Below are 461,386 nucleotides of genomic sequence, written 5' to 3' on the forward strand. Positions count from 1 at the left end.
AAATGAGATCCCCATTTCACTTAATTGCAGTGCAAAGGAAGCACTTAATTTTACTATCCTGACATGAATGGAACAACAGAGAGTGTAAGATAATTGGTAGAAGACAAAGAGTATTGTCCTTGATAGGAATCATATGGAAACAGAGTTCAGAATCATGCTGGTGGGAGCCTCCCTCAGATTCATTGTTGTTTTATCTTATGATGTAAATTAGCATTAGCATTAGTAGAGGCATTTGATGCAAGAAAGCAAGCTTATGCAGCATCAGCCAAAAAAAAAAAAAAAACCACTCCCACTTCACCCCTCTGTTCGTTCAAAATACCTGTCCAGCTGAGCCTTAAACTTATTTAGGCTATCAACTTCCACGACAAGGGATGGAAGTCTGTTCCACCAACCAACCACTCGCTGGCTAAAGGCAAATTTCCGCACGTCTATCCTACATCTGTCTTTCCTCAATTTGAATTTATGCCCTCTCAGGTGATTATTCTGAGCGAGAGGAAGAATCCCATCAGCATTGAGCATGCTTAAACCATTCAAGGCTTTATACACCTCTATCAGATCACCTCGCTGGTGCCTAGTCTCCAGACACTGTAATTTGCAAAAATTAAGCCTTTCTACGTAAGAGCACACCTTTGTTCCATTCATTAATCTTGTTGCCCTTCTCTGTACTCGTTCCAGCAGCTCTACATCCTTCTTGAAATGAGGCCTCCAGGCCTGTATACAGTACTCTAGGTGTGGCCTGACCATTGCCTTATACAAGGGAATAATCACCTCCTTATCCCTGCTAGAAAAAGTCCTATATATCATTGACAATACACCATGAGCTACTCTTCCAGCCCGTCTGCACTGCTCACAGAACTTCATATCTGCCTGCACAACCACCCCCGGATCCCTTTCATTCTCTACCACTGTCAGTGTAATACCACAGAGTTGATACGTTGCTCTGGGGTTGCTGTTTCCCATGTGTAGTACTTTACATTTGTTAATGTTAAACTTCATTTGCCACCTCTCAGCCCATCTGCTCAACCTTTCCAGATCCTGTTGCAGCAGCATAGTGTCAGTAGTGTCCTTGACAACCCTGCCTACCTTTGTATCGTCTGCAAACTTCGACATTAAGCGTGATATACCATCATCAATATCATTTATGAATACAGAAAACAATAATGGACCCAACACTGAGCCCTGAGGGACTCCACTAATAACATTAGTCCACGACGAGCAGTGTCCATTGATTACCACTCTCTGTCTTCTCCCCCTCAGCCACCCCTTTACCCACAGCAGCAATTTGCCTCCAATGTTACACTGCTCCAATTTGTGCAGCAGTCTTTTTTTTTCTAAGATCCAAGTATATAATATCAAAGTTATTCCCTGCATCCAGTTCCTTTGTGACTGCATCATAGTATCCAATCAAATTGGTCAGGCAAGACTTCCCCTTAACAAAACCATGCTGTGTCCGAGCTATAACTGAAGTCTTGTCTAAATGATCCTGCAGTGCTTCTTTAACTAGTGCCTCCATTAATTTTCCTGGAACAGAAGTTAAACTCACAGGTCTATAATTGCTTGTGTCAGCTTTTGATCCTCCTTTGTGAATTGGGGTCACATTTGCACATCTCCAGTCTATGGGTACCTCCCCTGAGTCCAAGGAAGCTCTCATAATTATGGCTAAGGGTTTGCTTGCTTCCTTTGCTGCCTCCTTTAATATAACTGGATAGATCCCATCCACCCCAGGTGCCTTTCTTGTGTTTATCTTCAACAATTTCTCCTCCACTTTACTCTCAGTTATTACAAGATTCTCTAGCTTACTGCTAGAGTTAAATACACCTCTGGCTTTCCCCTCGCTAAATAACTCCTCATGTGTGAATGTCGATGCAAAATATTCATTTAGTCTGTTAGCTACCTGAGCAGGATCATCAACAGTTGACCCATCGATATCAAGTGGACCAATCTGATTCATCCCCTTCCTTCCTTCTAGAGTTTACATAAGTAAAGAACTCTTTGCTGTTTTTCTTTGCATCCCTTACCAAAGATTTCTCATAATCTGCCTTCGCCTGCCTAACCTCCTTTGTAACTTGGTTACAGATCAACTTGTATCTATCATAGGCTTCTGTGTCATGTGTTAATTTGTATGTATCCCATGCATGTTTCTTCTCTGCCATATGCCTCATCAGTTCATCTGACATCCATTTAGGCCTAAACCTTGAACAATATTTCTTAGTTGGTATGTAAAGTCTAGTAGCTTCCAAGATAAGTTCTTTGAATGCTTCCCATTTTGCATTTACTGTTGGTAACATCATCAGTTGGTCCCACTGTATAGAATTTAAATACTGTCTCAGTCCATCGTAGTCGCCTTTACGAAAGCAATAACCCTTCCCTTTACCCCTAATGGTAGTTACCTCTTTGAGTAAATCCCACTTCAGCACACTGTGATCACTGCCACCTAGTGGTTCATTTATCTGCAGATTCTTAATGCATGAAGAATCACTGCTGATAATCAAATCAAGAGTATTCCTCCCTCTAGTTGCCTCCCGAACATGCTGATGTAGAAAACAATCATCCAATAAATCCACAAAAGCCTTGCTAGTGTGAGTGACCAGCCCACAAATTCCAGTCAATATCTAGGAAATTAAAATCTCCCATTATAAGACTCTCTGATTTACTGGCCCACTCTATTTCCCTGTACAGTTTCTTATTATACTCATCAGAGTCATTAGGCCTATAGCACACTCCTACTCTCAATTTTGATCTCCCAATGCTTATGTCACACCAAACTGACTCGACACTGCACTGTCCAGCGATGTCCACTGGCTTCACTTCCTTGGATTTTATGTATTTCTTAACTAATAGCATAACCCCTCCTCCCTTCCTATCCAGTCTATCTTTTCTGTAGACGTTGTACTCCCCAAATTCCAGTTCTGCATTCCTTATATCTGTGTGACACCAAGTCTCTGATATCCCAACAATATCTGCCTTTGATGTTTTGAGCAATACGTCAAATTCATCAAATTTATTTACTAAACTCCTAGCATTGGTGTACACGCAAGTATACATGCACCTATTTCTATTCTTAGCTACCCTAACACAACCCATGTATTTACTTGTACCGCAATGACTCCCAGCAGTCTCTGAAATATCCTGAATCTTGTTTTTCAGGCTTCTGCTCATTCCAATAGAATGCAGTGCAAGAATCTCTTTCACCTCTGCCAGTGGCTACTGTTAATCTATTTGTCTTTGTATCCCCCGAAGCTAGCAGTTTTCCGACCCACCTAACACTGCCTCGATAGCATCAGCAAATATTCTTGCACCCTTTCTATTTAAGTGTATCCCATCCCTGTAGAAGCAATCCCTCCTGTTAACAAGTACAGTCCAGGCTGAAAAAAATTCTACCCCTTGAGCCTTGCACAATCTTTCCAGGGCCGAATTGATCGACAAGGCTCTCATCATATACTCCCTCCTATCGTGTCTGGGCAGAATTGCAGACACTTTCAAATTCAACCCTATTTCACGGCTTTTTTTCAACAGTGACCTGTACTTGTTAAGCAATTCTGCCGGTCTCCTACTCTTGATATCGTTAGTGCCCACGTGTACAACTATATCACCTTTTGTGCCCGTAAAAGATGATATCTGCTCTACAACGTCATCAACCTTTGCCCCTGGCAGACATACCCTGGTCCTGTTCCACCTATCCTTTTTACAAAGCATGTTCCCCGTTTCCCTGACAATAGAGTCACCAACAACTACTAGTTCCTTTGGGACCAGTGCATTCTGCCTTGGGGGTTGCCACTGTGTTTCATGATGACCAAGTGCAAGCTCTGGCGTTGATGTGGGCAGCTGAGAGCTTGATGGGCCCCTCAATTTAGTTCCTTCGAGGGCATCCACCCTGTCCTTCAAGCTCTCATATAGGCCCATAAGAACGCTGAGTTGTTGCCTGATTTCGATACACTGCTTGCATCGTGCACACACAAAGACATCCCAAATATTCCTATATTATGTATCTTTAACACTAAAATATTGTAAATAGCTCATAGAGCACTTTAGGGCTATAAGCCTCCTCAGGATGCAAAATAGTTAACTGATGTGTAAGTTAGTGCAAGTGCATCATTTCTACACACAGCCAGCTACCAAATAACTATGAATTGACATCACTAAATACATCTCATATTGTGAATACCTTCACAATGAGTTATCATGATATTGCACTACCTTGAATAAGTAACGCTTCACCAATGAGTAACAATATAATAAGTAACAGTAGAAGACTACTGTTACTTATTCTCGGCGGATACCACCACCCAGACAGCACCATTTCGGAGCTTGTTGGCTCCTCATCAGTGGGTGGGCATATACCCTGGGGATGCAATGATGACAACCAGTTGCAAAGTATAACTCCACAATATGAGAGATGCCTTGTTGTGTGCAAGTAATTAAGATCATAGAGCACTTTAGGGCTATGAGCTGCAAAATAGTTAACTGGCGTGTAAGTTAGTGCATCATTTCTACACGCAGCCAGCTACTAAGTAACTATGAGTTGGCATCATTGAGTACATCTCATATTGTTTATTAGTTACTTAGTAGCTGGCTGAGTGTAGAAATGATGCACTTGCACTATCTCCTTGTATGTCCTGAAACTAGCCTTTTCTATTTATGAATGAGTTGTTGAAGCAAATTACTAGGTGCAAAGAGTGCACTTGCACTCTTTTCCAGCGATTTCTCATAATCTGCCTTTGCCAGCTTAACCTTTTCTATGGCACTATTACAGATAAATTTATAGCTGTTATAGGCTTTAGTACTTTTTATTGCTCTAACTTTTCCATGCCATCTTTCTGCTCAAGTAATCTGGCAGCTTCCTTATTCATCCAACTTGGAATTTTCCTTGTGGAGTATTTTTTTAATGGTGTGTAAGCATTCAAGGTTTCTGTGAAAGTTTTAAAGGTATACCATAATTCAATTGTATTTGCTCTCTGTGAGATATCTACTCAGTTAATTCCCTGTCTTGAAATTATAACCCATTCCTTTGCCTTTAACTACCGCTACCTCTCTTCATCATCCACTGCAGAACTCCTTGATCACTTCCTGCTACTGGTTGCTGTACTGTCAGCCCCTGGCGCCTCTGTAGCCAGGTGGGCAGGAGCAGCAGTGCACAGCACACGCTTCTTGATTAGACTGGGGTTCGAGCCCGTGACCACCAAAATACGGAGGATGGGGAAAGGTCAGGGGATGACCATCGCATATCCCTGGAGCAATATGGCCTTAGTTGCTTAGTTGCTAATGCTCCTAAAAACCAAAATAACAACTGTCAGCCCTATTATGTCATTTGGTTCATGGCTGATGATGAGATATAGAATATTCTTTTCCCTAGTACTTAGTACTTTCCCTGACACGTTAACACAAATAACAATCACCTAGTTGATTGTTATTTGTGGAAACTTGACAGGGGGGGGCCCTGTCAAGTTTCCTTCCCATTTGCTAAAGTCAATTAGAGGCAAATTAAAATCACCCATAAGACATTGATGCTTACTTACCCATTCCATTTGTATGTAGAGGCTCTCTTCACAATCACCTGGCCTGTAGATTACCCTCACTCTCATTATATCTTTATTTCCAACTATCTCATGCCATACAGATTCGATACTAGCATGCGAAACGTCTGAATCTGGGAAAGCTTTCGTCGCACTCAGGCTGCTTTTGATAAGAAGCATGACCCCATCTCTCTGCCCTATCCTTCCTAAATGCATTATACATACCGTACTAAAACTCATCATCCCCTATCTTCAGTTGGCACCACATTTCCATAAGCCCTATTATATCAGCATTACTTGTCCTAACCAGCAGTTGGAATTTGCTCATTTTATTGACAACACTTCTGATATTACCATATAAACAATTAAGACTTAGTGTTCTTGTATAGTTAAGTACCCTGACACACCCCTTAAGGTTATTTAAGCTCGCTTCCCCGGCATTAGCTACCCACTCATTTGAAATGTTTCTGTCCTCAGAATCTTGCTAATATGTTCTGTTGCAGTAAGAAACAAGAGCTTGTTAAGGAGCTGGGTATAATGCCACGTGTACACCATATTCAGATATATCATTACTTTGTACATCATGTCTGCCCACCTTTTCTTACTATGAATATTTCATGAATAGCCAAACTAAAGAACAAACTTACAAAAAGATCTAAACCTCCTAGACACTTTCTCATTGGTTTCAAAAAATACCTGGTCAGGTCCAGTCATTGTGATGTCCAGACATCACAATGATGATGTCCAGTCACATGACGTCCATTTCCACTTACTCTTACTTTTTTTTGATAGAATCCCAATTATTGGTTGATTCAATACTGCTCATCTAAGTTGTCCTAATTATTCATTGTACAGTTCCTTTCGCATCAACTTCTGCACATGTCCACTCTTGGAATTCCCCATCATACACTTAGTAAGTTTGAAATATCTTCTTTTCGTTCTTCTCTGGCTTAAAATCCCTACCTCCATTCTATCAAATTCATCTGTTGCCTCCATTATTCTCCCAACTTCACTAATCATTTGGAACCCTTTGACTTCTTTCTTTGAAGCTTGACTTTCTCCAGTCCAATTTTCCTAACAGTGAGGTAATTTTCCTTGATGATTTTAACTATCACAACTCCAGCTGGCTTCAGTTTTTTCTCAAACATATCCATCTTGTCAAGATGCTGAGGCATTATGCAATTACCAATGACCCTGCACAATTTGTTCATTTTTTCTCACAAGCAACCCAAGTACATAGTTGAAGTAAGTGGACCTATAGGCATCTCAGATCACAATTTGGTGATAGTCACTTCTCCAGTGGAGCCTTTCTTGTGGCCATTCTCAGCCTCATGTTGTGTGGCATTATGGGAATGCAAAATGGGATCTGCACTATTTCTTGACCTTAGTTGGATTACTGTTTTAAATCTGATGTCAACATCTGCTCAGATCATGACTGAAATTATTCTTCTAGGGATGAAATTCTCTATTCTGTATTCCACACAATCTTGTCCTTTATTTAAACTTTGGCTTTCCAATAAATGTGCTAAGGCTGTTCAAAAGAAGAATGTTGCATATCACAATTGGCTTTCAACCAAATATCCAGTTTCAATTCCTGCCTACTCCAAAGCCAGCAAGAATTGTAAAGCAGTTATTAATCAGTCCACGGTAAGAGTAGAAAATTCGCTTCTTGTCCAAATAGTAGTTGAGCATTCTGGTCTCTATACTGAGCTATTGGCTGCAACTTTTGCCCATCTTCACTCACTGTACCTCTTTAAAAGCGACCTGCTAGCATCCTACTTTTCTTTTTATTCTTATATTGATGACCTTGTAAACCACTTCCCACAGTCAATTCCATTCATTGCCAAGAAAGCACTAGGTGCTGATTGTATTTCTGATTGTTCTCAAAATCTATACTGCTGTTCTGTATCACCTTTTTACACTTCCATATGCCACTAGTGATTTTCCTTATGCTTGGAAGTGTGCTGATGCTATTACGGCAGTGTTAGGTGAGTTGGAAAACTGCTAGCTTTCGGGGATACACAGATAAATAGATTAACAGAGCCACTGGCAGAGGTGAAAGCAATTCTTGCATGTTTTTATTGGAATGAGCAGCAGCCTGGAAAACAAGGTGAAGGGGATTTCAGAGACTGCTGGGAGTCATTGTGGAACAAGTAAATACATGGGCTGAGTTAGGGTAGCTAAGAATAGGAACAGGTACATGTATACTTGTGTGTACACCAATGCTAGGAATTTGGTAAATAAATTTGATGAAGTTGAGGTGTTGGTCAAAACATCAAAGGCTGATATTGTTTGGATATCAGAGACATGGTGTCGCAGAAATAGAATTTGGGGAGAACAATGTGTACAGAAAGGATAGACAGGATAGGAAGGGAGGAGGGGTTATGCTATTAGTTAAGAAACACATAAAATCCAAGGAAGTACAGCCAGTCGATATGGCTGGACAGTGCAGTGTCGAGTCAGTTTTGTGCGACATAAGCACTGGGTAAGCAAAATTTAGAGTAGGAGTGTGTTATAGGCCTGATGAGTATAATAAGAAACTGTACAGGGAAATAGTGGGCCAGTAAATCAGTCTTATAATGGGGGATTTTAATTTCCCAGATATTCACTGGAATTTATGGGCTGGTCACTCCACACTACCAAGGCTTTTGTGGAATTATTGGATGATTGTTTTCTACACTAGCATGTTCGGGGGGAAATTAGAGGGAGTAATACTCTTGATGTGATTATCAGTAGTGATTCTTTATGAATTAAGAATCTGCAGATAAAGGAACCACTAGGTGGCAGTGATCACACTGATTAAGTGGGATTTACTCAAAGAGCTAACTACCATCAGGGGTAAATGGAAGGGTTTTTTTCTTTCGTAAAGGTGACTACGGTAGTCTGAGACAGTATTTAAATTCTATACAGTGGGACCAACTGATGTTACAAAATCTTGGAAACTACTAGGCTTTTCATACCAACTAAGAAAAATTGTTCAAGATTTAGGCCTAAACGGATGTCAGATGAACTAATGAGACGTGGCAGAGAAGAAAAATGCATGGGATTCATATAAATTAACAGGTGGCATGGAAGCCTATGATATAAGCTGGTCTGTAACCAAACAGAGGAAGTTAGGCAGATTACAAAAAATCTTTGGCAAAGGATGCAAAGAAAAACAGCAAAGAGTTCTTTACTTATGTAAACTCTAGGAAGGAAGGGTATGAATCAGATTGGTCCCCTTGATATTGATGGTTCAACAGTTGATAATCCTGCTCAGGAAGCTAACAAACAAAAAGAGTATTTTGCATCTACATTCACAAATGAGTTATGAAGGGAAGGGAATCCCAGAAGTGAATTCAACTGGCAGTGAGCTAGATGATTTTTTAATAACAGCAAAGTGGAGGAGAAATCGTTGAAGAGAAACATAAAAAAGGCATCTGGGATGGATGGGATCTATCCAGTTATATTAAAATAGGCAGCAAAGGAAGTAAGCAAACCTTTAGCCATAATTATGAGAGCTTTCTTGGATTCAGCGGAGATACCCATAGACTGGAGATGTGCAAATGCGACCTCAATTCACACAGGAGGATCAAAGAGTGATGAATAATTACAGATGTGTTAGTTTAACTTCTGTTCCGGGGAAATTAATGGAGGCACTGGTTAAAAACCACTGCAGGATCATCTAGACGAGACTTCAGTTGGCCTAATGTAGACGAGTGGTCAGGAGCAAGAGTGCATAGCACATTCCTTCAGTGGACTGGGGTTCAAGCCTGTGACTGCTAAATATGATAAATATTTGTATTGACAATTTATTGTAAACTCTACTGACTTGGTTGTGCCAGAGTATAAACAAAAAATTTGTAGCTCAGTAAATGGAACAGAGAGTTGCTCTTACGAAGATAGGCTTTAGGTTTCTAAATTACAGTCTCTGGAGACTAGGCACCTGTGAGGTGATCTGACTGGGGTGTATAAAGCTTTGAATGGTTTAAGCATGCTCAGTGCTGATTGGATTCTTCCTCTTGCTCAGAATAATTGCCCGAGATGGCATAAATTCAAATTGAGGAGAGGAAGACCGAAGAAAAGATGGGCAGACCTCTTTGAGATCGGAACAGGCAGATTGCCTAATCCGCAAAGGAAGGTAAGATAAGGAAAGACAGTTGTAGGATAGATGTGCAGAAGTTTGCTTTTAGTCAGCGGGTGGTTGATTGCTGGAACAAACTTGCATCTGTGGAAGAAGTTGATAGCTTAAATAGATTCAAGGCAGAACTAGACAAATATTTCAAGCAAGTGGATGGGTGAAATGAGAAGGGGTTTTTTTTTTTTTTTGTTTTTTGGCTGATGCTATATAAGCTTGCTTCCTTGTATCATGTGCCTTTACTAATGCTCATAGTAGTGTGATATCTCTCCCATCCAGTTATTGTCCCATTGCATTTACCTCTCTTAGTTGGCATATGATGCAAGAAAGCCAACTTATACATCAGCCAAAAAAAAATACCTTCCCTTTTCACCCATCCACTCACTCCAAAAGTTAACTGAAATCAATTCAGCCTTGAATTTATTTAAGCTGTCAACTTCCACAACTACTAACGGAAGTTTGTTCTAGCCGCTGGCTAAAGGCAAATTTCCGCACCATGTTTTCAATAAGCATTAGTTGAGGCATATGAGGCAAGAAAGCAAGTTTATACAGCATCAGCCAAAAGAAATCTTTCCATTTCACCCATCTGGCAACTCCAAATGTTTGTCTAGTTCAGCCTTAAATTTATTCAAACTATCAACAGATGGAAGTCTGTTCGAGCAATCTACTGGCTAAAGGCAAACTTCTGCAAATTTATTCTACAATCGTCTTTCCTCAATTTGTATCTATGCCCCTTCAGGTTCTCAATGTGAGCAAGTGGAAGTATCCCATCGGCATTTGAGCCTGCTCAAACCATTCAAGGCCTTATACACCTCAATCAGATCACCATGGAAGCGCCTAGTTTCCAGATGCTGCAACTTGCAGAATAAGCCTTTCTTCATAAGTGCATCCCTTTGTTCCTCTCACCAATCTTCTTGCCCTTCTCCTCTGTACTCGTTCCAGCAACTCTACATCCTTCCTTAAAGGCGGCTCCGTAACCAGGTGGGCAAGAGCAGCAGTGCGTAGCACATGCTTCTTGATTAGACCGGGATTCGAGCCCGTGACCAAATACGGAAGATGCGGAAAGATCAGGAAATGACCACCGCATATTCCCGGAGCAATATGGCCTTAGTTGCTAATGCTCCTAAAAACCAAAATAACTAACATCCTAAAATGAGGCCTCCAGCCCTGTATGCAGTACTCAAGGTGTGGCCTGACCATTGTCTTATACAACGGGATAATCGCCTCTGTCTCTGCTAGCTAAATTCCTATATATCATTGTCAAAGACCTCTCTGCACTCAGAAAACTTCATACTTGACTGCACAACTTCCCCCCCCCCCCCCAGGTCTTTTTCATTCTCTACTACCCCGAGTGTAGTGCCGCACAGTTCGTATGTTACTCTGGGGTTACTGCTACCCGTATGCAGTGCTTCATATTTGTCAATGTTAAACTTCAGTTGCCACCTCTTCCAGATCCTGTTGCAGTAGCGTACCATCCTTACTGTAATTAACAACCCTACCAACCTTCATATCGTCTGCAAACTTCGGCATTAAGCCTCATATACCTTCGTTATTATTATTGAAAAAATACAGAAAACAATGGGCCCAACACGGAACCATTGGGGACTCCATTAATATTAGTCCACAAAGGGCAGTTTCTGTTGATTACCACTCACAGTCTTCTTTTTTTTTTTTTTTATTTGGTAGTTGTTGGCACATCGGCTTCTGTGGCCATATTGCACCTCCCAAGGTTTTTGCAGTACTTTGATCCAAGCCCGAGGCCGGGAATCGAACCCTCGACCTTTGGGTTGCTGGGCAGGTACTTTACCCGGTCGGCTCACCGTCTTCTCCCACTCAACTATCCCCTTACCCATAGCAGAAACTTGTCCTTAATGCTATACTGCTCCAACTGGTACAGTAGTCTTCCATGTACAACAGCAGCAAAAGCTTTTCTAAAGTTATGGAGAAATCCATAAACAGCCAACTGCTAAACTACCTAGAACCTATCTGATCAGTGATTGTCAATATGGATTCTCTGTGTCTATCCACTTCTGATATACTGACTGTTACCCATCTATGGATAAATTCATTGGAAAGGTTTAGTATAGAGGTCTTATGATTTGCCAACTGCTTTTTTTAATAATCAGTACAGTTTTCCCTTTGGGTATTAATGACATTTTTCCATTGACTGGTAGTCATATCCAAAGTTGTGCTTATGATAGCACATTGGATTCCACCCTCCATTTCAGCAACTGTAAAACTTGCACTGCACAGACAGCTTCAAGTTCTTGAACATCCACTCAGATAACATTTCATTTCAATCCTAAAACTCGGTCCTGGCTTCTGCTCCTACGCTTATGAGATTTCTAGACAAGGTCACATAACTATTAGGGATTATCCTGAATTCTAACCTTTGTTGGCATAAGTACATTACAAATATATTGCTTTCTCTGCCAACCAGTTTTCTCTTGCTCTTTCTTCCAAATGACTACTCACCCTACAAATCTCAAATCTGCGCTCATGGAATATTGTACCCACATCTTCGAATGTACATTCATAACCTCTACCTCTCTGGTTTCTAGACTCCATTAAAAAAAAGGACAGTTGTGTTAATGGCCCATCTCACCACTCTCATAGATGTTCTGTTTCTATTGAGTGGCTTTTCTATATAGTAATAGTATTCACCAGTACAGCCTGTGGCACCATAAGGATGCCACAGGCTGTACTGATAAAAAGAAAAAAAAAAAAAGCCAAGTAGATAAGAAAAATTATACACTTCCCTCCTCACACAGGTAATTATCTAGTTCACCTTTGAATTTATTCAAACTGTCAGCCTCAACTACCTGTGCGGGCAACTTGTTCCAGCCGGCTAGAAGAAGACTTCCTACAATGTAATCTAATTCTCAAGCCCTGTAATTTGAATTTCTGATCCCTAGTTCTGGAATTCTTTAGAATAAAATTCCACCTTCATTTTACTAATCCCTCTCAGAGCCTTATAAACCTCAATCAGGTCACCTTCAAGGTGACTGGTTGCCAAGCTCCATAGCCCACATAATCTGAATCTTTCCTCATCCCAATCTCACCATTCAGACTGCCCATCTTTGGATCCTTTCAAGAAGCTCAATGTCTTTTTTCAGATGAAGTCTCCACACCTGAACACAGTATTCGAAATGTGGTCTTATAATTGCCTTATACAGTGGGATTATGACCTCGCTATCTCAAAAGGATAGCATTCGAAAAGGACCCAGTGGGTTTTCCTGTCTAACTGCTTACGCTGTTAAACTTTGTATCTGCCTGTATTGTAACTCCCAGATCTCCTTCCACTTTTTAATTCAACCCCACCAAATATAATTTTTGGGGTTGCTATTCACCTTGCATTTAGCAGCATTAAAACATAACTGCCACATCTATGACCATCTTACAAGTTTGTTCAAGTCATTTTGAGGGAGTGTTGCTCATCACTGATCGTTAATGACGATGCCATTTTTTTTATGTCATCTGCAAATTTTGACATCGTGCTTTCGATCCCTTCGTCGATGGCATTTATGAAAATGAGAAACAAGTGGCCCAAGAATTGAAACTTGAGGGGCTTCACTCCTGACATTACATCAATCTGAAGAATATTAATCATAAACTTTGCCCTGCAGAAAATTACCAGTAATTCCAACCTGTTCAAGCTTATATAGTAACCTCTCATGAAGGACCTTTGCTAAAATCCAAATAAACTGTTGAAATTGTTCCCAAAATCCAGCTCATGAGTAACTGTAAAATTAGCCTATTAATTTTTTATATGTATAAAAAAGTTTTATACATATAATTTTTTTTTTTTTTTAATAGGAAAAGGAAATATCCAACTAACCTTCGTATGATAGTATAGCTATATCCACGATTCAGGCAGCACAAGAAATTCGTGACACCCGAAAGTCAAAAGTTTCAAGTTTGTTCTTTAGACTTCTGATATCCTGGATGGAGAAATTGCCTAATATATGTTAAGAATTTTAGTCTTTTTGACAAATATTCCAGGAGACTGTTATCGTTATTTGTTTTTTTTTTTTTTAGGAGCATTAGCAACTAAGGCCATATTGCTCCGGTGCGGTGGTCATTCCCTGACCTTTCCGCATCCTCCGTATTGGGTGGTGACGGCCTCGAACCCCGGTCTAATCAAGAAGCGTGTGCTACGCACTGCTGCTCCTTCCCACCTGGCTACGGAGGCGCCTATTCCAGGAGAAAGGCTGATAGTGAGTGACATCCATTTCTAAACCCACATAACTGATCAGGGTTTGGGAAGATATATGGGGGCAGTGATTCTTGAAGTAATTGAGTTATATTCAGTGCTGGTTAAAGCATGGTCTAACAGGGCAACCGCCAGGGGCGCAGAACCTGAAGAGTAAAGTGAGGATTTTTTTAAAAACCTTAAGCAGATTTCTTGGATATGCAAAGGAACACAGAAATAATCTTTCTGCCCGGGGCTATTTGGTGTGTTTTTTTTTTTTTTTTTTTTTAGGAGCATTAGCAACTAAGGCCATGTTGCTCCGGGATATGCGGTGGTCAATCCCTGACCTTTCCGTATTTGGTGGTGATGGGCTCGAACCCCGGTCTAATCAAGAAGCATGTGCTACGCACTGCTGCTCCTTCCCACCTGGCTGCGGAGGCGCCGCTCTGCCCGGGGCGCAGGAACAGTCCGGCACTGGTTATGTTAAGTTAAACATTCTCATTAAAATTGGCAGTCATTTACACGCTCGTAAAGGCTACTAAGTTATTAGTACTAACGTTGCAGTGAGGCTCAAAAGTAAACAAAACTTGGTGATTACATCTGCATTTTCCAAACAGCTCGTCTTTCACAGAGTTTTTAAGAATTGCAATCGCACCTGGTCAGTTACAAACATTGAGAAAACACCAATAGTTTCTAAGTGTCACCAAATTCAATTTTGCAAGGAATATTGTGCAACTTCGAACTTCCTCTTGAAGGTATTTTTTAAGCAGAAGGCCAATTCAAATATCTTACAGCAAAAATTACAGCTTGACCCAAGATAACCTACGAGTTATCTTTAAAATATATATAAAGATTTGAAGGATGTGCATCAGCAGCTACAATAAAACGTACAGTAAAGTGAACCTCACAAGTTTGTTTAGCTTTCTGCTATTACTCTTCTTTATCCAATAATTTTCGCCAGGGTAAGTTTATCATAAACAAAAACCTGCCATACTCATTTGTGTATACAAAGAATCTAAGAAGAAAAAAAAGATTTCACTGAGACTGAACAGGTTGAACTTAACTTTGACATTCATTTAGTGTAGACGTAACTTATACATAACTTATGTAAATTAAACAAAAGTAAGCAGTCATTCTTGAAAATATTTGCATTTACATATAAAAAAAAAAACTATAATGGCAGTCACCCGAAGGTGAATGCCATTATAGATGACAGTGCAACAATGCATTGTGCCAGAATGGATCGGAGAATATGACAGATTTCCACCCTGTTGAAAATGTGTGGGCTATGCTGGAGAGCTATTTGTCAGCGCAGTCCTCTTCCTTCAAATTTGTAGGCGGCGGCCCGATTCGATACTGAATAAAGGTTTATGTTTTTTAGACCAGTGTGGGAATAAGACAGAAAGGAATTGAAGAGCATTTCAGGCATGAATTTATTTTTCATCCCGACAAACGGAGAAGCAGATCCGGAACTGCAGGGAAAGTGATCAGTACAGAACAGATAATGCAGAACCACAATTCACTACAGATGAGCTCATCCTGGCGGTTTCACGTATAGCGGCGAAAAAATGCCCAGGTGCTGACCTCCTGGAGCTGGAAATAATCAAAAAAGTCGTAGAAATAGAACCTGACCTCTTGCTCTAACTCTTTAACCCATACCTGACAGTGGGAGCATACCCGCAAGATTGGAAAATAACCGACGTTAAACTAATAATTAAGAATCCAAACAAACCACTAGAACAGCCATCTACCTAGAGATCGATCACTGTTATCCATAATAAATAACCACTACCAACAGGCAAACCTACCCTCACCAAACCAGGTCGATCCACAGTTGATACACTCCACAGAAAAAAAAAATAAGAAAAATACACTCCACAGAAGAAAAATAAGAAACTGCACTGCCTTAAACAGAATTGCCCGAAGAGACTGGGCCCAAGAATCTGAGAAAAAATACGTACTACCTATCTCAACTGATTTTTCCAGGGCGTTCGACACACTATGGTGGCAGAGCATCCTGGGCCGGCTCCGGAGTTCCTGGCAACCTCTTCAATGTGTTTAAAAGCTATCTCACAGACAGAGCAATCAAGATAAAAGCTCTCTACAAAGAATCAGAAAAACACAGAGGATGCCCAGAGGGGTCAGTTCAATGTGGAACCTCCTGATGGACCAGTTTCTAAACAAGGATCCGGAAGGGGTCCGCTCGTAAGCCTTCGCGGACGACCTCATCCTGACAATAGAAGCTAACCCCAGGGCACAACTGGAAATACTGGCAAACCACGCCTGTGCAAATTCTCCAAGACTGGGCTACATACCATTTACTACAAATCTCACTGACGAAGACCAACTCCATACTCTTAAAGGGAACACTGAATACCTGTAGACCACCCCAAATTAAAATTGGCACTAGAACAATAAGCCTCAGCACAGCTCAAATATCTGGGTGTCATCTTGGATGCTCCCTTACCCTTCAAACCACACCTAAACTAAGTAAGAAGAAAAATAAGAAACTGCACTGCCTTAATAAACAGAATTGCCCGAAGAGACTGGGGATTGAAACAGAGAACGATGATGTTTTATTATAAATCAGCCTTCTTACCAATCGCGACATACGCAGCTGGTGCCTGGTAAAAAAAAAAAAAGCCAGCAAAGCTGCAAACCTAAGAATACTTGATTCCATACATAGAATTATACTACTCTTTGCACCACAAATTCAAATAATTATATAAGGGCCACCCATAATTTCTTAGATGTATCCATATAAAGGGTGTCTCAAAAATATTGGTACAAACGTCTAAAGGAATGTGATGTTCATAGGAACCCATAAACGGAAACGTCACAGTAAGTGGGTAGATGGCGCGGTAGTCACCGCACGAACAGCATGCATCGATATACGAACTGTGAGCTGGCAGACATGCATCTAGTGTATGGATTAGCAGAGGGCAATGGACGAGCCGCTTAACAAATTTATGGAGAACGCTTCCCAGCCATACATGTACCGATCTACCGTTTGCGGGTGTGCATTAAAATTTGTGCGATTATGGGTCATTTAGAGGTAACAGGAGTAGTTTGGGCAGACCACGTTCGATGCGATCTCTCGCCATGGAAGAAAGTGTTGAAAGCTATCCAGAATAATCCTACTACCAGCACACGTGGGGTTGCCTCCTCTGCCATAGGAGTGCCTCGTTGCAGTGTACAGCTTGTCTGGCACGATGATTCCTTACACCCCTTTCATCTCCAAAGGGTTGAGTTACTGCTCCCCCAAGATCATCCTGCACGTGTGGCTTTTGCACAGTAGTTTCTCCAAGAAAGTGTTCATGACTTGAATTTTCCAGCCTATGTTTTGTTCATGGATGAGGCTTATTTCACTCGGGAAGGCTTATTCAATCAGCACAATGCTCATCTGTGGGCTCACGACAAACTACACGGTGTGCACCTCCCATGCGGAACAACATCGCTTCGCAATAAATGTGTGAGCAGGTATGGTCGGTGACTGCTTAGTTGGCCCATACCTGTTACCATCCCGCATGAACTCCGCTAAATATCGGATCTTTCTTGAACAAGTTCTACAACGGTTACTTGACGATGTTCCAGCAAATGTGAGATGCAACATTTGGTTTCAGCATGACGGAGCGCCTGCCCATTATGGAAGGTGTGTTCGTGACCATTTCAACAGGCGTTTTGGACGTTGATGGATTGACCGTGGTGGATCCGTTGCTTTGCCCCCATGCTCACCTGATTTATCGAGCCTTGATTTCTTTCTGTGGGGGGGGGCCTCAAATATATCGTGTATGAATCGCCTGTGGAGACGGAATTGGATCTCGTGGCGAGACCCGTCTGCACTGCTGCTAGTCAAAGAAACTCCAGTTGTGTTCGACCGTGTCCGCCAATCCATGATGCGTCGGTGTGACACATGCATCGCGTCTGATGGTGGAACCTTCGAGTATCTGTTGTAACATCATGAAATGCATCTATCTCGTACTCCATTGTTAATATTATGTCAAATAAATGTTTACCACTAATTACTGTCTTGTGCCTCTGCTACTACTTTACCGTAACGTTTCCGGTTATGGGTTCTATGCGATTCACATTCGTTTAGATGTTAACTACCGCCCCCTAAACGTTTGTACCAATATTTTTGAGAAACCCTGTATTTATTTGTCTGTAAATTGCGTGTGTTCTCTCGCCGATTTGCTGGACGAAAAACTCCAATTTCTGTGGGGGGAAACCTTGCTCTCTACGCCTGAGACCGACTAACTCAGCCACGAAGTGAAAAAAGGCCATTAAAGTTCCCCTCGTCATCGACGGGATTCGAACCCGGGCCTTTTCCACCCTGTGTGGGGAGGATGGTGACGATACCACTGCTACCCACGCAGTGAGCACACACCCTCTGCAAGTCATTGCTGGAACTCTCCTCTTAGACCTAAAAGTAGTGAGGAGAGGCATCCTCCACGAGCTCGCTAAAGGCAATGCTTGTACACACCTTGACTTGAATGGAAATCCAGGAAATAACCACATTGTAGAAAAAAGAAGACTCCAGACCCACTTGCTGCAGGCTTGGCAGGCACGATGGGACGTCTCATCAAAGGTCGGATAACACAGAAGTTCTTTTCAAATGATGTAGATAGATTCCAACCTAAATTATCAACCTGGTAAGCCCCTGGTCTGTTTGTAACGTACCTACTCACAGGACACGGTGCCTTAAACGCCAAGTTAACAACTCTGGGAATAATTGAAAATCCGGCGCATTATGGCCTTTGAGGTCCTTGCGCCGTAAAGCCCTTAAACAACAAGAATTGAAAATCCAAATTGTACTTGTGGCGATCCAGTAACTTGGTCGCACCTAATGTTTAACTGCCACCAATACGCATTAATTTATTCACTTTAGTAATAGTGGCAAACGATGCTAGGAAGCCGGCTTATACAGCATCAGTCACAAAATCTTCCCACAACTTTTATCCATTCCTTCTAATCCTTAAATTTAACTACCCACTTTGAATCTAGTAATTTGTTTCAACAATATTCATAAATAGAAAAGGCTAGTTTCAGGACCTACGAGGGGTAATTATTTAATTCACGTACTGGTGAAGATCGTATCTTAATTGTCATCATATGAATATTCTATGGATTTCACCTCGAAATACTCTCCCTTGAACTTTACACACTTTCGGCACCGTTGTACCCATGCATTAAATGCTTCTTGCAAGCCGTTTGTTGAAAGACTTGAGAAGTGCTTCCGTTGTGGCTCTGCGGGCATCGTTGTGTAGGACACGAAACGTTTGACTTTCAGAGGAAGGTGGGCACAGGAAGAAATCACACGGAATTAAGTCCGGTGAATAAGGTTGGTTAATAACACCACATATCCTTTTTAAAATCGTAATTTGATATCATTTAAGGCATAAAAACTAATCAGTCAAAACTGATTAATTTTTTTGTCTTTGCAAATCCATTCTGTGATTGAAATCTGTCTTCCTGCCTTGCGTTATTTCATTAATACTAACTCCATTTCTCAGGAACTGAAGAAATCTTATAGGTTTGTAATTATTTACTTCGTTCTTTGATCGTGACTCCGTGAATAGGAAAGATCTGCACCTCTCTCATCTATAGATCTCCTCTGAAGCCAAGAATGCTCTCATAAATTTTTGCAAAGCTTTTATCTCTTTTTGTTGCGTCTGTTAATATCAATGGATAGATTCCATAAGGCCCAGATGTCTTATTTACTTTTGGCTTCAATAATTTCTCTTCTACTTTCCTCTCATTTATCACAAAATAATTTTAGCTCCCAATCGGAACTATATATATTTCAGGTATAGTCAAATAATAAGAATTGGAAAGGCAGTTATGCTGCCGTATGTTCGGAGTACAGTGAGCTCCTCATTTTTATGAGGAGCTCACTCTATTGCTTTGCTCCTCCTTTTATGACTTTATGCTTTCTTATTCTAATTTAATTTTTAACCCCATGAATTTTTAAAAAGTATTCGAGAATGTTGGGGTTATATTACTAGCACATTTCTTCCTTTGGCATTATTTATCCTCGCTTATTGCATGCCTTTTTTAACACCTACCCCTCCAATAAGTTTATTGATTTAATTTACTTAGGAAATACAGTAGAGCATAGAAAATCCGAACCAACCAGAATTTTTTTTTAATGCTGGTGCTACAAAAATAATTGCAGTAAACGCCGGTTATTATTATAGCCGTTTGGAACTGAATTTCGATTCTATTAAACGGCAATTGTAACAAGCAAAAATCGGAGGAATGTTATCCTCAAGCTATAAAAATGAAGATATAAAACAAAAAAGGTATGTCTGCTTGCCTTCTAAGAGACGTTGTTCTTTGTCTCTGGGACAGTATTGTATTCTTGTGACCATTTGCAGCAGAGGTCATCATATTGGTGGTAGTCATATATAAGGTGCTGCTGTCTCCTGTGCTTGTATCATTAAACTTTGAAGGGCGTGAACAGTGGAGCGATCTTGTCGGAATCCATATTGGTTGGGTGAAGGTAGGTTCGCAAATTGGTAGTAGTGTTGGATTCTTGCTAGTAGTAATCTTTCAAAAAGTTTACTGCACACGGTGAGAACCATCATACAGACCAATCACGGTGAGATTGGTCTGTATGATGGTTGTTCAGGTGGTTTGTTGGGACTTTTGATTATAAGTTTTACATTGGCTATCTTCCAGTCGAAAGGGAAGGATCCATCTAGCATGCATCGGTTGAATAGTAGGAGCAATAGATCAGGGTCAATTTCAGTGACCTTCTTAAAGATCTCCGGCTCCTGGGAGTCCGGGTCCGGGCATTTTCTAGCAGTTATATATGATGCAGCGTGGAAGAGCTCCTCTTTAGAAACGGCTCCACATCAGTTTGATAAGCGTCATTTTCCCAACGTCTCCTAATCTATTCTTGTTTGTGGGTCCATATGAAGGGGAAAGGCTGTATCCAGGATGTTGTTTGTTGATGCGTCCCAGGAACACATTGCAACACTTTATTTTATTATTAATATTATTATTATTATCAGCCATATGGTCCAAGCAAGCCTGAGCCTTATGCTGCACCAGCCAAAAAAAAAAAAAATTCTCGAGTTACCCTGAGAGTGAGAGAAGTAGAAAGGAATCACCAAGGAAGAGAAGAATGATGATTTCCAGCTCAGGCTCCTGGGTGTGCTAAGCCCAACTCACAAGATGAGAGCCCCTGGTGTGATCGTGGTTGTTATTACCTCCCCCCCTGGAAAGTTTGTTCGTGAAGATTTTATAAACGTTGCCCCAGGGGTAAGCATTTTCCCCTTGTTAGTCACAAGCCGTTCCCATGATTCTTGTTTGTTTTTCCGTATGAGAGCAGTGTAGGAGTTCCGTGCCTCTCTATAGAGTACCCTGAGTATCTCCACTTCCTGTGCGAGCCAAGTCCATCTCACTCTTTGGAAGTTTTTCCTCCTGTTTTGGACTTATTTCCAGAGTCATTGCAACTAATGGGTTCCCACTTCATAGCGCCAGGTGTCGGTCGTTTCCTTTTTGTTGCAGTGTTGGTGATGATATATGTGATTGTCCTTTGCAATGTTAGTTAAGAAACACATAAAATCAAAGGAAATGCATCCAATCGATGTTGGTGGACAATGCAGTATTGAGTCTGTTTGGCGTGAAATAAGCACTGGGAAAAGAAAAATGAAATGTGTGTAGGTGTGAGAGTAGGCCTAATCAATCTGATGAGAATAATGAGCAATTGTGCAGGGATATTGAGTGGGACAGTAAATCAGAATGTCTTATAATGGGGGATTTTAACTTTCCAGATAATGACTGGAACTTCTGGATTGGTCACTCGCACACTAGCAAGGCTTTTGTAGATTTATTGGATGACTGTTTTCTACAGCAATGTATAAATTTTTTAATGTTCGAGAGGCAACCAGAGGGAGTAATACTCTTTATCTGATTATCAGCAGTGATTATTCATGCATTAAGAATTTGCAGATAAAGGAACCACTGGGCGACAGAGATCACAATGAACTGATGTGGGAATTACTTAAAGATGTAACTACCATCAAGGCTAAAGGCAAGGGCTTTTGCTTTAGTAAAGGTGACTACAGGGGTCTGACAGTTTTTAAATTCTGTACAGTGGGATCAGCTGATGATGTTACCAACGTTGAATTCTAAATGGGAAGCTTTGAGAGACTTAATTTTGGAGGCTACTTGGCTTTTCTTTTTAACTAAGAAATACTGTTCAAGGTTTAGGTCTAAATGGATGTCAGATGAATTAATGAGGCTCGTGGCAGATAAGAAGAATGTATGGGATGTATAAACTAGTCTGTAATCAAGTCACAAAGGAGGTTAGACAGGCGGAGGCAGATTACGAGAAATCTTTGGCAAAAGATGCAAACAAAACAGCAAAGAATTTTTTACTTATGTAAACTCTAGAAAGGGATGAATCAGATTGGACAACTTAACATAGATGGGTTGACTATTGATGGTCATGCTCAGGTAGATGATAAACTGATTGAATATTTTGCATCTACATTCACTCATGAGGAGTCATTCAATTAGGAGAGAGCCAGTTTATCAAATGCTAACAGGCAGCTAAGTGATTTTGTAATAACTAAGAGCAAAGTGGAGGAGAAATTGTTGAAGTTAAACGTAAGGAAGACACCTGGGTGGAGGGAATCTATCCAGTTGTATTAAAGGAGGCAGCAAATGAAGTAAGCAAACACTTAGTTATATTTATGAGAACTTCCTCAGGGGCTGGAGATGTGCAAATGTATCACCAGTTCACAAAGTGGGTTCAAAAGGTGACACAAGTAACTACAGACCCGTAAAACTTGTGTTCTGGGGAAAATAACGGATCACTGGTTAAAGAAGCATTGCAGGATCATCTGGACAAGACTGTATAATAGGTAAGACACAGCATGGGTTTGTAAAAGGGAGGTCTTGTATGACCAATTTGTTTGGATACTATGATGTGGTCACAAAGGAACTGAATGGCAAAATTAATTTTGATATCATATACTTGGATTTCAGGAAGGCTTTTGATACTGTTGCACATGGAAGACTGCTGTACAAACTGGAGAGGCATGGCATTTTTTTTTTTTTTTTTTTTTTATGAAAACCCCAAACACGACAAGTTTCAAAACCTATAGTACTTAGTACCGTGCATGGGTTGAATGAGAAGTATGGGGAGGGGGGTTCCAGAAACTTTGCTCTAGAGACTAAACATGGGTTTCACCACTTCAAGCCTCCAATAAGCAGAGTGGTGCATTAAGGGTAAGTTGCTACAATGGATAAAAGGATGGTTGAGTGGGAGCTGACAGAGAATTGTAATCAATGGACACTGCTCTTCATGGACAAATGTTGTTAGTGGAGTCCCAGGGTTCGCTGTTGGGCCCATTGTTGTTTTGTATATTTATCAATGATATTGAAGAAGGTATATCACATTTAATGTCCAAGTTTGCTGATGATAGAAAGGTTGGCTGTGTTGTTAACGACAGTATGCTACTCCAGCTGGATCTCCGTAAGTTGGGAAAATGGGCTAAGAAGTGGCAACCGAAGTTTAAAATTGACAAATAAAAAGTACTGCATATGGGTAGACATAACCGAAGAGAAACATACTGTGTGGTACTATACTCAGGGAAGTGGAAAGTGAAAAAAATCTTGGGAGAATTGTGCATTCAAATATGAAGTTCCCTGAGCAGTGGAGACGGGCTGCAAGGGCAGGTCATGGAGTCTTATCAATAATATATAGGAATTTTGCTAGGAACAGGGAGGTGATTATCCCATTCTACAAGGCAATGGTCAGGCCACACCTAGTACTGCTTACAGTACTAGGTGTGGCCTGACCATTAGTCTGGAAGCCTCATTTTAGGAATGGTGTAGTTGCTATAACGAGTACAAAGAAGGGCAACAAGATTGGTGATGGGAACAAAGGGGTGCTCTTACCAAGAAAGGTTTAAGTTCTGCAGATTGCAGCACATGCGGGTTGATCTAATTGAGGTGAATAAGGCCTTGAATGGGTTGAGCAAGCTGAATAGTGACAGGATTTTTCCTCCTGCTGACTAACAACCTGAGGGGCACAGTTTCAAATTGACAAAAAGATAGTTGTAGAATAGAGGTGCGGAAATTTGCCTTTAGCCAGCAGGTAGTTCATTGGTTGAACACGCTTCCATCTTTTGTTGTGGAAGCTAATAGCCTAGATAAATTTAAGGCTGAGTTGGACAGGCATTTCGAACGAATGGAGGGGTGAAATGGGTGTTTTTCTTGACTGATGCTGCATAACTTGCTTTCTTGCATCATATGCCTATACTAATGCTAATGTAATTCGTCTGTGCTTCTGGCGTTTTCTAGATCCATTGTTTCCTCAAATAGATCCCAGTATGCAGTATGGAGAATTCATCCTGCTACTGGCTGCCTGTGGAGGTTCCCATTGAGTTGGAAGGTGAGGACCTGTGGTCAGATGTGATCCAGGCATCCCGCACCGTACAATCAGAAATGTGTCCCGTTCTATTTCGAATGGCGAGGGAGTCATCGATGGTTGCTCCCCATATCACATTACTATACAAAATGTTGGGATCTTGTTTAGTACAGCAATGAAAGTGCTCACAAAGAACTACTCCAGTCGCTATCCGTTACTGGTGCCCTGCTTGTTAGGTGTGTGGCTGTACCAGGCCAGGGATCTGCAATTAGCATCAGCTCCGATTATAATTTTTTCTCCTTGGAGTGTGGTGACTTCGTCCAGGTATCTTCTGGCTGCAGTGATGTCTTCTCCAGGCCTGCACTACAGGGAGATTATGTAGAATGGGCCCAGGCTGTGCACAGATGGGAGACTTTGATGGCTATTATATCCAGGTTTCTTATGAGAAATGCAGCCCATTGATTGGTTTTCTGTCTGTATTGTTTTGTATTTTAGGGGATATTCCTTTAGTTTGGAGTGGGTATACGTTTCCTGTAGGATGATGTCAGCATTTACTTCATCAGCTTTGCACCTGATTTGGTCCGTTTGCCCCTTGCCCTTTGTGTTGGAAGAATTTGAGAATTGTGGTGGTGTTGTATTGCTTAGGGTGTGCTGCCATAGTTGATTCTGGATTGGTTCAAACTCTTTTATGTAGATGGGACATTTATCTCTTACTGAGTGCGCCAAGTTTTTGGCTTTTGCAGTTAGTGCATGTTGGTCGTTCATTTTTCTTGGGGCAGTCCTTGTAGTCGTGGCCTTTTTTTGGGTATAGTGGCCATATCTGAATGGTGTGGCCAAACTTGCACCTATATCATTTGGAAACTACGATGTGTTCGTGAAATCAGTGGCTGCTCCAGTTTACCTTGCTTGCTTGGCAAGGATTTGCCATGACCCAGTTCTTGCAGTTTTGTGTCCCAGTGCTGTGCCAGGAAGGGCTTTCTATGCGTGCTATTACTGATAAAATAGACTGCCACCAGTCAACATTATCCTGGGTACTGAAATTAAAGGACGAAACTGGTGATGTGAACAGAAGACCTGGATCAGGCTGTAAGAGAGTGACTATGTCTTCCCAAGATTGATATTTGAAACAGCTATGCCTTCGTAATTGCTCCTGATCTAAAACTGCACTTTAAGATGGCTTTCGGAATGTGGTCTTCATGCCTATTGACCCAAGGAGCCTTTGTTGACCGAATGAATGAGGAAGAAGTGACTTGCTTGGGTTAAAACGCGTTTCATGGACAAAAGAGCAATGGGACACCGTCATCTTTTCTGACGAAATGAAATTCAACCTGCATAGCTCGGATGGGAAGTGATAGTCAGAAGACGAAAATCGGAGGCATATCATCCTGACCGTAAAGTTCCCTGCCGATCAGATGGTCTGGGGATGCATAACAAGCAAAGGAGCAAATTAAGTTTAACGGAACGGTGAATGCAGAAACCTACACTGCTATCTTAGAGGAGTGCCTGAAACCTGTTATTAGGGATCACCACACAGGCGTCCAAAACTGCATTTTTCAACAGGACTCAATACCTTGCCACACAGCAAAATTGATAAGTTTTATGCTATTTAGATTTAATGATAAGTTTGTCTCCTTGTCTCAAGGATTAAAACAGACACCAATGTTTTCCCTCCCTTTAGGTGCAGTCATATCTCAGTAACGCTGGCATTAGTGTTGACTGGCCCAGCAACAGTGCAGATTTGAACCCTATTGAAAATTGCTGATACATAATGTCATCTAAAATTGCTCAGAAGTCAACAAGTAAGATTCAGCTGCAGGAGAGCATTGTAAGGGTGTGGTAACACAAAATTGGGCAACTGTATATCCAGAAGTTGATCAACTTTATGCCAGTTTGTTGCAAGGCTGTAATTGCAGCTCGAGGCAGAACAACAAAATATTGAGGACTTATTTTGCTGATTTACAGTACATAACGCTTTTATGTTTACTTGTCATTTCAGTTTGTACACGTAAATGCAATAAAATGTGTTTGATTGTCGTGATTGCCATTTGCATGATTTCCAGTATTTCCATTAATTACACATTTTACCCTTAGGGAAGATATTTATGGCAATTAGGTATATCAGGTGGAGTCTTTTTATTGGATTTAATTCACAGAGATATATATCCCATCTAACAAACGCATTTAAAACATTTCTGCAACTCCCGATGTAGCACAAAACACATTATTTGCAAAATTCACAAGTGATGCAGTTTTTTTGTCTGCCACTGTACTCTTGAGCATAAGAGGTGGAAGAAAAAAATTAAATACAGATTTAGGCCAGAGACTAACTTTATTCCAGGAAGAAAGAAAAGCAGTGCAACCTACAAATAGCAGAAAACCTTTGTGCTGAGGTTACAGGGAGACATGCTGTCAAAACTCAAAGTGAAAAGACTATTCCACCCAGAAGAGTCATTTACTCTCATCTTATTTATCTAGCTAACAAAAACCTGCACACATACCACTCATCTGCTACTGCTATATCAGTTGCTCTTACTGCACCTCCTCTACCAAAACTTAGTAAAGGAAACCCACAAAAAACTGTAGTAATGCAATAAGTGGTGGAAATCAAGGTCAAGGATGTATTGCTCAGCTCAGTTTTGGAACTCTTTGCAGAGAACGATCTGTATACAAAACTTCTGTACTTCCCCAAAGAACTGAAAAAATCCTGCTAAGAATAAGCATTCAACATGTTGAAAGAACTCACTTGGGATCTGTCTGACAAATCTACCAAGCCCAAGTAACTGCCAAATTCATAGTGAAATTGCCATGGGTTAGATCAAACTTTGATATCAAAGCAAGCCAGTTTGCAGAAAGAATATTTAAAGGCAAATGAGGACCTTACTTTATGGAATGCCAGCCTGATATGCAAAGATAGAATGAGGGAATCCTCAATCCACCTACTCACAAGTCTTCATCCTAAGTGGGTAACATAACATACCCTTTCCCAAGTGGTTATCACTTGCCTCTTTATAGGGTTTCTCTAAACAATCTGTTCAGTATATTCTGGTATTAACATCTTCCAGGCAGACATTGATCTCATTTAGCAACTACCTTCTCCAGTTATTTATTAGGGGATCACAATGGACATAATACCCTGTTTTAAGTGCCAAAGTAACTAAGGCTATGAGGCATCACTATATTGTGTTTGTTCAAAATTAGTTTTGACAATTAAGACTCTTGACACTTTTAATCAAATGGGGGGGGGACCCAAAATGGTGCCTTGGCCATGAAATCAGTTTTTAGGATTTTTTTAATGCAGTTTTCTAAGAATTTAGTTGTTGATATGATTCATTTGCATTTTAATACCATCTGCAAAATTAAAACTCACTTGACCCGTGATTAACAAGAGTATTCATAAACATCTAAAATAATAATGAACCTAGACTAGGACTTCGTGCACCCTACACTATACTCATTTTTTACGTTGAACTTTTGTCCAGGAGATTAGCCATCCATTTAAAGGTCAGCACTAATAATAAGAGGTCATTCAAAATTAGACTCAGGATTTTGATCTTGTGATTAAATCTTACCTTATGTGTGGAGTGCTAGTACTCTCCACTGCTGCAAAACTTATTCCCTAAAAATTATTTTAATGATCTGAATTTTGATCACAGTGTTGCAAATTAATATCCTTACTTCATATGTAATCTGTCTCATGTTAAGCAGTCTTCTCAATGTACTCTGACATGTACATGCTTATTGTATTGATGCAGGAGTGCTCCCAACACCATTGAATTCTTTGGATAGAACCTGCAGCTATTGGAGAACATATTTAAACAGTGCGGTGCCTGCCACACTTATTTTCTCCCAAATATTTTTTTAATGGCTTGAAGGGCTGGAAATCTAGAGATGGAGTTATGGTCGTAATGTGCAATGAAAATCATTTGCAAAGAATGACACTGTTTTGAACTTTTTGAGAATTTCAAAACAGTCATTTTTTTCAAAAATGACCTGCATTTTTTTGGGGTAAAATGGCAAAGTAAATGCCCCATGTTTTCATAATCTCCAAAATATCTGCACAAATTAAGCTGTCCATTAGAATTGCAGGAGGCCAAATTTGTGACTTTGCAAGCAGATTGTTGGATTTAAAATCTTTCTTTGGCGAGATGGTTTGTGTTTACCCATTTGATGGACAAGTATGCAGTGATGAATTTTTGTTCCATCACATTACAATCTAGTCAAAGGATAGATTCCACTAGGTTAACATTTCAAAGGATTGAAGAAAATCTCAACTCACTGGAACCCATTTGAAATTGCTTTTTGGAAGCAAAGATGCTCACATATGATCATCTCTTGTGATGATTAAGCATTAAGTTACTGCTACAGATAAAGGGATGTTTGAGTGGCAGAAGACAGAGAGAGAGAGAGAGGGTGGTTATTAATGGGCAATGCAATTCCTGGAATAATGCTTTTGTGGAGTCCCTCAGATTTCAGTGCTGGGCTCTTTGTTTTTAACATTTATTAATGAAATTTAAAGATTAATGTCTAAGATTGCAGATGATACAAGGGTTGGCAGAGTCAAGGGTAATGACAAGAATCAAGGTATGCTACATCAACACCTGGAGAAATTTGGTGGATGGGATGAGAAATGGCAATTGAAGTACATTGATACTTAAACTTAATTGATACTTAAACACTTCAAACAAGCATTCTTGCAGGTGCCTGGTTTAGTTCTCCAGATTGGACTGAAATCTGCAGAACTGAAGAGTTTCATTAAGAGTATCCTTTTGTGTGTTGACTTATCTGGTTGCTCTTCTCTGCACACATTCAAGATAATGGAATCCTTCTTAAAATTACACTCCAGACTTGTATGCAATAACCACATGCCGATATTCACTACGACGTAACGACTGCTGTATACCATGGGCTCTCCTCCTTTCCCCTCTTGGAAAAATTCTGGTATACATCACTGACAGAACCCCACAAGTTATCCTAGCAGCTGGCCTGCACTGCTCAGGAAGCTTCATGTCAGACTGTACAACAATTACCCCTAGGTCTCTTTCCTTCTCTGCACATTGAGTGTGGTACCGCCTAATCGGTATATTAATTTGGGATAATTGCTACCATATGAGTCGGTTTGGTGTGACATTGGCACTGGGAGATCAAAATTGAGAGTAGGAGTGTGTAATAGGCCTAATGACTCTAACGAGTATAATAAGAAACTGTACAGGGAATAGTGGGCCAGTAAATCAGAGTCTTATAACGTGTGATTTTGATTTCCCAGATATTGACTGGAATTTGTCGGTTGGTCACACACACTAGCAAGGCTTTTGTGGTTATTGGATGATTGTTTTCTGCATCAGCATGTTCGGGAGGCAACTAGAGGGACTAATACTCTTGATCTGATTATCGTAGCGATTCTTCATGCACTAAGAATCTGCAGATAAAGGACCACTAGGTGGCAGTGATCACAGTGTGCTGAAGTTGGATTTACTCAAGGAGGTAACTACCATCAGGGGTAAAGGGAAGGGTTTTTGCTTTCGTAAACGCGACTATGGTGGTCTGAGCTAGTATTTAAATTCTATACGGTGGGACCAACTGATGATGTTACCAACAGCAAATTCAAAATGGGAGGCATTCAAAGAATTAATTTTGGAAGCTACTAGGTTATACATACCAACTAAGAAATATTGTTCAAGGTTTAGGCCTAAATGGATGTCAGATGAACTAATGAGATGTGGCAGGGAAGAAAAATGCATGGAATACATATAAATTAATGGGTGACATGGAAGCCTATGATACAAAGGGTACTAGGAAAGTTTTGCAATAAGACGCAACAATGAATCACAGGAAGCTGCTTGTTGCTGCATGTTGAGACATGTTCATACGTGCATAGTAGCCACTGCGCCAAGTCGATGGGCTCAGTTATTCATTAGTAGTGAGAGTGTAAAGTGCTTGCGATGGCATCTTGGTCAAGAAATGAGATAAGGACAGTTTTGCGGTATAATTTTGTGCATGGTTTAACCATACACCAGTGCTTAGAAGAAATGACTCTTGCACTAGATGATGATTGTCCACATCGTACAACGATATTCAGGTGGTATAGAGAATTCCAAAGGGGAAATTTCACTCTGGAGGATTCTGAGAGGCCGGGAAGGCCACGAACGTCAGTTACGGAGGAAAACGTTACTGCTGTGAGGAAAATGCTTGACGAAAACAGGCGAGTGACCTACCAACAGATAGAGGATACTTTGGGCCTAAATGCACCAGCAATTAGTTCGATTCTGCAAGATCATTTGCACGTGAAGAAACTTTGTTCTCTCTGGGTGCCGCATCAACTGACTGAAGAGCAGATGACACGACGTGTGACTTGGTGCCGGGAGATGTTAAAAAAGTTTGATAAGGGACAATCTCAGTATGTGAACAACATCGTCACAGGTGACGAGACTTGGCTGTACTATTACGATCTGCCGACCAAGGCTCAAAACAAAGTTTGGGTCTTTGATGATGACGACACACCCGTAATTGTCAGAAAATCCCGATCTGTAAAGAAGAAAATGATAGCTGTATTTTTCAAATCGAGTGGAATTGTGGAACGTGTTGTTTTGGACAAGCAGAAGACAGTCACAGCTAAGTGGTATACTGAACAATGCCTGCCTAAAGTCATTGGATCTATGAAGAACCTGCAGCCAAAGTCAAGAATGGACACCTGGTACCTCCATCACGAAAATGCTCCAGCTCACCGCGCCAAAGCCTGCACCGAATATTTGACCACGACAGGACTGAAACTTCTCGAGCACCCTCCCTACAGTCCAGACCTTGCTCCCTGCGACTTTGCACTGTTCCCGCATCTGAAAACGAAGCTAAAAGGGAGGCGGTTTTCCAGTGATGAGGACCTTCTACAGGCTTGGGACGAGTGTGCTTTACTCCCTAGTGAAACTTGGCAGAACTGGTTTAAAGATTGGTTTCGGAGGATGGAGAGGTGTATTGAATGTAGAGGAAATTACTTTGAAAAAATTAAATAAACAAAGCTGTATTGCAAAACGTTCCTAGTATCCTTTGTAGATATCAGCTGGTCTGTAACCAACTCACAAAGGAGATTAGGCAGAGTATGAGAAATCTTTGGCAAAGATGCAAAGAGTTCTTTACCTATGTAAACTCTAAAAGGAAAGGGATGAATCAGATTGGTCCATTGGATATTCATGGTTCAACTGTTGATGATCCTGCTCAGGTGACTAACAAATTAAACGAATATTTTGCATCTACATTCACACAAGGAGTTATTCAGGGAGAGGAATTAAACTCTGGCAGTGAGCTAGATGATTTTGTAATAACTGAGAGGAAAGTGGAGGAGAAATTATTGAAGATAAACATAAAAAGGTACCCTGGGTGGATGGGATCTAATCAGTTATATTAAAGGAGGTACTCATGGACTGGAGATAAGCAAATGTGAGAACAATTCACAAAGGAGGATCAAAGGGCAACACAAGTAATTATAGACCTATTAGTTTAACTTCTGTTCCAGGGAAATTAATGGAGGCACTGGTTAAAGAAGCACCGCAGGATCATCTAGACAAGACTTCAGTCATAGCTCAGTTTTGTTAAGGGAAGTCTTGTCTGACCAATTTGATTGGATACTATGATGTGGTCAGAAAGGAACTGGAAGTAGGGAATAACTTTGATATATATTTGGATCTTAGAAAGGCTTTTGATGCTGTTGCACACGGAAGACTGCTGCACAAATTGGAGCAGTGTGGCATTGGAAGCAAATTGCTGCTATGGATAAAGGGATGGTTGAGTAGAAGAAGAAGATAGAAAGTGGTAATCAATGGACACTGGTCTTCATGGACTAATTTTATATCAAGCTTAATGTCGAAGTTTGCAGATGATACGAAGGTTGGCAGGGTTGTTAAGGATACTAATGACAGTACGCTGCTACAACAGGATCTATAAAAATTGAGCAGATGGGCTGAGAGGTGGCAAATGAAATTTAACATTGACAAATGTAAAGTACTGTTTGTTTTTTTTTTTTTTTTAGGAGCATTAGCAACTAAGGCCGTATTGCTCCGGGAATATGCGGTGGTCATTCCCTTGACCTTTCCGCATCCTCCGTATTTGGTGGTGACGGGCTCGAACCCCGGTCTAATCAAGAAGCGCGTGCTACGCACTGCTGCTCCTTCCCACCTGGCTACGGAGGCGCTTATGTAAAGTACTACTTATGGGAAGCAGTAACCCCATAATAATGTATCAATTCTGTAGTACTATACTGACAGTGGTAGAGAATGAAAAGGACCTGGGAATAATTGTGCATGCAGATATGAAGTTTTCTGAGCAGTGCAGATGGGCTGTATGAGTAGCTCATGGTATCTTGTCAATGATATACTGATATACTGGAATTTTTCTAACAGGGAAAAGAAGGTAATTATTCCCTTGTATAAGGCAATGGTCAGGCCACACCTTGAGTACAGGTCTGGAGACCTCATTTTAAGAAGGATATAGGGCTGTTGGAACGAGTACAGAGAAGGGCAACAAGATTAGTAAATGGAACCAAGGGTTGCTCTTACTAAGAAAGGCTTTTAAGTTTTGCAGATTAGTGTCTGGAGATTAGGCACCTGCGAGATGATTGGATTGAGGTGTATAAAGCATTGAATGGTTTGAGCATGCTCAATGCTGATGGGATTCTTTCTCTTGCTCAGAATAATCACCTGAGAGGGCATAACTTCAAATTGAGGAAAGACAGTTGCAGGATAGAAGTGTGGAAGTTTGCCTTTAGACAGCAGGTAGTTGGTTGGTGGAACAGACTTCCATCCTTTGTTGTGGAAGTTGATAGCCTAAATAAATTTAAGGCTGAGTTGGACAGGTATTGGGAACGAACAGAGGGGTGAAATTGGAGCGATTTTTTTGGCTGATGCTGCATAAGCTTGCTTTTGTAAGCTTTGGCAAAAATAAAATAATAATAATAATATATATCCATTTAACATTGAAATATATTCTTACAAATAAGGCTGATTCAGTGAACATTTAGTTATACCCGCCAAGGAAAGATTAAAACAGGATCAGGTATTAACCGTTAGGAAAGTGCTTAAGGGCAAGGAAAATTTCTCTGGACGGTGAACTTCGACCTACAGAAAGAATGTAAGGTCAGAATTCCTCGAAAAAGTCCGAGCCAGGAGAAACGGAGAAGGTCAAGGACGAAGGAATTACTGGGGATTATATTAAAATAAGGGGTGGGGAAGAATTTAAGACCAAATGCGATATATAAGGATTTGTTCGGCAGGAAACGTAGGAGAGTTGGTGGTTTGGAGAGAGTGTTGGTCGTTTAGAGAGAGTTGGCGGTTTGGAGAGAGTTGGTCGTTTAGAGAGAGTAGGCCGTTTTAGAGTGAGTTGGTCGGCGAGTTTTTTTTGAAGATACAGAACAAAGGAATCTGAAATGAAGACCATAATGGAAAGTCGTCCTAAAACCAAGGAGCTGGCCCAACCTGGAGAAGGGGAAAATTAATTGTAAGTACTGTTTATTATTATTATTATACCTAGCCAAGATATAGTCCCTGGGAGAAGAGAATAAAATGTAAGGCATTCTGTACTCCTGCCTGGAATGACATGATTAATCGGTAAAGTGGAAGGATAAAACCCAACCGAGGTCTTAAAAGAACTGTAAATTAATCTTCGTGGTAATGAGATTTAGTAAAGAACTTTTGTAATGGTACACCCTGTGGAGTTTGCCTGTATTGGACAATTAGTGGAAAATATTGTATGTACATGAGTTTGAACCCTTGTATTAAACATGTTACAATTAATTAACTACATGTATTTGTCAGTTTGTCTTACTCTATTCTAGCTAACCCAAAATCCCTGGACCAGTATACGCAGTCAGAAACCCAAGGGTAACATATAGTTACCGAAATAATAAATTAACAGTAGGTGGTAAAAAAATATATATAAATTAATTAAACAATTATGTATATATATATATATAGTACACAGAGTAAAAAAGTAAGCCTACAATTGGCAAATTTCCAGCCAGGATAGCTAGAAAACAGTAGAGCGAGACAACGATAACAATAAATTAGTTAGTAAATTCTGAAATGTTATATGCTTAGTAATGAGTTATGAATTGATATGGTTAATAGTTAGTATTGATTTATGAATGGATATCATTAATATAAGAATTAGATATTAAGATAAAGAAGTGTAAAGTAAATTGAAATTTTACCATAGTTGCTGGACTTACAAACTAGCTGGCGAGCCAGAAAAATATTTAGTGTAAAGTGTTAGAATAAATAAAATTGTAAAGCAAAACAGAATGCCTGGGGGAAATAGAAAGAATGTAAACGGGAACAACGAAAGGCCAGCTCAACTAGACCAACCGTCCACAAGTGCCGGAGGTGAAATGGCAGAAGGGCCTCAAGCACTATACTGTTGGGAGGGACGAAATTTTAACTTTAAGGGTAGAGATTACTTAAGAGCATTCAAGGGGGGAAAACAAGAGAACGTGGAGATATTTTTAAATAAATTAGTGAAGATAAAGAGGGTAGACGATTTAAATGAAGAAGAGATACTGATTTTCACAGATTTTAAATTGGAAGGCACAGCGTTAAATAAATATCAATAGCAAACTTTGTATGAAGAGGTAAATTCGCTGGGAGAATTTAGTACAGTCACGAGAAATTTATTCGCAAAAAGAGAATCATTTCTCACAGCTGTAGGCAAATGGGGGGGGGGGGGGCATACACAGGCAAAGGGGGAATCGGTAGCGGAATTCCTACAGCGAATAAAAGCTGTAAGAATGAACATGAAGATTGACACCGCGGAAGAATGGGCATTTGAAAAGTTATTAACAGGGCAATTTATTAAAGGGCTAAATGATAAATTTAGAAAGGAAGTTATGCACAGGAAACCAGAAAATCTGAACCAGGCCTTTTTGTATGCCGACGAAGAGAAGAATCTAGATATGGCATATAAAAACAATACAAAGTCAGAAGCAAACAGTATTAAGGTTAGCAAGTGGGACGAAAGGAGGGGGGAGGAACCACAGAATAGTGAAGATAAATACGGGGAATGAGAAATCAAAAATCCGAGTAGATAAGTTGGAACAAAAATTAGGGGTAATAATTAGTAAATTTATGGAATCAGAACAGACATAGCTCCAACCACAGGGGGGGGGGGTGAGTTCAAGGAGGAGAGAAAGGAAAACAAGATGGCAGCACCTCACCGGCAACAAAGGAGAAAGTGGAGAAGAGAGGTTGGTAACTATATATGCAATAGCTTAATCCATCGGGCCAGATTCTGCCTCAGAAATAAATGGATGATAGAATGGCCATCCCAACGCAGACCAAGGTTTATCCTACCACCGGTAAGCCGAGACCATTCTGACCCAAAGCAATGTCTAGAAAGAAGCATGGAGATACCTGAAAGAAAAGAGGTAGCGGCAACCCTAGTAGTGGTGCCTCCATAGCCAGGTGGGAAGGAGCAGCAGTGCATAGTACACACTTCTTGATTAGACCAGGGTTCGAGCCTGTCACCACCAAATACGGAGGATGCAGAATGGTCAGGGAATGACCACCGCATATCCCGGAGCAATATGGCCTTAGTTGCTAATGCTCCTAAAAAACCAAATAACAAACAAAAAATAAGCAACCCTACATGGGTGACTCCTCACGCATAGTAAGTGCCGGGGGGGGGGGGTAAATCTCGTGGGATGTGCCAGCAAGAATATCCAGAGTAAAGGAAGTTGCGAAAGGAATTAAGAGATGAAAAGGGGGGGAACAACTGGGGGAAAGAAAGAAAGGTCATCAGGTGGGCATTCATAGAGGATTAGAAATGATGGAAAAGCATGAAGTTGGAAATGAAAAAGCCAAAAATTTGGAAAGGGTACAAGGTGAGGCATATAGTCAAAAACAGAGGGATAGGTTAAACATAGGGCAGAAACATAAGGGATTCTCAGGGGATTGGGTATTAATTAAGGAGAGCAACCGGAAGAGGGGGGGTGGAAAAGTGGGGCTAGGATATCATATAGATAATGGAAAGGTTATTGGACATTACGTTTAAGGTAAGGGAACTCGGGCGAAGTGGAGAAACTAGAGTGGAACACAAGGACAGGTTAAAGAGCTATCTTTTCAGGGAAGGAGGATACTTCAGGGACTTCATAATTAAGAAGAAAAACCCAGGAGGACTTAAGAATCAAGGAATGCACAAGAGGGGAAGAAGAGAACGAACCCCTGGATAGGCACTGAGCAGTCAGACGGACTGACTATTTTAGATTGAATAGGGGGTGATTTCTGGGTCCGGAATTAAAACAAAAATAAAAGGGGGGAAGAAATTTTTTTTTTTTGGGAAGCTGAAGAGCAAATCGACATTCTACAAAATACCTTAGAAGGAATTTTCTGCAGAGAAGGAGGACGGATTGTAAGCTTTGGCTTACTAAAAAAAAAATAAAATAATATACATCCATTTAACATTGGAATATATTCTTACATAGGCTGATTCAGTGAACATTTAGTTATACCTGCCAACAAAAGATTAAAATAGGATCAGGTACATTAGGAAGGTGCTTAAGGGCGAGGAAAATTTTTCAGAACGACGGCGAACTTCGACCTACAGAAAGAATGTCAGGGCAGAATTTCTTGAAAAAGTCTGAGCCAGGAGAAACGGAGAAGGAATTAATCAGGGATTATATTAAAATAAGGGGTGGGAAACAATTTAGGACCAAATGGGATATATAAGGATACGTTCAGCAGGAAACGTAGGAGAGTTGGTCGTTTAGAGTGAGTTGGTGGTTTGGAGGGAGAGTTGGTTGTTTAGAGTGAGTTGGTGGATTGGAGAGAGAGTTGGTCGGCGAATTTTTTTGAAGATACAGAACAAAGGAATCCAAAATGAAGACCATAACGGAAAAGTCGTCCTAAAACCAAGGAGCTGGCCCAACCTGTAAAAGGGGAAAATTAATTGGAAGTACTGTTTATCATTATTATACCTAGCCAAGATATAGTCTCTGGGGAGAAGAGAATAAAATATAAGGCATTCTGTACTCCTGCCTGCAAATGGCATGATTAAGCAGTAAAGTGGAAGGATAAAACCCAACTGAAGTCTTAAAAGAACTGTAAATTAATATTCGTGGTAATGAGATTTAGTAAAGAACTTTTGTAATGGTACATCCCTGTGAAGTTTGCCAGCATTGGACAATTAGTGGAAAATTTTATGTACATGAGTTTGAACCCTTGTATTAAACATGTTACAATTAACTATGTGTATTCGTCAGTTTGTCTCACTCTATTCTAGCTGACCCAAAATCCCTGGACCAGTATACGCAGTCAGAGGCCCAAGGGTAACATATAGTTACCGAAATAATAAATTAACAGTAGGTGGTAAAAATATATATATAAATTAATTAAACAATTATATATATATATAGTACACAGAGTAAAAGAGTGTACGCCTACACTTTCTTGCATCATATGCATCTACTAATGCTAATGCAGTACCTCATATTTTAACAAAATCAGACCTCAAATTCCCCTTCTCATTCACTCTCATTCCACTGTTTTAATTTTTTTTAGGTCTTGTTGCAGTAATATGCCTTAATTCCTGTCATTAACCACCTCACCAACCTTTGTATCATCTGCAAACTTAATATCATTATTTAATTCTTAATATTGTAATAGTGTATGTAATACATAACTACCAACTTTTGGCTTTCAAAATAAGCAGGAAACAAAACTAGTTCAAAAGATTGTGGCACCCTGAGCTGCTTTCCAGTTCATTTTATTAAAATCTTAAAATAAAAAGATAATTTTAAAGAAGTAGAATTAATTATTACATATTCATTAAATTTTTTTCTTCAAAGACAGCTGCAAATCTTTGGTTCATTTCAAACAGGTCTAAATCCATGGTTATGGCATGTTGAATTGATAAGATTGACAACCAATCCAACAGACTTTGTGTCATCATGGAACAGGGGTAGGTTTGATTAACTTCACCTTCAAAAAAGATTCCTGATCCTGGCAATATTACAAGAATTCTCAGCATCAAAAAAATATTTGGTAATAATGTTATCAAAATGCTTTGCAAATATTTTAATTCTTCATATAAATCAATGATAGAGATTACTCTATCATTGATTTATCTACCTTAGATCTCTATCAATGATAGAGATCTAAGGGCAGAAATTGTAATGACATACTGGAATTGTTACGATTAACAAATCTTCCCATGACTGCATTGCACCTGTCAAAAAATGCTGAAAGGGTGGATATTAAAATTTTCCTTCTCTATCATTCTAACTTTGTTAATTATTAAACATTCACTTTTGGGGTGAATCCTTTGCTCAAACAATTTAGGTTCAATTTTTAATTCAATTGCCAACTTTTCTTCATCATCTAGAATGGTGTTTCCCCAACTATCTCAGATTCGGACCACTTTTACATTTGAAGTAGAAGCCATGGACCACAAGAAAACAAATATGCAAATATATTAATAGCTATTTTTTAAACACAGAAAACCCCCATATAATATGGTATTTGTACAACACAGTTTTGCTCTAACACGATTGATAAATTGCACAAATCCTCGCACAACACGGGTTTTTCTCTAACACAGAGAATTGCAGCAAACCTTGCATAACACAGTATTTTTGAGCTTTTGTGCTGGGAAACCCTGCTGTTATGTTGGATATAATTTTTCAACATTACATTCTTTATGAATTCCCGCTGTTAACTTGCTAGTCGTTATGCAAAAAAAAATTATTGGAAAATCCCCGTATTAGGTTCTTGACTATTGAACTTGTGCTTGTTCGAGACCATAAAAAAATTGTGACTTCAAAGCATGAAGTTCATGACTTAAGGTTTTTGTAAGGTTATTTTGGTTTTTTTTGATCATTCGTAAATTTTTCTGGGAATGTATTACTAAACTTTGTTCTTAAGAACCGTATTGGAATAATTTCTTTGTTGTGAATTAAATTTTCCAGCCCTAAATTATGCCTAAGGAAAGTAAAAAGCACTGCTCAAAAGAAACTATTTCTCTAGAATCAAAGGTACAGTACTAATTGTGGATCATCTAAAAAAAGGGCATCACAGTTTGCAAAAATTTTAAATTTAAATGAAGACCTTAAAACTTGGACCATAAAAAATATGAACAGAAAATTAGAACTGCTGTTGCTGCAGGATCTTTCATTTCTGCAAATATGGCAGCTCATCTCTGGGTGCCAATAATTGAGTAAATGGAAAAAGCACTCAGTAGTTGGATTGATGATAACAGTAAAAAACAGATCCTATTAGACAGCAATATAATTAAACAAAAGACACTAAAAATTTAGAACTATTTAAAAGAAATTGGAGAATCTTGTTAATCTGGAGTTTGTTGCCAGTAAAGGTTGCTTTGAGTTATTTAAAAACTTTTCTCATTACATGACATAGATGTACGGAAGTTTGCCTTCCACACATCTTTGTCATGACCTGCCAAGAAGTATGCTGAGGAATTTCAAAAAATTATTGAAGAGCACAGATACATATCACATCAAGTTTTCAATGCCAATGAAGCATGTCATTGGTGGAAAAAAATGCCCAACAGAATGTTTATTCAAACAAAAAAAAAAAACTGCACCATTTTATGGCATCAACAGATCATGTAACATTACTTATGCACATCAGGAGATTACATGATGAAACCTATGCTAATTTATAGATCTTCTAATTCTGGTGCAATGAAAGGTGTAAATAAAAACGTGTTACCGGTATATTGGAAAGCAAATAAAAAAGCTTGGGTAACTGCTGATTTATGTAAATTCAATAATAATTAAAGAATGGTTTCTAAATTGTTTTGTGCCACCTATGGAAAACTATCTACAGTGGAAAAAAAAATCTATATTTCAAAGTTTTGTTACTATTGGACAACATGCCAGGCCATCCAAAAGATTTGTCATCCAAACATTGAAGTAATATTCCTACCACCTAATACAACTTATTTAATTTAGCCATGATCAAGGCATTATATCTACATTTAAAACTCATTACATCAGAAAATCGTTACAATGGATTTTGGAAAAAACTGATTCCGAATCTATTGAAGTGATGGAGGCATGGAAACATTTTTCAATCGGGGACTGTATTGGAATCATAGCTTTATTGCTCAAAGAAGTAAAATTGCCAACATTAAATGCATGTTGGAAAAACGTATGGCAAGTCAGTTCATTCATGAAATATGGTTGAACTGGCGGAAAACGGAATCGTTTTGATAGTAGAACTTGCGAAGCTGGTAGGAGCAGAAGGTTTTGATGATATGGCTACTAAAGATGTTCAAGAATTACTGGTAGAAAGAGGCTGGCGAAGTGGATTTGGTGGAGATGGCATTGGAGGTAAACCAAATCAACTCAGAGGATGATAGCACAGATAAATTCTGAAGTTCCAAATTTTACACTAAAAAGCTTAAATGAAGGTATAAACTCAGCTGAGCAATTAGAATCTTATTTTCCGTATGCAGATCCTTCGACTGAAAGGATCATGAAGTTCAAGGGAGCTTCAAAAATGCTTAGCTCCATACGGTGAAATTTATCTATCAAACAAAAGTAAACAAATCCAGATTACCGAATTTTTAAAGACAGCGGAAGATACATGAAATCTAGATGCTGCAGAAGAAAGTTCAGGGCACCTCCATAGCTAGGAGCAGCAGTGCGTAGCACATGCTTCTTGATTAGACCGGGATTCGAGCCTGTTACCACCAAATATGGAAAGGTCAGGGAATGACCACCGCATAGTAAATAAATTTGTTGAGTTTGAAGTGATGGTCAAGACATCAAAGGCAGATATTGTTGGGATAGCAGAGACATGGTGTCACACAGATATAAGGAATGCAGAACTGGAATTTGGGGAGTACAATGTGTACAGAAAGGATAGGAAGGGAGGAGGTGTTAAGCTGTTAATTAAGAAAAACAAAATCAAAAGAAGTGCATCCAGTTGATATAGATGAACAGTGCACTGTTGAGTCAGTTTGGTGTGACATAAGCACTGCGAAAGCAAAAATAAGAGTAAGAGTGTGTTATAGGCCTAATGACTCGAATGAGTACAATGAACAATTGTACAGAGAAATACAGTGGGCTAGTAAATCAGAATGTCTTCTAATGGGGGATTTTAACTTCCAAGATATTGACTGGAACTTGTGGGTTGGTCACTCACACACTAGTAAGACTTTTGTGGATTTATTGGATAATTGTTTTCTGCAGCAGCATGTTTGAGAGGCAACCAGAGAGGGTAATACTCTTGATCTGGTTATCAGCATTGATCACAGTATACTGATGTGGGATTTACTTAATTTAATTACCAGTGGGGGTAAAGGAAAGGGTTTTTGCTTCCGTAAAGGTGAGTACAGTGGTCTCAGAATGTTTTTAAATTCTGTACAGTGGGATCAACTGACGATGTTACCAGTAAATTCTAAGTGGGAAGCATTCAAGGAATTAATTGTGGATGCTACTAAAAGTTTCCTACCTATTAAGAAATATTGTTCAAGGTTTAGGCCTAAATGGTTAGCAAATGAACTAATGAGACTCGTGACAGAGAAGAAAAATGCATGGGATGCATATAAATTATCAAGCGACTCAGAAGCCTATGGCAGATATAAGCTAGTCTGTAATCAGGTGACAAAGGAGGTTAGGCAGGCGAAGGCAGATTACGAGAAATCTTTGGCAAAAGATGCTAAGAAAAACAGCAAGGATTTCTTTACTTATATAAACTCTAAAAGGAAAGGGATGAATCTGATTGGTCCACTGGATATCGATGGTTCGGCTGTCGATGATTCTGCTCAGATAGTAAACAAACTGAATGAGTATTTTGCATCTACATTCACACATGACGAGTTATTAAGGTTTTAAAATGGCAGAAGGTTATCAAATTGTAGCAGGGTGCTTAATGATTTTGTAATAACTGAGAGCAAAGTGGAGGAGAAATTGTTGAAGTTAAACATAAGAAAGGCATCTGGGGGTGGATGAAATCTATCCAGTTATATTAAAGGAGGCAATAAAGCAACTAAGCAAACCCTTAGCCATAATTATGAGAGCATCCTTGGACTCAGGGGAGGTCTCCACAGACTGGAGATGTGTAAATGTATCCCCAATTCACAAAGGGAGATCGAAGAGTGACACGAGTAATTACAGACCAGTTAGTTTAACTTCTGTTCCGGTTAAAATAATGGAGTTCACTGGTTAAAGATGCATTGCAGGATCATCTAGACAAGACAGCAGCAATAATTCAGACACAGCATGGGTTTTTTAAGGGAAAGTCTTGTTTGACAAATTTGATAAGATATTATGATGTGGTTACAAAGGAACTGGATGCAAAAAATAATTTTAATATCATATATTTGGATTTCAGGAAAGCTTCTGACACTGTTGCACATGGAATACTATTGTACAAATTGGACCAGAATGGTATTAAGGGTAAGTTGCTACAATGGATAAAAAGATGGTTGAGTGGGAGAAGACAGAGGGTGGTAATTAATGGGTGCTGCTCTTTGTGGACTAATGTTATTAGTGGAGTCCCACAGGGTTTGGTTTCACTGTTGTTTTGTATATTTATCAATGATATTGATAAAGGTATATCAGGCTTAGTGTTGAAGTTTGCAGATGATACAAAGGTTGGCAGGGTTGTTAATGACAGTAATGGCAGTGTGCTACTGCAACAGGATTTAGATAATTTGGGCAGATGGGCTAAGAAGTGGCAACTGAAGTTTAACCTTGACAAATGCAAAGTACTGCATATGGGTAGAAGTAACCCCAGAGAAACGTACTACACTTAAGGTGGTAGAAAATGAAAAAGACCTGGGAGTAATTGTGCAGTTAGATATGAAGTTTTCTGAGCAATGCAGACAGGCTGCCAGGGCAGGTCATAGGATTTTGTCAATGATATATAGGAATTTTGCTAGCAGGGAGGAGGAGGAAGTGATTGTCCCTCTATATAAGGCAATGGTCAGGCCATGCCTTGAGTACTGTGTGCAGGTCTGGAGGCCTCATTTTAGGAAGGATGTAGATTTGCTTGAGTGTGTACAGAGAAGGGCAACAAGATTGGTGAGGGGAATGAAGGGATCCTCTTAACAAGAGAGGCTTAAGTTCTGCAAATTGCAGTGGCTGGAGACTAGGCACCTGCGTGGTGATCTGATTGAGGTGTATAAGGTCTTGAATGGGTTGAGCACGCTGAATTCTGAAGGGATCCTTCCACTTATTCAGATTACGAACCTAAGGGGGCATTTTTTTTTTTTTTTTTTTTTTGGTAGTTGTTGGCGCATCGGCTTTTGTGGCCATAGTGCACCTCCCAAGGTTTTTGAAGTACTTTGATTGAAGCCTGAGGCGGGATTCGAACCAGCAACCTTTGGGTTGTCAGGCAGGCACTTTACCCAACCGGGTAGCCCGGTCAACTAAGGAGGCATAAATTCAAATTAAGAAAAGACAGATGTAGAATGCCAACCGGGCTAGCCAGGTGAGTAATGTGCTTGCCTGGCAACCCAAAGGTCGCAGGTTCGAATCCCACCTTGGGCTTGGATCAAAGTACAGCAAAAACCTTGGGAGGTGCACTATGGCCACAGAAGCCGATGCACCAACAACTACCAAAAAAAAAAAAAAAAAAAAATGTAGAATAGATGTGCAGAAATTTGTCTTTAGCCAGAAGGTGATTAATTGCTGGAACAAACTTTCATCTGTTGTGGAAGTTGATAGGTTAAATAAATTTAAGAAGGAACTGGACAGGCATTTGGAGGGAATGGTGTGATTTTTTTTTTTTTTTTGGCTGATGCTGCATAAGCTCATACACTTGCTTTCTTGCATCACATGCCATTACTACTACTATATCCCCGGAGCAATATGGCCTTAGTTGCTAATGCTTCTAAAAACCAAACAAACAAATAAGAAAGTTCAGAAGGTGATAATATCCTGCAACAGAGAAAACATTCTCGTTTTATTGTATTTAGAAGTGATGAAGAGGAAGAAAATTAAATGAACGCACAATATCTGACATATATGTATCACAGTTTGTTCAGTTATTACTATTTTTAATAAAAATTAACTTTCCAATAGTTATAAAAAAAAAAATAGTTTATTTTGTTGCCTTTTGGAACGTAACCCCACCCCTTTTTGTACTGGTTCTTAGTCCCATTTAACACAGTTTTGTACTACACGAGATTTTATAGGAACCTAACTACCATGTTATATGAGGGTTACCTGTACAATAATATATACAGTCATAATTAACATATGTAATATACATTAGTTTGTCATAAGTATATCTATATTTACCTTCACTGTTAATAGGACTGTTGCCTACTGCAAAAAAACTTTTTACTGGTAAGTCTCATGGAGCACTGTCATAAGTTATGCACACCACAGGTTTGGAACTACTGGTCTTGGGGGCATTTAAATTTATCTTCTGTCTGCAATTTTTAAGGTATTTTATTGATTCTTAAAGCAGGGAGATGGCTTGTAACATTCAAATTTACCTTGTAAAAGGCACTGCTTGTATAGTTTATTTGGCTCAAGTTTTGGACCTTAATTTCACACACAGAATTACTTTTTTTTTTTTTAAACTGTTCACTTCTTGTTGATCGTGAGTTTTTTTTTTCTTTTTTACTCTGTTATTCTTTCAAATTTTGGTGTCCCTTAAACTTCGGAGCCCTAAGAAAAAAAACATGTTTCTTTTGTAACTAAACTACTCCTGTTGGCAGCTCCTTGTACTGCATTATGATCCTTAACATTTCAAATGGCTCCTGTGCTGTATCGTAACTAATGACCATATTAATATACTTTTTATTTATTTATTTATTTTATTAATATACAAAGTGTTTATGCAACTTTGTGCTGCAATATGACTAAACTTCTCATTTTTTATGTAGTTCAATTATTTCTTATTGGCGCCACTCAGGGACTGAACTACAGAAATTTATAAGGTTCATTGTATTCCACTGACAGACACTCGACACCTGAACTACTACATTTGTGGCTGAAATACTATGATGCTTGTTACTACGGTGTTACAATGCACCTCCTTGGGAATTTTGTACTAATGACCAGAGAAAAGACTAGGTTGCTACTTTGTAACTCTTTCTGTCTAGAAATAGGGAAACGTGTCTAGTAGCAATAGCTAATGATACTGTTAATCTCCATCTGTATGCTATTATCTTTACAATACTGTAAATAGATGGAAGGGTTGTCAAAAAATTGGCTAGGACCACCTAGTATAACATATAAAAAAATCCACACTGCACCAGAAATTAAATTTCAGTGGTAAAACGTGCATCTTTATATTAAAATACAGTCAAACAATCCTAATTGTTTACCAGTACAGTATGCTTTTAAATATCACCCTACTAAAATTTTTCTGTCTTTTGAAGTTTTTTAAAGAATCCCACTGCTTTCAGGTTCACTCAAATTCTGAATCAGAATTTGCATGAATTAAATGTTTTTTTTTTTTTTTAATTAACATTGGAATAACAAAAAAAACTAATATGAAGGAATACTTTTCTGAAGAATGGACATATAGAATTCTGTTTTTCAAGTAAGTACTCAGCAGGACAAGATTTCTGTAGATATACTGGATACTGAATCACTTCCCCCACCAAAAACAGGAAACAAAAAAAGAAGTGAAAGTAGGGGATCTAAAGTGAAAAAAATATTTCTGGTAATCTGACTGAAATATTTAATGAATATTGTGATCCAGAAAAAATTATGTGGTGTGGCTATTAAGTAACGAGACTGCTGAAATAAAATATATATAATGATATATTTCATACCTTACAAGTTAACCCCTTCAAAATAATTGCTTTGGGCTTGCTGCATACACTGTTCCATACATTTCTTCCAAGCACGGAAACATTTCCGGAAGTCATCCTTTGTAAGCCCCTTGACACCCTAGTGTTAAACTCTTCAGTTTTTTTTTTTTTTTTCCTGAGTGTTTGCAATGAACTGAACAATAGGCTCCTTTATGTACACTTTTCAGTTTAGGGAAGAGAAAGAATGTCACAAGGGACTATGTCTGGTGAGAGTTCATGTTCATACACAGGGATTTGTTTTTTTTTGGCTAGAAACTGGCAGAGAGAGTGCTGTGTGCTGTAGCACTATCTTGATGGCTTGATGGAGCATCCAACCATCCTTGCCCAGTTCTGGTCTCTTCCTTTGAATTTTTCATGCAGCCTTTTCAGAACTTCAATGTGTTGTGTCTGATTGACAGTCAGATTTGGTGGGATGTATTAATTTCATTTTGACATTCTTGCCTTTTTTTTAGTCTGGCACAGGGATTCCCAAAGTGGTTGGTAGTGACCCCTGGGGGTCTTTAGTTCCTAATAAAGCCACTGGGGGTTGGTAAGATTATTCTAGGGGTCTTTAAAGAAACTTTCCTCACAAAGATAATTCTAGAAATCTAGAATTAGTATAAGAAACAAGTTATTAATGAAATAAGTAGTTAACTCGGGCAGTCAGCAAAGTGGTTTAGGGTGGAATCACACTATTGTCACCTCATGCGAGGTTACATGGAAACAAGTCAAACATCAAATGTATGAGAGAGAGAGAGAGAGAGAGAGAGAGAGAGAGAGAGAGAGAGAGAGAGAGAGAGAGAGCTATATTTCCCGTTTTGTTTATTGGTCGGAGACAAACTGCTGTTAATGGCTGTAGTCGCAAGATAACGCGTTGGCTTCAAGGCCGATTCATGTTCTCATGAGTTCACAGTTTTCTGTTTGAGCAGAAAATTTCGTACACCGTGAGTTTTCTGTCATGCTGACAGAAGAAAATAGGGGATATGATAATAGAAACATGTCCAGTCACATAGACACTCAAAACTAGCCAAAGGAGGAAAATAAACCAACAGTTAGAGGGGAACAGGTATCCTGTGTGTTATCAGACACTCAGCCTAAAACACTGATGGATCCAATATCTCTCTATTACAGAAGATTTAGCAGAAGTCTGGTTGGCCTGCCTCCCTAAAATCCACTCTGCACACCTTCTTGATGGTAAGCCCTGTTACGTCACTTAGGTGGCAACGAACGTGTAGAGTGGTTCTCTTCAAGACGCCTGGTCAGCGTGAAGAGGAAAAGACCAAACCCTCCAGCATGTGAGAGCACAACAATACAAATGGCCCTCAGTCCCCAACAGCTTTCACTCTCCCTCTTACGGCAGCGAGAGGATCAGAGTGGAAGCAGAGGGTGCTAAGAATCTCTGGGTACGACGAGGCTGCCATGCACGGAAAGTGAACTTGGCCTGTTATAACGTACGATCACTCATCGGTGAAGACAGGATATTAGAAAATGTGAATTGGAATATCATCGGTTTGGCTGAAACAAGAAGAAGAAATGAATCACTTATAAGTTTATCAAGTGGAAATCTGCTGTACACCAATGGAAACAGTGAAAGGAGTGAAGGTGGAGTTGGGTTTCTGGTCCATAAAGAATTTAAAAACAACATTTTGGAATTCAAAAGTACATCACCAAGGGTGTTAAGACTAATACTCAAGATTTCTAAAAGGTACAAGCTAAAGATTATAATGATTTATGCACCAACATCAAGCCATGATGATGAAGAGGTTGAAGAAATGTACACTGAAATTGAGTCTTCTAGATGAGCAGAAAACCCACTACACTTTTATTATGGGGGACTTCAATGTTAAGGTTGGAAAAAGCAAAACAGCGCAGAAAGAGGAACTATAGGAAATTTTGGAATTGGTGAAAGAAATAAAAGAGGTGAAAGACTTGTGGAATTTGCAGAATCTCAAGGACTGTCAGTAATGAACACTTTTTTCAAGAAAAGGGTGAACAGAAAGTGGACATGGAAGGGTCCAAATGGATTAACAACTAATGAAATCGACTTCATCCTCACTAACAGAAGATATATTGTGAATGATGTTACCGTCCTGAATAAGTTAAATGTTGGAAGTGATCACAGAATGGTAAGATGTACACTTGATATAGATGTAGGAAAGGAAAGGAAAAAACTGACTCAAGTAAATAATACAAAGGTCTTTGAGATAACAGAGGAGGAGAAAAAGCAGTATGTACTGGAACTTAAGAACAAGTTTGAGCTTCTGCAGACTGCTCAGGACCAAGATATCGACAAGGAATATTACAACTTTCTGAAAGTGATAAAGCCCAAGAAACCCAAAGAAGAAAAAATTAGTCAAGAAACACTTGTTATGATAAACCGAAGACGACAAATGAAGAGCAAGAAAAACACTGACAGGGAGAAAATTGAGTATACTGAGTTATGCAAAGCCATTAGAAAGAGACTCAGAGAGGACATAGGAAGATTTAACACAAGAAAAGTAGAACAAGCATTAAGGGAAAACAAAGGATTTAAATCAGCAGCCATGAGCAGTAATACAGAAAGACAAATGATACTGAAACTGAAGAATAGCGATGGTGTACTTATAAACAGCAGAGAAGGCATAATTCAAATAGCAGAAGACTACTATAGAGAATTATACAAGGAGTGAAGGAATGATACCAGCAGTGGGGAAGATGGATTGCAAAGTAGCAACACATACGACATACCCGATATTCTTCCTGATGAGGTAGAACATGCATTGAAGAATCGGAAAGCCCCGGGGGAAGATGAAGTTACTGTAGAGTATGGATCACCTTCACGTAATATCACAGCTAATGGAGAAAGCAAATGAATATAAAACACCATTATGCCTGGCATTTGTGGATTATGAAAAGGCATTTGACTCCATTCAGCATAAGGCAATGTTTCGGGCACTGGAAAGACAAGGCATATATACCCCATATATTATGATTTTGAAGAAAATATATGAGAGTGCTACCTCCTTTATTAGACTAGACAAAGACAGTAGCAAATTTAAAATCGAGAAAGGAGTTCGACAAGGAGACACAATATCTCCGAAGCTGTTTACTGCTGCCCTTGAGGAAGCTTTCAGAAGATTAGACTGGTCACAGAAAGGAGTCAATGTGAACGGAGAGTACCTAAACCATTTACGATTTGCAGATGACATTGTGGTCATAAACCACGATCCCAAAGAATTAGAGGAAAATCTTAATCAGTTATGCACTGTTAGTAAGGATTTTGGACTAAAGATGAATATGGCTAAAACAAAAGTAAAAGTAATGATGAACAAGTATGCCACAGAAAGGGAAATAATGATTGAAGGAGCAGTAATTGAAAAGGTGGAGTCATATACTTATCTGGGACAAGTTATTAGCTGTAATAATAATAAATGGCTGGAAGTCAAGAGAAGAATAAATTTTGGATGGATAGCATTCAGGAAATATATTGAATATACATATTGAAGAGCAATATCCCAGTTTGTATGAAATGTAAAATAATGAACCAATGTATACTCCCCACCATGACTTATGGAAGTGAAACTTGGGCACTCACCAAAAGAATGGAAGAGAAGCTGAGAACTACACAGCGAAGAATGGAACGCTGTGTAGGGAATTATATTGGGAATCCCAATTATATTGGGAATCAGACTGTTAGATAAGAAGAGAAACACATGGATTAGGCAACAAACTCAAGTAAAGGACATTCTTATCAAAACTAAAGAACTAAAATGGTTTTGGGCAGGACACATAGCTCGAAGACATGATGACAGATGGACTAAGAAAATAACAGAATGGTACCCAAGAGGAGCTAGAAGAAAACCTGGAAGACAAAGGCGGAGATGGATAGATGAAATTCATGAGTTTGTGGGTAGTAAATGGATGGCCAGTGCTCAAAACAGAAGGAACTGGAAAGTTGCTGGAGAGGCCTTCATGCTGCAGTGGATTGAAAATGGCTGATGATGATGATGATTACAATTTACAAATTTAGAGGAGGAACAAGTCGATCATTTCAGTTTGTACAACTCATAACAATAGTAATCGTGGCATGTGATGCAAGAAAGCAAGAGTATGAGCTTATGTAGCATCAGCCAAAAAAAAAAAAATTCACACAACTATTCCCTCTAAATCAGTGGCTTTCAACTGGGGTGCTGCAACAACATTCCAGGGGTGCCACGTAATTTGGGTTTAAGTTACTTAAACTTATTATTTTTTAACTTATGTTTATTTCCTTATAAAAAGGTGTACAGTATCTTTTTAATTTTGTGGTGATCTATAACTGATGTTTACTTAGTACCTCTCTATAAAGAATAAAATTATATACTGTATATATATATATATATATATATATGTATGTATTATGAAATGTAATTTTTATAATTATATTATTGTAATAAATATCATATATATTTTTTAATATTATATATAATATTAAAATAATATATATATATATATATATATATATAGAGAGAGAGAGAGAGAGAATTGGATCTAAAAGGCAGAAAATTGAGTAGGGGTGCCGCTATTAAAAAAAAGGTTGAAAACCACTGCTCTAAATGTTTGACCAGTTCCTCCTTAAATTTATTTAACCAATCAACTTCCACAATGACAAGATGGAAGTTTGTTCCAGCAATTAAACCACCTGCTGGCTAAAGGCAAATTTCCGCACATCTATTCTACAACTGTCTTTCCCCAATTTGAATTTATGCCCTTAGGTTCGTAATCTGAACAAGTGGAAAAATCCCATCAGAATTCAGCGTGCTCAACTCATTCAAGGCCTTATACACCTCAACCAGATCACCTCGTAGGTGCCAGCCACTGCAATTTGCAGAACTTAAGCCTCTCTTGGTAAGAGGATCCCTTCATTCCCCTTCTCTGTACACGCTCAAGCAAATCTACATCCTTCCTAAAATGAGGCTTCCAGACCTTGACACAGTACTCAAGGTGTGGCCTGACCATTGCCTTATACAGAGGGATAATCATCACCTTTTCCCTGCTAGCAAAATTCCTATATATCATTGACAAAACCCCATGACCTGCTCTTGCAGTCTATCTGCATTGTTCAGAAAACTTCAAATTTGACTGCACAATTACTCATTTTCTACTACCCCAAGTGTAGTACCACACAGTTGGTATGTTCCTCTGGAGTTACTTCTACTCATATGCAGTACTTTGCATTTGGAAAGGTTAAACTTCAGTTGCCACTTCTCAGCCCATCTTCCCAAATTTTCTAGATCCTGTTGCAGTAGCACACTGCCATTAACAACCCTGCCAACCTTTGTATCATCTGCAAACTTCGACACTAAGCCTGATATACCTTCATCAATATCACTTGATAAATATACAAAACAGTGGACCCAACACCAAGCTGTGTGGGACTCCACTAATAACATTAGTCCACGAAGAGCAGCCCCCATATTACCACCCTCTGTCTTCTCCCACTGAACCATCTTTTTATCCATTGTAGCATCTTACCCTTAATACTATTCTGCTCCAATTTGTACAGTAGTCTTCCATGTGCAACAGTGTCAAAAGCTTTCCTGAAATTCAAGTATATGATATCAAAATTATTTTTTGCATCCAGTTCCTTTTTAACCAAATCATAATATCCAATCAAATTTGTCAAACAAGACTTTCCCTTAAAAAACCCATGCTGTGTCTGAATTATTGCTGCTGTCTTGTCTAGATGATCCTGCAATGCATCTTTAACCAGTGAACTCCATTATTTTAACCGGAACAGAAGTTAAACTAACTGGTCTGTAATTACTCGTGTCACTCTTAGATCTCCCTTTGTGAATTGGGGATACATTTACACATCTCCAGTCTGTGGGGACCTCCCCTGAGTCCAAGGATGGACTCAGGGGAAGACTCATAATTATGACTAAGGGTTTGCTTAGTTCTTTTGTTGCCTTCTTTAATATAACTGGATAGATCCCATCCAACCCCAGGTGCCTTTCTTATGTTTAACTTCAACAATTTCTCCAATTTTTAACAATTTCAATTTTTAGCATTGTGAAGTTGTTTTTTTTTATTAAATTTAATTTTAAAAAATTGTTTTGTATTGTGACTGAATAAATCCTTATTCTAAATTAAACTTAGTATTTCAACTTTCCTTAAACATACAACAAATTTTTCCTTACCACTGACTGAATTTCGAAATTGCGTATTTTGCCTTAATTAGATTATATTGGAAATTAAATTCTACTTTATTCATCAGTAAGTACATATTAAAATGATTTTCATCTTCTAAGTCCTGCAGTAAATGATGGAATTCGTCTTTTTTTCTGTTCTCTTCCAGTTTATCATGTATCCATTGCTTACTACCTTTTGTCTTGGCCAAACCAGCCATGGCCAGGGGCCTCATTTTCAGTGTAAATATTTTCTGAAGTAGTGATAAAAAATTAAAGGTATACTAAAGGGACCCCAAAATTAAATATTTCATCCCATTTCATCCTTAATCCACCTCTGTTCTCAACTATAAGAAAATCATTTTCTAAATTTTCAAAATCTGAAGAGGATGAAGTGTGGTGTGGCAATTCATTTCGCTTCAAGCTATCCCCAAAGAGAACATCACACATATATACTCCTAAGACCGACTTTGCAGTTTACACTGAACGGTGTTTAAGGTCGAATGGCACTGGGGGGGGGGGGGATCTCCCTTCTCCAAGTGACACGACGTGAGATGACAATCACTGCATGCCCTTGTAAACATAAATTGTTTTAGTTAGTGTCCAAGCAGGATTTTCATTCTAGTGGTAGTACTCAGTTTTTGTTTTACCGCCATTGCTGTCGCCAAACTTCAATGCTATTTCTAGTGTCAGTAGATATTTTCGTCTGCAGTGAGTGTTTGGGAGTGGATTATTAATTTTGTTTTAATAGTTTCTTATTAAAATTATTTTAGTAAGAGTTTGAGTTGTGTTGAAATAATTTTATACAAAAAACTTCTAATGATCATGTCTGATCATTCGGTAGAATATTTAAATTTTGGGTTTGTGCCTTCTCCCAGTAATGAAACAAAACTAATGTCCTTTATGTAAGAAAACATTTAGTAATGATGCTATGGAACCTTCAAAAATGAAAGAACATTTAAAAAAACAGCATAACGATAAAAGCAACAAAGACCTTGAATATTTCAAGACAATGAAGGAAAAATTTTTAAATCGTACAATGCTTAAGCCCTTTATAAAATCATCTGTAATACCGGTAGCCAGTGATGGACTACAAGCATTGTATGATATTGCTCTTCTAATTGCAAAGAAAGGAAAGCCACATACTCTTGGTGAAGAAATAATCCAACCCCTCTATAAAAATAGCAATAGAGGCAGTTATGAAAAAGGATGCTAATCCAGTTTTAAGGAGTATTCCACTTAGTAATACAGTGCAATGGAGGATTGCTGAGATGGCAAATGATGTCCAAACAACAGTAAATTCAGAGCTGAAAGAGGTTATGTTTGCTATGCAATTAGACAAGTCAACATTTGAAAGTATAAATATTTTAATGTCATTTGTATGGTGTGCATAGCTTAAATACAAATAAATAAATTTTCTGTTTATATTGCAGGATGACCACATGGTCAGAGCACATTCACACCAAATTTTAACTTGTTATGTACCAGTCTAATTGTCCTACCTGGCACCATGTAACTATTGGCTATTCCAAAAATTAAAACAAGAATTGATCAAGAAATCTGATCAAACAAGTTGGATTGCCTAAAAGCATTCACAAAATACTTCCAAAAATGTTTTTATGAGCAGCAAGAATGATGGGAACAAGTGCGAGAAAATTTATTTATTTGCAGGAGTACTGGAGAATATTAACAACGTAAACAAATTTTATCATTGAATAAAATTAATTTTCTTGCAACATTCATCAAAAGTTCTGATCGAACATTGTATATGCACTGTATAATGATCCCAATATATGTTTCAGGGAAATTTCAGTTTTATCCACAGTTCAGCATGGATAGAGTTTTGGTCAAAGTAGTACCTCCAGCCCTGAATCTGGATAGATTCAGAGCTGGTGCTAATCACTAGGACACTACAAAACCTGAAAAAAAAAAAAGAAAAAAAAAAAAACAGATAAAATTATCCAATCTAAGTAAAAATACAAAAACTTAACAAAGGTAGGTATGGCATAGAGATCTAAAAGAAACCTTTGTTGAGGGAATGTAGTGGGATCCATCTGGAGTGAGGCTTGTCCTACCCCAGAGATTTCCACTCTGCTTCAACTATCATGGATTATTTTTAAACAGACTTTAGAAAAATTCTTACTATGTAGCAAATCATTTGCTGTAGGGATGTTCACCACTTCCTGGTAGTGAACAAGGTTGCTTGTGAGGAGGAAAAGAAGGGTGAGAGCCAAACTAAAAAAAAAAAAAACAAAAACGTTGGGGGGGGGGGGGGGAGCTTCTCTAATTCAGTCCCCTTCCGGTAAATTATTAAATTCCATGAAAAATGAAATCAAAGTGTCAATCACACACACACACAGAGAGAGATATCAACTTGGCAGAGAAGTATTAATAATGAATCAACGGATCATAATAAATCAATAGCAAATGTAAAAACACAATCATACAACCAAGTTATAGTCATGAAATGAATAACAGTAGAAATCAAAGTTGCCAAATCTCTAGTGTTATTTGGTTATTTTTTTTTTTTTTTTTTAGGAGCATTAGCAACTAAGGCCATATTGCTCCGGGGATATGCGGTGGTCATTTCCTGACCTTTCCGCATCCTCCGTATTTGGCAGTCGCGGGCTCGAACCCCGGTCTAATCAAGAAGCGTGCGCTACGCACTGCTGCTCCTGCCCACCTGGCTACCGAGGTGCCATCTCTAGTGTGTGCACACATGCATGTGTGCAGGTGTGCTGTTGCATTATGTGCAATATTTTTGTGAAAAAAATCAAGAAATATGAGGGTTATTCCAGAAGTAATGTACTCTTACACATGCTCCTTATTCCATATGCCTGTGCTACTGATATTTATTAGGATAACAACTTGAAGTTTAACCACTACTGGTGTGATCAAAATAGAGTTCCTACATTGAATGTTTGTAGAATACATGCTGCATTCTTACCAGTAGGAAAGTGGTTAACTGTTTGATTCCCTTTTCACTCTTGCTTATATCAGTATGCTGATTTACGGCGGGATTACATTCCACCTCCTCAGAGTTGTTAGCTGAAGTGGTGTAAATCGAGAAAGAATGATAATGTATTTAAATGAGACAGGTTCCTTTACTACGAAAATCGAACTATAAGAGTTCATATAAGTGTTTTTTATATTAAATATTTGTGGTTATTTTATAATTATGAGATATAAATAATATTTATAGATAAAATACAAGTAATAAAATAAAAATTTAGTTTAGTACTTCGTTCATAGAGCCACCTTTGGACCATGTAGTAACATCACTGTCTGTCTCCCCCTCATGATGTTCTTTGACTGGTGGGATGGTGTTGGTGGGATGGGTCTGATGGAGGGCCAACTGGTTCTGCAGATTCTTTGGCCTTAGATAAGAACTGCAGCAACGATGTCTGGTGAGTCTTTCTCTCTTGTAACATATTATTATTAGCCATATGGTGCAAGGAAGCCTGAGGCTTATGCTGCAACAGCCAATTGTGGTAGGGTTCGATATGTTATTAACAGCTCTCTGGATGGAAGAGCTGCATTCCCAGTCTGGGTCATTATCACACAGAGTTTCACAGCATTTTTGTATTTGTGCCAAAGTGATTGAAGTGTCTTTGTGGTGAGGGTCCTAATTGGCCCAATCTCATGCTCTTCCTCCTCAGAATCCTGTTTACCCAGTTGTGCACCAGTTCCTCTAAGTCCTCCTTTGAAAGAGGCTCACCATTGCTTTGCAGCAACTCACTGACTTTATCAATTATTATCAACATCCTCAGCCATCTGAGTGACATCTTCAGCCACTGCTGAAACTGGCTCAAACTGAAGAAAGTAAGACACTGCATCAGGCCACAATTTCCTCCAAATTCCTTTCATGCATGATAGCAACACTTCTTTCCAGACTGCAGCAATGTTACTTATGGCCTTACAGATATTGCAGGACTTCTAGTAGTCCCTCACAGTCATTGAGTTAGATGCCTGCACTGCCTTGACAATCCCTTCGAAGGTCGTACATAAATAGTATGCCTTGAAGGCTGCAACAGTGAGGTGGTGTTGGGTGGCAAATAAACAACCGTCACATTCAAAACTTCATTAAGGATATCATCAAGGTTGACTGGATGTCCTGGAGCATTATCGAGGCCCAAAACGTTTTTGGGCAAGTTGTTTGCTGCACAAAATTGGGCTACCTCTGGACAAAAGTATGAAGTATACCATTCACTAAAATGGGTCTGGGTCATCCACATCTTCTTATTAGAGCACCAGAAAATAGGAAGTTAAGTCTTCAACAATACCCTTCATAACACATGGATTCTCTGAATGGTACACCAACATCAGCTTTAACTTAAGAGTGCCTGATGCATTACCACCGAAAAGTAAAGTAAGCTGATCTTTTTCAGCCTTAAAACCAGGGGCAGACTTCTCTTACAGGCTATGTACATCCTACCAGGCATCTTCTTCCAGTACAGTCCCGTTTCATCAACATTAAGACCAAATTTGGGGTATAGCAGCCTTCATCCATTACCTTTGAAATATGGGAGAATATTCCTCAGCACATGCAGTGTCGGCACTAGCTGCCTCACCAGTAATTTTTACATTGTGAATTCTGGTCTGGTTTTTGAACCAGGAAAACCAGCCCCTGCTAGCCAAAAATGATCCAATCTCTCCTAATTCCTCATTAATTTCACTGAACAAGCTCCTATCCTTGTCCATAACCAGGAATGTTATTTTGGTTCATATCATCTACCCACAGCACTAATAACTTCTCCTTCTCCATTATCTCACTCCTTGAATAAGTTGTTCTAGAAAAACTTACATTAATAATTCCTGTATGCGACTGCTTGGTCTTCTCAGCATTATTCATAATGGTTGTAACAGTAGAAGGTGCTAAGTTTAAGGTCTTGCACACCTCTGAACACCACTCACCAGACTCCATACAATGAATAATGTCCATTTTTCATATCAATCATTACAGATTTGCAACTATTTTTAACATCGGCAGGCACAGATTCACCATTAAGCTTAGCATGGTTGCACAATTTATTTAAAATAATAAGGCACTAATAAACACAGGAAATTATTAAAATTTCAGGCACAGCTCACAACACTTGCACACGAGGAGAAAGCAACTGAGGTCAACACTAGCGCCTCCTAGGTACCCACTTTCTAGGCTGCTTTTTCAAATTTTCTTTTTATATATATATATATATATATATATATATATATATATTTTGTTCATTATTATTTTAAAAGGGCATAAATGTGAAACAGTAAAATGAAGCATTGTAAAGTGGGGCCTACCTGTATTATCAATAAGGCCGCAACTGGAAACAATTAATTGAAAATAAATCAACCTAAACTTAGCCACATGTTGAAAAAATTTATTTCAGCTCTCTGAAACAAGTAAATGTAGAGTTATATGGGGAAAAAATACCAGAAGAAATAAAAAAAAAAATTTTTTTTTGTACATAAAGTTACGCTAAACTACTTTCTACATCCGTGCGTGCACGCACGCACAAACACCAGTTCTTTCTATTAATATATGGACACCCCTCCGTTGATAGCTGACTGCGTCTTGCTCATGCACACAACATGGTCCACCAGTCTGACAGTCATGCCTACATGTGCTGGATGCTCAGAGAAAGCTATTGTATCATCCTGACAATGAAGACTGGCAGAGGTAGCATGGCAATCCAGGGCTTTTTTTGATGGTTTGACCTGGGACTATTGGTTGGTTTGGACAAAACTATGAATGCCAAGGTCTTGCATCTTGGACAATAATGTGCTACCCATTGTAACATGTTGTCATGACAACATGTCTATCAGCAAGAAAACACTCCATATCATATTGTTTGCATTGTGACAGACAGGTTTGAACTCAAACATTGAAAAGTTGCCTGAGGAGCCCAGATTCCTGACCTCAATCCTATAGCAAACATCTGAGATGAAATGGATTGTTGGATTGGAGAGAATGCCCAATAAAGAGCTGAACTGGTTGCTGCTTTGAAGGCTGAATGGCAGAAAATATCGGAGGGAATTTACCAAAAAACTGGTGGAGAGTGTGTACTGTCAAGGTTAGAGGCAGTCATAGGGGCTAAAGGTTTCAGCACACATTATTAGTTTCCATATAAATAAAGGTTATTCGTAGATAAGCAAGTGCCCAGATATTAATGACAGGGCAGTAAAAATTTGTTTTGTATATAATGATTCACTGTTCCCCATATTTTAAAGTGCTTTCTGAAAACAAAAATTAAAGATGATTTTTTTTCTGTGACTGATCATTTAAAGATTATTAAAAGTAAAAATAACAATACTTTTTAAATATTATACTTATTGATAAGAGTGCAACCAAAGAAATCTGGTTCTTTATATATGGACTGAAGTGTAACAAAATACACAGGAGCCCATAATGCTTTCTCTTAAAAATTTTTAAAACAAGATTAACTGTATAATCTACATTTTTATTGAACAATTCACATAGTGACATTTTATACAGTGCTATATACAGATCTGAAGTATAATTATTCTGTGAGATGAGCACATCCATGAATTTACAACAGGCCAGATGAATAACCCTATCTTCCTCATTCCATCTTGGATGAGATTTAAATTTTTTAAAATTAATTTTTTAATTTTTTTTAAACAAGAACACTACAAAAGGTAATTACCTAACCACAGGTGTTAAACAGACCACTAATACCCAAGCAGGTCAACTGAATCTGACTCTTCTCTGGACAAAATTTGAGATATTTTGTTATAAAACTGGCAGAACAGAAAAGCCATTAGTATCTGCTTATGGGAAGAAGGTTCGGTCGATGTTCTGAATGAGAACCATGCTCATCTCAATGCTGAGTCCATGTGGAGTGTCTTTAATAACCAACAACTATCCTTCCTAATGATGGAGCAAAAAGAAGTGCATGTATACACAAATAGCAAAACTTATTCTTCACCACAGTGGTCATTATGTTAAGTTTTCTCCAAGTGCTTGCCATTAGAGGAACTTTGTCAGGAGATTCTGACCTTTCAATATTTTCTGGCAGTTAATATATTACATTAGCGCCAACACTAGGAAGGGTCATAATGCATAATCACATCATGTAACTGTTACCATTCATGTTGTTTCAACAGTATATTTTCAAGGAATATGGGCATTATTAGAAATGTTTATTTATTTCTCTCTTACTAAAGTGCGGTATGAGTAAAAGAGCTAGCACTGTTACTATGTGCAAGACTTAGCATACTCCCACTGATGCTAATATCATCAGAAGGTAATGGTTCCTGGGATGCTTCAGCAATTGCAATAGCATCAAAGCCTAATCGCGCACTTTCTTCATCAAAAGCTTCAATTTCTCGAGCTTGACGATCCAGTAAGAGTCTTTGTCTCTCAGCTCTTTCTTCTTGAAACTGCTGTTTTTCTAGTTCCATCTAAATGGGAAAAAATAAATTAAAAACGTTAATTTAACACTTAAGGTATATGAAGTGCATTCAAATCATAAGATCTCCAAATTTATTTCTCACAAAATACACAAGAAACATCAATGATATAAGCCATTTTTCAACATAATCTCCTGGAAGGAACAATGTTGGAAACAACCAAAACTCACTACTTGAAACATTAGGAAAGTATGGAGGATATAACCTCAAGTTTGTTTTTGTTTGGTTTTTAGGAGCATTAGCAACTAAGGCCATATTGCTCTGGGGATATGCGGTGGTCATTCCCTGACCTTTCCGTATCTTCTGTATTTGGTGGTCACAGGCTCGAACCCCGGTCTAATCAAGAAGCGCGTGCTACGCACTACTGCTCTTGCCCACCTGGCTATGGAGGCGCCTACCCTTATCAGCACAATGAGGATGCATCATTGCCTTGAGAGGATTGATTGTGCTTCAGTCCATACGAATATTTCTTCTGAAATGCTGGAAGAGATTACTTCAGAATCTCTTCAACAAGTTTCCTGTCACTACAGTGCCCTTGGGAACACTGTGTAAGGATTATTCGATCAATATCCCAGAAAACAGGAACCATAATTTTCTCTGCACTTCAAGCAATACTTTTTGGGCACAGATGTGACACAGCTTGCTTCCACTAAATGGATATCGCCTGGTTTCAAACACTGAACAGTGGGATCCATGTCACATCTACTATTACAATCGAGGACAAGATGAAAGATGCTTTACATGAAATTTACCTAGCCAATAAGTAGCTGCATTGGCCATTCACCAGGCACCAAACACACCCACAAACAAATCTTCATAACAGCCTTCACAATATGAGGAAAAAAAAAAAAAAAAAAAAAAAGGGGCAATCTTCTCAACCAGGACCTTCAAAAGCCAACTAAAACTTCGACATTACGCCACTGCCAAAACGTTTTATGTATGTATTAATTTATTTTTTTATTTACATGTATGTACTGTTATATTTATGTAGGTTAAACATAAAGCACTTTTTTTTTTTTTTTTTTTTTTATGTAAACTCCAAACATGAGAGGTATTAGAACCTATAGTACTTAGTACCGTGCTTGGGTTGGAGGTTGAGAAGACGAAAGAAGATATTTGTTGACATTGGACTTGAACTTCTGTAGACTGTAATTTTCAGGAAATACATATGAACGAAGGCCGTTCCAAAAAACGGCAGTTGAATGAATAAACGAGAACGATGAAAAGTTGGTTCTGTGCGTTTGGAGTTGGACAGTAAATGGATGTTGGCTGGTGGCGGCACGTGTTCGGACTGTTTTGAAAGAGAGAGCAGGAATTATAGAAGCCAATTCAGAAGAACAGTGCCCATGGAAGTATCTGTAGAAGAGGCATGCAGCAGAAACAGTACATCTATGAGACAGCGAGTGGAGAGACTTTGTTAAAGATGACTCATTAATTAACCTAACTGCCCTCTTCTGAATGGAATCGAGAAGCCTGAGAGAGGTTTTCGGGGCACTACCCCAGATATGGGAACAATATTCCATGGCAGGGCGGATTTGCGACTTATGCAGAGTCAGCAGCTGTTTGGAAGAAAAGTAACGCCGAGAGCAAAAGAAAAAACCAAGTTTTTTAGATGCAGAGGAAGCAATATTTGTAATGTGCTTGTGCCAAGAGAGATTAGAAGTCAGGGTAACCCCCAAAAGAGATATATCACTTTGCCTAGAAATCAGAGTGTCACTAAAGATAAGCATAGGAGCAGAAAATCCTTTTTGCGAGATATAAGACAAGACTGAGTTTTAGAAGGGTTGAAATCAACTAAGTTGTCTTTGCCCCACTGGAGAATTACCTGATGATTGGCATTTAAGGAATTGGTAGCAGATTTTCGAGAAGTTGAAGCTGATTGAGCAGGACAAGGTTTCTCAAAATGGAAAGTGGAATGCAATGTGCTATCATCTGCAAACTATGGATAGGATTTCCAGTCAATGGAAGAAGGTCATTAATATACAAGAGGAAAAGAGTTGGGGAAAGAACTGAACCTTGGGGGAACGGCATTAGTGGAGAAGTTAGAAGACAGACAGCCATCTACCATCACCCTCAGTGAGCGATCAGAGAGAAAACTGGATAACCAATTACAAAGAACAGTTGGCAAACCATAAGATGGAAGCTTGTTTAGAAGACCTTTATGCCAAACACGATCGAAAGCCTTTGAGATGTCAAGAGCAACTACTTGTGTTTCATCAAACCTTTCCAGTGAATTAGTACATAAATGGGTAACATAAGCCAGAATATCACCAGTGGATCGACACTGACGGAATCCATACTGGCGATCATTGATCAGACAGAAGGTTTATAGATAGTTTAAGAGTTGGCGGTTAATTGATTTCTCCATTACTTTATAAAGAGTAGAAGTAATTTCAATGGGACGATAATTGGATGGGAGGGATTTGTCACCCTTTTTAGGAACTGGCTGGATATGAGCAAATTTCCAAGCAGAAGGAAAAACACCTTTGGAATAAGAAAGTGAAAAAAGGCGCAGAGAATAGGAGTAAGTTCAGGAGCACAGGTTTCAAGAACAAGTGGAGAAATACCATCGGGACCTGGAGCTTTCTTAGCATCAAGATTCATCAAAATCCTTCTGACATCCTTTTGACGGAAGACCACAGGTGGCATCGAATGGAGCGTGTTGGGAATTGTTTTACCAAGATCATTAATACATGAGTTGGAAGAAAAATGGGATGGTACAAAAAACCAGAAAGTACAAATTGTGTGGTTTTTTTTTTTTGTTTTATGGTTGTGACCTCCAGAAATGTGTTTTAGAAAAATATCACAAACTGTTCAAAATTGGTTCTTATAACAGAACATATGTTAATGATGAAAGTGTAGTGAATTTTAGTAATTTGAATTGGTAACTAATGCAGTTCTATAAAAACGACATTTTTATAGAAGTTACAGAGAGTTACATAGTGAAAATTTCAACTTCCGAGGTTGTTGAATGAATTAGCAAAAAACTGTGTGTTATTGGGTTCACGTTACGATATTTTCACAATACGATGGTGTCTCTGGAATGGATTAATATCGTAAAGCTGGGTCCACTGTATTGTATAGCTATGCGCATGGTTTGAAATGCAGTATTTTTGAATGTTTAACATTCAGTTTTTGCAATTAATGTTCATATTTTTTATTTTGTTAAAACTTGATACTTTGAAAAAAAAAAAAAAAAAAACTTTCTAAACCTGGGAACTCATAAAACGAGAACTGCCTGTGCATGATTTGGAAGAAAAATGGGATGCTAGCAGGTCAGCTTTATCCTTGACTGAAGTAACAATAGAACCATCTGGTTTTGGCAGAGGTGGGAGCAGAGATGGACAAAAAGTTGCTACTAATAGCTTTGGCAAGAGACCAGAATGCTTGGCTACCATTAGGGCAAGAAGCAAGTTTTCTACTCTTAGCCTGTTCCAAATCTAGTTTGGACTGATTAATAACTGCTTTACAATTGTTGCGAGCTTTGGTGTACACAGAAAATGAAACTGGAGAATTAGAAACAAGCCAATTATGATATGCAACATTCTACTCTTGAACAGCCTTAGCACATTTATTGGAAAATAAAGGTTTAGATAAAGGACGAGATTTTAAAGTGGAGTGTGGGATAAAGGATTCCATTCCTGCAAGAATAATTTCACTGACACGATCTGTGCAAATGTTGACATCAGAAGTTTTGAAACAGTAATCTGACCAAGGAAAAGAAGAAACAAAATCTCGCAGGTCATCCCATTTTGCATTCCTGTAATGCCAAACAACACAAAGTTGGGAATAGCCATGAGATAAAGGCTCCATTGGAGAAGAGACAATCACCAAGTTGTGATCTGAGGTGCCTAAAGGCCCACTCACTTCGACCGTGTACTTAGAACAGTTGTTTGTCATGTTGACTTTATGGTTAGGATTGTCCGGTATTCTTGTATGTAAATGAACAATCTGTGCAAGGTCATTAGTAATTGCAAAAGCCTCACTATCTCGACCAGCTGGGTCGGTGTGAACATTAAAATCACCAAGGAAAGTTGGACTGGAGAAAGTCAAGTTGCAAAGAGAGGAAGTCAAAGAGCTCCAAATGATTAGTGGAGTTGGGAGAACGGTAGAGACAACAGATGAATTTGACACAAGTAGAGAGATTTTAAGCCAGAGAAGATCAAAGAGAGGAGATTCCAAATTGCCAAGTCTCTGACAGGGAATATCAGAATGGACATATGCACAAGTACCACCTTTGAGGCGTAAGGAATCATACAGCGAATAATTTGGGCATCTGAGATGACCAGTAGTTGAATCAACCGATAACTAAGATTCTGTCAGAAAAAGTACATGCGGTTTGGCAGACTGCAAGTGGAAATGGATATCGTTGAGATTAGAACTGAGACCATGTATATTTGTGAAATGAATCAGGAAGTGCTTGGGAGGTTTAGATCTTTTCGCAGATAAGCTTGCTCTATTAGTTTGACAATTCATGGTGTATTCAATAGTAAGAAAAAGTGGGTGGGACATGCTGTACGAAGTAATGACATTTTTGGATATGGCATACACATGGTAAGAATATACCCAGATCGTTGACATAACGTGGCCTCAACAATGCTCCCCGCATACACACTACTCGGACTCCCTCCATTCACTATCTGGCAGAGTAGAGGTAGCAAGATTATACACTAGCTGATCCGGAAGCCTCCTAGAGAGTTACCAATAGGTTCGGTCTGGTGTACTAACTAGCGGCCGGCCTGTGAACACCATTTTAGAGCTGTACCCTCGAAATGTAAGGAATATTGGATCTCGCCACGATGTTCATCATAACCTCAAAAGGCATTAATCATACTGCATGATGGAAGAGATAGGGAAGGGTTGACCGGAACTTAGCTCTAGAGACTAAACATGGGTTCCACTGCTTCAAGCCTCCAATAAGCAAAGTGGTGGTATTGCACAGGTTGGTGAGAGTCATCTAGCACCTAGTACTGCCTGGTAACATAGAGGGACGGCATTCCTCCATGTGGTGTGGGTGCCACACCTCGACCCCTGCTTACATTGGTTCACACCTGGGTGGTCACCCACCATGTACTTGTGCATGGAGGTTATACCCAGGATTACTAACGGTCCCACCATCATGAAGGTGCAAGCAGAGGATTTGGCTGCCACAGACCGTCCGGACTTCGCCAAAATTGGGTCCACTTGACTTGAGTGTCACCCGAATATCAGTTCCATCAGCGTTTTAGACTCCCAGGTAGCAAGTACAGCTTGTCTGGCATATCTGAGAGAATGTCTGTGACAACCTCAAGGACCAATGGCGAGATCCAACATTCCTTACATTTCAAGGGTACAGCTCTAAAGTATTGAAAACAGTGGGTAAAAGTTTTGGTGGTGGTGCCTGGAACCTAACCCTGTGATTCCCCATTGATTCCATGATATAAAGCAGGGTTGCCAACGAGTCAATCGCGGGTTTAATTTCGGTTGATCACGACAAATTTTAAATATACAGTCATCCCTCGATTTGCACGGTCAGTATACTACCAAAATTTTATATTGCGCAGTGGGTTTCACTACTTGCGCATTATTTTTTATTTTTTTTTATGAAGGTTCAAAAATAGGAATGAAGAGCAGATTTTGAAAATTTATTTATTAATTTTTTTTTGCATGATTGAAGATTTCATTGAAGGAGAAACATTTCACCATAATAACGTAAAATCCCACAGAATTCCAGCTGTCGGTATTATTACAACTGCAATAAGACTGAGTTTACTACCCGTTTATAATTAGATTTCACTAACAGAAAAGCCCAATAAACCAAAAAGTGCAAATTGTTTTTATTGTTTATGGTCGTGACTTCCAGAAATAGCTTTAGAGAAATATCACAAAGGCGTTCAAAACTGATTATAAACGGTGGTGTGTTTGTCCAGTTATTTTGGAAACAACTTCGTCATTTGGAAATCCTCTTCATCAGTTATCCTACGTTAGCTTTTCAGACAGAATATTTTTCCGGTTGGCGCAACTTAGTGTTTTAATTGGTAAGCATTGCTTTTGCTGATTTAATAACTGGACAGTACTTATATGTACTGTCCAGTTATTAAATACCTTTTGATTTAAAATGAATACTACGAAAAAGAGTAAAACGTATCATTTTCATCAAGAGTGGGAACTAGAATACTTTTTTTGTAATGGTGAAAGAAAAATGTTGCTGTTTGATTTGCAATGCTTCCATGACTATACCCAAAAAAGGAAATTTAGAAAGGTACTTCAACGCACTCCATGGTAAATACCAATCAGATTTTCTGCCGAATAGTGACCTTAGAAAAAATAAATTAGAACTTCAATCTAGATTATTTGTGAAACAAAATTTCTTCATGACACCTAATTTACAATCTAAAGCAATAACTGTAGCATCATTTAAAGTGAGTCATCTTCTTGCAAAAAAATGCAAATAATTTTGATGGTCAATTCATCAAAGACGCATTTTTAGAAATAACAGATTATTTTTTTGAAAATTTTAAGAACAAAAATTAAATTAAAAGTGCACATCAAGATCTGCAATTATCTCGAAATACTGTGATGCAATGCATCTAAAAAATGAGTAAAAATGTGAGCGAACAATTGCGTGCTGATATTGCTAATTGTGTGTCCTTTTCTTTACAGCTGGATGAATCTACAGATGTCAGTGATACAGCTCAGTTGCTCGTTTTTATTCATATGGTTTTCGATGATTCTGCCACTAGAGAAGAACTGTTAAAAGAAAGAACTAGAGGTCTTGATGTCTTTAACTCATTCAAACATTTTATTGAAAAAATTAAATTACCACTATTTAAGCTCGTATCAATAACAACAGATGGAGCTAAAGCAATGACGGGGAATCTTAACGGATTCATCGCATTGTGCCAAAAGGATGACGAATTCCCAGATTTTTTGAGTTACCCCTGTATCATCCATCAAGAAGTGTTAGCCAGCAAAAGATTAAATACTAAAAGTGTTATGGACATCGCTTTCAAAATCGTTAATTCCATCAGAGGACAATCTCTTCAAAGGAGACTTTTCAAAATGCAACTCTATGAAAAAGAACCAGATCTGATATTACACAGAGATGTGAGGTGGCTAAGTCGGAGTAAGTTTCTACACAGATTAAAAAATTTGTTGATCAAAGGGGAGATGATTATCAGCAGCTACAAGATACGGAGTGGTTGTTTGATCTTTTTTTAGCAGATTTTACCAGTAAATTAAGTGATCTGAATTTGGAATTACAAGGAAAAAATAAAAATGTGAGTGACATGATTAGTAGTATTCTGCATATAAATACCAATTTTTGGCAATGGCTAAGGATCTCAAAGAAAAAAACTGACCATTTTGCAAATATGCAAGAACGTTTGCAAAAATATCCTGTTTTTGAATTTAATAGTGAGAAATATGTTTCTGAAATCTAGAATGTTGTGGGTGATTTTGAAACCAGATTCAGTGATTTTAAAACAATTGAAGACATTGTACAATATATTTCTTATCCATTTAATGTAGACTTAGATACGAAGCAAATTGCAGAAAAAAATTGCTGTGATTTTTCACAAAGAGAAAATATTACTTGAAAATGAAATTATTATACAGGTGACCCCCACTTAACGCTGATAATTTGTTAGAAGAGCACTAAGTGAATCCGCACTAAGCGAGTGCCACATTCCCATAGGATATTTCCTAATCAATAATAAACGGTAGTGAAAAGATGCACAAATGTCGGTCAAAATATTTAATATTCAATTATTTGTACATATAAAATATTCTGCATTACATACGCATATAATTATGTGGTAACTACTTACGTATCAAAATTAAACTTAAAATTCCAATTAAAATCATGAATTTAATTGATCTAAATTGATTTAATTTAATTAATGAATTTAATCATGAAAAATGTGTCGATTTTGGGTTGAACTTTGGCCCTCTTCCAAATAAATTAAAAGGGGTATTAATTTTAAATCCCCCGCAGCGTTACCACCCAACAATAAAGTCAACTGATCCTTCGCTGCTTCGATCCCAGGTTTCAAACCTGGCATGTTTTTTCTTCTTTCAATATGAAACTTCTTTTAGGCATTCGTTTCCACAAAAGTCCTGCTTCATCTATGTTAAAAACTTGTTGAGAAGTATAACACACAATATCCCTCTTCAATAATTTTAAGTTGTTTTTTGAAAGTTTCGGCTCCTGCACTTGCGGCTTCTCCCTGGATTTTAAATCTATTCAACCAGCCTTTACTAGTTTTAAATGGTTCCACATTTTTTTTTTTTTTTTTTTTAGGTGAGTTTTCTTCAGATCATCATATTGGCTACTCTCTCTCTCTCTCTCTCTTTAATAATATTTAACTTAACTGAATTCTGCAAATATTATTTATATTTGAATTAGATAATATTTGAATTCTGCAAATATTATCTTCAATAAAATTATTATTATTAGCTATATGGTGCAAGGAAGCCTGAGGCTTATGCTGCACCAGCCAAAAATTTTCCTAGTTACTCAGAGAGAGAGAGAGAGAGAGAGAAGTAGAAGGGAATCACCAAGAAAGAGAAGAATGACGATATCCAGCTCAGGACCCTGGGTGTGCTAAGCTCATACTCACCAGATGTGAGCCCCTGGGGCTAGTTAAAGTCTTTATTTCAATCCTAATAGTCGGCCTAGCCCTAGTTGCTTGCAGTGAAACAGCTATCTTTCCCACTGCTAAAATTAATTCTTTATTTTTTTTTTATAATTGTTCTTACAGTTAAACTTGCAAGCCCTAAATTATGGCACACATCTGCTTGTCTTTGACCGGAATCGATTTGCTTCAAAACGTCTAATTTAATTTTCAAATTCAGTCTTCTTCTTACATTTATAGTCTTCGTACTGCACTCAGACATTGTTGCTTTTTCATTCTTATCGGCCATTATTAACCCTTCGAAAATGTAACTGCGTTGGTTGCATTAATTATGATACAATGTTCAAGTAATGTTAAAGCAAATATTACAAGCAATATACTTGATAATTTTTTTAAATGTTGATCTCGGAACTACGTAACAAGTCACTATACTGCAATTAAATTTCACTGAGCATGGGAAAATTTCTCAAGTCAGAGTGGGAAACGTTTTAATTCTGTTTTGCTATTCATTTTCAAGCTATCGGACTCCATCAAATGAAACGATTTCATTAAATATGCCAAAAATGCAATCTGTAAAAGAGCATTATAGTCAGATACGGGTTATAATATAAGAACAGCGTTATGGCAAAATCAGCGTAAAGCGAACCGCATTATAACAGGGGCTTGCTGTATTGCGAAACGATATTTTCCTAAAAGCCAGATCATCAGAAAAAGAGTTTTGGAAATATGTTTGCCAAGAAAAGTAACCAAATGTAAAAAAATGCAGTTAACTTTTAAATTCCTGTTTTGGTTCCACATATCTATGCAAATTGGCCTTTTCATATTTGAAACAAACAAAGAATCGCTGTGCTCTTACGGACTTGCATACAGAAGATTCTTTATGGTTGGCCTTATCACAGTATATCCCCGATTTTGAAAGCTTGGCAGATGACATGAAGACACAAACTTTGCATAAATTAAAATTTTAAATACGTATGAATTTAAAATAAGAATTCTGAATTGTATTGAATTTTAAAATTTATAAACAACATTTTTCAATATGTGTTGATTAACTTTTTTAACCTTGTGCAATGAAATTTTTGAGATGGTAGATCGCGGCATATTTTGAAGGAAAAAAAAAGTAGATCGCATCATAAATTAAGTTGGTCACCCTTGATATAAAAGGATCCATTTGCACCTGTCCCACCAGGAACCTAACCCTGGTGTAAATCAAGGGCTACCTATTCTTGCATCATTAATACCATTAATAAAAATAATAACCATTAAGTAAAAAGTAAGTAGGCAATTGTTGGTAGTATCAACATCCTTCCAGTATTTTACTTTCTTGTTTGGAAAAAGTAATACGTCTGGTATTCTCCCCCCCCCCCCCAGAAATAACAGGTAATGTTGACCCTTTTTTTTTTTTTTTTTTTGTTCTTCACTTTTTGGGATTGTGTTAACAGGGAATAAGCCCCATAACCTGTGTTTGCATTGCGGCCAATTTGCTCTTAGTTATGCCACTGGTTGTATGCACAATGTATGCACAATGTTGTAAAGCGTCCGGCAATTGCAGCCAGTGCAAGTAGCCGGCTGACAATTGAATGCTCTCAGTTGCGAGATTTTTTTTTTTTTTTTCTTTTTTTAAAGTCTGGTATAGTGTCACAATATTACAAAGGATATGCTACCAAGGTACATATATAATTTAATTATTTTGGTCCTTGAGGCTGTCGCAGACATTCTCTCAGATATGCCAGACAAGCTGTGCTTGCTACCCGGGAGTCTAAAATGCTGATGGAACTGATATTCGCGTGATACTTAAGCCAAGTGACCCAATTTCGGCAAAGTCTGGATGGTCTGTGACAGCCAAATCCTCTGCTTGCACCTTCACGATGGTGGAACTGTTAGTAATCCCGGGTATAACCTCCATGTACAAGCACACTGTGGGTTACCAGGGGTTGCAAGGTGTGGTGCCCACACCACATGGAGGAATGCCGCCATTCGGTGTTACCAGACAATACTAGATGACCAGTGCAATTCCACCACTTTGCTTATTGGAGGCTTGAAGTGGTGGAACCCATGTTTAGTCTCCAGGGCTAAGTTCCGGTCAACCCTTCCATCTCTTCCATCATGCAGTACGACTGATGACTTTTGAGGTTATGATGGACATCAGGGGAAGATCCAATCTTCATTACATTTCGAGGGTACAGCTCGTAAAACGATGTTCGCAGTTAGTACACCAGACCGAATCTATTGGTAACTCTTTAGGAGACTTACAGATCAGCTAGTGTATAATCTTGCTACATCTACTCTGCCAGATAGTGACTGGAGGTAGTTTGAGTAGTGTGAAAGTGGGGGGGGGGGGCATTGTCGAGGTCACGTTATGTCACGGATCTGGGTATATTCTTACCATGTGTACGCCATATCCAAAAATTTCATTACTTCATATAGCATTCCCCCTCACTTTTTCTTACCATTGAATACACCTTGAATTGTCAAATTAATAGAGTCAGCTTATTTGCGAAAAGATCTAAACCTCCCAAACACTTCCTAGTTCATTTCACAAATAAACATGGTCTCAGTTCTAATCTCAACAATGTTCATTTCCACTTACAGTCTGCCAAACCCCATGTACTTTTTCTGACAGAATCTCAGTTATCGGTTGATTCAATCACTGCTCATCTCAGTTGTCCAAATTATTTGTTGTACGATTCCTTTCGCCTCAAAGGCTTGTAGATATTCCGATATTCTCTGTCAGAGACTTGGTAATTTGGAATCTCCTCTTTTCGATCTTCTCTGGCTTAAAATCTCTCTACCCTCATTCTGTCAAATTTATCTGTTGTCTCTACTGTTCTCCCCAACTCCACTTGGACTCTGCTTTCCTCTCCTTGAAACTTGATTTTCTCCAGTCCAACTTTCCTAACAGTGAGGTAATTTTCCTTGATAATTTTAGTGTTCACAACTCCAGCTAGCTTCCATTTTCTAGTCACACAAACCCAGCTGGTCGAAATTCTGAGGCTTTTGCAATTACTGGCCTCGCACAGATTGTTCATTTACTACAAGAATACCGGACAATCCTAACCATAAAGCCAACATGACAACTGTTCTAAGTACACGGTCGAAGTGAGTGGTCCTTTAGGCACCTCAGATCACAACTTGGTGATTGTCTCTTCTCCAATGGAGCCTTTATCTCATGGCTATTCCCAACTTTGTGTTGTTTGGCATTACAGGAATGCAAAATGGGATGACCTGCGAGATTTTGTTTCTTCTTTTCCTTGGTCAGATTACTGTTTCAAAACTTCTGATGTGAACATTTGCTCAGATCATGTCAGTGAAATATTCTTGTAGGAATGGAATCCTTTATCCCACACTCCACTTTAAAATCTCGTCCTTTATCTAAACCTTGGTTTTCCAATAAATGTGCTAAGGCTGTTCAAGAGAAGAATGTTGCATATCATAATTAGCTTGTTTCTAATTCTCCAGTTTCATTTTCTGCGTACACCAAAGCTCGCAACAATTGTAAAGCAGTTATTAATCAGTCCAAACTAGATTTGGAACAGGCTAAGAGTAGAAAACTTGCTTCTTGCCCTAATGGTAGCCAAGCATTCTGGTCTCTTGCCAAAGCTATTGGTAGCAACTTTTTGTCCATCTCTGCTCCCACCTCTGCCAAAACCAGATGGTTCTATTGTCACTTCAGTCAAGGATAAAGCTGACCTGCTAGCATCCCATTTTTCTTCCAAATCATGCACAGGCAGTTCTCGTTTTATGAGTTTCCCAGGTTTAGAAAGTTTTTTTTTTTTTTTTTTTTCAAAGTATCAAGTTTTAACAAAATAAAAAATATGAACATTAATTGCAAAAACTGAATGTTAAACATTCAAAAATACTGCATTTCAAACCATGCGCATAGCTATACAATACAGTGGACCCAGCTTCACGATATTAATCCATTCCAGAGACACCATCGTATTGTGAAAATATCGTAACGTGAACCCAATAACACATAGTTTTTTGTTAATTCATTCAACGACCTCGGAAGTTGAAATTTTCTCTATGTAACTCTCTGTAACTTCTATAAAAACGTCGTTTTTATAGAACTGCATTAGTTACCAATTCAAATTACTAAAATTCACTACACTTTCATCATTAACATATGTTCTGTTATAAGAACCAATTTTGAATAGCTTTGTGATATTTTTCTAAAACACATTTCTCATCACAACCATAAAAAAAAAATAAATAAAATAAACACACACAATTTGTACTTTCCGGTTTACTGGGCTTTTCTGTTACTGCAAGATTATTTTGGTGAAATGTGTTTCCCCTTTACTGAAATCTTCAATTGTATAAAAAACAAATAATTTTCAGAATCTTCTATTTGTTACTTTTTTTTTTTTTAAAGCTTCATAAACTTGTTACTCTGTGCAAATTGTGTTAGTTGCAATTTGTGCGTTCCGTTAAAAAATGCTCATGCATGTATTGAAATTTATAAAGAAAATAGAAGATTATCTTGGAAACAAATGCCTCGAAGCATTTCTGAAGAAGGTGACTCCTTGTGCAACAAACCAACGAGTGCCTAGCCAATAATAAGGATCAACTAGTGTGCATTTAGTAGATGATGAAGGATAAACATTCTTTAAAATTTGTAAGTCATAAATAATTTCTTTATTATCATAAGTTGCTTGATTTTACAGGCTACGTTTTAATTTCTTTGGATAAATCAATCATTTTTTAAACAAACTAATTAGCTAACTAATTTCATTGTTGAGAACATAAGACTTATTTTTAATATTATGTCTATGGGATTTAATTCCTGCTTTACGAGTTTGCTTTATAAGCGCGAACTAGGAACAAATTAACTCGTAAATTCGAGAACTACCTGTATTAATGATCTTGGTAAAGAATTTTGAACAATCTTGATGCTAAGAAAGCTCCAGCTTCTGATGATATTTCTCCATTTGTTCTCAAAACCTGTGCTCCTGAACTTCCTCCTGTTTTTTGCCGCCTTTTTTTACTTTCTTATTCCAAAGGTGTTTTTCCCTCTGCTTGGAAATTTGCTCATATCCAGTCAGTTCCTAAAAAGGGTGACAAATCCCTCCCATCCAATTATTGTCCCACTGCAATTACTCTTTCTAAAGTAATGGAGAAATCAATTAACTGCCAACTCTTAAACTATCTAGAAACCTTCTGTCTGATCAATGATCGCCAGTACAGATGATGTCATGTTGATCCACAGGTGACATTCTTGCTTATGTTACCCATTTATGGACAAATTCAACAGAAAAGTTTAGTGAAACACAAGCAGTTGCTCTTGATATCTCAAAAGTTTTGATCATGTTTGGCATAAACATCCTCTAAACAAGGTTCCATCTTATGGTTTGCCAACTGTTTTTTGTAATTGGTTATCCAGTTTTCTCTCTGACCGATCACTGAGGGTAAAGGTAGATGGCTCTCTGTCTTCCAACTTCTCCATCAATGCTGGTGTCTTCCCAAGGTTCAGTTCTTTCTCCCATTCTTTTCCTCTTGTACATTATTGACCTTCCATTAACCAGAAATCCTATCCATAGTCTTGCTGATGATAGCACATTGCATTCCACTTTCCAGTTTGAGAGACCTTGCCCTGCTCAATCAGCTTCAACTTCTCGAATATCTGCTACCAATTCCTTAAATTCTGATCTCCAGGTAATTTTCCAGTGGGGCAAAGGCAACTTAGCTGATTTCAATCCTTCTAAAACTCAGTCCTGTACGATTCTTCTGCTCCTATGCTTATCTTTGGTGACACTGATTTCTAGGCAAGATGATATCTGTTTTAGGGATTATTTATTAATTATCCTATATAACAATATACAGAAGTTCAAGTCTAATGTCAACAAGTATCATGCATGGTACTAAGTACTTTAAGTTTTAATACCTCTTGTGTTTGGGGCTTACATAAAAAAAAAAAAAAAAAAAAAAATGTTAAGTAGTAGACTCAGAGTCAGGTTAAGGTTTTTGAACTGGGGCTTTACGATACTATTCAGGGCTCCTGAGCGAAAACTTTACAACAAAAAAAGATCTTGATGAAAAATCAATTAGGAAAATTACTTTATTATGTGAAAAAAAAAAAAAAAAACAACAACATACAATGCAATTTTTTTTTCTTTTTTCTTGTTGTTTAGGTAACAGTATACGAAAATGAACTCGGCTAAAATGAAGAAACTTGGGAAATTAGAGAAAAATAAAAATGCTCTGGATAAAGCTAGGCAAAATTGTCACGATAACCTACATCAAAATCTAATATCATAAATGAGGAAGTGGAAGAATTCAAATAACTCAGGGAACACCGAGATGACTGAAGTGCTATAAAAATGTATATCAAATGAATCTGAGTCAGAATAAGACAGTGATGGTATTAAACAGCAAAAAGATATTAGATTTTGCTGATAACATGTTTAGAGAAGATTTGGTGTGGCTTACTAATCCACAAAGATAGTAATTTGGCCCCAAATTTAATAAAGAACATTTGGTGGAATGAGTACAGAGAAGGGCAACAAGATTAGTGAATGGAACAAAGGGTTGCTCTTAAGAAAAAAAGGCTTAAGTTTTGCAAATTACAGTGTCTGGAGCCTAGGCACCAGCGTGGTGATCTGATAGAGGTGTATAAAGCCTTGAATGGTTTGAGCATGCTCAATGCTGATGGGATTCTTCCTCTTGCTCAGAATAATCACCTGAGAGGGCATAAATTCAAATTGAGGAAAGACAGATGTAGGATAGATGTGCGGAAATTTGCCTTTAGCCAGCGGGTAGTTGGCTGGTGGAACAGACTTCCATCTCTTGTTGTGGAAGTTGATAGCCTAAATAAATTTAAGGTTTAGCTAGACAGGTATTTTGAATGAATGGAGGGGTGAAATGGGAGTGGTGTTTTTTTTTTTTTTTGCTGATGCTGCATAAGCTTGCTTTCTTGCATCATATGCCTCTACTAATGCTAATTTTCATAATTATATAGGTATTGCTTAAATTTTATACATACTGTATATGATATGTAAAAGTAATAAATAAAAAACTCAAGTACTTACTAAATATATTAAGAAAATAACCATTTATAAAATAGTTTGTTGTTATTATTTACATATTTAATATAATTTTTTGTAATACAGGCATATATAGATGTATTACAAAATACATCTATATATGCCTGTAAATAAGAGGTAGGTTAGCATTAGGCAACTGATGTTAATGACTTCACATTCTAAAACCCCCTAGTACCTTACAGGGTACTGTAAAGAAGATCTTGCTGTAATTTGGTGAATGAATAGAAAAGTTTGAGTAATGTATGCCATCATTTTTGTAATATTGTACAAGAAATTATCTTGACTTCAAAATTCTGTTATTCTTAATAATGCTCTGGCCATCCACTCAATGTTGTATACTATGTGCAAAAAAGTCCCATTACCCTCTTTTGTATCTGCCTATCAGAATGGTCCATTCTGATAGGCAGATACAAAAGAGGGTAATGGGATGTTTTTGTGATGTGGTGATATGCTTTCAATCCACAATTTTTTTTGCATGATCTCTCACTGTTGGCATGAAAGCTCCAAGTCCTGTGACCATTCCCAAATTGATTTAGAAATAGCACTAGCTGTTGTTGTTATGGAAGTTTAATGGCACATATTACCCCCGGGGGCTCACATTTGGTGAGTATGGGCTTGGCAAACCCAGGGTCCTGAGCTGGATATCATCATTCTTCTCTTTCTTGGTGATTCCTTTATACTTCTCTCTCTCTCTCTCTCTCTCTCTCTCTCTCTCTCTCTCTCTCTCTCTCTCTCTCTCTCTCTCTCTCTCTCTCTCTCAGGGGGTAACTCGGGAATTTTTTTTTTTTTTTTTTTTTGGCTGGTGCAGCATAAGCCTCAGGCTTCCTTGTACCATATGGCTAATAATAATAATAATAATAAGCTGCTATGGCTATAATGTGTCTATCCATTTATTATATAAAGGGATAAGAAATTTCAGTAAGGTCAGAAAAAAAAAATTTTGAAATCAGAAATGATTAAAAAAGGTCCAGTGTCTGAGAAAGTTAAAAAATTCAGAAATATTTGCCTTATCACCAATGAGAAGTTGAAGTTCTGTCTTGTTTATAGTAGGGGAAGTCAATAAAAATATGTTTAACAGTCAGATTGTTAGAACAATGTGGACACTGTGGCGATTCATTTCCTGTGAGTAAATGAAGGTGGGTCAGATGGGTATGATCTGTTTTTGCTCTTGAAAGGACTACTACTTCTCGTCTTGACGTACAGACACAGGAGTGCCAAATTTTCCGATCCTGTTTAAACTCAAAGAATTTATTATCAGTCTGAGAGTGCCAGTGTGCTGTCCATTCTGATAGGCAAGCAGCATGAAAGGTTGTTGTACAATCTGAGGTAGTTGGATTTTTTGCAGCTTTAATCGGCCAGTGCACTGCCTAAAATACTGGAATGTGCTGGAATCCAACAAAACGTGACCATTTAGCAGCATTCTTCAATTTGTAGTAATAAGCTTCTGATTTCATCTAGAACAGGGTGAACTTTATCTGAGGAATTACATAATGCCATGATTGAGCTGAGGGAATCAGTGTAAATAATAAATTTTAAGGAACAGTCTGAACAGAGATTTTCTAAAGCTAGTTTGACTGCATATAATTCAGCTGAGAAGATACTGAATTTGGATGGAAGGGTTGCTGAAATAATGATATTTGAGAACACTGCAGCTGCTCCAACATTTCAATTTGATTTAGAGCCATCTCTATAAATTGAGGAAAAATCAATATATCTCAGAGAGTGAATTGTATGAAGTTATTTGACATTTGATGATTGCAAAATATTCTTTCTCCATTGAGAGAGATAAGTGTCACAGGTTGGTAGAGGAGGAGCCATGGTGGTTGAGTACAAGATGGTACCTGTTGTATGGAATGGACGGAAACACTCCAAACCTGCACCAGGTCAAGAAGGCGAAGATCAGCTGGTTTTGCTATACTGGGTTTATTTCTGAATAGGTTTTGTAATGGTGGGTTGAAAAGATACGACTGAATAGGATGAGATGCACAACTTTGTATTTTGACAGCATACTTCAGTAACAGTTTTCCTACGTAAAGTTAGTGGGCTCGTGACCATTAATGTAGAGACTGGGGATGTTCTGAATGCACCAAGTGCAATTCTCAAAGCACTGTGTTGAACGAGATCAAGCCAGCATTATGCACTCGTTCTGGCAGCATCATAGGTGGGAGCAGGGAGGTATGATCTGCACCACACATTTGGGCAGATAAAGCTCTGAGTATGTTTAACTTTTTTAGACAGGAAGTCCGTACCTTTTTAATATGACCTAGGAAATTTAACTTATTTTCATTGCTTAATCCTATAAACCTGATGTTACAGGCGACTGGGATGGAGACATTAGAAATTTGAAGTTCAGGATCCAGATGAAGTTTGCGTTGTCTACAAAAATGGATAGCAACTGTTTTCTGCTGCAAGTCAATAGCTGTTGAGGCCGGCCCATTTTTGTGTGATATCTGAGTCTGTCTTTCAATAGATCTCATATCTTGGGAATGGCAGGAGATGGAAAGGTCATCTGCATAAAGGTAAGTCTCAACTGTATTTGGAAGCTGTTTAGTGATAGAATCTATTCTAAGAGCAAAAAGAGTGGCACTCAGTACTGATCCCTGTGGAACTCTTTCTTCCTGAATGAATGTTGCAGAGAGGACACGTTAGTATTGAACTAGAAATGATCTAGTACATAGAAAGTTCTGAACAAATATAGGAAGGTTGCCCTGTAGTCTAAGAAAGTAAAGAAAACTAAGTATACCATGCCGCCAGTGGTATCAAAAGCCTTCTCTATATCTATTGAAACCATTACTAGATGCTCATCTTTAACAAAAGCATTACAAATGGCAAGTTCAGCCTTCATCATAAGATCCAAGCATGACCTACTTTGACGAAAGCCATACTGACTATGGCTCATTAGATGCTCTTACTCAATGATCCAGAGGAGTCTTCTGTGGACAATTTTCTCAAGGATTTTGCTGAGGCAGCTTGAGAGAGAGAGATATGGGTCTATAGCTATGGGGGTTGGATGGATCTTTTTCAGGTTTTAAGAATGCCAAAACAGTAGAATGATGCCAAGAAGCTGGAAAAACATTTTCTAAAAATATACGATTATAAAAGACCAGGAGTAGGTGCAAAGCTTTGTCATCAAGATGTCATAGCAGGACATAATAAATCCCATCTGGCCCAGAAGCACTACTGCGACTGTTTTAATGGCATGCAAAAGTTCAAAATATTGCAGGTGTTGTTTGGAAGAAGGAGGGCAGTTTTAAAATTAACAGCATGCTTTTTTTTTTTAGTGTTTTTAATTCATTGGAATGAGGTAGTATAGGCTGATGATGCTGAGATTTCAGCAAAAGTATTGCCCAAAGCATTAGCTATATCTAAGGGACTAGATAGATCTACCCCATTTCAGGAGAGGATGGGAGAAATTATGGTAGGAAACCTACCAGACAGCCGTCTAATTTTTTCCCATATTATTTTGGGATCAGTGTTTCTGTGAAAAAGCTGGATGCAAAGCGGGTCCAGGATTCTTTCTTGGCTTGCCTTTGTATGAAGCATGCTTTTGTCCTTAATTTCTCATAATTAATATGATTGGCTGTGCTTGGACTTTGCTGAAATAAATTCCAGGCTTTATTTTTTGCTCTGTTGCATTCCTCATTGCACCAGCAATTATAATGCTTTCAGCTTGGGGGATTTGATAGTGATACTGTGTCTTTTGCCACTTTTAGGAGATGCACTGTGATGTAATCTGTAACATTATCAATAGGATGGAGGTGAATTGTTTTCTCATCAAGACAGATTGATGATTGAAATTTTGCCCAGTTTGCAAGGACAAATTTCCATTTTCTGCAGGGTTAATTTAAAGAAGTCTGTGCTATTGAAAATTTGCATTTGATTGGAAGTGGTCAGTCATTTGTAATGCACCACTCTATGGTCGGGACCAGTAATGGAGAACAAATTGAGAGATCTTTTAAGGGATGATCTTTTAAGAGATCTTAAAAGATGATCTCTATTGAGAGATCATCTTTTAAGGGCACAAAAGGTGATATAGTTGTACACGTTGGCACTAATAATATTAAGAGTAGGAGACCGGCAGAATTACTTAACAAGTACAGGTCACTGTTGAACAAAAGCCGAGAATTAGGGTTGAATTTGAAAGTGTCTGCAATTCTGCCCAGACATGATAGGAGGGAGTATATGATGAGAGCCTTGTCGATCAATTCGGCCCTGGAAAGATTGTGCAAGGCTCAAGGGGTAGAATTTTTTTCAGCCTGGACTGTACTTGTTAACAGGAGAGATTGCTTCTACAGGGATGGGATACACTTAAATAGAAAGGGTGCAAGAATATTTGCTGATGCTATCGAGGCAGTGTTAGGTGGGTCGGAAAACTGCTAGCTTGGGGGGAGACAAAGACCAATAGATTGACAGTAGCCACTGGCAGAGGTGAAAGAGATTCTTGCACTGCTTCTATTAGAATGAGCAGAAGCCTGAAAAACAAGATGCATGGTATTTCAGAGACTGCTGGGAGCCATTGCGGTACAAGTAAACACATGGGTTGTGTTAGGGTAGCTAAGAATAGAAACAGGTGCAGGTATACTTGCGTGTACACCAATGCTAGGAGTTTAGTAAATAAATTTGATGAATTTGAGGTATTGCTCAAAACATCGAAGGCAGATATTGTGATATCAGAGACGTGGTGTCACACAGATATAAGGGATGCGGAACTGCAATTTGGGGAGTACAACGTCTACAGAAAGGATAGACAGGATAGGAAGGGGGGAGGTGTTATGCTATTAGTTAAGAAACACATAAAAACCAAGGAAGTGAAGCCAGTCGACATCGCTGGACAGTGCAGTGTGGAGTCAGTTTGGTGTGACATAAACATTGGGAGATCAAAATTGAGAGTAGGAGTGTGCTATAGGCCTAATGACTCTGATGAGTATAATAAGGAACTGTACAGGGAAATAGAGTGGGCCAGTAAACCAGAGTGTCTTATAATGGGAGATTTTAATTTCCCAGATATTGACTGGAATTTGGGGGCTGGATACTCACACACTAGCAGGGCTTTTGTGGATTTATTGGATGATTGTTTTCTACATCAGCATGTTCGGGAGGCAACTAGAGGGAGTAATACTCTTGATTTGATTATCAGCAGTGATTCTTCATACACGAAGAATCTGCAGATAAATGAACCACTAGGTGGCAGTGATCACAGTGTGCTGAAGTGGGATTTACTCAAAGAGGTAACTACCATTAGGGGTAAAGGGAAGGGTTATTGCTTCCGTAAAGGCGACTACGATGGACTGAGACAGTATTTAAATTCTATACAGTGGGACCAACTGATGATGTTACCAACAGCAAATTCACAATGGGAAGCATTCAAAGAACTTATCTTGGAAGCTACTAGGCTTTACATACCAACTAAGAAATATTGTTCAAGGTTTAGGCCAAAATGGATGTCAGATGAACTAATGAGGCATATGGCAGAGAAGAAAAATGCATGGGATACTTACAAATTAACACATGACACAGAAGCCTATGATAGATACAAGTTGATATGCAACCAAGTTACAAAGGAGGTTAGGCAGGCGAAGGCAGATTACGAGAAATCCTTGGCAAGGGATGCAAAGAAAAACAGCAAAGAGTTCTTTACTTATGTAAACTCTAGAAGGAAAGGGATGAATCAGATTGGTCCACTTGATATTGATGGGTCAAGTGTTGATGATCCTGCTCAGGTAGCTAACAAACTAAATGAATATTTTGCATCGACATTCACACATGAGGAGTTATTCAGCGAGGGGAATGCCAGAGGTGTATTCAACTCTAGCAGTAAGTTACAGAATCTTGAAATAACTGGGAGTAAAGTGGAGGAGAAACTGTTGAAGATAAACACAAGAAAGGCACCCGGGGTGGATGGGATCTATCCAGTTATATTAAAGGAGGCAGCAAAGGAAGTAAGCAAACCCTTAGCCATAATTATGAGAGCTTCCTTGGACTCAGGGGAGGTACCCATAGACTGGAAATGTGCAAATGTGACCCCAATTCACAAAGGAGGATCAAAGGCTGACACAAGTAATTATAGACCTGTGAGCTTAACTTCTGTTCCAGGAAAATTAATGGAGGCACTGGTTAAAGAAGCACTGCAGGATCATTTAGACAAGACTTCAGTTATAGCTCAGACACAGCATGGTTTTGTTAAGGGGAAGTCTTGCCTGACCAACTTGACTGGATACTATGATGCAGTCACAAAAGAACTGGATGCAGGGAATAACTTTGATATTATATACTTGGATCTTAGAAAGGCTTTTGATACTGTTGCACATGGAAGACTGCTACACAAATTGGAGCAGTGTGACATTGGAGGCAAATTGCTGCTATGGATAAAGGGGTGGTTGAGTGGGAGAAGACAGAGAGTGGTAATCAATGGACACTGCTCATCGTGGACTAATGTTATTAGTGGAGTCCCTCAGGGCTCAGTGTTGGGTCCATTATTGTTTTCTGTATTTATAAATGATATTGATGATGGTATATCGGGATTAATGTCCAAGTTTGCAGACGATACAAAGGTTGGCAGGGTTGTCAAGGACACTACTGACACTATGCTGCTGCAACAGGATCTGGAAAGGTTGAGCAGATGGGCTGAGAGGTGGCAAATGAAGTTTAACATTGACAAATGTAAAGTACTACACATGGGAAACAGCAACCCCAGAGCAACGTATCAACTCTGTGGTACAACACTGACAGTGGTAGAGAATGAAAGGGACTTGGGGGTGGTTGTGCAGGCAGATATGAAGTTCTCTGAGCAGTGCAGACGGGCTGCAAGAGTAGCTCATGGAGTATTGTCAATGATATACAGGAATTTTTCCAGCAGGGATAAGGAGGTGATTATTCCATTGTATAAGGCGATGGTCAGGCCACACCTAGAGTACTGTATACAGGTCTGGAGGCCTCATTTCAAGAAGGATGTAGAGCTGCTGGAACGAGTACAGAGAAGGGCAACAAGATTAGTGAATGGAACAAAGGGGTGCTCTTACGAAGAAAGGCTTAAGTTTTGCAAATTACAGTGTCTGGAGACTAGGCACCAGCGAGGTGATCTGATAGAGGTGTATAAAGCCTTGAATGGTTTAAGCATGCTCAATGCTGATGGGATTCTTCCTCTAGCTCAGAATAATCACCTGAGAGGGCATAAATTCAAATTGAGGAAAGACAGATGTAGGATAGACGTGCGGAAATTTGCCTTTAGCCAGCGGGTGGTTGGTTGGTGGAACAGACTTCCATCCCTTGTGGTGGAGGTTGATAGCCTAAATAAGTTTAAGGCTCAGCTGGACACGTATTTGGAACGAATAGAGGGGTGAAGTGGAAGTGGGGTTTTTTTTTTTTTTTTTTGGCTGATGCTGCATAAGCTTGCTTTCTTGCATCAAATGCCTCTACTAATGCTAATGCTAATCTATTGCTGAGGTGTGTCCAATTAGGAGCTGTATGTGCGTGGGTGCACCAGTATTCAGTATGGTGAGGTTTTGGGCCTCTAGAAATCTTTCAATGAGTCGAACCCATCTATCTAATTTAGGAGTGCCCCATAAGGGGTGGTGCCCGTTAAAATCCCCTAATATATAGAGAGGTGGAGGTATCTATATGATGAGATCTTCAAGATCTTTTAAACAGTAAGCATGTTGTCAGTAAAAAGATTGACACAAATGTTATGGTAATATGGAGAGTTATACAAACAGCAACAGCTTCTAATTTAGTTTGAAGTGGGATATGTTTAATTGGGATCTTTGAATTTACTAGTATTGCCACACTGCCATGGGCAGCATTGGATGTATTTTGATAAAGGCAATAGTTCTTTATCAAAGGAGAAATTTGTGAGGTTAGGTAAGTTTCCTGTAAACAAAGGGCAACTGGAGAATATCGGTTAATTAGGTATTGAATATCATCAGTTTTGCAACGAAAGCCTCTGCAATTCCATTGTAAGACGCTGTGGTTCATTTAGGTTTAGCTGAGGATGATTCAGATGACTATTTTTTGTTTGAAGAGCATTTTTTTTTTTTTTTGGAAGGTGGGTGTCCGGTATCCATTGTGCCGTTTGCATTAAGTTCTAGTATGGTTTCCTCATTATCTGAGTGTCATCATCATCAGCCATTTTCAATCCACTGCAGGATGAAGGCCTCTCCAGCAACTTTCCAGTTCCTTCTGTTTTGAGCACTGGCCATCCATTTACTACCCACAAACTCATGAATTTCATCTATCCATTTCTGCCTTTGTCTTCCAGGTTTTCTTCTAGCTCCTCTTGGATACCATTCTGTTATTTTCTTAGTCCATCTGTCATCATGTCTTCGAGCTATGTGTCCTGCCCAAGACCATTTTAGTTCTTTAGTTTTGATAAGGATGTCCTTTACTTGAGTTTGTTGCCTAATCCATGTGTTTCTCTTTTTATCTAACAGTCTGATTCCCAATATGATTCGTTCCATTCTTCGCTGTGTAGTTCTCAGCTTCTCTTCCATTCTTTTGGTGAGTGCCCAAATTTCACTTCCATAAGTCATGGTTGGGAGTATACATTCGTTCATTATTTTACGTTTCAGACAAACTGGGATATTGCTCTTCAGTATGTGACTATATTTCCTGAATGCTATCCATCCAAAATTTATTCTTCTCTTGACTTCCAGCCATTTATCATTATTACAGCTAATAACTTGTCCCAGATAAGTATATGACTCCACCTTTTCAATTACTGCTCCTTCAATCATTATTTCCCTTTCTGTGGCATACTTGCTCATCATTATTTCATCTGAGTGTACATCTACTTTCATACTATTGATAGATGATTCAGGTTTCTTGCTGTATTTAGTAGTTTTAAATTTTTCTCTGTTATGGAAGATGGTCCGAGTATCAGCTGGGATGCTGATTGGAGTCTTCACTGGTTTTAGTTTGATGTGTGTCTTTTCCAAAGTTATAACGTACTTTTAATCCATAGCTAGAGATGGGCTGGGTGGTATTGATACAGCTGTTTGAGCTGCTGCTGAATGAGAGCTTCAAGTGTGAGATGCATACGAACAACTGGGCACAGCCAACATAGCCTGTCTGCATGCCTCAGGGCATATGACTTTATGCTCTATTTTATATTTTTGGATTTTCTTCAGTGTTTTCCACATTTCACATGATTTGGAAAAGGTTGGGTGACTTTCTTTGCAGTTGGAGACAAATGGGACTTGAGGCTGAACAGTCTGCTCCTTGGAACCACAAATAGGACAAATGGCATCACCTCTGCATGCTTGTTGGGAGTGTACATATTTTTGGCATTTAAAACAACGAATAGGATTAGGGATATAAGGCCGAATTTGGCAGTTTAAATAAAAAAAAGGTAAAGTGCAGCCATTATCAACCCACTGTAGGATGGAAGCCTCCTCAACAATTCATGGTGAGGGAAATGGACCATAATCTGCCACGCTGGTCCAGTGTGGGTTGGCAGATCAACTGTATTCAGCAGTCAGGGGCTGAGGATGGCAAATCAGGGGTGCTGAAAGTTAAAATTATGGAACGAGATTTCCATCTTTTTTGGTCATTATATGTTTTGCACTAATTACTTTTTTATTGCTCAGTTCCTGCACCAATTCCTCTTCAGATACTGTAATCAGGTCCAATTCAGTGATGACACCTTAGGAAGAATTTAATGTATTGTGGAGAGTGATAGATACTGCTCAAAACATTTGCTAGCAGCCCAGCAAATGTTTTGAGCAGCCATTATGAATGTTTTGAAGTAACTGTTTCAATCAGGAGGTCTCCAATTGCAGCCGTTTAGCCATTTTTGGTGTTCCAGCATGGATTCCAAATATCTTTGGATAACAAATGGTGATAACTTTCTGACAGGCTGGTTGGAGAGAGAGAGTGAGTGTATCACCAGAAAGTTTAGCATCTCACTGCACTGTATTTCTCTTCGGAGCCTTTTCGGTTGGTTCAAGTCTTCATCATTGGGTTTGTCTGGCCTTGAGTTTGAAAGCTCTAGAGGTGGATAGTTGTCTATACAGTCAGTCCTCGTATAACACGTGTTTACATTACACGAATTCGATCATACACGATTTATAAATAGGGGAACAATATCTTATATAACACGAACCGAATTCGCTTATGCACGATTCGCCTTTGTGTTTACAAGATATGGCAGTCGAACGTGGAATCACCCCAACCAAATGCAACACGATAGGAATGAAGAGGAGATTCTGAAAATGTATTCATGTGTTTTATATCAGTGAATGGGAAACACATTTCACCATAATAACGTAAAATTCCAGCTATCGGTATTATCACGAATGCAATTAGATCGAGTTTACTACCAGTTTATAACAAATTCCACTAGCAGAAATGCAACTGGAAATTGTTTTTATTGTTTTATGGTAGTAACCCCCAGAAATGTGCTTTAGTGAAATGTCAGGTGTTAATTGTGTATCTCTGCCTTTACGGTGTTGTTTATTCAGTTGCTACACGTGCGCAGCTTTGTTTATGTGTATCAAGCGTGCCTCCTCGTTTTGTAATTGTGTTTTATTCCCTAAAAATGAGTAAAATACTTAGGTGTGAAAAGGAAGCGTCCTGGTGAAGACACTGCAGATTCAGACAGAAAAAAAAAAGCAATATCGATAAACAGAGGCGGACTGGGTCAAAAATTCTTATCCGGGAAAATCTGTAGTGTCCTCACACTAGCGTTTATGGCCAAAATCACACCGGCCTCTGACCTACCATGGTTTCCTTGGTAAGGCTTATGGGCAGTCCGCCTCTTATCAATAGAGAAAAAATATGAAATTGTGAAACGCTTTGAGTGAAATGAAAGACCATGTGATACAGACCTAAATGAGGCAACGCCAAGAATTACAAAGAATGCAGAGAAAATAAAAACAACTTTGATAGCAGGAACAACTCAAAGGGTAATTAAAATCCATTAGATTAAGACACAAAGAATTGGAAGAGATGGAACGGCTGTCATCTGTTTCAATAGAAAATCAAACAAAAAACAAGTTTGCTTACGATAGAAGCAAAAGCATTAGCAATATTTTATTACATAATGGTCGTAATAAAATACGTATTTTATTCGTAAAAAATACTTATGTATTTTTTATTATATAATAAAATATAATATAATAATAATATTATAAAAAAATTATAATATTATTTTTTATTACGTAAGTATTTTATTACGATTATTTATTGTGTTTGGTAATTTTTTGTGTTGTTTATTGTGTTTGGTAATGTTTTGGTTACCAATGTGTGTTCAATCTTGGGTGGTCGGCACCTAACCCTATTTTTCCCATAGGGCCTGTTGTTTATATTGCACGATTTTGCATTGCACCAGGGTTTCTAGGAACACAACTATCGTGCTATACAAGGGCTGACTGTATCCATGGTTACTCCTTTTAGCCCTGGAGGATAACTTTTCTCCAAGGTTACTGGCCACCATGGGGAGGCAGGAGAAGTGTCGCTCGGAGGCCAAGTGGCTGAAGTGTTAGTTAATTAGTAGAAATAGAAATACAGGAAAATGTAAAGAAAGGTGTATTTCCTTTCTGTGTTCTAACTTGTGGCTTTTAGTATAGAACTGTATTAAAGTAAGACTGTTTAAAGAAATGCAGAAACTTAAAATATAATTTCAATCGCTTATCAAGAGCACTTCATAAATCACAAGAATATTGCTTGGCCTCAAAATACGCTTGGCACCCGGGGGCCAATAGTGGCAAATGATGCAAGCTTAAACAAAAAAAAAAAAGAACCCCTTCCTATTTCACCTATTCATTCCCTACAATAGTTTGTCTTTGGTCCAGTTCTTTCTTGAATTTCTTTAAGCTATCAAATTCCATAACAATAGATGGAATTTTGTTCCAGCAATCAACCAATCTCTAGCTAAAGGCAAATTTCCACACATCTATTCTGCAACCATCCTTTCTCAACTTGAATTTCCCTCCCTCATGCATGTGGTAAGTGGCCTCTGTAGTCAAGTGCGCAGGAGCGGGAGTGCAGTAGCACGTGTTCTTTGAGTAGACCGGGGTCAAGCCCCTGACTGCTAAATATGGTCGATCTGCCAAGCCACACTGGACCAGAGTGGCCGATTATGGTCCATTTTCCTCAGCATGACTTGTTGAGGAGGCTCCCATCCTGCAGGTGATAATGGCTGCAGTTTATCATGTGTGTGGTCTAACAGGAGGAAGAATCCCATCAGCACTGAGTTTGCTTAATCATTTCAATGCTTTAAACACCTCAATCAGATCACCTCGCAAGTGCCTAGTCTCCATACACTGCAAATTGCGGTGTATGAAGACTAGCACACCTTTGTTCTGTTCACCCATCTCATTGCCCTTCTCTGTACTCATTCCAGCATGCTTCAGAGATGCACTGGGCTTGCACACCAGACTGCCCATTTTACTGGTGTTTCCAACCCTAGTCTACCCTTAATGTAACAGGTTTAAAATAGATGCTGCTCTCAGCATAATAGTTTGATCTTTGGTGGTGCATTGTTATTGAATCTGGCAATGCAATCAGTCTAGGCATCTTTCAACATTTCATTGGTATATGGTCTTGCATAAGTCAATGTGTTCATTAATATGCTTTCCTCTTTGATGTATGGAAACTCCCCAGCCACTACTTACATAATTATAATGCTTTCGATCAAAGGAAAAAACTGCATTAGAGAATTTAAAATTGTAGTTTCTGCAATGCAGACACCTGCAATTTTTATAACACCAACACATAAGATTATTTGGGGGGAGGGTTATAGAGCTCTTTGAATCCCTTTTAGATCTTTTGTAAAATACTAAAGTTGTGTTCTTGCCTTCCAACTTCCAACACAATCTCCATTATTTACCCTATGGACCAAGGAATTATGGAAACTTTTAAAGACAATTACATGCACAGAACATTTTCAAAAGTAAAGCAGACATAGACAATAAACCATCAGTAAAGAAATTCTCATATAACTTTAAATATAACCATGGCCTGGGCTAGTGGAATGGTGTTGGTAAAAATATGGCCAGCTTGTGTGTATAATTATGGATGGCACTAAGTGATTATTTTCATTTGAGAAATGAAAAATTGTGGGATAACTCTGTTATAGTTAATGCTTCCTTGTGCATTTCAGTTCTCCAACCAAAAACCATGTACAGCCACTCCCCAACTTATGTAATACTCAACTTATGGAAATCTGACTTTACGTAAGTTTTTGCCGGTGGGTGTAAACTTAAAACGATCGTGGAAACGTATTTTGCATCCCGTAGGAATAAATGGAGGTATCATGAAAATATCGTAATGTGAACCCAACAACACACTGTTTTTTTTTTTTTTTTTTTTCGGTAATTCGTTCCAAGACCTCGGTAGTTGAAATTTTCGCTATATAATTAAATATAACTAAGCTATTTATCTCTCTAAAAGGTCATTTTTATAATGGAAATTGCACTACACTTTAATCGTTTTCATATGTTCCATTATAAGAATCAATTTTGAACGCCTTTGTGATATTTTTCTAAAACACATTTCTAGAGTTCACTGCCATAAAACAATTAAAAACAATTTGCACTTTCTGGTTTTCAGGCTTTTCTGTAAGCGCAATCTAATATAAAGGGTAGTACACTTGATCTTGTTGCATTTGCAATAATACCGATAACTGGATTCTGTGGGTTTTTACATTACGGTGTTATGGTGAAATGAGTTCCCCTTCATTGAAATCTTCAATCATATAAAAAACAAATAAATACATTTTCAGAATCTTCTCTTCATTCCTATTTACTTATTACAATGGCAAAGGGAAAGGGACCAACGGAGTGTGCAAGTGCTGGCAGTGCTAGGAAACGAAAGTGAATACTATTTTAAGGGATAGTGCGCATATAAAAGAACATGTTAAAGGATCAATGTATTTCACACCAGGGCCAGTCCGCCCCAACACTGATCACAAAACTGTGTTCAGGTGCTATATTGAAGATGAAAAAGCTATTAATGACATGGATGGAAAATCAGATTCAGAAGCAAGTGCCCTGAATATAACGGCCATTCAAGCAAGAAGTATTTATGAAGATAACAATAAGCATGGCAACACCAAGCCAAGTTTGTGGCAAGCAACAGGTGGTTTAATAGGTTCAAGCATTGCACTGGTTTCCAAAACATTAAAGTATGTGGTGAAGTCGTCAGTGCCGATTCTGCAGCTGCAGAGAAATTTTGTGATGCATTCGAAAAACCCCTTCTAAATATGCACAAGCCCACAACTTCCACAGCGGTGTGCTTATCAGCTGGAGAGTTAATTCTGGCAACGATGCTCGAAAGGCAAAACTTGCTGATGTTATGCCTGTCTTCTCTCTCTTTTTGTAATTTTTTCCTGCACATGAGATAAAGAAATTTAATTCTATTTACATGTTCGTCAAACATTTCTTTTATGCTTCTATCAAATTCAGCATGCATAGTTGCAAGTGCGAATTTCTCTAAATGCTTATTTAGGGAAATTCCAACTTACGTAAAATTCGATTTACGTAGTGTTCCACAGAACGCAATCTTTACGTTAATCGGGGAGTAGCTGTATATCAGTTCTTTCTTTTTTCATAATAGCATCTGATAGGCACCTATTTTAAAACTCCAATAACAATCTGCAAAATATAATTTTTTTTACTTTCAGTGATATTGATAAATACAGATTTTTTTTTTTTTGCAAATCTATTTGTTTCAACTTGTCTATAAAAACTTGTTCTCCAAATATAATTATATTTAAACTAAAGGATAATTATGCTTTCAACTACAATAAGGAAACATGCTTTGGTCTTAAGAATTTGTGATAGACACTCACTAAGTCTTTAAATTTACAATGTCATTCAGCTTCTATAAAACATCTAAGTAAAATTAAATGCAACAAGGTATCTTTAAGAGTATAATAATCTATATAATTTTTGTGTAAACACACCATAGACAACTCAAACAAAAAAAAACTATGTTAGTAGTTTGAAGGGTATCATTTTATATGTATCTCATATTGTGCTCTTCCTTCACGAGTTGCCATGTATTGCACTACCTCGAATAAGTAACGCTTCACTGAAAGAGAAGACTATTGTTATTTATTCTCAGTGGGCATCACCACCCAACAAGCCTTGAAATGATGCCATCTGGGTGGTGGTGCCCACTGAGAATAAGTAACAATAGTCTTCTCTTTTAGTGAAGCATTACTTATTCAAGGTAGTCCCATATATGGCAACTCATTGTGAAGGAAGAGCACAATATGAGATACATATAAAATGATGCCCTTCAAAACTACTAAGTTTTTTTTTTTTTTGAGAGCTGTCTATGGTGTGTTTATACCTATAAAACATCTTACGGTCAAGTTTTATTGTGTCAATCAGTTTTGACATTCAACACATTGTTTTTGCACTTGTCTCTGATTCATCTTTTGTAACTGTGATTGACAAGGATGGTGACCTTTATTACTTTACTGACAGGGGGGGGGGTAGTGTTTTGGCATGTATTTTTAGCCTCTCAGCAACACAGGAGTTAAATATTTTAACACCTATTTTTTCCTTTGAAAATAAATTTTTAATTATATTAGTTTTTAATAAACTAAGTTCTTTTATTAATCTTTACTGTTTTCTAAATTCAGGGAGGGTATCACCCTAGACCAGCAGTTCTCAAAATGTGGTCTGCGGATTCCTGAGACCCTTTCAGGCAGTCTGCGAGTTCAAAACTATTTTCACAATAGTACTAAGACTGAGACTTGGGTCCTCAATAATTTTTAAGAGTGTAAAGGAGTCCTGAGACCAAAAAGTTTGAGAACTACTGCCCTAGACCACATTGCACTAAAAAGTGATAAATTATGTCAAACCATTTTCACATATTTTTTGTATCACAGCCATATTCATTAAAAAAATTAAGAAAAAATTTGCAGAATTTTTTTAAATACTGATTTCAATGCAATTTTACTTTTTTTTACGAAAAAAAAGACAGAAAAACTTATTTCTTCAAAAAGAAGGAAAAATTCTATGGTATCAACTCTAGTTCCACAAAGAGATGGAAGAGGAGACAAATTGAATCAAAAAGACTTTCTCCATTGTAAATCCAGAGTTATAGAATTATACATAATAATAATAATTTGCTTTTTATAGCAGTTATAATTAAATGCTCATTATTTTGCATGTAGATTTCTATTAAATTTTGGTATTTGAATTAACAGAATTGAAAAAAAAAAAACCGAATTTTACACCTCAGATTGGCTTCTGCAGAAAACTGGCTATACATGTAGAGCAATAAATTCATGCAGGGAAGAGAAATGCTTTTACATTGCTGGAACTCTATACTGGAAAGTATAGGGATCAAGTTGTGTGTGTGTGTGTGTGTGTGTGTGTGTGTGTGTGTGTGTGTGTGTGTGTGTGTGTGTGTGTGTGTGTGTGTGTGGTGGGGAGGGCACACATTTATTATTTTTTTAATAGCAAAACTGCCATTAATTTTTGAATCATCCTTATATTTACAGTAAACCCCCGCTATTCGCGGTCGCTGATTTAATATAAAATGAAACCTAAAAAAATGTGAATTTTAAATCACCATGAACATTTTCCGCCATAAAATAACATGGGCACGGCTAAAATCATCTTTCCCGGTCAAAACAGTGCTCAGTGGGTGGGGGGAGAGGGGTGACAAAATCGCGAGCGTGGATGTTTCTCGCTAATCCTTGTTCAGTATGTTCTATGCGCTTGTCATGGAAGGTTTTGTCGTTTGCTTTTAATTTATATGCTTATAAATTGAATAAATTTATTAATTTATAAATTGATATGCTTATAAAAGTGAAAAATCTACCGTTTTGCAGTGTGTTAGTGTAAACACTTTTTCGAGTGTGTTAACGGAAGAAAGTGACTTTATTGTGGACAAATTCTTTTCTAATCCCTACAAAAATATGGCTATGAATAATAAGGGAATTGTGAAAAGATCAAAGAAGGTGATGACATTAGCGAGTAAAATTCAGTTATTAGACAATTTCTAATGGTGAAAGTGTCTCGTCAGTGGCAAAACATAAAATCAATGAGTCAACGGTACGATCAATCAAGAAATCGGAAGAAAAAATCCGCCGTAGTGTCCGTGAAAACGCGCTAATTGCTTCAAAAATTTACTCTGTAACTCTATCTGATAAGCCTATCTGATGTTAAATTAGAAAAAATGGAAAATGCCTTAAATCTGTGGATAGAAGACCGAATTCAAAATAAAATTCCCTTCAGTTCACTCATCATTCGTGAAAAGGCAAAACACCATTATCAACACTTTAGCGAAACTGGTGATAGAACTGGCGGGATAAGTTTTTTAGCTAGCAAAGACGCTGGTTTAAAAGACTTGTTTCAAATTTCTAGTAAATATTATATTTAATATTAAATTGTTTCTTATTTTCATTTCGATGCCTTATGCTTGCACATTTCACTATGTACTGCATATGTACATAGTCATATTATGAAAGTACATATAATACATACATAGACAAAATTTTAGACTAGTTTTTCTTATATATTTCATACTTTGGAATGGAACCCCTTTATTACTATGGAAGCCATAACTCAGTATTCACGGCATTTCTCAGGAACGTAAACCCCGCGAATAGCGGGGGTTTACTGTATTTACATTCCACTTAAGAAATTTTAAAAAATTTAACTATCCTGAAAATAGCACAGAGCATTAATTAATATAGCAAAAGTTCTTTTCTTGCATTTACATAGCTACATTAATTGTTGCAATACACTATTTTCACTGTAGTTATACAGATTTCCAGATATTATTGGTTTATGCTCTAAAATTATATGGAGTCTAAACATCGTCAGCTTTACATTCAGGTGCCAGCCTATCTGCCCACTGACGAGACAATCTTCGAAATGGTGCTATGGAGGCAGTGGCACTCAATATTTCATATAGTGAAGGAATTCACAGTATGAGAAATTGCTATAATAATACGGTTTTATGAAACCTTTTGTATTAGCTATATTAATTAATGCTATGGATTTCATTGTTATTACATATTGCAGATTCTGAAAACAACATTAATATACTTACTTTTTGTTCTAAAACAGCTCGACGCATAGAAACCCGATCTTCTAGCTCTCGCCTTTCTCTGTTTCTCTGGGCTTCACCTTGCATTTTGATCTTACTTTGAAAAGCAGTGAGCAGCTCGAGCTCTTGTTGTAACTGATCTTTCAATTGACGATACTCTAGCTCTTGGGATTCATCAAGTCGAATCTGATTAAATAAAAAGGTAGTATTAATATCAATAGTGTTTTGGTAATATTTAACAATAAAGTGTACATGATCATTTCAATATTCAAAAAGTATGCCCCTCTGCTATATTATCTGATGCCAAACAAACAATAGTTTTGGTTGGAGAAGAGTGAAGTTCTTTCACATATTGATCCCTCAAATTATGATGCTACTACTGTGAGTTGCATTGGTGCTGACCACCAACTGAACTTCTGTTTCAAGAAGTATAACTGCCATTTAAATATAATGTGGTGACATGATCATAAAAACTTGTTTAAATAGTTATTTCCATTCCTTTATAAGGTGGTACACCATCTTATCAGCACTGTTGTTAAAATAAAATTTAATGGCACAAGAGCAACCGAGGACAAATTATGTCTGCCTATTCATTCAGAAAAAGACTTAAGGTTATATACTTTGGTAGGTCAGTGTGATTCAGTTTAATTCATATTTCCATCCTCTGGAAGGAAATGAGATGTTTATGAAACTGCCATACTGGAAAGTGACTAGAAAATACCTGAGCATATGGTCAAATGATGGGGACAATCAATGGTGGACTATTAACAGGATGTGCACTGAGAAAGAGTTCCCCCAATAGAGAAAAAGAAAAAATTAAAAAAAAAAAAAAAAAAAAAAAAAACAAACAAACAAACAAAAAAAAAAAACTGGAAGGTGATCTCTTACACCAAAGTTGTTTTTTTTTTTTTTTTGTAGTTGTTGTCACATCGGCTTCTGTGGCCATAATGCACCTCCCAAGGTCTTTGTAGTACTTTGATCCAAGCCCAAGGCGGGATTCGAACCCACGACCTTTGGGTTGCCAGGCAGGCACTTGAACCATCCGGCTAGCCCGGTTGGCACCAAAGTTGTAAAGGTCTTCTAAAATACCAAATATGCAAGTTGTCATATGACTTTACCATATCAAAGAAGACTAACACCAGGAGGTCTCAATTTCAGAATGCACTTGGAATAAATGTTTCCAGTCTAATTATGTGGTACAAAGTGGAATTGTTCCTTCGGTAGCCAGATAGAATGCTGGAGAGAAGGTCATTTGATTCCAAGTACCACAAAAGACAAGTGTTGACCATTCTCTCCAATATTTTGCACAAACAGCTAGTCAGAGCAATAGGGCAGTAGCTTGTTGTAAATTTAGGATCCTTTTTTGGCTGAGCAAAAACAAGAACAGTGTGTTCAGGTGTCCAGAAACTACACTTCAAGGAAGATTCTGTTGTATGGGAGGAGCAGATGTGGACCACACTGAAAGATGTTCAATTGTTTTATAATGGATGTGTCATCTGGTCTAACAGCACTTGCCTTTGTAAGGGTGAGAGCTGCTTTCAGTTTGTGAATGGTAAATAGTAGTACTATTATAATGGTAAATGATGCCAGACATCATTTGGTCCACACACGCTTGTTACCTAAGATGTCAGCATGCCTGGGGATTGAGGATGGCAGTTTATTTTCAGCATGCAAGGAATCTGTATATATATCAGTTTTGCTATGGGCAATACCAGTTGGTTCATTGATATTACCCAAAGCAAAACTGATTGCATAGTGTTCGGTTGTGGCATAATTCCTACATTCAATGCTAAAGGAGGAGAAAGGCTGCTGCAGCAGTGCATATGTGTGCACACATACAGGCACAGTGTACTGAATGCCAGATTTATTTTCAGAGTATTTACTTTCAGTGATTGTTTTCAACTGAGGGTTAAAAAGTACTCTTCAATAGGATGTTTTTTAAAACTGAATTTTGGTTGCATATTACCCTGCATATTAGGAGTAGTATTTTTTTCTCTTTGAACCCTTCTCTTCTGACATTGGGGGGGTAATCTAACTTTATATAGAGGCTCCAGACAGGGAATGTTCAAAAGGCACAGAAAATAGTGGTGGTGCTTTGAATGGTGTTATACTTTGTGATTATACACTTCCTGAGCAAATAGCACCATAATCTAGATGGGTAATAGAGCACATAGTACAAATGAATCAGGAATGAATCATTTGGCACCTCTCTCATGTCATGAGAGAGGTGGTGCTATGTTAAGATGGTTCTTTGTATATAGTTGGGGAAGGACGTTACGTGGTTGTTATCCATTAAGAATTATTAATATGTATAATTAACCTCTCTTTAATCATGTGGAGTTTTTAATATATATTTTATTAAGCATAGCCTAAACTAATATATACTAGTGTAATTTTTTTGTTAGTTGTTGACGCATCAGCTTCTGTGGCCATAATGCACCTCCCAAAGTTTTTGCATTTTACTCTGATCCAAGCCCAAGGCAGGATTCCAACCTGCGACTTTTGGGTTGCCAGGCTAGCCCGGTCGGCATACTAGTGTATATATTAGTTTAGGCTATGCTTAATAAAATATATATTAAAAACTCTACGTGGTAAAAGAGTGTTTAATTATACATATTAATAGTTCTTTTGTATGTTATATATTTGTATGTTGTATGTTATATGCAAAGCAAAATTGAGTTAGATATAGTATTAATCTTTCACAAGTGAGTTCGCTAAACCTGGGTACTGAATTTACAGTAGCAGTGGGCTCTGTGCAGCAAGATTTCTAATAGAATTTTGTAAAGCTGAAAACTGTACATAAATGATTTCAAATATTCATTTGATTCTAATTTAGAACTGACAACCTAATATTAGAATGCAATTATTGTCAAAAATCAAATCAGAATCATTTTTTTTGTATACTTGAGTTGAAATCGAATTTTGTTCCCTCATAAAATCTAATTTTCTCCCTTCTAATTCCATTTCGAACTTTGAACATTGAGTCTACTGTTCCACGCTTTAAGAATTGTTTTAGTTGTAGTTTCCTGTATTCCCAAGCCAAAAACATATCAAATACCTGACCAATGGCCTTCTGAAAAAGGAATCTGCCAAGGATGGAGAAAGTGGTTCCCCACACTTCAAATATATTTTCCCATCACAAGAACTAGATAATAGGCTGCCCATCATAGCTTCATCTCACTTTCCTTGGTACCTCTTCTTCACTGAATACATTTTGGGTGGAATCCCACCTATGTTTGTCACCAACATCACCCATATTTGATCTGAAGAAATCCAGGTGAAACTGCAAGTGTGTATGTGTGTGTTTGGGTTTTTAATGGTGCTTAAGCTACACTGGTTATAGTGCACCTGTCCATAGGGATGTGCTAGGAAAAATTCAGAATTGAAGTCACTTCAATTTCATTTTAGAAACCTATTCAGAATCGATGATATATTCCAATTTTTTTTTCAGAAAGCTGAAAGGTTCATTAATATTTGCCTGATCGCCAATAACATGCTCTAGTCATGTTGGTTGTTGAAGATTTGCTAAAGAAAGCAGGCCCGATGTTCTGTCCTGTAGATAGTGAAGACAGTCAATAAGAATATGTTTCACTGTTAGTTGTACTGAGCAGTGTGGACACTGAGGATCATCACCTGTGAGTAGATGGAGGTGGGTCATATGAGTATACTCCATTCTTGCCCATGCAAGTACCACTTCTTCCTTTCTAATTGTCTGGATGCTCGAGTGCCAAAATTTTGGTTCCTGTTTCAACTGGAAAAGTTTATTATTAGTCTGAGTATGCCATAGTTCTTTCCACTGTGCAAGGCATGCTGCTGTTATGATGACATCATAGTCAGAGGCGGGAATATGGACAGAGGTCAAATCTAAAATTGATGGATTTTTTGCAGATATATCTGCCAGTTCGTTCCCCCTTTATCCCTGAATGTGCTGATATCCAACAAAAGTTCACCAATTGTTGCCAATGTTCAATTTTCAAGAGCAACCTCCTGATCTGGTTTAAAACAGGGTGATTCGTATAGGAGGGATTTTGCATCGCTCTAATTGAGCTGAGACAGTCTGTGTAAATTAAATATTTTGGAGATGGGTAACGCTTCAGACTTTCTAGAGCTAATTTTATTCCATGTAGTTCTGCAGAAAAGTTGCTATACTCAGGTGGAAGGGAAGCTGAAATGAAAGCAGAGGGAAACACTGCTGCTCCAACAGCTGTTGAGATTTGGACCCATCGGTATATATTGGCAGGAAATCGGCATAACTCTGAATATGACTTGCATGGAGTTGTTTCACGTTAAGAGTCGGTAGAAGATTCTTAACCCACTGAAGAAAATAAGTATCAAAGTTCAGTTGAGGAGGGGGGAGTCCAAGGTGGATGAAAGTAATTCATTATCTGTTGAATATTGTGAAGAGGAACTTTCCAACTCTGTGATATTTCAAAAAGTCGTAGACCTGCTGGTTTTATTTTATTAGGTTTATTTCTATATAGATTAGGTAGTGAATAGGATGCAGGCAGCAACTTATTATTTTGGCTGCGTCTTCAGTGGTAACATTTTTCTGCGGATGCACAAAGGGGGTTCGTGAGCTTCAATATATAGACTACGAGTTGGAGATGTCCTGAAGGCTCCAAGTGCAATCCGTAATGCACTGTGTTGTATAGGATCCAGCCAGCGTAGTACACTCCTTCGGGGAGAATCATAGCCCAGAGCACCACAATCCAAACGGCATCTAATCAGTGCTCTATATAATAGAAGCAATGAGGTAGGATATGGTCCAGAAGACGGCAGATAAAGTTCTTAGTATGCTGAGCTTGATGAGACAGTTATTACGCATAAATTTAATATGTTCAAGGAAGTTTAACTTGTTGTCAAGGTCTAACCCAAGAGTCTGGGATCTGTATGCAATTTATGTATTTATGTTGATTGCAGCAACAGTTTTTTGTTGTGAAAGACTATAGCCATTGAGCACTGCCCACTTTTGTATTTTATTTAGGGATATCTGGAATTGATGTTCAATAGATCTCATGTCCTGAGAATGGCAATAAAGATCATCAGCTTAAAGGTAAGCCTAAACAGTATTTGGAAGTTCTTTTGTAATAGAGTAAGTTATAAGGGCAAAAAGGGTTGTGCTCAGTACAGATCCTTGGGGAATGCCTTTCTGCAAGAACGTTGTAGAAAGAGAGTTAAAATATCGTACTTGAAAAGAATGACTTCATAAAAAATTCTTAATGAATATAGGCAGATTGCTGCGTAGACCAAGGGCATGCAATCTCTGAGAATGCTGCCACAATAGGTAGTATCAAATGCATTCTCTATGTCTATGGAGACCATAACAAGGTGTTCATTTTTCACAAAGGCTGAGTCTGCATTGCAAATTGCAGACTCAGCCTTGATCACGAGTTCTAAGGCAGAACTGCTTTGGCAAAAGCCATGTTGACTCATTAGAATTTGGTCTTCAATGATCCAAACGAGTTGTCTGTGGATCATTATCTCAAGGATTTTACCAAGGCAACTGGAAAGGAAAATTGGCTGGTAACTATAAGGACTGGAGGGATCTTTACCGGTTTTCAAAAAGGCCAGAACTCTGGCATGGTGCCAAGATGTAGGATAGATGTTTTCCCGAAATATATGATTACAAAATAACAGCAGCAGCTGCAGTGTTTGTCATCAAGGGTGCTGTATCATGAAATAATATATTCCATCTGGCCCTGCAGAACTGTTGTGTGTTGTTCTAATGGATTGTAGAAGTTTTGAATACTGAGTAGTAGTAGTGGCATGTGATGCAAGAAAGCAAGTGTATGATATTATGCAGCATCAGCCAAAAAAAAAAAAAAAAATTCCCACCAAATGCATGTCCAGTTTCTCCTTAAATTTATTCAACCTATCAACTTCCACAATCACAGATAGCAGTTTGTTCCAACAATTAACCACCCGCTGGCTAAAGGCAAATTTCCGCACATCTATTCTACATCTGTCCTTTCTTAATTTGAATTTATGCCCCCTTAGGTAAGTAATCTGAACAAGTGGAAGGATCCCATCAGAATTCTGCATGCTCAACCCATTCAAGACCTTATACACCTCAATCAGATCACCGCGCAGGTGCCTAGTCTCCAGCCACTGCAATTTGCAGAACTTAAGCCTCTCTTGGTAAGAGGATCCCTTCATTCCCCTCACCAATCTTGTTGCCCTTCTCTGTACACGCTCAAGCAAATCTACATCCTTCCTAAAATGAGGCCTCCAGACCTGTACGCAGTACTCAAGGCATGGCCTGACCATTGCCTTATACAGAGGGACAATCACCTCCTTTTCCCTGCTAGCAAAATTCCTATATATCATTGACAAAACCCCATGACCTGCCCGACAGCCTGTCTGCATTGCTCAGAAAACTTCATATCTGGCTGCACAATTACTCCCAGGTCCTTTTCATTTTCTACCACGTTAAGTGTAGTACCACACAGTTGGTACGTTTCTCTGGGGTTACTTCTACCCATACTTTGCATTTGTCAAGGTTAAACTTCAGTTGCCACTTCTTTGCCCATCTGCCCAAATTATCTAGATCCAGTTGCAGTAGCACACTGCCACTGCTGTAACTAAAAACCATGCCAACCTTTGTATCATCTGCAAACTTCGACATTAAGCCTGATATACCTTCATCAATATCATTGATAAATATACAAAACAACAGTGGACCCAACACCCAACCCTGTGGGACTCCACTAATAACATTAGTCCACGAAGAGCAGCACCCATTGATTACCACCCTCTGTCTTCTCCCACTTAACCATTCTTTTATCCATTGTAGCAACAGTGTCAAAAGCTTTCCTGAAATCCAAATATATGATATCAAAATTATTTTTTGCATCCAGTTCCTTTGTAACCACATCATAATATCCTATCAAATTTGTCACACAAGACTTTCCCTTAACAAACCCATGCTGTGTCTGAATTATTGCTGAAGTCTTGTCTAGATGATCCTCCAATGCATCTTTAACCAGTGACTCCATTATTTTACTCGGAACAGAAGTTAAATTAACTGGTCTGTAATTACTTGTGTCACACTTCGATCCCCCTTTGTGAATTGGGGATACATTTGCACATCTCCAGTCCGTGAGAACCTCCCCCGAGTCCAAGGATGCTCTCATAATTATGGCTAAGGGTTTGCTTAGTTGCTTTGCCGCCTCCTTTAATATAACTAGATAGATCCCATCCACCCCAGGTGCTTTTCTTATGTTTAACTTCAACAATTTCTCCTCCACTTTGCTCTCAGTTATTACAAAATCATTAAGTATCCTGCTACAATTTGATAACCTTGTGCCATTTTCAAACCTTAATAATTCCTCATGTGTGAATGTAGATGCAAAATACTCAGTCAGTTTGTTTGCTATCTGAGCAGGATCATCAACAGTCGAACCATCGATGTCAAGTGGACCAATCAGATTCATCCCCTTCCTTTTAGAGTTTATATAAGTAAAGAAATCCTTGCTGTTTTTCTTAGCATCTTTTGCCAAGGATTTCTCGCAATCTGCCTTCGCCTGCCGAACCTCCTTTGTGACCTGATTACAGACTAGCTTATATCTGCCATAGGCTTCTGAGTTGCTTGATAATTTATATGCATCCCATGCATTTTTCTTCTCTGTTACGAGTCTCATTAGTTCATTTGATAACAATTTAGGCCTAAACCTTGAACAATATTTCTTAACAAATAAATATGTAATATTTATTTGTTAAGAAATAAAATATAAAAAAATAGAATATAAAATATAAATAGAAATAGAATAAATTTGTTAAGAAATAGAATATAAAAAAGTATGAAACTTTTTGTAGCATCCACGATTAATTCCTTGAATGCTTCCCACTTAGAATTTACTGTTGGTAACATCGTCAGTTGATCCCACTGTACAGAATTTAAAAACATTCTGAGACCACTGTACTCACCTTTATGGAAGCAACAAAACCCTTTCCTTTACCCCCGCTGGTAATTAAATTAAGTAAATCCCACATCAGTACACTGTGATCACTGCCACCTAGTGGTTCCTTTATATAACTTTCCATATAACTAGAGGCTAGTTATATCGAAAGAGTAGAGAGATACGAAAATTTATGGGTTGCTGTTCAGTGGTGATCTCGATTTTATGAAATTCTAGGGAATAACTTGATGCTGCCGAGACTTGGGCAAAAGTTTTACCCAAGGCATTTTGCTATATCAAGAGGAGCAGCAGAGAGTTCTTGCCTATTCCAGGAAAGAATTGTGGAAGGGATGGTCAGAAAGCTGTCTAATTTTCTTCCATATTAATCTGGAGTCAGTGTTTCTATTTACAGTGGACACAATAGAGTCCAGGAATATTTCTTGGCTTGTCTTTGAATGAATCTCGCTTTTGCCCTTTGCTTTTTATAGTTAATGAGATTAGCTGTGGTTGGGGATTGTCAAAATAAATTCCATGCTTTATTTTTTTTCCTTCTTTGCTTTCGTGCATTCGTCACTCCACCAGTAATTAAAATGCTGTCGGGCTGGAGGATTCGATAACTGAAATGAGATTTTAGCTGCTATTAACAATTGGGATGTGATATATTCTGTCACTTTCATCTATGGATAGAGAGAATTTCCATTTCCTACAGGGTTGTGCTAATGGTGGTTGTGCAGTGAGCAGATTACAAACAATTGGAAACAGTATCTGGGAGCATACTGAAAGATCAATTGTAGAAGTTTGTCCAGTTGGCAATTGTATGCGAGCCAGTGCTCCAGTATTAAGAATGGTAAGCTTTGCTTATCCAGAAAGGTTTCAATTAGTTGGCCATATCTATCTAATTTAGAAGATCCCCATATGGGGTGGTGACCATTGAAATCACCCAATAGACTGAGAGGGGAAGGTAACTGTATTAGAAAGTCTTCAAGATCTTTGTAAGAGAAAGTATGATTTGGTGGAAGATATATTGAAACCAGCATTATCGCAATCTGAGTGAAGAAACGTACTGTAAAGCTTCAATTTCTGTTTTAAGAACAATTTGCTTGGCCTATGAATTGATCAAGATCGCCACACACCTCCACTCAATGTATTGCAATCTTTTCAATATATATAGAGTAGTTCTTTATGGAGGTGGAAATTTGAGAAGTTAAACAGATTTCCTGTAAGCAGAAACCAACTGGAGAGTAGCAATGGATTAGGTCATAAATACTGTCGATATTGCTAGAAATGTCTTCTACAATTCCACTGTAAAATATAAGGCATTACTTGAGATAAGTACAAGGAGCTGTATCTGACTGCTTTTTTAGTATATATTTTTCTAAACATATATTTTTTCTAAACATATAATTTTTCCACATATATTTCTAAAATCGGATCTTCCTGGTTGGATGAGTAATCAGTATCCATGGAGATGTCTTGGATATTGTTTCTTCAACTGGAACTTTTACTACGTGAAGTAGTAGTGATCACTGGTGGGGAAGAATTTGTCACTGGTACTATAAGGGGAGTGCTACTTGCCTGGTCTGAGTGCTTAGGGACACTGGACTGATTAGCATTAGCATTAGTAGAGGCATTTGATGCAAGAAAGCAAGCTTATGCAGCATCAGCCAAAAAAATTAAAGTAAAATAAATAAATAAAAAATAACCACTTCCACTTCACCCCTCTGTTCGTTCGAAATACCTGTCCAGCCGAGCCTTAAACTTATTTAGGCTATCAACTTCCACGACAAGGGATGGAAGTCTGTTCCACTTACCAACCACCCGCTGGCTAAAGGCAAATTTCCACACATCTGTCCTACATCTGTCTTTCCTCGATTTGAATTTATGCCCCCTCAGGTGATTATTCTGAGCAAGAGGAAGAATCCCATCAGCATTGAGCATGCTCAAACCATTCAAGGTTTTGTACACCTCTATCAGATCACCTCGCTGGTGCCTAGTCTCCAGACACTGTAATTCGCAAAACTTAAGCCTTTCTTCGTAAGAGCACCCCTTTGTTCCATTCACTAATCTTGTTGCCCTTCTCTGTACTCGTTCCAGCAGCTCTACATCCTTCTTGAAATGAGGCCTCCAGGCCTGTATACAGTACTCTAGGTGTGGCCTGACCATTGCCTTATACAAGGGAATAATCACCTCCTTATCCCTGCTAGAAAAATTCCTATATATCATTGACAATACACCATGAGCTACTCTTGCAGCCCGTCTGCACTGCTCAGAGAATTTCATATCTGCCTCCACAACCACCCCCAGGCCCCTTTCATTCTCTACCACTGTCAGTGTAGTACCATAGAGTTGATACGTTGCTCTGGGGTTGCTGTTTCCCATATGTAGTACTTTACATTTGTCAATGTTAAACTTCATTTGCCACCTCTCAGCCCATCTGCTCAACCTTTCCAGATCCTGTTGCAGCAGCATAGTGTCAGTAGTGTCCTTGACAACCCTGCCAACCTTCGTATCGTCTGCAAACTTTGACATTAAGCTTGATATACCATCATCAATTACATTTATAAATACAGAAAACAATAAAGGACCCAATACTGAACCCTGAGGGACTCCACTAATAACATTAGTCCAAGATGAGCAGTGTCCATTGATTACCACTCTCTGTCTTCTCTCCCTCAACCACCCCTTTATCCATAGCAGCAATTTGCCTCCAATGCCACACTGCTCCAATTTGTGCAGCAGTCTTCCATGTGCAACAGTATCAAAAGCCTTTCTAAGATCCAAGTACATAATATCAAAGTTATTCCCTGCATCCAGTTCTTTTGTGACTGCATCATAGTATCCAATCAAATTGGTCAGGCAAGACTTCCCCTTAACAAAACCATGCTGTGTCTGAGCTATAACTGAAGTCTTGTCTAGATGATCCTGCAGTGCTTCTTTAACCAGTGCCTCTATTAATTTTCCGGGAGCAGAAGTTAAACTCACAGGTCTATAATTACTTGTGTCAGCCTTTGATCCTCCTTTGTGAATTGGGGTCACATTTGCACATCTCCAGTCCATGGGTACCTCCCCTGAGTCCAAGGAAGCTCTCATAATTATGGCTAAGGGTTTGCTTACTTCCTTTGCTGCCTCCTTTAATATAACTGGATAGATTCCATCCACCCCAGGTGCCTTTCTTGTGTTTATCTTCAACAATTTCTCCTCCACTTTACTCTCAGTTATTACAAGATTCTCTAGCTTACTGCCAGAGTTGAATACACCTCTGGCATTCCCCTCGCTGAATAACTCCTCATGTGTGAATGTCGATGCAAAATATTCATTTAGTTTGTTAGCTACCTGAGCAGGATCATCAACAGTTGACCCATCGATATCAAGTGGACCAATCTGATTCATTCCCTTCCTTCTAGAGTTTACATAAGTAAAGAACTCTTTGCTGTTTTTCTTCGCATCCCTTGCCAAGGATTTCTCGTAATCTGCCTTCGCCTGCCTAACCTCCTTTGTAACTTGGTTACAGATCAACTTGTATCTATCATAGGGTTCTGTGTCACGTGTTAATTTGTATGTATCCCATGCATTTTTCTTCTCTGCCATATGTTCATATGCCTCATTAGTTCATCTGACATCCATTTAGGCCTAAACCTTGAACAATATTTCTTAGTTGGTATGTAAAGCCTAGTAGCTTCCAAGATAAGTTCTTTGAATGCTTCCCATTTTGAATTTGCTGTTGGTAACATCATCAGTTGATCCCACTGTATAGAATTTAAATACTGTCTCAGTCCATCGTAGTCGCCTTTACGAAAGCAATACCCCTTCCCTTTACCCCTAATGGTAGTTACCTCTTTGAGTAAATCCCACTTCAGAACACTGTGATCACTGCCACCTAGTGGTTCATTTTTCTGCAGATTCTTAATGCATGAAGAATCACTACTGATAATCAAATCAAGAGTATTACTCCCTCTAGTTGCCCCCCGAACATGCTGATGTAGAAAACAATCATCCAATAGTGTGTGAGTGACCAGCCCCCAAATTCCAGTCAATATCTGGGAAATTAAAATCCCCCATAATAAGACTCTCTGATTTACTGGCCCACTCTATTTCTCTGTACAGTTTCTTATTATACTCATCAGAGTCATTAGGCCTATAGCACACTCCTACTCTCAAATTTGATCTTCCAATGCTTATGTCACACCAAACTGACTCGACACTGCACTGTCCAGTGATGTCGACTGGCTTCACTTCCTTGGATTTTATGTGTTTCTTAACTAATAGCATAACCCCTCCTCACTTCCTATCCTGTCTATCCTTTCTGTAGACATTGTACTCCCCAAATTCCAGTTCTGCATTCCTTATATCTGTGTGACACCACGTCTCTGAAATCCCAACAATATCTGCCTTTGATGTTTTGAGCAATACCTCAAATTCATCAAATTTATTTACTAGACTCCTAGCATTGGTGTACACGCAAGTATACATGCACCTGCTCTTCCTCTTAGCCACCCTAACACAACCTATGTGTTTACTTGTACCCCAATGATTCCCAGCAGTCTCTGAAATATCCTGCACCTTATTTTCCAGGCTGCTGCTCATTCCAATAGAAGCAGTGCAAGAATCACTTTCTCCTCTGCCAGTGGCTACTGTTAATCTATTAGTCCTTGTATCCCCCCAATCTAGCAGTTTTCCGACCCACCTAACACTGCCTCGATAGCATCAGCAAACATTCTTGCACCCTTTCTATTTAAGTGTATCCCATCCCTGTAGAAGCAGTCTCTCCTGTTAACAAGTACAGACCAGGCTGAAAAAAATTCTACCCCTTGAGCCCTGAACAATCTTTCCAGGGCCGAATTGATCGACAGGGCTCTCATCATATACTCCCTCCTATCGTGTCTGGGCAGAATTGCAGACACTTTCAAATTCAACCCTTATTCACGGCTTTTTTTCATCAGTGACCTGTAATTGTTAAGTAATTCCGCCGGTCTCCTACTCTTAATATCATTAGTGCCAACGTGTACAACTATATCACCTTTTGTGCCCTTAAAAGATGATATCCGCTCTACAACGTCATCAACCTTTGCCCCTGGCAGACATACCCTGGTCCTGTTCCACCTATCCTTTTTACAAAGCATGTTTCCTGTTTCCCTGACAACAGAGTCACCAACAACTACTAGTTCCTTTGGGACCAGCGCATTCTGCCTTGGGGGCTGCTGTTGTGTTGCGCGATGACCAAGTGCAAGCTCTGGCATTGGTGTGGGCAGCTGAGAGCTTGATGGGCCCCTCACTTGTAATCCTTCGAGGGTATCCACCCTGTCCTTCAAGCTCTCATATAGGCCCATAACAATGCTGAGTTGACGCCTGATTTCCTTACACTCCTTGCATCGCGCACATACAAAGACATCCCTCATGGCAGTATCATGTCCCATACCTGACTGCTCCGCAAACATCAAGCAAATAGTGCATCTTAAAAGGCAACTGCCCCCCTCAGTTCTCCTCTGAGCCACAGCATTCCCATTAGCTTGAGCCTTTTGCTTTGCTGCTCTGGTTTGAGTCATGATTTCGATTTACTTTCAATAAAATTTCAATTTCAGTACAAAATTAAATCCTAAACTTGTATCCCAACACAGTTATAACGCTATATTTATGTTTCAGTAACGAGTGTTATCTACGAAATATTTGTTTCAGTAACGAGTGTTATCTACGAATTATTTATGTTTCAGTAACGAGTGTTATCTACGAAATCTACGAGTGTTATCCACGAATTATTTGTTTCAGTAACGAGTGTTATCTATGAAATATTTGTGTTTCAGTAACGAGGGTTATCTACGAAATCCCTTTATATAACTTCCGTATCAAGTTATGTATTAATTATTTATTTTTACTAATTATTTATATTATGTAACCTAAGTGGTTATATGTATAGTTAAAATTACAATTTAATTGCCAACGAAGTTTGACAAGATTAAGAGATTTTACTGATTAATTTTCGGGTAACAATGGCGGCTATTTACGATCGGTAAACATGTGGATACTAAGTAATACCGATACTAAGTAATACCTACAAAATCTCTAAGTTACTTTAAATTTAAGTACCATTAATAGGAATATAAAGCTACTCTAGAAAATAAGTTAATATGGCAATTTAAACTAATAAAGCAGAAAATAAATCAGAAAAAACTTCTCTGTTCCAAGTGCGTCAGAAAGGCACGTCCGCACGGGCAACCCTCGTCCTCAGACAATCGATGCTGAGAGAGAGAGAGAGAGAGAGAGAGAGAGAGAGAGAGAGGACAGCTTGAGCCTAGTCAGAGATTGACATATTTGGGGGGACTGTAACATCAGTTTGGGTGGACACTGTTTGTTGTTTTTGTGCAATACTGGTATAGGTACGTTTTGGCATAGTAGGAGCAATTATTTTCCTCACTTCTTGATAGCTTACCTTGTTCTCCACCTTACATTTAACAATTTTTTTCCCCAGTCTTCCATCTGTCATAAGTTTTAGAATACGCAAGATGGTTGCCTTTGCAGTTGGGACAAGTCATTTCTGCCACCAAACATTCAGACTGACTATAATCGGAAGATCCACAGTTGGGACAAACTGGGTTTCCTCTACATGTTTTCTGAGAGTGGTCATACTTTTGGCACTTGCAACACCAAGGGATTGGGAATATGGGGACAAACACGGCAAAGTAGATATCCCACTTTTATCAATGATGGTAGGTTAGGGAAATTAAATGCAAGGATAATATTCCTGGTAGGTGTAAGGTTATTGTCTTTTTAATCATGATTCTTTTTGCTGCAATAACATTTTGATCCTGAGTCGGAACATTTTGATCCGTCATATTCAACAGATCCCAGCTAGATACCACACATTTGGATGTATTTAGAGTTGAATGAGGAGATACTTTCACTGGCATCCCAGCAAAAATTGAAAGTTGTAGCAGTTTCTCTGAATGTCAGAAGTTTGCTGTTTCTGTAAGTAGATTGCAGTCTCTCCACAGCCTTAGGAGATCCTGGAATACTCTCCTGGTGTATTTTCCCTGGATGAGGAAAAGAGGTAATTTGCTGATAGGTTTGTCTGAAAGTGAGTGCATAATTAATTAGAAATGCAGGAAACTCTGTTGTTGGTGAATTTATTTTCAACCTCTTAGGTTGTGAAATGTCATAATCAGTTTGTCTGTTGCCGAAAGCTTGTCGGCTCTAAGAGTGGAAACATATTGTGTTCCATATATGCTCCCTTTGGCCCTTGGCAGATCAGCTTTTATGCCAAGGTTTCTGGCACCGCCACAGGGAGGCAGGGACAGTGCCTGGTGCAACCAAGTGAAAAGTAGTAAGGGATTAATAATAAAACTATGGGAAAAAAGAAAGGTAGCTTTCCTTTCTTGCTCTGTACAAGTTCTTTTGTAACAAGAGCTGTTATTAAATAGATAGATTGCTTAGCGAGAGGAATGTAAAAGAGCTATGTATCGCTTTTAGAAAATCACACTGAAAGGCACAAAGAAATCACTCAGTCACAAACGCTTGGCACCCGGGGCTGAAACTACAAGTAATGGAGCTCGACTGACATTCTGAATCCTATTTTTTTGACAAATTTCAATCAATTTTTCAACTAGTTTTTCATAATTTTCACTCATTGTTACCAAGAAAGTATAATCTGAAATGAACTGCCAGGCATTTTTATCAGCATCAGTCATTTTGTCTTCCATTTCTTGTGAAGCAAATATCTGCTTGTGGACAAATAAATATGCCAAGTTTTATTTTTGCTTCAGAAAATTTTGAAAAACAGACTGTATATGATTGAAGGTGTCACCTTGACAATCAAATGCTTTAAAAATTGTCCCAGCATGATATGGAATGGTGAAAGCAAGACATTTTCTTGGAACCTAGGAATTGTTTACTACTGTGTGTGTGTGTGTGTGTGTGTGTGTGTGTGTGTGTGTGTGTGTGTGTGTGTGTGTGCGCGTCAGGCTGCAACTAAATTCTGTAAAACTTTTCCTTTTCCTGCTTTCCCAGAGGCAGAGAAATCATGTGAAAATAGTGACACCAACTTGCAAACTCAACAGGTAGTGACCTTGGAGTCACCTCACCACAGAAATCCTATTTATACTGGTCATACTTGATGTCTAACACATGCTTCATATTTCTACAGTCATTGTACACATTGGGAATATACACTCTTCAATTCCTGGTGCAGTATGTAACAGGAATCGATCAGTGTATATTCCCAATGTGAAGTAACACAGCTTTCAAACATTTATTTGAAAACTGTCTATTAAATGATTCCACTCTTGATTGTAACTGATACTACTTTCTTCATAAAGACCAATCAAATAAAAACACAATAGTGCAGAGATTCTGAAGCAGTGTAAAAATGTATATAGGTATCTTTTTCTGTAAGTAAAAGTTATTGCGGCTCGGATCCATTAACTATGAGGTTGTAGTTTCCTGTGTTCCTAAGTCAGAAAATTTGATTTGTGTTCCCAAATCAAATACCTGACAAATATCCTTCTGAAAAACCTCCTTAATGGAATCAGCCAAGAATGGAGAAAGTGGTTCTCCACACTTCAAATATATTTTGAAGCCTCTTTGAAAAGAGATGTCAGGAGCTCTGCATTAAATTTGAGTCATCCAATTCTTGATGATTAGCAAAATGTGGCCCTTTACCTGAACAGGCTTCTGAAGCACATAATTCCATGGTGTAATTCTAGTTATTCTATTCACCAGATTCCTCATCTAATTCTACAGACTCATCTCTAGAAGGTGGATTGAGTATTTGCAGGCTTTTAAAATTGTACTTTTACTGTATTTGCCAGAAGATTAGACACACTGGACCATAAGATGCATCCAGATTTTAGGAGAATTTTGGAAAATATATTTTATTATATATATATATATTTGAAATAAAATTTTTTTTCAAATAACGGTTTGAGGAAGACTGAACATTGTCCCATTTGCACAGTCTTTGGAATAATTTAAAAACTTCAATTTGAAGCCAGCCATGTATAAAAACCTCTCCTGCCTTGTACCTATTTTCATCAGGCCTACAAATTAATAACAATTTACATCTACTGTATTGCATGAAACATTGAAGCACGACCTATTAAAGAGATGTTTTCCATCTCCAGTGGTAATTCATTAATTTGAAGATGGGGTTACTGATTGAAGGTCATGGATAATGTCACTCAAATGATTACTAATAACCATAATTTGAACTGACTGTGCTGCATGTCGCTCTACTTGGATCTCAGTGGGTTTGTTTGTTTGTTTTAGTTAGTTCTTGGCACATCGGCTTCTATGGCCATAATGCACCTCCCAAGATTTTTGCAGTACTCTGATCCAAGCCCAAGGCGGGATTTGAACCCGCGCCCTTTGGATCTCAGCAGGAACAAGGGATATACAAGGCGATGTCTCATGTAGTGAAGGTAAGGCAAAGCTGCATGGTAATTCCCAGTAATCCTATCCAGAAAAAAAAAAAAAAAAAAAAAAAGTTATAAAAGAAAGTAGCGTTTATTTATGAGTTATAGGACCTCACTTTTTCCTGCAGTGCCTTATATTAAAAGTACATAGTGTCCCCTTAAAGGCATATCCATAAGCTATTAGAATCAATATGCCCAACTGCTGATTCATAATACCAAATGTGTTTGATATATATGTAAAGGAATTACTAATATTTGTTAAGTGTTTCTAATAAAAACATAAAGACCTATATAAAAATTTAAAAAACTTTGAATTTATAAAATAAATTTAATATAGGTGAACAAATATTAGTCCTTACAGAATCGATGTTATGAGGAATTCAAATGCCTTATAAGCGTAAAATTAACACTAAGGAGGGAAAGTATGAACCATGAGTTATAATTTTTGGTAATAAAAGTGTAATTTAACTGTATATTACATTTCAGAATTTTTTTACATTTTTTCACATTAGTAGGAGTGCCACCCCTGCAAAATGCAGTCTGTAAATGTTAAAAAACGGCATTGCATACACTTTGTATATACATTTTGGAACATGAGACAAAGGAGAATTTTAGAAAATATCTTAGAGAAAAAGTACATCTTATGGTCTGGCAAATATACTATGTCCACCAAGCAAAAGTTGCAGTTATGATGGTAGTAGTAGTGGCATGTGATGCAAGAAAGCATGTGTATGAGCTTATGCAGCATCAGCCAAAAAAAAAAAAAAAAAAATCATACTATTCCCTCCAAATGCCTGTTCAGTTGCTCCTTAAATTTATTCAACCTACCAATTTCCACAACGACAGATGGAAGTTTGTTCCAGCAATTAACCACCCGCTGGCTAAAGGCATATTTTCCGCACATCTATTCTACATCTGTCTTTTCTTAATTTGAATTTATGCCCCCTTAGGTTCGTAATCTGAACAAGTGGAAGCATCCCATCAGAATTCAGCGTGCTCAACCCATTCAAGGCCTTATACACCTCAACCAGATCACCGTGCAGGTGCCTAGTCTCCAGCCACTGCAATTTGCAGACTTAAGCCTCTCTTGGTAAGAGGATCCCTTCATTCCCCTCACCAATCTTGTTGCCCTTCTCTGTACACGCTCAAGTAAATCTACAACCTTCCTAAAATGAGGCCTCCAGACCTGTACGCAGTACTCAAGGCGTGGCCTGACCATTGCCTTATACAGAGGGATAATCACCACCTTTTCCCTGCTAGCAAAATTCCTATATATCATTAACAAAACCCCATGACCTGCCCTGGCAGCCTGTCTGTATTGCTCAGAAAACTTCATATCTGCCTGCACAATTACTCCCAGGTCTTTTTCATTTTCTACCTCCTTAAGTGTACACAGTTGGTACGTTTCTCTGGGGTTATTTCTACCCATATGCAGTACTTTGCGTTTGTCAAGGTTAAACTTCAGTTGCCACTGCTTAGCCCATCTGCCCAAATTATCTAGGCTCGAAGGGTAACAACCCTGTCAACCTTTGTATCATCTGCCAACTTCGACATTAGATCCTAGAAATTGTAACCACATAATACAAATTTGATAATATCCTATCAAATTTGTCAGACAAGATTTTCCCTTAACAACTGAGAGCCCTGTGGGACTCCACTAATAACATTAGTCCACAAAGAGCAGCACCCATTGATTACCACCCTCTGTCTTCTCTCACTTAACCATTCTTTTATCCATTGTAGCAACTTACCCTTAATACCATTCTGCTCTTTGTACAATATGGACAATAGTTTATGGACAACAGTTTATTATCTAGATGGTTTATGGGCACTCTTCATATTTGGAGTACAACAAAAGGTATACACTTATATATACCATGATACCATCTCGAAGTTGCTGACCTGCAAATATCACAGTAGAAATCAAGTAATCACAACTTGTCTTCATCAGCCATAGGCATTCCAAAGTAGACTTTGAGGTCCTTGAGGCTGTTAGAGACATTCTCTCAGACATGCCAGAGAAGCTGTACTTGCTACCAGGGAGTCTAAAACACTGATGTAACTGATATTCGGGTGACACTCAAGTCAAGTGGACCCAATTTCAGCGGAGTCCGGACGACCAAATCCTCTGCTTGCACCTTCACGATGGTGGGATAGTTAGTAACCCTGGGTATAACCCCAGTGTACAAGCAAATGTGGGTGACCACCCAGATGTGAACCAACGTAAGCAGGGGTCAAGGTGTGATGCCCACGCCACATGGAGGAATGCCGGCCCTTTGTGTTACCAGGCAATACTAGGTGGTAGATGATTCTCATCAACCAGTGAAATACCACCACTTTTTTTTTTGGAGGCTTGAAGTGGTGGAATCTATGTTTAGTCTCCAGAGCTAAGTTCCGGTCAACCCTTCTCCATCTCTTCCATCATACAGTACAACTGATGACTTTTGAGGTTATGATGGACATCATGGCAAGATCCAATCTTCCTTACATTTCGAGGGTACAGCTCTAAAATGGTGTTTGCAGGCTGGCTGATAGTTAGTACACCAGACCGAACCTATTGGTAACTCTTGAGGAAGCTTACAGATCAGCTAGTGTATAATCTTGCTACCTCTACTCTGCCAGATAGTGACTGGAGGTAGTCTGAGTAGTGTGTGAGTGGGGGGGGGCATTGTCGAGGTCACGTTATGTCACGGATCTGGGTATATTCTTACCATGTGTAAACTGTATCCAAAAATTTCATTACTTCATACAGCATGCCCCCCTCACTTTTTCTTACTATTGAATACACCATGAATTGTCAAACTAATAGAGCAAGCTTATCTGCGAAAAGATCTAAACCTCCCAAACACTTCCTAGTTCATTCCACAAATATACAAGGTCTCAGTTCTAATATCAACGATGTCCATTTCCACTTATAGTCTACCAAATCCCATGTATTTTTTCTTAGAGATTTTCAGTTATCAGTTGATTTGTTTGTTATTTAGTTTTTAGGAGCATTAGCAACTAATGCCATATTGCTCCGGGATATGCGGTGGTCATTCCCTGACCTTTCCGCATCTTCCGTATTTGGTGGTGATGGGCTCGAACCCCGGTCTAATCAAGAAGTGTATGCTACGCACTGCTGCTCCTTCCCACCTGGCTACGGAGGCACCTTGGTTGATTCAACTATTGCTCATCTCAGTTACCCAAATTATTCGCTGTATGATTCCTTTTGCCTCAAAGGTGGTACTTGTGCATATGTCAGTTCCGATATTCTCTGTCAGAGACTTTGTAATTTGGAATCTCCTCTTTTCGATCTTCTCTGGCTTAAAATCTCTCTAATTCATTCTGTCAAATTCATCTGTTGTCTCTACCATTCTCCTAACTCCACTAATCACTTGGAGCTCTTTGACTTCCTCTCTTTGAAACTTGACTTCCTCTCTTTGAAACTTGACTTTCTCCAGTTTAACTTTCCTAACAGTGAGGTAATTTTCCTTGGTGATTTTAATGCTCACAACTCCAGCTGGCTTCTGTTTTCTACTCACACCGACCCAGCTGGTCGAGATGCTGAGGCTTTTGCAATTACTAATGACCATCAAATAATTATAAAAATTTGGGAGTAGAGATGGGCAAAAGTTGCGACCAATAGCTTTGGCAAGAGACCAGAATGCTCGGCTACCATTACAGCAAGAAGCAAGTTTTCTACTCTTAGCCTGTTCAAAATCTAGTTTGGACTGATTAATAACTGCTTTATAATTGTTGGTATAGGCAGAAAATAAAACTGAGCTTTGGTATAGGCAGAAAATAAAACTGAATAATTGGAAACAAGCCAATTATGATATGCAACATTCTTCTCTTGAACAGCCTTGCACAGATTGTTCATTTACCTACAAGAATACCGGACAATCCTAACCATACAGCCAACATGCTTGGTCTTTTTCTCACAAACAACCCTTCTAAGTACACGGCCGAAGTGAGTGGTCCTTTAGGACACTCAGATCACAACTATTCCGCACCTCATGTTGTTGGCATCACAAGAATGGAAAATGGAATGACCTGCGAGAACAGTGCCCCCAAAACCTGTTTCAGGCTTCTAGATTCCATTCAGAAGAGGGCAGCTAGGTTAATTAATGACTCATCTGTAACGGAGTCTCTCCACTCACTATCTCATAAACTGTTTCTGTTGCATGCCTTTTCTACAGATACTTCCATGGGCACTGTTCTTCTGAATTGGCTTCTATAATTCCCACTCTCTTTCTTTCAAAACAGTCCAAACACGTGCCACTACCAGCCAACATTCATTTACTGTCCAACTTCAAACTCACAGAACCAACTTTTTATCTTCCTCGTTTATTTATTCAACTGCTGTCTTCTGGAACAACCTTCCTTCATACATATTTCCTGAAAATTCACGGAAGTTAAGTCTAATGTTAACAAATACAGTCCATTCCGGTTATTTGGGCATTAGGACTACAGTAATACCCCGAAGTTACGCGATAGGTGGGTCCGACGAAAATCGCTTAAGTCGAATTCGCGTAAGTTGGGGTACAACTTTGCATATAAATACATATAAATTTTGTTTAATTGGGACCAAGGACTAACAAAAACACTAGATTAGAAGAAAAATATTAATAAAATTGCAGTTCTTTATACATATTAATACAAAATATATATTAAAAAAATAAATGACTTACTTAAAAAAGTTATTTCGATGTCGATGGCTTCATAAAATCTAACAAATTCGCCTGACGACACAGTGCCTTCTTTTTTTCACGCAGAATTTCTTCGTAGCAAGCTAATAATTTTTTTATTCCTTGCTTTGTAACTATAACGCGTTCTTCGTTGGAGTCTATGTTTTCTAAAATTTTTAAGCCCTTTTCAATTGAGCTGAGACCTTCTGTCAAGTTTGCAATTGTCATGTGCTTTTCTGGTGGAACTGGGTCTGAAGTGTTGGATACTTCAGTTACGTTTTGCTCACGCATCTCTATGAGCTCATTCATTGTCAGCTCCTGACTGTGTGAATCCAACAGCTCGTTGACATCATCACCATCGACTTCCAAATCTAATTGCCTGGCAAGATTAACAACTTCTTCTATCACATGAGCGACATGATCAGTTTCTGGCGTTGTTTTCGTCTCGTTTTTGAAAAAAAAATGGACAAAGTTTCTTCCAGACACCATTCAATGTTTTTTTGTGAATTTCATTCCAAGGTTCTTCAATGATTCTTACGGCATCTAAAACATTGAATTGTTTCCAAAAGTCTTTAACAGACATATCACTATTTTGTCTCATAGCTTCATTCAGACGTGCAAACGAACGCCTCGTGTAGTAAGCCTTGAATGTTTTGATGACTCAGTGGTCCATCGGTTGAAGCAAGCTGGTTGTGTTTGTAGGCAAAAACACAACTTTCACACGTGGGTCGAAATTAATTAGGGTGGCAGGAGGGTGACCGGGTGCATTGTCAATAAGAAGCATCACTTTAAATGAAATCTGTTTAGACTCGCAATAACGTTCGACTTCTGGTATGAAGTGGTGACCAAACCAGTCCTCAAAAACGGAAGCTGTCACCCAAGCTTTATGATTTGACTTCCAAATCACTGGTAAACTAATTTTAGATATATTTTTTAAAAAACTCTTGGGTTTGCGGAGCGATAAATTAAGAGGTTTTAACTTGCAGTCACCAGCTGCATTCCCGCCAAGCATCACTGTCAGTCGGTCTTTGGAAAGCTTTTTTCTTCACGCGCGATAAAAGTTCTTTTAGGCATCTTTTCCAGAACAGGCCAGTCTCATCCACGTTAATACGGTTTCACTGCTATAGCCACCTTCTTCTATCATAGCCTTGAGTGTCTCAGGAAAAGAAGACGCAGCTTCTTTATCAACACTTGCTGCCTCTCCACTCTCCGCGATACTGTGCCAGTTACAGCAAGTTTTAAATCAGTTGAACCAACCGTTACTAGCTACAAAGGTTTCATCTTTGCCCACCTCCTCAGCTTCTTCTTTCAACCTCTCAAAAATCAGCTTAGCTTGATAGCACACAGTGTTCTGATCGACTGGACAATTCTTCACTTTTACTTGATTATCACACCATAATTTCAGCATTGTTTCCATCTTAGCAATAATACCATGACGTTTACGAATTATGCTTGAGTTCAAGGATTGAGCATTTTTCACTGCTTCGAGAATTCTTTCTTTATCTTTTATGATTTTTCTTACTGTGGATTCCGGTAGCTCAAACTTCTTTGCCAATTCACAAATTTTCATTCTGCTATCAAAACCCTTGATAATGTTAAGTTTACATTCCAAAGATATAGTTTTCCTTTTCCTACTAGGTGCAGGAGAATAAGATTTACTTCGTTTGAACGACATAGTTTTTTAAGGGTTTAGAAAACTTTCGTCGATCATAGAATCGTAATTGTGCACGTAGAGTTCGCACGAAACACGTCCAATGTGTATCACAGCAAGAGAAACACTGAGGGTCGTTTTTCATATGCCATCGATACAGTCAGTCCTCGTATAGAACGATAGTGTTAATTGTGTTCCTATAAACCCTCATGCAATAAACAACAGGCCCTATGGGAAAAATCGGGTTAGGTGCCGACCACCCAAGATTGAACACACATTTGTAACCAAAACATTACCAAACACAATAAATAATCATAATAAAATACCTAAGTATTTTATTACGACTATTACGTAATAAAATATTGCTAATGCTTTTGCTTCTATCGTTAGCAAACTTGTTTTTTGTTTGATTTTCTATCCAAACGGATGACAGCCGTTCCATCTCTTCCAATTCTTTGTGTCTTAATCTAATGGATTTTAATTACACTTTGAGTTGTTCCTGCTATGAAAGTTGTTTTTATTTTCTCTGCATTCTTTCTAATTCTCGGCGTTGCCTCATTTAGGTCTGTAGCACGTGCAATATCACATGGTCTTTCATTTCGCTCAAAGCGTTTCACAATTTCATATTTTTTTTCTCTATCGACAGAGGTGGACTGGCCATAAGCCTTACCGGGGAAACCCTGGTGGGCCAGTGTTATTTTGGCCATAAACCACAGTATGAGGCCACTATAAATTTTCCCGGGTAAGACTTTTTGATCCAGTCCGCCTCTGTTTATCGATATTGCTTTTTTTTTTTTTCTCTCTGAATCTGCAGTGTCTTCGCCAGGACGCTTCCTTTTCACACCTTTTAAGTATTTTACTCATTTTTAGGGAATAAAGCACAATTACAAAACAAGGAGGCACCCTTGATACGCATAAACAAAGCTGCGCGCATGTAGCAACTGAATAAACAACACCATAAAGGCAGAGATACACTATTAACACCTCACATTTCGAGGGGTTACTACCACAAAACAATAAAAATCCAGTTGCGTTTCTGCTAATGGAATCTGTTATAAACTGGTAGTAAACTCGATCTAATTGCATACCGATAGCTGGAATTGTGTTGGTTTTTAGGTTATTATGGTGAAATGTGTTTCTCCTTCACTGATATAAAAAACATAAATACGTTTTCAGAATCTTCTCTTCATTCCTATCGTGTTGCGTTCGGTTGGGGTGATTCTGCCATTTCTTGTAAACACAAAGGCGAATCGTGCATAAGCGAATTCGGTTCGTGTTATATTATAAGATATCGTTACCGTGTTTATAAATAGTGTATGATCGAATTCGTGTAGTGTAAACACATGTTATACGAGGGCTGACTGTATACGGCTCGACTGACGCGATCCATTTCTCTCGTGAAAACAATGTAATTTTCCGACAAACGTTGAGCACGAATTCGAATGCACACACATAAATATGACAGTTGGAATACAAATTCTTGTATATGTGTGCAGCTCATGCGCAGTAAAGTTGAATTTTGTTCATCTTTCACTCTCACTCTCCGCCGTCGCATCGTATAGCGATAACATATGAAAAACGACCTTGAAGATAGTGGGTGGCAGCGTTGCCAAACGAAAAAATCAAGAACCGCGTAACTCCGAGTTCGCGTAAGTCGGGGTGTTACTGTAGTGCATTTTGGGCCGATTAAGCGGCTGCCCCAATTATCCGAAGTTTCACGTAAATAGTTAAAAATACAATGTAATCCCCCCCTTTACAATTGGTTCATTGTACAATCAAATCACGTTACGACGAACTCAACCTATACGATGTTCACTATACGATGTGCAGTAAGCACCGGTCATTGTGATGACGTTTGTGAATTGAATTTTAATTCCATTAAAGGGCAATTCTAATTAGCAAACATAGGAGGAATATTATCCACAGGCTATAAAAGCAAAGAAGATATATTAAGCACAAATTTACCCTTTATTACCTTACCAATTAAAAAATTAAATGATACGTGAAAATCGGAAGAATATATGCGATAATCGGAATAATTAATACATACTGTAATATGTACATACGAACTAGTTGACATTTCTGTTCACTGACATTTGTTGGGTTAAATTTTAAACATTAAAAAGATAAGCAAAGAACACGGCACACACACAAATTGCAAGTAACACAATACGTGCAAGTGAGAAAGAGGAAGAAGTTACAAAGCTTTAAAAAATAGGAATGAAGAGAAGATCTGAAAATTAATTTTTTTATATGATTGAAGATTTCATGGAAGTGTAAACACATTTCACCATAATAACCCACAGAATTCCAGCTGTCAGTATTATCGCAAATTCGGCAAGATCGAGTTTACTGTCCGTTTACGATAGATTTCACTAACAGAAAAGCCCAATAAACAAGTGACTGCTAATTGCTTTTATTGTTTTATGGTTGTGACCTCCAGAATTTCGACCGAACCACGTGGTACCGTCGGAGACAATCGTAGGGTAATTTCCAGTGCTGCAGTCTTCTGCCCCAATTAAACGGCATGCTGTCTCAATTAAGCAAAGTAAACCCTGGCTATTTTCTCGATTGGTTTCTGTTTTTTAAGATTTGCCCCAAAATGGCTGCCCCGATTAACCGTTGGCCCAAATAACCGGAATCCACTGTATCTTCTTTCGTGCACTCTCAACCTCCAACCCAAGCACAGTACTATAAGATTCTAACACCTCTTGTGTTTGGGATTTGCCTTAAAAAAAAAAAGGCTTCAGAAACACTGCAATACTTGGGCCCATCAAAGATATTATTCTTTCCTGTTTCAGACCTATATAATATTCACAAACAGCACCAGGATGAGTCTGTAGATGACTTACACCATCATTTTGTTGTAGCTGTAGAAAAATGCAGGGGAAAAAAAAATTACATTGTCTAGTCAAAACGCCACAACCTACCGAATAGTGGGTACGTCCTCCTCTTGCTGCCACCAAATGACAAGTTATTGCCTCTATAAGGCCTCTGAAACATGGTAAAACATACCTTCTCTTGCAAGAGATATGTTGTTCCATGGTGATGGTTTGTTGGCAGATCCAAATACAAGATCTTTTAGTCCATGTAATCTCAGATATTCAGTGCAGTTCATATCTGATGAATTTAATGGCCAGGATAACACCTGGAAGTCACTTTCATGACCAGCGAGCCACTCTTAAATCAGTATAGGCAATGTGGCAGGGCACATCATCCAACTGAGCAGCCGAAATGGATAGATAGTTTTTAGCATTCAAAGTGCAGTCCAGGGTACTGAGGGTTCCAAGAGATTCCAAGGAAAACATCCCCCATACCAAAACACTGTAGCCTGTTTCTGTTCTTGCTTGTTTCTGTTGGACCAGGATATCAGAGTGATTCTTCTCCATAGTTTGTTACCATACAGATGCAAATTTTAGGCATTGTTGGCAAAGGGTGGCTGTAGGCATAGGTAGCTACAGTGACCTGGTACCTAACTTTGCAGGCCTATCAGAGGAAGGTTCACTGGATTGTGGACTAGGAAACACTGCTGGCTGTCCTTCCAGTTAAAGTCCGTGGTCAGCTATTCCACCATTTTTTTGTCTTGGCTTGCAGTGGAAAAGTCTATGCTCACTTTGACAACCAATGAGGTGTGGGTGCCTGCCATTGGTCCAGCAACTGCTCTGTTCACTATCCATTCACTATTGGAACACCTTAATTACAGCACTCCATGAATGGCCCAAGAGATTCACAGTTTCCACAATACTGCCACTCTTCAACTGGTACCTGACGATCATCCCTTCTCTGAGGTCTGTCGACCATGTTCCTTGCCCATATCAATCAAATAATTTGCATGGATTGCATGCTGCAAACCTGCAGTATCACATTTATGAGATTTCAACGTGATGTGTATCACTGGGCAGGGAAGAATGGCTGATTGCTAAAACACTGGGGTAGTCAATGTTTTGACAAATTCTTATATACCAAAATATTCATATTCACTTAAGTAATACAGTCAAAACTCCAAGTAGGAGTGGAAAGGGCAATTGCAAAATAGGAACATTGAAATTTGCTTGGGAGATGTTTGTCCCAAGAGGCAAATATACAGAACAGACTGTGAGGAGGATTCCCACTGTTAAATGAAGCACTACTGCTTATAAGTTGGTGTTCAACTGAACATGTGGAAAGAGGTGTGACTGCCCACAAAGGGGGTCATCATTTGCCTTTAAATATATTTGCTGCAAACAGATTTTCATGTTTTCATATTCACATCCTCCATATTTCATCAGAATCCATGAAAATTCCACTGTAAGAATTTGGCCATTATTATTAAGGTTAGCGATCTGTTAGCTGGCTTTCAATGTAATGTGTTTCTATTTTCTTGCCTTGGCTTTGATCCTGCTTTTAAGAAATAGAGGGTGCCCAGTATCCATTTATTCCTCAGGATAAAATCCAAAATGGGATCATCTACCCCTTCTTCTTCATTTACCTACATTGCATCCTGTATCCCATTTAATAACAGGCCCGGTCTTAGTTGGGGGAGGTTTTACTTTAGGTGCTACTTCCTTTGTGAGATGGGAGTAGTTACTGCTTTTTCTCGACGTGTTTGCATCAAGAAGTAGCATGCATGTGGTGTAAAGACTCACATGGTGAGATTGAAATATCAGTTTGTATTGATATTTCAGAACTACTTGTGCATTAAAATTTTCTGTTATTTTCTGCCTCTGCATATAGAATTTGTGTGTGTGTCCATCTTGATTTTCTGAATGTTTTTCATTTTTTCACCTTTGGCATGCTTGTGAATATGCTGTATATTCACTTCCACAATTCAAGCATGCTAGTTTCAGGGAAGAACATTCTTTGGTGTCATGTTTCTTTCCTCCAACAGTGAACACAAGAAGAACCATGATATGCCATCTGAGAGTGACCATATTTTTAACATCTGAAACATTGCAATGAGTTTGGGATACAGAGCCTTAAACAACTCAGACATCCTGCCTCAATGAAAGTGGGAAGTTTATAAGTGTTAAATGTAATAAAAAAGAGAACTCTAGTGAGGTCTAGTTTACCGTCTTTTATGCATAGATATCCTCTTAATAGCTACTGACCTTTGTTTCTTAATTCAGTGCAAACCTCCTCCTCATCAGATGTTTCAATGGAATCTCACTCACTAATAACATCATGTGGTGTGTTAAATCTTCTGTGTGACAAAACTGATTGGAATTGCTCCAAGTGATGTTACTTGAAAGAACAGTTCAGAATGTTGTATTGAGGAAGTTTCTACTATGGTGTCCCGGGATCTAAGCCATTTTACTGATTTTGGAAAACCAGCCAACACCTCAAATTCCTTACATATAAAGAAGGGTGACATTTTACCAATTTCCTTTTCTCCTGTTGAGTATATAACAAGAAAACAAGTTACAGGAGGTGGTGCAACTTCTGTTCGATATTTCTTATTACTTGTTTTTTTGTTTACTTCAGTTTCTTGTTCAAGTAGGGACCTGGTGGAGGCCCCAGGGGAAGAAAGATTTAAAATACTCAGAGGAAGAGAAGCATAATAAAATTTGGTATCTTTAAGGCTCTCCACCTACTGTGGAGCTCAATGGTGTTTGAGTGATTGCCCCACTAGGCAATCACTCACAAACTTTTAGGTAACTGTGACATTCCACAAGTGGAATGTTACAGTTACCTAGCTACAATACCCATATGTACAAAATGTCTTGACTCTGTCCTAGGACCAAAGGGAAGGAGATCTATTGGAATAGAGTTGACCCTAGCAAGGAGACTTGCCAGCCAAGTGACCTTATTGGGCGAGGGACAGAAACAGCGTATTAAGGCTGGGCCTGTCAACCACAAGGTTGACAGGCCCAGCCTTAATACACTGCTTCTGTCCCTCAATGGTGACCTAGAAACTGAACAGACAGATGTAAACTCTAGAAGGAAAGGGATGAATCAGATTGGTCCACTGGATATTGATGGTTCAAAAGTTGAGGATCCTGCTCAGGTGGCTAACAAACTAAATGAGAATTTTGCATCTACATTCACACATGAGGAGTTATTCAGGAAGGGGAATGCCAGAGGTAAAGTAAACTCTGGCAGGAGCTAGATGATTTTGTAATAACTGAGAGGAAAGTGGAGGAGAAATTGTTGAGGAATAAACATAAAAAAGGCACCCGGGGTGGATGGCATCTATCCAGTTATATTAAAGGAGGCAGCAAAGGAAGTAAGCAAACCCTTAGACATAATTATGAGAGCTTCTTTGGACTCAGGGGAGGTATCCATAGACTGGAGATGTGCAAATGTGACCCCAATTCACAAAGGACGATCAAAGGCTGAAACAAGTAATTATACTGAGAGTTTAACTTCTGTTCCAGGAAAATTAATGGAGGCACTGGTTAAAGAAGCACTGCAGGATCATCTAGACAAGACTTCAGTTATAGCTAGGACACAACATGGTTTTGTTAAGGGAAAGTCTTGGCTGACCAATTTGATTGAATACTATGATGCAGTCACAAAAGTCAGGCCACACCTTGAGTACTGTATACAGGTGTGGAGGCCTCATTTTAAGAAGGATGTAGAGCTGTTGGAATGAGTACAGGGAAGGGCAAACAAAGGGTTGCTCTTACGAAGAAAGGCTTAAGTTTTGCAAATTACAGTGTCTGGCGACTAGGCACCTGCGAGGTGATCTGATTGAGGTGTATAAAGCCTTGAATGGTTTGAGCATGCTCAATGTGGATGGGATTCTTCCTCTTGCTCAGAATAATCACCTGAGAGGGAATAAATTCAAATTGAGGAAAGACAGTTGTAGGATAGATGTACGGAAGTTTGCCTTTAGCCAGCGGGTGGTTGATTGTTGTAACAAACGTCCGTCATTGTAGAAGTTGATAGCTTAAATAGATTGAAGGCAGAACTTGACAAACATTTGGAGCAAGTGGATGAGTGAAATTTTTTTCTTGGCTGATGCTATATAAGCTTGCTTTCTTGCATCATGTGCCTTTGCTAATGCTAATATACTGGACACTAGAGAAAAACCAGTGACACTACTGGATTTAGCACACAAAATACACAGCTTGTGTGCAACCAATATTTACCCCAAAAAACACCGAAACTAAAATTGTAATAGAAGTGAAATATTCACTAGTAATCTAAAATCACTTTAAAAAAAAAACTTTTAAGTAACACCAAGGGGAGAAAACTGTAATAGAAGTGAAATATCCACTAGTAATCTAAAATCACTTGAAAAAACACTTAAGTAACACCAAGGGGAGCATCAGGGTTGTCAAAAGCAGTGAAGTACAAAACTTAATTTGTCTACAGAGTAATACAAGTTTGCCTGGTATAAAAGTTGATGCTGCTGCTGATATTGTTTTATACATTGGTACTAATGATATTAACAGTAGGAAATCTGAGGATTTACTCAACAAGAACAGGGGAATGTTGAGAAAGTTGCAAGTTAGGAGTGAAGCTGAAAGTGTCTGCAATTTTACACAGACACAAGACTCCTCTTGTGGTGTTTCACAGCAGACACCACAAGAGGAGTCTTGTACACAATGAGAGTTGTTGTTGATCAATCTCCCCAGAGATACTGTGCAAGGGCTCGCGGAGGTAGAATTTCTCAGTGTGGTCCGTGCTTACTTACAGGAGGTACTGCCTTTACTAGGGTGGGATACACTTAAACAGAAGGGGGTGCAAGAATATTACTGCTAATGCCATCAATGCAGTGTTAGGTTTTTTTTTTTTGGTGCAAGGCTACTTAGGCCATAATGCATCTATCAATGTTATGAATGTTACATGTGCATGGTTATGGCATTACTCAAAAACGATCATATAATTTTAACCGTTTCGTAAAGTGAAAGAATGGAGTTCTTTCACTTTAAGCAGATTAGCATCGTTACCTATGATGTGGCAGAGTGTCAAGGGTTCTTTAAGGTTTGGCAGAAAGCTAAAAGAGACTTCGCCAGCAGTGGTGTATATACACTCAACAAGAATATGTTTCATTGTAAGTGGAGAGTTGCACTGTGTACATTGTGGAGGATTATTACCTGTGAGGAGATAAAGGTGGGGCAAGATGACTGTGGCCAATTCGGGCTCTGGTTAAAATTACTTCCTCCGTTTTGTTTATACGGAAACTGGAGGTTCATAATTGCGGTTCAGGTTTTATTTGGCGGAGTTTATTATACGTTTGGGCTTGCCATTGAATTCTCCATATGTTACTTTTGTAGTGAAGATATGGAACATAATACAGTGATAATTCTCTGGTGGAAGGATGTTTAGCGGCATAGTCTGCACATTTGTTTCCTGGTATCCCAGCATGGCCTGGAATCCAGCAGAAAATGACCACTCACTGGAGTTCTTGGAGATATGTCAGTTTGGATTTTATGAACTTTATTAAAGGATGTGTTTGAGAAGAAGTATTCTGTAAAGCTATAAGCACACTCTGGGAATCTGTGTATATCATGCTTTTTTGGATGGGCAGATGGAGAATATTTTCTATTGCAAGTTTGATGGTGCACAATTCAGCTGTATAGCTGCTGCATTCATTGGGAAGTGATACGGAGAAGGTTTCATGAGGGAAAACTGCTGCTGCACCCACTCCATTTTCAGATTTTGACCCATCAGTATATATTTTTGTAAAATGTAGGTAATTTTGTGTGTGGACAATATGGAGTTGTTGTATATTGACATTTATAAGAGAGTGCTTTCCCAAGTTTAGAAAATAACTGTCACATGGTGGTTTAATAGAGGACCATGGGGGATCTGTACTATTTGAATCTTGAAGAACTTTGTCAAGATGTATATTCCAAGTTTACGATAACGCCTGAGCTATGAGAGCAGAAGGCTGAACTGCCTGGGTTTATTTCTATAGAAGATTGCGAATTGAGGGTCATTAAGTATTGGCCTAATGGGATGGGTAGGTAGACTTTGGATTTTAGTTGTATAGTTGAGAAGCAAAAGCACTGTTACGTGGGTTGGAAACTGTTAGTTTGCAGAGGTGGGTACACAGACTAATATGTTAAAAGCAGCCTCGGGCAGATGTGTAAATGATCCTTGCACTGCTTCTATTGAAACATGCAGCAGCTTGGAATGCTGTGGTGGGATTAAGGCTTGTGGCTGGAGGAGCATCAAAATCTGGTTCTTAATAAGAAGCTTAACTCTGTCATTAACTTAAAAGTGAGAAAACCAAGAGCAGTCAGATTGTGTCTAAAGAAACGTGTGGTCAAAGGTAAAAGTAAGAGTTTTAATTTAAAGAGAGGAGAAAACAAGGTAATGATTCCTTGGGCCTGATTAACTGAGAAGACTACCGTATTGTGTTGGATATGAATATGCCATGGGAAGAATCCAAGGATTTATCCTTGAAGCAAGAAACATTCATGTAAATGGCCAAGTTCCATAAACTTAAGATGCCAAAATGGATTACAGGTGAGTGTATGAGTTTAACTGAACAAAAGAAGCAAGCATGGGAGAATAACAGGCAATTAACAGATACTGATTTTTATGAGCATTATAAGAGAATACACAACAAAACTATTATTATTAGCCATATGGTGCAAGGAAGCTTGAGGCTTATGCTGCACCAGCCAAAAAAAAAAAAAAAAAATTCCCAAGTTACCCTAAGAGAGAGAGAGAGAGAGAGAGAGAGAGAATCAACAAGAAAGAGAACAATGATGATATCCAGCTCAGGATCCTGGGTGCACCAAGCCCATACTCACTAGATGTGAGCTCCTGGGGTTGATTTTGCAGTCATAAGACAGGCAAAAGCTTATTACAAGAAAGCACCAGTAAAGCGAGCTAAGAATGCGGATGGGGAATAGACACATTCAATGAAAACAAACTTCAAATATTGAAAGGTTATTTATTGAAAAAAAAAAAAAAAAAAAGTTAAGATTATTCCACTTAATCAAATTATTCTTCTACTTACATGAATAACCACTGTAAATTTATAAAATAAAATTTATATTCTTATATCGTATTTATAATTCCTTTGATAGAACCACTGCCATTTGAAACAAAGTAGGGGAAGCATGTCACTACAAGACATAAAATAACACAGAAAATGAAAGAGTTATTTGGAAATAAAATTAGAAATGGAACACTAAAGAACTGTATAAAATTTCTTATTAATCATGGCCTTGTATTTGGCTGGGGAAGGTTTTTATTATCATTGTGTGCAAGTAGTGGAAATTAAGTAATAAAAAAAGGGTTGGAAATAAAAGTGGAAAGGATCTGCATTGTCAGCTCGGCTTACTGGAAGCAATAACAGAAGCTCCAAATTAATATAACAGAAGGAAGTTAAAAATTTTCGCATACAGATATGCAAAAATAGTGGGTTTGTTCTGCTCCAAAACAAATTCGTGGTATTACCAATGTTTGTTTTCAGAATTTAAGATGAAGCTGTTAAACAGAGAATATTTGAATGGTTCAAAACAAGAAATAGTAATTGAAAATTTTCAGGACATAATTTTAATTTAACTGTAGAAATTTTATTAATGCAATGAATGTTTTTATGAACTCTGCCCTGTATATATTCTGGCCACAGAGTTTGCATAAAATGATAATAACAGGATAAGAATAATAAGAATATTAATAAAGAACAATAATAAAAAGGTGACTATAAGAACAGGCAAATTTGGGTTTCATGAATTTATGATTTGTGTTAAATATGTATTTTCTGAATATTTTTTTTTTTTTTTTTTTTTTTTTTTTAACTTACTATTTTCAATTTTTTACTTAGTGAGATGAGAGAAATCACTGGCAATCACTTTCACTTCACAAATGTTGTGTATTTGTGAAGTATCACTGTAAATGATAAAATAAATTTAAGTTTTGTAATCTTAAATTCCAGGCAAGTTTTGGAAGAGGATACGCATTATGTTAGCTCTAAACAATTTATAGTGATGAAATAAATACTCACTGACTGCTTTTGTAGCATATCTGCTATACTTTGTTCGTACTGTTCACCTAAGATTGCAAGTTTACGCATCTGTTCCTCTTTCAACTTCTTAATAACTGCTTTCTGTTCATCCTTTGGTGTAGAGGCTAGAATTTGATTTTTCCATGCTTTATACTGCCTAGTTTGAATTTTACAAGTTTCCCTGAACTGTTTACGAATAAGCAATTCTTTTTGCTGGAATGTAAGAAAAGGAAACTATTATCACATGCACCTGTAATTATTTAAAAAAATAATGAAGGGTATCAAAATTGGTTTTATACTGCTCAAAATTATTTAAATACTCATTTATTCAAATATGTTCAATAGAACTTTTCTAATATAGAGGTAATAATTTTCACTTTATTTTAATCAAGGAAGGCACCAGACACTGCAAGATGGCCTTCAGGGTTAAAAGTTGATATAAGTATATAGATGTTATATGATAATAGAACGTTCACTACAGATGTTTAATGATCAAGTTTTAAAGTAAATAAACAAAATGAAGAAAAATTAAGTGCAGGAAGGGTTTTTTGAAAGCTGCTAAGATATGGCAAGAGTATTGAAAGTAACCCTTTTACTGCTAAAAAAAAATCCCTGCCACAAATCTCAGATGACTGGTTGGTATGAAGTAGCTATTGTAACTCCATAGTTTCACTAACCATGAGTGAAAGCTGGACAGGTTAAGATCTCTTGCGTTAACTGCATGTTTGAAAAGAACATGATACAGTCTGCCGAGAATTGATACTCTTGTGGTGAACTGCAGAGGGAGGGTTCACTTAGCAGCTTTAAGAATAATTTCAGAGCCTTTAACAAAAATGATATGCTTTAACATAAGGCAATAAAAGAGGGGGGGGGAAGAAACCTGAAAATAAAGATCCAGAAATATTACCTCCATTCACTTTTGTTATATGATACACTTTGTCAAAGCATGCTGATGAACTGCTAGTTTTTGTCTTAGAATTCACACCAAGGGTATCAACTCCTGGCAAAGCATTTCATGTAGTTTATTTATAAATGCCACTGTAACAACATTTTTTGTTTTTTTGGAATGTACAAACCTTGGCAAGACTACCCAAAGTCACTTTAAAAGACAATGGGGGAACCCAGATAATCATGATTATTAAAGACAGAGCATCAACTTACATTACAACCAATTGCATAAGATCGGAGCCGTCTACTATAAAGAAACTGATTCTTGCTCTGCTCCACTGGAACATGCAGCTCTCTGGAAAGCAAGGTGTGAGGGATTTCAAGCCCTGCTATGGTCATAATGGAACAAGCAAATATGTGGTTTGTGTCAGGGTAACTAAGAGTAAGAGCAAGCACATATATATTTGTATGTACACTAATGCTAGGAGAACTGTAATTAAACTTTATGAATTTGAAGCCATGCATTTGATGGCTTCATTAAGCCATCAAATGCAGATATTGTAGGGATAATGGAGACATGGTGTTACTCAGACATAAGATTGCTGAATTTGAATATGATTACAACGCATATAAGAAGAACTGAGAAAAGAGGAGTAGAGGCGTTATGCTCTTAGTTAAGAAGCATATAAAATCCAAGGTAGTGCACCCAGTCAACATGATGACCAGTGTAATGCTGAGTCAGTTTAGTGTGATATAAGCACTAGGAAAACAAAAATTGAAAGTAGGAATGTGTTATAAGCCTAATGGATGTGATGAGTATACCAAGCAGCTATACAGAGAAAGAGTGGACCAGTAAATCAGAATGTCTTACAATGGGGATTTTAACTTTCCAGATATAGAGTGGAATTTGTGGGTTGGCCACTCACACACTAACAAGACTTATGCAGATTTACTGGATACTGTTTAATACAGCAGCATGACCCCAGGGGCTCACATCTGGTGAGTATGGGCTTGGCAAACCCAGGGTCCTGAGCTGGATATCATCATTCTTCTCTTTCTTGGTGATTCCTTTCTACTTCTGACACACTCTCTCTCTCTCTCTCTCTCTCTCAGGGAATTTTTTTTTTTTTTTTTTTTTTTTGGCTGGTGCAGCATAAGCCTCAAGCTTCCTTGCATCATATGGCTAATAATAATAATAATAATAATAATTAGCATTAGCAGAGGCATATGATGCAAGAAAGCAAGCTTATTCAGCATCAGCCAAAAAAAAAAAAAAAAAAAACCCACTCCCATTTCACCCCTCCGTTCGTTCGAAATACCTGTCCAGTTGAGCTTTAAATTTGTTTAGGCTATCAACTTCAACAACAAGTGATGGAAGTCGGTTCCACCAACCAACCACCCGCTGGCCAAAGGCAAATTTCCGCACATCTATCCGACATCCGTCCTTCCTCAATTTGAATTTATGCCCTCTGAGGTGATTATTCTGAGAAAGATGAAGAATCCCATTGGCACTGAGCATGCTCAAACCATTCAAAGCCTTATACACCTCTATCAGATCACCTCGCCGGTGCCTAGTCTCCAAACTCTGTAATTTGCAAAACTTAAGCCTTTCTTCGTAAGAGCAACCCTTTGTTCCATTTACTAATCTTGTTGCCCTTCTCTGTACCCGTTCCAGCAGCTCTACATCCTTCTTGAAATGAGGCCTCCAGACCTGTATACAGTACTCAAGAAAATAATAATAATAATAATGGTAGAGAACAAACAAGAAGAAGCAATACTCTTGATCTTGTTATCAGCAGGGATTCTTCACGTATTAAGAATCTGCAGGTAAAGGACCCACTGGGTGGCAGTGATCACAGTGTACTAATGAGGAACTTAAAGACATAACTACTGTCAAGGGTAAAGGGAAAGGGTTTTATTTTTATAAGGGTGACTACAGTGATCTCAGACTGTTCTTAAATTCTATGAAGTGGGACTGACTGATGACGTTACCAACAGTAAATCCAAAATGGAAAGCATTCAGAGAAGTAATCAGAGAGTGCTACTAGGCCTTTCATACCAACAAAGAAATACTGTTCAAAGCTTAGACCTAAATGGATGTCAAATGAACTACTGAGACATGTGGCAGAAAAGAAAAATGCATGGGATGCATATAAATTATCAGGTGATAGAGAAGCTTATGGTACATATAAATTAGTCTGTAGTCAAGTCACAAAGGATGCTAGCAAGCTAAGGCATATTATGAGTAGTCTCTGGCAAAGAATAGCATCAAAGAGACTTCTATGTTTATAATTTATAGGAGAAGGAAGGGGTTGAACCACATTGGGCCACTTGATATCAGTGGGTTAACTATTGATGACCCTGCTCAGGTTGCTTTGCATGTACATTCACACATGGATGGTGGGGGGGGGGATGCCAGAAGTTAATTAAACCCTAATGGGGAGTTAAACAATTTTGTGATAATTGAAAGGTAAGGGGAAGAGAAATTGTTGAAGTTAAACATAAAAAAGGTGCCTGGGGTGGATGGAATCTACCCAATTATATTAAGGGAGGCAGCAGAGGAGGTTGTTGTTGTTTTAGGATTTTATGGCACATTAGCATCTAAGGCTATAATGCACCAAGTCAAAGCAGAGGAGGTAAGGAAATCCTTAGCCATAATCATTAGAGCATCACAGGAGGTCCACAGCGACTGGAGGTGTGCGAATGTATTCCAAATTCATAAGGGGGGATCAAAAGATGACATGAGTAATTATTAGAGACCCTATCAGCTTAACATCTATTCCAGGGGAAATAATGGAGTCACTGGTTAAAGAAGTAATGCAGGACCATCTAGGCAGAATGCAATTATACTGCAGTCACAGCTTGAATTTAAGGGACTTGTTTAACCAATCTGATTGGATACTATGATGCAGTGACCAAGGAACTGGATGCAAAAAATCATTTTTAATGTCATATACTTAGATTTCAGGAAGACTTTTGGTGCTATTGCACATAAAAGACTGCTGTACAAACTGGAGCAATGTAACATAAAGGGCAAGTTACTGCTATGGAGAGAGAGAGAGAGAGAGAGAGAGAGAGAGAGAGAGAGAGAGAGAGAGAGAAATTGGTATCAATGAGTGCTGCACTTTGTGGACTAATGTCATTAGCATTAGCAGAGGCATTTGATGCAAGAAAGCAAGCTTATGCAGCATCAGCCAAAAAAAAAAAAAAAAAAAAAAAAAACCACTTCACCCCTCTGTTCGTTCAAAATACCTGTCCAGCTGAGCCTTAAACTTATTTAGGCTATCAACCTCCACTACAAGGGATGGAAGTCTGTTCCACCAACCAACCACCCGGTGGCTAAAGGAAAATTTCCACACGTCTATCCTACATCTGTCTTTCCTCAATTTGAATTTATGCCCTCTCAGGTGATTATTCTGAGCTAGAGGAAGAATCCCATCAACATTGAGCATGCTCAAACCATTCAAGGCTTTATACACCTCTATCAGATCACCTCGCTGGTGCCTAGTCTCCAGACACTGTAATTTGCAAAACTTAAGCCTTTCTTCGTAAGAGCACCCCTTTGTTCCATTCACTAATCTTGTTGCCCTTCTCTGTACTCGTTAAAGCAGCTCTACATACTTCTTGAAATGAGGCCTCCAGACCTGTATACAGTACTCTAGGTGTGGCCTGACCATTGCCTTATACAAGGGAATAATCACCTCCTTATCCCTGCTGGAAAAATTCCTGTATATCATTGACAATACTCCATGAGCTACTCTTGCAGCCCGTCTGCACTGCTCAGAGAACTTCATATCTGCCTGCACAACCACCCCCAAGTCCTTTTCATTCTCTACTACTGTCAGTGTAGTACCACAGAGTTGATACGTTGCTCTGGGGTTGCTGTTTCCCATGTGTAGTACTTTACATTTGTCAATGTTAAACTTCATTTGCCACCTCTCAGCCCATCTGCTCAACCTTTCCAGATCCTGTTGCAGCAGCATAGTGTCAGTATTGTCCTTGACAACCCTGCCAACCTTTGTATCGTCTGCAAACTTGGACAATAAGCTTGATATACCATCATCAATATCATTTATAAATACAGAAAACAATAATGGACCCAACACTGAGCCCTGAGGGACTCCACTAATAACATTAGTCCACGATGAGCAGTGTCCATTGATTACCACTCTCTGTCTTCTCCCCCTCAGCCACCCCTTTATCCATAGCAGCAATTTGCCTCCAATGTCACACTGCTCCAATTTGCGTAGCAGTCTTCCATGTGCAACAGTATCAAAAGCCTTTCTAAGATCCAAGTATATAATATCAAAGCTATTCCCTGCATCCAGTTCTTTTGTGACTGCATCATAGTATCCAATCAAATTGGTCAGGCAAGACTTCTCTTAACAAAGCCATGCTGTGTCCGAGCTATAACTGAAGTCTTGTCTAAATGATCCTGCAGTGCTTCTATAACCAGTGCCTCCATTAATTTTCCTGGAACAGAAGTTAAGCTCAGAGGTCTATAATTACTTGTGTCAGCCTTTGATCCTCCTTTGTGAATTGGGGTCACATTTGCACATCTCCAGTCTATGGGTACTTCCCCTGAGTCCAAGGAAGCTCTCATAATTATGGCTAAGGGTTTGCTTACTTCCTCTGCTGCCTCCTTTAATATAACTGGATAGATCCCATCCACCCCAGGTACCTATCTTGTATTTATCTTCAACAATTTCTCCTCCACTTTACTCTCAGTTATTACAAGATCATCTAGCTCACTGCCAGTGTTTACTTCATCTATGGCATTTCCCCTTCCTGAAAAACTCCTCACGTGTGAATGTAGATGCAAAATATTGATTTAGTTTGTTAGCTACCTGAGCAGGATCATCAACAGTTGACCCATCAATATCAAGTGGACCAATCTGATTCATCCCCTTCCTTCTAGAGTTCACATAAGTAAAGAACTCTTTGCTGTTTTTCTTTGCATCCCTTGCCAAGGATTTCTCGTAATCTGCCTTCGCCTGCCTAACCTCCTTTGTAACTTGGTTGCATATCAACTTGTATCTATCATAGGCTTCTGTGTCATGTGTTAATTTGTAAGTATCCCATGCATTTTTCTTCTCTGCCATATGCCTCATTAGTTCATCTGACATCCATTTTGGCCTAAACCTTGAACAATATTTCTTAGTTGTTATGTAAAGCCTAGTAGTTTCCAAGATAAGTTCTTTGAATGCTTCCCATTTTGAATTTGCTGTTGGTAACATCATCAGTTGGTCCCACTGTATAGAATTTAAATACTGTCTCAGTCCATCGTAGTCGCCTTTACGGAAGCAATAACCCTTCCCTTTACCCCTAATGGTAGTTACCTCTTTGAGTAAATCCCACTTCAGCACACTGTGATCACTGCCACCTAGTGGTTCATTTTTCTGCAGATTCTTAATGCATGAAGAATCACTGCTAATAATCAAATCAAGAGTATTACTCCCTCTAGTTGCCTCCCGAACATGCTGATGTAGAAAACAATCATCCAATAAATCCACAAAAGCCCTGCTAGTGTGTGAGTGACCAGCCCCCAAATTCCAGTCAATATCTGGGAAATTAAAATCTCCCATTATAAGACTCTCTGATTTACTGGCCCACTCTATTTCCCTGTACAGTTTCTTATTATACTCATCAGAGTCATTAGGCCTATAGCACACTCCTACTCTCAATTTTGATCTCCCAATGCTTATGTCACACCAAACCGACTCAACACTGCACTGTCCAGCGATGTCGACTGGCTTCACTTCCTTAGATTTTATGTATTTCTTAACTAATAGCATAACCCCTTCTCCCTTCCTATAGACATTGTACTCCCCAAATTGCAGTTCTGCATCCCTTATATCTGTGTGACACCACGTCTCTGATATCCCAACAATATCTGCCTTTGATGTTTTGAGCAATACCTCAAATTCATCAAATTTATTTACTAAACTCCTAGCATTGGTGTACACGCAAGTATACCTGCACCTGTTTCTATTCTTAGCTACCCTAACACAACCCATGTGTTTATTTGTACCGCAATGGCTCCCAGCAATCTCTGAAATATCATGCATCTTGTTTTTCAGGCTTCTGCTCATTCTAATAGAAGCAGTGCAAGAATCTCTTTCACCTCTGCCAGTGGCTACTGTCAATCTATTGGTCTTTGTCTCCCCCCAAGCTAGCAGTTTTCCGACCCACCTAACACTGCCTCGATAGCATCAGCAATGGATTCCAGCATCATCATTAATGGATCCCTCAAGGGTGTAGAGTGCTGGGCCGATTGTTGTTTTCAATATTTATTAATGATACTGATGAGGGTATATCAGGCTTAATGTCTAAGTTTGTATATGATACATAGGTTGGCAAGGTGGTTAATGAGTAATCAGTGTGAGCTACTACAACAAGATCAAGGAAAATTATGTTGATGGGCTAAGAAATGGCAGTTGCAGTTTAACACTGACAAATGCAAGGTACTGCATATAGACAGTAGTAATCCTAGAATAATCTATCAACTGTGCGATTCTACACTCAGGGAAGTAGTGGAAAATGAAAAAGCCTTGGGGTAATTGTGTGGCCAGATATGATATTCTTAAAGAGATGCAGACACGCTCCCTTGACAGATCATGCAGTTTTGGATTACAGAAACTTTGCTAGCAGGGATAAGGAGGCAAGTATCCCTTTGTACAAGGCCATGGTTAGGCTGCATCTTTAGTACTATATACAAATCTGGAGGCCTCACTTTAGGAAGTGATGTATAACTGCTGGATTTCTCCTACCAACAGATATTTCTTATCAAGAAAGAGCTTCAGTTCTGCAAATTGCAGCACCTGAAAGAAAATTTCCACACATCTATCCTACCAACCATCCTTTTTAAAATTTATATCCCCCTGTTTTCATCCAAGAAAGAAAGCCATTGGCATTTAGCTTACACGACACAATTAAAACCTTAAAACTTCAATCAGGTCTCCTTGCAGATATCAGTTTCCCAGAAGCTACAATTTAAAAAGCTACTTCAGTTCTTAAAAACTGCAGCATCAGGAAAATTAGGCCTATGTTAAGAAAACTGATTTAAGTAGTCTTTAAATGTTTTGAGTAAACTAAATTCTGATGGCATACTTACTCTTTCTTGGATGGGTGCAAGAGAAAGAGAGACTTGTTAAATTTTACTTTAAAGCACACAGTAAGACTATTGGAACAAACTTAAGTCTGGTGTTATGAAGTTGGTAATGTGATTACATTTAAGGAAGGATTAAACATATTACACTAGCAAACATGATTTTTACCTCCACTAATATATCAGTGGTTTGCAGTCAATTTTTATGCATGGATTTTGAAAATAATTATTTTTATGTTTATTTGTGATACATATATCTTACAATTTAGAGAAGTAAGTATGACACATCCGTTGTATTATCTGCAAATAATGTTTGCATGTGTTCACAGATGGCAGTAATGTTAAGGAGGGGACGTTTACATTTTCAACCTTGTCTAATCTGCTGCCTGCCCCCTCTTTTGGAAAGACAGTTGTAGTGCAAGTATATGCAATGGATACCCAGTTTATCTGTATATCTATTGCATATTGTTTGTTTCTTCAGTGTTTTGCTTAGCATTATAGTATGAAAATATTTAAGCAGAAGTGAAGGAAGTGTCTAAATCACCCTCACAGTTCCTGCTATATGGTTTACAACAAAAAAATCAGAGGAAGCTATTGTTATTTTTTGGTTTTTAGGAGCATTAGCAACTAAGGCCATATTGCTCCGGGGATATGTGGTGGTCATTCCCCGACCTTTCCATATCCTCCGTATTTGGTGGTCACGGGCTTGAACCCCGGTCTAATCAAGAAGCGTGTGCTACGCACCGCTGCTCCTGCCCACCTGGCTACAGAGGAAGCAGATCTACAGTATTACTAAACATGCACATTCTTTGCACTTTGGTGACCAGCACAAAACTTGGACTCCACAAACATACTGCATTAACTATTTCACAAATCTGATGTAGAGAATTATTCGTATCAATTATTTCAAAGTGTTTAACCTTGTTTCCTGTTAAAAAAAAAAAAAAAACACATTGGAAGGAGGCAGATCATATTTAGATATTACTTTTAGCCAGCTAAAATAAAATGGAATTAAACTGAAATTTCAGTTATTCAAAACAAAAATCTACAACTTATAATTTAATGTAGTAAGTAAAATAATGGAGGACCCTAAATGTGATGTTCACATAGTTATTGAAAATCTCAAAATTGTTACAAATCAGTTTGAAGAATACAAAGAGCAGACCAGAATTTTGAAATCATCAATTCTTGTAAACAAATGACAGATATTTTAGAAACTGATCCAATGATGTGCGTAATGTTCAAAATTAAAGGTTAAAAAGGAAGGGGGGAAAAAATGATTGTGAAACATCTGAGTCAATTTCACTACCAAAACACATTTTATATAGCGAAACCTCCATGAGTGATGATCTCAAATGAGACCACCTTTACAAAAGAACAAAATTATTATTATTATTATTATTATTATTATTATTAGCTACATGGTGCAAAGAAGCCTGAGGCTTATGCTGCACCAGCCAAAAAAAAAAAATTCTTAAAAACTTTGAGAAGGGAATCACCAAGAAAGAGAATAATGATGATATCCAGTTCAGGACCCTAGGTGTGCCAAGTCCATACTCACCAGGCGTGAGTCCCTGGGGTTAACAATATTTGTTAGATCAGTTTTAAATAAGTGTTCTGTGCATTAAAACTGTATTCTCTGTGACAACTACTCTCTGACCCTACTGCAACTGTTTATCCTGTTGTTTGGCAGCCAGAGTATTCCACAGATTTCTAGGAATCTGTAATTCTCTAAGACGACCATACTGAGCACAACCATCTATCCTGCTGTTTGGTGGTCAGTGCTTTTCACAGATTTCTTTGGGTCTGGAGTTTCTGAAATAGCTGTATAAATATTGCTATCAAATAGCTATTCCATTCATTTATTTCTGATTTATCGATCTTCAAATATAGATATCATGGCAGAAAAAAGCAAAATGAAAAATTTAAATTTAAAAATGTCAAAGTTAGAGTAGATGCAGAAAAGGATGTATTGTAAAGCTCGTTGGCAAAAAAACTGTGGAGGAGAAATTGTTGAAGTCAATCATAAAAAAGGCATCTGGGGTGGACGATCTATCCAGTTATATTAAAGGAGGCAGCAAACGAAGTAAGCAAACCCTTAGCCATAATTTTGAGAGCTTCCTTGGACTCAGGGGAGGTTCCCATGGACTGGAGGTGTGCAAATGTATCACTAATTCACAAAGGGGGTTCACAAAAGATGACACAAGTAACTATAGACCAGTTAGTTTAACTTGTGTTACTGGGAAAATAATGAAATCACTGGTTAAAGAAGCATTGCAGGATCATCTAGACAAGACTAAAGTAATAGTGAAGATACAGCATGGGTTTGTTAAAGGGAGGTCTTGTCTGACCAAGTATATGATATCAAAAGTAATTTTGATATATCGTATATTGGATTTCAGGAAAGCTTTTGATACTGTTGCACATGAAAGACTGCTGTACAAATTGAAGAGGTACGGCATTAAGGGTAAGTAACTAGAGTGGATAAAGGGATGGGTGAGTGGAAGATGACAGAGAGTGGTAATCAATGGACACTGCTCTTCGTGGACAAATGTTATTAGTGGAGTTCCCCAGAGTTCGGTGTTGGGCCCATTGTTGTTTTCAGTATTTATCAATGATGCTGATGAAGGTATATCAGGTTTAATGTCCAAGTTTGCAGCTGATACAAAGGTTGCCAGGGTTTTTAATGGCAGTATGCTACTCCAACTGGATCTAGAAAAGGTGGGGAAAATGGGCTGAGAAGTGGCAACTGAATTTTAACATTGACATGTGCCAAGTACTGCATATGGGTAGGTAGCAATAACTGAAGAGAAACTTACCGTGTGGTACTAACTCAGGGAAGTGGAAAGTGAAAAAGATCTGGGGATAACTCTGAAGTTCGCTGAGCAGTGTAGATGGGCTGCCAGGGCAGGTCATAGTCTTGTCAATGATATATATAGGGATTTTGCTAGCAGGGACAGGGAGGTGATTATCCCATTATACAAGGCAATGGTCAGGTGACAATGAGTCAAATGAGGCCTCCAGACCTGTACACATCTGGAGGTCTCATTTTAGGAAGGATGTAGAGTTGCTAGAATGAGTACAAAGGGTAACAAGATTGTTGAGGGGAACAAAGGTATGCACTTACCAAGAAATGCTTAAGTTCTGCAAATTGCAGCCTGGAGAGTACACACCTGCAAGGTGTGTGTATGTGTGTTATGGAGGTTTAATGGCACATAAGCTGCTGGGGCTATAGTGCGCCTGACCTGCAAGGTGATCTGACTGATGTGAAGGCTTTGAATGGGTTGAGCAAGCTGAATGATGATGGGATTCTTCCTCTTGCTCAGATTAAGAACCTGAGGGGACACAGTTTCAAATTTATGAAAGACAGTTGTAAAATAGATTTGTGGAAATTTGCCTTTAGCTAGTGTGCAGTTGCTTGGTGGAACAGACGTCCATCTTTTGTTGTGGAAGTTGATAGCCTAAATAAATTTAAGGCTGAGCTGGACAGGCATTTGGAACAAATGGAGGGGTGAAATGGGAGTTTTTTTTTTTTTGGCTGATGCTGCATAAGCTTGCTTTTTTGCATCATATGCCTCTACTAATGCTAATTTCTTCTACATTCAATTTCATTTCATCACTTCTACATCATTTCATGAATGAAATGAAGAACTGGACATTGAAGAAAAAGTTTAAACACTGTTTAAGGACTACAAAATTTACCTTGCAAAATAACACCCACACACACTGAAACCTTTAGAGCAACAAACTTTATAAAAGACCAAATATAGAGTGGCAGACAAAAAAACTGTATCACTTGTGAATTTTGCAAATAACGTGTTTTGTGCTGCATTGTGGGTTGCAGAAAAGTTCAAAATGCATTTGTTAGATGGGATATATATCTCTGTGAATGAAATTCATTAAAAAGACTTCATCTGATATACCTAATTGATATAAATATCTTCCCAAAGGCTAAAATGTGCAATTAATGGAAATGGTGATCATGACAACCAAACATACATTTTATTGCATTTATGTGTACAAATTGAAATGACAAATTAATGTAATAATATTATGCACTGCAAATCAGCAAAATAAGTCTTAATATTTTGTTGTTCCTTCTCGAGCTGCAATTACAGCTTTGCAAAGATCTGGCATAAAGTTAAATCAACTTCTGGATGTATGGTTGCCAAAGTCTTTTCTTTCTTGGCGATTTCTTTCTACTTCTCTCTCTCTCTCTCTCTCTCTCTCACTCAGGGTAACTCAGAAATTTTGTTTTTTGGCTGGTGCAACATAAGCCTCAGGCTTCCTTGCACCATGTGGCTAATACAAAGGGTACTAGGAAAGTTTTGCAATATGACGCAACAATGAATCACAGGAAGCTGCTTGTTGCTGCATGTTGAGACATGTTCATACGTGCATAGTAGCCGCCGCGCCAAGTCGATGGGCTCAGTTATTCATTAGTAGTGAGAGTGTAAAGTGCTTGCGATGGAATCATGGTCACGAAATGAGGTAAGGACAGTTTTGCGGTATAATTTCGTGCGTGGTTTAACCATAGACCAGTGCTTAGAAGAAATGACTCTTGCACTAGATGATGATTGTCCACATCGTACAACGATATTCAGGTGGTATAGAGAATTCCAAAGGGGAAATTTCACTCTGGAGGATTCTGAGAGGCCGGGAAGGCCACGAACGTCAGTTACGGAGGAAAACGTTACTGCTGTGAGGAAAATGCTTGACGAAAACAGGCGAGTGACCTACCAACAGATAGAGGATACTTTGGGTCTAAATGCACCAGCAATTCGTTCGATTCTGCAAGATCATTTGCACGTGAAGAAACTTTGTTCTCTCTGGGTGCCGCATCAACTGACTGAAGAGCAGATGACACGACGTGTGACTTGGTGCCGGGAGATGTTAAAAAAGTTTGATAAGGGACAATCTCGGTATGTGAACAACATCGTGACAGGTGACGAGACTTGGCTGTACTATTACGATCTGCCGACCAAGGCTCAAAACAAAGTTTGGGTCTTTGATGATGACGACACACCCGTAATTGTCAGAAAATCCCGATCTGTAAAGAAGAAAATGATAGCTGTATTTTTCAAATCGAGTGGAATTGTGGAACGTGTCGTTTTGGACACGCAGAAGACAGTCACAGCTAAGTGGTATACTGAACAATGCCTGCCTAAAGCCATTGGATCTATGAAGAACCTGCAGCCAAAGTCAAGAATGGACACCTGGTACCTCCATCACGATAATGCTAGAGCTCACCACGCCAAAGCCTGCACCGAATATTTGACCACGACAGGACTGAAACTTCTCGAGCACCCTCCCTACAGTCCAGACCTTGCTCCCTGCGACTTTGCACTGTTCCCGCATGTGAAAATGAAGCTAAAAGGGAGGCGGTTTTCCAGTGATGAGGACCGTCTATGGGCTTGGGACAACGAGGGTGCTTTACTCCGTAGTGAAACTTGGCAGAACTGGTTTAAAGATTGGTTTCGGAGGATGGAGAGGTGTATTGAATGTAGAGGAAATTACTTTGAAAAAATTAAATAAACAAAGCTGTATTGCAAAACTTTCCTAGTACCCTTTGTAATAAACGAATTCTGCTTGCTATTTACATAAGTTTTAATTCTGAACCAAGTCATTCAACTCTTCTTGTTGAATTAAATGTGGGGCTTTATAATTTTCTGGTTGGTAATCGATATCTGTTGAATTGAACAGAAAGACTCAACACAAGAATTCTCTATATTCAATGCTTTCTTAAGCCATGATTTTGAAGGATCTGGTATTCGCAAGTCTTCATTATGTAGAACAGGACTCCCAGCAGATGACACATTCAGTTATTTGATGCAGTGCTTGCTTTTTCTGGACACCCTTTGATATTTTTGCCATGAAAAAATAGCAATCATCAATGTTTTGTTTTCTATGGTGTTGTTCTCACAATATCATAGGAATGACAAAAGGCATACTTTTAATATTCTCATAGCCACACCTTCATTTGTGGTGTCAGTAATAACAGCACATGTGTGGAGCCCAAGTTTTATGCTGATCATCAATATTGCAACCAAATTACAAAGAACATGTATGTTTAGTAATACTGCACAATTTCTTCCTGTGAATTTTGTAAACACATGTGGCCAGTTTACAAAATTCACAGGAAGAAAATTTGCTTCTGATTAAACAAACATTTTAGCTATATAATGCTAAAACAATATAATGCTAAGCAAAATATAGAAGAAATGAACAACATGCAATAGATACCATACTACACACATTCCTACTACAATTGTCTTTCCGTAAGAAAAAGAGACATGTAGAAGGCAGATGCAAGACTGAACATGTAAAATCCCCTCCCCAATGGTACTACCATCTATGAGCACAAGCAAACATTATTATTTGCAGGCAATACAACAGATCAGTGTCATAACTACTTCCCTAAATTGTGGCATGTGAAATATTAAGAATTATTTTCAAAATCCATATGTAAAAACTGACTGCATATAGCTGATATATTAGTGAAGGTAAAAATCATGTTGGTCAGTGTAATTTGTCTAGTTCTTCAAATTTATTCAAACTACTCACTTCCCCAACACCAGATGGACGTTTCTTCCAACAATAAACTATCCATTGTCTGAAAGCAAATTTCTCCATATCTATTCTGAAACCATTCATTGTTTTCCTCAATTTAAACTTATGATCCTCTCCCCATGTGTATTGTCCAAGCAAGAGTAAGAATGCCATCAACATTGCAATCGTATCTCTTTGTAGGTGGCTATTTTCCAGAAACTGAAATTTGTAGAAGTCTTTATTGGTAAGAGTACCTTTTTGTTCCCTTCAATAATCTCACTGCTCTTCTCTGCACCTATTGTACCAGATACATATCTGAGTTGGGAAAACACAGCTAGTTCTTTGGGGAAGGAATACATAATTACTTAAATAAAGCTGTGAGCAGAATGTTCATAATAACTGCCTGCACAATCATACACCAACCGTTATTAAAAATATAAACAGTGTTATGTTATATTAAAATAATGATGTAGATAAATGAAATAAATAAAATGAAATAAATAAATTATCTACATCATTATTTTAATATAACATAACACTATTTATATTTTTAATAACGGTTGGTGTATGATTGTGCAGTTATTATGAATATGAATATTCCCAACCCCAGAGGCTTATTTGAAGATGTGAGCAGCAGAATGATCCTGGTTGAAAACTGAATGCACTTAGAGAGTCCAGCATGGGTCCATTGTATTAGACCCACCACAACACACACCTGAATCTGACCTACACTTGACTGTACCCACAATCTTCAAAAAAAAATAAAATAAAATAAAAAAAAAAAATAATAAATTAAAAAAAAAAAAAAAAAAAATTGATATAGTAAGAAAATTTGCCTTAAATTTTTTTTTACACATCAACAATAATGCAAAAATCATTCATCATTAATATTTTCATTGTATATAATACAAAAATATTTTAAAAACAATTAAAAATATATATATTCATAATATTTGCATATTTTTGCTATGCAGAAAGAGACCCAGCATCAGCAGTTCCTGGGTTCAACTGCATTCTTCTGTCTTGATTAGAAATCCAGTTTCAGAAAAAGCTCTCTTCCTCTTTCTCTGCTACACTGCTGGCAGCTATGGCAAGAATGAAACAAGGCACAAATGCATAATTTGGCTGGAGGGAGGGGAGAATCTTTTTTCCTCACCATTTCAACAACTGAAAATCTTCATCAGAAATTGATCATTTTGTCGAAACTGTCACCTTAGGTTCAGCATTCAACATTCCCATTCAACACTTGAATCTTCTAATTCTGGTCTTTTGGTATCATGCAATGAATTATAAAAAACGAAAACTACACCCAACATGAGAACTGCCAAAATTACCCGAGACCCAACCTGCATTGCAGGATCCTATGCAGTAAAGCATATAAATATTTGATTTCAATATCTACCTTGAAATATCTCCATGAAACCCTCCCCTCCTTCACTACACAAGCTAGTGCTGTGTAGCAACTGAATCTTGAGGCAGCATCCTCCGTATTTGGTGTTCACGGGCTCGAACCCCGGTCTAATCAAGAAGCGTGTGCTACGCACTGCTGCTCCTGCCCACCTGGCTACGGAGGTGCCCCTAAAAAGAGTATAATTTTTTATTGCCAGAGATACATGTGGTGTTAAATTTGTCTCTCGTAAACTGTAGGACAATAACGATTGATTAGCTCGTAGATATTATCAATGTTATTGCAAATTCCTCTACAGTTCCATTGTATGATATGATGCATTATTTGATTTTGTTGCATGAGGATGTTTCTGACTCTTTTTTATTCCCAGGCTGTTTATGGTGATCGAGCTTCACTTTCTCTCTTCTTGGAAAGTTTGGGCATCCAGTATCCATATCATCTTCAGCATGAAGGTCTAGGATAGGTTCATTTGGGGGGTGCTTTATTATCGGTATCCATGTTTATTAAAGTGGTATTATTTGTCTTCCTATTAGGAGCAGAGTCTGCTTTTAATTTTGTAATATCTGATGATCTATGAGGTATGGCTGGTGGAACTGTGACCGGGGTGTTGTTGGCTCTGACTACTAGCTTTTGCTCCTTAGGAGTCGATTTCATCGATGATAACAGTATAGATCGGGCCTAATCTGCAATTGATATGGTTGGGGAACTGATACTTCAGTTTGTGTAGCCGTTTGTTTGATGTTTTTGTATCGCTGCTGCATATGTGTTTTTAGGTGCATTAAGCATAATTTGTTTTTTAGCCTCTTGGTATGAAACTTTTCGTTCTACCCTGTACTTCTGGATTTTTTTCCCCTGTTTTCCAGAGATCACATGATTTTGAATAGCTGGATGTGCGCCTTTGCAATTAGGACAGTGCGATGATTTAGCTTAACAGTCTGTTTGCAAATGTTCTTTGGAACCACAGTTTGGACAGACTGGATCTCCTCTACAAGCCATTTGTGAGTGACCAAATTTTTGGCACTTGTATCATCTTATAGGATTCGGAATATAAGGTGGTACTTGGCAGTTGAGATAGCCAGCTTTGACACTACATGGTAATATTCGTGTTCTAAATGTCAGGATGATGTTGCAGGTGGGAATTAGATCTCCATCTTTTCTGATTGAGATGCGTTTGGCTTGTATAACGTTTTGTTGTTTAAGTTCCTGGACCAGTTCTTCTGTTATATTGATCAGATCCCACTCTGCAATTACTCCCTTGGAGGTGTTTAATGTTGCATGAGGGGTGATCTGTATGGGTAGTCCTCCAAATGTCGTTAGATTCAGCGGAGTCTCAGAATATTTACGACTCGCTGTTTCAACGAATAGGTCTCCAGATCTCAGTCTTCTCACCATTTTGGGAGAGCCCACCACAGTTTCTAAGCATTTCTGTATAAGAAATAGTGATAAAGTGCTCATAGATTTATCTGACAGAGAGTGTAAAATAAGGCATGATGGGCATTCCTGTTGTTCTGGGTTGTTCAATTGTTCTGGGTTCTTACGCATTCTTTTTGATTTTGTTGTGTCACAGTTAGATTCATGATCAGCATTGCTGACAGTACTAGAAGAGCACCTAGGCTGCTCAAGTGGAGGATAATCATTGTAATCCATGGTTAGCTCCTTTTTGCCCTGGAGGGTTGACTTTCCATCACAGGTTTCTGGCCCTGCCATGGGGAGGCAGGAGCAGTGCCACAAGGAGGCCAAGCGGATAAAAAGTTAGTTGATTAGTAAATAATAAATATGTAATAAAGAAGAAAGGTGGATTTCCCTCTTTGTTCTTACTTGAGGCTTTTCAAGTGTAGAACTAATTTATAAATGAACTGCTAATAGTAAACGATATAACTTAAAGATAACTTATCACTGTTTATTTCGCAATAGAAAGCTTGACCTCGAATTCGCTTGGCACCCAGGGCTAGTTTTTAACAGAATTAGTTTTTTGGGAGGGGAGGTAAGCGTTATCCCAGGCAAAATTGGTGTTGAAGAAACAATCCCTGTGTAAAGCAAGAGTTAGTTATCCGTTTATGGTTTTCCATATCTTCCTCCTTGAAAAATGTGCATTAGTGCATAAAGCATATTTTTCAGGGAAACAAAGTTGACGAATGTGTTGTAAAAATGTCAACTTTTTATCATATATAAGTCCCAGGAATTTTGGTTTGGATGCTACTGGGATTGTGTTTTGTCTGAGGTTTAGTTCCGGTTCAGGGTGAAGGTTCTGGGATGAAAATCCTAAATGACACCATATATATTTTTTTTAAAAGTGGTAATATCTTTTGCCACTTCCTGTCGAAGATATTATCATTTCAACAAGAAAGATTCTGCGGAGGAAGACAGCGCAATGATTAGTGAAATTACCTCAGCTTTTCATATTCTAAAGAATCAATCGTCTTCTTATTCTGCCAATTGTAATAACAGTGCTGAGGAAATATGCAGTAATGCATATTTTTCATCATTACTCTATTTGCAACATTAATTTAACTTACACAGCTTAGAATTAAACACATACACTGAGTTGGGCTACTTTCAATGCACTTGTTTATCAAAAGATCAGCATATAGCATATACACAACAAAATAATTTCTATTCTTATATTTGATGGATGTGGTTGAAATTCTATGTCTCAAGTAGGGTATCATATCTGCAGTCCTGAGAGACATAGGCACCCACAGTAAGGAGGGACACTTAACCAATTTAGGATAAAATACCAAAAAGATGATGCAGTTACAGAGAGAGAAATTGGGAAGTAATGGAATTTCATTAAAAAAGGCAAGAACAGAGGAAGCTGATTATAGTTTATGAAACTGTTATGTAAATTAGGCCATGGAAGAAAATGGGACAGCAGAACATATCATCACAAAGACATCGACATTTGATTTTAAATTGTCCAGGAACTTCAAAAAGATATTACCACTTTGACAAGAAAGATTCTGCTGAGGAAGACAGTGCAATGTTTAGTGAAATTACCTCAGCTTTTCATATTTTAAAGAATCAATCGTCCTCTCGTTTTGCTGATTGTAATAACAGAATATTTTGTAAAATATTTTCTGATTCTAACACAGAAAAAGTTTTTCTGTGGCACATTAATTAAAGGCACTATTGTTCCATTTTGCCTTAATAAAGTTTTGAAAGATTTAAAAGGTGCTTCCCCCTTTTTTCTTTCCCTCTGTAAATATCATGATACCAGAAACCACAAGGCAGAAATGAAAATTAAATTACTGAAAATTGATAGTTTTCCTAAAACATCAGAAACATCACATTTTGTAGTTGATATATCATTAGCACAAGATATTGACTTAAAAATATATCCTGGCTTTAGAGCATATGAACTGAGAAGTCAAGTTAATGTTGATATTCAAGAGGTTAGTTGTTCTGTTCATATTTTACATAATGCCATTCAGTGTGGACTGGGGGGGGGGGATTATCATGCGATATCAAAGTCCTTGTTATAAAGGTACTTTTCCTATTTTTTCTAATTATACTGTAAGGACAGAACGTCTGAAAGAATTTTTTTCATTTGTAGATATTTAATAAAAAAATTTATGTCGCATAGTAAAACATGTTGGCTGTCTTTGCATCCAACTGTTGATAGGATATTAAAACTTTATGATGGTTTGAAAATATGTTCTATCTTTCAGAAGAAAAGGGACCAAAACATTTTTTAGATTTTTTCACTAATTCTCTAAGTGAATGTTACTTTCATTTTGCATACTCTATGATAAATTCTACTGAGGAAGATAGTGCATAAATCCTGTTCACAATCAAATTAAAAACATCAAGGAACAGATTTCAATAATTGAAGTAATAAAATACCTTGATAAAATAAATTCAATTCAAGAAAAATTTCAGGAAAATAAAGTGCTTGAAAGTCTAAAAATTTTGTTTTATGGTGAAGTTAAAGACTACTATCAATCAATTTTAAATTATCTAAAGGATTGGTCTGGGCCATTGAATAAGTACAAAATATTTGAGAGGATGCTGCTAGAAAAGGTTCCAATATAGGAGAAGGTACAAAGCATATTACTATTTCTGGTGAACTTGGCTAGAATGAACTTCTTTGTCTTAAAAAAAAGTTTGTATTCCAAAAATTATAAAATGATAAAACAAAAATGGCCTTGAAATCATGCATTCAGAAATGGCAAGAGAGAGTTTTTTTTCCTTTGATTGAGTGTGATAAACAGAACAGTGAGCTTTTTAAAATTTTCAGTTATTTATTTGCATTACTGGCTCATGATGCAAATACAGAATGTGTTTTCTCATTGATCAATCCAGCTATGGACTGATGAACAAAACATGCTGGAAATTTCATCTCTGAATTGCATGGTTTTTATTTTATAGAACTAAATGACTTCTACAAACTAGTGAACAATAATGAAGGCACGAAGTTCTAGAAAATACATCTAACTTTCGGACATTTTTAAATCTTATTTAGTTGTTTGTTGTAGACATTAGAAATTAAAAAAAAAAAAAAAAAAAAAAAATTATGTTTCATTAAATCACTGTTTGTGTTTTGTGTATGAATTTGAAAACAACCTCCAATTTTGTTAATTTTTTCCTCAAATAATTTTTAAATATGTAAACTGATACAATAAAAATCATTACATTACATGTGTGTGCTGAAGTGTCTTTATGGTAAATAGCAGTAACTCCGGGCTTGTAGCCATGAAGGGCATTGTGTATGGCATGTACCTTTTGTATGCAATAAAGAGTTTCTTCTTCTAGTACATAATTTCTCTTTAACATTGTTATAAATTATGTGCAAGGTTCCATTTTTCTAGAAAACTGGGATATTCCCAAAATTTTTGATGGCTACATATCAAAATTACTTACCTTACAGTGAAAAAAAAAAATATTTTTTTAGAAACTGTATAAAGATAAAAAAAAATTCAGATTTGAAGTTTCAAAACACTCATTATTTAAATCAAATGTGTTTAAATTCTGGCAAATGGCCTATTTTTCCTCTGTGTGAATGTGGTCACCGGCCCAAGGCTAATTCTATAGCATACAACTCTGCTGAGTATATGCTGCATTCATTGGGATCCTCTCAAATATGTTATCTGGGAAGATGGTGGCTGACCCAACAATGACTCTGATCTTGAGCTAGCAGTGAAGACAGGAAACGAGTTGGAGTATTCAGCTCAGTGGGCAGCATAGAGTTTTAGTAGACAGAGTTTAGGGGTGGTGACCTTTTCCCAATTCTTTTAAGAGAAGTTGCATGATGGCGTACGAGCATGCCAGGGTAGTGGTGATTGCCTTGATGACCCGACTACATTGTCTACTGCAATGTTAAATTCTCTTAATAAATCTTGAATATGAATACCCAAGGGATGGTTCCTAGTCTTATGCCTGTTATAAAGGTTTTTCCAACATTGCTCAAAAACAGATGCCCATGTGGGATGGTCTGGCAGAGATTTTAGTTTAAAGGTGTACTGTAATGACAACTGCTTTCGTCAAAGAAACAAGGATGGTTCAGTTGCTTTGACATATAGACTCTGGACAGGAGACGATTGGAATGCTCCAGTAGCAATACGAATAGTCTGATGGTGAACTGGGTCAAGCCATCACAATAGGCTTTCTAGCTGATGCATATACCACAGACCCATAATATAATTTAAAACATACGAGTGCATGATAGTTGAAATAACATGAGCGATACGCACCCCACTTGTTGGACGATATAGCCCATAACATATATGCACAGGCCATTTGTGCACTTTATTTGAAGTTGATGAATGTGTTGTAAAAATGTCAACTTTTTATCAAATATAAGTCTCAGGAATTTTGTTTCGGATGCTACTGGGATCATGTTTTGTCTGAGGTGTAGTTCCAGTTCAGGGTGAAGGTTCTGGTATGAAAATCGAACCATTAGCCACTGTCCAAGAGTTGACAAAGTCAATGGAATGCTGCAATTGCCTTTCAGTAACCCTCATGTTGCATGACTGTGAAAAGATGCTAAAACCATCAATAACAGGGTGTTGTTTACAGTTGGAGGAAGCTGTTCAATAAAAGAATTAAGGGTTACACTTAAGACTGATTCTGGAGGAACTCCCTCCTGTTGACAAAATGGCTGAGGGGGGGGGGGGATAGGATCCTACACGAAAGTGGAATGACCAGTTTGAAAAGAAATTTTTTTTCCCTAAGAGAATACCTTTTAAAATTACAAATCGCCAACACGTGTCATGCTTTGATGTCATAAAGGAAAAATGTGGTGGAACACTTCCCAGAGATGTGCTGCTTTTTCAGGACAACACACCTGTGCACAGGTCTGCTGTTTTGAGAGACTGACTAATACAGAACATACAGAACTTACCCACCCACCATACAATCCAGATCTGGCCCTTAATGACTATTTCCTGTTCCCACACATCAAGAAAAACTTACATAGATATTGCTTTGCTGATGATAATGAACTGAAGTCTGCTGTTTCTGCACTCCTTGGCAGACAGGACAAGGAAATTTCTTTGGTATGTCCTAGTTTGCCAACAAAATGAAACAAACGTATGGAAGTTCAGAGGAGTTATATTGAAAAATATAATTTTTTTTTTTTTGCCTCTATCTCATTTTCTTCATAGGTAGGTAGAAAATTTATTGAATGCTCCTCGTATTTGTTGCTGGCACCGATTCAGGTTTTTTCTCGATCAGCTGCCACTCCCATATACTCGATACGGAAGTGGCAGCTGACTAAGTATTCTGAACTGGATTTTGAGTATTCAATAAGTAGCATGCAACGGGAGCAAAAGATTCTTTTGGTGGGATTGTAATATCTTTTTGAGTTCCAACAGATTGCTTTCCTGCAGCCTTCTGAGCATGTGCGCTCAGAAGGCTTCTGCAGTATATATGGGCTTATTGCTACTTATTGGCATTAACAGTTTTCTTGCCTCCTGATATGGAATATTCGACTCTGCTTTGTGTTGCTATTGTATTTGCCTTTCATTCCATTCCATTAATTAACTGGCATTCCATTAAGTATGCAGGGTGTTCAACTGAATGTCTGTATATCTGGAATTTGAAATATATGGCCATACTATGCATTTTATATAACCAGCTTTTATCGAATTATGAGATGTTGCAGAATTACATGTAAGGATAAGGTTTCTGGTTTCGATGTATAGAGATGGGATTTGAATACCACCTCTAACACATCACAATTCTTTTAACAGCAATCACTCCCTGAGAGTTTACTTCACAGCAGATTTCCTACACAGTAACTTCAAGAAGGGCCCACCACCCTTCGATGACACTTCTCCATGAATTTAGGTTTCTGTGCAGGGTCATGGTAACTGGTATATCTCTGACTGAGGTTGCTCTGTGCCTGTCATTTTTGGTTTCAATTAGGAAATCCCCCGAATGAAGTCTCTTAAGTGATTACAGGAAACCTGCCAACTCCTCTAAACACTTCTGTATGAAAAGGGGCAACAGTTTCCCAAAAGGTTTCTTAGGTTTTGAATACAAGAATTAAGAAACTAAGGCAGTGCATCCAACTGACATGGGTCACCAGCACAATGTTGGGTCAGTTTCGTGTAACATAAACACTGGGAAAGGAAAAATAAGAATAGGAGTGTGTTATATGCCTAATGACTGTGACAAGTATACCAAATAGCTATACACAGAAACAGTGGGCCAGTAAATCAGAGTGCAATGTAACTTTCCAGATGTTGACTGGAATTTGTGGGTTGGTCATTCACATATGCAAGACTTTTGATTAAGAATCTGCAGCTAAAGGAACCAATAGGTGGCAGTGATCACAGTGTACCGATGTGGGATTTACTTAAAGATATAATTACATCAGGGGTAAAGTAGTAGTACTACTACTACTAAAGGGAAGGGTTTTTGCTTTCCTAAAGGTGACTACAATGGTCTCAGTGAGTTTTTAAATTCTATACAGTGGGACAAACCCGATGATGTTACCAAGAGCAAATTCTAAATAGGAAGCATTCAAGGAATTAATCTCGGAAGCTACTAGGCTTTTTATAATAGTTAAGAAATACTGTTAATATTTTAGGCCTAAATGGATGTCAGATGAAATAATGAGATTTGTGGCGGAGAAGAAAAACGCATGGGATGCATATAAATTATCAGGTGACAGAGAAGCCTGTGGTAGATATAAGCCAGTCTCTTATCTAGTCACAAAGTAGGTTAGGCAAGCAAAGGCAGATTACAAGTAATCTTTGGCAAAAGATGCAAAGAAAAACAGCAAAGACTTCTTTAGTTATGTAAACTCTAGAAGGAGGGGGATGAATCAGATTGATCCAATTGATATCAATGGTTTGACTGTTGATGATCCTGCTCAGGTAGCTGAGAAGCTGAATGAGTATTTTGCATCTACATTCATACATGAGGAATTCTGTAGCAAAGTGTAGGTCAGGAGTTTATCAAACTCTAACAGGCAGCTAAATGATTTTGTAATAACTGAGAGCAAATTGAAGGAGAAATTGTTAAAGTTAAACAAAAGAAAGGCACCTGGGGTGGATGGGTTCCATCTAGTTACATAAAGGGAGGCTGCAAAGGAAGGTAAGCAAAAACCCTTAGCCATAATTATGAGAGAGCATCCTTAGATTCAGGGGAAAGGCCCATGGACTGGAGATGTGCAAATGTATTCCCAATTCAAAGAGAGGGATCAAAGGGTGACACGAGTTATTACAAATGTGTTAACTTTTGTTCCAGGGAAAATAATGGAGTAACCGGTTAAAGAAGCATTGCAGGATCATCTAGACAAGACTACAGTTATAGTTCAGATACAGCATGGTTTTGTTAAGGGAAAGTCTGACCAATTTGATTCTATGTGTTCACAAAGGAACTGGATGCAAACAATTTTGATATCATATACTTGGATTTCAGGAAGGCTTTTGATATTGTTGCACATAAAACACAGCTGTACAAATTGGAGCAGTATGGTATTAAGGGCAAGTTGCTGCCATGGATAAATGGATGGTTGATTGAGTGGGATAAGATAGAGAGTGGTAATCAATGGACACTGCTCTTTGTGGACTAATGTTAGTAGAGTCCTTCGGGGTTCACTGTTGGGCCCATTGTTGTTTTCTATATTTATCAATGATTCTGATGAAGATATATCAGGCTTAATGTCTAAGTATGCAGATGATATAAAGGTTGGCAGGGTTGTTAATGACAATACACTGCTGCAACAGGATTTAGAAAAGTTGGGCAGATGGGCTGAGAGGTAGCAACTAAAGTTTAGCATTGATAAATGCAAAGCAGTATCCTCAGAGTTATTACCAACTGTGTAACACTTGGGGTAGTGAAGAATGAAAAATAATTGGGGGTAATTGTGGTCAGATATGAAGTTTTCAGAGCAGTGCAGACAGGCTGCAGTGCAGCTCATGGGGGGGGGGCCTTGTCAATGATATACAGGAACTTTGCTAGCAGGGATAAGGAGATATTCTTTTGTATAATACAATGGCGAGACCTTAGCTTGAGTACTGCATACAGGTCTGGAGGCCTCATTTTAGGAAAGATGTAGAGCAGTTGGAAGTACAGAGAAGGGCAACAAGATTGGCGAGAGGAACAAAGGAGTGCTCTTAGCAAGATAGGCTTAATTTCTGCAAATTGCAGTGCTAGGAGTTGAACTGACTGAGGTGCACAATGCCTTGAATGGTTTGAGCAAGCTGAATGCTGATGGGACTCTTCCTGTTGCTCAGATTATGCACTTGAGGGGGCATAAATTCATACTGAGGAAATACAGTTGCAGAATAGATGTGCGGAAATTTGCCTTTAGCCAATGAGTGGTTGATTGCTGTAACAAACATCATCTGTCATCGTGGAAGTTAATAGCTTAAATAAATATTTTCTAATAAGGGCCATGTTGCGGTTCCAGAAGAAATAATATTATCAGAATCATAGTATTTTTAATTATGATTCTGTTCCTGGGCTTCTCACTTATCACAAACTCAAATAAATGCACTCGGGATTGGGCACCAGGCTACTCGAACAGCACGACTTGTTCCCCGTGATGCTAATCTGGAGGACCAATGGCATTGTTCAGAGGTTCCCTCAAAGATTCCTACCCCACAACTGAAATTCACTGCACCCCCCCACTTCTCGGCCTTTTGGCTAAGATCAAAGTATAGTTCACCCCTACTTACATCTGCAGATCACGAGAAGCCAGCAAGTGCTTCAAAACAGCTGTCCCACTAGCATCCTGGATTTTTAAATGTACAGTGGATTTTTCCTTTTAGGTGATGATATACAATTAGTGCAGCATTATAGAGCCAGAGGAAAATTGCTTTCTGATGGCAAAGTAATCTGAAATGCAGCTGTCAAGATAACAATTTCAAAGTAACTGGCCTATCCTTTTCTGAACAAAAATCATTTGTTTGTGAATTTTTGAGGCAGACAGAGGCAGTTTAAAAATTAAGAAATATTAATTTGAATTAACTTAAAATGCTTCACAGTGAGGAGAAACTATGTGCATGAATCTGGGAAGCATGAAATTAGCAATATTGAAATTTCATATGACTGTTTATTAGAAAAGGTGAGTAAGTCTCCAGGGGTTGATGGCATCTAACCAGTAATTTTGTGGGAGGTAGAAGAGAGTGTATGGAAACATTAAGGTTAATTATGAGGGCATCACTCGGGAGAAATTCCCTTGAACAGGAGAAGAGCCAATGTATTGCAAATATATAAAGGTGGTTCTAAGAGTGAAGTGGATCAACAAGTCAATGATTTCAGTGGGAGGGGAAAAATCATGGAAGCAATAATCATAAATGCAGTACAGGATCATTCAGATGAAAATGAAATTTTGAAGAGACTGAACCTAAGGGGGGGGGTTACAAAGCTTCTTGAAAGAGGTCAGCAATGGAGTGTCCATATGAAGAAAGACTTTGAATACATGGGCTACAGAGCTTGATAACTGTGTACATTAGAGGAAAAATTGTGTTTACCAGACTTGGTTAGTTATTTTGATGCTCAAGCTCTATGTAGGAAATAATTTTGACATTACTACTTAGATTTCAGCAAAGCATTTGACTCAGTCCTACATTACTGTATAAGCAGGAACATGTTGGAATCACAGAAAAAAAATCCTCATATGAAATGCAGGGGAGTTGCAGAGTAGGAGGAAGAAGGTTGTGATTAATGGTTACTCTTCATATTGGGCTAATGTAAGTAGCCATGATTTCCCAAAGATCAATATTGGGAACATTGTTGTTTTTGATGTTTCTTATGATATTGACAAAGGGAGATACATAATATCAAAATTTGCAGATAGCAAGATAAGTTGAGTCAAACAGTGCTTCTTCCAGCCAACTTAGACTTCATGCACGGTCAGAAAAATGGCAACTATGTTTTAAGGTAGAAACTCCAAAATAACTTACACACATGATGAGGTCGAATTAAAAACAGCAGAGAAAGAAAGAAAGGGATTTGGGAATTACAATATTTTCAGATGTGAAGTTCTCCGAGCAATGCAGGCATGCAGCATGGACGGCACTGTGTTGACGATTTATCAAACATCTGCTTGTAGGAACAAGGTGATCGGTGATCATAATTCCACTATAAAGGCAATTGTAAGACTACACTTGGAATACTGTGTTCAAGCATAGAGACTGAACCTAAGGGGGGGGGGGTTATAAAGCTTCTTGAAAGAGGTCAGCAATGGAGTGTCCATATGAAGAAAGACTTTGAATACATGGGCTACAGAGCTTGATAACTGTGTACATTAGAGGAATCCTAATTGAGGTTATAAGGCTCTGAGAAGAGAAAGTAAAATGAAATCATTTATAATCTAGAATCATTTATAATAGCATTATAAATGATTCCAGAACTAGGAACCATAAATAAAAAATATTACAAGGGAAGAGAGCTTTAGATTAAAAATCTTTAACCAGCAAATTGCAGATTATTGGAATAAGTTGCTTCATGGGTGGTTAAGACTGACAGCTTGGGGGGGGGGGAAGTTTAAGGTCATATGGATAGGTACTTACAGGTAGTTTTTTTTTTGAGTAAAACAAGTAGTTTTTTTTTTATTATTACTTGTGTATTTATTTTTTGGTTGATGCAGCAAAAGTCTCAGATTTATTTGCACCATATTGCTAATACTAAATTAATATAATTAATTCCTCATCAGCTGAAGAGGATGATGCCAAGGAATTCCAAGGATGATGAGGACAATTCCAAGGAAGAATTTTCGAAAATTATAGTACAGCAAAGCTATATACAGCAGTATTGATGAACATTAATATTAATACAGCAGTATTAATATTGATGAACCGGCTTGAGCTCAAGAAACGTGCCAGAACAGACATATCTTAAAGACATAGAGAACTACTGAAGGATTTTAAGATGCTCAATACTGAACAACATTCCTCTTTAGTACTGATGCACCCTGAAATTTCACAACTAAACCAATGCATTTTAATCAGTCCTTGACCCTCCAAAGCAAGAAAAAGTGGGGACAAAAAAAAAAAAAAAAAGAAGCTATTCATATACACATACACAAGCAAATTCAAAGTTCCAGGTGATATCTAGTCTATCCAATGATTATTTTATCACTAAGGTCCTAAAATGGAAAATTCACAAAGAAATATTAATTTCAAGGTTTAAGAAATCCAAATAGCAAGGGTTTTCTTACCATGCAACACATTTTCATTTTTCAATAATCAAGCTTTTGAACAAGGATGCAATTTTAACATTTAAAGTTAAGAACATACCCTGTTGAAATTTCTTTGGCTAATGAAGTTTGCAATTCAATAATTCAGACAGCATGGGTTTGTTAAGGGGAAGTACTGCCTGACAAACCTGATTGTACACCATGATGTGGTTACAGAGGAACGATGCAAAAAATAATTTTGATATCATATACAGCCACTCCCCAGCTTACATAATACTTGACTTATGGAAATTCGACTTTACGTCAGCTTTTGCCGGCCGGTGCAAACTTAAAAAAAAAAAATCATGGAAACTTATTTTGCATCCCAAAGGAATAAATGGATGTATCATGAAAATACTGAATGTGAACCCAATAACACATTGGTTTTTTTTTTTTTTTTTTTTTTGGTAATTCATTCCAAGGCCTTGGAAGTTGAAATTTTCGCTATATAACTAAGCTATTTATCTCTCTAAAAGGTCATTTTTATAATGGAAATTGCATTACAATTTCATCAATATCATATGTTCCGTTATAAGAATCGATTTTGAATGCCTTTGTGGTATTTTTCTAAAACACATTTCTTGAGGTCACTACTAAAAAACAATTTGCACTTTCCAGTTTATTGAGCATTTCTGTTAAAGAAATTTATTATAAATGGGTAGTAAAGTCGATCTTGATCTTATTGCATTTGCGATAATTCCAATAACTGGAATTGTGTGGGTTTTTATGTTACGGTATTTATGAGATCCCCCTCACTGAAATCTTCAATCATATAAAAACATAAATTTTCAGAATCTTCTCTCCATTCCTATTTACTTATTATAATGATGAATGGTAAGCGCCCAACGGAGAGTGCAAGTGGTGGCAGGGCTAGGAAACAACAAAATTGATACAGAAATGAAGATAATTAATTAAGAAGCATGAAGCAGGACAAAGTCTGTCATCTATTGCATGGAATTAGGTCTTGCTGCTTCAACAGTGAATACTATTTTAAGGAACAGTGTGCGTATAAAAGAACATGTTAACGGATCAATGCATTTAAGATCAACAGTGATCACAAAACAGCATTCAGGTGCTATATCAAAGATGGAAAAGCTATTAATAATATGGATGGAAAATCAGATTCAGAAGCGAGTGCCCGAGTCCAATGGCCATTCAAGCAAAAGCAAGAAGTATTTATAAAGATATTAAGGATACGTACGACGAACCCCAAGCCAAGTTCTGGCAAGCAACAGGTGGCTTAACAGGTTCAAGCATCACGCTGGTTTCCAAAACATTAAAGTATGAAGTAAAGTCACTAGTGTCGATTCTTCAGCTGCAGATAAATTTTGCAACATGTTGGAAAAACCCCTTCTACTGCACAGCCCTTAACTTCCGCAGCGGTGTACTTATCAGCTGGAGCGTTAATTCTGGCAGTGATGCTCGAAAAGAAAAACTTGCCAACATTATGCCTGTCTCCTCTCTTTTTGAAATTTTATAATCTGGAAATTTTTGTAATTTTTACTGCGCAGGAGATAAAAAAATTGAATAAATAATTCAATTTACACGTCCACCAATCATTTCTTTTTTGCTTTAATCAAATTTGCGAGTACTGCATAAGCATTTAGGGAAGTTCTGACTTAGTAGAATTCCATGGAAAGCAACCCTTACATAAGTCGGGGAGTGGCTATACTTGGATTTCAGGAAGGTTTTGATACAGTTGTACATGGAAGACTACTGTACAAATTGGAGCAGTATGTATTAAGGGTAAATTGCTACAATGGATAAAAGGGTTTTTGAGTGGAAGAAGAAAGAGTGGTAATCAATGGACACTGCTCTTCATGGACTAATTTTATTAGTGGAGTCCCCCAGGGTTATGTTGGGCCCGCTGTTGTTTTTTTATATTTATCAATGATATTAATGAAGGTATATCAGGCTTAATGTCCAAGTATGCAGATGATACAAAGGTTGGTAGGGTTGTTAATGACAGTAATGGCAGTGTGCTACCCAACAGGATCTAGAAAAGTTGGGCAGGTGGGCTGATAAGTGGCAACTGAAGTTTAACATCGACAAATGTAAAGCACTGCATATGAGTAAAAGTAACTCCAGAAAAACGTACCAACTGTATGGTACTACACTAGGGTGGTAGAAAATGAAAAAGACCTGTCTTTCCTCAATTTGAAGTTTTCTGAGCAGTGCAGACAGGCTGCCTGAACAGGTCATGCAATATTGTCAATGATATACAGGAATTTTGCTAGTAGGGAAAAGGAAGGTGATTATCCCTTTGTATAAGACAATGGTTAGGCCATGCCTTGAGTACGGCGTACAGGTCTGGAGGCTTCATTTTAGGAAGGATATAAGGTTGCTTGAGCGAGTACAGAGAAGGGTAACAAGATTGGTCAGGGGAATGAAGGGGGGCTCTTACCAAGAGAGGCTTGAGTTTCTGCAAATTGCAGCATCTGGAGACTAGGCACCTGCAAAGCAATCTGATTGAGGTGTATAAAGCCTTGAATGGACTGAGCAGGCTTAATCCTGATGGGGCATAAATTCAAATTGAGGAAAGACAGTTGTTGAATAGATGTGTGGAAATTTGCCTTTAGCCAGCGGGTAGTTGAATGTTGGAACAAATTTCCATCTGTCGTTGTGGAAGTTGATAGCTTAAATAAATTCAAGGAGGAACTGGACAAACTTAGAGGGAATGGATGTGTGAAATTGTTTTTTTTTTTTCTTTTCTTTTGGCTGATGCTTCATAAGCTCATATGCATTTCTTGCATCACAATGCCTCTATGACTACTACTTTTTACACGAGTGGTTACCGGAAAGCACTTATGGCAATAGTGATCAGAGGAAAAAATCACATTCTACTAGTGAATATCAGTGTATCATAAATCTTGCCCATTTCAGAATGTGAAGTAGGACTTAATGATATGGCAGCCAACACTGATTGTAATTCAGCAAATTGAGCCGATGACTCCAAAAGTAGGAAGAGTCTTGAACTTTTATTTTCATGATCAAAATCCTAATAAGAAACACACTAAAGTTTAGGTGGGAGTTGCAAAAACAATTGGTTTCATACCAAGAGATACACAGAAATATAGACAAAAATAAAAAGCAAGCTCTGAACATCACTGAATTTGTTAAACACAAAAAAAAAAGCTCAAGTCATGAAAATGAAAAAAGGATGTTCAGCAAAAAAGGATGTTCGTCTACAAAATACAAAATACAAAAAAAAAAAAAAAAAAGAAAAAAAAAAAGTAAACTTTGGTTTCTTCAGAAGAATTTTTATATTGAATACATATAATTATTTTTTGAAATTGCTTAAAGAAATGTTATGCTAAAAGGTTATAATTTACAACTGAAAAATATTGTACTCCACACTTAAAATTACATTAAAAAAACCCAATTTTATGTGAATTCTTAAACTTAAATTAAGATCATTTTGGGGATTGGATTATGTATTGATTTTGTAGAACCAGTATACTATTAGTATTAGCAAATGATGCAAGCTTATATAGTATCAGTAAAAAAAAAATAATAAAAAGATAAACGAAGTCACCTGACTCTGTCCTGCAGTCATCTTCCTTTATATTTTTTGTACAAGACAGAGTAAGGATGGCATCAGTATTTAGTTTATTCAATTCATTTAAAGCCTTGAACACTTCAACTTTGATCAGATCTCCTCACTAGTTTCCAAGCACATCCTTCTTAAAATTAAGCTTCCTGACCAGTATAAAGTAGTAAGAAGTGTATCTAGAAGAATAGCTTGCAATACCAGGCTTTTCAAAATTCTTAGTGAATGATACTTGTCATTTTTACTCTAAACTTTACTTCCATTAACTGTAAGTTCCTCCAAGCAGCTGCACAATTATAAATAAATATAGCTTTATTTTTTGAATGTATCGACATTATCCTCAACACAGCTACTCTCTCTCTCTCTGTGTGTGTGTGTGTGTGTGTGTGTGTGTTTGCGCACTCATGCACAATAAATAATAAGTTTAGAAAGTAAAGGTTTAGTGTAACATGCCTTTGTACCAGTTAATAATAATCTGGATTAAAAAAAAAAGAGGGGGCAAGGAGAATTAAGAGAAACATGAGATGAATGAAACACCAGTAACATAACTGAAAAATAACTATATCATAATATACATGAATATAAGTTGTAAATAATAAACACTAAATTATAATGTTCAAAACATTTGCTGCAAATATCAAAATATAATTCCTAATACTATACAAGCTGATTTTTGGGAAACAGAGTGCAGTGAAAGTGATATAATTGATGACGCTTAAGTCTTGAGTAAGTTTATCAAAATTTACATCTCAACAGAAAGATACTATTGGGATGGAAAATTGCTAAAAACATCAAACATATTAGATATCACAATAAATATTAATGCATCAGCAAGTATAGTAATAGCGTAATTGCTAACTGGTGAAAATATAATATGAAATGAATATAAAAATATGAAATATAATCAATACGTAGCATTGGCATTAGCATAATGTAATTAAATATGATATGGTGTAATACAGAGTAATTCAAAATGGCTGCAAAAACAAAAATATTGGCATTCCCTAAAACAGCATATGGCAACAAACATAATACCCATGAAAACAATTAATAATTGCTGAATTTCTATTGGTTCGATTTTAATGACCTTTGGGGATGGCTGATATGTTTCTGAAAGGCCCAAATATACAATTTTATGAAAATCCATCCAATGCGAGCCAAGTTATTAGTAATTGTTGGATTTCTATTGGTCTGATTTTAATGCAATTTGGTATGACATGATACATTTTTATAAAAGGCCCGCTATTCTGTAGTACTGATAAGAATATTTAAGTTATGCCATCACTGCTACAGCACTGATAAAAGCAATAGGCAGGAGGTTTTGTAGCAGTGTAACCAGTGGCAGAAGAGGTCTATAAACTATAAATTATAGCAATAAAAACATGTTTTAATAATGTGACTATCATGCAGTTATTTGGTTTTTTTTTTTTTTTTTAGGAGCATTAGCAACTAAGGCCATATTGCTCCGGGATATGCGGTAGTCATTCCCTGACCTTTCCACATCCTCCGTATTTGGTGGTGACAGGCTTGAACCCCGGTCTAATCAAGAAGCGTGTACTACGCACTGCTGCTCCTTCCCTCCTGGCTACGGAGACACCATTTATCATGCAGTACATAACGTAATCCAAAAGAGCATAGTTTGTAGTGCTGTTAAATAAGGGTATTGGCAGAGCATTTTTCTTTTTGAAATCTTAGTTTTGTGCATTGTTGTTAAATTAAATTGAAAGTAATATCATGGTTCAGACTAGAGCAGCAAAGCAAAGGGCTCAAAGTAGTGTGAATGCTTTCTTTTACATTAGAACTTCTGAAGACAGTTCTCCTAAGAATCAGGATTATATTACGTGCATTGCTTGTGCTCTTTTAGTGAAGGTACCCCCTAAGAGGACATAAAACAGCCATAGCGGATGCCTTTGTGTTGTTTGTTGCAAAGAGTGGGTAGATTAAGTGCAAACTCAGCATTCTGATGGGATTATATGAGAGCCTGAAGAATAGGGTTGATGCACTTGAAGGATTAAAATAGAGGTAGCCAAGCACTCGGCACCTAAAATTCCGCCATTGCTCCAGCCTCAGAAACACAAAAACACCCTCCACAGGAGAGGTCGTGTCAAGAACATGAGAAACATGGGAACTTGTCCATCATGCAGTCTCATATATTGAACGTAGCAATAAAGTACTTCCTCACTCTTGATTTAGACTGACCAAGAACTTGGTAGTAGAAATGCCTATGACTAAGTCGATTCATCCATCTACGTCTTCTGTGGTAATCAATTCCCAAAATAGAAGTGGATGATTTAAAAACTGCTGGAAAAATAAATTTGCACATAAAACTGTTCAAATATCAAGGAGTAATGCTCTCAGAATGGTCCCCCCCCCCATTAATTTGTCTTCTTTCAAAACTTCCCTCTGGATCCTGAACTGAATTTAGATATGAGTCAGTGACAGTTGCTAGTTATCACTTGTTGGCACTTTTCAATTTGGTGACTTAAGTGTTCATATGACTTTTCTGATCACTTCAAGAGGCTGCCATTGTTGTACTTGTCCAGTTAGATGTTTAGTCAAATGTGTACACACATGCTTCAAAATCCTTTTTATTTCAGTGTTTGCATCAGTTAAAATGGTTTAAATCTATTTTTCCTTTTAGAACTTCTTTCTAGATAGTAGTAAATGTCAATCAAATATTCACCACCTTCCCATGAAGACATAGTTCTCTTTTCACCACAGAGTGCTCAATCATGTCTTCCCTAGTCACTCCAGTTTTTATGCCTCTATAAAAGCACACTATGAAATTAAGTGCCAAATTTTTTAATTTTTTTATTTTTATTACTTATTTATCTCAGGAAAGCTGCATGCTTTCAGGCTGTTCACAACAGAACCTAGGTTTCACGGTAGAATCACCTTCCAATGCAGGAACTGAGAGCAAGCTTCTTTAAATCTTACTGTTGTTTTTATTAAAAAAAAAAAGGTTGTAATAATAAGATATAACTTGAAATCACTTTGATTACTGTCACCTGTAATCTGCCATAGTAATCGAAAACAGCTAAATTTTCAGAACCATCACGACGACTCCTTTCTCAATCCATGCAAATTCACTAATGAGAAACACATTCCAGAATATATACCTACATGATAATGATACATAGAACTCAGAAGAAAATTACATTCCAAAACAAAAGTTGCAATTAACATTCAGCACATATATATCATCATAATGAATTGCAACAATTATTTCTGCAAATTTTCTAGGCCCCACATTCTGCCTTTAAGCTTATTTGATTGCAAAAATCTAATGACATCGCATTTCTTGTCATTAGAATTTTTATCATTAGTTAGTATTAGAAGTTTAAGATTGACAAATGCAAAGTACTACATAAGGATAGCAGTAACTCTACAGTAATGTACCAACTGTGTGGTACTACACTCAGGTATTAAGTTTTCTGAGCAGTGCAGACAGACTGCCAGAGCAGTTCATGGGGTCTTGTCAATATATAGGTGATTGTGCCTTTGTATAAGGCTATCGTAATGCCACACCTTGAGCACTGCACACAGTCTGCAGCATCTGGAGAATTAGCCACCCACTGTTTTGTTTTTTGTTATTTGGTTTTTTAGGAGCATTAGCAACTAAGGCCATATTGCTCCGGGATATGCGGTGGTCATTCCCTGACCTTTCCGCATTCTCCGTATTTGGTGGTGACGGGCTCGAACCCCGGTCTAATCAAGAAGCGTGTGCTACGCACTGCTGCTCCTTCCCACCTGGCTACGGAGGCGCCACCCACTGGCCAAAGGCAACCTTTAGCACATCTATTCTGCAACCATTCTTCCCCCATTTGAATTTTAATACTCATGTGCATAGCTTGAAGCAGAGGAAGAATCTCATCAGCACTGAGGTTGCTCAAGCAATTCAAATCCTTAAACACCTCAATCAGATCACTTTGCAGGTGCCTATTCTCCAGATGCTGCAATTTGAAGAAATGAAGCCTTCCTTGGTAAGAGCACCCTTTTGTTCCCTCACCAATCTCATTGGCCTTCTCTGTACACGTTTCCAGCAGCTCTACATCCTTCCTAAAATGAGGCCTCCAGATCTGTATGCAGTACTCAAGGTGTGGCCTGACCATTGCCTTATACAAGGGGACAATCACTTACTTATCCCTGCTAGCAAAATTCCTGAATATCATTGACAAGGCACCATGAGCTACTCTAACAGCCTGTCAGCACTGCTCAGAAAACTTCATATCTGACTACACAATTATCCCAAGGTCCTTTTCATTCTCCATTACTTGTTGACATTAGACTTGAATTTCTGCAGATTGTAATTTTCAGGAAATACATATGGAGGGAGGTTTGTTCCAGAAAATCCAAGTTGAAGGAATAAATGGGAAAAAAGTTGGTTCTGTGAATTTCAGGTTATACAGTAAAAGGATGCTGACTGGTTGCAGAATGTGTTTGGACTGGTTTGGAAGAGAGAGTGAGCAGGAAATATAGAAGCCAATTCAGAAGAATAGTACCCATGGAAGTGTCTATAGATAAGGCATGCGGTGGAAACAATATCTATGAGACAGAAAGTGGAGAGACCATGTTAGCAATGCATCATTAATTAATCTAACTGCCCTATTCTGAATGAAATCTAGAAACCCAAAAGGGGTTTTGGGGGGTGGTTGGTGACGGTTGTTGTTCTTTGGAGCATCAGCAACTAAGGCCGTATTGCTCCGGGGATATGCGGTGGTCATGGGCTCGAACCCCAGTCTAATCAAGATCAAGAAGCGTGTGCTACACACTGCTGCTCCTGCCCACCTGGCTACGGAGGCACCTGGTTTTCGGGGCATGCACCCAGATGTGGGAACAATATTCTATGGTAGGGTAGATTTGTAATTTGCACAGAGTGAATGGCTGTTTTGAAGAAAACTAACACCAAGAGCAAAAAAGAAAACTCAGTTATTTAGACGCTGAGGAAGCAAAATTTGTGATTTGCTTATGCCAAGAGAGAGATTAGAAGTCAAGGTAATCCCCTAATAGCGACATGTGATCTTGTCTAGAAACCTGAATGTGACTGATGATAAACATAGGAGCAGATGAATCATTTTCACAAGATATAAGACAGAACTGAGTTTTAGGAAGGCTTGAAGTCAATTAAGTTAGCTTTGCCCAATGGAGAATTACCTGTAGATCAGCATTTAAGGAATTGGCAGTGGATATTTGAGAAGTTGAAGCTGTTTGAGGGCAAGATTTCTCAAACTTGAAGGTGGAATGCAATGTGCTATCACCAGCAAAATTATGGACAGGATTTCTTGTCAATGGAAGTTCATTAATAATTAAGAGGAAAAGAGAGGTAGAAAGAACTGAACCTTGGGGAACACCTGCATTAGGGGAGAAGTTAGAAGACTGTGAGCTATCTACCATCCGATGCATCAAGCGGTCAGAGAGAAAACTGGATACCCAATTACAAAAAACATTTCGCAAACCATAACATGGAAGCTTATTACAAGGATAAAACTGAGTAAAAGATTTAGACCTAGCTATACAGCTAGGCTGAGTCCTTTGCTTATCCCTGCACAAGATCAAGAGTACTGCTTCTTCTTGTTGCCTCTCTACTGCTGTAGAAAACAGTATCCGATAAATCTACAAAAGTCTTGCTAGTGTGTGAATAACCACAAATTCAAGGACAACTGATCACCCTGATGATCAGTTGTCCAAAGTTACTAATTTAATCATAATAGCTATTCAAGCCACCTTTAAAAAGAAAAAATCCCAAACAAAGCATTCTCATGGTGAGAATGCATTGTTTGAAACTCTGGTGAAGGAAAGCATTTTCAAAGATATAGATCTAGCTCGCCTCCAGCTACTTAGAGCCATTTGCTTTTCTGTGCTCATCAGAGGTATGATTTCCATTCAAATTCAATTTATCTGAGAATACAACACTGATTAAATGCAACAAAACACTTTTCTGGTTATGCAGCATTAATAAGTATCAGACAATAAAGTTTATGTTATACATATTATGTTATTGAGTTTACTCTATATCCTTACGCTTGTGAAGTTATAAGTTAATTATAATAGCTGATAAAATTATTTATTAAAGTCAACCTATGTGATTCAATCTTAGGAGATACCTATTTACCAAGGCACTAGAATTCTCCTACCATGCACTACAGTACAAAGTTGTAATATTCGTGCCAAATCACTGATACAAAGGTTCTATATATATTTAGTTTATATATATTCACAAGATCTCTAACTAAATTTAAAAATAAACTAATGAACGTAACTAGGACTATAAAACTACTTATAGAATACAATTTAATAAGCTAATTATGTCAATAGAATGGCAAATTTTTTAAAATACTTATTCATTCCAGCAGCTCGAAAATCTTCAACTAGCATCTGAAACTGAAAAATCACATCTAATACAGTACACAAAGTGAACATGTTATTTCTTAGCTTTTACAATGTGGAAAATCTTGCATATATGTCGTCTGAAATGTTACATCATATTTCTTTGACATCTTACTAAAATACATTGTTATTTACCTTTACAGGAAACAGTGCTATTATTCTACATTTCTATGTAGACTAGCACATGGGCTGATAGGCAATTTGTTAATGAAAATAAGAACTATTTCTCTGTTTTGCTGTCTTATGGCAGTCACACACACAAAGAATAAAATTTAGGGGGGGGAAATCAATTCTCATTCATAAATATAAAGGTAACAGCTATGGTTATCTATAAATTAAAAGGAAAAATAAATAATTGCTGGATTATTTATTTTTATTGACATTTGAGAAGGCTCAATAATACCTCTAAAAGAGGCAAATATAATTTTTATGAAAATTCATCCAGTTCATCAAGTTATTACAGCAGATGAATGGAAAAAAATATAATAAAAAATATATATGATATATATAAATGCATGAAGTGTGATCAAAAAGTTTAGGGACTTTCATTGTATCTGAAATTGTGGTGTTGGAGCAAGTTGCAATATGTTGGTGGCTCAGTTAGATATAGTAAAGCATGAATCACCCATTTATCTACAGTAAGTTTGAATTTTTTTTTTAATTCATGTTCAATGAACATTGTTTTTTGACACAAAATTATGGGATGGTAGTCAATAAAATCACTCAGTTTTCTTAAACTGAGTGATTTTATTGAGTGTCAAATTGTGGAAAAGTGACATGAAAAGTGTGGAAAAGAAACCCAAAGGTGTTAAAAACACAGATGTAATGGGCCAATGAAAGACTTTTCAGCATTCTGCAAAGTTTAAAGATGGCTACTTGTCCATTGAAGATGATCTGCACTCTGGCTGCATATCAAATTCAAAAACCAACAATTCAATTACTGTATCAGGAGTGATCAACATTTAGCCATTCATGAAGCTGTCAGCGACAAGATTTGGGAATGCAACGTGTTTCAGCCAAATTTGGGCCTTCTCACCGATAATCAGAGAGAGAGAGCGCACTCTCTTCTTCAGGGTCTAAAATTGCATGGTCAAACAGTGAACCAAGAATATTACGAAACAGTTTGGGTGATTGTACAATGCTGTTTAGAGAAAGTATCCAGAACAGTGTATATCAGGCAACTGGTGCTTGCATCATTTCAATGTCCCTGAACTTTCTCTGCTTCCCTTTCAAGAATTTCTTCCAAAGTATTTTATCATTCAGTGAATTTTTTTTTTGTTTCACCATTATAAACTTAAAGACCCCTTGAAAAGTCACAAATTTCCAACAAATAGGAAATTATTAACAAGAAAAAGCACCAGAATTGATGTATACACCCAAGGAGACTTCTTTGTCCATTTCCCAAAATATTAATTAAGTTCTGAAATTTCTGATCGTGCACATGTGTGTGTGTGTGTATTTTTGTTTTTAAGCTCGTTTGCACTCTAAAACCATTTAGTCTACACAGCATTAACTTAGAGTAATTTTCAAAAAAAGTTCTTTACCTGAGTTAAATGAATTTTATTCTAAATGTGAAAAAATTAAATTCAGTAATTCCATAGCCTGAAAACTAATTAAATTACCTTTAAACTTTTTGGTTGCTGCTTTACTTCTAATGCATGCTTCTTACGGAGCTCCCGCTCTCTACGAGCATTATATTCTTGTTGATTTGCCAATTCAGTATGATGCTGTTTACGAACATGCTCCTCTCTTAGTTGATGAACAGCTCTTTGTTGACGATATTCCAATTCTTGTGTTAGCTCATGATGATGAAGTAACATGACATGTGCCTGCTCAAGCTGGGCCTGTCTTTTATTGAGTTCCTAAAAATAAAATTGTTACAGTTTAAAATACAAAGCATTATTATCTCTAGAGTGCACAGCCATTGTTTTTAGAGTAAAACTTCATAAATCCAGCACTTTTTTGAAAATTTTGCAAAAAAAAAAAATAAATAAATAAAAATAAAATAAAATAAAATAAAAAATAAATAAAAATCCCAGTAATCTGGACAATGAAACAAAAACAGGATTATTTCCCCATTTTTTTGCTTCGTTATGCACCATTTCCTGAACTATTGTAAATTCCTGTATAATTTACAGCATATTTGCAAATTTACCGCTGTGTTTTCAATTTGTAAATTGTAAAATATAGAACAATGCAAATTATAAATTTGTGCGTTAAAAGGTAGTGAATTACATGGTCAATCAAAAAAAGGTAGTGCATTGTACGGTCAATCAAAAAAAAGGTAGTGCATTGCATGGTAAATCAAACTGTCTTTGCAGCTACTCTTATTCAAATTATGTCATACGAACTCCAAAAATGAGCTGTTTTTAATTTTAATTATTTTTTGTTAAGTTTAAGGCTTGTACTTGGTGCTGCAACTGCCAAAACAACAGCCATCAGAAAGTTTCCCAAACATTACACTCTTAAGACTTATGTTTAAAAAAAAAAACCAAACAAAAAAAAAAGTATTTTGAATAACAGAAGCTATCATTTGTGATCAGGAGGAATCAATATCACATACATTACAGTCTCATTATTAATGAACTGTCTGATACATATGGTGCAAGGAAGCCTGAGGCTTATACTGCACCAGCCAAAAAAAATTGAGTACGCACAGAGAGAGAGAGAGAGAGAGAGAGAGAGAGAGAGAGAGAGAGAGAGAGAGAGAGAGAGAGAGAGAGAGAGAGAGAGAGTAAGAGGGAATCACCAAAAAAGAGAAGAATGATGATATTCAGCTCAGTACTCTGGGTGTGCCAAGCCCATACTCACCAGATGCGAGCCCAGCCACTCCCTGACTTACGTAACAGTTGCGTTCTGCAGAGCTCAAATTGAATTTTATGTTAAGTCAGAATTTCCCTAAATGCTTATGCAGCACTTGGATCTATGTGTGCCGAATTTGATTGAACCAAAAAAGATTATTTACATGTTCGATGAACATGCAAATAGAATTATTTATTCAATTTTTTTATCTCATGCGCAGGAAAAATTAAGGTGTACAAAATTACAAAAAAGAGAGGACACAGGCATAACGTCAGCAAGTTTTACCCTTTGAGCATCATTGACAGAATTAACTCTAAAGCTGATAAGCATGCCACTGCGGAACTTGAGGGTTGTGGAGATTTAGAAGGCTTTTTTTTTTTCCCAACACATCACAAAATTTCTCTGCAGCTGCAGAATTGACAGTGGCTTCACTGCATACTTTAATGTTTTGGAAACCAGTGTGATGCTTGAACCCATTAAACCACCCGTTGCTTGCCACAAACTTGGCTTGAGGCTCGCTGTACTGATCCTTAATATAGTCATAAATACTTTTTGCTTTTGCTTGAATGGCCATTGGATTCAGGGGCACTTGCTTTTGAATCTGATTTTCCATCCATATTATTAATAAGCTTTCTATCTTCGATATAGCACCTGAACACTGTTTTGTGATCACTCTTGATTTTAAACGCATTGATCCTTTAACATGTTCTTTCATATGTGCACTGTCCTTTGAAATAGCATTCACTGTTGAAGCAGCGAGACTTAATTCCCATGCAACAGATGACAAACTTTGTCCTGCTTTATACTTCTTTAATTAATCATTTTCGTTTCTAAATCAATTTTGTTTGGTTTCCTAGCACTACCATCACTTGCACTTTCCATAGGTCGCTTTCCCTTCATCAATGTAATAAGTAAATATATAATAAGTAAATATGTTTCTTATATGACTAAAGGTTTCACTGAAAGGGAAACACATTTCACCATAATATCGTAAAAACGCACAGAATTCCAGTTATCCATATTATCGCAAAAACGCACAGAATTCCAGTTATCCATATTATCGCAAATGCAATAAGATCTAGTTTACCACCTGTTTATAACAGAAAAGCTCGATAAACTTGAAAGTGCAAATTGTTTTAATTCTTTTATGGTAGAGACCTCCTGAAAAGTGTTTTAGGAAAATATCATCACAAAGGCGTTCAAAAATTGTTTCTTATAACAGAACATATGATAATGACGAAAGTGTAGTGCAATTTCTATTATAGAAAAGACATTTTAGAGAAATAAATAGCTTAGTTATATAGCAAAAATTTCAACTTCAAAGGTCTTGGAACAAATTATCAAAAAAACACAGTGCGTTATTGGGTTCACATTACAACATTTTCACGATACCTTCATTTATTCCTACGGGATGGAAAATACTTTCCACGATTTTTTTAAGTTTGCACTGCCCGGAAAAAACTTGCATAAAATTGAATTTCTGTAAGTCGAGTATTACATAAGCTGGGGAGTGCCTGTACATTACATTACAATTGCTTGTGTATGTAAGACATACATCCTGGTCCCCCATTTTTGAACTTAATGCTTAGTGTAATGGTCAAGAAAGTTTCTCAAAGTGAGGTATGCATTAGAATGGTATAAAAACTAAATAAAAGGGAGTAAAAAAAAAAAAAAAAGTCTCATACACATTTGTAAATATATTTTAAGCTTTACATCTCGCCCCAGTACTGGTGCACTAGTCGTATGTATTGAAAACATCCTCCATCATGAGATTTACTCTCCTTATTTCCTTTGTATTATTATTTATTCTATTTTATTTAATAGACCATTTTTAATATAGTTATTTTTAATATTTTCCATATTCCCTTGCTTTTCCATTTTCCCATTTTTTAGCCTATCAAGGTGCCTTTAGCATTAGCATTAGCATTAGTAGAGGCATTTGATGCAAGAAAGCAAGCTTATGCAGCATCAGCCAAAAAAAAAAAAAAAAAAAAAAAAAACCCACTTCCACTTCACCCCTCTGTTCGTTCCAAATACCTGTCCAGCTGAGCCTTAAACTTATTTAGGCTATCAACCTCCACCACAAGGGATGGAAGTCTGTTCCACCAACCAACCACCCGCTGGCTAAAGGCAAATTTCCTCACGTCTATCCTACATCTGTCTTTCCTCAATTTGAATTTATGCCCTCTCAGGTGATTATTCTGAGCTAGAGGAAGAATCCCATCAGCATTGAGCATGCTTAACCCATTCAAGGCTTTATACACCTCTATCAGATCACATCGCTGGTGCCTAGTCTCCAGACACTGTAATTTGCAAAACTTAAGCCTTTCTTCGTAAGAGCACCCCTTTGTTCCATTCACTAATCTTGTTGCCCTTCTCTGTACTCGTTCCAGCAGCTCTACATCCTTCTTGAAATGAGGCCTCCAGACCTGTATACAGTACTCTAGGTGTGGCCTGACCATTGCCTTATACAATGGAATAATCACCTCCTTATCCCTGCTGGAAAAATTCCTGTATATCATTGACAATACTCCATGAGCTACTCTTGCAGCCCGTCTGCACTGCTCAGAGAACTTCATATCTGCCTGCACAACCACCCCCAAGTCCCTTTCATTCTCTACCACTGTCAGTGTAGTACCACAGAGTTGACACGTTGCTCTGGGGTTGCTGTTTCCCATGTGTAGTACTTTACATTTGTCAATGTTAAACTTCATTTGCCACCTCTCAGCCCATCTGCTCAACCTTTCCAGATCCTGTTGCAGCAGCATAGTGTCAGTAGTGTCCTTGACAACCCTGCCAACCTTTGTATCATCTGCAAACTTGGACATTAAGCTTGATATACCATCATCAATATCATTTATAAATACAGAAAACAATAATGGACACAACACTGAGCCCTGAGGGACTCCACTAATAACATTAGTCCACGATGAGCAGTGTCCATTGATTACCACTCTCTGTCTTCTCCCCCTCAACCACCCCTTTATGCATAGCAGCAATTTGCCTCCAATGTCACACTGCTCCAATTTGTGTAGCAGTCTTCCATGTGCAACAGTATCAAAAGCCTTTCTAAGATCCAAGTATATAATATCAAAGTTATTCCCTGCATCCAGTTCTTTTGTGACTGCATCATAATATCCAATCAAGTTTGGATTTTATTTTATCTATATTTAGTTTTGTTTATTTTATCTATATCCATATTATTAAAGAACACCACTAAATACTTTGTCATCCAAGCTTGCATATACCTTTTATGCTTTCTAGGATCTATTTCTAGGACCTATTGGGAGGGGGGGAGAGACACTGTGGGTGACCACCAGGTGTGAACCAATATAAGCAGGGGTTGAGGTGTGGCACCCAGACCAGATGGAGGAATGCTGCCGCTCCATGTTATCAGGCAATACTAGGTGGTAAATGACTCATCAACTGAAGAATATCACCACTTTGCTTATTGGAGGCTTGAAGTGGTGGAACCCATGTTCAGTCTCCAGAGCTATGTTCCGGTCAACCGTTCCCCATCTCTTCCATCATGCAGTATGACTGATGACTTTTGAGGTTATGATGAACATCATGGCGAGATCCAATCTTCCTTACACTCTGAGAGTACAGCTCTAAAATGGTGTCCGCAGGCCGGACACCAGTTAGTACACTGGCCCGTACCTATTAGTAACTCTTTAGAAGGATTCCAGATCAGCTAGTGTATAATCTTGCTACCTCTACTCTGCGAGATAGTGACTGGACGGAGTTCAAGTAGTGTGTATGCGGGGGACGGGGCATTGTCGAGGCCACATTATGTCAAGGGTCTGGGTATATTCTTACCATGTGCATGTCATATCCAAAAATTTCATTACTTCATACAGCATGTCCCACCCACTTTTGCTTACTATTGAATGCACCATGAATTGTCAAACTAACAGAGCAAGCTTATCTGCGAAAAGATCTAAACCTCCCAACACTTCAAAGTTCATTTCACAAATATACGTGATCTCAATTCTAATCTCAAAGATGTTCATTTCCACTTGCAGTCTCCCAAACCACATGTACGTTTTCTGACAGAATCTCAGTTATCGGTTGATTCAACTATTGCTCATCTCAGATGCCCAAATTATTTGCTGTATGATTCCTTTCGCCTCAAAGGTGGTACATGTGCATATGTCCGTTCTGATATTCCCTGTCAGAGACTTGGCAATTTGGAATCTCCTCTCTTTGATCTTTTCTGGCTTAAAATCTCTCCACATCATCATGTCAAATCCATCTGTTGTCTCTACTGTTCTCCGAACTCCACCAATCACTCGGAGCTCTTTGAAATTTGACTTTCTCCAGTGCAACTTTCCTAGCGGTGAGGTAATTTTCCTTGGTGATTTTAATGTTCACAACTCCAGCTGGCTTCCGTTTTCTAGTCACACTGACCCAGCTGGTCGAGATGCTGAGGCTTTTGCAATTACTAATGACCTTGCACAGATTGTTCATTTACCTAGAAGAATACTGGACAATCCTAACCATACAGCCAACACACTTGATCTTTTTCTCACAAACAACCCTCTAACTACATGGTCGAAGTGAGTGGTCCATTAGGCACCTCAGATCCCAACTTGGTGATTGTCTCTTCTCCAATGGAGCCTTTATCTCATGGCTATTCACAGCCTCGTGTTATTTGGCATTACAAGAATGCAAAATGAGATGACCCATGACATTTCTTTTCTTCCTTTCCTTGGTAGAACTATTGTTTCAAAACTTCTGATATCAACGTTTCCTCAGATCGTGTCAGTGAAATTATTCTTGTAGGAATGGAATCCTTTATTCCACACTCCACTTTAAAATCTCGTCCTTTATCTAAACCTTGGTTTTCCAATAAATGTGCTCAGGCTGTTCAAGAGAAGAATATTGCATTTTGTAATTAGCTTGTTTCCAATTCTTCAGTTTCATTTTCTGCCTACACCAAAGTTTGCAACAATTGCAAAGCAGTTATTAATCAGTGCAAACTAGATTTTGAACAGGCTAAGAGTAGAAAACTTGCTTCTTGTCCTAATGGTAGCCGAGCATTCTGGTCTCATGTCAAAGCTATTGACCACAACTTCTGCCATCTCTACTCCGACCTCTGTCAAAACCAGATGGTTATGTTGTCACTTCAGCCAAGGATAAAGCTGACCTGCTAGCATCCCATTTTTCTTCCCACTCGTGTATTAATGATCTTGGTAAAACACCTCCCACCATTCCCACCATGCTCCATTCAATGCCTCCTGTGGACTTCCGTCAAAAGGATGTCAGAAGGATTTTGATGAATCTTGATGCTAAGAAAGCTAAGAAATACCATCCGTCTGATGGTATTTCTCCACTTGTTTCTCAAAACCTGTGCTCCTGAACTTACTCCTGTTTTTTGCCACTTTTTCACTTTCTTATTCCAAAGGTGTTTTTCCTTCTGCTTTGAAATTTGCTTATATCCAGCTAGTTCCTAAAAAGGGTGACCAATCCCTCCCATTGCAATTACTTCTACTCTTTCTAAAGCAATAGAGAAATCAAACTGCCAACTCAAGCTACCTAGAAACCTTCCGTCTGATCAACGATCGCCAGCATGTATTCCGTCAGTGTCAATCCACTGGTGATATTCTGGCTTATGTTACCCATTTATGGACAAATTCAAAAAAATATATTTTTGGTGAAACAGTTGCTCTTGACATATCAAAGGCTTTTTATCATGTTTGGCATAAAGGTGTTCTAAACAAGCTTCCATCTTATAGTTTTACAACTGCTTTTTTGTAATTGGTTATCCAGTTTTCTCACTGATCGGTCACTGAGGGTGATGGTAGATGGCTCTCTGTCTTCTAACTTCTCCACTAATGCTGGTGTCCCCCAAGGTTCAGTACTATCCCCACTCTTTTCCTCTTGTATATTAATGACCTTCTTCCATTGACTGGAAATCCTATCCATAGTTTTGCCGATGATAGCACATTGCATTCGATTTTCCATTTTGAGAAACCTTGCCCTGCTCAATCAGCTTCAAATTGTCAAATATCCACTACCAATTCCTTAAATGCCAATCTCCAGGTAATCCTCCTGTGGGGCAAAGACAACTTAGTTGATTTCAGTCCTTCTAAAACTCAGTCTTGCCTTATATTTCCCAAAAAGGATTCTTCTTCTTCTTCTATGCTTATTTTTAGTGACACTCCGATTTCTAGGCAAGATGATATATCTCACCAGGGATTACCCTGAATTCTAATCTGTCTTGGCACAAGCACATTACAAATATTGCTTCCCCCCATCTATGTTAAGTGGTCCAATCTGATTCATCCCTTTTCTTCTACAGTTTACATAAGTAAAGAACTCCTTGCTGTTTTTCTTTGCATCCTTTGCCAAAGATTTCTCATAATCTGCCTTCACCTGCCTACCCTCCTTTGTGACTTGATTACAGACTAGTTTATACCTGCCATAGGCTTCTGTGTTGCCTGATACTTTATATGCATCCCATACATTCTTCTTCTCTGCCACTAGCCTCATTAATTCACCTAACATCCATTTAGGCCTAAACCTTGAACAGTGTTTCATAGATGGAATGAAAAGCCTAGTAGCCTCCAAAATTAGGTCCCTGAATGCTTCCCATTTAGAATTCACTGTTGGTAACATCATCAGTTGATACTACTGTACTGAATTTAAAAACTGTCTGAGACCTCTGTAGTCACCTTTACGAAAGCAAAAGCCCTTCCCTTTAGCTTTGATGGTAGTTACATCTTTAAATAATTTCCACATCGATACATTGTGATCACTGTCGCCCAGTGGTTCCTTTATCTGCAGATTCTTAATGCATGAAGAATCACTACTGATAATCAGATCAGCAGTATTGCTCCCTCTGGTTGCCTCTCGAACATGTTGCTGTAGAAAACAGTCATCCAATAAATCCACAAAAGTCTTGCTAGTGTGCGAGTGACAAAGTAAAAGTTCCAGTCCATATATGGAAAGTTAAAATCTCCCATTATAAGACATTCTGATTTACTGGCCCACTATTTCTCTGCACAATTGCTCATTATACTCATCAGATTCATTAGGCCTATAACACACACCTACTCTCATTTTTCCTTTCCCAGTGTTTATTTCACACCAAACAGACTCAACACTATACAGTAGCATCAATTGGATGCACTTCTAGCCGACCGGGTAAAGCGCCTGCCTGGCAACCCAAAGGTCGTGGGTTCGATTCCTGCCTCGGGCTTGGATCAAAGTACTGCAAAAACCTTGGGAGGTGCATTATGGCCACAGAAGCCTATGCGCCAACAACTACAAAAAAAAAAAAAAAAAAAATGCACTTCCTTAGATTGTGTGTGTTTCTTAACTAACAGCATAACCCCTTCTCCTCCCTTCCTATCCTTCTTATACACACTTCCTGGCTTGTAGCCATGAAGGGTATTGAGTACGGCATGTGCCTTTTGTATGCAATAAAGAGTTCTTCTTCTTCTTCCTATGCTGGCCCTATGCCAATGGATTATCTAATATGATAAACCTCTATATACCTGCATTGCACTTCAGGTGGCATGTTAGAATGTGCTTCTAACCTATTTAACCCCCCCCCCCCACTATGGAATTTGCTTCAAACTTGAACTTGGTTGATTGATTGTTACAAAAAAAAAAAAAAAAAAGTACAAGCAGTATAATAAAAGGTGCAAGAAACAAGAATGTACTTCCTACCTGAGAGTCTAAAACACTGATGGAACTGATATTTAGTAACACTCATTAGTCAAATGGACTAAATTTTGAAGGCTGGTTGTGCTGCAATGATCAAATCCTCTGCTCGTACCTTCACAATGGCGAGACTATTAGTAATCTTGGATTACCCCTCCATATGCAGTCCGGAAGACGGCAATTAGTATACTGGAGGTGACCATTCAGGTGTGTGCAGGTGTGAACCAATGAACGCAGGGGTCAAGGGACGGTGCCACACCTCACAGAGGAATGCCACCGCTTTATTGGAGGCTGGAATGGTGAAATCAACATTTAGTGTCAAGGCAAAGCTCCAATTCCACTTCCAGTCCACCAAACCCCACTTACTTTTTCTGACAGAATCCCAATTATTGGTTACCTCAACTGCTGCTCATCTCAGTTCTTCTAATTATTAGCTGTGCAATTCCTTTCATTTCAAAGGTAGTACTTGTGTATATGTCAAAGAGTTACTAATCTGGATACTCCTCTTTTTGAGTTTCTCTGACTTAAAATCTCTTTACCCCAGTCTGATAAATTCACCTGTTGCCTCTAGCCATTCTCCCAACTCCACTAATCACTAGCAACTCTGATTCCCTTTCTTTAAAAATCTCCTTTCTAAGTTCAGCATTCCTAACAGCAAATAATTTTCTTTACCAATTTCATGAAAAGTTATTTCACAAATCACACAGTCACAATGCAAAAAACTAATTTCAAACTGAGAAAAGCTTCTTCAGCATTTTTAGATTTTCACTTGAACAGCATTATTCTTCTAAAAGTTTTCCCCCTTTCCAGATTATCCACTGGTTAAAGGTTAGCCAATCTGATTATGAGTGCCTCATTCACCTCAAAATAAAAAAAGCTTGTTTGGTTTCCAGATGAGAAATTGACTTGCTCTCATGTTCCCCCCACCACCCCCAACAACTAAGAATGTTCAATATTCCCTTTTATTTCTATTTGAAAGTATCCTTTCCTAAGTACCAATATTTTCTAAGCTTCAAATTTACTTTACTTTCTTCATATAATTTTTACATTAAAATTTCTAAGCAAATATAGGAGAATTTCAATATTTAAGTATTTTAAAGTCAGACTTTATATCACTAAACTTTCTTCTTTCCACTTGTCTTTTCAGAATTGAGTTGAAAACAAAATCCCAAAAGTGGAGAAATTTCATTTTAAGTATAAGTTTAGTATACTTAGAGTTCTGGGCTTAGAGTCAATAAACAAATTGTGTTTACAAAATGTGGAATAAGTTTCATTTATTTAATTTAATTTCTTATGTTTTTCGAGTCTAATATTGAATGTCTTCCATGAGTATACTGCCACATTTTGACTTAAAATGACTAACTGCCAATTTTTTTTTTACTTGCTAAGATTTGTGTTAGTAATAAAAAGCAAAATCCTAATTACAATAGAAACTCTTATCTTATACAATGAAGGCTAGCTGTCAGTCAATCAATTGATAAAGTGTGAGAATTATAAAAAACAATTTTTTTTATCATTTATATTTACTATATATTTTACTATAGTTTATTTTTAATTACATTTTACTTAAAATGTGTACATATATACATTCATTTACATAAAATCAGTAATTTGCTTCTGTTTAGAAGATGAAATTCAATGTTTTTAAGCTAGTTACCCCACTTTTTTTTCTTATAAACATTGAATGTTAAACAAAAGGCTCCTATTCAATATAATGTATACAAATAACAAAGCTGCATCTAAAGCATTTTTGGCTCTTGATTTGATCTATTCTCTTCTTCTTCTTCATACTGATTAGATCCATCTATTTCTATCGTCACAGCCTGTATGATTTCTGCATAGCCCATGGCTGCTGTAGTCGAGTGATCAGAAGTAAGGGTGCATAAGCATATGGTATGTGTGCTTTGAGTGACTGAAGTTCAAGCCCATGACTGCTAAAATTCTTGTATCATGCGAACTGCTCTGTCTGTGAGGTCATTCCAGTGTATACACAGAAACTTTATTTATTTATAACTTTATTTTTCAACAAATCATCATCACCATAAATCCATTACCTATGCAATTTTGCTGTATATCTTCAGAACAGTCAGTCTGCCTAAAAGCTAAAAAAACTACATTCTTCATTATCTTCTTGTGGTTCAGAATTTCAATTACCGTTGTCTCAAAGTTTTTTTTTAAACTTAGGAATTTTATTCCTTGCTAGTTCTATATTGTAAACAATGTCTTTGACCTTGACTTAAAATAGCTGACAGTCTAAAAGCAAGGAAAATTTGAATTAAAAAAAAAAAAAAATCCAAGCTTGTCCTCCCTCACAATGATTTGCATGGCTACTGAACCACTCTGAGCATATTTTTAGTTTTCCTAGAGTTACTAAGTGAGAAGTTCTTATGCACAATAATGCTTGGAAAACCACAACAAACAATTTCAAAAACCATTCCAAGTAAAAATTTGTCTATATTTAGGAAGGTGAAGAAAATTATACATTTTTATTTTCAACTAATGATTATTGTGGATTCATCGTTTTAGAATGGGACCTCACAGGTCCATCGACACTACAGGGTTAAATATACGGGAGATTAACCTTTTGGAAATATTTATTTTAGAGTACTTTTTTTTTTTTTTTTTTTTATGAAAACCCCAAACAAGAGAGGTATTAGAACCTACAGTACTTAGTACCATGCTTGGGTTGGAGGTTGAGAAGATGAGAGAAGATATTTGTTGACATTGGACTTTAACTTCAGCAGACTAATTTTCAGAAAAGACATATGAAGGAAGGTTGTTCCATAAAACGGTAGTTGAATGAATAAACAAGGAAGATGACGAAAAGTTGGTTCTGTGAGTTTGAAGTGGGACAGTAAATGGGTGTTGGCTGGTGGCTGCACGTATTCGGACTGTTTTGAAAGAGAGAGCGGTAATTATAGAAGCCAATTCAGAAGAACAGTGCCCATGGAAATATCTGTAGAAGAGGCGTGCAGCAGAAACAATACATCTATGAGACAGCGAATGGAGAGACTCTGTCAGAAACGAATCATTAATTAATCTAACTGCCCTCTTCTGAATGGAATCTAGAAGCCTGAGAGAGGTTTTGGGGGCACTGCCCCAGATGTGGGAACAATATTCCATGGTAGGGCAGATTTGCGATTTGTACAGAGTGAGCAGCTGTTTGGAAGAGTAACATTGAGAGCGAAAGAGAAAACCAAGTTTTTTAGATGCGGAGGAAGCAATATTTGTAATGTGCTAGTGCCAAGAGAGATTAGAAGTCATGGTAATCCCCAAAAGAGATATATCAACTGGCCTAGCAATCGGGGTGTCACCAAAGATAAGCATAGGAGCAGAAGAATCCTTTTTGAGAGATATAAGACAAGACTGAGTTTTAGAAGGGTTGACATCAACTAAGTTGTCTTTGCCCCACTGGAAAAATACCTGAAGATCGGCATTTCAGGAATTAGTAGCGGATATTAGAGAAATTGAAGCTGATTGAGCAAGACAAGGTTTCTCAAAATGGAAAGTGGAATGCAATGTGCTATCATCGGCAAAACTATGGATTTCCAGTCAATGGAAGAAGGTCATTAATATACAAGAGGAAAAGAGTGGGGATAGTACTGAACCTTGGGGGACACCAGCATTAGTGGAGAAGTTAGAAGACAGAGAGCCATCTACCATCACCCTCAGTGACCGATCAGTGAGAAAACTGGATAACCAATTACAAAGAACAGTTGGCAAACCATAAGATGGAAGCTTGTTTAGAAGATCCTTATGCCAAACACGATTGAAAGCCTTTGAGATGTCCAGAGCAACTGCCTGTGTTTCACCGAACTTTTCCATTGAATTTGACCATAAATGGGTAACGTAAGCCAGAATATCACCAGTGGATCGACACTGATGGAATCCATACTGGCGATCAGACTGCAGGTTTCTAGGTGGTTTAAGAGTTGGAGGTTAATTGATTTCTCCATTACTTTAGAAAGGGTAGAAGTAATTGCAATGGGACGATAATTAGTTGGGAGGGATTTGTCACCCTTTTTAGGAACTGGCTGCATATGAGCAAATTTCCAAGCAGAAGGAAAAACACCTTTGGAATAAGAAAGTGAAGAAAGGCGGCAAAGAACAGGAGTAAGTTCGGGAGCACAGGTTTTGAGAACAAGTGGAGAAATACCATCAGGACCTGGAGCTTTCTTAGCATCAAGATTCGTCAAATCCTTCTGACGGAAGACCACAGGAGACATTAAATGGAGCATGTTGGGAATGGTTGGAGGTGTTTTACCAAGATCATTAATACACGAGTTGGAAGAAAAATGGGATGCTAGCAGGTCAACTTTATCCTTGGCTGAGTGACAACAGAACCATCTGGATTTGAAAGAGGTGGGAGCAGAGATGGGCAAATGTTGCGGCCCATAGCTTTCACAAGAAACCAGATGCTCGGCTACCATTTAAGCAAGAAGCAAGTTTTCTATTCTTAGGCTGTTCAAAATCTAGTCTGGACTGATTTATAACTGCTTTACAATTGTTGCGAGCTTTGGTGTAGACAGAAAATGAAGAATTGGAAACAAGCCAATTGCGATATGCAACATTCTTCTCCTGAACGGCCTTAGCACATTTATTGGAAAACCAAGGTTTAGATAAAGGACGAGATTTTAAAGTGGAGTGTGTGATAAAGGATTCCATTCCTGCAAGAATAATTTCACTGACACGATCTGAGCAAACTTTGAAATCAGAAGTTTTGAAACAGGAGTCCGACCAAGGAAAAGAAGAAAAGAAATCTCACAGGTCATCACATTTTGCAATCTTGTAATGCCAAACAACACGAGGTTTGGAACTGCCATGAGATAAAGGCTACATTGGAGAAGAGGCACTCACCAAGTTGTGGTCTGAGGTGCCTAAAGGACCAATCGCTTCGACTGTGTACTTAGAAGGGTTGTTTGTGAGAAAAAGATCAAGTGTGTTGGCTTTATGGTTAGGATTGTCCGGTATTCTTTTAGGTAAATGAACAATCTGCGCAATATCATTAGTAATTGCAAAAGCCTCAGCATCTCGATCAGTTGGGTTTGTGTGACTAGAAAACGGAAGCCAGCTGGAGCTATGAACATTAAAATCACCAAGGAAAATTACCTCACTGTTAGGAAAGTTAGACCGGAGAAAGACAAATTGTAAAGAGAGGAAGTCGAAGAGCTCCAAGTGATTAGTGGAGTTGGGAGAACAGTAGAGACAACAGATGAATTTGACACAATGAGGTAGAGAGATTTTAAGCCAGAGAAGATCGAAAAGAGGAGATTCCAAATTACCAATCCTCTGATAGGGAATATAGGAACAGACATATGCACAAGTATCACCTTTGAGTCGAAAGGAATCATACAGGCGAATAGTTTGGGCAACTGAGATGAACAGTAGTTGAATCAACCGATAACTGAGATTCTGTCAGAAAAAGTACATGGGGTTTGACAGACTGCAAGTAGAAATGGATATTGCTGGGATTAGAATTGACTGTCAGTACAATTCTTGAAGGCAAAGTTTGTGTTTGGTATTAATGCTACAAAGCTTGGAATTTGTTTGTAATTCAAATTTTACTTGCTTTTAAACACCTGTGGTTTTTTTTTAATAAAAAAAAAAAAAAAATTACTTGAAAAGGTTATTTGCTTTCTCACACTCCTTCACATCACAGTTGAGGAACTTAAAGAGGGAGCATCAGTCAATCTGATGAGTCAATAAAGTCTGTTTGCCAGTTGTGAGGGATTCTGCTGCATGAGAATTATAGTACCATACTTTTGACTTTGAATAAACTGGAGATCAGGAATTCGTAAGCAAGATGAAAATAGGAGGTTTAGGGGCCAAAACATGTAAAAAACAGGAGGGTTTTTTTGCAAACAGCAGGTGGGTAGTTTGGCTTTAATCATGTTTTTAAATAAGGTGTTTTCTTTAAAGTTGTTATCTATCCAGAAATAAACTATTCGCACACCTCATACACCACAATAAATAATTTTTATAATAAAGAAGCATTACATTTTTAATGTAATGCTTGTTTATAACCTTTACTTGTTTATAACCTTTACATGCATAATGAGTCATATCACAAACTGGCCTTTCCCTAATTGCTGAGATCAATATCATATGAGGCATCTTCAATCCAGTATCTAGGTTCTTAAATTCTCTCATTTCTCAGCACACACACTCCCCTCCACCAGCCATGCTCCATTAGTCCCTATTTAATTTACTGTTGAAAAGCCCATTCCACACTTCCCCATATTTCTCCCTTTGTTTCTGTTTAAAGCCACCTGGCTAAATTTCTTAATGTAAAAAGCATCTTATTTTTCTTTTCTCAAAGTCTTCCCCACCCCTGTTGCCACAAAGTTCCTATCATTATATTCCTGAATGCATTTCAATACCTGTTCTGCCAATTCTGATTATTTAGTATTTCCCCTGGCCTACATGTTGGTTGTGTTCATCACGATAATGAATGAACACAAAAAACATCCGGTAAGTTCTCAACACTGAAACTGATGCTGCGAAACATCTGTTTCTTCATTGACACCAAGACATACTGCAAGCTTATCCACAAAAAATTTTGAATTCGAAAATGCATTAGCAAGCGATTACATTTTTGTTAACCTCAGTATTTTTAAGACCATTTTTTTTTCAATAGGAATTTGTACCCTTCTCTTGATCTAGACAAATCACAACCTTGGAAGTAGAAATGCCTATGACTAGGTCAGCATCGTCCATCTCATTTATTCTTCTATGTACTCAATTTACAAAATGTGAGTGGAAGATCTGAAAACTGTTAGCAAAAAATATTTTCACATAACAACCTGTGACGTATGTTGGATAGAAGGGTTGTGTTTTCAGATTTTAAAATGTTGGCATTAACATTTAAAAAAAACAAGCAAATTGCTTTATTCAAGCCAAAAGAGAATAACATGCACAAACTTTCTGTATGGGTGAAGATAACATGCCTAGAGTTCTCATATTGCTTTTCTCACCAATTCTTTAAAGGGATTAAAGGTTGCCACTGTTCAATCAGTCTTAGTTATATATTTAAATGAAGATAGCCAATGAGTTAAATATATCAGTGTGACTAGAAATTGTAAAAATCCTCTTTTAGAACTCTCTCTCTCTCTCGATTGTCCACCAGATATTCATCCTCCACGATAGGAAGGTATGCAGCTCCTTTTTCAGAATACAAATAAGATGACAAGGACAGCCTATTACCTCCAAGCGCTTAATTTCCTCAGGTGCATTATTAACAGTAAATGCCAGACAGTTTTTTAAAGGAATTCCATAAGCTTTCAGGTTGTTCAGAAATAAGATGTCCAATGTTGTACTATGTAGACATTTTTTTAATCCTATGAGTGGGGGAGGGGGTACGAACTGTTTTCCATTTGATGCTTTTTTTTTATTACAAAAAAATCACCAGGGGCACTTGCTCTTGATACCAGAATGGGATCCAGCTTGGAACCTCTTTGATTACTACCATTTGTATAAATCAAAAATTGTCCATTTTTCATCAGAGCCACCACTACCTCTTCTTTCCCTATCCATATAATTTCACTAACAATGGTTGCTGTTTTTGTTCTCCCACAACCATATTTTTTGTTATTTTGCCATCGAGAAACATATTTCTGAACAACACAACTGCATGGCCAACACAACTCGGAGTACAGGCACTCACCCAACTTACGTACGGGTTGTGTTCTACAGAACTCTGAGTAAGTCAAATTTTACGTAAGTCGGAATTTCCCTAAAGGCTTATGCAGCACTCGAAACCATGCTTGCTGAATTTGATTGAAGCAAAAAAGAAATGTTTGACTAACATGTAAATAGAATTATTTATTAAATTTTTTTTATCTCATGCTAAAAAAAATTACAAAAAAGGGGAGGGAACAGAAATAACATCAGTAAGTTTTACCTATCGAGCATCGTTTCCAGAATCAATGTCTCCAGCTGATAAGTATGCCACTACAGACGTTGAGAGCTGTGGAAATTTAGAAGGGTTTTTTTCCCAAAACATCACAAAATTTCTCTGCTACTGCAGAATCGGCGCTGGCGACTTCACTGCATACTTTAATGTTTTGGAAACCAGCGTGATGCTCGAACCCATTAAACCACCCGTTGCTTGCCACAAATTTGGCTTGGGGTTTGCCGTACTGATCCTTAATATCGTCATAATTGCTTCTTGCTTGAATGGCCATTGGATTCAGGGGCACTTGCTTTTGAATCTGATTTTCCATCTATATTATTAATAACTTTTCCATCTTTGATATAGCACCTGAATGCTATTTTTTGATTATTGTTGATCTTAAATGCATTGATCCTTTAACATGTTCTTTTATTCACGCACTGTCCCTTAAATTGCATTCACTGTTGAAGCAGCGAGACTTAATTCCGTGCAATAGATGACAAGCTTTGTCCTGCTTCATACTTCTTAATTAATCATCTTCATTTCCAAATCAATTTTGCTTTGTTTGCTAGCAATGCCAGTACTTGCACTTTCCGTTGGTCCCTTTCCCTTCACCACTGTGTTAAGTAAATAGGAATGAAGAGAAGATTCTGAAAATTTATTTATGTTTTTTTATATGACTGAAGATTTCAGTGAAGGGGGAACTTATTTCACCATAATACTGTAAAAACCCACACAATTCCAGTTATCGAGATTATTTCAAGTGCAATAAGATCAAGTTTACTACCCGTTTATAATAGATTGCACTAACAGAAAAACCCAATAAACTGGAAAGTGTAAACTGTTTTTATTGTTTTATGGTAGTGACCTCCAGAAATGTGTTTTAGAAAAATATCACAAAGGCTTTCAAAACTGATTCTTATAACGGAACATATGAAAGTGTAGTGCAATTTCCATTATAAAAATGACCTTTCAGAGAGATGAATAGCTTAGTTATACAGTGAAAATTTCAACTTCTGGAATGAATTACCAAAATAAGAATGTGTTATTGGATTCACAATGCGATGTTTTAACAATACCTCCATTTATTCCCCACGGGATGCAAAATGCGTTTCCATTTTTTTTTTTTTTTTTTTTTTTTTTTTTTTTCCAGTTTACACTGGCCTGCAAAAACTTACGTAAAGTCGAATTTATGGAAGCCGAGTATTACATGAGTGCCTGTTTATTCTATGGCAGAAGATGCAAATAAAGATTCAGCATGTATGTCATCTTCATTATTATGAAATGCTACATATATCTATTTCTTTCTATACACTACACACTGCCCTTATACTTATATGATTGCAAATGTCTGGTGAGTTGCACATTTCCAGCTGATTAAATTGAAAAATCACCTTTACATACAGTACAGTATACAAGGCAAACATATCACCTTTTTCAGAGTTAACAACATTTGCAGAATCTTGCGAATATGCTTTATGAAACTATACATGGATTTCTTTGACATCTTACTGAAACACATTGTTAATTTCCTATGTGCCACTCAAGTCTGATGAAATATCACACATTACAGTAAAGAACACTATTATAGCATGTTTTATCTTTTAAAGTAGACAACCAGTGAACACCTGATGGCTAATTCGTTATTGAAAATAAGCAGAATTCACAAAATTGAAATAATAATAATTACAATTTTAATGTATTATTTATTTTTTTTTTCTGGGAAAAGAAAAAAGATCAAAATGAAAATGGGGAGTTACTTATCAAACAACCTGTATATTTAACAAATATTTTACATCAAACTACTTTGAGTATATAAAATATAATCTACCTTCCAATTAGCTTCAACCTGCAGCCAAACCTTTTTCCCAAACAACATACAAAGAAATTCCATACCTCTCGTAAAAGATTTTGTTCCATTTGGTGATACTGCAACAGTTTCCGCCTCCGAAATTTTCTAATTTCAAGACGGTGTGCATCAGCTTGCTCACGCTGTAATCGCTGAAGAGAAGCTATCTGTTTTTGATGAAGTTCTTCTTTGTGACTTCTGAGAGTATCTTCCCGCTGCCGAGACGAAGACTCCCCACTGCTCATCTCCTGAACAGAAAATGTTCTTTATAACATTTCACAAAAACAACACACACACACACACACACACACACACACACACACACACACACACACACACACACACACACACACACACACACACACACACACACACACACACGTATCAATTAACCTGGATAGGGAAAATATATCTGAGGAAAAACTGCCAGGTAAATAGCAAATAATTTTAATGCTGCAAAATGAAAATTTTACACCTGGAAAATAACAATCGCAAAACATATACTGGGTGGGGTTGAATTAAAAATAGATTTGGGATCTGTAAAACAGACACTTCTCATGATTATGAAAGTTTTATGACATGAAGGTACCTAAGGCCGAAATCTGTTTGTCAGAGTTATTTGAATATGAGGAGTGTAATGTGTACAGAAAAGATAGAAGGATAGGATGAGTGGGAAGGAGTTATGCTCTTAGTTAAGAAGCACAAAATCTAAGGCATTGCATCCAGTTGACAAGGGTGGCAAATTCAAATTAAGGATGGTAACAGAACAAATATGTGGAACTTTGCCTTTAGGCAGCAGGTACAAACTTCCATCCACTGGTGGAAGTGGATAGCTTTCTGTGGTGATATTGATGTTCTAGGTCACAAACATAACCTGGAAGGCTGGAGGTTTTTTATAGGCTCCCCATAATGTAGTTTAAAGTTATAATGTTGCATAACAGAAAACCTATCCATCCATACCAATTGGATATGCTATCCTTTTGAAGGTAATCTAAGAAAATGCAGAATTTTCCTCAGAAATGTTAACTTCACAATATAGCTGAAAAATTTGTAGTGATCTGAAAGTGGTTGCAGGTTTACTGGATTCGCAACATGGTTTTATAAAATTTTGCTGTTTCTTGTGAGAATGACAACAGATAAAGGTGGCAGGGTTTCACTGTACTGTCAAGATTTAGTCATCTTGAATGGTGTGTATTTATGGACAGAAGAACATTCACCTAGTTAACAAGATTTCACTGCCCTGCCTTCATACCAAATTTTGTTCAATGAAAAACTCCATGAAAGTACTGGACAAAGGACTTAGGGTCTAGTACTTTAAACAAAAAATGAAATACAGACATAGTAATATAGTAAGATAAAAGAGGGGGGGGATATTCACTAGTCTTCAGAATCACAGTGATAATAAAGGCAGTTTTTTTTTGACATTGCCCTCAACGTAAGCAAAATAACACGGAACATCTTCAAGACAATCTGCCCGAACTTCTTAGGAAATCAAATCTGCCCTCCCCCCATTTTCTTCTTTTTCTTGGTCCTTAGCTGGCAGCTGGGGGAGGCAGTTGGCCACACAACCAGTATGCTGCTGTAGGTGCTGCAGGGTTTCGAACTTGCTCTGTGATGTTCTTCCATACTTTACGATCCATGGCGTCAGTCCTGGCCTGGTTAAGGTCGGGACGTCGGCTCTTCAAGTCATTTTCCACTTGCTTGGCCCACGTTTTCCTAGGCGTGGTCCGTTGGATGCTCCATTTGGAGACAACGACCCACCATTGGGTGGGTCGTTGTCTCCAAATGAGTGTGGATGGTATTCTGTTCGTGCCCATTCTACATACGTGGCCAAACCATCTAAGCCTTCGCTTCTGGATTTGGTCGGCAATGGTTGGTTGCTGTTGGCATCTGGCGCGGACGGTATCATTAGTGATGCGGTCACGAAGTGAGATGCCCAAAATCTGCCACAGGCATCGCATTTGGAATACCTCAAGTTTGTTTAAATCTAGCTTGAGACAAATCCATGTTTCTGATCCGTAAAGGAGAATGGGCAGGATCAAAGTCCGGAAGAGTCGGATTTTAGTCTTTGAGGAAATGTTGGTCCTCTTCCACAGACACCATTTGAGCGAGGCGAACGCAGTGGCCGCCTGTCCAATTCTGCTGTGGATTTCCATGGTGGATGCAACTTTCTTCTCCTGGACCAGCGAGCCCCCATTTCCTATTCTTTGATAGTAGCTTTTTTTTAGATCCCACATTAATATATTATGATCACAGCTTGCCAGGTTCCTTTATTTGAAGTTTCTTAACAATTCATAGATCCTCACTGATAACCAAGTTGAGAATATTTCTTTCTCTTATGAAATCTCTAATGCTGATGTAAGAGATGCAGTCATTTTGGAAATGCTAAGGTGAGTAACCAATCCATAAGTTCCAGTTAATATCTGAAATACTAATGTCTCCCACAGTCAGTCATTCTGTCTTGCTAACCATTCCCTTTGTAAAGATGTTTTGTTATAACCATCTCAGTCATCTGGTGTAACAAACTTCAACTCTCATCTTTTTCCCTCAATGCTTAGGTAACACACCATACTGATTCAATATAGTTAGCAAATGAATATTGCTTATCTTGAACCGATGTGCTTGCCAATTAAAAGCATAAATCTCCCCCTTCTGTCTCTCCTGTACATGTTGCCTTTAGCATATTCAAATTCTGTATCCAGTATATCAGAATGACACCAGGTTTCTGATATTCCTATGATGCCCACATTTACTGACTTTGCCAATATCACAAATTCATTGAATTATTTAGGTACATGGTCCCATATTTATTCAACAAATTGCCAGTTCATGTACAATTAATGTTGTTAGTTCCCGTGAGTAAAAATATCTTCTTCCCCCACCTTAAAACATGACAACTCATTGATAATATCAATAATTATAACTCAGAGCCGACATAACCACATTAAAAGTGGGGATAAGTCTGCTGGGAGCACCTATTTCATTGCATAAAAATGTTGGTTGTTTCTGCATGGTCCCAGATTTATTCAACAAATTGTAAGTACTTGTACAATTAATGTTGTTAGTTCCCATATGAGTAAAAATATTTTCTTCACCCCCACCTTAAAACTTGACAACTCATTGGTAATATCGATAATTATAGCTCAGAGCCGACATAACCACATTAAAAGTGGGGGTATGTCTGCTAGGAGCACCTATTTCGTTGCATAAAAATGTTGATTGTTTTTGCATGGTCCTATATTTCTTAAACTGTCAATTTGTGTGCAATTAATATTGTCAGTTCCCATGAGTAATAATTCTCCCCCCCCACCCTTAAAAACTAATGACTTGTTGATAACATCATTAATCATAGCTCTTAGCGGACACACCCTGGTTATACAGCCCACCTATCTTTATTGACAAAAATTTGCTCATTTTTTTACAATGGAGGTCTGCAATAAAACTATGTGCTTTTGAGCCAGAGTAGCCTGCAATTAATTACTTTCCTTGGAGGGCAAAATCAGGAGTGCATTAGCTGGAGGATCACTAGATACCTGATTCCCCAGTGAGCCCCTATGTTTCATTTATCTCTATGGCATCCATTCATTTGTTTGTTCAATGGCTCAATTTGTCTAATAATGCACCAAGTATGTTGGTGCATTATTAGACAAATGCTAGTTGGCAATTATCACTTGAATATTAAAACAAATGGACTGAACTGTGTTGGTCAAAAACACTACAGCTCAGGTACTTCATCACTGATGAGGGAAAATAAAGAGTCACTAAGCTATATATAAATATTTTGCAACAATTTTACATGTGAGCATCCTTTTAGGCTTGAAAGAACTATTGGCAAAGATAACAAGTACCAACTGCATGTTCACTGATAATGGACTGATGAGAAATTGTAATGCTTGAAGGAAAAAACGTCATGAAGGATTGATGGGATTTATCAAGTGATATTAATGGAAGCAACAGAACAGAGAATATATTGCCGTACTTCCTTGTCAATTATAATGAATGCATCTTTGTTTAGGTGAAGTTCCAGCAGAGTGAAAATGTGCAAATTTTTTCCATTTGATAAAGGCAATTCCAGAGATGAAATAGGCAACTGCAGAACTATAAGTTTAACTTCAGTGGCATGGAAAATTAGGGAATCTACAATTAAGGATTGACTGCATATCATTTGAACAGGACTGAAATTATGAGAAACAAAGCATGGGTCTGTTAAAGAGAAATCATGTTAAATAACTAAATTTGATGGCCTATTATGACATCATTGGCCATCAAATGTAAAAAAAAAATAAATAAATAAAAAAAATAAATAATTTCTTCATGTATACTTAGATTTTACGAAGACTTTTGATACCATCTCATATGAATGCTGATGATATTGTTTTGAATGAGGTTTAATGGCACAAGATATGCAATGGGCATACTGTGCATGTTCACTTGGTACCAAAAGAAAAAAAAGTGCAAGATTAATTATAAAGAATCATAAGTGAATTTTTCTCAAGTAACTTAAAAATTCAATTGAACCAGCATTGTTGCCTATGATATGGTGTGGTGCTCAGAAAAATTTAAGAAAGGTAAAAATACCACAGTCCTATCAGTAGTACAAGCAGTTTGGGATGATGTATTCTACAGTTAACAAGTAGCAGTGTATACGCTGTACACACTGCTACTCTTGCAGTACATTATATTTTAATTATCAGCAAATTTTTATATTATTAATAATAATATTATTGATAACATTTCTATGAATGTTTCTGTTGTTGTTTTGAATGAGGTTAACTGGTACAAGAGCTGTAATAGCTATATTGTCATGTCCACAGAGCTGTTGATGATCCTGCTTAGGTTGCAGAAAAATGGAACAGGAGATTGGGATATCAGAAGTGTATCAAACAAATTCAGAGAGTGAAAATGATTTTGTAATAAATCAGAGGAAAGTAGAAGAGAAATTGTGGAAGCTAAATGTAAAAAAGGCATTCGGGTGGATGGGATCTATCCAATTATATTAAGGGAGGCAGCAAAGGAGATAAGCAAATCTTGCCATAATTATAAGAGCATATTTGGATTTAGCAGAAATCCCAATAGACTGGAGATGTGCAAATGTATCCCCAAATCACAAATGAGGCTCAAATAGTGATATGAGTAAATACAGACCAGTTAGCTTGACTTCTGTTCCAGGGAAAATAATGGATTTGCTGGCTAAAGAAGTAAGCAGGACCATCTAGACAGGAATGCAATTATACAGCAGTCAGAGCATGGATTTGTTTAGAGACTATCTTGCTGACCAGTCTGATTGAATATTATGATGCAGTACCAAAGGAACTGGTTGCAAAAAAATAATTTTGACATCATTAACATTAGCAGTTGAAATGATGCAAGAAAGCAAACTTATACAGTAGCAGTAAAAATTAATACCTCCCATTTCACCTATTCATTTCCTCCAGTTTATCTAGTTCTTCACTAAAATCATTCAAGCTATCAACTTCCACAACAATAGATGGAAGTTTGTTCAACGTTTAATCACTTGTTGGCAAACTACCACACATATATTCTGCAACCAACCAACTAACCTTCCTCAATTTGAATGTGCCCCCTCATGTGTGTGGTCTGAGCAAGAGGAAGAATCCCATCAGCACTAAATCCATTCAACACCTTAAACATCTCAATCAGATCACTCTTAGTCTGCAATTTGTAGAGCTGAAGCCTTTCTTGGGGTATCCAGACTTGTATGCAGTACTTAAGATGTAGCCTGACCACTGCCTTATACAATGGGATAATCACCTCCTTATCCCTGCTAGCAAAATTCCTGTATACCATTGACAAAAACCCCATGAGCTGTTGTGGCAGTGTGTTTGCATTGCTCAGAGAACTTCATATCTGACTGCACAATTACCCCCAGGTCTTTTTCATTTTTCACTACCTTATACTTAGATTTCAGAAACCTTTTGATAATGTTGCACATTAAAGCCTGCAGTACAAATTTCAGCTTTTTTTTTTTTTTTTTTTTTGATTTGGTAGTTGTTGGCGCATCGGCTTCTGTGGCCATATTGCACCTCCCAAGGTTTTTTGCAGTACTTTGATCCAAGCCCGAGGCGGGAATCGAACCCGCGACCTTTGGGTTGCCGGGCAGGTACTTTACCCACTCGGCTAGCCCAGTCGGCAAATTTGAGCTTAAAGGGATGATTAAGTGGGAGAAGACAGAGAGCAGTTATCAATGGGCACAGCCCTTCTTGAACTAATGTTATTAGTACAATTCTCCAGGATTCAGTACCAGGGAATTTGTTTTCTATATTTTTAATGATACTGATGAAGGCTTAGTTTTTAAATGTGCTGATGGTTTGATGGTTGGCAAGGTTATCAATGACAGTAATCAGGGTATGCTACTGCAACAAGATCAAGAAAAAATTAGGCAGGTGATTGAAAAAACAGCAATTGAAGTTCTGAAATTGACAAATGCAAGGTATTACATATGGATAGTGGAGAACGAATAATACCTAGTAATAGTGTATTCAGACAGGACAGCTTATCGGATTTTGTCAATGATATACAGGAGTTTTGTTGGTATAAGGATGTAATTATTCCATTTTATAAGCCACACATTGGGTACCTGCATAGAGGTATGCATCCCTCATTTCATGAAGGATGTGCATTGGTTGGAATGGACACAAAGAAAGAGAAAGAAGATTAATAAGAGGAATAGAAGGGGTGCTTTTATCAAGAAAGACTTCAATTCTGAAAAGTGCAGCATGTGGAGACTAGAAACCTGCAAGAAGTCTGCATTGTTTAAGGATTTCAATGGATTTAGTCAGCTCAATGCTGATGAGATCCTTCCCCATTCTCAAACTGCAAACATGAGAGGGCATAAATTCAAACTCAGGAAGGATGGTTGCAGGACAGATGTGCAGAGAACTTCATATCTGACTACTGACTGACCTCAGCTGGACAGTAGTTGTGTTGAGCATATACACAACAAAGTTCCATCTGTATTGTGGATATGCATACTGAATAAATTAAAGAATTACACAACTATGAAAGTTGATGGAGAGGTATTACAGGAAACATTTTTTTTTTTTTTTTTGCTGATGCCGTGTGAACTTGCTTTCTTCCATCATTCGCCAATACTAATAATACTAGTAATTATTTAAAAATTTTTTTTTTTTATGTAAACCCCAAACACGAGAGGTATTAGAACCTATAGTACTTAGTACCGTGCTTGGGTTGGAGGTTGAGAAGACGAAAGAAGATATTTGTTGACACTGGACTTCTGTAGACTGTAATTTTCAGGAAATACATATGAAGGAAGGTGGTTCCAGAAAACGGCAATTGAATTAATAAACGAAGAAGATGAAAAGTTGGTTCTGTGAGTTTGAAGTTGGACAGCAAATGGATGTTGGCTGGTGGCCGCATGTATTCGGACTGTTTTGAAAGAGAGAGCGGTAATTATAGAAGCCAATTCAGAAGAACAGTGTCCATGGAAATATCTGTAGAAGAGGCGTGCAGCAGAAACAATACGTCTATGAGACAGCGAGTGGAGAAACTCTATTAGAAATGAATCGTTAATTAACCTCACTGCCTCTTCTGAATGGAATCAAGAAGCCTGAGAGAGGTTTTGGGGGCATCACCCCAGATGTGGGAACAATATTTCACGGTTGGGGCGGATTTGCGATTTGTACAGAGTGAACCGCTGTTTGGAAGAAAAGTAACGCCGAGAGCAAAAGAGAAAAACCAAGTTTTTTAGATGCAGAGGAAGAAATATTTGTAATGTGCTTGTGCCAAGAGAGATTAGAAGTCAGGGTAATCCCCAAAAGAGATATATCATTTTGCCTAGAAATCAGAGTTTCACTAATGATAAGCATAGGAGCAGAAGAATCCTTTTTGAGAGATATAAGACAAGACTGAGTTTTAGAAGGGTTGAAATCAACTAAGTTGTCTTTGCCCCACTGGAGAATTACCTGAAGATCGGCGTTTAAGGAATTGGCAGCAGACTTTCGAGAAATTGAAGCTGATTGAGCAGGACAAGGTTTCTCAAAATGGAAAGTGGAATGCAATGTGCTATCATTGGCAAAACTATGGATAGGATTTCCAGTCAATGGAAGAAGGTCATTAATATACAAGAGGAAAAGAGTGGGTGAAAGAACTAAACCTTGGGGGACACCGGCATTAGTGGAGAAGTTAGAAGACAGAGAGCCATCTACCATCACCCTCAGTGAGTGATCAGAGAGAAAACTGGATAACCAATTACTAAAAACAGAAGGCAAACCATAAGATGGAAGCTTGTTTAGAAGACCTTTATGCCAAAGACGATCGAAAGCCTTTGAGATGTCAAGAGCAACTACTTGTGTTTCACCGAAACTTTCCACTGAATTAGTCCATAAATGGGTAACATAAGCCAGAATATCACCAGTGGATCGACACTGACGGAATCCATACTGGCGATCGTTGATCAGACGGAAGGTTTCTAGGTAGTTTAAGAGTTGGCGGTTAATGGATTTCTCCATTACTTTAGAAAGAGTAGATGTAATTGCAATGGGATGATAATTGGATGGGAGGGATTTGTAACCTTTTTTACGAACTGGTTGGATATGAGCAAATTTCCAAGCAGAAGGAAAAACACCTTTGGAATAAGAAAGGAAAAAAAAAAAGGCGGCAAAGAATAGGAGTAAGTTCAGGAGCACAGGTTTTGAGAACTAGTGGAGAAATACCATCGGGACCTGGAGCTTTCTTAGCATCAAGATTCGTCAAAATCCTTCTGACATCCTTTTGACGGAAGACCACAGGAGGCATTGAATGGAATGTGTTGGGAATGGTGGGAGGTGTTTTACCAAGATCATTAATACATGAGTTGGAAGAAAAATGCGATGCTAGCAGGTCAGCTTTATCCTTGGCTGAATGACAACAGAACCATCTGGTTTGGACAGAGATGGGCAAAATTTGCAGCCAATAGCTTTCGCAAGAGACCAGAATGCTTGGCTACCATTAGGGCAAGAAGCAAATTTTCTACTCTTAGCCTGTTCAAACTCTAGTTTGGACTGATTAATAACTGCTTTACAATTGTTGCGAGCTTTGGTGTAGGCAGAAAATGAAACTGGAGAATTAGAAACAAGCCAATTACGATATGCAACATTCTTCTCTTGAACTGCCTTAGCACATTTATTGGAAAACCCAGGTTCAGATAAAGGAGGAGATTTTAAATTGGAGTGTTGGATAAAGTATTCCATTCCTGCAAGAATAATTTCACTCACACGATCTGAGCAAACGTTGACATCAGAAATTTTGAAAAAGTAATCCGACCAAGGAAAAGAAGAAAAGAAGTCTCGCAGGTCATTCCATTTTGCATTCTTGTAATGCCAAACAACACGAGGTTTGGAATAGCCATGAGATAAAGGTTCCACTGGAGAAGAGACAATCACCAAGTTGTGATCTGAAGTGCCTAAAGGACCTGTCATTTCGACCGTGTACTTAGAAGGGTTGTTTGTGAGAAAAAGATCAAGCATGTTGGCTGTATGATTAGGATTCTCTGGTATTCTTGTAAGTAAATGAACAATCTGTGCAAGGTCATTAGTAATTAAAAAAGCCTCAGCATCTCGACCAGCTGGGTCGGTGTGACTAGAAAACGGAAGCTAGCTGGAGTTGTGAACATTAAAATCACAAAGGAAAATTACCTCACTGTTAGAAAAGTTGGACTGGAGAAAGTCAAGTTGCAAAGAGAGGAAGTCAAAGAACTCCAAGTGATTAGTGGAATTGGGAGAATGGGAGAGACAACAGATGAATTTGACACAATGAGGTAGAGAGATTTTAAGCCAGAGAAGATCAAAGAGAGGAGATTCCAAATTGCCAAGTCTCTTACAGGGAATATCAGAACAGACATATGCACAAGTACCACCTTCGAGGCGAAAGGAATCGTACGGTGAATAATTTCTGAGATGAGCAGCAGTTGAATGAACCGATAGCTGATATTCTGTGTCAGACAAAGTACATGGGGTTCGGCAGACTGCAAGTGGAAATGGACATCGTTGAGATTAGAATCGAGACCACGTATATTTGTGAAATGAATTAGGAAATGCTTGGGAGGTTTAGATCTTTTCGCAGATAAGCTTGCTCTATTAGTTTGACAATTCATGGTGTATTCAATAGTAAGAAAAAGTGAGTGGGACATGCTGTATGAAGTAATGAAATTTTTGGATATGGCATACATATGGTAAGAATATACCCAGATCCTTGACATAATGTGGCCTCGACAATGCTCCCCGCATACACACTACTCAGAATCCCTGATCCGGAAGCCTCCTAGAGAGTTACCAATAGGTCTAGTCCGGTGTACTAACTAGAGGCCGGCCTGCGAACACCGTTTTAGAGCTGTATCTTCGAAATGTAAGGCATATTGGATCTCACCACGATGTTTATCATAACCTCAAAAGTCATCAATCATACTGCATGATGGAAGAGATAGGGAAGGGTTGACCAGAACTTAGCTCTACAGACTAAACGTGGGTTCCACCACTTCAAGCCTCCAATAAACAAAGTGGTGGCATTGCACTGGTTGATGAGAGTCATCTACCACCTAGTACTTCCTGGTAACATAGAGGGGCAGTGTTCCTCCATGTGGTGTGGGCGCCACACCTCGACCCCTGCTTACGTTGGTTCACACCTGGGTGGTCACCCACCATGTACTTGTGCATGGAGGTTATACCCAGGATTACTAACAGTCCCACCATCGTGAAGGTGCAAGCAGAGGATTTGGCTGTCACAGACCATCCAGACTTCGCTGAAATTGAGTCCACTTGACTTGAGTGTCACCCGAATATCAGTGTTCGGGTGACACTCAAGCGTTTTATCCATCAGCGTTTTAGACTCCCAGGTAGCAAATACAGCTTGTCTGGCATATCTGAGAGAATGTCTGTGACAGAGTTGTTCATTTAGCTTTTGATGATCAGAATGGAATCTAACAATGCTATAATGAGTCTTTTTTCTTCTTATTTTTTTTTAAATTCTCCCAGAAACACATTTTCATTGTATGTTTAAATCAAGTTTCTGTTAGTTTGGGTAGGCAGAGAGAGAGAGAGAGAGAGAGAGAGAGAGAGAGAGAGAGAGAGAGAGAGAGAATTACTGAATTCATAAAGCCAGTGATGAGGCAGTTTGAGCTGAATTATCAACAGACAATTTAACCAAAGCACAAAAATAATATTCAATAATAAATTTAAAATTTTCCTTATAAAAAAAAAAAATTGAAATGAGCAAAGTCAATCACTAAAACCAATTTGATCGTTTGAAGCTTGTCATAATACTGTGGCAATTATATGTTAAACTAGCCAAACAAAACCAGTGCCACACAAACATTTGTCGACAGGCAACTTTTCAATCCCAACTTTACTGTACACCCTAAAAAATATTTTATCTTCTCAGTAATAAAAAAATGTTCTACAAACAAAAATATTTCTAACCAATACCTTAATTTTTGCTACATGTTTAAAAGTGGAAAGGCAAATTTAAAACACCACACATATTTAAAAAAATAAAACTAAAAATTGCCATCTGTATGCCGGAGGTGGGATATCTCAGAATTAGTGTGGAGGGTGAACTTATATCATCTCAAAAACTATCATAGTCCAAGAAGTCCATAACTGCTAAATACGGTGCTGTTTCTTGTATTCTGTCTATCTTGTAAATTCCTCTGACCGTTTGGTCATCCTGGAGTATAAACAGAAAATTTAAATTTGCATACCACTGCTCCAAACTAAGATCACAAAACTAAGATATCTCTCAGTTTTAAAGTTTGTATGTGATGTGATGTGTGATTCCAAGGGATTTCTTATATTAGGATCATAATTTCTTGTAATAAAAGTGGAATTTAGACTGTATGCGTTAGTTTCTTGTAGGTGTTAGTTATTTTACCACCAAATTTTTCAATTTGGTGGTAAAATGTTTTCATGTTAGCTTTTCTTATTGCAATGATTCCTGACCTAGATACTGTTTGGCATGAGCCAGCAAAGATTAGAGAAATAATTAAAGATTAGATTACACAAATAAGTACAGATAATAAATAAAGGAAATCTCTTTTCAAAGCATTCAAAACAAAATTTACAAAAAAATATGAAATTATTTCCCCTACTTGATTGCATAAAAACATTATACATCAAATAGGGACAGAAAAAAGAAAGCATACTGACAATAAATGTTATCTTATTAAATTTTAATGATTATTGCAAGTGTGACAATCTGATTATCAATACAAATATCAATTAGTTATGACCAGAGAAAATGAGAATTTTAATCAGAAATAAAATATTCATTCTACACTGAATATTTAAGAAAAATAATTTTAAAAACTCTGAATGCAGCCTACAGGGTATGGACTTCATGAAGTGTTTAATTTGTTCCACAGCAACGATGTCCCATGGAGATTTGCACATGCAGTTGCTTCATACTGTAATCCTGATGTTAAAAGGTTGTTCCACAGATCTCCATTTGCTTAGAGATCCAGTGACTGAGTAGGCCAATAATATATGGTGAGATTTTTCACACCCCTCAAATCATTCGCAAATAATTTGTTCCTTGTGATATGGTGCATTATCTTTGTGGTAAGTATCCATTACCAGCTGGATAAACTGAGGACATGAAAGAATAAATCTAGTTAGCAATAATGCAGACATTGTACGTCAGATTTTGATCTAATGGTATCAGGGAAACAAAAGCACAATACACAAATATTCTCTTCACACTATCATACTTTTGCCACCAGCCTACAGTCTTAGCACCAGGCATGACGAGTACATGATTCATGCTGCTTTCACTATATACTCTAGTTCTTGTTGGACAATGCAACTATTTTCCACTCCTCAAATGAAATCAAGGGTCAGTGTTTCTATGCACACTGTGCTTGTATATATTGCTGCTATACCCCATCCACAAAGAGAGATTATAGTGCAACAAGACTGATTTACTGGCTATATATTTTTTGGACCATTCAATAGGGCAAGGGTACAGATCCAAAAGCTACCAAATACAACACCTCCCTCCTCACTGATCTGGAACCGGTACCAACGTTCCTTCTCTCTCTCTCTCTCTCTCTCTCTCTCTCTCTGCCTCCCCCCCTCCCCCCACCTCTTTTTTTTTTACATTAACACAGTTTTATGTCTATAAAATAAATTTAATATAGGTTAAAAAACAAATGTTCATTGTTACAAAGTGATGTCAAGTGGAGCTTATTAATAGCCTTACCTAACTGTGCTAAATTAATGTTAAAATTATAGTTGTCATAGGGTTTAGGCACATTAATGAATTAGACTATATTACACCATCATGCATTGTTTGCAGAAGAGTGTGTGTATATGTTCATGGGCCGATTTGCATGTTGTGCAGGCTGAAAAGCCTGGAATAACTTATGGAAACCTGTTTCCCCTACTTGATATTGGTTGTTGTTTTTTTTTTTTTTTTTTTTTTTTTAGGAGCATTAGCAACTAAGGCCATATTGCTCCGGGGATATACGGTGGTCATTCCCTGACCTTTCCGCATCCTTCGTATTTGGTGGTCATGGGCTCGAGCCCCAGTCTAATCAAGAAGCGTGTGCTATGCACTGCCACTCCTGCCCACGTGGCTATGGAGGCACCTCTGATAATGGTAACTACAGCCTTAACTGAAATGGACTTCAGAAATTCCTCATTATTTAACTTGATCTTACACAAAACAAATAGACCCTCCTCTCCATGAAATGTTCCATGGCGAGGAGGCACCAACAGATGATTCTACATGTGGAGTGGCATGAACTTGTGGGTTTGGTCTGTGTTTGTATCTAGAATCCCTGATGGTGTGTCACAAAGTTGAAACCTGTCCAAGTTTTCAATGACAGATTTTTGAAAGAGGGTTGTTGTGGATTGTTGGATATTTTCGAAATTATTCTGACAATTTTCTATTGCCTCCACCAGGAATCTTATCTTGAATAGGAAAATATTAACTGTATATAAATATGCACAGTTAATATTTTTGTACATTCAAAGTTGAAAAGGTCACCCAGTTACCACCTGTGGGCAGCTGGCAGGGGAGACAGGATGACAATGCTCAAATCAAAGCTTAAAAAAGATGTCATTGCATATACAGACACATCTCAGTAAGCCCAAATATTCACTTCTAGGACTTGATTGAACTACAAGCACCTTCTAATTGCCCATGTTTTCTATTTCCCTGATGATTTACTTTCTTCCAGTTTACAATGTTCAAATCAAGATCAAAATCAACTTAGGCTGATGGTACATTCTATATTTTGCATTAGGGAAAAGGGGGGAGAAGAAACATATATGAAATAATACAGTATTAGTATGATGATTTTTATTTGTTTCATCAATTTTATTTAAAATTCCTTTTATTCTCTCTTACCCTTTTAAGCCTATCTTTCATGTATTTGTACTCAGACTTCTGTTGCTGTTGATATCTTTTAACTTCTTCATCATGTTGCTGACCTATGTTTTTACTCAGTCGTTTTTCACTGGCCAAATTTTGTTTCAGCTGAGAGAAATATGATTCAAAAAGAAAACATTATTATTAAAAATTTCTAAATTGATAAAAGATTAGATATAGGTATCACTCACAGTGAAAAGCCAAATTCAATGAAATAACAAACAAAAGCAACAGTCATGTACAGATGTTCACATGTGCAAATTTACTTTTCCTGTATAATTTTATCCTCCAAAGAATAGGAGGGAGAGAGAGATTAATACTAAGATTAAGCAAAATGTGAATTTCTACCCCCCCCCCCCACACACACACATACACTGTCCTTCATTTTGGAACAGTGATTATAGCCTTAGCAAAAAATGTGAAGGCTAAGCAATTTCTACAGATATCAATATACATAAATGTAATAAAAAAAAAAACTGCAATTTATTAATAGATAAAAAATATGGTAATTAAACAAAAATTTATTTTCATTTCATTTCACTAATTAAACATCTAGCTAAAAGTTTTGTTGGTTAGTTTTCTGAAGGCTTAATAGCAAATCTGCAACTAAGGCCATAAGTTATGGTGACAGACATCTTGGTTTTCTGGAATCCTCAAAAGTCCAAGTGTTCCCAAAAAGTTTAGGTGATGCTGTTTTGTCTGCTTTTTATGTAAAGCTATTTTTCTGAAATAAATATACGTTAAAATTAATAATATATAACTTCATTAACCCAGCATGGCAATTAACATCATCATAATAAATAACATTTGTACATTTTTCACCTAATATTGTCAAAATGCAATGATATCGTAATGAAGGAACAGCACTACTGCATGTTCTGCTTGCTCATACACTATTACTGATATCATGTATCATTTCATGTCTTAAATAATCAAGCAAGCAGAAGCCATTTATAAATACTGATAAAATAGAGCATCAGATATTTTATTTTCTCTTCATTCAGTAAAATTCCAGTGTGTAAGTGCACTTATAAGGAAAAATATTTAAAGGAAATGAGCATTTAAATAAAACAAAGTGCTTTGATGACCAAGCTGAATGTAAAATATGCATGACATTCTTAAGGCAGTCATGCATATGAAGTAAGCCTGAATAACTCAATCTTTGGAAGATAAAACTATGAAACTTTAACCTGAGATTCACAAACTCGGCGGCCATGCTAGGAAAAAAGTTACAAAATTTCCTTCTGTTGTGAAGGAATTTAGAAATATGCATGAAACTTTTTTCCATATTCAGAAAACATCAAGATGTGTCAAAATCACCTCCCCCCAACTCCCAATTCCATGACATCATGACAGAGTGGAAATAACATTTTCTTTGAGCATATGCTGATGAAACTGGCTGGCCGCCAGGTGTTGCTTGGTGAAGACGTAGACTTCTGTAGCTGCTGCAAGGTGATAAGTTTTCATTGAAATTTTGTTTTTTTGATTAGTTAGCATTTTTACAAATAGATTAAATCAGCTTAGTGGCATTTGTTAGCTTATTTTCTAAAATTTAGCTAGTGATTTTGTAAGTTACAACTCGCTACTCCTACCGCTATCGTAGCAGTGTTTTTGGCGGGAATACTGTAGTGTAACCAGTACATCAGAAGACTAGTAAGGTTTAAATTATAATAAATAAGTATTTTGAAGAGTTTAATCACCTTTTGGGCATATATACGTTGTACAAATAGATTAAATAGGCTTAGTAGCGTTCGTTAGCACATTTTTTTTAAATTTAGCTAGTGACTTTGTAAGTTACAACTTGCTACTCTTACGACTATCATATTGGTGTTTTGGCTAGAATATTGAACTGTGATCAGTAGCATAAAAGAATAGTAGGGTTTTAATTAAAAAAATAAATTGATAAATAATTAATAAATTATTTATTATTAATAAATTGTAATAATATTAATATAAATTGCTATTAATAAATTGTAAAAAATAAGTAGTTTGAAGGTTTTAATCACTTTCTGCGCATATATCTTTTGTATTTAGCTAAGAATATAACTAATTTAGCATTGTGATCATTACAGTATAGCATAACTTGATAACGTATATCTCATATAACTTAGTATAGAATTCTATAGTCAAGTATAGTATAGTAAATTAATCAATTAAATTTATTAACCTTATTAATTTTCATTATTAATTAATTAAATCGTATTTAAACAGAAATCATGCCCCAGACTACAGCAGGAAAGCAATGTGTATAAAGTAGTGGGAGTGCTGTAGCTCTGGGTAGAACTGAAATGGATGATTCTCCAACACACCACAGCCTAAAGAAATGTGCAACTTGTGAAATGCTTGCAGATCTTTCTGGGACAGGACATGATGTTGCCAGGAGGGATTTCTTTGTGTGTGTGTGCTCGATGTAAGCAGTGTGAAGAAGTTAGGCACCAACTCAGCGTTGTTATGGGCTTTTATGAGAGCTTGAAGGACAGGGTAGATGCCCTCGAAGTACTTAAATTGGGGGACCCATCAGGCTCTCAGCTGCCCACATCAATGCCAGAGCTTGCACTTGATCATCAGGCACAAATCAGCAAACTGCAGGGCAGAATGCGCTGGTCCCACAGGAGCTAGTTATTGTCGGTGACTGTTGTCAGGGAGATGGAAAATATATTGTACAAAAAGGATAGATGGAATAGGATCAAGGGAAAAAGTTGATGACGTTGGAGAGCAGATATCATCTTTTAAGGCACAAAGGGTGATATTGTTGTACATGTTGTCACTAATGACATTAGGGGATCTGCAGACTAATTTAAGAAGTACAGGTCAGTATTGAAAAAAAAAAAAAAAAAAAAAAAAAAGGTTGCAAGTTAGGGTTAAATTTGAAAGTGACGACAATTCTGCCCAGATATGGTAGGAGGGAGTATATGATGAGAACCTTGTCAATCAATTCGGCCCTGGAGAGATTGTGCAAGGCTCAAGGGGTAGAATTTTTCTCAGCATGGTATATGCTTATTAACAGGAAAGATTGTTTCTACAGGGATGGGATACGCTTAAAAAGAAAGGGCACAAGAATATTTACTGATGCTATTGAGGCAGTGTTAGGTGGGTCAGAAAACTGCTAGCTTGTAGGGCTAATACACAGATTAATAGATTAATGGTAGCCAGAGAAGGATGAAAGTGATTCTTGCATTGCTTCTGTTGGAATGAGCAGCAGCAGACTGTAAAGCAAGGTACTGGGGAGTTCAAGGGCTCCTCGGAGTCATTGTGGAACAAGTAAATACATATGTTGTGTTAGAGTAAATAAGAGTAAGAATAGGTGTATGCATACTTGCATGTACACCAATGCTAGGGGGATAGTAAATAAAGTTGATGAATTTGAAGTGCTGGTCAAGACATCAGAACCAGATATAGTTGGGATATCAGAGACATGGTGCTATACGGATATAAGCAGGACAGAATTGGAATTTGGGGAGTACAATGTGTATAGAAAGGATAGACAGGACAGGAAGGAAGAAGGGGCTATGCTGTTAGTTAAGGAACACAAAATCTAAGGAAGTGCATCCAATTTACATTGGTGGACAATGCAATGTTGAGTCTGTGTGGTGTGAGAAAGGGAAAATGAGAGTAGGTGTGTATTATAGGCCTAATGAATCTGATGAGTATAATGAGCATTTGTGCAGAGAAATAGAGTGGGCCAGTAAATCAGAATGTCGTATAATGGGTGATTTTAACTTCCAAGATATTGACTGGAACTTGTGGGTTGGTAACTCACACACTAGCAAGACTTTTGTGCCTTTATTGAATGACGTTATTCTACAGCAACATGTTCGAGAGGAAACTAGAGGGAGTAATACTCTTCTGATTATCAGCAGTGATTCTTCATATGTGAAGAATCTGCAGATAAAGGAACCACTAGGTGGCATTGATCACAGTGTATTGATGTGGGATTTACTTAAAGATGTAACTACCCTCAGGAGTAAGGGGAAGGGTTTTTGCTTAGGTAAAGGTGACTAAAGTGGTCTCAGAGTTTTTAAATTCTATACAGTGGGAGCAACTGATGATGTTACCAATGGTGAATTATAAATGAGAAGCCTTCAGGGATTAATCTTGGAGGGTACTTGGCTTTTCATACCAACGAAGAAATATTGTTCAAGGTTTAGGTCTAAATGGATATCAGATGAATTAATGTGGCTCGTGGCAGAGAACAAAAATGCATGGGATGAATATAAATTATCAGGTGACACAGAAGCCTATGGCAGATATAATCTTCCCCTTCCCCTTGATTATATCTGTCTGTAATCAAGTCACAAAGAAGGTCAGGCAATCGAAGGCATATTACGAGAAATCTTTGGCAAAGGATAAGCAGAAACAGCAAAGAGGTCTTTACTTTCTAAACTCTAGAAGGAAAGGGATGAATCAGATTGGTCCACTTAACATAGAGGGTTTGACTATTGATGATCACGCTCAGGTAGCTGATAAACTGAATGAGTATTTTGCATCTACACTCACACATGAGTTATTCAAGGAGGGGAATGCCAAAAGTTTATCAAACTGTAACAGAGAGCTAAGTGACTTTGCAATAACTGAGAGCAAAGCAAAGGAGAAATTGTGGAAGTTAACCATAAGGAAGGTACCTGGGGTGGATGGGATCTAACCAGTTATACTCAAGGAGGCCGCAAAGGAAGTAAGCAAACCCTTAGTCACAATTATGAAAGCTTCCTTGGACTCAGGGGAGGTCTGCATGGATTGGAGATATGCAAATGTGTCCCCAATTCACGAAGGGTGATACGGGTAATTACAGACCTGTTAGTCTAACTTCCGTTCCAGAGAAAATAATGGAGTCACAAGTTAAGGAAGCGATGCAGGATCATCTAGACAAGACTGCAGTTATAGTTCAGACACAGCATGGGTTTGTTACGGGGAAGTCTTGTCTGACAAATTTGATTGGATACTATGATGTGGTCACAAAGGAATTGGATGCAAAGAATAATTTTGATATCATATACTTGGAGTTTAGGGAAGATTTTGATACTGTGGCCCACAGAAGACAACTGTACAAATTGGAGCAGTATGGTTTTAAGGGCAAGTTGCTACAATGGATAAAGAGGTGGTTGAGTGGGAGAAGACAGAGTGGTTATCAATGGACACTGCTCTTCATGGACTAATTTTATTATTGGAGTCTCCCACGGTTCGGTGTTGGGCCCATCGGTGTTATCGGTATTTATCAATGATATTGATAAATCAGGGTTAATGTCTAAGTTTGCAGACAATACAAAGGTTGGCAGTAATCATGACAGTAATGATAGTACACTACTGCAACAGGATCTGGAAAAGTTGAGCAGATGGGCAACTGAAGTTTAACATGACAAACGTAAATTACTGCATAAGGTGGCAGTAACCCAAGAATAGCTAATCAACTGGGTGCTACTACACTCAGGGTATTGCAGAATGAAAAGGAACTGGAGGTAATTGTGTCGTCAGATATGAAGTTTGCTGAGCAGTGCGAAAAGGCTGTAAGGGTAGCTCATGGTGTCTTGTCAATGATATACAGGAATTTTGCTAGCAGGGATAAGGGGGTGATTATCCCCTTGTATAAGGCAATGGTCAGGCCACACCTTGAGTACTGTATACAGGTCTGGAGGTCTCATTTCAGGAAATGATGTAGGGCTGCTGGAACAAGTACAGAGAAGGGCAACGAGATTGATGAGTGGAACAAAGGGTTGGTGTTACCAAGAAAGGCTTATTAAGTTCTGCAAATTGCAGCTTCTGGATCTTCTGGTGATCTAATTGAGATGTATAAGGCCTGGAATGGATTGAGCAAGCTCAAAGCTAATGGGATTCTTCCTCTTGCTCAGATTACTGACCTGAGGGGGAATAAATTCAAATTGAGGGAAGACAATTGTAGAATAGATGTGTGGAAATTCGCCTTTAACGAGCAGGTGGTTGATAGTTGGAATAAATTTCCATCTGTTGTAGTGGAGGTCAGCAACTTAAACAAGTTCAAGGCAAAACTAGATAAACATTTGGAGTGAATGAATGGGTGAAATGGGAATGGTGTTTTTTTTTTTTTTTGGCTGATACTAAATAAGCTTGCTTTCTTGCATTTACGTCCTACTAATGCTAATGCTAACTGAATGAAGTATCTACACCCACAGCTATTCTGCAAGTGGCAAATGATTAGAAATAGAACTGTTTGGAATGTTTAACTTAATTATAAAACAGAAAATTTTCTAAACAAAACAGGAACTAGTGAAGAACATGATTTACAGTTATGAACAAGATTTTTTTTTAATGTTAAACATATTTTAATTTTTGTGGTGTCTATAGTTAAAATGTTTCTTATAAAAAAGACTAATAATTGAACCTGGATTAGGATTTTTGTGTTCCAACAGTTAATCCATTAACAATTTTACCTGAAGATGAAATTAGCACTGTTAATATTAGCAGATCCCAGAAAAGACAGTAAAAATGATATCAATCTGAGTTTTATAGACGAATCTCAGAAATGTCATGATTTAGTATTAGTAGCAAAGGATGCAAGTGAGTGTACTTATGGAGCACCAAAAACATGCCCACATTATCTGTCGATTCCTTGTAATAAGGCGCCTCCGTAGCCAGGTGGGAAGGAGCAGCAGTGCGTAGCACACACTTCTTGATTAGACTGGGGTTCGAGCCCATCACCACCAAATACGGAGGATGCGGAAAGGTCAGGGAATGACCACCGCATATCCAGGAGCAATATGGCCTTAGTTGCTACTGCGCCTAAAAACCAAATAACAAACTAACTAACCTTGTAATAATTTGTCTAGTTCTTCCATAAATTTGTTTAAACTATCCATCTCCACAATACCAGATGAAAGGTTGTTCCTACAAAAAATGAAATTCTGAAAATCTAACCAGTAACCACCCTTTCTCAATTTAAATTTATTTCCCCTTATGTGTGTTGTCTGGGCAAGAGTAAGGATGCCATCAATATTTAGCTTACCCAATCCATTCAAAGCCTCAAAGATCTGGAAGATGCCTATTTTCCAGATGCTGCAATTGAAGAATTTTTTTGTAAGGGTACTCTTTTGTTCACCTCACTAATGTTGTTGCTCTTCTCTGCAATCATTTCAACAGATTCACATCCTTCATTTAAATGAGGCTTACTGTATGCAGTGCAAAGACATAGCCTAAACATTGCGTTATACAACTGGATAATCCTCCTTATCCTTGCCGGAAAATTTTCTGTATATCATTGATGAAAGCCTATCAGCTGTCTTGGCAACCCACCGCATGGCTGACTGCAGAATTAGGTCTTTTCGTTCTCCACAACCTTGAGTGTGGTATGCCACATAGTTTGTTTTTATGTTCTTTTTTTGGATTACTGCTATCCATTGGCAATACCTAGCATTTCTCAATGTTAAACTTTAATTGCCACTTCTCACATCATATGCTGATTACTGTAATTAAACACCTTGGAAACTCTGTGGTATACAAACAAATATAACCTCTGATATGCCTTTCATCAATATCATTAAAAAATACTGAAAAGAAAAGTGGGCCCAGCACTGAACCAGGGGGCACTCCACAAATAACCTTAGTCCAAGAAGAGCAGTGCCCACTGATAACCATTCTGTCTTCCACCCACTCAACCAGGCTTTTATTCACAGCAGTAACTTTCCTCTAATGCTACACTGCTCCAATTTCTATAGCACTCATTTATATGGAATACTATTAAATTTTTTTCTGAAATCTGAGTATATAATATCAAAATTATTTTTTGCCTCAGACTCCTCTGTTACTGCACCACAGAATCCAATCAGATTGGTGAGACAAGATCACACCCAGGGAAATTATGCAGTAACTGCTGTATAATTGCAGTTACTGCATAGATGATATTACTTCTTTAACCAGTTATCCCATCATTTCCCCTGGAAGAGAAATGAAGCTTACAGGTCTGTAATTGTTTACTTCAGCCTTTGATCCCAATCTGTGAAATGGGGATACATTTTCACATCTATAGTATTTAGGGAAGACCCCTGAATGCAAGGATGCTATCATAATTATGGCTAAAAGTTTGCTTACCTCTCTCTCTTTCTAACGATCTTAATATAATTGGATAGATCTCATCAGATACCTTATTTACTTTTAACTTCGACAAGTTCTCTTCCACTTTCCTCTCAGTTATCACAAAATCATTTAGCTCCATGTAATTTGATAAACTTCTGGCATCCCCTTCCCTTAAAAATTCATCATGTGTGAATATAGATGAAAATATCTAAGACAGATTATGAGAAGTTCAAAGCATGCTTTGAGAGAGACTTCTGGTAATCTGTCTTAGTTTCCCCAAACCTTTCATGACTTGATTTTTTTTTTTGATTTGGTAGTTGTTGGCGCATCGGCTTCTGTGGCCATATTGCACCTCCCAAGGTTTTTGCAGTACTTTGATCCAAGCCCGAGGCGGGAATCGAACCCGCGACCTTTGGGTTGCCGGGCAGGTACTTTACCCACTCGGCTAGCCCGGTCGGCCTTCATGACTTGACTGGAAATTAGTTTAACTTACTGTAGGTTTCTGTACCTCATGATAATTTATGTACATCCCATGTATTTTCCTTCAATTCCACTGGTCTCATCAGTTCATCTAACATCCATTTAGGTCCAAGCCCTGAACAATGATAATGGAGATAATGATAATGGTAACTTCTGTGAATGCTTCTCATTTAGATAATATTACTTACAGCTTCTCATTTGCCGTGGGTAATATCAGTTGGTTCCACTGAATAGAATTAAACTGTCAGAGACCATTTACAGTACACTTTATGAAAACAAAATCCTTACCCCTTATGCTTAACATCTTTATGAAAATTCACACATCAATACACTGTGATCACTGCCACCTAGTGGTTTTTATTTGCACATTCTTAATGCACGAAGAATCACTGCTGATGATAAACAGTCATTCAATCAATTCAGAAAAGTCTTACTACTGTGGAAGTGACCAATCTGCAAAGTTCTAGTCAATATCTGGAAAGTTAAAATTGTCCATAAGACATTGTGATTTACTAGTGCGTTGCATCTATCTTCAATGTACTTATCGCATTTGACCTATCACACACACACACACTCTCATTTTTGTTTCCCAGTGCTTATGACACATCAAATTGACTTAAAACCATATTGGCCACCCACGTCAGCAGTGTACTCTGCATTAGATTTCATGTACAATTTAACCAAGAGTATAATCCTCCTCCTGGTTTCTTGCTTGTCCTTTCTGTGCACATCGTACTTAACATATATTCAAATTCCGCATTCCTTATGACTGAGTGGAACCATGTCTCTGATATTCTTACAATCTCCATTATCACTGACATAACCAGTGCTTTAAAATCAACAATTTTGTTTGTTCCTGTGACAAGCTAATGCCACATGTTCCAATAAAAGCAGTGCAAGAATTACTTGCACCTCTATCTGCAGTTGCTGTTAATCTATTAGATTAAAATTTGATGCACTGCCTTAGATTTTATGTGCTTCTTAACTAAGAAGCATTATGCTTCCAGCCCTCACACCTTGTCTATCCTTTCTGTACGTTCCCACCTCTTATCCTGTCTGTCCTTCAATATAGCCTTTCTGTATGTTCCCACCTCTTGTCCTGTCTGTCCTTCAATATAGCCTTTCTGTACAGTGTTACAAGTGGAATACATTCCAGCCTGTAGTCCCAAAAATAAATATCATATCCACCAGCCCACGGTGGTCCTAAAAAAAGAATTCAAGTTTCAAATTCTATCTGATCTATAATTGCAGTATTTTAATAAATTGCAATGAATTGGACAGTGTTACGAGCCTGCATATAAATATACATATTTGTTTATAAGTCAAAAAAATAAATATCTAAAATAGAAATAAAAAAGAAGCATTTATATTTTTGATTTTAGAATATTTGGGGAACAGTGTTGCTTTCATACATTTTTTTTATGATTGGTTTAGATGTCCCATAGCTCCCGTTTTCTGTCTGTGCTACAGCAGCTGACAGCACCATGGCTCATGTTGCATCAGCCACGCTTGGTGTGGAAAGAGCTTGCATAGAGGAAAGTGTCACTCTTTCACTTGCCATCTCCTCGTCACTTGTGTTTCGGCCTTCTCTTTAATTTCGTCTGTCACTCCTGCTCATCTACTACATCTTAATTTGGATTCTTCAGAATTTGGTGAGTCTTGTCCGTCATACAGTGTTATGTGTTTTTTGTATTTTCTACTTGTGGCATGGCGGCGTAATTTATAGCTAAACTGCGAGGCATTATCTTTGTCACTTACAATTATAACAGTAGCGATAGTAATGTTTGAATTTCAGCAAACACCAATGGCAACAAAACACAGGAAGCTGGATGCTGAGTGCCAAGTATTCCAAGACACTTGGACAGAAAAAAAAAAAAATTTTTACACACTTCAGCACACCCATATGACTAATTTGCCATGCAAGTATTGCATGAATAAGGAGTTCAACATCAATCGGCACTATGAGACAAAACATCCAAAATTCAGTGAATTTAATGGGCAAGAAAGGATGAATTTCATAAACTTAAATTGAGCCTAGAAAAACAAAGTTTGGTATTCAAGAAACAAAGTGCAGAATCAAAGAAATATACGTGTCAGTTATGTGGTGTTGAAGTTGATAGCAGAAAATCTGAAGCCTTTCATTGACGGCAATTCTGTGAAAGGGTTTGATGACAGTTGTAGATATTCTACGTCCCCCCCCCCCAAACTTTATTTTGAAATGTCAGCCTCTCTGCAAGAACAGTTACACGACGAGAAGATGAAATGTTAGCAGACGTGAAAAATTGTTTAAAGGGCTACTGCAAAAATTTCCAGTTCTTTGCAATAGCGCTCGATGAGAGTAGAGATACTAAAGAAACTGCTCAGCTTTGCAGTATTTGTATACGGAGTAAATTCAACTTTTGACATTTTTGAGGAGCTTGTACAATTGGTACCTATCAAGGGCACTACCACAGGAGAAGACAATCTTGAAGCATTGCTGAAGTGCACTGCAGACATGAAGCTGGATCTCTCAAAGCTAGTATGCATAACAACCGATGGAGCACCAGCACTGGTTGAAGAAACGAAAGGTGTTGTGGTTCTGCTTCAGACACATGGAAGCCCTCACAATTAAACAAAGTCCGAAAAATGCACTGCATAATCCACCAGGAAGCATTGTGTGCTAAGCCTTCAAATTTGAAGGACGTGATGGATGTAGTAGTAAGGGTAGTAAACCTGATCTTGTCTCAGGGATTAAAACATCGTCAGTTTTCGCAACTTTTGTCAGAAGCAGAGACTCAGTATGTGGACCTGCTCTACTTCTGTGACGTTTGTTGGCTTAGTCAAGGCACAATGTTAGGAAGAGTATACGCTCTGCGGGAAGAAATAGCTATGATCCTTGAAAGTAAAAATGTGAATGCCTCGGAATTTTGTGATCCCAAACGGCGTTCATGCCTGGCACTTCTGGTAGATTTAACATCCCATTTAAACAACCTGAACTTGCAACTTCAGCGAAGAAACCTACTGATACATGAGATGTGTGGATACATCGTTGCCTTCAAAACAAAATTATGACTGTGAGAATCCCAGCTTGAGAAATCAAACCACGCACATTTCCCTAAATTCCAGGAGATGACACCAACAGATGCCAACATATTTATGTTGGCATCTGCTGGCTTGAGAACTGAGTTTTATTCCCATTTTGCTGATATTTGTTTGCAAACATGCAATTTCAGACTGTTTGCCACTCCTTTTGACATGGATACTATACTAGAAAATGTTCAAATGGAACTTATTTAGATGCAGTGGAATGATCTATTATGATCCATATTTCATGCAGAGGGCAGCTCTCTACTAGAGTTCTAAAGGAAATATCATCTTGACTCTGGGAAATATACCAACTTGGCAGATCATGTGAAAAAAAATGGCATCGATGTTCGATAGTACTTATATGTGCGAGAAACTCCTGAAAAATGAAATACATGAAAGTTAAGAACCCAACTGACTGATGCCCATTTAGATGACATCCTGCATCTGGCCTCATCCAGCTGTCATCTAATGTTGAGAGACTTTCAAGTAACAAACAGCATCAGCTCTCACATTAATTGCTTGTCCTTAAGATATAATATTACCTAAATAAAATAAACATTATTCATAGTTTATTATGATTTATTATTATTACCTTCATTTATTAGCTATAAATGATGAATGTGGCCTACCATCCACTCACAGACATAGCCTCTGACACCCCTATGTGGAAGGCTGCCGACCCTTGGTGTAGATCTTCCAAAGAAGAGGTAGTGTGATTTTTGTGTCTTGACGCAGGAATGGCCAAGTATTTTTTGACTGAAGCTAGCAATATTGACTGTATGTCTTGACCACAATGTCGATGCAGTGGGATCACTAGTGAAGCTGGTCAATAACAATTATTTCTGAACCAGCTGCACTGAATATTTGGATTCCTAGACTGTGTACAGGACAAAGATCGTCATTAGAATGTAGGGACACAAATTTTTAATTTCTTTTTGGGTTTTGTGCTTCATGTAAACACAGAAAATCCGAATAAGTCGGTCACTTAAAAGAAGAAGTTCTAAACAGTTTTAAAGTTTAAATTGTTTGTGTATTGATGTTTTGTTTCGTGGTTTTAAGATTTTTTGCGACAACTGTTTTTCAATTCTCATGGTAGCATGCGATATTAGCATTAGTAGAGGCATTTGATGCAAGAAAGCAAGCTTATGCAGCATCAGCCAAAAAAAAAAAAAAAAGTTTCTCCTCCACTTTACTCCCAGTTATTTCAAGATTCTAGAGTTGTGGGCCATCCTTTCTATGATCTTACTACACAAGCAGCTGGTCAGAGGAATAGGATAGCAATTGTTCAGTATTTCTAGATCCTTTCCTGGTGTCAGGAAGGCAAGGACAATTGCTTTATATGATGAGTCTGGAAACTCCTCTTCAAGATAGATTCAGTTATAGAGACAGAGAAAAATATCTAGAGATTCTGATAAAAGATGTTTTTTCATCTCATAATGGATGTTGTCTGGCCCAAAGACACTTGTCTGAGATAGAGAGGGTGCTGCTTTCAGTTCCTAGTGTGTGTGAAAGGCCAGTTGTAGGACTCAGTTATTTGAAGACAGCTTCAAATGCCGTTTTTCAGCTTTTTGATGAGCCAGAAACTCAGGGGGAAAAGATGTTTTGACAGACCCTTTTGGAAATGTCTCCACAAGGATCTCTGGCAATTCCTAGAGCACAATTGCACATCCATTGTGCTCTAGGATTAATAAAAGGCACGATATGTATTTTCCCTTCATGTTCCAGATGTTGTCCCAAACAACTTTCGCCATCACTGCCTGAGTGATAGAAGATGTGAAGCAGATCCAAGATTCCTTCTGACTGTTACACACTCTTTATTCCACCATGGTTTTGGAAATGTTGGAACGCAACCCGATTTCTTCTGAACTGCAGTTGTCACTGCCTGGTCAATACTTTTGGCGACATATTTAATTGTGTCAATCATTGGCTACTGGCTGGCTGTGATGGTGTTAAATATTGCCAGATGGTTGAAGGCATTCCAGTCAGTGTTGGTTGGTTGATATGTTGTTTAATGGCACAAGGGCTGCTAAGGCCATATTGTGACTGATTCTATTCGGTAGTGCAATTACCAGTTAAAATCTGTAAAATAATCCCGTCTGCTTTAAGAAATAAAAGAACTCAGCTAGATTTGCATTGTCTCCAATCAGATGGGGTAACGTCAAAGGTTCTTGCAGATGTGAAAGCGATTTGAAAATTTTGTTTCGATAATTATTATAATGATTGCAATTTATTAGAATATGCCTCACCGTAAGTGTAGTCTAACAAAATGTATAAATAAGCGGGTCTTCCCCCTTGAGTAGATAGATATGGGTTAGATACGTATGCCCAATACGTGTCCTAGCCAGGATCACCTCCTCTTGCCTATTTGATTGAAGCAGTTGAAGATTGATTTAGTTGAAGCAGTTTATTGCCGCATTAAGCCTGCCAGATTTGCAACCATTGCTCTTCACACACGTTTTTTATGACTGATTTGTAGTCTGTATATGGCACTTGGTAGTTAGATCTTGCAATGATTGGATGTTTAGTGGCTTGATCTGCGTATTCATTTCCTTTGATGCCTACATGACCTGGTATCCAACAGAAACTGACTGATTTGGTTTACAGCTTGTAATGCAATACTCTGTGATCTAATTTGCTTCAAGATGGAGTAGATTGGTTTGGATGGATTTTTCAATGATTTTATTGCACTCAGAGAATCAGAGTAGTCATGATTCGCTTCCTGGACAGATCAATCACGTGATCCAGAGCTATTTTAATCACCAACAGTTCAGCAGAATAGATGCTGCATTCCTTTGGAAGGGACACAGGAGTAGAAAAGATAGAAGAAACTGCCGCTGCGTCCACCGTCGTACTTGTTTTCGAGCCATCGGTATATATTTGAAGACACCGAGAATTTTCTGCTACATGTGCAACATGGAGTTTCCTGATGGTAAGGTCTGCTGCTTGCCTTTTCCCCCATTGTTGGAATGAGAAGTCACAGACCGGTGTATAATCAGACTACAGAGGGTCGTGATTGCTCAGTTCCTGGAAGACATTACCCATGTCTAGATTCCAACATTGTGTTAACTGTAGCAACCTTATCCCAATAGGCTTGTTTTCGTTAGGTTTGTTTTGATAAAATGTGGTCCATTGGGACTCAAATAAGTATGGGGAGATGGGCTGAAAAGGAAGACTCCGTATTTTTGCTGCATAGTTGAGGATTAACATTTTCCTCTGAAGATGGAGTGGAGGTTTGTGTGCATCTATATATAGACTCTGTACAGGGGATGTTCTGAATGCTCCTAAAGCAGTTCTTAGGGCACTGTGATGGATAGTGTCTAGCGGAGTTAGTGCACTTTTCCTGGCAGAGTCATAGATTGGAGCTCCGTAATCCAAGCAAGATCGGATTAATACCCGATATAGTCGAAGCAGAGTGTATCGGTCAGCACCCCCACGCCAATGAAGATAGTACTCAGAGGATATTTAATTTTTTTAAGCAAATGGTTCTCAGATATGTGATGTGTTGTGAGAAGTTTAATTTATTGTCCAGGATTAGGCCAAGAAATCTGATACTATTGGAAAGAGGTATGGTGAAATTTTTAAGATGTAGTTCAGGCTCAGGGTGGATCTTACATTTTTTACAGAAATGAATACAGTTAGATTTTTGTGCTGATAAGCAGTAGCCATTGCGAGACATCCACAGCTCAATTTTGTTAATTGAGATTTGAAGCTGTCTCTCAATAGAATTCATAGATTTTCCTTAGCACGAAATCATGAGGTCATCTGCATAGTGATATAATTCTACTGTGCTTGGAATATCATGGATGATACTGTTTATTCTTATTAAAAATAGTGTAGGACTCATGATAGATCCTTGAGGGACCCCCTCCTCCTGTATATGAATTCTAGAAAGAGCATTTAGATGACTAACCTGAAAGGTTCTGCCCTGGAGAAAGCTCTGAATAAACAAAGGAAGCCTGCCTCGTAGACCAAAGGTGTAAAGATCCCGTAGAATACCGAAACGCCATGTTGTATCAAAGGCCTTTTCTAAATCGAAACTTACCATAACGAGGTGGTCATTTCTGACAAAAGCGTTTCTGATGTTTGATTCTGCTTTGGTCATCATATCTATTTTGCCGAAAGCCATACTGATTTTTATCACATAACTTGAGTCACATAACATTTTAAGATGTTATGTGACTCAAGAAACCAGGTGAGGTGCTTGAGAACCATTTTCTCCAGTATTTTCCCCAAACAACTAGTTAAGGAAATTGGACGATAATTTCCTGGATTAGAGAGGTCTTTTTCTGGTTTAGGGATGGCCAATACAAGTGAGTGTTTCCAAGAGAGAGGATAAACATGTTCTTCAAAAATTCTGTTAAAAAATATTAAAAGAATTTGTAAAGCAGTATCATTCAGGTGTTTTAGCATAATATAAAATATACAATCAGGGCCAGCTGCACTATTGGGTACTCTGTTAAGAGCATCCGTTAACTCGGATATAGTAAAAGGCTGATTATATGGAAGAGACAGACCGGTGTTGAAATTTAACTTTCTGCTACCACTTTAATTTGTTGGAATGAAGTATCATATGAATTTGCTGCTGAAATTTTTGCAAAGGCTTCAGCAAAAGCGTTTGCAATGTCTTTGGAGGAAGACAGTTCCTGTCCATTACAGATCAATATTGGAGAGGATGACAGTGGATATTTGCCATTCAGATGTTGGATTTTCCTCCAGATTAATCTAGTATCAGTGTTTTTGGTGATAGTGGAAGCGAACTGAATCCAAGAATCTTTTTTGGCTTTCCTTCTTATTTGTCGTGCTTTAGCATTTAGTTTCTTGTAATTTATAAGGTTAATAACAGTGGGATGCTTGCGGAAAATATTCCAAGCTTTGTTCTTTTCTTTTTTTGCTCTATTACATTCATCATTCCACCAGTAGTTTTTGCACCTGCGTGGATAAGTCGACGACTGAGGAATAGCTTTGTCAGCTGCTGCTGGTATCCGTTTAGTAATATGGTCATTAGCTTCATCTACTGACTGGTTCAGAATGAAGTTTTTATCTAAAACTGTACTTAAGGAAAATTTTTCCCAGTTTGCCTTTGTAAATTTCCATCTTCTGCAAGTTTCCAGATAGTTGGTGGGAATAGTTTGGAATTTACAAGTAATTGGAAGATGATCACTATTGTGGGGATTATCCAATACCGCCCAATGTATACTTGGGTACAGAGCGGGGGAGCAGATAGACAGATCTATGGCTGAAGTATTTCCTGAAGGAAAATGAACATGAGTATGTGCACCGGTGTTCAGCAGAGTTAGATTTTGTTTGTCTAGTAATGTTTCTATTAGCTGCCCTTTTTTATCCATATGGAGACTTCCCCATAACAGGTGGTGTCCATTAAAGTCACCCATCAAACAAATAGGAGGTGGTATCTGGGCAAGGAGCTCATCAAAGTCTCTGAGTATATACACGTTTGGTTTGGTGGAAGATAAATAGAAACAAGAGATAAAGATATTCCAATTTCTATTCTTACAGCAACAACTTCTAAATTAGTTTTTAAGGGGATTTGTCTAGACAGATTAGTAACGGATACCAAAACCGCTACACCTCCATGGGCTGCAGTTGCTGCATTCCTGTCACGCCTGTACAAAATATATTTCTTTATTGAGGAGGGCCACTTGTGGAGTTAAAAATGTTTCCTGTAAACAAATGCCTGCTGGATTGAAATCTTGGATTAGGTCATAAAGTTCATCTGTATTAGTACGTAGTCCTCGACAATTTCATTGTAAAATGCACTTCATTATTTAGTTTTAGTGGTAGGATGATCCAGTTGCCTTTTAGAGGCAGTAGGCTTATTGCGATCTATTTTAATTTTATCTTTTTTTAGGAAAGGTAGGCCGTCCAGTGTCTTCTTCGGCATGAATTTCTAATATAGGTTCTTGTTGAGTTTTGTCTTCTGTATCCATTTCTGCAGTATTAATTTGGGTTTTAGTAGAAGATTCAGCTTTTGTCATACTGGTCTCACTTTGTGACTTGATGCCACTAGTCGTGGGGATGGAAATTGGAGTATTACAAGTCTGGTCTCTGTTGTTTTGCTTCAAGGATGGCTGAGGAACTGAAAGCTGAGCTCTAGCCCATTCAGCAAGTGATATGTTCGGTGGAACTGAGTCATTGGTTTGTGTAGCAATTGAACGATATTTCTTTGTAACATCTGCATATGTACGTGCAGGAGTATTTTTCAGTATTTGTCGTCTCGCTTCCTGATAAGTCACCTTATTTTCAACTTTAAATTTCTGTATTTTTTTTCCCAACTTTCCATAACTAGCAATTTCTAGAATATGCAGGATGATCTTCCCTGCAGTTAAGGCAAACTGGAAATGTAGCAGTACAGTCTGTTTGAGTGTGATCCTGGGATCCACATTTTGGGCATATTGTGTTTCCTTGACATATTGCCTGAGTGTCCAAACTTCTGACACTTATAACACCGTATTGGATTTGGTATATACGGGTAGATATGGCAATTTAGATAACCAGCTTTTACAGTATTTGGTAAGTTTGGAGTATTGAATGTGAGAATTACACTGCGGGTTGGAATGAGATTGCCATCTCTACGAGTCAAAATTCTCTTAGCTTGTATGACCTTTTGGTCTTTAGGTTCTTGTACAAGCTCCTCTTCTGTTACATTCAATAGATCCCACTCAGAGATAACACATTTGGAACTATTTAGGGTTGAGTGGGGAGATATTTTAACAGGGTACCACCAAATGTTGTCATCTTTAACAACAATTCTGAATGTTTCGACTGTGTAGTTTCCACAAGCAAATCCCCTGACTGTAACCTTTTGACCATTTTAGGTGATCCAGCAGCAGCATTTTCTAGAAATCTCTGTATAATAAATGGAGAGAGTTTGCTCACTGGTTGACTAGTTAAGGAATGGATAATCAGGAAAGTTGGATACTCGGGTTGATGATTATCTATTTTTAAGCGCTTATGTTGCGCACTACCTTCATCAGAGTTATAGCAATCTATGGTATTTGAGCTTGAAGGCTCCTGGATAATTTTCTTTATCCATGTCGGCACCTTTTCGCCCTGGGGGATTAGCTTTTCCACCCAGGTTACTTGGCCCCGCCACGGGGAGGCAGGAGCAGTGCCGCTTGTGGCCAAGCGTAGGAGTTAGTACGGTTACTATATACAATAAAGAAAAAGTACTTTCCTTTTTCTGGCTCTCTTTCTACACTTTTAAAAAGTAGAGCTAATCAACAGAAAAACTTATGAACGAAATAAAACAAGGAAAAACTCAGTCGCTTTAGAAAATCGCAGTACTATTTAGCACAGAAAATCACTTGGCCTCAAGAATCGTTTGGCACCCGGGGCCTCCAGTCAGTGTGATCAATCTTTTACTGTGGTATCCTTAATGGGAGGCATGGTCTTCCATCGCAAAGGGTAGATATCATGGGGAAGCCATCACTACCATAAAGGATTTCTTCAACCTCTGATGTACATACAGGGAGGAGAGAATGGGGGCATACAGAAAAATCAGTCACCATAAATTTATGGATAGGTTTGTAGAAGGATCTAGAACCCATATTTAGAAGGGCGAGGTAATTGTTTTTGAGCATACAGTCAATGATCTGATCCACTTTACTGATATCAACACCACTACTCCACAGAATATTATGTCCATTAAAATCCTCCAATATTGAAAAAGGGGTGGTAACCTGAAAGAACTCAACGTCAGACAGAGCTATAGTTAAGAAGCACAGTACTGCTAGATGAACTGCTATCACCTCTAAGTTGGTGGTAAGGGGTGCAGGTTAAAAAGGGTTAGTTATGGTTACCCATGGGAAAGGCAATTCTTCCCTGTCCAGGTCTGTCACCAGCTCTGTCTTTCTGAATGATTGCACATTACACAAGTAAGGGTCCTCTTTAACCTTTAAGTATGTCTTCTGAAAGCAAAAGCAGGATGACTTATGATGACCCATGATGGAATATCAACTTAAGAAACTAAGTAAGAGACACAAACGAACTCATTATTTAAACAAGTAATAACTCTGTATTTCTTCATCTGTCCTGAAATAAATTCTTTACCTTGAAATTCTGTGTCTTTTTTTACAAAAATGGATGGAGTAAATAGATGAGATAGCTAGTTCTCTAACCAGAAGTGATATGCAAAGCTGTGTTTAATTATGATAAAAAACAAATAATTCACCTTTTTCTCTAATTCTTGTTGATGTTTCATTTGCAATTTTTCAAGCTCCTTACTAAACTGCTGCAACATTGTTTCATATTCCTTGTCCAACCTTTGTTTATGTTCTTCCATTTCTTGGCGGCATTTTGCTTCCAGCTAAAATAAAAAAACATACCACAGCAATGAAATAAATGTGAATAAAAATATAATGTTGAGAAAACCACTAGAATGAAGAAATTACAATGAATTTAAATGATAAATTTAAGCCAATTTGCCTTTTTTAGTATGATTCACATTCAAGTTAATTATACCCATCCATCATCTTCAAGATGATGGATGTAGTAGTCCTCTCTCCAGCACAAATTTCACCAAATTTATTTATTATCATCTGCCATGTGTTGATTCTGTCCCTCCTTTCTGCTCATATTAATTCATTCATCAACTGGTTATAGTGATTTCAATTATTTAACTTTGGTCACTTTAAAAGTCAACTATGGTCCATAACATTTTTATATAATAACCTTGTTTTATTATATATGGTACTAAACCCTAAAGGTGAGTAGCCAAAACTGATAATCTGGGATGTAATGGCAGAAAAGACCAAAATAAAAACGAAAAATTTGAAAATATATAAATTTTTAAAAAAACCTTGTGTTAAACTCAGTTCAATATCTTCAGTCCGGAGTTCCTAATTCTCGAATGGAGTTAGGAATTCAGCAAAGATTGAGCAGGCTTGATGCCGATGGCATTCTTCCTCTTGCTCAGACTACACAGAAGGAGAAATTAATTCAAATTGAGGAAGGATGGTTGCAGGACAGATGTGCGAAAGCTTGACATCAGGCAATGGGTTATTAACTGCAAGCATTTTGTTTTATTTTTGTTACGACTAACTTCACCATTGTCATTATTTAGCTGTTTAGCTTTTTTTTTTTGCGAAATAAATCACACTGCTGCTGTTATTTGCAACAGATAGGTAAGTTTGGAATTTGCAGTTCAAAATGAAATCAAAGCATAAATTACAGCACCATAAATTTTTAAGGCATCAAATTTGTTTTACAAAAGAGAAGCTTAGCAGTATCAGATCTGTCATCTACCAGCTTTCAAGAACAAAAGGGGGGGGGGGATCTTGAATAGTCTTGAGTGGATATGAAATAGAGTGAATCAAACTGAATTCTAGAGTAGAGAGTAAAAAAGATATGCTTATTAATATATATCCTTATTACTGAGAATAGTATGCGTAATGCCCTGTATGTAATCTTGAAGTGTGTCTTCTTCCTTTCTACACATCCACATACAAGACTTCAGGATTCTAGATAACACTTGATTTGGAGAATTTTATTGCCATCCTGTGTTAATAAACCTCTCCCACTGTTAAAGAAGCCATATTTGTTTGTCATGACTTCAAACATTGAGCATTTATAACCTATAAAAGGAACATCAAAAGATGGGTTGATAGGTCCTATGGCTTACTATCCATTATCTATTTTCTCATTACCAGATATAAAGTATGACAAAGAACACAGGCAAAATTACACTATCTGCTTGCTTTCCCTTGGACAAGCTAACTTGGATCAGATCTGTAATGTACATGGATGGGACCAATCCTTATTTATTTTTTGTAGTGTAGAAAAAACACTGCAGAATTTGTGAAAATAACAAAAGATTAACATGAGGTTGTTACCACACATTCTCTCAGGTTTGTCAAGCTGGGCTTGCTACCTGGGAGCAGAGGCAGACCGGGTCAAAAATTCTTACTGGGGGAAAACGTGTCGTGGTCTCATTCTAGTGTTTATGGCCAAAATCAAACCAGCCTCCAGTCCACCAGGGTTTCCCAGTAAGTCTTATGGCCAGTCTGCCTCTGCCTGGGAGTTGAATCAAGTGGACAAGGTGACAGTAGAGTCAAGTGGATCTAATTTTAGCAAAGTCCGGTTGGTCTGTGACAGCCAAATCTTCTGCTTGCAAAAGATAATGCTGACAAGCTAGCATCCTACTTTTCTGCTTACTCATGTAATGATGACCTTGGTAAACCACCTTTCCCACTACACTCCATTCAATGCTTCCTGTGGTCTTCCATCAAAAGTATGTCAGAAGAATTTTTTTGAATACTTGATGCTAAGAATGTTCGAGGTTCTGATGGTATATTTCCACTTGTCCTCAAAACTTGTGCTCCTCATCTCACTCCTGTTCTGTGCAACCTTTTTTCACTTTCTTATTCCAAAAGAGTTTTCCCATTTTCTTGGAAATTTTCTCATATCCAGCTACCTCATATTAAGCATTGACAAATCCCTCCCATCCAATTTTTGTTGCATTGCTCACTTATACTCTTTCTAAAGCAATGGAGATATCAATTAACTTCCAATTAAACTATCTAGAAACCTTCTCTCTGATCAACGATCTCCAGTATGGATTCCATCAGTGTCAATCCACTGGTGACATACTGGCTTATGTTACCCATCTATGAACAAATTCAATGGAAATGTTTGGTGAAACTCAAGCAGTTGCTCTTGACATTTCAAATGCTTTTAATTGCATTTTGCAATTAAAATGCAATTATCAAATGGAATTATTAAATAAGCTTCAGTCTTATGGTATTCCAACTGTTTTTTGTAATTGGGTATCCAGTTTTCTCTCTGACTGCTCACTGCAAGTAATGGTATATGGCTTTCTATCTTCTAACTCCTCCACTAATGCAGATGTAATTGAAAATTCAGTTCTTTCTCCCACACTTTTCTCCTCTTGTATACTAATGATCCTCTTCCATTGACCAGAAACCCTATTCATAGTTTTGTTGATGATAGCACGGCACACCTTCAACATCTCGAATCATCATCATCAGCCATTTTCAATCCACTGCAGGATGAAGGCCTCTCCAGCAACTTTCCAGTTCCTTCTGTTTTGTGCAATGGTCATCCATTTACTACCCACCTTTTTTTTTTGTCCTCTCCTTTTTCCCATTATTATATGGGGGTCAGCGTTTTTATTGTTTTGGCATGCAATTTTTACGGCTGGATGCCCTTCCTGACGCCAACCCTCACCTTTTAACCAGGCTGGGAATATGCGGAATATATTTGATGAGTACGGGCTCGAACCCCGGTCTAATCAAGAAGCGTGTGCTATGCACTACTGCTCCTGCCCACCTGGCTACCCACAAACTCATAAATTTCATCTATCCATCTCTGCCATTGTCTTCCAGGTTTTCTTCTAGCTCCTCTTGGGTACCAGTCTGAATCCCAATATGATTCATTCCATTCTTCGCTGTGTAGTTCTCAGCTTCTCTTCCATTCTTTTGGTTAGTGCCCAAGTTTCACTCCAATAAGTCATGGTGGAGAGTATACATTGGTTCATTATTTTACGTTTCAGACAAACTGGGATATTGCTCTTCAGCATGTGACTATATTTCCTGAATGCTATCCATCCAAAATTTATTCTTCTCTTGACTTCCAGCCATTTATCATTATTACAGCTAATAACTTGTCCCAGATAAGTATATGACTCCACCTTTTCAATTACTGCTCCTTCAATCATTATGTCCCTTTCTGTGGCATACTTGTTCATCATTACTTTTGTTTTAGCCATATTCATCTTTAGTCCAAAATCCTTACTAACTCTGCATAAATGATTAAGATTTTCCTCTAATTCTTTGGGATCGTGGCTTATGACTATAATGTCATCTGCAAATCGTAAATGGTTTAGGTACTCTCCATTCACATTGACTCCTTTCTGCGACCAGTCTAATCTTGTGAAAGCTTCCTCATGGGCAGCAGTAAACAGCTTCGGAGATATTGTGTCTCCTTGTCGAACTCCTTTCTCGATTTTAAATTTGCTACTGTCTTTGTCTAGTCTAATAAAGGAGGTAGCACTCTCATATATTTTCTTCAAAATCATAATATATGGGATATCTATGCTTTGTCTTTCCAGTGCCTGAAACATTGCCTTATGCTTGTATGGAGTCAAATGCCTTTTCATAATCCACAAATGTCAGGCACAATGGTGTTTTATATTCATTCGCTTTCTCCATTAGTATGATATTATGTGAAGGTGATCCACAGTTGAGAATCCTGTCCTAAAGCCAGCTTGCAATTTCAGTTGATTCTCATTAAGTATTCTTTCTAATCTGTTAGTAATGATCCTTGTGAACAACTTGTAGGAGTGGGATAACAAGCTAATTGGTCTATAATTCCCAATTTCTGATTTATTTCCTTTCTTATGCAGCAAAACTATGATTGCATTATTCCACTGCTTAGGCATCGCACCCTTTTCTAATGCATTTTGTGAAGAGCCTTGCCAGTTTTTGTGTTATGTCTCTTCCTCCAAATTTTAACAACTCTACAGTAACTTCATCTTCCCCCGGGCCTTTTTGATTCTTCACTTTCTTCAACACCTGTTCTACCTCATCAGGAAGAATATCGGGTATGTCATATGTGTTGCTAATTTATGATCCATCTTCCCACTGCTGACATCATTCCCTCGCTCCTTATATAATTCTCTATAGCAGTCTTCTGCTATTTGAATTATGCCTTCTCTGCTATTTATAAGTACACCATCACTATTTTTCAGTTTCAGTATCATTTGGCTTTCTGTATTACTGCTCATGGCTGCTGATTTAAGTCCTTTGTTTTCCCTTAATGCTTGTTCTACTTTTGTTGTGCTAAATCTTCTTATGTCCTCTCTGAGTCCCTTTCTAATTGCTTTGCATAACTGAATATACTCAATTTTCTCCTTGTCAGTGTCTTCAAGATGCCTGGTCAGCGTGAAGAAGAAAAAACCAAACCCTCCAGCATATGACAGCACGATGAAACAAATGGCCTTCAGTCCCCAGCAGCTTTCACTCCCCCTCTTACAGCAGCGAGAGGATCAGCGTGGAAGCAGAGGGTGCTAAGAATCTCTGGGTATGACCACCAGGCTGCCATGCACGGAAACTGAACTTGCCTGCTACAATGTAAGATCGCTCATCGGTGAAGACAGGATATTAGAGCTGGAAAAGAAACTAGAAAATGTGAATTGGGATATCATTGGTTTGGCTGAAACAAGAAGAAGAAATGAATCACTTATAAGTTTATCAAATGGAAATCTGCTGTACGCCAATGGAAACAGCGAAAGGAGTGAAGGTGGAGTTGGGTTTCTGGTCCATAAAGATATAAAAAACAACATTTTGGAATTCAGAAGTACATCACCAAGGGTGTCAAGAATAATACTCAAGATTTCTAAGAGGTACAAGCTAAAGGTTATAATGATTTATGCACCAACATTGAGCCATGTTGATGAAGAGGTTGAAGAAACGTACACCGAACTTGAGTCTTCTAGATGAGCAGAAAACCCACTACACTATTATTATGGGGGACTTCAATGTTAAGGTTGGAAAAAGGCAAAACAGCGCAGAAAGAGGAACTATAGGAAATTTTGGAATTGGTGAAAGAAATAAAAGAGGTGAAAGACTTGTGGAATTTGCAGAATCTCAAGGATTGTCAGTAATGAACACTGTTTTTCAAGGAAAGGGTGAACAGAAAGTGGACATGGAAGAGTCCATATGGATTAACAACTAATGAAATCAACTTCATCCTCACTAACAGAAGATATATCGTGAATGATGTTACTGTCCTGAACAAGGTAAATGTTGGAAGTGATCACAAAATAGTAAGATGCACACTTGATATAGATGTAGGAAAGGAAAAAACTGACTCGAGTAAATAATATGAAGGTCTTTGAGATAACAGTAGAGAAAGAGCAGTATGTACTGGAACTTAAGAACAAGTTTGAGCTTCTGCAGACTGCTCAGGACCAAGATATCGACGAGGAATATTACAACTTTCTGAAAGTGATAAAGCCCAAGAAACCTATAGGGAAAAAGAAATCCAAAGAAGAAAAAATTAGTCAAGAAACACTTGTAATGATAAACCGAAGGCGACAAATGAAGAGCAAGATAAACACTGACATCTCGAATATTCACCACCAATTCCTTAAATACTGATCTCCAGGTAGTTTTCTAGTGGGGCAAAGGTAATTTATTGATTTCAATCCTTCTAAAACTCAGTCCTGCCTTATAGCTCACAAAAAGGATTCTTCCACTCCAATGCTTATCTTCGATGACACTGATTTTTAGTCAAGACCATATAACTCTAATATTGCTTTCTCTGCATCTAAAAAAACTGGGTTTCTCTTTTGTGCTCAGTGTTACTTTTCTTTCAAGCAGCTGTTCACTCTGTACTAATCACAAATCTGCCCTACCATGGAATACTGTTCCCACATATGGGGTAGTGCTCTCCAAACCACTCTCAGACTTCTAGATTCCATTCAAAAGAAGGCAGTCAGGTTAATTAATGACTCATTTCTAATAAAGTCTCTCCACTCTTTGTCTCACAGACACTGTTTCTACTGCACGCCTTTTCTATAGATACTTCCATGGGCAACATTCTTCTGAATTAGCTTCTATAATTTTCAGTCAGTCACTCACTCACTCACTCTCTCTATCTCTCTTCCAAACAGCCTGAATGCATGATGCAACCAGTCAACATCCTTTTATTGTCCAATTGCAAACTCACAAAACCAACTTTTCTTCCTCATTTACTCATTCAACTTGAGTTTTCTGGAACAACCTCCCTTCATATATATTTCCTGAAAATTGCAATCTACAGAAATTCAAGTTTAATATGAACAAGTATCTTCTTTCATTTTCTCAGCCTTGAACCCATGCACGGTACTAAGTACTATAGGTTCTAATACCTCTTCGTGCTTAGGGTTCTAATAAAAAAAAAAAAAAAAAAAAATTGTAGGTTGTTTTTTACTCCAGGGTTTATCCAGCATTAAAAAAATGCTGAATAAACACTGAAGTAAAAAAAAAAAAAAAAAAAAAAAAAAAAACAGCGCATGTCCATGCAACAACAATAGGAAATGAATACTTGCCTCACTCTCAACTCATTGCACTTATCTGTTGTATTCAGATTATCATTGTTTATTCTTCACTACTAATGACCTTGCACAGATTGTTCATTTACCTACAAGAATATCGGACAATCCTAATCATACAGCCAACACGCTTGATCTTTTTCTCACAAACAACCCTTCTAAGTACAGGGTCGAAGTACAGGTTCAGATCACAACTTGGTGATCTGAAATTCTTTGGTGATCTTCTCCAATGGAGCCTTTATCTCATGGCTATTCCCAACCTCGTGTTGTTTGGCATTACAAGAATGCAAAATGGGATGACCTGCGAGATTTGTTTTCTTCTTTTCCTTGGTCAGATTACTGTTTCAAAACTTTTGATGTCAACGTTTGCTCAGATCGTGTCAGTGAAATTATTCTTGCAGGAATGGAATCCTTTATCACACACTCCACTTTAAAATCTCGTCCTTTATCTAAACCTTGGTTTTCCTATAAATGTGCTAAGGCTGTTCTAGAGAAGAATGTTGCATATCACAATTGGCTTGTTTCTAATTCTTCAGTTTCATTTTCTGCCTACACCAAAGCTCACAACAATTGTAAAGCAGTTATTAATCAGTCCGAACTAGAGTTTGAACAGGCTAAGAGTAGAAAACTTGATTTTTGCCCTAATAGTACCCGAGCATTCTGGTCCCTTGCCAAGGCTATTGGCCGCAACTTTTGCCCACCTCTGTCCAAACCAGATGGTTCCGTTGTCACTTCAGCCAAGGACAAAGCTGACCTGCTAGCATCCCATTTTTCTTCCAACTTGTGTATTAATGATCTTGGAAAAACACCTCCGACCATTCCCAACATGCTCCATTCAATGCCTCCTCTGCTCTTCCGTCAAAAGGTTTTTGAAGAATCGTGATGCTAAGAAAACTCCAGGTCCCGATGATATTTCTCCACTTGTTCTCAAAACCTGTGCTGCTGAACTTACTCCTATTCTTTGCCGCTTTTTTCACTTTCTTATTCCAAAGGTGTTTTTCCTTCTGCTTGGAAATTTCCCCATATCCAGCCAGTTCCTAAAAAGGGTGACAAATCGCTCCCATCCAATTATCGTCCCTTTGCAATTACTTCTACTCTTTCTAAAGTAATGGAGAAATCAATTAACCGCCAACTCTTAAACTACCTAGAAACTTTCTGTCTGATCAACGATCGCCAGTATGGATTCCGTCAGTGTCGATCCACTGGTGATGTTCTGGCTTATGATACTCACTTATGGACTAATTCAATGGAAAGGTTTGGTGAAACACAAGTAGTTGTTCTTGGCCTCTCAAAGGCTTTCGATCGTGTTTGGCATAAAGGTCTTCTAAACAAGCTTGCATCTTATGGTTTTCCAACTGTTTTTAATAATTGGTTATCCAGTTTTCTCTCTGATCGCTCACTGAGGGTGATGGTAGATGGCTCTCTGTCTTCTAACTTCTCCACTAATGCCGGTGTCCCCCAAGGTTTAGTTCTTTCACCCACACTTTTCCTCTTGTATATTAACGACCTTCTTCCATTAACTGGAAATCGTATCCATAGTTTTGCCGATGATAGCACATTGCATTCCACTTTCCATTTTGAGAAACCTTGCTCTGTTCAATCAGCTTCAACTTCTCGAAAATCTGCTACCAATTCCTTAAATGCCAATCTTCAGGTAATTCTCCAGTGGGGCGAAGACAACTTAGTTGATTTCAACCCTTCTAAAACTCAGTCTTGTCTTATATCTCGCAAAAAGGATTCTTCTGCTCCTATGCTTATCTTTAGTGACACTCCGATTTCTAGGAAAAATGATATATCTCTTTTGGGGTTACCCTGACTTTTAATCTCTCTTGGCACAAGCACATTACAAATATTGCTTCCTCTTCATCTAAAAAACTTGGTTTTCTCTTTCGCTGTCGGCGTTACTTTTCTTCCTAACCTCTGTATAAATCGCAAATCCGCCCTGCCATGGAATATTGTTCCCACATCTGGGGTGGTGTCCCCAAATGTGGGGGCACCACCCCCTGTCAGGCTTCTTGATTCCATTCAGAAGAGGGCAGTTAGGTTAATTAATGATTCATCTCTAACAGAGTCTCTCCACTCGCTGTCTCATAGATGTACTGTTTCTGCTGCATACCTCTTCTTCAGATACTACCATGGGCAGTGTTCTTCTGAATTGGCTTCTATAATTCCCGCTCTGTCTCTCTTTCAAAACAGTCCAAACATGTGCTGCCACCAGCCAACATCCATTTACTGTCCAACTTCAAACTCACAGAATCAACTTTTCATCTTCCTCGTTTATTCATTCAACTGCTGTTTTCTGGAACAACCTTCCTTCATACGTATTTCCTGAAAATTAGTCTACAGAAGTTCAAATCCAATGTCAACAAATATCTTCTTTCGTCTTCTCAACCTCCAACCCAAGCACGGTACTAAGTACTATAGGTTCCAATTCCTGTCGTGTTTATGGTTTACATAAAAAAAAAAAAAAAATGAAACAATATTAAATGTAACAGAAGCATTTAAAATAAACTTTAAATACATAAATTATGTAATAAAACATAAATACAGCAGTGTAAGAAATTACACCTTAAAATTTTGGAATCTTATATGTATACTGTATTTATAATAATTTGCGATATTGCTGATTTTAAAATCATGCAAAATCAGTAAATATAATGATCCAGCACTCAGTTGAATCCAGGTCTTGTTAGATTGTTCTATTTAGTTTCCAATACAAAAAAAAAAACTACTTGTACAGTAAACTGAAATTAATCATTCTTGATATAAGATACACACATAAGCACCTAAATCAAAACTAAACCAAACATGCCATTGGCATTGCACTACAAAACACTGTGAAAAAAAAGAAATCCGTTATGAAATGACAGTTCATAGAGTTTTATAAACAGCACTTCAATGAACTTCAGCTAATTAGTATCTCCAGGCAGATATATTCCTTTTCAATAACAGGCCAGGCTAGACGATGTATAAAGTGAATATTTTTGTAATAAGCAAGAAATGGTGCAGTAATTGCTTTGATATATTTTTTCATGTATTCCACTGAACAGTCAGCCACAGCATTTTATAGCCATGGAAAATTTGTTCCAAGACCAAGGGAAGTCGAAATTTTCGCTATATAACTAAGTATTTATCTTTCTAACTGGTGATTTTTATAATGGAAACTCTATTAGCTTTATGTAGAATGCCAAATACCATATTTTCCAGTGTATACTGACTCACCTTTTATCTGAGGGAAAAAAAAAAAAAAAAAAAAAAAAGTCGCCGTAAAATTGTGATGTGTCATATACACCAAAATAAACATTAAAACATGATACAAATTTTAAAAAATAAAAAAATGCTGACGGTGCCACATTTTTACTATTCCCCCCACCACCAATGTTGTTCAAAACGATTACTGATAATTATGGATCGGAGACAATTGTAAAGTGAAATAAGTAGGTGCCAGTTAACACAATCACTGGTTAATAAAATCAGCCTCTTTTTATAGAATCAAATTTCAAAAAAATCAGTTTAAATCATTAAAATGCACTAGTTTATTGGGCTTTTCAGTTAGTACAATCTATTATAAATGGGTAGTAAACTAGATCTTATTGCATTTGCAATAATACTGATAGTTGGAATTCTGTGGGTTTTTGCATTATTATGGTGAAATGTGTTTCCCCTTTCAAGAAATATTCCATGAAATCATATAAAAAACATATTTTCAGAATCTTCTCTTCATTCCTATTTTTTAAGCTTTGTGAACTTGTTACTCTATATCTCACTAACATGCATCATGTTAGTTGCAATTTGTGCATGCTGTGTTCTTTGTTATTGATTGCTTATCTCTTTTAAATTAAAAAAAAAAAAAAAGGGGGGGGGGTCAGTGAACAGAAATATCAGTCAGCAAGTACTGTACATATTACAGTACGTATTAATTAAGCTATGTACGTAAGGGTAAATTTATTTTTATTTTGCTAACCTGTGGAAAACATTCTTCTGATTTTCATGTATCATATAATTTTGATAATAGGTATGGTAATAAAGTGTAAATTTGTACTTTACATCTTTACTTTTATAGCCTGCAGATAATATTCCTCCTATTTTTGCTCATTAGAATTGCTCTTTAATAGAATTAAAATTCAACAAAAAAATAAAATAAATAAATACACAGCAACACACAGTAAACAAGCACTGAGTGAACTGAGCAGCAGCAGGGTAGAACTGTACACAATTTTTTCCCCCCCATTGAAAAAAGCAAAACAAAAACCTCACCTGAATAAGAGCCTTCTGATGTTGTCTTCGCATTCGCTTATAACCAGACATTTGTTCATGTATGTGATTTTCTTTTTCATGTTCCTTGATTTGCCTTGTGACTATTGAAGTTGTTCTTATGGTGGCAAAATTATTGGCTCCAACATCAGTGCTATTAAGGCTAGTAGATGACGAATTCTTAAAAAAAAAAAAATTATAATAATAATAAATATATAAATAAACAAAAATATTATTCTTTCTAATAACTTGCAGAGATGGCTTAAAAAGTGATCTAAGCTTATGGTTCTCAACTCAAAATGTGCCATGGATTGTCAACATTTTTGACCATGGAATATATATATTTTTTGATATTTATATTTATCAAGTATTCCTTAATGAAATATATATATATTTTTTAATTTTCATTAATTTATCTCCAAATATACAAATGACAAAAGAAGGTAATCAACGTTGGTAGGTTGTTATTTCTCAATTTATTAATATCCAAACCATCTGATTTAGAGAGTTGACTGCAAGAGAGAGTGGGAATAGCAACCAGATGACCTTTAGTTTCACATAACTATTTCTTTTTGGATTAAAATAAAAAAAAATTATTGCTTTCTCACAAAGTTCATGAAATTAGAGATGACGCTTCAACTTAAATGTGAAGGAGGAGTTCAATGAGCCTTTCCCCCTTTAACTCCTTCAACAGTGACTATTGATTTGGTTTATAGCACAGCAGCATTTGGGGCTGCTATGCCATAAAACAACAAATCAATCTTTTTTGATGAACCTTCCATTACTGTAACAAAAAAAAATACAGGTAAAAAGTATAAAAAAGACATAAGTACAAGCAAAAGATGTAAGAACCTGTACAAGTGAGTTAATTGTAAAAAGATAAAAATCACCTGATATGTTATCTTCGCTGACTAAAATTGGCATGAGTGGAAGGTAGTTGTTAATAGTAGCATAAGTCTTATGTAGCTCATTAAAAAAGTGAGGGCAGGTAATAAAAACATGCTTGACAGTTCCAGTGACACCACAGTGTTCTCATGTAAGTAAATTCTCCAGCTTCAAAAGATACAAATGTGTGAGGTAACGGTGCCTGCTCTAAGTCTAGCCAAAACAAGTTCCTTGCTATGAACGTTATACATACTAGATTGCCATAACTGAACCTCAGGTTTAATTTGATATACAGTAGAATCTTGTTAATATGCAATGTTCAAGGGACCTAAATTTTCTGGTTTTGTAATCACAAGGCTTGAAATAATGAGATTCCCCAAAAATGACATAACTTTCCCATTTTCAATGGTACTTATCTATTAATATTAATTTAAACCTTGTTTAACAATAAGAATAACATTTTTTTAATATCTTTTATTTATAAGAGAAGCCATGAGAAAAGAAACAATATTAGTGAATTATCATCATCATCATCATCATAATCCTCCTCCTCCTGAAACTCCTCAAATTCTCCAACCAATTCCACATGCTTATTCAAAGTTCCATCCTACCACATTCATTTGCTGGACAGTCCTCTCCACGAAATTCACAAAAACCACTCTTTATGAAGCTTTTGATTATTACACTTGATAATAACCATCCCAAGAAATAACAACATCATGAATGGCATCCAGGATATTCCAATTTAGCTGTAAATTGTTTCCCCCCCTTCTATTTTGACGATGAAGTTCCTTATCAAGCAGGTTGATTGATTTGTGATTATATGGTGCAGTGGCATCTGTCCATAATGTGTCAACTTATCAAGCAAGTTTTATAAGTTCTCTGGAGGTTATAAATAATGCCTTCATCAAATGCTGCATAAAACTGGTGATATCAGAAGACATGTTTGTTTGTTTGTTATTTGATTTTTGGGAGCATTAGCAACTAAGGCAATATTGCTCCAGGATATGCGGTGGTCATTCCCTGACCTTTCCACATCCTCTGTATTTGGTGGTGACGGGCTCGAACCCTGGTCTAATCAAGAAGCGTGTGCTACGCACTGCTGCTCCTTCCCACCTGGCTACGGAGGCGCCTCGAGAAGACACTCCTTCAAATTAAGTATCTCAACAAGATGTGCTGTACGATGATCTACAATCACCAAAATGTTCCCTTTTTTTGAAGTCTGCCACATCTCGATAATCAAGGGTATTAATATGTATACAAATTAATAAATTGTAAAAATTAAAAACTGCTGACACATTGTCATTGCCAGATAAAATAAGGCTCAACCAGATAGTTAAAAGCAGTAAAACATTTTGTGGTGTCACAAAATTCAAACAAGAGGAGGGGTCATCAACCCTCAGCCAAAAGGAATGTGTCAGGTGACTGTCCTTGCAAACCAAGCAGCAACAACATCCTCTTTATGTTTTCTGAACAGGCTACAGAGCGATGTTTCAATTATAGGCTTTATCTAACGATATTTTGTTGTCTGTTCATTCCATGAATTCTGCAATTGGGAGTATATCTTATTGTGTATTATTTGCCTCCATCTGTACAGGGTATTAAAGCAGAGATTATTTGTAGGGAATACTGATCCGCTGCAGTATCAGACGAACCATTTCCCCCTAATCTCAATTTGACTAGGAATCCAGTAGAAACAAATATCACAATTATGTTAAAAGAGAGGCTATCTTCTGCATCTGATACAGGACTGATAAACAGTGTGTCACACCACTGATGTGGCGTAATATGCTCAAAGAGTCAGTATATAATAGTCAGTACAATAAGCTACTGGTATCGGCAAACCTTATGTAATCCAAGGCCAACTCCATAGTGTGCAGCTCTGCAGTGTATATGCTGCATTCAGAAGAATCTGCTCAGATACTGTAGTGTCTGGAAAGACAGAAGCAGATCCCACACAATTCTGACTTTGAGTCATCTGTGTAAACTAGCAAGAAGTCAATATTCAGCTCGATGTACTAAATAGAGGTGTAGGTAGACATAAGATGGAGTATCAATTGTTAAGCAAAGAGCCACATGCTGGCACATAATATGCCAATGTGAAAGGGTTTCCCATGATGACTGGGCAATCTTACCTATTCTTATATGTAAATGTTGAAATAACTCTCGGACAATGTATGCCAAAGGGACAATTGGCAGCCTTACAGGCGTTATAAAAGTTTTCCTATTGTGGTTCAAAACAGACGTTCGCATAGGATGATCTGATAGGAATTTCAATTTACAAGCATACTGTAGAGAGACAACCACTTCAAAGTGATAGTGATGGTTCATTTGCTTCCATATGTAGGCTATAGAGAGGAGATGTTTGAAATGCTCTGGAAGCAATGCAGAATGCACATACTGGAGACAATCTAATTTTGATTGCACAAGTGCATAATATACAAGTAAAAGGTGAATTGGTCTGCACCTCATGAAAGTATATTCAAACATATTATGCCCTTTATATGAGCTGATGTGAACGTTTGAAGGAAATTCAGGTTTTTTATCAAAAGTCCTAAGAAGTGTGTCTGGCACTACCAGAATGAAATTTTGTTCCAGCCTTAATTCAGGTTCAGGATGAAGATTACACTTAGGACAAAGATGAATGGCAATGATCTTTTGCAGTTGGAACCTGAATCCATTAGCAAGTGCACAGGAGTTAAGTCACCAATGGCATGTTGCAATACAATTGTCTTTCAATAACCCTCACGTTGCGTGATTGAGAAAATATACTAAAGTCATGAACATAGATGGCACTGTTTACAGCTGTAGAAAGTTTTTCTGCCCTTTTTCTGTGATGGAATTCACTTTGGTGGCAAAAAGTGTAACACTTAAAACTAATTCTTGTAGTACTCCCTCCTCTTGGCAAAAGGGGCAAGAGAGGGTGCATCCTACATAAACTCAGAAAGACAAAAAAAAATTCTTAACAAAAACTACAGGGAGATGATTCTAAGACAAAGACTAAAAAAGTCTTTTAAAATACCAAATCCCCAAGTTGCACCATATGCTTTCTTGGTGTCAAAGAAGGCTGATACCAGGTGCTTTCATTTTAGGAAAACTGGATGGATGTTTCCATTCTAATTAAGTGGACCAGAGTGGGAAGCCACACTGCATGCTGAAGAATAAGTCATTTGATTTTATATATATCATATAAGACTAGCATTTACCATTCTCTCCATGATTTTGCACAAACAGCTAATCAGTGTGACAGGTCAATAGTTGTTGGAATTTTAGGATCATTTCCTGGCTTAGCAAAAGGAAAAACAGTTCCTTTGTGCCAAGCATCTGGATACTGCTCTTAAAGAACAATTCTGTTTTGCAGAAAGAGCAGGTGATGCATAGATTTTGGAAAAAGGTACTGAATCATTTCTAGTTCTTATAACTACTAGAAATGGCCCATTTTAATGATAAAGACCCTTTCATGTGAAATTAAGAGCCCGTTTATCATTTTTGTTTCAGCAGCAGGAATTCTGGGGAGTAAGATATTGCAGAAATGATATAAATGTTTCCCCAAGAGCACTGGCTATAGGCTGACCCTGCATAGAGTATCCATTATACTCTAGGATTGGCAAAGAGTGAAATATGTATCTTCCCTTCAATTTGCAGGATTTTATCCCAGGCCATATTAGTGTTGGTTGACTGGGTAATTGATGATGTAAAACGGATTCATAATTCCTTTCAACTTGAGAGGGTGAATGTAGGTACATTTAAAGGATATTAGTTATGACATGATATTGTCAGAATATAACTGAAGCTTTGTTTTGAGCTTGCCATTTTTGCTGCTATGGATTATACAATGGATTGGGAAATGGTGAAAAGTGGATAGATGTCTGTGGAATGGCAATTGTAGCTGCATGAACAATATTTTCTGTGATGTACATCACTGCATCAGTGATGTACACCACAGAAAAGTCACAGGCATGTGACTAACTGACTAGTGATGTTAAACTTTATGTTTAAAAAGTTTTCTCCTTCACCTCCTAATTAAGAAGAAAGTGAAGAGGGGGAGCAAATGGAAAATCAATGACAGAAAACATACTGATAGACATGTGGAAGACATTAGTTCCAAGGTTTAGAGGGAGGATGTTATGCCAGTGGGAAATGCTCTTTGACATGTCCCCTTCAAATTAATGTCAATACTATCCCACACAGGTTGTTATATCTACCAAAATACCCAAGAAGTACGATTGGAGAAGGAACTGAAAAATAAGATCGACATGGGCTATTGGAGTGGCATGCCAGTCCAACCCCCAATAGCTACCCACATGCAGTATTTGCATTTGACAATGTTAAAACTTCAGTTGCCGCTTCTCAGCCTATCTTTTCCAGATCCTTCTGCAGCAGCATTCCGTCATTACAGTTATTAACAACCCTACCAACCTTAGTATCATCATAAAACTCTGACATTAAGCTTGATATATCTTCATCAATATTACTGATAAATGTACAAAGCAAAAAGAGTCAAACAACGAACTCAGCGGGACACCACTAATAACATTAGTCCATGAAGAGCAGTGTCCACTGATAACCACCTGTCTTCTCCCACTCAACCATCCTTTTATCCATCATAGCAACTTGCCATTAATGCAGTACAGTTACAATTTGTACAGCAGTTGGGCATGTGCAACATTATCAAAAGCTTTCCTGAAATCGAAGTAATAATATCAAAATTATTTTTTTCATCCGGTTCCTTTGTGACCACGTCACAGTATCCAATCAAATTGGTCAGACAAGACTTCCCCATAACAAACCCATGCTGTGGCTGAATTATTACTGCAGTCTTGTCAAGATGATCGTGCAATGCTTCTTTAACAAGTGACTTCATTATTTTCCCTGGAACAGAAGTTAAATTAAAAGGTCTGTAATTACCCGTGTCACACTTTGTGAATTAGGGACACATTGGCACATCTCAAGTCCATGGGGACCTTCCCTGAGTCCAAGGAAGCTTTCATAATTATGGCTAAGGGATTGCTTACTTCCTTTGCTGCCTCCTTTAAGATAACTAGATAGATCCCATCCATCCCAGGTGCCTTCGTTATGTTTAACTTCAACAATTTCTATTTCACTTTGCTGCTCTCAGTTACTACAAAATCACTTAGCTCCCTGTTAGAATTTGATAAACATCTGGATTTCTCCTCCTTGAATAACTCCTCGTGTGTATGTAGATGGAAAATATTGATTTAGTTTGGCAGCTACCTGAGAACGAACATCTACAGTCAAATCATTGATATCAAGTGGACCAATATGATTTATCTCCTTTCTTTTAGAGTTTGTTTGTTTGTTATTTGGTTTTTAGCAGCATTAGCCATATTGCTCCATGATATGCGGTGGTCATTCCCTGACCTTTCCGCATCCTCCATATTTGGTGGTGACAGGCTTGAACCCCGGTCTAACCAAGAAGCATGTGCTACGCACTGCTGCTCCTTCCCACCTGGTTACGGAGGCACCTTTAGAGTTTATATAAGTAAAGAAGTCTTTGTTGTTTTTCTTTGCATCCTTTGCCAAAGGTTTCTAAAAATTTTTCCTAACCTCCTTTGTGACTTGATTACAGACTAGCTTGTATCTACCATAGGCTTCTGCAATGGCGGATTACCCATTAAGGCAATGAAGCATGTGCCTAGGGGGGCCCCCAAGCCAAAACATTTTCCTATAGTGTTCTAAAATAGATGTTTTTAGTAAACATCATAAAACTCTTAATTTAAGGAAAAATTTAAGCAAAAAATTCAAAAGTACAAAATTTCATTTATTTGCCACCTAACTTTTATTTATTTTTTATTCTTTTTTTTTATTATTATTATTATTTGGGGGGGGGGCAAATATAATTTGCCTAGGGGCCCCAACTATCCTTAATCTGCCACTGGACTTCTGTGTTGCCTGTAATTTATGTGCATCCCATGCAATTTACTTCTCTGCCACGGGTCTCATTAGTTCATCTGACACCCATTTGGGCCTAAACCTAGAACAGTATTTCTTAGTTTGGAACAATAAGCCTAGTAGCTTCCAAGATTACTTCCTTCAATGCTTCCAATTTAAAATTTGCTGTTGGTAACATCATAAGTTAGTTCCACTGTATAGAACCAAAAAAAATCTCTGCGACCACTGTAGTTCACCTTTACGAAAGCAAAAACCCTTCCCTTTACCCCTGATGGTAGTTACCTCTTTGAGTAAATCCCACTTAAGCACACTGATCACTGTCCACCCAGTGGTTCCTTTATCTGTAAATTCTTAATGCATGAAACGATAAAAACAATCATCCAATAAATCCACAAAAGGCTTGCTAGTATGTGAGTGACCAACCCACAAGTTCCAGTCTATATCTGGGAAATTAAAATCCCCCATTATAAGGCAATCTGATTTACTGGCCAACTCTATTTCGCTGTATAATTGTTCATTGTACTGATCAGAGACATTAGGCCTATAACAAACTTGTACCCTTATTTTTGTTTTTCCAGTGCTTATGTCACACCACAGTGACTCAACATTGCTCTTTCCATCTATATCAACTGGATGCACTTAGATTTTTTTGTGTGTTTCTTAACTAACATAATCCCTCCTCTCTTTCTATCCTTTCTGTACATATTGTACTCCCTAAATTCCAATTCTCCACTCCTTATATCTGTGTGACACCATGACTCAGATATCCCAACAAAATCCACCTTTGATGTCTTGACCAGCACTTCAAATTCATCAAATTTATTTACAATATTCCTAGCATTGGGGTACAGTCAGTCCTCGTATAGCACGATAGTTGCGTTCCTAGAAACCCTTGAGCAATGCAAAATCGTGCAATATAAACAACAGGCCCTATGGGAAAAAGGGGTTGGGTGACGACCACCCAAGATATGAACCCACATTTGGTAATGTGTGTTCTTACACATTTGGTAATGTGTGTTCGTTTTTACGATTATTTATTGTGTTTGGTAATGTTTTGTAACCAAAACATTACCAAACAATAAATAATCGTAAAAAAATACTTACGCATTTTATAACGACTATTACGTAATAAAATATTGGTAATGCTTTTACTTCTATCGTAAGAAAACTTGTTTTTTGTTTGATTTTCTATCCGAACAGATGACAGCCGTTCCATCTCTTCCAATTGTTTGTGTCTTAATCTAATGGATTTTAATTACACTTTGAGTTGTTCCTGCTATGAAAGTTGTTTTTATTTTCTCAGCATTCTTTCTAATTCTCGGCGTTGCCTCATTTAGGTCTGTAGCACGTGCAATATCACATGGTCTTTCATTTCGCTCAAAGCGCTTCACAATTTCATATTTTTTTTCTATCGACAGAGGCGGACTGGCCATAAGCCTTACCGGGGAAACCCCGGTGGGATGGAGGCCAGTGTGATTTTGGCCATAAACCATAGTTACCATAGCCACTATAAATTTTCCCGGGTAAGAATTTTTGACCCAGTCCGCCTCTGTTTATCGATATTGCTTTTCTTTTTCTCTCTGAATCTGCAGTATCTTCACCAGGACGCTTCCTTTTCACATCTTTTAAGTATTTTACTCATTTTTAGGGAACAAAGCGCAATTACAAAACGAGGAGGCACGCTTGATACACATAAACAAAGCTGCGCGTGTGTGTAGCAACTGAAAAACAACACCGTAAAGGCTGAGATACACTATTAACACCTCACATTTTACTAAAGCACAATTCTAGGGGTTACTACCATAAAACAATAAAAACAATTTCCAGTTGCATTTCTGCTAGTGGAATCTGTTATAAACTGGTAGTAAACTCGATCTAATTGCATTTGCGATTATACCGATAGCTGGAATTGTGTTGGTTTTTACATTATTATGGTGAAATGTGTTTCCCCTTCACTGATATAAAAAACATAAATACATTTTCAGAATCTTCTCTTCATTCCTATTGTGTTGCGTTCGGTTGGGGTGATTCTGCGTTCGACTGCCATTTCTTGTAAACAAAGGCGAATCGTGCATAAGTGAATTCGGTTTGCGTTATATAAGATATCGTTACCCTATTTATAAATCGTGTATGATCAAATTTGTGTAGTGTAAACACGTGTTATACGAGGACTGACTGTACACGCAAGTATACATGCACCTGTTCTTACTCTTAGCCCATGTATTTACTTGTTTCATGACTCCTAGCAGTTCCTGAAATACACAGCAACTTGCTTTCCAGGCTTCCGCTCATTATAATAGAAGCAGTGCAAGAATCACTTCCACCTCCGACTTCATCTACTGTTACTCTATTACTCTGTGAATCCCCCAAGCTAGCAGTTTTCTGACCTACCTAACATTGCCTCGATAGCATCAGCAAATATTGTTGCACCTTTTTTATTTAAATGTATCCCATCTCTGTAGAAGCAATCTCTCCTGTTAACAAGCACAGACCATGCTGACAAAAATTCTACCCCACGAGCCTTGCACAATCTCTGCAGGGCTGAATTGATTGACAAGGCTGTCATCATATACTCCTATCTTATCTTGTCTGGGAAGGTTGTAGACACTTTCAATTTTAAACCTAACTTGCAATTGTTTTCAGCATTTACCTGTACTTCTTAAGTGAATCTGCAGATCTCCTACACTTAATGTTATTAGTGCCAACGTGTACAACGATATCACCTTTTGCTTCCTTCAAAAAGATGATATCCGCTCTACAACAATATCAACTTTTGCCCCCGGTAGACATACCCCAGTCCTATTCCACAATATATTTCCTGTTTTTATGAAAATTGAGTCAATGACAATAAGCTCTGACTTTGCCATGAATTTTCTTGATATTGCAGAATTCTAAATAAAAAGTACTGATCCTATTTAGAAGTAAACTGCTTTTTATTTATTTATTTATTTTTATGAAAACCCCAAACACGAGAGGTATTAGAACCTACAGTACTAGTACCGTGCTTGGGTTGGAGGTTGAGAAGAGGAAAGAAGATATTTGTTGACATTAGACTTGAACTTCTGTAGACTGTAATTTTCAGGAAATACGTATGACGGAAGGTTGTTCCAGGAAACGGTAGTTGAATGAATAAACGAATAAGATGAAAAGTTGGTTCTTTGAGTTTGAAGTTGGATAGTAAATGGATGTTGGCTGCTGGCAGCATGTGTTAGGACTGTTTTGAAAGAGAGGGAGGGGGAATTATAGAAGACAATTCAGAACAACTGTGCCCGTGGAAGTATCTTTAGAAAACGCATGCAGCAGAAACAGTTTGTCTATGAGACAGCAACTCTCATAGAGAGGAGTCATTAGTTAACGTAACCACCCCCTTCTGAATGGAATCTAGAAGCCTGAGAGAGGTTTTATGGGCACCGCCCCAGATGTGGGAACAATATATACCATGGTAGGCAGATTTGAGATTTGTACAATGTGCACAACTGTTTGGAAGAAAGGTAACGCTGAGAGGGAAAGAGAAAACCAAGTTTTTTAGATGCAGAGTAAGCAATATATGTGTAATGTGTTTGTGCCAAGAGAGATTAGAAGTCAGGATAATCCCCAAAACAGATAGATCATCTTGCCTAGAAATCGGAGTGTCAGCAAAGATAAGCACAGGAGCAGTAGAAGAATCCTTTTTTGCGAGATATAAGACAAGACTGAGTTTTAGAAGAATTGAACTTAACTAAGTTGTCTTTGCCCTATTGGAGAATTACCTGGAGATCAGCATTTAAGGAATTGGTAACGGATATTCAAGAAGTTGAAGCTGATTGAGTAGGGCAAAGTTTCTCAAAATGGAAAGTGGAATGCAATGTGCTATCATCAGCAAAACTATGGATAGGATATCCAGTCAATGGAAAAAGGTCATTAATATACAAGAGGAAAAGAGTGGGGAAAGAACTGAACCTTGGGGGACACCGGCATTAGTAGAGAAGTTAGAAGACAGAGCCATCTACCATTACCCTCAGTAAGTGACCAGTGAGAAACCTGGATATCCAATTAAAAAAACAGTTGGCAAACCATAAGATGGAAGCTTGTTTAGAAGACCTTTAAGCCAAACATGATCGAAAGACTTTAAGATGTCAAGAGCAACTGCTTGGGTTTCACCGAACTTTTCCATTGAAGTTGTCCATAAATGAGTAACATAAGCCAGGATATCACCAGTGGATCGACACTGAGGAATTCATTCTGGTGATCGTTGTCAGACGGAAGGTTTCTAGGTAGTTTAAGAGTTGGCGGTTAATTCATTTCTCCATTACTTTCGAAAGAGTAGAAGTAATTGCAATGGGATGATAATTGGATGGGAGGGAATTGTCACCCACTTTTAGGAATTGGCTGGACATGAGCAAATTTCCAAGTAGAAGAAAAAACAACTTTGGAATAAAAAGGTGAAAACAGGTGGCAGAGAACAGGAGTAAGTTCAGGAGCACAGGTTTTGAGAAATACCATCAGGACCTGGAGCTTTGTTAGCATCAAGATTCATCAAAATCCTTCTGACATTCTTTCGACGGAAGTCCACAAGAGCCATTGAATGGAGCGTGGTGGGAATGGTGGAAGGTGTTTTACCAAGATCATTAATACATGAGTGGGAAGAAAAATGGAATGCTAGCAGGTCAGCTTTATCCTTGCCTGAAGTGACAACAGAACCATCTGGTTTTGACAGAGGTGGGCAAAAGTTGTGGTCAATATCTTTGACATGAGACCAGAATGCTCGGCTACCATTAGGGCAAGAAGCAAGTTTTCTACTCCTAGCCTGTTCAAAATCTAGTTTGGACTGATTAATAACTGCTTTACAATTGTTGCAAGCTTTGGTGTAGGCAGAAAATGAAATTGTAGAATTAGAAACAAGCCAATAATGATATGCAATGTTCTTCTCTTGAACAGCCTTAGCACATTTATTGGAAAACCAAGGTTTAGATAGAGGACAAGATTTTAAAGTGGAGTGTGGAATAAAGGATTCTATTCTTACAAGAATAATTTCACTGACACGATCTGAGCAAATGTCGACATCACAAGTTTTGAAACAGTAATCCGACCAAGGAAGAGAAATCTCGTAGGTCATCCCATTTTGCATTTTTGTAATGCCAAACAACACTAGATTGGGAATAGCCATGAGATAAAGGCTCCATTGGAGAAGAGACAATCACCAAGTTGTGATCTGAGGTGCCTAATGGTACCCACTTTGACCGTGTAGTTAGAAGTGTTGTGAGGAAAAGATCAAGGATGTTGGCTGTATGGTTAGAATTGTCCGGTATTCTTGTAGGTAAATGAACAATCTGTGCAAGGTCATTAGTAATTGCAAAAGCCTCAGCATCTCAACCAGCTGGGTCAGTGTGACTAGAAAACGGAAGCCAGCTGGAGTTGTGAACATTAAAATGACCAAGGATCCTACCTCACTGCTTGGAAAGTTGGACTGGAGAAAGTCAAGTTGCAAAGAGAGGAAGCCAAAGAGCTCCAAGTGATTAGTGGAGTTGGGAGAACAGTAGAGACAACAGATGAATTTGACACAATGAGGTAGGAAGGTTTTAAGCCAGAAAAGTTCAAAAAGAGGAGATTCCAAATTATTAAGTCTCTGACAGGGAATATCGGAATGGACATATGCACAAGTACCACCTTTGAGGCGAAAGGAATCATACAGCAAATAATTTGGGCAACTGAGATGAGCAGTAGTTGAATCAACTGATAACTGAGATTCTGGCAGAAAAGGTACATGGGGTTTGGCAGACTGCAAGTGGAAATGGACATCGTTGAGATTAGAACTGAGACCACTTATATTTGTGAAATGAACTAGGAAGTGTTTGGGAGGTTTAGATCTTTTCACAGTTAAGCCTACTCTATTAGTTTGGCAATTCATGGTGTATTCAATAATAAGAAAAAGTGAGGGGGACATGCTGTATGAAGTAATGAAATTTTTTGATATGGCGTACACATGGTAAGAATATACCCATGATATATATCTGGCTTCGACAATGTCCCCAAGCATACACACTACTCGGACTCCCTCCAGTCACTATCTGGCAGAGTAGAGGTAGCAAGATTATACACCAGCTGATCCTCCTAAAGAGTTACCAATAGGTTAGGTCCAGTGTATACTAATCTGCGGCCAGCCTGTAAACACTGTTTTAGAACTGTACCCTTGAAATGTAAGGAAGATTGGATCACACCACGATGTTAATCATAACCTCAAAAGTCATCTGTCATACATGATGGAAGAAATGAGGAAGGGTTGACCAGAAATTAGCTCTCGAGACAACAAGGGTTTCACCACTTCAAGCCTCCAATAAGCAAAGTGGTGGCATTGCACTGGTGGATGGGAGTCATCTACCACCTAGTATTTCCTGGTAACACAGAGGGGTGGCAAGATAGTGCATATTTAAAGTATATGCCACTATCTAGACCTGGGTTTCATGCCTGTACTCTCATTAGTGGGCAGGTAAATTGTGAAGACCTAAACAACCCAGTGACCCAATATAAATCCACAGTGTGTGAGATGCAAGATGATGCACAGGTGATAGACATAATTCAGTTCAGACCAAAAGCCTGTTTATGTATGTAGCTGTGAGCAAACTGGGTTTGCTACTTACTGCACTGATCTCATTATGGAGGCATTTACCATGAGTTGCCTTGTATTGCACTATTCTGAATAAAAAGCACTGTTCAAATGGAGAACTATACAAAAAGACTCCAATCAGAGACAAAACCTGGCCCCGGGTAGTGACATAGGTTTTAAATAAAAAGCAGTATACTTCTCAATTGCAGCAGTGCATTTTATTTACAATCAAACACTTTCAAGGAAACACACGGCAAGTGTCTCTACAAAATGAGATTGAAATTACCAGTACATACACTGCAAACTACCTGCACAAAAATTTAATCCATAAGAGAACATGAAAAATTGATAGATTTGTATAAAGTAATATGCTACTTACTGATGGACTCACTCTAACACTACCCCGCTGATCTCTGAAAGAAGCAGGATAGTTATATGTAGAGTCATTTTCTGATGCTGGTGGAAGACTACTAGTGCTACTACTATGGCTTCCAGCACTGACACCTCCACTGTGTTGGCTGTGAGTACTAGCAATACTATTGCTCTTACTACTATCACCACCTAATTGGTCATCTTCCTATTAAAGAAGAATAAGAGTAATTGTGAAATATATCTTAATCTCAGTTCAAAACTAATTATAATTATAAGACAACTGTACACACTTTCATGAACACCAAATTTATACATTATGCTTAACCTTTTGTTTTGGTCAACCTGAATTTAGCCAGTTAATTTTTTACAATAAATTAATGTATGGGACTTTTTGGCCAATTGCCTTAAGTTATGTGATTTTACTATTCAAACAGACAATGCTTATAATATCTAGACAGAACTCACCTCCAAATATTCTAAATATCAGAAATATTGGCTGCAGACATTAATTTTTCACTTAAAATCTCTCCTTCCCAAATTACACTAACATGTTTGTTAGTGTAATTCTGGAAGATATCTGAGACTGATATTTGAGAGCCTATTCAATGTCATGGTCATGTAATTACAGAATGTTGAGAAATAATATTCCAGAAATCTGTAAATAACAGTTGAAAGTAAAACTTTGGGATTCATAGCTAAAAATGAACACATTTTTGTGCTGAAAATCAGAAATAAAATCTTGAAATTTTACAAAAAGTTTATTCATGTACATAAACTAAAATTAACATAAGCATCAAAGAGCAAATAAAATGGTGTGGAAAGTCTATAAATAAAAACCAAGAATCATTGAAAAAAGTTCCAATCAGTGTGCTAATGTTTAGAGTACTTATTCATTTCATTAGCCTTTACTTTTATGGCAATTGTTTATTGACTGCTTAAATGACTACCGATTTGAGTTATGGCAGAGCAGTTGAGTGCCCTGTGAACTCATATGCATGCTCAGAGTAAATGGGTTAAAATATATAAATTAAGTTCCCCAGACTCCCTGAGGGTTCACACTGGTCACATTGTTTATTATATTTATCCATGATACTGGGGAAGACAGAGGAGGCTTAATATCTAGGTACATCCTGCCAGCCTTTGTATATGATACAAAGGCTCTGCAGGATGCTTAATGACAGTAATCAGGGAATGCTACTGCAAAAAGATATAGAAAATTTGGACACATGGACTGAGGTGGCAACTGAAGTTTAACATTGGCAAATGCAAGGTGGTGCATATGAGTAGCAAAAACCCCAAAATCACATACTGTCTGGTACCAAATTCAGTAGTGGAAAATGATAAAAACAGGCGTAAATTGAGCAGTCAGGCATGATATTTTCTGAGCAGTACAGACAGTTAAAGGTGTTTCATCAATCACATACAGGATTTTTGGCAGCATGGATAAGGAATTGATTATATTGTTGTACAAGGCAATGGTTGGGCCAATGTTCAGAACTGCACACAGGTCTGGAGGCTTCATTTTATGATGGATGTAGATCTGTTGGAAAAGGTGCAGAGAAGAGCAATGAGGAACAAAATGGTGATCTTCACAAGAAAGTCTTCATTTGTGCAAACTGCAGCATCTGGAGGCATCCACTCTCTTGTTGACTACACATGATTGGGCATAAATTTAAACTGAGGAAGGATGGTTTGCAGGATAGATATGTGGAAAACTGCCTTACTGCCAACAATCAACTACCTTTCAGCCAGAGGGTAGTTGATTGTTGGGAAAACTTTCGTCTGGCATTGTGGAATGGTGGATAATTTGATTGAACTAAAGATAGAAGTAGATGAACTATTAAAAAGGGTGTATAAGGTGATGTGGGAAGTTGTTTCCCACATCACCTTATATCCCCCCTTTTTTTCTTCTTTTGCCGATGCTGTATAAGATTGCTTTCTTGTATTATCTGTCACCATTAATACTACCTCAGCAATGGAATCCACAAGCTTGGCCTCTGCAAAATAGCAGTTAATCAATTAAAAATTTGAAATTTTTTCTGCCTTCCTAAACATATCCAAACTTTTACGTCATCAGCTTTTAGAGGCTTTTGCAGAGTAACAGCAGAATCTGTAAAGTGACTGGTATGCTCTTTACAACTAAAAGGGAGAATTTGAAAAGTAGCGAGGCATCTTGCCCATACTGTGAAGTTTCATATTACGCAATACAGTATTTGTTTTCAATTCAGAGTTGCACACATTTCTTCTCCTATTAATTATATAAACATCTACCATCTTAGAAATTGTTTTGAAAGGGTTATTGTTTTTGTATAAATAAAGGTGGGAATATGAAATGCATTATACACTAAAGATACTCTGTGGGAGCAGGAGACATGTTTCAAATTTAATGCACTTAATAGAGAACCAAATTTGAAATAAATTTTGGAAAAATTTGAAAATGAATGTAAATGGTAGGTATCAACATATATATATTTTTTTTTTCTTCAATTAAAAAGTATTCATCTTTATTATGAACAGTGATATTGGCAAACAGGATTTAAAAAAAAAAACTTTTTTTACCCAGAAATTGATGAAAATAGCACCTGCAAAATGTCAGGCTACTTGTCACAAACTGTGATACTACCGCCACTGGATTAGGAAACAAAGGATCATGTATGTGGACACGAATTTTACTCAATGAGAGATCAAACTGGTAAGCTGCACCAAAAGAGTATGGGCCCACTGTTATAGTGCTTCTGCTTGTAAACTGGCTTGTTAAGATCACCATGCCTTTGGTATGAACCAAATTCATACCAAATGGGGGGGGGTCAAGGTCACTATCAAGGCTTACTTTTTCTCACCTTATTTTATGAAGTGGGTATGAACAGTAAATGACCATGAACCACCTACTATTTTCCTCCTCCTCATTATAGCACAGAACACTTTTCAAATGATGGAATACACGTTGATAGAACAGGTATAAGCATATTTGCTATTGAGTCAAAGATAAGTATTTCAGAAAACTGTTAGCTTGGCGGGGGGGGGGGAAGTGATGCAGTAATGGCAGATGTAGATAACATTCTCGTACTGGTTTGAACAGTTCTTTGGGATACATTCCAAGTTGGAAATCAAATGGGGAAGTACAGGACCTGGTGAGGGAGGAGAATTCAAATAGTGATAATGCAGTAAAAACAAGAATTGAATGTATGGCCATGCAGCTATGGGAAAGTTGTAGTAGTAGGGAATAACTAAACAATTATGGAAAGAGTACTGAAACTAACATAGATCCAAACAGAAAATTCCTGAAGGCAGTACTGCTACAAGCAACTACAATGGATACCACTCATTGATCACTAAGGTTATTGTTAATCAGTTAAACTGATTAACAATAACAAAAGAAACAAGAATGCAGGCTGTTTAATCATTGTTTATTGATGCAGACCAGAAATATGTACATAAGACAGAAATGGACAGAAGAGAAAACATTAAAATCAGGCAATAGAAAATATTTTAATTTGACTGTCCATTCACTATTTCTTTCAGAAAGTTATCAATAAAAATGAAACTGTCAATTTTTCTGGAAATCCATACGAACCATTAAAAACAAATAAATGTTTAACTGTCGATAACCTTGCTCAGCTGCTAATAAATTGAATAGATATTTTGCATCTACATTTGCACATGAGGAATTTTTAGGGATTTGAAGCAAGAGGAAAGTGCAAATGAACTTGTTGAAGCTAAACTTAAAAAAGGCACCAATATAGATGGGATACATGCAGTTATATTAAGGGAGAGAGCAAAAAAGTAAGTAAATCATGAAGTTCTTTAGCCATGATTATGAGAGCATCCATGGATTCAGAGGAGGTCCCTACAGATTGGAGATGAGCAAATGTATCCCCAAATCACAAAGGGGGATCAAATGGTGAAATGAGTAATTACTGACCCGTAAGCATGACCTCTGTTCAGGTAAAATTAAGGATTCAGTGGTTAGAGGAGTAAAGCAGGATCATCTAGAGAGGAATGTAGTCATATTGCAATCACAGCATGGATTTGTTAAGACTAGATGCAAAAAATAATTTTCACATCACATACTTAGATTTCAGAAAGCTTTTGATCCTGTTGCACATAAAAGACTGCTGTACAAACTAGGGCAGTGTCATTAGTGGTAAGTTATTGGGCTTAATGTCTAATTTTACAAATATAAAGGTTGGTAGAGTGATTAATGGCAGTAATCAGAGTATGCTACTGCAAGAGAACCTAGAAAAATTGTGCAGATGGGCTGAGAGTTGGCAACTGAAGTTTAACACTTAAAAATGCAAGGTACTAGTGCATATGGGTAACAGCAATCCCAGAATATCATATCAACTATGTAGTATGTTATTACACTCACAATAGTGAGAATGAAAAAGACCTGTGTGTAATCATGCACACAGACATGAAGTTCTATGAGCAAGCAGACAAAATGCTATAACAGTTCATGGGATTTTTCAATAATATACAAGAATTTTGCCAGCAGGGATAAGGAAGTTTATTAGCACAAGGGATATTATGGCTATAATGAACCTGTTACTGTGGAATGATACAAAAACAGATTTAAAAGCGAGTATAGGTTGATAATTGTAAGATATCTGAAAAATTCTTTTAAACCAGTGTCACTCCAATGATAAAGATGTCATCTGGCAGATGGCAGTAAATGCATTTCATAAGAATTGCCTTACAGCAAGCGCACAGCGTAAGCAGCAATGTCGCATACCGCCCCCCCCCCAACAGTAAAATAGATGTGTTATGTGACTATGCCCAACTCATGCTAGGGACAGCACAACTTCTTCATGCTGGCTTAACTGAAACTTGGATATCCATAGCTGTTGAGTCTACTTTATTTGAAAAAGCTTATTGGGTTTGGACATTGCCATCTTTTGATCCACTGTTTAAAACATATTGGTTGTATGACTGGTTTATAATCAGTAAACGAAATCTGAATAGAGTTAGTATCAGAATGGCATTTGCTTGATCTGCACATTCAGTTCCTGACATTCCAGCATGACTAGGAATCCAACAGAATTTTAAGATGTGTTTATTTTGATTGAGGAGAATTAGCAAACATCTAATTTGTTTCAACAGTCAATGAGAAATTCGGGAGATATTTTCAGCATTAACACTGCACTCTGGGCCCTTAATGGGCTTTTTTTACTCCGTGGCTGAGTGAGTCGGTCTCAGGCATAGATAGCAAGGTCCCCCCCCCCCCGAAACTGGGGTTTTTCGTCCAGCAAACAGAAAAATTGACCATAGAACACATGCAATTAAGACATTGGCAGATGAATTTAATTATTCGGGTGGCCTAAATATAATAGTTTGCACTTTGGGCCTGCTGAAAATATCTCCAAAATTTCTTATCCACTTTCGAAACAAATTAGATGTTTGCTAATTTGGGAGATGTTATGTTATTGTTATTTGGTTTTTAGGAGCATTAGCAACTAAAGCCATATTGCTCAGGGATGCGGTGGTCATTCCCTGACCTTTACGCATCCTCCGTATTTGGTGGTGACAGGTTCGAACCCCAGTCTAATCAAGAAGCATGTGCTACACACTGCTGCTCCTTCCCACCTGGCTACAGAGGTGCCCAATTTGGGAGATATTTTTAGCATTACCACTGCACTTTTGGTTGAGAGGATGATGTGGTCACGGAACTGTATGGTTGCATCTGCACGAAGCTCCACTTGATGTAAACGTCGGATGGCGATAGACGGCGATCTTCGATTTATTCAAGTATTACAACATGGATTTTTCAGGTTTGAAGAGTATCACAGATGAAGGTAAGTAAATTAGGTCGGGTAAGAATAGTTTTTGTGACTGAATTTGCCTATTTTTGCTCTTTTGAGTGTTTTTTTGCTCAGCGCGATCGCTGCAACACCCACTGGCATCGCCAGTGGGTGTTGCAGCGATGCCATCGCCAGCGAACCCACTGGCATCGCCACTGATTGGAATACATTTCAAAAGTCCAAAAATTTTGAATATATTATACTTCAAACTTCTTGTGATACGGTTATTTTGTATGGAAAATATAATGCTAGTGACGGAATTAAATCATACTTAGTTTATAAGAGAGTTTTGTCTACTGGCGTTTCCCGCCAAAACTCGAAAATCACGATTTTTGACTTCTAGTGGGCCTATGCTGGAAATAAGTACAGTACTGTACTCCAAACCACTACTTAAAACGTCAGTAATTGACTTATTGCTACGAAAATGAATTTAATTCAGAAATTATGGCTGAAAAATCAAATAATGACAAAATTATGAATAATGACTTAAAAGACTCCTTCGAAAACGAAGCTAGAGTGCTCAGGGAGAAAGTTCCTATTAATGAGGAAAATGGTAATGAACTGGATAGCTGGCCTACTCAGTATTAAGAAGAGCAGGAAAGGGAAAAAAAACAAGAAACTATAGAAATTCCAGATATGCAACAAAAGACAGAAGAACTGAAACTAGATTACTTAACAAATTTGACTGACCCTATCAAACAGGAAAAGAAAACCAGAGTGTATCTAGAAGAATATATGCACAAGGAAACCAACAGGATTACTTCTGCAATTTGGCTGCAGATAGTGAACTGTTGGTCACTACTTGAGCAGCACCTGATTGAATTAAACACAGAAGTGTTAAAATCAAAATTAGAGATTACAACTGAGGAGAAGAACTATAAAACAATGAACACATTAACCTATGCCCAATGTGCAAAGGTTAATGGCAAACAGGACATAACTAGAGCAAAACAAATAGCTACTAAGCAACCTAATATAAACAAAGAAAGCAACATTATTATTCTGAAAGCAAAAAGTGACTCTACCCATAAAACCAGTGAGGCAGTTAAGGACACATTGGTAACAAAGTTGAGGCCTCATCTGAGCGAAATAAAGATAAACAACAGGCAGAAAATCAGGAATAATGGAGTCCTGATCAAGGTAGCAAGCAAAGAAGATCTAAGAAAAATAGAAAACCATCCTGAGGTGAAAAAACTGGGCTTGCTCCATGAAAAACCAAAAGGGGGAAAACCCAAATATTAAAATCTTTGATGTACCTGTGCCAGTAATAGAAAAAGAATTCATGATGGACATCTACTTCAAAAACTTTAACAATGAAATGACAATAGATGAATTTGCTGCTGAGTTCCTGCTGAAAAGAGCAACAAAAAACAAAATGAATGGACAGCTCAACATACCTCTCTTGGTAAGAGGACCCTTCATCCCCTCACCAATCTTGCTGTCCTTCTCTGTACATGCTCAAGCAAATCTACATCCTTCGTAAAATGATGCTTCCAGACCTGTACGCAGTACTCGAGGCATGGCCTGACCATTACCTTATACAAAGGGATAATCAACTTTTTTTCTGCTAGCAAAATTCTGCATATCATTGACAAAAACCCATGACATGCTCTTGCAGTCTGTCTGTATTGTTCAGAAAATTTCATATCTGACTGCACAATTACTCCCAGGTCTTTCATTTTCTACCACCCTAAGTGTAGTACCACACAGTTGGTACATTCATCTGGGGAATATTTCTACCCATATGCAGTACTTTGCATTTGTCAATGTTACACTTGAGTTGCCACTTCTCAGCCCATCTGCCCAAAGTTTCTAGATCCTGTTGCAGTAGCACTACCATTACTTCATTAACAACCTTGCCAACCTTTGTATCATCTGCAAACTTCAGCACTAAGCCTGATATACCTTCATCAATATCATTGATAAATATACAGAACAGCAGTAGGCCAGCACTTTGGGAACACTAATAAATGTTGATGCAGTGAACATGTGGACATGCATAAAGAGATTTCTGATATGGTATGCAATGATTAAGCTACTTTGAAATTCTTTCTAAGTGCCTTGCCACAGATTATTTTGCTTGTGTCTGTGATATCAGTTGCATTGCTTATACACTATTAAAAGCTATTCCTGCATTACCTGTCTTATTTGCTCCTTTTGGTACGTTAGGAGAGGGTTGCATATACCTTTTATTAGAGTAGGGTGTATATATATATATATATATATACACAAAGGGTACTAGGAAAGTTTTCCAATACAGCTTTGTTTATTTAATTTTTTCAAAGTAATTTCCTCTACATTCAATACACCTCTCCATCCTCCGAAACCAATCTTTAAACCAGTTCTGCCAAGTTTCACTAGGGAGTAAAGCACACTCGTTGTCCCAAGCCCGTAGAAGGTCCTCATCACTGGAAAACCGCCTCCCTTTTAGCTTCATTTTCACATGCGGGAACAGTGCAAAGTCGCAGGGAGCAAGGTCTGGACTGTAGGGAGGGTGCTCGAGAAGTTTCAGTCCTGTCGTGGTCATATTCGGTGCAGGCTTTGGCGCGGTGAGCTGGAGCATTTTCGTGATGGAGGTACCAGGTGTCCATTCTTGACTTTGGCCGCAGGTTCTTCATAGATCCAATGACTTTAGGCAGGCATTGTTCAGTATACCACTTAGCTGTGACTGTCTTCTGCATGTCCAAAACGACACGTTCCACAATTCCACTCGATTTGAAAAATACAGCTATCATTTTCTTCTTTACAGATCGGGATTTTCTGACAATTACGGGTGTGTCGTCATCATCAAAGACCCAAACTTTGTTTTGAGCCTTGGTCGGCAGATCGTAATAGTACAGCCAAGTCTCGTCACCTGTGACGATGTTGTTCACATACTGAGATTGTCCCTTATCAAACTTTTTTAACATCTCCCGGCACCAAGTCACACGTCGTGTCATCTGCTCTTCAGTCAGTTGATGCGGCACCCAGAGAGAACAAAGTTTCTTCACGTGCAAATGATCTTGCAGAATCGAACTAATTGCTGGTGCATTTAGGCCAAAAGTATCCTCTATCTGTTGGTAGGTCACTCGCCTGTTTTCGTCAAGCATTTTCCTCACAGCAGTAACGTTTTCCTCCGTAACTGACGTTCGTGGCCTTCCCGGCCTCTCAGAATCCTCCAGAGTGAAATTTCCCCTTTGGAATTCTCTATACCACCTGAATATCGTTGTACGATGTGGACAATCATCATCTAGTGCAAGAGTCATTTCTTCTAAGCACTGGTCTATGGTTAAACCAGGCACGAAATTATACCGCAAAACTGTCCTTATCTCATTTCGTGACCACGATGCCATCGCAAGCACTTGACACTCTCACTACTAATGAATAACTGAGCCCATCGACTTGGCGCGGCGGCTACTATGCACGTATGAACATGTCTCAACATGCAGCAACAAGCAGCTTCCTGTGATTCATTGTTGCGTCATATTGCAAAACTTTCCTAGTACCCTTTGTATATGTGCACACAAAGGGAGGATTTATAGGAAGAAATCTATATTTCATCCACTGGCCATTTTTCTGTTGGGAGGTGTTATTCATGTTGCATATGTGCGATTACATACATGTACTATTCTTTTTTCTCTCTCTCTCTCTGTTAGAGTATGAACATTGAATATGTAAATGTGAACTAGCATATATTTTAATAAATATAGTACAGCTCCTTGATTTCACATTTGATATTGCAACTAAGATGGAAAGATGTTTTAATTATATTAGTTGTTGACATTGTCTTATATTCTCTTAACTTTTTTTTTTTTTTTTTTTTCAGATTCAACAAGGAGATTAAATTAAATATGCGGTTAAGATAGAAGTGAATGTACATAAAGTTATGTCAAACAGTAACCATGAATTTCATCACAGCTCCACAGCCAAAGGATGACATCAAATGCAAGTGATGAGAAAATTTTTTCCAATGACATAAAATAACAGAAGCACAGGAAAATTCAATATCTCAGTTTAAAAACAAGGAAACCTTCATTATCCTAAAAGAAATTGAAAAACAGATTTACAGAAACCCATTCCCCAAAGTTAAGTGAATAAAAAAGAGATAAATTTCGCAGTATCCAGATACATTTCAAAGGTGGGATTCGAGTTGAGATATATCCAAGTCAGCCAGAAGTAAACTTGTCAGTTTATACTCTGAAGAAATCCTTTTCTTGTGGATTTTGTGATAAGGCATTTACAAGATCAGGTGCTTTAAAACATCTTTATATTCACAAACAGAAGGGATGAAACAGTTCATTTGTGAAATATGTTGCAAACCATTTTCAAGATCAAAATACCTAAGACAACAACAACAACAAGAAAGAAGTTTTCCTTGTGAAATATGTGGCAAGTCATTTTCCCACATGTTTTATTTGAAACGACACTTAACAATTCACAATCACAAGAAATCCTTCACTTTTGAAATATGTGGAAAGGCATTTTCCCAGTCAGGTCATTTGAAAGAACATCCGTTAGTTCACACACATGAAAAACCATTCTCTTGTGAAACATGCGGCAAAGCTTTTTCATGTTCAAGTAGTCTTAAAAAACATTTTCTAGTTCACACTCAGGAAAACCCTTCACTTGTGAAGTATGTGGAAATTCATTTTCAGAGTCAAGTCGTTTGAAAGTACATTTGTTAGTTCACACACAGGAAAAACCGTTCTCTTGTGAAATATGTGGTAAGGCATTTTCACAGTCAGGTCATTTGAAGAAACATTTATTAGTTCACACTCAGTTAAAACCCTTCACTTGTGAAGTATGTGGGAAGGCATTTTCACAGTCATTTTCACAGGCATCTGTTAGTTCACACACAGGAAAAGCCATTCTGTTGTGAAACATGCGGTAAAGCTTTTTCATTTTTAAGTAGTCTTAAAAGACATTTTCTAGTTCACACTCAGGAAAAACCCTTCACTTGTGAAGTATGTGGGAAGGCATTTTCACAGTCAGATATATTGAAAAGCATCTGTTCACACACAGGAAAGACCATTGTCTTGTGAAATATGCTGTAAGGTATTTTTACAGCCAGATATATTGAAAAAGCATTGGTTGGTTCACGCACAGGAAAGACCACTTTAAGTAATCTTAAGACATTTTCTAGTTCATACTCAGTTAAAACCCTTCACTTGTGAAGTACGTGGGATGGCATTTTCACAGTCAGGTTATTTGAAAAAACTTCTATTAGTTCATTCCAAGGAGAAACCATTCATTTGTAACATATGTGGCAAGTGTGGAAATACAGTATGTGACAAGGCATTTTTAAGAATTTAATCTAAAATCAGATTTATTGGTTTATATACATGAGAAAATAATTTGTAAAATATGTAAAAGGTACCCAAAAAGTCGTCTATTACTCTACTTGTTATTAACCACATCTTAAAAAAATGTGACAATAAGGCAAAGTAAATTTGAAAATGGGCAAATCTGGTAATGCATGTGTTAGCAATAATGTTCAGTAATATTGCATCCATCCCAAGTGAAACTTGTCATAAGGCACCTTGAATAAACATTTATCTAAATAAATAAATATCTTTGTATTAGTCCCTCATTTTAGCAATATATGAGATAATGCAGTTTGACACATACATTCACTCAAATGTTGCAGATCTATCTCAAATCTATGTATATTAATAGTTTTTAAAGGATACTTTTGTAATGAGAAATATACGCAAAAGCTATTTTGGCATCGAAATATTTGAAATGAAATTTTCGTAATTGGGATACAGTGAAAGAAGTAATTAATTTCTTTCAAAAACATATTCTGAATATGTTTTCGAGAGAAATCAAAAACATAGCCTGTGGTGAAATTTAGCAGAAAAGATGATATTTTATTCTCCATTGGTTTTCCCAATCATTGCAATGTTTAACTGGCATTTATCATATATTTTGTGTTTGAGTCTTAAATGATTCACTTAGATCAACCAAGCTTACTCTTCTCTCCACCCTTTCCAACATATCTTCCTGAAATTTGGTTTCCAAATATGCATGCAGTCAGATGTAGCCTAACCATTCTGTTATACAATGAGGTATTCACCTTCTGTATAGTACAATTACTACAAATGAGAAATTGTCCACACCTTCAGATCATCATCATAGTACTAGCATTAGATATATGAGGCAAGGTGGGATTAACTTATTCACCACCAGCCAAATAAACAAATAAAAAAAAAAAAAAACAAACTTTGTTTCACATCCCTTCAAATAATTCGTACAAACATTCCTTTAATCTATTCAAACTGCCCACTTTCACAACACTAGGAAGAAGTTTATTCCACAAATTTATTACTCTTTGATCAAACATGAATTTCAGCAATCATCCTTTTCCAGTTTCTATTTATGCTTTCTTTAGTGTTTCATCCAAGATAGATAAAGATGCCATCACCATTTAATAGGCTTAACCCTTTTCAGGTCTTATATATTTAAATTTTAGGCAGCGAGTTATATATAACTGGAATGAGTTACCTACATGGATGGTAGAGACTAACAGTCTGGGGAAATTCAAAGGTCAGCTGGATAATTACCTAAGAGAAGGGAAATGAATAGGTTGATTTCCTCATCTCTTATTAATTATTATTATTATTTTAATTTTCTTATTATTATTAATTTGTTTTTATTCTTATTATTTTATTTTATTTAAGTTATTTTATTTTACTATTATTTATTTTATTTATTTATTTATTTTATTTTTTTTTTAGGCTACTGCAGCATAAGCCATAGGCTTCCTTGCACCATGTGGCCATTTCTAATACTAATTGCAGAAATTACACCAAAAATTTGGATGGTATTGCAGGGACAACAGAGAATCTATGCTGGCTGGACCAGTCATAGATTTAGGGAACACTTCCCTATTCAAAGATGCTTTAACTGCCATAAATATGGTCACATTGCCAGAGACTGCAGTCAGAAAGAACCTGTTTGTGGTCACTGTGCAGTAGCTGGCCATGGTTACAAAAAAAAAAAATTGCAAAAATAAGTCTCATCAGACAAAATGTGCTACCTGCAAGGCAGCACGGCTGACTGACTATACAAAATGTGCTACCTGCAAGGCAGCACGGCTGACTGACTATACAAAATGTGCTACCTGCAAGGCAGCACGGCTGACTGACTATACACACAGTATCAGAGATGATAAATGCCCCAGTTATAAAAAAAAATTGCAAAACTTATACAATCTACGACCAACTATGGACCAGATTGAACACATAAATGTGACTAGAGCTCTAAATCTCGTCCAATAGAATGCTCAAAGAGCAAGAGCTGTTGTAGATCAGATCAAACTCAAATTAAAAGAAAATAATATAGATATCTTGGTACTCCAGGAGCCCTACACACATATGGGGAGGGTTCAGGGATACCCAAGAGGCTATAAAATAATAGATGGCGTCCCTTGAACAGCAATAGTAGTTAAAAAGACTGACCTTACAGTCACAAAGATGAGTCACCTCTGCTCCCCAGTGGTAGTGTGTGCCCATATCACTAGTGCTATAGTACAGTTTTGCATTATTTCACTATATTCCAGACCAGATGAAGATATAAATCAAACTATTGAATACCTACAAGTAGTTACAAACTTGCTACCTACTGCAAATATCATAGTGTGTTGTGATGTCAACTGCTGGTCAGCCTTATGGCACAGCCGTACGGAAGACAGAGCAGGCACACACAACGGCCAGATACTTTCAGACTATATAGCCACCTCACCTGTTCAAGTGCTAAACCAACCAAATAACCTCCCAACTTTTAGCAGTACCATGTGGGAGAGTGACATTGATGTTACTCTTGCCACCAATTCAATAGCTTATAAAATCATAGACTGGTGTGTCCAGCCAGCCTGGACCACATCAGATCATAGAGCCATTTCCTTCAAACTAAACAAATTACAATTACAAAGAATCCAACACTCCCTGTTGGATATCAAAAGATTAACCTTAAAAAGGCAAAAGGGAAGATTTTTGCAGCACATACAGCAGCTGATCTGCAAAAAGAAGAAAATGAGTGGTCTAGATCAGGCAACTGTAACCCGGACGAGCAAGCACTGACTAGGACATATCTTCAAAAAGGCCTATGGGGATGGGTAATTGCATATTGAAATAATTACACTCAAACACCAGCCAAGCGGTTAAAATTTTACTATAAAATATAATAAAATAAATATGATACAAATTTCTATACTTAAATAGAAAGGGTGCAAAAATATTTGTTGATGCTATCGAGGCAGTGTTAGGTGGGTCGGAAAACTGCTAGCTTGGGGGATACAAGGACTAATAGATTAACAGTAGCCACTGGCAGAGGTGAAAGTGATTCTTGCGCTGCTTCTATTGGAATGAGCAGCAGACTGGAAAACAAGATAGAGGATATTTCAGAGACTGCTGAGAGTCATTGCGGTACAAATAAACACATGGGTTGTGTTAGGGTAGCTAAGAATAGGAACAGGTGCATGTATATGCGTGTACACGAATGCTAGGAGTTTGGTAAATAAATTTGATGAATTTGAGGTATTGCTCAAAACATCAAAGGCAGATATTGTTGGGATATCAGAGACATGGTGTCACACAGATATAAGAAATGCAGAACTGGAATTTGGGAAATACAATGTTTACAGGAAGGATAGGAAGGAAGGTGGGGTTATGCTATTAGTTAAGAAACACATAAAATCCATCCAAGGAAGTGAAGCCAGTCGACATCGCTGGACAGTGCAGTGTTGAGTCAGTTTGGTGTGACATAAGCATTGGGAGATCAAAATTGAGTAGGAGTGTGCTATAGGCCTCACGACTCTGATGAGTATAATAAGAAACTGTACAGGGAAATAGTGGGCCAGTAAACCAGAGAGTCTTATAATGGGGGAATTTTAATTTCCCAGATATTGACCGGAATTTGTGGGTTGGTCACTCACACACTAGCAAGGGTTTTGTGGATTTATTGGATAATTGTTTTCTACATCAGCATGTTCGGGGGTAACTAGAGGGAGTAATACTCTTGATTTGATTATCAGTAGTGATTTTTCATGCATTAAGAATCTGCAGATAAAGGAACCACTAGGTGGCAGTGATCACAGTGTGCTGAAGTGGGATTTACTCAAAGAGGTAACTAACATCAGGGGTAAAGGGAAGGGTTTTTGCTTTCGTAAAGGCGACTACGATGGTCTGAGACCGTATTTAAATTCTATACAGTGGGACCAACTAATGATGTTACCAACAGCAAATTCAAAATGGGAAGCATTCAAAGAACTTATCTTGGAAGCTACTAGGCTTTACATACCAACTAAGAAATATTGTTCAAGGTTTAGGCCTAAATCGATGTCAGATGAACTAATGAGACATAAAGCAGAGAAGAAAAATGCATGGGATACATATAAATTAACATGTGACACAAAAGCCTATGATAGATATAAGTTGATCTGTAACCAAGTTACAAAGGAGGTTAGGCAGGCAAAGGCAGATTACAAGAAATCTTTGGCAAAGGATGCAGAGAAAAACAGCAAAGAGTTCTTTACTTATGTAAACTCTAGAAGGAAGGGGATGAATCAGATTGGTCCACTTGATATCAATGGTTCAACTGTTGATGATCCTGCTCAGGTAGCTAACAAACTAAATGAATATTTTGCATCGACATTCACACATAAGGAGTCACTCAGCAAGGGGAATGCCAGAGGTGTGTTCAACTCTGGCAGTAAGCTAGATAATCTTGTAATAACTGAGAGTAAAGTGGAGGAAAATTGTTGAAGATAAACACAAGAAAGGCACCTGGGGTGGATGGGATCTATCCAGTTATATTAAAGAAGGCAGCAAAGGAAGTAAGCAAACCCTTGGCCATAATTATGAGAGCTTCCTTGGACTCAGGGGAGGTACCCATTGACTGTAGATGTGCAAATGTGACCCCAATTCACAAAGGAGGATCAAAGGCTGACACAAGTAATTATAGACCTGTGAGTTTAACTTCTGTTGCAGGAAAATTAATGGAGGCACTGGTTAAAGAAGCACTGGAGGATCATCTAGACTTCACTTATAGCTCGGACACAGCATGGTTTTGTTAAGGGAAAGTCTTGCCTGACCAATTTGATTAAGGGAAAGTCTTGCCTGACCAATTTGATTGGATACTATGATGCAGTCACAAAGAACTGGATGCAGGAAATAACTTTGATATTATATATTTGGATCTTAGAAAGGCTTTTGATACTATTGCACAGGGAAGACTGCTGCACAAATTGGAGCAGTGTGGCACTGAAGGCAAATCGCTGCTATGGATAAAGGGATGGTTGAGGGGGAGAAGACAGAGTGGTAATCAATGGACACTACTCATCGTGGACTAATGTTATTAGTGGAGTCCCTCAGGGTTCAGTGTTGTTATTGTTTGTTTTCCATTATTGTTTTCTGTATTTATAAATGATATTGATGATTGTATATCAAGCTTAATGTCCAAGTTTGCAGACGATACAAAGGTTGGCAGGGTTGTTAAGGACACTACTGACGCTATGCTGCTGCAACAGGATCTGGAATGGTTGAGCAGATGGACTGAGAGGTGGCAAATGAAGTTTAACATTGACAAATGTAAAGTACTACATATGGGAAACAGCAACCCCAGAGCATTGTATCAACCCTGTGGTACTACACTGACAGTGGTAGAGAATGAAAAGGACCTGGGGGTAATTGTGCAAGCAGATATGAAGTTTTCTGAGCAGTGCAGATGGGCTGCAAGAGTAGGCCGTGGTGTCTTGTCAATGATATACAGGAATTTTTCTAGCAGGGATAAGGAGGTGATTATTCCCTTGTATAAGGCAATGGTCAGGCCACACTTTGAGCACTGTATACAGGTCTGGAGGCCTCATTTCAAGATGGATGTAGAGCTGCTGGAACGAGTACAGAGAAGGGCAACAAGATTAGTGAATGGAACAAAGGGTTGCTCTTACGAAGAAAGGCTTAAGTTTTGCAAATTACAGTGTCTGGAAACTAGGCACCAGCGAGGTGATCTGATAGATGTGTATAAAGCCTTGAATGGTTTGAGCATGCTCAATGCCGATGGGAATCTTCCTCTTGCTCAGAATAATCACTTGAGAGGGCATAAATTCAGATTGAGGTTGTTGTTGTTTTGGTTTTTAGGAGCATTAGCAACTAAGGCCATATTGCTCCGGGAATATGCGGTGGTCATTCCATAACCTTTCCGCATCCTCCATATTTGGTGGTGATTGGTCGAACCCCGGTCTAATAACGGAGCGTGTGCTACGCACTGCTGCTCCTTCCCACCTGGCTACGGAGGCGCCTTCAGATTGAGGAAAGACAGATGTAGGATAGATGTGCGGAAATTTTCCTTTAGCCAGCGGGTAGTTGGTTGGTGGAACAGACTTCCATCCCTTGTTGTGGAAGTTGATAGCCTAAATAAATTTAAGGCTCAGCTGGACAGGTATTTCGAACGAACGGATGGGTGAAGTGTAAGTGTGTTTTTTTTTTTTTTTTTTTTTTTTTTGGCTGATGCTGCATAAGCTTGCTTTCTTGCATCATATGTCTCTACTAGTGCTAATGCTAATTTTAACAAAAACAGCAACCCTGTCTGTCCCACGTGAAAAACCGAGGAAGCAGATAGTTCCCTTGTGGTGCCCCGAACTGACTATACTCAAGAAGCAGGGTACACCAGGCGAGAAGATATTTTCAAAGAGCCAGAACACCTTGGCCAGAAAATGAGGTGGTTGCACTGAGAGATTCTTTTAGAATCTCCCAGGAATCAGTATACAGCCCTCATAAGAGAAAAAGGAGTGCTGGAGGCACTCCTTTTTCTCTTATGAGGGCTTATTATTTCCAGTTTTATTGTTTATTGTTTTGGAGTTATTGTTTCCAGTAGTGGGAACTACTGGAAACAATAACCCTTAGGGAGTTGTCTACAGAATAGTGACCAACAAGCTGCCAAGAGGAGATGTCTTAGAAACTACTGTCAAACCAGATGGAACCCCAACCCTGTGTTGGATGGATTCTGCAAATAACATTCTAGAATGTTATTTGCAGAATCATTCAGACTGAAACTGGGAATCATTCCCCCACCCAGCTAGACATTATAAAAGAAAACACTGATATGATAATGCCAATATTGAACCTCTGTTTACTATACAAGACCTAGAAATAGCAATATCTAAAACCAAAAACAAAAAATGCCCAGGTTTTGATCTCTTAGAGGTTGAGATTATCAAAAAATCAGCAGAAATAGCACCAGAAAAATTAGTAGCACTATATAATAACTGTATGACAGAAGGTATATTCCCAAAAATATGGAAAAAAGCAGTAAGATTAATTCTCAAAAACCCTGAAAAACTCCCTACTGATCCCAAATCATATAGACCAATAGCTCTACTCCCTGTACTAGGGAAAATATATGAAAGACTAATATATAGCAGATTAGCTCAATATTACACAGAAGCAGGTTTACATTCCAACAATCAGTAAGGTTTTAAGCAGGGCAATTCTACGGAGGATGCCATGCACCACTTATTGACAACAGTTAAAAACACAGAGGAGAAACATATGCTAGCAATCTCCATTGACTTGCTGGGGCATTTGACTCACTCTGGTTGCCTAGTGTCCTTAGGAGACTCTGTCAGGTAAATGCCCCACAAAACCTCTAAGGTAATAAACAGCTATCTTACAGACAGAAGTGTTCAGTATGCACAAGGTTACAGGAATTGACACGCTCTGTGAATAAAGGCTGCCTGCAGGGTGCAATCCTTGGCCCTTTCTTGTGGAACATTGTTCTGGACTAATTTCTGCCGTTGGAAAGCCTGGCCTTTGCAGATGACATGATTTTCCTTGTAAAATGTAACATGCGAGTGGTTGTAGAGCAAAGATCAAATGCTGCCCTCTTGCAGCTGAAGAGAGTAGGCACAAATTCACATGCTCAAAATATCTCCTGAAAAAACCAAACAAATATTTCTAAAAGGCAATTTGGACATAAGAAGACATCCACAAATCAAAATTAACACAACCACTATAAAAATGGTAACAGAATTAAAATATCTTGGAGTGGTTTTTGATTCAAAATTAATTTTTTATCCCCATTTGATCTACTTGACGAAGAAAGTGAGAAATTATGCAGGTATGATTGCCAGGATCAGTCGAGCAAACTGAAGACTCAAAAGAAAGATCCTGGCAATCATATACCGTGCAACGTTCCTATGGAGCCGGTGTGTGGTTCACCCGCCACGCCATAGTAAGAAACAGAGCAAATTAGAATTGACACAAAGGACAATACTACTCACTATTACCAGAGCATGTCGCACAGTAAGCACACCTACACTACAATTGCTGGCCGGAGCTCTCCCACTTTACCTGGAAATAGTCAAAAGAGGTTTATATTATAGATTTAAAAAGGGCATACCCACAAAATTTCTGGGGATAGTCCTTGATATAACCAGCACCTTCAATGCTGAAAGAAAAAGAATAGCTACAAAGCTCCATGAGCTATGGCAAACAAAGTGGGAGCGGGAAACCAGAGTAGTCTGGCTACCAAACTGTTTCTGCCACAGGTGTCAATGGTTAGCCCGAAGCCACCTAAGTGGTATGCCCTAGACTTTTTACAACATTTATATTGACAGGTCATGGCTTCCTAAAGGGGAAACTAACCTCCTTAGGGCTGACTGATGACCCAAACTGCATCTGTGGCAAGAATGAAGACTGGGCACACATTCTATATGAATGTATAATATATGACATCCCCGGAACAGGGTAAATGGCACAGATTGGGCCCCTTCCTAAGGGAGAAGAACATCTGTTCATCACAGAAGAGGAAAATTATAAAGCCTTTACATCTTTATAAGTATTCGAAATGCGCAGAACAATCCAAAGAATGGCAATTCAGCCCTCCAGCAATTAAACAATTTTTTTTTTTTAATTGTTTCTTTGTTAGGAGTATTAGCAACTAAGGCCATATTGCTCCAGGGATATGCAGTGGTCATTCTCTGACCTTTCCGCAGCCTCCGTATTTGGTGGTCAAGGGCTCGAACCCCGGTCTAATCAAGAAGCGTGTGCTACGCACTGCTGCTTCTGCCCACCCTGGCTACGGAGGCGCCCAATTAAACAATAATCAATAGTTAAAATTGCCCAAGTTTCCAACCATGCCCAGACGATGACTTAAAAACTGTCAGGATAGCAGTATTCTGCATCCTGACAGAAACCTGACATTACAAAACTCCCCAGGGCTACCCTGCCATGTGTAGGAAACTGGGGGCCCCATACCAAATAAGTAACCATGTAGGGGAGGGAGATGTACAGGCAGCCAGGGAAGCAGATTAGCTGAAAAATATCAGTAAGCTGGTAGCAAGAGCATGCAATGTAGAATGAATGAATGACAGAATGAATAGGTTGGATACTGAGTGAACTAGGAATTATGGTAAAAGGGAATAAATGGCAGTTTTGGTGAAAGAAAGAATGACCTAGCATGAGGGAAAGGGAGAGTGAATGGGAATGAGTTGAAGAGCAAATGTCATTGGCTGAGATTGGGAATAACTTACATTACTTTATATATATACTAACAAACATTTACTAACCACACAAACACTGTATTCTCCCCTGGCCTGCGAAAAACTTGCGGCTAGGCCTGCACCACAACTGAAGAATTACAGTAAGTTGAAGTGCCCAGAGAGTGCAGTGCAGAAAGCAAGAGTCGAATAAATTAAATGAAAGCTAGAAGAATGAATGAAAGTGTGAGAGAAAAAGAACACAAACCATAAATGCTACAGTTAAGTACACACTAACCCTAGTTTTAATTAGTATGTAAATTCTTGCATCTCCCTCTGGTGTGTGAGAAAAAGATGAATGAATGTGAGGGGAAAAAAAAGAAAAAGTATAAAAAAAATGAATGCAAGTAGAGTGAGAATGCAGATTACGAATAAAGTAAATGTGTCTCTCCCTCCCCTTCATTTGGTGAGTTCCCGCTAGCAGCTAAATATATCCCACCCCCAGAGCGAGATGGGCAGCTTGACCTTCTTACTGAATTCGAGCCGACCGGGCTAGCCGAGTGGGTAAAGTACCTGCCCGGCAACCCAAAGGTCACGGGTTCGATTCCCGCCTCGGGCTTGGATCAAAGTACTGCAAAAACCTTGGGAGGTGCAATATGGCCACAGAAGCCGATGGCCCAACAACTACCAAATAAAAAAAAAAAAAAACTGGATTCGACACTACATGGACATGACAATCATCACCGACAAAGACATACTGCAGCTTTGCTGCCGACATGTCATTGGGGGAGGCAGGAGACAGATCTCTGTCTCCCCCTCCCTGCCTCCCCCATACTTCACCTGGTGGGGTTCATCTCCACTGACCTCTTTGGTGATGCCTACTCTATCATCCCTATTCTTCTGTTTCTCCCCCCCTCCTCACTAAACCAACCGAGTACACCCCTTAACAATGCCACCAAATTCTAATCAACATCTAAATTTTACCGCTTTCATGTAAATCTCTTTCTGCCAAATTCTAGTGTACCGCCCCCCCATCCTTTTGGCAAAGTGTGGGCAATGGTGGGTTCCAATGGGGGACAACTAACACTATTATCTTTCATCTAGCGTATAGCCTCACATCTAAATTTAATAACATCAAAATTTTGCCCGACCTATTAGGTCTTTTAACACCTCTCTAGCGTTCAACCCCAACCAGTGATTTCCTAACATCAATCCCATTAAGCATTAATGTCAAAAGCATGATTTTTTTTTTTTTAGGTGCTAGCCTCTGAAATCCCACGAAACTAGGTGACAAGACCTGCCACAGCAACTTGTTGTGATACTGGACACACCCGGCTAGCCTCCATGTGGCGAGGTATGGGCAACGTTGGGCCCCACTAGGGGCCTGGCAGCCAATAAGCCAGACAAACAATGGGCACAACACATCAACACTGCACAGACATGGCTCACAAACTTTCAAGTCTCTGGCTTGACAGCGTACTGTCCTCGATACAGTGAATACACGCAGAGATGGGAGAAATACCAGGTGCCGTCTGACACGAACATACCTTATGCACTTTGGGCCCATATAGATTACGATCTGTAAATGGAATGAACTCGAAGGGAGGTTAAGACAATCTTAATTGCCTACAGTTTGAGAGTGTACACACTACATTCCAGTATCCAGTGGTAGCAAGACAGAGATTGTAGAGGTGGGGGCAGATTTCTGTGCCCCCCAATGTCATAGAAGAGAACTTTCAGCATATTCAGCTCCACACAGAGGGATCTTATTTGACAGATGATAGCTGCTATGTACTGCCTATGACTATTTCACTTATGGAGAGATGTAGCTGATGCTAAATAGAGTAGATATGCAGTGAATAACAAGATATTGTGAGATCATAAGCATAGAGGTAGATGCCAACATTTGCAGGTATATTCTGCATTATAGTGCAAATATTCCAGAGAAAAGAGCATAGTACTGAGCACCAGTCCTTGCGAAACACTCTCTTCTTGGATGATAATAATTTGTGACAGAGAATTGCAATAATGCACTTGAAAAGTTCTATGTCATGGAGATCTTGAAGTATGCCATAGTGTCAAGCAGTATCAAAGGCTTTTTCAATGAAGCCTTGATCACAAGATCTAACACTGACTGATTTTTGCAGAAAGCATATTTATCACATTTTGGAATTCTAGGTACCATACCAATTGGTCATGGATCATCTTTTCCAGTGTCTTGCCCAGGCAGTTAGTGAGGCATACTGGACACTAGTGATATTGATCAAACTCATCTTTCTCAGGTTCTGGGAATGCCAGAATTGAGTGACATCAACAGTTGGGTAGTTACTTTAAAAAAAAAAAAAAAAATCCTGTTAAAGAAGAGAAATGAGTTCGGAGCTTTGTTACTCAGTTTTTGAAGCATGATATCAGGCCCTGATATAACAGATTCATCAGGAATCTATTATATCAGTGACATCAAAAGTTTGCCATTGCTGATTTCTTTAAAGATTCCTTCATTTCATATATGGTAAAGGGCAGGTTATATGAAAGACATAGCCTGGTACTGAAGTTTAATTTATGCCACACAGCTTTATCTTGTCGGAAGGATGGATCACATGCACATATGGCTGAGATTTGATAAAAGGCTTCTGCCAGAGCATTTGCTATTTCCATTAAAGAGTATTAATTCCTGTCCACTGCAGAGGAAATTGCTTGGACATTAGCACTTGGCATTCAGGGCAACCCATTAGGAGGTGCCAGCATATTAAGTGATCACAGCATATTAATATGGGATCTACTTAAAGATATAACTATTGTCAAAAGGTAAAGGAAGGGATTTTGGTTTCCTAAGTGTGACTACAGTGGTCTCAGAGAGTTTTTTTTTAAATTCTACTCATGATATCAACAGCAAATTCTAAATGGGAAGCATTCAGGAAATTATTCGTAATAGTTGCTTTTCATACAACTAAGAGATACCATTCGAGGATTTAGACCTAAAAGAATGTCAGATGAACTTATGAAATTAGTGGCAAAGAGTAAAAATACAGAAGATGTAGGAGGTGTATAAATTATCAAGGAATACAGACACCTACAATAACCATAAACTAAGCTGCAATCATGTCACAAGGATATTACACAAGCTAATGCAGATTACAAAAAGACTCTGGTAAAAAAGACAAAGAAAAGTAGCAAAGACTTCTTTACTTATACCAACACAATGCGGAAAGGAATGAATCAGACTGGTCCACTATTTCTGGAGGTGTATAACTATTAACGATCTTGTTCAGGCTGCTGACAAACTGAATAGATATTCTGCACCCATTCACAACATATGGGAGCTATTCAAGTATATTAACCGAGCAGTGGCTGCAAGAGACCTGTCAAGTGACCCATGGAGGTTTTATTCTTTTTTTTTTTTTTTTTTTGGCTGAAGTTTAATAATTGAAGCATTTTCTACTTTTCTCAATATATGTGCAGCAATTGGAAAACAAGTCTGATGTTACGAGACAAGTGCTGGTTCTAACATCTACTAGAAGTAATGAAAAAGTTATTGTTCCTCAAGCACAGCAATCATGGTGAGTGGAAATTGCCACCATTTCAGAACGTAGTGCGAGCTGAACTGCTTGTCTCTCCTGGGTTTGTGTTGTGGAGGGTTAATGAAACAAAGAGCAAATATCAATTTGTGTGTTTAACTCAACAAAAGTTTAGTTTGGTTTGGTTTTTTTTTAGGAGCATTAGCAGCTAAGGCCATATTGCTCCGGGAAATGCAGTGGTCATTCCCTGACCTTTCCGCATCCTCCATATTTGAAACATTCGGGCTGAGCAGTTTGAATTCCATAGCTTATTGAAAAAGTGCAGGAACTATTACCAATGATTGACGTGCAATGCTCCAAATGATTTTAGAAAATCTGGGCATTAATAAGGAAACTGTTTGACAAATAATAAGCCAGGATTTTAAGAAAACGAAGGTCTATGATTGGTTTGTTTCACATTCGTTAACAGACGGTGAATGACAGGTGCAAGTTGGACACTGCAACAAAGTCATTAACATTAGTAGAGGCCCATGATGCAAAAAAAGCAAGCTTATACAGCATCAGCCAAAAAAAGGAAAAAAAAAACTCCATTTCACTGATCCATTCATTCCAAATGTTTGTCTAGTTCTGCCTTGAATTTATTTAAACTATCAACTTCCACAACAACAGATGGAAGTTTGTTCCATTAATCAACTACCCGCTGGATAAAGGCAAACTTCTGCACATCTATTCTATAACTGTCTTTCCTCAGTTTGAATCTATGCCACCTAAGGTTTATAATCTGAGCAAGAGGAAGAATTCCCTCAGCATTAAGCCTGCTCAATCCATTCAAGGCCTTATACACCTCAATCAGATCACCTCGCAGGTGCCATTTGTAGAATTTAAGTCTTTCTTCATAAGAACACCCTGCTATTCCCTTCAGTCTTGTTGCCCTTCTCTGTACTCATCCTAGCAACTCTACATCCTTCCTAAAATGAGGCTTCCTTACCTGTACGTAATATTCAAGGTGTGGCCTGACCATTGCCTTATACAAGGGGATAATCACCTCCTTATCCCTTCTTGCAAAATTCCTGTATATCATTGACAAGACCCCATGACCTATTCTGGCAGCCTGTCTGCACTGTCAGAAAATGTCATATCTGACTGCACAATTACACCAAGGTCTCTTTCATTCTCCACTACCCTGAGTGCAACACCACATAGCTGGCACATTTCTCTGGGGTTACTGCTAGCCATATGCAATACTTTGCATTTGTCAATGTTAAATTTCAGTTGCCACTTATCAGCCCATCGACCCAACTTTTCCAGATCCTGTTGCAGCAACATACTGTCATTACTGTTATTAACAACCCTACCAACCTTTGACATTAAGCTTGATATACCTTCATCAATATCATCGATAAATATACAAAACAACAATGGGTCCAACACCAAACTCTGAGGGACACCACTAATAACATTAGTCCACGTAGAGCAGTGCCCATTGACCACAACTCTGTCTTCTCTCACTCAACCATCCTTTTATCCATTGTAGCAACTTTCCCTTAATGTCATATTGTTCCAATTTTTACAGTAGTCTTCCATGTGCAACAGTATCAAAAGCTTTCCTGAAATCCAAGCATATGATATCAAAATTATTTTTTGCATCCAGTTCCTTTGTGACCAAATCATAGTATCCAATCAAATTTTCTCATTTGAGGCTACTGAAAGAACCCCCCCCCCCCCAACTTCCTAAATTTTATCATTACAGGGTCATTACAAGGTTATACTGAAAACACTGTCTTGACAAGACAGTGTGTTTTGAATAGGAACCTGCAATGAAATGACAAAGTGCAGAGTGGAAGTCAGCAAACTCTGCCAAAGCCAAAAAAGTTCACCAAGAAAGGTCAAAAATCAAAACCATGCTCATGACCTTATAAGCATAGCAAGGGAACTGTGCACAAAGAATTTGTGCTCAATAGCCAAAGTTACTGTTGCCAATTATCTGGACATCTTGAAATGTTTATTGCTGTGAATCTGTCATGTGTGGCCACAGCAGTTGGCTCCTCTTGAACGACAATGTACCAAGCCACATGGCTCTAACTGTTCAGGAGTTTTTGGCTAGCAAAAAAGTCTGCATATCGTCAGACCAACAGTTTCACCAGAATTAGACATGTGCGATGTCTTTTTGTTCCTGAAGTTACATCGTTCATGCTAAATATTTCGGATTGAAGTAAAACCGATTGGTAATGAAAATGTGAGATGAAAATTATGTCACTTCCTAAGTGATGCTAATGACCCTAACTCAGTCACTAAAATTGATTCTGTAGAGTAATTGGCAGGAGTGAGCATAAAACATTACATCATTCATAACTTCGGTTCTAGCTGTTCAATTTTAAAATTTAAATAGTTTTGATTTTCGTCAAAGATGTTTTTCACATAAAATAAAACATCTTTCATGCATAAAGGTACAGAGGATTTTTTTTTCATAGTGGTACTACCTGTTTATTCAGTAAGTCAGATTCTTAATCATTTTGTATTTAGGAAATGATTTTTATTTATCTTTTATTTATTTATTTTGTAAAAACATATTATGGATCATATCTTCAAAAGGAGAATACTAAGTGGAAAAAGCCCATAAGCATAATTACAAGGCAGAAATATGTGAACATGAATAAATTTTGAATTTTCACGGATTGAATGATTTTATCAACTGTAACAGTTTCAAGTTTATATTTTATGACTGGTTGATTTACTAGCCCATCCCATTTGTCTGTATAGCTGTTTATTATATTCATCACAGTCATTTAACCCATAACATAATCCTACTCTTATTTTTGTTTTCTCAGTGATTATGTCACACCAAACTGATTCAACATTACATTGATCACTCAGCTCAACTGGGTGCTGCTGCCTTAGGTTGTGTGTGCTCCTAACCAAGGGCATAACCCCCTGCCACTATGTTAAAATTCCACATCCCCTAAACTTAAGTGGCATTGCACTGTTTCCAACATTCCCTACAATACCCATATTTGATGATAAATAGTTCACATCAAATTAATTTACTATGCTTCTGACATTAGTGTACAATGCATGTACAGGATGTGTCATAACATGTGGGACCCATTTCAGCAGTAGACTTAGGACCTAAAAAGAATTAAAAAAAAAAAAAAGAAGTTCACGTAAACAGATTCATTTTGCTTTGTTTCCAAATTACAGCTAATTTTATGTTCCAGCAATTCTTTCCACAAACTGAGTTAGCATAGTTGCCACCATCCAACTGTTTACAAACAATGCTCAATATCTTTCAGAGGGCCTTACTGATAGTTATGTAAACAAGATCATATAGAGTTCTTTGGGTGATTTCAATTATATCTCTTGACAGGGGCACTAAATTTGGAGCTTGTTATTAACATTTTGGTACTATGCATTTGCTGTGATAATGGGGGCTTATTCAAATCGGGAGATAGCAAACATGCATCTCAGGTATAGACTTGCTAGTGCAATGCAGCCAAGGCAAAACCTCGTTGCATCTGCATGGCGAGGTTTTCTATATGCAGAAAACTTCCCTAATCATCATGTAAAATAAGAAGACTTTTCCGGGAATACTTGAACGCATTGGAGAAATTGGTTCATTTCGAAAACGAGTTTCAGGTGGTGGTAGATCCATCAGCAACAGAACAGCAAATCTAACAGACATCTGGAACTTTTGAGCAGGTGAATAGATCTACAAACACAAAAACGGCTGTAACTTGGAAACAAGGCAAAATCAGACCTGAAGTGGTTCCACCTCATGTTATAATACACAGTGTGTGTGTGTGTGTGAGTGCCTGTGTGTGTGTGTGTGTGTGTGTGTGTGTGTGTGTGTGTGTGTGTGTGTGTGTGTGTGTGTGTGTGTGTGTGTGTGTGCCTGTTTATGCTCATAATAACAATAAACCAGGTATATAAGGGCATTTCAACGAGGCCATTCAACTTCCGTTTTTTGGAACGACTTTCCTTCCTACGTATTTCCTGAAAATTTCAATCTACAGAAGTTCAAGTCTAATGTCAACAAATACCTTCTCACCCTCCAACCCATGCATGATACTCAGTACTATATAAGGTTAATACTTCTCATGCTTGGGATTTTCATATTAAAAAAAAAATAATAATATATATATATATATTTGTATAGCTTTTTTTTTTTTTTTTCTTTCATGAGGACTCCTAGTACTCTCAGTAATACTGTACTCCTTGTTTTGTAAGCTGCTGCATGTCTCAATAGCAGTGCAAGAATCAATTTTACCTCTGCCTGTGGCTGCTGTTAAACTATTAGTTTGTATGTACCCTACTAGCAGTTTTCCTCTAAAAATTTCTCCTAAAACTGACTCAGCAACAACAAATATTCTATTTAAGTGCATTTCAACCCTGTAAAAACAGACTTAACTATTAACAAGCAGTGACCACATTGAGAAAAATGCTACGTCATTATCTTTGCACAAGCTCTCCAGGGCTAAAGTGGCAGACAATACTCTGATCATGTACTCTCTACTGTCATGCATAAACAGAATAGCAAACACTTTCAAATTTATCTCTAACTCAATAAATTTCTTAACATTTCCCCATGCCTGATAAGTAAATTTTCATATCTCTTATTCTTAATATCATGAGAACTAACATGCACAACAGTATCACCTTTTGGGCCCTTAAAGGATGATAGCTGCTCTGGATCATATTGCCCTTGGCAGATATACCCGTCCTATTCCCGATACTTTTTTACATAAATATAGTTCCCATTTCCTCACAATACAGTCACTGATAACAACTGCTTTCTGTGGGACCAGAAATCTGCCCTGGAGGATGCTGTGTTAATGCTCAAGTGTTTGCACTTGTGTTACGATGGGAAGCTGACTCCTTGATGGGGTCCCCATTTCAATTCCTTGCAGGGCATCGTCCCTGTTCTTCAAACCCTCATATAATTCCATCAGAATCCCGAATTTTTACTTAGTCTCCTCACTCTCTTTGCAAGGAAAACACACAAGTGTTATGGCTGTGTTATGTCCCACTGCAGAAAACGTGAGGAATAACTGTTGAGGGCAGTTATTCCTCAAGCCAAAGGATTCCTGCTACTTTCAGCTGTTTGCTTCACTGCTTTTGTCTGAGGCATGGTTTCGGTTGAAATTTAAATTAAAAACATCACACTAAAATAAGTTATGTAGGTAAAATAATGATGCTACATTATTCCCATATTAGGCAAAAATAGAATGCACAAGTAGTTTATAATTAGGAAAATGATTTTTTTGAATTTGACCCGATTTTATTCACATATCTCTGAAATGCTGCTAAAAATTTGGGCACCATCCCCACAAAACCCATATGCACTGTAGTTATAATAAAATAACTCATATTAGTACTTAAATGAGATTATATAAATGGAAAGAACATAGATGATGACTGATTATACAAGTGTCAGTGCCTCTCAACCCAAAATTTTTTACCAATTTTTTAATTATTTCGGTGCTCTTGTGTTTTGTCTGTGTAAGTTATTTCTCTTGTTTTTTTTAAAACAGAACATTAAAACAATATGTAAATTTAACACAAGACATTATGTTTCTAAAAATTAATGCAACATAGAGTAGTTTTCACATTTCATATCAACTGCAACATGCATGCATACACTTTATAATCACCACAGGATGAAAAATAATGTGCTTCTGACTGGAAAGAATAGCCAGGCTTCAAAGTTGTTAACAGTTCAAAAACAACATAAATGGTACTACTGTAGCATGTAAATACTGTCATCACACAGTTTAAGTAGAACCAAGTAAAAATATCCTATAAGAGAATCAAAGAATATTTTTCTTCTTAAAGCATACGCATTTCACACTACAGCATGTTGAAATCAGAATGAATATTTGGAAGGTACTTACAAAATTATACAAAACTTGTTGAGCTGTTGTTTACTCCTTTGTACACAGCACTTTCTAATTGTATGAGGGTTATGATAAATCCAACACACACACACACACACACACACAATTTGTCCACCAGGGCCTCATCTCATCAGGAACCACAAGGCCTCACTGAATGACAAAACCAACGGACATAGCATTTCAATAACCTCTAAACCCAACCATAGGCCTGGGCTGAGTGGCTGTGGTTCTATGCTATGATAACCTTTATAGCTAGTAATTATCTATCCAAGAAATGCAACCAAAGGAAAGAAAGGAAGAAGAAATAAAATGAAATGCCTACAATGAGCGTGAGTAGAACCAAGAAATTCATCACACCCACTAGGCTGTTTAATATGGAAGAAACCTCAGCCATGTAGGGGAAAGGAGATAATATAAAAAGAAAATTACGAAACATAAAGAAACCCACAATGTGAATGAAAGGGTTTTATTATTTTTTTTATGATTACTGCAAATATGAAAGATATTGGGAACTACAATAAACTAATACCTTGCAAAGGCTCAAAAGACAGAATATGATTGCTTCTTTATATTCAACTTGAACTTATGTATATTTAATTTTTTTAAAATTTTTGGGAAATATATGCAAGGGATGGTTTTTGGTTTTTCCAAACAAAGAGAAGTATAGGGATAAATGAGGAAGAGAAAGGTTAGTTAAGTGACTAGACTATGGAGGCAAACTGTGAATTGATGTTCCAGACTAGTTTGGAAGTAAGGGGGTGGAAATACACACAGAACTACCTCGATATACTGCAACTGTTTATAACGCAAGTTTGGATATACCATGATTGTTCTTACATCCCCAAGATAAATCAAAAACCATATCTCTCAAAAGGTAATCAGTATTTTTAAATTCATATATTCGAACCAGAGAAGACTGGCAAAATGAAAATGCTGCTAAGTTTAAGGGTAGCACTAAAGTTTGAAAGCCACTGAGCTACTGTATTCACTTATGTGGTTTGCTAAATTATAGAGTAAATCAATTTTTACAAACAATAGGATTTAAATCAGAGAAATTTCTATATATGCACAGCTTCACCACATCCTCCCTCACCTAGAAATGTAGTAAAAAAATATATTCATGAAAAGCTAATTGCATATGAGAAACTCACAAAAATAACATTTGTCAGCGGGATGGAAACCAGCTGTAGTATATCTGTCAATCACAGAATATCCAGGTACAGAATACGTTTTAGTAAACTACAGCATGTGTCATCCCTTTTTTACGAGTGTTACCATATACAGGGTGGGTCTCAGTTGTCATTGTTATTATTTGGTTTTCAGGAGCATTAGCCACTAAGACCATATTGCTCCGGGGATATGCGGTGTAATTCCCTGACCTTTCTGCATCCTCCATATTTGGTGGTCACGGGCTCGAACCCCAGTCTAATCAAGAAATGTGTGCTATGCACTGCTGCTCCTGCCCACCCAGCTACAGCGGCACCGATGGGTCTCGATAAATAATACAAAAGAAAAGGGCGATAGTGAGAACTGACGAATGGCTACACAAAATTTATTTATGGCTTTCAGATTTACACAAATTGCGATTACTGATACACCAAAAACCATGTCTATGTTTTGAATATAACATCCAGCACATGACCTCCACTGGCATCGATGCATTTCTGCAAGTACTCCTGGAAGCTCCTCATGATGTCCTGAATCAGTTCCTGGGGAATGGCCTCAATCTCTTCTGGGATTGCCATCTTCAAATCCCCAAAATTGTGTACCCGCCGGGAGAAAACTTTGTCTTTGAGATATCCCCAAAGAAAAGTCTGGGGCTGTCAGGTCTGGAGACCTAGCCAGCCATGGGACATCCCCAAATCATGAGATCAGTTGATGTGGAAAGAACTGCTTCATCTTAGCCATTGTGGTATGGGCTGTCTGGGCTGTAACCCCATCTTGCTGGAACCATGTCATGTGGAGAATACATTTTCTTTGTACTTCTGGAAAGAAAAAGTTCTCAATCATGTTCCCATACTGCTCGGCTTTGACAGTCACTGTGTGTTCTTCATAGTCTTCAAAAAAAATACAGCCCCACAATGCCTATGGAAACTCTGATAGCACACCACACAATGATCTTTGGGCTACTGTGAGGTTTTTCATGAAGAAGGTGCGGGTTGCTGTCTGCCCAGTAACGGAAATTTTATTTATTCACAAACCTGTTAAGATGATTGTTTGTTTAGGAATTTTTTAGGTGCATCGGCATCTATGGCCATAGTGCGCCACCGTTAAGATGAAAGTTTGCTTCATCAGACATAACCAGAGAAGTGAAAATTAACCCATCCTGCTCACTTTATCTGCCAGCCGTAGCCCTTGAACAACTTGCAATTTCTATGGTTGGAACTTTAAATCAAATTTCACAATGTGATGCAGGGAACTGCGACACATGTGCAGTGTCCTTGCATGGCGACAAACTGATCGCTGGGGACTTTGCTGCAGAGCCCCGCGGACTCGTTGGACATCGTCAGGCATATGCAGTCTTTTGGGACCCCTCATGCTTCTTATCGGTGACTGAAGCCGTTTGTTGCCATTGTTTCATCCGCCTTGATATTGTCCTTCTGTCAGGAACACGGAAATGGCAGTCGTTTCCATGGCACAACTCATGCTTCACAGCTATAACACTCTTCTCACGCACATAGGCCTCCACAGCCTAAATATGCACCGGCCAATGACTCATGACAAACTAAATGGCATACTTTTGTGTTCCGGTTGGGCAAGAAAGGTGGCGCCACCGCACTTTCCTATTTGCAGTGTGGCCACCTGTTATTGTATTATTTACAGAGACCCACCCTGTATATGCATAAAGCATAATATTACACCTACATATATGCTAACTCTCCTAATTATGCTTATGCATAAGCATAAAAGTCCACATATAACAGCGGGACTCCCAGTAGACTGATTTTCATATAAATGAAAACATATTCTGTACATTACTAGAGTACGAAAAGTTGGGGAAAAATTTTTAACCACCGATGAAACAATTTCAGGCAGTTACCATCATCCTCCACACACACAGCGGCGCCTCCGTAGCCAGGTGGGCAGGAGCAGCAGTGCGTAGCACACGCTTCTTGATTAGACCAGGGTTAAAGCCCGTGCCCACCAAATACGGAGGATGTAGAAAGGTCAGGGAATGACCACTGCATCCCCCGGAGCAATATGGCCTTAGTTGCTAATGCTCCTAAAAACCAAATAACACACACACACACACACACACACACACACACACACACACACACACACACACACAGGGGGGTAACTCGGGGATTTTTTTTTTTTTTTTTTTTTTTTGGCTGGTGCAGCATAAGCCTCAGGCTTCCTTGTACCATATGGCTAATAATAATAATAAAGTTTTCTTCTCCCCACTGCAAAACCAAATACGGAGGATGCAGAAAGGTCAGAGAATGACCACCGCATATCCCCAGAGCAATATGGCTTTAGTTGCTAATGCTCCTAAAAAAAAAAAAAAACCCACTGCAAAATTATCTTTAGATAAGCATTAAAGGAATTGGAGTGTATTTTAGCAATGTATTTAAGCTGTTTGTAAAAAGCAATTTTCTCCATCTAGTTTGTGCAACTAGATGGAGAAATGTGGTGTACCCTCCTCAGCAAAACTATAGAGACAATTTCTGTATAAGGAAATTCATTATATAGGAGGAAAAGAGTGGATGACAGAAGAATATTCTGCATTACTCGGCAAATAAGAGCACAGAAAACTACCTATCATCACATACAAGGGAGTAGTCAGATAAGAAAAAAAAAAAAACTACCCAATAGCCTTTAATGTTTCTTCGATTTTTCAAATAATCAACAACCTAAGAAATAATAAGTGCAACTTCTTTATTTGCTCTGATCATTTACAGGGGATTTTTTCCAAAAAATTAATAACATAATTAAAGATGTCCCCAGTGGACTGACCTAATGGAATCTCTACTAGCAATCATTAATCAGATGGTAAATTTATTTAGAGACTTAAAAGTTTACACTTGAAAATTTCTCCATTACTTTGGAAAAAGTAGTGAAAGAATGCAATCATTTGTAATCTTTTTTTTTTTTTTTTTTTTTTTTTTTTTGGAAACTGGATTGATATTAAGTAATTTTTGTATGGAAGGAAATAACACCACTGGAATAAGGGGCTGTGAAAAGGTGATGCAAAACACAAGTAAACTTTGGCATTTTTTAAGAACAAGTGGTAGAATGCAATCAGAACCCTGAAACTTATTGGCACAAAATTATTTAGAATTCTTCTGTTGGAAGATCAAGTGAGGCAATAAAGGGAGCATTTTTAGCAAAGTAATATGCAAATAAGTCACCTTTATTTTCAGATGTGGATACAATAGAACAATGGAAGTATGAATGGAGAAATTGCACTCAAAAACTTTCCCAAAACATTACCTGGTTCAGCCATTACTGAAACAAGAAAATCCAGAAAAATGAAGCTGGCAATTTGGATACAAGCTGACTACAATATACTAAGTTCTTAGAGCAGACTTGACACATTTACATTTCAAACATGTTTAAATACACAACAAAAGCTTAGTTAGGCGGAATTTTTCTTTAATGGCATTTTTGTGTTTCGACTTCCAATACAATGATTTTACTGACATGATCTGAGAAAAATGTTTGGATCAAGATTTAACATGTGTCTATGGAAAAGAAAAAAAATGATGCAGACCACCATTTCCTCTTCTTGTAATTACAAATGATATAAGACTGAGAAGGGCCATGGGTCAGACACCCCACTGAAGAGTCTATCACCAAGCTGTGATATGATATACCCATAGGAGAATTTACATCAACTGTGCAAACTGAAATTTGATGATGAGAAAAAAAAAAAAAGATAGTTTCCTGAAAAAAAAAAAAAAATGAGAGCATTTGTCATTATTTTTTCAAATTAATGGAAAAATCTGTCAACAGCCAGTACAGATTCCATCAGTGTCAATTCACTAGTAACATCTTAGTTATGTTACTCCTCTTTTGAAAATTTCCATGTTTAGAGTAATCAGTTTAGAGTAATTAAAGAACGTGGTCTGCCATCTGCATTTTGCAACTAAGCAGCTAATTTTCAGCCTAACTGTTCACTGTATGTGATAGTAGATGGCTCCATTTCCAGTTAAGTTCATATTTAATTTCTGGCAAAGTACATGAATAATCTTTGTGAGATAAAAATGACAACAATTCAACTAGAAATTCAAAGACAAGCAGAAGTGTGAGCACAAAAATCACCATTAAGGAAAATTTTTTCCCTGTTAAAGTTAAAACAGTATGAATTATTTGATATATTAGTATATCTTTGTTTCTATATTGTTAAACAAATTTTACAAAATAGGAACAAAGAAAACAAGGAATATCTTTAAGTTCTACAATTTAATCACTTTTTGGGCATATCTTATGTATTTAGCTAAGGATATAACTAATTTAACATTCTGATCTTTATGGTATAGCGTAACTTGACAGCATACATCTCGAACTTGGTAGCTAAGGTATAATTTAAACTATATAGCAAAATACGTACTACTGCATTAGCTTAGTATAGTATTGTACAGTCAAGTATAGTATAGTAAATTAATCAATTAAATTTATTAACCTCAATTTTCATTGTTAATAATTGCATCATATTTAAATGGAAATCATGCCCCAGACCAGAGCAGCAAAGAAATGTGCAAAAAGTAGCGGGAGAGCTGTGGCTCAGGGGAGAACCAAAGGGGCGATTCTCCAACGCATCACAGCCTAAAAAAAAGGTGCAACTTGTGAAATGTTTGTGGTCCTTTCTAGAACAGAATATAATCTAGGAGAATGTCTATGTGTGCAAGGTGCACAGAGAATCAAGAAATTAGGCACCAACTCAGTGTTCTGATGGGAGTCTATGAGAGTTTGTAGAGTAAGGTAGATAACCTCAAAGGAATTGAAGTGGGGGCCCATCAAACTCTCAGCTGCCCAACTCAATGCCAGATCTCACTCTTGTCCATCAGGCAACACAGTGACAACATTCAGGGCAGAATGAACTGGTCCCAGAGGAGCTAGTTATTGTCAGTGACTCCATTGTCAGGGTGACAGGAAATATATTGCGCAAAAAGGATGAGTGGAATATGCAAATAAGAGAAATAGAGTGCGCCAGGGACAAGAGTTGATGACATTGCAGAGCAGATATCATTTTGAGGGCGAAAAAGGTAATATTGTTGTACACTTTGGCACTAATTACATTAAGAGTAGGAGATCTGTGGACTTACTTAACAAGTACAGGTCAATGTTGAAAAAAAAAAAAAAAAAAAAAAGTTGCCAGTTAGGATTAAATTTTTGCCCAGACACGATAGGAGGGAGTATATGATGAGAGACTTGTCAATCATTCCGGCCCTGAAGAGATTGTGCAAAGCTCATGGAGTAGAATTTTTCTCAGCATGGTCTGTGTTTGTTGAGAGGAGAGACTGCTTCTACAGGGATGGGACACACTTAAATAAGAGTGCAAGAATATTTGATGATGCTATCGAGGCAGTGATAGGTGGGTTGAAAAACCGCTAGTTTGGGAGGGGGGATTCAGTCTAACAGTAGCCACAGGCAGAGGTGAAAATGATTCATACACTGCTTCTATTGGAATAAGCAGCAGCCTGGAAAGCGAGGTACTGGGGATTTCAAGGGCTGATGGGAGTCATCACGGAACAAGTAAATACAAGGGTTGTATAAGAATAACTAAGAGTAAGAACATGTGCATGTATACGTCCATGTACACCAAGGCTAGAATTATACTAAATAAATTTGATGGACTTGAGGTGCTTGTGAAAACATCAAAAACTGATGTTGTTGGGATTATAGTGACATTGTGTCACAGAGATCAGGATTGCAGAATTGAAATTTGGGGAGTACAATGTGTACAGAAATGATAGAATGGGAGGAGGGGTTATGCTGTTACCTAAGAAACAGAAAATCTAAGGAAGTGCACCCAATTGAAATGGCTAGATAGTGGAGTGTTCAGTCAGTTTGGTGTGAGATAAGCACGGAGCAAACTAAGTTGAGAGTAAAACTGTGTTATAGGCCTAAGGACTCTAATCAATACAATGAACAATTCTACAGAGAAATAGATTGAGCCAGTAAATCAGATTGCCTTATAATGGGGGATTTTAATTTGTGGGTTGTGGGTTGGAACTTGTGGGTTGGTCACTCACATACTAGCAAGACTTTCGTGGATTTATTGGATGATTATTTTCTACAGCAGCATGTTTGAGAGGCAACAAGAGGGAGTAATACTCTGGATCTGATTATCAACAGTGATTCTTCATGCATTAAGAATCTGCAGATAAAGAAACCACTGGGTGACAGTGATCACAGTGTACTGATGTGGGATTTACTTAGAGATGTAAATACCATCAGCGGTAATGGGAAGGGTTTCAGTTTCGTAAAGGTGACAACAGTGGTCTCAGAGATTTTTTTAAATTTTATACAGTGGTACCCCAAATGATAATGTTACCAACAGCAAATTCTAAATGGGAAGCATTCAAGGAATTAAACTTGGAATCTACTAGGCTTTTCATACCAATTAAGAAATGGTGTTCAAGGTTTAGGCCTAAATGGATGTCAGATGAACTAAGGTAGACTTGTGGCAGAGAAGAAAAATGCATGGGACGAATATAAATTATCAGGAGACACAGATGCCTATGGTAGAAATAAGATAGTCTATAATTAAGTCACAAAGGATATTAAGCAAGCAAAGGTAGATTACGAGAAATCTTCGGCAAAGGATGCAAAGAAAAACAGCAGACATCTTTATTTATGTAAACTCTAGAAGGAAGGATCAGATTGGTCCACTTGATATAGATGGTTCAACTCTTGATGATTCTGCTCAGATAGCTGACAAAATGAATGGGCATTTTGCAGCTACGTTCACACATGATGAAGTTTGTAGAGAAGTGGAAACCAGAAGCTTATGAAACTCTGGAAAGAGTTAAATGATTTTGTAATAACCGAGAGCAAAATGGAGGATAAACTGAACATAAGAAAGGCACTTGGTGTGGATGGGATCTATCCAGTTATATTAAAGGAAGCAGCAAAGCCATAATTATGAAACCTTCCTTCGACTCGGGGGAGATCCCTATTTAAGAAAGAAAAAGAAAAATATATGGGATGCATATAAATTATCAGGTGACACAGAAGCCTATGGCAGATATAAGCTTGTCTGTAATCAAGTAACAAAGGAAGTTTGGCAAGCGAAGGCAGATTATGAGAAATCTTTGGCAAAGGATGCAAAGAAAAACAGCAAAGAGTTCTTTACTTATGTAAACTCTAAAATGAAAGGGATGAATCAGATTGGACCATTTAACATATATGTTCGTTTGTTATTTGGATTTTAGGAGCATTAGCAACTAAGGCCATATTGCTCCGGGATAGGCGGTGGTCATTCCCTGACCTTTCCGCATCCTCCGTATTTGGTGGTGACAGGCTCGAACCCTGGTCTAATCAAGAAGCATGTGCTACACACTGCTGCTCCTTCCCACCTGGCTACGGAGGCGCCTTAACATATATGGGTTGACTATTGATGATCATGCTCAGGTAGCTGATAAACCAAATGAGTATTTTGCATCTACATTCATACATGAGGAGTTAGTCAATGAGGGGAATGCCAGAAGTTTATCAAACTCTAACAGGGAGCTAAGTTGTTGTTTAATAACTGAAAGCAAATTGGAGGAGAAATTGTTGAAGTTAAACATAAAAAAGGCACCTGGGGTGGACGGGATCTATCCAGTTATATTAAAGGAGGCAGCAAAGGAAGTAAGAGTAAGTAAACCCTTAGTTCATAATTATGAGAGCTTCCATGGACTTAGGGGAGGTCTCCATGGACTGGAGGTGTGAAAAGTATCACCAATTTACAAAGTGGGTTGAAAAGGTGACACAAGTAACTATAGACCTGTTAGTTTAACTTATGTTCCGGGGAAAATAATCGAGTCAGTGGTTAAAGAAGCATTGCACGATCATCTAGACAAAACTGGAGTAATAGTAAAGTCACAGCATGGGTTTGTAAATGGAGGTCTTGTCTGACAAATCTGATTGGATACCATGATGTGGTCACAAAGGAACTGAATATCAGAAATAATTTTGATATCATATGCTTGGATTTCAGGAAAGCTTTTGATATTGTTGCATATGGAAGACAAATTGGGGAGGTATGGCATTAAGGGTAAGCTGTTACAATGAATAAAGGGCTGGTTGAGTGGGAGACAACAGAGAGTGGTAATCAATGGACACTGTGGACAAATGTTATTTGTGGACAAATGTTATTAGTGGAGTCCCCCAGGGTTCGTTGCTGGGGACATTGTTGTTTTAAGTATTCATCAATGATATTGATGAAGGTATATCAGGAATAATGTCCAAGTTTTCAGCTGATACAAAGGTTGGCAGGGTTGTTAACAGTAAAGACAGTATGCTACTCCAACTGGATCTAGAAAAGTTTGGCAGATGGGCTGAGAAGTGGCAATTGACATTTAACATTGACAAATGCAAAGTACTGCATATGAGTAGCAATAATCCAAGAGAAATGAACCAACTGTGTGGTACTAAACTCAGGAAAGTCTCAAGTAAAAAAGACCTGGGAGTAATTGTTCAGTCAAATATGAAGTTTACTGAGCAGTTCAGTAGGGCTGCCAGGGCATTCCTCTATGAGGTGTGGCACCCACACCATATGGAGGAATGCCGCCCCCCTCTATGTTACCACGCAGTACTAGGTGGTAGATGACTCTCATCAACCGAAGAAATATCACCACTTTGCTTATTGGAGGTTTGAAGTGGTGGAACCCATGTTTAGTCTCTAGAGCTAAGTTACGGTCAACCCTTCCCCATCTCTTCCATCATGCAGTGTGATTGATGACTTTTGAGGTTATGATGAACATCGTGGCGAGACCCAATATGCCTTACATTTCAAGGGTACAGCTCTAAAACCGTGTTTGCAGGCTTGCCGCTAGTTAGTACACCAGACCAAACCTATTGGTAACTCTCTAGGAGGCTTCCGGATCAGCTAGTGTATAATCTTGCTACCTCTACGCTGCCAGATAGCGACTGGAGGGAGTCTGAGTAGTGTGTATGTGGGGGCATTGTTGAGGCCACGTTATGTCAAGGATCTGGGTATATTCTTACAATATGTATGCCATACCCAAAAATTTCATTACTTCATACAGCATGTCCCACCCACTTTTGCTTACTATTGAATGCACCATGAATTGTCAAACTAATAGAGCAAGCTTATCTGCGAAAAGATCTAAACCTCCCAACACTTCAAAGTTCATTTCACAAATATACGTGATCTCAATTCTAATCTCAAAGATGTCCATTTCCACTTGCAGTCTCCCAAACCACATGTACGTTTTCTGACAGAATCTCAGTTATCGGTTGATTCAACTATTGCTCATCTCAGATGCCCAAATTATTTGCTGTATGATTCCTTTCGCCTCAAAGGTGGTACATGTGCATATGTCCGTTCTGATATTCCCTGTCAGAGACTTGGCAATTTGGAATCTCCTCTCTTTGATCTTTTCTGGCTTAAAATCTCTCCACATCATCATGTCAAATCCATCTGTTGTCTCTACCGTTCTCCCAACTCCACTAATCACTTGGAGCTCTTTTGGCTTCTTCTCTTTGCAACTTGACTTGATCCAGTCCAACTTTCCTAACAGTGAGGTAATTTTCCTCGGTGATTTTAATGTCCACAACTCCAGCTAGCTTCCGTTTTCTAGTCACATTGACCCAGCTCGTCGAGATGCTGAGAAGCATCTCGTCGAGAAGCTTTTGCAATTACTAATGGCCTTGCACAGATTGTTCATTTACCTACAAGAATACCAGACAATCCTAATCATACAGCCAACACGTTTGATCCTTTTCTCACAAACAACCCTTCTAAGTACACGGTCGAAATGACAGGTCCTTTAGGCACTTCAGATCACAACTTGGTGATTGTCTCTTCTCCAATGGAACCTTTATCTCATGGCTATTCCAAACCTCGTGTTGTTTGGCATTACAAGAATGCAAAATGGAATGACCTGCGAGACTTCTTTTCTTCTTTTCCTTGGTCGGATTACTGTTTCAAAACTTCTGATGTCAACGTTTGCTCAGATCGTGTGAGCGAAATTATTCTTGCAGGAATGGAATACTTTATCCAACACTCCACTTTAAAATCTCCTCCTTTATCTGAACCTGGGTTTTCCAATAAATGTCCTAAGTCTGTTCAAGAGAAGAATGTTGCATATCGTAATTGGCTTGTTTCTAATTCTTCAGTTTCATTTTCTGCCTACAACAAAGCTCGCAACAATTGTAAAGCAGTTATTAATCAGTCCAAACTAGAGTTTGAACAGGCTAAAAGTAGAAAACTTGCTTCTTGCCCTAATGGTAGCCGAGCATTCTGGTCTCTTGCCAAAGCTATTATCTGCAACTTTTGCCCATCTCTGCTCCCACCTCTGTCAAAACCAGATGGTTCTGTTGTCACTTCAGCCAAGGATAAAGCTGATCTGCTAGCATCCCATTTTTCTTCCAACTCATGTATTAATGATCTTGGTAAAACAACTCCCATCATTCCCAACACACTCCATTCAATGCCTCCTGTGGTCTTCCATCAAAAGGATGTCAGAAGAATTTTGACAAATCTTGATGCTAAGAAAGCTCCAGGTCCCGATGGTATTTCTCCACTTGTTCTCAAAACCTGTGCTCCTAAACTCACTCCCTATTCTTTGCTGCCTTTTTTCACTTTCTTATTCCAAAGGTGTTTTTCCTTCTGCTTGGAAATTTGCTCATATCCAGCCAGTTCCTAAAAAAGGGTGACAAATCCCTCCCATCCAATTATTGTCCCATTACAATTACTTCTACTCTTTCTAAAATAATGGAGAAATCAATTAACCTCCAATCTTAAACCACCTAGAAACCTGCCGTCTGATCAACGATCACCAGTATGGATTCCATCAATGTCGATCCACTGGTGATATTCTGGCTTATGTTACCCATTTATAGACTAATTCAATGGAAAGGTTTGGTGAAACATAAGTAGTTGCTCTTGACATCTCAAAGGCTTTCGATCGTGTTTGGCATAAAGGTCTTCTAAACAAACTTTCATCTTATGGTTTGTCAACTGTTTTTTGTAATTGGTTATCCAATTTTCTCTCTGATCGCTCACTGAGGGTGATGGTAGATGGCTCTCTGTCTTCTAACTTCTCCACTAATGCCGGCGTCTCCCACGATTCAGTTATTTCCTCCACTCTTTTCCTCTTGTATATTAATGACCTTCTTCCATTGACTGGAAATCCTATCCACAGTTTTGCCGATGATAGCACATTGCATTCCACTTTCCATTTTGAGAAACCTTGCCCTGCTCAATCAGCTTCAACTTCTCGAAAATCTGCTACCAATTCCTTAAATACCGATCTTCAGGTAATTCTCCAGTGGGGCAAAGACAACTTAGTTAATTTCAACCCTTCTAAAACTCAGTCTTGTCTTATATCTCACAAAAAGGATTCCTCTACTCCTATGCTTATCTTTGGTGACACTGTTTTCTAGGCAAAATGATATCTCTCTTTTGGGGATTACCCTGACTTCTAATCTCTCTTGGCACAAGCACATTACAAATATTGCTTCCTCTTCATCTAAAAAACTTGTTTTTCTCTTTCACTCTTGGTGTTACGTTTCTTCCAAACAGCTGCTCATTCTGTATAAATCCCAAATCTGCCTACCATAGAATATTGTTCCCACATCTGTGGTGGTGCCGCCAAAACCTCTCAGGCTTCTTGATATCATTCAGAGGAGGGCAGTTAGGCTAATTAATGATTCATCTCTAACAGAGTCTCTCCACTCGCTGTCTCATAGATGTACTGTTTCTGCTACATGCCTCTTCTACAGATACTTCCATGGGCACTGTTCTTATGAATTGGCTTCTCTAATTCCTGCTCTCTCTTTCAAAACAGTCCAAACAAGTGCCATCACCAGCCAACAGCCATTTACTGCCCAACTTCAAACTCACAGAACCGAATTTTCATCTTCCTCGTTTATTCATTCAACTGCCATTTTCTGGAACAACCTTCCTTCATATGTATTTCCTGAAACTTATAGTCTACAGAAGTTCAAGTTCAATGTCAACAAATATCTTCTTTCGTCTTCTCAACCTTCAACCCAAGCACGGTACTAAGTACTATAGGTTCTAATACCTCTCATGTTTGGGGTTTACGTAAAAGGGGGGGGGGTGATGTCATGGAGCCTTGTCAATGAAATATAGGAATTTTGCAAGCAGGGACAGGGAGGTGATTATCCCATTGTACAAGGCAATGGTCAGGCCACACCTAGAGTACTGTGTACTTGTCTGGAGGCCTCATTTTAAGAAGGATGTGGAGTTTCTAGAACGAGTACAAAGAAGAGCAACAAGATTGATGAGGGGGAACAAAGGGGTAATCTTACCAAGAAAGGCTTAAGTTCTGCAAAGTGCAGCACCTGAACAGTAGGCACCTGCAAGGTGATCTGAGGTGTATAAGGCCTTGAATGGGTTGAGGAAGCTAAATGCTGATGGGATTCTTTCTCTTGCTCAGATTAAGAACCTGAAGGGGCATATATTCAAACTGAGGAAAAAGATTTCCACACACACACACACACACACACACACACACACACACACACACACACACACACACACCAAGCCCATCAAACTCTCAGCTGCCCACCTTAATGCTAGACCTTGCACATCAAGCAACATAATATCAACCCACTAAGGCAGAATGCACTGGTCACACAGGAGGTAGCTATTGTCACGGAAACCGTAAATATATTGTGCAAAAAGGATAGGTGGAATAGAACAGGGCATGTCTGTCGGAGAAAACGTTAACGACATTGTAATGGCAATGTCATCTTTGAAGGGCACAAAAAGTGGCATTCTACACATTGACACTAATGACTTTCAGAGTAGATCTGCTCAATTATTTCAGAAGTAAGGAGCAATGTTAACAAAAAGAAATAGGCTAGGGTTAAATTTAAGAGTGACTACAATTCCACCCTGACGCAATAGGTGGAAGAACACAATGAAAGCACTGTCAATTGTTTCAGCTCTGGAGAGATTGGCAAGGCTCATGGGTACAATTTTAATTAGCATGGTCTGTGCTTATTAATAGGAAAGTGTTTCTACAGGGATGAAATACACTTGAAATAGAAAGAGTGCAAGAATATTTGTCGATGCTACTGAGACAATTAGGTGGGTCAGAAAACTGTTAGCTCGGGGGAAACACAGACTAACAGATTAACAATAGCCACAGGCAGAAGTACTGCTTCTGTTGGAATGAAGCACCCAGATAAGCATGGTACTATGGATTTCAAGTCCTGCTCTGAGTCATCACGGAATAAGAAAATATGTGGGTCGTGTTAGGGTAATTAAGAGTAAGAACACATTCAAGTACACCAATGCTAAAAGCACATTAAATAAATTTGATGAAACTGAAGTGCTGGTCAAGTCATCAAATGCACACATTGTAGGGATATCAGAGTTGGTCTCACTCAGGTGTAAGGAATGCAGAACTTGAATATGGGGAATACAATGTACAGGCAGTTCTCACTTTACGAGTTCCCGGCTTTACGAGGTTTTTTCTCGCAAGTATCACCAAATCGAAAATTAATCGCAAAAAAATGAACGTTAAACATTCATAAATACCGCATTCGAAACCATATTATCGTTATTTGTTATTTTTGGTTTTTAGGAGCATTAGCAACAAAGGCCATATTGCTCCAGGGATATACGGTTGTCATTCCCTGACCTTTCCGCATCCTCCATATTTGGTGGTCACGGGCTCAAACCCCACTCTAATCAATAAGCGTGTGTTACACACTGCTGCTCCTGCCCTCCAAACCATGTGCGTAGCTATACAATACAGTGTACCCCACTTTACAATATTAATCAGTTCCACAGACACCATCATATCGTTAAAATATCGTGAACTCAATAACACATTGTTTTTTGGTAATTCGTTTCAATATCTCGGAAGTTGAAATTTTCGCTGTATAACTAAGCTATTTACTCTATAAAATGTCACGAGCATGACCTTCCTTAAGGCCATATAAAAGGTCATGAGCATGGTTTGTAAATTGTACTAGTTACCAATTCAAATCATTAAAATGCACTACACTTTCATCGTTATCATATGTTCCGTTATAAGAATTAATTTTAAACAGCTTTGTGATATTTTTCTAAAGCACATTTCTGGAGGTCACAACCATAAAACAATAAAAACAATTTGCACTTTCTGGTTTATTGGGCTTTTCTGTTACTGCATGAAATTATAACCAGGTAGTAAACTCGATCTTCTTGCAGTTGCAAAAATACCGATAGCTGGAATTGTGTGGTTTTTTAATGTTATTATGGTGAAATGTGAATCACTTTACTGAAATGTTCAATCGTATTAAAAACAAATACAGTAAACCCCCGCTATTCGCGGGGGTTAGGTTCCTGAGAAATGTCGCGAATACCGAAAACGCGAATACTGAGTTATGGCTCCCATAGTAATAAAGGGGTTCCATTCCAAAGTATGAAATATATAAGAAAAACAAGTCTAAAATTTTGTCTATTTATATATTATATGTACCTTCATAATATGACTATGTACATAGACAGTACATAATGAAATGCAAGCATATGGCATCGAAATGAAAATAAGAAACAGTTTAATAATAAATGTAATATTTATTAGAAATTTCAAACAAATCTTTCAAACCAGCGCCTTTGCTAGCTAAAAAACTTATCCCACCAGTGCTATCACCAGTTTCGCTAAAGTGTTGATAAAGGAGTTTTGTCTTTTCACGAATGATGAATGAACTTAACGGAATTTTATTTTGAGTTCGGTCTTATATCCACAGATTTAAAGCCTTTTCCATTTTTTCTAATTTAACATCACGAGTTACAGAGCAAATTTTTGAAGCAATTAGCGCGTTTTCACGGACACTACGGCGGATTTTTTCTTCCGATTTCTTGATTGATCGTACCGTTGACTCATTGATTTTATAATGTTTTGCCACAGGAGACACTTTCACCATTAGAAATTTTGTGTTAATAACTCAATTTTATTCGCTAATGTTATCACATTCTTTGATATTTTCACATTTCTCTTGTTATCCGTAGCCATATTTTTGAACGGGTTAGAAAGAACTCGTCCACAATAAAGTCACTTTCGTCCGTTAACACATTCGAAAAAGTCTGTTTTACACTGCAAAACGGTAGATTTATCATTTTTGTAAGCATATCAATTTATAAATTGATAAATTTATTCAATTTATAAGCATATAAATTAAAAGTAAACGACGAAAACTTCAATTACAAGCGCATATTGAACAAGGATTAGCGAAAAACATCCACGCTCGCGATTTTGTCACCCCTCTCCCCCCACCCACTGAGTGCTGTTTTGACCGGGAAAGATAATTTTAGCCACGCCCATGTTTTTCTTTGGCGGAAAATGTTCACAGCGCTTTAAAATTCAAATTTTTTTAGGTTTCATTTTATATCAGAGATCGCGAATACGCGAAACCGCGAATACAGATACCGCGAATAGCGGGGGTTTACTGTATTTTCAGAATCTTCTCTTCATTCCTTTTTTTAACCTTTGTAAACTTGTTACTCCACGCGAATCTTGTTAGTTGCAATTTGCGTATGCTATTAAAAAATAGCTTATGCATGCAATTGTGAAATTTATAAGAGAAGATTATCTCTTGGAAACAAACCAACGAGTGTGCATTTAGTCGATGATGATGAAGAATAAACATTCTTTGACATTTGTAAGTCATAAATAGTTTCTCTATTATTATAATTTGCTTGATTTTACAGGCTACGTTTTCATTTCTTTCTATAAATCAATCATTGTTTAAACAAACTAATTATCTGACTAATTTAATTTTTGAGAACGTAACCCCTATTTTAAACCTTATGTCTAAGGGAAATAAATTCCCGATTTACGAACGTACGCTAGGAATGAATTAACTTGTAAAGTCGAGAACTACCTGTATAAAGAAAGGAAAGACAGGGAAGAGGAGTGAAGGGGTTATACTCTTAGTTAAGAAGCACATAAAATCTAAGGCAGTGCATGCAATGTTGAATCATTTGTTGTGACATAAGCACTGGGAAAACAAAAATGAGAGTAAGAGTGTGTTAAAGGCTGAAAGACTGTGATCAGAACAACAATCTGTACAGAGAAATAGAGTGGGCCAGTAAATCAGAATTTATATTAGGGGTTTTAACTTGCCAGAAGTTGACTGCAATTTGTGGGTAGATCACTCACGCACTAGCAAGAGTTTCGTGAATTTAGAGGATGTCTGTTTTCTACAACAGCATGTTAGAGAGGCAACAAGGGAGAACAATACACTTGATCTAATTATCAGCAGTGATTCTTCATGCCTTAAGATACTGGTAGGATATACAAAAAAATTTACTACCATCGAGGGCAAAGGGAGAGGGTTTCTGCTTTCATAAAGCAGACTACAGTGGTCTCTGACAGCTTTTTAAATTCTGTACATGAGGACCAACTGATAATGTTACCAACAGAATAGAATAGAATAGAATAAAACTTGTTGTTGGGAATGAGCATGTCGAATGATAAGCGTCATGGAAATAATCATAGAAGCTACTAGGCTTTTCATATCAACTAAGAAATACAGTCCAAGGGTTGGACCTAAATGGACAGATGAATTGTGGAGACACATGGCAGAAAACAAGAATGTGCAGCAAGCTTATAGATTATCAGATGGTACAGAATTCTACGATGGTTAGGCAAGCCATGGCAGATTATGAGAAGTGTCTGTCTGTCAAAGAAAGCCAAGAAAAGTAGCAAAGACTTCTTTACTTATATTAACAGTAGAAGGAAGGAGTTGAATTACATTGGCCCACTTGATGTCAATGGTTTAACTGTTAATGAACCTGCTCATGTTGACGACAGGCTGAATAGGTATTTTGCATCTACATTCACACGTGAGGAATAGCAAAGGGGGTGCCAGGAATTTATTAAATTCTAACAGGGAACAAAATGATTCTGTAATAACTGAGAGCAAAGTGGAGGAGAAATTGAAGTTAAACATAAAAAATGCACCTGGGGTGGATAGGATCAATCCAATCAAATTTAGGGAGGCAGCAAAGGAAGTAAGAAAACCCTTATCCATAATTATGACAGCACCTTTACACTCAGGGTATATGTCCTGTGGATTTGAGAAATCCACAGGACATATACCCTGATGCTACATATACATTGAGGATATACAGGCATCCTCAATTCACAAGGAGGGATCAAAGGATGACATGAGTAATTACAGACTTGTTAGCTTAACTTCTGTTCCAGGGAAAATAATTGAGTCACTGGTTAAATAAGTAATACAGAATCATCTAGGCAGGAGGGCAGCTATAATTCAGTCACAGCATGGATTCATTGAGAGATGTTGTTGTCTGACCAATCTGATTGGATACTATGATGCAATAATAATGGAAGTGGATGGAAAAAATAATTTTGATATATACTTGGATTTCAGAAAAGCTTTTGATACTGTTGCACATAACAGACGACCATACAAATTGGAGCAGTGTGGGATTAAGGACAACTTTCTGCATGGATAAAGTTGTGGTTGAGTGGGAGAAGACAGATTTGTTATCAATGGACACTGCTCTTTATGGACGAATGTTATCAGTGGAGTCTCCCAGGGTTTGGCATTGGGCCCAATGTTCTTTTAAGCATTTAGCATTAGTAGGGCATAAGATTCAAGAAAGTAAGCTAATATAGCATCAGTTTAGAAAAAAAAAAAAAAAAAAGCCCACCCCTTCCCATTTCACCCATCCATTCACTCCAAATGTTTGTCTAGTTCTACCTTGAACTTAAGTTGCTGACCTCCACTACAACAGACGGAAGTTTCTTCCAACTATCAATCACCCGCTAGCTAAAGGCAAATTTCCGCACATCTATTCTACAACTGCTATTCCTCAATTTGAATTTATGCCCCCTCAGTGAGTAATCTGAGCAAGAGGAAGAATTCCATCAGCAATGAGCTTGCTCAATCCATTCAATGTCTTATAACCTCAATTCACCTCACAGATGCCTAGTCTCCAAATGCTGCAATTTGCAGAACTTAATTGGTAACAATTTCTTGGTAACACCAATCCTTTGTTCCACTCACCAATCTCGTTGCTCTTCTCTGTACTCATTCCAGCAGCTCTAGATCTTTCCTAAAATGAGGCCTCCAGATCTGTATACAGTACTTAAGGTGTGGCCTGACCATTGCCTTATATACAAGGGGAAAATCACCCTCTTATCCCTGCTAGCAAAATTCCTGTATATTATTGACAAGACACCATGAGCTACTCTTGCATCCTGTCTGCACTGCTCAGGAAACTTCATTTCTGACTGAACAATTACCCTCAGGTCCTTTTCATTCTGCAATACCCTGAGTGTAGTACCACCCAGTTGATAAGCTATTCTAGGGTTACTGCCACTTTATGCAATAATTTACATTTGTCATGTTAAACTTCAGTTGCCCATCTGCTCAACTTTTCCAGATCCTGTTGCAGTAGTGTACTATCATTACTGTCATGATTACTGCAAACCTTTGTATCGTCTGCAAACTTTGACATTAACCCTGATATACCTTCATCAATATCATTGAGTAAGGGTTTGTTTACTTCCTTTAATGTAACTGAATAGATCCCATCCATCCCAGGTGCTTTCCTTATGTTTAACTTCAACAATCTCTCCTCTACTTTGCTCTGAGTTATTACAAAATCAGGAATAATTGAAAATTCCTGATTTTGTAATAACTCAGGAATATAGCATCATTTATACTCTTCCATTAATATTCAGGATAACTGAAAATCACTTAGCACCCTGTTCGAGTTAGATAAACTTATGGCATTCCCATCCTCGAATAACTCCTCATGTGTGAATGTAGATGCCAAACAACAATGGGCCCAGCACAGATTTATTAATAATATTGATGAAGTGTATCAAGTTTATTTGTAGATGATATGAAAATTGGCAGGGTGGTTAATGAAAGTCATGATGGCATGCTACTGCATCAAGATCTAGAAACATTATGCAGTTCGCCTGACAAATGAAAGTACAGTAGAACGTCAGTTATTTGGAATAATTTGAAAGGCTGACATTGACCTTTCTTCTCATTTTTTATTAATGGTAGTATTTGAGACAAATGTTTATTATGCGACAAGAGTATTTCTGTCTTTTTTAAGTTTTTCATCTTTTGAAATGTTGGATTGTGATTTATTATCTTTCTCAGTTTTTTTACGGTAAAATGTCAAAGAAAAGAAACAGCACTGAAACAGGCAAAAAACCAGGAAGAATGTGATATAATCAAATTGATATTATTAAGGAACTTGAGAGATTTAGCAGAAAAAAAATTGGTCACAACAACAAAACAAAAAATTATCAAACATGATTTTAAAAAATTCACTAAAAATTTTTTCCACTAAAACTTTCAGAAAATACCTATTTGAATATACATATATATGTAAATGTGCACATTTTTATGTATATGTTATTATTATTTTTAATTAAATAAATTCATTTTTTTCACACTATTTAAAGTAATTTTCTTTTACTTTAATACATTACAACAGAATTTATTTAATTTTACTTTATGTTCGATTATCCGGAAAATTTTGCTATCCAGAAGAGGTCTGACATTAATTATTCCATATAACTGATGCTCTACTGTATTGCTATGGCTAGCAGTAATTCCAAAGCAACATACCAACTGTGTGGTAAAAAAAAAAAAAAAAAAAAAAGTAAAACTGCTGCCATTATCAACCCACTGCAGGATGGAAACCTCCTCAATGATTCACGCTGAGGGAAATGGACCATAATCTGTCACGCTGGTCCAGTGCGAGTTGGCAAATCGACCGTATTTAGCAGTCAGGGGCTTGAACTCCAGTCTACTCAAAGAGTGTGTGTGCTACTGCACTCCAGCTTCTGACCACTTGGCTACAGAATCCGCTTACTGTGTGGTACTATATTCAAGGTAGTAGAAAATTAAAAAGACCCGAGGGATAATTCTGCTGTTAGATGTGAAGGTCCCTGAGCAGTGCAGAAAGGCTGCCAGGACACCACATGGGGTTTTGTCAATGATATACAGGAATTCTGCTAGCAGCCACACCTGAAGTACTGCATACTGGTCTGGAGGACTCATTTTAGGAAGGGTGTAGAGCTGCTGAAAAGGGGATGGATTTTTAGGAAGGATGTAGAGCTGCTGAGATTGGTGAGGGGAACAAAGGATTGCTCTTTCCAGGAAAGAGCTTCAGTTCTGCAAATTCCAGTGTTGCCTGGAGACTAGAAACCTGTGAGGTGATGTGACTGAGATGTTTAAAGCTTTGAATTGACTGAGCAAGCTCGATCATGATGGGATTCTTCCTCTTGCTCACACTATGTACGGGGGGGGGGGGACACAAAATGAAATTGAAGGAGGATATATGAAAAACAGATGTGTGGAAGTTTGCCTTTAGCCAATAGGTGGTTGTGTCCTGAAAGAAAAGTCTGACTGGTGTTGCGGAAGTGGATATCTTGGATAAATTAAAAGAAGAACTAGACAAACTATTGGAGCAGAGGGATGGGTGAAATGAATTCCCCCCCGGATGATGCTGTGTAAGCTTGCTTTCTTGTGTCACATGCCACCATTAATACTAATGCTCACGAATGTGTTGTCTTCCTAGTTGGAACTGTTTTTAGTTTTATAACATGGTGTTGTATCAGATGCAGTAGGTGGAACTATAATGGTATGCAAATTCCAGTGACATAAGTACTGTTGATAGTGGCATAAATATCGTTGGCTCAGTCTACTACTTTCTGTTCTTATGTGAACTGTTCTGAGGATGAGACAAGCATTGTTTGAACCCAATCTGCAAAGGATATGTTTATGAGTACTGAGATTTCAATTTGTTGACTTACATTTTTGGTTTCAGCAGCACATGTATGTTTAGGTGTACTGAGCACAATTTCTTTACTTCTATCCTATATTTTTGAAATTGTTTCCTAGTTTATAGATTTCACAGGGTTTGGAGTACACTAGATATTGGGCTTTGCAGTATGAATAGTTCAGGGTTTTGGTGTTGCAGTCCACTTGCATATGTGCTTTGAAGCCACAGGTTGGGCAGATTGTATTTCCTTGACAAACCATTTGGGAGTGCCATACTTTTGACATTTGTAGCATCTTATTGGGCCCTGTATGTTTGGCCATATCTGTTAACTGAGACAACTTCCTTTAAAACTGGCTACAAGGCAGAGGTATCGAATGTCACGATGATGTTCCATGTGGGAGCAGGCCCACCCATGATCTTTTCTGATCACAACGTGTTTAGCTTGTGTGACTTTAGTCTTTCAGCTCCTGAATCAATTCATCTTCTGTGATGTTCATTAGGTAATACTCTGTAATTATCCCTGTAGAGCAGCAATTTCCAAACTGGGAGGTGCGGACTAGTGCAAAAGGAGGCTTGAAAAGTTTAACAAAAATGTAATCTTCATAACATAACATTAAATTTTATAACCTATTTTTTAAAGCATTTACCGCCACCTATCTCACTCTAACTTCAATATAAACATGAGATAAATATTTATTTGGAAAAAAATATTATATTTTGCTGAAATGGATTGATATGATATAATGATATATATAAAATTTAGTGCGTACTATGTATGACATATGTAGGTAGATTGCATAGTATAGCACTAGCTGCATGATTGAAAATATGGTTTCAGCAGTGTGCGATTGTGTTTTTTATTGTTTTTGGCATGATTACTTACTGATAATAATGGTTAGTAATTTAGAAGTATTTTTTCAGAATATAAATTTAATCCTAATATTTTTAGACGAATGGATAAATTTTTGACTGGTTACAAGAGAAAATCCACTAATAATGAAGATACTGATGCTGATACAAGTAAAGGTAGTGGGTATACAAGCAACAGGGAACCAAGGAGATAGAATTCCCAAGACAAGAAAATACAATTCATCCTATTTATCATTAGGATTCACAAGTGTTATTATAGATGGCTTGGAAAAACCAATGTGTTTGTTTTGTACAAAAGTTTTGGCTGCAGATAGTATGAGACCAGGTAAATTAAAATGGCACCTTAAAACTATGCATTCTGAATACGTTGGTAAGCCCATGCAATTTTTTCAAAGAAAATTAGATGATTTTAATAAACAAAAGGAAACGTTCAAAAAAATAGTTTCTGTTCCATCAAATGCATTGCTAGCGTCGTACCAAGTTTCTTACAGAATCGCGAAATGTAAAAAAACCACACACAATAGGAGAAACTCTAGTTTTGCCAGCAGCTATTGATATGTTTAAAATAATGTTCGGCGAATCATATGCGAAACAGTTGCGACAAATAACACTTGCTGATGATACCGTTGGCAGAAGAATCAATGATATATCTCTTTGCAATCAGTTAGTTTCTCGACTGCGTACTTCGAAATTCGCCATAAAAGTAGATAAGGCAACTGATGTAGCTAAAGATGCTCATTTAATTGCATATGTTCGATATGTTGCAGAAACTAATATAATAGAAGATATATTATTTTGCAACCCCATTCCTGGAAACCCACATCCAGTGAAATTTTTAATATAATTGACACTTTTTTTGATGAGAATGACATAAAGTAGAATAAATGCATTGGACTCTGTACTGACGGAGCACAGTCGATGTCAGGACACAAGGCAGGTCTTCAAGCATTAGTTAAAAAGAAAGCACCCGAAGTTATCTGGACGCACTGCATGCTTCACAGAGCAGCTCTTGTGTCAAAAAATACGAGCGAGGAACTTAACAACATTTTTACAAAAGTTACGAAAGTTATAAACTACATAAAAAAAATTCTTTAAAAGTTAGGTTGTTTGCAAAGCTGTGTGAAGATATGGAAGCTAATTATAACTCATTTCTATACTATTGTGAAGTGCGCTGGCTATCTCGTGCAAAAGTGATTCAAAGGGCGTTTGAACTCAAAGAAGAGATTGCTGCAATTTTTCTTGATGAAAATCATAATGAAGAGGCAAATTTATTTAGGAATGATAACTTTATTGTTAAACTTGCTTATTTGGTTGAAATTTTTGGAAAATTGAGTGTTGAATAAACCAATGAAGGACCACAAATGCATTCACTGATTCAAAAAGACAAAGTGAAAGCATTCATAAAAAAATTGGAGCTATGGAAATCAAATTTACAAAAAAAAATAAGTTCGATGTGTTTCCACTTTTAAATGATTTCTACGCCACAGTTAATATTGAAGCAAACAAAAATCTATTTACTAAACACTTGGATGGTTTGCTAATGCACTTTTCATATTATTTCAAAGATCTTGATTTTACAAAGTTCGCGTGGATACAAAATCCATTTGTCGATGAACAAGATGATGAGATGATGAATTTGGATCGACAACTATTGAAAAGGAAAAATTGATAGAATTATCATGCGATACTTCATTGAAACAAAAATTTCAGAGTGAAACCCTAGTTCAATTTTGGTTGAATCAAAGTGAAGAATATAATACTTTGTCAAGCAAAGCAATGCTTCCATTGCTGCCATTCGTAACATCATATTTATGCAAAACGAGATTTCTGCATTAGCTGCAATGAAATCCAAATATCGAGCCTGTTTAGTAATAGAAAAGGAGCTATGAGTAGCACTTTCCTCAATGACACCTACATTTGATAAACTTTGTGATACTACACGAGCACATCCATCGCATTAAAAACAAATTAATTTAAAAATGATATATTTATATATATATATATATAGTAACATTACATTGATTTACATTGACATTAAATTACATTGACAAATGTAAAATACTCCATATGGGAAACAGTAACCCCAGAGCAACCTATCAACTCTGCGGTACTACACTGACAGTGGTGGAGAATGAAAAGGACCTGGGGGTAATTGTGCAGGCAGATATGAAGTTCTCTGAGCAGTGCAGATGAGCTGCAAGAGTAGCTCATGGTGTCATGTCAATGACATACAGGAATTTTTCTAGCAGGGATAAGGAGGTGATTATTCCCTTGTATAAGGCAATGGTTAGGCCACATCTTGAGTACTGTATACAGGTCTGGAGGCCTCATTTCAAGAAGGATGTAGAGCTGCTGGAATGGGTACAGAGAAGGGCAACAAGATTAGTGAATGGAACAAACGGTTGCTCTTACGAAGAAAGGCTTAAGTTTTGCAAATTACAGAGTCTGGAGACTAGGCACCAGCGAGGTGATCTGATAGAGGTGTATAAGGCTTTGATTGAATGCTCAATGCCAATGGGATTCTTCATCTTGCTCAGAATAATCAGCTCAGAGGGCATAAATTCAAATTGAGGAAGGACGTATGTCGGATAGATGTGCGGAAATTTGCCTTTGGCCAGCGGGTGGTTGGTTGGTGGAACCGACTTCCATCACTTGTTGTTGAAGATGATAGCCTAAATAAATTTAAGGCTCAACTGGACAGGTATTTTGAGCGAACGAAGGGGTGAAATGGGAGTGGTGTCTCTTTTTTTTTTTTTTTTTTTTTTTTTGGCTGATGTTGAATAAGCTTGCTTTCTTGCATCATATGCCTCTACTAATGCTAAAACCTTGTTATTATTCTGTCAATTACGTTTTTTTTTTTTTTTTTTTTTTTCATTTTTTGTATTAATACATTTTTCACCATTTAAAAATGTGTCTCTTATTTTATGCAATAACAGGGGGGGGATTATATATTTTTTTAAAAGGGGGTGTAGTAATAAAGTTTGGAAACCACTGCTTTAGAGGTATTTAATGTTGTATTGTTGTTGTTGTTGTTGTTGTTTATTTGGGAGTTTTGGCAGAACCTCTTGGGCCTTATTGTGCCTGTTCATGATTTCTTTTTGACTAATTCTACATATAATTATGATCAGAGAATTATACAAATTTATGCATTTTAAATATTTGAAGTTTTTCAAATTTTGCATCATTGCCAAGAATATGTGATAAAATTAAGGGATCCGGCAAACTCATCTCAGTTGCTCAAATTATTCGCTGTATGGCCTCAGAAGTGGAACTTGTGCGTATATCCGTTCAGATATTCCCTGTCTAAGATTTGTAATTGGAATCTCCTCTGGCTAAAAAACTCTCCACCTCATTCGGTCAAATTCATCTGTTGTCTTACCGTTCTCCCAACTCCACTAATCACTTGGAACTCTTTGACTTCCTCTCTTTCAAACTTGACTTTCTCCAGTTCAACTTTCCTAGCAGTGATGTAACTTTCTTTTGTGATTTTAATGTTCAGAACATTTTCTGTTTTCTAGTCACACAGACACAGCTGGCCGAGATGCTGATGTGTTTGCAATTGCTAATGACCTTGCACAGATTGTTCATTTACTATTTACCTACCAAAATACCGGACAATCCTAACCATACAGCCAACACACTTGATCTTTTTCTCACAAAGAACTCTTTTGAGTACATGGTGGACCCTTTATCTCATGGCTATTCCCAACCTCGTGTCGTTTGGCATTACAAGAATGCAAAATGGGATGACCTATGAGATTTCTTGACATCAGAAGTTTCAAAACTTCTGATGTCAATGTTTGTTCAAATTGTGTCAGTGAAATTATTCTTTTGGAATGGAATCCTTTATTCCACACTGCATGTTAAAATCTTGCCCTTTATCGAAACCTTGGTTTTCCAATAAATGTGCTAAGGCTGTTCAAGAGAAGAATGTTGCATATCGTAATTGGCTTGTTTCCAATTCTTCAGTTTCGTTTTCTGCCTACACCAAAGTTCGCAACAATTGTAAAGCAATTATTAATCAGTCCAAATTAGACATTTGTAGTTTTCTATTCTTAGCCTGTCTTTGAACAGGCTGAGAGTAGAAAACTTGTTTCTTGCCCTAATGATAGCTGAGCATTCTGGTCTATTGCCAAAGCTATTGGTTGCAACCAGATGGTTCTATTGTCACTTCAGCCAAGAATAAAGCTGACCTGCTAGTATCCCATTTTTCTTCCAACTTATGTATTAATGATCTTGGCAAAACACCTCCCAACATTGCCAGCACACTCCATTCAATGCTTCCTGTGGTCTTCCATCAAAAGGATCTTGACGAATTTTCCTTCTGATGGTATTTCTTCACTTGTTGTCAAAACCTGAGCTCCTGAACTTTCTTATTCCAAAGATGTCTTTCCTTCTGCTTGGAAATTTGCTCATATCCAGCAAGTTCCTAAAAAGGGTGTCAAATCCATCCCATCCAATTCTCATCACATTGCAATTACTTCTACTCTTTCTGACGTAATGGGGAAATCAATTAACCACCAACTCTTAAACTATTTAGAAACCTTTCGTCTGATCAACATTCGCCAGTTCTTTCAATGATAATCCACTGGTGATATTCTGGCTTTTGTTACCCATTTATGGACAAATTCAATGGAAAAGTTCGGTGAAACACAAGAAGTTGCTCTTGACATCTTTTGATTGTGCTTGGCATAAAGGTCTTCTAAACAAGCTTCCATCTTATGGTTTGCCAACTGTTTTTTGTAATTGGTTATCCAGTTTTCTGTCAGACCACTCACTGTGGTTGATAGCAGATGGCTCTCTGTCTAACTTCTCCACTAATGTCAGTGTCCTCCAAGGTTCAGTTCTTTCCCCACTCTTTTCCTCTTCTATATTAATGACCTTCTTCCATTGACCAGAAATCCTATCGATAGTTTTGCTAATGATATCACATTGCATCGCAGTTTGAGGAACCTTGCCCTGCTCAATCAGCTTCAACTTCTCGAATATTCGCTATCAATTCCTTAAATGCCAATCTCCAGGTAATCCTTCAGTGGGGCAAAGACAACTTAGTTTATTTCATCCCTTTGATTTCATTTCTTTTCAGCCTGTCTTATATCCTGCAAACAGTATTCTTCTGTTCCTATGCTTATCTTTGGTGACACTCCGATTTCTAGACAAGATGATATCTCTCTTTAGGGGATTACCCTGACCTCTAATCTGTCTCTTGGCACAAGCACTTTATAAATATTGCTTTTTTTTTTCTTTTTTTTTTTTTTATGAAAACCCCAAACACGAAAGGCATCAAAACCTATAATACTCAGTACCGTGCATGGGTTGAAGGAGAAGTATGGGGGGAGGGGAATGCCGGAAACTTTGCTCTAGAGACTAAACATGGGTTTCGCCACTTCAAGCCTCCAATAAGCAAAGTGGTGGTATTTCAACGGTTGATGAAAGTCATCTACCACCTTAAGCGCTTAATCTACCACCTTAGATGCTTCCTCTGCATCTAAAAAAACTTGGGTTTCTCTTTTGCTCTCGGTGTTACTTTTCTTCCAAATAGCTGTTCACTCTGTACAAATCACAAATCTGCCCTACCATGGAATATTGTTTCAGGCTTCTAGAAGAGGGCAGAAGAGGGCAGTTAGGTTAATTAACGACTCAACTCTAACAGAGTCTCTCCATTTCTGTCTCATAGATGTAGTTTCTGCTGCATGCCTTTTCTACAGATACTTCCATGGGCACTGTTCTTCTGAACTGGCTTCTATAATTCTCTCTCTCTCTCTCTCTCTCTCTCTCTCTCTCAAAACAGTCCAAACATGTGCTGCCACCAGCCAACATCTATTTACTGTCCAACTTCAAACTCATAGAACCAACTTCTCTGAGCAGTGCAGATGGGCTGCAAGAGTAGCTCATGGTGTATTGTCAATGATATATAGGAATTTTTCTAGCAGGGATAAGGAGGTGATTATTCCATTGTATAAGGCAATGGTCAGGCCACACCTAGAGTACTGTATACAGGTCTGGAGGCCTCATTTCAAGAAGGATGTAGAGCTGCTGGAACGAGTACAGAGAAGGGCAACAAGATTAGTGAATGGAACAAAGGGGTGCTCTTACGAAGAAAGGCTTAAGTTTTGCAAATTACAGTGTCTGGAGACTAGGCACCAGCGAGGTGATCTGATAGAGGTGTATAAAGCCTTGAATGGTTTGAGCATGCTCAATGTTGATGGGATTCTTCCTCTAGCTCAGAATAATCACCTGAGAGGGCATAAATTCAAATTGAGGAAAGACAGATGTAGGATAGACGTGCGGAAATTTGCCTTTAGCCAGCGGGTGGTTGGTTGGTGGAAGTTGTTGTGGAAGTTGATAGCCTAAATAAGTTTAAGGCTCAGCTGGACAGGTATTTCGAACGAACAGAGGGGTGAAGTGGAAGTGGTTATTTTTTATTTATTTATTTATTTATTTATTTTTTGGCTGATGCTGCATAAGCTTGCTTTCTTGCATCAAATGCCCCTACTAATGCTAACTTTTCATCTTCCTCATTTATTCATTCACAGTCTTGTAGGACTGCCGTTTTCAGGAACAACCTTCCTTCATATGTATTTCCTGAAATTTACAGTCTACTGATGTTCAAGTCTAATGTCAACAAATATCTTCTTTCATCTTCTCAACCCCCAATCCATGCACGGTAATAAGTACTATAGGTTCTAATACCTCTCGTGTTTTGGGTTTTCATTTAAAAAAAAAAAAAAAAAAAAAAAGTTGGACAGGGAGCTAAACTGGATTTCTGGATAGTCGATTGTTTGGGACATTCGATGAAAATATGCTCTGCTGTTAGCTGTAGCTAACAATAAAGGCTCTCTCGTAAGCAAATTCAAGTTAGTTGGATGAGAATTACCGATGCGCAGTCTTGTCAGAATCTAAAACTAGGTGCCCACAGCTGTCTTTTTTTTTTTTTTTTTTTTTAAATCTGCAGCAGTTTATTACTGATTTGAGACCACTGTTTCCTACATGGTGTTTTAATGATGAATTTGTAGTCAGTGTAGAGCACTTTACATTGAGAGAAAGATTCAATGTAGGGATGTTTAGCAGTCTCATCTGGACATTCATTACTTAGGATACTATCATGACCTGGTTGGCTATTTGATCGTGACATAATTTAGATTGGATCACTTTAATAAATGGCCGTCATTCAGAGTAGCCACGTGTTCTGCAGCTCCTGAATTTTGAGTTATTTTAATGTGTTTAAAGTGTTTTCTTCCACCGGAAAAGTGTACCAGCTCAAAGAACTTCGCATAAGGATTACGTGGGTGAGAAAATTTTGTTATTACGAGGGTTTTCTTGTCTGTACTCTCTCGTCATCTACATAATCCCTTTAGGCTTAGCATTCTGCTAAACGCTTACATTTCATGGCCGTCATTCAGTGTAGCCACGTGTTCTGGAGCTCCTGAATGTTGAGTTATTTTAATGTGTTTAAAGTGTTTTCTTCCACCAGAAAAGTGTTCCAGCTCAAAGAACTTCGCAAGAGGATTACGTGGGTGAGAAAATTTTGTTATTACGAGGGTTATCTTGTCTGAACTCTCTCGTCATCTACCTAATCCATTTAGGCTTAGCATTCTGCTAAGGCTAAACGTGGTAGACGTATTTGATTCAGCTTCTGCTTTATAGTGATTTTAAGTAGTTTTTAAAGGGCATCTTTATAAAATCTGTGTTCTGACATGTTCCTTAAATGACTATCAAGCAGCTTAGATGGTTTTTATGAAGTCTTCATCAAGATAAGTACTATTTATTTAAGCTTAAATTTTTAGTGTGCAACGTTACTCTGAGCCTTGTTTTGCATAGCTACAAATAGCAACGTTATTGACTTTTGACCTGAAGTTCTTACCTTGACGCAAAGCTGTTCGTGACTTTGGTAGTATTCCTGCTTTTGTAAAGTCCTGCAGCCCTCTAACAATTTTTCAGTTAGTCACTCCCACGTCCGAACTGTCTTCTTCAGTTTTAATACTCTTCTCTTCGATTCCTGCTGTGTCAATAACGGCTCACTTGCTTATTTGTTTCATTCTGTTTGCTGATATTTAAAGCCATTCTCAACTCTTCAACATGCCACCTAAAAAAGCAGTTTCATGCAATATATGTCAAAAAACAGTACGAAATTGGGTTATCTGCAAGGGAATTTGCAGTATGGTGTTTTGTGATGCGTGTTCTTTAATAAAGAACTTTTCTAAAGCCAGTAATTTAAAAAACAATTTCAGATGCCCTTCATGCAAAAGTGCTAACAAGGGAAGTGCAAACTTACAGTCTCCTAGTCAGCATAAGCTGGATTCCCAGGATGCCCCAAGAGATGCTGATCTCCTTAGCAACGTTGACCATCCCTCGTCTCCCCCCGTCAATATAGTTCAATTTTCTAAGCCCTCAGACCATACAAGGAAGTCAACTAAAGATGCCTCCGCCCAAACGGATGATGCTTCCTCTCTGTCCCCCCTGCCTTCAACAGCCCCAAACAATGATCGCCCATTTGCTTCCCTGGAACAAATGCTGAGGAAACAACTTAGAGAAAATGAAGATATTAAACAGCATCTTTTTCGAATTGAAGATCAGCAATGTAAAATCTACCACCTACTTCTCGAACTAAAGGCTATGGTCGAAAGCCATCCAGTGTCTCACCCTTCTTTTCATCAGGCTTCTGCAGTTCCAGTCCTCAGTCCAGATGCTGAAGAATTTGTTCCAGAAAAAACAGCTGCGCGACCCCAAAAATCAAGCTCTGGCTCTCTTTCTGTCCGAGAACACAATCGTGCTTCCTCGCAACGAGTTGACACAGGCAGACAACCGATATCTACCACTATTAGTAATCAACAAAAACCGAGCAATCTGTATGTGCACTGTCAAAATGATCGCTCTGAGCAATATCCTGAAGTGCCTTCCCATAATGGCTTGCCTACAAACTCCCCAGGTTTTAAGTTTCCCCGCAGAAACAACAGATATGCAAGCATAATAGGAACAAGAAATATGCAGTCCTGTATTCAAATTAGAAACAGAAATAGCTCGACGCCTAGAAGTAGTAACATTTTTGTTAGCAGGCTAGACCCGAATACTACTTCCCAGCAGATGGACCAGCTACTATTAGAACTAGAAATTCCAGGTAGAGCGTTCAAAATAAGAACGAAATATCCCACATATTCATCATTTAGAATTGAGCTAAAGAATTGTGACCTACAACAATATCTAAATCCTGATATCTGGCCAAATGGTCTACTCGTCATGCCATTTTATGGAGCTATTGGAGGATCGGTCAACAACTCTAGTGAAAAGGTACCAACTAATTCTCAATCTGCTGAATTCTCTGCATAGCTAGAGAATAATATTCCTAATTCTCATCCTAATCCATCATTTAACTTGCCACCTAATACATCTGTTTGCAAACATCCTTCTAACACAAATGTCCATCTCAGCATTTTTCTTCAAAATGTAAGAAGCATAAAAAATAAACTGTCTACGCTTATTTCATTAATGGTTGAAGAATCGCATGACATCATATGTTTAGTTGAAACGTGGATGCAGGAATCTTTACAAGATGTTTTCCTTCTGCCGAAGAATCTCAGCTACACGCCATTCATGACATCAAGAATTAATCGTAGAGGTGGTGGGACAGCAATAATTGTAAAATTCAATTTTAAAGTTTTGAACACATACAACTCTAATACTTTCAACTTTGAAGGAATTTCCCTACTAATCCAAGTTGAAGATTCTCTGCTTCAAATTTATAATATTTATATTCCGCCTGGACCTACTGATGACATCATTAATGAAGTAATAACCTGGATCACTACTGTTCTTAAGCCTCAAACCAACATCATTATAATGGGCGACTTTAACCTTCCCCTGCCCAAATATAATCTACAAATGAAGCTGCTGTCCGACTCATTTTTAGTTCTAGGAGCTAAAAAAATCAACGTCCCTGTTACAAGAGGTAATCAAGCGCTTGATCTTGTATACTCTAACTTTCCACTGCATGAAAAACTTAGTACGAACATTACATTTAAATCTGACCACAAAAGTATAGAACTGCAAGCAACAATTTGCTGTGAGAATCCTCGCCCCCCTCTGGAAATCACTAAAAGAATATCATCAATTAAATTCCTTCAGAAAGAAAAGTTTTTGCAGCTCTTAAAATACTATCCATGGGATTCTCTCAAAAATATTCCTATACAGGACGCCACCTTTCTTCTTATAAAATGGCTGAATCAACTAAAAACAGAGTCGGCATCCAAACTTGTTAGAATATCTTCTCACTCCAAACCTTGGTTCAAATCCCACCTGAAACCTTACTTTAAAAGTAAGCAAAAATATCACAGACAGTGGAAGAAATACGGCACGTCATCAGCACACATAAAATATAAAAAGAGCAGAGCTTTGTTTCAACTCAAAAAAATTCAGTCATACAAAACTTATGTTATGTCCACGCTAAAGCACAATAAAAGAGCACTTTCTACAAAAACAACAGCTACCTTACAGCATGATCTAGTTTCTGAATGGATAAGATGCAATATGGAAACAAGCAGATCTGACATTTTCAGTGAAGGTATACAAAACAGATCTATAGCATTTAATTCCTATGAACAAGCAGAGAAAGTGCAAAATGATGTGTCTCCGGATCAAGCCCTGCTAATTAACCAACTTGTGAACAAGAATACAGTTCAGCGTGCAATTAACCAAATACGCCCTGATAGTAGTGAAGGTCCTGACGGCATCCCTGGTTTTATTGTTAGATTGTCCAGCGTATACATTATTGATTCGTTAGTGCATATAATTTCCAGGTGCATCTGCCAGCCATTCCTTCCAAGACAGTGGAAAACTTTCAAGATTACGCTGATTCCTAAAAAAGCTTGCAGAAATAACCATCCCGGCCATCGACCAATTGCTGTTTCGTCAATAATTACTAAAATTATTGAAAAAATCATGCTCCCATATCTTCAACATGCAATCTTCGCTAATGCGCCTGTCAATATGCATTTTGGTCCTAGAGGGCGCTCCACAACAACAAGCCTAGCTGACACCATTGTACACATCCAAACTGCGTTTCAAGATAAGGCACAATGCGATGTATTTTATTTTGACATCAAAGGTGCTTTCGACAACATAGATCTCAAAAAAGCTTTTCAAATACTAAAAAATCATTTTCTCGTTGACACAATGATTATTTCCTATCTTCAATACAGCCTAAATCGCAGACTTCTCCTCTTCCCCACTAGTACTGACAATTCTCGTCACAACCTCAACAGGCATTCCCCAAGGAGCCGTTCTCTCCAGTACTATATTTTCAGCATCTCTTCAACCACTTCTACAAGAAAATCCAAATCTACTGGCATATGCCGATGATTTAAAGTTATTTATAATCTCCAAAGCCAGTGATGATATTCGCAAAGTTATCAATGATGCGAATTCACAGATTTGTGAAATCATCGAGTACCTGAAAGATCTCAATCTGAATATAAATGCAAGCAAATCTGCTCAAATTACTTATTCCCTTCAGAAACAACCCAACCACATAGAAATAAAAATTGCATGTTTTTTTCCAATCCCAAATGTTTATGCTCACAAAGACCTTGGAGTTGTTTTTGATAAAAATCTCTCCTTTAATGCCCACTATTTATATGTTGCTCAAAAAATTCAAAAAGCAAAATGGTTAATCAAACAAGAAACAGCAGCGATTCAAGACAGAAAAACAGTCATTAAGCATGTTCAAAGATGCATCTTTCCCATTCTGTCCTATGCTTCCGAAATCTGGTCTGGTGCTCCTCAAGTAACCATCAAGAAATTCCTTGCCCTAGAATATTGGGTTCTTAGATGGCTCAATAGTAAGCTTCGTTTTCCCCATACAATATCCAGGCAACAGCTTTATAAAAACCTAAAAACAAAGCCTTTGCAACAGATGATCAATGAGTCTGGAGTCATGCTTCTAGCAAAGTTAATCACCTCTGCATGCGATTCACCAAACTTAGCCAATATAATAGCTATCCCCAGCAGGGAAAATTCAAGAAACCAGCAATTCAAATCCAACCTCTCCAGGCTCAAACAAATGGACAGAATGTTCCCCAATGCATCTCTTCACCTCATAAATCATCTCAACATTGATTGCAACAGGTTAATCAACTCTGAAGCCTACAGGAGTCAGATCTCCGATAAAATGAAGAAAAATAATCCAACCCAGTAATTGCAACTGTAAGCCAAATGTCCTGTCTGCAATTTTTTAAAATTCATAACTGTTCTGCAATTTTTAAATTCATAATTAAAATTCCTAGGCATTGTTAATATCTATATAAAATCTGCTATGTACATATACTTGATTATTTTATGTCATTCCCGTTGTATTTTTATCTGCCCCTAGCCATGTGCTGTGTTGGGCTTGCTGTATTTGCAATAAATGAATATTTATTTATTTATTTATTTAAGAATCAGATGAGAATGAAAAAAAGGAGATTGAATGAAAGTGATCGTTACTGCACTTAAGGAGTCTGTATATATCAAAGATTGCTTGATATGGTGGTTGTTTATGTTATCTAGAGCTGGTTTTATTGAGAAAAATCCTGCAGTATAGATAATGCATGCAATAGGAAGAGACACTGCTACTGATGTGGAAGAAACTGCTGGAGCATCTACAGCCAATTCTGTTTTGGAGCCACCAGTATAGATATGTACTTTCTCTGAGTTTTCCAAGGAATGTGATTTATGTAGCTGTTGAAATTTGGTGTTTGCTAGAGAATTTTTTCCCCCATCTTATAAAGAAATTGTCACAAAGAGGTGAGAATTGAATCCAGGGAAGTTCAGGAGTAGTAATGTATTTGAAGATATCCTGGAAGTTTGTCCCAACTGAGTATAAGATCTTGCAATTGAAGCCCTGCAGGGTGGTTTTCATTAGGATTAATGTGGTGTAGCATGATACAGTGAGGGTCATACAGATACTGCCAGCTCGGTTGGGATGGAACACTTTAAATCATGCTGCATATTTGCACAATAATGATTTTTGCCTGAGATGTAGAAGGGGGTTCATTTGTCTCTATATACAGGCTGTTGACCAGAGATGATCTGAAGGCTTCCACAGCTATTTTAATGTGCTATGCTGAATGGTGTTCAGACATAATAGAGAACTTTTCGTAGCAGAGTTGCAGATAGGTGATCCATAATCCAAGCATGACCTTATTAAGATTCTACAGAGATGTAAAAGGGAGCTTCTATCAGAATCCCAGCACACAGTGCAGTCAGCTCTTAGGATGTGTAGTTTTTTTGAGGAAAGTTGTCCGAAGGTAAGCTATATGAGTATAAAATTTATATTTATTATCAAAATATAATCCCAATAGACGGAAATTGTTGATAACAGGAATCGGGAGGCGCTTCCGTAGCCAGGTGGGCAGGAGCAACAGTGTGTAGCACACGCTTCTTGATTATACCGGGGTTCGAGCCCGTGACCACAAAATACAGAAAGGTTAGAGAATGACCACCGCACATCCCCGGAGCAATATGGCTCCTTATAAAAAAAAAAAAAAAAAAACCACCCAACAAGAATCAGGCTGTTTTTTAAATATATTTCTGGAACCAGATATAGTTTTTGCCTTTTAAAGAAGGGAATTGCAGCAAATTTCTTTTCTGCTAGGGAATAACCATTCCATAGTGCCCATGATTCTATTTTAGCTTTGGAAATTTGAAGTTGCCTTTCAATGGTATTCATAGTTTGGGGTTGAGAGGATATAATGAGGTCATCAGCAAATGTACGATTCCACTGTATTTGGTATATCCAATGTCATGTTTGTAATTCTTATTGTATGTTGCACCAAGAATGGAACCTCCTCTTATTCGAATGATTAATTGTTCACGTCTCTAACCTGAAACGTTCTTTGGCATAGGAAGGAAGTTGTGTAAATTGGGGTAATTGACATCTCCAGTTGAAAGAATGAAGATCTTGGAGTACATCATGTCCCCAAATGGTATCAGAGGCTTCCTGAATATCAAGTTCAATCATGACTAGACGTTCCATTATGAAGGCATTACGGATGTTTGCTTCTGTTTTATCATCACATCTAACATGGACTAATTCTTTTGAAACCCATTACTGTTTAGCAATTTTTTAGTTTCCAGGAATCATGTTAGATGCTGTGAACCATTTTTTCCAGGATTTTGCCTAAACAGCTGGTCAGTGAAATCGGCTGCAGTTGTGTGGAAAGCAAGGACGGTTGAGTGATGCCAGGAATTCGGGTTGTTAAACACTGTTAAAATATTCAATTGTAATATTTTAACAAAGTTTCTTTTGTTATTTAGTTGTTTTAACATTATGTAGTAGATCTCATCTCAAACAGCAGCACTGCTGGATGTTTTATTGAGAGACCTTAAAAGTTTTGTTACTGTGAATGGCTGTTGTATGGACGTGAAACCATTGTAGAAAAACTGATCTTATGCTGTTCTGCAGATTCTTTAATTTCTCGAAAGACTGGGTTGTTGCTGGATGCTGCCAATATACTGGTAAATGATTTGGCTACGGCATTTGCTATTTCTCTGGGAGAGGCAACTCTTTCCCTTTCAAGTTTAGTACTGAAGCTGAGGACTGCATATATTTGCCATTAAACGTTTCTATTTTCCTCCAGAGTCTGGTGTCTGTTTAATTGTTTACACTTGAGAAAAAAAACTAATCCATGTATTTTTTTTTTTCTTTTTTTTTTGCTTTTGTTTTATTTGGCACAATTTGGCTTTCGGTCTTTTGAAGAACTTGCTAAGAAAAACAGTAAGGATTTCTTTACTTATATAAACTCTAGAAGGAAGGGGATGAATCAGATTGGTCCACTTGATATTGATTGTTCGACTGTTGATGATCCTGCTCAGATAGCTGATACTCTTAATGCATATTTTGGATCTACATCACACAAGAAGTTATTAAGGGAGGAAAATGCCAGAAGTTTTTCAAACTGTAACAGGGTGCTTAATGATTTTGTAATAACTGAAAGGAAAGTGGAGGAGAAATTGTTGAAGTTAAGCAATTACTGCCCCATTCTATTTCTCTGTACAATTGTTCGTTGTAAGAAAAATAACAAGGGGAAGTACTCATGGACTGCAGATGTGCAAAATTACAGAACTGTGCAGAATTTAAAAACTGTGTGTAGTCACCTTTATGGAAGCAAAAACCCTTTCCTTTACCCCTGATGGTAAAGCAAAAAATAATTTTGATATCATATACTTGGATTTCAGGAAAGCTTTTGACACTTGTGCAAGGAAGACTACTGTACAAATTGGAAAAGTGTGGTATTAAGGGCAAGTTGCTGCAATGGATAAAAGGGTTGTTGAGTGGGAGAAGACAGAGAGTGGTAATCAATGGATGCTGCTCTTCGTGGACTTAATGTTATTAGTGGAGTTCCCCGGGTTTCAGTGTTGGGCCCTTGCTGTATTGTATATTTATCAATGATATTGATGAATATATCAAGCTTAATGTCAAAGTTTGCAGATGATACAAAGTTTGGCAGGGTTGTTAATGATAGTAATGGCAGTGTGCTACTGCAACAGGATCTAGAAAATTTGGGCAGATGGGGCTGAGAAGTGACAACTGAAGTTTAACATTGACAAATGCAAAGTACTGCATATGGGTAGACGTAACCCCAGAGAAACGAATCAACTGTGTGGTACTACACTTAGGGTGGTAGAAAATGAAAAAGACCTTGGGTAATTATGCAGTCAGATATGAAATTTTCTAAGCAATGCAGATAGGCTGTATATCATTGACAATACACACTCATGGGGTATTTTCAATGATATACAGCAATTTTACTAATAAGGAAAAGGAGGTGATTATCCCTTTGTATAATGCAATGGTCAAGCCACATCCTGAGTAGTGCATACAGGTCTGGAGGCTTCATTTTAGGATGATTGTAAAGTTGCTTGAGCATGTACAGAGAAGGGTAACAAGACTAGTGAGGGGGAACAAAGGGGTGCTCTTAAGAAGAAAGGCTTAAGTTCTGCAAATTGCAGTGGCTGGAGCCTAGGCACCTGCGAGGTGATCTGATTGAGGTTTATAAGGCCTTGAATGGGTTGAGCACACTGAATTCTGTTCATCAATATCCATTCCGGTGGTTGAAAGCAGTGGACGCCATTTTGTGGATTCTGTTACTTTTGTTTTGCTGTTGGAGGTGCGTCAGCCGGAATGGTAATTGGGTTGTTCAGTTTTTTTTGTGGCAACGGCAATTGTTTGGATGTGGAGGGCAAGGAAGGCAGATTATGAATCTCAGAGGGCATAAATTCAAATTGAGGAAAGACAGTTGTAGAATACATGTGCACTAATTTGCCATTAGCCAGCGGGTGGTTAATTGCTGGAACAAACTTCCATCTGTTGTTGTGGAAGTTGAAAGCTTAAATAAATTCAAGGAGGGACCGGACAAATGTTTAGAGGGAATGGATGTATTTTTTTTTTTTTTTTTTGGCTGATGTTACATAAACTCATGCGCTTGCTTTCTTGCATCACATGCCTCCATTACTACTACTACTACTGCTGCTAGGCTTTCAGTCTTTTGAAGTTAATTAGGTTATTGTGGGGAATTTGCAAAACAAAATTCCATGGCTCGATTTTTTTTGTATTTAGTGCATGTACTATCCCGATTCCACCAATAATTCCTGTGTTTGCAGTTTCCTGGCACAGAGTTTGGTATTGTAGAGGTAGTAGCTTGTAATATCTGATTAGCTATGTGTTCAGTGACATTATCTATCGGCTGAGATTTGAATATTCCATAATCAAACTGGACATGAGAGGCATATTCATTCCAGTGTAGTAGTATTAGTAGTGGCATGTGATGCAAGAAAGCAAATGTATGAGCTTATGCAGCATCAGCCAAAAATCACACCATTCCCTCCAAATGCCTGTTCAGTTACTCCTTAAATTTATTCAACCTATCAACTTCCACAACGACAGATGGAAGTTTGTTCCAGCAATTAACCACCCGCTGGCTAAAGGCAAATTTCCACACATCTATTCTACCACCGTAATTTGAATTTATGTCCCCTTAGGTTCGTAATCTGAACAAGTGGAAGGATCCCATCAGAATTCAGCGTGCTGAACCCATTCAAGGCCTTAATACACCTCAATCAGATCACCGTGCAGGTGCCTAGTCTCCAGCCACTGCAATTTGCAGAACTTAAGCCTCTCTTGATAAGAGGATCCCTTCATTCCCCTCACCAATCTTGTTGCCCTTCTCTGTACACGCTCAAGTAAATCTACATCCTTCCTAAAATGAGGCCTCCAGACCTGTAAGCAGTACTCAAGGCGTGGCCTGACCATTGCCTTATACAGAGGGATAATCACCTCCTTTTCCCTGCTAGCAAAATTCCTATATATCATTGACAAAACCCCATGACCTGCTCTGGCAGCCTGTCTGCATTGCTCAGAAAACTTCATATCTGCCTGCACAATTACTTCCAGGTCTTTTTCATTTTCTACCACCGTAAGTGTGCCCTATGAAATTTCTAAGTGGAGATAAGCAGTGTAGGAGAGTTTACCCATGTTTGGAGATTGAAGAGAATCAGTAGGTGATTACTATTCAGTGGGTTATCAAGAACAGACTATTCCATATTGGTAAGGTAGAACAGATCTAAGATCTATTGCACTCATGGATCCTGTAGAAAAATTAATATAGGTAGGCTCACCAGTATTCAAGAGGGTAAGTTGACAAGGACAAAGAAGCAATTCTATTAGTTTATCTCTCTTGTCAATTGTTGCAGATCCACACAGTGGATGATGAACAGAGTCTCCAAGTAGAATGGAGATGGTAGCTGATCTATTACATTGTCTAGGTAATCTGAAGAGAACAAGAAATTAAGAGGAATATATACAGATGCTATTGTAACAGCAGTAGCAATTATGGTGCGAACTAGCACTACGTCAAAAGAAGTGTGAAAAGAAACATGTTTGGATGGAACGTTTCTAATAAAAACTGCCACCCCTCCACAGGCTGGTGAATCAGTACTCCTATCTCATCTGAAGATAGTGTAATTTTTAATGTTAGGACACATTTATGGATTTAAATAAGTTTTCCCGTAGGCATATGTCTGTTGGTTCATATTAGTTGATAAGATTACATAAATCGTCTTTTGTATTACAAAAGCCTCTACAATTCCACTGAAGGATTCTTTCCATTATGTGATTTTGTTGGTTGTTTTTGTTTCTGACTGCTTTTTAGTTGTAGCTTGCTTGCTTCAATCTACCTTTGCTGTATCTTTCTTAGAAAAGAAGGGACATGTTATGCCTGTGTCATCAGTTGCATGAAGCACTAAAATTCCGTCATCTGATTCATTCTGTTCATCAATATCCATTCCGGTGGTTGCAAGCAGTGGGTGCCATTTTGTGGATTCTGTTACATTTGTTTTGCTGTTGGGGTGTGCCGGCTGGAATGGTAATTGGGTTGTTCAGTTTTTTTGTGGCAAAGGAAGTTGTTTGGATGCAGAGGGCAAGGAATGTGCCAATTGAGAATAGATATATTTGGAGGAACAACTGTTTGGATATCTACTGACTGAAAATGCTGAGCGGCTGTGGCCAAAGCATATGTATACTTTGGCCCTGTTTTGATTATTTGTCTTCTCGCCTCTCAGCATGCGACTTACTTCTCCAATTTATATTTCTGGATTTTTTTTCCCCTTGCTTCCATAGTTCACATATTTTGGAGAACCAGGTGATTACCTTACAGTTTGGACAATGAGGGGTGGTAGCAGTGCAGATTGACTGTGCTCCTTTGATCCACACAATTAGGTCATATGACTCACCTCAACATACAATTTGGGAGTGACAGTATTTTGGCATATGTAATACTTTTTGTTGGTTTGGTTTTATTGGCGCATTAGCTACTAAGGCTATAATGTGCCAAGACCATGTCATTTATAAAAAAGTTTAAACTTTCAGTGACCTAATTAGTTAGGTCACTATGTCCAAAGGTATAACAAATATATAAAGGAAAAATGTAAATTTTATATTCGATTAAAAATATTTATTGATTTTAAAAAGCTAAAAACAACAGACACATTGTCATTGTCGGATAAAATCTGACTGAGTGTATATGGCTCAGTCAGATGACTAAAAGCGGTAAAACGGATATTTCTAAAATCTGGACAATCAATTAAAATGTGTCTCATGGATAAAACTGTGCCACAGTTCTCGCACATAGGACAGTCATCTGCCCTCAGCAGAAAAGAATGTGTAAGATGACCATGTCCTATGCAGAGACGAGCTAGAACAACTTCCTCCTTATGATTCCTGCGCAGACTAGACTGCCACGGTTCAATTACAGGCTTTATACGATATAATTTATTCGCAGTCTGTCTATTCCATGAATCCTGTCATTGGGAGTGAATCTTCTCGCGTATTATTTGCCTGTAGTCTGTATAAGGGACTAACAGGCAGCGCTTATTATTGGGAATTGCTGATTTGGCTGCGGCGTCAGCCAAATCATTTCCCCTAATCCCAATGTGGCTGGGAATCCAGGCAGAAGCGGATGTCATATTTGCGTTCATGGAGAATGTGAATCTTCTGCTGAATGCTAGACAGAACTGGATGAGGATTATACCTCAGAGATATTAAAGCCTGTAACATGCTAAGAGAGTCGGAATATAAAATGAACCGTTGGTATTGGCATTTACTAATATGATCCAAGGCTAACTCTACAGCATGCAGCTCTGCAGTAAATATGCTGCATTCAGAGGGGATCTGCTCTGATAGTGCTGTCTGTAAAGACAGCAGCAGATCCCACATATGATTCTGACTTCGAACCGTCTGTGTAGACTGGCGCGAAGTCGGAATATTCAGGTCGGTGTGCTGAATGAAGCTGCAGGTAGACACATGATGGAGTGTCCGACTTTCCCCAGTTTCTAAGCGACAAGTCGCATGCAGTGACACGAGCATGCCAGGGTGGAAAGGGTTGCTTTGATGTTTGGGCAACCTTGTCTACCTTGATATTAAGTTCATTGAGTAGCTCTTGGAGACGAATACCAAAAGGACGATTGGCAGTCTTAGGGGTATTGTACAAGTTTTCCCATCGTGGCTCAAAAACGAAGGGCCACGTAGGATGGTCTGGCAGGGATTTCAGTTTTAAAGCGTACTTTAAAGACAACTGCTTACGTCGCAACGATAACGGTGGTTCGTTTGCTTCGACGTATAAACTCTGGACAGGAGATGTTCGAAATGCTCCAGTAGCGATACGTATAGCCTGATGATGGACAGGATCCAGCCATCGAAGTACACTGTCTCTGGCTGAAGAATATACTTGGGACCCATAATCTAATTTGGATTGCACAAGTGTACGGCAAAGCCGTAGAAGGGTGCATCGGTCTGCACCCCAAGATAAGGAGGAGAGCGAGCGGAGCATGTTAAGGCCTCTTGTGCACTTTGTGCGGAGTTGACGAATATGATCCAAAAAGGTCAGTTTTTTTATCGAATATGAGTCCCAAGAATTTTGTGTTCGCTGCTACTGGAATAGCATTTTGTCCGAGCCTTAATTCAGGTTCAGGATGAAGGTTACGCTTGCGACAAAAGTGTACGCAAACGGTCTTCTCCGGCGAGAACCTGAAGCCATTAGCAAGTGCCCAGGAATTCAGATTATCAATGGCTTTCTGCAGTTGTCTTTCAATAATCCTCATGTTGCACGACTGACAAAAAAAAAATTTTTTTTTTTTTTTATGAAAACCCCAAACACGAAAGGTATCAAAACCTATAGTACTTAGTACTGTGCATGGGTTGAAGGAGAAGTATGGGGGGAGGGGGATGCCGGAAACTTTGCTCTAGAGACTAAACATGGGTTTCACCACTTCAAGCCTCCAATAAGCAAAGTGGTGGTATTTCACCGGTTGATGAAAGTCATTTATCACCTGAATTTTTGCTAAAGTCATCAACATAGAGGGCACTGTTTACAGTTGGAGGAAGTTGTTCTGTGATGGAATTTATTTTGATGGCAAAAAGCGTGACACTTAATACTGACAGGAGATGTGTGATATGCTCCAGTAGCAATACATAGGGCCTGATGATGGACGGGGTCCAGCCATCGAAGGACACTGTCTCTGGCTGAGGAATATACCTGGGACCCATAATCTAGTTTGGATCGCACAAGTGCACGGTAAAGCCAAAGAAGGGTCCATCAGTCTGCTCCCCAAGATGTAGAGGAGAGCCAGCGGAGAATATTAAGCCCACGTGTGCACTTTGTGCGGAGTTGACGAATATGATCCAAAAAGGTCAGTTTTTTATCGAATATGAGTCCCAAGAATTTTGTGTTCGCTGCTACTGGAATAGCATTTTGTCCGAGCCTTAATTCAGGTTCAGGATGAAGATTACACTTTCAACAAAAGTGTACGCAAACGGTCTTCTCCGGCGAGAACCTGAAGCCATTAGCAAGTGCCCAGGAATTCAGACTGTCAATGGCTTTCTGCAGTTGTCTTTCAATAACCCTCATGTTGCACGACTGACAAAAAATGCTAAAGTCATCAACATAGAGGGCACTGTTTACAGTCGGAGGAAGTTGTTCTGTGATGGAATTTATTTTGATGGCAAAAAGCGTGACACTTAAAACTGATCCTTGTGGTACTCCCTCCTCTTGGCTAAAGGAGCGAGAGAGTGAGGATCCCACACGAACTTGGAACGATCAATTGGCTAAAAAGTTTTGAATAAAAAAGGGGAGATGCCCTCTAAGACCTAGGCTATGTAAATCTTTTAAAATGCCAAATCTCCAAGTTGTGTCATACGCTTTCTCCATGTCAAAGAACACCGACACCAAGTGTTCGCGTTTTAGGAAAGCATCCCGGATGGATGCTTCCAATCTAATAAGATGGTCCAAAGTGGACCGGTTCCTTCGGAAGCCACACTGGATGTTGGAGAGAAGGTCATTTGATTCGAGATACCATATTAAACGAGAATTAACCATTCTCTCCAGGATTTTGCACAGACAGCTAGTCAGAGCAATAGGACGATAATTGGTGGTGACTTTTGGATCCTTTCCTGGCTTAGGAAAGGCAAGAACGATTGCCTTTCGCCAGGAGTCCGGAAACTGCCCTTCAGTAAAGATTCTGTTATACAGAAGGAGCAGACAATCCATAGATTTTGGTGAAAGATGTTTAATCATTTCATAATGGATACCATCTGGTCCAATAGCACTTGCTTTGGAAACAGTGAGGGCTCTTTTCAGTTCCTCTATAGTGAACGCCCCGTTGTAGGGATAGAGGCCCTTGGACTTAAAATTAAGTGCTTGTTTTTCCAGTTTATGTTTCAGGACCAGGAACTCTGGGGAGCACGAGGATGTTGCAGAGATGTTAGAGAATGTTTCCCCAAGAGCATTGGCTATTGCAGTTGGATCTGCAATAGCGCATCCATTATAATCTAGGAGTGAAGAAGGGTGGGATGTATATTTTCCATTCATTTTCCGGATTTTATCCCAGACTATTTTAGAGTTGGTAGACTGGTTAATAGATGATGTAAAACAGATCCACGATTCCTTTTGACTCTGACGACGGATATATCGTGCTTTGGCTCGTGCACGTTTAAAAGGCTATAAGGTTGGTCGTGGTAGGATATCGGCGGAATATCCCCCACGCTTTGTTTTGAGCCTTTTTTGCTGTTGTGCATTGTGAATTCCACCAAGGTTTGGGAAATGGTGGAAACCGGGCAGATGGTTTTGGAACAGCATTCGCAGCTGCTTGGACAATATTTTCTGTGATGTACTTAACTGCATCATTGATAGGCTCTTGACTGACTGTGCTAAGATCAAAATTTGCCTGATGTTGGAAGGCAGTCCAGTCAGCCTGATCAATCTTCCACCATGGTAACCTGAAGGGAAGACATGGTCTCCCACTGTGAAACGAGGTTATCACGGGGAAGTGATCACTTCGTTATGGATTCTCCTCCAGGAATATGTAATACCTGATGGGGTTCAAGTGCAAGGACGAATACGAAAATGGAGATAGCCTGCTTTGACAGATACTGGGAAGTGGGAGAGCTAAAGGTGAGAATTATGCCCCTAGTCAGAACAAGAATACTGTCATTTGAGTCATGATTCTCCTTTCTTGGATGACTCTGTTCACGTAGCTCTTGGACAATTTCTTCCTCTGATACAGTTCAGAAGTCCCATTCTGCTATTACTCCCTTTGAAGAGTTTAGAGTGGCATGGGGAATAACTTTTATTGGCTGTCAGCCAAAAGTAGTCAACTTCAATAACTTTGCAGAATGTTGGGATTTCAGAGTCTCTACCAGAAGATCCCCAGAATGAAGTCACTTTACCGATTTCGGTCAACCTGCAGCAGACTCAATGCATTTTTGCACAAGGAATAGAGATAATTTACTCAGGGGCTGGTCTGATAGCGAATGCAGAATGGGGGAAACACTGGTATCTCCTCTTGAAGGGTGGTTTTCAATTTTTTGGGCTGAGAAAAGTCATTTTCAATTACTATTTATTTTCCCAGGTTATCGGCCCCACCGCGGGGAGGCAGGGCAGTGGCACTAGAGTGACAAAGTGGTATAAAAGTTCGTATGTTAGTTTTAAGGGAAAAAAAGAATGGTGGTTTCCCTTTCCAAAACTTACTTACAGTTCATAAAACTAAATTTATTATTAATTAATAGGAACATAAGAAAACTTGAACAAAACCATATTCTCTTAGAAAACACTCTAAAAATTACTCAGAGAATTGCTTGATCACTATAATTCTAGGCACTCGGGGCCAATGTTGTATATGGGTTGACTTATATGGGCATACCATCAAGGGTGGATAAATTTAACAGAGTCTCAGAATGTTTACAACTCTCTTAGTCTATATCTGTAAAAACGCAGATCTGAGTTCTCTCACCATTTTGGATGTACCCACTACATTTTTAAATGGTTCTATATACGAAAAGGGAATAGAGAACTCACTGAAGTGAATGCAAGATAAGCATCACAGTCTTTTTGACTGTGATGTGTTGTAGTCAGTTTTTTTTTTTTTTTTTTTTTTTTTTTAATGGAAGAGCATAATGAGTGCCTAGGAAGAGCATAATGGAAGAGCATAATGAGTGCCTAGGCTGCTCAAGTTGAGAACAGTTGTCATATTCCACAGTTTGCTCATTTTAGCATGGGGGGGGGGTTATTGGTTAGTAAAATAATATATGTGCAAAGAAAAGATAGTGAAATTTCCTTTCTGCTTTGTGACATTTCAAGTATAGAACTGCTTTAAATGGAAGACATTTTAGGAGAAAGACAAGATAAACTTTAATTGCTTTTCTAGAACACAATGTAAATCGCACAGGATTCGTTTGGCACCCAGATCTTCAATACAATGGTAGAAGTTTGTTGCCATCATATTCTAAGGAGCACGACTGCAAATGAACTTCCTGTTTATGGGATGAAAAATCTCAAATTTCTCATGAAAAAATGACATGCTAAGGCTGACTAACTGCAAGTGAAACAGCCTTTGAGAAATTCCTTTAGTCAACATTGGAATTTGATCTCAAAACTTTCAAAACAAGTGACGAGTAGGAAATCACTATCATCATAGAATACAAATGTTATTCAACAATAACGGAAACCACTAAAGAAATCAGTTTGTCAACTACTACTGTGACAACTACATAAAAATGGAAAAATTCTACGTTATATGATGCATAGATCTTCCTTTCCCCTAAATCTTCATAGAGAATTTGACGAATCATCTCCTTATTCATATCTAACTCATCAACCATCATTCTGAGTCATATGATATCTTGCCACAATTTCCTGAAATTTTGCAACTCTGTCCTCATTTGAAGAGGTTAATGAATGCCAACTTGGTTGTCATGAACATCCTAATGTTCAACGTCCATTGTTTAACTGCTTATACCATTCAAAAACACATGGTACAACTTAACATTTCATCACCATAAACAGTTTTAAACATTTCATACAATTGTTTTGCAGATTTTTTCAGTTTAAAGAAAAATTTGATATTTATTCATTGACTTGTTGCAAAATCGTGACAACGAACGTTAAGGCTAGAAACTGGTTGTTGCTTGTAACCTCTCAGACTACTGGACAATCTCTGTGCCACAATCTGTTGGAAGAGGTCTGAACTATACCACTTTTGTTTATTTTCAAACTCAGCGAACATGACTGCAACAGCACGGGTCTGGGAACTTTTATTGCCACACCTCATATAATAACTTAAATGATTTTAATTATAACTAATATTATATAACCATTATATAACAAAGCTATAACTTTAGTCATATAACAGCAGCCTATGTAAAGTAGCCAAATATTACATATTTCTAGAAAGAATATATAAAAGCAAAAACTTACAGTGGAATCTTCCTCTACTTCACCAGTGCTTACTTCATTTTCCTGAGAATCAACCATAAGGATTTTTTTCATTTTGCGATAATTTAAATTATCCAGCTCTCTAACTGCAGCTTTTGTACGCTGTATTAAATCTAAAATAACTCTAGATGGTCTGGATCTTGTTATAAAAGGATGCTGAAAGAAGGAAACATTAATAAATAATAATAATAAAGTACATTTACATGCCTGTATGTATAACTAAAACATTTTATTAAACATTATGGATAATTTTAGACTAATGCATATTGTGCTATGAGATCAGAAATAATGCGAGACCAGAAGAATTGTTAAGTTGCAAAACAGACAGATTAATAATGGTATGTGCATTGGCAAATATTATTACTAAATATATAGTGCAAGTAATCCTTAGACGTATGCTGCACCAGCCAAAAAAAAAAAAAAAACAACAATTCAGAGTTACCCAGAGAGAGAGTCAGTCAGAAGTAGAAGGGAATCATCAAGAAAGAGAAGAATAATGATATCCAACTCAGGAACCTGGGTGTGCCAAGCACATACTCACCAGATGTGAGCCCCTTGTGGTTTAATATATATTCTGCTATTAAACTGTGCCTGAAGAAACAATTTAACAGCAATATATTTGCCAATGTTTAAACTAATACTAAAAAAAAAAAAAAAACCCAAAACAAAAATAATATTACTATCAATCCATTCATCCACTGAACAGAGAAAAGACCAAACAAAATTAAATCCTCCTGCATACCCATTTACATTGCATAATTTAATATACATAAATATATATATATATATATATATATATATATATTAAATTATACAAAGATAAATGAATTATATAAAAATAAATATATTATATTTAAAATTTTCTCATACAGCAATACACAAATCAAGAATATATTAGCGGCTTTGCACCTCTATCATACTAGACAAACTCATATGATGACAGCCTATACTGCAACATGAATTCCACTAACATCTTAAATGTGATAGGGCAGATGTAATACTATTCCGGGTGCAAAAAAAATAACACAGAAAACTAATTTAATACATCACCTCGATTAATAACAAAGGAATGGCAGAAATCCCGATACACATCAACAGAGCAAGTATTTCAGCCACTGGTGACAGAGAAAAACAACTACAATTAGGATATGTGGTGATGTTACAAATTGTAATTTTTTTTTAAATCTGAATCTATCCAAGATTTGTAATCTAGTACAATAAGCTGATATAATTCATATAAGCTGACATAATAAAGAGTAGTGCTGTTTTGACAGGAGCATGAAACAGCTCGAAACAGCAAGATAATGAGTTGAACTAACATATGTCTATGAAAGCCTCATAAAGCAATCCCTAAAATAACCCCATTCTTAACAGTCTTCACATTTATATGCACAAGCAATATATTTAAATTTGAATTTAAATTATAAATTGCCTAATTCTTCAGTGGAGTAAAGAATGCTTGGGTAGCTTCAATCCTACAAAAACTCAGTCCCGTCCTCTTATTTCTTGAAAAACGGTCTACTGCTCCTATGCTCATCTTTAATGTCATTCAATTCTAGACAAGATAGGATATCTATACTAGGAATTACTCTAACTATTAACCTGGCACATTCACAAATATTGCTTCCACTAAACCCAAAAAAACTGGGTTATCAACAGAGCTAAGAGCTCAGTTACATCTTCGACTGTAACTTCTTCTAACCCTGCCTCTTGTACCACGAATCTTCTGAAGTCATGCATGAGATCTAAGAGAAGTTTATGCCACACCCCATTTAGACAATTGGCAGTCACTTTTTGCCAGGCTGTGTTAATGTGATTGATGCCCTTTAAGACATCAAATGATCGCCAATATTCTCTGATGGTAAATGTTGGACACATGTTCAAAGCTTTCACCATTTCTATAAATGTTTGCCGTAGGTAATAAGGTTTAAAAGTGGCTATTACCCCCTGGTCTATGGATTGCAAAACTGATGTTGTATTAGGGGCCATGTAGACAACATTAACTTTAAGAGGTGTTCTGACTTCACCCAGATTTGTAGTTTGTCCAGGGGCATTGTCCAAAAGAAGAATAGCCTTGGTTGGTAAATTTTTGTCATTGCTGAATTTGAGAACAGTAGGGCAAAAATAGTTGGCGTACCAATCCAAGAAGATGTCCTATGTCACCCAAGCCTTCTTGTCTGATTTCTGGTACACAGGCAATATGGCTTTGTTTAAGCCTTTCATAACATGTGGTGTTTCTGAATGATACACAAACACTGGCTTCAATTTTAAATTGCCTGACACATCTGCTCCCAACAAAAGTGTCAGCCTGTCTTTTGATGCTTTAAATCCAGGAGCCAGCATTTCTTCATAGGCAATGAAAGTTCTTGAAGGCAACTTTTTCCAATAAAGGCCCGTTTCATCAACACTGAAGATGAGATCTGAAGGGTAATTAGCCTCCTGTACTATGGCCTGAAACTCTACAGGGAATGCGGCAGACGCCTCACCATCTGCACTTGCTATCTCGCTGGCAATTTTCACAATTTTGCATTTGGTTCTTGCTTTAAATCTCATGAACCGGCCCTTGATAGGCAAAAATATTTCATTGCACTGACCTCCTTTTTTCTTCTTTAGGTCTTCAAAATTGACCTTTTCAGTTAATACAGCTTGGGTCAAGGGAATGTTTTTTTGTTCAAATCATCGACCCACAGTGTCAGCAATTGCTCCATTTTATCCAAAAGCTTACTTCCGCTGTAACTAACTTGTGTAGCATTTACTCTGGTAGCACTTTTCATCGATTGTTTTATTTTATCAGCATTCTTCATAATTGTAGTAATAGTTGGAGGCATATTCATAGCCCTACACACATTAGGGCAGCTTTCACTAGCTTCCATCCCCCGAATAACCTCCATCTTATTTTCCAATGTGATAGATCGACGTGCCTTTTTTACCCTTTCATTTGCACTAGTATTCATTAAACTTCTTTTACCACACATGGCATATCTTTATTCTATTAAATTAAAAACTTTATAACATGATTGGCCAAAAACTGCACACGACTATCACTGTTATTAATTATTATTTAATTTATTAATAGCAACTATTAATAAAAATTGCTAGCGTGATAAATTTCCAACATGTGTAAATGGCGTAAACAACAACCAACTGAATGCTTCACCACATGGACTTTTACCTCCTGCTTCCATAAGTGGCTACTCTGAGGGTGGGAAGCTTTCTCGTCTCTGATATGGACGTGCCAATTGCTGATTAGCTTAGATTGTTTTTGATCATGAGAACAGTGCACGATACATAGTACAGCACGATGCCAAATAATTTTGATATCATATACTTGGATTTCAGGAAATCTTTTGATACTGTTGCACAGGAAAGACTGCTGTACAAATTGGAGAGGTATGGCATTAAGGGTAAGTTGCTACACTGGATAAAGGGATGGTTGAGTGGGAGGTGACAGAGTGGTAATCAATGGACACTGCTCTTTGTGGACAAATGTTATTAGTGGAGTTACCCCAGGATCGGTGTTAGGCACATCGTTGTTTTGTATATTTATCAATGATATTGGTGAAGGTATATTGGGTTTAATATCCAAGTTTGCAGATGATACAAAGGTTGGCAGGGTTGTTAACGACAGTAAAGACAGTATGCTACTCCAACTGCATCTAGATAAGTTTGGCAAATGGGCTGAGAAGTGGCAACTGAAGTTTAACATTGACAAATGCAAAGTACTGCATATGGATAGCAATAACCAAAGAGAAATGTGCCAACTGTGTGGTACCACACTCGGAAGTGGAAAGTGAAAAAGACCTGGGAGTAACTGCAGTCAAATATGAAGTTCACTGAGCAGTGCAGATGGGCTGCCAGGGGAGGTCAAGGCATCTTATCAATGATCACGGCACACCTAGAGTACTGTGTGCAGGTCTGGAGGCCTCATTTTAAGAAGGATGTAGAGTGCTAGAACAAGTACAAAGAAGGGCAACAAGATTGGTGAGGGGAACAAAGGAATGCTCTTACCAAGAAAGGCTTAAGTTCTGCAAATTACAGCACCTTGACAGTAGACACCTGCAAGGTGATCTGATTGAGAATGCTGATGGGATTCTTCCTCTTGCTCAGACTAAGAACCTGAGGGGGCACAGTTTCAAATTGAGGAAAGGCAGTTGTAGAATAGATGTGTGGAAATTTGCCTTTAGCCAGCAGTAGTTGATTGGTGGAACAGGCTTCCATCTTTTTCTGTGGAAGCTAATAGCCAAAATACATTTAAGGCTAAGCTGGACAGGCATTTGGAACGAATGGAGGGGTAAAATGGGAGAGTTTTTTTTTTTTTTTTTTTTTTTTTTGGCTGATGCTGCATAAGCTTGCTTTCTTGCATCATATGCCTGTACTAATAATGCCAATGCATGATACATAGTACAATACTATGCCCAATAATTTTGTCTGACGATTTTAAACTTTCCATTTATAAAAAAATTGCAAAAATTAAAAAGCCTTGTGGTTAGTGAAAGCGCTATGCAAATTGCTGCAAATCAGACCGGTGCACAGAGGATGGTGCCCATTACAGTCACCAGTAAAGAAAAAGGAGTAAGAAGTTGCATAATTAGGTCATTGTGATCTTAGAAGAGCATATTTTTTTCTTTGCTTAAAGACATGTAAACTATGGTAAACATGATTCCTAAAGCAACTACAGCTCAGCTTCTAGTGAAGTCTGCAGTGGGATATGTTTGGTAATAACTCTGGAAGTAATAAGAATGGCTACGCCACCACGAGCATTAGTTATGATATTTCTGTCTCATCAGTAACTGGTGTAATTTTAAAATTTCAGGATATTCAGGGTTAGGTTGTTTTCCTGTAAAGACATGCTTACTGGACTATATTCTTTGGTCAGATCATATACAGAGAGTACAGAGTATTTTTGGGTCTAACGGCACCGGGGATTTACCACATTTCCGCGTATGTTCTTTGTATCGAGGACAGTACGCTGTCAAGGCCAGAGGGTTTAAAAGTGTGTGGGTCATGTGTTGTGTAATATGTTGTGCCCCTTGTTCCCTCTGGCTTCTTAGCAGCCAGGCCCCAGATGGACCTGTCGTTTACGTACTCTGCCACGTGGAGGCCAGCCAGGTGTTCCTTTAAAGTTTGCTCTGGCAGGTCATACCACCTATTTTCCTGAGATTTCAGTGGCTAGGACCTAAAAAAAAAAAAAAATAATAAAAATAAAAATAAATACTCTTTTTCTTTTGGGCACAGATGGTATATTATATACTGCTTAGAGGGGCTATAAGGGATAAGCGCTGGAGGTGATAAGATTTTCTTATAGGTCGGGCATGAATTTTGGTGTTTTAAATTTGTACGTGTGGGGCAGGCACTGTGTAAGGGGAAAGAGATGGGGGAGGTGGAAGACTGGGGGGTTGGAAATTGTAAGTAAGGGAAGATTGACCCCTGTTGAAATAGTGGGCATGCCCATGCCCCACCAGAGGAGAAAGAGGGGTGGCAAGAGACAGCAGGCCACTCCTTCCCCCTGCTAGGGAAAGAGGAGTAAAAAGCAGGCTAGACAGAGCACCGGGGCGCCATATGGCATCATAAGATGCAATCTTCACCTTTGTGTTTGGGTCCTTTGGAGGTCCGAGTCCAAGTTGCAATCTGCGTCTTTGCATTAGTCCAGTGGAGGTCCAAGTTCAGAAGTCAGGTCCAGTTCGTTACATTCATATGTTGTATCTACTTCAGGTGGTCACTAGTTCAAAGTTTCGCAGTCATCTCAGGTAGTTACGTCTGTTTTTTCATAGGTTAGTGATGATATGGTAGGAATCTTTGTCTTTCAAAGAGTTCGCGGGCAAATACGGTGAAAGCAGTAATTATCTTCTTCTTGTAATATTATTTCTTCTCAGTTTCTTAGCAAGGAATTGATACGTGTATATAGCTGACATCTGAAGTCCTCATAGTTGTCACAGCCATGGATAAGATGTTCCCAGGTTTACTCCTGACTGCAGTTACAGCTCGGGTTGTCGGAGATTCCCAGCTCGTGGAGTTTCCCTCTGAAAGGAGCCGTGTCCCATAAGAAGGAAGGTGGTGTGCAAGCCAGGGGAAAACCAGGACAGCGAGATATGATATACCCTACTGACATTGGGTATAAATTTTTTGGTAAGATTCCATCTATTTTGCCAGATATGTTGCAGATGTTCCGTTAACATCTTATTTTCTGAGGATCTGTTGTGTAGTCTAAATAAGTTGTGGTTCTTCCTTTCGATTGTTAGTGTAGCAGCCCACAGCGCACAATCTCCAGGTCTAGGGGAAGGAAGCCTGCCAGGACCTGGAGTGCACGGGTGCTCACTGTGCAGCAGGCTCTAGTTGTTGTCAATAGTATGGATTGGTGGATCGACTCCAGCCTTTTCTTGTTGACTGTTGTGTTTGCTTTCTGATACCAGGCACCTGCACCATAGGCAAGGATAGGGATGAAGAGTTTTGTATAGAAGGGAGAGGGCCCCTCTTCTTTAGTTCCCAGTCCCTCCTGGTGATTTTGGCTATCAGGGCCAAGAGCCTCCTTGTTTTAGTTCTGAGATAACAGAGATGAGATGTGAAGTTCAAGTTTCGGTATAGTATTATTCCTAAGTATTTTAGTTCCTGTTTGAGTTTGATGGTCGCTCCATTTATTTTGATTAGTGGAGGTCTACCAGGGTCAAGAGCACCCCTGAGGAGTATTGAGTTTGTTTTTCAGTTGAGATCATTAGAAGATTCCTCTTGGCCCAATCCTGTAGCATGTGTGGCATGATTGCCTATGGCCTCCAGTTGAGCCCTGCTGTCTGCTTGAAGCGTCATAATCAGATCATCAGCGTATGCCTGTGTAATGATATTTGGAATATCCAGATTTAAAAACTCATCAAGAACCAGGTTCCACAGGAGCAGCCCAGGATGGATCCCTGGGGAAAGACCCTGTAAACCGGTCTGGATACAGAGGTAAAGGGAGTGCTGACAGTGATTCTTCGGTTTTCCAGGTAAGATTTCATGCAGCGAAATAGATTTGATGGGATTTGAGCCCGTCGGAGCCTGGCCAGGACATTGGGCCAACAGAGGGAGTCAAAAGCTCCAGCGAAGTCAATTGAGATGAGGAGGAAATATTTCCTGTTACAGTTACTCACTGCATCGATGATCCTCTCGAGGGCATGAGTGGTGGAGCATCCCCTCCTGAAACCAAATTGGTTTCTTGACATCAATTGAGCATTTTGGTAATGGTTTTCAATTCTGTGGTAGATGAGTCGTTCAACGAGCTTGCTCAGCATCGACAGCAGAGCGATAGACCTGTATGAGCCTGGCATGTCCTGGGGTTTAGTAGGGTTTTTCAGGATAAGTCTGACTCGGGATGTCTTCCACAAAGTTGGAAAGAAACCCTCTGCGAGGGATTGATTTGCTAGGTTTAATACAGTATCCGGTATAATTTCCACAGACTTTTTTTAGTATCTGGCTCTATTTGATCTTCGCCGGGAGTTTTTCTGTTTTGCATTTTGGCTGCAGGTATGTTGAGTTCCGTTATTATGAAAGGGGGCTCCACTGTCTGGGTGGAGTATTTATCATTCCCCTCGCAGAGAGTTCTCTGTTCTTGCGTGTGTGGAATTATTGAAGGTAGGAGGATATGGTCCAATATATTATTAATGTATGTCCCTTGAGGTGTTAAGGTGGCAGCAACGACTTCTCCCCTGGGGAATTTACTGGTGGTGACTTTATATACCACTCCCCAGGGGTCTGCATTTCCCACTGTGGACACAAGGTCTTCCCAGGAGCATCTCTTTGTTTTAATTTGAGCCGTATATTGGTTCTTGACCTCCTGGTATTGATGTCTGAGTGTCAACCTCTGCTGGGGTTGACATACTCAGATCTGTGTGCCCTTTGGAACCTTTTTTCGGACATTATTCACTCGCTGTCTTATTGCCTGGAGTTCCGGTGACCACCAGTGGACCACTTTGGGAATAGGCTTCTTCTTCCTGACGGCCATGTTTTCTGCTTCATTTATAAGCTGCATTACTTTTTTGTTGGTGTTGGTCTGGATTGAGATATTTTGGGTCAAAATTCCTGGCTTTTTCCATCAATGTCTGTTGGAATAAATTCCAGTCTGCTTTTTGGATGGCGTATCTTGGCGAGAGGAATCTAGGTGGATACTGTGCTTATGAGGGAGTGGTGGAGGTAAAAGGTTAGGACTCTGTGGTGAGAGGTAGTCCAGTATTCTTGTACCACCCAGGGGGAGAGATGCCCAACAATCGACCAAGTGGCGAGAGTTACATCTATATTTGCCTCCCATAGTGTGCTGGAGAAAGTTGACGGTTGATTAGGTCTGTTCAGAACTGCTAGATTACTGTTGGAGATGTAATCCTCCAGGCGCTGACCATTTCTTGCACCCCCCACGGTCTGGTCTTTCACTGTGCCAAGCAGGGGATCTGCAGTTGGCGTCCATTCCTATTGTGAGTTTGGCATTCCGCATCTGTAGTTGGATATTTTGCATATATCTTGTCATGGGCAATATAGCTTACCCCGGACAGGCATATATAGAGATGACATAAAATTCCCCTAACGGCAAGGCTATATTGGGCACATACGGCCCAGTTTGTACACAGATCTGAGATTTTGGTTACCGTGAGGTAAGGATTCCGGACAGCAATGGCAGCCCACGTGTTGTCTCCATCGACTTGTACGATCTTGTAATGTGGAGCTACCCTCCACATTACAAGATCGTACGTCATAATTTTCTTCCGTGGCATTTTTTAGCCATTTGTGTGGCAACAGCCTTAGATCTCTGAGCATTGTGCTGTGCAAATTTAATCTTTGTTTGATTATAGTGATTCCTTATTTCCCCATAGTCGGTTCTGTTTTGTTGTGCACTCTTAGCCTTTATGTAGATTGAACACTTATTATCACGTAGTGAGTGATCAAATGGTAGCTTTGTTTCTTTACAATTCACACAAATTGCAGGTTCTGCTTTCCTGGGGCAGAATGCGAATTTATGTCCGATGTCCGTGCAATGGCCACAGGTAGGCTGTGTTTGCTTGCAGGTGTGGGTCGTGTGACCAAAGCAGCAGCACCTGTAGCATTTGGGAACAGCCACATGCTCACGAAAACGGTGGCTGCCCCAGTTTATATAGATCCTTGATTGTTGGCTCAAACATTTCCAGGCCGCCGCTGAGAGCTCTATGATCCAATTTATGGCATTTCCGTTTCTGGATTTAGTTTTATGTTTGGGCATAATGTGTTGCCCTGATTCTTCCCCCACGAGTGTCTGCTTCAAGTTTTTGCAGTATATTTCCTCTGCTAACTCTTTGTCTACATCAAATACAATGATGCTTGGCCCTTTCCGTCTAGGAGTCCCAGCGTTGAAATTTGGGGGTTGCTAATTATACCTTTTATGTCCTCCACAGTTTCAGTCTCAATCAACACCCCTACGTTTCTTGTTTTCCGAATAGATTTAATCTTAGTATGCTTGAAGTCACCCTTCAGCTTTTCTACCGTTTGTTTTACTTCTTCACTGGTCTTGTGTGTTTCTATAGAGGCTGGCTTTAGTACAACTAGGTGCTGTTTTGGTATGAGGGTTTTCCTCTGGCTGTTGTGGTTCGGTTTGTAATGGTGCTTTCATTTGGCTTTTTTAGGTTGGTCCTCAGCACTTGGGAGTAGGTAGGGAAGTGCTGTAGCATTTCCTTTGTCCTACTGTTTTGATAGACTTGAAGTTTGGCTAAAACAACCTCTTTTTCCAAGTTGGTCTGGACTAGGATTGTCTCCATTTTCATCCATAATCCCACTATTTCCCCCCAGGAGTGCAGTCGTAATCCTGTTATGTTGATCTTTAAATAGGCTTTCTAGGGTAGTCCTCAGAATAAGAGACTGCTCCAGTGCAGTGCCTTCAGGTAGTCTGGGGTCCAGTGGGATTTCTTGTTTTTCCTGCCCTTTTTCTGACACATTTTCTTGTTGGGAGATAGTCTGCTCCGTTTGGTCTCTGTTCTCACGTTTGGAGCGGGTTTTCATCTCCGATCTGGGAGCTGTGGATTGCTTGCCCTTTCTCTTCGCTGTGGATGCTGTTAGAGTACTGTCCAAATTTTCATCATTCTCTATAATTATTGGGTCATCGTTATTTATAGCCTTTTTCAGAGGTGTACTTGGATTTTCCGATTTTACGGCCAGGTCCGGATTATCGGGATTGTTTCGGTTCATCGGTTCCATATTTTCCCTGGATGAAGAGTTCTGAAGGGTAGCTACTGAACTGCTTGGCTGCAGGAGAGAGATGCTTAGTTCAGATTCTGTTTTATGCTTGTTGACCCAGAGCTTGCCGGGTGGGGGAGGAGGTCTCAACCCTAATTACTAAAATACCTCGAATCATCCTTTCTCATTACCGGACACGGTTCTCTAAATGAGAAACTGCATACACTGGGACTCATCGACACTCCCTACTGCTTTTGCGGACAAAGTGAAAGTTGGAAACACTTGCTTCTAGAGTGTGTACATTACAACGATATCAGAAACCGTCTCCGGAATAAGATCCAGGACTTCCCACCAGCAGATCTGCATCAACTGATATGTACCCAAAACAACCTCGAAGCCTTCCAGACCTTTGCAGCTGAGGTATTTGCCTGGAGGAGGACACTGATCGTCAGTCACCGACGTGGAAATGCCGATCATTAACAATTCCACTGCCAACTGAAAGTCACCCCTTCTACTGACTATTTTTTTTTTTTTTTTTTTTCTAACCTCCGTTCTGCATTGTTTCCGGGACCTGCCCTGGAACTAGGAGCAGCTTTGGCTCACCTTTTCTTCTTTCCCACTATGTGCAGGATAGATAACCACTCCCCCATTTTTTTTTTTTTTTTTTTTTTCATTCTCTCTCTGCTGCACCCGATTTACATCTTTCTCTTCATTGTAGCCAGGGTGTGGGATTAAAATTATTTATTTATTCCTTAATTATTTTTATTTTTTATTTTATTATTATTTATTCTTTTTTATTTTTCCTCAAACCTGCGTTCTGCACTGTTTCCGGGTCCTGCCCTGGAACTAGGAGCAGCCTTGGCTCACCTTTTCTTCTTTCTCCCTCTGTGCAGGATAGATAACCACTCTCACATTTTTTTTTTTTTTTTTTTTTCCTCTTACTCTCTCTCTCTGCTGGCACCCCGACTTACATCTTCCTCTTCACTGTGGGATTAAAATTATTTAATTATTCTGTAATTATTATTATATATTCATTTTTTTTATTTTATTTTATTTTATTTAATTTATTTTTTTTTTTATTTACTTAGCTTCATTTTTTTTTTTTTTTTTTTTTTTTTACTCGTGCTCTGACAACTGGGATGTGGACTATCACTGGTGCCAGACAGCTCTCCCTTTTTTTTTTTTTTTTTTTTCATCACAGGGAATTTATTTTATTTTTCTTATTTTATTTAATTATTTATTTTATTATTTTATTTATTTATTTATTTTTTATTATTTTTTCTATTATTATTTTTTTTATTTTTTTATTTTTTTAAATTTTATTTTATTTATTTTTTTTATCATTATTTTTTATTTATTTATTTAATATATTTTCTTTTTCACCACGGGGAATTATTATAATTATTTATTTGTTTATGATTTTTATTTTATTTTATTTATTTATATTTTTTTTGTTTTTTTTTTTGCACCACGGGAAATACATTTTGTTTCTGTTTTTAGTTTATTTAATTTTTATTTTAATTATTATTATTTTTTTTCCCCTCTCTGGAGTGGGCCCCCAGAGAAATCTGGCCCACCTTTTGGCAACATCAGGTGGTTCAGAGTCTCGTATCGAGACAGTACGTGCTCCATTGGGACTGGCCCACCTTCCCGTGGTGTGGACGAGTACCCAGAATCATCTATCCAGGTGATTGATGCTTCTGGGTAGCCAAGAGGCCAGAACAGAACAACAGAACACACACAATACACACAAACCGACGTCACACACATCTGGCCCATTTGTAGTGATACTGTTCTTCACAGAGATACGAGGCGGAGTTGAACTCACGTTCTAGGAGCCGCCCTTTACAAAAACACATGTCCACATTACTAAAATACCTGGATGTTGTGCTTAGTTTATTGTTTATTCTGGGAGGACAGCACTGTGCACATTATTATATATATTCTCAATATCATGATATAGTGACATTACCTGACTTTTATTAATCCTGTGTTAAATCCTCTATATTAGGGGTACTAAAATTTAGTACCCCTAATATAGAGGTCTTGAAGTAGCAAGTAACTTGCACTAGCGGTCACTCGGACAAGGTCCGACCAATCGGGGCTCGAGTGCGTGGGACACTGAGAACGTATTGTTTGGTTTGGTTTTTTTTTTTTTTTAGGAGCATTAGCAACTAAGGCCATATTGCTCCGGGAATATGCGGTGGTCATTCACTGACCTTTCCGCATCCTCCATATTTGGTGGTGACGGGCTCGAACCCCGGTCAAGAAGCGTGTGCTACGCATTGCTGCTCCTGCCCACCTGGCTACAGAGGCGCCTGAACATACTGTTATATATATTCTCAATATCATAAATATAGTGACATTAAATAACTTTTATTAACCCTGTATTAGATCAAATATATTTAGTACCCCTAAATGTTCAAGATATAGATGTCTTAAAGTACGTGGCAAATAACTCACACTATTTACGGTCACTCAGACAAGGTCCGACCAATCAAGGCTCGGCCGCGTGGTGTACACTGAGAACAACTGCCTTTGTTTATCAGGCACCATATTAAAATTAGACAGAAAACCAGTAAAATATCTGATATTCTTCAGATACAATTCCCAATAGTTGCTATCATCATCATTTAGGCGATATTTGCGGTACCAATAGCTTTAACAAAATTCATCTTAATATACAATGGAAAGTTGTCACGCTGTAACCCAGCAAGATCAATGCTAATGGAAAGTGACCATAATTTTCTTTTACCTTGGCCGATCTTCACAAAGTTGATGTCTGTGGACACATCTTAAGAAGAGGAACTTGACGGACACAAAACAGAGCAAAATGTGACATTTTAAACTACTAAAATCATGACAAATTGTGGAGTACCAAAACTGTGCATTTGACCAGTAATTGGACAGCACCCTCTCCTAAAACAGTGGTCAATTTTCATATACAGTAAACCCCCGCTATTTGCGGTATCCGTATTCGCGGCCGCTGATTTAATATGAAATGAAACCTTAAAAAAAATGTGAATTTTAATTTAAAGCCCTGTGAATATTTTCCACCATACAAAAGCATGGGCGTGGCTAAAATTATCTTTCCCGGTCAAAACAGCACTCAGTGGGTGGAGGGTGTGGGGTGACAAAATCGTGCATGTGGATGTTTCTTGCTAATTCTTGTTCAGTATGTGCTATGCGCTTGTCATGGAAGGTTTCGTCGTTTGCTTTTAATTTATAGGCTTATAAATTGAATAAATTTATTAATTTATAAATTGATATGCTTACAAAAGTCTACTGTTTTTCAGTTTAAAACAGACTTTTTCGAGTGTGTTAACGGAAGAAAGTGACTTTATTGTGGACAAATTCATTCTAACCCGTACAAAAATATGGCTACGAATAACAAGGGAAATGTGAAAAGATCAAAGAAGGTGATGACATTAGCAAATAAAATTGAGTTATTAGACAAAATTTCTAATGGTGAAAGTCTTTCCTGGTTTAGAGAGTGAATATACAGTGGCAAAACATTATAAAATCAATAAGTCAACGGTACGATCAATCAAGAAATCGGAAGAAAAAAATCTGCCATAGTGTCCGTGAAAACGCGCTAATTGCTTCAAAAATTTGCTCTGTAACTTGTGATGTTAAATTAGAAAAAATGGAAAAGGCTTTAAATCTGTGGATAGAAGACCGAACTCAAAATAAAATTCCGTTAAGTTCACTCATCATTCGTGAAAAGGCAAAACCCCTTTATCAACACTTTAGCAAAACAGGTGATAGCAGTGGCGGGATAAGTTTTTTAGTTAGCAAAGGCGCTGGTTTTAAAGATTTGTTTGAAATTTCTAATAAATATTACATTTAATATTAAATTGTTTCTTGTTTTCATTTTGATGCCATATGCTTGCATTTCACTATGCACTGTCTATGTACATAGTCCTATTATTTATTTATTTATTTTTTTTGATTTGGTAGTTGTTGGCGCATCGGCTTCTGTGGCCATATTGCACCTCTCAAGGTTTTTTTGCAGTACTTTGATCCAAGCCCGAGGCGGGAATCGAACCCGCGACCTTTGGGTTGCCGGGCAGGTACTTTACCCACTCGGCTAGTCACATTATGAAGGTACATATAATACATACATACATACATAGACAAAATTTTAGACTAGTTTTTCTTATATATTTCATACTTTGGAATGGAGCCCCTTTATTACTATGGGAGCCATAACTCAGTATTCGCAGCATTTCTCAGGAACGTAATCGCCGCAAATAGCGAGGGTTTACTGTATTTTGTCAATACTGGTACTTTAGCCTCTAGAATCCCACTGAATAATATACTCCATTATCTGGTTTAGAGAGTGAATATACACTGAGTGATCAGTGAATTATGACCACCCCTATGAAAACTGAATGCGATCCGTTGACCACGTGAGGTAGAGTTATTCGACCTACGTAGCATAGATAAGGTGTCAGTGGTTCAGTAGGTAGTAAAATTCCGAGCGTGATGGATAAAAGGAAGGATTTATTGGACTTTAACTACTGTGCCTCTAATTCCCAAATGGCTGAACTGGTGGGGTGTTCGAGAGTAACAGTAGTTAAAGTGTACCAGGACTGGTGTCAAAATGGTCAAACAACGAACCCAATGGCAAAACTGCAAAGGTCAGTGAAAGGTTGATGTTAGAGGTCAGCGCCGGGTCTGACAACTCATACAGGCAAACAGGCACAGCACTGTTCAAGAGATGACTAACCAATACAACACGGGCCAACCTGGAACAATATCTAGCATGACCATGCATTGCACGTATGGGCTTTACCAGCAGATGACCCTTATTGCATCCTCTCCTAACCAAGGTTCATTGGTGTAAAAGACTCGCCTGGTGCAAAGAGCATGCAAGTTGGACATTAGAAGACTGGAAGAAGGTGCACTGGATGAGCCATGTTATTTACTCCACACAGTGGATGGTTGTGTATGGATTTGGTGTCAACGACATGAGATTCTTCATCCATCATGCATGGTATCAAAATTGCAGGCCGGTGGAGGCAGTTGTATGGTGTGGGATATGTTTCACTGGGAGAAACTTGGACCCCTGGTGCATGTGGAACAATGTATCAGTGGTCTCCACTATCGTCAACTGCTTGCAGACTGTGTACACCCCGCTATGTTGCACTTTTTCCTGAATGACGATGGTGACTTCCAAGATGACAATGCACCGAGCCATCGGGCACTTGGGCAATAATGGTTTGAGGAACACAGTTCTGACTTCCAGCATATCGATTAGCCTCCGAACTCCCCTGATATCAATTACATAGAGCACTTGCGGGACACTATGGAAAGGCATATCAGGTGTCTGGATACACCAATTACCTCCACACCTGCATTGCTGACCGCATTACACATAACTTGGTTGGCCATACCTCCTGACCGCTTCCGACATCTTGTTGAATCAATGCCACATCGGATAGCTGCTGTACTGAGGGCAAAAGGAGGACCTACAAAGTATTAGGTAGGTAGTCATAATTCAGTGATCACTCAGTGTAATTCTGTCAGTTTTCTGGACTGACTCTCTGCATGGCAATCTACTTCCATCATTTCTTTCCTGGGGGAGGTTAGATCTCTACTGTCCATATAGTCTTCCACATAGGTCTAAGATTGGTTTTCCTAATTGATATCAACATCTATATCCATAGTCACTATGCAAGATTAAACTTTCTTCACTCTAGTGTTACTTTTGATTATGTTTCATCTGGTATAGTATACAAAATAACTGGTAGATCTGCAACTGTAGTGTTGTCAGCATGATCTATAACAAGGTGCTCCTTTCATGATTGATAAGAATATGATTTTGGTCCAATATGCAATTGAAAGAGTTCGAGGTACTGAGACTTGTATGTGTTGCTGTTGACTGGGGGTATTGCAGCAGCATAGGTATGTTTTGGCATATTAAGCATTGTGTGCTTCTTGTTTCTTTGCCACTCTTGGCCAGACATTTTTTGCTCTATTTTATGCTTATCCTTTCCTCTATTTTCCAAATTTCCATAATTTAGAATATGCTGGACATTGAACTTTACAATTTGGACAGTGTCACGTTTCTGCAGTACAATAATTCGATGGATGCACCCTTAAATGAGTGAAATATTTCAACTTTTTTTTTTTGTTCATCTTTAATTTGTGCACTGTCATTGTACCTGCAGTCAGGACATGCTGTATCGACATATTATTTGGAGTATGGCCATATCTTTGGCACTTTAGCATCTGACTGGGCTGGGAATATAGCGTCATACTTGCCTATAGTTTACAGGCCTAACAAAAACAATTCTGATACTCATTACACTGCTTTGGAACCTCCCGAATAAAAGATTCTGAAGCAGCGTAATGAGTATCAGAATGGTAAAACCTTAACACAGAGCCAACACCAGTACTAAGACAATGGTAGCAAAATTCAAATATTCTTATAACAATACAACAGAATCGCAGCAGAAATTGAACGTTCTTATGTTAATACAACACAATGGTGGCAATAGTCAATTTTGGTTTTTAAGTAACCTGCAAGGCGAATTAACAATAAAATTCACCAAATCACTCATATGGAAACAAAATATAACCACATAACTAAATTTATATGAAAAGTTACAAAAAACTATAATCTTTAAGCAATAAATAAAGTTCTACTTAGTGGCTCCCAGAAAAAAAAAAAAAAAGCATTCGCAACAAGAAACTTAATCACAAATTTCAAATTTGAAAATGATGTACTACCAACGTTACCATTTATCAAAATAACTCAGCATTTATAAAAACTTCATTTATGGGAAATTTTGCATCATGTAATCACATGCAGCCATTAAGTACTTCAATATGGAACATAAGAACAGAATCCTCTGCTCTTCTTTTACACTCCATGACTCTGGAAACAGAAATGTCTAACCATCCATCATGTTTATTCTGCTAAGGTATTTCCAAAAGTAATTTCCAAAGTGGAAGTGAAATTTGTGCATAATTCTTCAATGGTATCTAGGAGTAATGACCTCACTATGTGGATGTAAGATATATTGGATTGAAAGACTATGTTCCACTTTCAACTGTTGGCATAACATTTAAAAGAAACAAGCAAACTGCTTTATTCAAGCCAGAAGAAAGAAACATGAACAGAATTATTGCCTAGAATTATTGTTCAAAATTTTTGAATTGGATTTGAATATGAATTGGTGTTATTCTCACAAACTCCATCATAAATCCAGAATGTTCAATTTATATAAATTCAAAACTAAACATATCAGCCTAATTCTGAAGAGCATAAAACTATTACTTTACTACAATCTACATTAATTAAGGAGAAAAAAAAAAAAAAAACATTCAAATTATCACGAAAATATCCTGAATTTACAAGCAAGCTTACAAATGTCAACTGTGGAATATGTGGGGGCAAGAATGCAATCTTGACGCTTTCTGCATTAGCAAGGTGTGCAGGAATTCCAACAGTACTGCCAACAATGGTTCAAATGACAATGTTCTGGTGATGAAAATAACAAAACAGCTTGAACAAACAGACTCTGAATCTCTCCTCAAACAGGAAGGTGAGTTATCAAACATCTTGGATTGGATTTTTAGATGACAGCAAATTTCCAGTTGATTGAGTGCTCTTCGATTTTCAGAGTTTAAAACAAGCATAGGCATTATTATGAAATCATTTGTAACACTTAAACAAAAAAATATTTCATCTGTCCTGTCCTGGTTGAAAATCTGGTATTAAGATTTCTTCCTGACTGACAATTTCTTTCAATGATTTCTGTCAGTCTATTAGAAAAATATTTAGTTTCCTGTGCACCATCTTCACCTTGAATCCTGATGTTACTCAAGCTATACCAAGTACACTACACACATGATCCCTTACTTGCATTGAAACTTCTTGGATCCCTTTCCACATTGGTCTTTCAATATCTCAAACACTTGAATGGTGCAAGGTATAACGACACACTACATTTTGTTTGGCCTCGAATCACACAAATCAAGTCTTTTCACCTCAGTCACAAGCCCTGCACATTTTCTTATAATTGTTGAACAAAACACTGCTGCGCTTTTAATTTGATAATTAATTTTGGTGAATTCTTTAAAAATTGTTTGTGTACCTGTGTTCGAGGTCCAGTTCACTTCTGAATACAGGCTTTAAGAATCCTCTCATCGAATGTTATCACTTTTGTCTTCACTTATAATATAATGATACTTCTAATACATTTCAGTATAACAGCAATGTTTAGTATAAAGTTCTTCTAAATAAGCTTCCATCTTATTGTTTGCCAACTATTTTTTTGTACTTGGATATCCAGTTTTCCCTCTGACTGCTAACTGCAGGTGATGGAAAATGGTTCTCTGTCTTCTAATTTCTCCACTAATTCTGGTGTTTACCAAGGTTCAGTTCTTTCTCCACTGTTTTCTCCTTGTATATTAATGATCGTCGTCCACTGACCAGAAATCCTATCCATAGTTTTGCTGATGATATTGCATTGCATTCCACCTTCCAGTTTAAAGGATTTCAACCCATCTAAAACTCAGTTCCATCTTATATCTCACAAAAAGGATTTTTCTGCTCCTTTGCTTATCTACGAAGACCCTCAGATTTCTAGACAAGATCACATATCTCTATTAAGGATTACCCTGCCTTCTGAACTCTCTTGGCATAAGCACATCACAAATATTGCTTCCTCTGCATCTAAATAACTAGGGTTTCTCTTTCACTTTCAGCATTACTTTTCTTCCAAACACCTGCATAATCTCTATAAATCTCAAATCCACTCTACCATTGAATATTCTTCCCGCATCTGGGTCAATGCCCACAAAACCTATCCTAGGCTTCTAGACTCCGTTCGAAAGAGGGCAGTTAGGTGAATTAATGGCCCATCTCTAATAAAGTGTCTCCACTCTCTGCATGCCTTTTATATGGATACTTCCATGGACACTTTTTTTTTTTTTTTTTTTGAGTTGGCTTCTTTAATTCCCGATCTCTCTTCCAAACCAGTCAGAATATTTGCTGCAGTCAGTCAGCATCATTTTACTATCCAACTTCATATCCACAGAACTTAAGTTCGTCCTTATTTATTCCTTCAACTTCTGTTTTCTGGAACAACCTCCCTGCATACGTATTTCCTCAAAATTACAATCTACAGAAATTCAAGTCTAATGTTAACAAGTATCTTCTTTCATCTTCTCCAACTTCAAAACCCATGCATGGTACTAAGTACTATAGGTTCTTCTAATACACCTCACGGTTTTAATTAAAAAAAAAAAAAAATCCCACTAGTAAAGAGGTTGTGGGCTTAAGGTTTGTACATTGCCATAAAAAATGCACTGCCCATTGTTAACTGCAGTACTTATGTAGGTAGTCACAATGAACTTGTAAACTCTTCTGGTCTTGGCTATCAATAGAATAAATGGACTATCTTATGCAGAGCAGTAAAGATAAAGCATTAAGTGGGCATGCATTTATATTCTACTTTTGCAGTCAGTCTGGAATAGTATTAGTATTAGTATTAGTAACGGCCGTATGGTGCAAGAAAGCCTATGGCTTATGCTGCACCAGCCAAAAAAAAAAAAAAAAAAAAAAAAAAATCCGAACAAAACAATGATAAAAACAAAAATTAAATAAATAAATAAAAATAATAAAATGAAATTAAAAATTAAATAAAAAGGAAATTAATCCCATCATCCTTTGCGCTTCCCTTACCCGAAAGTACTATCCAGATGACCTTTGAATTTCCCCAAACTGTCGGCCTCTACCACCCATGAAGGCAACTTATTCCAGTAATTTATAACTCGCTGGCTAAAATAAAACTTCCTGCAGTCCAATCTAAACATTTCCCCGCGTAACTTGAATTTATGTCCCCTAGTTCTAGCATCATTTATAATCTTGAAAATTTTGTCCTCATTCATTTTACTGATGCCTCTCAGAGCCTTAAACACCTCAATCAAATCTCCTCTAAGGTGTCTAGTTTCCAAACTCTGCAACCCACATATTCGAAGTCTTTCTTCATAAGGACGCCCTTTTGCCGATCTCACCAGGCGAGTTACCCTTCTTTGCACCCTTTCAAGAAGCTCGATGTCTTTCTTTAGGTGCGGTCTCCATACTTGAACACAGTATTCCAAGTGTGGTCTAACATAGGCCTTATATAATGGGATTATCACGTCCCTATCTCTACTTGCAAAAGTTCGATAGATCATCGATAGGACACCATGGGCCTTCCTTGCAACCTGTTTACAATGCTCAGAGAATTTCATGTCTGACCGTATCGTAACACCCAAGTCCCTTTCCTCCAGTACTGGGTTTAGTTGAACTCCACCAAGTGAATAAGTTATTTTGGGATTACTGTTTCCCAGGTGTAATACCTTACACTTTGTTGGATTAAAGCACAGCTGCCATTTTTCTGACCATAATATTTTGCTATGGGGTTGCAGACAACAATTTTGCAGAAAGAAGGTGAAATGATTTTAAGATTTTAGGACAGAAAGAGAACTACTCTTCCTCTCAGGCCAGAGTGATGAAATACAGTAGACCCTGCTTTATGAATGGTTCACTCTATGATCTGATCACATCACTACATTACACCACACGTAGTAAGTGCCAGTCACTGTGATCATGTTTGCAAAATGAATTTTACTTCTATTAAACTGTGGTTCTAATAAGTGAAAATAGGAGGACTATTATCCATAGGCTATAAAAGTAGATATAAAGCACACATTTACAATTTATTACCTTACCAATTAACAAAATTAAATGATATGTGAAAATCTGAAGAATATTTTCCACCACAGGTTAGCAAAATAAAAATTAATTCATGCTTACATACATAGCTTAATTAATACTGTAATATATACATACTAATTAATTGATATTTCTGTACAGTGACTGTTTTTTGAGGGTTGTAAAATTTAAAACAGTAAAAGAGATAAGCAATCAATAACAAGGAACATGGCATGCACAAACTGCAACTGTTACGATACATGCAAGTGACATACGGACTAACAAGTTTATGAAGCTTAAAAAATGGAATGGAGAGAAGATTCTGAAAATTTACGTTTTTTTACATGACTGAAGATTTCATGGAAAGGGAAAATTACGCACTAATACATTACATCCCAATAGCATAAAAACCCACAGAATTCCAGCTATTGGTATTATGCAAATGCAATAAGATTGAGTTTACTACCCATTTATAATAGATTATACTAACAGAAAATCCCAATAAACTGAAAATTGTTTTTATTGTTTTATGATACTGACTTCCAGAAATGTGCTTTAGAAAAATATCATAAAGGTGTTTAAAAATTGATTCTTATAACTGAACATAAGATAACAATGAAAGTGAAGTGCATTTGAATTGGTTTTTTGAAATTTGATTCTATAAAAAGAGGCTGATTCTACTAACCTGTGCCTACTTATTTCACCTAACGATGGGCTTAGGATTGACTCCGAGCAGACCACATGGTCCTTCCTCCCAGCCAAAAGCAGCATTTGTAAACATGTTGGCTGCATGTTTTGTTTTTGCATCCTTTAGTTGAAGTGATTTTTTGTGTTGTGCTTTAATAAATATATTAGTTTTAATAAATTTTTTAACCAATATATACAATTTCCATTATAAAAATCACCTTTTAGAGAGATATTAAAGGCTTAGTCATGTATGAAAATTTCAACTTCCGAGGTCTTGGAACGAATTACCAAAAACCGTGTTATTGGGTTCACATTACAATACATAATTTTCATGATACGATGGTGTTGCTGGAAAGGATTAATATCATAAAGCGGGGGTCAACTGTACACGAATGAAGATTATAAAAGTTAATTCTAGGGTTTAAGGAATGTAACTTTCTGTACATGCTAGTGATGGCCTTGAAAACAGGGTATTACTAGTATAGAACTGAGGCCATGCAGCATTCATACATTGCAGTGGATCTTAATGTTTTTTTGTACAGTCTGTTCCCTTCCAATTTTGTCATAACCCATCACCTCTCTTATTCTACTTTTGAAAGTTGTAAATGAAATACAGTAGACTCGTGATTTTCCAGGATGGAGGGTAAAAAAAAATTCCTGGATAATCAATTTCCAGATTAATCCAAAAATACAGCAAGTCCCCGACATATGTAAGAGATACATTACAGAACTTCTTATTGTAAGTCGAGTTTTACGTAACTCGGGAATACCTAATAAAATATTGATACTATATCCCTGATGTGGCAAAATTACAAAAATCACACAATATCCTCAGAATAATGAAGAAAATAGTTATATATTTTTAATTAGTTCAATTAAAAACTTTATCTGGGGATGGCGGTCAAGCAGCCGGAGTGGCACATAAGAAAAGAAAACAAAGGGAAGCAAAAATGCACGTTAGTACTGTAAAAATTGATGTGTTTCGTAGCCTTGGTTATTATAGTTGACTTCATTGGTGCCGATCCCTTCACCGCTTCTTGTATTCTGTCTTTTTCCTTTATTATTCCATTCACCGCTGCCACTGACAACTCTGAATTCCGTGCAATATCTGTTAATGTTTGGCCATTTTCACACATCCTTTATTATCTTAATTTTCCGATCCAACTTGATTGCTTTCTTTTTCTTGATAGATTTACTAGTACGCTGTCACTTATTCTCTTAGTGAGCACCATGATAATGGTCAAAATGAAATTTTCTGAAAAGAACTTCACAGGGTTAAGGCGAAAACTCATTATATCACTCCACCTGAGCTCACATTTTACTAAAGCAGATTTCTGGAGGTCACTGCCATAAAACAATAAAAACAATTTGCACTTTCCAGGTTATTGGGCTTTTCTGTTAGTGCAATTAATTATAAATGGGTAGTAAACTCGATCTTATTGCATTTGTGATAATACGGATAGACGGAATTCTGTGGGTGTTTAAGTTACAGTTTAAGTTTCAAATACAGTATTATAGTGAAATGTGTGCGTCCCCTTCACTGAAATCTTCAGTCATATAAAAATATATATAAATAACGTAACGTAAGTCTGAAGCTACATAAGTCGGGGACTTACTGTATCAAAAAAATGTTCAGCAACCTGCGTAAAAAGTATGGCAATAGATAAAAAAAATTAGAAAACTTATAACGTACTACTCACGTGTCCAATGTGATGCTTCCCTTTATTTTTTACGATGTCGATTTTAAATCTAATAGCTTCCCCACTTTTTTTTTTTTTTTTTTACAATGTTGCGTATGGTTTGGTAACCAACATTATAATGATTCTTTAGAGATTTAACAGATGCACCGTTTTCAAACTTTTGAATAATTTCAAGTTTTTGTTCAACTGAAAGCGCAACTCCTTTGCATTTACCCATCATTTTGACGATTTCTAGACAAAAAAAATAAATAAATAAAAATATTTACTATAAAAAAAATTCACATCTCTGACATGAATAATGAAACAAAGTGTCTTTTTGCGGTGCATTGGAACACAAGAATTGCCACGATGCACTAAAACAAACTAAAAAAAATTTTTTTTTTTTGAGTAGTGGAGTGTGAAGACAGCGTGGGTTGCAAGTAATAGGTACATTATCTCCCAATGACGACTTATAATGCCACTCCTTTTCGCTTATTTACAACTTGCAAAACATCTGTTTATACCTAATCTAGTTATTACTGGAATTTTATGATTTCTGGTTGTTTTTTTGTTTTTTTTTTAAATTTGGAGTCTTGAAGTGTCCTGGTTAATCCGATCCCGGCAAATTGAGAACCTGCTGTGTGTGATCAGCAAATTCAGTTTTCAAAAGATCTTGCTATTTAAACCCACTCTCTGTCCATTAGATGACTTTAAAGATCACATGAAAAGCAAAAAAAAAATAAAAATAAATAAATAAAACAATAATCTGCTGAAGCAAAAGAAAAGTTGGTTCATCTTGGAAGGCTCCTCTCCCCCTCAAGAGGTGAGCCTTCCTGGTCACCCGATACTTTGTACCTGTTATTCTATATCATTTACAGTCAGTTTGCCTTTGCTGGATGAAAATTCTAACCTTGTGAGAATGAAGAGAAAAAAAAGAAAAAAAACCATACAGCTATCAATTTCTGTTGTCATCTGCCTGTATAACTAAGACCAAAAATGATGGATAATAACATTAAAAGGAGAACTAAGTAAGCCAAATAAGTACAAAGCAAGCCAAATAAATACTAGGCAAGCTAACAATTAAGAGGGTATGTCTAAACGGTAATTTATTAGTATACAGGCTGGATGACATTTAGCCCGACCGATAGCTGCGAAAACATAAGCACAACTGAGAACCAATTGATTGCAGAATAAGGCTAAATTAGCTAACATAAGGAGAACGGAAAGCGGTATAGGTAAAGAAATAGTACCTCACTCCCCCTCGAATTACTCTAATAGTTCGTGAGGTATGAAAAAAGGCAAGAGGATAGATAAAAGTAAAAAGCGAAAGAAAAGTAAATAATCAATCATACTTCGGATATTACCGGGGGCGTAACTTCCCGACCCTAAAAGGTAGGGATCCTGGTATGGTAGTAAGAGTAGGTGAAAGATATCAATAAAATGAGTAAGTACAAAACGGAATGGCTAATTCCTAATTCATATTAGCGCTAAATTATACCTACGTAAATATGTCAAGTAGTGTCGAACCTATAAGATAGAATGCTAAGCGTTAAATTGATAAAGAACACAGGGTGGTACGAGGTACCCATATAGTAACCCCAACGATGATACTAGGATACATACATTAATTATGGCATATCTAACGTCCGATTTAATGTTCTATCTCACGATGGCATTAATCGATTCGTTCCATATTTAAACATGCAATATTTTATGTTATTTTAACATTTTAAACGCAGTAATATTACGATTTTATATATATATATATATATATATAAGGCTGTATAAAGTTTATAGGCAAATTATCCAATTTATATATGTGTGTATATATTAATAGCTTGTTAAAACTTAAACTGCTGACAAGTGATCGTTGTCTGATAAAATCTGACTGACTGTATAAGGCCCAGTCGGATGAGTAAAAGCAGTAAAATATATATTGCGAACGTGGGTAAAATTAACGTGCAATCTATTAAAATATGCTTTATTGATAAAATGGTGTCGCAAGACTCGCACATAGGAGGGTCATCTGCCCTCAGCAGAACTTTAACTGAAGTAGTATGTAGAGAGGGCAAAATTCACATTGTTCTGCTGCTACACATGTGAATTTTTCTCAGTTCTCCCTTCCCCTTCACGTCAGTCAATGATGTGACTATAGCACAAACTTCACTGTTCTGGACAAAATGGAAAGGACAAAGTCCAAAACGTTGAAAGTTCCACATTATAGACTATAATTATATACAAATATTTAAACAAACTTTAATTGTGCAAACATTACAAGTAATTAACAGCAAATTTAATCAGAACATTATGTCTTTCTCCAAATGTATGTCTTTTTGAAGGAACTGTAATTGTTTCGTTCAGTAAAGGTCCTGTTTTATTACCATTTCATAATGTTGTTCTTCATTTCTCATAAAGTAAATTCTTTATTTTATGAGAAATAAAAAAATTTAATATGAGCATTGAAGCATCTTCTACTTTTGTGCAATTTAACTTTCATTTTTTACTTTATTATTCATTTTCTTCCCTTACTGCTTGACCCAATCTTCTCTTTGAAATCCTGTTGGTATTTCATCATCTTCTTTACCTAAATCCTGTTGGTATTTCATCATCTTCTTTATCTAAGTTACTAAAATTAAATTATCATATTTGCTACTGTTGTGCAATAAATTTGGAAATGCATTATCCAAAATAACATATGAATAAATAAGAAATAATCATTTAATAGCTTTTGCCATACACTTACTACTGGACTCTGTTTTACTTAATTCCAACTTGCAGCCCAATTTTAACTAACACATTTTATAATTTTTATTACTGGTCACTGTCTGTTCTCCTCTTGTCAGAATTATTGATAAAACCCAGTTCTATTTAGGGAAGTATAAAAGGCACTCGATATTGCCATTGTTCCTTGATTAAATTCCACTTGAAGGGTGTGAATAATTATAAAGTAATAATAAAATGTCTTAAGGTTTGCATTTGGATTCACTTTTTCTGTTTGAATGACTATTTCATTCATAAACTGATCTGTGAAAGAATTTCAGATTTGTCATCATAAATTCTGGTTAAGAAATAAATCTTCTTGTCTAAAAATATACCTACATAAAATGAAAGCTTGAATTAGAGAGCCCAAATTAGAGAAATCTAAATAATTGAGGTTTTACTATATTTTAAATGTGATGACAAAAGCCTCAATTTATATTTGTTTCAATCTGAAACAAATTAAAAAGCAGCCTTTTGATATAAACAAAAAAGGAAAACTATATCTTGTAGCAATGTTTAGTATTTCACTCCTATAAGAAACCTCCCATTGTTGTCTTCACTGTCTTGCAAATGCTCCTCAAACTGCTATAAATAATTTAATATGCTGAAGGAAGTATAGCTAAGTACACTCATACAAAAAAATTTGAAGAGGCTGGGGTTGACTGATGAAGGTTTTTTGATTATTTCTCTCTCCATGGCCACTTAAATTAGAGCTTACTGATACTGAACCTTCATTTAGAATTTCCTTATAAGGTATCAACACAATTAGAATTATTTTATATAAAATATATTTTTTCAACATTTGGTTGGTATTCCACTGCCCATACCAACACTTGCTGGTCATAAATTCTTGTGAATTCTGATCCTTCATATCTGACTGCACAATTATCCCCAGGTCTCTTCATTTCTCCGTGGAACACCACACAGTTGGTACATTTCTATGGGGTTACTGCTATCCATATGCAGTACTTTGCATTTGTCAATGTTAAACTTCAGTTGCTACTTCTCAGCCCATCTTTTCCAGATCCTGTTGCAGCAACATACTGTCATTACTGTTAACAACCCTGCCAACCTTTTTTTCATCTGCAAACTTTGACATTAAGCTTGATATACCTTCATCAATATCATTGATAAATATACAAAATGAAAATGGGTCGAACCCCGGGGGACACCACTAATAACATTAGTCCACAAAGAGCAGTGTCCATTGATTACCATTCTCTGTCTTCTCCCACTGAACCATCCTTGTAGCAACTTCCCCTTAATGCCATACTGCTCCAATTTGTGCAGTAGTCTTCCATGTGTAACAGTATCATTCGTGAAATCCAGGTATATGATATCAAAATTATTTTTTGCATCCAGTTCCTTTCTGACCACATCATAGTATCCAATCAAATTTGTCAGACAAGATTTCCCCTTAACAAACCCATGCTGTGCATGAACTATTACTGCAGTCTTGTCTAGATGATCCTGCAATGCTTCTTTAACCAATGACTCTATAATTTTCCTTGGAACAGAAGTTAAACTAACAGGTTTAAAATTAATTGTGTCACGCTTTGATCCCCCCCCTCCTTTGTGAACTGGAGATACATTTGCACATCTTCAGTCCGTGGGGACTTCCCCTGTGTCCAAGGATGCTCTCATAATTATGGATAAGGGTTTGCTTGCTTGCTTTGCTAACTCCTTTAATATAACTGGATAGATTCCATCTGCCCCAGTTGCCTTTCTTAAATTTAACTTCAACAATTTCTCCTCCAGTTTGCTCTCAGTTATTACAAAATCATTTAACTCCCAGTTAGAGTTTGAAAAACATCTGCCCTGCTCCTCCTTGAATAACTCCTCATGTGTGAATGTAGATGTGAAATACTTATTTAGTTTGGCAGCTATCTAAGAATGATAATCTACAGTCAAACCACTGATATCAAGTGGACCAACCTGACTCATCCCCTTTCTTTTAGAGTTTATATAAGTAAAGAAGTCTTTCCTGTTTTTCTTTGCATCGTTTGCCAAAGATTTCTCATAATCTGCCTTCACTTGCCTAACCTCCTTTGTGACTTGATTACAGACTAGCTTGTATCTACTGTAGGCTTCTGTGTCGCGTGATAATCTATGTGCATCCCACGCAATTTCCTTCTCTGCCACGGGTCTCATTAGTTCATCTGCCACCCATTTGGGCCTAAACCTAGAACAGTATTTCTTAGTTGGAACAATAAGCCTAGTAGCTTCCGAGATTACTTCCTTCAGTGCTTCCCATTTAGAATTTGTTGTTGGTAACATCATAAGTTAGTTCCACTATATAGAACCAAAAAAAATCTGACCTTCTCCTCCTTGAATAACTCCTCATGTGTGAATGTAGATGCGAAATACTTATTTAGTTTGGCAGCTATCTAAGAATGACTGGCCCACTATTTCTCTGTAGTCACCTTTACGAAACAAAAACCCTTCCCTTTACCCCTTATGGTAGTTACATATTTAAGTAAAATCCCACATCAGTACACTGTGATCACTGCCACCTAGTGGTTCCTTTTTTTTAGCTGTAAATTCTTAATGCATGGATAATCACTGCTGATAATCAAATCAAGAGTGTTCCTCCATGTGGTTGCATCTCTAACATACTGCTATAGAAAACAATCATTCAATAAATCCACAAAAGCCTTGCTAGTGTGCAAGTGACCAACCCAGAAGTTCCAGTCAATATCTGGAAAGTTAAAATCCCCTATTATAGGGCAATCTGATTTACTGGCCTACTATTTCTCTGTATAATTATTCATTATACTCATCAGAGCCATTAGGCCTACAAAAAATTCCTACCCTCATTTTTGCTTTTCACACACCAAACTGATTCAACATTGCACTGTCCATCTATGCTAACTGGATGCACTTATGTAGATTTTATGTTTATTAACTAACATCCCTTCATATCCTTTCTCTACATATTTTACTCCCCAAATTCCAATTCTGCATTCCTTATATCTGTGTGACACCACATCTCTGATATCCCAACAATATCCGCACCTTTGATGTTTTGACCAGCACTTCAAATTCATCAAATTTATTTACTAAACATTTGGCTATTTCAAATTAAAGCAAGGTATAAAAGGAAAATGATTTGAGATAGTTCAAGGAATGCAATTAAACATGGTGGTGAATGAGTAATAGAAGACTTCCAAAACTGTTTGTTCAGAGTATAATGCTACAAGTGAGTATGAATACAGATCACATCAAAGAATATTAATCAATGTAAACATTTATTACTGCATAAAATTAATGATTAGCAATATTCACAAAATGTTTTGATGAAGCCTTGTATAGCCTTCATTCTAAACTCTAATCAGTGCATTGTAGTAAAATGTACCCACTGGAGGGAAAAAGGAAGTTTTTTTTTTTTTTTTTCTTTTTACCTCCTAACAAAAAAAAAAAAAAAAAAACTTTAAAAATTAAACATCCATTAATATTCTGTGGGCATGAGTTTTATTATTCTAAAGTAAGGTGTTCATTTTCATTCTGCAACTGATTATTTTTTAACTGGTGAAGTAGGGCTTAAAAAATCTACAACTCTGCATTTGTGTAAAAAATTTCGAGCACATCCATATAATTTGCTATACAGTTTTAGTTCCAGATTCAAGGTCACTCACTTCATAGCCCTGAGATTTGGCCATAAGATACTCAATGTATTTATTGGGAAAAGACCACTTTTACTGAAGATATTATTTGCTAATTATCCCATATACTGTCAAAATTAAAAATAAATTGTAAAGTGCACCATTTAAAATTATTTCTCAGTTTTAAATTTCTCAAAAACTAATTGGAAAGTGTTGCAATACATCTGCTGCCATACCTGTTTTTGATGTGCTCTCTGGAGAATTAACAAATTACCTAATTTTTGTAAATTACAAAAATAAAGTAAACAAGTTCTTACAGAAGGCTAGAAACTGATTTTCTGTGATGATGCACATTCTGCACCTATTAGGTATAGTATCATTAAACAGAATTTTAAAGATAGTCTAAAAAGTATGCAGTTTCCTCATTCTTTGTGTACATAAATCAGAAGTGCATAATTATAATATATGAAAAATATATACCTGTAATAGTTTTGCTGCTGTAGGCCTGTCTGCAGGATTCTTCTGTAAACAAGAGTCTACAAAATCATGGAAAGTATCCGACCTGTTAACGTTAGAATAAACAGTTAGCTGATGGACTATTGAATAAAATAATTAAAAATTGTAGCTAGTATTCTTTACTATCAAAGAACAGCAATAGGTAAAGGGAGTGAAACAAGTATCAAAATCTCTATAAAACACCAAAAAACAATGTTTTTTGGTGTTTTTTATGGAAAATCTCTACTTCTGTCCTTATGCACTTAATTTTTGTGGAAGAATAAGGAAAGAGATAGAAGATTTCCTACATTTATCACTACTTGAGCTACCATATTACTTAAATTATCTTGATTAACTGGATCTTTTACCACCTCCCTCCTTCTCCCCCCCACACTCTCTAATGGTGATTACTTGTGACAAAGACACCTGATATTGACCTAACTTGGATAAAAAAAAAAGGGGGAGCAAACTCTTTAAGAATAAGGTAGTGAAAAGCCAAGACAATGAGCAATCCAGTGTATAATGTCTGCAGCTGATGGTATTCCTGAGCAGATTACCCATGAATAACAGATACAAGTAAAGTTCATCCAATTATACATATCTCTTGGGAAAACTAAGTAATTCAAAGCATTCATTTATTGGAAAGGAACACTGTAGGATAATGCAAATCAGATTTATGCAAAAAAATTTCTCAAGACTCTCGCAGGGTGTGATGGTGGTGGTGTATCAAGACAATGGACAGATTTAATTAACAATGACAAATTTATAATGGTGCCAATGGTTGTACAGTCTGCAGATTGTTTTCATAAGCTAAAAACAAAAAGATCCCTGTTTGTATTTTACACATTCACTAGTAGTGATATTGATTAATAACAGAACCCTTTCAGGATCTACGTGTCAAATACAACATCAGCATAACAACTATTGAATTTTGGAAAAGCAAGAGATTAACATTAGTAGAGACATAAAATGTAAGAAAGCAAGCTTATGTGCCATCAGCAAAAAAAAAATATATATTCATACATCCATTCCCTCTAAACGTTTGTCCAGTCACTCCTTGAATTTATTTAAGCTATCAAAATTCCACAATGACAGATGGAAGTCTGTTCCAGCAATCAACTACCCGCTGACTAAATGAAAATTTCTGCACATCTATAACTGTCTTTTTTCTCAGTTTGAATTTATGGCCCCTCAGGTTCATAATGTGAGCAAGAGAAAGAATCCCATCAGAATTAAGTCTGCTCAACCAATTTAAGGCCTTATACACCTCAATCAGATCACCCTGCAGGTGCCTAGTCACAAACACTGCAATTTTAAGAAGTTAGGCCTTTTTTTGTAAAAGGACCCCATCATTTCACTCACCAATCTTGTTGCAGTTCTCTGTATTTGCTCAACCACAACTGTACATCCATTCTAAAATGAGCCCTCCAGACCTGTACACAGTAATCAAAGTGTGGCCTGACCACTGCCTTATACAAAGGAAAAAATCACCTTTACCCTACTAGCAAAATTTCTGTATATCATTGACAATACCCCATGACCTCCTCTGGCAGCCTGTCTGCACTGCTCAGAAAACTTCATATCTTACTGCAAAATTACTCCCAGGTCTCTTTCATTCTCCACTACCCTGAGTGGAACACCACCCAGTTGGCACATTTCTCTGGGGATACTGCTACCCATATACAGTACTTGGCATTTGTCAATGTTAAATTTTAGTTGCCACTTCTCAGCCCATCTGCCCAACTTTTCTAGATCCTGTTGCAGTAGCACACTGTCATTAACAACCCGGCCAACCTTTGTATCATCTGCAAACTTCGACATTACACTTCATATACCTTCATCAATATCACTGATAAATATACAAAACAACAATGGGTTCAACAACTAACCCTGGAGGACACTACTAATAACATTATTCCGCAAACAACAGCCTGCAGATTTTGTTAACCCAGTGATTACCACTGTCTTCTCCCACTCAACCACCGTTTTATCCATTGTAGCAACTTACCCTTAATACCACACTGCTCCAATTTGTACAGTAGTCTTCCATGAACAACAGTGTCAAAAGATTTCCTGAAATCCAAGTATACGAAATCAAAATTATTCTTTGCATTCAGTTGCTTTGTAACCACATCATAGAATTCAATCAAATTTTTCAGACAAGGCTTTCCCTTAACAAACCCATGCTATGTCTGAACTATTACTGCAGTCTTGTCTAGATGATCCTGCAATGCTTCTTTTAACCAGTGACACTATAATTTTACTTGGAACAAAAGTTAAACTAACAGGTTTAAAATTACTTGTGTCACCCTTTGATTCCACCCCCCCTTGTGAACTGCAGATACATTTGCACATCTTCAGTCCGTGGGGACTTCCCCTGTGTCCAAGGATGCCCTCATAATTATGGCTAAGGGTTTGCTTACTACCTTTGCCGCCTACTTTAATATAATTGGATAGATCCCATTCTTATGCTTAACTTCAACTATTTCTCCTCCACTTTACTCTCAGTTATTACAAAATCATTAAGCACCCTGTTACAGTTTGATAAACTTCTGGCATTCTCCTCCCTTAATAATTCCTCATGAGAATGTAGATGCAAAATACTCATTCAGATTGTCAGCTATCTGAGCAGGATGAACACTCGAACCATCGATATCAAGTGGACCAATCTGATTCATCCCGTTCCGTCTAGAGTTTACATAAGTAAAGAACTCTTTGCTATTTTTTCTTAGCATCCTTTGCCAACGATTTCTCGTAATCTGCCTTTGTTTGCCTAACTTTCTTTGCAACTTGATTACAGACTAGCTTATATCTACCACAGCCTTCTGTGTTGCCTGAAAATTTATAAGCATCCCATGCATTTTTTTTTCTCTGCGACGAGTCTCATTAGTTCATATGATATCCACTTAGGCCTAAACCTTGTACAGTATTTCTTAATCAGTATAAAAGCCTAGTAGCTTCTACGATTACTTCCTTAAATGCTTCCTGCTTCCCATTTAGAATTTGTTGTTGGTAAAATCATCAGTTGCTCCCATTGTACAGAATTTAAAAACTGCCTGGGACCACTGTAGTCACCTTTACAAAAGCAAAAACCCTTTCCTTTACCCCTGATGGTAGTTATGTCTCTAAGTAAATCCCACATTAGTACACTGTGATTACTATCACCTTCTGGTTCCTTTATCTGCAAATTCTTAATGCATGAATAATCACTGCTGATAACCAGATCAAGAGTAACACTCTCTCTCTCTGGTTACCTCTTGAACATGCTGATGAAACCAATCATCCAATAAATCCACAAAAGCCTTGGTAGTGTGCGAATGCACAAGTTGCAGTCAATATCTGGGAAATCCTTCATTATTAGACAATGTGATTTACTGGCCCACTATTTCTCTGTACAGTTGTTCATTGTATTCATCACAGTCATTAGGCCTATAACACACTCCTACTCTCATTTTTCTTTCCCAGTGCTTATGTCAAACACTAAACTGACTCAACATTGCACTGACCATTTACTGGATATACTTCCTTAGATTTTGTGTGTTTCTTAACTAACAGCATAACCCATCCTCCTTCCCTTCCTGTACACATTGTACTCCCCAAATTTCAATTCTGCATTGCTTATGTCTGTGACACCACGTCTCTGATATCCCAACAACACCCAGCTTTCATGTCCTAACCAGCACTTCAAGTTCATCAATTTTATTTACTATACTCCTAAGGTGTATATGCAAATATACATATACCTATTCTTAATCTTAGTTATGCTAACAGAGTCCATGTATTTATTTGTTGCGTGATGACCCCCACCATTCCCTGAAAACCCCAGCACCTGTAATAAAGAATCACTTTCACCTCTGCCTGCATCTACTGCTAATCTTTTAGTCTGTGAATCCCCCGAGGCAACAAGTTTTCTGACCCACCTATCACTGCCTCGATAGCGTCAACAAATATTCTTGCACTCCTATTTAAGAGTGTCCCATCCCTGTAGAAGCAGTGTCTCCTGTTAATAAGCACAAACCATGAGAAAAATTCTACCCCATGGGTCTTGCACAATCTCTCAAGAGCCGAATTGATTAACAAAGCTCTTATCATATACTCCCTCCTATCGTGTCTGGGCAAAATTGCAAACACTTTCAAATTTAACCCTAATTCACGACTTTTTTTCAACATTGACGTGCACTTGTTAGTGAAGTCTGCAGATCTCTTACTTTTAAGGTACAACAATATCCCCCTTTATGCCCTTAAAAGATATCTGCTCTACATCATCATAAACTTTTGCCCCTGGCAGAAGTTACCTAGTCCTATTCTACCTAGCCCTTTTCACAGTATATTGCCCATCTCCCTGACAATAGAGTAACCAACAAAAACTAACTCCTGTGGGACTAGCACATTCTGCCTTAAGAGATTGTGCTATGTTTTCTGATGCACCAGAGTAGCTCTGGCACTGAGTTGGGCAGCTGAGAGCTTGATGGGTCTCCCATTTTAACACCTTCAAGGGCATCTACCTGATCCTTTAAACTCTCATAAGCACCCCTCAGAACACTGAGTTGGGAAGTGCAAGGAAGCCACAGGCTTTCGCTGCACTGGCAAAAAAAAAAAAAAAAAAAAAAAAAAAAGTAGATAACAAAATACAAATTATATGCTTTTCTCCTTACACAGGTAACTGTCCAGCTGACCTTTGAATTTATTCAAACTGTCAGCCTGAACTACCTGTGAGGACAACTTGTTCCAACAATCAACAACTCGCTGGCAAAAAGAAAACTTCCTACAATCTAAACCTCAACCCCTGTAATTTGAATTTATGGCCCCTAGTTCTAAAATTCATTTTAACAGAGAGAAAGAATTGCACCTTCATTTTACCAATCCCTCAGAGGGTCTTATAAACCTCAGTCAGGTCACTGTTGAGCTGCCTAATTTTCACGCTCTAGAGCCCAAATAATTGGAGTCTTTTCTCATACAGTGGTGCTTCTGCTGATATCACCATTCGAGTTGTTTGACTCTGGATCCTTTCAAGAAGCTCAATGTCTTCTTTCAGATGAGGTCTCCATAATTAAACACAGTATTCCAAATGTGGTCATACAATTGCCTTATACAGTGGAAACCTAAACTGGATAACACTAAACCAGATATGAATAATCTTGGAATTAGCACAGATTTCTTTACAAGTAGAAGAATATATCTTCCCCACAGGGTGACTGCAGTGTTGAAAGGCAAGGCAAATTATCAAACATATTAATCAAGAATGTGTCTCAAGGGGCTACAAAGAGAGAGAGTAAGAGATATCTTTCTACTGACACCAGACTTAATTGAATATACAAAGGGTACTAGGAAAGTTTTGCAATACAGCTTTGTTTATTTAATTTTTTCAAAGTAATTTCCTCTACATTCAATACACCTCTCCATCCTCCGAAACCAATCTTTAAACCAGTTCTGCCAAGTTTCACTAGGGAGTAAAGCACACTCATTGTCCCAAGCCCGTAGAAGGTCCTCATCACTGGAAAACCGCCTCCCTTTTAGCTTCATTTTCACATGTGGGAACAGTGCAAAGTCGCAGGGAGCAAGGTCTGGACTGTAGGGAGGGTGCTCGAGAAGTTTCAGTCCTGTCGTGGTCAAATATTCGGTGCAGGCTTTGGCGCGGTGAGCTGCAGCATTATCGTGATGGAGGTAACAGGTGTCCATTCTTGACTTTGGCCGCAGGTTCTTCATAGATCCAATGACTTTAGGCAGGCATTGTTCAGTATACCACTTAGCTGTGACTGTCTTCTGCGTGTCCCAAACGACACGTTCCACAATTCCACTCGATTTGAAAAATACAGCTATCATTTTCTTTTTTACAGATCGGGATTTTCTGACAATTACGGGTGTGTCATCATCATCAAAGACCCAAAGTTTGTTTTGAGCCTTGGTCGGCAGATCGTAATAGTACAGCCAAGTCTCGTCACCTGTCACGATGTTGTTCACATACCGAGATTGTCCCTTATCAAACTTTTTTAACATCTCCCGGCACCAAGTCACACGTCGTGTCATCTGCTCTTCAGTCAGTTGATGCGGCACCCAGAGAGAACAAAGTTTCTTCACGTGCAAATGATCTTGCAGAATCGAACGAATTGCTGGTGCATTTAGGCCCAAAGTATCCTCTATCTGTTGGTAGGTCACTCGCCTGTTTTCGTCAAGCATTTTCCTCACAGCAGTAACGTTTTCCTCCGTAACTGACGTTCGTGGCCTTCCCGGCCTCTCAGAATCCTCCAGAGTGAAATTTCCCCTTTGGAATTCTCTATACCACCTGAATATCGTTGTACGATGTGGACAATCATCATCTAGTGCAAGAGTCATTTCTTCTAAGCACTGGTCTATGGTTAAACCACGCACAAAATTATACCGCAAAACTGTCCTTATCTCATTTCGTGACCACGATGCCATCGCAAGCACTTTACACTCTCACTACTAATGAATAACTGAGCCCATCGACTTGGCACGGCGGCTACTATGCACATATGAACATGTCTCAACATGCAGCAACAAGCAGCTTCCTATGATTCATTGTTGCGTCATATTGCAAAACCTTCCTAGTACCCTTTGTATTGATAATTTAGACATAATATAGACATACAGCTGTGATCCTTTACTGACCATGATGTAAATAAATAACCCTGATTATTGTCATTAACCTCCTGCCAACCTTTGTATCATCTGCAAAATTAGACATTAAGCCTGATATATCTTCACCAATATCATTAATAAATACAGAAAACAAAAATGGGCCCAGCACTGAACACTGGAGAGACCACTAATAACATTAGTGCATGAAGAGTAGTGTCCATTAATAACTAATCTGTCTTTTTCCCATGCAGCCATCCCAATATCCAGAGCAGTAACTTGCCCTTTATGCCATTCAAAAAATGCAGTAACAAAGAACTGTTTCAGTTCTTTGTTACTGCATCATGATGCCCAATCAGATTGGTCAGACAACATTGCCCCTGAATAAATCCATGCTGTGACTGCAATATAATTGTATTCCTGTCTAGATGGTCCTGCACTATTCTCTAACCAGATACTCCATTATTTTCCCTGGAACAAATGTTAAGTGAACATGTCTGTAATTACTCACGTCACTTTTTGGTCTCCCCCCCCCTTGTGAATTATAGATACATTTGGCACATCTCCAGTCCACAGGATGCTCTCATAATTATAACTAAGTCCTTTGCTAATTCCCTTAATATAGCTGGATAGATCTCATCAACCTCAGATGTTGTTTATATGTTAAGCGTCAATGAAAGGACTCCTAATATATGAATGTAGGTGAAAATACCATTACGTATGACAGCAATTTCAGCAGAATTGTCAACAATTGAACCACTGACTCCAAGTGTAACAATATGATTCAAACCCTTTCTTCTATTGTTAACATAAATTAAATGTTTGCTACTTGTAACCTGCATTATTAGCTTTCCAAACTTTCGTTGTGCTTTGATTATAGACCATCTCTACCACTGGCTTTTGTGTCACTTGATAATTTATATGCATCCCATGCATTTTTCTTCTCTGCCACAAGTCTCATTAGTTTATCTGATGTCCATTTAGGTCTAAGCCTGGATATACCTTCTTAGTTGGTATGAAAAGCCGAGTAGCTTCTAAGATTACTTCTCTGAATGCTTCCCATTTAGAATCTGCTGTTGGTAACAATATCAGATGGTCTCATTGTAAAGAATTCAAAAACTGTCTAAGACTACCGTAGTCACCCTTATGAAAGCAGGAGCCCTTCCCTTTACTCTTGACAGTAGTTGTCTTGAAGTAAATCCCACAGCAACACACTGTAACCATTTCCCTGGTAAAAGTCCCAAAAGGTCTTTTACCTGTGGATTCTTAATGCATGAAGAATTGCTGCTGATTGATCAAAAGCTGCTTCCTCTTGTTGATTCCCAAACATGTTGCTGTAAAAAAGTCATCCAATAAATCCACAAAAGTTTTGCTAGGGTGTTCATCTGGCCAACCCACAAATTGCCTTCAATATCTGGTAGATTAAAGTCCCACATTATAAGGAATTCTAATTTACTGCCCCATTATTTCTCTCTATAGCTGTTTGTTATAATCATCATAGTCATTAGGCCTAGTCATTAGGCCAATTATTTTTGTTTTCCTAGTGCTTATGACATCAAACTGACACAACATTACACTGGCATGTTGACTGGATGCACTGCCTTAGATTTAATGTGCTTCTTAACTAAGAGCATAACCCCCCCTCCTGTCCTGTGGAGCTGATGAGGATTGGGCACACGTACCATAATTGTCCCAACTACTATCCCCCACTGATGTACACTAATGTCAAAGATAGGACCAATAATTCACAGAGATGAACACCGGTCCATCTTTGATGAAACACAGTACACATCCTTCTATGACTTTGCTCAAAAAGTCTGAGTCAAGGAGAAGTAACCAAGGTATGATTACCCAGACTGTGACGCCCCTTACTTAAGGGAATCACAACTACTTGGATCATGAAAATTCCCAATACAGACAAACCTAAATAAGAGTGACCTGTCAGGACGTGTTTCCCACTCAGATAGAATATCTATGATAGCAACCATATATATGGTAAATGTGAGTTGTATGATGTCTATGCGACTGAGTAAGCAAATGTTCACAATGTGTCATGTTTTTGGGTACATAAGGGTAAGTTTGCTCTGGCTACGTTCCAGTGAACTTGGTTATGGGTATAGGCTTGCATGTTTAAAAAATGATCAACATTTAGTATGTTTAGAGATTCTACGCTTGGTTGGAGCTCACTCACATCTGCACTGGCAGACATGAATGCGAGATCACAAATGCAAAGGTGAGAGGGCAGCATGGACCACTGTTTGCTCTCTACAGAGGCTGCCATGGTGGACACAAGCTTGTGAATGAATACAAGATTAGAATGAATATCAATGTCCAGTTGACATTCTCTGTCACAGCTGCCATAACTACTCAAAAGACTGCATGGGAGCAAGTATATGAGAAATGCAAGGGATGAGCAAACACTGCTGTTTAGCTGGAGCTCTCTATTACATCTGCCACGGCTAACTAGCTTAAATGAAACAATATATGAATGTATATGTACTGCCTTGTTGAATGAATGAATATGAATGACTGCAATAATTGTGTGGGTATATATTCTTGTTATATGTGATAAAATATTGCCTGTGGGCAGGAACATATCTACACTTAACCTGAACAAAGAAACAAAAAAAAAAAAAAAAAAGCGTCCTGCTCCCATATTTGGAGTGCTGTGTCAAGTTAGGTTTATGATTTTTTTGGCACATTAGCTATACAGACTTATGCGCCAAGACAAGTTTAGAGAGAGTTAAAAATCTCTGAAAGAGGTTACCTCATCAAAAGGTTATATAAGTAAAAGGATAAAAGGCAGTATATGCAATATATACACACACACACACACACACAAATTAACACACTGTAAAAATTTAAAAACAACTGACACATCATCACTATCGGATAAAATCTAACTGAGTGTATAAAGCTTAATCAGACAGTTAAAAGTGGTAAAATTCATATCATTAAAATCTGTGCAGTCAATTATAATATGCTTAATGGACAAAATGGTGTCACGGTACACCCACACACACATAGGAGGGTCATCGGCCCTCAGAAAAAAGGAACATGTCAAATGACTGTGCGCTATGTGGAGTCGAGTAAGAACAACTTGCTCTTTACAATCCCTGAGCAGATTAGACTGCCATGGTTCGATTACAGACTTTATCTGATGTAATTTATTTGAAGTCTGTCCACTCCATGAATTCTGCCACTGGGAATGAATCTTGTGTATTATTTGCCTGTAGGAGACTGACAGGTAATTATGATTAGTGGAAATTGCTGATTTAGCTGCAGTATCAGCTGAATTATTTTTCCTGATCCCAATGTGACTAGGAATCCAGCAGAAGCGGATATCAAATTTATGTTCAAGAAGGCAAATCTAAACCATTCTGCTGAACCTGAGACAAGACTGGATGAGAATTGTAGCTCAAAGTTAATAAAGCCTGTATTTCGCTCAAAGAATCTTAGCATATAATAAACCATTTGTATTCCAAATTCGGATGTGATCCAAGGCAAACTCTAAAGAATACAGCACTGCAGTGTATATGCTGCATTCAGGGAGAATCTGCTCAGATACAGTATTGCCTGGAAAGACAGCAGCAGATCCTACACGATTCCAAATTTGAGCCATCTGTGTAAACTGAGAAGAAGTCAATATTCAGGTCAGGCCAGTACACTGAATAGAACTGCAAGTAGACAGATGGAGTATTTGACTTTACCAGTTATTAAGGAAACGTTGCATGGCAGAATGTGAGCATGCCAGGGAATGGGGCTGTTCTGGTGATCAGGCAAACTAATCTATCACGATGTTAAGCTCTCTGAGTAACTCTTTGATATGAATACTGGAAAGGATGACTCACATTTCAATGGGTATTGTACGAATAAGTTTTCCCAATGTGGCTCAATAGAAGTCCACATAAGATGGTCAGTTATTCACTGCAGCAGCAACTGCCATACCATTATGGTATGGTGCAAGTGGACTAGCTTCTGATGGAATTGTTCATGCAATAATGCAAAAAAAGAAAAGGCTATAGCAACAGCATTACTGATAATCTCACCAATTATTTATTGGAATCCGTAGTTTGATCTTTTTAGCTATAGCAGCTGCTTTCATCTCCAAGGTCCTACCATGTCAGGGCAGGGGCAATTCTGTCCAGTGACCAAGTGGCTGTTAGAGGTCAGTAACATTAATACAATTAATAAATAAAGATTGAAAAAAAAATTGGATTCCCTTTCTGAGCGTCTGCTCATTACTGGAAGTAAAAAGAACCAATAAAACAAAAAAAAAGACTAATCTAAGGATTAAGGATACCATAGATTAGCTTTATCCTTTAAAATGCACTTGGCACTCAGGGTCTTTAACAGAAGTAAATGCATGAAAAGCTTTAAATTAGGAGCAACCATGAAATTTAGAAGCCAGCAGTATATCAAGTACAAGTTTAGCAGAAATAAGTACTGATAGCACACCCCAAACTACACAGATAACTTTTTTTTTGTATAGTGAACTATTTTGTCTTTATTTTTGCAGAAACATACTAAAAAAAAAAAAAAAAAAAAAGTAGTTTAAATGATGCACTTTATAATTCTATTCTTTATTCTTACACTGTATTGCATAATAAGAACAAATAGTAACTTTACTGACAACATTAATGTTATAAAAAAAAAAAAAAAGTTTTATAACCATCTCAACAACACACTGTGAGAGAATGAAAGCCGAAACTAAATCTCAATGGAAAAATAATGCATGAGCAGGTATTTGGTTCATTTTTTATTCCTAAATGGATTTTTTACAACTATACTTCACCAATTAAAAAAATCATCAATGATGCAGATCAAATTGAAGACTACAATGGAGATATATTAATATTATTTTAGTATTCACACTGATATTTAATTATTTTCTATTCACAGTTCTTCCATTAATTATTTTATTATTTAAATTTAAGTTTCTGTCTTAAACTGCACTGGTCTAATTATTCAGTAAAAAGATTACAAACAATTTTACACATCTGCATCTCGCAAATGCACGCCCTGTAACACCATCAGAATTATTCACACCACATAGCAATCTTCAGCAACTGTTATTCTAAAAGCAAAATGGTTTTTCCAATTTTTCAAGTGAAGGGCAGATGTTGCATTAAATTAAAATAAGAAATTTGTGATCATGTCTAAGAACAGAAAATAATAACAAAGTATCATGCAAATCAGCGCCAATATAAGTATTCTACGGAGCAATTTCCATCTTTAAGGAAATTCAGTGTCAAGAATGGTGGAGGCAATGGCTGATGATGCAAAAATTAAAACACATGCAAAAGTAAACACACAAAATGGCAAAACAAAATTGGTATATTTCATAAACAAAGATACTTAACAAAAGGCCTTTTGCTTCAGGTTCCATAATTATATAAAAATATTGTCACATCTGAAAGATCAGTAACTGAAATATTTAATGGGTAGGATACAAAAATATACAGATTACATAAATAAACAGGAGCTTTTGGGATGATGAGTCCCTTCATCAGCTACTTTTAATATACAAAAATGTTACAATGGAATATCAAATAATGCTGGGCATGGTCCAAGTGAAGCACATGCATGAGATTGGTAAATGTTAAATGGAAGGAACATTAAATGAGTTACTGGGCAGCCTGCTCAGTAACCCAATTAATTAAATTTAAAAAAAAATTGAGATCAAGTGTAGCAAAGTTATTCTGTTAGTTGGAGGAGAGGGGTAGAAAGGTTCCCTCACAGTTTGTAAGGTAAAAATAAATTTTTTTCATGAATTAAAATACAGGTAGACCATCACTAATCCGGCCACCGGTAATTCGGACAATTTCCGCAAATGTGATTTCAAATTTTCCTGGTCGGTGCACCGAGCTGCCACTACTGTTTTGGTGGCAGCATCAGCTCTTGGCACGAACTCGTAAACACTTAATATTTAGCTGGCAAGCCATTCCCACGTGTTTTTCTGGATTTATTATTATAACCTGCTCACATTTAGCCCCAGCCATGGTTCCAATGCATAAAGGAAGTGCTTCTCGTGGTGTAAAGCGCAAACACCATACATTGTCCATAACAGATAAAGTTGAACTTCTGAAAAAACTCAACAGAGATGTGCCTATGAGAAGTTTAACTCTACTTAATTGTAAATTCCAGCAATTTCTCTCAGTTCCTCTTATTTTAGTAATTTTCTTTTAGCCATTCCTTTTCAGATTTTATTTATTTATTTTTTTAAAACTCACTTATACAAACTTGAAGAAAAACACAACATGATGGATGATACAGCGTGCTAACAAACTTGTTTTCACACAATCTCCAACAATACTGACAAACTTATTGCGAGTTCATTTTATTGCAATTAGTTTTATTGCAGCGCTCACCGCGCATGCAATAAACTAATCACAAACGACCTTCATATATATATGCCATAATCACAGAGTAGTATCTTACTTCTCTGTGGTCGTAATACCGTCACACGTATGTGGCCGACACGGCTTTTCAAGAAATAAAGTAACCAACATATGTGGCCACGTTGGTCACGTATACGTGACATAAGACTTTATATATATATATATATATATATATATATATTTTTTTTTTTTTTTTTTTAAGCAAAAAAACGACAACACTGACATTACAATATTTATTTTAGAATTACTAATCAAATTATTTCCTAAATATTTTTTGGCCCCTGGGGAATTTTTTTTCTTAAGCTAGCTTGGCTTTGGTTTGGTTTTATTGGCGCATTAGCTACTCAGGCTATAATGTGCCAAGACCTCTAGCTTGGCAGTCAACGTGTTAAAGATAGGAGGTGGTCAGCTGTTGGGTAAAATGTGTGCTAAAATAACCACCGGTGATCCGGCACCCCACAGGTCCCGATGCTGCTGGATTAGTGATGGTTGACCTGTACTTTTCACAATCTAAACAAACTCTGAACAAGAACTTAGATGAATTATTCCTTGAATTTGGCAATAACTCAGGAAGAACACATGAAAGAATTGGTAGTTGGTGTATAATCTGACAAAGATCTTAGTTAAAAAATATCAACTTGGCAATGGAGAGGGTATACTTCAAATTTTTACATAATTTAGTTTTTAAGGATATGAAATAAGATTCAGATTTTACATTCACCCTCTTCAAAAAAAGAATTACAAGGAGAGAAGATAGCAGCCATATTGAAAGGAGTGACAATCAGCTGAAGCACTGAGCCATGCATCTTAAGGGAATGAAGGTGGTTCTGATATACTTCATATTGGACTCATCTAATGCATGAATTATGTTTTGAGTCGCCAAGCACATTTTAGAGACCTAACTTTAGTTAAAAAAAAAAAAAAAAAAAGATGAGTTTCCCCCTCTCTTTTTTAATATATATAAAAACAGATGGCCAAGTCTTTGTGAATCTCAACTTTCTGAACAGAAGAATTACGTAAAAGAGGAACAAAAGGGAAAGGAGTTACCTTTCTCAAAATTGTCAGGTGCACAAATTTAGGGTTAATATATAGGCTAAATGATGCAAAATAGTTATGGATAATTTCAATACACCTGTTTATGAATGGAATGAAAGAGTGATCTAATTTTCAGTAGAGGTACTTATAAGCAGATAATGTTGATGAAGAGGGAGAATTACAAATTGAAAAGTAGTAAGACTGACAAGGTATCGCCCAGTAGAATCCCTGTAGAGATGAGAGGCACAACTGCTGATGTGAAAACTAAAACACATAAAAAAAGGAAACAAAAAATGGCAAAACTAAAGATTAGATCTCTGTCAAAAATCAAATTCTTCAGGAGGGGCAGAAGTGGGCCATAGATAGAATAGTGTCTTGAAGGAGGATATTAAGCATCATAAACACAGCCGAGACATCAAAACACCAAGTCGAGCTGGGTATTGCCATTTATGCTTTGGCTGTTAGAAAGTTGGTGGAAATTAAATTAGATATGACAGAGATGTTGTTGTTTTTGTTGTTTGTTTTTTAGGAGCATTAGCAAATAAGGCCATATTGCTCCGGGATATGCGGTGGTCATTCCCTGACCTTTCCGCATCCTCCGCATTTGGTGGTGATGGGCTCGAACCCCGGTCTAATCAAGAAGCGTGTGCTACGCACTGCTGCTCCTTCCCACCTGGCTACAGAGGCGCCGCATGACAGAGATACCTTCTTCACCATAGTGAATTTGGCATAAATTGGTGAATAAAATTCAGAAGAAAATCCAAAGTGCAAGGAAAAGCAGGAGAGTAGAGTGGTTTCAAGCAGCTTCAGTACTTTAGAGGATATATAGATATCATTCACCGATCCTTAAGTGGCACAGAATTCTGTAACTTCTTAACAGAAGGGGGGGGGGAGAATATTCCTTCTACTTGTCAGAGAAGCATTGCTGTTCAATGCATTTATTAAATAACAAAAGGAAAAGGTTCATACATATAGCAACTAACAAATTTAATGGTGAAAATAAAAATCAAGTCAGTTCCAGAGGTTATATAGAGGGAAAAATTATTTATTGCATTTTGAATCATTACTGGGGAAATATATGTTTGTCAGTTTGAGGAAAGGAAAGGAATTTTTTTGGCATCTTTTACATTCTCTTAAAAGTAACAAACATGGTCATAAGCTTTTAAATTTTCTAGTAGCCTAGATCTAAGTATTTTATTAGGCAGAATAGTATTGTTAGATTAAATTGAGGAAAAAAAAAAAAAAAACATAACATGAAACTAAGTCTAAGGGGAGCAGGTCGGTTTTCATTTGGTTTGCTATTGTAAAATGTCAGATAACAATGACAATGAGAAAAGAGAGGTTATACTTTATTGATATGACTTACTGAAGTGATAAACAAAATAAAACTGCTACCTTACTTCACCTTTCATGTATGGTGACGACACTATATATGTTTTATAACTTCTGTTTATAGCTGTTTATAACTTATGTTCATTTTCATTGGTTGGGGGATATGAGGCTGGTCTGGTCAGATTAAATGCCTTGGTTCATATCTGAAGAAATGACATCAAGCAATTATAAATAATTGCATTTGCCATCAACTTCACTTGGGTCTTTAAGAACAGCAAACAAATCATTACAATAAAAACAGATTCTGATTACACTGTAACAAAATTTCAAAAATTTATCTGGATTTCTTGATTTTTTTTATGAATTTGAAATCAATATCACTTCAATGGTCTGCCCAAAAATGAAAGAAAAGAAACACAATAATGGCATACATACATATACATATATATATATATACACACACACACATACACACAGTAGCAGACAAAAAAACTGCATCACCTTAAAAAAAGTAACATTTGTTGTGAAATGTATAACATACTGTTTACAGTCATTTTGTTTGTCACAAAGCAAAGGTATTGCATCAGATAATGCTTCTATTGCACATCAGACAGTAATTTCAAGGTTTTGCACCAGCCGTTTCTATAAATATGACATCGGAAGGGTATACACGCTCATTAGTATCCTGTTTTGCAGAGCTGAAAGCATGGCTCAATATGTTCAGTTTACACCAAGAAAAAAAAAAAAAAAAAAAAGTAGCTATTGCTCTGTCCCAGGAAAGACTTTCTACGTGTGCTATTGCTGATAAAATAGGCTGCCACCAGTCAACAGTATTCTGGGTGCTGAAATTAAAGTGTGAAACTGGTGATGCGAGGAGAGGATCTGAATCAGGCCATAAGAGAGTGACTACGCCTTTCCGAGATCAATATTTGAAACGGCTATGCCTTCGTAATTGCCATGCTAGTGCTCTTGATTATTTATGACTTACAAATGTTAAGGAATGTTTATTCTTCATCATCATCGACTAAATGCACACTCGATCACTCATTATTGGCTCAGCACTCGTTGGTTTGTTGCACAAAGAGTCATTGTCTTCAGAAATTTTTCAAGAGGTGTTTGTTTCCAAGATAATCTTCTCTTTTAATTATGAATTTCACGACTTCATGCATAAGCATTTTTTTAATGGCGCACACACACAAATTGCAACTAACACAATTCGCGTGGAGTAACAAGCTGACCTCCAGAAATGTGCTTTAGAAAAATATCACAAAGGCATTTAAAATTGATTCTTATAAAGGAACATATGATAATGATGAAAGTGTAGTGCATTTTAATGATTTGAATCGGTAACTAATGAAATTTACAAACCACACTCACAACCTTTTATATGGCCTTAAGGAAGGTCATGCTCGTGACCTTAAAAATGACATTTTAGAGAGATAAATAGCTCAGTTATACAACGAAAATTTCAACTTCCAAGATCTTGAAACAAATTACTACCAAAAACAATGTGTTACTGGGTTCACTTTACGATATTTTAACGATACGATGGTGCCTCTGGAACTGATTAATATCGTAAAGCGGAGTACACTGTATTGTATAGCTACGCATGTGGTTTGGAATGCAGTATTTATGAATGTTTAACATTCATTTTTTGCAATTAATGTTCATATTTTCAATTTTGTTGATACTTGATACTTGGGGGGGGGGGGGGACCCTCGTAAACCCGGGAACTCATAAAGGGAGAACTGCCTGTACCTTGAAATTACTGTCTGATGCAATACCTTTGCTTTGCGACAAACAAAATGACTGTAATCAAACAATATCTTATATGTTTTTCACAACAAATGTTACTTTTTTTTAAGGTTATGCAGTTTTTTTGTCCACCACTGTATATCTATTTCTTTTCTTTTCTCATTCTCAACCCAAAGTTCTACCAATCTCCTCCTCAGACGATGCCCAAGCATTGTAGTAAACATGCCCAATCCAGGACACTTTTCATTCTTGTGTATAGTGCCAACCCTAGGAATGAAATTATACATGACACATCCCAAATCAGAACTGTCCCATCATTGCTGCCATATGCCGCTTACTTCTATTTGTAGCTGTTGTTGTTGAGTTTAACGACACATAGGCTGCTAGGGCTATATTGTGTCTTTCTAATGGTGAATATGAAATACTAACTATATTTTATGATATATTCCTATATAATTTAGGAAAGTAAATAATTCTGTTTTATTAGGATCATCTCCAAGAATCTGCAATAAATTTATTAATAACTCTGTATTAGCAATTGATTTAAAGGTTTTTAAGTGGATATTTTGAAAGTGGGGATAATCCACTATCAAATGGCCAGTTGTACATGACAAGATGTACATTGGGGAGCATTGTCATTCGTTAATAGATACAGGTGAGTGAGGTGCGTATGCCCAATTCTTAGCCTTCTTAAAATGGTTTCTTTTCATCTATTGTCCCGGAAGCTGGAGAACCACAGGTTTGGTTCTGGTTTTATTTTGTATAGTTTGTTTCCTGGATAACCTCTCCACATTAGTGACCAGCTATTATAACATGCTTTACAGATAATGTTTATAATTGGTATATGGAGTTTGTATCTAGTTGTTTGGGTGCAAGATCTGCTCTTTCATTTTCTGATATTCCACAATGTCCTGGAATCCAGCAGAATGTCACAATTTGTTTTGACTCATTACAAGTAAGTAATTTAGAATGTATTTGTTTTATTACAGGGTGAGATGTGTTTATATTACAACTTATAGCAGAGAGAGCACTGAGTGAGTCACTGTATATCAAGGCTGACAAAATTAGAAGTTCAGCAATATGATCCAGAGCCAAGTTTATAGCATAAAGCTTAGCAGTGAAGATACTGCATTCGACTAGTAATGAGACAGAAGTGGTGAATGATGGGAAGACTGCCACAGCACCTACTTGGGTATCAGTTTTTGATCCATCTGTATAGACATCACATGCCTTTGAGTTAGAAAGAAAGTAAGTTGCATGTAACTGTGCAATATTGGAAGGAGATAAGGTGTTCTTTCTGCATTGTTCAAAATAGTCATCATAAATTGAAGAGATATTTGTCCAAAGTGGATGTGATGGTGTCATGTCCTGAAATATATTACCAATTTCTATATTCCATGATTCAGCTAGTTCTTTAAGTCTAAGGGGAGCAGGTTGGTTTTCATTTGGTTTGCTATTGTAAAATGGCTCCCATTCGGTATTGTATAGGCATCTCCAATTAGTGTGAGGAGGAAGAATGTGGATTTTTGCAGCATACATGAGAAGTAATGTTTTCCTGCGGAGATTCTGAAAGCCCTCTAGAGAAATTCTCAGAGCACTAGGCTGGATGGTGTTTAACCGCTCTAGAGTACTTTTCCTTGCAAAGTCATACACTGGAGAGCTGTAGTCCAGGCGGGACCTGATGAGCACCCTATAAAGATGAATCAAGGTATGTCAATCAGCGCCCCATGACATGGATGACACACACTGGAGAATATTAAACTTCTTAAAACAAATGGATCAAAGATAGGCTACATGTGCTTGACAGTTCAGTTTTTTATCTAGTACCAGCCCAAGAAAACGGACAGTGTGAGCAAGGGGAATTGAAACATTATTGATCTTTAGCTCAGGATCAGGATGAAGTGACCATAATTTGCAGAAGTGAGTAGTGGTGGATTTCTGCTCAGCAAGACGATATACATTACGTAAGGACCAGGATTCTATTCTGGCTAGAGCAATTTATAACTATCTTTCAACAGTATTCATACTTTGTGAGTGGCAGGACATGGTAAGGTCATCTGTATACATGTACATTTGAACGGTTTTGGAATATATCTCCAATATGTTGTTGACCCGAATTGCAAATAGGGTAGTACTCAATATGGAACCCTGCGGGGCACCCTCTTCTTGAATGTGAGATGCTGACAGCATGTTTCGATATCAGACCTGAAAGGTGCGTAATCTTAAAAAGTTCTGAATGATTTGAGGAAGGTAGCCTCTCAGCCCCAACTGATGCATATCTTTAATAATACCATGTTGCCAAGTGGAATCAAATGCTTTCTGAATACCTAGGTTCACCATCACTAAATGTTGCCTCATGACAAAGGCATTACGAATGTTCGATTCAATTTTGACTAGTAAATCTAGGGTTGATCTGTTTTTACGGAAGCCATATTGGTGATCAGAAAGGTTTTGGGTGTCCAGAATCCAGGCGAGCCTCTTATGCACCATCCTTTCAAAGATTTTGCTCAAACAGCTTGTCAATGATACTGGTCTATAATTCTGAACTAGAGAAGGATCTCTGCCTGGTTTTGGGATAGCACAAATGTAGGAATGACACCATGGCAGAGGATATGTATTTTCTGAAATCTGATTATAAAAGAGTAATAGTATGTAGAGATCGGCTTCACATAGATGTTTTAGCATACTAATAATGAATGCCATCTGGTCCAGCTGCACTATTTGATGATTTGCTTAAGGAGCCTCTGAGTTCAGATAAAGTAAAGCACTGGTTATATGGAAGTGAGAGTCTAGTTGAAAAATTAAATTTATGGCATTCTTCGTCAGTTTTAATGCTTTGAAAGGAGGTCACATAAGAGGAGGCAGAAATGTTACAAAAAGATTCTGCTAAAGCATTTGTATTATCAGTTGGGGAGGATAAGTCATGCTCATTCCATTGTATTACTGGAGATTATAGTGGTAGAAATTTCCCATTGAGAGCTTGTATTTTTTCCAGATAATTCGAGTGTCAGTATTTTTGTTGATAGTTAGGCGAAGTTAATAAAGGAGCCACACTGGAGCCACATTTTGCTTTCATCCTAATTTGTCTTGCTATTGCTCTGAGTTTTTTTTTGTAAGAAATTAGGTTAGTGGTAGTTGGGAATTTGCAAAACTGGTTCCAAGCACAGTTTTTCTCTTGTTTCGCTTTGGAGCATTCTTCATTCTACCACGGATTTTGATGAACACACTTGCACTGGACAGATTTTGGAATGTAAATTTGTGCTGCAGATAATATATGGTTGGTAATGTGATAAGTTACATCAATGATATGCTGTTTCTGTACATATAGTTTGTCAAGTAGGACACAAGTGGAATAGTTTTACCAGTCTGCTTTATGAAAATTCCAAATACGGCTTTTAGGACATGACACAACCTGTGTTTGAATTGAGCTGATGATTGGAAAATGATCACTGTGAAATGGATCATTCAGCATTGACCATTCCATGCTTGGATAGAGAGATGCTGAACAGATGGATAGTCTATGACTGATGGTCATAGACTATCCATCTGTAGGTAGTTGAATATGTAGGTAGTTGAATGTAGCACTTGTAGGTAGTTGAATATGAGTTGGAGAGCCAGAATTTAAGAGTCAGGTTGTAGTTATCCAGGAACGTTTCAATTAATTGGCTTCTCGTATCCATGGTGGAAGATCCCTACAATGGGTGATGGCTGTTGAAATCACCGAGTAAACAGCCATGAGGTGGTAGTTGTGTGATAAGATTATCAAGTTCAGTCTGAGAGCAAGGATAATTTGGTGGGATATAAATGGATGCAACGGTTAACAATATCCCCATTGTCATCTGAACTGCCACAACTTCTAAGGGGATTTGCAGTTGGATGTCTTGAAGGTATGGTATTTTTGACAAGTATTGCCATCCCTCCATGAGCAGGAGTGCTGGAATTCCTGCCTTGCCTAAACATAGTGTAATTTTTGAATTAATTTCATAAAAGCATACACCTACTGCTTTAGTTTGAATAAGTAAATCACTAAGGTCATCTGTATTACTGCATAATCCTTGTAGGAATTTGTTCATTGTTTGGGATTAATTGAGAAAATTGGTTTGACTGTTTTTTCTGAGAAGGTTTCTGTCTGCTTAGTTTTAATTTTTCATTTCTTGGAAAGGTTGGGTGTCCTGTGTCCATGGTATCATTGGCATTAATTCTAATGCTGTGTCTTCATCCTCTGGCTGAACCTCCATTTCCATGTTGCTATAGCATGGTTTCACTGTCTTCTGGTTTTCAACTCTAACAGATTTTGTTGTTTCGGGTGAGGTTGAGATGGCATCAGTTGGGATACTGATTGGCGTGTTGCTGGTTCCATTAACTGTAGATTTTTTATTGCATGTTAGCACAGTTTTGGCCCAGGTGGCAAAGGAAATGTTTGGTTCTATGGTGACATCTGTTTGAGTTGCAGCTGACTGGCTGTTTTTAGTGACCAATGTGTATGATCAGCTAGGCATAGTTAACAGTATTTGCTTCCTTGCTTCAGGGTATGTGACTTTATGCTGCTCCACTTTATATTTCTGAATTTTTTTGCCTGTTTTCCAAAGGTCACATGCTTAGAAAATGCAGGATGGTTTCCTTTACACTTTGGGCAAGTAGGAGTGGAAGCTGTACAGTCTCCTTGGGAATGCTCCTTAGAGCCACAAATAGGACACAGCATCGCCTCAGCATGCCATCTGAGAATGGCCATACTTCTGGCACTTAAAGCAGCAAATGGAATTTGGGATGTAGGGCCAAATCTTGCAGTTTAAATAATCTGCTTTAACAGAAGATGGAAGAGTCAGAGTACTAAATGTCAAAATGATGGACCTGGTTGGTAGTAGATTGCTATCTTTTTTGGTGATTATTCTCCACTCACGAGTCACTTTTTGTTCCCCGAGTTCTTGTATTATCTCTTCTTCAGACACGGATAGCGAGTCCCATTCGCTAATAACGCCTCTAGAGATGTTCAAAGTGTTATGAGGCATAACTGACACTGGAATACTGTTAATTTTAACAGCTTCTCAGAATGAGCTGTCTTAGAAGTTTCAATTAGGTCTCCCAATTGGAGACGTTTAAACATCTTAGGAGATCCACAAACCAATTCTAAACATTTCTGTATAAGAAAAAGCCGATAGTTTGCCAACAGGTTGCGTGGATAATAAGTGCATTATAAGAAATGCTGGCACGTCTTTATTCTGATTTTCTGTCCGTAGTCGCTTGGGACGATTGGAGTCAGGGTTGATGTCAGGAATTTCTGATCTCAAGGACTCTAAAGGTGGATAGTTACTTATATCCCTGATGGTTCCTTCTGGCCCTGGAGGTTTGTTTATACCACCCAGGTTACTGGCTCCACCAACGTGGAGGCAGGAATAGTGTCTGGTGTGACCAAGCATAAAGTAATAGGGGTTAGTAATAGAACTATCAGGGGAAAAAAAAGGTGGCTTTCCTTTCTTGCCCTGTACAAGTACTTATGTTAAAAGAGCTGTTACTAAATAAATATATTGCTTAACGAGAGGAATGTAAAAGAACTATAGATCGCTTTAAAGAAATCGCACTTATAGCACAGAGTATTCACTTAGTCACAATCGCTTAGCACCCAAGGCCTCTATTTGTAGCCTCTCTTCTCTGTTTTCAGGTAATCTCTTTCATATTGTCTTCTCATATCTGCACATCACCTCATCCCCATTATTTCCAGACATGTTTCTCTTTGCAGCATATTCCAGGGCTTTTTTTTTTTTTTTTTTTTTTTTTGGTATTAACTCCATGGGCTCTTTGCCTGCCAAGACTTGCAACGCTTTGTTAGAAATAGCTCTGTAGGCCCTGTCACACTAAGAAGGGCATATCTCTGTGCCAATTCAGATGTTTAGTTAGAAACACTTCTAACATTTCACCCCTATTATCTGTGCTTCCACCTCCTCACATTACAGAACTCACATTGGAATCCACTCCAATTATCAATTTCTTCCCTTTCAACACTTCACATACTCTTTCAATATATTACAGATACAGATGCGATTCCTCTCTGAATTGGCAATATACACTAATGACGTATATACTCTGTAATTCACAAATTATTTCAACAAACACTTCATGTTGTGTCTAAATCATCAACAAACCAAACACACTTTTATTTCCTTCAATACAAATGTTTACAGCTGATTATGACATCTGATCCATAAGCTGGGTGATACAAAAAGGCACTGAATGTTGACATCAACACCTGATAAAATTTCGGTGGTAAGATACTGAGGTGCATCATTTTGCAACTCAATGGTAGTATTTTCATTTACATTTTTCACATTGATTATGAAACTGTTTTGAAGACAGGTCAGAACTATATCATTAAATTCTTGCTTAGGGGAAACCTCCATTCTGCCTAAATAAAACACATTCAAAACAAAAAAGTGGTCATAGTTATACTCAATTATATATTATATCAAGTATATTCTCTAAATTATGAGGTTTTAAAATGTAAAAAGCATTTTCTGTATTAAGTGATAAATTCTTACTAATTGGAAACAATGTGAAATGGAAGCTTCTCCATTTTCTACATGATTACAAATTACAGTAAGTGCCAGTTATAGTGATCATGTTTGCAAAATGAATTTTGTTTCTAATAAACGGCAACTCTAATAAGCAAAAATTGACGAATTATTATCCACAGTCTATAAAAATAAAGACCAACACAAATTTACACTTTATCACCAAAAGTTGAATACCAATTAAATGATGCGTGAAAATTGGAGGATTACTTGCAGGTTTGCAAAATAAAAATAAATTTATAATTATGTACAAAACTTAATTAATATACATATTAATTAAACATAACACTGTAATATGATTATAATTTTAAATAGTCACTTATTTTAGAATGCTTTAAATTATCACTACAAACCCTATTTATATATTTTTCAATACTGTATATATATTCATGATCACTTGCACCAGTTTCTTCCAATGCTCACCTCAGGGCGGCTATAGCATCAAGAGTTTGCTGTGTTTTAAATGGCATTTGTTTGGTTTATATATTTTACTACCCGTTTATAACAGATTGTACACACAAAAAGGCCATATAAACCAAAAACTGCAAACCGTTTTTGTTTTATAGCTGTGACCTCAAGAAATGTGCTTTAGAAAAATATCATAAAGGTGTTCAAAGTTGATTCTTATAATCGGAGATGTGATTCTAATAAACAATGAAAATGTAGTGCATTTTATTGATTTGAATCAGTTCTTTGAAATTTGATTCTCTAAAGCGTCTGATTCTAATAACTAGCAATCACTGTAAAGGGCACTTACTGTATGTATATCTCAGATAAAGTTTATGAATTTTATTGGTATTTTTTTTATTTGATTGAATAACATTTTCATTTCTGTTAATATTTAATTGTTTTTCCCAATTTTTCTGAAAACCTCATTCATATTTATGACTCAAAACGTTATGAACCGTTTCATTCTTAAATTATATAACCAAAAAAAAAACCAAAAACTACTTACCATTCACCTGGTCCAAGAGAAGGAGAATCATTCTGAGCTATATGATACAAGGCACTCATTGCATTCATATTAAAATAAGGTGGCTTTCGCTCAGCTATAAAATTAGCGTTTAATAATCCATTAGTTATATATTTTTGGTGTTTTTCTTTCTTTTCTTTTTTTTTTTTTAAAGAATAAAAAATATATATTAAAACACTAAAAATATATATTTTAAAAAAAAAACTACCACAAAGTTAAATTATTACAATGTGCGTGCATCTGTGGTTGCCCGTTTATTTATTTATTTAAATTGCCATATATATATATATATATATGGCAATTATTGTACCATCCTAGCTTGCTATGCCAATTGTGGTCATTCAGCCATGTATTAATTTACTTATTTTTCTTTAATATAATTGTTGACTTCCACCTTACTGAAGTCGCAACGCTGACTGACTGGTATTTTCAGGAAAATTTCAAATTCTATGGTGTGTAAAGCAGTGCAAATTTTTAATGAGCCCTATAAACAAAATTTACATATAAATTCCAAATTTAAGTTTTCATATATAGGAAATAAGATACAAGAAAATTCACCATTTCACACATCCTCAATTATTCTCAAATATTCCTCATATGTATACATAATTTATTGGTTAACGCAGCCCTTCCTTTCCTCTTTTCTTATTGGTAATCTCTCACACACAATTAATATATTCCAACTATTGCTTAGGAAAAGGTACTTCTCTTCCTTTACAGATTTATATCAGTTGTCTCTTACTACAAATCACCAATGTCTATCAAATCAATTTCTAATTTCTTCACCTTACATCAGTAGTTCTTGCTACAAATCACTTATTTCTATCAAATCACCTATCACATCAATTACTATTTTCACCTTACATCAGTACTGCTTACTACAACCTCACCCACAAGCATCTTTGTTACTTCCCTGTTCTGATACAAGGTAGGGTTCCCTTTTCTTTCAAGGTTTCCCAATAAAATAAATTGTTCTTCCTTTTACATATTACCTAGAATCCTATCTGTTATATTATCATCAGTTAACACATTGTCTATAATAATAATAATATAGGTTACCACATTATTATCATCAGCCATATGGTGCAAGGAAGCCTGAGGCTTATGCTGCACCAGCCAAAAAAAAAAAAAAACATTCCCGAGAGAGAGAGAGAGAGAGAAGTAGAAAGGAATCATCACCAAGGAAGAGAAGAATGATGATATCCAGCTCAGGCCCCTGGGTGTGCCAAGCCCATACTCACCAGATGTGAGTCCCTTGGGATTTCCCATCCTACTACACCTATGATATATTCTATTATTAACTCCCACATTTTTTTTCTTCTTCTTTACCCCTTTAGTATTCCTTACATCATTTCATGGTCATTAACTTTATCTATAATCTATCCCAACTTAATAACTTAATTGTACATTATAAAAAATGATTTCCTTTGAAAGAAACTATCAAACAATTTCTCACAGAGTTTAGCTTATAAGTCTATGAGTTCGGGGTTTAATAAAACTGGAACACACATTCCACAATGGGCTGCTACCTTCCATTCTTTTGCACTCTTTTTTTTCCCCTCTCTCTCCCCGTGGCAGACAAGCTTCTCACATCCATTTCAAATCTTTCTGGTGGTCTCTCTCTCCTTCTGGGGCTCTTGGACTGAGCACGATTTCCACGTAAATTTCTTGACTCTCATATCTGCATACCCGGCTCATTCTCAATGGGACCAGATCTAGACATACCTGTTGAGTCCTACATAATTAAACTTCAGAAATGCAGGGTGTGATTACATTGCTAGACACACTGACCAACCGATGACTGGTCTCTCTTTCCACACACCTGTGTACTTGGCTCACTGTCGACGTGCCGGATATAGACACATCTGTAGATTCCTACATGATTAAACTTCAGAAATACAGCATGTGATTACACTGCTAGACATGCCGACCACCAGCAAACTACACTTTAACTTTAGAACATGTTCCCACTCACAAAAAAAAAAAAAAAAAAAAAAAAATGCAACTCCTTCAGTCTACTTGTCCTCGCCTTCACTATTCTACCCCCCCCCCTTTTTTTCCTTCTTCATCTTAGATCTCTCAGGCTTCTCTATTCTGAATTCCCAACTTGAACCAATCGTATCCTCACCTCCTCTCTGCTTCACTACATCTTTTCCCCCCTACCTTTTTCATTTCGCTTCCACAAATTATAAAGACTAACTCAAACTCCCACTCCACTAACAAATCAACTCTCAAACTTAACTCATCCCTGAACCATTTTCCTTTTTCTCTTTGAAGTTTGTAACTCCTCCCAACAGAGCTTTCAACCAATTCAATACAATTCTTAATTTTTCCCTCCTTCCTATTTTCCAATAAACTTACCACACCCATCTCCCTCATGAATAAACCAAACTCATCGCTTGTAATTTCCTTGCTTTCCTGTTTATTTCATACGCCAGCATTAAATCTCTTTGATGTATGTCGATCGTCTCCAAAAGTAACTATTTTCGGCTTAATGCCGAAGTTTGCAGATGATAGAAAGAAAGCAGGGTTGTAAATGACAGTAATGACAGTATGCTACTGCAACAGGATCTAGAAAAGTTGAGCAGATGGGATGAGAAGTGGCAAATGAAGTTTAACATTGACAAATGCAAATCTACCAACTGCGTAGTGTTACACTCAGGGTAGTGGAGAATGAAAGAGACCGGGGGTAATTGGGCAGTCATATAAACAGTACAGACAGGCTGCCAGAGGAGGTCATGGGGGGTCTTGTCAATGATATACATGAATTTTGCTAGAAGGGACAATGAAGTGATTATCCCCTTGTATAAGGCAATGGTCAGGCCACACTTTGAGTACTGCGTACAGGTCTGTAAGCCCCATTTTAGGAAGGATGTAGAGTTGCTAGAACGAATGCAGAGAAGGGCAACAAGACAGGTGAGTGGAACAATGGGGTTCTCTTACCAAGAAGAATCCCGTCAGCAGGCTCAATGCTGACGGGATTCTTCCCCTTGCTAAGATTATAAACCTGAGGGGGCATAAACTGAGAACAAAGTGAGAAAGGACAGTTGTAGAATAGATGTGCAAAAATTTGCCTTTAGCCAACAGGTAGTTGATCGCTGGAACAACTTCCATCTGTCATTGTGGAAGTTGATTAATAAATTCAAGGGAGAAGTGGACAAACCTTTGGAGCAAATGGATGGGTGAAATTGGAAGTTTTTTTTGTTTTTTTTTTTTTAGCTGATGCCATATAATTTGCTTTCTTGCATCATATGCCTCTACTAATGCTAAGTCTTTCTCAAACTCCAGTAATCTTGTAATCTATAAAATAGTATAAGATTACTGATTTTCTTAAAAATTCAGTGTGTCCTTTGTTAAAAATTCTTTGTTAGTGAACACTAACAAAGCAATGAGGGAGAAAAAAATAATGATATATAACTGAGTGTTGTACACAGATTTATAAAGCCAACTCGAATGTCTGTAAAGTAGTACAAATGTTAAATCGTCTATGGCTTGAATTTATATGACTACAAAATAGAATTAATGATAACATTCTCTGTAAAATGGCTAGCTATAAACGCCACTAATCTGTGTGGTTGTGTTGAGTATAACAAGTAATTTGCTTTGATAAATGCACTGAAATAATATTTCTTTTTGTATGTGTAAATACAGGCACGTACATTCAACTAATTTATGGCATGGGAAAGTTAGGTGGCAGTTGTGACAAAGTTAGGTAGAAGTTGTGACAGAGAGTTGCTTAATAGCAGAATCAGTGGCTCAATTTCACTTCTATTTGAACTGAAATCTCAGACCCATCCTTACAGTGTAAATAAGGGCAACAATATAACTTTAATAACACACACACACACACACACACACACACACACGTAAATAAAACCTGTTATGCTCTCTCTCTCTCTCTCTCTCTCTCTCTCTCTCTCTCTCTCTCGTATGTGTGCGTATGTTTGTTTGTTTTTTTTAGTAGTTGTTGACGCATCGGCTTCTGTGGCCATATTGCACCTCCCAAGGTTTTTGCAGTACTTTGATCCAAGCCCGAGGCGGGAATCGAACCCGCGACCTTTGGGTTGCCGGGCAGGTACTTCACCCACTCGGCTAGCCCGGTCGGCTGTGTGCGTATGTATGAACAAAAACTGGCACTGAGAAATACTCATAAAACCAATGCCTGAAAAGTTTCAGGATTCATAGGTAAAAATGAGTTCAAGACACAAGTTATCAGCCTCTCTTACCTATGAAGTATTTCCCCTATATTAATACAATGACAGTATTGTTGAAGGTCACTTGTTTAAAATTTTCATTTAAAAATGATCATTTTTTTTTTTTCATGCTTGCAGAAAAGAAAGGAGACAAAAAAAGAAGAAAAAAAACTAGTACAGGCATATCTGATAAATATGAAGTGCATATTACATAGGAGGTTTTCATGATTGATATGTAGACAACACTATATGAAGCAGTGAAAAAGAAACTACTACTTTCATGAAAATTTCTATAAAAAATATTTATATATACTGTTACTTACTCTGTGGGATTTACTGTTCATAGCTGAATAAATTAAATTTCATGAATCAAAAATCATTTTCAATGTGTAATGAAGGGCATTATGACCCAGAATTATTTTTAACTTCTTGTTTCCAGTATGAAAATGAATATGAACACTAACAAACATTGGACTGGTATGGAATAAACTCTTCTTGCAAAGCCCAGTTCTTGAACCAAGTCAAGACAAGCAAGTAGTACTGCTTGATACATATGGGCTTCAAACTGCTGAAATAACATCAAATCATGAGGAGTTCACACATGAGTTATTCAGCGAGGGGAATGCCAGAGGTGTATTCAACTCTAGCAGTAAGCTAGAGAATCTTGTAATAACTGAGAGTAAAGTGGAGGAGAAATTGTTGAAGATAAACACAAGAAAGGCACCTGGGGTGAATGGGATCTATCCAGTTATATTAAAGGAGGCAGCAAAGGAAGTAAGCAAACCCTTAGCCATAATTATGAGAGCTACCTTGGACTCAGGGGAGGTACCCATGGACTGGAGATGTGCAAATGTACCCCAATTCACAAGCGAGGATCAAAGGCTGACACAAATAATTATAGACCTGTGAGTTTACCTTCCGTTCCCGGAAAATTAATGGAGGCACTGGCTAAAGAAGCACTGCAGGATCATCTAGACAAGACTTCGGTTATAGCTCGGACACAGCATGGTTTTGTTAAGGGGAAGTCTTGCCTGACCAATTTGATTGGATACTATGATGCAGTCACAAAAGAACTGGATGCAGGGAATAACTTTGATATTATATACTTGGATCTTAGAAAGGCTTTTGATACTGTTGCACATGGAAGACTGCTGCACAAATTGGAGCAGTGTGGCATTGGAGGCAAATTGCTGCTATGGATAAAGGGGTGGTTGAGGGGGAGAAGACAGAGAGTGGTAATCAATGGACACTGCTCATCGTGGACTAATGTTATTAGTGGAGTCCCTCAGGGTTCAGTATTGGGTCCTTTATTGTTCTCTGTATTTATAAACGTCGAATGTTTATATAATGTCGAAGTTTGCAGACGATACGAAGGTTGGCAGGGTTGTCAAGGACACTACTGACACTATGCTGCTGCAACAGGATCTGGAAAGGTTGAGCAGATGGGCTGAGAGGTGGCAAATGAAGTTTAACATTGGCAAATGTAAAGTACTACACATGGGAAACAGCAACCCCAGAGCAACGTATCAACTCTGTGGTACTACACTGACAGTGGTAGAGAATGAAAGGGACCTGGGGGTGGTTGTGCAGGCAGATATGAAGTTGTCTGAGCAGTGCAGACAGGCTGCAAGAGTAGCTCATGGTGTATTGTCAATGATATATAGGAATTTTTCTAGCAGGGATAAGGAGGTGATTATTCCCTTGTGTAAGGCAATGGTCAGGCCACACCTAAAGTACTGTATACAGGCCTGGAGGCCTCATTTCAAGAAGGATGTAGAGCTGCTGGAATGAGTACAGAGAAGGGCAACAAGATTAGTGAATGGAACAAAGGGGTGCTCTTACGAAGAAAGGCTTAAGTTTTGCGAATTACAGTGTCTGGAGGCTAGGCACCAGCGAGGTGATCTGATAGAGGTGTACAAAGCCTTGAATGGTTTGAGCATGCTCAATGCTGATGGAATTCTTCCTCTTGCTCAGAATAATCACCTGAGAGGGCATAAGTTCAAATTGAGGAAAGACAGATGTAGGATAGATGTGCGGAAATTTGTCTTTAGCCAGCGGGTGGTTGGTAGGTGGAACAGACTTCCATCCCTTGTCGTGGAAGTTGATAGCCTAAATAAGTTTAAGGCTCAGCTGGACAGGTATTTCGAACGAACAGAGGAGTGAAGTGGAAGTGGTTATTTTTTATTTATTTATTTTACTTTATTTTTTTTTGGCTGATGCTGCATAAGCTTGCTTTCTTGCATCAAATGCCTCTACTAATGCTAATGAGTCTGTAGCGTATTATCTATCTGTATGGGATAATTCTTTGGAAATAAGCATTTGGATGTTGTAGAATTGAGTTGCCATAAGCCCAACATCAATTCCATCTATTTCAGGTGTCACTATGGAGTTGGCAATCACATTTTCCTGGAAGATTGCCAGTTCAGAAACCATTTGTTGATTTATGCTGACAAAATTTTTTGACAATTCAGCTACATTGACATCATGAATGAAGCTACTATTTGCATCAGCATGAACAAAAAAATTGCCAAGGAAGATCGTATGTCCTGTACGGAAGCAGTCTGTGATCACTATATTGGATATGGTGATATTGTTTAAAGCTTTTTGTACTGACAAGTCACCTTTTACATTAATATCCTTTAAGATTATCGTTGCAAAGATCAGTTCACTGAAGCAGAGAGAATTACTCTTTTCCACAAGAACAGCTATATTAATTCCATCTGTTCTTCCTTTTACTGTCGCATGTCCCTTTGTTGTCAATGGGACTGTGAACAAGACCACAGAATTCCACAGGGATATCTCATTAAAGTATCCTTTCATGTGCATGTCCTTAGCACCAAGCTGTCTGAATATTTTAATTCCTTTTATTTCTTGTTTGTGATGTTTGTTTATGGTTTTCTTATTTAGAATTCCAATATCAATTCCATTCACAAGTTCTTGAACTACCGTATTCTTTTGGACAGAAACTTCTAAATTGTAGACCATCTGGAGCCATAAAACTTTTGTAAGCAGTAATCCTCTGAATAACAGACTTTTTACTGCAAATTTAAGCAGATGTTGCAAGATAACATTGATAATGTTTCCTGTGATGTTAAGCTTCCTTCCGCTTTAATTATTGAATTCAGCAATACGATCTTTGCACTATCCAGAGTTTTTCCAGCAAGTGAGATTATGACCATTCAATAATCCTTCTACAACTGTTTCCAACATGAAGGTTGCCAATATTTTTCATTACTGTCTTACCCCGACTAAGATATTTTGACTACTGTTTTACTCTGACATAGAGGTTTTGGGGCTGTCAGAACCCCTGTCAAGTTGCAACTTGATGAAACCCAAGAAACTGACATTGCTAACCACTATGCCAGTAGTAGTAAAAGTAGTAATGGAGGTAGGTGATGCAAGAAAGCAAGCGCATGAGCTTATATAGCATCAGCCAAAAAAAAAAAAAAAAAAAATATATATATATATATATATATATATATATATATCAATTTCATACATCCATTCCCTATAAAAGTTTGTCCACTTCCACCTTGAATTTATTTAAGCTGTGAACTTCCGCAACAACAACAACAGATGGTAGTTTGTTCCAGCAATTAACATATTAATAAAGGATAAAGGTAAATTTCTGCACATCTATTCTGCAACTGTCTTTCCTCAATTTGAATTTATGGCCCCTCAGGTTCATAATCTGAGCAAGCAGAAAAATCCCATCAGAATTCAGCATGCTCAATCCATTCAAGGCCTTATACACCTCAATCAGAACAACTCGCAGGTGCCTAGTCTCCAGCCACTGCAATTCGTAGAACTTAAGCCTTTCTTGGTAAGAGGACCCCTTCGTTCCACTCACCAATCTTGTTGCACTTCTCTGTACGTGTTCAAGCAACTCTACATCCTTCCTAAAATGAGGCCCCCAGACCTGTATGCAGTACTCAAGATGTGGCCTGACCTTATAGAAAGGGATATTCACCACCTTTTCCCAGGTAGCAGAATTCCTGTATATCACTGACAGTACCACATGACCTGCTCTGGCAGCCTGTCTTGCATTGCTCAGAAAACTTCATATATGACTGCACAATTACTCACAGATCCTTTTCATTTTCATTTTCTACCACCCTAAGTGTAGTACCACACAGTTGGTACGTTTCTCTGGGGTTACTTCTACCCATACGCAGTACTTTGCATTTGTCAAGGTTAAACTTCAGTTGTCACTTCTCTGCCCAAATTTTCTAGATCCTGTTGCAGTAGCACACTGCTATTACTGTCATTAACAACCCTACCAACTTTTGTATCATCTGAAAACTTCGATATTAAACCCGATATACCTTCATCAATATCATTGATAAATATACAAAACAAAGGTGAACCCAACAACGAACCCTGGGGGAATTCACAAATAACATTAGTTCATGAAAAGAAGCATCTATTGATTACCACTCTGTCTTCTCCCACTCAACTACCCTTTATCCAGTGTAGCAACTTACCCTTAATACCACACTGCTCCAATTTGTACAGTAGTCTTCCATGTGCAACAATGTCAAAAGCTTTCCTGAAATCCAAATATATGATATCAGAATTATTTTTTTGCATTCAATTCCTTTGTAACCACATCATAGCAGCCAATCAAATTTGTCAGACAAGACTTTCCCTTAACAAACCTATGCTGTGTCTGAATTATTACTGCAGTCTTGTCTAGATGATCCTGCAATGCATCTTTAACAAGCTACTGCATTATTTTCCCTGGAACAGAAGTTAAACTAACTGGTCTGTAATTACTCCCATTTCACCCCTCCGTTCGTATTTCGAACGAACGGAGGGGTGAAATGGGAGTAGTGGTTGTGTGTGGTTTTTTTTTTTTTTTTTTTTGCTGATGCTGAATAAGCTTGCTTTCTTGCATCGTAGGATTCCATAGTTGGATTCCAGTGATGCATGCTGAATTGAGAGTATTTTTTGCTCTGAAAATGCTGCAAGGTATTGTAAAAAAGCCTGAAGAATATATGCACTGGTCAAAAAAGGCATTATAAAAAGATAAAATAATACCTTAATTTCTCAGATAATGAGTCATATGATGCAAATACACATCCAAACCCAAAACTAAACAAGATTTACGTTTATTGCATCTTAGAAAATAAATTTAGAAGGTCTCTATGATCCTAAAAGAGACAACAATAGATGAAAGCTTGATGCTGTACAAAGGAAGACTCAGTTCAGTTCAGTACCTGCCATTGAAGCGCTCAAGGTTTGGCATAAAGTATTATATGTTGTGTGAATCCGAAAGTGGCCATGTTTAGATGTTCGTATTATTTGTAGAGGAAAAGGTACAGAAATGGATTCAGACTTTATTGGTCTTCCAATGTCTACGCAAGTGGTTTTGATTCTCATAAAGCCTCTGTTTGTAAAAGGATATTGACTCACAGTTGACAATTACTATACCAGTCCCCAATTAGCTGATATTCTAATCACAAAGAAAACTGATGTTTATAGTACAGTGAGACTAAACAGAAAGGAAATGCCCAAAATGCTGAAGGAAAAGTCATAGCCTTTTAGCATTAGCATTGGTATACAAAGCAAGAAAGCAAGCTTATGCAGAATCAGCAAAAAAAAAAAAAAAAAAAAAAAAAACTCCCATTTCACCCCTCCATTCGTTCCAAATGCCTATCAAGCTCAATCTTAAATTTATTTAGACTATCAACTTCCACAACAAAAGATGGCAGTCTGTTCCATCCATCCACTACCCGCTGGCTAAAGGCAAATTTCCGTAAATCTATTCTACAATCGTCTTTGCTCAATTTGAAACTGTGCCCCCTCAGGTTCTTAATCTGAGCTGTTTGTTTGTTTATTATTTGGTGTTTAGAAGCATTAGTAATTAAGGCCATATTGCTTCAGATATACTTGAGACATAAGCGGTGTTCATTACCTGACCTTTCCGCATCCTCCGTATTTGGTGGTCACGGCTCGAACCCCAGTCTAATCAAGAAGCGTGTGCTCCGCACTGCTGCTCTTGCCCACCTGGCTACAGAGGTGCCCTTAATCTGAGCAAGCAGAAGAATCCAATCAGCATTCAGCTTGCTCAACCCATTTAAGGCCTTATACGCTTCAATCAGATCACCTTGCAGGTGCCTACTCTCAAGGTGCTGCAATTTGCAGAACTTAAGCCTTTCTTGGTAAGAGCACCCCTTTGTACTCATTCCAGCAACTCTAGATCTCTCCTAAAATGAGGCCTCCAGACCTGTACACAGTACTCTAGGTATGGCCTAGCCATTGCCTTGTATAAAGAGATAATCACCTCCCTGTCCCTGCTAGCAAAATTTCTATATATCATTGACAAGACTCCATGACCTACTGGCAGTCCCTCTGCACTGCTCAGCAAATTTCATATTTGACTGCACAATTACCCCCAGGTTTTTGCATACATATGAACAGAAACATACCCCAGCTGGTATATTTCTGTTTGGTATTGCTACCCATATGCAGTACTTTGCATTCCTCAATGTTAAACTTCAGTTGCACTTCTCAGCCCATTTCCCAACTTATCTAGATTCAGTTGGAGTAACACACTGTCTTTACTGTCGTTAACAACCCTGCCAACCTTTGTACATATGCAAACTTGCAACCTTAATTAATATCATTGATAAATATATGAAACAACAATGGGACGAACACCAAACCCTGGGGAACTCCACTAATAACATTTGTCCACAAAGAGCAGTTTCCACTGATTATCACTCTCTGTTGTCTCCCACTCAACCACCCTTTATCTATTGTAGCAACTTACCCTAAATGCCATATCTCTCCAATACAATACTCATATAGCAGTCTTCCATGTGCAACAGTATCAAAAGCTTTCCTGAAATCTAAGTATACGATATCAAAATTATTTTTGACATTCAATTCCTTTGTGACCACATCATAGTATCCAATTAAATTGGTCAGACAAGACCTCTCTTTAACAAACCCATGCTGTGTAAACTATTACTACAGTCTTGTCTAGATGATCATGCAATGCTTCTTTAACCAATGACTCCATTATTTTCCCCGTAACACAAACTAAAAGGTCTATAGTTACTCATGTCACCTTTCGAAACCCTTTTATGAATTGGTGATACATTTGCACACCTCCAGTCCATGAGGACCTCCCCTGAGTCCAAGAACACTCTCATATTTATGGCCAAGGGTTTGCTTACTTCCTTTGCTGCCTCCTTTAATATAACTGGATAGATCCCCCCACCCCCAGGTGCCTTTTTTATGTTTAACTACAACAATTTCTCCTACACATTGCCCTCAGTTATTACAAAATCACTTAGCTCCATGCTAGAGTTTGATAAACGTCTGGCACTCCCCTCATTGAATAACTCATGTGTGAATGTAGATGCAAAATACTTATTCAGTTCATTCAGTGGTCCAATCCAAATCATCCCTTTGCTTCTAGAGTTTACATAAGTAAAGAACTCTTTGCTGTTTTTCTTTGCATCCTTTGCCAAAGATTTCTCATAATCTGACTTCTCCTGCCTAATCTCCTTTGTACTTGATTACACACTAGTTTATATCTGCCATATGCTTCTGTGTCACTTGATACTTTATATGCATCCCATTCATTTTTCTTCTCTGCCACGAGCCTCATTAATTCATCTGACATCCATTTAGGCATAAACCTTGAAGAGTATTTCTTAGTTGGAATGAAAAGCCTAGTAGCCTCCAAAATTAAGTCCTAGAAGGCTTCAAATTTAGAATTCAATGTTGGTAGCATCATCATCAGTTGATCCACTGTACAAAATTTAAAAAGCCCTTCCCTTTAGCTTTCATGGTAGTTACATCTTTAAGTAATTTCCACATCAGTACATTGTGATCACTGTCACCCAGTGGTTCCTTTATCTTCAAATTCCTAATGCATGAATAATCACTACTGATAATCAGATCAAGAGTCCCTCTGGTTGCCTCTCAAACATGTTGCTATAGAAAACAGTCATCCAATAAATCCACAAAAGTCCTGTTAGAGTGTGGGTAACCAACCCACAAGTTCCAATCATTATCTGGAAAGTTAAAATTCCCCATTATAAGACATTCTGATTTACTGGGCCACTCTATTTCTCTGCAAAACTGCTCTTTATACTCATCAGATTCATTAGGCATATAACACACACCTACTCTCATTTTTCCTTTCCCAGTGCTTATGTCACACCAAGTCTCAACATTGCATTGTTCACCAACATCAATTGGATGCATTTCCTTAGATTTTGTGTGTTTCTTAACTAACAGAATAACTATCTCCTCTCTTCCTGTCCTGTCTATAATCTCTGTACACATTGTGCTCCCCAAATTCCAATTCTGCTCTATTTATATCTGTTTGGCACAACGTCTCTGATATTCCAATAATATTTGCCTTTGATGACTTGACCAGAACTTCAAGCTCATCAAATTTATTAAGTATACTAAGAGTAGGATAAGGTACAAGTATTCATGCACCTACTCTTAGTTACCCTAACACAGCCCATGCATTTACTTGTACCACTGACTTCCCAGCAGTCCTGGAAATCTCTATTACCTTTCTTCCCTTGCTGCTGCTTATTCTAATAGAAGCAGTGCAAGAATCACTTTTGCCTCTGCCTGAAGCCACTGTTAAATCTTTAGTCTGTGTATCCCTCCCCCAAGCTAGCAGTTTTCCAACCCACCTAACACTGGCTCGATAGCATTAGCAAATATTCTTGCACCCTTTCTATTTAAGTGTACCCCATCCCAGTAGAAGCAGTCTCTCCTGTCAACAAGCACAGACCAGGCTAAAAAAAAAAAAAAAAAAAAAAAAGTACCCCTTGAGCCTTGCACAATCTCTCCAGGGCTGAATTGATCGACAAGGCTCTCATCATATACTCCCTCCAATCATGTCTGGACAGAACTGCAGACACTTTCACATTCAACCCTAACTCGCAACTTTATTTCAACATTAACCTGTACTGAGTAAATCTGCAGATCTCTTATTCTTAATGTCATTAGTTCTAAGTGTACAACAATATCACCTTTTATGCCCTTAAAAGATGATATCTGCTGTAAGTCATCAACCTCTGCCCCTGGCAGACATACCCTGGTCCTGTTCAACCTATCCTTCTTGCATAGTATATTCCCCATCTCCCTGACAATAGAGTCACCAACAATAACTAGTTCTTTTGGAACCAGCACATTCTGCCTTGAACATTGCATCAGTGTTGCCTGATGCACAGAAGTGAGCTCTGCCACTGAGAGCTTGATGGTCCCTCATTAATTTCTTTGAATGTATTTACCCTACACCTCAAGCTCTCACTCATAGATGCCCATCAGAATTCTGAGTTGGTGCCTAATTTCTCGACACTCTAGACACCTAACATGCATGCACGCATGCACACACACACACACAAAGCTTTCCTCCTTGGCTAGATCATGTCCTGTTTTAGAAAGATTGGCAAACATTTCACATTTGCCACATTTTTGAGACTGATGCATTGGAGAATCACCCCCTTATTTCTCCCCCGAGTCACAGCACTACGTAGGAAAGATAAAAAAAAGATTTAGTGTTGTTAGGTTTTCTTTCACCTAATGGACCTGGCTGTGTAGAATTCATTTCTACTGTATAAAGCCACGATTTCAGATGGCCAAAAAGTTCTTTCACCCTTGAATTTCAGATTGAACCTGGTTGATGAACTTATCAAGAAATATCACCTGCAAATTCCATCAGTTAGAAAGGGACGACCGTCCTCAACATTCCACCCAACTCGCTATTCAACAGGCCATTACCCCATTGATATTCTACCAACTGAGAAGAGCTTTCCAACTAGAACTTGTCGGGTTTTCTCCAAAAAGTGGAACAGAGGTGGCAAGAAAATTCGAAAGGAGAAATGCAACATGTGTGAAATTGCCCTTTGCATCACTCCTTGCTTCAAGACATACAGTAACAAGTAAAATTACTGTTTGTGTTTCATCAAATACCATTTTTTTTTTTTTAATGGAATGCCTTTTTTTTTTTTTTTTTTTTAAATGGAATTCAATTTGACTTTCAGGAAATAAAGTAAGTTTTCATTTATTTATTTCTGAGCCTTTCTTTTAGCACAAGCGCTAATTTGTTTAAAAATCTGAATAATTTGCACACTTTTTAGCCTAAACGAGATAACTTGGGATAGACCAAATCGATTAATTTCTCCCATGTAATTTCTACTAAAAAAATTTATAAAAAACACAAAAAACTATACAATGAGTATTCACATGATGCATGCTTTTAATCTGAAAAATAAAAAAAGTTGATCAGTTATGGCACATTTTCAGGAAAACAATGTTCCGGGAATGGATTAATATAACTGGGTAGATCCCATCCACCCCAAGTGCCTTTCTCATGTTTAACTCTAACAATTTCTCCTCCACTTTACTCTAAGTTATTACAAAATCATTAAGCACCCTGCTACAGTTTGATAAACGTTTGGTTTTTCCTCCCTTAATAACTCCTCATGTGTGAATGTAGATGCAAAATACACATTCAGATTATTAGCTACCTGAGCAGGATCATCAACAGCAGGACCAATCTAAAGCAGGACCAAGTAAAGAAGTCCTTGCTGTTTTTCTTAGCATCTTTTGCCAAAGATTTCTCATAATCTGCCTTCGCTTGCCTAACTTCCTTTGTGACTTGATTACAGTATCGATGTTTATTCAAAAACTGACATACTTATCTTCATCCAGTGAAATTAACTTACTGAAACTTATTCCATCTAAATGTTCCAAGAACCTCCATATCCACTTTATCAAACGAGAGATGTTTGGTAAAGAAAATATTATATTTAATAAGTTTACCTCCTTCTTTCTATACAACAGAAGTCAACTCAGAAATACCAATTTCATTTAGAGAGCCCAAGACTGTTAGATTACCTATATAAGCATCTCTCTTAATTTCTTTAATTCGTCCAATTGATGTGTGGTATTTTGTTGAACAACATCATTAAAGGTTTCATTGCAGTCCATTCCACTTAGCTGAGAAGCAAGCAAATCACTCAGCTGAATAAGATCTTTAAATACTTATTTCCAATAATATTCTGTGGTATATCGACTCTGACAGCATGTCTCTGCAGGTGTTCAATATTTACTCTATAAAAAAAAAAAAGGTACAGTGCAGCCATTATCAACCCACTGCAGGATGGAAGCCTCCTCAACAATTCATGCTGAGGGAAATGGACCATAATCTGCCACGCTGGTCCAGTGCGGATTGGCAGATCGAACGAATTCAGCAGTCAGGGGCTTGAACCCCGGTCTCTATTTACTCTATATACTTTCCCAATAGCAATCTAGGCAAAAGATCTAGTCTTGTATAGAGCAATGAGCTAACTTTGATACGAAAAGCAAGTATCTGATTTGTGAAGCAACTCACCATGAACCACCTCAGTATTTCATCCTACACCCTTTCAACTAAAAGCACTGCTCCCTAAGGAAATGTACATTGGTATTCATTTGAAACAATTACCATGCCCAGTTACCTGGCCAATACATATACAACACTGAGAATTTATCATTTTTCATTAGCAGAGGCTGTTTGTTTGTTATTGGGTTTTTAGGAGCATTAGCAACTAAGGCCATATTGCTCCAGGGATATGTGGTAGTCATTCCCTGACCTTTCCACATCCTCCGTATTTGGTAGTCACGGGCTCGAACCTCGGTATAATCAAGAAGCGTGTGCTACGCACTGTCACTCTGCCCACCTGGCTACAGAGGTGCCAGGTTAGGCAGGCGAAGGCAGATTATGAGAAATCTTTAGCAAAAGATGCAAAGAAAAACAGCAAAGAGTTCTTTACTTATGGAAACTCTAGAAGGAAAGCGATGAATCAGATTGGACCATTTAACATAGATGGGTTGACTACTGATGATCATGCTCAGGTAGCTGATAAACTGAATAAGTATTTTGCATCACATTCACACACAAGGAGTTATTCAATGAGGGGAGTGCCAGAAGTTTATCCAACTCTAAGAGGGTGCTAAGTTATTTTGTAATAATGGGAGAGCAAAGTGGAGGAGAAATTATTGAAGTTGAACATAAAAAATGCACATGTGGTGGATGTGCTGTATCCATTAGCATATGATGCAAGAAAGCAAGCTTATTCAGCATCAGCCAAAAAAAAAAAAAAAAGCACAACCAGTTATATTAAAGGAGGTAGCAAAGCAAGCAAACCCTTAGCCATAATTATGGGAGCTTCCTGGGACTCAGGATAGGTCCCCCATGGACTGGAGGTGTGCAAATGTATCACCAATTCACAAAGGGGGTTAAAAAGATGACACAGGTAACTATAGACCTGTTAGTTTAACTTGTGTTCTGGGGAAAATAATGGAATCACTGGTTACAGCAGCATTGCAAGATCACATAGACAAGTCTGCAAGAATAGTTAAGACAGCATGGGTTTGTTAAAGGGAGGTATTGTCTGACCAATTTGATTGGATACTATGGATGTGGTCACAAAGGAACTGAATGCCAAAAATAATTTTGATATCATATATTTGGATTTCAGGAAAGCTTTTGATACTGTTGCACATGGAATGCCATACTTCTCCTGCTGTACAAACATAAGAGGCATGGCATTAAGGGTAAGTTACTACAATGGATAAAGGGATGGTTGAGTGGGAGACAACAGAGAGTGGTAATCAATGGACACTTCTCTTCGTCGACAAATGTTATTAGTGTAGTTCCTCAGGGTTCAGTGTTGGGCCCCATTGTTGTTTTGTATTTTTACCAGTGATAATGATGAAGGTATATCAGGTTTAATGTCCAAGTTTGGCAGGGTTGTTAACGACAGTAAAGACAGTATGCTACTCCAACTGGATCTAGATAAGTTGGGCTGAAAATGGCAACTGAAGTTTAACATTGAGAAATGCAAAATAATGCATATGGGTAGCAATAATCGAAGAGAAACGTACCAACTGTTTGGTACTACACTCAGGGAAGTGGAAAGTGAAAAAAAAAAAAAAAAGGCCTGGAGGTAATTGTGCAGTCAAATATGAAGTTTACTGAGCAGTGCAGAGGGGCTGCCAGGGCAGGTCATGGAGTCTTAGTCAATGATATATAGGAATTTTGCTAGCAGGGAGGAGGTGATTTTATTATCCCATTATACAAGGCCACTGTCAGGCCACACCTAGAGTACTGTGTACAGGTCTGGAGCTCTTATTTTAGGAAGGATACAGAGTTGCTTGAACAAGTACAAACAAGATTGGCTTACCAAGAAAGGCTTAAGTTCAGCAAATTGCAGTGCCTAGAGAGTAGGCACCTGTGAGGTGATCTGATTAAGGTGTATAAGGTCTTGAATTGGTTAAGCAAGCTGAATGCTGATGGGATTCTTCCTCTTGCTCAGATTAAGAACCTGAGGGGGCACAGATTCAAATTGAGGAGAGACAGTTGTAGAATAGATGTGCAGAAATTTGGCTTTAGCCAGCTGGTAGTTGATTGTTGGAACAAACTTCCATCTTTTGTTGTGGAAGGTGATGGCCTAAATACATATAAGGCTGAGCTGGACAGGCATTTGGAATGAATGGAGGGGTGAAATGGGAGGTTTTTTTTTTTGGCTGATGCTGCGTAAGCTTGCTTTCTTGCATCATACGCTTGTACTAATGCTATATAAGCTTGCTTTCTTGTATCATGTGCCTATGCTAATACTAATGATAATAATTGTTTTAAAATCACTGAATCTGGTTTCAAATCATCCACAACTTTCTCAATTTCAGAAACATATTTTCACTATTAAATTCAAAATCCATATTTCACATCTGGTAAGTATGGGCTTAGCACACCCAGGGTCCTGAGCTGGATATCATCATTCTTCTCTTTCTTGGTGATTTCCTTCTACTTCTCTCTCTCTCTCTCTCTGTCTGTCGAAAAAAGTTTTTCGATGGTGCAGCATAAGCCTCAGGCTTCCTTGCACCATACAACTAGCAATGATAATAAAAAAAAAATACAAAACAGTTGCTTTTCACTGCAGTTCGATGCATCATTCTTAGTTTGCTGCAGAGGCAATGCTTCCACAATGTAATGTTTCAACTGAAAAACATCCTGCTTCAATAATGATATAATGCTGTACATCATATAAAGGCACATGTGCCTTTATATGATGTACAGCATTATATCATTATTGAAGCAGGATGTTTTTCAGTTGAAACATTACATTGTCGCAGAAAGCATTGCCTCTGCAGCAAGACTTAACACCATGCTAACAGCTAAAAAGGTAGTTTTTCATATTGTTATCTGTTTTTAATTTAGTTTCAATTAATATGATTATAAACAAATTAGCTTTCATATTAAGTAAAAGAAGAAATGACAAAAAATGGCACTGCAGTCCTTCCATGGCCTGGAAATTCACCTGATGATAATCCAACAGAGAACTTTCAGAAGGAAATTGGCAGAAAAATTTCAGAACAAAATGTCCAAAAAAATAATGTTCAACTTATAGAAACCATTATTAAAGTATGACATCATGAAATTCAGAGTTCATGCAAAGTTGTGCCAATGTCTGGTGGGTTCAAAGGCTAGGAGAGTAAATGCTATTATTAAAGCTAAAGGTGACCTAACAAACTACTAATGCCCAGTTTATAACTTAAATGGCCTCCTCCATAGACAGATGGGCAGTAGCAGCAGTGCGTAGTACAAGCTTCTTGATTAGACCGGGGTTCGAGCCCATGACCACCAAATATGGAGGATGCGGAAAGGTCAGGGAATGACCACCACATATCCCTGGAGCAATATGGCCTTAGTTGCTAATGATCCTAAAAACCAAAAAAAAAAAATAACAAAATAACTTAAATGCATTCCACTTTGATTTTTGTCATGTTTTTGCAGTACTGTGGTTTTCTATAATTAGCCACTGTGCAATGTATTTAGAAGCACAATATATGCTATTACTGTAAAATGTTATAAAAATGCTGTAAGGCTAATTCAAAATATCATAAAATTCATTCTGTATTTCTTTTATAAATTAAAATTTATGACAACTATGCAAATTTACATGAATAATGTTGAGTAAGTACAGTAAAAATAGATAGAATAACTGATCTTTTTGCCATCTTGCAATACTTTTGGCCAGGAGTTAATTAAAACATCACAACCGCCAACTTTTGACTCCCAAAAAACTTGAGATCAGCCATTTGTAAGCAGGTGAAAAACAGGTTTTTTTGGAGGGTGGGGGGACAGGTGAAAAATTGGGCTAAGATCGAGTGGGGGGGGCATAAGAGGATGGAGAACTCATTGTCATGTTCCTGAAACAGCAACCTGCCTGGTCTTGTGGCATTGCACACTGTTTTGCTAATAAAACGCCAAAGTTGTATGGATACACTATCGTTACGAAGGGGGATACTTGATTAGTGATGATAGAATGGTAGGCATTCCATCAAGCCCTGATTAATGGTGATCAAAAGATGCAGAGTATGCCAAGAAATTAGTCCAACGCATAACACCACTGCCTCCAACCTGCCAAATACCAATACAGTACTGCACTCATCTGCTATGACCTCATATTGCTTTCTCCACATGAGGATACAAAACACTGCACCAATGCAGCTTGTCTTGCAGTCAGAATCTGTGATGGCTGTCAACTGCCATAGCCTATGGACATTTTTTTTTTTTTTTTGCTATTCCTATACTGGAAATAAATTCAATCACAGTGGTCCAGCTAACCACTGGGTGGTTAGCTGGGCCATTGTGCTGTATTGCTGCTATGTTACAATACGAGATACATGACACACCACAGGCATTGATCACACATGGCTGTTCCCATGTGACCTTTGGTAAGTTGTATGACTTGTTGAGCCAGTATACTTGTGACACCACAGGAGCACTTAACTATGTTGGTGTGAAACTGGCACCTGAACATCTTCCCCAATCATTCTATGTTCAAAGTCGGAAAGATCTTGACGCCACCCCTTTCTTCCTCGTAGACACTCAAAAACTGCTCACCACATGTGCAAGCTACATGGAATAGTGAGTACGAGAGTATCCTGTGCGGACGTACATTTTTGCCGCTCCTGGAACAGAGAAGTTTTTTCTGCTTTATTTTCTGTTTTATTAGCTTAAATTGGCATATTAACTTATTTTCTAGAGTAGTTTTATATTCTTATTTACGATACTTAGATTAAAGTAACTTAGATAGAGATTTTGTAGGTATTACTTAGTATCGGAAAGGGTATCAAATCCACGTGTTTACCGTTCGTAATTGCCGCCATTGTAACGCGATACAAAATATCTCGAAATAGATAGAATAAGCTTAATATAGTATAGTATAGTACATAATTTTGTCAATTAATCAGATAATTAATCTTGTTGAACTTCACTGTCAATTAAATTGTACTTTTAACTATACATATAACGACTTGGGTTACGTAACATAAATAATTAGTAAAAAATAAATAATTAATACTTAACTTGATACGGAAGTTATATAAAGGGATTTCGTAGATAAAACTTGATACTGAAATATAAATATAGTGTTATAACTGTGTTGGGATATAAGTTTAGGGTTTTAATTTTGTACTGAAATTGAAATTTTATTGAAATTAAATCGAAATCATGACTCTGACCAGAGCAGCAAAGCAAAAGGCTCAAGCTAATGGGAGTGCTGTGGCTCAGGGGAGAACTGAGGGGGGGGGTGCAGTTGCCCTCTGAATCACAGCCTATTAAAATGCACTACTTGCTTGATGTTTGTGGAGCAGTCAGGTACGGGACATGATACTGCCATGGGCGATTTCTTTGTGTGTGCGAGATGCAAGGAGTGTAAGGAAATCAGGCGACAACTCAGCATTGTTATGAGCCTATATGAGAGCTTGAAGGACAGGGTGGATGCCCTCGAAGGATTAAAAGTGAGGGGCCCATCAAGCTCTCAGCTGCCCACACCAATGCCAGAGCTTGCACTTGGTCATCGCGCAACACAGCGGCAGCCCCCAAGGCAGAATGCGCTGGTCCCAAAGGAACTAGTAGTTGTTGGTGACTCTATTGTCAGGGAAACGGGAAACATGCTTTGTAAAAAGGATAGGTGGAACAGGACCAGGGTATGTCTGCCAGGGGCAAAGGCTGATGACGTTGTAGAGCGGATATCATCTTTTAAGGGCGCAAAAGGTGATATAGTTTTACACGTTGGCACTAATGATATTAAGAGTAGGAGACCGGCGGAATTACTTAACAAGTACAGGTCACTGTTGAAAAAAAAGCCGTGAATTAGGGTTGAATTTGAAAGTGTCTGCAATTCTGCCCAGACACGATAGGAGGGAGTATATGATGAGAGCCCTGTCAATCAATTCGGCCCTGGAAAGACTGTGCAAGGCTCAAGGGGTAGAATTTTTTTTAGCCTGGTCTGTACTTGTTAACAGGAGAGACTGCTTCTACAGGGATGGGATACACTTAAATAGAAAGGGTGCAAGAATGTTTGCTGATGCTATCGAGGCCGTGCCAGGTGGGTCGGAAAACTGCTAGATTGGGGGGATACAAGGACTAATAGATTAGATTAACAGTAGCCACTGGCAGAGGTGAAAGTGATTCTTGCCCTGCTTCTATTGGAATGAGCCGCAGCCTGGAAAATAAGATGCAGGATATTTCAGAGACTGCTGGGAATCATTGGGGTACAAATAAACACATAGGTTGTGTTAGGGTAGCTAAGAAAAAGAACAGGTGCATGTATACTTGCACCAATGCTAGGAGTTTAGTAAATAAATTTGATGAATTTGAGGTATTGCTCAAAACATCGGAGGCAGATATTGAGGGGATTTCAGAGACGTGGTGTCTCACAGATATAAGGAATGCAGAACTGGAATTTGGGGAGTACAATGTCTACAGAAAGGATAGACAGGATAGGAAGGGAGGAGGGGTTATGCTATTAGTTAAGAAATACATAAAATCCAAGGAAGTGAAGCCAGTCGACATTGCTGGACAGTGCAGTGTCGAGTCAGTTTAGTGTGACATAAACATTGGGAGATCAAAATTGAGAGTAGGAGTGTGCTACAGGCCTAATGACTCTGATGAGTATAATAAGAAACTGTACAGGGAAATAGTGGGCCAGTAAATCAGAGTCTTATAATGGGGGATTTTAATTTCCCAGATATTGACTGGAATTTGGGGGCTGGTCACTCACACACTAGCAAGACTTTTGTGGATTTATTGGATGATTGTTTTCTACATCAGCATGTTCAGGAGGCAACTAGAGGGACTAATACTCTTGATTTGATTATCAGTAGTGATTCTTCATGCATTAAGAATCTGCAGGTAAATGAACCACTAGGTGGCAGTGATCACAGTGTGCTGAAGTGGGATTTACTCAAAGAGGTAACTACCATTAGGGGTAAAGGGAAGGGTTATTGCTTTCGTAAAGGCGACTACGATGCACTGAGACAGTATTTAAATTCTATGCAGTGGGACCAACTGATGATGTTACCAACAGCAAATTCAAAATGGGAAGCATTCAAAGAACTTATCTTGGAAGCTACTAGGCTTTACATACCAAATAAGAAATATCGTTCAAGGTTTAGGCCTAAGTGGATGTCAGATGAACTAATGAGACATATGGCAGAGAAGAAAAATGCATGGGATACATACAAATGAACACGTGACACAGAAGCCTATGATAGATATAAGTTGATCTGTAACCAAGTTACAAAGGAGGTTAGGCAGGCGAAGGCAGATTACGAGAAATCTTTGGCAAGGGATGCAAAGAGTTCTTTACTTATGTAAACTCTAGAAGGAAGAGGATGAATCAGATTGGTCCACTTGATATCAATGGGTCAAGTGTTGATGATCCTGCTCAGGTAGCTAACAAACTGAATGAATATTTTGCATCGACATTCACACATGAGGAGTTATTCAGCGAGGGGAATGCCAGAGGTGTATTCAACTCTGGCAGTAAGCTAGAGAATCTTGTAATAACTGAGAATAAAGTGGAGGAGAAATTTTTGAAGATAAATACAAGAAAGGCACCTGGGGTGGATGGGATCTATCCAGTTATATTAAAGGAAGTACCAAAGGAAGTAAGCAAACCCTAAGCCATAATTACGAGAGCTTCCTTGGACTCAGGGGAAGTACCCATGGACTGGAGATGTGCAAATGTGACCCCAATTCACAAAGGAGGATCAAAGGGCGACACAAGTAATTATGGACCTGTGAGTTTAACTTCTGTTCCTGGAAAATTAATGGAGGCACTGGTTAAAGAAACACTGCAGGATCATCTAGACAAGACTTCAGTTATAGCTCAGACACAGCATGGTTTTGTTAAGGGGAAGTCTTACCTGACCAATTTGATTGGATACTATGATGCAGTCACAAAAGAACTGGATGCAGGGAATAACTTTGATATTATATACTTGGATCTTAGAAAGGCTTTTGATACTGTTGCACACGGAAGACTGCTGCACAAATTGGAGCAGTGTGGCATTGGAGGCAAATTGCTGCTATGGATAAAGGGGTGGTTGAGGGGGAGAAGACAGAGAGTGGTAATCAATGGACACTGCTCATCGTGGACTAATGTTATTAGTGGAATCCCTCAGGGTTCAGTATTGGGTCCATTATTGTTTTCTGTATTTATAAATGATATTGATGATGGTATATCAAGTTGAATGTCCAAGTATGCAGACGACACGAAGGTTGGCAGGATTGTCAAGGACACTACTGACACTATGCTACTGCAACAGGATCTGGAAAGGTTGAGCAGATGGGCTGAGAGGTGGCAAATGAAGTTTAACATTGACAAATGTAAAGTACTACATATGGGAAACAGCAACCCCAGAGCAACGTATCAACTCTGTAGTACTACACTGACAGTGGTAGAGAATGAAAGGGACCTGGGGGTGGTTGTGCAGGCAGATATGAAGTTTTCTGACCAGTGCAGACGGGCTGCAAGAGTAGCTCATGGTGTATTGTCGATGATATATAGGAATTTTTCTAGCAGGGATAAGGAGGTGATTATTCCCTTATATAAAGCAATGGTCAGACCGCACCTAGAGTACTGTATACAGGTCTGGAGGCTTCATTTCAAGAAGGATGTAGAGATGCTGGAACGAGTACAGAGAAGGGCAACAAGATTAGTGAATGGAACAAAGGGGTGCTCTTACGAAGAAAGGCTTACGTTTTGCAAATTACAGTGTCTGGAGGCTAGGCACCAGCGAGGTGATCTGATAGAGGTGTATAAAGCCTTGAATGGTTTGAGCATGCTCAATGCTGATGGGATGCTGCCTCTTGCTCAGAATAATCACCTGAGAGGGCATAAATTCAAATTGAGGAAAGACAGATGTAGGATAGACGTGAGGAAATTTGCCTTTATCCAGCGGGTGGTTGGTTGCTGGAATAGACTTCCATCCCTTGTCATGGAAGTTGATAGCCTAAATAAGTTTAAGGTTCAGCTGGACAGGTATTTCGAATGAACAGAGGGGTGAAGTGGAAGTGGTTATTTTTTATTTATTTATTTATTTGTTTGTTTATTATTTTTTTTTTTTTTGGCTGATGCTGCGTAAGCTTGCTTTCTTGCATCAAATGCCTCTACTAATACTACAATCTTATAACAGTTGTTCCTGACTTTCATCCTTCAACAGCATCAGAGACCAGTCCGTTCCTACACAAGGTTGCTAATTTATAAAATAATAAGAGGAATTACCTCAATATACGCATACAGGACCTTTCTTTGCTAACACTCTTCTTGAATTAAATGAAGTTTAAAAGAACTAAATGAATTCTAACACTGGGAAGCAAAACATTAGCAATCCAATGCATGCGGAATCCATGGTTCGAGAGCTCTAAACCAGTCGCCATCAGAACTCCAGCGAAAGTCAACGAGTAAAAGGAGACATTGTGTCTATAAATTAAAAATGAATACAAATTAACTTCCGAATATCCTGAAATTCTAAAAAATTTTTTTACTTTCCTGACATGGACCAGACTTTGACTTTGGTCTTGATCAAGCGATAGTAAACTTAAAACGAACTGTTGAATTTATATATGCGAGATTATTTATTGTCATGGAACATATGTTATGCTATTTGGTTTTAGCAACTAAGAGCATTAGCAACTAAGGCCATATTGCTCCAGGGATATGCGGCGGTCATTCCCTTACCTTTCCGCATCCTCCGTATTTGGTGGTCACGGGCTCGAACCCCGGTATAATAAAGAAGCATGTGCTACGCACTGCTGCTCCTGCCCACCTGGCTACGGAGGCGCCCATGGAACATATGCGTAAAAGACCAGGAATCTGAAATACGGTAGGGGTGTCATACGTTGATCGAATTACGAGTTAGTACACCGCCCCTACCTATTTCATAATCCTGGTCTTTTACAAGCATGCTTAATGACAACAAATTATCTCTCATATATAAAATCAACAGTTCATTTTAAGTTTACTATCCTGTGATCATGACCAAAGTTGAAAAGTCCCATCCACTTCAGGAAAGTAAAGAAAAAAAAAATGTTTAGAATTTTAGGATATTCAGAAGTTATTTGTATTCACTTTTAATTTATAGATACATCTTCTCTTACTCGTTGGAGTTCTGATGTATTTTGGTGATGCGGTTAGAGCTCTTGAACTACAGCTTCTGGTTGCATTGGATCTCTATTGTTTTGCCTCCAAGTGTTAGAATTTATTTAGTTCTTTTAAAATTCATTTAATTCAAAGAGTGTTAGTACAGAAATGTCCTGTATCCATATAGTAAGGTAATTACTCACATTATTTTGTAAAGTGATCAATAACATAATACATACTGAGCCTTAATTCTCTTTCATTTACTAACAAGGTTGCTGATGTAAAGCCAATTCAGTGTGCGTATGCATGTATTCATGTGTGAATACCATCTTCACCAGTCTTACATAACGATACGTGCAAAGCATACCAGAACTGTCTAAAGCTAGTAATGCTACATGAAACCACATCCAACTTATGAATTTCTTTTTTCAACATAAACTGTATGGAAAAAAGAAATTTATAAGTTAACTTGCAGGATTTCTTATTTGTCTGATTGCAATAAACTTTAGTAGGATGGCTCAACATATTTCTAAAAGAACTAAACATAAAATTTCATAAAAATCCATCCACTGGGAATCAAGTAGTTATGTACAGAGAGAAAGAAATGATAAAGACAGTAGGCACTGATGCAAATCTAAACATGCCTAAAAAATTTAACGAAGTAGATAATATTTCATGAATAACTTCTAAACATTGTTCTTACTATTAATTTAAATATGTAATCTACCCATTTGACTATCTTCTTTAACTTACCTTAACTAAATAAAATAGCAATGTGCATCAAGGATGATCATAACGAGCACTGGTTAATTCAAGGCTATTCATGCATGGCCTTAATAACAGTGTTTTTTTTTTTTTTTTTTTTTTTTTTTGTTACTTGTAGGTGCATCGGCTTTTGTGGCCATAATGCACCTCCCAAAGTTTTTGCATTTACTCTGATCCAAGCCCGAGGCGGGATTCGAACCCGCAACCTTTGGGTTGCCAGGCAGGCATTTTACCCACCTGGCTAGCCCGGTCGGCTAATAACAGGTCTAAGGCATAGCCTACTAGAGTCTTGACTGTGTGACAAAGACAGCACCAGTGGTTCTGATATCGTTGCAAGAGACTAGAAGTTTGAATAAGCTCTTTGATCAGCTTTAAACTTTCAACTATTCTAACAGTAAACCATCTTAATTTTGAAAACTACATATTCCAACATCACATTGAACTTCGATATTTATGTAGTTTAATAATAGTGAAGTGTGGATTGATTTTATTTAATTGGTATATGAAACTTTGAAATCATTAAGTGTAGTTTAACACATTTCACATGAGTACAGCCACTCCCCGGCTAATGTCATACTCGACTTAACAGAAATTCCACTTTACATAAGTTTTTGTTGCAAACTTATAAAAAATCATGGAAATGTATTTTGCATCCAGTAGGAATAAATGCAGATATCGTGAAAATATCGTAATGTGAACCCAATAACACATTGTGGGGTTTTTTTTTTTCTCCTTTTTTTTCTTTTTCTTTTTTTTTTTTTTTGGTAATTGTACCAAGACCTCATAAGTTGAAATTTTCACAATATAACTAAGCTTATATCTCTCTAAAATGTAATTTTTAAAATGGAAATTGCACTACACTTTCAACGTTATCATATGTTCCGTTATAAGAATCAATTTTGAATGCCTTTGTGATATTTTTCTAAAACACATTTCTGAAGGCCACCAGCATAAAACAATTTGCTGGTGGCTTCCTTTCTGTTAGCACAATCTATTATAAACGAATAGTAAACTATCTTATTACATTTGCAATAATTCCAATAACTGGAATTGTGTGGGTTTTTATGTTACGGTAAAATCAGTTTCCCTTCACTGAAATCTTCAATCATATAAAAAGAAATTTTCAGAATCTTCTCCTCATTCCTATTTACTTATTATAATGGTGAAGGGTAAGTGCCCAACGGGAAGTGCAAGTGGTGGCAGGGCTAGGAAATGAAACAAAATTGATTTAGAAATGGAGATGATTAAGAAGTACGAAGCAGGACAAAGTCTGTCATCTACTGCAAGGCTAATTTAGGTCTTGCTGCTTCAACAGTGAATACTATTTTAAGGGACAGTGTGCGTATAAAAGAACATATTAACGGATCAATGCATTTAAGATCAACAGTGATCAAAAAACAGCATTCAGGTGCTATATCGAAGATGGAAAAGCTATTAATAATATGGATGGAAAATCAGATTCAAAAGCAAGTGCCCCTGAGTCCAATGGCCATTCACAAAAGCAAGAAATATTTATGAAGATATTAAGGATAAGTACGGCAAAGCCCAAGCCAAGTTCATGCCAAGAAATAGGTGGTTTAATAGGTTCAAGCATCATGCTGGTTTTAAATATTATTATTATAATTAGCCATATGGTGCAAGGAAGCCTGAGGCTTTTGCTGCACCAGCCAAAAAAAAAAAAAAAATTGAGTTACCCCTGAGAGAGAGAGAGAGAGAGAGAGAGAGAGAGAGAGAGAGAGAGAGAGAGAGAGAGAGAGATCAGAAATAGAAGGGATTCACCAAGAAAGAGAAGAATGATGATATCCAGCTCAAGACCCTGGCTGTGCCAAGCCCACATATGTGAAGTTGCCAGTCAGTGCCGATTCTGCAGCTGCAAAGAAATTTTGTGGTGTGTTGGAGAAAACCCCTTCTAAATCTCCACAGCCCTCAACTTCTGCAGCTGCGTGCTTACCAGCTGGTGAGTTAATTCTGGCAAAGATGCTTGAAAGGTAAAACTTGCTGACGTTATGCCTGTCTCCTCTCTCTTTTTGTAATTTTATAATTTTGTACATTTTTGTAATTTTTCTGTGCATGAGATAAAGAAATTGAATAAATAATTCCATTTACATGTTCGAACATTTCTTTTTTTGCTTCAATCAAACTTCAATCAATCAAAATTAGGAAAATTCTGACTTATGTAAAATTCCGACTTGCGTAAGTCGGGGAGTGGCTGTACTATATTTGAAGAAGAAAAAGAAAGAAAGAAACAAAGAAAAAATGGTGCTGTGTGCCTAGATGTACTTCTAATTACAGGAAACCTTACGTACATTTTGATTAAATTTCCTTGAGTTTCCCAAAAGATGAATAACTTAAAACAAAATAGCCTTTCAAAATTTACTGTGAGAATTGTACTTTAAAAAATATTCGTATGTGCGCATTCAGCATTTCCCAAAAGAGTTTGTAATCACGAAGATAGTTTTGTAGATAATATGGGAAATTAATAATTGTTAAAAGATATAGGGCGAAACTCACCGCTAATGCATATCCAACAACTGGAAAAATTACAACACATTTAACTGAGAATTTGGCAAAAAAGAAGGTACACATGCAGCATAGAGGAAAAACAGCAGCTAGGTGCCATTAAACAAAGTATAGTTACTTATGTTGAACAAGTTGATGCCTCGAAAATTGTTTCTCTTACTTATATTGTATCCTATCTGCAAAAAAGTGATTTTTCTTTATGTAATGTTTTTGATAATAATTTAATAATTATGAAAATAATTAATAAGGAATATCCAATGATTTATGGAAGTATTGTTGTTTCTTCATGTTTGGAGTTTTCTGTATTTAGAGAAGAGAAAACATGCTATCAGAAATGCAGTTAGGTTTGAATGTGCATTTAAAAAGATTACTAAACAAGATATTAAAGTTTTGCTTACAATTTGCAGTAACGTTGATACAAAACATGCAATTACAAGCATGGAACTTGCTATGAAGAATTTCAGTGATTTAAAAGTACAGTTAGATAATTCTAATGAGAGGAAGTTAGAATGTCTTAGGGAACAAATTCAGGTGACAGAAACACCAAAAATTTAACAAGATTTTCCTCTGACACATCTCTTTTCTTTTAAAATGTACTTGTCATCAACTTCAACATAAAAAGGAATTAGAGACAAAATTTCTTATGCTTTCCCATCAAAGAACATTACAAAAGATAATTAAAACAATTAAATGTCACATGATAATTTTGAGGTGTACACTCACAGTATTAAAAAAAAAAAGAATTGTTTTCTATAAAATAATGAGAAAAATGTTACCCTCTCAATTGATGAAATTTATTTAGATGATGCTTTAGCATTTAAAGTCAGTAGGTTAAATGGTGCATGTGTCAATAGTAATGATCCAGCCAAGACAGCCACATGAAACAAAATTCTTTGTTTTCTCCATATTTTCCAAATATATGGATGTTGTTGGTTTGGCCCCTGCATCTGCTCCACTTCAGACTAATTATATTCCCATACCATTAATTTGTCAAATAATTTAAGTGAACTGGGGCTGTATGTGTTGATATTGACAATGCAATTAATAGCTCAATGTTCAGAAAGTTTCAAAAGCACCCCCCTCTAAATGCTGCAGTTGTAAGTCCATATAATAATCGAACTGCACTGTACTTATTGTTTGATCCAGTACACATATTAAAATGTGTAAGAAATAAATAGATTAACTTTAAACAAGGTAAATGTTTTTTTAAGTTCACAGATTTTCATGACTCTGAAATAATATGAAATGTTAATTTTAATCATCTAGGCATGCTTATAACTTAGAAAATGGGGGAAAAATTAAAATACAGTTGAACTTAAGTGCAAAGAGCATATATTCTAGTAATATTGAGAGGCAAAAAGTATCATTAACTCTCAAACTCTTTAATGAGTTTGAGAGTTAATGATGTTAAAGAGTTAACCTTGCACTTAAGGAACTTGAGCCAAAGCATACTAATTTAAAACTGGATATGTAAAGACTCCTTTCAAAGGCACAAGAAATAAATATCCAGATTCCAGTTCACTTAATGGCAGAAATCAAGAACAACTGTTGTTACTTATGGATATGTATAAGTGGTTAAAAAGATGGGAGATTTTATCTCATGGCAAAATATATATTGGCCTTAGTTCACAGACATTTCAACAACAAGGTTAGGTAAGTTTGATGCTGATCCTTCAGAAAAACGATTTGGAAGCGACCATCAATTATCTGGAGCAAATAATATATCATTGCAACAGTTATTAGAAGCTAAAAATAAGTAAGAATAAAAAAATTCTTTTCTTTTTCCTCATCCAAGACAAATTTTAAAATTGAAGATTTATCTCTGTCACCTGAAACGAATAATACTCGTAACAAAGAGACAAAAATGTATGTAATTAAAACCAGATTATTAGATGTTGCAATTCAAGATTTAGGTTTATTTCTACCTACATTTGTAGCAGGTCTTGCAGTATATATATATCTGGTAATGCCTCTCATTTTGTTTCAAACAAGAAAAAATGCTTTGCTTGTACAGATAAATTGATTTGTGATGTTGATGTTACATTATGAGTTTGAAAAGGAATGTGCAATTATTAATATACATAATATATTAATAATTGCACATTCATTTTCATTTAGGAGAGAAAATCAAAAAACCCTCAGCATTCATTAAGTGTTCAAATAGCAATAATGAATTATAGAGTTTTCCAGATAATTGTTTCACCTGAATATGAGTGATACGCTTGTATCTGTATTCAGGAGAAATAATTTTACTGTAATAATCAGCTTACAACATTATGCATATTTGTAAATTGCAAATGGAAAACACTCATCAGCAAAGAAGAGCAATCTTGAGATATGGTCATTCATTAAATTAGAAATAAGAATGACAAAGATACAAGCAACTCAAAATTCAAAGACATAGGGAAAATTAGAAAAAATCATTAGTTTAATATTTATCTTTGAATTGCTTTGGAATTTATATAATGAGAAGTTTCGCTAATGTGTTCACATTGCTGCAGTTGCACATTATGTCCTCCCAAATCTGTTAGATAGCAGCACTGAAGTAAAGAAGGAAGGATGGTCACCAGATTTTTAGTTAATTTTCACTTCTACATTTTCCTATAACCATGACTTTATTACACCTCGATTATACCTTAAGAAACAGTGCTACCTTCCAGAGCCTCTGCCAGTTCCATGGTCACATGCACCATCACTCTAAGTGAAAGTAAGAGAAGGAAGATGTTAAAAGAGTTCAAATGAGTTCTTGGTCAGAGCTGCCCAGTAAATTGCTTTACCCTTCTGAAATTCTGTTCTTGGGGAATCATATACATTGTCTATAATCCTAAGTGAGGTGAAAAGGGGAAATTTTTAAAAAAATTTTATTTTCATTATAAATTTATATATTTTATTATTAATTCATGGAGTAAATATAAAGTTCCTGGATTGGAACAATAAAAAGAACACAAAGTGAAAGACCTCAAAAATGGTTTCATTTTTATTCAAAGTAATCACCACCTGACTGAATGCACTTACTTATTGAATGCACCAAGAAAAGTCAGCAAAGGCATCCTAATGGATGCTCGGTTCAGGGGTTTTCTTTATGTCCTGAAGATCCTGAAATCTCCTTCCTTTGAGTGAGGGATCCTTCCAAATGTAATGCATACATTGCAATGACTTATTAAAAAAAAAATTCTATGCATGAACATGCATTTGTATTTGGAGTGGAGACTTCAACTAAGGAAAGAAGTCTGCTGGTGCTGGATTAGGAGAGCAGAATGGCTGTTTGAGCTGATATGTTTCACCAGAAATGATATGTACAATGATATGTTTCACCAGAAATGTCTTCACAACGTGCACAAAATGATCAGGGATATTGTCATGCAACAAGAACTAGCAGCCTTTCTCTCGAAATTGTGGCCTCACCCAGAAAATGCACTTCATCATTAAAGCACCTGTACCTAGAACACAGCATTAAATCTCTCCCCTTCAGGTACAAATTCCTTGTGAATTACAACCTGTTTGTTAAAAAACATGATTAGCATAGTCTTGATCCTGGACTTCTATAAACAAAACCTTTTGGGACTTGGTGATGATTTCAGTCCACTGCATGCTCTGACCCTTCATCTCTGGTTCATACCGAAACTTCTTACACTCATCCTCTAGTAACAATATAGTCAAGGAAATTAGGCCTGTCTTGACAAGTCTGGATGAAGTCTTCACACGTGATGACACTTTTTGTTGCTTATACTCATCCATGAGGCTGTGGGGCACAAATTTTGCCCAGACATTCCTTTTTCCTAAGTCAGTATGTGGAATTTGACAAATCATTTTCTTATTCATATCGAACTCATCAGGAATTATTCTAAGGGTCAAATGACGATCTCTTGCCACAATTTCCTGAACTTTTGCATCTGTCCTTATTTTGAGAGTTTGATGGTCCCACTTCTTGGTTCACTGTGAACATCCTTACATCAGTCTTTGAATTGTTTAAAATATTCAAACAGACTGAAACAATGTTATTTCAACATTGTTTCATCACTGTAAAGTTTTTAACATTTCATACGTTTCTCTGTGCAGATTTTCCCAGTTGAAAGCTAAATGTGATATCCATTCATTGCTCCACTGCAATATCGTGACATGAAAAATTAACAATACTAACAAACTGGTTGTTGATTTTAACCTACTGGAAATCTCTGTATCACCTATCTCTGTTGATTTTAGCCTACTGGAAATCTCTGTATCCACTGGAAGAAGTTTATACCACAACATACCACTTCTATTTATCATCAAACTCATTGAACATGACCATAACCATAACAACACCAATCCAGGAACTTTATTGCCATACCTCATAAATTCTGTTACCAAAGAGATTCATCTATACAGCCTCTATATCTCATCTTATATTTCCATTTATCATGTTAATCTTAAATTTTCTTACATACGTAGATAGTTCCTTTGGCATTTCTTTTTGATGAAATCCCCCCAATATCTGTTACATTAAAAATGGGGGCCAACCATAAGGTTTAATATAGTTAGGAAAGGATGTTACAAGGTTGTTTTCACAGAGATTAATTACTATATTTAATGAGCACTCTTATACCACGTGTACATTTAAGGTGACATTTCGGGCATCTTACCAATACTCATCAGACCATGCTGTTAGGGGTAGAAAAATAGAAAGGGTTACAATTTGAATTATATTACAATAATTATTAATTGTGAATTTTAAGTATTTTAGTTTAAATTTCCATTTTGGTTACAATAGAAAACTGATTAAAAATAAGTAAATACATGCGTATAAACATACATAAAGATTAAATTCTTAACTGCTGACTGACTCCTAGTTGCCGATGCTACCAGAACCTGATGTGCATACTGGCAAGAGCTGCCAACCATTATTTATGGATGAGGGATGAAATCTATTAACCAATAGAAAGATTCCAAGTTTTACTATCCTGGATCCACTAGTTCTAGTTGGAGTGGAAGCCTTGGGGTGAACTTTGCTCTCATACTCCGATCATCTGTGTTTGTTGTGCAGGCTGGTTCTGGATGTCTGGAGGAAGTTGTATGTGCGCTGCTCTTCCAGATATCTGGATTATTTTCTTTTTCTGTTTTTCCATTTCTTTTATTTTCTCTTCAATGGGTGGAAATGGTTGAATTCAATTCCTTGTTTTCAGTTAACTAATGCGGCTCCGAACAGTTTTACAAAGAAAGCTTCTTTAAATTTTCGTATGTTGTACTGGTTGTCTGTCAACAGCCCTACATACATTCCAATGTGGAACGCATGTGGGGTTGTGCATGTGGGATTTTGGGATTCACATCTTTATGTTCTTTGTTTCTCCAGTTGAGTAAAATATATCGTATAGAATAGGAGAATCGTATAGAAATACGATTCTCCTATGTATTTTATAGTCAATTTTATAAATAGGACCTCTAGGGTTGTTGGGCTGTTGATTTAGGATCTGCTTAATCAATGCGGAACCCTTTAAAAAGGTGGCGATTCCATATTTGCTTGCTTCCTCTTGCTATTTTTGTACTGACTGTTGGCATGTAAGGTATGCATGCGGTGGTTCTTCAGCCCCTGCTGGGTTTGGATTGAGTGAGGTCTTGGAGATGTCTTCTATTGCTCTGTTAAAACCATTTAGAGGAAATCTGTTCTTCAAGGCAAGCCTAGTTATTGGTTGTAGTTCTTGTTGGAGGTGTTCTTCTTTACAAAAAATCTGTATGCTTTGAGGATGAAGGATTTGAGAACACCAATTTTTAATGAGAAGAGATGGCAGGATTTGTAGTTTAAGATGATCTCAGTTCTACCAACCTCAGAAATATTATATCTCATAGATCTTTCAATAGGAAAACCCTACTTGGCATTTAACAGAGGGTTGTATACACAACTTTCTAGCCTCAGCATGGGAACTGCCCTCTCTCCACTTATGGCAGAAATATTTATGTTAGAATTAGAAGAATTCCTGGAAAACCAACATAAAAAAAAAACCAAAATTCTGGAGCAGGTATGTTGATATATAGCAACCTGGAGCCACAGAAACAGAAAATCTGCAAAAAAATTTTCAGAGCTCTTAACAACCATCATCAAAAGATCAAATGCGAAATGGAAAACGGCAGCTGCCTTCCTTTCCTAGACATCCTGTTCACCGAAAACCCTAGGGCTACTTATGGAAGTTTACAGGAAGCCTACAGACACAGCAATTGTCTTTAGCTCTAAGTCCTGCCATCCCTTCTCAATAAAAATTGGTGTTCATCCTAAGAGCATACAGAATTTGTAAAGAAGAAAACCTCCAACAAGAACTACAAAAAATAACTAGGCCTGTCTTGAAGAACAGATTTCCTCTACATGGTTTTAACACAGCAATAAAAGACATCTCCAAGACCTTCACAACACAACCCCAATCTAGCAGGGACAGAAGAACCACCATATGCATACCTTACATACAAACAATCAGTACAAAAATAGCAAAAAAAAAAGCAAACAAATATGGAATCGCCACCTTTTTCCAAGAGTTCAGCCTTGATTGAGCAGATCCTAAAACAGCCCGAAAACTCCAACCCTAGAGGTCCTATTTATAAAACAGACTGTAGGTGTGGGGATACTTACATAGGAGAATCGTATAGAAGACTCAACTGCAGAATCAAAGAATTTAAAAAAGATGTACAATATGGAAGAATCCTAAAATCCAACACAGCCCTACATGTATTCCAATGTGGTGACACATGTGAATTCAGCAATACTAGAGTTCTCTTTACAGACAACAGGAGAAAATTTAAAGAAGTCTTGTTCATAAAACTGTTCAGTCTCATCAATTAACAGAAAGCAAGGAATCGAATTCAACCCTCAATATTATCACCCAGTCAACAAGATAATAGAAGAAATGAAAAAATGGGAAAAGAAAATAGTCCAGACATCCGGAAGAGCAGCCTGCATACAATCCCCTCCAGATCTCTAAAACCAGCCTGTACAACAATCTCAGATGATAGGAGTATGAGAGCAAAATTCATCCCAAGGCTTTCTCTCCAAAGAGAACTATTGTATCCAGGATAGTAAAATTTGGCATCTTTCTATTGGTCAAAATATTTAAGCCTTCACCCATAAATTTACAGTTGGCAGCACCTCTTGCCAGTATGTACTTCAGGTTCTGGTAGCATCGAAAAGCAGAAATCAGTCAGCAGGTAAGAATTTAATTTTTATGTATGTTTATCCATGTGTATTTACTTATTTTTAATCTCTGTTTTCTACTGTAACCAAAATGGAAATTTAACCTAAAATACACAATAGTATTGTAATATAATTCAAATTGTAACCCTTTATTTTTCTACCCCTAATGGTCTGATGATGGGTATCTGAAAATCTGAATACCTGAAATGTCACCTTGAATCTATATAGTGGTTCGGGTTATAACCTTAATACACTCTTATTAATTTCACGTAGTATAAGAGTGGTTATTAAATATGGTAATCAACCTTAAGGATGTTTGGTTAACTCCAGTCCCCTAGAATTTTCCTTTTGCTATACCAATGTGCAGTAATTCTCTTTTTGAACATTCTACAGTGAAATGTGTACATACCGTAGGAGGCATAAATTCAAGATGAGGAAGGTTGCTGGATGATGTGAGGAAATTTGAGTTCAGCCACAGTGGGTAACTGTTTGCGGAACCAAACTTCCATCTGGTGTTGTAAAGATGGGTATTTTGAATAAATTCAAGGTTTGATTTGATTGATTTGATTTGGTAGTTGTTGGCGCATCGGCTTCTGTGGCCATATTGCACCTCCCAAGGTTTTTGCAGTACTTTGATCCAAGCCCGAGGCGGGAATCGAACCCGCGACCTTTGGGTTGCCGGGCAGGTACTTTACCCACTCGGCTAGCCCGGTCGGCATAAATTCAAGGAAGAACTAGACAAACAGTTGGAGGGGATGGACATGTGATACAGCCACTGTAGGTGTATTAGGAAGTTTTCTTTCTTATCTAATATTGAAACTAGGAATGCATTGTCACTTAGTGGAAATAAGGGATGCAGAATTTGAATATAGTATAGAAAAAAGACAGACAGGAGTGGAGAGGTGCGAGTTATGGCGTTAGTCAAGAAGTATATAAAATCTAAGGCTGTGTGCAGCTGGCTAACATGGGTGGCTGCAATGTGAAGTCAGCCTGATGTGATGTAAGCACTGGGAGCCTATGAGTGGAGTTCCAGAGGGTTCAGTGCTGGGCCCAGCATTGTTTTCTATATTTATTAATGACACTGAGGAAGGCAGAACAGACTTAATGTCAAAGTTTGCAGATGATACAAAGTGACGTTGGTTAGGACACATTTGAGTAATACATCTGGAGGCCTCATTTTTAGGAATGAATGTGGATCTGAGAGGAACGAAAGGGCACTCTTAACCAGAAGAGTTTTCAGTCCTGCAAACTGTAACATCTAGAGCAGTGGTTTTCAAACAGTTGCACTAGCACATTGGTGTGTGTGTGTGTGTGTGTGTGTAGTGACTCTTTTCACGTGTGCCACTAGATTAGGGAAAAATCCATTTAAGTTCAATGGCAATTGTTATTTTGGTGTGACATGAATATGCATCCTTTAACTTCAAGTGACTTGAGTTACAAAAGATTGAGAACAACTGATCTAGAGACAGCTCCTGCAAGGAGATTCGATTAAGGGTTTTTTTTTTATTTTTTTTTAAGGCTTTGAATGGACTGAGTAAGCCAAATGATAATGGCATCATTCCTCTTGCTCAGGAGGTCAAATTCCAGGAGGAAGGAAGGTTGCTGGATGATTGTGGAAATTTGACTGGATGATGTGTAGAAAATTGGAAGGGACAGACAGGTGATATGGGAAGTGTGTGTGTGTTTTTTTTTTTTTTTAATGCTGTGTAAGCTTGCTTTCTTGCATCATCTCCCAGTTATAGGTTCAATGACCGTGATCAGTATAATGAATAACCATGCAGACAATTAGTGTGAGCCAGTAAATCAGAATGCCTTATTGATAACAGAACATTTCTTGAAGCACAATATGACCTTAGCAGCCCTTGTGCCATTAAACACATTCCAACAACAACAACAACAACATTTCTCAATTTACTGGATGACTGCATTCTATGTCATGATGTTAGAGAGTCAACAAGAGAAAACCAGTGTGCTTGGTTTGATTATCAGTACTGACCCTTCATGCTGTTGTTGTTATTTGGTTTTTAGGAGAATTAGCAACTAAGACCATATTGCTCCGGAGATATGGAGTGGTCATTCTCTGACCTTTTTGCATTCTCCGTATTTCGTGGGCACGGGCTTGAACCCCGGTCTAATCAAGAAGCGTGTATAATGCACTGCTGCTCCCGCCCACCTGGCAATGGAGGCACCGACCCTTCATACATTAATAATCTTCTGGTAAAGGAACCATTATGCAGCAATGATCACAGAGTATTGATGTGGAATTTATTTAAAGATATAACTACCCTCAAGGGTAAAGGGAAGGCATTTTGCTTTTGACAAGATAATTAAATGGTCTTAGAGTTTTTAAATTCTTTTTTAGTGGACTCAACTGATGTCAAAAATGCAAATGCTAAATTGGAGATGTTTAGGAAAGTAACAAAGAAGCTACTAAGTCATAATCAGAGAAGAAAAATACATAGAATGATTATACATAATCAGGGAACACAACACCTACAGCCAGTGGTGAGCTATAGTGGGCTTGCATGGGCTCGCAAGAGCCCATTGTTATTTTTTTTTTTTTTTGAAAATTTGTGAGCCCATTGTTGAAACGATCATTTATTTTACAAATGAAATCCTGAATGCAATTATTGAGTATCCAGAGCCGAAACTATGGTGGGGCAAGCAGGACCCCATCCCCAGCATTTTAATGGCGCAATCAATCAGTTATGTATTTTAAAATTGCTTCATTTTTGATTTAATTACAGTCGGACCTCTGCTTAACCAACTTCTTTATAGTGATTTTTTTTAAAATTCCTCTTGGTAATTACATTTAAAATGATTTCCGTTGAACGAAGAAAATTTCCATATAACGAACTATTAGGAGAGACAACTTTGTATGCATTGTTCTCACCTCTGGCCTTTAGGCAATTTAGGTAATTACAAAGTGCGATGCAGTCACATACCAAGAAGTGGCTTTAGTCAATATGCTTTCCATAGCCAGTCAATGGATTAAGAAGATTCCGACACGGATAATAGCCCCTGGTCATCCTGCGTTGTGGTTCCCCTTTATCCGACAAACGAGCATATGTTTTTTGGAGAAGTGAGTTATCTATGCCTTCCAGTAAATTTCTCCATCTATGTTTACATGGTCACAATAGCTGAATATCAGTGATTCTGACATTTTTCACAGAACTACTGAAAGTAGCAACGTAGGTGGGGTGGGGGGTGCAACTAAGATATTATATAAACTTTACGAAGGTGAAATGTTGGCAGATTTTGAAACTTTGTCGAGGCTTTCACCGTGTAGAAAATGTTCTAAACTTTAATGGCATGCAGGCAAAAAAAAAAAAAAAAAAAAAAAACTGTATGCATCTCACCAATCTCCAAAAAAACAGTACGAATTAAAGATGATTGCTAAAGAACTTGATGTGAAAACTATAAGTATCGGTTGTGTGTTTGAGCGTGTATTCCCCCTATCCAACTGTTTTAAAATCGGTAAACAAGTTAGTGATTTAAAAACATCGTCAAGTGGGGAGAAACACCCTAGGCTAGGCACCCCGGTAAAAATCACAAATTAAAATAAAACGTTTACGTATCTTAACAAGAAAATTGTTGTTGTTGTTGTTATTTGGTTTTTAGGAGCATTAGCAACTAAGGCCATATTGCTCCGGGATATGCGGTGGTCATTCCCTGACCTTCCCGCATCCCCCGTATTTGGTGGTGACGGGCTCGAACCCCGGTCTAATCAAGAAGCGTGTGCTGCGCACTGCTGCTCCTTCCCACCTGGCTACGGAGGCGCCAACAAGAAAATGGGATATTTTTTCCGGGAGATATTTTTACCAGGGATATTTTTTCCGGGATTCGTTCGAGCCACAATGTAGCTTGCAGACGGCAATTGCAGGTTGGAGGAATTATCCTGCTTTGTGCAAACATTTTGAATCAGAAGTTAAATATTCCGGATTATTAAATCGACTTTTAATCTGAAATTTCGTAACCATTTAGCACTAATGATAGACATCCTGCAGGAGGTCTCTTACCTTTCAGAAGCTTTACAGATTAACCATGGTAAATGCAGAAAATTAATTATTCGAACAATCAATGCTATCGCTAATTTGAAAAATTCTGAAGGAAATTATGAAGCTAAAATTGAGAGCATGTTGAAGTGGAAAGAATGTGAAGGAATCAAATTCAAAGTAAGAACACATTTAAAAAATTACCTCGTGACAAGTTATTAAATGCATTGTTTTATCTTTAAAGGATAAGGTATTAATGAACAGAGAGTAATTTTAAATTAAATAACGATACCATTGAAAGAAATTTTAAACATATGCTACCGGAAATCGTGGAATATGAAAGAACTTTCGTCTTGGTGGCAAGACGGTGAAAACCGAATAAGAAATTTCGTTTTCTGATAAAATATGAAATAAAAATTAATGATTTTAGAGATTTTGTCAAAGACAGTTTATCTTTAAAATCGAGTGAAATTCCCTTTTCAATTAAGAAAGCCAGAAATATCTTTGAAACTATTGCGAATAGCACTGCTGAAGCTGAGCGAGCTTTCAGCGTAATGAATAATATTTAGTGAATGAATGAACAAATAATGTTGACAATTAAACATGTTGCAGATTATGATGACCATATGTCTAAATGGAAAATCATTGCTTCAATTTGATCCGGATCGTTACGTCAAATCATTCCTCTGTAATCACTGCTCAACTATTGAGCAAAGCAGAAGATCGACAACAAATATTATTATTTTTTTGTCCTCTCCTTTTTCCCATTATATATATGAGGTCAGTGTTTTTACTGTTTTGGCATGAAATTTTTACGGCCGGATGCCCTTCCAGATGCTAACCCTCACCCTTTATCTGGCTGGGGATATGCGGTGGTTATTCCCTGATCTTCCGCTTCCTCCATATTTGGTGGTCACAGGCTCGAACCCCGATCTAATCAAGAAGAGTGTCCTACGCACTGCTGCTCCTGCCTACATGGCTATGGACGTGCCCGACGACAACAACAACAAATATTAATAAAGTAAATTGCATATGGCAGAAGATCGACAACAAACATTTTTTTTTTGTCCTCGCCTTTTTCCCATTATATATATGAGGTCAGCGTTTTTACTGTTTTGGCATCAAATTTTTAAGGCTGGATGCCCTTCCAGATGCCAACCCTTTATCCGGCTGGGGATATGCGGTGGTTATTCCCTGATCTTCCGCATCCTCCATATTTGGTGGTCACAGGCTCGAACCCCGGTCTAATCAAGAAGAGTGTGCTACACACTGCTGCTCCTGCCTACATGGCTATGGAGGCGCCCGACAACAACAACAAATATTAATAAAGTAAATTGCATATGGCAATTTTTAGAATAAAATTTTCTTGAAATATTCGTGTAATAATTTTTTTTCATGTAATCTGTGATTTTTTGGGTACTTTTTCTAGAAAGTGTTTTTTATGTAATATTTGTTTTTATATTCTAGAATGTTTTGTGATATGGGAAATATTTCATGTTATTTTTTATTCACAATATTAAAATTTTATCATGAAAAAATGTATCCATTATATTTCCTTAATTGTTAAAAAAAAAAAAGACGAATAAAAAAGTTTCGCATGTGTCGAGCACACGCAACTTTTTTTTTCCGAAGATGAAACATCCTTCGCGTTTCTTTTAGGTATTTTGATTTGTATTTATTGATTACAAAATAAAAGAGCTTTTTAACTCTAAATATTTTATTGCTCATTCATAAATTTACATAATTTCTGGAAGACACGATACAATTGATTTATGATAAACTAAAGTAAGAGATGTATAATTGCGATTGCAACGTAACTAAATATCTCTGGAAAACAGCATCGATTGTAGTTGAAGCAACATACGCAGCTGTTAAGGGCACCTAACAATGGAATGTAACAAAAATGCAAGACGAAAAAAATAAATTGTTGACAAATATTTGTATTGTCGTGGTCATATGACAAATGCTTGTATTGTTGCAGTCATATGATAAATACTTGTATTGTTGCAATCATACTTACTGCAGTAGTAACTGCACGAAGTATGATTGTGATGTCATACTATTCAAGAATTCTAAAAAGTTAGAACTCCAGATACTATTGTATCCAGTTATATTCGTAAGGGGAGGCATGACAACCAGGTTTTTAAGTTTTTTTTTTTTTTAGATAGACCTAGGAACGTTTTACACATTCACTAAAAGCATGGTTAAGGGAGTAAAAAGGCCCATCTGTCCACCCCCTCAATCAAGATATTATACCGGTCACGAAAAATGCGTCACGCACTCTAATCACACTACCAGTAGTGCGAGCATGGGAAGTGCCTCTGGTGGAATTTGCGGATGATGTCACTTCCGTGACCGAACAAATTTACTGGGTAGAAAGTCGGAAAAACTGCGAGCTCATTGTTAAAATATTCACGGCTCACCACTGCCTACAGCATGTATCAACTAGTCTGCAATCAACTTACTGGGTAGGAGGAGTGGGGGAACTAAAGCAGACAAAAATCATCTGTGGCTACAAATGCAAAAAGTAAGGAAGCAAAGAATTCTTTCTCTAAATGAACAGTAGAAGGAAAGGAATAAATCACACTGGTCCACTCTATAAAAGTTGTCTATTTATGATGCTGTACCGGTTACTGACAAACTAAATAAAAATTTGCATATATATTCACACATTACAGACTTTTTAAGGGATACAGGAAGTATACCTAATTTTAATTTGGAGTTAAATGATTTTATGTTAACTGAGAGGAAAGAATTTGTTGAAGCAAAAATTAAAGAAGACAGCTAAGGGCTGACTAAACAATCATTAGCTCCTCTTATTCATCTTCAGCAAACCCTTTGCCATAACTATTACAACATCTTTGGATTCTGGATAGGTCCCTACAGACTGGAGATGGGTACGTGTATTTCCTATCCACAAAGTGGGATCACAAGGGCAAAGGGAGAATCTTAAGCATGATTTCTGTTTTAGGGAAAATAATAGAATTATTAATCAAAGTAATGGGATCATCCTGACTAGAATATAATTGCATGGCAATTACAGATTACCAACCTACGGGGACATAAGTTCAAATTAAGAAAGGACAGATGTAGAATAGATGTGCGGAAATTTGCCTTTAGCCAGCGGGTGGTTAATTGCTGGAACAAACTTCCATCTGTCGTTGTAGAAGTTGATAGGTTAAATAAATTTAAGGAGGACCTGGACAGGCATTTGGAGGGAATGGTGTGATTTTTTTTTTTTTTTTTTTTGGCTGATGCTGCATAAGCTCCTACACTTGCTTTCTTGCATCATGTGCCACTACTACTACTACTACAGCAATCATTTGGTAAGGAAAGATCTTGCCATAACAATCTGTTCAGCTGGTATGTGGTAGTCACAAAGAAACTGGAAGGAAAAAATTATTTGATTCCAGTAAAGCTTTCAAAACTGTTTCACATAAACAACTGCTGTAAAAACTGGAATTACATGCCCCTAATTTAACATTAGCCACAATTTACTGCTCGGAGCAATATGGCCTTAGTTGCTAATGCTTCTTAAAAAAAACAAAAAAAAAAAACAAAACAATTTACTGCTAGATATAAAGGGATGGTTATGTGGTAGGAAACAGAGTATGGTTATTAAGGGGCCCACTCCTCTTCATGGAATAATATTATAAGTGGAACTGCTTAGGGTTTAGCACTACTTCTGGTATTTATTAATGGTATCATGGAACGTAATTCAAATCAAAATTTGTACCCTTTGTCTACATTAAACACAGGTAAAATGTATTGATTTTGATTTGATTTCAACTTCCATGTAGAAATATCTTCAGAATCTTACAGAATTTTACTGAGCAGAGCATACAGCTCAATTCTAGGTTTCAAAGGAAACAGTTATGGAATATCGGAAAACATATTCTGAAACACATGCTTGCACGATCAGCACAACTCCAAGGAAGATTATGTTCTAAAACAAAGATTATGTTCTATCAACTATATCATGACAGCAAGATAAAGAAAGGTCAAGTCAAGTAAAAAAGATGGATTCTCTAATCTGGTGAGTTGGCAACTATTATCCAAATCAAACAGGTTAAAATCCCACTGTGGGTGGCAATGGTTAGTCACATCTTGGATATAATAGTAATATTAGTAACAGGCAGTAGCGTAGCTACCCTTTTTCGGGCACGGAGGCAAAGAACATTTTCGGGCACTACTTAATTAATGAAAATTGCAAAAAGATGAGACAGCCAAAGATGCCGGGCCCTTTAGGGGCCTGGGCCCGGAGGCAACTGCCTTGCCTGTCTACATGGTAGCTACGCCACTGGTAACAGGAATTGATGGGTTAATTTTTCCCTTACTGTTTTTCAACTCAAACAATTTGTACATACATACCACAACAAAATATTTCATTCATGCAACAAGAGCATTTATATTCAATTTCAGAGATTTAATATGCTATTGTTGTTTTGTTTGAGACCTAATGGCACAAGAGCAAGTTGCCAAAAATGCACCAAGATTAGCAGAGTTTCATATGGGGAAGTTCAGAAATTCAATCATGTCTTGGTGGAGGTTAGAATACCGTGACTCTGCATTAAAATCATGCAATTGTTACACATTTATAATACAGTCGAAGATCTTTATAGCGACCCTCTTTTTAATGTCCCAACACATCATAACGTCCTATGTGGTTAGTCCCAGCCAATTTCTCATTAGTCTAATGCTATTTTACATTCAGTACAATTGATCTTGAAAATAAAAGGATTTCTTTATAATGACCATAAATTTCTACCTTGTTAATCTGAATTTTCACTTTTTTATTACAATATTCACATTTAAAAATGCCAGAACAAAATATATTGAGTAATTGCAGCCAAACCGTGAGAAATCATTTTTTAAGATTTCCCGTGCTCTTTTCTCACAGTGCGGTAATCAAATGAACAATGGCTGAAAGTCAGTCACAGAGTGTATTTATTGGTAAGGCTCTAAGAAAGTGGATAGCTTTGCTAAGCACAGAAAATTAGGATTTTGCAAGATGTAGATAATTGTATGCATTCTAAGACTGTCATCACCAAACAGTTCTGCATTCCTAAGAGTATTATGTTCACTATTCTGAAAGATGGCTGAATCATTTGTGCATCCAATGAATATTGAAGAATTTAAAAGTTCAGATGGATGATTCTAGAAATTTAAGACTTGTCATTGCCTGTCTTTCAAAAAAGTGTGTGGTGAATGTGCAGCCATGGATGCTGATGCTACAAATAGAAGGAAAATCATTTAAAAACATGTTTTGGTGACATCTTTAATGCTGATGAAACTGGAGTGTTTTTTAAATTGCTACTGGAGAAAAAACACTTGCATTTCAAGGTGAGAAATGTCGTGGCAGGAAAAATATATACTGTTCTCCTAGCAGTAAACGTGACTAGCACAGAGAAGCTTCCTCCATTAAGCATTGTAAAAGCTCAGAAGCTTTGATTGCTTTAAAGGTTTGAAGACATTACCGACTATGTATTCAAACTTTTAAAGCATCAAAGCATCTGGGCTTTGATGTCATCCATGCCTTTTGATGCAAATCAAAAGGCATGGATGACATCACAAATCTACGAAGAATGGATCAGACTTAGATTGCAGGATGAGCGAAAATAAAAGAAAAATTTTGCTGTTTGTGGATAACTGCACTCCTCATTGGCAAATAAACAACCTATGTGTGATCACTGTCGAGTAACTACCACCAAATGGGACATCAGTTCTTCAGCCACTTGATCAAGGTGCAATCCAATTTTTCTAAGAAAAACTACTGAAGAATGCTATTAAATAAAAGTGTCTCGTCTTGAAAGCAAATTTCAATGAAAAATTGATATCGTGCAGGCAATGTATTCATGTGTTCATCAGCATGGAATGAAGCTGATGATTCCAGTTTGTGGGGTCCATGTCACAGTAAACTGAACTGATTTCCCCACAATGCAAGGGATGTAGGGGTATCTCGGTAGATTTTATCCATACTCAAGTTCCATTGTGAGAGTAATTCTTTTAATCAGATACATGTTTGCATATGCTAATTCTCGATGGATCTGTGTGTATAAACTGTACACAGGCGAATTACAAAATGCTTTGTAAAACAACACTTAACGCACTATGATGAATAGAATCTAACTAATTTAATACACTTTTCCTTGCTAAGGAGAATGGAAGAACCATAATCTAATCTAGATCTTATCACTGCATGATAAATGTCAAAAAGTGAATATCGATCAGCTCCCCATGTCATGGCAGATAATGCTCGGAGAATGTTTAACTTGTTTACGCACACTGTATGTAGATATTTCATGTGTTCTCAGAAATTAAATTTGTGATCCATGATTAGTGCTGGCTGTCGGATACTATTTTTGAGTGGGATTTGTTGATTGCTTATACTTAGTTCTGGGTCAGGATGCATCTTTCATTTTCTGCAGATGTGTACTGCCACTGCCTTTTGTACTGAGAGTCAATATCCAGTATAAAGGGACCAGGACTCTATTTTGTATATGCTTGGAGCTGTCTCTTGACTGACTGCATATTCTGTGAGTGACATGAAACATATCAGCATACTGATATGTTTCTACTATTTCTGGAATAACTTCAATGATGGGATTGATTTTGATTGTAAAAAGGGCTGCACTAAGGACTGAGCGCTTGGGGAACCCCCTGTTCTTGACTATATTTGAGGGAGAATATGATGGTAGCAGACTTGGACAGTTTTTTATACATGAAGTTCTGGAGGAATTTTGGTAGACGGTCTCAGTCCTAATTTGTACAATTCATTTGGACACCATAACTCTAGGCAGTATCAAAGTCTTTTCAATATCGAGACATATCATAACAAGGTGTTCTTTCGGAGAAAGGCATTGCATATGTTCACTTCAGCTTTTGTCATTATATCTATTGTTGACCTGTTTGTGCGAAAACCATATTGGCTCGGACTAAGGAGATTGTGCAAGTCAATAAACCATGTTAACCAATCATTCACCATTTTTTCTAAGGTTTTACCAAGACAGCTAATGAGGGCAATAATTATTTGGATTTGAAGGGTCCTTCCCTGGTTTTGGAATGGCCACAAATGCTGGCATTCGTTTGTGCCTGACAAACATTTGTTTGTATGGAAATGTGACCTCAAGGTATATCCTATTATAAAGCAGTAAGAGCATAAATAAGGAATTTTTGGTGAGATGTTTAACCATTTACTAGTGGATTTTGCAAGCTGTAGATAATTGTATGCATTCTAAGACTGTCATAACCTAGACAGTCTTAGAATGCATACAATTATCTACAGTCTCATTTATAGTAAAGGGTTGGTTGCATAGAATCTCATGAATTATGTGGAAATTAATCCCCCCCGATTTGAGCCTTATATTTTTGAAAGACTGGTCTATATGATGTTGCTGACAATTCCTCTCAGAGGTTTCTCCTAGTAGGTTTGTAATTTTTTCTGGTTCGGTTATGTCATGACCTTTCTAACTCATTATCGGTTTAGGGGCTGTTTAATATTTGCCTGAGATTTGTCTAATTTTATTCCAGATAATTCTAGTGTCCATATTTCTATTAATTTTGCTAGCAAAAGATATCTAGGACTCTTTTTAAGATTTCCAGCTTATATAATATAATGTGCTTTTTCTCTGGCTTTCTTACATTTTATGAGATTAGTGGTGGTGCTGGATAACTTTCTGAATTGAACTCAAGCCTTATTTTTATCTTTCTCTGCTTCCAAGCATTCTTCTTTCCACCACTGATTGTAATGTTTATGGTACCGATTATTTTTTTGTTATTTGGTTTTTGTTTAGGAGCATTAGCAACTAAGACCATATTGCTCCGGGGATATGCGGTGTTCATTCCCTGACCTTTCCACATCCTCCGTATTTGGTGGTCACAGGTTCCGATTAGTTGTCTTTAGTATTGCAATATTTGCTGCAGAGATTATTTGGTTTGTGACATAAGTAATAGCAGTTTTGATATCAGAATGCCTTATAGTTTGCTCATCTAAAGAAGCAGCACATAGGTATTTTTTCCAGTTTTCTTTGAAAAATTTCCTTTTTTTTTTAATTTTTATTTTGTTAATAGGTGACAGACAAATGGGTAATGATCACTGTCATAGGGATCATTCAAAACAGACCAGTCAAGAATAGGAAAGAACAGATGCTGAGATCAATTGCAGAAGTAGTCCCTGTAGGTAAATGGACATGAATGTGAGTAACTGTGTTTAACAGTGTTAAGTTGCTGCTATCTAGAAGTTTTTCTATCATCTGTCCTCTTTTGTCTATACGAACAAAACAAAAACCCCAAATGGCACAATGCCCATTAAGGTGATCCCTCAAAGAGAAAGGAGATTGTAATTGGTTAACTAAATCCTCAGTCTTGCAATGTATAAGTATGGATATGGGGAAGATAGAGTGAGACAATGGTAAAGTTAATTCCAATCATGATGCATACCACAACCGCTTCAGGGGGTGTTTTCTTCAACCAAAATGGCATTTCCTCCATAAACAGTTGTTGTGGTTTTACGATCTTGCATATATATATATATATATATTACATAGTGCTTGATTGAAATGCTATGTGTGGAGTTAGGTTTGTTTACTGTAAACAAACACTTGTAGGGTTGTAGACAGAAATCAGATCTTTGATATTGTTAAGGTTACTTTGAAGCCATGACAATTCCACTGAAGAAGTGAAGGCATTACTTCCGACATAGTTATTGATTCAGATGATTTACGATTGGTTGCCTGTTTGAACCGATCTGTTTTGATCTTTTTTCTTTTCTAGGGAAAGTTGGTCGACCATCACTATTCATATCATCCGTTGCGTAAAGTTCGAGGACTGGTTCGTCTTCTTGCTCCTTTTCATCAATTTCCATAGTACCAATATTTTTCTGCTTTTTTTTTTACAGGTTTGGCAGGATTTGCACTGCTTGTTGGTGCTAAATCTTCAGCATCTGGTGAGATTATAATGGGTGTATTAATTGACTGGTCAACTTGTGGTTTTGTTTGTAAGAGGAGAGTACATGCCCAGTTTGCTACTGAGATGTCAGTTTGTGATGCAGTTACTTTTGTTTTCTGTACTGCTGTTGCTACATATGTTTGCACTGCTGGGAGTATTTTGGCTCCTTGGTTTGTGACCTTATGTTTAGTTTTGAATCTCTGAACTTGCTTTACTCTTTTCCATATAATGCAGTCTCTGGAATAAGCAGGGTGGTCTCCTTTGCAGTTTGGGCAGTGAGGAAACTGTATTACATTCTTTATCATTATGTTCTTTTAAGCCAAAAGTGGCACATACTGTTTGAAAATGGCCATACACTTGAAGTATTTTATTGAATTAGGGATGTATGGCTTCACTTAGCAGTTCAGGTAACCTGCTTTCACTGATGTCAGTACAACAGTATCATTGGTATCATAAGCAAGGGTTGGTATCTGTTTTCCATTCTTTTAAATAAGGATTCTTTCGGCATGTATGTCATTCTGGTTTTGTAATTTTTGTACAATTTCTTCTTCAGAGCTGTTTAGATGGTCCCATTCCACAATAATCCCTTTTGATGTATTTAAAGTAGCATGTGGATTGTCTTGCGGATCTAACTATCTGTATGCTTGGTTTGCACATGGACCGAACTAGAAACTAACAAACACTGAACTAGTGTTTGTTAGTTTCTTATCTAACATGGGACCTAAGAATTTTACACCTGATACTAAGTGGATCACAAGTCTGTCAACTTTCAGTTCAGGATCAGGGTGTTGGTTTTGTTTCCTACAAAAGTGTATACACAAAGTGTTTTATGTGAAGATGCTGCAGCTATTTGTTTGTGCCCATTTGCTTACTCTGCTTTTATTTAATGCTCCTTGTAGCTACAATTCTATAGTTCACATATTCGGAGAATAAGAAATAGCAAAATCATCAACATATAAAGCAGCATCAATGATTCTGGGTATAGGTTCAGTTATAATCTTTATTTTGATAGCAAAAAAGGGTAGTGCTAAGCACTTATTGCTAACTCATATCTTCTTGTGCAAAAACTTTTGAAAACACAGTCTGCAGCTAAACTTGAAGTGTCTTGTGCTGTAAAAAAAATTGGTTAAATTGAGGAAAGTATCCATATAATTCAAGGATGTGCAGGTTTTGAATAATTCCATAACATGCATATTCTATATCAAAACAAACCATGATGATTGTCTCATTATATAAGGCAGTGCCCATTGATAGCCATTCTTTCTGTTCCTCCTCTTTATCCATAGCAATTATTTATATCTAATGCTATACTACTATTTGTACAGCAGTACTACTCCTATCTGTACAGTGGCCTTATCTTCGACAGTATCAAGAGATTTTGTGATATCTAAGTATGTGATGAAAAAAATTTTTTTATCCAGTTTTTCTGTTATGGTATCAGAGTATCCAATCATGTTCACTGAACATGACTGTCCTTTAACAAATCCATGCTGTGAGTAGTATAACTGCATTCCTGTACAGATTGTCTTGCATTACTTCTTTCACAAGTGATTTAATTTTTTTTCCCTGGAACAGAAATTAAGCTAGCAGGTCTGTAATTATACATGAAGAGGGCACTTGCTGTCTCTACAAGTTCCAGCTATGAATTACAAGCTCCAAAAAAATCAATGTTTTGCTATTTTATTTACTTGATTGTCATATCATATTGTACTTTATAAATAGCTTTGCAGTTCTAGTTATGCTCGTTATTTTTATTTTAGATAGTTTTGCAGGTTACTACTTAATGTGCAAAACCATTGCTTCGTTCGAATCTTGCAGCCAAGATTTTTATATAGAGTGAATGGTAGGGAACTCAAAATTTAATCATGGTAAATAGGTAGCTCTAATGTAAAACTAGCTAACATAAAAGATCACTGCATTTAGGGAACTATTAGATAGTGTAGTATTGATAATTAATAAAAATTTATCGATCTTATTGATTTTTATTGTTAATTTCAATATCATGCCCTAGACTAGAGCAGTAAAGTAACTGGCACAAAGTAGCAGAAATAATGTGAATCAGGGAAGAACCAAGGGGGAGGCAATTCTCCAACGCATCACAGCCTAAAAAAAATGTAACTTGTGAAATGTATGCAGAACTCTCTAGAACAGGATCTAGCCAAGGAGAATGTCTCTGTGTGTGCTGGGTGTTAAGAATTAGGCTACAGCTCAGCATTCTAATGGGCGATTATGAGAGTTTGAAGCATCGAATAGATGCCCTTGAAGGTATTAAATTGGGGGACCGATCAAACTCTCAGCAGCAGTTGTGCATCAGGCAACACAGTGGCAATCTCCAAGGCAGAATGCGCTGGTCTCACAGAAGTTAGTTATTGTCGGTGACTCTATTGTCAGGGGAACGGATAATATATTGGGTAAAAAGTATAAGTGGAATAGGATCAGGGGCAAAAGTTGATGATGTTGTACAACAGATATCTTTTAAGGGTACAACAGGTGACATTGCTGTACACGTTGACACTAATGACATTAAGAGTAGGAGATCTGCAGATTTACTTAACAAGTACAGATTAATGCTCAAAAAAAAAGGCATGAGTTAGGGTTAAATTTGAAAGTGTCTCCAATTCTGCCAGACATGATACGACGGAGTATATGATGGGAGCCTTGTCAACAAATTCGGCCCAGGAGGGATTGTGCAAGGCTAATGGGGTAGAATTTTATGCAACATGGTCTGTGCTTGTTAACAGCGGAGAGTGCTTCTACAGGGATGGGATACACTTAAATAGAATGGGTGCAAGATGTTTGCTGATGCTATTGAGGCAGCGTTAGGTGGGTCGAAAAACTGCTAGCTTCGGGGGATTCACAGACTAAATGATTAGTAGTAGTTGCAGGAAGAGGGGAAAGTGATTCTTGCACTGCTTCTATTAGAATGAGCATCGGCCTGGAGGACAGGATGATGGGAGTTTTAGGGACTGGTGGCAGTCATCATGAAATAAATAAATACATACATGGACTGTGTTAGTGTAACTAAGAATAGGTGCATGTATACTTGCACCATATATACCAATGCTAGAAATATCGTAAATAAATTTGAACTGCTGGTCAAGACATCAAAGACAGATATTGTTGGGATATCAGAAACATGGTGTCACACACTAATTCTGCACTGCTTATATCCAAATGGATATAAGCAGTGCAGAATTGGAATTTGGGGAATAAAACGTGTACAGAAAGGATAGACAGAATAGGGGGTTATGCAAATAATTAAGAAAAACCAAATCTAAGGAAGTGCATCCAGTTAACATGGATGGACAATGCAATGTTGTCAGTTTGGTGTGACATAAGCACTGAGAAAGCAAAAATGAGAGTAGGTGTGTGAATCTGATGAGTATAATGAGCAATTGTGCAGAGAAATAGAGTGGGTCAGTAAATCAGAGTGTCTTTATAATGGGGGATTTTAATTTCCCACAGATTGATTGGAACTTGGGGGTTGGTCACTCGCACACACTAGAAAGACTTTTGTTGATTTATTGGATGATTGTTTTCTGCAGCAGTATGTTCAAGAGGCAACCAGAGAGGGTAGTAGATCTGGTTATCAGCAGTGATCATTCGCGTATTAAGAATTTGCAGATAAAGGAACCACTAGGTGGCAGTGATCGCAGTGTACTGATGTGGAATTTACTTAAAGCTATAATTACCATCAGGGGAAAAGGGAATGGTTTTTGCTTCCGTAAAGGTGACTAGTGGTCTCAGACAGTTTTTAAATTCTGTACAGTGGGACCAACTAATCATGGTACCAACAGCATATTCTAAATGGGAATCATTCTAGGAACTAATTGTGGAAGCTACTAGGCTTTTCATACCGATTAAGAAATACTGTTCAAGGTTTAGGCCTAAATGGATGTCAGATGAACTAATGAGACTCATGGCAGAGAAGAAAAATGTATGGAATGCATAAAAATTATCAGGAGACACAGAAGAGATTAGGCAAGCAAAGGCAGATTACGAGAAATCTTTGGCAAAGGATGCTAAGAAAAATAGCAAGGACTAAGTTACTTATATAAACTGTGGGAAGGGGATGAATCCGATTGGTCCAAATGATATTTATGGTTCGGCTGTTGATGATCCTGCTCAGACAGCTAATAATCTGAATGAATATTTTGCATCTACATTCACATGAGTTATTAAGGGAGGAAAATTCCAGAAGTGTATCAAACTGTAACACGGTGAGGTGAACAAAGGGATGCTTTTACCAAAAAAGACTTAAGTTCTGAAAATTGAAGTGCCTAGAGAGTAGGCACCTGCGAGGTGATCTGATTGAGGTGAATAAGGTCTTGAATGGGTTGAGCAAGCTGAATGCTGATGGTATTCTTATTCTTGCTCAGATTAAGAACCTGAGGGGACACAGTTTCAAATTGATTTGTAGAATAGATTTGCAGAAATTTGCCTTTAGCCAGTGGGTAGTTGATTGGTGGAACAGACTTCCGTCTTTTGTTGTGGAAGTTGATAGCCTACATAAATTTAATGCTGAGCTGGACAGGAATTTGGAAAGCATGGAGGGGTGTGAAATGGGAAGGTTTTTTTTTTTTTTTTTGGCTGACACTGCATAAGCTTGTTTCTTGTATTGTATGCCTCTACTAATGCTAATAACCCCAGAGAAACATACCAACTATGTGGTGTTACACTAAGGGAAGTAGAGAATGAAAGAAACCTGGGGGTAATTGTGCAGTCAGATATGAAGTTTTCTGAGCAACGGAGACAGGCTACAAGAGCAGGTCATGGGGTATTGTCAATGATATACAGGAATTTTGCTAATAGGGAAAAGGAGGTGATTATCCCTTTGTATAAGGCAATGGTCAAGCTACATCTTGAGTCAGGTCTAGAGGTCTACAGGTCTCGTTTTAGGAAGAATGTAGAGTTGCTTGAGCATGTATAGAGAAGGGCAACAAGATTGGTGAGGGGAATGAGGGGGGGAATGAATTTTCAGAAGTTAAGCCTCTTAGCAAAAAGGCTTAAGTTCTGCAAATTGCAGGGGTTGGAGACTAGGCACCTGTGAGGTGATCTGACTGAGGTATATAAGGCCTTCAATGGGTTGAGTACGCTGAATTCTGATGGGACATAAATTTAAATTGAGGAAAGCTAGTTGTAGATTAGACATGCAGAAATTTTCCTTTAGCCAGCAGGTGGCTAATTGCTGGAACAAACTTCCATCTGTCATTGTGGAAGTTGATAGCTTAAATAAATTCAAGGAGGAACCGGACAAACTTTTAGAGGAAATGGATGTGTTAATTTTTTTTTTTTTTTTTTTTTTTTCTGGCTGATGCTACATAAGCTCATACATATGCTTTCTTGCATCACATGCCTCCATTAATACTACTACATCTCACTATTTGATCCCCATTTTACAAAGGGGATCACTATTTGATCCCTTTGTGAAATGGATATATATTCGGCACACATCTCCAGTCAACTGGGATCTTCATGAATGCTCTCATAATTATGGCTATTGGTTTACATATCTCCTTTTCTGCACCCCTTAAAATAACTGGACAGATCACAACCATCCAAGGTGTTGTTTTTATTTGAAGATAATAAAGCACTCAAACCTAAGTTGACTTAATTATGTCTATTTCTGATTGGGAAATATGTACCAACTTTCTTTCCACATACATTTGGTAATTTATGGAGGTGGTCGCTGTGCAGAAATATAATATTAAAAAGTCACATACCATATTTGTTGGCTTACAAGACTCACTTTTTTTTCCTTATAAATAACTTTAAAAATAGTCCTGCAAATTAGAAACCAAAAGTGGCAATACAGCACATGTGCAAAACCAAGATTTAACGTAGAGTAGTTAACGGATAGTTGACAACCATACGTTAGTACACTTTTCAGTAATGACCAGGCTGTTGTTGGAGTAACAAGTGAATTCCAGTTATACATTTAAGCCCTAAACAAGGGCATCATGCACCCTAATGCAGGTGCATCAATAAAGCAAATTTAAACTATTGTATTTAAGTTAAATGTAGTACAATTTTTTTCAAAGAACACAGGAACACAGTAGCAAGTAATTCTGGGTCATTTTAATTCCCAGTTAAAACCGTTAGATGTCAGCATCAATAAGTCATTCAAGAATAACATGTGGGATCAATGGATAATAGAGGAGAACCATGATGTGACACCTAAGGGAATGATGAAATGTCCATCAACAGCTTAAGAGTGGTAGATGACTCTCATTGACCGGTGCAATACCACCACTTTGCTTATTGAAGGCTTGAAGTGGTGAAACCCATGTTTAGTGTCTAGAGCAAAGTTTCCGGCATCCCCCCCCCCCCATACTTCTCTTTCAACCCATGCACGGTACTAAGTACTATAGGTTTTGATACCTTTCGTGTTTGCCGTTTCCATAAAAAAAAAAAAAAAAAAAAGTGCATGAATTGGTGCTGAAGTCATGGCATAATGTTAAGACTGAAATTGTGGTCAAATCCTTTAAAAAATGTGGCATAAGTAATGCAATGGATGAACTGAAGTTCATTTATTCTTTGAGAGTGACAGTGATACTAGTGAAGATGATGATAATTATGATGATGCTGAGGATAACAATGATCAAGTCAGTAATTAATCTGAAGTTGAATAATACTAAAATAATAAGAGTAATAATCCTGTTCTTTTTTTAGTGGCTTCTGGGTTATATTTTTATTGAATTTTAAATTTCCATTGTATTAACAATAAATTTTTTTCAAACTTTTTTTTTTTTTTCCCTTAAATTTACTGTTCCAAAATTAAGGTGCGTCTTCCATGCCGCAGCGTCCTATAGCTGACAAATACTGTATATCAGATATAATGAAAATTTTAATAGGATAATAAAAATAAAAAGTCATATTTTAAAACATTTTATTTGAAACTATACATTATTTTTTTTTTACTTTAGTTAAAAATTTTAAAACTAAACAGATAATACAAAATATGTATATTTTTATTTTTTGAACTATTTGGGTAGCAGTTTGGATGATTCTGTTTTTTGTTGAATTATTTCCTTTTCTAAAATAGTTTCAAAATCATTTAATAATTGTAACATTTTATTAATATCTCAATTGCAAGATAACTTTAAGTCCTAAAATGGTATTTAAACTTTCTTCTACTGAAATTTTAATTTTTTAAACATCCGATTCATCATTTGTGTTCCTATTTTCACACAAATTGTGACTGTTATCAAAATTCCTAGTAGAGTCTTAAGGTTTTTCTTCCCAGTTTTCACCATCATTTTCACATGACACAATCTTCTTCACATTCTGTATCAATGCTTACATTTATCCCCATCCAAGATGAACAATTTTTGTACTTCTATAAAATCGGTTCTAATATCAACCTCCGTGTCAGTATTACGGTTAATTCTACATTTATTTATACACTTTTGTATAGTATTTTCACTAACACTATTCCAAGCCAATTATATGTATTCAATATCTGCTAGTGAAAAATTTAACTAATTCAACATTTTCTGCTGTGTCCACTAATGTAATTAAAATATGTTAGCTGTAGAAAAATTTAAATGACAATGATACCCTGGTACAGTGCTTGACAAACTATTAAGGTATTAGGAGGAAGAAATAATAAAATGGCATTTAAATTCAAATTTCTGTGATGACATGAAGCATTATCTAATAATAGTAAGATTTCTTATTTTCATTTTTCAATTTTTTGTCCAAATTATGAGACAATTCAATAAAAATAGCACTTTTCATGCATGCTTTTTTTTGTTGGCATACCAATCAACATTCATGGATGCTGTATTCATGTTTTTAAAACATCTTGGTCTCAGCACAGTGTTTATAAATGTTTGTTCTTTTTGTTGTCAGGATGAATTCACATATGGTAAAATTTTCACTCTGTTTTCTTTTTTATAACAGAAATAATTTAAAAACCATTCAAAAAAAAAAAGTAATGAATTATTCAGTAATGCATGATAAAACAGGCCAGTTTAATCTACATTAAAGATGTCTTTGGGTTCATATTGTGATAAAGAAGGCAAATGCAAAATCCATTGTTCCACATGATTTTCATTAACTGATGTGATTTCACCACACAGTCTTCAAAACAATGTTATTTCTTTACAAAATTTACTTTACCACTGCTAGCAGAAAATGTGCCTTTTCATAAAGTTTTTGCAAACTTCAAAGCAAATATTTCTATTTGCATTCCAAATCCACTTTTCTTTAATACTATCTTTTTACTGTAAATCACCACAATTGTACTTTTCCACCAACCGTATTTGTAATAAACCCTTTGCTGCATCTTCTATAACTTTCACTCACATTTCAAAATTTAAACTTTTCATTTTACTTTTTTTATTGCCATCAACATCAATATTCAAAGATGGATAAATCAGAAATAAATGAATGAAATACCTATTGGTAACAATATTTGCAATCACTTCAGAAACTCCAGATTCATAGAAATCTGCTAAAAACACTGGCTACCAAACATCAGGTGGTCAGGTAAGAAGTGGTCGTCTTAGATTCTTAAAAATCTATGGAATACACCAGCCACCAAACAACGGAATTAACTGTAGTCAGCTAAGACACTGGTCATCTTGGGGAATTACAGATTCCTAGAAATCTATGTAATATACAGGCCATCAAACAGGATTAAAAGTCGCATTTGAGTCAGAGAGTTGTATTTAAAACCATTTTAAGAAATATTGGTCATTTGTAAAGGTAGTCTCACGAGTTAAAACTATTATCATAGTTTTAACTCCCTGTTAGAATCTGATAAACCTCTGGCATCCCCATATAAAAAGAAGAGTGTGTGTGTGTGTGTGTGTGTGTGTGTGTGTGTGTGTGTGTGTGTGTGTGTGTGTGTGTGTGTGTGTCATGAATAATAGATGTAAAATACCCAGTCAGTTTGTCAGCAACATGAGCAGGATCAACAACAGTAAAACCATTGAGATCAAGTGGACCAATGTGATTCAACATCTGTTGCTTTTCTTTGCATTTTTTGCCAGAGACTTTTCATAATCTGCCTTAGCTTGCCTGTTTTCTTTGTGATTTGAATGTAAATTAGTTTATCTACCATAGGCTTCTGTATCAACTGATAGTTCATACACAAACAATATTTTTCTTCTCTACTACAAATCTCATCACTTTGTCTGAATCAACTAGGTCTGAGCCTTCAACAGTATCTCTTAGTTGGCAAATAAAATGCCCTGTAGCTTCTAAGATTACTTCCCTGAATGATTCCAATGTGGAATTCACTGCTGGTAACACCTGCCACTGATCCCGCAGAATAAATTTTAAAATCTGTCTGATATCACTGTAGTCACTTTTACAAAAGCAAAAGCCCTTGAAAGCAGTTACATCTTTAAGTAAATCCTACATCAGTATATATTAATCTCTGCCACCTAGTAGTTCTTTTTTTCTGAAAAATCTTAGTACATGAAGAATCACCGCTGATAATCAGATAAAGAGTATTGCTTTCACTTATTGCCTACTTAACATACTGATGTCAAAACAGCCATCCAAGAAATCCACAAAATCTTGTTAATGTGCGAGTTACCAATTCACAAGTTCCAGTCAATCTCTAGAAAGTTAAAATCCCCCTCATAAAATAATCTGATTTAACAGCCCACTGCATTTGTCCATACAGTTGTTTGTTACAGTCATCAGACCTATAACAATTTCCTATCTCATTTTTGTTTTCATCAGGGCTTATGTGAACCTCAAACTGATGCAAAACTGTACTGGCCAATATCAACTGGATACTCTGCCTTAGATTTTTAAAGCTTCTAAACTAACAGCATTACTTCTCCCCCGCCCCCTCCATGCATATCTATCCTTGTTATTAATAGCTATATGGTGCAAGGAAGCCTGAGGCTTATGCTGCACCAGCCAATATCACTGTAAAAAAAAATTCCTGGGTTACCTTGAGAGAGAGAGAGGGGGGGGGGGGAATCACCAAGAAAGAGAAAAATGATGATATCCAGGTCAGGACCCTGGGTGTGCCAAGCCCATACTCGCCAGATGTACATATTGTATTCCCCACATTCAAATTCTGCATCTGAGTAATGCCATGTCTCCAACATCCTCACAATGTCCACCTTTGATGACTTTGAAGTTGTTTATCATGCTCCTAGCATTAGTGTACACACAATGTATACAATACACCTATTTTTACTCTGAACTCTTTCATCGGTTTATGAACATTTGCTATAACGAGCGTCACAATCATTCACGATTTCTTAAAGTCGCCAATAGATAGAGTTCCTTATAAAACAAAATGCCAAACATAGTGAACATAATTGTAAGATTTACACAAATAAACTTTTAAAAAATGCATTTATTTCAATAATTATCAGGAAATTGTTGAACTGGGCAATAAAATGGACCTCGACTTTGATGTGACTGATGTGGGAGAGCTGTTGGACTCGCACTTTGAGGAATTAACAACCGATGAAATAATTAAAATAGAGACATATCTAAATTCTGAAGAAACAGAAGAACCTGATATTCCACAGCCTCCCAGAACATTTACAAGGCAGAAAATGGCTGCAGCTTTTAAATCAATTTCTGAGGGATTGGTAATCATTGAAGAAGATGCAAATATGGAAAGAATTGCAAAAGTGAAAAGAGGCGTTTATGACTGTCTAGCATGCTACAGTGAGATGGGGGGGGAAGAGAAGAATAACTGCAATCTTCTATAAAAATATACAGTGGATTCTGGTTATTTGGGCCACCAGTTGATCGGAGCAGCCGTTTATTTCAGGCAAATCTTAAAAAAACAGAAACCAATCGAGAAAATAGCCTGGGTTTACTTCGCTTAATTGGGACAGCATGCTGTTTAATCGAGGCAGGAGATCGCAGGACGGGAGATTACCCTACGATTGTCTCTGACGGTACCACATGGTTCAGTCGAACTGGAGGTCACAACCATAAAACAATTAGCAGTCACTTGTTTATTTGGCTTTTCTGCTAGTGAAATCTACCATAAACGGACAGTAAACTCGATCTTACTGAATTTGCGATGATACCGACAGCTGGAATTCTGTGGGTTATTATGGTGAAATGTGTTTACATTTCCATGAAATCTTCAATTATATAAAAAAATTAATTTTCAGATCTTCTCTTCATTCCTATTTTTAAAGCTTTGTAATTCGTTACTCAGTTCTCACTTGCGCGTATTTTGTTATTTGCAATTTGTGTGTGCTGTGTTCTTTGTTATTGATTGCTTATCTTTTTACTGTTTTAAATTTTACCCCCCCAACACAAATGTCAGTGAACAGAAATGTCAACTAGTTCGTATGTACATATTACAGTACGTATTAATTATTCTGATTATCATGTATATTCTTCCGATTTTCACGTATCATTTAATTTTTTAATTGGTAAGGTAATAAAGTGTAAATTTGTGCTTAATATATATCTTTGCTTTTATAGCCTGTGGATAATATTTCTCCTAGTTTCGCTAATTAGAATCACTGTTTAATAGAAATAAAATTCAATTCACAAATGTGATCACAATGACCGGCGCTTACTGCACATTGTATAGTGAACGGTACTTTACTATGTTGAATTCGTCGTAACGTGATTTGATTATACAGTGAACTAACTGTAAAGGGGGAGGGGGGTACATTGTATTTTTAATCGGGCCAAAATAAATAAGTCCCGATGTGTCCCAAATAACCGGAATGGACTGTATTAAAAAACGTGTAAACCCAGCTGTTTCTTCATTATCAAATGACCTTCCACCTACCTCATCTGCACATCATTAGGTGGAAAATATTGAACTCTGAAGAAGATATTGAGGAATAAAAGTTGAATACATTATGTATGTACAGTACATATATTATATTAGTATTCTTTTTCTTTATTTCTATTTTGCAATTGCTTATGTTTTTAATTAAAATTAAAAATCTTTAATTTTTAATTTTTTTATTATTTTTTATTTTACGTTACATATAGCATACAATAAACCATAACGCATATATACATTATAATAAAACGTATCGTATAGACCATTTGATGTTTAGTACATGGTTCTATTGCTTTAAAATGGCTGCTAATTTACGTTACATATTGTAAAAAGTCAGGAATGCAAGATACACATACTGAACGAAACGTATAATGAACAGCGTCTTGGAATGGAACTCGTTCATAAACCGAGAATTGCCTGTATTTGCTTGTCATCTTAGAACACCTTCCCACCTTCTTCAGGTCTTGAATTCCTCAACACTTTGCTTTAGAAGTGGTGCAAAAATCACACCTCTACCTGTTCCTGCTTTTAAACTATTAGCCTCTATACCCGTCCCATACAGCAGTTTTCCAAATCACCTAACAGTGCCTTGATCGCACAGAAAATATTCTTGTATCCCTTCTATTTAAGTGTATCCCATATCTTTAAAAAATATCTCTGCAATGGACCACACAGATAATAATTCTACCCCATGAGCAGTGTACAGCTTCTTCAGGGCAGAATTGATTGAAAAGGTTCTCATCATGTACTCCCTCCTATCATGGCTCAGCAAAATTGCAGATACTCAACTTCAAACATAACTCTCAACTTTTTCTCAACATGCCTTGTACTTGTTGAGAAAATCCTGAGTATCTTACTCTTATCATTAGCATTAATGTGCACAACATATCTGCTGACACATTTCAGTGATGTCTACCTGGCGAAATGTTGCTCTAAAACTTTTCACCAGGTAGACATCACTGATCCTATTTAACCTGTCCTTTTTACAAAGTATATTTTCCATTTTCCTTAAATACAGTTTTCAAGTAATATGATTTACAGAAATAAAGTCTTAACTGCTAATAGTACTCTTTCGTGTCATAGACTAATCTTGTTGCTCTCTTCCATACCCACTCTAACAGATCCATATTCTTCTAAAAATGAGGCTTAACTATTGTCTTGTACAATAGAATAATTACACTGTCCCTGAGAGGAAAATTCCTATAAATTACGACAGCTCACAGAACCCTGTCAGCTGTCGTAACAGCTATCGGCAGAGCTCAGAAAACTTCATGCTAGACTGTACAATTATCCCCAGATGTTTTTCATCATATGAGTTTGATACCACCCACTTAGTATATTATTCTAGAATAACTACAGCTTATATACAGTGTCATGCATTTGTACAATTACCACTTCTCAGCCCACATGTCCAATTTTTCTAGATCTTGTTACAACATTGTATACATTGCTTCCTGTCATTAACCCAGTAGTATCAGCACACAATGTAGAAGTCATGTACCAGTGCCAAACTTGCTTTTTATTTTCTGGAAAACAGTTTAGGGTTGTTTTTTATTTTTTTAATTATGCTTAAACAATGCTATTATTTCATCATTTCTTAATGGTTTGCAGTATTCGGTGTATGTACTTTTCAAATTTTAAAAAAATATTAAAAATTTTAGATGCAATGCATTTTGCACCTTATATTTTCAAAAAATGAAAACAAATTAATTCTGCTGAAAGCTGGAAAAGAATGTTTTAAACATAAAACAGAAAAGTTGTCTCTATTCTCTTGCATTTTCCAGTTTAAAATGCCTTCAGTGCTCAAAATTTGAAAGATACACATGGGCATATATTTCTTTTTATTGACGTTATGTATATAACACTTATCAAAATATATATTAGCATTAAGTAACCCCAGGGGGCCTACATCTGGTGGGTATGGGCTTGGCATACCCAGGGTCTTGAGCTAGATATCATTATTCTTCTCTTCCTTGGTGATTCCCTTTCCTCTCTCTCAGGGCAACTTGGGAAATGTTTTTGGCTGGTGCAGCATAAACCTCAGGCTTCCTTGCACCATATGGCTAATAATAAAGGCACATGACACAAGAAAACAAGCTTATATAGCATCAGCCAAAAAAAAAAAAAACAAAAAAACCTTTTCATTTCACCCATCCACTCGCTCCATATGTTTGCATCACCCAAAAGAAAAAAAAAAAAAAAAAAACCTTTTCATTTCACCCATCTACTCGCTCCATATGTTTGTCTAGTTCTGCCTTGAATCTATTTAAACTATCAATTTGTATAACAACATATGGAAGTTTGTTTCAGCAATCAACCATCCGCTGGCTAAAGGAAGCTTCCGCACATCTATCCTACAACTGTCTTTCCCCAATCTGAATTTATGCCCTCTCAGGCAATTATACAGAGCAAGAGGAAGAATCCCTTCAACATTGAGCATGCTCAAACCACTCAAGGCTTTATGCACCTCAATAAGATTATCTCGCAGGTGCGTAGTCTCCAGACACTGTAATTTGCAAAACTTAAGCCTTTCTTTGTAAGAGCAACCCTTTGTTCCATTCACTAATCTTGTTGCCCTTCTCCGTACTTGTTCCAGCAGCTTTACATCGTTCTTAGAATGAGGCCTCCAGACCTGTATACAGTACTCAAGGTGTGGCCTAACCATTGCCTTATACAAGGGGATAATCACCTCCTTATGCCTGCAAGAAAAATTGTTGTATATCAGTGACAAGACATGAGCCACAATTGAAGACCATCTGCTGTGTCAGAAAACTTCATATCTGCAGCACAATTATCCCCAGGTCTTTTTCATTCTCTACGACAGGAAGTCAACTCCATTCAACGTAATATCCTTCTCACTATCACCTGTGCCTGCTGCACGGTAAGCAATCCAGTGCTCCAAGTCTTGGCCAGTGTTCTCCCTCTGGATCTTCAGGTAATTTGCAAAGACATGCTCATAAAGTGACTCCCTACCACCATTCCTGGATTTCAGAAGAAAAAAAGCCACCTTGCAGTCCACCGTCTTAACACCCGGAAAACAGATAGAATACCACCCCCAAAAGCTCCATCACTAAAAAATTCTTACTTCAAATAGCCAAGTTCTACCCTAAAACTCCAGCATGGTACAGCCCCAGGTTTATTCACCACTTTCCTGATTACAGGCCACGGATCCATATATCACAAACTTCCCTTCTATGAACATCGTGGATGACCGTTGCTGTCTTTATGGTGAAAACGAAGACTGGGATCACCTATTCTATGTTTGCCCACTCAACGAGGACCTGCGAACGTTGCTCATAACAAAAATATATACCTTGCCTATGAAATGAACGTTGACTGATCAATAAAGAAGGCCAGTACCATTCTTTCTCTGCCTTCGCCCATGACCTCTTCACCAAAAGAAGATCACTGGTGCAGAGTCCTGGAAATAATGCACATTGATCGACACACTTTTCTCATATACTGAACATCTCAACCTCAGATTTGACTGTTTTAACCCAACTGTGAACATCTTCACCTAGATTGTAACCTTCTACCTACTGGACTTGACACTCAGGTCGCTTAAATTGTTTTATCCGTGTCTCTCTTGATATATGACTGTCTTCCCATCCTCTTGAGGGCCCTCTTCTTCCACTTTCTGCTAAAGTGCGAGAAATACAACCCAACCTGCGGAGGATGCCTTCCCTTGCATTTGTCGCTCTACCTCCATTCCTTTACTCTCTACAGTACATCCTGTACTCTATATCTTTTTTTTGTTTGTTTGTTTCTTTCTTGTTGGTCTCTTTCCAAGAAGCTCAGGAGACCTGGAGGAGACAAGCCAGAGAATTATAGGCACCCTGGTTACATCCTAGTGGTGTGTGCGGGCGACGTGGGTTCCTGCGTCAAGACACCCAACAGAAACCAGCAAAATACTTCATTTAAAACATACGGCACTTTCTTGGCTTTCATAGTGATACTGTTTGTCTCCACAGAGTTTATATGGCACAGAGGTAGGAAACCACCGGCGGCAGCACCTTTCTCACAACACTATGCACACTATGTCAGTTTACTATCAAACAGTTTTTTTTGTTTTGTTTTTTATGAAAATCCCAAACACGAGAGGTATTAGAACAAATAGTATTTGGTACCATGCATGGTTTGGAGGTTGAGAAGATGAAAGAAGATATTTGGTGACATTAAATTTGAACTAATGTAGACTGTAATTTTCAGGAAATACATATGAAGGCAGGTTGTTCCAGAAAACAGCGGTTGAATGAACGAAGGAGGAAGATGAAACGTTGGTTCTCTGAGTTTGAAGTTGGACATTAAATGGATGTTGGCTGGTGGCGGAAAGTGTACAAACTTTTTTGAAAGACAGAGCGGGAATTATAGAAGCCAATTCAGAAGAACAGTGTCCATGAAAGTATCTGTAGACAAGACATGCAGCAGAAACAGTATGTCTATGACACAGCGAGTAGAGAGACTCTGTTAGAGAGGAGTCATTAATTAACCTAACTGCCCTCATCTTAATGGAATCTTGAAGCCTGAGAGAGGTTTTGGGAGCACTGTCCCAGATGTAAGAACAATACTGCATGGTAGGGCAGATTTCCAATTAGTACAAAGTGAACAGCTCTTTGGAAGAAAAGTAACACCTAGAGAGAAAGAGAAAACATAGTTTTTAGATGCAAAGGCAGCAATATTTGTAATGTGCTTGTGCCAAAAGAGATCAGAAGTCAGGGTAATCCCCTAAAGAGATATATCATTTTGCCTAGAAATCAGAGTGTCACCAAAGATAAGCATAAGGGCAGAAGAATCCTTTTTTTTTTTTTTTTTTTAGATATAAGACAAGACTGAGTTTTAGAAGGATTGAAATCAACTAAGTTGCCTTTGCCCCACTGGAGAATTATCTGGAGATCGGCATTTAAGGAATTCATAGAGGATATTCAAGAAGTTGAAGCTGATTGAATAGGGCAAGTTTTCTCAAAATGGAAAGTGGAATGCAATGTGCTATCATCAACAGAACTATGGATAGGATTTCCAGTCAATGGAAGAAGGTCTTTAATATACAAGAGGAAAAGAGTGAGGGAAAGAACTGAACCTGGAAGGACATGAACATTAGTCGAGAAGTTAGAAGACAGAAAGACATCTACCATCACCCTCAGTGAGTGATCAGAGAGAAAACTATATAACCAATTACAAAAAAACAGTTGGAAAACCATTAGATGGAAGCTTGTTTAGAAGACCTTTATGCAAAACACGATTGAAAGTCTTGGAGATGTCAAGGGCAACTGCTTGCGTTTCACTGAACTTTTCCATTGAATTTGTCCATAAATGGGTAACATAAGCAAAAATATCACCAGTGAATTGACACTGACGGAATTCATACTGGTGATTGTTGATCAGATGGAAGGATTTTAGGTAGTTTGCGTTAAATGATTTCTCCATTACTTTAGAAAGAGTACAAGTAATTGCAATGGGATAATAATTGGATGGGAGCGATTTCTCACCTTTTTAGGAACCGGCCGGATATGAGCAAATTTCAAAGCAGAAGGAAAAGCGCCTTTGAAATAAGAAAGTGAAACAAGGCATCAAAGGGTTGAATTTGAAAGTGTCTGCAATTCTGCCCAGACACAATAGGAGGGAGTATATGATGAGAGCCCTGTCAATCAATTCGGCCCTGGAAAGATTGTGCAAGGCTCAAAGGATAGAATTTTTTTCAGCCTGGTCTATACTTGTTAACAGGAGAGACTACTTCTACAGGGATGGGATACACTTAAATAGAAAGGGTGCAAGAATGTTTGCTGATGCTATCGAGGCAGTGCCAGGTGGGTCGGAAAACTGCTAGATTGGGAGGATACAAAGACTAATAGATTAACAGTAGCCACTGGCAGAGGTGAAAGTGATTCTTGCACTGCTTCTATTGGAATGAACAGCAGCTTGAAAAATAAGATGCAGGATATTTCAGAGTCTGCTGGGAGTCATTGGGGTACAAGTAAACACATGGGTTGTGTTAGGGTAGCTAAGAAAAAGAACAGGTGCATGTATAATTGGGTGTACCCCAAGGCTAGGAGTTTGTAAATAAATTTGATGAATTTGAGGTATTGCTCAAAGCATAAAAGGCAGATATTGTTGGGATATCAGAGACGTGGTGTCACACAGATAAAAATAATACAGAACTGGAATTTGGGGAGTACAATGTCTACAGAAAGGATAGACAGGATAGGAAGGGAGGAGGGGTTATGCTATTAGTTAAGAAACAGATAAAATCCAAGGAAGTGAAGCCAGTCGACATCGCTGGACAGTGCAGTGTTGAGTCAGTTTGGTGTGACATAAGCATTGAGAGATCAAAATTGCGAGTAGGAGTGTGCTATAGGCCTGATGACTCTGATGAGTATAATAAGAAACTGTACACAAGGAAATAGAGTGGGCCAGTAAATCAGAGAGTCTTATAATGGGGGATTTTAATTTCACAGATACTGACTGGAATTTGTGTGTTGGTCACTCACATACTAGCAAGGCTTTTGTGGATTTATTGGATGATTGTTTTCTAAATCAGCATGTTAGGGAGGCAAGTAGAGGGAGTAATACTCTTGATTTGATTATCAGTAGTGATTCTTCATGCATTAAGAATCTGCAGATACAGGAACCACTAGGTGGCAGTGATTACTTTTTTTTTTACATTAAGAACAAAAAAAAAAAAAAAGCCCCTCTCCGGCAGGTTACATTTGATTTAACGGACTTTCGGCATTAATGGACACCCCCCCCCCTCCCCTATTAGTGGGTTAAATCAAGGGTTCACTGTATTTGTATCTTAGAAAGACTTTTGATACTGTTGCACATGGAAGACTGCTGCACAAATTGGAGCAGTGTGGCATTGGAGGGAAATTGCTCAACCATCCTTTTATCCAAAAATGGATAAAGGGATGGTTGAGTAGGAGAAGACTGAGTGGTAATCAATGGACACTGCTCTTCGGGACTAATGTTTTTAGTGGGGTCCACCAGGGTTCAGTGTTGGGTCCATCGTTTTCTGTATAAATTAACGATATTGATGATTGTATATCAGGCTTAATTTTCAAGTATGCAGACAATATGAAGGTCAACAGGGTTGATAATGACAGTACGCTGCTGCAACAGGATCTAGAAAAGTTGAGCAGATAGGCTGAGAGGTGGTAACTGAAGTTTAACATTGACAAATGTAAAGTACTGCGTATGGTAAGCAGTAACCCCAGAGTAACGTATAAACTTTGGTCCTTCAAGTTGTCACAGATATTCTCTCAGATATGCGTGCCAGACAAGCTGTACTTGCTACCTAGGAATCTAAAATGCTAAGGGAACTGATATTCGGGTGACATTCAAGTCAAGTCAAGTGGACCCGATTTTGGCAAAGTCCGGATGGCTTGTGACAGCCAAATCCTCTGCTTGCACCTTCACAATGGTGGAACTGTTAGTAATCCTGGGTATAACCTCCATATACAAGCACATTGTGGATGACCACCCAGCTGTGAACCAACGTAAGTAGGGGTTGAGGTGTGGCACCCACACCACATGGAGGAGAAATGCCACTCCTCCGTGTTACCAGGCAATACTAGGTGGTAGATGACTCTCATCAACCGTTGCAATACCACGACTTTTTATTGGAGATTTGAAGTGGTGAAACCCATGTTTAGTCTCCAGAGCTAAGTTGCGATCAACCCTTCCCCATCTCTTCCGTCATGCGGTATGGCTTATGACTTTTGACGTTATGAAGAACATCAAGGCGAGATCCAATCTTACTTGTATTTCGACGGTACAGCTCTAAAACTGTGTTCGCAGGCTGGCAACTAGTTAATACACCGGACCGAACCTTTGGTAACTCTTTAGGAAGCTTCCGGATCAGCTATTGTATAATCTTGCTACCTCTACTCTGTGCGATGGTGACTTAAGAGAGTCCGAGTAGTGTGTATGGGAGGGTGGGCATTGTCGAGACCACATTATGTCAAGGATCTGGGTATATTCTTACCATAGGTGTGCCATATCCAAAAATTTCATTATTCCATACAGCTTGTCCCCCCCTCCCACTTTTTCTTACTATTGAATACACCATGAATTGTGAAACAAATAGAGTAAGCTTATCTGCGTAAAGATCTAAACCTCCCAGACAATTCATAATTAATTTCACAAATATACGTGGTCTCAATTCTAATCTCAACGATGTCCATTTCCACTTGCAGTCTTCCAAACCCCATGTACTTTTTCTGACAGAACCTCAGTGAGATGAGCAGTAGTTGATTCAACTACTGCTCATCATAGTTGCCCAAATTATTCGCTGTTTGATTCCTTTTGCCTCAAAGGTGGTACTTGTGCATATGTCCACCGATATTCCCTGTCAGAGACTTGGTAATTTGGAATCTCCTCATTTCGATCTTCTCTGGCTTAAAATATCTCTACCTCGTGTCAAATTCATCTGTTGTCTCGACCATTCTCCCAACTCCACTAATCACATGGACCTTTTTGACTTACTCTCTTTGCAACTTGACTTTCTCCAGTCCAACTTTCCTAACAGTGAGGTAATTTTTCATGGTGATTTTAATGTTCACCACTCCAGCTGGCTTCTGTTTTCTTGTCACACCAACCCAGCTGGTCGAGATGCTGAGGCTTTTGTTACTAATGACCTTACACAGATTGTTCATTTACCTACAAGAATACAGGACAATCCTAACCATACAGCCAACATGCTTGATCTTTTTCTTACAAACAACCCTTCTAAGTACACAGTCGACGTGAGTGGTCCTATAGGCACCTCAGATCACACCTTGGTCATTGTTTCCTCCCTAATGGAGCCTTTATCTCATGGCAATTCACAACCTCCTATTGTTTGCCATTACAAGAATGCAAAATAGAATGACCGGCGAGATTTCTTTTCTTCTTTTCCTTGGTTGGATTACTGTTTCAAAACTTCTGAGATCAACGTTTGCTTAGACCGTGTCAGTGAAATTATTCTTGTAGGAATGAAATCCTTTATCCCACACTCCACTGTAAAATCTCGTCCTTTATATAAACCTTGGTTTTCCAATAAATGTGCTAAGGCCGTTTAGAAGAAGAAAGTTGCATATCGTAAATGGCTTGTTTCCAATTCTTCAGTTTCATTTTGTGACTACACCAAAGCTCGCAACAATTGTAAAACAGTTATTAATCAGTCCAAACTAGATTTTGAACAGGATAAGAGTTGAAAACTTTCTTCTCGCCCTAATGCTCGCCGAGCATTCTGGTATCTTGCCAAAGCTATTGGCTGCTACTTTTGCCCTTCTCTGCTAGCACCTCTTTCGAAACCAGATATCACTTCAGCGAAGGATATAGCTGACCTGCTAGCATCCTATTTTTTATCCAACTCATGTATTAATGATCTTGTGAAAACACCTCCAACCATTCCCAACACGCTCCATTCAATGCCTCCTGTGGTCTTCCGTGAAAAGGATGTCAGAAGGATTTTGACGAATCTTGATGCTAAGAAAGCTCCAGGTCCTGATGGTATTTCTCCACTCGATCTCAAAACCTGTGCTTCTGAACTTACTCCTGTTCTTTGATTAGCATTAGTAGAGGCATATGATGCAAGAAAGCAAGCTTATGCAGCATCAGCCAAAATAAAACACACACCCCTTCCACTTCACCCCTCCGTTCATTCGAAATACCTGTCCAGCTGAGCCTTAAATTTGTTTAGGCTATCAACTTCAACAACAAGTGATGGGAGTCTATTCCACAAACCAACTGCCTGCTGGCTAAAGGCAAATTTCCGCACATCTATCCGACATCCGTCCTTCCTCAATTTGAATTTATGCCCTCTCACGTGATTATTCTGAGCAAGAGGAAGAATCCCATTGGCATTGAGCATGCTCAAGCCATTCAAAGCCTTATACACCTCTATCAGATCACCTCGCCGATGCCTAGTCTCCAGGCTCTGTAATTTGCAAAACTTAAGCCTTTCTTCGTAAGAGCAACCCTTTGTTCCATTCACTAATCTTGTTGCCCTTCTCTGTACTCGTTCCAGCAGCTCTACATCCTTCTTGAAATGAAGCCTCCAGACCTGTATACAGTACTCAAGGTGTGGCCTGACCAATGCCTTATACAAGGGAATAATCACATCCCTGTCCCTGCTAGAAAAATTCCTGTATATCATTGACAAGACACCATGAGCTACTCTTGCAGCTCGTCTGCACTGCTCAGAGAACTTCATATCTGCCTGCACAATTACTCCCAGGTCCTTTTCATTCTCTACCACTGTCAGCGTAGTACCACAGAGTTGATACGTTGATCTGGGGTTACTATTTCCCATATGTAGTACTTTACATTTGTCAATGTTAAACTTCATTTGCCACCTCTCAGCCCATCTGCTCAACTTTTCCAGATCCTGTTGCAGCAGCATAGTATCAGTAGTGTCCTTAACAACCCTGCCAACCTTGGTATCGTCTGCAAACTTGGACATTAAGCCTGATACACCATCATCAATATCATTTATAAATACAGAAAACAACAATGGACCCAACACTGAAACCTGAGGAACTCCACTAATAACATTAGTAGTCCACGTTGAGCAGTGTCCATTGATTACCACTCTCTGTCTTCTGCCACTCAACCATCCCTTTATCCCTAGCAGCAATTTGCCTCCAATGCCACACTTCTCCAATTTGTGCAGCAGTCTTCCATGCGCAACAATATCAAAAGCCTTTCTAAGATCCAAATATATAATATCAAAGTTATTCCCTGCATCCAGTTCTTTTGTGACTACATCATAGTATCCAATCAAATTGGTCAGACAAGACCTGCCCTTAACAAAACCATGCTGTCTGAGCTATAACTGAATTCTTGTCCAGATGATCCTGCAGTGCTTCTTTAACCAGTGCCTCCATTAATTTTCCTGGAACCGAGGTTAAACTAACAGGTCTATAATTACTTGTGTCAGCCTTTGATCCTCCTTTGTGAATTGGGGTTACATTTACACATCTCCAGTCCATGGGTACCTCCCCTGAGTCCAAAGAAGCTCTCATAATTATGGCTAGGGGTTTACTTACTTCCTTTGCTGCCTCCTTTAATATAACTGGATAGATCCCATCCACCCCGGGTGCCTTTTTTATGTTTATCCTCAACAATTTCTCCTCCACTTTCCTCTCAGTTATTAGAAAATCATCTAGCTCACTGCCAATGTTTACTTCACCTACGACATTCCCCTTCTTGAATAACTCCTCATGTGTGAATGTAGATGCAAAATACTCGTTTAGATTGTTAGCCACCTGAGCTGGATCCACAACTGTTGAACCATCAACATCCAGTGGACCAATCTGATTCATCCCTTTCCTTCTTGAGTTTAAATAGGTAAAGAACTCTTTTCTGTTTTTCTTTGCATCCTTTGCCAAGGATTTCTCATAATCTGCCTTTGCCTGCCTAATCTCCTTTGTGACTTGGTTACAGACCAACTTATATCTATCATAGGCTTCCATGTCACCCATTAATTTGTATGTATCCCATGCATTTTTCTTCTCTGCCATATGTCTCATTAGTTCATCTGACAACCATTTAGGCCTGAACCTTGAACAATATTTCTTGGTTGGTATGTAAAGCCTGGTAGCTTCCAAGATTAGTTCCTTGAATGCTTCCCATTTTGAATTTGCTGTTGGTAACATCATCAGTTGGTCCCACTGTATAGAATTTAAATACTGTCTCAGACCATCACAGTCGCCTTTACGAAAGCAAAAACCCTTCCCATTACCTCTGATGGTAGTTACCTCCTTGAGTAAATCCCATTTCAGCACACTGTGATCACTGCCACCCAGTGGTTCCTTTATCTGCAGATTCGTAATGCATGAAGAATCACTACTGATAATCAGATCAAGAGTATTACTCCCTCTAGTTGCCTCCCGAACATGCTGGTGTAGAAAAGAATCATCCAATAAATCCACAAAAGCCTTGCTAGTGTGTGTGAGTGACCAACCCACAAATTCCCGTCAATATCTGGGAAATTAAAATCGCCCATTATAAGACTCTCTGATTTACTGGCCCATTCTATTTCCCTGTACAGTATCTTATTGAAATGAGGCCTCCAGGGTTGTATACAGTACCCAAGGTGTGGCCTGACCATTGCGCTATACAAGGGAATAATCGCTTCCCTATTACTGCTCGAAAAATTCCTGTATATCATTGATAAGACACCATGAGCTACTCTTGCAGCCCATCTGCACTACTCAAAGAACTTCATATCTGCCTGCACAATTACCCCAGGTCCTTTTCATTCTGTACCACTGAGTTGATACATTGCTCTGGGGTTGCTGTTTCCCATATGTAGTACTTTACATTTGTCAATGTTAAACTTCATTTGCCACCTCTCAGCCCATCTGCTCAACCTTTCCAGATCCTGTTGCAGCAGCATAGCATCAGTAGCATCCTTTACAACCCTGCCAACCTTTGTATCATCTGCAAACTTGGACATTAAGCTTGATATACCATCATCAATATTATTTATAAATACAGAAAACAACAATGGACCCAACATTGAACCCTGAGGGACTCCACTAATAACATTAGTCCATGATGAGCAGTGTCCATTAATTACCACTCTGTCTTCTGCCAGTCAACCATCCCTTTATCCATAGCAACAATTTGCCACCAATGCAACGCTGTTCAAATTTGTGCAGCAGTCTTCTGTGTGCAACAGTATCAAAAGCCTTTCTAAGATCCAAATATATAATATCAAAGTTATTCCCTGCATCCAATTCTTTTGTGACTACATCATGGTATCCAATCAAATTGGTCAGCAAGACCTTCCCTTAACAAAACCATACTGTGTCTGAGCTATAACTGAATTCTTGTCAAGATGATCCTGCAGTGTTTCTTTAACCAGTGCTTCCATTAATTTTCCTGGAACAGAAGTTTAACTCACAGGTCTATAATTACTTGTGTCAGCCTTCGATGATCCTCCTTTGTGAATTGGGGTTACATTTGCACATCTCCAGTCTGTGGGTACCTCCCCTGAGTACATCGAACCTCTCATAATTATGGCTAATGGATTACTTACTTCCTTTACTGCTTCCTTTAATATAACTGGATAGATCCCATCCACCCCAGGTGCCTTTCTTGTATTTATCTTCAACAATTTCTCCTCCACTTTACTCTCAATTATTACAATATCATCTAGCTCACTGCCAGTGTTTCTTCATCTATGGCATTCCCCTTCTTGAATAACTCCTCATGTGTGAATGTAGATGCAAAATATTGAATTAGCTACCTGAGCAGGATCATCAACAGTTGAACCATCGATATCAAGTGGACCAATCTGATTCATCCCCTTCCTTCTAGAGTTTACATAAGTAAAGAACTCCTTGGTGTTTTTCTTTGCATCCCTTGCCAAAGATTTCTCGTAATCTGCCTTCGCCTGCCTAACCTCCTTTATAACTTGGTTACAGATCAACTTATATCTATCATAGGCTTCTGTGTGACATGTTAATTTATATGTATCCCATGCATTTTTCTTCTCTGCCATATGCCTCATTAGTTCATCTGACATCCATTTAGGCCTGAACCTTGAACAATATCTCTTAGTTGGTATGTAAAGCCTAGTAGCTTCCAAGATAAGTTCTTTGAATGCTTCCCATTTTGAGTTTGCTGTTGGTAGCATCATCAGTTGGTCCAACTGTATAGAATTTAAATATTGTCTCAGACCATCGTAGTCGCCTTTACGAAAGCAATAACCCTTCCCTTTAGCCCTGATGGTAGTTACCTCCTTGAGTAAATCCCATTTCAGCATGTTGGTAATCACTGCCACCTAGTGGTTCCTGTATCTGCAGATTCTTAATGCATGAAGAATCACTACTGATAATCAAATCAAGAGTATTACTCCCTCTACTTGCCTCCCTAACATGCTGATTTAGAAAACAATCATCCAATAAATCCACAAAAGCCTTGCTAGTATGTGAGTGACCAACACACAAATTCCAGTCAGTATCCAGTCAGTACTATATATTCCAGTCAGTACTATATATTTAATACAATATATAGTACTGCACAGTATAAAATTATGTTGCAATTTGCCCTTTGATTTACGGATATCAGAAGTAGTTTTTTTTTTTTTTTTTTTTTTTATGACGTAAATTTTACAAACGTGCTACTGAACCGACTTGTTCTAATTTCTCAATTAGCTCTAATTTCTGTGCCACATTTAAGTTCACATGCTTTCTTTTAACTCCTTTATGCCATTTTAAATTGTAAGGATTGGAAAATTATTTAATAAAATCACAATTCAGAAATCACAGAAACACTCTGTATACAACTGGACCACACAATAGCTTGAGGTAGACTGAGACCGAAACAAAGCAAGTCGGTAGACTGCGCTTTAATGTCCCGAGTCACATTCAGCTCGCAAGTCACCACCTGCTCTTATCTGTTATCTGAGAATATAGCTATCTGAACACGTTTTCAGAAAGAATAAAAAACAATTTCCTGACTACAACTTCTGGAATTTGATTATAAAAATAAAAGTAGGTAATTATCAAAACAATAATGGAAATAGGTAATTAACATTAATTTTTAATTAATAATAACACAAGTTTTTTATAACCGAAAAAAAAATAATATATGGTTGAGATTAATATGTATATTACGGTATTATTATTTGTCCAGTTTGTTAAATCCGAAATCCGTTGTATCGGGGTCCGTTAAATTGAGGGTTTACTGAATATGATATCAAAATTATTCTTTACATCCGGTTCCTTTGTGACCACATCAAATTGGTCAGACAAGACTTACCTTAATAAATCCATGATGTGTCCGAACAATAATTGAAGACTTGTCTAGATGATACTGCAGTTCTTCTTTAACCAGTGCCTCCATTAATTTCCCTGAAACAGAAGTTAAACTACCAGGTCTGTAATTACTTGTACCACCCTTAAATCCTCCTTTGTGAATTGGGGTCACATTTGCACATCACGTCCATGGGCACCTCCCTTGAGCACAAGGAATCTCTCATAATTATGGCTAAAGGTTTGCTTACTTCCTTTAATATAACTGGATAGATCCCATTCACCCCAGGTGCCTTTCTTATGTTTCTTTTTTATCTTCAAGAATTTCTCCTCCACTTTGCTCTCAGTTATTACAAAATCATCTAGCTCACTGCCAGAGTTTAATTCAACTCTGGCATTCCCCTCCCTGAATTACTCATGTGTGAATGTAGTTGCAAAATACTCATTTAGTTTGTTAGCTACCTGAGCAGGATCATCCACAGTTGAACCATCGATATCAAGTGGACCAATCTGATTCATCCCCTCTCCTTTTTTTTTTTTTTTTTTTTTTTTTTGGTAGTTGTTGGCGCATAGGCTTCTGTGGCCATAATGCACCTGCCAAGGTTTTTGTAATACTTTGATCCAAGCCCGAGGCGGGAATCGAACCCGCGACCTTTGAGTTGCCAGGCAGGCACTTTACCCACCCGGCTAGCCCAGTCGGCAAGGATCATCCACAGTTGAACCATCGATATCAAGTGGACCAATCTGATTCATCCCCTTCTTTCTACAGTTTACATAAGTAAAGAACTCCGTGCTGTTTTTCTTTGCATCCTTTGCCAAAGATTTCTCGTAATCTGTGTTTGCCTGCCTAACCTTCTTTTGGACTTGGTTACAGACCAGCTTATATCTATCAAAGGCTTCCGGGTTACCTGTTAATTTATATGTATCCCATGCATTTTTTTTCTCTGCCACATGTCTCATAGGCCGCCGTAGCCTAGTGGTCAGGCGCATGGGTGCATAAGTACACGTGCCTTGAGTGACCGGGGTTCAAGCCCGTGCCTACTGAATACTGTGCTGTTTCTTGTATTCTGTCTAACTTGTCAACTCCTCTGATTTTCTGTTTATACTCCGGTCGTCCCGGAGTATAAACAGAAAATTTAAATTTATTAGTTCATCTGACAAACAGTTAGGCCTAAACCTTGAACAATATTTCTTGGTTGGTATGAAAAGCCTAGTAGCTTCCAAATTTAATTCTTTGAATGCATCCCATTTTGAATTTGCTGTTGGTAACATCATCAGTTGGTTCCACCGTACAGAATTTAAATACTGTCTCAGACGTTCATAGTCGCCTTTACAAAAGCAAAAACCCTTCCCTTTGCCCCTGATGGTAGTTACCTCTTTGAGTAAATCTCACTTCAGAACACTGTGATCACTGCCACCTAGTGGTTCCTTTATCTGCAGATTCTTAATGCATGAAAAATCACTACAGCAGGCCCCCGTTATAACGTGGTTCGTTACGCTGATTCACTATAATTCTGTTCTTATCTTATAACCCGTGTCTGTCTATAACGCTGTCACAGAATTGGCATATTTGACGAAATCGTTTCATTTGACGGAGTCGATAGCTTGGAAATGAATAGCAAAACAGCATTAAAACATTTCCCACGCCAACATGAGAAATTTTCCCACGCTCAGTGACATTTTTTCGCACGCTAATTTAATGCAGTACAGTGACTTGTTACGTAGTTCCGAGATCAACATTTTAAAAAATTATCAAGTATATTTGTAATATTTGCGTTACATGCATTTATCCAAAGACTAATCATCACTCAGTACAGTATTAGACATCGTGCGTAACGGACAGTTTACTCAAACATTGTGTCATAATTAATGCAACCAACGCACTTACATTTTCGAAGAGTTAATAATGGCCGATCAGAATGAAAAAGCAACAACGTCTGGACACAGTACGAAGACTACATAAATGTAAGAAAAATACTGAATTTGAAAATTAAATTAGATGTTTTGAAGCGAATCGATTTCGGTCAACGACAAGCGGATGTGTGCCGTAATTTAGGTCTTGCAAGTTTAACTGTAAGAACAATTATAAAAAAAAAATAAACAATTAATTTTAGCAGCAGGAAAGATAGCTGTTCCACTGCAAGCAACTAGGGCTAGGCCGACTATTAGGATTGAAATGGAAAGACTAACTAATGTTATTGAAGATAATAACCAATGCAGAATTCAGTTAAGTTAAATATTATAAAAGAAAGGGAGATTAGTGAATATGATAATCCGAAGAAAACTCACCTAAAAAAAAAAAAAAATGTGGAACAATTCAAAACTGGTAAGGGCTGGTTGAATACATTTAAAATCTAGGGAGAAGCTGCAAGTGCAGATCAAGGAACCGAAACTTTCAAGAAAGAACTTACTAAAATTATTGAAGAGGGGTATTGTGTATTATACTTCTCAACAAGTTTATAATATAGATGAAATAGGACTTTTGTGGAAACTAATGTCTAAAAGAAGTTTCATATTGAAAGAAGAAAAAAACACAATCCTTCGCCGTTTTCAAAACGGCAAAGGATTGGGTGGCAACGCTGCAGGGGATTTAAAATTAATACCCCTTTTAGTTTATTTAGAAGAGGGCCAAACCCAAAATCGACACATTTTCCATGATTAAATTCATCAATTAAATTAAATCAATTAAAATCAAATTAGATCAATTAAATTCATTTTAATTGGAATTTTAAGTTTAATTTTGATATGTAAGTAGTTACCACATAACTATATACGTTTGTAATGCAGAGTATTTTATATGTACAAATATTTGAATATTAAATATTTCGATCAACATTTGTGCATCTTTTCACTACCGTTTATTATTGAATAGGAAATATCCTATGCCACCGACCGCAACTTACAAATACATATGTTACCTTATGGGAATGCGGCGCTCGCTTAGCGTGGATTCACTTAGTGCTCTGTTTTTCCGGAACGAATTATCAGTGTTAAGCGGGGGTCACCTGCACTGATGATCAGATCAAGAGTATTACTCCCTCTAGTTGCCTCCTGAACATGCTCTAGAAAACAATCATCGAATAAATCCACAAAAGCCTTGCTAGTGTGTGAGTGACCAACCCACAAATTCCAGTCAATATCTGGATAATTAAAATCCTCCATTATAAGACACTGATTTATTGGCCCAGTCTATTTATCTGTACAGTTGTTTATTATACTCATAAGAGTTATTTGGCCTATAACACACTTCTACTCTCAATTTGCTTTCCCAGTGCTTAGGTCACACCAAACTGACTCGCCATTGCAATGTTCAGCCATGTCCACTGGTTGTACTTCCCTGGACTTTGTGTTTCTATACTATTAGCAAAATCCCCTCCTCCCTTCCGATCTATCCTTCCTCTACACATTGTACTCCCGAAATTCTATTTCTGCCTTCCTTAGATCTGTGTGCACCACGTCTCTGATATTCCAACAATATTTGCCTTTGATGTTTTGACCAACACCTCAAATTCATCAAATTTACTTACCAAACTCTTAGCATTGGTGTACACACAAGTATACTTGTATCTGTTCCTATTCTTAGATACCCTAACAGCCCATGCATTTAATTGTTATATATATTTGATACTATTAGTTACTTCTGTTTTTTGGCTTATTCCAAAAATTATTTCAAACGTGGTGTGCTTTATAGTGTGTGTGTGCAATTTTAAATTACGTATCTTACTTCCAGCAGCATAGCAGCAATCTCGTGAAACATTGGATTTTGTTTTCCTATTCTGAAAACAATAATTAATCTTTTAAAAACAACAGTTTTTAAAAGGTTTATTGTATCTCCCACCAGTGCACTAAACATGTGCTGTTCACTAAACAGCACATGTTTAGTGCACTGGTAGGAGAAGAAAAAAAATAACCTGAAGCTATAAACAAACAGAAAGTCGGCAGTTGTTGGCAGTATGACACTCTTCACACAAAAGTCCAAAAAAGCTGCTGTTGTTGTTGTGGTATTTTCTGGCACAAAGGCTACTTAGGCCATATTGTGCCTCCCAAATTAATTGACTTTACTAGCTAAAAAGACCAGGGAAAATCACATGAAAGGTTCTCACGTGTAATTTTTGTATTAAAACCATACAAAAATCACTTCAGAAACTACTGACAGTATTTGGGAAGGTATTAAAAATTTTCTGATTTTTAATCCTTAATTCACAGTTAAAGCTAGTGGTGAGCCATCTGACAGATGGCCCACCACTGGTGACAAGTTAACCACCCTTCTAACCTTTGCATCTTCTGCAGACTTATTACACAAAATAAGCTTGATATTCCTTCATCAATATTGTTAATGTCTACTTAAAACAGTACGGGACCCAACATTGAATCCTGAGATTCACTGTAAGGATTCCATTAATATTATCTGTCCAAGAAGAGCAGGACTTAGGATAAATGAAGCAATGGCAAAATATATGGTGGAAGTCCAGAGGATAGCAGATAACGTGAAAAATTTAAGAATCAGCAGCTTATCATTTAAGCATGTTCAAAATTTCACCTATCTAGATTAGCAGATAAACCAGTCGAACCCTTACTAATGAAATTATGTCCCCGTATCCCAAGTGGAAACAGATGTTTCTATGCACATGAAAAACTAATGAAGTGCAGAGTGAACGAACATTTAAAATTAAGAATATACAAAAGCCTCATTAGAACGGCTGTGACATACGGTTGTGAAGCTTGAACATTAGTGAGTAAAAATGGGCAGTTCCTGAGAGTGTTCGAGTGTAAAATTTTACAAAAAGTTTTTGGACAACATATAAGATGTTGATGGATTTTAGAGGATCAGAATGAACAACGAACTAGCCAATCTTATTCGAGGTGTGTACATTGTCAGATTTGTAAAGAGCCAGAGACTTGCCTGGTGGGGACATTTATTAATATGGATGACAGCAGAACAGCTAAGAGTATAATGAAATGGAAACCTACTGGGAGGAGGGCGAGAGGAAGATGGCTGAATGACTTAGAAGAGGACTTAAATATCAGGAGAATAAGAAGTTAGAGAAGTTCTACTTCTGGGAGGGCTTATTAGTGGAATATCGTTGAGAAGGCTAAGACCCCACCCTGGGTTATAACACCAGAAAAAGAGCAGTGCCCATTTATAATCAACCCTCTGTCTTCTGCCACTAAGCCATGCCTTTATCCATACAAGAACTTGTCACCAATGCCAAACTGCTCCAATTTGTACAACAATCTTTCATGCAGAACAGCATCAAAAGCCTTACTGATGTCTATGATAAGAAATATGCACTTAGTCAAAGCTTAATAAAGAGACGGCACTCACTTCAATAATCCATTGTGGTTATATGAATCATAAAACAGTAGTGTGAGAAATCATTGGTTAAACTAAAAACAGTGTTTAAAAATCATGATAAGGAAAGCATGGTTTAAGAATGATATCATCTCAACATCAATCTTGACGTCTTGAACACAAAACTTCCGGTTACCTTGTCTACCATTTGGAATCTCATGCGAATTAAATTACCAGATGTCCAGCATAACATTTCGGGTACTCAAGATAGCAATCCTTTTGCTCTTCTTTTTATCGCCAACTGAAGATAAACCTATCGAGAGTCCATCGTTCTCGACTGTTGGCCTTAATCCTTTTTTAATTTTAATTTCAGATAATGTCAGACAACTAGAGGACGATATGGTGCACCCTTCCTCCTCTAGGCTAAGTTTCTCAATTACTCTTATTATTAGCTATATGGTGCATTTTTTGCTGGTGATGCTTATGCTGCACCAGCAAAAAAAAAAAAAAAAAAAAAAATTCCAGAGTTACCCTGAGAGATAGAGAGACACAAAAGTAAAAGGGAATCACCAAGAAAGAGAAGAATGACGATATCCACCACACCCCAGGTCCTGAGCTAGATATCATCATTCTTCTCTTTCTTGGTGATTCCCTTCTACTTCTCTCTCTCTCTCTCTCTCTCTCTCTCTCTCTCAAGGTAACCCCGGGAATTTTTTTTTTTACAGTGATATTGGCTGGTGCAGCATAAGCCTCAGGCTTCCTTGCACCATATAGCTAATAATAATAAAAAAAGAGTAATTGAAAAACTTAGCATACAGGAGGAAGGGTGCACTATATCATCCTCTAATTGTCTCACCTTATCTGAAGTTAAAATTAAAAAAGGATTAAGGCCAACAGTCGAGAATGATGGACTTTCGATAGGTTTATCTTCAGTTGGCGATAAAAAGAAGAGCAAAAGGATTGCTGTAGATCTTAAGTACCCGAAATGTTATGCTGGACACGTGGTAATGTAATTCGCGTGATATTCCAAATGGCAAACAAGGTAACTGGAAGTTGTGTTTAAGACGCCAAGATTGGTGTTGAGACGCTACCATTCTATTATGAGGGTTTCGTATAGAAGGAATTTATAATTTGAATTTAATTTGACGATGGTTGTTGTGGTATCAACTGAGGGGGTTTGTGGTTATGAGTATGTACATGTTGAGACAGTTCAGTATTTACTTGCTGTGTCCAAAAAACTATGGACGTGGTAGTAAGCCCCGTGTGTTTGTGATGGCGGATGATCCAAATTTATCTGTAGTGCTCCCGACGCAGCATGCGTTACAGTTGGGTTGACATTTGATTAAATAAACTATGTTGTTGATATCTTTAAAGAATATAAGAATAAATATAAAGAAACCCATAAATATGGGTTTCTTTATATTTATTAAAAGGGGATCCTAACTTATTATAGGTAGAAAAAAATTATAAAGATATCAGTGTTAGTGATATCTTTATAGTTAGAAACAACGTGAATGTTGAATGGGTTGGATTTTTTATAACCGGGTTTAGAAACACTTAAACTTACACTCAATCTTACTTTTAACAGTTGAAATAATTTGTTGGATTAGTTTGATGGGATATTTTCTGGCTGTAAATTTTGCAGTGAGATATTTTAGCTCGAAAGATAGATCATCCTGTGATTGGCACTACTTGAAGGTATTAAAAACTTGGTTGTAAAGAACTGATTTCTTTACACTAAGGGGGTGATGTGAGAAAAAATGTATATATTGGCCTGTGTTAGTTTTTTTCCTGTAGATTTTTGTCTTAAGCCTGTTATTTTGTTTATATATGATTAAATTGAGAAAACTGATTGCGTTATTAGTTTCTAGTTCTAAGGTGAATTTTAATCTTGGATGTACTAAATTAAAACTGGTAAAAAGACCGTTGATGGTGTTTTGGTCTCCGATTATCAGAACATCATCTGCATACCGGATGTAAAGTTTAATATTTGTCGGAAAAGGTTGAAGGGTCCGATGTTCGGACCATGGCAAGGTATATTTCAGAAGGGCACTGAGATACCTAGGCTCATAGGTAGTCCGAAAATCTGTTCATATACTTTATCTTGAAAACAGAAGTGTCTAGGTTTAATCAGTACAGTAACAAGCTCAATAATGCTGTGAATATTGAGATAAGTCCAATTCGCTAAGGTATTATCCAAAGTTAAAAGGTTGCGTAAGGCCTGTAAAGTGAAATCGAGGTCTACATTAGTGTATGGGGACACTACATCAAAGGAAGCCAGTAAATCGCTCGGTGATAACGTGACAGGGGTTTATGTGTTCAAACGCTTGGCATGTGTTGTAGATCCGGAATTTAGAAAATTTCATGAGGGGGGAAATGATCTTGACCAGGAAGGAACAAATTTGCGAACAAACAATCAGGCGTAAAGAGTGGTCAGGTTTATGGAGCTTAATAAAGCCAAACACATGGGGTAAGATGTTGTTACGGATACCTATTTGTTGTAAGGTTGTAAGTTTATTTCATGATTTGCTCATAGCCTTCTAAGCAGGGTATCTAACTTGTTTTTCAGCTTTGAAC

At 37.8% G+C, this 461,386-nt stretch overlaps 2 protein-coding genes across 2 annotated transcripts in view; both read right to left on the minus strand.

Annotated features, from left to right (window-relative positions):
- Positions 1-58,645: 58,645 nt before the first annotated feature.
- On the minus strand, positions 58,646-378,069 carry LOC150081842 (serine/threonine-protein kinase Tao-like). The gene is made up of 12 exons (XM_090378937.1): positions 377,979-378,069; positions 353,323-353,404; positions 323,222-323,395; positions 245,498-245,695; positions 231,741-231,917; positions 220,602-220,736; positions 200,807-200,935; positions 186,493-186,693; positions 167,855-168,094; positions 127,709-127,921; positions 93,201-93,383; positions 58,646-59,521 (listed from the first exon to the last, which is right to left on the minus strand). The coding sequence occupies exons 1-12, from the start codon at positions 378,044-378,046 to the stop codon at positions 59,279-59,281; spliced, it is 2,043 nt and encodes a 680-aa protein (XP_090235063.1). The 5' UTR covers positions 378,047-378,069; the 3' UTR covers positions 58,646-59,278.
- Positions 378,070-455,540: 77,471 nt separating this feature from the next.
- The window catches only part of LOC150081843 (serine/threonine-protein kinase Tao-like), a 187,552-nt gene continuing 181,706 nt past the window's right edge, over positions 455,541-461,386 (minus strand). Inside the window, exon 7 of the mRNA XM_090380340.1 lies at positions 455,541-455,587. Within this exon, the coding sequence (XP_090236466.1) occupies positions 455,541-455,587 (47 nt within the window). The remainder of the gene's footprint in view (positions 455,588-461,386) is intronic.

This window comes from Mastigoproctus giganteus, chromosome 8, assembly GCF_048544385.1.
Source record: "Mastigoproctus giganteus isolate SK-2022 chromosome 8, ASM4854438v1, whole genome shotgun sequence".
Taxonomy (NCBI): domain Eukaryota; kingdom Metazoa; phylum Arthropoda; class Arachnida; order Uropygi; family Thelyphonidae; genus Mastigoproctus; species Mastigoproctus giganteus.

What these genes read in the sequence shown, in the direction of transcription:
- LOC150081842 (XM_090378937.1), bottom strand. Translation starts at nt 378,046, where the DNA reads ATGAATGCAATGAGTGCCTTGTATCATATAGCTCAGAATGATTCTCCT. An exon ending in AAGTAGAGGAAGATTCCACT is followed by an intron (nt 245,696 to 323,221) that starts GTAAGTTTTTGC and finishes CTTCTTTAATAG; the next exon opens with GAAGATGACCAATTAGGTGG. An exon ending in GTGTTAGAGTGAGTCCATCA is followed by an intron (nt 231,918 to 245,497) that starts GTAAGTAGCATA and finishes TTTTTTTTTAAG; the next exon opens with AATTCGTCATCTACTAGCCT.